Below are 576,716 nucleotides of genomic sequence, written 5' to 3' on the forward strand. Positions count from 1 at the left end.
TGTTTCTTTTTACATTCATCATCCTTTCATCTCATGCAGTAATATTTTCATATCAATCTGTTATCTTCGTTTGGTTTTCTGCTTCTGTATTAGAAAGCATGTCTTTTCACGCATCTTAAAGTTATCAGGCCATATTTAAAATTTTTCTTTCCTTTTTGCTATATTAACTCCTAATAGTTCACTCACAAAAGTTGCATTCATCACTTGGAGAACTGGCTCATGAAAAAAGAATGTAAAATAGTGGTTGGATTTGTTCCAAGAGATCCTTAGTGTTAAACATAATATAAAAAGAAGGCTTACAGAATATAACTTTATCTTTGGAAAGCATGTATTTCAATATTAACTATATGCTAATGATTATTATTACTAAGATTTAACAAAAAAAACCTACAAGTTTTAGAGTGCTTGTTATGTTCCAGAAATGGCTTTGTTTTCTATTCATATTATACATGAGAAAAGTAGAACTTAGTCAAACAAGGATCTTGCTCAAGATCAGCCAATTAGTTAGTGGCAGAGCCAAAATTTAGATTCATCCTAACTTTCCTAACACCATACATAACCTTTACTATTAAATTCTGGGCTCTAAAGTATTATTGGATATTACAAGGTACCTATTCTCTACATATTATAAAATAATCAACATAAATTCATATTTCTAACATCACTTCATCTATTTTATAAATGTGTATTTTCTCATTTTGCCAGAAGTTTCTGACAATTCTGAAAATGGAATCTAAGAATATAACATTTTTCCCCTTAGGTTAAAAATGTGTAAACCTTTGGGACAGTGATTCATACATAAGAATGCATAATAAAGTAATAAGGATGGTTATTTTAAAAAAAGATTATGCTACACAGATATTCATTTAAATATTGTATCTAAAAGCAAAAACATGATACATACTATATGTCTTGAAAAGTGGAATTAACTAAATAAAATATTGGAATACCACCAATGGAATAGTATGAAAGCATTTTTTAAAAGCACTGACAAGTAGAACACAGTGAGCAACATGAAAAGGTGTTGATAAACAAACAAGTTACTTTTGGTGTTTAAAAATATTTTCACTGAATTTTATACTTCCAAAGGGTGCCTTTTATGGTATGTAAATCAATTTTTTATTAAAAATATTCATTCTTCTTTGGCACAAATTAAAACAAGGGGCCAATTGGTGAAAGGATTTCTTTTCCATACCTGCATGACAAATATATCCTTCTCTTCACTTGTAAAATTTAAATTAAACAATATCAACACAATTTCCCATGTATTTTTGTGCACAGAACATATCTTATCCATGAAGTAATGAAGTATACTAAGTATTAAACAATGGCTACCTGTTTGTATCTTCACCCATAAATTATTTTCATTTTTATATTCTACTTAAACAAACCTTCCAATTTTTCCATGTTGAGCATTGTCCTGATTATTAAATATAAAATATAATTCAACATTTTTTATTCTTTTTTAAAAAAATTATTTATTTTTGGCTGTGTTGGGTCTTTGTTGCTACGTGCAGGCTTTCTCTAGTTGTGGTGAGTGAGGACTGTTTGTTGCAGTGTGCAGGCTTCTCAATGAGGTGGCTTTCCTTGTTGCGAAGTACGGGCTCTAGGCACACTTGCTTTAGTAGTTGTGGCACATGGGCTCAGTAGTTGTGGCTCGTGGGCTCTAGAGCGCAGGCTCGGTAATTGTGGTGAATGGGCTTAGTTGCTCTGAGGCATGTGGGATCTTCCCGGACCAGGACTTGAACCCGTGTCCCCTGCATTGGCAGGCGGATTCTTATCCACTGCACCACCAGGGACATCCAAAAAATTTTTATTCTTTACATGACTGCTAATCCTTCTCTGTAGAGTGCTAGTTTAGAGTCAGAGTTCTCAACTATGGTTATTGTTTTTTATTTTAAACACAGATTTCTTTTGCTTTGCATGGAACAATTGGGCAGTACCTGTCCATTTTATTAGTGGACTCTTAATTGGCTGGTTGGTTGAGGCTCTGCTAAGCATGGTGAGTGGAGGTCGATAGTGTAGGAGTAGCTGGATATGGGAAGGTCCAAGCATGGATTATAGTGGACTGTGACAATGCATTTTCAAAATTGCCACCTAGAGGTGCACTGTTTGAGTTTTCCTTAACATTGAATAAATTAAAACAAGGGAGCACTCAGGTGAATTATTTCTTATTCCTACTTGAAATTAATCAAATATACCTTCCTCCTCACCTATAAAACGGGAATTAAAAGACATCAACCCAGGACTTATGTGAGGATTTTATCAGATAATATATATTTGAGAGACACATCTATAATTTCTTGGCATATAGAATAGAAATAGAAAATAAAAATTATGTAAATCTGAAAAGATATTCTTAAATTTTTTCTGTTATAAACTTGGCTAGTCCCTAATGAAGTAAACATCCCTCAAACCTCAGTCAGAAATGATTTCTGTATTTATATATTGAAATGGTTATCTTTTGCCCTGATTTGAAGTGAGTGTTAGGATTATCTTTCTGGAGGTAAACTTCGTAGCTACGTGGCCCTATAAAGTTGGCCACTGCCTTCCAGGTTGCCTGAACTAATTCGCATTCCCAAGCAATTACTAAATCAGAATCTGTAGGGAAGATTCTTTCCTTACATCAGGAAAATTTGGGGAACACCTTGTTCAGGGATTAAAAAGATCAGCCCTGGAACCAGAGGAACAGACTGAATGAGACTTTCTGTTGCACCCCTTTGATCCAGTTTTTTAATCTTCCTGGGTTTTAGTTTCTTCATCTCTGAAATGAAAACTCAAAAGAAGCTGGATGATTGGGTAATTATGGGGATGGAATTAATATACATGAAGTCCTTAGGACAGTACCTGGAAAAATTCTTTTCAATCAGTCCTTGCTACTTCTGTTGTTGTTACTATTACTTTTTCAGTGTGTAAAGGAAGATTATTGCACCATTTTCTCTCCCCCAGTAAGTGTTTAGTATGAAGTGTGGCATAATAATGACAGCAGTTAAAGTTACCCCATCTGTAGAAATCCTTTTACATGAAATATGTCCAAATATTTGACTCTTCTCCACAAATTAACTCTTTTATGCTTATATCTTTAAAAGTTCCTACAATTAATGTTTGCTAGTGGCTGGTCCTCAAATTATATTTTAAGAAGGCTTTCTTGTATCCCACTTCATCTGCAGACTCATTTAAAATTCACAAAGCCTTGCATTATCACACATCAAATGTCACAGTCTGGCAGTTAATCTTATTGAAAGGTTAGTTATGTGTAGCACCTGCAAAGGTGTCTGAACTGAAGATTCCCAGGATTTGATGCTAAAATGGGGATGAAGGTAAAATTAAATTGAGGATTGGAAAGGCAGTTGTGTATTAACTAACTTTTGGCTATCTCAGTGTCTTAAAACTTCCAGCATAGTTTTCATTGGTTATTGATGACAAAAACAACATATACAACAAATATCAACCTTCTCTTTCTGAAAACAAGATAGTTTTTAGGTTTGCTTCTCTCTGTATAATACCAAAATAAGGTAGAAAAAATTTTAATAGCATATTAGGTTTTTATTCATCCACTAAACTAAGAACTTTTTTTAGGATGTCAAATTCCACAAATTCTCAATTAGATATGTGTAAGTTATCTTCATTGTGCAGAAAATTTAAATATTAGTCTAGTCCCACTAAACAGCATGTCTGATCAGTTTTTTCAAGGATGTGTGCTCTGGGAATGTGATCTTTAATATTTAACTCAATCCAAATATAATTATAAAGGACAAACTTATGGAAAAAGGAAAGAAAAATGCAGCTCCATTTGGATTACATACTTTTTGATTATTTCATAGACACAGATGTCTAGAAGGACAAGACAGGTAACATAAATGAGTGTAATGGGTCAGCTCAGGTGTGTGTGTCCCATTCGATGGGGCCGAAAGCCCCCTCTGCCACTTCAATTCGTGGCCAACTCTGAGAAGAAACAGAGGGTTACAGAGAAGAATGTCAAGGTATTCTTGTTCAGTTGCACCAACGTAAAGAGTTTATTTGGTGGGGGGTGTTTTCCTTCCATACCAATGCTCCTCCCAACCCCACGAGACCCATGAGTCTAAAGCCCACCATAGCAAGTCTCCTGGGCCATTTGAGTAAGGAGGTTTCCTAATTAGCTGTTGGTAGACTTTGTAAAGACAGTATGGGGGCAGCATTTCTACTAAAAGATCAAAATTCAAGCTGCTGTTGCAGGGATTCTCTTCTCAGAAGCCAGGAGAGTGTAGCTCCTCTCTTGGGGGCAATGTGTAGAATCCATTAAAATCATGATGGATGGGTTTTTGTAGCAAGGCTCAGGTCCTGCTGTCATCCCTGACACCAGCTGTGAAATCAGTTGCTCTCTTGAGCAAAAATTGGGTGGTTTCAACTCAGTTTTTCTGAATCCAAGGAGGTTTTAAAAGCATCCTCTTCATGTTCCTTCTTCTTGTACTTTGTCCAACAAGAAATGTTTTCTTCTATCTGCTTTTCAGTGTAGTGGTTATGGGTAACCTTTGTGTCCTGCTATATCAGAGTTTTCCAATCTGGATAAAAAGTGTGGGAGGCTGAGGGACAGAGAGTATATAAGTGTTGAGGAAGCCATGGAGTTGTGCTACTCAGATCTCTTTGAAGAGAACTTGCTGTGGGGAGCAGCTGACTGAGAGTCTCAAGCTGCCAATCCAGAGAACTCGGAAGCCTCGCGTACCAAGGGTTGCCTCCCCACAGTGACAAAGTAGGGTGGGCTTCTAGTGCCAGTTGGATTCCTACTCAGTGAAGGATTCTGCTAACAGGCAACTTGCTTAAGGACTCCCCATTGTTCTGGCAGAAAATTTTTCAGACCCGAGCTGTGGTCTGAGGCTCTTCCTACCCAATCCTTCCTCCACGTTCTCCTTTCATAGGATTCATACCTGCCTTGTGGTCTGAAGATTTTGCCTCCTCCTATGCTTTCTCCCTTTCTCCAACACAGATGTTTCTTCCACTAAATCTCTTCAGTGAGGCATCTGCTTCTCGCAATGCATATGTGACTTATATATATGTATAATGTATGTGGAGGGTTGTGTGTATATATTTATATGTATGTGTGTTTGTGTGTCCTTTTCTGTTACAATGTGTATTTCTATAATGTAAACTAAACTAGATCACATACAATTCACGTGTAGCAGAAAAATACTAATAAAATGTGGAAGTTGCATTAGTCTGTGCTTGATTTTCCCAACATGCCAATATTTTGAAGCCATCTGGGACATGCTTTCCTAGAATTAAAAGAGAAGCCTTCAGGAAGTAGGAAATACTACATAAGTTCTTTCTATTAGTGCAAATACTAGCTGGTTTAGTGGCTTTAAGAACTGCTAAGCTTTCCATAAATGTCTCTGCTAAAACTGCAAATGCAAATGAATCTGCAAAGATATTTCCTGTGTGTTTAGAAAAAACTGAGGTGGAAGTCCACACTGTGACATTTTTAATTTTGATAAAACTGTCTCAATTGGGAGTACATCCCTCTAAGTAAGTTTATCTTGGGGAAAGAGGCATGAACCTTGGAAAAAAACTGATGGATTCTCACCTTAGGTGTCAAGGCCAGTTGAGATTTAACTCTGATAATATTTATATTAAGATTATTATTGTTTTTATTAGTACTTTGGCTACAAAGTTACATAGGTTTTAGTGCTCTGCCTTCAGTTATTTTCTAAAAATATACAGTTATTTTAGTATGTGATTTTGTAGAACACGAGTTTTCTCTCATAGAAGAAACTCCAGTGTATATCAATATAGATATATATTCGTTCATTCTTTTCAGAGAGCCAGGGTTTGGCAAATTAAAAGCTTTTGTGCAAAGATTGTCCTCAAAATGAGCTTGAAAGGCCTATTTTGGAACTCAGAAGCTAAACACTGAATCTTTCTTTTTCATCTGTGCTCTTACCATCCTCTCTTTCCACTTAGGCAATGGATAATCCAGAATGAATTCAAAGACCCATATTAAAAATGCAAAGAAGAAGCAAATACATGTTTGAAATTATGTCTTCACGTGGGCTTGTTCCTTGTGCTGACTAGTCACCTTCTAAGTGACTCACTCTGCACTTACCCACGCCGGAGCACCCAGGATTCAAATTCATGCACCAGAAGAAAGGAAGAATATTCATAAGTTGTGGACCTTCAGGATCACTTGGTAAGTTGAAAAAACTGAACACCAATGGTTTGCTATTTTAAGCACATAACGGGGGAAAAATAGCTTAGAAAGGTGAAAATGTATTTTATCAAATGCTACTTACTACTGTTTGCACAGACATGAAGTATTTTTCTCCTACAGCCACTTAAATGATGATCTTTTGCTAGGAATTTTCATTCCGATTACCTAAGAGCAGTACCAAAGCATAAATATATTTTCAGGTTTGCAGAAAAAAAATTAAATCTCAGTTATGGATTCTTTTGTCCTCAGATAAATTGTATGTCTTCTCTAGGAGGGAAGTTTGAGATGTAACTTCATAAAAATAAAATCCAGGAGTGAAGAATAGCTTTTCCCCTACTCCAATGATGGCAAAGGTAGTAAGGGGCATATATCATGACAAGTGATTTAGAAAAACTATAAGAAAGCCTTTCCTGATAAGGCAGACCTAAAATACTGCAGTGTTGAAAAGGATTACCAAGGGACTTCCCTGGTGGCACAGTGATTAAGAATCCACTTGTCAATGCAGGGGACATGGGTTCGATCCCTGGTCTGGGAAGATCCCACATGATACAGAGCAACTAAGCCTGCACGCCACAACTACTGAGCCTGTGCTCTAGAGCCTGTGAGTCACAACTACTGAGCCCATGTGCCACATCTACTGAAGCCTGCACCCCTAGAGCCCATGCTCCACAACAAGAGAAGCCACCGCAATGAGAAGCCTGCACATCACAACAAAGAGTAGCCCCTGCTTGCCGTAACTAGGGAAAGCTTGCACGCAGCAACAAAGACCCAAAATGCAGCCAAAAATAAATAAAATTTTAAAAAAGTCATTATCGCCTTTAAAAAATAAATAGGATAAAAAGGATTACCAAGAAACAAAGTTCAACACTATCGTCTTTAGAGCACTGTGTCCTAAATAAAGGTAGAAGTAAGAAGAGAATGGTCATGGGTCACATGGCCCTAGCACATAATAAATCTTATCTATCTTATCTAACTTTAATGATAGGTTAAGGTTCTTACAATTCTACTGTCCCATTCTTTACATGAAATATTTGATTTATGATTTTATATTTTCCTATTCACATGATTAGGAGAACAGAAAAATAAAGATGAAATTCATCTCCAACAATTAGTCTGTAACAGTGGTTCTCAAACAATGGTAGATAGTAGAATGACTTGAAAATAAAAGTATTATAATGGTGCCTTACCCAGAGCTTACAGAATCAGATTTCCTGAGTGTGGAGCATCTATCTTTACTTTAGTTTAAAATGATATATATTTTCTCAAAGATTGACTTGAAATTCCTATCAAGAATAAAACAGTCATTTAAATTTCCTTATGCAAAACTAAACAGAAACTACACCAAGAAAACTGAAGTCCATGTGGAACTTTTAAGCTACACGATGGTCATCTAAAATCATTAGTGGAAGAGATAGGGCCTGAATTCAACAAAATGAAATTGAAAGTCACCTTGGTCTTTAAAAAAAAAAAGACTTTAGAACAGAAATGTCAAGAACAGATGTTTTAGGAAAAAATATAAGATTTTTTAACCCTATGATTTATATTCAATTAAGAGTAGGCTTTAGCATAGGTAGTCAAATATCTTTATAAAATATGTAAAATTAACTGTTACATTACAAAATGCCTTGTGACTGAGTAAACTGAGGGTCTCTGGTGCACCAGAGGTCATTTGGAAGGTAGGCTGGGGTCACTAAAGTGAAGTCACAGGATATGAGCATTACCAATGCCCACCAGTGTATAACTCCTTTCCCTCACCCTTCAATATAATTGTTAAATTACTATGGACAATAAAGGGAGACTTCGGGATAACAAATATTGAAGTAAACGCTGATCTTCCTTGTATTTTGAACATAAATTACAAGTGAAATAATTCCCACCACATAATCTGCTGTAAACATTGCCTATTTTCTTTTTCATTTTCAGGAAAATTATTCCTGCATTCAATAGTTATAAAGAATGAAAAAACATAAAATGTGAGATTAAAAAAATCATGAGTTATACTATAGTTTTAACACATATAGGTTTTATTACATAGCTATAATTACAAAAAGAAAGTTTCTGCATTGTCTTTGGTTCTCGTTATTAGAAGTAACACCCTCCAACCTGAGCCTGGCAGTCTATACCATCACCTCACTGAACTTCAAAAGACATTTGTAAGATGGACAGTTGCCAGTAAGTAGCCTGCTTCCATCCTACTTTAATATTAGCTTAACAACTGGAAGGATCTGGCTGTTTAAATATTTAACACATGTTCAATTATTAAAGAGTTAACATTCTTTTTCTGATTATTAAACCTGTATGGAAAGAGCATTGAAACTAACGTGCAGTCTTTTACCAGTTTCACAGACTGCAATGTCACATATGCTAAATTGTTTCTGTACTGTCTTGGCCATCAAAACAGGGCTCAGCAACACCAGAATCTGATGAAAACGCAATTAAAACTACTGCTCAAATGTTCCAGTGGGCACAATAGATCATTTCCAAGAGGGATGTTCAGATTATTGCTCAAGGCAAAATAGCTACAGATTATTGTTTTGCCATTGATCTAACAGGAAAGAATTGCCAGCTAATGAACCTCAGGAAAGAGACTAATTAAAGGAACAAAAAGGTAGCTCCTACTCCTACCCTTTTTCAAACATGAGCAAGTCTAACAATAGGATGTAAGATTCATTAAAAACCAACAGTAGGTAAGGAAAAATACATGCAATAAATACTGAATTTCTGGATAAGTAACAGCATTCCATAAATACTACATCAAACAATTAGCTAATAAAGTTCAATAGTTTATCACCTTTGGACATGTTACCATGAAATTTAAATATTCAAATACCTTAATTAATGTCTTAAAATTAATTTAATAATACAGACTATCTCATCCCAATTGCTGGTTTGAATGATTCTAGGGGTCCCCCATCCTCCTGAACAAGTGATTTTGATCAGGATATTATACCTGGGCTTCCCTGGTGGCGCAGTGGTTGAGAGTCCGCCTGCCAATGCAGGGGATACGGGTTCATGCCCCGGTCTGGGAAGATCCCACATGCCGCGGAGCAGCTGGGCCCGTGAGTCGTGGCCGCTGAGCCTGCACGTCCGGAGCCTATGCTCCGCAGCAGGAGAGGCCACAACAGTGAGAGGCCCGCATACTGCAAAAAAAAAAAAAAAAGGATATTATACCTTCTTGTTTTAGTCTGTTCTTATAGAAAATAAGAAGGAGAAATATAAGGAAAATTTGGTAGAACTAGATTTAGAAATAAAATTTGATTTGCTGCCCAGTATCCAGCATTTCATATATACATGAACATTCAGCTATCTTGCTAAATTACTACAGATAAATTTTCCTAAAATTAAACATTATATTAGGTAAACCCAACAAACATGAGATCATATGTTTCATGATAAACATTAGGCTGGGCCATGACATGCAAGAAATGTCAATAAGAAAAATGACATCCAACTCTCAAGAGACTGTACTCTCAAGGTGGAATATTCATGTAATGGAGTCTAATGATACTGGTACTGGTACTTCTGCTACCATTATTAGGTTATGTGACTCCAGACAAGTCATGTCACCTCATCCACAAAATGAGATGCTGGATTAAATACTCTCCCTTTCTCCTTTTCATGCTATAATTTTACAATCTGTAAATTAATAAAGGGAAATGGGGCTGAGATAATGCATGAACCTAGAAAAGAAGAAGTCATTGACATTTAGCCTTGGGATTTTTTTACTTTCATATTTATGTTTTTTATGGGCTGGTGTTAAAACTAGTTTCATTCCCAGGTCACATCACATGATGGTGAAGTCAGATGACTCAGATTCATGCTGGGAAGAAGGGTGAAATAGCCTAGGAATAATTCACAAGATAGGTAATACACGAGTTAGAAATGGCATTTTATGGGTAAATAAACACAAATTCCCATGTGCTTAGTGGGGACTTAGGCATAATCTATTAAGCAAATATTTATTAAGTGCTTATTTTGTGCCCACCAATTGTGTTTGAAACTGCAAGACCCAAAACAGGAATTAAAATTTATATTCTCTACCTTAAGCAAACTTAAAAGTTAGTTGGGAGCACTTCAAATGTCAAAATATCATCTCTTTCAAACCGGAAACTATAGTTAATTAAGTAATAATTGAATTGATAAGCTGGACAGTAAGTTTAAGTTTCTTAATGAAGGTGTAAAATAAAGTATAAAAAAGGAGATAGGAATCATTCTGTCACTATCCAAAAGGGAATACTGTGATACAGTGAAAAGTTAAGCAATTAACTGAAAATCTGAGGAAACTTGAGAAATGATTGGAGATGTTCAGGTATTAGGATCATAAATCTCTCATAGGGCCTGAAAAGAAAGTACTTAATTCAATTTAAAACTTGCTTCTTCAGATAATGTCTTTATGTGACAGTGGTGTGAATTTGTTACAAATAGGGAGACAAGTGGTATACCTTATACCAGAAATGGAAATATTATAATGTCTAGAAAGAATATAACATTATATGATATAAATTCTCAACTATTAATTAATGACTTGCTTAACTTCACAACATACCCCAGTCAGTGTTTTGGTTGATACATGATGAATTTCTATTTCATCTCTACACTGGTCAGCATAGAGTAGTTTTTCCTATGGCAACAAAACACTAAACCTAAAATGACAGAAGTCAATTACTTGCTACACATCTGCTCACTCTGGGACCCAAGCTAATGAAATAAGCTCAGTCTGGACACAATATTACATGTCGTGATAGAGGAGAAAGACCGAATGGATCCATTTGTTGGTTCTGAAATATTCATTGGTCAAAGCAAGTCACATGCTCAAATTTGTAGCTAATAGGACAGGGAGTAGAAGCAAATATTTGTAAATACTAATAGTTTCTAACACAGCCTTCCACTAGTTTCCTCTTACAGAGTCATTTTTCTAATTAAAATTTTTGTCATGAAACTAAGGCATACACGTACTTTTTTAAAAAGCAATGTTCTGAAAGATTTTTAATGGTAAAAATAAAACAAAAACAAAAAACAAGTGTTCCCTGCCCAATCTTTCCTTCACGTGAGTCTTTCCTCAGACGTGAATAGCTTATACTTTTCATTCGCTTATTTTAATAAATGTCTATGTATATGTTTATCTCCACATTTTCTTTTTAAACATTTATTTTTTAAATTATTTTTAACTTTATTTTTGGCTGCATTGGGTCTTTGTTGCTGTGCGTAGCCCTTGTCAAGTTGTGGCGCGCAGGGGCTACTCTTCCTTGCAGTACGCAGGCTTCTCCTTGCGGTGGCTTCTCTTGTTGCAGAGCACGGGCTGTAGGCGTGCGGGCTTCAGTAGTTGTGGCACACGGGCTCTAGAGCGCAGGCCCAGTACTTGTGGCACACAGGCTTAGTTGCTCCGCAGCAGGTGGGATCTTCCCGGATCAGGGCTCGAACCCGTGTCCCCTGCATTGGCAGGAGGATTCTTAACCAGTGCGCCGCCAGGGAAGTCCCTATCTCCACATTTTAAAATAATGAACATCTTAATAAAATGTTCATTCTGTTATTTATTGATTTATCAATCTTAAATACCATGCATTTACCTTCTACTTCCTAGGCAGAGGTTTATCACTTTTAAACCAACCTGTTCACTTTTTCTCCTCATTCTTCCCAGTTATCACAATTGTCTACAGAACAGTTAGTGCATTTTTGTATCTATAAAATTACCATTCACTGTTGGATGAAGAAGTGACCTATTATTATGTTTATTTTCTATTTGATATCTTTTTTTTTAGCCTGGAGTAAATAATCACCTCTTTTTTAGGTGATTTTTTTAACTTGCTTAGTGTAATATGTATTGTGTTGATTTCTCCTCAGATTCTCTAACAGATATGTTACATGATTATAAATAATTATTTCCAGATATTCAAACTAATCTAATAATGTTTTCATTATTTTTATTTCTTTTTTGGAGATTTTTTTCTTGAAAATCCACTGAGAGATGCTCCAGTTTGAACAGTTTTCACACTGGGGCAAATTTTGCACTGTTACTTTGGGAATTCTCTTTGTTGCTCTCTGATAATGGATTACAAGTTTCCTGCATTCTTGCATGTCCTTCCCTCTGTTGGTTTATTTATTTATTTTTTTCCCTAACACTCACTTTGCACTTGTTTTCTAAAAGGGGAACTTGGAGTATGAGATTTTCCTGGTTTCTTCTCCTTGCATTTCTGCAAAATGTATATAATGTATTTTAACAATTAATAATTTAGCTGGTTGTGATTCTAGATTCAAAGTCGTTTATCTCTAAAAATTTGAGGATGTTGATCTACTGTATTGTAGTATCCACTGTTACTGTTGGAAAGTCATATACTAGTCTGGTCCTAAGCTGATGTATATGACTTTTCCCCCACGAAAGTGTATTAAACTAGCTGGGCTGCCAAAACAAGATACTGTAGACTGAATGAGTGGCTTAAACAACAGAAATGTATTTCTTACAGTTCTGGAAACTGGAAAGTCTAAGATCAGGGTTTCAGCCAATTCAGTTTCTGGTGAGAATGCTCTTCCTGGCTTACAGACAGCCCTTCTTGCTGTGCCGTCACATAACATAACAGGGAGGGAGGGAGAGAAAGAGAGAGAGAGAGAGATATCGCTTTCTGAAGACTCTTCCCATGAGGATTCTAATCTCATTAGATCAGAATCCCACTTTTAAGACCTCATTTAATCTTAATCATTGCCTTACTCCAAAGATGTTACAATAGGGGTTAGGAATTTAGCAGATAAACTTTGAGGAGACACAATTCAGACCATAGCATAAAATATTTAGAATCTTTCCTTTATCCCTGGATTTCTGAAATTTCATGGAATGGGCTAATCTTTGGTTAATCCAATCATTCCTTCATGTCTGGAACATTTCCACTTTTAAAATACATATAATTTCCTTTACTATGATTACTATCCCTCAAATGTTGCAGTTCTTGAACTCATCTTTCAACTTCCTCATATTGTTCCACTATCTTTCATTTATTGATCTTTTTACTCTACTTACTAGGACATTCCTCAACCACAATATTATACTAGTATTCAACGTTTCTCCTTAATTTTTACTTGATTATCCAGTATTTATGAGTTATCTTTTGTTCCCTTTCTCTCAATCTATCTTTCTCTGTCTCACTCTCTCGTAGTTAAGGATGTTAATTTTAGTTTCTGTAAACTTTTAATTTCACATAATTATGTTTCTTTTTTGCCTTCCCTTTGTTGGTAGTTTGTCCTTATCTTTATTTTTTATAATTAGAGGCTTCCATCACCTGGTCATTATTGTATGCCTGTGTGTAATTTAAAAATGAAAACATGTTTAAAAGGTTGGAAGTTAATATGCATAGGTGGGTTTCTTGTTTGTTAGACTTCACAATTGAATTATTGCATGATCAGCTGCATCCCCAATGACAACACAGAAAGGTTGTTTCTCTAAGGCTATGCAGTTCTTCCAGAGAAATATTTTCTAATTTTCAGTCACTTGGATGATTGTATCTATAGGAGGGCTGATGGAAGTGGTTCTGAAAACCTTTCTCTGGTGTCCTAGGAACAAGGTTCTATGGCTTGGCATTGAGATTCTTCTGTAATCTGCCTTCCTCCCTTTTTTGAACCATCCTTCACTCTGGACTTCTACTGTACATGGTGTCCCCAGACCAGAAATCTCTTTTAGTATCTCTGGAAAGTATACCTCCTGTCTCCTGCTTCATGGAGATAGGATGGGTCATCGTCACCTTGCTGCACAGTGTGAGGTGAGGATCACATGGTCCCTTCCTTGTGAACACTCCTAAAACCAATTCTCCCCTTTTTTAGCACCAAGTCTTACCTCAATATCCTGTAGGCTTTGCGTTCTTAAGTATTCCACCTTGCTAATTCTGTTGCCACTCTTCCATTTATTTTCTTTCTTTCACAAATGTATTTACATTTCTTATCCATTGTTTTCTCCTTTTCCCATTCTTTTTGTACTTTTGCTTGTCACAAAGTACATATATAGATTGCAGTCCTTTTGAATGAGTTTTCTTTAGTGACCATAAATGAAGACATTTTCATTGTGTGTAATATCTGAAAATGTACTGTTAGAAATAATGATTTTGGACTTCCTGGTGGTGCAGTGGTTAAGAATCCTCTTGTCAGTGCAGGGGACACAGGTTCTATCCCTGGTCCGGGAAGATCCCACATGCCGCGGAGCAACTAAGCCCATGCGCCACAACTACTGAGACCACCTGACACAACTACTGAAGCCCTCATGCCTAGAGCCCACGCTCTGCAACAAGAGAAGCCACCACAATGAGAAGGCTGCACACCTCAACGAAGAGTAGACCTGCTTGCCAAAGTTAGAGAAAGCTCGTGCACAGCAACAAAGACCCGATGCAGCCAATCAGTCAATCAATCAATCAATAATTCAGTGGTTTATAAAGAACCTATCATACAGCAATCCTCTATCTGTGGCAGCAATATAACTTCTCAGTATATTGATAACTCATTAATTTAAACTCCTTGGTATCACACTTGCTCCTTCCTTTTCACTGAGCCATTGACAGTCTTAAGAAAAAGTTATCAACTGAGCTCTGCCCACCAAAGCAACAGCCAGCTCTACCCACCACCAGTCCCTCCCATCAGGAAACATGCACAAGCCTCTTAGATAGCCTCATCCACACAGGACAGATAGCAGAAGCAAGAAGAACTACAATCCTGCAGCCTATGGAACAAAAACCACATTCACAGAAAGGTAGACAAAATGAAAAGGCAGAGGGTTATGTACCAGATGAAGGAACAAGATAAAACCCCAGAAGAACAACTAAATGACGTGGAGATAGGCAACCTTGCAGAAAAAGAATTCAGAATAATGATAGTGAAGATGATCCAGGACGTCGGAAAAAGAATGGAGGCAAAGATCAAGAAGATGCAAGAAATGTTTAACAAAGATCTAGAAGAATTAAGGAGCAAACAGAGATGAACAGCACAGTAACTGAAATGAAAAATACACTAGAAGGAATCAATAACAGAATAACTGAGGCAGAAGAATGGATAAGTAACCTGGAAGACAGAATGGTGGAATTCACTACTGCAGAACAGAATAAAGAAAAAGAATGAAAAGAAATGAAGACAGCCTAAGAGACCTCTGGGACAACATTAAACACAACAACATGCGCAACATAGGGGTCCCAGAAGGAGAAGAGAGAGAGAAAGCACCCGAGAAAATATTTGAAGAGATTATAGTCGAAAACTTCCCTAACATGGGAAACACCCAAGTCCAGGAAGTGCAGAGAGACCCATACAGGATAAACCCAAGGAGAAGCACGCCATGACACATAGTAATCAAATGGGCAAAAATTAAAGACAAAGAAAAATTATTGAAAGCAGTAAGGGAAAAACGACAAATAACATGCAAGGGAACTCCCATAAGGTTAACAGCTGATTTCTCAGCAGAAACTCTACAAGCCAGAAGGGGGTGGCATGATATACTTAAAGTGATGAAAGGGAAGAACCTACAACCAAGATTACTCTACCTGGCAAGGATCTCATTGAGATTCTACGGAGAAACCAAAAGCTTTACAGACAAGCAAAAGCTAAGAGAATTCAGCACCACCAAACCAGCTCTACAACAAATGCTAAAGGAAAATTCTCTAAGTGGGAAACATGAGAGAAGAAAAGGACCTACAAAAGCAAACCCAAAACAATTAAGAAAATGGTCATAGGAAATACATATAGATAATTACCTTAAACGTGAATGGATTAAATGCTCCAACCAAAAGACACAGGCTTGCTGAATGGATACAAAAACAAGACCCATGTATATGCTGTCTACAAGAGACCCACTTCAGACCTAGGGACACATTCAGACTGAAAGTGAGGGAATGGAAAAAGATATTCCATGCAAATGGAAATCAAAAGAAAGCTGGAGTAGCAATACTAATATCAGATGAAATAGACTTTAAAATAAAGAATGTTACAAGAGACAGGGAAGGACACTACATAATGATCAAGGGATCAATCCAAGAAGAAGATATAACAATTGTAAATATTTATGCACCCAACATAGGAGCACCTCAATACATGAGACAACTGTTAACAGCTGTAAAAGAGGAAATTGACAGTAACACAATAATAGTGAGGGACTTTAACACCTCACTTACACCAATGCACGGATCATCCAAACAGAAAATTAATAAGGAAACACAAGCTTAAAATGACACATAGACCAGAGAGATTTAATTGATATTTATAGCACATTCCATCCAAAAACAGCAGATACACTTTCTTCTCAAGTGCGCACAGAACATTCTCCAGAATAGATCACATCTTGGGTCACAAATCAAGCCTCAGTAAATTTAAGAAAATTGAAATCATATCAGACATCTTTTCTGATGACAACGCTGTGAGATTAGAAATCAGTTACAGGAAAAAAAATGTAAAAAACACAAACACATGGAGGGTGAACAATACATTACTAAATAACCAGGAGGTCACCGAAGAAATCAAAGAGGAAATTAAAAAATACCTAGAGACAAATGGCAATGAAAACACGATGATCCAAGACCTATGGGATGCAGCAAAAGTAGTTCTAAGAGGGAAGTTTATAGCTATACAAGCCTACCTCAAGAAACAAGAAAAATCTCAAATAAACAATCTAATGTTACACCTAAAGGAACTAGAGAAAGAAGAACAAACAAAACCCAAAGTTAGCAGAAGGAAAGAAATCATAAAAATCAGAGCAGAAATAAATGAAATAGAAACAAAACAACAGCAAAGATCAATAAAACTAAAAGATGCCTCTTTGAGAAGATAAACAAAATTGATAAACCATTAGCAAGGCTGATGAAGAAAAAGAGGGAGAGGACTCAAATCAATAAAATTAGAAATGAAAAAGGAGAGGTTACAACAGATAGTGCAGAAATACAAAGGATTATAAGAGATTACTACAAACAACTCTATGCCAATAAAATGGACAGCCTGGAAGAAATGGAGAAATTCTTAGAAAGGTGTAACCTTTCAAGACTGAAACAGGAAGAAATAGAAAATATGAATAGATGCAGAACAAGCTTTTGACAAAATTCAACACCAAGTTATGATAAAAACTCTCCAGAAAGTGGGCATAGAGGGAACCTACCTCAACATAATAAAGGCCATATATGACAAACCCACAGCAAACATCATTCTCAATGGTGAAAAACTGGAACCATTTTCTCTAAGATCAGGAACAAGACAAGGATGTCCACTGTTGCCACTGTTATTCAACATAACTTTGGAAGTCCTAGCCACAGCAATCAGAGAAGAAAAAGAAATAAAGTGAATAGAAATTGGAAAAGAAGAAGTAAAACTGTCACTCTTTGCAGATGACTTGATACTATACATAGAGAATCCTAAAGATGCTACCAGAAAACTACTAGAGCTAATCAATGAATTTGGTAAAGTTGCAGAGTACAAAATTAATGCACAGAAATCTCTTGCATTCCTACACACTAATGATGAAAAATCTGAAAGAGAAATTAAGGAAACGCTCCCATTTACCATTGCAAAAAAAAGAATAAACCAGGAATAAACCTGCCTAGGGAGACAAAAGACCTGTATGCAGAAAACTATAAACCACTGTTGAAAGTAATTAAAGATGATACAACAGATGGAGAGATATTCCATGTTCTTGGATTGGCAGAATCAATATTGTGAAAATGACTCTACTACCCAAAGCAATCTACAGATTCAATGCAATCCCTATCAAATTGCCAATGGCATTTTTTACAGAACTAGAACAAAAATTCTTAAAATTTATATGGAGACACAAAAGACCCTGAATAACCAAAGCCGTCTTGAGGGAAAAAAACGGAGCTAGAGGAATCAGACTCCCTGACTTCAGACTATACTACAAAGCTACAGTAATCAAGACAATATGGTACTGGCGCAAACACAGAAATATAGATCAATGGAACAGGATAGAAAGCCCAGAGATAAACCCACACACCTATGGTCAACTAATCTTTGACAAAGGAGGCAAGGATATACAATGGAGAAAAGAGAGTCTCTTCAATAAGTGGTGCTGGGAAAACTGGACAGCTACATGTAAATGAATGAAATTAGAACACTTCCTAACACCATACACAAAAATAAACTCAAAATGGATTAGATATCTAAATGTAAGACTGGACACTATAAAACTCTTAGAGGAAAACATAGGAAGAACACTCTTTGACATAAATCACAGCAAGATCTTTTTTGATCCACCTCCTAGAGTAATGGAAATAAGAACAAAAATAAACAAATGGGACCTAATGAAACTTAAAATCTTTTTCAAAGCAAAGGAAACTACAAACAAGATGAAAAGACAACCCTCAGAGTGGGAGAAAATATTTGCAAATAAATCCACAGACAAAGGATTAATCTCCAAAATATATAAACAGCTCATGCAGCTCAATATTAAAAAAATAACCCAATCCAAAAATGGGCAGAAGACCTAAATAGACATTTCTCCAAAGAGGACATACAGATGACCAAGAAGCACATGAAAAGCTGCTCAACATCAACATTAGAGAAATGCAAATCAAAAGTACAATGAGGTATTACCTCACCTGAGTTAGAATGGGCATCATCAGAAAATCTACAAACAACAAATGCTGGAGAGGGTGTGGAGAAAAGGGAACCCTCTTGCACTGTTGGTAGGAATGTAAATTGATATAGCCACTATGGAGAACAGTATGGAGTTTCGTTAAAAAACTAAAAATAGAATTACCATATGACCCAGCAATCCCACTACTGGGCAGATACCCATAGAAAACCATAATTGAAAAAGATACATATACCCCAATGGTCATTGCTGCGCTTTTTACAATAGCCAGGTCACGGAAGCAACCTAAATGCCCATTGACGGACGAATGGATAAAGAAGATGTGGTACATATATCCAATGGAATATTACTCAGCCATAAAAAGGAGCAAAATTGGGTCATTTGTAGATACATGGATGAATCTAGAGACTGCTCTACAGAGTGAAGTAAGTCCGAAAGAGAAAAACAAATATCATATATTAACGCATATATGTGGAACCTAGAAAAATGGTACAGATGAACCGGTTTGCAGGGCAGAAATAGAGACACAGATGTAGAGAACAAACGTATGGACACCAAGCGGGGAAAGCAACGGGGGGTAGAGGGGCGGCGTGATGAATTGGGAAATTGGGATTGACATGTATACACTGATATGTATAAAATGGTTGACTAATAGGAACCTGCTGTATAAAAAAATAAATAAAATAAAATAAAAATAGAAAACATAAAAATAAGTTATCTACTGTGATATAATGTTTGACTTGTAATATACTTGATATTTATTAGTTATATGAATATTTTTATAGGTATAAGAATTTATGACTATACTAAAGGCATGAAATGAAAAGTAAATATGTTTTATATTAGCCAATATTTGTGTGGTATTTTACCACACAATTTTCTAAAGATAAGATTGACATCATATACATTGTTGTTATGTTCTTAAATATTAAAACATGAAAACATATATTCATGTTTCAAAAAATAAATGGGAATAATCTGGTCAGAAGCATGAATTTTGGTGTTAGACAATCCTGGACTTGAAGGCTTTGCAAGATGCATGATCTTGGACATGATGCTTAAATATCCTTTGTTTGTCCCAGTTTTCTTATCTCTATAATGGGGATAAATACAGTAACATATTTTCTTCATAGAACTATATTGTGAATTATCTGAGATAATTTAGGTATACCCTAGAGCTCAGTGACTGACATATATAAATGCCCAATAAATTTTGCTAATATTAAAGTTATGAGTAATATTAATGAGTTATTGATTAATGCAAGTCTCCTGGATTATGGAAAGCAGACTGAGAGAAAGCCTAAAGCAGTCAAAGTGTTCTGAGAGTAAAACATGGAATAGAATTTGACACCAGATGAGTGTCTCATGCTTTCTAGAGGTATGTGCACTGAAGAATTAGTAGAGATATAGTGAGAATCTTAGAACACCAAAGAAAAAGCAGGAAGAAAGAAAGTTCCAAAGACAAAGTAACTTAAATTGTCTATATTTTGCAATTTATTAGAAATTTCTGAGGTCTCAATAATTTTTCATTTCACAGCTAAAATTAGAAATGGGGAGACAGATTTTAAAAATCAACTTTTCCAACTATGTTGTTAGTTAAGATAAGCCAGTGTTGGGAGTAAAATTCAATTTTATATTAAAAAATGAATACCCACAATTCCATGGGATCACCAGGCCTATGCAGTAATAACTCAGATATTATGTGGATAGAGCACCTGCATTGACTATGTAAAGAGGAGCCTTTTTCTTTCTTTAGTTGACACTTGCATTTATATGGAAAATTCAGTGCTAAGGTTCCATCTATTCATGTTCTGTCACCTTTTGATTCATCTCTTGTAAAAGTCAATATGTCACTCTTCTCTGTCAGTGGAGACTGATTGGACTGCTAACTTTAAAGACAAGTCAGAAAGTCATTGCAAAAAAAAGGCAACAACCTTTACTGAAACAGAATGTTGCTAAATGTCAAAGAACAAAAGATTTAGATGCAATTTAAAGGCTGACATGCAAAATGTTTAACTGTATTGCTGGGTTATTAGGTTCCAAATCATGTAAAACTGACCTAAGCTTATCCAACAGCTCTGCAAAGTCAATTTGGAATACTACCTCCTTCCCAGGTTCTCCTAGAAGGGAAGAGCAAGGAGAAACAGCCACCTGGAAGGGCACCTATCTGCATTAAGGCAGGTGCAAAATCTCAGCACCAAAGGGACAAGAAAATTCCAAGTTTAAATTCTGGGTTTTCTATTTTCTCATCATGTTTTAAATGAAAAATGGCTACATCTCTGGAAGTGTGGGGTCTTTTTTTTTGCTTTTTTCTTTTTGTTAATACTGTATCCATCAGAGATTCACACAACGGAGACATTATCTCTAACGTAGGTAAAATTATTCTGTAGAATTTATGACGCTCTAAGGAAGCCTTCAGCAATTCTTAAACTTTCTTTCTTGTTATTCCTGGAAAAGATGTTCATTTTAGATCATCCTTGAACCTCAACCCCTTCTGTAGATGTGCCCTATTTTGAGTAGGTAGATTCGGGAATCAATTCTAAAGTGGAAGTGAACTGAGGACAAAGTATGATGTTAGAGGTGAGCTGAGGTTATGTCAGGACCAGAGAAGACAAGCCAGAAAAGGTCAGGGATTATCTATTAATTTCATTAATTTGAAAAATTGAAGTGGATATTTTAACAAATCGAAATGATTGCCTTTACTATTTCCATTTATTACATTTTAACAAATGTATACTATATTAGATTTCTTCCTACATGCCTCTCATTGTGCTTGGTGCTGAAAGAACAACAAAGAACCAAACCTCTTGACTTCAAGGTTTACTGTCACATGGGAAGTCAGGTACAAACTGTTAATTTCACCACTGCATGGGTAAGGTACAAATAGGCACAGGGTATCTTGGAAGCACTTAGCGCTGAACCCCAGAGTTCAGGTTTTCCTTCCTAAAGAAGGTGACATCTTAGCTGGGTCTTCAAGAATATATATTGATTACTATGTAGGGATACATGAAAAGCATTCCAAGAAGACGTAGAATGAGCAAAGCTACAGAGACATGAATGTGTATGAATTGGTCAGATCCTACCAGTGGTTCAGCATTATTTTTAGAAAACAGTTGGGTGGTGAACAGATATGAGGCCACAAAACAACAATGTTTTATCTTTTATTAGAACTTTCTCTAATGATGGAAATGTTCTATATTTGTATTGTCTGATACATAGATACATAACCACTAGCCACATGTGGCTTTTGAGCACTTGAAACATGTTTAGTGAGCTGAAGTAATTAATTTTTAATTTTATTTGATTTTAATTAATTTCCATTTAAATTGTTACGTGCAGCTAGTGGCTATCATTTAGTGTAGCAAAATTATAGAAGTGCATGCTATCCATGTACAGTAGGCTAAGGCCCTTGGATATTATTCTGACAACATTTGAAAGCCCTTGATTGTTTTATTTTATTTTATTTTATTTTATTTCCTTGATGATTTTAAAACAGGGAAGTGGCATGGCAGAATTTATGTTTTAAACAGATTTCATTGTCAGCCGCATAGAGAATGGGTTTAATGTGTTAAGTCATGAGTCACAGAGACTAATTAAACACCACTGTGGTTATCCAACTGAGAGAACCAGTAATAGGGATAAATGGATTGATTTGAATAATATTTAAGAAATAAAGGGCTTGGTGAGAATCAGGAATGGCATGAAGGTTCTGGATTGTGTGACCACATGTGTACTAGTGCTAATGGTATAAAGAACACCAAGGTGAGAGTTGTAAGATGAGAAAAAGTCATTTATAACACCCAGCTTGTTGGGAAGAGTCTCCAAGTCTGATAACCACTGATCCCTCAAAATAAGACTGTTACTGATCAAGAAATCATGGCACACTCTCATCTGCTCTTACATCCTGACCTGCATCTCTGCCTTCTTTTGGTCAAAATATTATTTTACCGGAAGTGATGTTTTTTCTTGATTCCATCAAGAATGTTCTGAAAATAAAGCTAACGCAGATAAGAAGTAGGGCTGAGGGAGATTTCTAATGACATGGGTTTTTTTTTGTATCTGCATCTAGTGTTGCCTAAACGCAGATGGTTCTAGAATCTTTAGTTATATGACTCAATAGTTTTGTTTTATGGTTAGATAGTCTGAGTTGGGTTTGTGACCCTTGTAAATGAAATAATCCTGAGTTCTGGACCAGAAGCAACTGGCAGTGACTGTTTTGCTGCCCCTGCTGCCATCAATGCAAGAAATTATGCTTTGGGCACAAAAAGGTGTTTCCTGGTATTTTCCCTGTTTCTACTTGGTGTAGGACATTTGGGGAGCAATTAGAGATGTCATTACTGTTGATCAGGATTAGATGCCCATGGAGAAATTTTTGAGTATGTCTATCTCACCAAGAATTGCTCAGTAATTGAGGCATTTGCAATTGGCAGCAGGTAATTCTCCATTGTAATGAAATTCAAGTTTTTCTGTCATTCTGAAGAGGACAATGACTAATGTGAAATCTCTTATTCCTTCCTCTCTTCTATTTCTCAAAAGGCTCATTTGGTCATAGGGTGACTTTTTCAAGTACGAAGCTTAGACCTGAATAAATAATTTCTTTCAAACATCAGTCTTGGTATTGTCTTAGTATTAAAAGGGTTCTACTCATGCTTTCAAAATTGTTAACAAATTTTAACAGTTATTAAATGGCTGAATACATGTTTGACATATGGTGATATTTAAAAATTACAACTGTCACTATGTTATCACTCATTAATGTGTTCAGAGGGTAGGATCAGGAGCACTATTGCCTAGATTCACATTTTAGGTCCACCACTTTCTGTGTGATCATGGGCAGATTACTTAACCACTCTGTGAATATATGTTAAATAAGTTGTTTTGAATAGTGCCTGACAGATAGAAAATTCTCAAGAAATGCTAGTTCTTACAGTACTAGGTATATTATAGGGGCTTGCCAACTACATACGGGTTTTTATCACTATGCAAGTTAGAAACATATGGATAGTTTTATTTGACTACTTCGGGAGATAACAGGTATAGGGCTAATAATTCCAGTTCAAATGATGAAATAAGGTGTCTATTGAGTTAAAAATAAGGAAGAAAATTCCTGCCTTAAAGCAAAAGAAGCTAAAAGGATAAAAGTCACACCATTCATTCAGTAATGAATTTAAAGATTCATTCTGTGTGTTGCAGTTATAATATGACTAATGGAATCGAAAGCAAGAGAAGATTCTAGTATACCAGTAGGTAACAGGTGGACAAAAATAAAGACCTTGCCCCTTCAGTCAGCAGCTCACAGCTGGTCTAGTTTTCTTTTTCTTCTTGTCAAGAACCATTATTATCTGATGATCTATGTGATGATTGCTGGCTGGTGATCTCAGTGAAATGTGTTTGCTGGCTTACTCCCGGATTTGATTGATTGATGTTTCCGTTATAGAAATCTCGGCAACACTCCTTTCTAAGTGATGTACTGCTGGCAGTGTTTGTACAAAGGCCAATGAGTGAATGGGCCACAAAGATAGCCTTTTAGTCCAGACATTGTTCCATTCTTCCTGGGCAGGGAACAGGCTCGCAGGTGAAGAAACAAAGAACACATCTGGTTGCTGCAGCTGCCTTTGATGTTTATTTAGTGGTTGGCAGGTTTCAAATACAATCATAGTTTCTAATACTTGTTAGAGTCACCTCTCTGTCATTACTTAGCAAGTCCCAGTGGTATTACCGCAATGTCTCTTATTCACAATTATATACGAAAAATGTCTATTTGCTGCATCATACGAAAGTAATTTTTTTAAATAATGCTGTACCTAATTGGGCATAGGACATGGGCTTGAAACCTGGCTCCTCTGGTTAGTCTGAGCACACTGGGCAAGTTTTTTAACCTCCCTAAGCCTCCCCTAGCTCATTTGTAAGTGGGTTAGAGTTACAATACCTCCTTCGTAGAGTGATTGCAGACTTAAATTAGATAATGCATGCAGATGACTGGCACATAGTACAGCTTAATAGATGGAAGTTAATAATAATAATTATTATCATAATAAATCATGCACACAGTTTTTATAAAAAATGTTAAATATTTCATTTTGGCAGGGGTTTTATAATATCCATTTCTTAAAGACGTGGCTCAGAATTTGCCATTTTCCTTGCCCCATTCCAGGCAAAGAGTGACATAAGAATTAATTTTTAAAAAAACATCTTGTTATTTTTTCCCAATATTTTATTATGATAAATTTCAAATTTTAGTTAAGTTGAATTTCACAGTGAACATCGTATAGACATAACCCATGTGTCTTGTAGTTTTTAAGTGTTTCAACATGTATTTGGAATTGGAAGTTTCATTCTAGTTCAAGAAGAAGCTAAGCCTTGCAACTTAGGTAAGTCAATGGCAAAATTGCCTGGCCTAGTCCAGGCTGAAGAGTACTGTGGCAGCACCGTGGACATCCATGTTATTAAATGTGGGGGGCTTTTGTGTTAAACCAAGCCCAGATCCTTGAGACCACCCCTGGAAGGGGGACTTCCAGGCGTGTAGGTGCAGAGAGGAATAAGGGTTACCTGTAGACATGTTAGAATAATGCAGCAGTTATTTATCTCTGGGGAAAATAACTTGTAACTGAACACTAGAGGGCAAATCACAATCACTTTGAAGAGTGAGAGACAGCTATCAGTCTACTTCTTTTTGGAGGCATCTCCTCCTAAGGGTTCTCAGCTCCTGGTTACTCAATTCCTGGTTACTGCCACTACTTACTCCAAGTAGACATGCTACTTACCCTTTTAAATTCTGGTCTAGTCCTAAGCAACCCCTGCTTCTTCCTATTTTCTGAGATAGGCTGACATTTTAATCTGTCTATATTTGTATCTATACCTATATCTGTGCACATGTATTTATGTATCTATCTATTTTTCTATTTTATCTGGCTGTCTAGACAAACACACAGAGTTGGGTTTTTTTTTAATTAAATACTAAGGAAGAAAATGAAAGAAGCAAAGAGCTTGTATGTAACAAAGCAGTTGCATTAGTGTGAGTGCTGCTTCTATAATAGTTATCAAACACCCAGATAAATCTCAGGCAATTCCACACTAAATTTCCTGAAATAATTACTCTCCCAGGTCAAAACCCTAGTATGTTTTCGGGTTTACCTCCTTCTTCATTTCTTTCTTGTTTGCCATAAGAGGTATACACTTTTTCTTTTTCCTACGGATGATGATCTAAATTGTTTAAAGGAAACACATTTTTTTGGACATGTTAGAGGACTATCATTGTAGAAGACGTCACTCACAGATTTTCTTCACTTTTCTATATGGATGAAAATTTAACAATTTCTAACCCTGGCGAGAAACAAGTACAATGATGAGTTATATTTCACCATTTATGTAGTGGATTTCATGTCCTTTTGGCAATTCTATGACATTTCTCTGGGCCTGCAAATGTTTTGTCTTAGAAGTTGCCGATGAGTGGTACACCAGACCCTAGGCATTCACAACCTATTTGTTGCTTCACTGGCAACTTCAAAAGACCACACTTTTTTAACATCTTTATTGGAGTATAATTGCTTTACAATGGTGTGTTAGTTTCTGCTTTATAACGTAGTCAATCGGCTATGCATATACATATATCCCCATATCTCCTCCCTCTTGCATCTCCTTCCCACCCTCCCTATCCCATCCCTCTAGGTGGTCACAAAGCACTGAGCTGATCTCCCTGTGCTATGAGGCTGCTTCCCACTAGCTATCTCTTTTACGTTTGGTAGTGTATATATGACCACATTTTAGCTCGATCACACATAGGACCCTTTAGCTGAGAGTGGGTTTCTTGGCATCATTAGAATTCGCACAGTCATTGAAGTGGCATTTCAAGTTCTATGCGATAGTAGCTTTCTTTTTAACATGTTCCAAAAATTTCTGTCTCCACCACAAATACATGGATAGTATGGGATCAAAAGGTACTTGTTGAGTGGATAAATGTGTGAGTGTTACAATAGCTTCGGCATGACCATTGTTAATTCATAAAGAGAAATTTCATACAGTTCATTGAGGCTTATTCTATCACTGATTGAAATGAGGCTATCTATTCAAATCAGAAAATATGCTGTTTAAGGCAGTCTACATTTCTTCATCCTCCTTACTCTTACAAGCTTCATCTTCTTTTTTTTCCCTAACCTTTTTTTTTTTTTTTTTTTTTTTTTGCTTTGTGTTAAATATGTCTAGAGCTTGGTACCTCCCTGATGGTTCTGTAGAACCCCTCCGTCTCCCTCTTGTGACCCTATAGCATCTTTCCACCCATGTATTTTTCCTGCCCTCCACAATTCCATAAGCAATACTGTGTTCCTTGTGCCGTTAAGCCCTTCACATTGCCTCACGATGTTAACAGCATTATCTCCACCTTAGTCCTGAATTTGAAAGTAAAAAAACAGTACTTGCTGTCATCCCCAGACAGATAACGGACTCAGGGTAAGCAACAGTCACTTTGTACCCAAAACATGATAAACCTGTAATAGTCCGATTAGTCCTTTCCTCTGACCTTCAGTCTCATCGATTTTTCTCTTGCTTTTTCAAATACCTGAAAGGAATTCAAGTTGTTTTCAAGATAAGGAACATGATCTGGACATGAAGCTTTCTCTTTTTCCTTCTTTTATCTTTGATCTTTTTTTGAGCCTTACTGAATATCCTGATTTACAATTAAGTGGATTGGAGGAGATTGTAGAAAATACTACATCGCAAAGTCAAACTAAATGATGAACACAGACCCCTTCTGCACGGGGTTGATAGAAGAACAGAGGGACATAAGTGTCTTTTCTACCCTTTTGTGTGTTCTGTAGCATTATGTCAGGGAAATTTTAGTGGACTATAGCTTTTAGGCTGAGATAAGAAGCAAAAATTGAAAAAATAAATATTGAGTCACATTAGACCAGAGGAGATGGTTGAGTATACTCCTTCAACCCTGTTGAAATGGTGTTGAATGGAAAATACATTCTGATGATGGGTTATTTAACAGTTACTGAATAAATGTCTCATATTAGTTATTTCATTGGTTTCCAGGTACAAAAGACCTAACTTGAATTGGCTTGTGTTATATAACTGGAGGTTCTAGAGGTAGGTTAGCTTTAGGTTCATCTGGACAGTGAGGTCCCAGATATGTCCTTAGTGTACAACATTCTTAATTAAGATTATCTCTTAATCTTGCTTGAAATAGTTTATTCCCTCTTTGTTGCTAGGTAATTACCAGAAGCTTGCTACACCTATACACTTACAGATTTAAATCCCAAGAAAATGCCTGATACTTATTCTATGTCCAGCTCAGGTCATACACTAGCATGGAAGTAATCAACATGGCTTAGAGGATGGGACTTACGCCAGAGTCATATGCTCCATCCTTAGGGTTTAAGCCCTGGTAAACTGATGTGCATTGAAATTGGGTAAAGATGGGAGAATATAAACTAGAAACCTTCATAAACCTTCATTATTTACTAAGTTTTGATAAGTGTGGGTTGTAAAGATGAATTCAAAAGAAATCTCTACCTTTTGGGGCTTCCCTGGTGGCGCAGTGGTTGAGAGTCCGCCTGCCGATGCAGGGGACACGGGTTCCTGCCCCGGTACGGGAGGATCCCACATGCTGCGGTGCGGCTGGGCCCGTGATACATGGCCGCTGAGCCTGCGCATCCGGAGCCTGTGCTCCGCAACGGGAGAGGCCACAACAGTAAGAGGCCTGCGTACCGCAAAAAAAAAAAAAAAAAAAAAAAAAGAATCTCTACCTTTAAATATTACATAAATTACAAAGAGGTGAATTTCATCAAATAGATTAAGAAAATATGCTACGGAGACTCGGAAAGGGGGTGTTTATAGGAAAATGGATCAATGGGATCAAGATTCAAGAGTATAGCCTTTTAATAGCCTTGGGTGGATTTTTACATTCAAGAATAAATAGCGAAGATGGGAAAAGCAGAAAACAGCTTGGGCTTAATCATGGAATAAGTGCAATACCATATACAGAAGTGTAAGGCAAGGCATTCCAGGCAGAGGGAACAGCAGGAAAAAAAGCACAAAAGGTGACAGGACAGTGAACTTTCAGAAAACCATGAAATCACAACTCTCACTAAAGCATGTAAAATGAAGGTGGCTTAGAGGTAAGCTTGGAAAGGTCACTTAAGACTAAATTATATAGATCTTAGTAGCTTTGGATAAGGGGAACTTAAACTTAGTCTGTAGGCAGGGAGGAATCACTGAAGCTCCTCCAATCACTGAGGCTCTCCAATCACTGAGGCTCTCCAGTCACTGAGGATGATTAGAGCTGTCAGTAAGACATCTAAAGGTGGAGTATAATAGGTTAGAGAAGGAGACAAATTAGAAAAGAAATAAGAAATCAGGAAAGTGTTCCTGAGGGCCTGAGAGGATTGTTCTTAGTACTTTTTTCACAGCTACTCATGTATGTGAGACAGAGTCTGCCAAAAATATTAAGGAGTGTAGAGTGAAGAGGTGGGGCTAGAACCACTGCCACCTGTGTGTTAAGATAGATCTGAGTTTAATTTCAGAGCAACTTGGTTGTGTGGCTGTTTTGGGGAAATGATCCTGTTTGTACTGTTTGGGTCAAGATCAGTGGTTCTTATCATTGGCATGTTAGAATGAAGAAAAAATAGTCTCAGGTGAGCTTTTGAAGAAACAATCTGAGGTGGGGTCCCAGGTAAGTGTATTCTTAAGGTGGGCTCCCCTGGTAAACTTAATGTGCAGCTAGGGTTGAGAATGACTGATCTGATGGGAAGAACATTTAACTGATCGCTCAGTGACTTCATTTCTAGTCTGGGCTCCGTCTAGATTTGCTATAATCATGCATGAGACTTTTAACATGTTTCTTCATTGTCCAAAAGTAATATGTACAGACATGCCACATACAATGACTTCTTGATGGTGTTGGAGAACAAAACACAGATTTTGGAATAAAACCTACTGAAGTTGAATTCAAATTCCTCTGCTTACTAGTTCTATGGGCTTGGATAGATTACTCAACCTTTTTGTGTCTCACAGAAAGATACAGGGACTTGCCCAAGGTCATACAACAAATGCAAGGTGGAGGTGCAGCTTGAGCTCAGGTCTGCCAAAAATGCCTCTATACTCACACTTTCTTCAGAGAAGGAGAAAGTAAAGCTGCATTATTTTTAAAAATTCTTTCCCATCATGGTTTATTATAGGATTGAATATAGTTTCCTGTGCTATACAGTAAGACCCTGTTGTTTATCTATTTTATATATAGTAGTGTGTATCTGCTAACACCAAATTCCTAATTTATCCCTCCCCCCACCCTCTTCCCCTTTGGTAACCATAAGTTTGTTTTCTACGTCTGTGAGTCTGTTTCTGTTTTGTAAATAAGTTCATTTGCATCATATTTTAGATTCCACATATAAGTGATATCATATGATATTTGTCTTTATCTGACTTACTTCACTAAGTATGATAATCTCTGGATCCATCCATGTTGCTGAAAATGGCATTATTTCATACTTTTTCATGGCTAAGTAATGTTTATATATATATAATATAGATTATAATATAATAATTATATACAATATATAATTGTATGTATTATATATATATATATATATATATATATATATATATATGTAAACATCTTCTTTATCCTTTCATCTGTCGATGAACATTTAGGCTGCTTCCATTTCTTGGCTATTGTAAACAGTGCTGTTATGAATATTGAGGTGCATGTATCTTTTCAAATTAGAGTTTTCTCCAGATATATGCCCAGGAGTAGGATCGCTAGATTATATGGCAACTCTATTTTTAGTTATTTAAGAAACCTCCATGCTGTTTTCCATAGTGACTGCACCAGTTTACATCCCCTAAAGCTGGATTCTAATGGCCAGAACACTTAGGTCAGTTATTTTACGTTTGAGCCTGTTTGCTCATTTGTACAGTGGTGAAGCTTTTTTACATGACCTCTTCCATATTTACAACAGAAGTAAGCAAGTATCGACTGCTCGGTGTATACAATATTATTGAAAGTGTGAAGCATGTATAAACTTGCATAAGTCTCCAACAACTTATAAGCTTGGAGTTATTATTGTCTCCGTTTTAAACATAGGAAATAGGTCAAGTATTAACTTACCCAAGATCACACAGCCTGTAAGCGAACGTTTTGAAGCCAGGCGATCTGTCTCAAGAATGCTCACTTTTAACCACCACACTATATTTTTAAATCTTTTGCTGCCACTTACATGCTGCATCAGCTGAAGTCCATTTGAACTGGGAAATGGTATTAAGAGAACATGCTTTTGAAGTGAAATGTTACTGCAGGCAACAAGTGCCTCATGAAGTGTCCCAACACATGCAGCCTCCTGACATGACAAGATTTCAGATCATTTTACAAAGTAACCTATTTCCTCTTCCTGGAAGGCTGCCTCTCACTTTAAAGGGTCATGGAATCAGAGTCTAAACCAATATTAACAGGAATGGGTAAAGAACAGTAAATCTGCCTCCCATGCACACTTATCTCAGAAAAAGCTAGTGTGCAATGGCAATCTCATAAAAACATTATTAGAAGATAAAACAGCACTATGAAGTCTAGTGGGATTAATGGATGGGCAGTAAATCTGACAGATCTTGAGTGAGGAGAATTTGGATTTAATGTAATTTAGAATTTGCCTGCATAGTACCAGAGTCCCTCTGATAAATTATACTGATGTTAAATGAAGTTGATTCTCCTCCTCTCTGTAAAAGGGACAATCAGAACACTTTATAGGAAAATTTTTGTTGCTTTTTTCTTAGGGGGAAGAGAAAGCAAACAGTATGTGACAAGAATAGAAAGAATTGCTTGCTCCATGAATGACCCCAAATTGTCTATGGCTATGGTGATCCTCTGGTTTTACAAAGAAGTAGTTTCATTGGTGTTCTTTTAGGGGTAGAGACAGAGTATCTTAAAGACCTGTGTAAATTTTCTTCTGTTCTCCCTCAGTTAAAGATAGCTGCATCATTAAATGGAATGAGAGATATGTACCAGACATCACAGGTTTAGAGCAGGGAATTCAACTCTATACTATTCTTCTAAGAACAAAGTATTACTTATTAGCAAAATCCACAAGATCAAAATATTAATTACTTAACAAGAATAGGTTTGGAAATATGTCATCCATTATGCATGCTATACTTTTGGACATTCAGAAACAGATATTAAGATGCCTTAACAACAGTTAAACAACAGGTATCTTCTCAGGTTCTCACTATTTAGTGACATAAATAAAATTTGCAGAAGCATTAAAATTATAATTATTTTCCCCTATTCCCATCAGTTATTTATATTATACATATAAACACTGACATGAATTATACACGATCCCACTTAGAACACAGGTACAAACACACTAAATTAAAATTTTTCTTTCCAAGAAAAGAAGTAATATGGATATATAATTATAATTGTAGACCCTTCAAGCCAGAGGTGCAGGTCCTATACATCGTTGGGGCCAATTGCGCTTTTGTATAACAACTTCTGAGTAAATGTTTTGGGATTTTGTTAAGTGGAGCCAGTTCATATGGAGTTAAATCTACAATTCCATGTTTGTTTGAATACTCATAATGAGTAAGCAGAAGAAAATTCCCTAAGTTCATAGATTAATCACTGACAAGGGTAAAACATTGTAAGTGATATGAACATGCATTTAACACATTGGGCCATACAAAATGCAAATCAATAAGAGAAATTTTTACGTACTTCCTCCGACTCCTCCCTGCTATCTGTGCTAGCCAAGTGAGTCTCTACTGAGCAGACTTTATAGCATTTCTACTCTAATTAGACTCTATCAATTTCCTTCCACAGTGAAATGACCTTGAAACATAGAAAGCTCTTTCACTGCTAGCTCAAAAAATGCTTTCTTGTGAGATTTCAAGTTCTTCTTCATTTCTCAGACCTAACATCTTTCCAGCAAGGGCATTCTTAAGAATACTCTTTGGAATGAATGTGCCATAAATAAACATGTCTAACCTTCACCTCTTAAAAATTAGAATTTCAGAGAAAAACATTATATTTTGATCTGAACATTGGAAAATTTTGATAAGGAGCCAGAAAGTAGTTATTTTGTCTTCTCTGATTGATGTAATTTTTCTCAAAACTGATGAGTACAGATAGGAATCAGACATATTATAAAATGCTGCCTTGAAATGATCTCTGTATTTAAAACCATGATTGAGATAGTATGACTTAGTGAACCTAAAGACTAAGATCAACTTATTACAGATTCTTTGTAAGTGATTTTATTTCAAGGAAGAATACATTCATGTATTCAGAAATACAGTACTGTGCTTTGTTGCTAGAGACATAACTTTAAAATCCTACATAGTTGTAAATGCCAAATGTCTACTTGCCTTCAAAAGAAATCCAAAATAGATTATTTTCATGGAAGAAAATTGAAGAAAACACTCTAAATTCTCAAATCCACTTTTTTTTTCAGAAATATATGTTTTTTTTGTTCCTTGGTAAGGCAGAAGAATAAGATGAGAGTCAAAATATGTTGGATGTATTCATACAAAATATAAAGTTGTTTTCCATTGACTTATCAAATTATGGCTTGTTGAGAAGCACACTTGGCTTTGTTTTTTTATGATAATAGATAGACATAGAAATCATTCTTTCAAAAAAGAACAAGGACATTTTGTTCCCTATCTTTCAAGAGGGGACAAAGATATTTTGTTCCCCCATTAGATGAGAACCCATAGGCCCACTCTTGATTTGTTGGAGCAAATTGTTGAGAAAGAGTTCTAGTGCTGCTCGAAATAGGTCCCTGAATTCAGGAGACAACACCTGAGAACAGAGACTGGTGTCTGCTCTTGGTTAAGAGATTCATGAAAGCAAGAAGAATTCTGGAGTAGTTCTTGTCAGCATAATATGAAAAGCCTCTATGTGCCTGGGAATGGAAAGGGAATAAGACCCACCAAATCCCAAATCTTGGTGGTCTTTGGAAGGTATGGAAGTAATACCTCAGTGACTCCAGTGATTCCATCAAAGTTAGATGAGGGACAAGATCCAGGTACCACCCTGGTGGAAGTTGGGCCAAGTTCCACCTCAACTCAGAAGGGCAGGGATAAAGTAATATTGTTGAGGCTGAAGGGAGATATAGTTCCTCCTTTCAGGACATCCTCTATGGTGGATGGAGCCAGGAGAAGCTGAACACTGCCTTCCAAAACACACACACACACATACATACATACATACATACATACATACATACATACATACATACATACATACAGTATCTGCAGAATCTACTATTTTAGATGAAAGCAGACCAAACTAGAAAAAAAGCCTCTTTATCACTGACTAGAGTTTCCATGTTGACAATTCATCAACAAAGGATGTTCAATGCTCTTAAATACTATTTCTAGTCTAAGAAGTAAGCATATCCTTTACTATCTTCTTAAGGTAAAAAGATATGAGAATTAAAAGAAACTTTGGAAATTTGACTTAGATTTTTCCTGACTATCTTATGAGAAAAAGTTTTGGGCTATGAGATATTACCAGCTGTTTCAAAAACAAAATAGCTACGTTTCTGTGGTCAAATAATTTCATTAAACTATGAGATAAACACAATTAAAAATGATATTTAAATTATTTGTTTTTTGCTAACATGCTAATATGATTTGGGATCCTCTAAGGCACTGCTTATGAAACTGTAATGTACATAGGAATCACGTCAGGATTCTGTTAAAGGGAACGTTTTAATTCACTAGTATGGGGCGGGGCCTGATATTTCTTCATTTCCTGCATTTCTAACAGGTAACCAGGTTATGCCCCTCCAATGTGTGGGAGGTACATTCTGAGCAGCAAGGTTCAGAGGGGTGTGAAGGAAATGGTTATCTATTAATCATCATTTCCCAAATTAATTTTACCACAAAACTTTTTATTAATATCTTGGTGAACACTAATGTTCCCTAGTACACAATCTGGGAATATCCATAAATCTAATCTCCTGGTTTAAACAGGCAGCTAGTAAATCTCTTTCACATCATTTACAGTGCAATTGTAAGCAGAATCTGAATGAATGAGGGTTTCTGTATAATTAAGTAGAGAAAGTGCACAAGGTTAAAGTGAGAATTTTATATTTTCATTTTTAAAATGGGTATTTTTATCTTTATCAACTAGGAAAGAGTTAAGCTCTGTGGAGTGCTTATTATTTTCTATGATGGAAAATAAATAACTAATATTCCTTAGGGCAGAAACTAAACTCTAACAAGGAGAAAGAAAGGACATGCTCCTACTTTCTCATCTATGTAGGCATTCTGATTGATCCATGGGGACTTTGAGTCATCTGGGCAACTTTAATTGGCACTTGGAAATTCTTTTTTTCTCACCTGGAAGGGAAGTCATCTTAAAAAAGAGAAAACAATTTTAAAGGAAAAGAAAATTTTTATAAAAGAGAGAAAGAGGAGAGGAGAGAGAAAAAGAGAGAGAGAGAGAGAGAGGAAATATGCTTGTCCTTTTCCTTGAGGAATGTGTATTGCTTCCTGATTGCCCAGGATTACCAAAAGATCCAAGGATTAGCCCAAACTCTTTCAGAAAGACTCAGATGTGATTAAAAGGAGTGAGGTGGGGAAGAATTATATATTTGATCTCATTAAAGGATGGGTACTCAGTTCTGCATTTTATGGTTTTAGCATCTACACTAAAGATAGTTTTCAAAGAATTCTTCTGCTATTTACTATTAAGTAGAACACTAAAAGGAGCCTTAGGTTCTAAGCTGAAATCACTAGGTCTTGTTGACTTTTCATTTGCTCTTTTAACTCCAAAAGGGCAAAAAAGAGAAAAATGAGCATTAGAGAGAAGTGATCAACTCAGTATTCTTCGAATATGCCTGGCTGCTCAGTTTCTTGCATAATACAAATAAATGTGATTATTCATGAAAAATTTATTGTCTAAAGCATTGGTTCTCAATCTTGCCTGAAGAGCTGAATCACATGGGGAGATTTTAAAGTACATGATGCTCAGGCCTCACCCAAGACTTAGGAAATCAGAATCTCTGAGTGTGGACCCCAGGCATCAGTGCTTTTAAAACCTCTCCAGAGCATTTCAATATGCAGTAGAGGAGAGGCATTGGTAAAAGGAGGTAACATTGTATCAACTATTAGGTCACGTACATAATGACAGTGTTAGACACTGTGCTAAGCACTTTACATGAATTGTTTAATCCTTCAAAAGAAGACTGTAAGATAAATATTTCTTATTATCTCCATTTTAAGAGATTACAAAACAGAGACTGGAAAAAGTTAAAGAAACCATCTAAGTCTACACATTTAGTATGACCTGGGGTAAGAACCCTGGTTTTGTCTCTCAGTACTACGTACCATCTCTCCATAGTTCATGGGGGCCATTGATTTCAAACAACAAACTGGAGGTTGACTATGATAATCATCTTGATCTCCCTTGGTGCTTCTCTAAATGAGCATGATACCTCTGTCTTCACATTGTAACTATTATAGTCATGCATTTAGATCATGAATACTTCTGAGATCTCAATTTTTCCTGAAATTCAGTGTGTCTTATGAAAAGCCTTCATATATCACTGTAAAATTGGTCAGTACCCAGAGATTCTGGATGAAAAATGAAGTCTGCTCAAGTGACATTTCAATAAGGTAATGGTACTGAGTTTGTGTCATTTTACAGTTAGTTCACATCACTAATGATTTTATTGTCTTCCTTCTCCCCCCCAACCCTATACATTAAATACTTTCTTTAGACTTTGCTGAAAAACAGGGTTTAAAATATAAACATTGCACAATGTCAAAGGAATTTTTATTGAAGTATAGCTGATTTCCAACGTTGTGTTAGTTTCAGGAGTACAGCAAAATAATTCAGTTACATATATGTATATTTTTCAGATTATTTTCCATTATAGCTTATTTAGCTTATTACAAGATATTGAACATTTCTCCATGTGCTATATAGTAAATCCTCATTGCTTATCTATTTTATGTACAGTAGTTTGTTAATCGCATTCTCCTAATTTACCCCTACCCCTTCCTTTCCCTTTTGGTAACCATAGTTTTCTATGCCTGTGAGTCTGTTTCTGTTTTGTACATAGATTCATTTGTGTTATTATTTAGATTCCACATATAAGTGATATCATATAATATTTGTCTTTCTCTGTCTGACTTCACTTAGTATGATATTCTCTAGGTCCATCCATGTTGCTGCAAATGGCAAAATTTCATTATTTTTATGGCTGAGTAATATTCATTGTGTGTGTGTGTGTGTGTGTGTGTATGTATGTATCTTCTTAAACCTCTCATCTGTTGATGAGCACTTGGGGGTTTCCATGTCTTGGCTATTGTAAATAGTGCTGCTATGAATATTGGGGTGTATGTATTTTTTTCTTTTTTATTTAAAATTAAATTAATTTTGCTGTAGTATAATTGCTTTACAATGTTGTGTTAGTTTCTGCTGTACAACGAAGTGAATCAGCTATATGTATACATATATCCCCTCCATCTTGGACCTCCCTCCCACCCATCTAGGTCATCACAGCACCATGGGGTGCATGTATCTTTTTGAATTAGAGTTTCCATCTCAAAGTAATTTTTTTAGCCTAATGACAAATTGAGAGGAATTCTAGAGGACTGATGTGAACCAACAAAAGTGCACCTCCAATGCTAATTTTTCACCCTAAAAGAGCACTAGAGAAGAATCTCATTCTTTATCCTGAAATGTTAGCGGTTTTGAAATACTTTGAAAGTTCCAGTTTCTGTGCAATTTCTGTGATTAAAGAAAAACCATACTGTTTTGCTAGGGTGTTACAATGTAAATGGCCTTTTCCAAAACCCTGAGCAATTTTAGCTTTTGGCTGTCCACCCTAGTGTCCTTCAGTGTTCTTTGTACATTTTAAAGTACACCTTTTCCAGTCAATTTGGTCTTCAACGTGATTAACTGACTTCTGTTATAAAACCCACAGCAAATCTCTGCCATCCATCTATTAAAACACTTAAAAAAGAGAGAGAGATTCCAGAAGTGAACACATTTAGCCAGTGATAGTTTCTCCTGCTGTTTAACTAGCATTAACATTACCTCAGCTCTAAGGCAGCAGTGGTAGTCAGCATGGCACCTAATTGCCTGATTTTAATTTATGCACCTGTTTATTCACCAGCTCCATGGCAATGTAGAGAGGAAGAAAGGTATGGTAACTAGGAATGTGCCAGCAAATTTTCACATTTGGCTTAGTCTACTGCTTTTCTTTCCTGCCATTAGCTACTTTCATCTTCGACATGGATTTCAGGCCGTCCTACTTAGCAGGCATTCACTTAACATCTGGTCCTTTGCTTCATTCAGCCTTGGCCGGGGGGCTCAGTTCTGGGAAATCATGGCCGAGACATGAATCAAAGTTGTTTTTCAGCTACTTAAAACAAAACCTCAATTATGCTACCTGTTGAAATATTCTGACCTTGAGAATAGGGATTCTCCACCACTACATTATACACCTTCTGCCATAGAGTTCTGCTGAGTGTCCCAAACTTTTTTCTGGGAATGACTAATGGCTGTTGAGAGGAGAGAAAGGTAATGGGTGAATCCCACAATCGAGTGATGGATGAGTAACTGAAAGCCTGACTAATTCCCTAAGGATAAAAGAGGAACAGGGTTTCTGGGAGTATGCAAGTGAACCTGTAGGTCCACCTCGGCTGCATTTCCCACAGTCCCAGACCACAAGTTAGCCAGAGACCTGCCAGGAACATCTACAAGGCCAGCTTCATGAATGTGTGACATGTACAGTTGTACGGGACCCGCACTTAGAAGGGCCCTGCCCTTAGTTTAATGTCCTGCTGTAGCCATCTTGAAATTATTATTATTTTTGAACAGGGGGCCTCACATTTTCAGTTTGCACTGGGCTCCACAAATTATACAGCTGAATACAAAGAGCACTAAATTATCTCCAGAATAATTTAAAAATGCCAGTTCACTCAGGTTTCCACACTGCTAGGCCTTACACAGTGGTGGAACAGATGGCACCTGGAGGTGGAAAGACAATAAAAACAGAAACAAGTATTTCCTTGCCAGAACTAATCTATGTGATGCTCTGCTTACATTGGACTTCTACAAGTTGGATTGTGCTATCACTGGGTGCAGCACCACAAATATGTCAGCCTTGAAGTTACATCAGTAGAGATTTTGAAAATGAATAATGTTGAACAGTGTATTGTCTGCTGAGTGGAGTCATGCCCCTTCATGCGCCCCTAATTGTTTCAGTATGCTCAGACCCCATCAGTTTCCTTCATACTCTCCCAGGACTCTCCCTCCAATGACCCAACGCTCCTACAGTACTTTCAGGACTTCCAGACCCCAGTATCTTCCCCACAGATTCCCTCGAGTTCCCTAAGACACATTCAAAACCCTCCAGGCCCCTATAGCCTCCCTCATAGGCCCTCAGCTCCCCACAGGTTATGCCAAGATCCCTGAAGACCTGAAAAATTCCCTCAGTCTTTGGGCTCCCAGGCTCCCTCTAGTCCCCCAGCATCTCCCGCCCCAAGGCACTCTCTTCCTGGACAAGCCCTGGGTAGATTCACCCCAGGTGAGGTGCCATAGGTAGGGCAGCAAAATTCTCTAGCTTGTTACCAAGTGGAATTACTGCTGGAGGCCTCCTGCTGCCTCCAGAAGACTCTGTGTGGAGAGGAGGGCAGTTAGAAGAAAGGGTAACTATTCCTTATTGCCTGTTTGGGCCTGGGCTATGGAAAGGGAAAGGTTAAGCTGCTGCTGAGTACTTATGTGCTCTCAGAGGCTCTTTGGGCTCAATGTCGCCTGGAGGGGGTGTGTTTTTCTGCATCTGCATAATGGAAAATCACTTCCATTAAGGGGCTGGGGCCAGAAGCGGCTTGGGTCAGAAAATTGTCAAGTATCTTTTTTTTTAGATTTTGAGATTTCCTCCCAACATTTTGTCAATTAAGTGTATGTTAATATGTCAAAGGCAGACCTTTAAAATACAGTTTATTTTTTGTGACTCAATTTTGTCATTTCTTCATTCATAAACATCTACTTGGAGTCTCAAAGCACATAATTTTTTTGGCCATTCTCCACCTCCACCAGCAAATTCCAGAGCTTAATTGCCTCCAATTAACCCTCAAAAGTGCCATCTTCTATCTGTCTACTCACTTGTTCATTCTTCCTTTCAACAGAGATGTTCTGAGAGCACAGTGTTAGCAGCAGTAACAAGGTCCAGCAAAGGTGCTGGCATCTTCACACACAGGACCTAGTGGTTGAGACATGCAAGAACAGGGCACTGTGTTAAGAAAGATGATAAGGGGCACATACAGCTCAGTGGGAGCACTTAGAAGGGAAAGCCAACCCAGGCTGGGGGTATTTGTCTCACCAGAAAAAGAGATGTTGAATCTGAGATTCAGAGGCTGAGTCTAAGTTTCCCAGTGGAATTGAGTGGGACTGTTACAGGAGAGGGAAAAGACAGCACAAGATTCAGACTCCAGAGAGAACATAGCACCTTCATGAAACACATTGTTCGTTATGTCTGGACCTTGGATATTGGCTGACTAGGTTAGAAAATAAATTGGGATGGGGTTTTGTATGTCATTCTAAGGAGGCGTGGCTTTATGTAAGGGCAATGGGAAGAATACCAAACACATTTCATTTTAAGCCAGGGGTTGAAAATATTCTCAACTCTTTAGTGACCAGCTCTGAACTCAGAGTCATAATTGTAAAGATTAACAACTATAAAATAATATAGTGGACTAATTTCCTCAATCATTTGCAAAGTTGTATTGTGTGCCTTAATATGATTCTTTTGTTGGGGATTACAATGGTGAACAACAGTTCTGCCTTCTGCCCTTGTGCTGTTGCAACACAGGAAGCTTTCAGACCAAGTAAAAATGCAAGAAAAATGAAGCCCTCTCAACGTCTTGGTGCTGATTGCCCCAGCTGGCTGTCAGTAGCCAATTTTGCTATTCTGTATGGCACAGATCAGTGGAAACCAGGGAACCCTCCACCATAGTTACCATAGCTCAGAATAAAGTGAAGGACAAATGGCATTCCCTGCTGCCTTTTTCAGTCTGGAGAAAAATTTCCAATGCTGAAGAACAGCTAAATGCTTCCTCTCGTGTTTGTCTGATTCTGGACAGCAGTGACCAAAGCTGTGAAATCAAGTCAGAGAGAAACAGGCAGCTTCAACAGTGAACTAACAAAACATTCACTATGGGTGCAGATGACATAGCACATTTTCAGCGCTAAATGAAATCTTTACATTTCACCCAATAGGGGCTATTATCTATTTCCTGAAGTGTTCTGTCTCTTATTTCCTTTGGTCTGACTTTGGAGCTCAACTTTAGTACAAGGATCCATGCTACTTTCTGAATTTTCTCAGAAGGTTCTTCTCCTGGGGTCACCAGATAAACAGAACCACCAGATACATAGCAAACCAACAGTTCTACACTTGTATGAATTTCCACTTTTGTTATAATATTCATAGAAATACACCAACTTTGAGAGCTCTCCTTATTTAAAGTTGAGAAAATAATTCTAGGCATACATAGTATAATGATACATGAAGTAATATCAGAGCCCTGGATTTCAAGGAAACCTTTTCAGACTTTTAAAAGAGAGAAAAAAATCATTACATGAATATGTAAATAGAATAGTAACTGAATCATAAATACAAAAGAGTTTCAAGATTCTAAGTTCCAAAATGCTATTTTTATTATGATTTTGGTGCTCCCCCAAAGCAGTCTGGATATGTATATAAGCAGTTGCATTTGTGTGTATGTGATTGTCTGTGTTCTGAGTACAACTATTTTTCATATTGTGCAGTACTCATCCTTTTCATTCTAAGCAGTGGGGACAGTGGGGGAAATTATCTGACAAATTGAAGGAGAAATATATTTCATCTTATAAAAAAAGAGAGATTACTATCTTTATACCCAGAGTGTATAAACTTGGATTTCAAAAACAAATTATCCACAATTTGCTTTGCTTGAGTTACCAGGATATTGAGATGGGGAAAAAATTAACTTGGATCTTACTGCTATTTATTAGCATTCCAGATATTGGGGGAAAAACATTTTCGTCAGAACCTTACCTTCGGTCTATATTGATTTTCTAGGGAGTGCACTTAATATTGCATTCATAAAGTGTTTTAAGTTTTCCACTTATTAAATTGCATTTTTTCTATACAGCATATGCATCATTATTTTCAAGGAATGATTCTTTTAATAATAACACAATGATACTAATAATAACTGATATCCACTTCTATAAATTAACTAATCATTTTAATTCTAATATAGCATCTTAGTTACCCAGAGGACTAAATCTTAGTTTCTGTAAAATAGAAATATTATTTTTTTGAAAATCTATTCTGAGAACATTTATAAACATGGCATAATCCAGAGAAGTCGGTTCTTCAAAAGCGATGTACAGAAATACCAGCTGTTTATTATTACTAAAAAGGTTCTTCTAACTAAAACTTTGTACCCTCTGTTTTACTTCATCTCTTTAACAAAGGCATTTATCAAGAGAGTGTTTTCATTGTTTATGGCTTTAACGAAAATGATTTCATGACCTACAAATATACTTTTATGTCTCTCTCTTTGTATATCTGCTGTTTTTTTGTCTAGCATGGTTATTTGCCATACAGAAAGACACACAGATGTTAAGAGTATATTTCACTGAGTTTTGATAAATGGATATATGTGGCTTTACCATTACTGAAATCAAGATATAGAACATTTTCATTATGCTACAAAGTTTTCTCGTGATCCTTATTGGTCAGTCCAGCCACCTGCTGAGTCAACCTATAACCTTAATTCTATTACTGTAGATTAATTTAGCTTGTTCTTTTTAAAAAAATTTTAATTAATTTATTTATTATTTTATTTTTGGTTGCATTGGGTCTTTCTTGCTGCACGCGGGCTTTCTCTAGTTGTGGCGAGTGGGGGCTACTCTTCGTTGAGGTGCGTGGGCTTCTCATTGCAGTGGCTTGTCTTGTAGTGGAACACAGGCTTTAGGTGCGCGGGCTTCTGGTGCATGGGCTTAGTTGCACCACAGTTGTGGCAGGCTCAGTAGTTGTGGCTCACAGGCTCTAGAGCACAGGCTCAGTAGTTGTGGCACATGGGCTTAGTTGCTCCATGGCATGTGGGATCTTCCCAGACCAAGGCTTGAACCTGTGTCCCCTGCATTGGCAGGCGGATTCTTAACCACTGTGCCACAAGGGAAGCCCTAGCTTGTTCTTAAAGTTCATATATGTGGAATCATAGTGTATGTACAAATTTGTGTCTGGCTACTTTTTCTTAATATAATATTTAAAAAATTAATCCATATTACAAGACTGTGACTAAGGAATTTATTCCTTTTATTCCTGAGTGGCATTCGATTATACGAATATAGAACAACACTAATCTATTATGTTCATGGATATTTGGGATATTTCAAGTATGGGCTATTATAAATAATCTCCTATCAACATTCTTATACATATATTGGGTTGGCCAAAAAGTTCATTTGGGTTTTTTGTAAGAGGTTACAGAAAACCCGAATGAACTTTTTGGCCAACCCAATACTTTCAATTTTCTTGAGTATTATTGGATCATAAGGTATTGTGTTTTTAACTGTATTAGAAACTGTCAAATGGTTTTCTAATTTGGTTGTATCATTTTACATTCCACCTCCCTTCCTTATAGAAGAGGTTTGATTTTCCACATCCACGCCGGCTCTTGTATTTGTCAAACTTTTTACTATTAATCATTGTAGTGGATGTGAAGCAGCATTTCCTCTTGGTTTTAATTTGTTTCTGCATTATAACTAGTAATGCCAAGCACCATATAAAATCTCATTGACTGCTCATAATGTTCTGTAAAATATTTATTCACAAGTGTTTTGCCCACTTTTTAAATTGGATTATTTTCTTATTATAATTGGTTTGTATCGTGGATAATAGTCCTTTGTCAGATATCTATTACAAACATTTCCCACAGTTTAGAGTTTACTCTCTTGTTTTCTTATCTGTGACATGAGCAAAGATTTTCATTTTAAGATAATCTGATTTATCAACTCTTTGCATAGTTACTGTTTAAAGAATTCTCTAAATAATCTTTGCCTGCACTACAGTTAAAAAGATATTCTTCCATATTTTCTTCTAGAAGATTTATAGATTTAGCTTTTATGTTTAGGTCTCTGATAAATCTAAAATTAATTTTTCTGCATGGTGTAAAGCAAGATTCAGCTTTGGCATCAACTGTTGAAAAACTTTTTATTTATCCACAGAATTGGAGTGACATGTTAAAATCAATTTACCATTCATATTTGTCTATTTCAGTACTCTAAATGATGTATCCTTGATTTATTTGTGTACCCTGATATGAACACCACACTCTCTAATTATTGTAGATTCAAAGTGAGTCATGAAATCAGTTATAAGTCCTTTAAGCTTGTAATATTTCTTCAAGATTGCCTCAAACATTCTAGGTTCTTTGGATTTTCATATAATTGTTATAATAAGCTCATTCATTTCTAAAGCCTTTTGGGATTTTTATTGGGCTATATTGATACTGTAAATCAACTTGAGAAGAATCAGTATCTTAATATTGAATCTTCTAAATCATGTCTCGGACAGTTCTAAAATCTGTATTTGTTTTGTTTATCAGTGATATTTTATATATTTTCATAGAACATTTTCAGTATAATTGTCTTCTTGCACACATTTCATTACATTTAGTCCCAGTATTTTCATTTCTTTTTTGATGCTGCTGTAAATGGTATTTCAAAAACTTTACTTTCCAATTGTTGACTCTCTGTGTGTGTGTGTGTGTGTGTGTGTGTATTTCATTGACTTTGTATTCTGTGCCTAGGCCAAAGTCACTTATTAGCTCAGTTAGCTTCTCTGTAAATTCCTTTGGATTTTTTTGTGTGTGTGTGGTATGTGGGCCTCTCACTGTTGTGGCCTCTCCCGTTGTGGAGCACAGGCTCCGGACACGCAGGCTCAGTGGCCATGGCTCACAGGCCTAGCTGCTTTGCGGCATGTGGGATCTTCCTGGACCGGGGCACGAACCCATGTCCCCTGCATCGGCAGGCGGACTCTCAACCACTGCGCCACCAGGGAAGCCCTCCTTTGGATTTTTTTTTTTTTTTTTTTTTTTTGCGGTACGCGGGCCTCTCACTGCTGTGGCCCCTCCTGTTGTGGAGCACAGGCTCCGGACGCGCAGGCTCAGCGGCCATGGCTCACGGGCCCAGCCGCTCCGCGGCATATGGGATCCTCCCAGACTGGGGCACGAACCCGTATCCCCTGCATCGGCAGGCGGACTCTCAACCACTGTGCCACCAGGGAGGCCCCTGGATTTTTTAATGTACACAATCATGTTATCTTCTTTCCATTATTTTATGTTTTTTATTTCTTTATCCTTTTTATTATATTAACCAGGCCCTCCAGCACAATGTTGAATAGAAGTAGTCTGGGAAAACGTCTTTGTTTTTTCCTCATCTTTTTGAGAACAGAATTTGATTTATCAATTGCATATGATGTTAGCTTTAGAATAGTTGCAATGCACTACATCTCAAAGATGTTCTATTTTTTGTTTGCTGAACGCTTTTATTCAGTATGAATAGGTGTTGAATTTTGTCAATTGCCTTTCTGCATCCACTGTAATGATGTTTTTTTCTCCTTTACTCTGTTAATGGGGTGATTTCTGTTGAATGATTTTTTTTCAATATTAATTCAATTTTGCATTCCTCAGTTGGTTATAGTGTATTATCCAATGTATATAACACTAGACTTGATATGCTTATATTTTAAAGGATTTTTGTGCCTATGTTCATGCGTTGTATTGGTTTATAGATTTTTCTTTTAATATCTATATTATATCTTATTATAGTATGCAAAATATTTACATATATTTATAAACATTAGATATTATATATATTATTACATCAATTATATAATAAATATAAATTGATTATTTTATATATATCTCCTTTAATCCTTTATTATTAGGTATAATGCCCTTATAAAATGAGTGCGAGATTTTCACTTTTTCTCTGTTGTCTGAATGTAGTTACAATTTGTATGTCTTCTGTAAGTATTTGATGAATTCACCCATGGAGTCATCTGGACTCACAGAAAAAAAGAAGAGAAAAATAAGCAACCAAAGCTCCAGGAGAGATGGTAACCAAAGAAGTTTAGGAGGTCAAAATTAATGTCTTCGTTGCAGAAAGTCATGGGCGATCTCAAATCTCAAAATAAATTTCCATTCATTTTTAAAAATTCTATGTCACTTTGCCCTGGAATTCTCTTATTAAGATGTTTAGATTTTATGATTATAGAATCTGAAAAGAGGGTGGAAGTCCAGTTGTTGTTTGGAGAGGGGATTCATTTTCTTAAATCTAAGGTGTTAATTATAATAATACCATGGTCTTTTCCAAAAGCAGTTTTTGATGAGAGTCAGTTTTGGGTCTCTGAGGAAGGCACACTGGCAATACCTATACATCTTGAATAGATAAATTCCTCTTAACAACCTGTATTATTATTATTTTTTAATCTCAAAGGAACCTACAAGCCTTTTAATTGCTCAAGTTACTGGAGTTAATCCTGCAATCACTTTCTGGCCATTGTTGTAAATAATAATCTTCATTAATGCAATGACACCGAACACTAATCTTCTGTTTCACAGTATGAGGTACAAGGAAAGCATAAAGATAGTTACTCAGTAGAAACAAAAAAAAAAAAAAAAGGAAAAAAAAAATCTCCTGACAACCTCTCCTGTGGGAGGTTAAGGAGAACCTCCCACGTTATTTAAGATACTTAATTTTCACAACATGCATTGATGCTAATCTTTAAAAAAATCTTACACACTAAATGGAATTTTTAACTCTCTTTCTTAATTCTTTCTCTCTAGAATTGTAACTTAACTTTTCCGCCAAGAAATAGAATAGAGATATTTATTTTCTTAAACAATTTGGGTTGTTTAGCTTTATATGAAATACAAATTAATGGCCCTTGTATGATGAATAAAAAAACTTTAATGGTAATGAGAAAGGCAGCTGGTGATGTCAGCAAATAGTGTTCTGATGTTTGAATGTAATTGTTTAAAGTTCAGATGTTACAGAAGTCATAGACTGAAGTAGTCCTCAGTCCAGGATTCAGAGGAAATTCTCTCTAGCTGAGATAAAATGCTTGCTGTGGGCAAACACTGATGAATAAAGCAATGGTTCAGTTTCCCAGAATCATAGAATTTATGAGTGAAAGTGGATCCTAGTGATCATTCTAGGTTAAACCTCTCATATCATCAGTGAGAAAACAGTTACTAAAATATTAAATGACTTTTCCATTTTACCCAGTTAGCTACTGGGTTGAGAACCAAGAGCTTTAGATTCTCTCTATAATATTCTTTCTACTCCACCTCTGTATGGGTCATTAATTAATGAAAATAACATTTATTTTGAACGTTTGAACGTTTTTATAACTTTTTAAAATATTTATTTATTTATTTGGCTGTGCCGAGTCATAGTTGTGGCACACGGGAACTCCGTTGCCGCATGTGGGATCTAGTTCCTGGACCAGGGATCGAACCCGGGCCTCCTGCATTGGGAGCAAGGAGTCTTAACCACTGGACCACCAGGGAAGTCCCTACTGAATGTTTTTAACATGACAGGCAATGTGCTGAATGGTTTATATGAATCCCTAAATTTATCTTCCTAATAACTCTGGGAGGTGGGAATCCCAAGTTTACATATATGAATATTCTGCATGCTCCACTCCCTCCCAAATGCAATTCCTCTCTCAGGCCTCATATCCCCCACAGAGTCTCTTCTCAGTCCGGCTGAAATGTATCTCTCTTTTTTCTGACCTCCTATGGCTGACTCCTAACAAATTGTGTTGTCTGTCTGTGGCTGTCGTATGAGAATAGCATGTTATTCTGTCCTTTTATGGGAGGATTCCTTTTTCCACCACCCAGAGTGTCAGCTTCCTGACACTTTGGTGCAGTGCTCTCCCTGTGTATGATTGGCAAATAGCTCTTGTACAGTTGATTTAGAAGTTAGCATTGATCAGAAAGTCAATGAAGTTAATACCTTTCACATATTTCATATTTGGTTTAGCGTGAGAGCAGTGGATTTTCCAAGTCAGCTTTCCCTTATTCCCCAGCATTCAGTCCGAGGACAAGGAACAGACAACTTAGGAACTTGAGGTGGGATGTCGTGAGGAGAGGCTTCCTAGTGATAATCAGTGATAATTACCAAAATAAAAGTAGAGTGTAACGACATGATTTTAAAAAACAAATGCTAGAGATCTGGGTTATGTTGTACAAAACTCTTAATCCCTATTACCGATTTCCTCCTACATGGGCTGGAAAAGAATAGATTCTTAAGTCTAGTTTTAGTCCTACCACTACATTTTTCTCACCTTGAAGAATTTACTTACGTCACTAAGTTTCCTCTGCTGTTAGATGAGAAATGTGAACAAGTGAGTCCAGCCTAGCATAGCTCCTCCTGTACTCCCTGCCTTCACAAACCACTAGGCACTGCACTGAATGGGAGTCCAGGTATCATGCTATGTTTTTAAACCTTTCTCCACATCTTCACACCTGATCCTACACTGCTTCCAACCTCACTGGCTAGCATCGCTGCTCTTTGTTTTCTCATTCTGCAGCACAAAGTTGAGGCAAGGTCAGTGGTAACTGGTACTGAGTTGAAATTTTACAGGGTAAGTGATTATGTTGCAGGATATCGTCTGAACTTTACACATGGAAGCCAATATTTAAGTAGTAGTATCTCTTTGGCAGTCATGTACTCTCATCAAAAAGACTCCTCTGAATTGAAGCTTCTTTCAAATATCAGCTTTCAGGTGAACTTGTGACAATCAGCACTTGGTAAGAATAAGTGGCTTACCATGTGAACTTATCATATTATACATCATAGAGCCAACAGGGAGATAAAGTTTGTCAAGTAGGTAAGAGTTCTGTTTCCAGTATAATTAAATCTCCTTTCATTACTATAACATATCAGAACACAATGATCTCAGAACACAATGCAAATCTGAATCATTTCTCATGCAGTGATTTGGACTGTGACAGGACAATTTCTCTGTTCCATCTCACTCACATTTTATAGTAGTATATGAATTTTACTGTCTTTTTTCTTTCTGTGTGATATTTAGAAAAAAATGTTATACTTGGACTTTAGTTTTCAAACTTTAAACTCCTAAGACAGTTGAGCATTTGAACAATGAGTCATCGGTAAGCAAAGATGCTGCTGGCCAGGGAATCACCATGGAAACCACCAAAGACATGGATTATAAAGATGAACAACTTTGAGTTAATTTCTTAGGGTTGTGGCATTTTGGTTCATTGATTCGTACATTGAAGTGTCTTTTAGAGGAAATGCTGTCGGAGACACAGATGGATCTCCCAAGATTCATTGTAGAGTAAAATTCAGAGCAAGTCACACTCAAGTTCTTCAAGTAAGAAAAGCCAACAAACAAAATATCCCAAGGAAACATAAATCCTTGCTAAAGCGTAATCATATATGACTTGGAAGTTGAACTGCTAGATGTATCCCAAATAAACTATTATCATAGGATTGCAATAATTCTATCATTTCAGGTGTTATATTGTGGAATTCTTACATATACTGAATTATCAGGTGGAGTCCCCTGTTTGACTATCTCTACTCATTAAATAGCAGTGAATGCTAAATGTGAGCTCTAGGTTAAATTTGGCTATAGAGCATTATATCTATTTTGTGTTTAAAGTAAATGAAAAATATAATCGGGGCAATAATTTTAAAGTTTAGAAATGAGCTATACTTTAAGAAATATAGTGAGTCCCTTTTAAAAAGTGAAAAGATGTCAGAGGCAATATAATTGATAAGTAAGAAAATGACTGAGCTGGAAGGGACCTTGAAAAATTGTGTGGTCCAGCTGGAAGTCTTTAATTTGCCCCCTAGCAGTTAAATGTCTCAGCCTTCTAGAACAGATAGATGTCTGTTCTCTTCTCGGAGTTCTCCAGGGACAGAGCCTCAACAACTTAATTTAATAATCCTTGCCAGGGTTTTATCACCTTGACAGTGTCTAGAAGTTCGTTTTTATATCCCACAGAAATCTCTTTTGTAGCCTGTTTTTCTCTAGGTGGGTTTTCAGTGAACAAAAACCAGAAAATGTTCTGTGCCCTTCTCGGGAACATTGCTCACATACCCAAGTTGTTGCATCTTAATAGTATCTTCTCTGGGCTAACTTACAACTGTCCTCTCCTGTTTTGAATGCATAGGACACATTCCTGGATCCTTTGGCATTACTTTTTCCCTAACAATGCATTTTTGAAGTAGGAAGTAGCTTCTACCTGTCTTCTGTTAGGCTCAAGGGAAAGTAATAACAGCTACATTTTGTACAGTACTGCACAGTACTTTGCAATATACAAACCATTTCATATGCATTATTTCATTAGATGTACAACGTCAACTCTGTTAATTAGGCAGAGAATGAAATCCTCATTTATATATTCAGGATTATGTACACTAAGTATTCATGTGGATTAAAGTACTGGTAAATAAACCCAACTGAAAATATTGGGCCCCAGATGAATACTAGACACAGAGCTATCTGCTTTGCCCTATTATTTTAGGTGTTTTCACACACTATTTCACATACTCATCAGAGACTATTATATGAATTTTATAGTTAGAAAAATTGATTTTATTGTGTTTATAGTATATGTTCTTCCTAATGCTGTATAGCTGGTAAGCAGCAGAGTTGGTATTCGAATGCATATCTCCACAATTAAGGGCAGAAATTTTCCTGCTTCTAAACAGCTACCTCTTTCTTGGCATTCTTTTTTGATAGCAAGATGTAAAATACAACAAAGTAACCAAGTGTTATGATGATTTTATTAGATAATGTTACAATCAATTCCTAACACGGGACATGTTACATAGTAAGTGCTCAATTAATGCTAGCTCATTATTATCAGTGACAAATACACAACAGAGGAGTAAAACAGTTGGGTTAAGATCATTAAAAGCAATAGAAAGTGATTACATCTAATGTAAGTTCAATAACTTCACAAAAACTTTTTACAAAAAAACATACAATGCAATTCATGTTAGAAAAAACTTCAGACTAACTTACAAATCTAAAAGTCAACAATGCAACACAGGACTTTGCAGTAACTAAAGAAATCTTGATGTTACGAGTAATCAAGAGTCTGAGTGTAGAGCTGCAGACAAATTAGATAAATTATTATAGTGGACACTAGATACAAAAGTCTACTGCTATGAAATGTCTAATATTTCAAAATCAGTTCTTTGATTTTCTCTCAAAGAGAAGAGTGAATAATTTATTCATCTCTTGACTATGAACATCATTATATGATGCTTCTGAAATAGAGTTCTCACTTTTAATCCCCTTGCTTTTAAAAGTACTCAATTTAATGCCATAAGAAATTCTTTCCTTTGTCGTTAAAGAACTGAAAATGCATTATTTGTTTCTCACTTTTTTTCCAGAAGGATGATAATGCTTTCTTTCCTAGTATTAAAATATAACTAGGTTGTTTATATTAAATCTACTCAGAGCAGTGGATCAAAGTTTAAGGGTTCTGGATTCTAGTTCAGCTTTACTACTTGGTGGTTTTATGATGCAGTCATTTAAATAGTTTTTCAATTCCCTTGGTGCTATGGAATGAGTGTTTGTGTCCCCCAAATTCATATGTTGAAACCTAACACCCAGTGTGTCAGTTTTAGGAGGTGGGGCCTTTGGGAGGTGCTTAGATCATGAGGATGGGGCCTTATGAATGAGATTCATGTCTTTATAAAAGAAAACCCAGAGAGCTCCCTTCCCTGGCCCCCTCCCCCACGTGAGGACACAGTGAGAAGACTATGAGGAAGAGGGTCCTCAACAGACATCAGATCTACTGGTGCCTGGACTTTGAACTTCCCAGCCTCCAAAACTGTGAGAAATAAATTTCTGTTGTTTATAAGCTACCCAAACTAAGATATTTTTTATAGCAGCCCAAATGGACTAGAACACTTACAGAGCACCATTTCCTTCTATTCATAGGGTTGTGTGAATCACATGGTATATTATAAATGAAATAACTTTGAAAATTAGGGTATTATACCCACCATATATAGTTTTAATAAATATAAAGCACTTTCTTACTGTGCCTTTTATTTACAAGGTTCTCTATAGTTTTTAAACATGCATATTTAAGTGATTGATCAGCAGTATACCTCTTTCCTTCTTCACTTTCCTTTGTTCAACACCTTCTTTTTCTGTAAAACTCTTACACAATTTTCAAGTCCTGAATCAAATGTTTCCTCCTCTGAGAATCCTTAAATTTCCGAGACTGAGATGGTCACTTCCTCTATCTATGATCTCATCTCTGGCGTAACAGTTACCCTGCTGGAGTCCAAGTCATGTGTTTAAATATCTGTTTCCTTTACTGGACTGAGTTCATCACACGGATCAAAGCACATTCCCTTCAAGTACACATTAACCACGGAGTACTAATATTACGAGAGCTTCTGAGGAGTCATTATAAGCTCTAATTACTGTACTGATCTTCAGGAACACGCATTTGAATTATTTACCTCGCTCTCACTCTTCCAGTAGAAATTTTGGGAGAGGGAATTGATACTCTCCTGAAATGAGTCCACAACCATGTTATCACAATCAAAATTAAGAAGCCAGCAATTCATCCACTGCCCCACCCACCTCACCTCCAAGCCCTGTGGCCTGCTTAGTGATCTCCCAGCATTTCCCCACCCCCTCTCAGAGATCCTTCACCCGGTGCTTTTAGTGATTAGGCACCAACAAGGCTCACGTGGGCTCCAGAGGTAAGGAAGGGCACAGCTTTGGTGGTCAGATAGACTTAAATTTGAATCTTGACTCTGCCATATGCTTTTGTTAATCCTTGAGCAAGTGAACCACTTTGGGTGTCTGTTTCCACATCTAGAAAATGAGGATAGGAACAACAGTATGTTGAACAAAAAAAGTCTGTGTGTGTGCACACGTGTGTGTGTGTATGTGTTGTGTGTGTGTGAATGAACCCTTTGCAGAGGGCTCAGCACATAATAATCATTTCAGAAATGATTATTTTGGGCTTTGGAATTTGACAAATAGGAAATTGAATCCTCATTCTGACTCATCCAATAATCAGCTGACTGGATCAATTTCAACTTTTCTTTATGTGTGTGTCTCTCTCTTAAAGGCACGCATATACACACACATGCACACACACACACCCCTTCTGTGCTATGATATAAAGAAGAATAACATCACTACACTTAAGGAATTTATCTTCTAGTGTATAGTGTACCTCCAAAGGCAGCCTGGTACACCCCCCTCAATGTCCCCCACTGAAAGTAATCCATTCTCAACCCATTGAGTCTAGGCCTACTGAGTAGAGATGTTTGATTAACAGGAATCAGTTGTTTCATTTATTGCAAATAGAGATGCACTTTATTTTTACTCTTAAATGCCTTCCAACTCTGTAAAATATTTATTTTTAGTTTTAAATACCTTCCAACTCTGTAAGGTGTTTTGCTTATTTCTTTGGAGCCTCACAGCCACCAGCAAGATGAAGAGAAAAAGGCAATAAGCTTATGTTTATTTAAATAATAAAGTCCCCAGGCTCAAGTGGTTTAATAAGTTGTCTAGAGTCACAGAGCTAATAACAGAATAATAGCAAATTTAGTTACCACTCATTGAGTTTTTACCATGAGCTGGGCAGCAGCCTTAGTGTTTTACATGTATTATCTCAACGGTAGGAGACAGGCATTATCTACAGTTTAAAGCTAGAGGATCTGAGGCTCACAGTTGTGATGTGCTTTGCCCAAAGATCCAGAGACAAAATTGGAAACGAAAACTAACCCCCAAACCTGTGCTCCATCCTGCTTCCTCACAAGCAGTGAAGTCCAATGGTTAGACATGTGAGCTCTGGGGTGGGACTACCTTGGTTTGAGTCCTGACACTATTATATTAGCTGAATGACTTTCAGAAAGTTTATCTGCTTCTCTAAACATCTGTAAGATAGGACTATCATAATAGTCTTAACCTTGGGGTCTTAGAGTGATTCAACACCATAATATAGGTAAAACTTTTAGTAAAGTGCATACTGCGTTCTGAATAATGCCTTTTATTATTAGTTCTATCTATTGCTACCCCAGTTCACCTTCCTCATTTCTTGTTCATTTTCCTTCTCATAGACAAATGGCTTCTCAATTCTTTAGATATATAAATAAGAGAAAACTTGGAGTAAGAGAGACAACTGTGGTATCATACTTCTCAAGGAGGAGGGGGTGTGTTATTGATACTTTCATGTATTGTTCTTCCCAGTCCTCTCAAAAGACCATTCCTTCTCCCTAGAATTCCTCCAATTCTGTGCAGATTTAATGGTTCATTAATGCTGCCTTCCTCTCAGAAACCTTGCTTCTCTTGAAATTGAAAAGAGAAAGTCTGTGAGAATGATAACAAATATGGAAAAGATTATGGACCATGTCTCAAAGGAAAATATCCCTTTTATTAGAAACATATTAAAGGAAAGGAAATCAATCTTGTGAGATCATGAAAATCTGGGAGAGTCTAAAGTTGATTTATTTATTTAAGATTTATACCCAGTCTACTTCCATAAAGGATTCAAGGTGGCGGCAGGCTAGGCTAAAATCATTTTCTTGTAATGTTTCAGACTGGAATTAGAAGTCTGTTTTCTAGCAGATGAAGTTAAGCTGATTACAGCAAATGAGCTATTGAAAATCAATACCATAAAACTGTTCCATTAGTACCTGTACAATCATCCCAGGATTATAAGTAATATTTATAATCTCAAACACTGACATTTTCAGGAAATGAGATGCAGAACATTTGCACAGGGCACAGCCACTTGCGGTTGCTTGGCTCTGATGATTAAAGCATGTTGCTAATGAGGCCAAGGTCATGGGCTTGCTCCCTCCATAGCCTAATTATCTGCCTTCTGTTCTGCAACTATGAATGTAACCAGATTCCTTCAGCAGCTGCTTTACTATAATGTGCAGGGGGTCACTAAAGCTAAGAGAGCATTCCTAGGTTACGACATATGCATGCCCACTGTTGAAAGAGCACCCCCAAGTGCGTGGCATGTTGGCTGTGTTGTTCCTTTGGAAGAGGTTGAGCACACACATAAATGCTCTCTCTCTTACACATATACATACAACACCCACACACACACATATACACACACCTCCCTCTGGGAGAGGCATGATGATTCAGAGGAACAATAACATGGAGAAAAACATTTCGACTTTGTACAGTCAGAAGGAGTTAGATTAAGTCCCAGTTTTCACATATACTGGCAGCAAGGCCTTGGATAGGTAAATAGCCTCAGTTTTAAATTTTCAAAAAAAAAAAAAAAAGGACAGTATATTTACCTTGGAGAGATGAGGGAGTACTGAAGGTATAATACACGTATAGCACTGGAATAGGCACACCAGTGACTTTCAAAAATCAGTATTATTTAACCATTAGTATGTACCATGTATGAGGTAGGTGTCATTGTTATCCCTTTTATTCATAGTGAATTAAAGTGAGATTTAGAGATTCTAAGTAATTTTCCCAGTTCCACACAATGAGAAGACAACATGGCTAATGCCTAAACCTAAACCGATGTCACCCCGGGGCCCACATGTTCTTGTGCTGTGCTGTATTCATGCTGCTTTTCCTAAAACTGAGCTGCTATTATTATTCTAGCCTCTATCAACTGGCCTTTAACAATGTGGTCCATTCTCCGACACAAAAATATAATTTCATCTCCTGTGGGCTCCCGCCTACTTAGCACAAATCCTTTAGTTGGTATTGTTGCTGTTGTACTTCAGGAGCCTGCTAAAGTCATTTTAGATGGTGTATTCCCTCTGGGACCTATGTGAACATAAATTTCCTATCTCAGGAGACCCTTAAAAGGAACCTAATGTTAAGTATATAAAGTAAAGCAAGCAAGGACCACAGATTACTTCCCTTTCTATTTGTATGCATCTGTTTTTATCCCTGGGGGTCCAACAAGATGGATTTCTAAAGCAGATTTGCTGGGAAGCTGTATAAACTCTAGGCTGTGGCTCATTATCCAGCTATAACAATGACTCTTGAAGGCCAAATAAGTTACATTCATTTGATGATGTCGAAGTATGCTTCCACTATTGTAACCTTCATCTTTTATTCTCTGGGAGAAGAAATTATGTCTTCAAAAAACCTTTCATAGAGTGGAAATCCAGAGATTACCAAGTTGACAGAGTCTGCACATGAGGTCTATTGCTGGTTAGCTTTTATTTTTTTAATTCATTTTAAAAAAATTTATTTATTTATTTATTTATTTATTTATGGCTGTGTTGGGTCTTCGTTGCTGCGTGTGGGCTTTCTCTACTTGCGGTGAGCCGGGGCTTCTCTTCGTTGTGGTGCGCGGGCTTCTCATTGCAGTGGCTTCTCTTGTGGAGCACGGGCTCTAGGTGCACGAGCTTCAGTAGTTGTGGCATGGGAACTCAGTAGTGGCTCGCAGGCTCTAGAGCGCATGCTCAGTAGTTGTGGTGCATGGGATTAGTTGCTCCACAGCATGTGGGATCTCCCTGGACCAGGACTCGAACTCGCGTCCCCTGCATTGGCAGGCGGATTCTTAACCACTGCATCACCAGGGAAGTCCCAACACTGCGTATTTTAAAATTGACATAGAACCCTAAGTTGTGTATCATTTGAAAGCAACAGGAAAGTATCAGTGTGACTGCAGAGAGGAAGAAAGGAAATAATATCTGCTGAACAACTACCCTCTCCTAAGTGATTTACATGCGTTGGCTCATTTAATCATTATGACAGGCTTGTGTAGCAGATATTAGTGTGTCTTTCTATGAGATGAGAATCAGGTTCAGAGAGGTTAAGTGTATGGTTCAATATCAGCCAGCTGGAAAATTATGGAGTTGCAAATTGATCTCTCTTCTTCCTGGCTCTAGGAAGTGGAGAGCCACTCTGATCCTCTCCAAACATTTTTAAAGTTTCTTGCAAATTATTTCAAAGCCTGATTTTCAGGAGAGCTTACGCATCTCTCCAATTACGCTTGCTATTGAAGCTCATTCTTGTACTGATGCACCCTTGTCTTATTTCTCTACACATTCCTAAGTACCTGGTTATAACTTCTTGTCCATTGTGGTTAGTTTTGCTTTCAGGATTCCTCATGTCTAAATCATGAAGAATTGATAAGCAATCATTAGTAACAATTACAGTTATCAACATTCCCAAAGCTTTAAAAGAAAGTAGATACATACATGTGTGCGCATGCACGTGCGCGCTCACACGCACACACACACACACAGTAAAGTCCATAATCCACAATCAGTTCATAAGCTGAGGATAATGCTGATAGAACTGTAATTTCTTTAGAGTATTACTGTGTGCTGTGTATCTTCAGCATCCCATGAAACAAGCTGTATAAATAGTATTTAGTAGCACGTTGAAACCAAGTTTTTCTCTGCACTTTCATTATCATAAAGATATGCTATTTTCAGGTAATCAAAATGAATGAGGCAGTACTGCATTGGTGTGTTTGTGTCTAAAACATATATAGTTATATAATCATTTATATTCGTGCCATGTCTATATTCATCTGTGTGTGCAGTTTTGAGTTGTTTTTAAATTAGCAGGTACACAAAATGGGTTTTCTTTCTTTTTTAAAAAATTAATTAATAAATTAATTAAGTTTTGGCTACGTTGGGTCTTCGTTGCTGCGCGCGTGGGCTTTCCCTAGTTGCAGCGAGCGGGGGCTACTCTTCGTTGCAGTGTGCAGTGGCTTCTCTTGTTGAGGAGCATGGGCTTTAGGCACGCGGGTTTCAGTAGTTATGGCACGCAGGCTCAGTAGTTGTGGTGCATGGACTTAGTTACTCCAAAGCATGTGAGATCTTCCCAGACCAGGGATCAAACCCATGTTCCCTACATTGGCAGGCGGAGTCTTAACTACTGCGCCACCAGGGAAGTCCTAAAATGGGTTTTCTTATCAGGCTGTGTGGGTTTTATTTCTGTCTCTCCATTCACTGTATGAACTTGGCAAGTTTCTTAAACTCACTGTATTTGCTTCCTATTACTACTGTACCACAAACTTAGTGACTTACAAAAACACAAAATAGATCTCAGTGGACTAAAATCAAGGTTTTGGTAGAGCTGCATTCCTTCTGGAGGCCCTGGAGGAAAATCTGTTTTCTTGCCTTACCAGCTTCTAGAGGCTGCCTGCATCTGTTAGATTGTGGCCGTTTCCATCGTCAAAGCCAGACATGGCCGTCTAGTTTTTCTTACATCAACTCACTTCGAATCTGATTCTCCTTCTGCCTCTAGCTTCCACCTGTAAGGATCCTTTTGATTATATTGAGCCCATCTAGATAATCCAAGTTAATCTCCCCATGCCGTAAGGTCCTTAATTTAATCACATCTTTAAAGCCCCTTTTGCCACGTTTGGTACATTTCACAGGTTCTGGGGATTAGGACTCAGACATCCTTGGAGGGAGGAAGCATTATTCTCCCTACCATACTGACCATTCTGAGATATCCTATCATCTAAATGATGGAGCCCACATTTCAGGGTTCATGTTTAAGAGATCTGAGATAACTGAGAAAATGTCTGGTATACATTGCGAGAAGAAAGAGATTAAACTGAATATATATTTTGTAAAAACCCTTTATGACAAATTTATAGAAAAAATGTAAAGCTGTTCTTAATATATGGTTGGAGCCAAAGCAATGTGGGTAATTAGGAAGTGTGTTCTTCTTATTGTAGTTTCCCAAAAAAGTTTATCTTGCTGGTCATGGAAAGAAAGAGACTTTTTTCTTTACTGTTTTGAGAAATTGCAAGTCAATTTCATCTCATGATGCCAAAAAAAAAATTATTCATAGTTAACCTTAGTGGCAACTATGACAATGCCTAGTCATAGTGGCATTGTATTTAAAAGAATTCTGAAGGTCAGCAGGAAGGATTTTCTTGGTTATGGGATGGTAGAGTTATGCATGTCACATATTGTCACCTTTTTTCCACTAGGTTGATTTTTTTTATTGTAGGTAGATGTGAGATAAAATAGGCATTACAAATAATTTAATAAAAGCTTCTGTAATTTCACATTATTTTCTGTTCCATAAAAAAGATGATGAAATCTGAGAACTGTCTACTTGTTTTGAGGAATAAGTAGCCTAGCAGAAGGTCTAAGTTGGGTTCTAAGAACAGAACAGTCTTTCAGGAAAGATATAAGTAATGGTCATTAACTCAATGATTAATTCCATCTTTTGTGATTAAATAATGTGTGCTTATTTTATTAGCTATTTATTCAAATTTATTATTTGTTGCTTATTTGTTTCTAAATAAATCCCATTTATTGAGAGCTTCCCAAGTGCCAGCACTGTGTCAGGTACTGGCGATGTGTTGATCAACCAAAAACAAGGTCCCTATCCTCATGGATCTTGCAGTTTATTGGAAAGTATAGGAATTTATTGAAAATAACACAAATAAATGTAAAAAAACCCCACAAAACTGTAGCTATGATGAGTGTTAAGAATGAATGACATTGCTACAATGGAAGAATATAAGAGGGTGGGTTTGCCTACTCAGAGTTAATAGAAATTAACCAGATGAAAGGAGCAAGGGTAGATGAGCAAGGGCAAAAGGAAACTCCAGGAAGAGATAATAGCATATGCAAAGGTCCTGTGGTGAGATGGAGGTACGCTCATGGGTGAAGGGGAAATGAAGGTCTATTCTGCTAGAACACTAAAAATGAAAGGCTAAAATAGTAACAGATGAGTTTAAAGAGGTTATTAAAAGTGGAGATAAATAGCAGAAGGAAATAAGGAAAGAAAATGTCTGACACAGTGGAAAAACAGTATATGGTAGAAAAGTGTTTATGTGATGAAGGGGATTTCACTGAGAGAAAGCTGTTTACCTACAGTCATTTAAATTCCTGCAATAGGATCTTCTGTTTCTACTATTCCCCTCTTGTTTTACTGGGGCTTCTGCTTACACTGTGAGAGATACCATGTCATGTGGTGGTCCTGAAACCCCTCTTCCCACCATGAAGTTGCAAATATGGGAGGAGGAAGACATGTTTCCCATAAGCCACATCAGAATTCTAAACGTGCTTTCTCAGAAAATCATGGTTTCATTTTAAGATTGGGTTTTTGTTTTGTTTTGTTTTTGTTTTTGCGGTATGCGGGCCTCTCACTGTTGTGGCCTCTCCCGTTGCGGAGCACAGGCTCCGGACGCGCAGGCTCAGCGGCCATGGCTCACGGGCCCAGCTGCTCCGCGGCATGTGGGATCTTCCCGGACCGGGGCACGAACCTGTGTCCCCTGCATCGGCAGGCGGACTCTCAACCACTGCGCCACCAGGGAAGCCCAAGATTGGGTTTTTGAGTACCACCAAATGTTAGACTGTCAACCCATCATGAAGTAATAGGCTTTTTTTGTGTGTGTGTGTGGTACGCGGGCCTCTCACTGTTGTGGCCTCTGTTGCGGAGCACAGGCTCTGGACGCACAGGCTTAGCAGCCATGGCTCACGGGCCCAGCCTCTGCGTGGCATGTGGGATCCTACCGGACCGGGGCACGAACCCATGTCTCCTTCATCGGCAGGCGGACTCCCAACCACTGCGCCACTAGGGAAGCCCAGTAATAGGCTTTCGTGGGCTGTAGAGGGGGCCATCTTCAGCAATATTTCTATGAAGAAAAGTGAACGCATGTCTAAACAACCAAATGACAGATTTCCTAGAACAATACAATTTATTCATCAACTAGTGAATGTCTGTACCTTGAAAGCGTCATACTTCATCCTGTCGGGAGACTACAGTTTGGGAATGGCGAGAATTTTCTTCCACTAGGAACTCACCTGACTCTATGATTCTGGGGATGCTGGCTGCCAAGACTGTAGGTGGGTTTAAAGAGTAAAGAGGAATCAATTTAAAGAATAAATTAAACATTGATCTTGGCAATGAACATGTCCAAATCATTTTACCTTTGGATGTTAACCTGTCTTCTGGGCAAAAGAAGCAATAGTGCTGGGATTTTGTTTTCCTTAAAATGTAAGTTTACAGAAAAGACCTGCTTGTTTAATTGTCATAAATCTAACATAATGGTCTTAAATTCAAATTCCAGAAAATAATTCATGTAGAGTTACTTGTCATGATATCTTTAAAATGTTTGTTCTTCAGCATGTCTGAGATGAACTAATAAAAGATTCATGTTGATAATAGGCTTCTTTTCCTTCCTATTTCAAGATACTCCTTTTATAAATATTAGAAAAAAACTTTTGCTGGCAAACTAGAGTGTTTAATATTATCATTCCATATTCTTGCATTTAGATTCTTTTTGTTCTAAAATATATAGCTGGCAAAATACATTCAGACTTTCTTTTTTTAAAAAAAAGCAATACTTCCTTCATTTCTTCCCTACCTCTTGTCTTCCTTGTGCTCAGCATAATAGTTAAGTATAGGAGAATTCATAGTCCTCAAGTAAACCAACAGTTGAAAAATCAAGTGCCAAATGTTGTGATAGAGATGTATGCAAGGAGCTCAAGGGACTGAAGAAGGGCATGCACAGTCTGAGGAGGAGGGTGGAATAGGCTGGGAACTCTCCAAGGTGGCAGTTTCTGGCAATGGGGTTAGTTACTCTTCCCCAGGCAGTCAAAGGGAGGAAGGTATTCCATTCAGAGAATGGAGCATAACTAAAGATCTAAAGGAAAAAAAGAAAAGTGTCACAGAATAGCAAATCATTTTGTTACCCTAAACTTAGTAATTCAGAGTTTGATGGAATGAAATCATAGGAAAAAAAAGAAAAAACACTAGAAGATCTGTTGATTTCTCATTTTGGAATTTGGTTAAACCCAAAGAATCTTTTAGGTTTCAGTCAGTAATCAATCTCAAAGTATTCTGCAAATGTAGTTCTCTGGTTAATTTTTTTTTTTTTTTTTTTTTTTTTTTTTTGCGGTATGCGGGCCTCTCACTGTTGTGGCCTCTCCCGTTGCGGAGCACAGGCTCCGGATGCGCAGGCCCAGCGGCCATGGCTCACGGGCCCAGCCGCTCCGCGGCATATGGGATCCTCCCAGACCGGGGCACGAACCCGTATCCCCTGCATCGGCAGGCGGACTCTCAACCACTGCGCCACCAGGGAGGCCCTCTCTGGTTAATTTTGAATTACAGTTAACATTTCTTCTCAGCATTTTAGGGGTAAAAAAGAAATTTAAGCTTAGTAAAGTCAAGGTGGTAATCTGAATATACCTGTTTGAATGGTTGACTCAGCACTTTTCAAGGTTTAGGGTTCTTGTTACAAAACAGCAATTATGTATCATTTATACTACTTGATTTAAGATACTAAATGATTTAAGAATTTCCCTAGACACAGCAGTACATTATAAAGAAGGAAAATGTGAGACTCAAAAAGCAAAGTAGCCCACTTCAAAAGTAACCTCAGAGGTCAAGGCTCACTACTGCCTGTTAATGGAAGAGCTGGAACCCTGGGGAAACCCAGATCTCCTTGACCCTAATTTCAGTGATGTGTTCCATTGACATTTCCACCCAGATGTGTCACAGGTATCTCTAATTTACCAAGCCCAAAAAAGAGATCTTGATTTCTCCCTAACCTCTGTATTCCTAGGTGTGTTCCTTCCCTAGTCTTCTCCATCTGATAAAATACCAACAGCAAAACCCAAATCTCTTACCTGGTTATAGCCTGCCAACTGATAGTTCTTGGCAAGTCCATCCCCAACTACCAACTCAGTCTGCACCACTATTATCCATCACCGAGGCTACTGTTAGAACCTCTGGTTCTACCCTTGACGATCCATTTACCACACAGTAGCCAGAGTAATCTTCTTAAAACATGCATACTATTTAAAACTTAAAACCAAATTCTTTCTCATGATGTGAAAAGTCCAGGATAATGGTATTCCATCTTACCTCTGCAAATTCATGCACTGCACCCGTCCGGCTCCATCCTCAGTGGCCTTCCTTGAGCCACTATAACACACTGAGCTCTTTCCCTCCTTAAGGCATTTGCAAATTTCTTTTTCAGGTTTCAGTGTAAATGGAACTTTTTATAAGTTGTTGGACCTTGTTTTATTCTCTATCACAGCCCCTTCCTTATTTCCTCTTAGCATTCACCCTAACTTGTAATTATTATTATTATCATTATTATTATGATTTGCTGGGGTGGGGTGAGGTACGGGGAAATTGGTTGGTTTATACCTGCTCCCGACCTTGGTAGCACATTTCTCCTCTTCACTATTTTTTTGCAGAGCCAAGCACAATGTATAGAACATGATAAACAACGAATGTCTTTCAAATGATTTGATGGATTATAAATGTAGATCTAGTCAATGAGTAGCAACAGTGTTTCTGACATCAGTGTGAACAGGAAGATACATATTTTTAAAAATTGATGACATAATTGTAACTTTTTCTTTTCATTTTATATAAATGTTCATTTTTCTTACATTAAATGCTCATAGTTAACATGAGAGCTAAAATGAAGTGCTCATTTAAATAAGATAATATGCTATAAAATTGATATTTATTACTAAGCTTTCAAAAGCTAAAAATAGTAAAAATAGTAAAAATTAGGAATTAATGTAATTAAGATAACATAAACATAAATAAAACAGAAAGGCTATTTTTGCAACCTAATTTGAAAGCCATGATGGGCGTTTTCTGGTACCACCTGTACTTCATCGAAAACAGTAAGTTCAAAGAGTCTTAGCCAATCAGTGCCCCTTAAAATTGTTTAACTCTTCAAAATGTATAGACCCCTTTCCAGCCTTTATTTTGTGTATTCCTTTGAACAACCCCATTATGTATATGGAGAAGATATTTTCATTTAACAGATGTAGAAACTGAAGTTCAGAACAAATAAGAATCTTGCTTAAGGGTATCCAACTAGGGATAGCTAGTCCAAAGGTCTTTCATCAAAAAATATTATTTTCTAAGTACATTTTGTCACATATAACAGGAGTCAAACTCAAATGCCTAAAGATGGAGCAGTGAGTATATGTATTATGGAAGCTGGGAGGAGAGTATGGTGAAGGGAAGAGCAGTGTTTCTCAAAGGGACGGCCCTATTCAGTGGCTCACTAAGTTGGCATCATGCAGGAAGTTAGGTCCAGGATTACCTATGGAAAGCTGAATTAACATGATGTCTTCTGACTTCTAAACACTGATAACTATTTCAATCTTTGAACAAACAGACACTCGTGACATCTAAACTGTTTATGGCTGGGTTTGACCTTGGGCTGAATGTTTGCAACCTCTTTATGTCAAGGGAATTTTTTTTTTCTGAAAACTTCAGTAAATCATCAGGTATTCAGAGATTTTGGAAACAAAACTGTCTGAATCTTACAATGTGGACTAAGGAAGTAGCACCTCAGAAGAGGATGTCATAACTTTGTTGTTATCTGCCAACTAAAAATACTCTCCTGGCTGAATATATGGATTTAATATTGCAGCATGACAAGATGATTACGTTTCATTATAGTGTCTGATCAAGTGTATGGACTTTAGTTAATTTGACTGAAGGGAATATAGTTACAACTTAGACCTTGGAATGGTCCATAGGCTTTTTCTCACATGGGTGTTACTCCTGAGCTTGATTCTACAGTTCTGAGAGTCGTGTTTATACAAACGTTTGATTCTTTTGTCTATTAAAAATCTTACAGTGGAAGGAGAAGCTTTTGTACAATGCCATGGTATTTTCTATGAAAGTTTTGCCCTTAAAATTTTATTTTAGAATATTTGTTAAAAAATTAAAATATTTTATATGCAGACAGAGCTACATTAGTTATACATCTTGCCAAATCATAGTACTTTAACACGGAAGGCTTACTGAAAGGTAAACTTCGCTACTTTGGAAAAGTGGTAATGAGAGTCTACTGAACAATTTATGTACACAATTTATGCACAGAAATGTATGCTTCTTTTTGGTTGTTTATTCATTCAGAATATATTTTTTTAGTAACTACTGGATTTTATACATTTCTCTTGGTGTGATGGATGCAAGGAGGAATAACAAGATAACGTCCAGCTCTTCTGCGACTCATTTTATAGAAGAATGAGGCAAGAAATAATATAATATGATATGATGTGATATAACATATAATTATATTATATAATTATGATATTATATAATTATGATATTATATAATTATGATGTCACAGTCGGCCCTCCCTATCTCCAGGTTCTGCATCCTCAGATATGGAAGGCCTATTATAAGGAACTTGAGTATTTGTGGATTTTGGCATCTGAAGGACATCCTAGAACCGATCAATCCCCTGTTAATACTGAAAGATGACTGTACTGTAATGTAACATAAAACATAACATAACATAACAACATAACCCAACATAACCCAACATAAGGTAATGTGATATAAAGAATTAGAAGTTTTCTGATGAAGCATATCAATTTCAGATACACAAATTCAGTATCTTAATTCTTATCAACTTATGAAGTGAATATTAATTTCTCTCCTGTCTGTCTATTGACAGCTGCTTGTAGGTTCTTCAAATTGTCTTCAGTTAAAACTCATACTTATGCAAACGTCTAGCTTGAAATATTAAATGATTCCAAATATTGCTGAAAATAACTTGAGCCATGTCCTTTTATTTAAGAGACTTTTTTTAGAAACTTCTAAAGGCTCTGCTCCCTAAGAATGTAAAGGGATGAATATAGCTCTGTATGAGTTTGCAAATCTAAAGATAACAATAATTTAGGATGACAACACTTTCACTTTTAAATAGATAAGGAAAATGATCTGATTTAGAAAGACAGTAATATATTCAGTTACTTTTTGCTGTCAACAAAAATAGGCTGAGGGCCTCCCTGGTGGTGCAGTGGTTGAGAGTCCGCCTGCCGATGCAGGGGATACGGGTTCGTGCCCCGGTCTGGGAGGATCCCATATGCCGCGGAGCGTCTGGGCCCGTGAGCCATGGCCGCTGGGCCTGCGCATCCGGAGCCTGTGCTCCACAACGGGAGAGTCCACAACAGTGAGAGGCCCGCGTACCGCAAAAAAAAAAAAAAAATAGGCTGAAATGTATCTGCTCAAAGTTGGTTTGGGAGATTTTATAACTACTGCACTTAAAGGTAATAAAAGTTACCTACATCCCATTATTGTTACTATCTGAAGCCCTTGAGAAAACTTGAGGGTTGTTATGAGTAAATATCAGGAACAAATTTTCATGTTATGACATTTACTTCACAAGCTGGTAACTCAGTCATGAATTGATGTAGATTACCTCATGTTTGAATTAAAATTATTTAGTTGATGCAGGATATTATGAATTCACCTAAAATGTTGGTGTCTCAAAATGCTTACCTTTCATACTTCCCAGTTACTGCTTTCCCCCAGGCGTGGACCTGGCCTCGATCACTAATGCATGCTTTTTCAAAGTGCCATTGCAAAAAGTCAATATACTTCTGGAGAAAAAATTCTAAAAAAATCATTAGAACTTATGAAGTGCTGTTCCATCTTCAAAGTGATTTATGAACATTAATTGGTCACTGTCCAAGAACAGGTACCTACCCAATACAGCGTTCAGTTCCAAGAGTAACATGAGAAACCTGCAAAGATTTCAGCCTAGCATACTTCCTAGTCTTTGATGGGGATGGGAGCAAAATATTTTATTACATCAGGATTTATTTTCTCTCTCATTGAGCTGCAACTTACTACCTTTATTTAAAGAGTCGCCATGTTTGTTTCTCTCCTGAGTTTACCTTGGACAAGAAAAGCATCTCCTCACGTATGCCTTAACAGACTATAAAGTATATGTTTTCAAAAAGAGGAAAATAATTTGGCATTTCTGATGTGTTCTCAAAAACTACTGTATTCCAATAATTTTACTTCATTTTATTCCTTTCAAGAATATATTATTTACCCATCAAAATCTGGAATTCAGTTTAGCTTATTATTTTAGCGAGGCTTATAAAAGAAAAATACTTATTTTCCTGAGGAAACTAAGGAAAAACAAATTGCCCCAATAGTTGGCTGTATAAGTCAGTCCAGAAAGCAAAATATGTGTTTCAAGCATCATTCTCTCTGTCCAGGACAGTACCAAGAACTATGAAGTACAGAACTTTTAAAAATAATGAGGGAGACAAATTTGCCTTTTTGTAAAAATTATTTTACTTTGTCAAGACATGAAAGAAGGCTTAATAACTACTATTTGTAATTTCATAAAAGAAAAGAAATTTTAGTATGGAAAAGTAGAAAGCAAATAGTCTTCACATTTTAAGATAATAAAACGATACAGGATTTTTATATTCTTTTTGTTGTTAATTATTTTAATAGCTTGTTTTAAAAGGTAGACCAGATTTCCTAGACCTGTAAGTACGTTTATGTACATAAACAATAATTAATTACATAAAACTCAGAACATTGGTGTTCAAGGGATACAGATAAAGATCTTGGCACACAAACTTTAGTCGATGGACCAAGTCAAACTTACTAGTTTGATGGTAATGAGATAAAAGAAATAAAAGTATTTTAAAAAGATATCATGAACACCAGTGATTTTCAGACTTCTGATTTTCTCAGAAGGTAAGTCTTAAATAATAATAAAAATTGATTTGATTTATAGAAAGTAACCTACTCTTTTACCAAGTAAGATATTTTTAAACCGAACACATAAAGCAAGCTAGTATTCGTATACAACTTCATTTCATCAAAGAGTGAACATTTCACCACAAAAAGACAAAAAAAGTCATCATCTCCCAAATAATTCATAAATTATTCATTATTAAAATCTCACTACATTGTGTGAGTTTTTCTCATTTTTTCACTGAACAATGAAACTTTATCACAGCCTTGCCCTTGGGAACCACTGAAATACTCCAGCAGTTCTCAGTAGAGTATGAAGATGGGCCAGAACTTTTTTTTAATGTTTATTATTTTTTTAATACATTTATTTATTTTTGGTTGCTGTGCGCGGGCTTTTCTCTAGTTGCAGCGAGCGGGGCTACTCTGAGGCTACTCTTCGTTACGGTGCGAGGGCTTCTCATTGCAGTGGTTTCTTTTGTTGCAGAGCACAGTCTCTAGGCGCATGGGCTTCAGTAGTTGTGGCTCACGGGCTCTAGAGTGCAGGCTCAGTAGTTGTGGCGCATGGGATTACTTGCTTTGCAGCATGTGGGATCTTCCTGGACCAGGGCTTGAACCGGTGTCCCCTGCATTAGCAGGCGGATTCTCAACCACTGCGCCACCAAGGAAGCCCTGTCATTTATTTTTTTTAATTGATGTATAGTTGCCTTACAATGTTGTGTTAGTTTCAGCTGTACAGCAAAGTGATTCAGTTATACATATATATATACATTCATTTTTAAAATATTCTTTTCCATTATGGTTTATCATAGGGTATTGAATATAGTTTTCTGTGCTATACTGTAGGACCTTGTGTATCCATTCTATATATAAAAGTTTACATCTGCTAACCTGAATCTTCTACTCCATCCCTCCCCCACCCCCCACCTCCTTGGCAACTACCTGTTCTCTATGTCTATGATTCTGTTTCTGTTTCATAGATGGTTCATTTGTGTCATGTTTTAGATTTCACATATAAGTGATATCATATGGTCTTTCTGTCTTACTTTAGGCAATGTGATAATCTCTAGTGGCATCCATGCTGCTGCAAATGGCATTATTTCATTCTTTTTTATGGCTGAGTAATATTCCATTGTATATATGTACCACATCTTCTTTATCCATTCATCTGTCGATGGACATTTAGGCTGTTTCCATGTCTTGGCATTGTGAATAGTGCTGCTATGAGCATAGGAGTGCATGTATCGTTTTGAATTATAGTTTTGTTGGATATATGCCCAGGAGTAGGATTGCTGGATCATATGGTAATTCTATTTTTAGTTTTCTGAGGAACCTTCATACTGTTTTTCACAGTGGGTGCACCAACTTACATTCCCACCAACAGTGTAGGAGGGTTCCCTTTTCTCCACACCCTCTCCAGCATTTGTTTTTGTAGACTTTTTAATGATGGCCATTCTGACCAGTGTGAGGTGGTACCTCATTGTAGTTTTGATTTGCATTTCTCTAATAATTAGCAATGTTGAGGATCTTTTCATGTGCCTCTTGGCCATCTGTATTTCTTCTTTGGAGAAATATCTATTGAGGTCTTCTGCCCATTTTTCGATTGGGTTGTTTGTTTTTTTTGTTATTGAGTTGTATGAGCTGTTTGTATATTTTGGAAATTAAGCCCTTGTCAGTCACATAGTTTGCAAATATTTTTTTCCCATCCTCTAGGTTGTCTTTTCATTTTGTTTATGGTGTCCTTTGCTGTGCAAAAGCTTGTAAGTTTGATTAGATCAAGATGGGCTAGAACTTCTAAGGGTTCTTTGCCGTTTGGAAAACATACTCAATTTTATCTATTGTTTTAGTAAAGTCCAATTAAGAAAGCTCAACACAATTATTTAGGCTAATGAAAATATAGGAAAAAAAGCTAGAAAAGCCTTGCAGAGTGTTGTGTGTGTGGCGAAAGGTTATTAAAACCTGTTTTGCACTAAAAATAATGCCACTGTGCAGCTTGATATAGAATTACAGGATTTTAAAGGAACTTGGAGATCATGTAATCCCAACATCTCATTTTACGGATGAATAAACTGAGGAGAGTGTCTCCATAACTTCATTTCAAAAGTTTTGGGGATTAGAACTGAATTATTTAAAATAATTAAAAAGAGTGCTGTGATGGTTAATTTTATGAGTCAACTTGACTGGGCCAGAAGGTGCCCAAATGTTCTGGGTGTGTCTGTGAGGGTGTTTCTGCATTTGAATCAGTAGACTGAGTGAATCAGGTTAGCCTTTTCAATTTGGATGAGTCTCATCCAATTCATTAAAAGCCTGAATAAATAAAAGGCTCAGTAGGAAAGAATTCTTTCTCTTTGCTTGAAAATCTTCCAACTGCGATATTGGTTTTCTCCTGCCTTTGCATTCAGACTCAGAATGAAAATTAACCATTGGATCTCCTGGTTTCCAGACTCAAACTGGAACTATACCATTGGCTGTCTTGGGTGTGGAATTCTTAGGCTCCAAAATTACATCCTAATTCCTTATAATATATCACTCTCTGTCTCTCTCTCTCTCTGTCTCTCTCTATTTTTCTCTGTGTCTCTGTCTCTTTATCTCTGTCTCTGTCTTTCTCTGTCTCTCTGTCTCTCTGTATACACATACATGCACACACGTACACACACACACATTCTATTGGTTCTATTTCCCGGGAGAACTTGACTAATTCAAGTACTGTGTTCAATAGAGATGTTGAAATAAATTCTTGAATTCTGGAACAGAAACAAATTAAATATGTTGTTGAATTAAATATGTAGTTCTGTAGACAATAAGGTAATAATTATGGCATACAGTGGGTGTACAAAATGTGACATCTCAAGATGGAGTACAAACTGATAACATATAGAGGCTTAAAAATAGTAGATTTACTTAAGGGAAGTCATGATTATGTTATTGCATTTGGAATCTAAATTGATTCCAGGTCGGTCATATCTCACTGTTTGCATTTGGTGTTCTAGAGAGCAGGTGTGCCCTTCTATAAGCCGTCTTCTGGTGTATAGTCAGAAAAGGGACACTGACCTGGAAGGATTATAATGTGAATAGTAAGAGAAGAAAGAAAATGGAGTTGAATTTGAAGTTAACATTATCTGGGCAGCCCATAGCTTTACGGTGTTATATTTCCGCTGTGTCAAGTGTCCTAACTCTTATTCACTTTCATTTTCTGGCAATTTCCAGGTACAGTCACTTTTTTTTTCCTTTTCCTGTAAGAAGTATGGAAATGAGTTATCATGTTAATAACAGTATATAACAGCAGTATACTCAATCAATAAAGGGATTCACTGGCAATCCTTCCTAAATGTCAAAGGAGTGTATACATCACAAAGAATATTTTCCTGAAATGCATTGGTGGAACCACGATTGGTTCCATTCTTTAGTGCCATTTAGTGTTGAGTAGGTGGACTACTCATTTTTCTTGAAGCTGTTTTGGAATTTGATATAAATACAGGTTGAATATGTTTTCATAGTCTATTGAACACTTAAGTAACTTATTTCATTAGGGGTTTAGTTCATAGCAGCAGATGACAGCAGCTCTGTTGACAGCTTACAGAGTTGCTTGCAACATGCTCAATACTTGTGTACATTATGTCCTTTAATGCTCATAAAAGTGACATGGGGACGTTAAAAGATGTGCCCAAGGCCTCACTAAGAGTAGAGATTCAAATCAATTGAGAGTTAAATCTCACACTTTTTAATATTAATGCCAAATTATATTCTGAAAAATTTAGCATGGATGGGTGAAAATATAAATAATATATTAGATATTGAATAATATAGACATTTAATACTCTGGTGATTATCAATTAAAACACACCTGCAAATAAATGTGTTGTTGATAAGAATTGACTTACCTTTTGGATTCTTACTCAAAGGACTATGTATCTAATTCTCTTAATGGAAGAAACAAAAATCTCATAGTATATTTCATGCTCAATCTCCACTTTGGGAACCAGGACACAAATCTTGTCTCTTAACAATATGAGAAAACCATTAAGACCATGTGCCAACACAGGTATATCTGATCAATACAAATATGTGTTGTTCAGGCAGCTGTTAATGTGAGTGTGCCAAACAGTATTTTCTGTTGTTTGTTTATTTTGCTCCATCAAAGCACAGTCAGATCTTAATGTGCACGGATAAATAAGGGTCATTGATTTGTACTGCGTGCTTGACACACTCTTCAGCAAGGAGCAAGTTCTGAACTATGGAAAGTCATTGTCCATCTGCTGTTGACTATGTCGAGTATTTTAAACAGCTCTAAAATATTTTAGAAGTGAAAATGACAAAATCCAGGTTGGAGGATTGTGTGATTTGAGAGTTGGGAGGAGAGTTCAAATATTTTCAGCATAATTTAATTAAGAGGTTGCGCCATGTTAAGAAGGCAATACTAGGGCTTCCCTGGTGGCGCAGTGGTTGAGAGTCCGCCTGCTGATGCAGGGGACGTGGGTTCGTGCCCCGGTCCGGGAAGATCCCACATGCCGCGGAGCGGCTGGGCCCGTGAGCCGTGGCCGCTGAGCCTGCGTGTCTGAAGCCTGTGCTCCGCAACGGGAGAGGCCACAGCAGTGAGAGGCCCGCGTACCGCAAAAAAAAAAAAAAAAAAAGAAGGCAATACTAGTGTGACCATTCCTCACTCCCAGCTTCGCAGGACATCAAACCTGATTGGCTGGGAGCTAGAGCAGGCTGACAGCAGGACAACCCCCTCAAGCCTGTTTGTGAAGGATAGATGATTACTTAGAAGGGCATGGGCTCCCTCATTAACCTTTCCTCTTCCCAGGCTGCTTTGTCCAGACTGTGCAGTCCCAAGAAGTGAGACTGCTGACTTTATCAGGTACATCGTAGAGAAGAGTCAACCCACAAAAATCTTTCTAAGCCTTGGATGGTATAGAATTATTTTTAATAGTTGCAGAGAAGATTGGCAAAAAGATTTTTTTTTGACCAAAATGTCAAAAAAAACTTTGTGAAGTAATTCCGTTCCCAGATTTATTTGTCGTACAAAAATAAAGGCCACACACATTGCTAACACTTTGTAATAATTACCTGAGAATTGTTCATGAAACCTCTTCCTTGGGAGAATTCAGAATTGATTTTAAAGTTAAACTTTGCTCTAAGAAATGGCTTACTGTATACAAGATTCATTAGATGTTTTCGCTGGTTCCTTTTTCCCTTCTTTTCTTTTTCTTTGCCAGAAAGCACTTTTTTTGCCATTTTTATTACCGAACTGATAGAAAAGTGAGTTGAGAAGAACATCAAGTACATGGATATATTACTGGGTACAAATATTTCTTGTCCCAACTTGATTCAGAGATAAAACGCAGCATGCTTTACAATAGCTTACATTTTTAAAGAACCCTGAGGATAAACAAATGATTTTATTTTATTTCCAACTAGGGTGAAATCTTAATTTACTGAATTAAATTGCCTGGAGCATATAAAAAATGGACATCTTAGCTATGGAAACTACAATTTCTTTCATATTGACCATCATCATCAAGAGAATTATTTATACTCTCCATTTAAGTCACTTAAAAGCCACAGTAGTGACAACTCCATGCATTAATTTGGCACCTTCTGAATGTGTGTAATCATGTGTGGACTTTAAAATTCCAAAGTGTTTAAAATGTTTTATTAATGTACCATAGATATTTACAAGATTTTCATAATATACATTTTTTCTTTCCAAACAAGTCAGTTTTAAGAATGTATCTTGTAACAGGGGCTGGAGAGCTTATTTACAGAATGATTTGCTTTCAAAAAAACTCAAAGATTTATTGTTTTCTTCATCATATAAGAGGCTGAATACCAAACAGTAAAAAATCATGATGACAATTGACAGGAAATGGATGCTAGGTTCTATGACTGAAACTCCTCTGGAACTCAAACCTGCAAAATATAAAAATGAAACAAAATGTCTTGAGAAAAAGTAAAATTACTTGTTAGATTAATTCTTCATGAACTAAAATGCATACTGTTATTTCTCTTTTAATAACACATTTTAGTACCCTTGTTTCACTTATATTGGATTTAATTTTAGGAAGTGTATTTAACTCTCTGTCTTAGGATATCTGTTTTAAATATAAAAGTAAAAAAGAAAAATGCCTAAAATTGGCCAAGTCTGACTACAGGGCAGAGTAGGATTGGCTAACGTGGCGGCTGATGACTTATACTCAGTCACAGCTTCAGGTAGATGCGTGAGCGATTCTTCTAAAGCAGAAATAATAAATTATTATTACATGCTAAATATGACTGATTGGTGTTACCTGCTTAGGACATCATATTGAGAGGATTTGAAAGTGCTGACTCAGCTCAGTATGAATGTCATAATCGATTAGTGATGTCCGCCATGAAGATGGGAAGAGAGTTGTTATGTACATGTGCTTCATTTTTGCTATCCTTGCTCTCAGAAGCCTCCAAGTAAGTACCCATGGAAAAACTTTCTCATTTTTGTGCCAATAGAATGAAGCATATACCAATGACACACAGTTGTGAGGGTTTGTTTTTTTTTTAGATTCAAATGAGGAAATATAAAACTGTTTGTGATATATAAGCACGTTGTAAATCTGAGGTATTAAAGAAAGTTGACTTATCACCTCTTGCTCACAATTGAAAAATGGAACCATAGACCTTTTATTTTTTCACCCAACATTTAAACAAGAATGGGAAAGATTCATAGAGCCCAGATTTCATGCTGGCATCTGTCTGGATTCAAAATCTACAATAGGAATGGTGATTCAACTTACTTGACATTTTTGGAATCCTAATTTCCTCACTGCTGCTTCCATCCCCACCATCACTAACTGTTCTTATTTCAATCAAGTAATCCTCTTCAAATGGAACCAGAAGCTCAGCAGATGTGTTGTTTGTTTCCAAAATATGAGTTTTACTCTGTCTGTTTTGCCGGTACAGAATCTGAATAAAATGGTGAATCAAGTTAAATGGACATGTTGCTTATCTAAGGTTCAGAAACTCTTATGGAACACTATAACACTGCGAGCATTATACATGCTGTAATCCTTGGATGGAAATATCTGGTCTGTGCCTTTTCTTTAAATTTAGTTGTTAAGAGAAAGATTTCCTTTTTGGCCAGTGCTTCTGAAATGAGAATAGATTTATCTCTATTAATTAAATAGCTTGAGGCCATTATCTTTGGAGCTTGCCGTGAAAAGTTACTGGTTAGTTTGGACCCATTTCAGTTGTCTGAATACTATATGCATTTGCTAGGAGAGGATGTTCATTACCACTGATGGAAATGGTTTGCTCTGGGTGTTTGACTATACTCTTGGCGGAGTCCTTTTATGTTGTTAAAAGATGATATCCTACTGTAGCCTAAGTTCTAGAAATTCTATTTGAATATACTTTTTGACCTCATATTCATCTCACAGTTACTATCTACATACACCATCATTTTTTGATGGCAAAGGGAGTCACTTGAAAAAAGAATGTTGCATACTATAAAGTTTTATTTCTTAATGCTCCATGACACATTCTGACCTCACAATATAAAATTTTCCATGAAGAATTTAAAAGCAGCAATGCCAAGTATTTTCAGAACATTGGGAAAAAAAGATTCCTATATTTCCATGTGCATAAAATTTGTTTCTTATTTGGTTCTGACATTTCTGTTTCCTTAGTAAGTTAATTGATATGGTTAAAAGAAAAACAGAATACTCACCTTGTAGCCCAATACTTCAGACTCATTTTCCATGGTTTTTACATGCTCCCAATTTAGGCATAATTTAGAGTTTGTCAGCTTCCAGGCGATGTTAGCTGGTGGTTGGCTTGGAGCTTTAAAAAGATAATCAAAGATCCAAATGAATGTAAATTAGCTCATGGTTACTGTATGACCCTTCGACATGAAAAGGGAAAATAAATCGTGTATAATTAGCATAGAAGGAGCTAAAATGTTTTCAGTGTCTTTTGAAATATCATATTAATTCTAATCAGAATAAGCAAATTCATTCAAATTCCGGTCATTTGGAAATATCTCTGTGACAAACTTATGAATTAATAATGGCGTGCTGGATGTCCAGTATTAATCTATTAATCACTGCTGTTGAATTTGTTTACTTTACTATATATGAATAGAGGGAGGGCTCCTTTATCTAGTGTTTAATTTGTCCATCAATCAATAAGCATCTCAGACAAACTCAGGCAGCAAACTTTTTACATATATCAACACAAAGGTATTCATTCCTAGTAGTCCTTTACTTAATAATCGTGTACTAGTTAGGACTTTCACTGTAAGTAATACAACCAACTCAAGGTGTTTTAAAACAAAATATTAGGAATATACTGTGAAGGATATAGGGGTCTGTCTTAGAATTCATGGTAGAATGCAGCAGAGCCTCAGAAGGTACAAAAAATGTCCAAAAGCCAAGAAGTTCCTCTCTGTACCTCTCACGGTAGTTTTTGCTACATGCTCATCTTGCCATAGACCATCTCTTTGTTCTTCTCAGTGTGTGTGGCAGAAATCATGGCTGCTCACCTACACCTGAGGTTTGAAATTTCCTCTGTTCAGAGATAGTCCAAGCTAGAATTTCCAAGTGAAAGCTGATGATTGGCTTAATTTGGCCATATTCTATCTTAGCCCAATCAATTGTGGCTAGACAGTGAGAAAGATACATGTCACTTAATATAGATAGAGCTGGTAGGAACCCTGAAGAGGGAAAATTACAAACTGGATGATCATCCCAAAAGGTGTCACTCTAAATCCAAACTGTGCTTTTAGTTCTCTGAAATTAATGTTTTCTGGGAGAAAGGTAGTGAGAAGTAAGGGAAGACGTATTTAGAATCAGCCTTCTAAATTAATGGATCTTGTCCAACTGAAAAATTTTACATGCAAGCAAACTAGAGTCCAGGTTGGAAATCTACATCTTCAAAAGCATGCAGCTAATGAGTGGCTGATCCCAGTCAGAATCCTGGTCTCTTGATTTTTAATCTAGTTTTTCTCCATGGCAGCACACTGCTTCTCAAAGATTTGAGTCCACATGATTATTTTTGAGATTTAAGAAACTGGAGACATTAAAAATAATTCAGCTGGATGGCAGAGGCAAAGATTAAACTACCCATCAAGATGTTTTTGGCACCTTATTTGAATTTGTGAGGCTGAATGAGCATAATATTTAACTCATTATAACGCTGATGGAAATAGAAATGATTTCTTTTGGAGTTTTGACTCAACTGCTATTTAATGTCTTATGTGCCACTGGAAGAATCACAGGGTGTCCAACATTGCATTATGATACATCTACTTGCCTTCGCCAAGCCCTGGGATATCATTCACCCAGTCACTTACACCTCATTTGGGATGTAGTGGAGAGATAAATGTTTCCCCTATGCTCTCATGGGACTCAGTTCATATTTTATTATGAATTTATCACATTGAATTATAGCTGTTCGTGCTCTGTGTTTATTTAAATTTACTGAGGACATATGCCTTGTTCAACTCTGTATTCCATCATCTAGCATGGTGCTTGGCACGTAGGAGGAGGCATATATTTCATATATGTTGAATAAATGACTGTGTAATAGATGGCTAAAGAAAAACTACTTGGCGTCCTGTGTGATTTTCTTGGGTCATATTAATTATGTACTGGGCTGTGGGAAGATCCATAGGTGACACAGTGTGGCCAGTCCATTCATTATGCTGTCCTATAATCAAGGCCAATTGACATGGCCAAACCTATAACAATCCACCTGAATTTATAAGACGAACATGCCAATTGGATCAACCATGCCCTAGTACATTTCTTGGCAATATAAACCCAGTCATAATAAAAAGACAGAGTTTTGCGCTTGGTAAGAACTCAGTGAATGATTGTCAATATGTTTATTTATGAAGGACTGATGGCAATGATTATAGTTTTGTAACTATTTTCCCTCAACTTATCCCAAAGTGCCTTTTCTTTCTCAGCTATAAAAGAGATAATATAAAAATTCTCATAAGATACCACAGTTTTAATATCTAATATACTCTTGTGACTCATTTCTTTTACTTTGTTCTTTAAAACAAAGTGCTAACATTAACAACATCATACAATCAATTCAACAAAAATATAAATTCAATCCTTTGATGTCACTGGCAGTGATGAATTCTGAAGGTTTCATCTATTGCTGTGCCCTTTCTGTTTGTTTGCATGTTTAGATAAAAAGTACTACTTTTAACACTATGAATCCATTGATGAAGTGCCAGACTGAGAGACAGAAGAACTGACTTCTCCTAACTATATGGTAGTGATTGTGTCTCTGATACTGGAACATTTGCATTTATTTCCGCATCTACCAAAGCAGAAGTAAGGCTTTCCATGGACATAAAATGAGAAACATTCTGTCAGGAATGAACTCACGGTATGAATGGCCAGTCGTGTGGATTATTTGGAATGCTTTACCTCTCATGCTATCTGGGATGTGTGAAGAGTTGGGCTTTGAAGTCAGAGAGACCTGAATCTGTATCCAGTCTCTTCCAAGAGGCCTGGTTTTCCAATCTTTGGAATGAGACTAAAATATTCTAGTTATAAGAGTTTTAGCTTCCATGAAATAAAATAGGAAATATTGCTATCTTGGTTAGTGGTGCAAACTAAATAGCTCAGTAACTGTTAATTCTCTTCGTGGGAGTAGCAGTTCTTCACTGTGGCATTATGACATAATCAGTTTTTCCGTTGTGTTCAATGTGGTTTGCTACTAATAACAGAATTCCAAAGTTTGCAAAAGATTCACTTCTTAAATATAATTAAGGTATACTCAAGATTTTCCCTTAATAATTTTGCTCTTACTTGGGTTCTTTATGTGCTTTTTGAAAGGCAGATAAAGTGGTGAAGTCTCAGCTAATTTTCTGGGAAGTTCTCATAGTCTGTAGCTTTTCATATCTTTGTCCATGAGCGTGACTCCAATGCCAATGCCTTGTGTCTAGTATTTTTTTTTTAAGTTTCTAAAATGTGCTTCAAAAGGCCTTCATCTTATTAAGAACGCCTTTAACAGCTCTGGTTTCATGAATTTGATGTATTTGCTTAAACTGGATTGCAAATATCTATGATGAAATTGAAATTTGTATTACCTAGGAAAAACAAAACACTGTCATGTGGACAATGTAAAACACATGCCATGGATGTTTGTACCTACTTGGTACAAGTACCAAGTACCTACTCAACAAACAAGTACTTTTCTAGTTTACTGGAAGAATTTTGCAGGCAATTTCCAAAGACTAAATAATTTTCTATTAATCAAATGACAGAGCAACATTAAACTAGCCCTCTGCAGCTCTAATGGCTTCCCTGTGATCAATTTTTCTGTAGATGGCATTTATATTCCACTGTAATTCACACTGTGAATTCAATTCAAAAACAACTTCTTATGTTACACTTCTAAGTAACAGCATGGGGTTGACATTTGGGAAAGAGAGAAAGAACATAAGTGCAAGATGAAATAAAAGCTTAATGCTTCCTTTATGTCTAAATATGGATTGATTGCATTATTTACAGCAAGAAAAATCCAGTACAGAGTGCTAGTCAGTCGACGTCCGGGGCCAAATTGAACCAAAATTTGCAAACACTTTCTGTTACTGGCTCTGAATACTTCTGTCTACATAAGCAGTGCTTTTTCCTCTTGGAATTGATGTAAATATTTTTCTCCCTTTGGTTGTAAACCTAAATTCCATTTAAGCGAAGTCTGTGGGGATCACAATATATTTGTACTTGCAGTGCTCCTCAGTTGTCTTTTGGAAAGATATAATTTTTAGTAAGCTACAATACTTAATGTTAAACCACTGATATTTACTTCAAAAAAACCTGTAAGGCTATCAACATCACCAGCAACAATAATAACAAAGACTTCAGAAGCTTTGCATATGCTGTTCCTTCTGTTTGGAGGTCTCTTTGTCCACTAGCTCCTTTTTATCTTTTACGTCATATCAAAATATGTAGCCCTCCCCATATAGGTGTTCCTTATGTATATCTCAGCCTCTTATTTTCTTCATATTACTTTCCATAATTTTTGATTATTTCATTTCATTTTTTTTCTTGTTTTAAGTTGCCTCCCCACTAAAATAGCAATTGCCCAAAGGCAGGTATCATTCCTGTTTTAATCTCCATTAGGCACTGAACCCTGTGCATGGCTCATGGCAGGCACTATTTTCTTGAGTGATTAACTAATTCATCATGTTTCAAAAAAAAAGGCTCTGTCTTCTGTTTAGCGTACCCAATCAGAATAGGCAGAGATTTTGGTAAATGTGAGCTTTGCTTTCTCAGAATTTACAATGGATGATCAAATATCAAATGGAAAATCTAGACAGTGACAGTATGAATGTGTGATGGGTGCAGAATTTTTTGCTGTCACCACTATTCAGAGGTAATGTTGGTGTCATCTCAAGGACATGGAAAATCAAAGTTAGATCCAGGGATAGCACTTAGAATCAGAGCTATCTTCAATGTTTCATTAAAGCCATTTCTCATCTTTGCTTTGCCTGTCCTTCCTTCACCCTTGAAGAAAATTTCTGCAACAAATTTATGAAAAGAAAGAAAGTAGAAAGTAGATGGGCTTTCCTACTTTAAGAAATGCAAAGAAAATAAAATCACCTTTAAAGAAGAAATATAATAATATATGTTACTACACACTGAGCTCTCACTATATGGCTGCCTCTGGGTCACCTTGGTGTCTATTATATCCTTTAGTTCTCAGAGCAAACTCTAGAAGAAAGTACAGTCATCTCTGTTTTTCAGTTGAGAAAATGGGTTCTGAGTTATTAAATAATTAGACTTACCACACAGTTCATGGCTGGGCTGGGATTCATACCCAACTTTATTTCACTCTGAAGTTCTTTTCTAGCTATTTCCAATAATATTACACAATGGGCCAAAGTTATAGAATCACCCATTAAAACGCAAATATATTAAAAGGGAAATTTATAGATCAGTAGAAAAGATATTTGTCTGTTTATAGGCATGGTGGGACCACTACAAACTGGGAGAATGCGTGAAATTAGATAAGTGAATGTTAAACTTTAGAAGATCAGTAAGTCTGGTGCTGCGAGGGCTAGATGAGGAATGGGATGAAAAGAAATTTGGGGATAGACTGTGAAAGATCTTGTACACCTTTCTCTACTCTTTGTTCTCTGGAATAGAGGAGACAGTGAAATTTTGGAATTAGAAGAGAGTATGATTCCATTTTAGGGATAAAAATCTCAAGCCAGTTTGAGGTCTGGACTGAAGATTTGAGAGTCTGTAGGGAGAGAGACTATTTAGATGGTTAGAGATGAAGACTGCAAACTAGTACAATGTCCATGGGATCCAGAGATTCAGAGAGTCCATGTTCATAGTATGCCAGTCCAACAGATGCCACAGCAGAACCTTTTTTTTTTTTTTTTGGCGGTACGCGGGCCTCTCACCGTCGTGGCCTCTCCTGTTGCGGACACAGGCTCCGGACGCGCAGGCCCAGAGGCCACGGCTCACGGGCCCAGCCGCTCCTCGACATGTGAGATCCTCCCAGACCAGGGCATGAACCCGCGTCCCCTGCATCGGCAGGCGGACTCCCAACCACTCCGCCACCAGGGAAGCCCTGTTTTCTTGTATCTAGGAATTAAAGTAACATACTCCTTGATATGTTGTAATAATTGAGATAAGTATGTAGAACATTAACGCTGGGCTTGGGACATGAGTGCTCAGTATTTTGTAACTGTCATAGGCAGAATAAGGGCCTCCCAAACATGTCCAGATTCTAATCCCCAAAACCTGTGGATATGTTACTTGTTGCACATGTGATTATGTTAAGGATCTTGACGTGGATAAATAATCCTGGATTCTCTGGGTGGGTTCAGTGTAATTACAAGGATGCTGATGAAGGAAAAAAGGAGGCAAGAGAGCCAGAGTCAGAGGATATGTGAAGATAGAAGAGGAAGTCAGAGTCAGAGGAAGACTTGAGGATACCATGAGGCTGGTATTGAAGATAGAGGCAGGGGCCACAAGCCAAGGGGAGAAGGCTCTCTAAAAGACAGAAAATGCACGGAAACAAATGCTCTTCTAGAGGTTCCAAAAGGAACACAGCCCTTGCCCATATCTTGTTTTCCAGCCAGTGAAACTCATTTCTGACTTTTGACCTCTAGAAGTGTATGAGAACAAATTTATATTGTTTTAAACCACTAAGTTGTGGTAATTTGAATAGCAACAATAGGAGACTAAAGTAGTTTCTATTCTATTTTCATAATGTTAGTGATAAAAAATGTTGAAAGAATAAAATTAGAGGTTTTATTGGTATCCAAATACGAGATAGAGTCTTGTAGAACCTTATTCTCAAGTCCTTGTTGGATATTTTTTAAAAAATGCTGATGCACACAGGCTGGTGAGAGCCAAATTTAAGAAATATTGAAACAAGGTTTTCATGAAAGAGATTAGGAATTACAAGGGTTTTTGTGTGTTTGATTGAATCAAAAAAGAAGGCGGATGCTAAAGAAACACTAAACTTCACTTTATACTTGACTCTCATCTCACTCTTCTCTCAGCAGATACATTCTAGCACTGTATCTTGATAAAATTACTCCCTGTTAATTAAAGTGTTTTCAAAGGATATGTCTCCTACTCTTTGATAAGGCTGATCTCATGTGAACACTCAGACAAACCACCAACAATGTTCTTGGCATTTAATCCAAATTTCAGTCAAGCCCATTTGTAGGACCAAGTGGGTCAACTGAGCAAACCTGATGCTACTCTGTCTAAAACAAGTTTTCTGCTTAAACACATAGAGTAGGTTAGCACAAACTATCACATGGTTAATTTAGGTTGCATGGAAAATCAAACTAGCAAATTCAAGTTAATGGAAAAAAATTATTTGTAAGGTTATATGTATATATGTATGTATGTATGTTTTTACAGGTGTCCCTCTGTATCTGCGTATCTCTGGGTTCCACACTGGCAGATTCAACCAAGTTAGGACTGAAAATATTTGAAAAAAATTCCAGAAAGTTCCAAAAACTTGAATTTGCTAACAACTATTTACATAGCATTTACATTGTATTTGCAACTAGTTACATAACATTTATTGTTTTAGGTATGATAAGTAATCTAGAGATGATTTAAATTATATGGAGGATGTATGTAGGGTGTATGCAAACCCTGTGCCGTTTTACATAAGGGACTTGGGCATCTGTGGATGTTCCTGGAACCAATCCCTCTAGGCTACTGAAGGACAATTGTATATGTGTGTGTGTATATATAGATGTATATACATGGTCTCCTATGTATATCATGCATATATCTATATCTCTATATCTTTTTGATAATTAAGTTTATTGTTCAGGTCTCAGCCCACCTTAAACTGGTTAATGGAATCGCATGTAATATGAGTCAGCTTGAGTGTTACATCAACAACTACACTAAAATGTCTGTCAGTTTGTCACAGATCTGTCAGATCTGTGAGGTTTTTTTGATACTATCTTTACGCATTTCTAATCACCCTTGATTTTGCCTGAGATAGAAACTAAATTACATACAAGAGTTTCTGTGAGTTTGGCATCTCTCAATCAGCTAGAAGGAAATGTCTGGGCAAATTTAAAACCACTGATTGATTGGAGATTTCAGTCAGATTTTCAGATTAACTGAGAGAGGCTAGACTCCAGAAGGACCATGGAAGCAAATCGTTCATACAGGTATATGGCAATGACTTCATCAACTTAGTCAAAATGGAGTAAAACAGGAAGAGGAATAGAACCATGTCTCTAGCTAGTCAGTTCTAGAAGATCACTCATGACGTCATCTTTATCAAACTAGGGGATTGAAGGAGAGCTGGTTTAAGAGTTTTTGATCCACATGTACTCTTCCCTTAAAATGGACTGGCACTAGAGAGTTTTTGTTCATCTGTTTCCTGCTTAGCAGTTCCACAGTACTTTGTATTTTCCAATGTGCTCCTATAATCAGAACCTCGTTTGTGTCTCATTAATAATTTGAGAAAATAGTGAGGGCAGAGAAAATTTCCATTTGACAGTTAAGAAAATTAAGGCAGAAAAATGGAATGTCTTGTCCTGTATCAGGTCATGAGTCGCTGACATACCCAGAATTAGAACACAAATCTCTGGCTACTGGCTGGTGATATGAATACAAGTGGATAATGCACTCTGTAATCAAAGACCTATTAACTGAGATGATCCCTAAGTTCTTTTTGGACATGAAAAGTATGTATATAGAAAAAAAACTTTGTATCACTTGATTTTCAAACTTTTTTAAACCACCTATTCTTTCCCAATACACAGGAAAAAACGAATGCAGTATTTAAAGACAAGCTCTATTTTTTCCTGTCGGTTAGTAGCAGTGAATTCATGTCTTAGTCTTTCTCAGAATTCAGCAACTAGATTTGTTACTCTTTTTCACTGGGATTTAGAGACCAAAGAATGTGTTTTAAAAAGCCTGTTAACACAATTTATGTTCATCTACAATATACAAGAAATATGTAAATATTATACAATTATAAAAAATTACAAATTGCAGCTCTTACTAAGTCACATCTGATCAGTTTGCTATTTACTACTTTGCTTCATATTATGGAATATTTGTGCAATACCAGACTCACTCACAGGACAAATGCAGCAACAATCAACTCTTCATCCTTTATTTAGTAGGTCCTGTCTGTGTGAAAGATATTTAGCTTATTGTTAAGGGAGATAAAAAGAAGCACAAAAGTTAATTCTTGGATTTCAGGGGCTACCAAGTAATTTGCAGTGATAAAATATCATAGAAGGAAAGATCTAGGTATCTGACAGTGCAAGGATCACATCAAGACTCAAATGGTAAACCAAACCAACAAAAACAAACAAAAAATCATTGACTAAGCATTTACTAAAGTATGTACTGGACACTTCCTATTAATTATCACTTTTAATCTTGAACAAAACCCAGTGAGAAAATAGGTACTATTTTTCCTTCATTTTACAGATGAGGATCTTGAGACTGAAAGATTAAGTAACCACTTAACATTCCAAGGATGGGAGGTCAGGTTATGAACTCAAGTTGGAAGAGGGCATTGGAGCCATTATATTCTCTGTCTTTCATTTATACTGAAAATATTTTCTCTTTTGCAATTCCAAAAAGATCAGAACAGTTCATTTTGATTGTTACCAGAAAGTTTCAACAATTATCCAGATTTAAGGGACAAACCCACTTGACTAAATAAAGTGATCAGTAAAATGATGAGGTGGTAAGAATGAAATGGACATTGAGCAAAGGAATGTTTCCAACTGTAGGTGAATCTTGGTCCCTGCAATGTGATATATACTTACGAGACTTCTTGGTGGTCCCATTGACTGGGGGGCTTGAGGGCCCTGTCCCAGCAGTGTTGTAAGCTCTCACGGAAGCAAAGTAGACGGTGTTAGCTTTCAGCCCTGTGATGTTTTTGGTTGTGACATTTCCACTGACCCTAATTTTACCAATCACGGATTCTTTGGAGTCATCTGTCCAGTATAAGACCTGATCATTAAAAGCAAACAACAAAAAAATTTATTGTTTCCTAACAACTGTCAACCACAGTGGCATATGGGAAGAAGTCAGAAACATAAATGAGAGAATATTTTCCAATTAAAATGGTTATACAATAATAACAAAGTAATCAAAGTCCAAAATTTATAGGGAAGAAATAAAAAAAAGAATACAAATTCACAATGGAAATTAGAGAACCTAGGTTTTTTTAGATTACCACAATAAAATATTTCATGAAATATCTAAAGGTTGACAGCTTTAACAAAGGGTATACAATATGTCAGAAAAAAATAAGATTCATACTATCAATCAAAGACTTACATTATGTTTTACTATTGACATTTCCTGGAGAGTTTTTTAAATCACAGATGAATTAATAATTCAACTACTGAGGCCTTCCTGTGCATTAGCACTGTTTTAGGCACATTGGAAAAGGCAAGAGAGAATAAAGCGTAGTGCCTGCCTTTGAACTTCTTATAATCTAGTTAAGATATTAGAGTACATATGTAAAAAGAAGGCAGAGAATGCATCCCAAAAAAGTGATATGGAAATAAATGCTAAAAGAATTTGAAGAAAGATAGTATCAGGGAGTGATCAGAGAAGGGTTCAAAGAGCAGGGGAGACTAGAGATGAGCTTTGAGAAATAAATAGGGTTCAGATAAGAAGTAAGGCATTCTAGAATTGGAGTGGCAGAGGCGTCTATCTGTTACCGTATGAGTAGAACTTTCTGTTTGGACAAGAGGGTTCAGATAAAAAGAAAAGAAAAAAAGAACAGTACAAGGCAAAATCATAATTTTATTCTAACTCCAAAATAAAGTAAACCTTGTAACTCATTTTGTGAATCATTAGATTTACAAGTCAAAGGAACAATAAGTGATTAATAAGTCTCATCCCTTAACTTTGTGAAAATGAAGGCCCATAAATTCAAAGTGATTTGCTTCATTCTAGACAGACTATAAATGACAGATTAGGAGAATGTAGGCTTTTTCTTATCGCTTAACTGCTTTTTCCGAGATGACTAACTTTTTTCAAGTTATGCTCCAGTTCTTAGAGCAGGTTTCCCAGTGAGACTCTTCTATGGTTTAAGATCACTGAAGATTAAATGTTTATTTCTCCCCAAAAAACAAACATGACTGGGCTTCCCTGGTGGCGCAGTGGTTGAGAGTCCGCCTGCCGATGCAGGGGACACGGGTTTGTGCCCCGGTCCGGGAGGATCCCACATGCCGCGGAGCGGCTGGGCCTGTGAGCTATGGCCACTGAGCCTGCGCGTCCAGAGCCTGTGCTCTGCACCGGGAGAGGCCACAACAGTGAGAGGCCCACGTACCGCAAAACAAAAAAAAAAAAAAAAAATGACTGCAATTTGGATAATTAAATAAGATAATCACCTGATTACTGTTTAAATGCTACCATTTGTTACTTTGCTTGCTTAAGATAACCTGGAAAGATCCCCTCCATTAATTCCTCTCTATAGCTTTAGACATATACTATCATATACTAAGAACTAGGTTAGTAGTACGGGACTGTTGAACAGAGCTATTGCTAGCTGGCATATTCATAGTAGAAAGTGAAATTAATGTGGATTACCTCATAGCCCAGAACTCTTCCAGTGTTTCTATTCCAGGCAATACCATTCCATGAAACCTCCATTTCCGAAGCAGAAAAACTTTGAACAGAAGTTCCCCTTGGGGCCAGTTGAGGTTCTACCATCCAGAGAAAGACACAACCATCTTCAGCAGAGTTGTTCATGAAAACAAATGCAAAATATACATACAGTCTCAAGGAGGAGCATTCCAGTGCTGACCACAACTTACCATCTTCCCCAGAGTAGACAATGGACGTGGTACTCAGGGCTCCTTCTCCTTTCTTATTATATACACCCACTTTGACTTCAAAGGGAGAGAGGGGGGTGATGCTTTCATTTCTGTAAACAAACCTTGACGATTCTACAAATGGTACTCTTTCCTTGGTCCATGTTGTTGAGCCAGCTGGCCGCAGCATGATGATGTATCCAAATTCCTCTCCATTCTGTAGTTCTTCTGGAATTGACTTGGGCAGAAGTGATCAATCACTGAGTATTTAGAAAAATGTATTGTACAGCTATTATAATGTGTATTGATTGTTTGGCATATCTTTTGTAGAGATAGCATGGATATTTACCCTGTTTAATTAAGTATTGAAAAAAAATACTTCTATTTGGAATGCCAATTAGAAAAATGATCCCAAGTTAAGATACTCAGATAAATAAATGAAAAATTTAAATGGAAATGTAAAACAGGTTTTACATGTTTATATATCCTTCCTGATTATTCCTAAATTGTAATAATAAAATGGTTTATAAGATTACAAGATTTTATAAGCTAAAACATAATTTTGATATAAAACTTTAAACTCAGCACAAAATTAACTTGTTAACTATTTCAAGGCTAGCCATGTTTTCCTTTCACATTTTCAACAAATTTTTGTAAAATACAGGTAATATAATCAATGTGTAATAATATTTGCTTTAAAACATATAGACTATTACTCAAACACAAACATATGAGACCATCCAGTATTTTTTGAAACATACATCTTCATTAGTCGTAGTATCAGTGTGCACTTTTCTTAACATTAATAAACAAACAACAAAAAGTTTGCTAAGTCCCAAAGAGACAAAATTCTTTGAGTCATTTAAAACTTAAATTTATTAAAATTACAAAACAAAAATAGATACAAGTTCCCCATTATAAATAATTAAAACATTATAAATAATCACATCAAGAAGTGAAAATGAATTAGTCCTCGAATTTAGACAAATATTCCAGCTATTTATAAGAAAGTTATATTTAAAAATGATAGAATTTATTTAGTTTTTCTAAAGGAAGATGCTTTTTATTTCTGAACATTTTCATGTAGACTAATAAAGGCATACCTGATAGGGCATAATGCTTGAGTCTCCCATGCACACAGCTTTATTCCTGAGGTTTTCCTTACCAAAGGTATCCATTTATTATATCACATTATCCTGTGACTTGGACCACATCTGGTTATCCAGCAGTGGGCACCAGAACAAAAGGCACCCTCTTGGTCAGAATCTTTGAGGTGTTCTGGTACGGAATCTCTGAATTCTTTTTTTTTTTTTTTACACATATATACATTCTTTTTTAAATATTCTTTTCCATTGTGGTTTATCCCAGGAGATTGGATACAGTTCCCCATACACTAGGACCTTATTGTTTATCCATTTTAAATGTAATAGTTTGCATCTGCCAACCCCCAATTCCCAATCCATCCCCCTCCCTACCCCCTTCCCCCAGGTAACCACAAGCCTGATCTCTGTGTGTCTGTGAGTCTGTTTCTGTTTTGTAGATAGGTTCATTTGTGCCATATTTTAGATTCCACATATAAGTGATATCATGTGGTATTTGTCTCTCTCTTTCTGACTTACTTCACTTAGTATGATAATCTCATCCATGTTGCTGCAAATGGCATTATTTTATTCTTTTTTATGGTTGGGTAGTATTCCATTGTATATTTGTATCACAACTTATTTATCCATCAGAATCTCTGAATTCTATAGTGACTAGCAAACCCAATTAATTCCTCTCCCTTATGGAATTTGAATATGAAACATAGGTGTGTTGGGGTAATAATAGATATACTTAGAGCAAGCAATAAGTAGAAAACATACAGTAGCAGGGACACTGAGGCAGTGGAAGCTAGGAGAAAATCTAAGCTGTAAATTATACAGAGAAGAGATAAAATTTAGCCGTTAGCCAAGTAGAAAACTGTCAGTAAAGTAAATATGAAGAACTGAAGGACGAGCAGGAGGGACTATTAGAACTGGGGCTGGGTTACCAGAACAGATGACAGCAGGGTAGGGCTACGGTTCTCAGAACACTGATGAATGATATTCCGGTTCTTCTTTTGCCCTGTCTGCTTGGTTACTGAGACTTTTTCCCATCCTCATTGCTTCCCACGTAGCTTTAAAATAAATCCCCATTAACCAAGAAGACCTGGCTGCTCTCTGCTTCTTGCCATGTGGAACAGTCTAAGGAATACGGACTGTGAAAAGCAGAAGAAAAATTACATGTCCTGAAATCTTAGGAAAGAAAATGCTTCCTTGTGTTGACACTTCCCTTTCACAGGTAGTTCAGAATTAAAATGGTTAACTTTGAGTAGTATGGAAGAGATTTATGAGAATTTAAGCTACTTGCTAGAGAATTTGATTTATTTTTGGATGCTTCTCTGATCTTAGATTTAATCAAGATGTTTAGTTCATCGGAGAAAGTGGAGGACTTTTGTTTTTGGTAGTGAAGTGCAATGAATGTTTCACATGGTGTTCCCTCAAGAAAGATCTGAGTCCAACATGCTCAGTTTAGAGGAGAAAAATGGCTTATTTAGGCCCTTCCTTTTATTCTTCTCATATGGGCTGAGAGCCAAATGATGGAGAAATATATATAGCTATTTGAGGTGGCCAGAAAGAGAGTTTTCTCCTTTAAACAGAGAAAGTATTCAGCAGAATACAGAAATTCAAAAATTCCTCTGGTAATGAAATCTCTTAAAGCTGATTAAGATTAACAATATAATTCTCCACCACAGTGTCTGTAAGAACTACAGTTTTTGTATAGACCAAGAGTCATCAAACTATGGCCTTTGAACCAAATCTGGCCTGTAGTCTGGTTTTGAAAATAAAGGTTTTTGGAAACACAGTCACACATGTTAATTTGTATGATATATGGCTTTTGAATGGCAATGGCAGGGATGAAAAGTTGTGAAAGAGGCCATGTAGCTTGCAAGGCTGAATAGTTTTACTGGCTGACCCTCTAGGTAAAAAGTGTATCAATGGACAGTTAGGGTGTTTATTTCTTACTCTACAGTTTTTTATCCTATATACCTAATTTTATAGTCATATTTTTTATGAGACATTTATCATAAGCACCTCAAACTTGCAGGTATTTTGGGTATAAATTAAAATAACATATGAATAAAGATACCTTTAACAAAGGTTAGCAGTTATTACATCCCTAAAGTTAGATATCATGTCTAGGTTAGTGGAAAGATAACAAACCAAAACAAATAACCATACACAAAATACACATTACTTTGGCACAGGAGAAAACACAGGTCGATTATACCACAGTATACTTATAAACCATAATGGTGGAGTCAGACTGAGTTTAGAACAGTGGTTGGACCTGGATTAGTGTTGAAAGCTCAGTGGGTACTTCTTCATCCACAGTGCGGTGACTTTGGCCTGCAGTGGTCTCTTTATCCCCGAGTTCTTTTTCACAGCATAGTTCAGATATGCTATGATGGTACCTTACCTGACCTCCTTTCAGGCTGAGTTAAGACTGTCCTGTCAGTTTCTGAACATAAAGACTTTTTTTAAAGAAATTCTTCTTTGTACCCCCACTGCACTACTCATTAGTGTTCACTGAATTGAAAGTGTTACTATGTGCCTTCTGGTGGCTCGAATTAATGTATGCATCTCCTTCTAAGTACACAGAACTGATTCCTTAAAGAAGTTTGGGCACCAGAAGAATTTGGCTCAGTAACTGCATGTACATGATGCCAAATGTGAATGATAAATGGGAACTTGCATCCATTTATGTAATAGTTTCTGTTAGTATCCTCATATCTGATATCCCAAGAAGAAATACACAGAGGGAATGATTTTAACTTAATTTTTTAAAAATATAGGTCAGAAAAAGTTGTCTGTAGAGGGTCAGATGCTTAAATATTTTGAGCATTGGGGGATCTAGGGTCTCCTGCAACGTCATGAAAGCAGTGATACATAACACATAAGAGAATGGGTATGGTTGTGGGTGAACTTGTTTAGGAAAACAGGGAGCAGGCCAGATTTGGCCTGTAGGTGATGGTCTCTGGAACCTGGCTTTAAAAAGAACATTATAAATCATGCAAAGATTTTTTTTTTTTTGGTAATTCACATCATCTCTATTTAAGAATAGTATGCATAGGATTTCCCATTCTCCTCACATATAGACTGAGTAAAAGCTGTGATTCACCAACCTTTAGTAATTTCTGACCGTGGAGGAGAAAAAACAAGGGGTGAAGTTAGGCAAGTGATGAAATGCTTATATGGCCTTCAAAGAATATTGAAACCTAAATAACCTACTCACCATCCCACAAAACCAATCCTGTTCTAGACTACTTGAGAGTCAGTGTTTCTGTGGGAAATGTGTTTGGTAAACAAGAATAACTTGATTAACTTACTACTAAAGGCAGATATAGGAAAACTCTTGGCCTCTCTAAACCATGACTTTGCATACGCACCATTGGAATTCTAATTTAGGACAAAGTAAAAAAGCATGGAGAGTCGTGTAGTCAGATGCTTCTCTGCCCACCTATATTGCATTTCTAAGCCTATTTTCTTTTCTGAACATGGCATTGCCACTGGCCAGCATTGTCATGAGGAGTAAATGACATGAAATGTCCAGCACAGCACTGAAAATCCTGTAAGTGCTCCACAAGTGAGCCACATCTCTCTCTGTGCACATCCATTCATCCAACAGGTACTTCAGGAGGTCACACCACATACCAGGCACTGTGCTAGGCCCATAGCGCATATGTGAAACTAGACGTCCAGAAGAAAAGACAACTTTTATAGCAGCTGCACCTGGTTCCTGGCTCTGTTGTTTACAGCCTTTAGAAAACATCTCTGTGTCTCAGTGTTCTCTCATATGAAGGGGGTTTAATAATACTACTTTTTCTCTATCTGTAATAGAATTTTGTTCGTTTGTTTCTTTTTTAAAATTTTCTATTGGAGTATATTTGCTTTACAATGTTGTGTTAGTTTCTACTGTACAGCAAAGTGAATCAGCTATATGTATACATACATCCCCTCTTTTTGGGATTTCCTTCCCATTTAGGTCACCACAGAGCATTGAGTAGAGTTCCCTGTGCTACATGGTAGGTTCTCATTAGTTATCTATTTCATACACAGCATCAGTAGTGTATATATGTCAATCCCAATCTCCCAATTCATCCCGCCCCTGCTTCCCTCTTGGTATCCATACATTTGTTGTCTACATCTGTGTCTCTATTTCTGCTTTGTAAATAAGATTGTCTATAGCAATTTTCTCAGATTCCACATACATGCATTAACATACGGTATTCATTTTTCTCTTTATGACTTACTTCACTCTGTATGATAGTCTCCAGGTCCATCCATGTCTCTACAAATGACCCAATTTCGTTCCTTTTTATGGCTGAGTAATATTCCATTGTATATATGTACCACATCTTCTTTATCCATTCCTCTGTTGATGGACATTTAGGTTGTGTCCATGTCCTGGCTATTGTAAATAGTGCTGCAGTGAACATTGGGGTGCATGTGTCTTTTGAATTATGGTTTTCTTTGGGTATATGCCCAGTAGTGGGATTGCTGGGTCACATGGTAGTTCTATTTTTAGTTTTTTTAAGGAACCTCCATACTGTTCTCCATAGTGGCTGTATCAATTTACATTCCCACCAACAGTGCAAGAGGGTTCCCTTTTTTCCACACCCTCTCCAACATTTATTGTTTGTAGATTTTGTGAGGATTGGACCATATATATAGAAGGTCTTATACTACTGTAAGATCATTTACAGATGCAATGAATTCCTATTATTCTGCAACAGGGTTTCTCAACCTTAGCACTCTTGACATCTGGGGGCAGATAATTTCTTCTCATGGGGGAGCTGTCCTGGGCATTGTAGGATGTTTAGCTGCATCCTAGCCTCTATCCAGATGAACCCCTCCCCTTAGTTGTAACCAACCAGACATGCCCTCAGACATTGTAAATATCTCCTGAGGGATGAAACCACCCCTGCCTCCCAGTGAGAGCCCCTCTAACATATCAGACATCATGATTTTTAACTAAAACATCATAGCCATCATGTTCTTAGGTGTGATATTAAAATGTCCAAGGAAGTGGATATTTTGGCTATGAAAATTATCACCACAGTGTCAAAAACATGTACACAGGGCAGTGAAATAGGGGAAGGCTCTTTTATCAGTTATAGCTGGGGCTCAAAGCTGATAACAAAGGTATGAAGTGCCATGCATTCTAAAGAGAGACGTCAAACCATTTATATATAAGTCTACCTGGCAAAACTTAGCCTATAACCCAAGAGAAATGTACAGAAAGGGAGTGTTGGTTTGTTTAGGGAGAGGTTAGTAGGAAGATATTTCTTTTGAGACAATTGTAGAAAAAGCTGTGCATTCCTACCCCTCCACCCAGGGGAATGCAAAGGGGCTACTTCTTATCCCTTGCCTAACCAAGTGAAGAGTCTTCAGAAAGAAACACATGATATGTTGTTCTCTGTAGGGGATGCAGGTTCTTTTAACTGACAAATGCCTGAGAAACTTCCAAAGGGGAGAGAGACCTGGACAGTGTATTGTGGCAGAGTGAAGAGAGACTAAGTGGGGACACACTGCACTTCCATGGAGCATAGAGCAAAGGTGCATGTTTGCTGAAGGCAAATGTGAAAACCATGTAGGGAGCTATCCATGAGCAACGTTATGGTTGCTCTATCATCATAGGGTTGCAACCTTATGATGCTGTATCCACAAAGAGCATCTAGAGGAGAGACATAACCTCTACCAGAACAGTCTGGCCATGGACCACCAGATTCCAGGAACTGAGGAGACCTTCTGGCAGCTTGCACCAAGGAATGACAACCAAAAGTTTGGGCACTTCTTTGGACACTTCCCCCTTTCCCCCACCACCAAAAACCACCAAAAAAACAAAGCAAAACAAAAAACAGCTCTATGAAATGTCAATGTCTGGTCATTTACCGTTCCTAGAGTATACTAAAATCAAATTACAAATGTACCAGCAGTCAGGACTTTTTCTGTCCCTTTCCTCTCCTCCCAATCCCAGTTTACTACAACTCTGGAGGAACTAGTTTGGGAAGGGAGAAATTGAATAGCAGAGTGGAGAAAAGGTGGAGAACTGACTATGCAGTCCCTTTCACACTAGCATTTCTCCGCTGAGGCAGGCCTGAGCGTCTAGAAATGAGAAACTTTAGATTGGTTGAAAGTCTAAAGTTTATGATAATAAACCAGGTTGAAAAAATTTTTAAGTATAAAAATGAACCTACCTGTTGATACTTAATAATAATGACTACAAAAGCTATCCCATATGCCTAAGCTTTCATCTAGATGCAGGGAAGAACAAAGGAAGGATTTAAAGAACAATGATAGGGAAATTATGTTCTACCTGTGCTCTGCTGAGTCTAACTCATGAATAGTTGTAGAGGTAATAAATAAAATAATTTCTAGTTCATCAACTAATAACAAAAATGCTACTGACCCACCTTCAGTAGACCTTGAACTTCTGTTTCTTATATTTGGAAGCAAATTGTGTTGAGTTAGTCATACTCTCTTACTTCAGTAGAAATACAAAAAGTTTCCAATACCTCTTTTAAATAATGCATCATCAGGAGTCTCTCATACCACGTATTTTTATATACTCAATAGTGATCAAATAAATCTTCTTTTTTGTTTTTCAATATTCCTCTTAGCCAGCTAAGTCTTTTTCCTTCAAAGTAACTCAGTTGGATAGAAAATTACCTCCCACGTAATGACGAGTTCAGACCGACTTCCTCCACCTCCATTGATGTTTGTTGGTGCCACAGCAGGGACTAAAGCAACCAGGAGAAACATAGGATGGCAATTACTAAAGTACCTCTTCATTGGGAAGAATTTTGTTTTTGGATTTCACCTTTCAAAATCTCACGCAGACACATTATGAGAGAGTCTTGCATTTTTAATGAACATAAATTATGTTTACACATATCCAAATTTCTAAGAGAGAGGACACAGTTGTGTTTGATACAAGAGCACCCTGGCTCCTAAATTAATTAAAAATCGACTAACATCGTGTATTTGACATTATTATGCATCATCTACTAATTGGCAAAATGATGTTCCATTCAGATGGTAACTGCGATTTTGCTGATTTAGTGCCTAATTATACAGTTGTGCTGTAAACAAGTTACTTAGGCAGTCTATTAATTAATTTTTTTCAATAAATTAAAATAATTTTTCTTTTTGTTAGCCATCAGGATATTTTAGCATTTAAAAATGAATCCTTAAAGATATATAAATTTTAAAAAATCTTCTTTTATAACTCTTTGTTTGAATCTCAAATCTCTCAGTACAGAACAGGACTTTTCCTCTAATTTTTCACAATCAAAGTAAGATGTTCTCTGATCAAGGATGTGATTGAGAGGATTCCCTGGGTTTAACTCTAGGACCCTAAGGCTCAGTGGTAGAACATTCCAGATACTGATAATTTTTACAAATTAGGAAAAAAATATGTCCTTCAACTATACCCTTGTGAGGACTAGTATAATGAAACATAAATAGTTCAAGGCAAATTGTAAAATCGATACCAATTGTGAGCATGAGTAGAGTATCATAGTGTATAATCAGAATGAAACTTTATACATGTTGAAGTGTTAAAAAGTATTCTTTTCCCTGAAATAATAGCAGAAGTATGCTAAATCTGTGATTATGGGTAAATCTGCAGGGTATACTTTATATATAGATAAAATTATCTATATCAATCATTTTTGAATTAAAATATGTAATGTTTAATTACTCATTCCAAAATTTTCTCCCACCATTTATACCATTCAGATAAATCTAGTCTACTTATTTTATTCCCATTTCATACATATTTAACTCTATAAATGATACGGTGATATAATAATCTCATTGTTCTTTTAAGTAATAACACCAGATGTTACCCACTTTCATATTCAGATTGACCCTAACTTTGTCTGCTTTGATCTTCATAATTTATTTAAAAGGTTACCTTGAACCTATACCCTGTCTTCTAAGCCTTCCAATGCCTTTGGCCAAAAGCAGCGTGAATTGGAATAGCTTCTACAGTTGCAGGGTTTCTAGTACTTGACAGCTTACAGTAACATATTTCAGGACAATTGAATAGTTTAGATACAGAAGGAAATTATTTTAAATTATACTTTAATTAACTCTTTGCAAAAGTTTCCAATATTCTGGGTAATAAAGCTCCCTGTTTTCTTCAGTTTTCAAATGAACCATACTCATCCTAAAGCCATATTGAGAAGAACTGTCTTTGATGATACCAGCAAACAAACAAACAAACAAAATCTCACAACCTCTCACTTCAGTATGATTTGGAGCCTCAGGGAAATCATTATGAATACCAAGTCTCATTATGCTACTGAAATGAGAGCATCAGTGGTTAACAGAAGGTGACATAAAAACTTTACTGTAAAAACTTTAGAATTAGCATCAACCCTGCCCAAAACTATCATAATATAAATCAGCTGTAAACAAACAATCTGAAATTGAAGCTAATATCCAGAGTCATGGACCACACTTGTAGATTCTTATCCAGTTGGTCTGTGGTAGGGCCTGGGAATTTCTATATTTAGACATTTCCTTATGTAAATCTTTATCTCATTTAGGTTAAGGCCCACTGTTATGGTGAATGCTGGTGCCTAAGTCTGGATGTTTAGGTTCAAATCCTGACTTTGTCCAAAACAATCAGCTAATATCCTGGTCTTCCTTTTCTTCCTCTATCAAAGTAAGGACCCTCCTCTTAGCTCTAAACTCTTAGAATGATTTAAGATATCACTACCAAATATGCTGTTTTCCAGCCCTAATCCTATAATAAAATGATTAGCATTACCTTTAGTTTTAAAAAAAATGATTTATTGACATCTGACAGTTGCACACACTTTGTTGAAATAGTTTGTGCTTGTTAAACTAAGCCAGCAGCATCAGTGATCCTTCATAGGTGACTGGATAAGAATGTGAACTTTGTTGGCTACATGCATTGCGCAGATCAAATGTCACCTTGGATGTGAAAGTTTAAGAGTGGAACAAAGGATCCATTGAAAAGAGCTTAAGAAGGTGTGATTTCTGAGGCAGGTTCCACTTGTATTCTGCTGTTCAGTGAACCAATTGATGCTCAATTAGCACTTCTGTTAAATGAGTTTAAAATTTACCTCATTTGCCTGTGGAAAAATTTATACTATCGCTCAATGAAGCTGCAGCTAGGTCAGAGCTGAGAAATAGATGGAAATGTGTGGCTGGCTGCACCATCAGAGTCTCAGTTAATTCTTGGCTACAACATTTAATGAAACAAGCAGTAACTCATTTGCATTTACAAATCTACAGATTCTCAATTGGATTTTGGCTAGAAAATAGATGAGATGAGAGGACAGCTTTTGAAAAATTCTAATTTTTGACATGCCTGCTTAACTATAATCATCTCTTTTTGAATTCACTTTTTGGGAGAAAATACACCTTGCTCTGTGCACATACAAATGGAAAATAAGAGCCACTGGTTTACTGCCTCTGATTTTGGACCAAAAATACTACACTTCTCACTTATTTCCTTTAGGAACTATACTTTAAAAGGTCTTCCACATCTTTAGAAGACATTGATTTCTTACCTGATGCTTTGGTTCTTAACACTTCTGATGGTTTACTTGGTTCTCCAATCCCAATGCTATTCCCGGCAACAACACGAAACTCATATTCCACCCAAGGACTCAAACCAACCACTGTTGCATTGTATGTCTTACCATTGAGAATTTCTGGAACTGAAAAGAAGGGGATGCTTCAGGCCCCTAAATTGGCACTAGGTAAAAACAATCAGTTATTCAATTAAACAAACACACCATCTGTTTTTGAAAATTATTCAAAACTACTTGTGTCACTTACCTGTAGAAACAGCCTGCCAACCCACAGAAAATGGTGTCCGAGCCTGAATACTAAATATTTGAATGGGACAGTTATTATCTGAGCCTGGTCTCCAGCTTAGTTGAGAAGTAGTACTGGAAATGTGTTCCACTCTTACATCTTCTGGGGGACCTGGGGGACCTTGAAAAATATGTTTTATGATGACTATATTGGAAATTATTAAATTCATGGATTTGGGACAGGGATAGTCTATCTGTTATGCTTAGAAAATAAAATATTGAACATAATGTATTTTAGCACATTATTTGAGATAAAGCCCTATTAATTCAACTTACATGGTGAGAGATTAATTTAGAAATGCTTCCCTTGAAGATTAGAAAATGCCAGTCATGGGATGGTTGAATATCATCCGATAGGGAGTTAACTTCAAAAATTGAGAACCATTCTTGTCCATTCTCTCTTGAAAGCTAACTCAAATAAATGCATCTGATATGGAGACCTTCAGGAACATGTGACTTTGACCCTGTTCTGACAAGAATGGTTTATTATGAATAGAAAGCATGTCTAAATTTTAGGGACCGACACTGCTTGCTAAGTCTGACCATTCCTTATAAAGAGACAAAACCCACTCATTTCAATATCCATATCTATGCCCGTACCCTGGAGTCTTAGAGTTTAAAAAATAAAAAATCTGTACTATTTATCTCACTTTTTTATCATAATGTGGTTACTCAAAGATCTACCATGTATCAATACATATTAACATTTTTGATTGTGAATAAACTGTGTGGGCATTCATTTTCACCATTTATGCTTACCCCTCACAATGATATCAGCTTCAGCAGATAAACTTTCGAGAATTGTTTTTACTGTGCATAGATATTTTCCTGAATGATTTAACTGAATATTCCTTATCATCAAATCCCCAACAGATTCCTGCAGATAGATAGGGAAAAAGGGATAAAAACATAATCATACCCAGCAGGTCCCTTTTTTTTTTTTTTTTTTTTTTTACAGCTGGATAAATACTAAATATGAGGCAGCTCTGAAATTAGGAGATATACTAGTATCATTATAGTTTCTCATATTTGATCCCTTTTATTATCCCCTTTATTGTAATTGCATCCAGAACACAAGCATTTCTATGAAAGACATAAAACAAAATAACACAAAACAAAAACAGATGCAACTTCATAGACAGTGACTATCCATGCAAATCAATATGGGGAGAATAATTATGAAAGATGTTGATTCATGTAAAAGACTTGATTCATTTTATTAAGCACTTAAAAATTTCAGCAACTTACTCCTCCAATCCTCTCAAAATGAGCCACTCCTTTTTTTAAGTCTATGACATCTCCATTGAAAGACCATACAAATACAACTTCAATGGAGGAGTCATGGGACACCTGGCAGGGTAGGACTATACTCTCGCCAACTGTAACATCCATTTTGGAAGGTGGCACGGTAATAACAGTCCTCTCTGTTGAGAAAAAATATTATTATTATAAAAGCTTATCAAATGCTAGCATATGGCTATAAAATATATTTTTTGAATGGTTTTGCCATTGTTTGAAATTATATAAATACAACATGAAGCTCTACTATACTCAGTATGAAAAATTATATTCCCACTTCAAATATTTTGGCATTAATCAACATAGCATATTACTTGTAAGAAAATTCAAGACATACTTTCATTTATACTTAATATAAAAATAAGTAGTTCATAGAAAACTGTGGACCTCAAAAGACAGCAATCCTTATGTAGAGAATGCACCACACCATTTTTATTATTATTTTATTCTGAAATTCCAGCCGCAATATTACAATCCATACAATGGTTACAGCTCTAAATATTCTATGTTAATTTCATATACTATGAGACAAATTGCATCCCTAAGATCATAACTACATTATATTATATCAAGATTTATAATCATAAGCTTATATTTGCAAATGTGAATACAACATATTTATTCTATTTCTGACATAGCTGTGATAAAAAATTTCTATTTTAGATAAAGATGCAACACGAATAGGAAAGAGGTAACTTTTTTCTTTTTCATCGAGATTTCACAATTTTAGAATTACACATCTATCATAAAAAAATTTCTCTCTAGAAATATGAGTCACAATATCAGCCCTTGCTCTACAAGTCATATCATGTCATTGACCCGTTTCAAAGGATAATTCCTAACAATGTTCCAGCTGGACTTGTGAGTCCTATATTTCTATGGTTAAAAGAGACTCATAGTGATATCATTTTTGACTACATTTTTTAGAACAAAATACATAGTTTTGATTTTAGAGGACCAGGAATTGACTAAGATGGCAACTCAGTAAGCACAGACACACAAAAAAACCCTGGACATACATTTGGATTTAGATATGCACTATCTTACCAAATTAAAGTATGTTTTAAGGGATTTACATTTAAGAATTAGGGATTTTGGCAAATTATAGTGAAAGCAAGTATCATACATAAAGAAGTTTCAGAACAAAATGAAATGAGGACCCTGGAAAATCTCTTTCTCTAAAGATCACTCATAAAGTTTTACCCTCTAGGAGATAGGCTAAAAGCTTTACTTTCCTTCTGGCTTCTTTGTGCTGCTCAAGAAATCAAAGTAGCATTGAGGTTGAATTTATATGTTCATATGGATGAGTGTGCCACTGTATTTTATCAATAGAATGTTTAAGTATTATTCCAACATTTTAAAAAATTGTGATTGTTTCCTTAATAAACAAAAAGTAGGAAGTAATAATCTTGGGCTTTAAGGTACATATTGATAAAAGAGTCATGGAAAAATAAAAGCACATATTTTATTTCTGAATATAATGAAGAAAATCTAACCCAATCTACATCAGGTTGTATCTGTATCTTCATATTTTCATATTTTAAAGATACTCTTTACCTTATTATATTAAACACGTGTACTTTTTATTCTAATTATTTCTGGGGAAAAGTTTAAAGAATGATTTTGTGGACTAAGTCCATTCTTAATTCCAAGCCTTCTTCAGACGTCTCCCACAAAGAAAGGATAAATACTAACCAGGGTTTCAATAACACATTTTAAGACTAGAGAATATTTTCCTTCTTGTAGTATCTTTGAAAAAAATATATTGCTAATATCTTATTTACACTTATGGGAGGATGAGTTGGCTAACTGGTTGTGCTGGTAGAGCAAAATTGCTCTGATTTAAAGTTTTGGATCATGCAGTTAAAGTAATTTTCAAACATTAAAAATGAAAGCTCTCCTTCCATTTATGGCACCACAAAGTGGCAAAATTAGACAAATCATTCCCTATATACATAGTTTGTCAGTAGTATAGTAATAATGACTAAAACTTCATGAATAAGAAGCATTTAGGGCTTCCCTGGTGGCGCAGTGGTTGAGAGTCCGCCTGCCTATGTAGGGGACGCGGGTTCGTGCCCCGGTCCGGGAGGATCCCACATGCCGCGGAGCGGCTGGGCCCATGAGCCATGGCCGCTGAGCCTGCGCATCCGGGGCCTGTGCTCCGCAACGGAAGAGGCCACAACAGTGAGAGGCCCACGTACCGCAAAAAAAAAAAAAAGAAGCATTTATATTATAATTCATTATGATGTTTACATGTTCTCACTAGTTAATTCATTTATTAACTAATATTTATTGAGCGCCTACCAAATTCCAGCTGTCTGCTAAGTATTGGAAATACAATGGAAGGAGAAGAAAAAAAAAAGCACCAAAAAAAATGATGTAGTGCTTGCCTTCACAGAGATTTAAGAATAAAACGAGAGGCTGATGTTAATCAAATCATACTCAGAAATACATAGTTACAACTGTGGTAAGTGCCAGGTATTAGAAGTAAATGATTCTATTAAAATAGTGAATCCTGAGGGATCAGTTTATTGGGAAAGGGTTGCTTTAGCTGACAGTAAAAGGCAAATAGGAGTTAGCTAAGTAAGCATAATAGGCAGGGAGAAGTAACTTTATTCACTATGCAGGCAAGAGCATTTACAAAGAATCTGTGCAAAGAAGAAGAATGGTTTGCTGAGGCAAGGCAGTCATTTTGCTGGAGAGAAGTGTTGAAGAGTAAAACAGGAGTGAAAGTGGAGAAAATGAAGCTTGGTGATGGTCGTAGTCAGAATGTAAGCTTTAGATGTTTTTAGGGCCAGCTACATAATTTTTGGGTCGCAGTATGAAATTAAAATGTGGGGTGTTTTTCTTTGAAATTACTTTGCTTTAAAAATAATATATTACCTACAAACTGTAACAGGGTAATAATGATACATGAGTAACAACATAAACATACAAATTGCAAAAATATATTTTTGATTCAATTTTATATATACATTAAATAATAATACTTTATTAAAGTTATATCTTGATTGATCATAAGAATTTTCTCACTTTTCTATAAATTTATTTATTAGGTCATCAGAATTTATGTTTTAGCAATTTTATTTTTAAGTGACATCGGTTGTGCATGGCAAATGTAAAATCGCAGATGCTTTTCGATAATTTTTTATTTTTGCAAAGATCTTTCTGTTGATGCAATTGTTATGGAACCATTGAGAGTATTTTATAGGTTGTGACAACATTGGAATAAATTTCTGATAAATTATTTTGAAATGTGAATCTTAGATCATCTAGAGCTGATGATTCTCAAGGAGCAATCTTTTCTAGAAAGATTTATCTCTTCATACAAATCCATTCTGTTTAAGTCTGAATTGAATTTTAGATGTAAATTTAAACAATGGAACTGTTACATTCTTTGGACATATCCTGTAACTTGTGGAGGTTTCACGAGAAACTGAAAGTGGCTTAATGGTTTGTGTATAATCCAAAATGCATCTTTATGAATTCTACTGCTGTACCTTTTTTTTTTTGCGGTACGCAGGCCTCTCACTGTTGTGGCCTCTCCCGTTGCGGAGCACAGGCTCCGGACGCGCAGGCTCAGCGGCCATGGCTCACAGGCCCAGCAGCTCCGTGGCATGTGGGATCTTCCCGGACCAGAGCACGAACCCGTGTCCCCTGCATCGGCAGGTGGACTCTCAACCACTGCGCCACCAGGGAAGCCCTACTGCTATATCTTTAATTCTAAGGAAACACTCATTAATAATTGGTTTACCTGGAGATTTGTATAGAAATAGTATTTTTCCCATTGAGTAGAATAATCTTTAAATTTAAATTTCTATTTCTAAGCCTCTGGAAATTAGCTTTCTAGTGTTGCACACATTTTCAAAATCATGTATGCCAAACTCTTCTAAGAATTCACATAACTCTATGATATGCCTTATTGCAATATATGTAGGCTTTTATTTCGTAATACTTTACTGACAAAATTTACTGCCTGGGCACTGACAGTTCCTGTCCTGGTGCTCAGGCTGAAGAGTTAATATTTGTACAGATGTCACCCGGACATTGTCTGGGAACAGATGAGCAAGCTGACTTCTCACAGTGGGTCCTGACACTGACTGCTTTCTGAGTTCCTTGTTCCCCTGAAGCCCTTGCTGTCATCCCCTGAAGTTTCTACAGCTGCTACCATCATCACCTCCATCAGTTTGGTCCCGGGTCCTGATTTGCTCCCCTTCCTCTGGGCCTCAGCACTCCTGACTGCCATCAGGCATGTGGGTATGCACAGTACCACCTGCCTGCTTGGTGCATGGACCTGAGCCCGTTTGTGCACAAGCTGCGGCAGCTAAACCATAAACACTTGTGTGTGCCTCCACCTAGGATATCTCCTCTGCTCATGGTCATGCTCCATTGTCCCACTAGCTTTCACTTACAAAGCACAAGTTCAGAGACAAAGTGACCAAGAATTTTGAGATAGCAACAGTGGAGCATTAGACCAAACGTGAGGCATATCTCAGCATGGGATCGTGTGTGACGGGGTTACAAACTGATGAAACCAGCCCTGGATGCCATGTTAAAAAATTGCCAAAAAAAAAGGGAAGCCTTGGAAGTATGAAGCAGAGGGGGGAAAGGCATAAAGACATAGCAGTATTTGTAGGATTAAAAAAAAAAAAAAAGGATTATATTTAAAAGAAGAGTCTTCTATGTGGGTAGACTTGTTATTCAAAAACAGGGAATGCATGGTTATCTGAACATAGTCCCCATGTGAATACCCTACTGTGAGGGTGAGGGGGTACATGGACAAGAACGCTTATAACTACTGTATCCTCTCCTCACACCACATGCAGACCTGTCCTAATCCTGTGTAGGTGGCTCTGCAACACCCACAAGGCCACTGATTGCTGCCCTGAAGAGTTCCCTTCTGCAACTGCACAGAGCTCTAACTCAGAACTGGAAGTGAATACCCCACAGAGACAAAATCACAGTTGCAGAGAATGGGAGAGTGGTTCTTGAGCAGGAGAAACATACACAATTTTGGATGCTATTTTAGGGAAAGAACAAGGAGTAACTTTAGTTCATTAACAAGTTCTGATTCCTCCTTTGCATACACTTTAACTTCTTAAGAAACTAACACCAGAGAAATTTTTTAAAAAGCCATTCGAATCACTCTCAAGGAGTGGAGGGATGTATATACACACATCTAGTGTACTACTTTCCTAGGAGCGCATACATACCAGTGGAGTAGGTGCAGTAGCATGAGGCTCATTGTTAACACTGAAACACTTCTTGGTATTTATGGATAAGTGAGATAATTAGGGCCTGAATTATAACAAATTAAAAAGGAGGGACGTTGACTCTGCTAGACTCTATCATTTGTAAAACTTTGAAATTCTTTAAGGCTCTTTCTCTGAAACAAAATAGAGCGATAGTTATTCCTTTTCATTTCCTATAATTATATTTTTGTTGCCTATTCCTTAAGTATTGATATTTGTAGAAATTCTACTCTAGTAGTTTAAAAATTTAGCATGAATTTCCTGGAGAATGTGTTCAAAATGTGCATTTCTCTGCTTCCACCAGAAATACTGATTCGGCAGGTCTGCAGAGAGAACCTAGAAATGGATTTTTTTAACAGGTTGCTTCTTCAGTTGATTTTAATATGGTCAGTCCAGGCCCATGCTTTGAGAAATAATTGCTTTAGGTTTTGAAATTTGAACCTGAAATTTCTATTTAAGGAAAATCCAAGCTCTGTGAAATATGTTGCCAGAAAGCCACCAATGCTTTGGATCCAGGAAAAAGTCATATCCAGTAAAATGTTATTGATTAGTGATGCTCCAAAAATAAATAAAGGTGGATTTCCCAGGTTATTCAACTTTAATTAATTCTGTATACTTACTATGTTTGCTTTTAGAGTTTCATAGTACCTTTTAGCATATTAAAAGCTTTGAAAATTCCTGTATTAAAGAAGTTTCCTTAATTCTAGTTTTCTGCACTTACTAGATACGGAACATTTTTAATTCATGTAACACATCTTAATACGTTTTGGGATATAAAGAATTCTAAGAAACAGTGTTTGGAAATATGACTTTCATGGTTGAAGAGGGTTAGCATACACAAATATATACAAACATGTGTGTATTTAACATGCATAATACATATATAACTATATATTTAAGAGATAATCACATACATTTGAACTCCGAAAAACTTAGGAGTAATCGTTAATTTTTTTTTTTTTTTTGCGGTACGCGGGCCTCTCACTGTTGTGGCCTCTCCCGTTGCGGAGCACAGGCTCCGGACGCGCAGGCTCAGCGGCCATGGCTCATGGGCCCGGCCGCTCCGCGGCACGTGGGATCCTCGCGGACCGGGGCACGAACCCATGTCCCCTGCATCGTCAGGCGGACTCTCAACCACTGCGCCACCAGGGAAGCCCGCGACCACTTTTTGAAGGTTATTCTAAGTATGAATGACATGCGTTAATGGAGAGTTCATAAAGTTACAGAATTTTAATATTTAATCTTTTCAATCTGTTTCAGTGAGATTCAGATCATACGAAAACAGCTTGATCTAACAATCCTATCCTTAAGAAGTACAAGGAAAGGCTTAATAAAATATATAATGCTTTTGATGAATAGCCTTACTCAAATTCACATTGTCGAAATAGACAGTGATATTTCCAGAGCCCATCTTTAGTTAAGAGCCCCTCAGGAGACATGAAAACTAGTAACAAAATTTCTCTCAGAACTGTTAAGCATGAGTTCTTTAAACGTAAGTGTGGCTTGTTCCCTGTATCAATGGCCAAACACTCTATTACATATCATGATCCCCAGCTACATTTTTACAAGCCAGGGATGGCAATCCATCATGTAATTAGTCTTTCCTGAGCATCCAGAAAATATTACTTTTGGTCACTTTTTGTTTGTTTCTTTTGTACTTTTAACTCAGTTGAAATCTCCATCTGTGAGTGATAATCTTCCAGGGTCATTGTTCAGAATAATAACTGCTCAGGTGGTTCTGAATTATCAACTCCTCTCAAAAGATTGATGAATGTTAAGAAAAATCATCAAATCTTTCTCCCTCTGTACATCATGTGATTCTGCCTTCATTTGTCTATGACATTATTGGAAATGTTATTAAGATACTGATATAAAGGAAACTAGTGTATAAATAGCACTTAAAACAGGTGATGAACGTCTCTGATATTTTCTCTCATTAGTTAACTTGTGAAGACTAGAAATAAAAACTTCTAAAATTTGGTCCTCTTCCTAATTCCTCAGAATCTCAAATTAGTCTCGTATCGACATATTAACTCTTCCCATTGCTCTTAATTTCTTCTTCAATCTGTGACCACATTCCTTCTGTTTATAGGAGTTTCATTAGCATTTCTTTTAGTGCAGATTTGAGTGATAGGTTCTCCGAGGTTTTGTTTGCTGAAAGCATCTCTATTTTGTCCTCATTTGAGAAGATATTTTGCTGGGAATAGAATTTTATTGGTATTGTCTTTCAGACCATTAAAAATGTCATTCCACTGTCTTCTTGATTCCCTTAATTCTGTTGTTATGTCAACTGTCATTGTCATTGTTATTCTTTTGAAGATAATGTTTTTTCTTTTTTTAATTGGGATGATTTTCCTTTCCCTTGTTTTCACTACTATGTGCTTATTTAAACTTTCCTTTGTGTTTATCCTAATTAAGGCTTCTATGATTTCCTGAATAGATGGCTGATGTCATTTTCAGTTTTTTTTTAACTCTCTGTAAAATCTTTCTTCAAACTGGTCATCCCTCATCCCTTCTCTGCCCCTTTGGCAACCACAATTTCATGTATGTTAGAGCTATTCACCATCAACAATATATTCTTTGTGTTCTTTTTTGTCTTTCCTATTGCATTTCCTCTCCATATTGGATATCTTATATGCACATATCTTCCTCTTTACTAATCTTCTTCTCTACCATATCTAATCTGCTGTTAAGTCTATTTTGTTCTTAATTTTAGCCTTTGTATTTTTCACTTCTAGAACTTTCAACTGATGTTTAATACATGCCATTTCTCTTCTGAAATTCTCCATCTTGTCATCTTTTAAAAAAACATACTAATCACAATTATTTTAAAAACCTTATGTGATAGCTTCTGTATTTCTATCACCTGTGACTTGTTGCTGTTATCTGATATTTCCCTGGGTTTTGGTCATTTGGTCCTGGCTCCAGCTACTTTTGGTAACATTTTATTAAATGTCAGGCACTGTGGCTCAAAGTGTAAGTATTTTCATTTTGTTGTATTTTTCCCAAGAAGACTTACTTTTTAAGCAGGCAATTGAAAAAGAGCAGAATCTAGTCAGGAATTGATACAAACTGAGTCTGAAGTCAGTGATTTTAAGTCCTGGTCAATTTTGCTCTGCTTTTATTACTAGGGCATAGTCCCTGAGGTGTCTTGATTCAAGATAGAATTGTTTAGCTGGCCTCATTCTATTTGGTTGATTACGAGCCCCACTTTTTTTCTTTCTGGCACTGTGAGACCACCAAAATTTCTGCTTGAGATTTTTATTTTTAAAATATTTTTACATTATTTGTGATTGATATTGGTATGATGTTTGTGTGATAAATCTACTTCAACTAGTCAGGACAGAAGTTTCACCAATATTATTAACTTTTTGTAACAGATTACATGTAGGATTGGAAATATTTAGGCCATTTATCAGTAGCTTTTTAGATAATAGCTTGAAAGTATGATGCTTAATGTCATTTGGAAAAAGAAGTGAGCACTACTTTGGACAGATGTAGAAACCCTTAACATAAAAAGATACTAATTGTTTATTCAATATTTTATTCAAAACCATTTAATTAGTATTGAACCCTTACTTTCTTCCAGGTGTACATCAGTGTGAATACTGAGCAAATGAAACAACACCAAACTGAGGAGCCTTTAGAGGATTTCCATAACAGAGGCAAAAAACTCATCTACAGTTTAATAGGAACATTCAAGCTTCTAGAAGGGAGACAAAGATGGAATTGAGACCCATACTTTTGAGACTGTGGGTGAGTCTCTTAATTTCAATATTGTTATCATTTTGGGCCAGATTATATTTTGTCTCATGTATGTGTAAGTGGATTCAGAGTGAGGTGGGGAGGCTGTTTTGTGCATTATAGGATATTTAGCAGCATCTTTGACCTCTACCTACTAGATGTTAGTAGATCCTTCAGTTGTGACAACGAGAAATATCCCTACACATTGCCCTGTGTCCCCTAGGAGGCAAAATAAACTTAGTTGGGTATCTCTGTGCTAGAGACACACTTTGGGAAAGTGACAGTATGGTTTAAACTAATGTTTGGTCATTGAAGTTATGGGACCTGGTTAGATTCTTTACATATCTTGATGCTGAGGCCATTTGTTGGACAATGGGATATGGGGTTTGAAAGAAGGAAAAGAATGGAAATGACTACAAGGATTTGGCTTGAGCAAGTGTCGGTGTAAGCTGTCATTAATATAGTGGGGATTTACTGTGGCAGGAGCAAGTTCTGGGAGTGAGAATTAGGAGGTTAGTGTTATGATATAGTAAATTGGTAAGTGAAGATAAATTGGCAGTTGGATTTGGGATTAAGATAGATAATTAAGCTGGGTTATCATTTTGGGAATTAGCTTGTAGATTTTAATTCGAGGACAGTTCCCTGTGATATTCCAAATTTAGGAAATTGGTAAGATTCAGAGGAACTAGAAAAGGAAACTGAAAAGGAGTGACTCAAGATGTTAAAGGAAAACCTGAAAAATACTATGTCCTGGTAGCCAAGTGAGAAATGTGTATCAAGAAGTGTGTGATCAGTAGTCTGATATGTTAAGTAAGATGACTGAGAACTGACCGCTGGATAAAACAGTGTGGAGACTACTAGTCACCTTGTTAAGAACAGTATTGATGAAATTGTAGGAAAAAAGCCTGGTTGCATGGATTCAAAACAGAATTGACCAGAAAGATTGAAAAAAGCAAGCACGTATAGACAACGTTTTAAAAGAGTTTTGATATAAAGGAGAAAATTCAAATATGGCAGTAGCCGGAGGGGAAGTAAGGTCAGAAAATGACAGCTTTTTAATGATGGGAGTAACAATATGCAAGTACGGTTGTGGGAGTGATGCATTAGAGGGGATAATAGAGATGAAAAAGACAAGTGAGGGAGAGGGAGGGGGTAACGGGAGAGAGAGAGAGAGAGAGAGAGAGAGAGAGAGAGAGAGAGAATGTCCCTGAATGTGAGAGGGAATCATATCTAGTGTACAAGTGGAAGATTTGAGTCCATGACCCATAATCTCCCAAACTGTGCTTTCTAGATTACTTGACAAATTTTGTTTAAGCAAAAAATAGCTAAAGCTTGACTTCTTCTAAATATTAGCAGAGAAAAATAGTATCACAATAAAAAATAGGATGTACAACACCCTGACGATGATAATTGATTACATAGTATTAACTTCAAGTTCTTTATAAACATATAAAAATGATGCCAAAAGAAATTTTTTTTCTAAGACATTAATCCACCAAAACAGAGATGAAAAGGGGAGACAAAATTTGAGGAACTGGAATGAAGTTGAATGACTTCTAACTGACTTACTGTAAAGGTCAGTCATAGGCTGGCAGTGGGAAGGCTGAGGAGAAAACTTATTTAGCATGTCTTTATAAATTAATTCATTTTGGAGTTTATGAATAGGATGCTATTTTGTCTCAAGAATGTTTTCCCATCTCAGAAGAAGACCAGCAAATTACTTTCCTGAGAGGATATGCAACAGAGGGTCTCTGAACTTCTGGTCACCAAGCAGTTAAGGGTGGGGGGCTTCTACTGAAAATAGCAGAATTAAGGAAACATGTACAGGGTGAGGGCTGAGATCCATGTGCTGTAACCTTATGCAGTTCTGAGGGTGCTGTCTGCTGGGCCTTTGCTCTCCAGGCAGGAAACCTGGGTGGGAGGTGAGGGACATTTTCCTAGGGATCTGATGAGCCTACAAGAAAAGATCCAAATATAGTGACCTTAGAGTTTTCCAAGGAAATATCTTGGCCAGATCATCTAAATGTGAAGTCCAGTCATTCAAAAATCCCCACGCTTGATCAGAGCTTTCTGTAAGACTTTTAGTGACCCACTCTTAAATATGAGCAGACAACAAATGTACAAAGTATCTTTGTACACCTCTTAATAAAGGATAGGGATTAAAACAAAGAAAGAGAAGAAAGTAGTTTGGGACAACAGAGACCATGCATAAAAAATAAACTAGAAAAGAGAAAAACTACACGCAATATTTTCAGAGGAAGGGGGAGAAAAAGAGCAAGGCCAGAAAATAAAAGGACACTTAGAAATTTTTTCAAAATACCAAAAACAAAAATACAATAGAAAGTCTGGAAGATAACGTTGAGAAAATCTCCTAGAAGATAGAGCAACAAAGCTATAAAATGGATATGAGGAGAGAGAAACAAACAAAAGTGTGTATGTGTGTGTATATATATATATATATATATATATATATATATATATATATATATATGACATGAACATGTATATAAATTATATGTATCTAAATATATATATATATAATTATATAAAATACAATATTATATACATAGATAGGTAAATAGTTACATACATACATACATACACACACGCATAAACTCGAATACCAGTTTAGGAAATCTATTAAATAATAGGGATTTCAGAAAAAGAAATGGAGTAAATTATTAAATTATTTGGGAAGATATTCCAGGACCAAGAACTACGAGTTTCCAGGATGACAAAGTACACCAAATGCCCTGTAAAAAGGTTGAAAATAAATTTACACTATGACACATCATCATGTAATTGTGGGACACTGGGAAAAACAGACTTCTAGAGAGAGAGAGAAAAAAGATGTCAACAAACAACAGGTCAGAAATCAAAATGGCTTCAGCTTTTAGAGCAGAGTAACATCTCCAAATTTATGAAGAATCCTGATTTCCAATCCAGAATTCTGTTTCCAACTGAACCATCAATCAAATGTAATCATAGTGTAAAGACATTTTCAAACATGAAAGATCTCAAAAACATTGCATTTTTCTTAAATTCTCAGAAATCCATAGGAAGATGCAGTCTACCCAAATGAGGAAGTATGTCAAGAGAAAGGTAGGGTGCTTAGGAAACCAGTCTCCCCAACACAAAGGTAGATTGATATTAAAGGAAGAAAGTTGAGATAGAACTGAGGGATGAATTGTTGCCAAGTCCATAGAAAACTAAGCAAACAAACAAGAAAATTACTAACTCTAGGAAAAGAAAGCACAGGAAAATCAAAGCTAGTACTCTGAAATAAACCCTGTAGAGAAAACAAACAAAGAAGGAAATCAGTGTGATAGAGTCTTTAATTCCCCACCTCTAGCAAGCAAGAAATGGAGGAGTTTTTAATCTTTATTAATACATTTTTCCTCTTTATACATATACTTACAGTAGGCTAGGTTGTTTTGTTCTATATCCACTAAAATCTACATGCAGTACTTGGTATTTATATTACATTCCACCATATGCAGAGTATGATTTAATTCCAATGTACAAAGTAACCATGGTCAGTATATTACAGTTTCTCTGCAGTTACCATTACCCATTTATCTTCCACTTCAATATTTAAATGATTTAGAACAAATATTAAAAGACTACCCTGAACCCCAGAGTAAAAGAAACAAATGAAGAATTGTCTGGAGAAAGTAATTGTCTAAAATTTAAGTTGTCTAAATGAGAAAACAAGTCTAAGTATCATACAAGGTAACACCGAAAACTTCCCTAGCAAGTAATAATGTAAAATGTAAACACAGATCTTCTATATTAACAAGTAATCAAAACAGAGCCTGACATCTATTTAAAAAGAGCATGCACTGTAGATTCTGCTTAATGAATTAAATATGCCAACTACTCACTTTCAAAGCAGTAATACATAATAGGCAATGACTATTTATGGGATCATATTTACATTTCCTATAAATAGATAGCATTCACTCAGTCCTCCAACTGTAACTTTATGCTGGGTTGTAGTAAAACATCAGGTTGAAGTGTTCTGTAGTTTTAAAAGGGATGGAATGAGGAAATTTTACTTTACCTGGCTACAGGACCTAATAGAAAATGTTTTCTTCTGAACATTTATGTTGGGATAAAGGTAGATGAAATGAGAAAATAAAATCCAGAAGAGGAGAATCAGAGTCAATCAATTCATTTGATTATTTTTCCCCTCTACACCCCCTTGCCCCACTCCTACCCCATTCCTTTTTTTGGCTTGAAAGAATTTGCTAATAACTGTTTCCTTGAGTGTTCAGGATCCACAGACCTAAAATAGAGCTTGCATCTGAGGGGTTTATTTTCTTAATGTTGTAATGACACACATTTTTCCTAAAAAAATGTCACTAGAGCTTGAGTGACCACTGTGCTGGTTTAGAAATAGAATGCCCAAGTAACAGAGGAGTCTAATTACTTCTTTTAGCTTCAGACTGGAATCAAGAAAAAAATTACTGAACTTCCAATTCCTAACCCAATACTCAGGGCACAAGTGTGTACAAGTTTGGGAAGGAAACTGGAGACAAAGATATTTATAATTCAAGATTTTTTTTTTATTACCCAGATTAAACCTACTGTTGGTAAAGTTTTGTTTAGTTTTCATTTTTAATAAAAACAGAAGGTTGACAGCTAGTGATTAAAGCTGAGTGAGAGAAGCCAGATGCCAAAGAGTATATTCTGTATGATTACGTTCGTATGAAATCTACGGCAGAAAAAAATCGTAACAGTACTTGCTTCTAGGACTGGGGTGGGGGTAGGGATTGATTAAGAAGGGGCATGAGGGAAATTCTATAGGATGGTGGTAATGTATCTTGGTAGAGTTAGGGGTTATGCAGGTGTACGCATTGCCAAAATTCAGCAAATGTACACTTAAGACATGCATTTCATTATATATGTAAAGTTTACCTCAAATGATAAAGATATAAACAAATATTGAACTCTATTTAACAAAGGAAAACTGAAATATTTAGGGGGAAGTACTAATATCTGCAAGTTACTATAGTTTTATTTTCTTTGAACTTCAAACAATGTCATGTAAAAGTGTCTCATGTAAGTATTATTACATAAATTTACTAGAAGGTAAAAAAGAAGGGAAAAAAGAGGTCTGCCACTTAATAACAAGGGACCTCGGCAAGTACTTTCAGACGTCTATGCCTTAATCTCTAATGATCATCTGCTTAAAAGTGTTGTTCGGAGGGTCCAGTGAGATGATATACATAAAGCAGCTATAACAGTGCCTGGAGCAGAGTATGTATATTTAATAGAGTATAATTAATGATAATAATAAAGAATACAACAGCAAACAGCAAAAACAAACTCTTTAGGATTTCATGCTAGTTAGTAATTGAACTAGTTAATCTAATTTCAAAGTTTCTGCTTTTCATCTCTTTAAGAAGTGGTATGTACTCATCTGTCTGGCCTCTTTATTTGGTATAAAGCACAAGCTATACACCCCCTATTTTTATTAAGAATAGATAAAACAAAGCAAAATTTTAACCAATAATAGGTTCAGTGAAAATTTTCTTGCATAATAAAAAAGTGCAGACTTATAATTCATTAATTATAATTAATATATAACATCCTTTACGTTATATATTGTATAATATATATTTAAAAGAAAAAAGGCTGCTTATTAACATGCCTGGAAATTTCATCTGAGTGATATGTGCTATATTTTTAAAAGACTATGAACTAAATTGTTATGAAGACTAAAATAATATTGATATTATTGTGTTTGCTTACATGAAAGCTTTTTGTTTGTTTTCTCCTTTATACTTGAAGAGATTATGGAATTCAGGTCTCAAGAACTCAGCGTTATTTTCAGTACTGGAGGGGGGAAGAAAATTTCATTTCTAGACAGTATAAAAATTCACTATATATTTTTTCACCTTAAGAATACTTCCATTAATAATTTTTAAATCAATGTCTTCTTTCTATTAAATGTTTTAATTCATTCTTGTAGAAAATTGGAATGTAGAATTAAATATTTGGGGAAAGATATTAGCAGTACTGGGAGACTTCAATCACTACAAAAAGATGGATGTATTCCATTGTGTCTTGTCATTTATGTGAAATTGTATTTTTGGTTTACTCAGTGAAGCTAGGCTTCTGGATACAGCTGGGCTCAACACCTCAAATCTTTTAAACTGTAGTGTAAAGCAACAAAGCCTCCAATTATCTACCTATCTCGATATTTCTCTTAGTAAATGTAGAACCATATTAGTGAACACCCTCATCCACTGGAGAAAATGGATAGGCCACTCTCCATGCTGATAAAATAAAGACTTCTATCACAAAGAATAAACAACTAAATGAGCAGCAATAAACTTAATTTGCACATTAGATATGCTTTTCCAAATTCCGACATTTCAGTTGAAAATAATGCTGAAGCAATGAGGCCTATAATTGGACATCCAAAACTTCTCCAGTGGGGAAACGAAAACAAATGTTGCCTGCAAACAAGATCAATTTTATAGCCTGCTGTTACTCTGCTTTTTAATAATTTTCCAAATGCCAGATCAAATAATTTCCCCTTTTATGTGATTTTCATACACCTCTTAGTGTATGTACACATTGTAATTGTACTAAGTCCCCCAAAATGAAAACATTTAAACTCTCTTTCCTTTCCATTCTCTGTCTGTGCCTGTGGAACATGTCCTCAAATTACACTGGGCATCTGCCGGGGCTCTGGTAAGGCTGGTGCTAATTGCACTCCCTATGCTGAATAACAAATTGCTTTATCCTGTTGCATAGTGGAATAGAAATTTCCAACGTACAGTGCAGATAACTTCTGAATCCTCTTGACACAGATAAGCCATATCAGCTAAAAACTAAGCTGGAGAATATCTTAGTCCTGTAACTATTATCTTTTTGTGTGTTATCTAACAATAACATTTTTTGCATGACTGAGGCAGATAAGTAAATTCAAAGAAAGATGATTGTTTTATCAGCTTTACTGAAATTTCTTATTTGCTCCTTACCACCCTATTACCAGAAAGGTCACTGTAAGATTTTGATTTGAGAAATAAAATTATATTTGACTGTATAATGACAATCAGATGAACATTATAGACAAGAAAATGCAAACATACACACACATACACAGGTGCACACACACATATACATACATACACAGAGAAGTATTAAATCGTCTTAACAAACAGCCAAATGGCTACACTCTTAATAGTCAAGAAAATGTTTGAATCAATGCATAGGATTATGATTCCTTCTCACATTAAAGCTTCAAATTTGTAGGTTGTAAAATAATAATTTTGGCAGTGATACCTTCAACATTCCCACATGAAAGGGAATTAGAGATAGCAGTCTAGTTAAGAAGCTATGCTAATGATAGACTTATCTTAGAACTGTATTTGTGTAAAAATCCCACAGTTTAATAAAGATTATACATTACAGATCAGTAATAAAGCAAAGTTTCTAAAGATGCTTTTATCCATACTGTACACATTTTGTGTTTATGTAGTTTTTTTTAATGTATGTGTTACTATGTATGTATGTGTTTATTTATATTGCATATGGTGGTTACTGTCAATGGCACAGAAGCAAGAAATCCCCAAATCCCTTTAAAATGGGACGTGGATATTTCATGAAGGTTAAAAATAACAAACACAATTTCCTTCCCATTATTAGATATAAATGAGTGAAAATAACTTGATATTCATGCATATTGACATAAGCCCTTTTTGCATATGTAAATCATCCTCTGGTATTATGCTGAAAATACCAGAACAGTGAGTTCTCTGCATGAAGTCTTTCAGATTTTCATGTATTTTCATATCTGTCCCCCCTTTCAGAGTGTGGGTTTCTCTATGTATTAGAATTATGCAACTACAAACCGTAAAATTGGGAAAGTGAAAACATTTACAAGTTTGTTATTTGCCTTTGATGTTCTTTATTGTGAAGCATTCTAACAAGCATAAACCCTGAAAAATTGAAAACTTTCAGATTTTAGAGTAAGGAAGTCAGGATGGAAATTATCTCTGAGAACTAAGGGGAATGAGGTGAGATCCTTTCACTCAGTCAATAAATTTATTGAACACATACAGTTCCCAGGACTGTACTAGAATTTGTAATGTCCCTGCCTTCTTTATGCTTCTTTTCTAGAGGAAGGGACATATAGGGGAAAAAAATACATGTAAATAAGTGAATTATATCCTTTGTAAGAAGATGAAATGTGCCACAGAAGAAGAAAGAGTAGAAAAGATAAAGTTGACCAGGAATGTAGATTGAGATAATTTTGTTTCAATAGCTCCAGCAAAAAAACACTAGAAATAAACAAAAATATATCAGTTTTTTAACTGAGCAATCTTAGTTATTTTCTTACTCATAGACAGAGTGGAGTGCCTGAGGATTATGGTGTGTTTTGTGGAATATCCCAAAATACATATCAACTTGATTGTACCTTAAGAATTAGGAACCTATTTAGTAAGAAACATGGCTATGTTTCACCTCTACAATATCCAAATTCCATAATTAGAACTAAGTTAGTAGCTGCTCCTGAGTTTCTCACATTTATGTGAGTCTTCTCCTTTTACTTTTCTTCCATTAATTAGTAATTGACAGCATTAAGACAGCATTTAGCCTAAAGAAACATTTGAGGAAAAGAAACTATCCATTTAGCTCAATCTATTAACTTTTTTTCTTAGTCTCTGGGGTGAAAGCATCCCCATCATTGTATTTTAGCAGGAAAATTATTGGTCCTACTCACCCATCACCAGTATTCTACCAAAACTTTCTTTGAGAAACTACGTTTCCACTACTGATGTCTTCATCCTTAAAATTTCATATTTTAACTCCTCCTGGATTTCTCCATACCTGTAAGAATTAACTGCAATGCCTTTTTATCCTCTACCATATTTTAATCTTCTGCTGTAATAAAAATGAGTGCATACCACCTGTAGTTTCTTAATTTGAAATAAGGTAATCTCCTCTGTTTTTTTTCCTTAATGGACATGTTAGTTCTTCACACATAAAGCATTCCCACTCTTCAGTACATGAGTATTGCCAAAACTTTGCTGGAGAAATTCCCTATTATTAAATATAGCTACAGCACATTCCTTGAAACATTAAGTCCATACCTGTCTTAAAAACCTGATGACAATACAATCTTAAAGAAGTGAAGTTTTTCAAAATATGCAACACTGGTTGAATTTTGATACAAGTTCTATCATTTACATTTCCCCTGAGTGTTTCAGACAATTGTTGGCATAATGTAATAGGCTTGAGATAAAGTTGGAAGAAATATCTTCCAAGGATAAAGATGAGTGTTTATTTTCCTTGAGACATTTTAAAGGATAGTTGAAGTATAGCAGCTAACTACTTTTTATTGTATTTATTCATTTTTAATAGAAATTATGATAAAGTATCAATTGCTGAATTTAATCATTTGGGCTTAAGTAGCTGCTCAAACTCGTCTTTCAAGACAGTCATTTTTGTCATCCAAGAGGCAATAAAATGATAAAAGTGACCTGGCTCCCCCTAAACAGACTAGTTTTATGAGCTGAGGTTCAATAAAGTAAAGTAGCAAAGATGGGGAATAGATGCATCTAATGCTAATTATATCCCTTGGTGATAGTAGTTACATTTGGACTGATACTAGTTTAAAAGTCTCAAGACTAAGGTATTCACTTTTGCCATCTGAAGTTGTGTGAGCATATGTGTTTACTGTGATGGGAATCTAATAATAACTCAAATGGACACTAATGTTTTAATTTTTTTTTCTTTGCAAAGAACTGCTTATTAAGGTGAATGTAAGAGAGTCTGCATTTCACTAGTTATGTACTTAGGGTTATAGAAATAAACGAACTGATTATGCACTTGGCAGCCTTACATCCAGGTAAAAATTTTACACAAAATGAGTTTCTGAAGGAAACCTCACAAAAAAAATATTACCCACTGACGTCAACAGAATGTCCATGGCTTCCCCACACTGAGGCATGTGTGGAAATCCAAAATTTTTAGTTCAAGTTTTAGTTTTGTCTAATTACCCGCTGGACAGCTTTTCAACTGCCAAGGTATTCACATCTACCGTGTTATTCCACTGGCAAAGTGAGCATGCTATTAATGAATATGGGAACACAACTCTTAAATAAAATGTGAAATCAAATATTTCACATATACAATATGATACAGGGTTGACACTGTGATAGAGGTCATGATATGCATACATATCTCCAATGTTCTTCAAGCACAAATGAAGATAGTAAAATACCTTTTACAGCTAGGCTGCCAGTGTTCTTGGCAACACCAAACTGATTTGTAGCTATGCAAGTGTATGATCCGGCATCCGACCTGGTAACATTATGTATCTTGAGGCTGCCATCCTTCAGGATAAACACTCTAAAAAGAAAATGTGTAATTAGCATAAGTAAGGCTCTTTAAAACTGGTAAGTCTTAACGACCTATTTTCATTTTAAAGCATTACTGAAACCATGGATGCATTTATTAATATGAATGTATTCCTTTCCTATTATCCTGCTTTTAATTGTGAGCAATCTGTGAATCCACATATTAGAATAAATGACATTTGTTTTTATTCTGACACAGTACTGATACTTATTTTGCTGTAACTTGAATTATCATTGCTGATTTCAATGCACATTAAAAATCAAATGAGTGCTTGGTGCTACAATGCCCATTTGCTTGATTAATAACAAACACAACTAGTTACTATGCATTTTGAAAAATCAACTCTGGTGAAAACCGAACTTGGCGTTAGAGAAACGCAAGCCAATTTTCACATTGTTTACTCTGTGGCTTTATAGACCAGTTTTTACTTAGGACTTTCAGCTACCAAACAACAGGGTTTTCAACCATGACAATATTTGCTTGTGCTAGTGAGTTGAAGGAACCATCCATGGGGTTCCATAGCCAGAGGGCTCAGGCCATCTTGTTATATGGCCTGTCCCATTAAAAAGAGGAAGAGAGAAGTAAAAAGAATGAAGGCTTCAAGAATCAGATTGAATTAAATATTCCTAAAATACATGTATTCATATAGTACGCAATGGAGAGAGAGCTATTTAAGAAGTTCCAATCTTTCAAAAAATGATTCGTATGAAATTTTCTCTGAAACTCAGAAATAGTCAAAAGCAAATGTCAGAACACTGTCGTAATCAAGGGAACCCCTAAGATTGGTTTCTTGGCAAAATCATCATCAAATGTTTTAGTAAGGAGACAAAAAATGAAAAACAAAACAAAACCATGTGCCCGATTTTATGTCTTATAAATTTAATTAACGACCTTTTAAAAACACAGCTCTAAAAACACTAGTGGGTAGTCAGAGTTGCAGAAAAATAAGGAGTGAAAACTCATTTGTAATGATAATGGCTTTAAAGGAATGAAAGGAAAGAGAGTTGGCATGCATGTCACATCCATTAACAGTAACAAAACAGTATTTCTCTCATTGCAAACATATCATTGTTTCTAATATGTGTATTACAAGAAATGTAGCTAATATAATTAATAACCCAATTTGAAACACAGAGAACATCAGCCAACTACAGTTTGTATGAAACCAGCTTATGATGTTGGGTTTATTATCAGTGACAAGTTCCATATTCTGTTGTCAAGTGAGTGGAAGGGGCCACATCTGGGTTTAGAATGTTCTATGGCACATAATCATATTTCTTTTAAGTCATTTTCTTGGAGTATTCCCCAACAGTGAACGTTTGACATTTAATTTCTGAAACGTCTAGATTTCTTGATCCCAGTTTATACTAACAATCGAATCATACCGCTATTGACACAGTAACAAAGCTATTCCAGTATGCAGCAAACTTATGGCCAGAAACAATTCTTCACCTGATTCAATTAGAAGAGGTCGATGTGAGAGACATTTGGGTACATCACTTACCTCTAGAATTTAGGAATAACTAAGAATTTTAAGCAACACAGAAACATTAAATTTTGGCAAAAAAACATTTTAAATGTTAAAGAAATATGTATCTGCTGATAGCTAAAGACCATCAGACAAACTTCCCAGCTAGTAATGCCAATGTTTATATGTCATAATTTTTCACTTAGCTTTCCGAAAAGGACAATTCATACAAACTGTGGTTTAATATTACCCTAAGTCCACCACCCTTTTCAGGCTCATTGTGTATGTTCAGTAATGTTTGTTGAATTGAACTGAAATTGTCATCATTGAAACTGATTATTTCTTTTGAAATCTTAGTCAATCAATTGACATTTCTCAAGCTTCAGATAATAAGAAGACAGACTAAGACTAGGAAAAGTTAAAATCTGCTCAAGATTAAGCAGCTAATAAGCATCAAAGAATGAATTGAAAATTATAACTGAGTATCTCTAGTGCTCGTGCTCTTTCCAGAACCATCACTTTGTGTCACTTGTAGTAAATAATTCTGCATGTTGACTATGATGTTCAAGAAATATCTGCTGAGTCATCATTAGAGGCCCTTAAGATGGTCTTAGGTGTTTGCTCCTCAAAATGTGGTCTCATCCCAGACCTACTGAATCAAACTTTGCATTTTAACATGATTTTCAGTAATTAGTATGCACAATAAAGTTTGAGAACATTGCTCAGTTCATTATAAATCAAACTTTAGTCTGTAGAGATTATCTTTATGTCTAAGCAAGAATCCATTTTGTTTTCATAGATAAATATGCAAAAATGTGCAAAAGAATAAAAAATCTTAGATTTAAATGTTTTATGAATATAACCAAACTAGTAACCAAACCAATGTATCATTTATTAAAACTAGATGATTAAAAAAGTAATTATCCCTAGTGCCCTAGGATATAGAAAGCTAGACAGTTAACTATAATTAGAGTTTTTATCACATAGTAAATGGTATGAATATTTCAACTTACTATTTTTTCATTAATAAGAGATGTTAAAATATAGTAAGAAAACTTAATCTTTAACAGTGTAGATGGTCTCAAACTATCTAATCATAACCCTAAATTTATGCAGAATAATTAAACAAAAACTATTAAAGAAAAGTGAGAATTTCCAGTTCTCTCACATATCAAAACATGGCTTAGTAGAAATTATTTAAAAAAAAAAGAAATAACACCCAATTAACATCCAACTGTATTAAGAAAACTGAGCAATTGACAGTTTCAGATAGGGAAGGATGCACGTGTAAAAATGTACTGGAACATTTTAATTGATAGTTTTGGTAACATTCATAGAGAAAGATAAAGACTGACTTTTTCTATCCTTCTTTTGAAATATTCTAAAAGATATTTAAAATAGCACCTGGAGGGTTCGAAAGGATATATTAATAAAGTACATTAAAATATTGTCTTGGGCTTCCCTGGTGGCGCAGTGGTTGAGAGTCCGCCTGCTGATGCAGGGGACACGGGTTCATGCCCCGGTCCGGGAAGATCCCACATGCCGCGGAGTGGCTGGGCCCGTGAGCCATGGCCGCTGAGCCTGCGTGTCTGAAGCCTGCGCTCCGCAATGGGAGAGGCCACAGCAGTGAGAGGCCCGTGTACCACAAAAAAAAAAAAAAAAAAAAAAAAAAAAAAAAAAAAATTGTCTTTATTCATACAAGACTCTCTGGTATTTAAAAACAAATCACAACCACAAGTATAGATATGCTTGGCTAACTGAAAAACTGAGAAAACACTCTGGTGATAAAAATGGAAATTTGCATAAATAATTAGCAAACAGAATATAAGTTACAGAGAAGAAAGCAAAAGACAGTGAAGTGATTGATTACATATAATACAGATATTTATTTAAATTAGCACTTAATGCTGAGATTACACTGCTAATAGACAATAGATCATAAAAGCATATAGGAAAATATCTGGTACTATGGAATATGGTAAGGCTTCTAAAAATTTAATAGCAATTTTAATGCCTGATTGGAAATAGAACAATGCTAAACTTTTTTTCCTTCTAAATTTATTCAGCAAATATTTATTAAATACCTATTGTGTTCCAGGCACTATGTTAGATATTATAATAGGTATGTAAGAAATAGAGAATGTTAGTATCAAGGATATTCTTTTTCACACTAAACTCATTGGTCAAAACACAAGCAGGTTGTGAACTGTTATTGTAAGCTGACTCTGCACAAGTCCTCTACTAAGTGTATAATAAATGTCAATTCATTGACTTATTAAGTAAACCTCTGGGCTTACTATTGTTATCATTCCCATTTTACAAGTCAGGAAAGTGAGGCATGGAAAGAAGTGGGTACCTTAAGGTACACACTCGGTAGTGTAGCAACAAGATTCCAACCATGCCTTTCTCTTTACACCAGGAAGCACTTATTTTAAGAAGGGCTCTTTCACTTCAAGTTTACAAAGTATAATTTACTAATAATATAGTTACTTAGAGCACAAATTTGAGCACATATAAACATATATATAAAATTGTATTTGCATAGAATGATCTTTAATATGGAGGTTTATAATCTGACCTTCAGGGAATCCAATAACTCCCCAAAATGTGATGGAACATTTGTGTGTGTGCATATATGCACATTCCTCAGAGTTCTAAGCGTTTGTGAAATCTTAAAGGCGAGTTTGATCTACCCTACTATAGGAGAGTTTTAACCATAAACATGAGGTAATAATGATGGCAATATTAATACTAAGGATTATTTTTCTTCTTCTGTTACACTGTCCTATGCAATAATGTAGTACAGTTATTAGCAAACGTGGAGTTTGGGGTCAATTGCTTGTGACTGAATCTGAGCCTTAATATTTAATATCTGTATTACTGGGTCCAAGTTACTCAACTGTGCAAGAGTCTTCAGCTTTCTCATCTGTAACATGGGGATATTAATATTACCTGTGTCACTGAGTCATGAGGAGTAAATGATATAAACTGTTTAAAATGCTCAGCCCTGTCTATGCCCTACTCCTGGTTAGCCATCAATAAGTAGGTTTTTAATGAAACATTTTCTCATCCTGCCAAAAAATGTAAGCACTTCTGTAACTCCATGAGCAGTCACAACAAGGAAAGAAGGAAGTGTTTTGTCACAATTCAGTTTGAACAAAGGGACCTGAGAGGTATATGCCAGGCTTTTTGAAAGGAGCCTAATGCCAGAAGATTTTTCCCAGTGTTTTGTTTCACTGCCTAAGACCCTTCGTTGAATTCATGCCACTTCGTGTCTGTACTTGTGGAGTCAATCTTTCCGATCCGCGTTGCTCTCATTTTTATTTTAGAAATGGAAATAGGTTGTCATAAGAATTGAATTAATTAAATGCTAGCTATTAATCTTATTTGTATTCTTTGCTGATACTAGTTTTTGGTCTTTGCTCTTCTGCGTGACTCGGACCAGCATTTTCAATTCTCGCTGTGATTCTTACTCCTGCCTGATGTCTTAAAAAACACTTTGATCTGACTGGACTCAGCAGTATGTTTTGTGGCTTTAACTACAATATGGTTATCAGTCCTTGGTGTCACCAAGTTCTAATACTTGACTTACGGTGTATGTATGTTTGCTCTTTAACTCTTCCTCTATAATCATTTCACAGTTCAGTGATAACAATGTTCCTCTCTGGTGTCTATTCTCAAATATCCACTTAATTAGAATATTTCACCTGTTCACACAATCAAATAGAAAAATTTCCCCCAAATTACCAAAGCTTAGTATTCTATTCAGATGATTAATCACAAACTAAGGGATTGCGTTTAAAATGTTACACAGTAATTAGAATTTAAAGACATTTACATGTATAGATATATTATGACCATTCAACAATAGAAAAACTAATAGTTAGCATTTGTAATTTATCATGCTATTCTTCTAATTGCATTTGGGCATTAAAAAGGTAGAAATTCAGAACTACAAGCTGTGTCTGACAGTCAAGTGACATTGGGAGATTTTATAGTCACATTAGAAAACAGAAAATGTAGAAAACTGAGCCACCAACATATGTAAACATTTCAAGGTTAACTGATAAGTTGAAGGCAGACTATGTGGTGTGATTGAACATCCAACGTTTCAATCTTCCCACTGTCAGGGAACGTTAGTAGCATAAAGCGAAAACAAAAGTAATGGATGCCTTAACTAGTTACCTTCTACTTTCATACCCTTTGCCTTCTACTTGATGAGCTATTGTGAATAAAACATCAGGAAGATAGACTACGACATCGAGTGAACTCATAGGAGTCTTTTACCTGGAACATGTGTGTCAAATTTTGTGTCATTCTAAGGAATTAGTCTAATGTCAAATATTTTTACCCTTGCTTTCCTAAGTTGTACATGATACCAATTCATTACAAGCTTCATAAATACAATAGGTATTAGCATTCACATCTAGTTTATCACTACAACTAATCTAATGTATGTCCAAATTTTGATTTACCTACATATATATAGAAAAAACAGATCTATATTATGTGGACCCCATATGAATAGCAAATGAGGAAGGCTCTGATTTTTTTTTGTTTAGTTATTGACCATAGCCTATCACAAAATTTGAGGACATAGTAGATTAGCAATAGCTAAATTTCTTAAACTCAGAGAAATTAGGACATTGGACAACTACAATTTCATATTGCTGAAACTAGAGCAATATTTCTATTTTTATAGTTAGATTATTAACTGGAGTATTGCTTCCACTTCTGTCTAAAGATAATACTGTAGACCATGAAATTTTAATTGACAGTTTAATTTTACTGATATCTAGAAAATGTAAAATAGATTGGATTAAAATGAGTTAGATAAGAAGGAGGAAAGTATGTATAAATTTTGGCTCTGCACAATTTAGGTTTTAGGTAAAATGTCCCACTGGAATTCATTTTTTATTTTATTATTTTTTAAAAAATTTTAACATCTTTATTGGAGTATAATTGCCTTACAATGGTGTGTTAGTTTCTGCTTTATAACAAAGTGAATCAGTTATACATATACGTATGTTCCCATATCTCTTCCCTCTTGCATCTCCCTCCCTCCTACTTTCCCTATCCCCCCTCTCTAGGTGGTCACAAAGCACCAAGCTGATCTCCCTGTGCTATGTGGCTATTTCCCACCACCTACCTATTTTACGTTTGGTAGTGTATATATGTCCATGCCACTCTCTCACTTTATCCCAGCTTACCCTTCCCCCTCCCCATATCCTCAAGTCCATTCTCTAGTAGGTCTGAGTCTTTATTCCCGTCTTGCCCCTAGGTTCTTCATGACCGTTTTTTTTCCCTTAGATTCCATATGTATGTGTTAGTATACAGTATTTGTTTTTCTCTTTCTGACTTACTTCACTCTGTATGACAGACTCTAGGTCCATCCACCTCACTACAAATAACTCAATTTCATTTCTTTTTATGGCTGAGTAATATTCCATTGTATATATGTGCCACATCTTCTTTATCCATTCATCTTTTGATGGACACTTAGGTTGCTTCCATGTGCTGGCTATTGTAAATAGAGCTGCAATGAACATTTTGGTACATGACTCTTTTTGAATTACGGTTTTCTCAGGGTATATGCCCAGTAGTGGGATTGCTGGGTTGTATGGTAGTTCTATTTTTAGTTTTTTAAGGAACCTCCATACTGTTCTCCATAGTGGTTGTATCAATTTACATTCCTGGAATCCATTTTAGATCAAATATTGACATTACATTTTAATAATTTTAGCACCTGATTAGCATAGTTAAGGTGTAATATCTATGCTTATCTCACTGTCATTTAATAAGCTATCTTTTAAAAATTCCTTATTTTAACAAGCTACAAAAAGTGATCTGCAAACAAGTAGATACATAAGCTTCCTCATTTAAATCAAAGTAAAGGTTCCTATTCTGTCTTTTTATGTCAATAATTTTAAGCAGCTCTAATGGCAGTTATATACAGAAAATATCTCACACCTCTGTACAGGGAAAATTTAAAGGTTTAATCACTGGATTATTAAAATGTATTTTATTATTCCTTATAAGATCATCAGCATAGTAAAAAACTCAACAGATAACCCAAAAAAAGAGATAACAAAAAAGATAAAAACATAGAGACAGAATAAAAATGAAGTGCTATCTCAAGACAGAGATGACTGAATGGGCACAGAAAATAAAATCTAGTCTCTCTACTAAATGGTGTAGATCATCTTCTGCAAAGAACAATACACTTTTTATCTTTAATCAGTTCTAAACAAGGGGAAACACATAACAGAAAATTCAACAAAATTTATGGAAGGAATTCTTAAATATGTTCTCCCTTTTATTTTGTCTGCCTGTTAGGAAAGAGCACAAATATTCGTTTCAGTAAAGAGTTGTGTAACTCCCAAAGAGAAAACAAATGTTCATAATTTGCAAATATTTGTTAGAGTACATCCTTCAGAGACTTGCCAGATGAAAGCCTAGAGTCTCTTCCCCAAGTATCTAGCAGAAGATTTGCACTCCAATCCACTTGTCTGAATTCCATCCATCCTCCCAAGCCTACTTTGATTTTCACCATTTCAGACACACCTTATATGTCTCCTCAGCTTCTCTTAGTTCCATTGGCTGCCAAAGGTCCAGATAATACAACCCCACTGGCAAAGGGGCAACCAGCAGATAAATCCTATTTCTTTCCTTCCAAAGTCTTTTTATTCCCAAGTAGTTTCTGTCTGGAGACAGTCTATATGACTAACTGATGCCAGCCTACCTGTTGTGTGTCCCTTGGCTTAAAGTGAGTCAGTGGCCAGTGTAATAAGATATGATCCTACATTGCTGCCTGTATTTACCTGCTTCACTCTTAGTTTTGTGTCCTAGGGAAACTGGAGTAAGATATGTAGCTTTCTCTATCACACCTGTCCTCTCAAACACTACAGTTCACAGTACTCTCTCTGTCTCCCCAAATATTAAAAATTAGCAGTTTTGTCCCACATCAATAAACTTATATGGGGAATTCCTTGGTGATCCAGTGGTTAGGATTCTGCACTTCCACTGAAGGGGGCCATAGGTTCGATCCCTGGTCAGGGAAATAAGATATTTTATTTTAAAAAAATAAAAAATAAATTAACTCATATCAGGGAGGTTTAATCACTTACTTAGCTACAGCAATGATGCAGGTCTTCTGATCCTGATTTCTACTGAATCATTATCTGAATCATTATGTTTCCTTGTATTTTGAATTTTCCTTTATTTTAAGATTTTTTTTTTACAGCAGTTTTAGGTTCACAGAAAAATTGAGAGAAAGGTAGATTTCCTATGTACCCGCACATATGCATAGCCTCCCTTGTTGTCAACATTCCCCACCTGAATGGTACATTTGTTACAACTGATGAACATACACTGATGAGTCATAGTCAAAGACCATAGTTTACTTTAGAGTTCACCCTTGGTGTTGTGCATTCTTTGGGTTTGGGAACATATATAATAACATGTATCTATTATTATTATTATTTTTTTTTTTTTTTCTTTTTGCGGTATGCGGGCCTCTCACTGTCGTGGCCTCTCCCGTTGCGGAGCACAGGCTCCGGACGCGCAGGCCCAGTGGCCATGGCTCACGGGCCCAGCCGCTCCGCGGCATATGGGATCCTCCCAGACCGGGGCACGAACCCGTATCCCCTGCATCCGCAGGCGGACTCTCAACCACTGCGCCACCAGGGAGGCCCATGTATCTATTATTATAATATCATACAGAATATTTCCACTGAACTAAAAATTCTCTATGTTCCACCTGTTCATTTTTATCTCCTCCAGCCCTTGGCAACTACTGATCTTTTTATTGTCTCCAAAGTTTTGCCTTTTCCAGAATGTCATATAGTTGCAATCACACAGTATGTAACCTTTCAGATTGGCTTCTTTTAATTAGTAATATGTATTTAAGATTCTTCCATGTCTTTTCATGGTCTGTTAGCTCATTTCTTTTTAGCACTGAATAATATTCCATTGCCTGGATATACCAGTTTATTTATCCATTTGCCTACTGAGGAATCACTTGGTTGCTTCCAATTTGGGGCAATTATGAATAAAGGTGCTATAAACTATACAGTGTGCAGGTTTTTGTGTGGACATAAGTTTTCAAGTCCTTTGGGTGAACATTAAAGAGTACAATATCTGTATTGTATGATAAGAGTATGTTTAGTTTTGTAAGAAACTGCCAAACTGTCTTCCAAAGTGGCTGTACCATTTTGCATTCCCATCAGCAATGAATGAAAGTTCTCGTTGCTCCATATCCTTGCCAGCATTTGGTGTTAGTCTTCCAGATTTTGGCCATTCTAATAGGTGTGTAGTGGTATCTCATTTTAATTTACATTTTCCTGATGACATATGCTGTGGAATATCTTTTCAAATGTGTATTTGCCATCTGTATATCTTGTTTGGTGAGGTGTATGTTAAGGTCTTTTGCCCATTTTTTAATGGAGTTGTTGGTTTTCTTATTCTTGAGTTTAAAGAGTTCTTGGCATTTATTTTTTATCACAATCTTTTATCAGATGTGTATTTTGCAAATATTTTTTCCCAGTCTGTGGCTTGACTTCTCGTTCTGTTGACATTGTGTTTCGCAGAGCAGAAGTTTTTTGTTTTTTTTATTTTAAGGAAGTCCAGGTTATTATGTCTTTCCTTCAGAGATCTGCCTTTGATATTGTATCTATAAAGTCATGGCCTTACCCAAGTTCATCTAGATTTTCTCCTATGTTATCTTCTAGGAGTTTTACAGTTTTTTGTCCTACATTTAGGTCTGTGATCCATTCTGAGTTATTTTTCTTTTTTGTGTGTGTGATGGGTGTAAGGTCTGTGTCTAAATTCTTTTTTTTCTTTTTTTTTTTGCATGTGGCTGTCCAGTTGCTTCAGCACCATTTGTTGAAAAGACTATCTTTGCTTCATTGTATTGCCTTTGCTCCTTTGTCATAATTTTCTTTTTAGACAAGTTTTCACTCTCTAAATAGACTGTAAAAGCTAAGTATTTTTTGCTTAAATGATATAGGGGTCAAGTGATATAGGGGTTTTAAGACCATGAACTCTAAAGTCAGCTTGCTTTTGCTTTGTGTTCTGGCTCTCTCTTGTTGGCTCTGTTCCTTTGGAGGCACTTGCTTGCTTTCTATAAAAATTTCCATGTAAATGGAGATAACAGTAGTAATAACATCAGTTTGTTTTGAGAATCAGTTTTTTTAAATGTATTAAAAATTCTGAGGGGCTTCCCTGGTGGCGCAGTGGTTGAGAGTCCACCTGCCGATGCAGGGGATGTGGGTTCGTGCCCCGGTCCGGAAGATCCCACATGCTGCAGAGCGGCTGGGCCCGTGAGCCATGGCCGCTGAGCCTGTGCTCCGCAATGGGAGAGGCCACAACAGTAAGAGGCCCACGTACCGCAAAAAAAAAAATGCTGAGATAAGCCTAGAGGATAATGAGTAATCCCAAATGGTAGCTGTTCTTCTTTATGTGTTTTGTATTTTTCAACAATACCTATAATTCATAGGTACTAAAGAAATACATGTTCTCTGTTTGTATATACCACAAAACCTTTAGTCTTCTCTTTCTAGGTGCAGATGTATATTTATTACCATTACCAATAAATTCAGTAAACTTACCGAAAATCACTCAGGCAAATAATTTCTTTGTTTAAAAGTAAAAGCTAGGGCTTCCCTGGTGGTGCAGTGGTTAAGAATCCGCCTGCCAGTTCAGGGGACACGGGTTGTAGCCCTGGTCCGGGAAGATCCCACATGCTATGGAGCAACTAAGCCCGTGCGCCACAACTACTGAGCCTATGCTCTAGAGCCCATGAGCTACAACTACTGAGCCTGTGTGCCACACCTACTGAAGCCTGCGTGCCTAGAGCCCGTGCTCCGCAACAAGAGAAGCCACCGCAATGAGAAGCCCGCGCACCGCAGAGTAGCCCCTGCTCGCCGCAACTAGAGAAAGCCCGAGCACAGCAACGAAGACCCAATGCAGCCAAAAATATAATAAATAAAATAAATAAATTTATTTTTAAAAAAAGTAAAAGCTAGTTAAAAATATAAACATGATGCTTATTTAGCTAAGTGACTTTCAGTTCGTTTGCTGATGCCATATAAAGTAGGACAAGAGTTGAGGTAAAGAAATACATTCACATCAGTCTTAGCAAGGACAAGGCTTGCTTATCCTTTGCTAAGAGGATATAGAGCAAATTTTAATCATTCTTTTATATAGTTCCAATCATGAAACTAAAGTTTTAATAAAGTACTTAATAAAAATTTTTTAAATTATTATGGTAATATGGACCCTGTTTGGGGGTTCCTAATTATTTAGTTAATTTACAGAAAATACAGTTATTATATCCTTTGTATTTTCTTAGCCTCTTCCCTAGCTCCAAAGAAGTAACAGTGTTCCTTTGGTCTCTTGTATTGAGTAACATCAGGCACAGTGTGTTTAAATTTATATGTATAATGGGATGTGAGTGGAGTAGGAAAAGTAAACAAACTAAAAACCTACATGGTGTGGCATCACCAATCGGTAGCACAAATAAATTCAGTTTTGCTATGTTTTGTCAGAAAATATGTTTTTCTCAGGTGCCTAGGGGAAAAACACGGCATGCATGGCTGCATGCCCTTTTTTCTTACTACTTGTAATGGACTAAAGGAATATTAATCAGATTAAATAGCTAAAGATATGTTTGTCATGAACTGATTAATCAAAGATGATTTGAGGGTCATTGTACAGTTAACTGAGAGGATTTAACTAGCAAAGGATTGTTTAGAAGTATTACCTGGAGATTAAAAATGGACTCAAACACATTTTAATTTGCATAGAAATAAAAACATCACTGCTGCCAGTGTCTAATTTTTAAAAAATTCCTGGTTTCTATGGTTGCATTTTATGCCTAATGCATAATTACTGGTGTGAACAGCCAAATGTTTCAGAGTTAAGCCTTTGGTTCAACCGTTCTAAACTCCAAAGCAGAAATCAAGCATCAGATATTCAGACCTTAGAATTCATCAAAATGTGACTCCTTCTTTAATATACACAAATAATTTAAGCAACGGCTTTGTAGTGGCTGACATACAATGCAAAAACAGTTTCAGGGTGACTGAATTGTGACATAAATTAGGAGATGCCAGATAAGAACCTTTGCTAAATAACATAATTATTTGGTGTCATGATGTGTCTTTGCTTCGATGGCATGCCAAAGAATGTGCTGCTAGGCTGATTCCCATAAAATGTGAAGGAAGTGTGATTTAACATTAACAAAACTGCATCAGATGGGGAGTTTAGCTAAATTAATCCAGTGAAAGAACCCTAAGAGGAATATTTAGCTGTTCAGTAGAAGAAGGGAAAGATAAAGAAAAGTGTCTGCATTTGCTGCAGTATTTTAGGATGCCTGAGAAAACACAAAAGGGAATTAAAACAGATTCATATGCTAACATGCCTTACAGCCCAAGCAAATCAAAAGAAAAGATAGGAAATTATAAAGTTAGCAAATGACAAAAAAGTTGTGAAAATAGGACTTAAAAGAAATATCTTAAAAAGTATGCTCCCAAAATAACTGGAGGCAAACCGATTGAAAACACAATGGGAGCAAGAGTTGTGCAAAACAGAATGGAGAAGTTTGAACATTGCAAGGACATTTTGGCTACACTTTCATTATGTTTATGATGATGAGCCTATTGTGTGATTTTCCTCAAGGCTTTGAAATTTTGCAAATGTAAAGCTGTATCTGCAGCTTACTTTGAGATAGATGGATGAGATTCAAACACAGCCAGGTGAACTTAAACTAGTAACTTTATCCCTGAGGTCTTTGTTTTCCCTCAGATATAAAAAGTGAGGGAATTGGGCTGGAACATTCATGATTATTACCCCTTTCACTCCAGCTTTGTAATTCAGTGATTTCAGAATATGTGTATCTCAGAAATGCCTCCCCTTGCTATCTTGAACGTGGGTAGTTTTGAAAGTGATGGATGCTAGTGGGATTTCCCATTCTAGATCCCCTTTGGCTACTGAATTATTGTACTCCTCAGAATCTTTACAAAACTAACAAACTGGCTGAGAATGGGAGGACAACTTGGATGTGCCTCCTAGTCTGCTAATTCTTTCTTCTTAATTATAACACATAATTTCATATCAGATCAAGTCCTTTATGGAGCTTAGGGAGTTTATCCCTGTTTGTTGAATTTGCATATCTGTGTCTTATATGTCACCCAAAATTATATTGTATGTTACATTGAAAATCCAGTCAGTCATTTGAATGTTCTGGATGCAGGATGCTAAGCCACTAAGAGGACTGAATTATTTTATTTTATTGATGTGAATTGACTCCATCTTTCAGTACACTGACAACTTACAGACTGATCCTATATCTTTTATTAATATAAAAATAGAATTTGAGTGTATATATCACAGTTTTCTCTACTTAGAGAAAAAATCATGGATGAAATATATCCTGTATTGAGGAAGGGAAGTCTAAATCTAAATCTTCAAAGTGGCATCAATTATGAAGCTAACTATGGGTTAAAGCTGCCACACAGTAAACCTGCTCCTCCTACATTCCTCATGTAGGAAATTTTCCTACCTACCCTTCAAGCGCCAGGTCAGTTACCTCCAACCTGCTGAGGCCTTTCTCTCCTCCTGTAAGCTGCGTTCGTGAGTCTCTACACCCTCTTCTGTCTGTGGTGACACATGCCCCACTGCACTGGAGCTGTTGACCTGCCTGCTTCCCCCACAGGATTCTGGGCTCATTCAAATTTATAAACCTAGAATCTTCTACACGGACTGTCAAATTGGTTTGCAGTTGTGCTTATAAATAAGTGAATGGTTTGACAAGTTACACTTGAGTATAAGATTTGTCACTCTAACTCAGTACTTCTCCAGCTATGCTCTCAGGAGATCCAGGGGATTCTTGGGGCACTCCACGGGCTGCTTGTGGCTGAAAAGTGATGAGGGTTTAGAGAGGGGCTCTGATTCTCCCTCCAGGACATTAGCCAGATTAGTTCAATTTTACTTGTTTTATGAAATGAGCTCTTGCATAAATTTCATTTGGAAATGCTTTTTAATTCTACTATTGAAAAAAAGAAAAAAAAAGATATAGGGAAATAATAGCCAGTGACTTAAAAAAAATGCTCTGACAGCCTCACTCTTCATTTGGAAAATATTAACAAGACTCACTGTCACGTAATGGGTCTGGCTTTTATTTCTTCAACTGGATCATAATCTCTACCAAGACAAAAATTCTATTTCTATCTATTTCTATTTATTTACTTTCTGTATGCCCACCAGTATCTCTAAAAAAGGGTGGGCGTAACAAACACTTGTCAAGCAACCATTTTCTTTCCGAGTGAGGAACATTATACTTTAAGCATATCAAGTGATCACTTTTTTCTGCCAAAGCCAAACCAAGAATGAAAGGTCATTTGTATTAATTGCACTAATAACTGACCTTTTCTGTCTATAAAATTATTGCTGTTGAATACTTAGGTAAACTGTGGAAGATATAAATGTCACTCAGAAATTAGAAGCAAGCACTTAAGTAAGTTGACACCATTCGAAGGCCAATTGTATTCATATTTTCAAAAAGTAACTGAACTGAGGACTTACATCTCCTCAGCAATGAGATAAGATGAAGAGCTGAGCATGTTAGTACAGGAAGCAGAGTTCTTAGGGGAAAGAAGATGAAACAAAGTTTCTATTTTTTAAATGGTACATTTGCACCAAATCAGTGTTTCTCTAGGTGGTACTGAACAGTCTCAGCTTTACTTGGGAGCAGAGGGAGTGAATTTGTAAAAATGCAGATTTCTCAGCCCTTCTTCTTACCCACTAACTCAAAATCTTGAATGCAGCTCTGGGATCTGCATTTTTCACAAGGTTCTTATGCATAATCATGCATGATCTTGAAATCTTATGCATGAAAATCTTATGCATGATAATGAAATCTACCAATCCAGCCAGTGAATTCATAGCAACTCTATGATGAATCTTATTCATTTTCAGTGATAGCTTATAGTACAAGAATTTATAAGATGCTATTTATTTGTGGAACTTATTTGCTTTGCCATATTTGTCCTTGGCTTATAACCACAGGATGTTATTACCCATCATTAAAACATTTTAAATAGAGAACTAAAGCAATGATAGTCTAACTAAGGAAGCAGTGTAAAACAGCACACACCCAGCTGGGCAGGCTGGGTTTAAAGACAGGCTTTACATCTTTAATGAACTGGAGCTTTTTCAGACCATGTCAGGTAGGTGGCTCTGCAGGCATTGTGCTAAAGGGTCAGTGCTTCAGGCCAGTGGAGGCCAGTGGGGATAAAGAAAGGAAGATTGGATGGCAAGAGGAAAAAATAGGGCAAGACTGACAGGGGCACACATAGGATTTTAGCTTGTTACATCTTTGCGTGACACAGGCAAGAGTATCAGATGGCTCTTGACATCTTCAGCATGTATTCCCTTGGAAAGGCTCACCTTAACAAGGCTTTCAGGAGTTGAGTATGAACGATTTAAAATTTTATTACAAAGAAGCAGCACAGAAGGGAGATTGTAATAAGCCTGGCATTATGCAGACTGTCATTCTTCCTTAAACATGGGAACATATGGTTCATTTGCCTATTTGATACTCATGCTACCTAATGTACTAAGCACTATTATATTAAGTAGTTGGTGATACAAAATAAAATTAGGTTTATTTGCTTGTTCCATTAGGAAGCTCTGCAAGGAGGAAGGGCTAGGAAATCCTGCTTACCAGTTGCTACATTCTGGCTAAAGTTGCATTAAAAAAAAACATGTGTGGAGGGGATATTTTATTAAGATTGAGCGCTTGGGGGGTAAAGGTTTTAAAAAAGAAGGAATAGTGGTGATTTGGAAAGCAGTTATTGAAAAATGCATAGAGAAGTGTCAAACAGGGAGGGAGCATCATACAATCGGCTTCCTTACAACTGGGCAGCCAGACTCCCATTAGCTGATGCCCCACAGGGTAAGATGGCTGTGAAAAGGATCCAGGGAGAAAGTGGAATGATAGCTAAGTGTTGGGCAACAGGCTCTGTAACTAAAGGAACTACTTTGTCCAGGTAGCTTAGCAAGGAGAAGAATGAAGACAGACTCTTTTTTTTTTTTTTTTAATTCTGTTCCTTTTCTGTGTCACTGTGCTAAGGGCTTTCAAATAGGTTCTCCCAAGTGTACCTTTTTACCCATGAAGAAAAGAAAGATCAAGTGACTTGCTCAATAACGATCAGTTATCTCTTGGCACAGAGAATGACATCTCATCCTTGTTTCTCCTCATCTCCTTCTCTCTCATTTCTGCTTCCCTTCTCTACTCTTCTTCCCCTGGCCCTTTCCTACAAGGTACTATTGTGTCTAAGAGGGAGGTCTTGGGAGTTGAAGTGCCATGCAGATGGAAATGGAGTGGGCCCACTAAATTGGGGGATTGAAGGCGAAACTACTGAATAAGCATCGCTACTAGATTCCATGCCACCTAATGGGTTCATTATGTTCCCACAGGGTACACCATTTTATGAAGTGCCCAGGGCCACGCAGGTTTTAATGGTGTCATTATTGTAGGATAAAGCACAAAATCCAGGATTTGATAAGATCTGTTTAGAAGTGTGTGTATATATATATATACACATATGTATCTGAGTGGAAAGAGGTAATGCAATCGGTTCCAAAAAATCCAACAGTCCTCTTATTTCAAGTCTGTGGAATATGATCACATCCTGAAACCAACTGCTCAGGGGCAGGGGCAGAATCTCTATGACTGAATGAGTTCGATTCTCTGTGAATTTCAAAGTGCCTTTTGTATTCAGCTCTTTGAGATTACCAGGGTAAAAGTGGTACAAACATAACCGTATGCTCTGTGGCAACTATGTCCTTCAGAAATGTATCTGAATATGAAAAAAGTGTGCTTTAGTTTTTTGAGATATATGAAAAGCCTGGTGTACTGCCTGTCATATGGAGGTGCTTAAAATGGTTATTTTAATTATTAATGACAATTAGTCTAACATATAGCTGGATTTTATTTTACTTCATTTTATGAAATGATGGAGAAATGTGGTGGATTTTTTTAGGAAAGTGAAGAAGCAATGTGATGGGTTACCTATTAATTCAATTATTATTCTTTCAATAATAGGTAAAAACATCTGTCCATCTCTTTGTTTTTGTTGTTCAGAGCTTGTGTTCCCACTCGGACAAGATCTCAGGTGATGTAGGCGTCTTACTGAATGCTGCCCTTCAGAGGATGTTTTGAGCTGTCTTCCCAGCAGGTTCACATTTCCTGCGTTTTCTATTAAATTCATGAGGTGACCCCTGAACAGGTAGCCAGCAGCCACTGGGTATAAGGAGATAAATCTAGGCCTTTGATTTCTGTCAGTTCACTTGCTAAGTGGATCCACAAGGCAAAAAAGAAGCGATTAATCAAACTTAGCAGATGTGGAATTGATTCCTTCAGTTGCCTCAGAATGCCTTGCACAGATAAGCTTAATCTGTATTCATCTTGACTTCCTGTGGTGAAGTCTGTGGTTTTTCCCTTGGCTGGTGGAAGTAAGAATGTGTAACTTGGATTTGCATAAAGGTTAGGATAACAGCAGTAAATGCACCCAATGGTAAGAGTGTATATCCATCCTTTTCACACATGCTATGTCATTTGAGTCTCATACAACTCCAAGGGTGAGACAAGTATTATTTTCTCTATTTTTCAAACAAATCAACTGAGAACCATTGAAGTTAAAGGACTTGCTAGAAGTTATCAACTTAATGAGAAGTAGAGTTCATACCAGGACTCAGATCTTTGACTCCAAATAACTTAAAAACAAAACACTTTCTTATGAAGGCATATTATGTATCATGTAGTTGGCTACTTAAAAATTATCTACAGAACCTAGTAAAGTATTGGGGGTATAATTTTTGCTCATCAGATCTTTACAGAATGAATGAATGAACACATCATTGGTCTATTAATTACTAAATACGTTTTTGGTTTAACTGCAAAATCTCTTAATTCAGGTAGACACAAAACAATGTAAATTTTAACTTTCATTGATTTAGCAAAGTAGAAAATATGCATTGGACATCTGTTATGTTCCAGGTTTGTTCTAGGTGCTGGGCCAATAATGGTGAGTTAGTGAGCAGTGCCTAGTACTCTTGGGATGCTTAAATCTGGATGACAGTGCCCTCTGTAACCTCTGAATCCATTTAAACAGATCATTTTAGCTGTTTTGACAATTCACAGCAATCACCATGTTTGGCTCAATCACTTGGTCACCTGAACAAATCGGTAAAACATGTATAAAACTATGAGTAGGAGTATGATAGAATCTGAAATTTCAACCTGCCAGGCTAACTTTTTGCATTGATTTCTAACATATAATCTCTGTTCTGGCAGTCATTGCATGGGTAGCATGCTTAGTATTTCTGAAAGTTGTTTTCAAATTATTTCATCTTAAATAAGTCCAGGAAACAGTGACCTCAATGAAAAAAACAGTAGGCTAGTGATTTTACCCAAGCTCAGGCCACTCGTCAATGACAGAACTGAGACCAGAATCCTGGTTTTCTGATTCCCAACAAGGGACTCTTGATAATACATCCCAGTTTCTTCCACAGGAACATACCATTGCTTCTCTTCAGTCTAGGTGCTGTTTCTAAATGACTGGTAGCTCCAAAAAGAAAGAGGTAGATGGAGTATGACTATAGATTCCTGGCAGGAAACCAGGCAGCCTTAGGGCTCTGTAATGCCATCTGCCTATTTTTAGTTGGAGTAAAACTTTTCTCTTCTGACAGCCAGCCACGAATATAGACACTTGTAAAGATGGAACTCTTAAAATAGTCAAAACTTTGTGACACACAGGCCAATAAGAAACACCATATTCAGAAATGTTGCTTGATCTGAATTATCAACACATGAAATTTGGTAAAATCACGTGACAATAGCTTTCAGAAAATAAAGAGTTTGAGTATGTTCTCCATTATTTGCAGAGAGGAAAAGATCTGGAAACAGAGATGGCAGATTTGGCATCAATTCTAAGCTTTGCATTAGCTATGTGATAAATGCTGTCTGATTCTTGTAAGACTGGAAGAAATTGTCAAAAAATATATATTGCCACCATTTTTATAAGTAGGGCATACAGTAAGATTACTTTGAATAGGCTTCTTTAGAGTCCTTTCAATCATCTCTAGATAGTTACACTTTATTGGAAGCAAGTGTAGCAACAATGAAATTTCAAAGTAGACAGGATGGTATAGAAGTTTTATAACAGACTAAAAAGGACATTTCCCCATGTAGATATTTCCAAGGTCAAGAGCTAAAAACTGTTCCTACTTGGAATCATTTAAACTGTTTTCTGTACCTGATTCTTTTAATCTTCCTGTGTATACAGTTGTATCGTGCTTTAACAGAGTATGAAAGGATAGGAATTACATTTATTTTGCTATTTAGATAAAATATTCAGGCTGATGTGGCATTAAAATCTGTGTACTAAGACTCAGTGTTCTGTGTTTGAGTTAAGGATCTAGCTCTATAAAATGTGGACAGTGGACTAGGTCTCTGTCTCCTAGGGTAATTAATTTCATTAGTTTCAGAAATTATGGCTACCCCTATGGTACACACACACACAAGTGTGTGCACACACAGTGTAAAAATGTATACACAGACTCTAAGTCAAATAACTTTTATTCATGTATTGCAAATGTTAGAAGAACTATTTTGTGGCATTAGGTACTCTTTTAATATTCTCCTCCCCAAAATGTTCTTCCAGTGTGGTAGCTATTTGCAAGCTGAATGCAGTTACTTTGCTAGAATTTGGGATCTGTCCTGGCAACACTGACTTGAGAAGGAGAAAAGATCATGGAGAAAAGAGTCAGTTCCCTTCTAATGGCTCATATCAAAGCTATAGAAGAAATAGTCAACCTTAGGCTTGAATGGGCTTGGAGAGACTACTTGGCTCTCTGTTCTCTTTTAGGAAGATGAGATGCTTCTAATCCATCTTTGATATAGAAGCCTATCAAAGACGTGACTTACTCTTAAGTTACGGTGTAATTAGGATAGAATAGAGGCTGGGCTATGTCTTCATTGTACCATACAGCCTCCACAGTTAACCGTTATGCCCTTTCCCTCCTTCCCTCCTCCTTCCCTTCCTCCCTTCCTCCATTCCTTACTTCCTTTCTTCTTTCCTTCCTTCCTTCTTTCCTTTTTTATAATCACTGCTCTAATTTTTACCTTCAGCCTGTTTGGAAATCACCATGATAAGACTACAAAAAAGCCATCAAGTCAACACAAATAGAAGCATGGGTGCTGCATTTCCCAATAAGCTGCATGGAGTCAACTCTTAATGAAACCAGTCATCTCAGAAAACAATAGAAGAGGGGGCAGGATAGGAAACATGCAGAAACACAAAGTCTCACAGAGCTGGCTGTGTGTGACCTTTGCAAATTACTGCTTAAGGTCAGCTATACCTGGCAGAGATATACATCTGTAATTACTGTACTCTGCTGGGGCTCGACTTTTTTTCCCAACTTTTTAGGATGCATATTCAGGAGATAATTTTATTTGTTTTCTTTTGCTGAAAGCTGTAATGAAATTCTAAAGCAATGAGTGAATGGAATTATGAAAGAAGAATTTGTAAATAAAAATCATGTGGGCCATTCCTTTAACCCCAGTGAGACAATGCTGAATCTGATATAACTATTAGTGACTATTTGGAGGCTAAAAAGATCCCAAATTCATCCTATATGGGGCAAAACAAATAAAACAAAAATCTGAAAAGCTCTTTTAAAAAGCAGTTTCCCTTGTACCCTACAAAGCTTTTCTTTTCTCCCTCTCTCTCTCTCTCTCTCTCTCATTTTCTTACCTCCATCTAAATCTTTTTCCTTTTCTTTCTCTTCCCAACATGCCTTGCATTTGGGTCTTTAAAGGTTATAGAAGGTAAACAGTAGTCATTCTGGCTCTTTAGGTGAAAACTTACAGTCACTTTAGTAAAGGAAGCAGAGCTAATCGATCTTTCCGAACCCTCAGTACAGAGCCTGTGTTTGAGCCTATGGGATCTCTTGAGTTTTCCTGTTCTACAGCAATATATTTAAACCTTGATTAGGATTTAGGACTGAAAGAGAAAACATTTAAAGAAGATCCACATCCAGATCTGTTGGGAGTGCTTGCAGCAGTTTCCCAGGTAGTCTACATGAGGAAGGAGCCCAGCTGGGGCAGGGCACCAGTTTTCCTTTCACCTTTCTCTTCACCTTAGTTTCGAATTATCTGTTCTTATGTCTTGAGGCATTTCCTCCCAGAATAGCCTTTCTCTAAAGCTGGTAATGCCTTACATATTCATCCTTTTGGACATATTCATTCATTCTGCAGACATTTATTGAGTTTGGGTTCTGTGCCAAGGCACAGGACGTACAAGGATACATTTGACAGAATCCCTCTCCTGGGGAAAGCTTCAGTCCGGGGCTGTAGAGACCCCTGGAGACAGAAAACAGTAAGAAAAGAAAGAGTGCCTTTGAAGGGGCTTTCTCTTTATGTCTCACCATGTCAGGAGAGGGTCTGCAAGGCAGCAGATATAAAGGTGAGAACACTCTACACAATTAACACTGTTTATTTGCTTGTTTTAACTTCCTTTTCTCTCTTCCTGACCACAAATGCAGTCTGAGATCAGAAATGACAAAATGGTGTCCCTGCAACCCGCCTATGGACATTTTTTTTTTTTCTGGCTCAGAGGTTTCAGTGCCAAAAATCAGATTTCTAGCTTTTCCTGAAATGTTAGAGGTTCTTCCCATAAAACAACATTTGACTGAATTCGGAGTTTATGACTGCCTCTTTTAGGTGTAGAACTCTCTCTCCAGTCCTTCACAGTCTTCCAAGATTAACAGATAGCCATTTTTTCATCATACTTCAGTTGTCTTTTCTTTCACTTGGCCTGTTTCATTACTTATGTTACCTGCCTGGTATGTATTTGAGTTTGTGACATGTATGATGCTGAAGAAGTGCCCATTGAACCATTTTCATATCTTCAGCACAACAGCTAATTCATAGTAGTACCCCATTGTGTATTTGATCACATAGAAACACACATGGGTCATTAAATTAGAGCTACAACTGTAGTCAAGTCAACTCTGGGTATACAAGGTTCTACAGCACAATGGACTGAAATGTATTATGAGTAGAGAAAAACATCTGTTTTGGGGCTGTCAAAACTCTCCCAGAAAACATACCAGTGCTGATCAGGGATTTCTCAACCACATCCATAGTAGAAGGAAACCTCTCTTCTTTCTCTACAGGAACCTCTCTACATTTTTTTCATGTGGTGAATTCATTTTTGTCCTGGGGTGAACACCTGTGTGACTATTTAAAAACTGCAATGCCAGGTGTGTGAGTGAGTGCCTCCTTTGTATAATGCTCTTCTCAATGATTACTCAGCAGGCTGGGTCAGGAAAAAGCCTTCAAACTGAATATAGAAAAAGCTGTTAAAGGATTTTTTAAAATATATCTGTTACAAGTGCATGCACTGAAAATATTGCAGTCAAATTATACAAACAGCTCATAGCCTTGTAAGATCCTTTTGTTTTTACCATCATGTGAAAATGTTTAGTATCTCTGCATATGTAGTTGTAAGTTGGGAGGGAGTAATAAGGGAGGGAATTTTGGAAGACCTAGTAAACCCTAAAAATCTGGAAGATATTATATTACAAAATATTTAAAATATTAAAACAAAAGAGATTTGTTTACCTTTTGCTTTGTCTCAGGATCTCCATTCCTCTTTTCCAGGAGATGGCGGCCCTAGGGAAAGCATTCGGTTTGCATTCGATCACAGTATCCCCACCAACTTGAACAACTGAATTTTTTTTAATGGGATTTTTGGAGAAATCAGGAGCTGAGGCTAAAAACAAAATTACAAAATTGTTAAATTACTAATATCTGTAAACAAAACTTTTTTCAAGCTACTTTGCTCAAGGTTTTTTTGGGCTAGTTATGGATTTGACATTTTGGAGTCCGTTTCCATTTGTAAAATGAAGATGACAATAGATATTACCTCAGAAGGTTAGTCTAGGTCTTGAATGAGATAACATTCAATAAAGAAGGGTAAATAGTGCCTGGCACAAAGTATGGGCTCAGTAAACGTAATTTATTTTTGTTTTGGTGCTGGTCATTGTGATAACAAAAGCATTGTGATAACAAAAGTGAGGGAGGAAGCAAGTTACAAAAAGTCACATTCTTAATAATATTTATAATGAAGAGGGTGAAGATGGTTCCACAAGAACAGAAGACAGAATTTTAACCCTGATTAGGGAAATTACTAAATCTGTTCTAGCCGAGATAATAATCCTAAATGTGAATATACATATATGACAATGAAATACCTTTGAAGTAAATCAGAAGTACATCATCATTATTTTAGATTTCTTCAGGCATGCCTTTAACTAGAAAAATGGAAATAGTCTGCCTTCTGTTGAAGCAGGCAGGCTGAGTAGAAACTTAAAAAAACAAAACAAAACTAATCTTTGTCAGTTTCAACAAATACCAGTTCATGAGAGTGGTAAATAATTAGACTGCCTGGGTGCATCCAAGTCTTCCCAGCTCCATTCTTGTGGGAACCTATGTGTCCAATCCCCATTCTTAGCCTAAAGTCTACGTGAACTGAAGTTCTTTCAGATATGCCATGTTCTCTTCTGGGCGTTTCGAGTATGGCTTCTCTGTCCTTCCACTGACTTGTGCATGCTTTTTCTTCTTATCTCAGCTTAAAGAGAATGTTCTCAATTTAGATTATGTTCAACTGATAACACCTATTCAATTCTTCACTGTAATAATCATGATATTTTAAAATTTAGCCTTTTTTTCTCTGTGAAACTACAGGTTCTATGAAGGTAAAGATCACTCTAATTTTGATAATTCTGTTTTAGGTGCTTAGTACACAGTAAATATTCAATAAATACTGACTGAATGAATAAACAAATGAATCTGTGTCCATCACCCATATGCTCATGAAACTGTCTTTTTGCTTAATTCCTCCTCTCTTTCATCTCCTGTCTTCATACCATTAAGAAAGCCTTAGGATGAAAGATATCAATGAGTCATTTATCCTGACAGACACCACTGGTTGACTGTCCCAGAATATCATCTGCAAACCACTTCTATCTCAACATTTTCCACTATAGGGGCTGATTTTCCCAGCTTCTCTTGAGGTCTCAGTGGTCACATGACAGGGTTCTAGCTAATGACATAAAAGGAATCTGCTGAAAGGGCTCAGAAATTTTTTCTTTTCTAATGAAAAGGACTGTCCACTCTGTCTTCTTCTGCTTTGAGTATGGACTTGATTTCTGTAGCTACAGCAGTCATCCTGGAACCAGGAGGCTACAAGCATGAGGAAAGAGTTTAAAGAATAATGTCATCAAGTCACAGTGCCATTGCTCAGCTACCACCCCTGAAGTTATTATTGAGATAAAATAAATCGTTGTTTAAGTCTCTATAAATTGAGGTTTTCATTTCTTATTTTCTTATTTTCAGCTGAAAACATTCCTAATAGATGCTTTTGGGGTTGTATTCAAAACCTCATGCTGGGATCAGCTTTGGAGGAGCCACTTCTGGTTTGGATGAACCCAATAGTGGGCTCCTCCAAGCCCTAATATGTTGCCCTAGCAGAATAATAATTCTCACTTAGCATTTTTTTTTTTTTTTTTTTTTTGCGGTATGCGGGTCTCTCACTGTTGTGGCCTCTCCCATTGCGGAGCACAGGCTCCGGACGCGCAGGATCAGCGGCCATGGCTCACGGGCCCAGCCGCTCCGTGGCATGTGGGATATTCCCGGACCGGGGCACGAACCCGTGTCCCCTACATCGGCAGGTGGACTCTCAACCACTGCGCCACCAGGGAAGCCCCTCACTTCGTATTTTTTTAGAAGCTAATTTAGACATTTTTCATTATTTCAAGGAAAAGCAATTTCTAATTTACGGAAAAATTGGATTCATATTACATATAATCATAGCTTGCTAAAATGTCAGTTTGAATTTTTTGGCTATAAATGAATGACTTACCTAATACTCTCAATTCTGCATTTGCATAAATTATCTGATATTTGTTTTCTGCAGCACATTGGTAGATACCAGAATCTGACACATTCAGCATAGTTATGATAAGTGTCCCATTTTCTATTTGAATTCTTTCCTAATAAAAGAAAAGCCACATAAAGATGCTAGTGTGTTAACGTAGGTATTCTCTTATCATTTATGCATATCAATGAGCTATGATATTTTGGTGTATGAGAACTGTTGCTTATGAAAATGAGGTTAATATACTTCAAGATCCTGAGAAGCTTTCTGGAGTTTAAGAAAATGGAAATATTCTTAGTATAATTTTAGTGGTTAGTATATTTTATGTTACCTTATTTCTTTGAATATTGGCATTCTTTGCATAGAAGGTATGTTGTGTTACCTTTCTGTTATACGGTATATAAAATAATTTGGAATACTCTATCTACCATTCCAATTTTCCAAAAAACATGGTTGACAATAATGTTAGACATGGATAGAGTGATGAGCAAATTTCCTTGGATTTCCATCATAATGTCTCAAAAAGACTTAAAATATGATGACTTGATAATTTTCTAATTCAGTACCTAAGTTGAAGGAGCTAAATTCTTCTTTTCTGAAGTTGACTGTAAAGTATGTTTAAATAGCCAAAATCTGTTACAGAGTCCCATTTGGAGTATAGAAATATAATTTTGAGTGTATAGAATGAAATAATTTAATAGTGCAAATATAACTTTAAATATTTCAGGGTACCTATTACCATCCTCTAAAGATAACAAAAGTAGGCTGGAGGAAACAGGGAATGTTACATGCAAAGGGATTCAGGAATTAAATTTCAGTAAAGCCAAAACAAAGAACGGTGTTCCATTCAGATTCTAAACAACAGATGTTCCTTTTATCTCTAACTGTGCCTATAAGTGCAAAGTAGAGTGGAGAATTAACACAATTATTTGGATAATTTGATGGGAAAAATAACCTTGTCTCATTTTCTGTATATTGTAGAATAAGGTGTGCTTTAGACTGAAAAATGTGGATAACTGCCTCAGTTCTCTACTTCCCTAAGTTTAGAGACAGCCATTAGCTTTCATAAAACCAAGATACTGGATAATGATTAAGAGCTTGGGTTCTGGAATCAGATTATGTTTAGAATATTAATTCTAACATTTACTAGCTGCGGTGTGACCTTGGACAAATGGACTTAAGCCCTCTGAAACCAATATTTTTTCATTTATAGAAATAATAATCATATCTCTCTCATAAAATTGTCATGAGGATACAATAAGATAATGCATGGAAAATATTTAACACAGGGCCTGGCTCATATGAGAGTTCAGTGGATGTTGATGATGATGATGATGATGATGATGATAATGATATCATCTGAATACAGATCCATCACTGAGTAATGTGTGACCTTGTACAAGTTGTGTTCTCTACCCTTAGTTTTCTCATTTGAAAAATAGCGATATTAATAGCTATGTGAGGATTAAATAAATTTAAGGATTAAATAAATTAGGGTATATAAAGATTATACTGTATTTCCTGGCACCTACTAAACACTCCAGAAACATAGTTTCTGTTAGTAACAAAATTTCCCTAGCAGAGTAGGTGAATGTTTAATATCAGCACAGTTGCTTACCTCTGGATTGAGGCGTTCACCATTCTTTAACCACGTGTACCAAGGGTTTGGCTTTCCACTAGCTTTGCATTCCCAAAGCAAGCTGTCATAGATGGATAGGTATGTATTTTGGATTTTTTGTTCCCATTCTGGAGGGGCTGTTTCAAAAAGAAACAACAGCAGCTATTTAGCAAGTCAGTTATCCAAGACATTATTTTACATTCCAAGGACTGTAGAAATCAGAAGGACAAGGCTAACTGGGTCTGGTAGTACTGTACACACATGATTTGAGGGAAGAGAAATGCAGGACCCCCAAAGTAGGATAAGAGAAGCCCTGTTGTAAATATCAGTGGACCTTTTGCGTAAGATTGATGTTTGCCTTTTGTCGTTTTGCTGCACCTATATAACAACTTGAGAGTTGTGGGAACAAGGCTAGAGAATAATTCCATGTTAACTATTAGTATATAGGTCAAGTTAGAAAATGTACATCAAATCTGAACCTCTGTGGACAAAAGGCTATTGATTACATTTGGATTAAACTAAGTAAAATAATTGTATCTATACCCGATATAGTTACAATTCAGTAGTTTGAAGCATAAATCAAATATCAGCCTCATCACATTTTAGTACAGTTATAATCCCGTTTTTTTTTCCTACATAAAATTCTTGACAGGGAATGAGAACTTTTGGAGTTGTATATAGGTTAAGCATCTAACTTTGATCCTAGGCATGAATTTTCCAAACCTTATTTTCTAATCTGAGAAAGTTCTACATAGTTCTGAAGCAAAAAGCAACTGGTAATTGATGTTGAAATGTTATTTAAGTGTAAGGTAGTATTATCCTTTCTAACATTCATGGAAACAGGGGTGTATAAGTTAAATGCTTTAAAATTAATATTTCTTCTATAATGATGATAGGAAAATTTCTGGATTTGCAATTTAATCCCTCTCCTTTGTTTAGATCTATTCTAGATATGTTGGAGTGGAGGAGCCTTCCTTTGGAATCTCAGTCTATTACAATCTAGGTGTTTTATATGTGTTGTACTCAATTCTCCCTCCAAACTTTTATAGAGAATTTTGTTGTATGGGTGTTACAACACCCATGTCTGCTCAAGAAGACATAGTTAGAAAAGAGAAACCTATCTTTTTACTCTGAGAGCAGAGCCGAAGTCAAGGGCTTGTGTTCAGTTTGTTGATTTGGGAGTGCTGGCCAAGTGTAAGGTGTCAGGAAAAGGGAGAGTCAACAGGGAAGGAAAGAGTTAATGCAAGGATGAGTTATTGAGTTGACCACCAGCACGGACGACTGTTACTCCATCCTCTGTGAATGTATAAGGAGTGTCTATAACTGCCTACCCAGGAAAGGAGGAGGAAGCATTTATTCATTGGCTCTTTTTCACAGTTATTCAAGGGCAGTGCAGGTGTTAACTATTAGGACATCCAGGTTGTGTGTGCTTAAGTGCTGAGTAGGTTCTTGAAGGGGCCAAAGAAAACTGGAGCACGAAACAAGATGGCCTTCTGTGGCACCTGCGGTAAGACTCTGTCAGGCTACACCTGCAAACCACGGTGCTGAGCTGGTCACTGCAGCAGTAGTTGGAGAAAGTGGAACTGAGAGTCTTTGAAATGATGCACAAGTATATCTGGCTATCAGGGTGTTTCCACTGTAACTTCTGCTTCCACAAAGATAGAAGGTCCTTCAGGGAGGAGAGGAAGAAATCATGATGTCCCACTGTGGTGAAAAGTAAGCCTAGATTACCTTCTGTGGAAATCAGGGCAGCTTCCAGTTACAGAACATGTTTTTCACAACCTTGAGGGATAAATGAAGGCAACCCTTATAAGAACTGAGTGTATGGGTGAAATTGATTCATGTTTCTATTTATTATTTTTAAAATGTATAATTTGTAGGTAATTGTTCAGAAATTGCCCTAACATATGTTTGACCTGGAAGAAGAAATGCATGGTCATATAAAATCCACATAGCTTACAGGAGTTTGAGATATATATGGTTTGTTGCTTAGTGCAATAACTGTAACTTTAAACCATATTTATTTATTTAATGTGTACATTCTTTGGATGCTTAGGATTCTGAAGAACAAAGTTTTAAATCTTCAACTAAGTAGGAACTACATTAAAAAAAAAAAGCTTAGGATTTCAAGTCTACCATATGGGCTTGGGTTTTAGATTTATTTTTTCCCCCATCAATGGTTGTGTAACTCACTTAACTCCTCTAAATGTGTTCCATTTTTTATAATGAAAATAATCTTTTATAAACTTATTTTGGAGGTTATAAGGACACAATATAGGTGGATATTTTTCCTCCAATTACTTTATTACTGATTATAAATGTGTCACGTAGAAACCTGTCACATAGAAAATGACTTTTGGCCATGTATAAATACAGTTTTAAAAAGTCCCCTAGTACAGATGTATTAAATTTAGCAAAGAAGTTAAGAATATTTTAAAAGCAACAAACATTTTGATAATTATGAGGTATATTTTATGGTTTTTTGGCATCAGAAAGAAAAAGTGAATTTCATGCAAGTGTGTATTTTGGCCTGGATGAAAGAAGACATAAAGACAACTTTTATAAAATACATGCTTTCCCCATCTCTCTTAAGTCCATGAGAGATTCTGATAATTGAGGCAAATATATTTTTTAAATGAAGTAATGAGGTTTTTTTTCTATTACCTACATATGAGTAGACAATTATGGGAAATATAAACAAATACTGAAAGCTACCATTAAGTATTATGTTTCTCCTGTCATTTTCTCCTTCTTTTGTAAGTTCTACTTGGGATTATAATTAAGGTTTTCATAGGCTGTTGCTGAATGTTTTAAGGGAAATATATTGCATTCCATTCTACTTTGTGTTATAAACGTCTATGGCTTTTACATGACATTGCTGATATTTCCAAGGCAATTATAATAAACAATAGCATGCTATTATTTATTAGCATACTATGCTGAAATTAAAGCCATATTTTAAAAATGGTCATTCCCATCTGCTAATCATTGTATCAGTAAGCATCTTTTCCTGGAAATGTGTCTTCTCTATTTCTCCTATGACACTTTTCCACAACATGCTAAAGACCTTCACTATTTACTATAAAGGATATAACCAATTATTTCATATACTTTTTGAAATTCATTAGCTCACCATAGAAAATGAGTTGACCTTTTGCAAGATTTCTTCCTCGAAGGTTACTTGCAATGCACTCATAGACGCCTTCATCTTCCTGTTGAAAGTTTGGGATTTCAAGGATAGCTTGGGATTTGCTGTACTTGACTTTCCCAGGCAACGGGCTTCCATCCAACCTCCTCCAACTAATATCAGGGACTGGACTAAACAGTTATACCTCATTAGAATAGAAGATGGTTCAGTCTTTATGACAGCAGGATAAAATAAGAATTCCTTAAGCATAACTCTCAAGGAAAAAAAATCAATCGATATATTATATTGTGACTAGCTTTCAGATCATGCAGTCATTTGCCATTCACTCATCCAGCGATTTATAACACTTTATTAAGAGCCTGTCGTGTGCAAGTCACAGTACTAGGATCAGGGAATAAACTGATGACTGAACTAAACATGTTTTCTGCCCTCATGTTGCTCACAGACTAGTGGGGAAACAGGCAATAAACAAATTATGAAAAACAAATATATTTGTAAATTGCAATAACTGAAACAAAGGAAATAAGGTGCAAAGATAATAGCAAGATTATATCAGTTTAAATACAGTGGTCAGGAAATTCTTTGTCAGGATGTGACTTTTAAGAGGAGGCAAGCTCTCTCTATTTACAGATTCTAAGACAAAAATACAGATTCCTCTATAGCTAAATTGGTACTAATATGTTACTGAAGACATATGTGATGGGTGAGCTAAATTATCAAAGGGGATCAGTATTATATAACAGACCCAGATGAATTGGGAGCACAGAATCTATGATCCTCAAAAGAATGTACTTATTTATACCCAAACTTAAAACAAAATGACATAAGAGATAACTTTACATTGTACTCTGTCTGTTTTCAGAAAGAATTTGTAAAGAATTCCTTTATTTATAGGAATTTAGCTTAAGATCTTAAATCTAATATGTTTAGTCTAATACGGTTATCTTTTAAAACAGCAAAAATAACATAGTGAGGAAGGCCTCACTTGTACAGATAGAATATAAAGAAATGTGGGTTATAAATAAAGTTATAACCAGAAAATCTTACCTAATAAATCAATCATTTGTTAAATCAATCCCCAATCTATTCGCACTATCATCTTTCCTTTCTTACTTTCAAGTAATTCTTCATTCCCTTATGGATTTTCAGGTGCTTTAAATATTTCTGTTCTAAACATATTTCAAATAATAATAATAATACTAGTAAATCATTTTGCAAAGCCAAATTATAAACTTTGTAGAAGATGCAGAATTTTTTTCAAGTCCATGAAACTGATGTAGGGGAACCATTCAGTCACATACAAAGTGGTTGACAAATGAAGATCTACTGAGTCTGAGCAGTAACAACTGCAGAAAATTGGTGGTGATGACTGAGTAGAGACTTCAGTTAAAGCAGGAAAACTGATGAAGGCTCAGGAATTTTTTATTGCAAACAATGATGATCCTGCTTTGCAAATCAAAGATATACATCATGCAGAAAGTCATACATGTGCTCACACATATTTCACAGGAAACATACTCCCCAATCAATGTTTGATTCATCTGTTTTTCTCAGAATTAGCATATAGTGACAAATACAACTTGAATTTTGTTAAACACAACATCATTATGTATTATTATAAGTTTTGTTTTTGTCCTTTTAAAAAGCTTTGCCACTTGCCACAACTTTAGGTTGATATTTTAGTAAAATGGCATATTCTTGCCAACAATTAACCCAGATAACTGGTTTTCTTATTCATTCATTTTATGAAATACCAAACTAAGAATAAAAATAAAGCTCTAGAAGAAAGTTTACTCACAGAGAAAGATCTTCACCAAGTCTGGGGCAGTATTATCCAATTCTTAAAAATACATGTAACGTGTATGTGAACATGAAAAGTTAGTAGCTATAGGTGGTGAGAATATGAATGCCTTTTATTCTCCTTTTTTCTGCTTATCTCAATTTTTCCATTATTTTCCTACAATGAGCATGTATTACCCGTGTAATAGAAAAATTCTAAGAAAATTTATTTACAAAGAGAAAAATATTATAAATAGAGGTTCTGATATTTATCTGAATTCATGATCCTTTGTTGTCTTTTTATGATAGTGTATCTCTGAGGTTTATGACAAATACATGCAAAATATTCAACTAAAAAACATTTTAACCTAAAACATTCAGACAAAAAAAAAATTTCAGTGAAGGCTATTTTCCCATTGTTATATCATTGTTCTTTATTTTAACTATGAAGACAGAAGTCAATTTTTAACCTAACTAAATATCTAAATCTCTGAACCAGAAATTGAATGGTTTGACATTTAATAATAATAACTATAATAATATCACAATGAAGAGCTACGGTTTATTAGCCACAAACTGTGTGCCAAGCACTATGTGTATAATATGTAAATATAATTTCATTTTCTCTTTTTATAAGTGAAAGTGGCACAGCTGGGATTTATTTCCAGGTTTCTTTGTCTCAGAATCTATGTGCTTACAAGACAAAACAGACATCACAGCCACTGTAAAATCATCCTCTGATAGCTTTCAGTTTTTGTGTTTTTGTAAAAGTGAATCACCATCTTAAGTGGCCCAATTAAGTGGGGGTAAAAAGAACAAGTCCCACCAATCCCAATTATTCTGACCTTTCCCTCCAAAAGAACTCAGTGAGGACACTGGAGTCTCTGGACAAGCATTTTTCCCTTGAAGGATAAAATGACGTATCCTATATAGACACACCTTTCCAATAGAAGTAGTGTAGCAGATAATGTCAGTGCTTCACCCGTTTTCTTTCTTATCCCTTAGCAACCCAAATCCTGATGTGCTTTCACCCTCAACAGTTAGTACATGCATCATTTTGCTGTCAACTACCCTTAAGCTGCTGTAGCTAACTTTTCCTTCACAAAAAAAGAGCTGAAAACAGTTAGGAATTTACATACTCCCTGGGGCAACTCTCAACCAATAACTGACTAAATGAGGCATAAATACTCCAGCTCCCCTGCCCCTGATGGTGGAATACCTCTAGGTGTGACCTGTACTCTTTCTAGAACTCCTGTACAAGACTGAGGCAAATTTATCTTCTGTGGAACTTTGCATGATATTATACTCTGCCTGGCTACTCTTTTTCCCAGGTGTGCTTGTCCATTCTCTGATGCATTCTTCATAAGAACTCTTCTAAAAAGTCACTTTAAAAAAATATCCTTTCAAGATCTACTTCTTGGAAAACCAGTTTATTAGAACCCCCAATATGCTCTAATCATGTTCCACTTTGATTACAATACCAACTGTATGTACTTCTCAATATGGTACTTCTGTATAGCCACTAGACACATAAAAATGATATTCTGTGGAAGTGAACATTAATGGCTTATAAGACCAAAAACTGAGCAGTAGAATCCTTGTGAAAAACCATGAGTGTGGTTTATATTTTCAGAACAATGCTCTGTAGGGTCAAAATTACATTAGAAGGCAAGAAATGTGAAAGAGACATGAGGCTGAAGAGAGACATAAGTTTCTCACTTAAAGAACATCCTCTAGATCTTGTTTTTCTTACCTCAATTATGTTTGGAGTGATATATCTTCTCTCATAAACCACTCAACTATTGAGAAGCTTATAAGATTCAGTGAACTGGCTTCTAACATAACTTTTAATTTTGAAGAAGGGTATAAGAATTAGACCTCTGTATTCTCAGTCTGCAGTGGACATGTGTTGGTTTTTGTGTGTGCGTTTTGATTTTCCTTAGAAAACCCAATGCTTACTATCTTTAGTCCATCTGATTTGAATTGGGAGGACTATACCTCTGGCTGCAGGACTGAGTACAAGATTCAGGTCTTGCCATTAGAAGCTGGTGTACCGTGGCCACCATGGTTGGTCAACTCTGGAAATTAAGACAACCCAATCAGAGACAACTAGACTCAGTTCTGGGACTGCTTTTGGAGGAGTTATTAAAGAGAGGATCTTTTGTCACTAGGGTTTCCTCAGACAGTGGGATATAGCTTGGAGCTTTTAGGCAACACTTTTCCACCACATGGAGAAAGTGTCTTTGAAAGTCAAAGCTAACACAAAAGAAGGAAACTTGGAATTCTTTACAGGTCTAGATTAAGTCACGCTTGATGCCCCCCCCAAAAAAAAATCTCCTTGGACATTTCCATTAGTCAATACAGTCTCTTTTTGTCTTATGCCTTTTTGAGTAATTTTCCTGCTGCTTTTGTCCAAAAAAAGACTTTACAAATAGTGTCTGAATGCCTGGGTTCAAATCCTAGCTATGTTATTTTCTATCTGTGTGATCGAATTGTATGATATGGTAGATTCCTTCAGGATATTATATTTTATACTCTAGATATTTTAGAATTCTCAGAGCAACTAAACTATCAAAAAATAGTCACTCAAACATTTAAACTTTTTAATCAAAAGTCTTATCAAGTACATTTCGTGGCTATATTTCATGTTAACAAAATTTCTAATGGGAGAAAAATCAAGCAGTTTTATATGATTTTACAGTTACTAATTAAACATTGAGATTTTGTTTTCAGATATTATGTCAGTACAAAATATGAATGTCATGAGCCTCTTGATTACCACTGGTAATGTGAGATATAGGATCAGGGAGAATAAATGTAAAATGTGTATTTTAATGAAAAGTTCCCATTTAGTCTGGGCACTTTTTATGAAGACACTAAATGAATTGCTTTAGATTTCGCACCATCTCTCTTTTCTGAAGACATGCCAAATGGACAGTGGGTAGAAAGAACTAAAATCAACAAAAGATGAAATTATTTTAGTAATGAGCTTAGTTTTAAATGCAAGTTAATTTTTCCAAGAGATACCATTCTGTATAAATGATAATAGTAATACTAGTGCTAATATTAATAACAAAGCTATTATAATAGAATACTATTTATACCGTACAGAGAAGAGTGCAGTTTCTACACTTACCAGCTATATGTTATTGCATGTTTATAACATAAATATTCTCATTTATAGGATAGGGCTTAACACTAGTATGTAAGTCACAGGATTAGAGTGAAGATTAAATGATATAATACATTTCATGTGTTTAACACACTGTCTAGAACACTTTAAACAATATATTTTTTGTGTTAATGACAAGTTAAAAAATAATTTAAGATTATTATGTTACTGTTATCATTTCAAAAGCCAGATTCCTAGCTTATATTTATATGTTTTCTATTCTCCTTTAAGAACTCCATATGACTAGGCATTTGACATAAATTGATTTATGAATCATACATAAACTAAAATCAAATCTCCATACTGTGAACGAAATGGGTACACAAGCATGCACATATGTCTCTAGAAGTAAATTTCCTGCTTCTTCCTGTTTAATACACTGGCTGGTAAGGAGATAATGCCTCTGATCATAGCAGTCATGTTCATTTCCTCCTCATGAGCGCAGGGATCTCTCAGATGAGATATAACATGCTTTGCTGTAAAATACTTTTTTTTTTTCAGCCTGGCTTATCATCTAGGGCCATTACGGTAGAGAGGAAAGGAATTAGACAACATTCTCCAAAGAGAAAAAAAATGTGTTGCAAGAAAGCTGAACGTTTATTTTTGAATATTAATAACCATTAATTGAGTGCTTACTGTATACCAGGATTGTGACAGATGGTGTCCTTATGTCGAGTTAAATACTCAGCTGGAAGTTGTTAACAATCCTAATTACCTTTTTGGAATGGTACTCACGTTTAGACAGGTAATTTCTGCTAAATTATTACCTGCCAATTCTCTTCCACTTAGAGTTCCAGTACAGGCTAATTTACTGTGATCCACCTTCCAATTCTCTGAGTTGCCACCCATTCAGTTATTAGCACTAGTAGACTCCTTCTCCTTCTGTGGCTTTAGCATTCTATTTAGGATCTACCTAGTTTGTCCACGATGATGATATTAGTGATGTAATATTCTCTGGCAGTTCATTTTAATTTAAAATAAGTGATCTATTTAAAGTGCAAAGTTAATATATTAATATATGAAGAATGCCATGCAGCAAGGGAGATCTTTGAAGGGTCTTCAGAATGGAGATTATTATTAAATGTCTTGAAACTCTGTCATTTAAAAGTTAAGTTAAAATACATGGTGCCATCATCATCCTAACTACAGGTATCAGCCATTTCTGGCAACATTTCCCTTTCAGTTCCAGTTCCTCCCCACTCCTTTTTTTTTTTTTTTTTTTTTTAATCTTCACAAATATGGTGTCAAAATCCAGCTTGGATACAAATCTCAATAAAGAAAATCAATTTGAAGCAACTCTCTCATCCAAAGTTTCCTCAGACCATAGATGAGGCATTCATGAACCGTGTATTTCAAAAAACTTTGCAAAAGCCTTTTCTTATTTTGTTTCTATATTTTCCTGAAATGTGAGTCCTCAGAGTTCTAAAATACTACTAGATCATAAAAGCAAAGTTTCTTTCTTCCTCCTTCCCTCCCTCCTGCTTACTCTTTCCCTCTTTTTGTCTCTTTCTTTCTCTCCCCCCTTTCTCCCTTCCTTCCTTCCTTCCTTCCTTCCTTCCTTCCTTCCTTCCTTCCTTCCTTTCTTTCTCTCTTTCTCTCTCTCTTTCTTTCTTTCTTTCTTGCCCCTCCCTCTGGTATTGTGCTTCTTAAATAAGCATTGCCATAAATAAGGACTTTCATTCCTTACTCTCTTGTCATTATGCTTTTACAGAGTGAGCATCCCATTAATTTTATCTGGAGGCAGAGAATACATTTGTTAGCCCTCTGGCCTAGTTCAACCTGAACTGGAAGTTAAAGCTATTCACACTCTTGTACGAACTCTGCTTCAGTTCTATACTTTTAGCCCATAAATAGAATTTTCATTACTAGTGCTATTTGAGAAAGCTTATATTTCTTCCCTGGATTTCTTAAATCTCATTATCCACAGCTTAAATCCAGGCCATACCAAGTTTTTAACTAGAAACTGGTACAGAGAACCTGTTTCCTAAGATGCTTATATTTGGGATTATTCTTAACTTGAACCTCATTTCAGAAAATCCTGTCAGTGGCCATTTTTAATCGAAGAGAGGGAAGCAGAATAACAGAACCAGCAAGGAGTGCCTTTGTTAAATTTTCAGACTGTTCAGCTAGCTCCTTTCATTTCCTCAACTTGAAATATTCATACAAAGAGCTTGGAATATAAGATTGTCCTATGGGGATACAATATGGATAAGTTCATGAGTTCTGTAGAAAAGCAATCTTACTGTTATGGAAAAAGGAAAATCTTTTTTTTTTTTCCTGAGTGACCTAAACGTAGTCATGATCCTGTTCTACTGGTCAGTGTGTATACCAGGTTTCCCTTGGGGGAAAAATGTTATCATGTGCATGTATTTATCTGGTATTTGACACTTGGCACTACAGTAGCTGAAGCCAATTGAAAAGCCACAGACGGTTTGGACGTAAGAGCAGTGGTAGCAGAATAGTACTTACATGTAGAGTAAAAGGACACAGGTGAGTTTTGTGTAAATGAGTGCAAATTACCTAACATCTCTGAGCCTCAGCTTTCTCTTTATAACTAGAGGTAACAATGGGTACGTAAAAGTCTTCTTGAAAGGATAAAATGAGGATATACTATGAGAATACATTCTGAAATATAAAGTTTGAACCAATAATAAAGCTTACTAAGTTGCCTTATTACCATGATCATCACATAGGGACAGGAAGGTTCTATCATCCAAAGAGTCCCTAAGACTTTATTGCTATTTTCTACTCCACAATGTGAGTAATAATTCGCACATGAAACATAAAACTGGAGCCTATAATTCAAGGTGTGGTAGAGCCGAAAATGATACTGCACTTAGCAGTTAATTGACAGCTTCTCCATAATGTTTTATTAATACATAATATTAACCCTAAATAAATGCTTCACCAATCATTTGAGTGCTATGTTGCACTACAGCAGAGAAAATGATAATTTGGTTGAGGTAGGTTCTCGAGGCACATGTTCCTTCAGAATTATGTTCAGAATTATAACTCCTTAAGAATTATAGGGCTTGACCTTAGCTCTGCTCATAATCATAAACTTTCATATAAAGGAGACATTGTGTATGGTTTGTTATATTTAATTATTCTATTATTAATATATTTAACATTTATTGAGCACATTATATGCCAGGCACTGTGCTAAGTGCTTCATTGAAACCATATAATAATACCATGAGACACAGTACTATTGCTATTAACATTTTGTAGATGAGGAGATTGGGACTAGAATAGGTTGAGTAACATGCCCAATATCACACAGTAAGTTTTCAAAGAAAAGTTTTGAGCTAAAGTCTGTCTTTCCATAGTGAGCTCTAAACCACCATGTTTTTCTGCTACTGCATGAACTAACCAGCTACAACATGAGAATCACCGTTTTAGTGTGTATAATGTGTACTTAGAAATATATTCTTCACCTAATGAGCTAACATGTTTTATAATCAGTGGGTAGAGTTCCTTTGTCCAAGGGCCAGAAGATGAAATCATAGAGTTTTTTTTAACATATTGAGATGCCTGCAAATTCCAATAAAGGTTCTAGAGATGGGTTCCAAGGTCAGCTGGAAAAAAGGAAGTAACTTCTTTTCCTTCAGCTCAGTTCCAACTTGGATTTGAAATCTTTCTCTCCTGCAATTGCCAGTTACTTAAAAAGTAAGAACTGTAGGTCTCCTGAGAAAAGTGGTGATAGACTGGAATGGAAAGGATGAACAGTCACTTGCAGAAGTATATATATTCTTCTTGGATGATTTTTAGAACCTTTAAATTAATTTAGTTTTGGAAACAGCAGTGTAAAAATCCAATTTTGGTTTTTGAAATAGAAAAAAATGAAAGGAATGTTTGACATTGAATTCAGCATGTGTGTAAGATCAAAAGAGACCCAACTTGTAACCTAGGGTCCTGGTCTTTGAAAGTGGATCCTCTGCAGTGGTTCTTCAGGAGAATTTGGCAACACGTATCAGAAACCTTAGCTTTTATATTCCTGTTATCCAAAAATTCTAATTTAAAAAAAATATACTGAGAAAGTTCACATGGAGATGGGCAAAATATAGCCACAAGAATATGCATTACATCATTATTCATGACAACAAAAAATGAAAACAAAACTAAAGGAAACCTAATGTCCACCATTAGGAGGCTGGCTGAAAACATACATCTGAATACTCCACTGTCATTACAATTGAGGGTACAGAAAACTGTTTAATGACCCAGAGATACATTCATAGTGTACATTTAAAAATAATTTTAAAGCATTTTACAGAAGAATATGCTGAAACAATTTGAGCAGCAAAATAAAGCAATATTGGATTATGACCCAAAGTGTGAAATAAATATCTACTAATCAATACTGATATAAATAAAGGATTGGATAAATTAATAAATGAGGAGGGAGAAGTGAAAAATCTCCCATGAGGAAGAATTCCAAATAAATTACATAGATTAGAGGAGGTGTAGCATGACTCCCTGCTCATTAGGTGTGGACAGCACATATTAACCTCCTTCCAAAGACTCAAATGTAAAGAGAGAAAAATGAGTACATTTATGGTGGAGAATCCTGACAAAACTGCTTCTGCCAGGTGATGAAGGGCAGCATCAGTAGCCATAGATCATTGTGATAGAGAGTAACCTTAATATGATGTGCGAAAATGGCACCTTACCTTTGTAGTCTTCTTACCCAAGACCCATAATCTCAGACTAATTATAAGAAAAATAGTAGACAAATTCTGATAGAGGGCCATCCCACAATAAAACTGACCACCACTCCTCAAAACTGTCAGGGTTATCAAAAACAAAAGTCTGAGTCACTGTTACAGCCAAGAAGAGCCTAGGGAGACAAGAAAACTCAATGTGGTATGTTGGATGGAATCTTGGAATAAAAAAAGGACATCAGGTAAAAACCAAGGAAATTTGAGTAAATTAGGGACTTCAGTTAATTAAAATGTATTCATGTTGTTTCATTAATTGTAACAAATGCACCATCTTAGTGTAAGATGTTAATAATAGGGGAAACTGTGTGTGGCATTATATGGGATCTCACTATACCATCTGCTCAATTTTTCTGTTCTAAAACTGTTATTTCAAAAGTATTAATTTTGAAAAAAAAAAGTATTGATGAAATGGGAGAAAAAGAAGCAAGAATCTTCTATTTCTAAGAGATACGAAGGACCCCTTCAATAAGTCTATCATTAGTTCTACCAAAGGAATTGAGACTGACTGTCTCCAGTCTCAATTTAACAAGGAGTAACCTGGGGACGGGATAATCGGGAAAGCTCCCAGAGTGACTATCCTTGAATCTTCCTTCATTGAAAGTTTGTAAGGAAAGAGCAGATCCCAGGAAAAATGTATGATCACATATTGTTACACCAATCCTATTTTCAGTAGCCTGCAAACTCCCTGGGGCCTTTATATCATCTTTATTTCCCCAGGGCCTAGCCTAGCATCTGCTGCCAGGAGAATTCCTTCTGACTAGGTGAAGGAATAAAGGAATTAATTATTGAATGAGGTATTTAATGCATATTTGCTAAGTTAATAGATACTGGAGCTTAATTTGCCAAATAAATAAATGAGGGAATGTCAATAATCCCTATAAAGATTAAACACGTTATTTAGAAATGGTAAATCCATTGTTCTGAGCAAGTCCTTGAGGATTGTGTTAGCACAGAAATAGAATGCAGAAACTCCTTCTCTCCCTCCTGTGTATTCCTTTTTACCTCCTCAGCCAAAGCAGCACTGACAATGACCACAATTAATAAAATTGTTATAATTTATTGATTGCCTATTGTAAGCCAGGGACTCTGGTAGGGAAGTTTAATAGTATTTCCAGTCCTTACATCAATCCTATTCTCTCTGTCGTCTATCTATCTGTCCATCTATCTATGTAGTTTTTACCTTTGTTTTACAGATAAGAAAACTGATCATAGCGGCCCAGCTATTGACAGGGGATCTGAGAATTTAAACCCTGATCTCTTTGAATTCAAAGTCTGTACTCTTTCCAGAACACAATGCTGCCTTGAAATGTTAGTAAATCTGCTGATAAATCTTTCAGCCCCAGGGTGAGTGTGTGTGTGACTGTGTTTTTGTTGAGGGGTTACTATCTTTCAATTTTTCAAAGATTGGCTTGAACATTTGTCAGTTCTCAGATTTGCATGGACTTTACCATACTATTTTATGCCAAGCAATATAAGATCATGATAAAAAAGCAAAGCAGTTAGTGAGAACCTAATGAGTAGGCTTCAGTATACATTGTGGGGCAAACGGGACAAGCTGTTAGGAAAATAGTCTGCCCTCTATCCATTCAACTCAATGAGGAAAATAAAAAGCTAAACTGCTTATTAGACATTCAAATGGGACAATTTTAAGACATCTCTCTGGCTTTTTTTTTAAACCAAGTGTTAAAAGTCTGAAAAATTTGAATGTACCTCGTTTGATTTTAAAATACTACTGTCATCTTGAGTGTCTTGAGCAGCCTTTCTGTGGTATGACATGCAATGATGTCCATATGTGTAAAAAGCAAAGCAAAATCAAATAGCTGCTCTGTCATCTGAAAGTTCTGGAATAGATCAAAACATCTTGGTGAGACTTCAAATTTATTGCTTGACATTAATAGCCAAGCTGAGTATCTTTTTCTTCATAAATTAGAACAAAATAAATAAGATATACATGTATACATAAATATAGTCCTCTGTGTGAAGGCTCCAGAACACATAGGAACATTTAGTGCAGCGACTAATTTTATTTACATTCCAGAGCACTGACAGCAAAGTTACTAAATTAAGATTCACACACAAAAAAGAAAAGAAAAGTAAATGTGTTTGGTTGTTTACAAGAGTGGTAGGAGAGTTATGAGGGATATCAGTTTAACTTCTTTACTAAGAGCAAAGGCCTATATTTTCTTGAGAGGAGACACACAGATCTATAAGTCAGTCATACTACATTTGCATAGCACCTATCCAAGGAGTTTCTCGGGTATTTCACAATACAATTAATTTGCAGCTTAGATAATTAAGAGTCTGCCATGTTAAACAAATGAGACAAAACTGAGAGTTGAAAGCTGTGATCATGTCAGCTGTGAAACTCCAACATAGAAAGTGAGTTACATGTCCCCAAAGTCATAGTAATTAAAGTTCAAGCAGGTATCTGAAGTTTTGTCTTAATTATTCTATACTCACATTAGCCTGTGGTGGTTTGAGATGGTTAAGGTCTATGAGTAAACACTCTAGCCAGCCTTCTATAGACCTCACTCTCTATACTCCCTGCCTGCATGATTGCAGCAGACTCCTAGGTTGATTGGCATGTTTTCTGTGCTCTCCCTAATCATCTACCCCAGATTTTTATAAATGGTAGATATTACCATCATCACATACAAACCAGAGGGGTGTATGCTCCACAATGGCCCTGATTGACTTTTAGAAACACTTCTTTCTTCTCATTCAAAAGCAACTTGGATTTTGAAAAGGTTATCTTTTGAATTATTTTTAAAAAATTAATGTATAAAATTGAACTTACTTTTTTGCTGAATTATTAGTAATTACAGAGAATCTAAATGGGAAATACATCCATAATTTCATTCCCCAAATAACATCTTTTTACCATTTTGCTGAAATGTTTCAAGCCTTTTTTAAGGAAAACATTTACAGAACTGAGGGCTAACTACAACTGCACATGGGGAATTAATTTGTATATTAAAAGGATAATTTGATGTAAATGTCAAACGGCTATGAGCATGAGTTTTGAAGTCAGAATCAGTGATATTTAGATTTGAATCCCAGATTTACAACTTACGTTTATCAAGTCATTTCATTTCTCTAAACTTCACCTTATTTACCTTCACAATTAGCCTTAAAAAATACCTGGGGGGCTTCCCTGGTGGCGCAGTGGTTGAGAGTCCGCCTGCCGATGCAGGGGACACGGGTTCGTGCCCCAGTCTGGGAAGATCCCACATGCCGCAGAGCGGCTGGGCCCGTGAGCCATGGCCGCTGAGCCTGCGCATCCGGAGCCTGTGCTCCGCAACAGGAGAGGCCACAACAGTGAGAGGCCCGCGTACCGCAAAAAAAAAACAAAACAAAAAAAACTGGGTTTTGGAGATGTTGGATTAACTGGAACTATATTTACCCTGCTGGGAACAATTAGAAAACTGGACAAATATAATGGGAAACAAACCTGATTCCAGAGATGTAACAATGGGTAGCACAAAACTGTGATCCCTAAATGAGGGGAAATGTATGAAGTAAGCCATCGGCATCCCTGATTTTCGACCTATAGGCACTTTCGAGAACATGGAATCAGGAAGAAAACATAAATAGGACAAGGCTGCATCCCTGAGTTGAGGAGACACAGGTGACTGAAGTGGCTGGGATTGCAAAGCAAGGTATCAGAGAGGATGAGACTAGAAAAAGAAAGTGCTCCAAAAATCTACGTAAGAGTGTCACATGAGGCTGGGCAAAGAACAAATTTTAGAGCTCAAACAGGGCTAGAAGATGTTAGAGTTCCACCAAGCCTGAGAAGAGAGACTTAGCAAACTTAGAGCATTCAATTGGGAGATGCATCTTAGTAGTAAACAAGCCTTAGACTAACAACTACTCTGTATCTACCCAAGGAAGCTTAATAATAAGCTATAGAAAGATGAGATTCATCATAACTTAACTTGTATCAATAAAATCCAATACTTGAAATAAATATACCACAATGCAGCATTCAATAACATAACATTTATCATGTCTCTAATTCAATCTAAATTACTAGATAAACTAAAAAGCATAAAAAATAGGAATCATGATAAGAAGAAAAAGCAGTCAACAGAAACAGATCCATAAATTACAGAGATTATAGAATTAGCTAACAAGGACATTCATACCATCAATAGGGCTCCTGAATAATAGCTGGGGGTTACAGGTAAAGAAACTGCAAACCTCAGTCTTTAATTAAGAAAGAGTCTCTAGGGAAACCCAAAGACAAGAGGAAAAACAAAAACAATGGAGGGAATTTTAGCCTCTGACACCACAACTACAGCAAACAGTAAACACAGCCTAACTCCCTGCCAAATAAACATAAAAATATACACCAAAATCTAGTGTAAAATCACTTCTTTTTACCTGTTACATCATATCTAGGTTTCAGCAACAACAAAAAATGTATAAAAGGCCCATTGACAATTACAAATGCAGAGACAAAGCAAGCATTGGAACCAGACTCAAATATGGCAAATATTTTTAAAGTATCAGACTGGGAATTTAAAATTTCTAAGATTAATATGTTAAGGGCTCTAATGGAAAAAGCAGACAACATGCAAGAACAGATGATTAATGTAGCAGAAAAAAAGGAGATTCTAAGAAAGGGTCTGGGGGATGGTGGTGTGATGAATTGGGAGATTGGGATTGACATATATACACTAATATGTATAAAATGGATAACTAATAAGAACCTGCTGTATAAAAAAATAAAGTTCAAAAATTCAAAAATAAAATTATAGACATAAAAATACTATAATACAAATGAAAATGCCTTTGATAGGCTCACCAGTGGGCTGAATGTGATGAAGGAAAGAGTAAGCGAACTAGAAGAAATATCAATAGAAACTTCCCAAACTAAAATATGAAGAGGAAAAAAAAAAAAAGAAACAAACAACAACAACAAAAGAATGGAATATCCAAGAACTGGGGGCAATTACAAACAGTGCAACAGATGTCTAATGGGAATACCAGAAGGAGAACAAAGAGAGAAATGAACAGAATAAATATTTGAAATAACAATGACTGGACATCTTCCAAAATGAATGACAGCCACCAAACCATAGACCCAGGAAGCTCAGAGAACAACATGCAGGATAAATTCCAAAATAATCTACCCATTCAAGAGAAAGAATATAAAGGGAATTATTTCCTAATTACTTAGGAAGTACTTCCACAAATATTTAATGAAAACTAGTCAGTATTTCAGAAACTGTCGTAGGTCCAAAAAATAAAAAACTAAATAAGATGTGGCATTGACCTGTGTTATTTTTTCTTTTTTTGTTCCTCTTTCCTATTCACCTATCCACCTACTGATTTCCTTACTCCCTCCCTCCCTACTTTCCCTCCTTTTTCTTATTAACTAAAATATATAAACCTTAGTTTCATGAATGTGTAGTTTATAGCATAAATAGTAGTCAGTAGTTAGCAAAAGTGTTTAGGAACATTGTTAATAAGAAAAAGAACTTTGATTCTATTCCTCACTGAACCAACTAGCTTATTTCAGTTTGGGGTTTATCCAACTTATTACAGAGAAGTGCAGTACCTCAGAAAGTGAACAAGTAGATTTAAAAGGATTTATACGAAGCAGTCCCAACATTTGGAAAAAAAAAATAACAAAACCAAGTGCTGAACAGCAATATTTTTATAAAGAGCTGTCAGAGAACATGATTATAATTATCATTCAATAGTTTGTAAAATACTTGGCAATAAACCTGCAAATAGAGATTTATAATTTAAAAAGTGGTTTGATTTTGTTCTTTTCACATTGTTATTTATGCCTATCATGTAATTAATTGTCTAGGGAGTGCATTGTTTTTATGTTTGTTAATGTTGCAAATTTTAAAAAATCAGTAAAGTATTTGGTAAATGTCAAATTTTATAATGGACTAGAAAGCTTCTTCAGTATGTTTGCAATGTTTCAACTACAGTGCAACTTGTTTTCTGAAAACTATTGGCGAACATATATAAAAACTCTTTTTGTTAGTAGCTAAAATTTGTATAATATTTTCCAAAGTATACAAAGCATTTTCATACACATTCTGTTCATTTGAAGAAATGAGAACTAGATCTGCACTTCAGTTACACAGAATATATGTTTCTTATACATGGCATTTTAACACTATCTCTTTGACCCTGTGGATGCTTTGGACTTTCCATCTTAACCCCTAGGCATTTCAATTCCATCTTAATAATTTAATAAATATAATTTCAACATTAATTCTGGCAGGTAAAGTGTTTTTAAGCATACTCCATTAAATCAAATATTTCCTTGACAATTTTCTATGAGGTACAATTAAGTAATTCTCATCATTTTCCCATTCTTCCTTAATTTTATTTCATGTGCAGTAGTTCCTTTAGGTATAAACTTAACAATGAATGTATACTTTATCATTTAGGGTTTTTTTTTTGTACATACACATTGGACTTGCCATGTTTTTACATGTATTATCCACTCTCATCTTCAAAACAAACACAGGAGACAGGTATCATTATAACATTTTTTAGATGAGAATATGGAAATTCATAAAGCTTAAGCAACATGTTTGCTGATGGTCAGACAACTCTTGAGAAAATTGGGAATTCAATCTGCCTCCTCTGACTTGGAAAGCAGTTATCTTAACTATTTACTCAAAAGTTTCTAAGTTCAGAACTTCAAATCAGGTGGGTCTAAGTCTGAATCGCCCTTTCTTTCTTATCAGAAGCATAAAATTGAACAGGTTACTAATACAATCTGAGCCTCATTTTACTCATACATAATAAAAATATTATGTACCCTGCATAATTATGAGGATTATGTATGTCATATAAATTCTTAGTTATAAATGATTAACAAATGAAATTTATTTACATGAGATTCTTGAGAACCAGCCTCAATCCTTTTCAGTTATTTATTGTATGAGTATTTTTTAAGTTACAGGAATCCATATTTCCTGATGCCAAACATGATAGAATAAACTATTAATATTATTTTCAGATACTATCTTTCATTGGTTTTCTTTTAAAATAAATCAACTAATTGTCAAAGTATTTTGCTGACATTTTATGTTTTTTGTATACTTTATTTTCTGAGAAACCTTGAAAATGGTGAAAGTTCATCATGTCTTAAAAGGCAGGCAAACAAAAATGGACAAAGCCTCAATTTGTCACTTTTTAAAGAATAATTTAATCAATTATTTATTGAAAAAATACTGTGGGACCAGTATTGTATAAAAATTACATATGGTCTCTTAAATATATGAAAAATGGATAACCTGAGAAATTTAATTTAAAGAGCTACAAGATTTCATACATAGAAAGGAACCTAGAAGATTTAGTAACCAGCATTATTTGGATTTCTCAGTATATTTACTTAATAACAAGATGGAGACTTTTAAGGATGTTTTCCATAGTTTGGAATGTAAGTCACTATTTCTGAATGTGAGGCCCACATTACAAATAGACTCTGGATTTATAAGTAAGCCCTTAAATGTGGTAGTGAGAGTCAAGTCCTTTACTCTTCAAAGTATGTTCTGTAGACAAGAAGAATCACTATTACCTCGGAGCCTGTTAGATATGGAGCAATCAGACGTCACCCCAGATCTACAGAATTTCAATTTAACTGTGCCCCCAGATAATTCATATGTACATCAATGTTTTAAAATGGCAAATCTGATCTATCTATCACTTTGTTACTTCATTCTGGTGTTTATGGGCATAAAAATAAAATTTGAATATTGCCAAAAAGCAAAGAAATGTTCTCAATGTTCCATGCAAAAATGCAGATATTTGGCTGGCTTCAAAGCTTTCCAAACCTACTGCTGATAAACACTATCTGAGTAAAATAAAATGCCTCCACTGCCAGGACAGGTTTGGCTCAATTCTAATTATCCACTATGAACAATGGCTTTTAATTAGTCTTATTTTGGACACTAGCAGTGCAGGTTTTTCATTTACAAGAGTCGCTGATTAATTAAGCAAGGAGACACTCCAGGCAATTTATTTCTGGATGTAGGATGAGATGGAGTGAAGGATACATCGAAAGTTTAGTGACCTGCTCACCGTCTTTTACAAGCTCACTTATTCCTTTGCAATGTGCTGCCTAAACGGGTTTCATTGTGCTCAAACTCAAGTAAATATCGGCTCATTTGGGGAAATTGCTGCCCCAATCACTTTCAGAGTATTAGGCATGTTTATTTAAAGTCCAATCAGAAAGTTCCACTTCTGCCCAGCATTTAAAGTCTATTTGCTAATTTACCTTAGAGCAGCGTTTGAATACCAAAATACTCGTTTGTTTTAATTAAAACAACCAGGAAAAAAAAACAAAAACAAAACCTTACTTTCCAAGGGCAAAGCATTCCAGTTTTATAGATGAATCCTTTGCAGCTTGAATAGTTTCAGGAAAATGCACTTCAATCTTTGGTTCATATTCCCCCATCACACCTGTTAAATACCAAAAAAGCTAGCAGCATTTCTAGAGAATAGAAGTTTTCTATGAAGCAAATGCTTTATTTACCAAAATCTGATTATTCTGTCATTCAATTAACAATATTTTTCTATACTATAATGAGTGACAGAGGGCAAGGAAACCTCATGATTCTATTTAAGGAATTAGTTTGTTCCTCTCTCCCCTAAAAAAGAAATACTTAAGGTATATCAAAGTATCAGAATAGAGGCATTCCAAATTTCCCTATATTCCACAACAGCATCTTAAAAAGAATTAGAATTTCCAATTAAGAACTGAATATACCCAACTTTAAAATGCTTCTGAGTTATCGAGCAAGTTTCTTCTCTAGAGATTTCTTGGATCTTTCACCCATTCACAGAATTCATGGGCCAGATCTGCTTAGGAATAAAGAAGTTTTTAGCTAACACTGTGTAATAGATCTGATACAGCACCTCAGTCCAAAATATCAGTACTTTTGCAGCAAAACCTTTGAAGTAAGTAATTGTGACAAATAAAGACATAAATATTCTTATGTCGGTTTATTAAGGTTTTACCGCTAATTGAGTTTACTGTACCCTTATAAAAATTTATTTTAATTAAAAATTTTCAAAAGGAATTGTGGATATGGGCTAAGATAAGACTAAGACAATAGTCTAAGGTATTGTAAATATGCTATCTACGAGAAGAGTTGGAAAAAGTAGAAATGTATCTCTATCTCCAGGCTATCCTCATTAACTTGATTAATTTAATCAACAACAAACTGTTGTTTAAAATGTTTAAATTTCTTTAAAACATCTTTAAAAATGTTGAATTTCTTTTATTTTTACTTATATTACCAAGCACCAGAATAATACATTCCTAACATAAGTGATTTATTGTGGCCAGTGCAAGTACACAAAAAAGTAAAATTTACGAAATACATATAAAATGAAAATACCTCATTTTTAAGACCTTAATCATTCCAAACATTCAAAGAGGCTGTGGTTGAGGAGGTCAAGAGTATTGCTTCATTCAACTAAACTGGTAAACTTTGTGTTTTCTATTTCTTTGACATCTGATATTTCTTGAGTGACTACTTTTAGAAGAGTTTTTTGTTTGTTTGTTTTTTTAATATTATGTAAGATGCTTCTGGTCATTTTTTACCATAAATGTGTTGAAAAGAATAGAGGAGATGAATAGAGGAGAGGAATAGAGGAGAATGAAGGAATTAAGAAGAGAAAAAGAGGAAACTAAGAGTTGATGGGGGAAGAAAGGAACATATGGTAGCGTTTCTATGCATATTATTGGCTCATGAGTTCTTGCAATCTTGAAGAGAGTACTCACTGAAGGGGAGAAATTGGACTTATGAATAAATCTAGTGGTTGCTGAATTCTGAATTAAGACTGTGAAAATATATTTGAATGGTTAGTGATTATAAAAGCTCTGTCATAAGTACTCCCTGTAAGGAGCTAGTTCCATGATTCTTTTGCCATCATTAACATTGTATTCCTGCTTTTCTTAAGCTCCTTAGAGAGGAGAAAAACTCTATGCAGTGTTACATTTCAAGTCCAGAATCTGATCACAAAATGCATCAACAGATTTTCCATCTTTACATTTCCCACTGTGAATATGTAATTAAAGAATCAACTAGAGGATTTTTCTACTTCAATGACTTCCTTAGGTTTTCTAACTCTCTAAATCTTGTACCAGCTGTGGCTTGACTAAACTACAAAACTCATCAGAGACCAATCTGAATTATGTTCCTTGGAGGAATATAATTAGTATGAGTCTTGTGTTTCATTTTTCTTTGGAATGCTTGTAATTAATGTTGACTTGATTTACTTTCCTTGGATCTGAATCATTTACCTGCCTTGCCAACCAGGAAAATAAAGGGTGAACAAAAGATACAAATATGGAAAAGAAGGAGGCATTAAAGAGAAGCTGTGTCATATGTCCATTGAAAATATATTAATTCAATCAATAAGTTTGGCAGCACCCACACATGTCCACACATCCCAAACAAACATTGTTTTTTTAAACAAAATACTTCTTAAGCAAAGAAAAGATGATCTGTTCCAATGCCAGAGAAGAAATGGCACAGTATACCCAGAATCATCTATACTATGCTATGTGGATAAATTATATAGTTTTCTATTATTTTTTGTGATTTTCATCATATTGTGAATTAAACCTCGCCTCATAGATGATATGGCTACACTGAACCAGAGGGAAGCAGAAAGCTCTACAGATCTCCCCAGGCTTCAAGATCCACAGATAAAGTGTATCCCTAAGATAACTCATCATCTTACCATCAGTACGCTGTACTAATGGAGTGGGTGGTCCTTGAACACTTCGCTGGGCTTCTTTGTTTGTTATGTAGCAAGTGTAATTGCCAACATCTGATGGCTCCACTTTGGCAATGTACAAGTTTCCTGTCTCTTGTGAGACAAACCGCCTGTTGTCCTCTTGGACATATAAGGGGTTATCATTGAAAGTCCACGCATAAGATAAACCTAGAAAACAGAAAAAATAAGTATCATTCTTACTGTATTCATTCTTACCTGAAAGTTCTGTGCCCTACTTCTCCATAAGTAGAATACAATTATACCCCTGTTTGTCCAGTTTATGCGTGTTGTCCTGCTGTAATTGTCATATTCCCTTATAGTTAAATATATCCCAATTTGGATGATACAGTCTCCCTATCCATCACTAGCTTTGTATAATTAAGGATGTGATGATAGGCTGTCAAGGGAATAAGTGAATGAACTTATTAAGAAAAGTTATAAGATGTAAAATACTAAGGACTCAAAATACACACTGAATTTCTCCGGCAATTCTTGTGTTGAAGCAGTGTTTCTCAATTTGCAGTCAGAACGATGCCCGCATTAATCATGTTTAGGTGTACTTGCTAAAAATTTAACTTCAAGATGTAAGTTCAAGGACTCTACCACTGATCTTGGAATTCATTCATTCCATCTTTCAATCATTACATAATTTCTGAACACCTATTTTGTGACCATTTTCAGACTTAGAATACAGCAAAGCAAAACCTATGCCGTATAAAGCTTAACCAGTTAAACTAGTTACAACTAGTGTGGATAATGTCAATGTGGGATGATATGTGCTTGACAGAAGCACTGTGGGGAGCCCATAGAAGGAAGTTAGAATGATCTGTGGTCAGAAAAGTCTTCTGAAAAGAATTCCATGTTAGGGACTTCCCTGGCGGTCCAGTGGTTAGGACATTGTCTTCCAATGCAGGGGGTGCGGGTTCGATCCCTGGTCAGGAAGCTAAGATCCCACATGCCTTGTGGTCAAAGGACCAAAACATAAAAGCAGAAGCAGTGTTGTAACAGGTTCAATAAAGACTTTTAAAATGGTCCATTCATCTGTCGATGAATGGCACAAGGATATCAGCTCAGTGTCCACCTAGAGGAGTGGGATAGGGAGGGTGGGAGGGAGACGCAAGAGGGAGGAGAAATGGGGATAAATGTATATGTATAGCTGATTCACTTTGTTATACAGCAGAAACTAACACACCATTGTACAACAATTATACTCCAATAAAGATGTTAAAAAAAATGGTGCACATGAAAAATATCTTAAAAAATTTTTTTTTCCATGTTCAAACCAGAAGGATGATTGGGGGCTTCCCTGGTGGCGCAGTGGTTGGGAGTCCGCCTGCCGGTGCAGGGGACACGGGTTTGTGCCCCGGTCCGGGAAGATCCCACATGCCACGGAGCGGCTAGCCCCGTGAGCCATGGCCGCTGAGCCTGCGCGTCCGGAGCCTGTGCTCCGCGACAGGAGAGGCCACAACAGTGAGAGGCCCGCATACCGCAAAAAAAAAAAAAGACAAAACAAAAAACAGAAGGATGATTGGGAGCTATCCAAGCAGCAGATGAGCAGCCAGACATTGCTCAGAGAATGAAGATGAAAAAGAACATATCAGTTTTGCTGATCATCAATCAATCTCTGGAAATCTTATATATAAATATGAATATAAATATATAGAGACATATATAATTGATATAATGAACATACTATAAAATGCACAGATCCTAAGTGTTCAGTCCAATTAGTTGTAACAATCTAAACCCTATGAAACCACCAACCCAAAATAAAATATGGAACATTTCCATCTCTTCAGAAATTTTCTTATGTCCCTTCTGGTCAATCTTTACCATTGTAACAACTACCTGATTTCTATCATCATAGATTATTTCTGCCAGTATTGGAATTTCATAAAAATGTAATCAAAGAGAATGTACGTTTTTTTTTTCAATTTTTATTTTATATTGGAGTATAGTTGATTAACAATGTCGTGTTAGTTTCAGGTGTGCAGCAAAGTGATTCAGTTATGCATATACATGTAGCTATTCTTTTTCAAATTCTTTTCTCATTTAGGTTATTACAGAGTATTGAGCAGAGCTCCCTGTGCTATACAGTAGGTCCTTGTTGGTTATCAATTTTAAACATAGCAGTGTGTACATGTCAATCCCAAACTCCCAATGTCCTGTTTTGTGTCTGGTTTCTTGAACATATTTTAATGTTCCCCTATGTAGTTGAGACTACCAGTACTTCTTTCCTTTTTATTACTGAGTGGGATTCCATTCTATGAATATACCAAAGTGTGTTTGGCTGCTTTCTTCTTGAAAAACATATGAATTATTTCCATCTCGGGACCATTACACATTAGGTTGAAATAAACATTCTTTTCTAAAACTATCTGTGGACTTTTCATTTTTCTTCGTTAAGTTCTTAGGAATGAGCCATAGGATAGATGCATGTTTTACTTTATAAAAAACTACAGAAGAACTTTCCAAAGTTGTACCGGTTGATATCTCCATCAGCAATATATGAAAGTTAGAGTTCTAAATCTTTGCAAAAATTATGTGTTGTCATTTTTTATTTTAGCCAGATATCTTTGAGCAAAGGAAAATATTCTCATGGATTAAGGTTTTGTAAGTGTGGTACTATATGAAGGTTAAAAATTATACGTATTGTGGAAACTAGGTAGAACTGAACTTATGTCTAGGAAAGTGGAAGAATATAAATGGTTCAGAAATGACCCCTCCCCCCTAATAAGTGGAAGGTATAGGCGCTGGGGGTGAAAAGGAGGATATACTAGTTATGGTTAAAATATCTTCAGCTGTAGATGAATTTGGACATCACACACTTAGAAATCACAGCTCATAGGAGAGCACGTGAAGCAACTAGGGGCCTCTTGTCCAGACAGAAGTTGCAGGTCTTATCTGTCATCTGCACTTACATTAAAACTGGTGCAGAAGCAAGACATGGTAGATACCAAAAAAAAAAAAGGCTAATTATTTCTGGTGTGATCTAGCAGTCTTCTCCAGATAGAAGCAGACCACCTGAAACATTCTTCACTAGTCATACTGATTTAAAATTGTCTAAAGGATGAGGAAGCAATACAGATTGACAGCTATTCTGACCTTAAACGTGATCCATATAGAAAAACTTTTGAGAAAGCGGGAGTGTGGGAATTTTGCCATCTTTATCATCCCTTTCACCAAGAAAAAAAAAAACATAAAGCATTAACAATACACTTAGGGAACCAGATTATTAAAAGAATATAAGAAAGGAGGATAGGAAGGAGAAAGAAGAAAAGAGTGGGTGTAACAAGAAAACAGACTAATAGTGAGGAGGAACTAAATCAAATCAAATCATCTATTATATGTTAAATTATATATATTCTATATAATAGTATATTAAATTCTGACAACAATTCATAAGTGATTTCAACAAAAATAAATTCATCTATACAGCCAGAACTCTGATATCATTCTCAGGAGTGAAGAAGATATAAGGGAAATATATGACAAGGGGGAAGAACAGCAACAAAAATGCCACTAAAGCATGAAATGTGCAAATGCAAAGTGGCATTTAACCTATAAAAGTAGTGTTCACGAAGAAAAAAATTCAAGACGCATCATTATGTGAAAAGCATGTTGTAAATCAAGATGTTTAGTATGATCCCATTAAGAATTATGTATCTGTGTGTGAGAACTTGTGTGTATATGTATGTATGTGTGTGTTCATATAAATTATTAAATTAAGAAACCTAAGAATGTAAATAGTGGTTTTCTCAGGGTAAGGAGAAGGAATACCATAGGTTTTCACTCTCTGCATAATGTGTTTTGCCATATTAGAGTTTTTAATTACTATGTAATATTTGTGTAAATGGGAAAGAGAAGCAACGGGATGAAAATAGTATCAGGAAAGCTAAACACTAGAATGAAGCAGTGTTTTTACAACTTATAAGTTTTTATGACTTATAAAAAATATAATGGATAATATTTTTTATTCTTACTCTGAACCGTTAAGACTGGAGTATTATGTTTTATTCAGAGCACATTAGGAAGCTTGTTAATATACAGATAGCTAATCCTACTCCTAGCAATTTGATTTATTAATATCTGAGTAAAATACCATGGAATCTGTTTTCAACACTCTACAAATGTCTCGTGGTTGAACTGTAATATTATGTTCAGAGCACCTGTTATTGAGAGGGAATTAAAAATCTCAAGTATATCGAGAGAGAAAGAAGCAAAACATAGCAAAGGCCTGAAGTTAGGACACCAAAGAAAGTGATAAGAACTCAGATATTGACCCTTATATCAATAAGGGGAGAAATGGGAAGAGGGGGAAAATGGGAAGAATAATTGAATTGTCTTCATAGGTCGAATTGCTGTCGTGTTCATAAAGGGTGAAATGAAGCCCTCTCCATTGATATCCAGAAGGCAAAAGTAGGACTTGCGGCTGTTGAAGGTTACAGAATGCTGTTTGACTGTATTAAGATACAGTGAAGACCTGTCTAAACTTTAGAGCTATACCAGCAGAAGATATATGAGATAACAAGTTTTCTATCATGAGAGGTGACCAAGCAGAGAATGGATGAGCATTGCTTGAGGTGTTGCAAAAAAGATTTATTTTTGCAGTGGATGGGAGGTTAAACCTGTGTTTCTATGAATGGTCTACTCCACCCTCAACATTCCTTCAATTTTTTAATACTCTATGCTTTTAGATCAACTATACATAAATACAATTCGCTTTTTATTTTTTAAAATATACTTTGACATTCTTGTCCTGTTTCCGGGTATTGAATCTTTGTTTTCTTTTTCAAGTCCCTACTGGAGTCTTCTATCATTTCATGTGGTCTCTTGCTTCTGAGTTTCTTTACTGATGTCCTTTGTTATCTCACTTCTGAGCCTGTTGCTTTATCTTTACCAAAGAGATGCTGAAAGGGTTTTGTTTGAAACTGGAGAGCCATCTAGATAGCAAAATTTTCTTCGGTATAAAGAGGAGGAAAAAAATGTAATTCAGATTTCCCTGTTGTCAGTGACTCCTCATCTTGCGAACCTTCTATGAAATAAAGACAAATCTTGAGCAAATTCCCAGGGCTGTGTTCAACTTAGGGATCTTTCATCAATACTTCTGTGGGGAGAAAAATGAGCTTTAGCTCTCCGAAATCCAAGGTAACCCCTTTCACTTTACAGAAATTACAGATTGCCGCTAGTGCCCAAGAAATCTTTGTATTCTTTACCCTATAATCTTGGGGCCAGAGACTGTAATTTTCATCTCTCCCTTGCTGAATTCATTTTTACCTTAGCTGCTAAAACTTTTCGATCTGTTCCTACATGTGGTGTATCCTTCTTCAATTGTGAAATATTTAGAAGCTGCTCAAAGAATGTGGTTCAGAAATTAGGGGGATTACCTAAGGAATAATTTTTTTAAAAAAAGCTAAGAAGCGCTTTTATTTCATACCTGTTTCATCATTCCCACAATTTGTTTTGTGAGGCTAATTGGCTATTGCTAATATGCCTGTCATATATATAGGGGAGGGTACTGGAGCTAGGGGTATAAAAGTAATTCCCCAAAATCATACTGTTAACGTGTAGAAAGGGGTAGAACTTGAACCTACATCCTTCTAATGTCAAACCCTTTGTTCTTTCCCTAATACCACCTTTCTTCTTTTCTGTGTATCTACAACTGATCCTCTTTTTCTATGTCAGTATGCTCTTCCTGTCTATTCTTCCTTGCCTTCAGACTTCCAAAACCCCAGCTCCCTGCATACCTGAACCTACTCACATCTAGGACAATTGTTCCTCACCACACATTCCCTCCCATATCAGTACTGCCTGTCCTGGATTCAGTTTCCTCAGAATGTTGTAGAATAAATGATTAACCCGCTATTCTAAATTACTCCAGTGTACTTATAGCTGCTATTAGCAGGGAATAGAACACATTTGCAAAACCTGTAATAAGTAATTCTTCTCTGCAAAAAGTCCTCTCTAGAGAAGAGTTTTTAAAACTTCCGTGAGCATCAGAATCACCTGGAGGACTTGGTAAAATGCCAGCTGCTGGGCTCCACTCTACGAGTTTCTCATTCAGTGTGTCTGGGGTGGAGCCAGAGAATTTGCATTGCTAACAAATTCCCAGGGGGTGCTGACACTGGGCAAAGTCTGCTTTGAAAATAACTGCTATGAATGGTAAATCTCAGTGTCCTCTGTGTGATCAGACTACGAAGGATTTGATAGAACGGTGGTCACCTTGTATATTTGCCTTTGGGTGGTGTGTAGGAGGCTGGAGAAAAGGATGTACATCAGTTCATAGATTCATGGAATGTCTGGGATGGGAGGGACTTGAGATTTCTTCCAGCCCAACCTCCTCATTTTACAGGCGAATAAGCAGAAAGGAAGATTGCAGTAGCTCTGAGACTAGAATCCAGGTGTCTTTTGTACCCCTCTGTGAACTGGTGAAGATGTAAAGCTGCAAGCCCTTCCTGTCACTTATTTTTCATCCTGCCCTGCTCCCTCCTCCCCATAGGCTGACTCTTCTAATTCATCCAAGCAGCCAGCCTGCAGTGGGGGCTTTTATCTATTTTGTTCCATTATCAGCCACTGCCATGCTTAATTTGTATATTTTTTTTAATGGGGAAAGAAGAAAAATACCTTGCAAATTAGAAGCTTAAAATCCTTCCCATTTGGCTTTTCTTAATTAAATGTATAATTCATGAGCCACTTAAGTTGAAACCATTGAATTTTTAAATATTTTCTCCACCATCTATGGCATTTATCTGTTATTGATGATTGTGATGTATTCTCCCTATGATGATTCAGCAGGAACACTAGAACTGAATGATAATAGGTCCTCCCTGAACCACTCTCTGTAGTTTCACATTGACATCATCGTCTACAATTATTATTAGAAACGGAAGATCTGCAGTAAGCAATTGAAGACTATCTGCTGCTCTGTCAAGCATACAAGAAATCCTGTTTTCCCCAGAGCATGAATATGTTATAACATCTTTTACAGCCCTATATCTTGTACTGTGATATTTAAAATACAAACACAAAAGTTATATGCAAGTATACCCATTATATGGGATGTAATTTTTATAGAGGGGAAGCATCTCATGTGAAAGAGACCAGTAAAAATAAACACTGACACTAAGAACATCTGTTGACCCTGTAGAAAGGATCTCAAAATTGGTAGCATGTTTCTTGAGGCAGAAAATAAATGAGGAGAAAAAAGAATTTGAAGCAGAGTTCTCAGATTTAGTGGCTAAATCCCCCCTTTGGAATATTCCAGTATGAGTGTAACTTACTGCAAACATTGTGTAGTGCTACAGGGTAAAATGTGACTGGCTCTTAGGTGGTAAATCATGGTTATGCCAGCTCCATGGTAAAGACCTAATCTAAGAAGAATAATTCCTATTCTGGGTTGAGGTCACTGATATTGGTGCTGAGCAAGTTTATGATGCAAGCCAGAAAACTGCCCCAACACCTTTATAATCACTCCTATTTGAGCTCCCATTTGTTCCATAATTACTTCTTGACCACCTAGATTTTATTCAATACCTTTTGATTTACAGCACGTCCTGTTTGGAATCATGGAGATCGCTGGCTTTGTGGCCTACAGACAATCACTAAGTAAAGGCCCTCAGAGTTCTTATGATTCCTAGGTTCCAATGAATTCTAGGACAGCATTTGTACTGGCAAATCCTTTCTGAAGAAGGAATTAAAACCTAGCCAGCTTCTGAATAAACTTCAGGGAACCCTCCAATTCTAAGGAAGCCCGGGCAAGTCATGGGGGGATAATACACAAGGATTAGACTTCCTCTTACCTCCTCAATTTCCATCCTCCATGGGAGCTTAATAGAGTGAATGTAAGAGATGGGCTAAACCAGTGCTTCTCAACCAAGGGTGATTTTGCCCACCTGGGGATATTTGTCAATGTCTAGAGCCACTTTTTATGCTCACAATTGGGAGAGGGGGTGGTACTGGCATCAAGTGGATACAGGCCACAGATGCTGCTAAACATGTTAACAATGCACAGGACGAACCCTATAACACAGAATTATCTCACCCTAAATTGTCAGTAGTACTGATATTGAAAAACCCTGGGCTATTCAGATGGTAACAGGCTGTAACATGAGTTCCGTTCAATGTGCTGAAAAGTAAGGAAAACATTCTTCCTGGGAATGAATGAGATTCTGAATGTGGAGAGAGGGGGTGTGGAGCATGGGACCTAGAAGAATAAACTCTGGGTTTTTGGTCCTACTTGCAGTGGGAGAGCCATAATCTTTTCTCATGCTGTACACTAATTTTAGGAAAATCAATCCACCTCTCTGGATGGTGTTTACATATTCTCCAATAGAGTTCAGAACACTTGCTGTCTCTTTGTATACTTTGTGCGGTAATTATTAAGTGTCTGCTGTGGCCAGGTTATACCTGACAAAATTAGGCGGTAGAATAGATGTAGTGGTTTTTACATAGGATCCCTTGAACTCCAGATGCATGATCTTGTCCAAGTTAACAGTAACCTCTTTAACACAGTTACTCAGTATGTAAATTGGAGAAATTTTTCTTGAAAGTGTTACATGAGTCGAGGTATGCCAGATGCTGAGCTGAACACCCAGTGTATAGTAGGCACTCATTATCTTTCCAATCATATGGTGTTAAATGCTATTTACATATGATAACTTCCAAATTTGGTTCCTCAAACCTTTCTTCCTAGATACATCAATCAATTCGGTTGCATACTTGAAGTTTTCGCTCTGAAGTTAGATATTTGAAAATCAGTGTGTCTTATAATCAATTCCTGATTTCCCCCATCCCAAAACCTGCTCCCCCTTTATTGGCCTCATCCCTGTACGTGGAACTGCATTCTTCCAGCTGCTCAGCCTAAAGACCTTGGAGTTATCTTTTACTCCTCTCTTTTTCTTACAATCTACATTTAATCTTTCAGGAAGTTATTCCAGCTATACCCTCTAAATATATCCTGAATATGGCAACTTATCCACCTGTCCACTGCTATCATCCTGGTTTAAGCCACCATCAACTCTAACCTGAATCACTGTAATCACCTTTTAACTGCTTATATTGTTGCCCCTTGATGGTCTGTTCTCCAGAAAAAAACTATTAAAACAAAGTCAGAGAAAGCATGTCTTTCTTCTGCTCACTGTCATGCAATGCGTTCTAATCTCAGTCACAGGAAACTCCAAAGGCTGTAAAATATCTTGAAAGTAGTGCTTCCACCCTCATCTACTCTCCTGTTTGCTCACCCTTCTTCATCCACACGGGCCTCACTACTGTTCGTCCAACATGCCAGACACAGTCCTACCACAGGTCCTTTGCACATGCTGCTCTTACTCCCCAAACTGCCTTTTCTCAGTGTCCCACTCACTCCTTTAGTTCTCTTCGCAAATGTCAATGAAGGCTTCTTTGACCTCTGAGTAGACAACAGCCACACCCATCATTCCCTATCCCCTTTATTTTTCTCCCTAGCTTTTATCACCATCTGCCATACTTATATTTTTTATTATATTTGTTTATGGTTAAGATTCATGGAGTGAAGAACTTAGTTGCTTTGTTCTCCACCATATCCCTAAAACTCAGTAAAATGAGTGGCACTTAGTAGGTACACAATAAATATTTGCTGAGGAATATATAATAGAAGGTCAATAATGATGGGTATCATCACTATTATTATTATTATGCTAACGAGCAGCTGTTGGGCCTATGTGCCTAAATATTTTACACATTCAAGCAACATTCAAAAGTAATATTGTCACTGCCAATTTCACCTACCCACTAAGACAACACCAGTGTAATTTACTCCAGAAACAGGAAAAAAAACAACAAACTAATTGGGAGGAAGGGGATATGAAAGTTTAGCATGTTTTCTCAATAGTTATCCTCTTTATTCTCTAACACAATTTTGAGCCTTGCTGGGAACGATTGTCAATTTAAGTTGAATCGTCAACATTTTTATTGACTCAAATACAAATGCTGGGCTCCAACAATAGTACTATCTTTCTACTACAGACATAGATGCTCCAAACTACTGGCATAAATTCAATTGTTCTACAAACCTAAAAGTTGTATCTGAGGAGAGAATGGAACATTTCCTCTAACACAAATTTTAAACCTATGATATTTATGAGACGAGGATTGAGTTTTATATCCAGACAATAAAGGGAAAGAATGTGCTTTACTTTCAATATGGTGAAACTATTATTTCACAGTGAAGGTGATTTTAATTGTTTTAGACAACATGTATCATTTCTACACTGTCATTTTTAAACAGAATTTCACGTGAGGCCAGGCTCATTCACTGTACTCATGAAGATATATTGACTGCTTATTTTCATATTCATCCAATAGTTTTGGCTTCATGCATTCTACGTTCATTTCAGAAACTTAGAGGAAACTCTGCTTTCAGTCCTTTTACAGATGACTTATGCAAAATCATTGTTACAAGTGACTGAGACTCTTAAAAGCTCACTCTTGAGGTGAGTGAGAACTCAAGGTGCAACGACCTCTCTGCATAACAGTTCAAAGTCCACCTCAAGGCTGTGATCCCTCCCCCACATGAATTAATAAAATAAATGTTCTATTGGTTCTTTCCACCACATGAATCTGTGTTTAGAGGAATGACCTTAGAACCCTCCAGTGGAGGAAAGAAAAGGGTTTTATTTAGCTGACTCTCCAAATTTTAGTTCTGCCAAGCACCAAGAAGCTAAGTAGGAGAATTGTATTTTTCTGAGACAGTTATCCAAATTAAGGATAAGAACTATAACAGATAATGGAAGGAACTGTTAGATATTGTGTCAAGATAAGGGAAGTTATGGACGACCAATAGAGTTTAGGAGAAAAGAAAGTGAGGTCTAATGGGAAGTGAAATGTTTCAATCCCATGTGTTCTTTCCACCAAATCTTCAGTACAACTTACATTTCTCTGAAATATTTTGGAGTTACATATATTTTAGGAGGGTAGAAAGGAGGGATGAGTCTGCCTCTGCCAGCATGGATTCAGTCAGGTTCATGGAGCTTATCTCTAGTTTGGAAGTAGGATTAAGGAAGAAAATACACTTCTCTCCTCAGAGTATAGGGAATGGTTACTGTTTTGTTTCCAAATCTCATATTTCTAAGAGGTACAGCAGAATGTGCCAGTTTTGTGTTCTGGCATTATTGCGTATGTTCCTTTTCTTTTCCACTGTGGGTACGTTTCTCCTAGAATAACCTTTATCTGTAAATCGTCCCTTCCTAGGTGAGTAGCACATCTGCAGTTGTGGTTGCCCTAAAAATTGTGTAGGAAGCATCCACAAGAATGCCTACTCTGGATTCAGATCTCCTTTGGTTTATTTGAAAGAAAGGATGTCCATGTAACAGCACCTGTTCAGTTTGGTTTATGCCAATTACTCTATTTCATTGAGTTGTGACCAATCATTTCTGTGGGAAATCTGTTTACACACATTTTTTCTTTTGTTTTGGTCCTGGAGCTATTCTTTGCTGGGTAAATTTATAGGATTCCGCCTAGTTGATAATTTTTCCTCCTCTCCTGTAGGTTTTTTTTTTAATATTATAAAACACACTGAAATGTATTTGATAGGCCTTGTTAAGAAAAGAATTTGCAAGTTTTTTGTGAATACACTAGAGAGAAAGCACAAAGAATTCAGGATGTTCTGATAATATAACATTTAATATGATTTCTCCCTTGTTACTGAGCAACTTGAGGGATTCACTGCTGCTGACCAGGTACACAGAGAAAGGCAACATAACCAAATTGTCCAAAAAATGATGTAAAAATTTCAGCCCTAATGGTCTTCTATCACTATAGAATCTGTAGCACTTTTCTTTATGAGAAGCTTTATTGATATTTACAGTGTATCTTTGCTTTTCACATACCGGATATAAAAGTAATTTGGCCATGCCAACATTTGCTCCATCCTGCCCTGCTAACCTCATCTGCCCAAATTAGTATATTTCAAAGGCATGTTTTTGTGACTGCCAAGTGTGCAAGCAAATATGGAGCCTTTAGAGAGTTGGAAATAAATGAAGGCAAAATTTTTGGAAAGTGTATTATGGTTAACAAAATTCTAAAATAACTGCCATTGACCCCTGCCCACCATCTGAGTATGATGGGATTAATGAATATGGTGAGATGTCACTTTCATGATTACGTTAGATTAGATGGCACAGTTGACTTGGAAAAAGTGACTTTATCTTTAGTGGAGCTGACCTGTTCAGGTGAGCCCTTCCTGGGCTGGGATGCTTCTTGGCTAGAGAGATTTGAAGTATTAGAGGGAACTGATGCAAAGGAGGTTCTGAAAACAGAGAGGCATGTGGCAAGAAGTGTGGGCAGCTTCTAGAAGATGAGAGTGCTCTCGACAGCTGGCCGAAAAGGAAACGGGGACCTCAGAACTACAACATACGGAGCTGAATTCAGGCAATTGCCTGAATGAGCTTAGAAGTGGATTCTTCCTCAGACTCTCCAGAAAAGTCATCTGGTGATGACATTGACCATAGATATATACGAAATCTAAGGACAAATTACAAAGACAGACAAAGATAGACAATGTCTGTCTCTAGAGTCAACCCACTTTAAACCAGCTGTCCATTAATCCAATTTAAAGGTTATCTGACCAATATATTTCTTTAGGTCTTTCCTGGCACAATTCACCTTCACAAGAAGGTGAGGCAGGAAAAAGAAGAATAAAGAATTGTTTTAATGAACTGGTTAAAGACACTTTCAGGGCTCTTAGCAGACCTGAAGGTGTAAGATTCTTGAAACTAATAAACAACTTGAGGTTTAAGAATTAACTATAGAGTTTTCTATCTGTAGGCACTTTTTTGAAGTCAGAAAGTCCTGGATTGGAATCTTGCCTTTATTTACTAACTGAAAACCGATTTACTTAGTCTGAGTCTCAATTTCCTCATTTTAAAATTATTATTATTATTTTTTTTTTTTTTTTTTTTTTTTTTGCGGTATGCGGGCCTCTCACTGTAGTGGCCTCTCCCATTGCGGAGCACAGGCTCCGGACGCGCAGGCTCAGTGGCCATGGCTCACGGGCCCAGCCGCTCCGCGGCATGTGGGATCTTCCCAGACTGGGGCACGAACCCATGTCCCCTGCATCGGCAGGCGGACTCTCAACCACTGCGCCACCACGGAAGCCCTAAAATTATTATTATTATTAATGTATATGTATAGCTGATTCACTTTGTTATAAAGCAGAAACTAACACACCATTGTAAAGCAATTATACTCCAATAAGGAGGTTAAATAAATAAATTAAATTAAAAATTTAAAAAATTATTAGAAGAGTGGGAATGGGAAAATAAATAGAAAGTCTTATAGCGCTTGCTGATGGTAACAATTCAACAACTGGTAGCTTTTATTACTGTTATTAATACTTTATTGCATTAATTTAATGAATTAATTACTTTATTAATACTTTAATGAATGAATGACTATTTGTATAATTGGAGCAAAAGGTATCTGTTAATATTCCCCTCAGTTTTGATCTGAGAGAGCAATAAAGGACAAAAGAACAGTATTCCAGCATTCCTTCCTTTGTAGAGATGAGGAAGCCATGACTCTCAGGAAGAAACTTCTTGTAATACCTGGATGAAGTCAATATTGACAAATACCTTTGGAGTCCTGCTAAAATATTTCATATTACATAATCGAATTTGTTATCAGGCAAGTTTGTCATAATTTGCATGCAACAGGGATGCATTATTCAGTTATGACGATCTTAATTTAAGGCAGGTTTTGTATATCTGTTATTTAGTCTTATGGCATTAAGCAGAAAGACACTGCTATAATGAAGGACTTATACACTTTAAAAGATCAACATATACTTCTTTATTGGTAGGTGGCAAGGTGACAAGGGAAAGCTTCTCCTAGTTGATGGCCTTTTTAAAATATATGACACTCACTTAGAAGTATTCTACATGTCTATTATTCTTTTTTTTTTTTTTTTTGCGGTACAGGGGCCTCTCACCGCTGTGGCCCCTCCCGCTGCGGAGCACAGGCTCCGGACATGCAGGCTCAGCGGCCATGGCTCACCAGCCCCACCTCTCTGCCGCACGCGGGATCCTCCTGGACCGCGGCACGAACCCATGTCCTCTGCATCGGCAGGCGGACCCCCAACCACTGCGCCACCAGAGAAGCTCCTGTTATTCTTATTTAGAGTAAACAAATTTAAAAATAATCTTCAATTCTGTCAAGTCTCTTTGACCAATGTCAGAGTATAAAATGACACAGACTGACAGCACAAACGAATATGATTTGCATGTCTTGTCATCTTAGATTATGGTACTGGAAAATAATTTTCCTATTATTAAAAAACAAACATCATCACATTTTTGTGTGTTCTTATTTTATCTCAGCCTTGAAAGTTTTGTTACTCTTCCCTAATATTTCAGGTGAGCATAGTGGCATACCAGTCTGTAATAATATTGAATAAAAGTATTGTTAACTTCCATTCATTTTTTTTCTTTCTTTTTGTGTCAGCATTTCAAAATGAAAGTAATGGCAAAAATATTTTCAACTTTTTAAAGGATCATAAAAAAGATTTGGTTTAATATTAGAAGAAAAGTTGCTTTCATTTTATTTTTAAATATTTGTCTATGTGTTTCCAAAAATCTTCCCATTCCAAAGTAGAAATCAACTATAACAGAGGCAGTGGTGGTTAAGAGCTGCCCAGGGTCTGGGACCCAGTTTGCCTGGATTTGAAGCTTGGCTTCACTGCCTACCAGCTGCATGACATTGGACCAAGTACTTAACCTCTCTGTACCTTAGTGTTCTCATCTGTAAAATAATAATCATTGTAGTATCTCCCTCGAGTAGTAGTTGTTGTACAGAGTTAAAAAGTTAATACATGTAAACTATTTAGGTGTGTACTATGTAAGCACTCGCTATTTTTATTAAGCTAACTACAATATATCAGTATGATATTGGATTGTACTAAATGAAATGACTTTATGGATATTTTTACACTGAATCCTCCAGGATCACAGTTGGTTGAGAATCTACCAAATTGTACCAAACCATACAGAATTTGAGAAAATGCAGCCCCAAGGGCTTGCAGATCAGTGGGTGGTTTAGATCCCTGGCAACAGGTTAATTCACTAGCTAATCCAGATTCTTCCAAAGTAAAGAATGGCATTTATTGCTTGATTTTCACCATTGCTAGGAGATATTCTGATTCAGAGCCATCCAACATTTGCTTCCAATTAGGGGTAACTGTCCTCTTCCAATAATTAAGGTGAGGTCGCCAGAATGAGTGTTGGCATTCGCTTCTCCATAGAGCCCGATAATAGAAATAAAATTACAATCTTAGCTTTCTTTTTAAAATAAAACACTAGCCATTAAACTAATTGATTTACATTCATTAACTCATTTAACATTCACAACAGTACTATAATATAGGTATTAGTTAGTGTCTCCACTTTACAGGTGAGGAAACTAAGCCTAAAAAGGTTAAACAAATTGCCCTTTGTCATGCAGGATGACAGGCATTAGATTACAGCTGTGGTTGTTTCACTGCAAAGCCCCATTTCTCACACATGTGTACAGAGCCATCCTGCATCTCCTTAAGGGCATATCTGTTGAGTGGCTGATTGAATAAATATTTTTAAAAGAAAAGATTTGGATTAGGACGGTTTGGATGCAGCAAGATGAGCCTGAACATTCCTGGTCCCTTAGACTTGATGAAGGGCTACCATTGGCTCTAAGAAGTGAAGTGCCTATTTTATTCCCTGAGTGACCGCCTGAATGGTGTGACCCAAAATAGCCCCACCATACCTCCAAAGTGTGGCGGTGGACCACAGAGAAGCACCACACCTTGACCTTCTCGGACGGACACTGTGCTTCTTGTTTTGGTTTCAAAGTCTTCAATATCTTGAAAAACAAAGAAAATCAGGTTTAGAACTCGTTATTTTACCGAGAAAAATTTTTAGAAGAAAAACTTATTGTTAACAGTAATGAACACTCACACTTGTCTGACCAGAAGTTTTAGTTGATGGTCAATTGCTGTACCCTGATTATATTTCTCAGAATTTCGTCTTTCCTTCTTTTATTTTAATGCAGTTAAACAGAGTATATGATAAAGACATTTGTTAACAAAACTCACTTTTTGTTTACTTTTATTCTCCCAGGCAGCCTGTAGCTCTATAGGAAATCTTTTAAACCCAGCACATATTTACTTTTCCTTCCCAAGGAAGGTGTGATTTTAAAAATGTATGTGGCAAGTGTCCTGCAGTCTTCTAGCATCTAAGCTTAATGGTAACCGTTTTGATGTGGGGATGAAGTCTGTGAGAAATTAGCATGGAATGTTGTGAGGGACAGAGTTTTATGTGACTGAACCAATGAGAAGAAAGGTATATTTTCTAATTTCTGTTGATCTACTCCTTCACAAAGCAGCTTCACGGTCTTTTATGAAGTGTTGTAATTTCCTACAACACCAAAGAATCATAGATATTCAGTGCTGGAAGACAGCTTACTAGCTATCTTGATAACCTATCCATCTGAGCTGTAAATCGTTCAACATTCCTAGAAATGGTCACCCAGCCTCCAGGAAAGGCTAATGTCTGAACCTTGGTTTCTTCACCTGTAAAATCCCTTTTATTCATTCATTCAATCAGTCATTCAGTGATTTAAAAATTTTGTATTAAACCCCTACTAAAAGATAGGAAGGGTATTTAAGGGCAGAAGATATATTGGTAAATAAAGCAGACTTGTACCTTGCCCTTATTGTGCTTACTAAGAGGAAAAGTAGAAGGCCAATTAAAAAATGTGTGTGTGTGTATAAAATATACACATTGTGATAAGTGTCATGGGGTAGAGGCTGCTAGTTGTCTACCAAAATCTACTCTCCCTTCTTCCATAGTAATAGATTTATAGAACAAATACTACACTTTTCTAACCAAAAGATACATTTCCCAAACACCTTTGCAGCAAATAGAGTAAGCAGAAACTTCTCACGTATTGTGAAACTTCCACCTATTACGTTTGAGAGGAAATATCCAAAAAATTTAATGCTCTCCACCTACCCACCCAATATCACTACCATCTAGATAGCCAATGACATGAAAATATTGAAGGTAAAAGACCACTAGCCTGGGTGCTTGAGTGACTGCATGGAGCAATAGCACAGCTGATCTTGACCACCTACTTTGCATTATTACATTAGATATTAGTAAATTTCTATCTTGTTTGAGGCATTTTGGGGGACAGGAGTATTATAAGTTTAATAACTCTTATATATGCTCTACTTTTAATAATGAAAATATTTGCCCAAGATGGGCTCTGCTTCTTCCCAACTAAATCTCTTCCCCTTCCTCTTCAGCAGTCATTATCCTTACATCTGATTAGGACCTGGAGTGCCTTGTACATTACATTTCTTCTAGAGGATTTTTAAACAAATATTCCCTCTTTCTTCTTTGGCCATAGAAAGACTAAATCAGCCTACATAGGTTGGTACCATTGATGTGAATTATTGCCTTGACTTGGGTTTGCATCATTTTACATGTGACTCATTAAGAATCAGGCTAACAAACTGAATTTAAAACCAAAAATCAATATATTGATTATTTCTATTTCGAGCAGTAATAACAGGTGAGGATTTTAAGGTTTTTTTTTTCCTTACTATTATCATTGAAAGTTCCCATTAAATCGTCATGACATTTTAATGGTCACGAAAACAAAAACTGTCACAAAGGCTTAGTGAGAAATTGAATGATTCTATGAAATTAACAAGCTTTTGATTAAATTCCCTGTGTCACATTGTCAGTGTTCCATGCTCACAGTAACATCAATCATGTTTTCAGTGTTAATCAGAAGCCATTATAACACAATGTTGATAAGACTATGGGTACTTTAATATATTCTGTGTTCACTTCCACTTAAATAGTATCCACTTGTAACATAATTTCTCCATGCCTTATGATTACAATGGGTTTTCTATTAGCTGACATGAAAGGAAATCAACCTCTTTCAAAAGTCACCCAAGTTCTGTTAGCAATCAAAACACAGTCATTTGAAAGTAGTACTAGTTCACAGGTTTTAATTAATAATTCAGATTTTAAAACTGTTTACTAGCACACAGATCATAGACATGATCTAATTTTGCTTTATCTAAATTAAGTGAATTTAAGTGCCATTTCACTTGAATGTACTTTGAACAAGATCTGTTTTAAGTATCCAACCTGTATTTCAAGTACCTTTCTGCTAACCAGAAACATAATTCAGATTATTTTGAAGCAAGGTTCACTGAAGGTAGCCACACATGCATTCAGTGAAATTTTCTTTGCTCTGTAAGACCTTTAAAAACTCCAGATTTATTCTTCTTTAAGGAGAGGCCAGAGAGAACCACCTTTTTCTATTTTTGTCCTATCCATTTTTTGCTTAAGAGAAAAATAGCTTAGTATGAGTCGTTCCCTGAGTCTCAAATTCTATAATATTTGGAGAAATTCTCATAAACCAGAAAGGTGACCTGCCCAGGATGTCCTTGTGCTCAAGGTACAAGTCCTGCCGTGCTGGTTGCTATTAAAGACCCCAATTGTCGAGGTTGCTCTCATTAAGCCATTCTGATGACCAGGGCTTATTGGATCCTGTAGTTTTATTGCTGGTTTTGGAGGAAGCATTTGGCAGGAGCATAAGCAAAAATGCATTCACAAACAAGGCTCTGTTCCAAAGGCCAGCAGGAAGTGCCTGAGAATGGCCCATAAAATGAGCTTTAAAGAATTACTGGGCCATTTGCTCTCTCCTGGAGCAACCAAGGTGCAGTGGAGGGAAAAGGGCCACCAAAATGTATTTAAAATTAAGTCCAAGAAATGCTAAGTATTGCAACGCCTAATTGTAAAGAGAATACATCTTTGCAGCTGCCACTTGTAGGAATGAATCTCAGCCCAATTAAAGCGAGAAAACTGTGTATTTGCTGCCAAGACCTGAGGATCACAACCAGAGGATGTGCTTGGCGGTGCCAGCCCCTGTCACAGAAGGAGGCTAGTGGTTTGCCAACTCTCATAAACTTGGAGGAAGGCTGTGGGTACCCAGAGTTTATTGATCCCGACCAAGAGAACAGCACCTGAAACGATAGGGATAGGAAAAAATATTCACCAGGAAAAGGTCCATGCTTCAAGCAGGACATAGTGTAGTTTAGTTAGCCAAAGTAAAAATAATACTATTAATTGGATCTTTCTCTATTTGCTATGCATGAATTATTTTATTTTAATGTTTTAAATCTTCTTTATTTTTCTTTCTTTCTTTCATATATCAAGAATAACTACTAAGTGCCAGACACTCAGTGAAGCAGTTTCATTGAATCTTCATGATGATCCTGGAATATAGGTGCCAACGTCACATTCATTTCACAAAGGAGGATACTGAGGTTCAGATAGGATTAGCAACTTACTGAAGACCATATGGTTTCTATTCATCAAGACAGAACTGAAAAGGAGATAGTCTGGTTCCAGGGCTCACATTCTCAAACACCAGGTTATTCTGCTTTCCAGATGTTAACTGAGGTCTCCCTGCCACTTACAGCATATAAAATGGCATAAACTGCCATTCCATTTTCAAACAAACAAACACAAAAGCTCAATGCCTTTCCAAAGGGTTCTGCAAATTGCTGGGTTGGGGTGGGGAGTGCTGTATTGCTAGGTTTTAGAAATAGCTCCCTTTCTAATATCCTTACTCTTCTGAATCCCTGGATTTTTTACCCTTCAGATGTGTTTCTTGATTTACCTCCACTCTTGTGTCCCTGCAAACAAGGAACTTAGCCCCTTATCTTGACCTTCATACATAGATATACCCCCTCAACACAAACACACACACACACACACACACACACACACACTTGAATCACCACCATTATCATACTTTGTGCCGCTGTTGTCAAGCTTATTGATTTAGTAAGATGTGACCCAAACACCTTAAAATCAAATATTAAGTATTTGATTCTTAAAAGTTCTTTTGCTCCTCCTTTCTGTTGCTTACGTCTGTTCTCTCTCTCTCTTCTCCAGTTTTCCCACTACAGCCCTCTCTTTGAAGACCAAGGGAAATCAAAATCTTCCCATTTTCCTCTGCAAAAAAGTTCACCTCCCTCCAGCTCCTACTACCAACTCAGAAATTGATGGATCTGCCCTAGTTCACACTGCTTATAAGAAAAGGAAATAAAATTCAATTCCATATATCATCTGCCTAGAAGGCATTTGCTTAACCACCAGGCTTAACTGCCTCTCTAGCTAGAGCTTCACCCAAGGCTTAACTCCCTCTCTAACTAGAGTCTGACCATAGACACAGGCCATATGATCTGCCCTCAGACCAGAGACAGTGCTCGTTTTCTCTCTTTCCACACATCAAAAGCAACTTCAATTATGTGTTACTTTGAGGACATTAAATCTGATTTTCAGCTCTAAGATTTCTTTTACCCTGCTCCTGGCTTTCCACCAATCAAATTTTGTTTCCCCCCTTTGCAGATCCTTCTGAAGAAGTCTCAGCATTGAGATCTGGTGCTGGAGTAAACAAGACTGAGGAGCCTGTGTTCACTTTTGTGATGCAGTTCTCACATTGGAGGTACGTGTTTTATTTTCACCTATGGCAAAAATATCTTGTTGGAGGAGGAGAAGCTGATACTCTGCCCAGTGAAAGGGAAATGGTGAAAGATACCAAGAATAGTTCTCTAGTTCTGCATTAGTCTTGCAGAATTCCCAGATATCATATATGCAACTTTTGCAATCAAAGTACTCTTTTTGAATCTTAAGACAAGGTAAGGTAATTCTGATTTCGTATCTCCATTAATTTTCCCCTTGGAAGAGGACCACTCATGGAGAATACCAAAATTGTTCATGTTACTATTTCCTGTTTCCTGGTAGTTTTGAATAAGCTGAAGTTCTTGGTACTGTAATTAATTTTCCCAGATCTTTATTAAGTGGCATACAAAAATATCTCTACTTAGGCCAGTTTCATTTTCCACCATCATTTTCAAGATGCGATATACTCAGTTACAGAGTTTGTGATATTACTGTGTTTCCTAGCACAACTCAGTAACATAACATGACATAACTTAATAAAGCACAGTGATATTGTCAAATTCTGTAAAAGAGGCAATAGCTAAGTCTTGATATTGGACATAAATTTGGAATGGTAATATGCAAGCAGGAAGTAAAGAGATATTTTAAGAGATTCTGGTGTCAAATCCATTTACAATCCAAGTTAAAAATTCCTCCTTTTGTGGTGTAAAAGTATTTTTATAAAAATTCATAAATAAATGGAGAGAAGTGAGTCGTTTCTTGGTTTCCTGAGAATAATGAATCCACTGAGAACCATTTTCTTACGGTGTTTAAGAAAAAATATATAGGATAATAGTCAGGAGGGGGGTGATAGGTTTTTTCTATCAGCCCAGCATCAAGGTTTTCAGAGAGAAAAGTGTTTAATAAACACAAGTAAACAAATATGAAATAATTGGTCTATTATAATATACATGTAAGACTGGATTTGAAATTCTATAAATGGACTCATTTGTCTGATTAATGGTGGTAAGAACAGTGTCAGCTATGACTTTAAAAAAAGATACAAGTTTTAGGCATGACCTGTCCTCTGTCTTGCTTATTAAGTTTGCATATTCCCTATAGTTAAAACTAAGTGAGAGAAGCAGAAGTGAAGGATGGAGTGATGCAACTTTGATAGCATAGGATAGACTGGATGTGAGATGACTGAAGAGTTCAGATCTTCAGTGTTTCTGGAAAGAAAAGAAGCAGTTTAAGTAGGCATGCAAAGATTAAACAACCCACTAATGAATTCCGTACGAGGTTATTAGTGATAGAACAGAATGATCAGATTGTGACCAATGATCAGAACGATTAAGAACACAGGTTTAGGATCAGACTGTGTCGGTTCAAATGTTAGCCTCACCATGCTAGCTGTTGATACAGGGCAGATTAAATATTCTCTGTCTCAGTTTTTGGCTCTTTAAAATGAAGCTACAGGGAATTCCTTGGTGGTCCAGTGGTTAGGACTCCACGCTTTCACTACCATAGGCTGGGTTCAATCCCTGGTCGGGGAACTAAGATCCCGCAAGCCTCGCGGCCTAATTAATTAATTAATTAAAATGAAGCTACCAAGAGCACCTGTCTTAGAGGAATGATGATATAATGTCTTTTAACTGTTTAGAAGATGTTAAGTACTAAATAATAATGTTGGGAACTTTGTATTATTAATGATCTACCTACACATCACCAAAAGGAGGTTGTTTAGAATTTTTAAATGTTTCATTTTCTGTTTTCATCTCAGTCTGATGATGTAACAAAACATATTTTCTTGAAGTCTGAGTATGGAACTCCCTTTTCTGCTTACCCAGTGGCCAGCTCAAATGCTCAGTGAATAAATGAAAAAAAAAGCCTAAAGTCAAAGTATATGAATTTTATTCCAAGCACTGCTACATCACATTTCGTTTTACTACAGAGAATGTTTCGCCAACTTGACAGGAGTTATTACATGGAGGGTCATTGAACCTCTCTGCCCAGAAAGCTACACAGCCCAGCTGGAGGCAGAAGTAACCTCTTGGCCTGGGGTGTGAGTAGCCAGAAAAATCCTAGGCTGCCTTGCTTCTTCTTGGTCTTGGATTGTGCCTTTTGGCACCTACTCATTTTCCCATCTCTTGTTCTACAGGGAGGATAGTGCCAGTACCTTTTTAGTCAATTATCTCTAAAGAGATTATTTCTTAGGGCTATTTGTGCTCCTTGAGATTAATGAATGATACAAATATTGCTCAAGTGCAAAAAGAGGAGTATCTGGAGTAGGTCAAGTCCTCAGGTGAATAAAGGATGCACTGCAGCATGTGGGAAGATGTGGACTCAGCTGTGTGTGTGTGTGTGTGAGAGAGAGAGAGAGGGAGGGAGAGAGAGAGAGAGAGAGAGATCAAGGTAGTCTTTTCTCCAGAATAAACATTTGAGGATTTTGCTGAGGAGCCGTGAGTGACAGAGAAAATGCATTCCATCGTGAACACCAAAGTAGCTAATCCAAAGGACACTGAGGTTTAAATAAATTTCAGTTAAACATTTGAATGCATCAGTTAAGAGCTTGGAGGGTTGCAGTGAAAGGGGTTTCTAGCACAGGGGAAGGGAATTCTTATTTACTGACATACTTCCCAGTTACTGGAACTTTATAAACATCATAACATTTAATCTTCACAGTGACCCTGAGATGTAGCTACTATGACACTATTTTATAAATAAACATACCAAAGTTCAGAAAGGTTAAGTAACTTGCCCAAGGCTACACAGCTAGAAGAGGGCCAGAAAGGGACTCCTACCTAGCTCTGACTCTGGAACCATTTTCAGCTCTTCAGGATACCACTCTGGTCATTCCATGAAGGGAGAGGGAAAAAGCAGAGGAAAGGGAGAAGGGGAAAAGAAGAAGGCAAAGCAGAATTTCTTTTTATCCAACAGTCTTCCTGCCTTTTGGGAAGAAAGTCCTAGCCTGGTACAAAAGTCTTTGCACGTTGTAGCAAAAAAGCCAAACTGGCAGCTGGCCCCCCCAGAGGTCTGAGGGAGTTTGGCCAGAGCCTCAGCTGTAATTACTTCCTGTCCCAGATCATCAGCAAAGGGGGCTGGAGTATTAGTTTTGGTGGAAATACGGTGAATCTGTGTCCTTTCAGAAACAATCCCACTCTTAACTCCCTTTTGACCCACTTTTGTGATGCTCATTAGAGTAAAAAGGAATGATTTCCTTGAAGTAAGTCTCCAGGATTCTTGATAAGAAGGATTAATGTGAACATTTACAGCAACCAGAGTCCTTTCTGATAGAGCACATAAAAAGCCCTTTTATTCATTGTGATGGTTTAATCAGAATGTTCGATTTCAAAATTTGCAACCTATGTAGAATATAAAAGGTGGAGTGTTCAAGGTAATGGAGCTGAGCCCCTGGCTAAATGTGTCACTACTCCTGTTTATACAAAGAATGTGAAATGAGAGCACTTTTTCAAACACCTCGCACACACTTAAGCTCTGAGTTTACCAGAGTTTTTATCCTACCGACTTCAATTTGCAAGAACTTGCACAACTGGAATTAAGGAGATTGACTTCATGATTGTTGCTAAATACTGGGGGTGTTTGTTTGTTTGTTTGTTTCTATCAAATTGTTTTACTCTGAGCAAGGTCTCTGGAGTCACAGCTACAATCTGCATTTTCTTTGCAGCTTTCACCAGCTCAGCCCTCAGGGGAATTGAGGGTCAGTGATAAGGACTTTTGCATGCATTGTCATTTAGAGTCAGAGAGGGGGAGAGAGAGAGAGAGAGAGAGAGAGAGAGAGAGCAGAAGCCAGAGCAAGAATGTGCACCTATTTTAAATAAAACCCCGTTCTTTTTCCAAGCACTTTCACTTCTGTCATCTTTGTAACTACTTATAGTAACCTTGACAGTTGAACAGGAAAGATACTACCAATGTACAGGATAGGTATACTTGGTTCTATGGGCAGTGCACTTAAGTGTTATACAAATAAATATTTTTAAATTTTAATTGCTGTGCATTGCTTTTTAAAATTTCCTTCTATTTATGATGAATGACACCAATTTTCTAGATACAGTGGTGATAGATATGTCCTTTTAAACAAATATACTTACTAAAAAGTCAAAGCAATTTGATTGGGAAAAATAAATAATAGTGTATGTGGTACGTGGATATTTCAGACCCCACAAAATTAATGTATAGATGCCTAAAGTTTGGGAATGATTTAAGAAAATGGCTGTTTGAGCTCCAAAGGATATTGTGGATCAGGAGACAGGACACTTTTGAGAGAACCAGGGTGGTCTGTGTTAGGAATGAGCAGGGATGTGGTTGGGAGGTAGGGGTGGGGGAAGAAATAGAAACAAAAGGAAAATCAACTTCCAGAATGCTGAAGGACTTTCAGAAATAGACAATTCAACTTAAAAGGGTTTGTGTTCTTGTGTCAATATACCTTTCCTCCCCCAAACTTCCACAAATGTTTTGATACAAACCAAAAACAATGTGAATATATTTAGCAGTGCTTTATGTGGGGGACAGAACTAAAGGTACCATCCACTCTTGGGTCAAAACCAGGGTGAAGAAAAGAGGGAAAACTAAGAGGTAGTGCAGAGACAAAGCTGGAGCTGGAAGCGATGGTCAGAAGGAATATCTGTCCAGTGGGGTATGCAGGAATCTGGACACTGATTTTCCTACAGAGCAGTGAGTAGATTTTATCTAGACTTTAAGAGGCAGAAAGGGCCAGCTGACAGGAGTTTTGTATAAATGAAATTGGTCTGAGTCATAGTACTTGTTTCTGACAAAGTTGAAATTGGTTCTTTCAGTCTCAGCCTCATTCTGCCGAATCTCTCAGGATCCCTTTAAATAGCTGCATCTCATAGACAGGTGCTCGAGAAGTATTGGTTGATTTAATACACTGAAAAGATAAGTGATTTGCTTGCATTTCATTATAATCTATTATAAGAATCTCTTAAATGTAGAGTTTGTTCATTAGTTCACGTATTCATGAAATTATTTATTAACCCTACTCAACTGCAATTGCATGTATGACTTCCTTGTACAAAATGAGTATATGGGCTTGTTTTTGTATTCCCAGTACATAACACAGTGCTGGCACACAGTAGGTACTCAATAAATGTTTGATTAATGATTCATGAACTCAGAGAAATAAAAAATGACTTTAAATCACTGACTAAATTATTTAAGCCTCCGTATGATATGGTCCTTCTTACCACTTCTTTTCGTCTGTTGTTCAGGAAACTCCATACACAATGAACATTTTATTTTCATGTTTCTCAGAACACAATAGGTTTCCTTCCCTTTATGGTCCTTGGCCTTTTTCTTTCTTCTGCTTGAAAAATTCCTCCCAGATCCCTGCATCGCTGGATTCTTTCTCACATTCAAATCTCCGCCTACATGCTACCTTCTTAGGGAAGCCTCTCTTGGCCAAACAGTCTAAAGTAGCATCTCCCCATCACTCTCTATTTTTCCCCCAAAGGTCTATTCACTGTCAGAAATGATGATTGGTTTAATTTATTTCAATTTTTGCAAAATAAACTGTAAGCTTCAAGAGAAGGGGGACCTTGTCCTCCCTCAGTAACTAGGTCAGTGCTCACAAAAAGTAGGTATTGAACATGTTTAATGAATTAACAAATAATTATAACTAAAACATATGTGTGAATGCAAAATACTACATATGGAGTCCAGCATATTTTCTTCAGGAATTGAGAGGATAAGAACATTTTTTCTTGGATCATAGAAGATTGCAGAGAGCAGAGGCTAGGATGTATTCAGAAAAATGATGTTGTAGCCAGACTCCAAAATGGCCCGCAGTAAACCTGCTCATGGTATCCACTTCCTCCTCTAGTCCCTTCCCACCACATTTTACTAGAACCGGCCTGTGTGACCAACAGTATGGCAGAAATTATGGCACATCACTTCTGAAGTTTGGTTATAAAAGATCATGGCCGAGGAGAGAGAGACAAACCCATGAGCAGAGGGGATGTTTATTTCTTTTATATAAAAGGAAAGAGTGTTCACATAGTTGAAAGATAATGTTTGGGCTTTGGATTTAAATAAGCCTGTGTTTGAATTCAGCTCTTGGATTTATAAACTGTGAGACACTGAAAAGTTTACTTCTCAGCTCTTTTAAGTGTTAATATACTTATTATCTGATACCTAGAGGATATTCAACAAACGTTTGCTGAAAAGAAGAATGGATGGGTGAATCTAATCTATAAACATATGTTAGAATAATTATGTTATTGGATTATTGTGAGAATCAAATGAAATGCTATAAGTAACCTGTTTAAATACTATGTCAAATAGTCCTCAGTAAGTTATATGGTTACCTAATAAGTATGTACCATTATTATGCATAGTTTGCACATGAAATGCTGAACTCCAAAAGCTTAAGAAAACTTGCCAAAAGGTCACTGAACTAGTAATTAATTGTTGGAGCTAAGTTTCAAATTCCAAGGAGCTACAGTTTTTACCACAATGCCATAATGCCTAAATGATGACCCAGTTGATCTAACACATTCTAATTTCTGCTACAGTCGTAATCATTTGATTACGAATCATTAGACCCAGTTTGATCTGGGTCTCTTTGCATGGCAGGCACAGAAATTTACTTAAAGCATTCTAAACTAAAGGAGGGGGCAGGTATAAAGTTATCAAGAGAAATCATGCCAAGAAAGTACAGAAACGTGTCTGAGAACAGGAAGGCCAAAGGACGGCTGTTCCCTCTCTCTGTCTCCTTTGTCTTTTTCCAGTTGTCATGGTCTTCGTCATCTCTGCTTTTCTTTGAGCGTCTGCTCCATTCTCTTCTCTGCAGATCAGTCTCCTTGTATTTACTTACAGTTCATGCACCCTTAAAATCTCAGACTGCATATTGTTTTGGCTTATCCTAACCGCTCTATACACTTCTCAGCTCTTGAACCTACCATGAAGTTTGCTTGTGTCTCTTACTTGAGATTTTTGAGATGTTTAATGCCAGACATCTGTGACTATAGAAAAGAGGTTATCCATCCAGCAACCTAGGTTTCCTCTTTTACAAGACAAGCAGAAACTGTAATTATCATCTTCAGCATAATGATTAATCAAGGAGATCACTGTCCAATTGCCTCAATTAGGTGTTTCATTTATTTTAAGGCTAGAATAAGTACAGTCCAATCACTTATTCAGTAATCAAAAACAACTGAAAAATAACCTATTTGCTCATAGAAATACTAGGGCCAAGTATATGGAAAACATAACATTCCTGAACTGCTATCTTTGAACTTTTACATACCCTCTTAGCTTATTAGACAAGTCTCTGTGACCTTTTTAATTAAAACTGTGTAATAGATGTAAATATCAACAGATTTCTCGAATTTTCTCACATTATGACTGTTACTTAGAAAACCAAAAGTAGTGTGATTCTTTGAAGGTATGATTGTAGCAGCCATTGTAGCTCAGCCCATCTAGGAAGTCACCTGACACTTTGGGGGACAGTTATAGTTGAGAATTTGCTACCTTCAGCACTTGGGTCTCTCTGCCTGAAACTGCTCCGTGGACTTCTTTATTCCATGAGCACAGTATGACTTACATCCCCTGTGTGCCTGCTGAGGATTTAATGTCCTCAGGAGTGACCCTCAAACCAGGAGGTAAGGAAGTTGGTAGGTAAGAACCCTAGTTTCCTTGCCCTGTGGTGGGGCAATCATGTGGTGTGTTCTGTACAGCTTCTCAGAGGGGCCCACTGTACAGAGCCATAGTTGCCCACTGTGATAACCTACTCCTGAGCTTCCTTTTCGTGGGTTTTCTGTCTTTATACTTTCCTTGTCCTTCACCATGCTTCCTGAAATTACCTTCCAAATATACTACCTCATCCAAATCCTTGTCATGAAGTCTGGTTTTGAAGAAAGTCAAGCAAACAGAAAGAGTATACCACAGACATTTAAAACAAGTCTTATCTGCCAGTTTATTAAGCAGCTACTCTTTGCCAAGCATTGCTCCAGAAGCTGAAAATGCAGCAATGAACTAAATAGCCAAAGAGATTCGTCTCTTATGGGAATTCCATGTTTCTCTCATTTTTTTTCTTTTTCATGGCACACATGGAGTTTTCTGAAGCTTCACATTAAGTTTGAACAGCCAGTTTCCTTATTTCTTCATAAAGCAGAGAATATGATGCCTTATAGAAGCAAATCAATTTTTGTTTTTCTTTCAGTGAATTATTACCTAAAACACCAAATAAGGGGAATTTATTGCTGTTGTTACCACTATTAAAATGTTGACGAGGGCTTCACTGGTGGCACAGTGGTTGAGAGTCCTCCTGCCGATGCAGGGGACGTGGGTTCGTGCCCCGGTCTGGGAGGATCCCATATGCCACGGAGCGGCTGGGCCCGTGAGCCATGGCCGCTGAGCCTGCGTGTCCGGAGCCTGTGCTCCGCAAAGGGAGAGGCCACAACAGTGAGAGGCCCGTGTACCGGGAAAAAAAAAAAAAAAAAAAAAATGTTGACGAGAGGCAGAGAAACTCATGATGGTATTCAGCAGCCCAAACATGCTGCAACATCAAACATCTGCCCTGAATCCATCTTTGGTACTACATAGTTAATTGTATAAAATATTAAGACTCACCTCTGGACCGTAAGAGGTGCTGTGCTGCATAGTAAGTGCAGATGGAGCCTCTGGATGCTTTGAGTCTGAACCCCCATCTGGAAGCCACAGGCAGGCAAGGCAGTTGGCTCGCCAAAACAAAAAATGTTTTTGATATTCTGTTTTTGAAAAGTTCTCTTGCTTGTCATCACAGAGTCACTTACAATCAGGGAGTCAGTTTTGTATTCAAGAGGTTCTCTTTCTATCAGCAAAGGGTTTATAGGCACTTTCACTAAATTGCTTCTCTAAAAGAAGTAGTCGGGCTCTCATCTGCATTGGCTTAAGGATATCTCTGCCTAAAGACAGAGGAATGGCCTAGATGACCCGCTAACAGCTCTTTATGCCTCAGAATCTGTGAAAATTTCTTCTAAAATTTTGGTTCACATTCAAAGCATTTTTGGTTTAGATCATTGAAACTTAGACTCTCTTTACTCATCTGAAGAAGACATAACTTTTTAACATACACTTTCACATACATTATATACTTTCATGTGTGTGTATGTTTGCATATATATATTTAATTATATGCTATGTATTTTATATATTATGCTGTTCATGATTTTGTATATTAATATATCTGTACAAGCATGTCTCTATTTAGTAATTCAGTAGATCCTGAAAATAATGTAGCTATAGAGCCAGTGCTGCTCCAATTTTGAAAACGAGACAATTAGGACTCAAAATGCAACTTGCCCAAACTCACACATCTTGTAAGTGATAGAGCCAGTTCATTTAACTCCAAATTTCTGACACTTTCCAACATTTCATGCTGACTTTACATGCCTTGTATTTAGTCTTCTGTACTTTTCCCCTACCAGTAAATTCATAATTAATTTTCTCCAGATAAAAATGTAAACACTTAAATTTAAACAATAATAGCAAACTAAGATCCTGTGAATAATAAGCTAGAGCATTATGTCATACTTCATTTTTTTTTAATTAAAGGAAAAAAAAACTTATTCACACATGGAAACATCTCACCGAAATGGATTATTGTGGGATCTTCATTCCTATTGATTAATTAGAAAAGCATTATGGAATAAATGGTTAGAAAGCTTGGGTCCCAGGATGAGCCTGACTTCAAACATCCCTGTACCATGTCCTAGAAAATTACTTGATCTTTGTCAGCTTCTGCTTATTTATCTGTACAATGGGTTTATAATAGTTCCTGCCTCTTAGTTTTGCTAAATGATACGAGATTTTGAGTAGATGCTCAATAAATGTTAGCTATCCCCATCGGCAGAATGCATCTAAAAAAATATTCTGTCTCTTCAAGGACTCAGGAAACTATGATGACCCACAAGCTAAATCCAGTCTACTGCCTGTTTCTGTAAATGAAGTTTTATTGGAACACAGCAACACACATTTGTTTATATATGGTTGCTTTCATGCTGTAACAGCAGAGAGCTTGGCCTGCAAATCAAAGGTATTTACCATGTGGCTCTTTACACCCCTGGTCTACCCCTTCACCAACACTCCTTCAGACTAATATCTCTATTAAGCCTGGCTGATCTTTATGTGACACAGCCAAGAAGAGGATCTGAGAAAGGAAATTGAAAGTACCCCAGACAAAGGTAACTGCACCATGGAGCAGATAAAAGCCAAACCTAAGAGCGTCAATGTGAACTGGAGATATAAATCCTCAGGCATCCAGCAATATTAGAAGAGTGGTACTAGGGGGAAAAGTTAAGAAAGTTGACTTTTAACAGCTATGATCCCCAGACACAAAGGAAACTTCTTTTATTTGAAAAACTAAGCTGCTTCAACCCACAGTTTTTTATTAAAGGTATTTATGAGTACTCTTCCAGTCCCACACACATAAACCATGCACCACCTGAGCCAGGCCACTGCACGTTCAAGCTTTGTGACGCATATGAAGTAAGATTTACAACAGTGAAAAGGAAATAAATTCGGTGATTTCATTACTCTCTGTTCAATGAAATCCTTATTTTATTGCTGAGCTTTGACACTTTTTCCAGAACGTCAACTATCTTTTCTCTCACCCACTAAGAAATAGCAGCAGCACCAAAAAATAATCTGGACATCTGGATATTGCATTCAATAATTTATTGGAATCTCAGTCGTACTGCTACAGTGAAAGTAGAGGAGATAAAAAGAACTTTACCCATACAGCAAATAAAGGAATTGGAATAATAGTGTTTTTTTTTCCTCTCTCTCTCTTCAAAATATTAAATTTTGTCAATCAGAATCTTAACAGCTCTGGGACCAAAGCGTGCTTTGTTGTTAACAATATCTCAATCACACATATTGCTTTTCCAATACAACTTTCAGGGGACTGATTTGTGATAAAGCTAATATAGGAAATGCAGAGGGGGACAGACATATAGCCAAATAAATCAGGTTAAAATGAAATTGATGGAATGGACTCAAAGGCAACTCTTCACTCACTTTCTCCAGTTTCGATGCTGCGTTTGGTCTTAATGGCTGCCTTTGAAACCTTTGTATCTGACCTATTCATAGGAATAATAAAGCACTGATAACTACTAAGATCTAGGCAGTGCTGCCTTTTTAAAAGTTTGTCTTTAGTTGATAAACAGGCTTTCTCCAGAGGAGAAATATCGCCCTGTGGTACAGTCTTGAGCTTTGTAGAACATTTTACTGTGTCACCAGCCAGTGGTACATTCTACCAGGAGGGGCAGGATGAGGGCAGAAGGGAATTATTTAGGGTAATTGGAGTCTTTACTCTTAATTACTACATTGTACTGCCTCCACAGCAAATAACTACTTGGATTTTAAGTGGAAAATGGGCTCTGTCAACACTGGACTATTTAATAAATGAAAATGAGAAAATGTCACAGGACAGAAATGAGAAAGCAAAGCTAGGTGTTTACCTCAAGCTCCTTACAAAAATAAATTCTAGATGAGTCACAGATCTAGATGTAATAAGTGAAATTACAAGGATACTAAAGGGGAATAATTTTATAATCCTGGGCTTTAGAAAATGTTTTTGCATGTGTCACAAAACAAAAAAATTTAAAGGAAATCAGAGATACTTTGAATTACAAAAATATCCATTTTACATGCTAAAATTTCTATAAGATAAAAATACCACAAGCAAAATTAAAATAAAAGTTGAAATATTTTAAATAACTTGTAATAGAGAAATATTAATACACTTAGAATAAATAATTTTTGGAAATTAATAAGAAAAATCTGAACCCCTCCATACAAAACTAGGCAAAGACCATGTGTAGGAAATTTGCAAAAGAATTTTGAATTTCTCATATGCACATGAAAAGTTCAATTTTATTAATAAACCAGGACATCCAAATTGAAGCCACAAAAATTTGTAACTTATCAGCTGATAAATGAAAAATTAAGCAATATATACACTTGAGAGGGACTGAGGAAACCGCATACTCAGTGATGCTGCAAGTATAATTTGGTATAACTGTTTTTTAAGGGTTGTTAATCAAGATGTATTCACATTTGAAATGTAAAACTTACATTCCCCAGCAATTCAACTTTCTAGTATCTACTCTAAGGATATAATTGGTCAAATGAGTAAAGGAATATATAATACATGGTCATTATATCACTGTCTAATGAAGTCTAACTAAGCCCATTAACAGTGAGTTACTTAAAATAATATGGTAAAGTTCATATAATCAGATACTATGTAGCCATTTAAAAGTGTGTGTATATCTATCTATATTCCTTGATGCCTAATAATTGGAATTATTTTGGATTTATTTTGAGGACCTCTTCTTTCTTTTGAAAATTTTACTCTTGGTGACTTCAGTCACTCTTATGGCTTCAGGTAATATTTATATGCAATATTTATATGCAATACAGACCTTCACATCTAACTATATGACATCCCTAAAATGGAACTCTTAATTCCTTCCTCAAAGTAGTTCTTCAGTCTTACTCATAAAAAACACAATTATCCATTTGACCATCTTTGATACCATCTTCTCCCTCAAAATTGATATCCCTCCAGCAGCAAACATTATTAACATCACAAATTCCTCCACAGTATCTCCACTTTTCCTTCTCCTTTGCTACCCTCTCACCCACGGTTTCCTCATCTATTCAATAACATCTGAACAACTGTATAGCTTCCCAAACTGTTTCATCACTTGCATAATTACAGTCTTTTATATGTTATCACACATATTAGCCAAAGAAGTTTAATTAAAAATTAGATTATATAATCTATTAAATCATGAAAAGATTAAATTAGATAATAAAATCAATTAAAATGGGATCATGCAATCAATTTCTTAAAGTTGTGTGGGGTCCTGTTGTTCTTGGAACACAATTCAAAATCCAAAACATGGGCAGTGAGGCCAGCATGACCTGGTCCCTGCCAACCACTTCAGCTTTCTCTCATACCATTCTTTTTCTTCAAAAAACTCCACAATGTCCTTTTTTTTCTAGGTTTGGAATGTCTTAGTTCCTTTCAGCCTCTAAGTCTTTAAATATGTTGTTCCCCCTACATGGAATTTTCTTCAGTGCCATCCCTTGTATCATTTATAGGAGAGTGTTTGCAAATTAGCCCCAATTCCTCACCTCTCACTATATCCACATTCTTTGCAATATGACTTTGGAGGACCTTTCATCACAAGCATAGTCTACTTTACCACTGCTGAATCTGGCCTGGCCTTACAACCAAAATGCAGCAGAAGTGACAATCTGCCAGTTGTGAGCCTCTGCTTCAAAATAGCTTTGTAATCTTTTGCTCACTCTCTTTCTCTTGGAACCCCACCCATCCACTATGATAAAAGCTGAGACTAACCTGCCGGAGCATGAGAGACTCTGTGCAGAAGACCTGAATCAGTCCAGTTGCCCCAGCCTGGACTGAAAGGACTCAGCAAAATCAGTAGAGCTGCTTATTTCATCCCCAATATATAAGTGAGCACAGATGAGACCAGAAAAACCACCTAGTAACCCAAAGACTTGTGACCAAAAATAAAGGTTTACTGCTATATACCACAGGGGTTTTCTCCTTGTTTGTTTAACAGCATTATTATAGCATTAGGTATAAAAAACACAATGTATCACTGGTATTGGATAAACTCTAGTTTTCATCCATCAGAGATTTCATCCATCTTGAGTCCTACTTTCCTGCACCCCCAATAAATAACCCCTACATTTTAGTCTCTCATAGTTTCTTCAACTATTTATTAAGGTTTTTATGCTATGTATATATTTAGATGATCCCTTTCCCACTACATACACAGACTCATCATGGCCAAGGACATGTTTGTTTTATCAAGCACTGTACCTTCAAAATATCATAGGGTGTCTGACACATGATAGTAGCTCAATAAAAACAAGTTAAATGAATTCATAAATATATGAAAATATCTTTGTAATATATTGTTCCTGAAAAATAAGATTAAATTTTTATTTCCATCCTTGCATAGAAATAGAATAAACTTTATTTTATTCATGTGATGAAATACTATACAACAGTTAAAAGGAAAGAAGGAAACCAGCATGTAGAAATATGACTAAATTTTAAAACTTAGTGTAGAGGGGGAAAAAAAAGTTGCAAAAGGAATTGCACTCTGATGTCATTTATACCAAGATTTAAAACAAAAGGAATAAAAACACAAAGCCACACTTCCAAATATAATAATTATGAGGAGAATATAAACATCAAAAATTCTATTTATATAAAGAAAAAGAGTGAAAACCTACTTCAGTATTTATTAAGATCTCAATTTTGTGCAGACCAACACTACTGATTTAAGAGAATAAATAAAAATATAAACGTTACTTTTCTTGCTTTCAAAAATATAAGAGTAAAGGGTATGGCATCACGATGCTGGGCTGGGTTAGGTGAGGTGGTGTGAGAACTGATGCTGAAGGGGTTTTGTCAGCTGACAAAAGAGAATGCTTGAAATAGATTAATTAGATTAGACCATCCACATTTTATCCATTTCTATACCTGTCTCTAAATAAACTTTAGCGGTCCAGTGGAGAAAATACAGCAATTAAGCATCTGACTTCCCAGATTTATCCAAGCAATGCCTTCTTCCAACAGGGAATCTTTGTTAAGGAGATGCCCTGAGATTATTTATGCCCTGGACTGAGCCAAACACCAACAGGATTTAGAATGGCCCAACTTGGAGGTTCTCAGAGATGCATCTTACCAGTCTCTGTGAGTCTCCTCAAGTCATCTTGACAAGAAGGAGCCCTCTTTGCATGCAGTTTTACATGTAGTTTGGCATTTCCAAAGTCTTATTCCCCAGAAGTAAAATGAGCATCTTAGGCAGGAAACTTGAATTTTAAAAGAAAGATCTTTTTTTTTTTCTGCCGCTCTTTCACTTTGTCACAGCTTACCCTTCCCCCTCCCCATATCCTCAAGTCCATTCTCTAGTAGGTCTGTGTCTTTATTCCTGTCTTACCCCTATGTTCTTCATGACATTTTTTTTCTTAAATTCATATATGTGTGTCAGCATACAGTATTTGTCTTTCTCTTTCTGACTTACTTCACTCTGTATGACAGACTCTAGGTCCATCCACCTCATTACAAATAGCTCAATTTCATTTCTTTTTATGGCTGAGTAATATTCCATTGTATATATGTGCCACATCTTCTTTACCCATTCATCCAATGATGGACACTTAGGTTGTTTCCATCTCCAGGCTATTGTAAATAAGGCTGCTATGAACATTTTGGTACATGACTCTTTTTGAATTATGGTTTTCTCAGGGTATATGCCCAGTAGTGGGATTGCTGGGTCATATGGTAGTTCTATTTGTAGTTTTTTAAGGAACCTCCATACCGTTCTCCATAGTGGCTGTACCAATTCACATTCCCACCAGCAGTGCAAGAGTGTTCCCTTTTTTCCACACCCTCTCCAGCATTTATTGTTTCTAGATTTTTTGATGATGGCCATTCTGACTGGTGTGAGATGATATCTCATTGTAGTTTTGATTTGCATTTCTCTAATGAGTAAAGATGTTGAGCATCCTTTCATGTGTTTGTTGGCAGTCTGTATATCTTCTGTGGAGAAATGTCTATTTAGGTCTTCTGCCCATTTTTAGATTGGGTTGTTTGTTTTTTTGTTATTGAGCTGCATGAGCTGCTTATAAATTTTGGAGATTAATCCTTTGTCAGTTGCTTCATTTGCAGATATTTTCTCCCATTCTAAGGGTTGTCTTTTCGTCTTGTTTATGGTTTCCTTTGCTGTGCAAAAGCTTTTAAGTTTCATTAGGTCACATGTGTTTATTTTTGTCTTTATTTCCATTTCTCTAGGAGGTGGGTCAAAAAGGATCTTGCTGTGATTTATGTCATACAGTGTTCTGCCTATGTTTTCCTCTAAGAATTTGATAGTGTCTGGCCTTACATTTAGGTCTTTAATCCATTTTGAGCTTATTTTTGTGTATGGTGTTAGGGAGTGATCTAATCTCATACTTTTACATGTCCCTATCCAGTTTTCCCAGTACCACTTATTGAAGAGACTGTCCTTTCTCCACTGTACATTCCTGCCTCCTTTATCAAAGATAAGGTGACCATATGTGCGTGGGTTTATCTCTGGGCTTTCTATCCTGTTCCATTGATCTATCTTTCTGTTTTTGTGCCAGTTCCATACTGTCTTGATTACTGTAGCTTTGTAGTATAGTCTGAAGTCAGGGAGCCTGATTCCTCCAGCTCCATTTTTCATTCTCAAGATTGCTTTGGCTATTCAGGGTCTTTTGTGTTTCCATACAAATTGTGAAATATTTTGTTCTAGTTCTGTGAAAAATGCCAGTGGTAGTTTGATAGGGATTGCATTGAATCTGTAGATTGCTTTGGGTAGTAGAGTCATTTTCACAATGTTGATTCTTCCAATCCAAGAACATGGTACATCTCTCCATCTATTTGTATCATCTGTAATTTCTTTCATCAGTGTCTTATAATTTTCTGCATACAGGTGTTTTGTCTCCTTAGGTAGGTTTATTCCTAGATATTTTATTCTTTTTGTTGCAATGGTAAATGGGAAAAAGAAAGATCATTACTATCAAACTTTGAGAATTCTGAAATCCAGACATTTTAGAGAAAGAAAGTAGTTGGGCCATTCTATTATTGATTACTACTAATGAGGGAAAAGGCACACAAAAAGAAAACCACACACCTGTATGCTTATCCTTGGAGGACAGCACACAGGCTCAGGAAAAGTGAATTTCAGTACAGAAAGAGGGTGATGACATGTATTTAAAGAGAAAGGCAAGCTGGGTGATGTCTAAAAAGTGGGAATAGGTTGTGAGATTAAAAAAAAATACAAAACGGCCAAGACTTTGTGGGGGAAGATTAACCCAACACAGTAACATCTTCGAATTTCATGATTACTTCCCTTCCTAATCTTAATGTTAAGTGACAATAGGTCCCACTTGATGTCAGTGTTTATGAATTAAAAGTGAGACCAGCTGTCATGGTTGGACTTTTCTCTGGGTGAAAATTCTGTTTTGGATTTTACCGTGGTTAGGTTTTCACCAGATGAATAAAATGAAGGAAGAAATGAGCAGTTGAGTCAAGGGTAACTGGAAAAAAATGGTTTCAAAGGTAAATCAGGGAATATAGTCTGGTTAAAAAGGATGATGACAAGGGGTGGGAGAGGGACAGAGGGTAGTTGTTAGGATTAATATAGGATCCAATGAGTTGAAGTGTGGTTGGAGTCCATGGACTATAATAGGGGCAGTGAGCTAGATAGTTAAGAAGTGGTGTTCCAGAGTTGGGAAGGTTGAAAATTAGATATGGGTGAAGCTTGGCATTTTAGATAGTGACAAGGTTTTGGAGTCAGCTTGACTGGGTGGCGTTTGGCTAAGGTAGAGAGATGAACAAGGTCAATGGAACATAAAAAATCAAAGAAATGAGAAATCAGGTTATTGAATACTGAATCCTGAATATAGTGAAAGAGGAAATGGCCAAGAATATGACAAGAGTATTTTGGTGAAATTAACAATAAGCTAGGAGGTAAAGTCTCCAAGGAATGATGGGATGATCTGGAGTGAGAACATGAAGACAACATGGGTAGCATAGTCTAATGGCCATGATCCTAGTGACTGGGGCATTACATATGAGAGGAAGGTCATCTAGAAGTGGCATTGAGGAAAACGGGGGGACTCTATCCTCACTCACAGACTGGGTAGTAAGAGGACATGGTACACACTGCTATATTTAACATAGATAACCAACAAGGACCTACTATATAGCACATGGAACTCTGCTCAATACTCTGTAATAACCTAAATGGGAAAAGAATTTGAAAAAGAATAGTTACATGTATATGTATCACTGAATCACTTTGCTGTACATGCAAAACTAACACAACATTGTTAATCAAGTATACTCCAATATAAAATAAAAATATTAAGAAAAAGAGGACCTGGGAGAAAATAGTCACAAGTTTGGTGGAATACAAGAGAAGCACCATCCTCAGATGAAAGCCAAATTTCAGTTGATGAAAGCCAAATTTCAGTTGATGCAGCCCAGTGAGGAGGAAGTCAGCAAAGGTTAAGGGTATAAGGATTCGGCTGATGACTGACTTGGTTTCATGAAGTCCAGGGAAGAACTGTAGCAGCTGGGGGAGGGTTGGCAAATGGGGTTAGAAATGGGAACAAGCAGAGTTACGTGTAGATGAGGGTTTGGGCAGTAAGGGGTGACCTTGGAACTCTAGGCTTATTACAGTGCCCCATGTACAGCGCAGTGGAGGCCCAGCATATCAGAGATGGTAATGTCAAGGCAAATACGGGGGCAGGGATATGTGCTTGGGGATGCGTGGTGGAGGGTCTTCTCGAAACACCCTCTCCACTTCTGCTGGGAGAGCATGGAGTTGAGGGGAAGGGACACTTATTCGGAGCATCACAGACTGACGTTTCCTTCTGTTAACCGCAGAAAGAGAGGTGGAGGGCAGAGATGAGATAACCAGGACCACAGGCAGTAAGATGTTTCTTTAGGACACTTGCCACTGGGGATGCTTGTGTTGAAAGCCTGACTTCTGCTGTCAGTCAGAGCCAGGTTTAAAATCCTGGCTCTGCTGCACACTTGCTGTGGGAATTTAAGCAAGCCCGGGAACTGCTTTTCCCAGGGCTTGGCTTACTGGATACATATTAACTTTTATTAATATTAATATTTATGTTAATAACCATAGTCAAGGCCCTAAACCTGCTAGACGTGCCAAAAAGAAATGTCACAGACTTCGATGTTTGACTCAGCCAGATTTTGTTCCTTTTTAAATGAAAACACTAGGATTGCTTCCTAAATGAATCCTGAGAACAGTACAAAGACAAAAACAGAAAGCTGAGAGGCAACTGGTGGGGGGAACAGCCCCCTAGCACAGTTGTTTACATTTGATTACTTTTGCTTAAAACTGATGAAATAATTAAAATAAATCCTTTGTGCTCAAGGGATAGAACCCTAGTAAGATAAACTCTAGTAGCTCTTATGGATGGGATTTCTGGAAGAACTAAATGAGGGTTATATAATCCCCATTCATAAAATAGAATTAATTTATGCAAACCAACTCATTAATATGCATGTGAAAGTAGATCTGTCAACTTAAGTATTCTCAAATAGGCGGGGAAACACCCTGCAGTTGACTCCTTAAGTCATGCCTGTAGATCTAGACTTTCTCATTTGCATTTTCTGATGTCATGAGTAGAAATTTCTGACGGGATTATAGTTTGAAAACCTATTGTTTTGGTTGATGGTCAAACACATTTTTTTCTTGTTCTATATTCCAAAGGCATTGATATTTTTTTTAAGTAAGTCTATAGTTATATTTGAGCAGGTGCACAAACACTGAAAATAGAGTTTACTTTGCTCACTGCTTCCACCTGTGTTTGTCACATAGTAGGTGCTCAATAAATATGCATTATTTGAATGTGGAAATAAATATGTTAATGGCCACCTTAGAGTTTGGAAATATAGATTAACATTTGCTTTTCCCCTGGATTTATGTAGACCATATAATAGCTGCCTTTTTATATCACCTTGGATTATCCTCTATATGCTGCTATTAGATTGTCTTTAGGCACTAACATAAGTCTTATTTTGAGACCGTATTTCCTACTCAATATGGTATTGAGGCCAGCAACGTATGTGTCACCTGGAAGCTTGCTAGAAACTTAAACTATTGGCACCCACCTTTGGCCTCTTGAAACAGAAGTTAACGTTTAATAAGGTCCCTAAGTGATTTGTATGCATATTAAATTAACATTTGACAAGCACTAGTTGAATGATTAGGGAAGTGGGTTATAACATCAAGAATCTCTGGCATTACATCTCACCTACACTATTTTCTAATGACCCTAGGCATGTTACTCCACTTCTCTGAAGTTAATTTTGCTCGTCTATAAAACTGGGTTTATAATGGTAGCTTCTGTGTTACATGGTAGTTTGAAGGATTAAACTAAATTATCCTCTTGAGCTAGAAAGAACTGTTGAGAAGGTTGTGACCTCCTTTTAGGAACATATATGTAAGCATCCATCATAGAGGATGTACTCAGTATCATAAAACTTGAAATGCTTATGTGCCTTATTTTTATAAATTCCCATCATTCCCTGGCTCCTACAAGAATGGAGAAGGGGGTAACATAAATGTAACACCACCAGTTCAGGAAGCAGAACAACTTCCCAAACCATCAATCTCGGAAGTGTAGGAAAAGGCACAGGCTCATGGAAGCACACCAAGAAATGTCCAGGAAAAATATTCTAACCTAGTTTTCTGAAATAGGTAGGCAGGACCTCTGGATTGAGTTATGCTTTGTGAGCCTTCCACCAAGAAAAGCCACATAATATGTGAATAAAGCAAGCACTGGATTCACCTGAAGTTTGAAAAATTTAGCAACTCATTTCTATTGCCTGTTCAGAGGACCTATTGTGGTGGTATTACAGCTATAGCCAGAGGTTGGTGAGATTTGCAAATAGTGACATTGGCTACAGTGATAGTAAACTAGGCACATAGTTCGGGAAGCCTCTTAACTAACTCTATGGAAGAGGCTTAAGGAGTATCTAATGAATGTGAGCTATTATTTTTAAGATATGATATAAGAAGCCACCGTAAGAAATCCAACGTTGTAAGCATTTGAGCAGGTTTGTGAGGGGAATGTGATCCACTGAATCACCCACTTTGCTCTTAAGGATTCACAAGAGAAGCTTCTCTCAGGTTCTAGAGTCAGAGTGATTACGCTTATAGGAACAATTAGCATGTTTTTATCCCCTGAAAGATATGAACCCTTTTTTGCCTTGGCCACTGAAAAGCTCGAGTTTAGTAATTGGATATGACTTTATGATATGAATTTTTATTCCCTTTTTATTTTATTTGAGATATTTTTCCCCTTGAGTTTAGCTTATAAATTGAGCCTCGTTTTTAATCCATATCATCTATTTTAATAACTCCCAGATATCAAGACTAATTATAAGATTGCTGTAATTGAGTGTGGCATTTGCACAAAGATAGACAAATATAACAATGGAAGAGAAAAGAGAGAGCCTAAATGCAGTCCCAAGCAGGGGGTATGCATGCTTGATTACCTTCAGATTACCTTGATTACCTTCAGAGATGGCACTATAGAACTGTGAGGCAAGGGCTGCATTTTTAATATCTTGGTTGGCTTGATTGGATCCCTATGAAGATATATATATATATATATATATATATATATATATATATATATATATATATATATGTAAGATATATAGAACCTACCTTACACCATGCCAATAAATAAATAAATAACTTCCAGGTGCATTGCAATTTTAAATATGAAAGACAAGACAATAAACTGTAGAAGATAATATAGGAGAGTATCTTCATTTAATCAGGGCAGGAAAACATTTCTAAAACTTTTTACAGAAAGCATCATTACATATAGGAAACGATAAATTGGACTATATTAAATTTGAAAATTTCTGTTTATCAGAGACATGATTAAGAGAGTATAAAAAGGCAAGCCACAAGGTAGGAAAAGCTATTTCCCTACATAAAACCAACACTGTGCTCATATCTAGAATCAATCACTAAGAAAAAGAAAGACAGCTCAATAGAAAAATGATTTAAAATATTTTTAAAGCGGGGGAGGCTTTGCATGTAGCCAATACACATGTAAAAGGTGCTCAAGTTCATTAGTTATCAGGAAATGTAAATTAAACCCAAATGAGATACCCTTACATATCCTCCCCAAAAGCTAAAATTTTAAAAAGACTCAAAATACCAAGTGTTGTCAAAAAAACATTGCTGGTAAGAGGACAAATTAATAAAACCACTGTAGACAATAGTTGGCATTATCTTTTAAAGTTGTAAATATGCATACCCAAATGCCCTATAATTAATTCTACACTATGGTATATACAACAGAGAAATGTATACACAAATGTACCGAAGATAGATACATGATAATTCATAAAGAATTATTCACCTTTGCCTCTAGAAACAATCCACATTTCCATTAAGAGTAGAAGTCATTCATAAATTGTAGTATATTTGTACAATAAAATATTATATATCAGTGGGGCTTCCCTGGTGGCACAGTGGTTGAGAGTCCGCCTGCTGATGCATGGGACGGGTTCGTGCCCCGGTCCGGGAAGGTCCCACATGCAGCGGAGCGGCTGGGCCCGTGAGCCATGGCCACTGAGCCTGCGCGTCTGGAGCCCGTGCTCCGCAACGGGAGAGGCCCCAACAGTGAGAGGCCCACGTACCGCAAAAAAAAAAAATTATCAATGGAAGTTAATGATCTACGGCTACCCACAACAACATGGATGAATCTCACAAATAACTGTCGGCTACAAAGCCAGACTCAAAGGAATATATATTGTATGGTTTTATTCATATAAAATTTAAAAAGACAATATTTAATTATATATTTACAAGTCAAGATAGTGGAGAAGAGAGAGAGAGAGTAGACCAGGAGAGGGCCTTCTGGAGTGTGCCCAGTTTCCTGTTTCTGAATCTGGTTTAGTACTGCTTCACTGATCTATGTATGTTTTGTAATTTTCTTGTATGTGTTTTGCTTCTTGGAAAAGATTGTATATAAATTAATATGTTAAAACATGATGAACATTTCCAGAGGTTGCCACCAAATCCTCTTTATCATTTGAATTTACTTTTTTTTTTTTGAATTTTTTTTTTTGAATTTACTTTTTAAACATTTAATTCTAGTCTGATATTTTGGTAACACATTAATAATAAACCCCAGAAAATAGTTCATCTGATTCTTTAGTACAAATAAAAATTTTGCTGTGATTCCTGACCAAATTTATAAATCTCAAAAGCAAAATCTCTACAGGCTATGGTCAAACTTCCTCAGAATCATTTGTCAGACAGCATAAGAGTAATAAATAAGCACTTCAGCTTTGGGTTTCTTTCTCAGTTTTATAAATCAGAAAATCTCAGTTTTGATTGGATGTATACCTTACTTTCTAACATTGTCTTCTCCCACCCCAACTCTTTGCCTCTGTAGCTTGAATGTACAACTTTATTCAAATGGACCAAAAAGACTAGGTCCTGCTGAATATGAGTAGAGGTGAGGGGTAAGAGAAGGCCTGCATTTTTAAAAAGTATCATTTCTGATAAGATACATAAATAGATGTCCAGCAGTGATGATGAAGAGAAAATGAGGCTAAAACATTGGATAATCCACTCTCCTGTTGATTCAAAAAATATAAAAATAACAGTGGCTTGCTGTAATTCAACCATGCAGCTGCTCTGAGTCCATTTGTTTAAGGCTTAAATTATTTTTAAAAGTGAAGACAAATTCTTCTCCTTTTTATGATACCCACTGATGGTTATTACATTAAGATAAATTCAGAATATTAAATCCATTGCTACATTGTTTAGTGCTGTTTCCAAAATGATCATTAAAAATCAATACTAATTTATTGGATTTCTTTTATTTAATAAATTAAAGAAAAATATTTCTTTACCCACTTTGTTTAGGTACTTTTCTGATGTACAAAAAAAAAAGGTTAAAAACCATCTAGCATTTACATTTATAATTAGATACGCATTACCCACTTAACACACACTTCACAATTATCAGAGCCTTTACAATTTCCAAATGTGTTTTTAAGTGTTATTTTTAAAACCCCTTCTCTTGGGTTTTAATTTGCTTTTCAGATATAAATGCACTTTGTCACTATATCTTCAGGATCATGTATAACTGTTTTTATATTTCTTATATATGAAAAAATATTAAAGACATTCTGAATTCATCAGTACCCAATAAAGATTTTAAAATTTATTTCTAAATGTGAGAGGGTTTTTGTTGTTGTTTTTCATGCTTGTACAGACCCTGGGCAAGAGACAGAAATAAAAATACACATCACCTACAAATACACAGATATCTTAGAAATCCTTCTCGAAAGAGCCAAAGGCCTTTATATCATTACTTTTACCTGGAGACCTTTTCTGTTGTTCTCTGACTATGGTTTTTGGATTCATGTGGATTCTGTTTTACTTCCTCTATCTACAAATAAATGTATATTTAAAAATTATTTTCAGATGGAGATGTGAGAAATTCTAGGTCTGTGGTAGGTTGGTGACCTTGGGCAAGTAACATAGTTGCCCCACTTTGAATTTCTTTAATTTCTTCATCTGTAAAACATGGTTTAGGAGAGCTTACAGGTATAGAATAAAGATGAACAGCATTGCAGATATAAAGCCCTTGGCATTTCTCTGGAAAAAAAATTATGGTGATTGTAAATGCCTGCATGTTTATAGCCCTTTAAAATGAAATATTATTGCATTTTACCCTTGAGCCACCTAAAATCAACCCTGTGACACGGAGCAAGAATCCCTTAACCCCATCCTACAAGTGTTAGAAATGAGTTTTGGAACATCCCTAAATATGTGTACCGTGGTTTTAATAACATTCGTAATATCATTAATTTATCAGACTGATATTTTTAAGGGGAAAAGTATGTGGCATTTTCAAACAACATTCTATAAATAACTTCAAAATTCTTAACATCAAAGTATTTCCATTGTTCATAGGATAAGTACTGAAGTCCCAAACTTGGGCTATTAGTAGTTGCATGGGCACACCTCTGCCAAGCTCTCCATCAACAACTCACAACAATATATCAGGTGCCCTTACCCACTGCTCTACATGTAATCATAAGTATTTGGGCCTTACAGTAAACCTACAAAAAGTGGGTACTACTGACACCTCCGTTTTACACGTAAATTCACACCTGTGCACAATGTCACATTGAGTGGGGAATATTTTTCAAGCATAGGCAGTTCATGCCTGGTACCTCTGCCTAAAAGCTTCGTGATATGAGGGAGTTCTGCAGGTTTCTCTGGCATCTCCTAATATCACCCAATCATTCCATTATGTGTAGATTAAGCTTGGAAATAAAGGGTCTCCAAAATTTGGATATACCTGGCTCCAAATTATGTTTCAGCCTTGTCCTAGAAAACCGGTTATTTCTAAATCATGGCCTTTCACATTCCAGGTACCCTGGCCTGGGTTTTGCCATTGCCCTGTCATTTTCTCTAATGCTTGAGACTTGTTTGCATTTGCATTTCCTCTCACTCTCCTGTCAACCTGAATGTTCTCCTCCACCTACTTTCTGTGTTTGGAACACAAACTAATATTCCAAGGCTCAGTTCAAGCCCAATTGCCTTTGGAAGGCTTCCTTTGCCCTTTGTCCAATCCAGACAAACTTTACTACTTCCTTCTCTGGTCTCCCTTATAGGTTATATCTCACATCACCTGATGCTTTTTTTGAGGAGGTACAGTGGGCAGTAAGAACTTGGACTCCAGGTTCTGACTGCCTGGGTTTGAATACTGACTCTGCTACTTATTATGTGTGTGATTTTGGGCAAGTTAGTTAATTCTTCTGTGGCCTCAATCTGCTCATCTGAAAATGGGATTATAGTAACTTCATAGGGTTGTTGTGTAAGGCTCATTGAAGTTAATTTACATAAAAAGCTCGGAAAGGTGCCTGCTATATAATATGTACTATGCAAATGCTAGCAATTTCTTTCCTTTTCTTCTTGCACTCAAAATTTCACCTGCCTGCTCTGTGAAGACAGGGAGCAGCTATTTCTTATCTATCATTTAATCTTTAGTCCCTAGCACAGCGCTTGATGCATATAAATAAGGTGTTTTCTGGTTGCTTGGTGAATGAATAAATAAATGACCATTCATTTATTCAACTAGTCTAGCTTCGGTCTAGCTAGGCTAGGAGGCTCCAGCAATAATGGAACAAACTTATGTGAAATGGTATCTGTGATTAAATTTTAAATAGTGCAGGACCAAAAAAGCGCTATTCATAAGTGACTATTATCCCAATGTTGATCTATTCATTGGTAGAGTTGTATATTATGAGTGTCTAAAAAAAATACAGCTCAGTGAAATCATGGATTTCTTTCAAAATGCCTATCTTTTTTACTCAAGGATGACATTTTAAACAGCAATGACAGATGCAATGTTCTCTCACACAAGTACAGAGTAATTCATTAACATACATATGAAAGGAAGAAGTCTACATTCAACCTTTACCACCAAAGTCCTTGAGAAATAAAATAAATTCAAAGCAGCTACGAGTGTAGCTTGTAAAAAGTCAAACTGGTGTTATCATTCAAGAATACCAGGGTGATAACAGGAGCTTTTGATGACTAGACACTTGCTAAATTTGATTTAGGGTTGAGGTTGGGTAGAGGAAGGAGAGAAGAGCTTAAATTAGAATCTATCTGAGAATTTGGAATGACAGAATCTTATGTGGAAGAACTGAAGGAGACTTTTGCAATTAAATAGTTCAAAACATACTTTTGATAAGTCCACAGAGATGACTGACTTGTCTGAGTAACATAGCTGGTTAAAGACAAATTTGATTTATGAGGATTTTTCATAACAGAGTTTTTTTATATTTGGGCTGCATTTCAGGATGGTTTCATGGTGGGATGATCCAAGGTGAGGCAGACTCTAACAGGCTGAGTCTAATATAAACTCCAAGGGTTCTTTTGAATTTCTGAACATCAGGACAGAAGTTGCAAACAAAAGTCATCAATTATCTAGATGTTTTTACCTACAGAGTCTCTCCCATGGACAAGTTAGTTACTGAAAGGCTGTTCATAGTTCATTTGTTCTGAAGGTCAAAGTGGCACTATACAATTGACTGCCAACTGGTAGGAAGCAGAGTTGTTGACACAATTTTATTTTGATGTATAGCTTTGTTCTTACCTATGGAAATTCATATTAGGGCTTCTGGACCCAATTTCTCTGTCAATAAGATCAAATATCTTATATTGAATGTTTAGTGTCTGTCTTACTTTGGGTTCCTTAGAAGCAGAGTCTGATGCAGAGATTCAGGGTGTTGATTTATTGAGGAAGCACTCCCAGGAGAAATGGAGGGATGGAAACTGGATAGAGCAAGGGAAGGGGCTAAGCAAGAAGGTGTCTCAGCTGTTGTCTAGCTCCATCCTGACCCCATGGGGAGCTCTAGGGCATGCATTGAATAACAGGGGCAGCTGTGGGCATTAACAGCTGGGCCCAATGCCCGTTAAAAGGGATCTGGACCCGGCACCAACAGCATCTACCACCAGGCTTATTGTGAAGGTTACTGTCCTACAGATATGACTTATTATTTCAGCAATGATTATACCAATAGCAAATGAAATCAAGAAAGAAGGTCCACATAATTTGTGTGGGCAGTGTTTGAAAAGGACTGAATACCTTAACACAAAAGCCATAAGTTTTAGAATCTGAGCTTTTATACTCAAGTTATAACTGGTTCTCTAACAATATACTTTTTTAAAAGTCCCAATCTCAGTGAGCCTCAGGCTTCTAATCTGTAAAATGGGGACAACAATAGCATCTTCCTCTTATGGTTGTTCCACAGTTCAGGAAAGGTAATATATGTCAAATACCTAAAAGTCTTGAAAATAAGGGAACAGCTGGTCTGGAGAAAGTTTTAAAATGTAAACTAGATTTTTTTATGGGTAACTGTAGCAGTCTGAAATACGTAGATGTTTGGCCAACTTGAGAGAGGAAATGAAAATATAAAAAGAATAATTAGAGTTACCGTTTCCTGAGTGCCTATAAGGGACCAGGGGTTTCACATTAATTACCTCAGTTAATCCATTTCACTGTCCTATGGATGTTGCTGCAATTCTCATTGTATACATTTCATAAAAGAGGCTTAATATTGTTAAGAGGTGACCTAATATCATACTACTGGTTGTTTTACAGAGATAGTATTTGAACTCAGATCTGTTTGTATTGAAAATATTAGCATTTGACTACCATCGTTTCGATGTCCAGAAAGGTACAAAAGCCTTTCTAGCAAAATAGACAATGTTGAAAATTTATGAAAGTAGTGGTGAGAACTCAAATTAAGTTGAAGGTGCGGCTCTTGCACTTTAGAAACTTTCCATTTGGTTGGAGACTTGCATTTGGATTCTACTTTTTCTGTGCAAAGAAACAGAACAGATACTTAATAAGGAAAACTTACTCTTTTTTTGATAATTATGGGAGGAAAAAAAGCCAACTGAAATGATTACTTTCATTCCACTGAATTCTGATGATATCCCTTTTAAAAAACTTGTGGTAAAATATGTATAACATAAACTTTACCATTTAAACCATTTTAAGTGTACAATTCTTTAGTATTAAGTACATTTGCATTATTGTAGAATCCCCATCCATCTCCAGAATTTTTTAATAAAGCCAAACTAAATCTCTGTACTCATTAAACAATAACTCCCCATTTTCCTTCACCTAGTCCATGGAAGCCACCATTCTACTTTCTGTCTAGGAATTTACCTAGTCTACTTACCTCATATAAATGGAATCCTACAATAAGTATCCTTTTGTGTGTGTCTTATTTCACTTAGCAAAATGTTTTCAAGGTTCCTACATGGTGTAGCATGTAATAGAATTTTAAAATTTCCTTTTTAAAGTGGAATAATATTCTGTTGTATGTTTATACCACATTTTGTTAATGCATTTATCTGTTGATGGGCATTTGGGTCCTTTCTACCTTTTACCAGTTATATATAATGCCACTATTATTGGGTATACAAACATCTGCCTGAGTCCCTTCCATCCTTTGGGGCATTTACCTAGAGGTGGAATTGCTGTGTCGTGGTAATTCTATGTTCAAGTTTTTAAGGAATTGCCATGCTGTCTTCCACAGTAGCTGTACCATTTTACATTCGCACCAGTAATGCACAAGGATTCCAATGTTCTCACATCCTTGCCAATTCTTGTTATTTTCTGCATGTGTGTGTATGTGTGTGTGTGTGTTTAAAATAATAGCCATCCTAATGAGTGTGAAGCAGCATTTTCTGGCTCTGATTTGTATTTCTTTATTGATTAGTGATGTTCAGGATGTTTTCATAGAGAAACAAATTCCCAATTGGATATTTCTCTTCTATTATGTTCTCTCTTTTTCTTTCTGCCTCTCTTCTCTCTGTCTCTGTATTTCTCTGCCTCTCTCTTTTCCTTCTTCTCTTTTTGGAAGAGTAACCTTATTAATGAGATTATGCATAGATTTGCATGTGGATACAAATGTAATTTCTTTGAATGAAATTTCAGAAAACCTATTTTGCAAAATTAATATCCTGTATCTCTTAAATGAGATTAGAAGAAAGAATTTGTAAGTGGAGTCTTCTGGGCTGTAAGTCATCAACACTTTTTTTTTTTTTTTAATAGAAAGCTTTCTACTTTTTTCCATGGTGTATGTCTTGACTTACGGTGTTTTTTTGTTTTTTTGTTTTTTCTTTTTTAAAGGATGTTTTAATTAATTTATTTATTTTTGGCTGCATTGGGTCTTCCTTGCTGCGTGTGGGCTTTCTCTAGTTGCAGTGAGCTGGGGCTACTCTTCATTGTGGTGCATGGGCTTCTCATTGCAGTGGCTTCTCTTGTTGCGGAGCACAGGCTCTAGGCGTGTGGGCTTCAGTAGTTGTGGCACGTGGGCTCAGTAGTTGTGGCTCGTGGGCTTAGTTGCTCCATGGCATGTGGGTTCTTCCCAGACCAGAGCTCAAACCCATGTTCCCTGCATTGGCAGGCGGATTCTTAATGACTGTGCCACCAGGGAAGTCCCCATCAACACTTTTCGATTCATCTTTAAGATCTTTGTGCTCATTTGTACAAAAAGTAAACCACTCAGAGTTGCATAATAGCAGTGGCAAAGCTAGACCTGGTATTTTCACCTTTTGAAAAGAAGTTATTTACTACTTGGAATGAACAACTGACTTAAGTAAGGTGGTGAGAGTACTTATGAAATACAGGAAATGAAGGGAGATACTTTATAGGTGATTAAAATGTGTTGGTTATGTTCAGGGTTGATTCAAGAGATAATTACACTCAATCAAATCTCTCCATGGACCTAGCAGGAAATGTTTCAGGCATGGGACCACTACAGATACTGGACACAAAAGGCAGAATAATGAGGTTCTTTTTTTGTTTTTGTTCTTGTTTTCAAGTTTAAGACTTGGAACATAAGATCCTTTAAGTCTGCAAGAGAAAGATCAGCTAATGGAAGTAGGCCATTCTTCTTTCTGCATGAATAGTAATAGAAACGATTTTAGGGATCAACAGTCACACACCTTCAACTCAAAAAAAGGAAAATTTTGTGAAGAGACAAGAAAGTCAGCAAGGACAGAAGAATTGATTTTCCCGTTCATCCAAATGAAAGCATACAATTTCTTCTTAATTTAAACCTTTCCTCTTTTTTTAGCAAAGAGAAAATATGATTTAACTTTGAAAAAATTCTAGTTACACATATTTTTAAAAGCAGAAAAAAGGTGAGAAAAAATAGTGTAGGGGATTAAAAATATATATTTTTTGTTTAAGAAGGGGAACAAAGAGGAGGAAATAGATGGCCATGTAAAGCATAGTGCATTAATTTTCATCATAGGTATTCAGTTATTCAGTTATTTCCAGGGTATAGCAAATAAATGTGCTGTATGTGTTTTCCTTTGCCAGAAAGTGAAATTTATTCTTATGCAATCTGATCCAAAACATGTGTATCTTCTAGGGTTATCACCTATCCTAGTAAGAGATATAATTATTTTGGCAGGATCATTGAAAGTCTATGGAGCAATTGTTTACTTCTGTAAAATAAGTTTCTTATTAGTGTTTTGCTTGCTATTATTTTTCCAAGTGCTGGTCTTAGCTGAAATGCAGAAATCAAGTATTGTGTTTATCTTTACCGTAAGGTCCAAGCAGCCATCAGCCTTTGTTCAGATTCCATTTAGCTCTATAAACTTTTGCATTATCCTTTGATTTCTGCAGATATAAATACATTCAGATACACTTAGTAACGCTTGTGTGTATGTATACATGTGTATGTATGTATATATAGGACCACATACATATATGTACATATGTATAATGTGTGTATATTTATGACCACATGCATACATATACATATATACATATGTGTGTGTGTATTTTTTTCTGAATATGTTTATATACATATTCAGAAACAATGCCATCCCCAGAATGCTCAACATAGGGGAACTATGTGTAGAACACGGCATACTTGGAACACAAGACTTGCAATGGGAAACAGACCCAACTGTTAATTTATATATCTAGTGGTGACTAAAGTAGTTCTACAAGGTGGGCTTTGGACATATATTTTGTTTTTTAAATTTCAAAATAATTACTTTTTCAAAGTAACAGAAGCATAGACCTTTTCATGAGGGCTGCAAAGAGTAGCTTCTCACGCTTTGGCCCCTGATATATCCTCTGAGGTGGACATGGGTAGGATTGGGTCAGGGAGGGAGTACAAAAGGAGACATTTAAGGCTTCTACTTCATCCATATCAACAGATGTAATTACTTTCAAACAAGGCTTTCCCTGGATCCAATATGAAACATTTCAGCCCCTGGAAGCACTACATAAAAACTATATAAGGAGCATTATGTCTATTGTTCATCTGCTAATGTCCCCAAATGTCACCAAGGTAATTATTTGGATGACATTTTTGTGACGCAGCTGGACATTGTTACAGTTAATATAAAGTCTGCCTTTGGCAGCCACTTTATTTCCACCTACATCAAACTGTGGATGCATGATCACTTTTCCTGGGAGAATACTTGCCTCCCCCAAAAGACATCTCTGCCCTCAGCTTTTGCTTCATGTGCTCTGCATACTAATACCCAATGCAAAAGAAAAAGAGTAATGTATATAATCTTTATCTTAATATGTATATCTGGAACTTTCAGAGATGTTTCTAAATATTATTCACAAAATACAATAACACTGATACTTCCTTCCTTTTTTGAAACAGATTTCAGCTATCCCCAGGAATCTGAATTCACAAAATGCACACTGTTAAAACTTTTTGCCTCTATAAATTCATATTTGCTCTCAAAGAGCATATGATTGGCAAAGCTGGATTTTTCCTACTATGATTATAATAAAAATATATTTTTAGAAACATAAAGATTATAGATTTTTCCCACAAACTCACATGCAAATTGGAGCTTCGCCTTCTGGCTCAGAATTGTTCCCAGAGGGTTGGTGGCCAGGCACTGGTACGTGCCAATATCTTGGTCTGTGCGGGGGCTACTGATTGCCAAACTGCCTCCATCCAACCTGTAGTGATAGCTCATGGTAAAATCAATATCTGTGCCATTTTGCTTCCACCTTCAAGGAAAAAAAAAATCAAATCATGTTTCTAATATACAGAGTTGACCACTCTTGTGTTAAACAACATGCACCTGTAATTCCTGAGACTGTTAAAATGAAACAAAACATGGTTATATGTGGATACATCCCACCAGTTTCATCTAAGATAATTGTCTTCATGAGCTCTGTGATATCAATAACTATGTTATTTTGAAGATCTTCTACTCTTTACAAATTATGAACATTCACCCAAATGTGTAAAAGAGGAAATAGAACTCTTGACATGAGAAATAAAAAGTAGACATTCAGTCAATAAACCTGGCCACCCTATTCCTATAGCAGCTTTTCAAATAACATGTGCCATACCTGAACACGCACAACTGATACTGCAAAACTGAATGTCAAAAATGATTTAGACAGGGCTTCTCTGGTGGCACAGTGGTTGAGAGTCTGCCTGCCGATGCAGGGGACACGGGTTCGTTCCCCGGTCCGGGGGGATCCCACATGCCACGGAGCGGCTGGGCCCGTGAGCCATGGCCGTGGGGCCTGCGCGTCCAGAGCCTGTGCCCCGCAACGGGAGAGGCCACAACAGTGAGAGGCCCGCATACCACACAAAAAAAAAAAAAAAAAAAAAAAAAGATTTAGACATAGAAATCCAAGAAAAATATATTAGAAATGGCACAAAGAAAGCCAGCAAAGATTTTACAATGCCAATTTGAGGCTGATAACAAAACAAAAATAACCAGACTACTTTAGAACACGATTGTCTCTGTTAGTCTCTTACTAAGAAAATTAATTTCAATAGTATTTAGAAATACTGAATATTTTTCAGTATTTCTACAGTATTTAGAAATATTTCAACAGTATTTAGAAATGCCAAACTAAAATTATACCTTAACAAAAACAAATGCAGTTTGAGAAGTTTTTATTTTAGGCTGCAGAAAGTTTCTTGGCTTACCTATTAGTCAACAATCTTTTTATACATGAATTAAGTATCAGAAAGGCCTAACAGTTATATTTATTTTCAAAGAACCATAAGATGTTTTAGAAATTGCATTTGGTCATTTTAAGATGAATGAATAACCAGTAATTATCTTTAACTGGATTCACTTCCCCCACCTTGCAACCCCTAACTTCCATCAAAATATTCAGACATTTTGAAATAAGAATATTACAAACTTAAACAGATACATTTCTACGGCACAAGCTGTGTGTAGTCATATAAAGCATTTAAGAACAGAGATATTTAAACTATTGAATTAAGATAATCAGTCAGAAAGACAAGTGAGTGGCCTCTTCCTATGTAATATAGCCAATTTCCAAATCATATTTTTTTAGGGTCTATGCCAGCTTTGCAGTTTCTTCCCTTATTTTGGTAGAGGTAGCTAACTGTAAGAAAGGAATGACATTTTATAGCATTATTCCAAATGTCATTGACTTTTTTAGGAGTATTCTGAAATGTCCCGTGGAAAAAGTCTCACAAATATCTACAACAGTAGAAAAGAAATACGGGCTTAGGTAATCTTCTACCCTATTAAAGATGAGAAGTGATTGACGAGATATCAAATCATCCAGAGGTTTTGAACAAACTCTGTCACTTTTAAATTATTTAGCCAATTCTTGTGCACCTCAACTTCATTTTAATAAAGGTAGTTGAAAGACAACAGTCAAAAATAGTATATTTCATTTGCCTGAACTATCTGCCAAATTTTTTTCTAGAGAAATTTGTTCGGCCTCTCGTTCTCAATTTCAGAAGAAGAAAATGGAGAAAACTATTTTTTAGGCCTATCTGAAGCCTCGAATATTCTCCTTGCCAGCACTGTAATACTGTCTTACATGGTCTTTTAACCTTTGTGTTCCCTTTCATTTTCAATGCAAAGGCTATACAGCACTTAGTTTGCCAGTTCTCTTTAATTTTGGAATCAATCACTGAAATAACTGCTGTCATCATTATATGCTCCTAATTAATCTCAGTAATTGTTTTTCAACACAAATTCAAAGTTGTTGGCTTAGCTGCAGCAAATGAATTTTTCACAGTATCCCCATAATCCTTCTAATCACTATGGTACAATGATTATTAAACTGTGCATATAGATCAAGGGTTCAAGTCGTGGTATGGGCTTTGTCCTAATTAATATGTTTAAATCAATGGAGAAATAGTATTAATGAATTCAGGTGATTGTCATACAAACGTTACGGATAGAATTGCATGCCCAGGAGAATTATCCCATGATGCAAACTAGGAAATATGCTATAGATGATTATTTTAAGCATCTGCCTTAATATCATTAATTCCATGAAACACATGGATTTGAACTAAAATCTTGAACTTTTCCTGGTGAACATCCTTCCCTATTGAGTAGTTAAGAATATAATGGCTGGGGGCTATATTTGTTTGCTGGCCTGTGATAATGCACGAGTGTGTGTGTGTGTGTGTGTGTGCGCATGTGAGTGTTTTTCAAAACTGAGCCTTGCTTTAGAATTACATGGAGCACTATTTCTGGGCCTATTCCTAGACCTTTGAAGAACTCCAAAATAAAAATTTTTTTAGTAGTCTCTCTGAGTGATTGTAATGTGTGCTAAATTTGGCTCCATTGACCCTGTGGAAAGAGTCCTAGGCCTAGCTTTGACATTGCTTTGCTGTGTATGCTTGTGCAAGTAATGAATTCTCCAAAAGTCATATCCATCAATTATAAAACTTGCACAATAAAAATATCCTGCTTTATCACATGAGGTTGTTAAGAAGATCGAGTGAGGAAATGAATAAAAAGAATAGAAGGGCAGAGTAACTACTTTTATGATTTTTACTCAGAGACCTAGAACTTCTCCAGACTTAAGAATGTCTTTATGACTGGAGTAGATTAAATTACAGAAAGGAACCTCCTCTTGTGACCAGGTCCAGAGAACATGTGTTAGAAATCCTCTATGACATTCAAAGATAGTGTACCTGATAGAGAGTGTATCCAATGTAAAAATGATTTATGTGTGTGTTGCTTGTTGCTTCATTTTCCCAAATAAAAGATATATTCTGAGCTGGAACTAAGCTCATTACTATCTGATTTTCCTAAACTTTTTAAAGTATAAGCAATCCTACCCAAGTACATTTTTGCATAACCCATTTTCCTTCCCTTTACAAAGCTTCCTGGTTAGATGTTAATTGCCATGTGTTGCCTGGTCTTTTAAAGAATAAAGAGTGATCTTTTCCATGGGAAAACTTCTGTGCCAACTTGCCTGACATCTGTATCTTCTTGTTTTCTACTGAAATCCTGTCTGTGAAGGTGTTGGCTCCAACTGTAAGTGACTTTAGAGAAGTTACTTTTAAACTGTTTCCAAAGTTCTGCTTTAAATATTGCTTATTTTCTCCTGTGAGATTTCATTTGCTAAAGGAATTTACTAAAAGGAATAAAACACACACCTTAAAGTCAACTACACCCTCACTTTGTGGATAAGGAATCCAATGCCAGGAGAAAGAAATGATTATTCCAAGGTCACATATGGAATGGATCTAAGTCAAAGGCTCTTTAATACGGCTTCACACTATATCCAAATAACCTCAAATAATGTTAGACTCTGAATCATAAAGATTGTCCCCTATTTCATACACACACACACACACACAATCTAAGATGAATACAGTTAACTATGTTTTTTAAAAATAAATTTTAAGTTAGAAAGGATCATATTAAAACTAAATTTTTATTTTGTTGCTAATGTGCATTGTCTGAAATACCTCTGCCCTTTGCTTTATTATCAAGAAAATTGGGTCTTAGTCTGACATTTAAGCATTAAAAACTTGGTTTTGTTCTCACTCTTTTTTCAAAGCCTCTTGCCTATGAGTATTTTATACCATGATATCAGAGCCAAGCTAAACCTGGTTATGGGGATTGGAAATAAGAAGCTAAATTACCTGTCTTTAGCCCTCTAATTTTTAAGTATGTTAGAAACAGAAGCCATTTCACAACACTGGAATTTGCAGTCTCTTCATTCAGTGTATTTCTTCATAGATAATATTAGCAAATTGTTGTGAGAACCACTGTTTTATATCTTTCAGCATGTTATAAGCCAGTAGACATTTTTATATAAGTACATGATTGACTGATGATTTATCTTATTTATACTTAGCAAATGTTTCTTATTTTATAGGGATTCATACTTTTTTTTTCCTTTCTCTAACAAATTCTGTCAATCTTTAGGATCAATCAAATTGGCTTTCAAAAATAAAATTCCAACTTAAACTGTAAGGTGATCCTTAAAAATGTGTTAATCACATTTTTATATATTTAACCAAATTTTAAGTTAAGTAAGATAACTCTTTATTTAAGGAAAACAAACCACCAACCATGAACTGAGTGAACCAATTTATTAACTAAGTAATCTTCATCAACCAGATGGACTTTATTGGTTTGGGTGTCCTAAAGATAGGAAAGCTTTAATAAAGTGTAGTAAGACACAGTTTTTCAGCTCTTTTCTTTTAAAAAACAAATTCTGAAGTTCTTTTGACAAAATACAATGTAAAGGAGAGTTGTCTTTAACTTTGTGCATATAAGTCATTTAGCTAGTTAATCTAGACAATCTTAAGATCAAAGTAATTATACATAGAAATTTGGTATTTTTAATGGAACATAAAAATCACACCAAGCCAGCTTATTTTGCCAAAATGGACTGAGATGGTTGCTTTTTGTGTGTGATGATTTAACTTAACTACTAAAAATTCAGACTTTAAAAAAATGCTTTTAAAATCCCAAAGCCACAATAGTGATTTTAATATTTATTCAATTTTTCCTATATTTACACTTGCATATGCAGTTCTTACCAACAAAATATCTTTATGATTTATATAAGCATAATATATACATGCATATATTTTTAAATTTGTGAAGTCTACCCACAAGGTGGATCAGATTCTGCCTTTACTGCAATATTCTAAAAACTGAAACACTACAGAACTTTCTGCCTTATTATTTCAGAGGTAATATGTGAGGAGGAAATATATATTTTTCTACTTGCCCAGAATGAAAATTCCTTTTCTGCATTAGATGGTACATAGCTGTCTTCAACATGTTTTTCTAAAACCAGTGCTTTTTGGGTGATGGGACATGTCAGTGGAGCCACAGAAATTAGTCTGATAAAATAAAATTTCCATCTGGATTAATTCCTTTTAGGGAAACATTTTCACAGTTCTTGTATATGGGGCAACTGAGGCAGTGGCTCCAAATTGTGGGGAAGGGAGTACAAAATGAACTTGTGCTTTATAGTCTTTCAAACTGGGGAAACAAACCTTTTCCTGTCCTTTCCCTTTATTTTTTCTTCTTTTCTCCTGTGTTCCTTCCCTCCTCCCTTCCTTCCTTCCTTTCTTCTTTCCTTCCGTTTTCTTTCTTTCTTTTCCTCTGTCAATTCTCTCCATAACATGGCACTGCATGGCACCAATGTCAAGAATAACTGTTCTAAGCAGACCTAATCAATAAGTCACAATAGTGGTTGCTGCGGGTGGGGGTGGGGTAGTCATCACTTGGCAAGTGCCATGAGGGAACAGTTTGCCATACCAGAAATGTCCATATCTTCATTTGAGTGGTGGGCATGCAGCTGTATACCTATGTAAAAATTCTTTGAGCTGTACACTTCAAATTAAGTCACTTTATTGTGTGTATATTTTACCCCGAAGACAAAGAAAAAAAAAAACAAGCAGTGTGGTACTCAGAAGTAGAACTTTACCTATAATGGGGTGAAGGGTAACCATTAGCAGCACAATTCAGGATGATTTCAGATTTTGACAAATCCAAAGGAAAAATAACATCTTGTGGTTCCTGGGTAAAAATAGGACGGCTCAAACGACCATCACCTGGAAAAAGAAAAGAATTACACCACATGAAAAAACCTGACCCTGTTTTGAATGCAAGTCTGAATTAGACATCAAGTCAATACATAGTTTTAAAAACATTTTATCTTGAAACAATAGCAAACATATAGAAAATGTTTCAGAAATGGTACAAAAAATTCTTTCTATGCCATTTAAAGTAATTTTGCAAATTTATGCCACATCATCCCAAATAAATTAGTTTATATTTCCTACAAAGGATACAATAAAATGATCAAAATCAAGGAATTAACATTGATTCAATACTAGCATCTAATCTTCAGATCCCATTTCTCCATTTTTCCTAATAAAATCCTTTATAGCAAAAAGATCCAGTAGAGAATCACAGATTTCATTTAGTTGTTTTCTCCTCTTAGTCTCCTTCAATGCAGAACAATTTCCCAGTCTTTCCTTGGTTTTCCTCACCTTGGTACCTTTGAAAATTACCAGGCACTGATCTGGTAAAGTTTCACTCAATTTGGGCTTATCTGAGTGACGACAGGGTAGGGGTCCTGGTAGGAGCTGTGTGCTGATTGTATGGGTAATAAAAAGGGTCTATAAAGATTTTAAAAAACAGTAATAAAACCAATGAGAAAACTGGCTCTTATTTTAAAAATTATCACCATGAAAAAGACTGGTCCCCACCAGCCAGAGTGTATTGATCACATTGTCTTGCCATCTTGTCCCTCCATTCCCCTCACCCACTGGGTGCACCACTTTGTCTGCTCTTTCATTACAGTTAGATTCAGGAATGCTGTGTGCTTCAGATTGTATCCTACCAGATACTGCAGGACTTCTATTTGTCCCATTTCTGCTGAAGTTAACTTTGATCACTTAGTTAATGTGCTGCCTGCCAGACTTCTCCACTATAAAATTGCCTTTTTTCCCCCCTTTATAATTGGTAAACATTTTGTGGTTAGGGACTTTGAGACAATGTAAATATACTGTTCCTTACTGAACATTTAAATGTTTTATTTATATATTTCTATCAGTATGATCTACTCTATCACTGTGAATCCATCGTTTCTTATTTTATTAAAGTTATAATCCATTACTATTTATTTTGATGCCCAAATTGTCACTGATTTGGCCAGCATGAGCCATTCAAGCTGGTTTCTTCATCTTTTTGATATGTGCCTATCATTCTTTATACTATTCTTTACTTTCTGGTACAAGAAAGTGTTCCAGAATCACCTTGCATTTCTCCTATTCCAGCCATCAAAGTAGTTTTTTGTTTCCCTAAGAAAACCTTGTTCCTTTTATTAGAGAATGGTATGTAGAAACCATGATCTGGAACTAAGTGTACTTATTGTTATTGAGGTGTTCTTGCTCTGAGGATTTTCAGTGTGTGCATGTGTGTGTGTGTGTGTGTGTGTGTGTAGGTTTTATAGATTATATGTATGAATACATACATATAGATACTTATATGAATTTATAAACACATATGAATACATATAAGTATGCATATGTATAATTTTATATACAGACATATTTATGTAAATATATATATATGTGTGTGTGTATATATTCTTATTCCATACTTCTATCTATCTATGGTGATTTATAGTGGGTTTATTATAGGTTTTTTCTGTCTATATATATATTTTTAATTTTATTTATTTTTGGCTGTGTTGGGTCTTCGTTGCTGCATTCGGGCTTTCTCTAGTTGTGGCGAGTGGGGGCTACTCTTCGTTGCAGTGTGCGGGCTTCTCCTTGTGGTGGCTTCCCTTGTTGCAGAGCGCAGGCTGTAGGCACGCTGGCTTCAGTAGTTGCAGCATGCAGGCTCAGTAGTTGTGGCTTGCGGGCTGTAGAGCACAGGCTCAGTAGTTGTGGCTCACGGACTTAGTTGCTCCACGACATGTGGGATCTTCCCAGACCAGGGATTGAACCCGTGTCCCCTGCATTGATAGGTGGATTCTTATCCACTGAGCCACCAGGGAAGTCCTCTGTCTATATTTTTAACTCCCTATTCCAGCTGTGAGAACCCTGGTTTCCACTATTCTCAGTGTATTTATGAATTTGTTCAATCTCCTTGTATGTAACTAACCTCCAGTTACTGTCACCACCTTCTCCCCTTTGTGAAGCTCCTCTTCACCCTGTACAGATTCTGATACCTGCTGCAAGTTATACTCCCATACCTTCCTTGACACCACTTGTAAGCTGTCTCCTACCTCCTCACCTCACTCATGTTCTGACCCTGTGCACGGTCTCCCTCCTATGTGGATGCTGTCTTTCCTCTTGACCTCTGACACTCTGTGCATGGTTATATTCCAAATTGGATAACTTTCTCACATCCTTGAGGATCTAACACCTCACCCTGGAATGCCCTTTCCCTGTGGAGATTCTGTCCTCACTCGCTTAGCTTCCAGGTTTCTACCTTCACCACCCTCTCCTGGCAATGGAACCCTCCTCAGGCTTCTCAGACTCTGATAGCCTGTGCCAGGCCACCTCAGTAAGGGCATGCCCTTCTCACCTTCCTCGGGCTCTGCCATTCCACTGGGCCACCGCTGCCTTACCCCTTGTCCTGCATGCCTGACTTTCTCACCATTCTTAGGCTCCAACAACTCATGCTGGGCTACTGTGGTGCTCATCTTCCACATTCATGTGGATGCCTACCTTACTGAGCCCCACTTCATGGCATTTGGACTGAATTGTTAAGAAAGAAAGATTTGGAGGAAAGGAGGAGGAAGAGTTAGGTACTTACGTTTTAGGTGAAATTCTGTGTTTTTTAAATGTGCAAATGAATACATAAAGCAAAAATCTCATCATGTTAGGATTTAATTTTAGGACACCCAGTCCAGAACTCTAGTAGTTGTACCTGAGGGTCATGTAAGAGCATGTCATTTCCTCTGATACCAATCACAGCTCTAGAGAATCTCAAAGTTGGTAGGTCTTTTGTAGACCATTCAGGCCAGACTTCTTGGTCTGGAAAGACAATAGAGCTAGTGGTCAATAGCATGTGCCCTTGAATCAAATGGGCTTCAGTGGATTTGTGAAATTTGCAGTATCTTCGTTGACAAAATAGATAGACTCTGTATATCAGATGGTTATTTTGAGATTTAATAACATATTACTATAAAGTATATCACATTGTGCCTGGTACATGTAAATGTATAATCATCAAATTGTGAAAATTACCATCATTATTGTCATCATCATCATCATCCTTATTATTATTACACACAGGGAAACTAAAACCCAGGAAGCTGAATCATCTTTTCCAAATTCACCATCTGCTTTGAGAGATAGGGAGGAAGTTAAACTTAGGCATCTTGATTCTCTCACTGTTTTCACCATCCACTCAGATCTATTTCTTTCTTCCAGAATATTTGCACCCAGGTAAAATATTAATTTAGTAATTTTATCTTAAATTGTAATTTTAGTATACTCCATTATTTACCTAGAAGTACAGACAGTTATTAGCTGTATAATGCTGGACAAGTTATAACTCTTAACTATAAAGTAGCAATACATCTTACATCTTTGTTTTTTTGTAAAGGCTGATTGAGAAAGAGTGAGTTAAACATGTAATACAGACTTTCCTTACTCTAGTACCTAATGAAATGCACAAGGAATTATAAATATAAATAAACAACAAACAAATTAACAGTCTGAATAAGAAAAGGGACAAATTACAATGCCATTGGCTTAAAAATAATCAAAAGAAACAAAGAAACAACAGAAAAAAACATTTGTGCATAAGAAGAGTTTGTCCAGCCTCAGAGGGGTGAAAGAGTTCTTGATGTCTTAATCTCATCCCTAACCTCTGTGAGATTTACTGGTGAAATGACAAAATTCTGAGAATTCTCATAGCAACCTCCAATTCTGGAGTTAAGCAGATTTGTATATACTTGCATACTGTGTTTTAATCTGTTTTCTCTTCTGGCTGAAGAGAGGAGTAGACAGGGCTCCTGGAGAAAAAAGAGTGAAGCAGAGAAGCATGAATAGTAAAGCTGACTCTGTTTCACAAACTAATAGTTTCACGCCTATATATTCACTTGGTAAAATCTCTAAAGCCCAACCTAAAAATGATGCATTTCCCCAATAAAGTATACCTATGACTCTTCCACAAATAATCTTGCTACAAACCACTAAAAAAAAAAAAAAATCTTAAAATAGAAGCACCCAGATATTCTTCTGCTAAAGGCTGAACTTCCCACAATCCCAGTATTCCTTCAGGCTACAAAATGGGGGTACTCATGATATGTGGGTATTCAGCCTCCAAAATGGAGCTAAAAGGAAGAAATCAAACAGTTCTCTGATATGATGAGAAGAACGTTTAAAATTATCCCTTTCTATAAAGGAATGACTGAGTTGTCTGCACACAGTTCCTCAAGTATGAGCAAATGAAAAGAAGTGGAATAGTAAGTATGGAAATGTATTGCAACAATAAAAGTGAAAAACATAGCATGCCAAAGATAGACAAAATATCCAATCTAGAGGAAAATATAACTCAAGGAATCCTAGGAAATTTCTCAAAATTTTTCACACAGTAGAGTAAGAACCTGAATTCAAAAAATGTAACTCAATGGCAAGATGAAAAAGACAAACTATAGAATCAGATAAATTAGGATGTAACTTAAACATAAAAATTGCAACCAAAAGAGCATCATTAAAGAATTAATAAATCAACTAAAATAGTCAAGAAACAAAACAGATACCTACTAAAAGTCAAATTACTGACATAAAGAGAAGATTAGAGATAATTGTGATGAATGCAATTAAACACAGATAAGAGGAAAGAGAAGGTAATGGATAAGAAAGATAGATAAAAGATGATCCAACATAAAGATCCTTGATGTCACTGAGACAAACAAATGTATTGAAAGATATCAGCAAGAAAATTTCCTGTGAATTGAAAGAATACACCACATTCCAGAGATATTTTAATTTAGAGAGAGGACTTAACACCAAAGCACGTGTTAGTTAAGTGACTGATGTTCAAACTTAAAGAAAGACTTTGCAAGAAGACCAGGTTGAAACAGAAAATTACTTAAAAGAGTGAAAGATAAAATCAGATTAATTTCAGATTTTATAATAGTAGCATTAGCATTCTATACCAGAAGACAGTGAGGGAAAGTCTACAGTATTCTGAATAAAAGGGTGACTTGACTGTTATTACCCACTGATATAGCTTTCGAATCTAATGACATTCAACATTCTTTAACATCAAAAAACAAACAAAAAACCCTCAGGGAATATAATATAAATGACCACTCTTAAAGAAATGACTTAACAATGAAGTCTATCCAGGTAAAAATGAACCAATATACAGATCTCAAGAAAGAAGGAGGAATAGGATGCACAATGAATACATTTAAATATAAAACTACCACTTAAGGGCCTCCCTGGTGGCGCAGTGGTTGAGAGTCCGCCTGCCAATGCAGGGGACGCAGGTTCATGCCCCGGTCTGGGAGGATCCCACACACTGTGGAGCAGCTGGGCCCGTGAGCCATGGCCTCTGAGCCTGCGCGTCCAGAGCCTGTGCTCTGCAACAGGAGAGACCACAACAGTGAGAGGCCCGCGTACCGCAAAAAAAACACAAAAAACAAAAAAAACCTACCACTTAAGAGCCATGTTGGTTTTAGTTATAGAACAGAATATGAATGCAATAAACTTGGATAATATAAAAATAACAGTATAAACAGAAAAATGAGGGATGGGTAAAAGAATATAGTTTGAAATGTGAGTGCTAATATTATCTTCTTTCATAGCAAAAATTCAAGTGGAATATGAGGGGGTTTTTTTGTTTGTTTTTTCATAGATCTTTATAATTTAAACATTTTCAACCACCTTCCTCGCCCCCTAAAAAGAAAACCTGGCTGAAATATTAAGCACTGCGCTATGCACAAAATAGGCAGACAACAAATGTTAATTTATCTTCCTTTACCTTCACTCAGAGAAAAGCTCTGTTCAATCTTCATATAATCTAAATTAAGGGTATAACTTGACTTAATAATATTTTATATTTGGAAGAGTAATTTGTAGTTTTCCAAGGAGTTTTACATGCACCAAGTAACAAATTAAGTTCCTGTGACACTTTTTATGAGATATACATTTCCATTCCCATTTGACAGATGAAGAACTTGAGACGAATAGAATCAGGCATTTTCTAACAAACTTTGGTTCATTTTGAAAGACAGAAAAGCTTGGTCTTGGTGAATTATCATCAGTCCATATCTTATTTAGTCATTTATATTTGTTGTTATCAAATTTTTAAGAGCTTGAATTCATACGAGTAAAATGTCTAGCTTTTGTCAACTAATTGTTTAGTCTCTTGTGGTAAATCCTTAGATTTTTTTCAGACTGCAATGAAATGATTAAATAATAGCAAACTTTTGTTGCTTTGCCTACAGTGTCAGAAAGCAAGGACAACATGAGCTTTCTGTACAAGAAGAGCTGAAACCATGTGACAATATAATATCAAAAGCAAAAAATCAAAAATGCTTTTTAAGTACCTTTTCTTTAAAAGTACACTAGACCTTAGGAAAAGTGTCGGTATTTTGAGCAATAAGTGATTAAATAATTGTATTGACAACACCTACTGCTATAAAATCACCTACAATATAATGCTACACAATAAGAAATGTTTTACTTGGCAATAAAGGAAGAACTTTGCAATAGAGGAATGTTGAAAAGTAAATAATTTTAAATGACAATTAAAAGCAAATTATACAGTGTTATTGAAAATTCTTGTAGGGTTCTGCCCCATTTTTCTTCCTTTTTATCTTCCATGGAGTTAAAAAAAAAATTAGTCCTATGAGCTGACTCCAATACTGGATCAAACTACCAGAATCTAAAGTTCATGTCATCCCCCTGAATGCAAAAAACTTTTAATTATATCGACGGCAGTCACATTTTATCATTTCTGAACAGTTCATGAACATCTTTATGGAGAATCATCTCTTAACTGATAGGAATAGGCCCTTAAATTCATATTTTTTTAATTCGCCTCATTCTTATGGCCATGAATGACTGGACAAAAGGTGAATATGTCCTGCTCGGCTGCTGTACTTCTCTCTCCTGGGAATTAGGAAATAAAATGAAGAGGTTCTTAGTTTCTGATTGTTACTTGAATAGAGAGGAGTTTCTTCAGGATTATTAGAGCCTTTGTCTTCCATAAAACTTGTTAAGAGTTAAGAGAATGCTAGTCTAGATGGACCCTCAAGATGCCAGAGGAGTAAGACGTGGAGATCACTTTCCTCCCCACAGCTACTTAAAAAATACATCTACATGTGGAACGACTCCTACAGAACACCTACTGAATGCTGGCAGAAGACCTCAGACTTCCCATAAGGCAAGAAACTCCCAGCGTACCTGGGTAGGGCAAAAGAAAAAAGAGGGCTTCCCTGGTGGCGCAGTGGTTGGGAGTCCGCCTGCCGATGCAGGGGATGCGGGTTCATGCCCCGGTCCGGGAGGATCCCACATGCCGTGGAGCAGCTGTGCCCATGGGCCATGGCCGCTGAGCCTGTGCATCCAGAGCCTGTGCTCCGCAGCGGGAGAGGCCACAACAGTGAGAGGCCCGTGTACCACAAAAGAAAAAGAAAAAAGAGAGACAAAAGAATAGGGACAGGACCTGCACCTAGGGGAGGGAGCTGTGAAGGAGGAAAAGTTTCCACACACTAGGAAACCCCTTCGCTTGCAGAGAAGGGTGGTGAGTGGTGGGGGGAAACCATGGAGGAGAGTGCAGCAACAGGGGTGCAGAGGGCAAAGCAGAGAGATTCTCGCACAGAGGATCGGTGCCAACCAGCACTCACCAGCCTGAGAGACTTGTCTGCTCACCCGCCAGTGTGGGTGGGCGCTGGGAGCTGAGGCTCTGACTTTGGAGGTCAGATCCCAGGAAGAGGACTGGGGTTGGCTGCGTGAACACAGACTGAAGGGGGCTAGTGCACCACAGTTAGCCTGCAGAGAGTCCGGGAAAAAGTCTGGAGCTGCCTAAGAGGCAAGAGACGATTGTTTCAGGGTGCACAAGGAAAGGGGATTCAGAGCACCGCCTAAATGAGCTTCAGAGTCGGGCTCGAGCCACAGCATTCAACACAGACACCAGAGACAGTCATGAGACGCTAAGGCTGCTGCTGCAGCCACCAAGAAGCCTGAGTGCAAACACAGGTCATTATCCACACCTCCTTTCCTGGGAGCCTGTGCAGCCCAACACTGCCAGGGTCCCATGATCCAGGGACAACTTCCCTGGGAGGACACAGGGCACAGCTCAGGCTGTTGCAATATCATGCCGGCCTCTGCCGCTGCAGGCTCGTCCCACATTCCGTACCCCTCCCTCTCCCCCGGCCTGACTGAGCCAGAGCCCCCTAATCAGCCACTCCTTTAACCCCCTCCTGTCTGGGTGAAGATCAGACACCAGAGAACGACCTACCTGCAGTGGCGGGGCCAAATCCAAAGCTGAACCCCAGGAGCTGTGCGAACAAAGAAGAAAAAGGGAAGTTGCTCCATGCAGCCTCAGAAGCAGCGGATTAAATTTCCACAATCAACTTGATGTACCCTGCATCTGTGGAATACCTGAATAGACAACAAATCATCCCAAAATTGAGGCGGTGGACTTTGGGAGAAACTGTACACTTGCGCTTTCCTGTACGCTACTGATGAGTTTCTGATTTATATGGTTATCTTAGTTTAAGTTTTAGTGCTTGTTATCATTGGTGGATTTCTTTATTGGTTTGGTTGCTCTCTTCTTTTTATTATTATTATTTTATTTTTATTTTATTTTATTTTTTATTTTAATGATATTTAAATATTTTTAATTTTAATAACTTTTATTTATTTATTTATTTTTCTTTCTTTTTTTTCTCCCTTTTCTTCTGAGCTGTGTGGCTGACAGGGCCTTGGTGCTCTGGCCTGGTGTCAGGCCTGAGCCTCTTAGGAGGGACAGCCGAGTTCAGGACATTGGACTACCAGAGAACTCCTGGCCCCACTTAATATCAAATAGCAAGAGCTCTCCCAGAGATCTCTATCTCAATGCTAAGACCCAGCTCCACTCAACGACCAACAATCTCCACTGCAGGACACCCCATACCAAACAACTAGCAAGAAAGGAACACAACCCCACCCATCAGCAGAGAAGCTGCCTAAAATCACACTACATTCACAAGCACCCCAAAACACCACTGGACGTGGTCTTGCCCACCAGAAAGACAATATCCAGCCTCATCCACAGAACACAGGCACCAGTCCCCTCCATCAGGAAGCCTACGCAGCCCACTGAACCAATCTTAGCCACTGGGGGCAGACATCAAAAACAATCGGAACTACGAACCTGCAGCCTGTGAAAAGGAGACCCTAAACACAGTGAGTTAAGCAAAATGAGAAGACAGAGTAATATGCAGCAGATGAAGGAGCAAGGGAAAAGCCCACCAGACCAAACAAATGAAGAGGAAATAGGCAGTCTACCTGAAAAAGAATTCAGAGTAATGATAGTACACATGATCTAAAATCTTGGAAATAGAATAGAGAAAATACAAGAAATGTTTAAGAAGGACCGAGAAGAACTAAAGAGCAAAGAAACAATGATGAACAACACAATAAATGAAATGAAAATTTTTCTAGAAGGAATCAATAGCAGAATAACTGAGGCAGAAGAACGGATAAGTGACCTGGAAGATAAAATAGTGGAAAAAACTACCACAGAGCAGAATAAAGAAAAAAAGAATGAAAAGAATTGAGGACTGTCTCAGAGACCTCTGTGAAAACATTAAATGCACCAACATTTGAATTATAGGGGTCCCAGAAGAAGAAGAGAAAAAGAAAGGGACTGAGAAAATATTTGAAGATATTATAGTTGAAAACTTCCCTAATATGAGAAAGGAAATATTCATTGAAGTCCAGGAAGTGCAGAGAGTCCCATACAGGATAAATTCAAGGATAAACACACCAAGACACATATTAATCAAACTATCAAAAATTAAATACAAAGAAAAAATACTGAAAGCAACAAGGGGAAAGCCACAAATAACATACAACGGAATCCCCATAAGGTTAACAGCTATCTTTCAGCAGAAACTCTGCAAGCCAGAAGGGAGTGGCAGGATATATTTAAAGTTTTAAAAGGGAAAAAGCCTACAACCAATATTACTCTACCCAGCAAGGATCTCATTCAGATTTGACAGGGAAATTAAAAACTTTACAGACAAGCAAAAGCTAAGAGAATTCAGCACCACGAAACCAGCTTTACAACAAATGCTAAAGGAACTTCTCTAGACAGGAAGTACAAGAGAAGGAAAAGACCTACAATAACAAACCCAAAGAATTAAGAAAATGGTAATAGGAACATACATATCGATAATTGCCTTAAATGTAAATGGATTAAGTGCTCCAACCAAAAGACATACACTGGCCGAATGGATACAAAAACAAGACCTGTACATATGCTGTCTACAAGAGCCCTATTTCAGACCTAGGGACACATACAGACTGAAAATGAGGGGATGGAAAAAGATATTCCATGCATATGGAAATCAGAAGAAAGCTGGAGTAGCAATGGAGAAAGATGGAGTTAATATTTATAGGACATTCCATTCAAAAAAACCCAGAATACACTTTCTTCTCAAGTGCTCATGGAACATTTTCCAGGATAGATCATATCTTGGGTCACAAATCAAGGCTAGGTAAATTTAAGTAAACTGAAATCGTATCAAGTATCTTTTCTGACCATAACACTATGAGATTAGATATCAATTACAGGAAAAACACTATAAAAAATACAAACACATGGAGGCTAAACAATATGCTACTAAATAACCAAGAGATCACTGAAGAAATCAAAGAGGAAATAAAAAAAATACCTAGAAACAAATGACAATGAAAACATGATGACCCAAAACCTACGGGATGTAGCAAAAGCAGTTCTAAGAGGGAAGTTTATAGCAATACAATCCTACCTCAAGAAACAAGAAAAATCTCAAACAACCTAACCTAACACCTAAAGCAAATAGAAAAAGATCAAGAAAACCCCCAAAAGTTAGCAGAAGGAAAGAAATCATAAAGATCAGATAAGAAATAAATGAAAAAGAAATGAAGGAAACAATAGCAAAGATCAATAAAAGTAAAAACTGGTTCTTTGAGAAGATAAACAAAATTGGTAAACCATTAGCCAGACTCATCAAGAAAAAAAGGGAGAAGACACAGATCAACAGAATTATAAATGAAAAAGAAGTAACAACTGACACTGCAGAAATACAAAGGATCATGAGAGATTACTTCAAGCAAGTATATGCCAATAAAATGGACAACAAGGAAGAAATGGACAAATTCTTAGAAAAGCACAATCATCTGAGACTGAACCAGGAAGAAATAAAATAGAAAATATAATCAAACCTAATCACAAGCACTGGAATGGAAACTGTGATTAAAAATCTTCCAACAAACAAAAGAACGGGACCAGATGGCTTCACAGGCAAATGCTATCAAACATTTAGAGAAGAGCTAACACCTGTCCTTCTCAAACTCTTCCAAAATATAGCAGAGGGAGGAACACTCCCAAACTCATTCTATGAGGCCACTATCACCATAATACCAAAACCAGGCAAAGATGCCACAAAAAAAGAAAACTACAGGCCAATATCACTGATGAAAATAGATGCAAAACTCCTCAACAAAATTCTAGCAAACTGAATCTAACAGCATATTAAAAGGATCATACACCATGATCAAGTGGGGTTCATCCCAGGAATGCAAGGATTCTTCAGTATACGCAAATGAAACAATGTGATAAACCATTTTGACAGATTGAAGGAGAAGAACCGTATGATCATCTCAATAGATGCAGAAAAAGCTTTCAACATAATTCAGCACCCGTTTATGATAAAAACTCTCCAGAAGGGAGGCATAGTGGGAACTTACCTCAACATAATAAAGGCCATATATGACAAACCCCAGCCAACATCGTTCTCAGTGGTGAAAAACTGAAACCATTTCCACTAAGATCAGGAACAAGACAAGGTTGCCCACTCTCACAACTATTATTCAATGTAGTTGTGGAAGTTTTAGCCATAGCAATCAGAAAAGAAGAAGAAATAAAAGGAATCCAAATCAGAAAAGAAGTAAAACTGTCACTGTTTGCAGATGACATGATACAGAGGACTTAGAGAATCCTAAAGATGCTACCAGAAAACTACTAGAGCTAATCAACGAATTTGGTAAAGTTGCAGGATACAAAATTAATGCACAGAAATCTCTTGCATTCCTATACAATAATGATAAAAAATCTGAAAGAGAAATTAAGGGAATACTCCCATTTACCATTGCAGCAAAAAGAATAAAATACCTAGGAATAACCCTAGCTAAGGAGACAAAAGACCTGTATGTAGAAAACTATAAGACACTGATGAAAGAAATTAAAGATGTTACAAACAGATGGAGAGATATACCATGTTCTTGGATTGGAAGAAACAACATTGTGAAAATGACTCTATTCCCCAAAGCAACCTACCGAAGCAGCCACATAGCACAGGGAGATCAGCTTGGTGCTTTGTGACCACCTAGAGGGATGGGATAGGGAGGGAGGGAGGGAGGTGCAAGAGGGAGGGGATATGGTGATATACGTATGCATATAGGAGATTCACTTTGTTATACAGCAGCAACTAACACAACATTTTAAAGCAATTACACTCCAATAAAGATGTTAAAAAAAAATGTAAGAACAGTGTTGGGTACACACAAATACAGTATATAAACGATGAAAAAATTTCTGTATATGATGTAAATAAAATAAAATTGTGTAAATATGAAAAAAGAAAAAGAGAATGCTAGTCTATATAGAGACAAAGATTGAGACAGACAGACAGGCAGTCAGTAGAAGGATGGAGAGAAAGAATAAATAGTAAAGCAGGACTTTATTCCCTAAGCTTATTAATCCTTGGTTCCAGTTTCTAGTGAGACCTGCCTCTGGGTTCCATGAGTCATTGACTGTACAGTTTCTGTTTTTCGCAATGGACAGAATGTTGGGAAAGACTGATTCAAATAAATAGTATAGAATGACCAGTGTTCTGCTGCTTTTCTCCTCTCCAGAAATACCAAAGTGCAGATAACCTGGACAGACAACCATTTGTTTTCAGGGGAAGTTATTAGGGTCAAAGTTAAGCACATGAGAAGACCTGCATCTAAAGGAGGACAGAACTAAAAGGCATATTATCCGTGGTTTTACTTGAATTTCGTTGTTTGGGCTTAGGCAATTTCAGGTTTCACAGAGGGTTAAGACTTGAACTCTCCAAGGTCACACCCAGAGAGAAAATTGCTGGCATCTCTCTTTGTGCTACAGTCCTATCCCTCCCAATAAATTTCCCCACCCAGGCTCCTGGCCTCCCCCCCAAAACATCTTCTGTTACAGAAGTTCAATTTTTAAATTATTTTCCAATTCATTAAAAACAGGGCAAAACAAAACAAGCAAAAAAAGTAAAAGAAAAGAAGATATCTGTGCTTGTTTTTACCAAAGAAGAAACTAAAACCAGGGTGTGTAACCAATGCGACTGCACAGGGCTAGGCGCTTAGAAGGGCCTAGCAATTCTAGTTTAATGCTCTGAAGTCACCATCTTAACATTCTTGATACTATTACCTGTAATTTTATGCTTTGTTAAGTCAAGTCCAATGAGTCTGATAAGCCCTGAGTGCTTGGAGCCTTGGCTAATGGGTGATGCCTCCTCCAGCCACCTCCAAACCTGCCCCCTTGGACAGGTTCTTCTCCTTTTGCTCCTCATCTCCTGATGCCTCAGGCCTCTCCTGGCTTCCCCTCATCCCCTCTGCCTAGCGACACCTCCAGCCCCAGCTCCAGGATGGAGCCCAGGTAGAGCTCACACAGCGTCAGGGTCTGCTGTGAGTGTGCCGTTGTGTCTCAGAGCAGGGCATGGAGGTGGTCATTCCTGCCCCCACCTGGCAGCACCATAGTACATTAGTACATAGTACATAGTGTTGGGCTGCTTGTTAAGGGTGAGGCTTTTGTCCATTCCTGCTCTTGGTACCTGGGCTATCCTGGCACAGAGACTGCAGTGCCTTGAGCATTGTCCATCTGCTGTGAGTTGGGGGAATGGTCCAGGGCACAACATGTTGGTCAGGCAGCTGGTGAGGGGCAGAATCCAGTGGCCAGCAGCAGTAGTTGGGCCATGTTTGCACAAAGTAGTGGCGAGAGGCCCTCAGGGCCTCTAAGGGTCTACCTTATTCAACAAGTATCCCTGTGCCCAAGGGAAAGTGACTTTAAATAGCAAATAAAAAACATCATACCAGATCAAGAGAGATAACATGACTAAAGTTTACAGAATTTAAATGATTTGATCAAGGTCACACTGCTAGTGAAAATCCAGAAGGGGTACTCAGAGGTTTGACTCCAAGTCCAAGGTTGTACACCCTACAGCATATCCACCAGAGTTCTGTTTATTTCCAGGACTAAAAGAGCTCTATTCTGTCTGCTTTATTTATTTACTTTCTCTTACTAAGCCTCTGCCTTAGTTTCCAAACCAATTTCTTTAGCCTGTCAAACCTACCCTAGACTAAGGTCAGTTGTGTCTTCCCTGAAATTAAGGTTTTATAAAGAGAAAATCTCTCTCTCTCTCTCTTCTCTCATTCTTTCTATCTTTCTCTCATTCTCTCTCTCTCTCTCTCTCTCACCAATTTCCCTTGTTATTCTAAGCAAGTCACAGAATTTTAAAATAGACAAAAAAGAAGGTGTATCAGAGATATTCCACCTAATTTACAGGGGAGGAGAAGTAACTCCAGGGAGGTCAAGTACCTTATTTAAGAATTAGAGGCAGACGTGAGTCTTAAATCTGACTCTAGAGCTCTGCACTGGAATTCCCAGTATATCTTGATGCTTAGCTTGTGGTAGGTTTTATACAGGGAAGACATGTTAAGATTATTTTTTAGTGGAAAAACAAGAGAGAGAAAAATCATCAGCTATATCAGAGAATAAAGAAGATAAATAGAGTTTAAAACATAGATATGAGATTATTGCAATAGTCCAAGCGGAGAGATACATCCTAAAGTAATGCAGCGAGAGTAAGAATAGAAAGGAAAAATGAAAAGGTGATTTGTCAACTAATTGAATTTGGAGGATGCTTAAGTGGAAAGAAAACATTAAAAATTCCTCAGAGATTTACTGTTTTTCAAAATAGGGGAAAAAATAAAAGAATTAGTTCAGATTTGCAGATGTTGATTTTCACGGCTCCTTGGGGCTCATAGGTTTAGCTGTCCAAGAAATAGTTGTATATACTGATATGGCTTGGTAATGAGGGCTGGGGTGGAGAGACTGATTTTTTTGGACTCATTGGTCTTTAAATTTTAATGAAAAGAGAATTTTATTCTACTGATGGTTTGATGGCAATACATTCTACAGATATATTTGAAATTGTTTCAAAAAAGTAGGTTCCCATGTTTATTGCAGCATTTTTTACAATAGCCAAGACAGGAAACAACCTAAATATCCATCAGTGGATGAATAAAGAAAATGTGGTATATACATATATGTGTATGTATATATATATGTGTGTGTGTGTGTGTGTGTGTGTGTGTGTGTGTGTGTGTGTGTGTACACACACACAGACACACACACATATATATGGACTTATTCAGTCATGAAGAAGAAGGAAGTACTCGTGTTTGTCACAACATGGATGAACTTTGAGGACATTATGTTGAGTGAAATAACTCATTCTCACTTATAAGTGGATTCTAGAGAACTGGAACTCATAGAAACAGAACAGATTGGTGGTTGCCAGGAGTAGGGGTGAGGAAGAATGGGGGAGGTGGGAATAGGTGAAGGTTGTCAAAGGTACAAACATCTAGTATGAGTAAGTTTGGGGTATATAAAGATGTACAGCATGGTGATTATAGTTAACAAGAGTGTATTGTATATTTGAAATTTGCTAAGCAGTAAGCTCTTAAAAGAAACACACAAAAAATTGTTACTACATGAGGTGATGAATGTATTAACTAACCTTATGGGGTAATCATTTCACAATAAATACATATAGTGCATCATTACATTGTACACCTTAAACATACACAATGCTGTTATATCTCAATTGACTTATACAATGTCAATTATATCTCAGTAAAGCTGGGGAAAAATATAGGGTCAAATTAGCGTTAACTTTAAGCATTAATTAGATTCAAGCTATATTTTGACTTTGGCATTTTTTTTACACCTGGATAATCAATGACTTCTTATTTAAGTAAACATCAAAAGTCTGTAGAGGAGGAGGTTAATAGTTACCAGAGAGTGGCCATGCTTGATATTTCTTTCATGCAACAGACATTTGAGAAGACAATTCTTAACTGAGAATCTACTCTGAACATAATGGAATCATTTTGGTTATTTTTTTATAAGTTACTCTAGCAGAATGAACTAATGGTATACACATGGTATAGCATTGGAGACCTGCAGTATTTCAGTCTACTCAGACAACTGTGGTGACCTACTGATTTGGAAGTTAAGCCTTAAACCTGCCTGGAAAGTATATGACATATTGGAAGTGGCACACAGATAATAAAGTAAATCATAATAAGTGTGCCTTACCATATATTTCACATCTGTTGATCTCTTCAGTCTAAGCCAAACCAAAATAAAATTCTCCATCGTTGCTTATTTTGATATTGCCAGCACACAGTGATAAAGGCCAACATAAGTAAATTCAACCACATTTAATTAGCTTTGATTATGTGTTAAACCTTTATGCGCTGACAATGCAAAAATAAATAAATGAATTGCACTGAAGATGCTTATAATCAAATAAGAGCAATTTTGGAGTATAGTAAGAGCCAGGAACAAAGTTGAACTTTTATAGGAATTATTTTATCCTTACATAAATTCTGTCACATAGATTCCCGTATTCCCATTATAAGAGTGAAGAAATTGATGTTTGAGGAACTTAAGTAACTTAGTCAATAACAAACAGCTAGAGAGTGTTGGAATCCAGTTTTGAATTTAGGCAGTCTGACTCCAGAACCCATACTCTGCATCACTCTGATATATACTCCAGAAAGAGAGGCTGACAAAAACAATTAACTAATTGCATTATTACAGGATAAGTGTTCTAACAAAAGCAAAAATTTAATTTTAAGGAAGTCCAGAGAAGGAAGTAATTAATTCTACTTAGAGGTTATGGACGAGTGACAAAAGATGCAATATTTGAACTAAGTGTAAAAGAATGAGAGTGAGAATGCCTTTGAAAGAAAAGGGAATAGTAAGGAAACTTTAAGAATAGTGATATGAAAATACCTGTCATTCAAAAAATGTAACTGGTCTGGAACGAAGGAGAGTAATGAAATATAAGGATGGAATTGTAGGTTTAGAAGAGTTTTGAAGGACTTTCAGTGATATGACAGAGGTTTCAACCTGATGTGTAAAAGTTAGAAAACATGGGAGTGTTTTCAATTTTAAGCAGACATATGACAAACTTAGATCTATGACTAACTGGGGGAGGATAAGGGAAGAAAAACCACAGATCAGGAAGATTATTTATCAAACATTTGAAAACACTGAGATAACTGGGGCATTGTCAGTAACAGTGAAAAGAATGAGGATGAAGTGAACCATTTTGAAGTGTTTAGAGGCAATACCAACAGACTGGTATAACTGATTTGATGTGAAAGATGAAGGAAAGAGAACATTTAAGATTACTCTGAGCTAGCTGTTGTGGATGAATGCGAGAATGCATGTATGTTGAAGTCCTTAACTGTTAAAGGGAAAAGGAGAAGAAGAAAGACTAAGGGCAGTGAGGACGAAAGGAGATGAGAAAGTAGATATAAGTTTAATTCATTTTTCATTCATTTTTTAAACATTCATTCAGACACAAACAATTTCCTTACGAGTTACTAGCCTACACACCCCATGTTTTCTGTAATCACGCAGATGTGAATGGAAGTTTGAATGATTAGATAAACATCCATTCACTGCAGAGAATCACTTTACAAGGCAAACTGGGTTTAGAGAATAAAATTATTCACGAAATTCTGCAAGTATTTAGGTTCACGTTTTAGAATCTTACACCTTAAGCTGTTCCTCCTTGACAATTGAGTGATGCCCTTGGCGTGACAGAGGAGGGATCTAGTTCATTGTGTAGTAACTGGCCCTAGAAAGGTTCTTTCACAATAACAGGAGGAAGGCAGAGTAGAGGCAGATAGAAAACGTACTGATACAAGTGGGATTGAAAACCTGTTAAAATAATATTCAGATTTTTTTTTCCCTTACTTTCTTAGGAAGGAGAAAGGAATATCATTAGCTGACACAGAGGAAGTATGGGAAGTTTGAGAAGAGATGATAATGTGTAAAATGATCATCAGGAGAATGAAAAAGTGAATAGACAAGAGATATGTGTTGTGACAGGACAAACCAGGAATATTTATGAAAGATTTCAAATGGGACATGAAAAGATTACTGAGTGTCCTGTTCAGTGCACTTTTTGGGGTTAATTTTGCCTTTCAATGTCTTTTATCTATTTTACAGCAGTGTAAGGAGGTGGAAAACTATTAAGAAGGCAAATGATTCTAACCATTAAAATGCAAATGAATTTTGTCCCGTGGAATGCCATTGGTTTTTTCCCTTTTTCCCTTATGGAGAAACCAGCCTTTTGTTTTGTTTTGTAACAGCTTTCTTGAAATATAATTCACATGCCATATGATTTAGCCATGATAAACCCATATTGCATCTATTTATGAATTTATATTACCATTTCTTATCGCCTGTGTGGTTCTTTGCATTCTGTTTTGAACAAGTTGCAACATTTTACTGGTTTCCACATTAATTGATTTGTTTAAGCAAAACTTTTCAGATGGGCTTATTTATATTTGTTAGAGATTTGTGATTTTTGTCACTTAAAGAATATCATTAAGACATGTTAAATTTGAATTGCCAGAAGGACTCAAAGTTGGAGGGGGCTGGGGACAGAGGCAGAGTTGGATGGCATTGCTTTGTAAAAGGTAGTCACAACATGGAATTTAAATAAAAAGGAAAACTGAAGATGGAAGGCCAATGATCATCAACATCTATAGAACTGACAAAAGAGAGAAAACAGCCAAAAAATTCTGAGGAAGATCTATATGAGAAGTTGAGACTATTTTACCAGGATCATTGTATGAGTTTTCTATTGCTACCATAACAAATTACCTGAAATTTAGTTGCAGAAACTTACACATATTTATTATCTTATAATTCTGTAGGTCGGAATTCCAAAATGGGTCTCACTGAGCTAAAATCAATATTGGTAGAACTGTATCCCCTTCTCAAGGCTCCAGAGTAGAGTCCTTTTCTTTGCCTTTTCCAGCTTCTAGAAGCTGCCTGCATTCCTTGGTTTGTGGACCCCCTTTCTCCAACTTCAAAGACAGCAACAGCACATTGAATCCTTCTGATATCAAATTACTCTGGCTATTCTTCCATAGTCACATTTTTCCTGATTCACTTGTCTCTCTTCTAGTTTTAAGGACCCTTATGATTACACTGGGCTCATCCAGATCATCCAAGATAATCTCCCTATTAAGATCAGCTGATTAGCAACCTTAATTTTATCTGCTACTTTAATTCTCCTTCCCCATGTAATCTAACATATTCACACCATCCAGGGATTAGCGTATGGACATCTTTGAAGCCATTATTCTGCCCAGCACACCCATCACATGGGAGACCAAGAAAGGAGAGCTTTTAATAAAGGACATAGTTAAGATTGTCACATGTTAGTAATAATGAAAAACAAAAACAACAGCAAAGCACTAGTGTTGGTCATCAGAAAATCTCTTCTTTAGGAGAAATTTCATTTTCAAAGTCAAGATGGATTGAGACATAAAGGCCAAATTTTAAATAAATTTAAGACAGAGAAAACTATGGTGTTGTATATAAAGTACTCTACAAAGAAATCTGATGGCAGAGAGAAAGAGAGAGATGAACAGAAATAACAGCAGGGCCTAGAGCTGTTGGTATATGTGAGCTTCAGTTCTGATTATTTATATTTTTAGGAAAAAAGGGACAAGCTTATTTGTAGGCTGAGGGGCTGACTGAGAGGCAAACTTAGATTCTGTCTTTTGAACTTCTGGGTCTTTGACCCTATAACTTGCCCAATTTAGAGCATTTCAGCATTAACCTTTGAAAAATAACAGCATGCTATCAGGAACACAAAGCACCAAAAAGCACTTTGCTAAAATGTCCCAGAGTGAAGATGTCAGAAAACCCCTGGAAACCTATTATTATCATTGAGATATTACAGGGCCCTCTTTGGTTGCTCTCTGAGATAAGATTGTGTCTGCCTGAAATGGCATTGATTCCATGTATATACCAATAACAAACTGAAGAAAGAAAATTTGGAATAAAGAAAAATAAATAACTGAGAAAAGCACTCTAAAAATCTATGAATGCCAGACATAGTACCCCAATGTATATTATTTGATGATGACAGACTTAATTTTGGTTACACAGTGTCACAGCAAAGCATGCTGATCTATCAGTCCTGCTTATACTTATTGCCAGCATGAATATCTTAACGAAATCAGTGTTTTGGGGGTTAAATGTCACCCAAGTGGCCTCCTTTGGAAAGTTAAAACAGTACCTCACTCCCATGTATGTCATCTATGCCTGTCTATTTCCTCACGTACAATTCTATCTCTCATTCTAGTCATGTACTTTTCCTGCCCTCTGTGCCAAGCAAAAATGCCACCAAATTTGTCAGAATAGGTTTGCCCTTTGTGAAACTAGCCTGATTAAGTTTTATCAGCTCATCTGTCTCTGGATGTTTGGTAACCTCACTCCTTATTACTGTCTTAGAGATCTTGCCTACAGCCAGGGGCAGATCTGCTCATTTATAATTTTCTGGTTCTTTTTCAGCTCTTTTCTCACAGGCTGGGCTGAGGTATTTGTCATTTCATTTTGCCTTTATCTCCCTGTAACTGTGAAACATTTTTGTTAAGATTTCCTCATTTTGGTTAAAAATTTATTTATTTAGAAATAGATTTATATTTTTTCCAATTTATCACAATGAAAATTTCTTATAAATGTAAAATTATTGGTTGATAAAAACCTCTCATGCATTTCCTGTACTTGCCAATGTGATCTTTCTTATCAAGAAATGCTCCTTAGAGTGGATGAACACTTATTCTCCTTATTTCTCTCTTGCTACATCGGTTTAAACTTCATAAACACCATCATTACACTAGACCAAACTTGAATGTGAGATAAGAAAATGAAATAGCATCCCCTAATTCATTATGCTATATTGTCTTCTTCCCAATATAAAGATTAAATGACAGGGATAGTTTACAGAAATGAGAAACACGAGTTCAATTTTTTCGGACTCATAATCAACAAAAGATTTTTTCTTTTCTTTTATGAGTAGGGAAACTGGCTGATTCCCTATGTGAGAGAAGCACTTGACATTTTCTGTTTATTCTTTCAAGGTTCAGCTAGTTATGAATTTTGCCTTTTCTTTTTTCACTTCAGTGTTTGAACATAAACAGTTTATCCTGTGATGCTACATTGACTTTGTAAACATTTTACAAAGATGAATATGCATCAGGCTTTTTCTTCTTCTCTTTCCTATTGATTTTTTCCCCTTCATGTTCTTTATCAACCCGTTTCCATGTTCTTTGCGATAGGTGAAAATTTAGACGAGAAATACGTCACATATCTCGTTGGCAGGGACTGGTATGGACATGTAGGAAAAAGTTTTATTTACTCAACCAGTATTGTTTTAAGTTTAAAGTTTTAATTTTATGCCATTATATAAACAATAGATGTTCATTATGGAATATTTGCAAGACTCAAACATGAAGAGAAAAAATACCCAATTGTGTTTTTGAAAAATAACTACTATTAGGATATTGGTACCGATAATTCCAGGATTTTTTACTATATACTATGCTGTTAATTTTTAATCTCTGCTATTACTCAAAATATGAGATAAGCATTTCCCTGCTCTTAATTAGCACTTGTGAAAATTTATTTTTAATGGAACTATACATTTTGAAAGTTTCATAATAATCCATCATATGACTGGTACATCTAAATGAAAATATTTACATTGTTCCATATTTTGGTTTTCTATTACCAAAACAATGAAATAATGAATGCCTTTTCTATATTTATGATTATTAGTATAATTTTCTAGAATTGGAATTAGTGAATATAAGAGAATTAATGTTTGGATTGTTCTGATAATTATTGATAATTTTCATCTAATTTAAAGTTATAAAATCAGAGAACACTTTCTAGTACAAATTCTGTCTCAGCTCGGGTTTGAAAGATGATGAGGATGATGACATTTTTGACAATTTACTTACTGTTAGGTGTACTAGCTTAGCATTCATTATCTTATTCTTAACACAACTCTGTGAGGAAAACGCTAACTCTCCCGCATTTTACACAGGGTAGAATTTTGACACTAGTCTGTCTCACATCAGAAGCCATGATCTTAACAACTCATGAAGATACAGGAATTAGGAATAGAGAGATTATTTAGAAAGAAGAAAGAGTAAGTAAATGCAAATGCCCTGAGTTGAGAGAAATTAAGGAGAATTTGGAGAAGTCACATAATCCTTGCTAAGGAAAGAGTTGACAAGAGATGAGGCTAGAGAGATAGATATTCAAAGTAACATCAAGAAGGTCATTTTAGTCACCTTAAAGAATAAGAAATTAATCCTGAGGTCTTTGGGGAGCCATAAGCATGATTTAAGTTTGTGATTACATTTTTTCAGTTGAAAAACATGTCCAAATTCTCATGCAAATTTGCCAGGAAGCAGTAGCTGCCATGCTTGTATTTAAGGAGCTTAACAGAGAGCCCAGATCTGAAGTGCTCTCCAGATAAGAATGTCTACTGAAAAAAAAATGCACAACCTAAAAGTTGAGAGTTATGTTTTATTCATCAGATTTTCTGAGGACTTCAAGTACAGGAGACAGGTTCTCAGATCGCTCTGAGGGACTGCTCCAAAGAAGTAAGGGAAGAGCCAGGATACATAGGGGTTTTTGCAACAAAGACCAGGTAGTCAGAACATCAAAAGATTACTGTTAATGAATTAAGCACTTTTCTTTGTATGGGAACATGAAAAAGTTAGGACGCATTGAAATCATTCCTTTGATATGCACCGTAACTACCTAGGGCCAGTATCCTGTTCTTTCCCATCCAGAGTCCCCTCAGGGTGTACTGCTGGCTGCAGTGGCTGAGGGCTTGGTGGGCAGCCCATTTGTCTCCATCCTGAGTTCCTTCAGGGCTCACCGTCAGGGCGGCTGTAGTGGCTTAATGGCTGCTGCAACATCCTTTGTTTACTGATATGGTAGGCAACATTTTTCATTTACAAGAAGGAACTAGACTTAGGGCAAATCTACTGTTTTCTTTATTTGCCTATCTATCCCCAAAGGGTCCAAATGTCTCTGGCTTCTTCTGATGCCATGATCTTGGCTGTCTCTTTTGCTTCTTTGGAGGTATCTTTGCTGTTCAGTGACCGAGCAAGTGTCACATATACTGTTAGACTCAGTTCACATAGTAATGACTGGATGCTGCTCCAGAAATGACTGGATTAAAAATATGTGCTTTAGGGCTTCCCTGGTGGCACAGTGGTTGACAGTCCGCCTGCCGATGCAGGTGACACGGGTTCGTGCCCCGGTCCGGGAAGATCCCACATGCTGCGGAGCGGCTAGGCCCATGAGCCATGGCCGCTGGGCCTGCGCATCTGGAGCCTGTGCTCCGCAACGGGAGAGGCCACAGCAGTGAGAGGCCCGTGTACTGCAAACAAACAAACAAACAAAATATATATATGTGCTTTATTTTCTAGACAAAGAAATAAAAACAATTCTAGCAGAGACACTAACTGACATTTAGCAAACATTGCTATGGTATATTGGCTATTACCTATTTTATCCTTTCTTTTATTTGTTTCTTCTAGAGGTAGCATAGAAGAAGCTGACTGCTTTGTAAACTTTTCACAAACACCAATAATTCACAAATGCCAAGGACTTTTGTTGACAAGAGCACAAGTGATAACAGAAAAAATAATGGAGAGCTCACTTTTGAGTCATAATTTAACTCAATCACAATGTTTTGCAGTGTTTTCTCCACCCACTTTGTACAATTTGTCACCCCCCATCACCAAAAATTGGAACAAAAACAAATGGGCAGAAGAGAGAAAAAGCTTTTATTGAGCTATATTTAGTGGCATTTTCCACATTTCAAATGGCCGTTTTGTAATACCATATACATGTTTCCAAGGGCCGCTGTAACAAATTACCAATAACTGAGAGGCTCAAACCAACAAATGTGTTCTCTCACAGTTCCAAAAGGCTTAAAGTCTAAAATGAAGCTGTCGTCAGGATTGATTCATTCTGGAGGGTCTGAGGCTTCCAGAAATCTTCCCATGCCTCCATCCTAGGGTCTAGTGGTTGTTGGCCATCCTTGGCTCATAGATACATCACTTCAATCTCTGCGTCCATCTTCACATCACCACCTTCTGTTTCTCTGGTGTTTTCTTCTAAAAGGACTCCCAGTCATTGGATTTAGGACCCAATCAAAATCTGTTAAGATTTTATCTCAATATCCTTAATTAATTACATTTTTGAAGACCCTATTGCCAAATATAATCTCATTCTTAGTTTGTAGGTGGACATAAATGTTGTGGAGGACACTGTTGAACCCACAACACTTAGCTCAGCATTTTTTTGAATTATTTCTTTTATTAGAGCTGTTCCAGATTTCTCAGACACTTCAACACTAAAATAAGAATTGTTATTCTTTAAGGTGCAAGAGGCAATCTAATATTCTGTGTTTCCCAAACTTACTTGAAGGCAGATTTTTCTTTTTAAATAGCAACTTATGATATAAGTTTGTTTCTTTGTTTGTTTTTTATGGACAGTTTTTTGGAAATGTTGGGGAAGACGAGCTTCAAATACTTCATATAAAACTCATTTCTTTCTCTGCCTTTCAGTTTCTCTTTGTATTCTGACCTAAACTTAGTACACATAGGCTACACATCTCAAGAAGCCCAGTGGAAACAGCAAAACTTGTCTGTCTTTGCCTTTTCCTCTGATTTTTTGCAATCCCTGGAGAAGTGAAGTAATTGCTTTTCAACATTAGTTAACTGTTTCTTTGCATGAGTTGGGAGGATGGAATCATTTCCTAGAATAATAAAAACTAACATATAATCAGCACACATTACAGAGCAGACACTGTATGAAATATTTTATAAAATAATATTTAATGCATTTTAATCCTTATAACAACCCTATAACAACCCTGTAGTTATTAATATTATGTCCATTTGACAGATAAGGATATTTTATAAAATAGTATTTAATGTATTTTAATCCTTATAACAGCCCTGTAGGTATTAATATTATGTCCATTTGACAGGTAAGAAGGATGACATTCAGAGGACTGTGACTTGCCCATGTTCACACTGCTGACAAAATAAGGAGCCCACACTCTTTGTCACTGTGTATGCTTCCTTTCCATGTAAGTACACATTTCTCTATTTTATCATGTTGTGCATGTGTCCTGGGAGTGGGGGTGGGTGGGGGTGGGGGAGGGTGCACCTGAGTTGCATCACTAAGTGCTATAGGTGCTGCTTTTTATTTATTAATTAACTTTATAAGCTCCTTAAGTTTCATTAAATATATAATTGACTTGGAGATAAAAATGTCCACTTATGCATAACCTCTCATAACAATTTGGCTTTAACAATTCAAACAGTGGTACCACTAGCAAATCACAGATGCTGATTAGCAAGGTTTCAGGGCTATGCTTGGAACTGCTGGCACCTCTATCACTATTACATTCAGAAAATAGATGAGGTTAGAGATAAAATGGTCTAATTAACCAGGAGCTGCTTCAGTATCCTCAGTGACCAGCCACAGATTAATCAGAAACAGAAACCTTGCTTTTCAGAGGGCCCAGAGATGATGCTTAGATGTATATCAAGAACAATGACACTAAAATAACTAATAGCCAATTATGTCTATAACCTGAAAGAACTAGTTGAGAAATTCCCTAGGGCAAACGTTGGCAGTAAAGAGCCGAGTCTCTGAATAATCTCTTGTCTCAGAGAAAATGCTTTTGTATCTCAAGAGTTTTAGAGAATCTGATGGATACAGAAATGCCAAAAGATTAATAATAAAGTTAATAATTTGAATACCTTGTTTTTATCACTGTCCTATAGGTTTCTTCTTCCTCAGGGATTGGTTATTGATAGACATATAGGAACTGCCCTGGGCTAGGCAGAATGTTTCATGGATGTGCTTTATTTTTGGCTATTTTTGTTTACCTCTGAATCCTCAGGACCTGTAATAGTGCATATGATCATTGCTGGATACTTACTTGGTGAATAAATAAATAAATGGACAATACAAATAGGAATCTAATATTATAATTAATTGATTTCCTATAAACTCATCACTGAACTCTTTATTAAGTATAAAGGGTTTAATCTGTTTTTGTCTTAACTGTATGTTTTTTAAATGAATATCTACTGAGAGCTTACTATGTGCCAGGCCCTGGTCTAAGGGCTTTGCATACATGATAGCAGTTTATCCTCATCACAACCATTTGTTCATTCAACAACACATATTTATTTTGTGCTTCCTCTGGGCCAGTCACTTTTAGAGGTACAGCAAACAGAAAACAAAACAGATAAACAAAGAAACCCTTTTTTCTTTTGGATCTGAAAAGAAGAAAGTGATATTACTATTTGTCTGAAGTCAGAAGTAGACTTGTTCCAGGGTAAACCCAGGTACTTAACTACAGAGCCCCTACTCCTAATAAAAGCCTCTACACCAACCACCATGCTAAAGGTTTTCTGTACCATACTCCATGTACTATTTTTGCGGTGATCACTACACTAAAGAAAGAAAGAAGATACATGCTCTCTGGATGATTGTTCAGCCTGAGCAAATGCCAAATGCTGTTAAGCAATGCCTAACTCTAAAACAAATTCTTTCTCATTAAATCACCAAGGTTAAGGGAGATATTTCCATAAGCAGAAACAAATTAACTTGGAGTTTTTCATCAACAATAATGAGATGGGGCAGTAAGAACCTAACTTTTCATTGTGTCTTTTTGCTTTATGACAAAGAGAGCACCTTTTCAAGCTGCCTAAAAAGGAATTATTTGCTGCTGAGTTTTGTGTGAGCTTTTAGTGCTGCTCATGAAGAAAATCTTTGGCTGCTGAAATAGTGGGTATAGGTTCTTGTGGGGGATATAGGAAGTTAAAGTGATAAATCCCTAAGCAACATGGAAATAAGATTACACTAAAGGTGAGATTAGTAAGATACAATATATAATGAATGAGATCAACCATCAGATCAACCATCAAAATAGCCCCATGGGTTGTCTATAAATATATACCTGAAAAGGTCTGGTAACACCCAGGTCATTCAAGGGGTAAAGTAACAAGACAAAACTAGGGTAGGTCTAACCAAAGCTATGAGTTTTAATCTGGTACATGTTACTATGAATAACTAAAAAGCCTCTTAACAACACAGAAGTGTCTGCTTAGACCCAAAAAAGAAGAACAAAAGGAGTAAGAATTTGGAAGTGTTTTTATAGTACCCTTTCGGCAGGAGAGACTCTAGCATGGCCACTAAAACAATAAAATGTTAATGGTTATGTGCATTTAATGAGTGTATCAACTTGTGTACATTCAGTAAAGATTAGACTTGCCCAAAGGGATGTTCAGCTCTTTGCCCTAGAGGTAATCTCTAAGCCCTTGGGCTGTCAGACCTAGTAAGAATGTCTGTTTACTTAAGGCCTAGGCCATGCTGGATAGTCTAGGCTAACAATGTGATTGGTGGTGCAGAGGGTGGGAGGTAAAGAAAGACTGGGCCCTGCAACATCAGCTTGACCTCTGGAAGGGCTTTAGCCTAAGGTAAGGCACGTGGGCAGCCAACTAGTCTACATGACTGATCCCCAGTAAAGACTCCACATCAAGACTGAGCGTGCTTCCCTGCATATAGTCATGCATCTTTCCTAGAAATAAGCACTCTGCACGGTTCCACTAGGAGAGCACAACTGAAGGCTGTGCACATGGAACTCTTCTGGACTCTGCCCTATGTGTCTCTTCCCTGGGCTAATTTGAATCAGTATGTTTTCATTGTAATAAACTGTACCAGTCAGTATAGTGGCTTTGCAGATTTCTGTGAGTCCTTTAAGGGAATTATCAAGCTTGAGAGTGATCTTGGATTGAGCTTTTACTTTTCTTTTTGGCCACGCCATGCAACTTGTGGGATGCTAGTTCCCCAACCAGGGATCGAAACTGGGCCCCCTGCAGTGGAAGCGTAGAGTCAGGATTCCTAACCACTGGACTGCCAGGGAATTCCCATGAGGTGATCGTGGGACCTCCTGAATTTGCCATTAGTACCAGAAGTGAGGGTGACCTTAGCAACTCCAGAACTTTGCAGATGTATTATTTAATCCTCATAGCAAACTAATGAGGTTTAAGATCACATGGCTGAGAAGAGAACGTAAACAAAATATTCTCTGACATAAATCATAACAGTATTTTCTTAGATCAGTTTCCAAAGGCAGAAGACATACCAGCGAAAATAAACAAATGAGACTTAATCAAACTTACAAGCTTTTGCACAGCAAAGAAAACTGTAACAAAATCAAAAGATGACCTATGGACTGGGAGAATATATTAGCAAATGATGTGACCAAGAAGGGCTTAATTTCCAAAATATACAAACAGCACATACAACTCAATATCAAAAATTCAATCAAAAAATGGGCAGAAGACCTAAATAGACAATTCTCCAAAGAAGACATCCAGATGGTTATCAGGCACATGAAAGATGCTCAGTGTCACTAATTATTAGAGAAATGCAAATTGAAACTACAACGAGGTACCTCCTCACACCAGTGAGAATGGCCATCATCAAAAAGTCTACAAATAATAAATGCTGGAGAGGGTGTGGAGAAAAAGGAACCCTCCTAAGCTGTTGGTGTGAATGTAAACTGGTGCAGCCACTATGAAAAACAGTATGGAGATTCTTTTTAAAAAGTGAAAATATTGTTACCATATGACCCAGCAATCCCAATCCTGAGCATATATCCGGAAAAAATAAAAACTCTAACTCGAAAGGATAAGTGCACCCTTGGGCTTTCCTGGTGGAGCAGTGGTTAAGAATCCGCCTGCCAATGCAGGGACACTGGTTCAATCTCTGGTCCGGGAAGATCCCACGTGCCGTGGAGCAACAAAGCCCATGCGCCACAACTACTGAGCCTGTGCTCTAGAGCCCACAAGCCACAACTACTGAGCCCATGTGCCACAACTACTGAAGCCCACATGCCTAGGGCCCATGCTCTGCAACAGGAGAAGCCACTGCAATGAGAAGCCCACACACTGCAATGAAGAGTAGCCCCTGCTCATCACAACTGGAGAAAGCCCGTGTGCGGCAACAAAGACCCAACTCAGCCAAAAATAAAATAAATAAAATAAATAAATTTATATTAAAAAAAAAAACAAAAGGGGCTTCCCTGGTGGCGCAGTGGTTGAGAGTCCGCCTGCCTATGCAGGGGACGTGGGTTTGTGCCCAGGTCCGGGAGGGTCCCACATGCCGCGGAGCGTCTGGGCCCGTGGGCCATGGCCACTGAGCCTGTGCGTCCGGAGCCTGTGCTCTGCAACGGGAGAGGCCACAACAGTGAGAGGCCCGTGTACCGCAACAACAACAAAAAAAGAAAAACAAAAGGATACATGCACCCTAATGTTCATTGCAGCACTGTTTACAATAGCCAAGACATGGAAGCAACCTAAGTGTCCATCCACAGATGAATGGATAAAGAAGATGTGCTATATATATATATATATATATATATATATATATATATATATATATATATATATATATATATATATATATATATATATATATATATAATGGAATATAACTCAGGCATAAAAAAGAATGAAATATTGCCATTTACAGCAATATGGATGGACCTAGAGATTATCATACTAAGTGAAGTACATCAGACAGAGAAAGACAAATATTATATAACACATGTGGAATCTAAAAAATAATACAAACGAAGCTGTATACAAAATAGAACCAGACTTACAGACTTAGAAAACAATATTATGGTAACCAAAGGGGAAAGGTGGGGGGAGGGTTATATCAGGAGTATGGGACTTGCAGGTATATACTACTATATATAAAATAGATAAGCAATAAGGATTTAGTGTATAGCATAAGGAACTATATTCGATATCTTATAATAACCTATAATGGAAAATAATCTGAAAAAGAATGTATATACATATATATGTGAATATATGTGAAACACTTTGCTGTACACCTGAAGTTAACACAACATTGTAAATCAACTACACTTCAATTTAAAAAGAAAAAGAGAAAAAGATTACATAGCTAAGAAGTTGCCAATTTAAGGTTTGAAACCCAAAAGGCTGACTGCTAAAGTCATACATTAATCACTTTTCAGTTCTCACACTAGTGTAGAAATCACTAAGGATGGTACTTTGTAAGGGACAGGGAGGATTTATACGACTTCACCGTAACTCTAACACATAGTCTCAAGACTATCCATTTTTTATGCTGGCCAACCAACTTCTTGACATCTAATTGTTTTAAAATGTAGGTTTTATTATTATTCAGGTATAGTAAGGAAAACAGATTTAGGAGATGACTGCCATTAAAAAGATAGTTCGGTATTTGTTTTTCTCCTTCTGAATTACTTCACCCTGTATGACAGACTCTAGGTCCATCCACCGCAATACCATATGCTAACATATATATGGAATCTAAAAACAAAAATGGTTCTGAAGAACCTAGGGGCAGGGCAGGAATAAAGACACAGATGTAGAGAATGGGCTTGAGGACACGGGGAGTGGGAAGGGTAAGCTGGGACGAAGTGAGAGAGTGGCATGGACATATATACACTACCAAATGTAAAATAGATAGCTAATGGGAAGCAGCCGCATAGCACAGGGAGATCAGCTCGGTGCTTTGTGACCACCTAGAGGGGTGGGATAGGGAGAGTGGGAGGGAGACGCAAGAGGGAGGGGGTATGGGAATATATGTATACATATAGCTGATTCACTTTGTTATACAGCAGCAACTAACACGACATTGTAAAGCATTTATACTCCAATAAAGATGTTAAAAAAAAAAAAAGATAGTTTGTTATAGTTCCCCAAAGCAGGGGAGATTCCATGCCATGCAAGGCTACAAAGGGAAGCACCAGTGTCAGTCAGGAGGCAGAGGAAGTGGAGGCGAGAGCTTGTATTGTGATTTCCATAGGAAGAAACAGGGAAGGCAGGCTAAGAAAGTTTAGGATTGACTAGGTTGAATACTTTCAGCAGCCTCTGGGGTGTAGGGTCTGTCTCTAGTTATCTGGTAATTGCCCCTGAGGTGATTAGGGCTGGGGAATAGTGGCCCAGAGTGTAAGATCCCAATAAAGGAGGTGCTATGTGTATGGACACTGATAGGTTGGTTTGCCTGTGAAAGACAGCTCAATGGTGTCTCTAGAAATTGGCTAACTCTGGGAGGGGCAGACCCTTCAGGGTCAGCAAGGCCCCAGATGGCAAAGTAAGAGAAATACAGAAAATGAGCTGACATGATTATTCAATAATCCATACTGCCAGGTAGCAGGAAACAAGAAATAGGGTATACACACACAGTGGGCCAATATCACCCCCAAGGAGGTGAAAATTAGTTCCAAGGAGTGGAGAGGATGGTGAAAAAAATGTTACTTTTTATGTATAAAGCACAGGACTATGTATATAAATAAATATACAGAATATATATGGTGTTAACTTAATGGGTGGGAGACTGAGTGGGCCCCTTTGTGGCAAAAGGAGAGTGAAAATAAAATAAAAGTTGAGAAAAACTGGAATAAAGTATCCTAGATAATGAATGTAAATATTCTGTTAAGTGAAAAACAACCCATTATAATAATATATTATTAATGTACTAATATATTAATTAATATAAACTTTTTTCTGATTTATATATAAAGTAATATAAATTTGCTCAGCAAGTGTTTGTCCATAAGACCTGATCAACTCTGTGCTAAGAAAACCTAGTCTCCAACACCACAGAACTGAGAATCAGACTCTGAAGGGTGATGAGTGAAGCTCCACTATTCTCTGCTTGGGCACCACCATTTCTCTAAAAGATTTCCTATCTTCTCCCTCTAAAATATCATTAATGTTATAAAGACATCTTGTAAAATAGAGATTTGTGCTTTTAAGTGGCTGGGGGTGGAGGAGCAGCTCTATATTGACCAAGAGTTTGCTGATCTTAGATTGGCTCAAGAGTATTTCTGGGTTAATTGTTCTTTCTCTTTTTTATAATTTCTGCTGCATCTGAGAGAATAAGGGAGGTAATCAGAAATGCAATGGGTAGTGCCCACTTTGGCAAAATGAAGTAAAATTGGCCTGATACAAAGAAGATTAGCATAGAACTTGCATAAGGATGACACAAATGTTTTTGAGACATTCCATTTTTTCTCCTTTTTTTATTGAAAAAAAGACATGAGAAACTACCTGGGATAATGGAAATGTTTTATATCTTGTTTTGAGTGACTACAACTATAAAAACTCATTAAACTGAACACAAGATCATTGTATTTTATTGAATATTAAACGTGCTTTAATTTTTTAAATGAGTGCTGTGAGAAGACTGAAACAATGATTTAACTCGGGTTTGCAGGGTTGACTGCCTTATATATAACTAAGGTTGAACAAATAGAGCACTAAGCATAAGCTTATTGTACTTTATATAACAGATGAAACTGCATTGGAAAATGACTTATTTATAAATTGAAGAGTTCATGAGAAAATGGAGGCCCAGAAATAAAACTGACTTTACAAATATTGCAACTGGACGAAGAGCAGCACTAGAGGGAAAAGTATCCAAGAACATGCACGGATTGCTTACCGCATGCTAGGTACTGTATTGGCATTTCAAATTTCTTATTTCATTGATTGTTTATACCAACCCTATGAAGAAGTTGCTGCTAAAAATCCATTTTTACCTTTTGAACAATGACAGGTTAAGTGACCTACCCAAGGTTACAAAGCTAAAAATGGTAACGCTAAATCTTGAGGCTCTATTTCTGATGTCAAAGTCTGTACTCTTGACAACCAAGGCATATTACTTCCATTCAGTCATTGTAAGTTAGCTTAGGCTAGTTTAATTATGCATGATGAGCCATTAAATGGCAACTTGAATCACATTGGCCACTCTACTTTTAAATATGTAAAAGTATAAATATGTGCTATAACAATAGCACAGCCAAACCTGATTATTTTAATCTCTTTAATTCAGTTAAATGGCAGAATTTTAATGTCTCAGTATGGCCAGCAGGATTCCATTAAGTCAGTACAGCAACTTCAGGCAAATTAATATACATATAAAATACAGAGCTGCAAAAAAGACTGGAGGAGCTGATTGGGTTTACTGAGTCATTCTTGTGATCTTGATCCTAGATTTTTATGCACTTGGCTTGTTGGGTATGCATAATTTGTGAGTAGTTCGCATACCTGTGCTAATTTAATTGCATTATAGGTGAGCTAAGCAGAGGAAGCAATAATGAACACACTGAAAAGAGAAGATTCCAATGAACACATTGAAAAGAGAAGGTTCCAAGCTGTCTAAGTAAGGGTAGAGATAGAAAAAATATATATATATATTATTTGAGGGAAGTTTTGAAGCTTCCTTTACAGTGGTTGTGTGTTGGGTGTGTGAATATTTGTGTGTGTATGTATGTGTATATATATATATATATATATATATATAATTGATGTCATTGTTGTTACTGATGCACACATAAAACTCAACAGCATGTGTGGATCTGTGACAAAAAGGAATTCTTTTGGACTTAAGCCAAATCTTTCTACCTCCAGAAGAGTAAAACCTATTCTGAAATGAATATGCAGCAAACAAGGGACATTTGCCTCCAATGTTGCAAATTACATGTATTATGATCCACGTAGGCAACAGTTTCCTACAGCCAGAATGCTGGACAGAGAAAAGCTTCCTGGGCAAAAAATATTTATTTTAGGTTTTGAAAGATAGTAGTAGTTTTCCAGGAAGACAAGATAAGTATAAATATTTTAGGAAGAGGCACTAGCAACTAAAACACGTATAGAGAAATCAAAAAACACGGTGTCTTCTTAAAGCATAAATAGTTTGGTATAAGTGGGAATTTGTAGTACCCTAGGGGAATGAATCACGGAAGGCACTTTGGCCATGCACGGATTTTGGATATTATCCTATAAGGATCTTTTAGATGAGTTTGTCCATTATGAAAATATGAGATTAAAAAAAATGCTAATGGGGGCCTAATCTGAAAGTATCAAAAGGAGGTTGTAGATTGAAGAGTTATTTGGGATGCAAATAAGACTATTCTAGACAGATAAGCAATCACACACATACAGAAGAAAAAAAAAAAAAGCCCAAACCAAAAGACAGCCTTGCCCTAAGTACCAGGGAATTGGGTCAATACAGGAAAACTGAACTGGAAGATTTTTTTTTAATATAAATTTATTTATTTATTTATTTTTGGCTGCATTGGGTCTTTGTTGCTTCAGGCAGGCTTTCTCTAGTTGCGGTGAGCAAGGGGTACTCTTCGTTGCATTGTACGGGCTTCTCATTGCAGTGGCTTCTTTTGTTGTGAGGCACGGGCTCTAGGCACGTGGGCTTCAGTAGTTGTGGCACACGAGCTCAGTAGTTGTGACTCGCGGTCTGTAGAGCACAGGCTCAGTAGTTGTGGCTCACGGGCTTAGTTGCTCCACGGCATGTGGGATGTTCCCACACTAGGGCTCGAACTCATGTCCCCTGCACTGGCAGGAGGATTCTTAACCACTGTGCCACCACAGAAGTCCATTGGAAGATTTTTAATAGAAAAACAGTGGAAACAGTTTCACATCATATTTTTCAGTGGAGGCTTGGGAGGAAACCCACTGTTCTCCAGGAGGTAATTGAATATTCCCTTTTTCTATATTTCAATTGAGAATTTTTTCACTATATTTTGGGCTATTATTTATCTTGGTCCTTGACAATATTCATTTTTGAGATTATATTGTATAGTCATTTCTCATTTTGTATTTTTGGTTTTTTTGAAATAAAAAGCATTTTAAAAACTTCTAATAGTTTGTTTTTTTAACCAAAATCAAGTCCTCAGAGACTATAGAAAAACTAAATGTACAGTGGGATGGCAAATTCTGTATATCTAGTACCGGCCTATGGATGTGTATGTACACACACTATGCTTTCTATGAAAGATCAGGTGAAAACTGTGCCCATGGAGAAGGACTTTTGTGCAGCAGACACACATTATAATTATTTCATTCTCATTGGCTTCTATACAGCTCAAAGGAATGTAAGGAAGGGGGTGAAGGTGTAGGAAAGAAAAAAAGTGGTATGTATAGATGGAACTGATGTTAGCAAAAAAGTGCTTTATTACATTATCAGGCAGTTTTTTGAGCTTGCTTAGTTCCCGATGGAAGTTTTCACTGTAGGGGGCAATTGACCATAGGAATTGATCAGTGGGAAGCCTATGAATTGTAAAAAAAAACAACAAAGGCTTTTGCAGGTCATTCTATGTGGATAAAATAGGTAAAAATCCTCACATTGGGGGCATTTATGAGGACCCACTGGCCTTACCTCTTTACCTCCCATTTCCCCTAACTGGCTTCACTCCTCAACTTCTCTTTTCCTCTTAGGCAATGTGAAATAGAACTTTATCCATGACAAGATTTCTTTTATATTTGTATTTGGACAGGGAGAATGGGGAGAAATCACACGGAAAAGGGCAACTTATCATACCTCTTTTTTCCCTCTTTATTAAAAAAATAAGAGTACAACTGAGGGACTTCTGCTGAGTGTGGCAGACACTTCACCACTGTAAAAGTGGCTCCAGCTGTAAAGGGTCTCCAGCCAACTAGATGGAGCAGCACTTCTCACCACAGCCATGTTCAAATTGTCTTTTCCAAACAGACAGCTAAATTAGGAGTTAAGAGATGCCCACGTAGGCTTTTATGCTGCAAATAAAAGATGAAAGAGCCCTAACTCACAGGAAATATTAAAGAAAGAAAAACACCTAGGTGGAAAGCAGAGTAGCTAATAAATGACTTGCATTTGGGTTTTATTTTGCTGGTCAGTCCACAGGACTCAATATTTTGTTCATTCTAAATTCATTCTAAATTAAACATATTTTTGTGAAAATTTCCCAAAATGTTTAAAATGAAACAGGTCTTTTTCTCTCCTAGGTAATTTTGGGAGACTGGTTGGAATTTGTGAAGCCATGTGTGAAAATCGCGTTTACATTCGCATGAATGTCTGCAGGTATGTGATGTTCTCATATACAAACATAGATCTACAAATCTCTTTTCAAAGGATAGGTAACCCTTTAGTAACATCAGCTATCTCTGTGGTTCAATGCTGACACCCTTCTGGGTATGGCTCAAAATGACATCTTTCAAAAATTCATAGAAATAACTCTTTTATTTTGAGATTTTACTATCTTGTACTAGCTTTCATTTTCTTAAATATACTACTAACTATATGCAAAATCTTATCTTTTATATTACACAATTAACATTTCCATCACAAAAGTCACATCCTGTTTCCTTTTATAGTCCTCTTATTATTTGGGCAGTGTCTTGAAGTTGGTACATGAGTCAATGAATATTTATTAAATGAATGAAAGTAACAAAGCCCTAAAATTTATTGAAAACATTACATCTGTCTCTAGGAACTAAAAAATAGCAATAATTAAGAATAAACATTTCATAGTTCATAATCTGTACAAGACACTGTTTTATTAATTTATATAATCCTCATAAAACTTCATGAGATGTCATTATTAATATCTCAGTGTTACAGATAAGAACAGTGAGATGCAGAGATGTAATGTATTCAAGTTGACAGTGGCAGAGCAAGGATTTGAACCAATGCAGCCTTCAGGCTGTGCTCTTAATTACTATGCTATATATAGCTTTCCTGACAGACTATATTTATTATGTCTGTTGTAAGTGCTTTACATGCACTAATTCATTCGTACCATGAATTCTATTTACAGAAGCTGGCTGTAGCCATGATGGGTTATATTAGCACTTTCATTGGCCTTTAACAATACCAAACATAGGGTGAGGATTTCATACTTCTGTTGTTTTATTCTAATGCAATGGTTATAAAAATGTGGATTGGGGCTTCCCTAGTGGCGCAGTGGTTGAGAGTCTACCTGCCGATGCAGGGGACATGGGTTTATGCCCCGGTCCGGGAAGATCCCACATGCCACGGAGCGGCTGGGCCCGTGAGCCATGGCCGCTGAGCCTGCGCATCCGGGCAACGGGAGAGGCCACAGCAGTGAGAGGCCCGCATAATGCAAAAAAAAAAAAAAAAAAAAAGTGGATTGGAAAACCAGGGATCCCCAGCATCCTTTTAGCTCATCCATTTGCATAGTCAAAGCTCTTCTAGATACCAAAGAAAGTGTTTCGTAATTTTTTTGTTCTTTTTCTCTTCACATATTTTATAAAAATTTTTTAAACACATGATATTCATTGTGGAAGAGATTAGAAACCCTGAGTGTAAAAACTACAGCAAATAAATGCAAAATTAAAAAAGAAATCATGGACTTGGGATTGGTTCATGATGGCAGAGTAGAAGGACGTGCGCTCACTCCCTCTTTTGAGACCACCGGAATCACAACTAACTGCTGAACAGTCATCAACAGGAAGACACTGGAACTCACCAAAAAAGATACCCCACATCCAAAGACAAAGGAGAAGCCACAATTAAATGGTACGAGGGGCGCAATCACAATAAAATCAAATCCGATAATGGCTGGATGGGCGACTCACAAGCTGGAGAACAGTTATAACACAGAAGTACACCCACTGGAGTAAAGGTTCTGAGCCCCACGTCAGGTTTCCCAACCTCGGGGACCAGCAACGGGAGGAGGAATTCCCAAAGAATCAGACTTTGAAGGGTAGTGGGATTTGATTGCAGGACTTCTACAGGACTGGGGGAAACAGAGACTCCACTCTTGGAGGGCACACACAAAGTAATGTGTGCATCGGGACCCAGGAGAAGGAGCAGTGACCCCAGGGGAGACTGAACCAGACCTACCTGCTAGTCTTGGAGGGTCTCATGCAGAGGTGGGGCATGCCTGTGGCTCACTGCAAGGACAAGGACACTGGCAGCAGAAGTTCTGGGAAGAACTCCTTGGCCTGAACCTCCCAGAATCCACCGTTAGCCCCACCAAAGAGCCAGTAGTCTCCAGTTCTGGGTCGCCTCAGGCCAAACAACCAACAGGGAGGGAACTCAGCCCCACCCATCAGCAGACAAGCAGATTAAAGTTTTACTGAGCTCTGCTCACCAGAGCAACACCCAGCTCTACCCACCACCAATCCCTCCCATCAGGAAGCTTGCACAAGGTTCTGAGATAGCCTCATCCACCAGAGGGCAGAGAGCAGAAGAAAAAAGAACTACAATTCTGCAGCCTGTGGAATGAAAAACACATTCACAGAGAGACAAAATGCAAAGTCAGAGGACTATGTACCAGATGAGGGAAAAAAGATAAAACCCCAGAAAAACAACTAAATGAAGTGGAGATAGGCAACATGCCAGAAAAAGAATTCAGAATAATGATAGTGAAGATGATCCAGGACCTCAGAAAAATAATGCATGCAAAGATCGAGAAGATGCAAGAAATGTTTAACAAAGACCTAGAAGAATTAAACAACAAGCACCTAGAAGAATTAAAGAACAAACAAACAGAGGTGAACAATACAATAACTGAAATGAAAAATACACGAGAAGGAATCAATAGCAGAATAACTGAGGCAGAAGAACGGATAAGTGACCTGGAAGACAGAACGGTGGAATTCACTGCCAAAGAACAGAAAAAAGAAAAAGAAATGAAGACAGCCTTAAAGACCTCTGGCACAACATTAAACGCACCAACATCCGCATTATAGGGGTCCAAGAAAGAGAAGAGAGAAAGGACCCGAGAAAATATTTGAAGAGATTATATTTGAAAACTTCCCTAATATGGGAAAGGAAATAGCCACCAAACTCCAGGAAGAGCAGAGAGTCCCAGGCTGGATAAACCCAAGGTGAAACACGCCAAGATACATAGTAATCAAGTTGAGGAAAATTAAAGATAAAGAAAAATTATTAAAAGCAACGAGAGAAGAACAACAAATAACATACAACGGAACTCCCATATGGTTAACAGCTGATTTCTCAGCAGAAACTCTACAAGCCAGAAGGGAGTGGAACGATTGTCATAAAATGATGAAAGGGAAGAACCTACAACCAAGATTACTCCACCCAGCAAGGATCTCATTCAGATTCGATGGAGAAATCAAAACCTTTACAGACAAGCAAAAGCTAAGAGAATTCAGCACCACCAAACCAGCTCTACAACAAATGCTAAAGGACTTCTCTAAGTGGGAAACACAAGAGAAAAAAAGACCTACAAAAACAAACCCAAAACAATTAAGAAATGGTAATAGGAACATACATATTGATAATTACCTTAAATGTGAATGGATTAAATGCTCCAACCAAAAGACACAAGCTCGCAGAGTGGATACAAAAACAAGACCCGTATATATGCTGTCTACAAGAGACCCACTTCAGACCTAGGGTAACATACAGACTGAAAGTGAGGAGATGGAAAATGATGTACCATGCAAATGGAAATCAAAAGAAAGCTGGAGTACCAATACTTATATCAGATAAAATAGACTTTAAAATAAAGAATGTTACAAGAGACAAGGAAGGATACTACATAATGATCAAGGGATCAATCTGAGAAGAAGATATAACAATTATAAATATATATGTACCCAACATAGGAACACCTCCGTACATAAGGCAAATGCTAACACCTATACGAGAGGAAATCGACAGTAACACAATAATAGAGGGGGACTTTGACACCTCACTTACACCAATGGACAGATCATCCAGACAGAAAATTAATAAGGAAACACAAGCTTTAAATGACACAATAGACCAGATAGATTTAATTGATATTTATAGGACATTCCATCCAAAAACAGCAGATTACACTTTCTTCTCAAGTGCAAACAGAACATTCTCCAGGATAGATCACATCTTGGGTCACCAATCAAGCCTCGGTAAATTGAAGAAAATTGAAATAATCAAGCATCTTCCGACCACAACACTATAACATTAGAAATCAATTACAGGGAAGAAAATATAAAAAACACAAACACATGGAGGCTAACTAAGAGATCAATGAAGAAATCAAAGAGGAAATAAAAAAATACCTAGGGACAAATGACAATGAAAACACAATGATCCAAAACCTATGGGATGCAGCAAAAGCAGTTCTAAGAGGGAAGTTTATAGCTATACAAGCCTACCTCAAGAAACAGGAAAAATCTCCAATAAACACTCTAACCTTAAACTGAAAGGAACTAGAGAAAGAAGAACAAACAAAACCCAGTTAGTAGAAGGAAAGAAATCGTAAAGATCAGAGCAGAAATAAATGAAATAGAAACAAAGAAAACGATAGCAAAGATCAATAAAACTAAAGCTGGTTCTTTGAGAAGATAACAAAATTGATAAACCTTCAGCCAGACACATCAAGAAAAAGAGGGCAAACACTCAAATCAGTAAAATTAGAAATGAAAAATGAGAAGTTACAACAGACACTGCAGAAATAGAAAGCATGATAAGAGACTACTTCAAGAAACTCTATGCCAATAAAATGGACAACCTGGAAGAAAAGGACAAATTCTTAGATGGTATAAGCCTTCAGGACTGAACCAGGAAGAAATAGAAAATATGAACAAACCAATCACAAGTAATGAAATTCAAACTGTGATTAAAAATCTTCCAACAAACGAAACTCTACGCCCACATGGCTTCACAGGTGAATGCTATCAACATTTAGAGAAGAGCTAACAACCAGCCTTCTAAAACTCTTCCAAAAACTTGCAGAGGAAGTCACACTCCCAAACTCATTCTACGAGGCCACCATCACCCTGATACCAAAACCAGACATAGAACCCAGAAAAAAGAAAATTACATACCTATATCACTGATTAATATAGATGCAAAAATCCTCAACAAAATACTAGAAAACAGAATCCAACAACATATTAAAAGGATCATACACTATGATCAAGTGGGATTTATCCCAGGGATGTAAGGATTCTTCAATATACGCAAATCAATCAGTGTGATACACCATATGAACAAATATGATCATCTCAGTAGATGCAGAAAAAGCTTTTGACAAAATTCAACACCCATTTATGATAAAAAAAAAAAAAACTCTCCAGGAAATGGACATAGAGGGAAGCCACCTCAACATAAAAAAGGCCATATATGACAAACCCACAGCAAACATCATTCTCAATGGTGAAAAACTGAAAGCATTTCCTCTAAGATGAGGAACAAGACAAGGATGTCCACTCTTGCCACAGCAATCAGAGAATAAAAAGAAATAGAAGGAAAAGAAGAGGTAAAACTGCCACTGTTTGCAGATGACATGATACTATACATAGATAATCTTAAAGATGCCACCAGAAAACTACTAGAGCTAATCAATGAATTTGGTAAAGTAGCAGGATACAAAATTAATGCACAGAAATCTCTTGCAGTCCTATAGACTAACAATGAAAGATCAGAAAGATAAATTAAGGCAACAGTACCAATCACCATTGCAATAAAAAGAATAAAAAACCTAGGTATAAACCTGCCTAAGGAGGTAAAAGACCTGTACTCAGAAAACTAAAAGACACTGATGAAAGAAATCAACGATGACACAAACCAATGGAGATGTATACAGGTTCTTGGATGGGAGGAATCAATATTGTGAAAATGACTCTACCACCCAAAGCAATCTACAGATTCAGTGCAATCCCTATCAAATTACCAATGGCATTTTTTACAGAACTAGAGCAAAAAATCTTAAAATTTCTATGGAGACACAAGAGACACCGAATAGCCAAAGCAATCTTGAGGGAAAAAATCGGAGCTGGAGGAATCCGACTCCCTGACTTTAGACTATACTACAAAGCTACAGTAATCAAGACAATATGGTACTGGTACAAAAACAGAAATATAGATCAATGGAACGGGATAGAAAGTGTAGAGATAAACCCATGCACTTATGATCAAGTAATCTATGACAAAGGAGGCACGATATGGAATGGAGAAAAGACATCTCTTCAGTAAGTGGTGCTGGGAAAACTGAACAGCTACATGTAAAAGAATAAAATTAGAACACTCCCTAACACCATACACAAAAATAAACTCAAAATGGATTAAAGACCTAAATGTAAGAACAGACACCATAAAACTCTTAGAGGAAAACATAGGAAGAACATTCTTTTACATAAATCACAGTAATGTCCTTTTGACCCACCTCCTAGAATAATGGAAATAAAAACAAAAATAAAGAAATGGGGCCTAATGAAACTTAAAAGCTTTTGCCCAGCAAAGGAAACTGTAAACAAGATGAAAAGACAACCCTCAGAATGGGAGAAAATATTTGCAAATGAAGCAACTGACAAAGGATTAATCTCCAAAATATCTAAACAGCTCATGCAGGTCACTATTAAAAAAACAATCAACCCAATCCAAAAATGGGCAGAAGACCTAAATAGACATTTATCCAAAGAAGACATGCAGATGGCCAAGAGGCACATGAAAAGCTGCTCAACATCACTAATTATTAGAGAAATGCAAGTCAAAACTACATTGAGTTATCACCTCACACCAGTTGGAATGGGCATCATCAGAAAATCTACAAACAACAAATGCCAGAGGGGATGTGGAGAAAAGGGAACCCTCTTGCACTGTTGGTGGGAATGTAAATTGATACAGCCACTATGGAGAACAGTATGGAGATTTCTTAAAAAACTAAAAATAGGATTATCATATGACCCAGCAATCCCACTAATGGACATATACCCAGAGAAAACCATAGTTCAAAAAGACACATGCACCCCTATGTTCATTGCAGCACTATTTACAATAGCCAGATCATGGAAGCAACCTAAATGCCCATCAATAGAGGAATGGATAAAGAAGAAGTGATACATATATACAATGGAATATTACTCAGCCATAAAAAGGAACAAAATTGGGTCATTTGTGGAGATATGGATGGGCTTAGGGACTGTCATACAGAGTGAAGTAAGTCACAAAGAGAAAAAGAAATACCATATATTAACACATATATGTGGAGTCTAGAAAATTGGTACAGATGAAGTGGTTTGCAAGGCAGAAATAGAGACACAGATGTAGAGAACAAACATATGGATACCAAAGGGGGAAAGCGGTGGGTGGGGGAGTGGTGGGATGAATTGGGAGATTAGGATTGACATCTTCTATACACCAACATGTATATGTATCTATTTTACTAACATGTAAACTAGATAGCGAATTAAGAAAAGAAATCATGCATCTGCTCCTTAAATCCATTAATTTTAAGGAGAATGGGTTTTGATGTCACCCATATCCCACTGAACTGGATCTATTAACTACTGAACCATCTTAAATTCCTTATTAAAGATGTAAAAGCAATGATTATTCCATAAATTTTAAGAATGATTCTTTACTCTCTAACTTCTGTTAATGGGATGCCAATACTTTCAGTGTATGTACATTTTATTTTTTGCCATTTCCAGTAAAGCTGCTCTTTCCTCTAATCCATACCAAAGTTATGTTAAGGTAATGCTAAAATAAGCACTAGTTGTTCCTAATTCTATAAAGACAACCAACAAATTCTTATATATTAATTTTACATCCCCATGTGATTCCCTAATTGAACTTCTAGTGAGAAATACCAGGAATGAAAATGTTCTAATAAAAAATACATAATTCCATAAGCCTTGCCGTTCACACAAATGCTTAATTCCTAGGCTATGTGAGTTTCATTCAGTCTGCAGTTAGCTGTTTAATCGTTTCCTAGGACCAGTATAAAAGTCATTACTTATTTTAAGATATTCATACAGAGAGGCATCATATTCCATTGAAATCAGTATATTAGTTATCTTACAACTAGTTCCAAATTTGGGCTCTGTTTTTTTATTTTTAACATGAATAAGTTTGTGTCCTTCAAATATGGTATTACTGTTACATGTACTATATGTAACTATCCTACACATAAACATCAGACTTTGTAGACATATATCCACCATTAAGTTAAAGGGTGGCATCTTTATGATATATACTAATCTCAAAGCATATTCTTCTCAATTAAACATCATTAGAATTTTTGATAACAGTCAAAGCAAATAATAATAAAACTTTTTAATCTACTATGTAAGCATCACCTTCCTTGAAATTTCTGGGTTAGACCTAGATTCATTGACATATACTATCTCTTCTATTACACTTCTATAATATTCCTTAGGCAAAATTATCTGCCAGTTACAGAATAGAAAAAGTGTGGTGGGAAGACTCTAAAAATGACCCCCAATGACCCTGCCTCCTGGTGTTGGGCATCTTTATGTAATCCCCTGCCCTTGAGTGTAGGTTTGACCTGTGACTTGTTTCTAACCAGTAGAACACAGCAGAGGGGATGAAATGTCATTTCCATGATTAGGTACATAAGATTATAACTTCCCTTTTGCTAGAAAATTGTCTCAATCGCATAGTCAATTTGCACAGTTTAACAAAGTAAGCAGCTGTGTGTAGATACCCATGTGATAATGAATTGAGGGCATCCTTTGGCCAATAGCCAGCAAGTGGCTGAAGCTCTCAATCTAACAATATTCAACAAACTGAATTCTGTCAACAAGCATATGACTATGAAAGCAGATCCTTTCCCAGTTGGGTTTTCAGATAAAAACCAGTCATGGCCGGCACCTTGTTTGCCACTTTCAGATGAGACCTCAAAGCAAAGAACCCAGATGAGCTGTAGCCAGACTACTGACCCACAGAAACTGTGACATAATAGATGGGTGCTGTTTTAAGCCTCTAATTTAATGGTATTATTGCACCATAATATTATTATACCAGTGTTATAATACAGCATCAGAAAATTAATATAGTAACTCAGGCAGCTGTTCTCTTTGAAGCCAGAAACAGAATTAGGGCTTTGATTCCAAGAGGTGCTCCTCTTGTTAAAAGTGAAAAAATAACTAAATTATATGAAAATATGGGAATGAACCTAGAATGCCGAGAAAATAAGTGGCACTGAAGATTACAAAAATATGAAATCCAGTTGTATACTGTACAATAAGTAGAATACTGGCCCTTGCAAAACAGTTTCATACTTAACTAATGCTGAAAGAAAAAATATTTATGGTCATGACCAAGAGCCTGGTTATACCAGCCTCTTATGAACCCACTTCTTTTTTAATTTAAATATTCACTTACATATTTTTCATACATTTAAAGTTTCCTATTGACCAATAAAAATTATTAATCCATGGTTTCTCTTTGAATAAGTCAAATTGTCTTAATAGAAGAATTTGTCACATTTTACCTTCAGATTCACAGCTACCTTTACTTTCTCTATGCTGATTTTTATTTCACTGTTACTTTTTTTCTGATGATAATCTTGATGTTAGAATGCTTATATTTTTCTGGGAACTGTAAGTTTCAGTATGAAGTTAGCAGCATTATATGTTGCCTTTTAAATTCTATGCCTATGTATATAGAGTATTTCATCTTGGCCTTTTAAAAAATCACTACTTTAGCTCACACATGAAGGAAAAAGAGAGACCATGCCCATGAAAATTATACCAATGCTTTTCAGCACAATAAGTCAATGATAGAATTAAAATAAAATAAAATAATTGAGACAATACATTTTATGCATTAAACTTGGACTCCTACAGAGCTGATCTTTAGGTGTATCTTATGAAAAGCTATAGAATGAATTCCTCCAGGATTACTTTTAAAGGAAGAAATTAAATTGTCCATGCAACACCATTATGTATGCAAGAAAAAATATTCATAGATGCATGATAAACATTTTAATTGGATTACACTTTTATAGCTAGAACTGAAATATAATTTTATGTCACAAGCATTCAGGCACATTTTATCAATTTTCTGTTCTTTCACCCATATGAAATGTGTGATATATGATATAAATATACACACACTTTGTATAGGAGTTACATTTTTGAAGGCTAAAAACAAAAAAAGCCAGAGAAAATGTCAATAGAAGATGCTTGCCTTTATCTTAATGCTGTGTTTTAAACTAAGAGAATATTCACTATAACTACATATTTGCCATCCTTGCTCAGGCTGATGATACTATTTTGAATTCGAAAAACATTATCAAGACTTGCTCAAAATGAACTACCAGGTAACTATGGTTCTATAGTGACTTCAGAAAACAGAACACCCTGTCTTCCATGACTGACTGATCTAGGACTGTGGAAACAAACTATAGGGAAAGTCCATTAACTGAAGTACCTGTTTGAAAACTGGAGAAGGAAGATGATCATTGTCAGACTTTAACCCTGATAGGGGAAATATAATTACTAAAATTTCATACATAGGAATGCTAAGTTAGTTTTTTCTCTCTGGGATATTGGGATAAAACAATGAGTTAGTTCTTCTACCACTCCTGAACAAGGGTCTTAGAAGAGTAGCTGGAAATGGTTGATGAGATATTAGTAGAAAGGATGAATATTAAAATGTCTTGAAATAATACACTGTATACTGAGTGTGTCAAAAGTTTAAAGCTTTGAAAATCAGAAGGAAAAGATCTTCTGGAGAGACAGCCATGGTGTTAGGAGTGATGTTGGTAGGATTGTCAGGGTGACGGCTGATGGTGGGCAGAAAGGGTGTTTTGCTCTGGAGTGTTTGGAAGGGCACAAATGTGTGGAATACGTACACATCAAATAATCTATTCAGTTGTCTTTTGTAAATGTTATGATTGTTTGGATTCTTTATACAGTATAAGCCTGACTGAGCAGAATAAAATGCTGTCAAATATCAATTTTCCACACCCATGAATAGCCTAGCTGTTCAAGTCATGAGGCATTAACATGACACAAACAAATCACAAGGATAGAGCACCCTATGTGCAAGGCACACGCCTAGCAAGAAATGTCACCTTGTAAACTCATAACTGCATAAACATAATACCTGGAGACACACATATACACAAATGCTTAAAACTGCATGTATAACTTTGTGTCTCAAAAAGATATAGCCCAAAAGTTTAGATGTTTGTATTAACAGAGCACTTAAAAAAACCCTCAAAACAAAAATAAAAATCAATACATTGATTTTTTTTTTGTACAAGATGAAATCTCAAAAAAGCAAAGATTTGGAATGATTAATAAAGCAGCTTGCATGATTTGACGATGCACATATAATCACGGTATTTGAGAAGTCAGTTCCTCTTAATATGACCTCCATATAGAAATAGCAACTCCAAGTTTTTCTCCCCTTTTGTAGGATATGGGTAAGTGAGTGTGTGTGGGAATGTGTTTTATTCATTGTGCATCTCTGGAGAAAATCAGGTCACCTTCAATGATCTTATCAGTCAAAGAAAATAGGACTGCTTCACAGAGCTATTAAAATGGAAGAGAATTAAAATGTATAAAAAGCTTTCAGATGCCAGGATCAAAGGGAAAAAGGTCACAGACTAGTCAGGGATTGTTGCCTTTGCTGAAATTCATGATTTTGATTAACATGAAGTTGTAAATGGCTATAACATGGTAAGCAGTTGTAATAAAATAAAGTAGGAAACAAAGGCCAAGGACATTACAGAAACATGGAGGAAAGCATCAAAAAAATACTTCTAACAAGTGGAAAAAATAAACAACTAGATGAGAATTATAATAATATGCTTTTCGGTAATTTATGTATGATTCACAAAATGCTTTAGCCTATACCAGGGAATTTAACCCTCACAAGTGAGGTAAGTATTGTTACCCATACTTCACTGAGATGGAGATGAAGTTGCAGATAGTTATAAATTTGTGCAAGTTCAAAGAACTAGTAGGCAGCAGACTACTGTTTTCTTCCATGTCTCTAAAAACAACCAATAGAACACTGTAAAATCTCCATAAATATTTGTTAAATGAATAAGCTTGCATTTAAGCCTATTTTTCCTAATTCCAAATCTAATGTTCTTTCCAATCAGCTGACTTCCTTAATAAGTGATGAATTTATGCAAAACCATTTCTATTTTATTTGAAACATTGCAGAGAGAGAAGTAAATGAAATATTTATGAGGAGTCTTTTTAAAATAGAATAAACAGGAGTGGTATCTTAGGATGACGGTGTCAAACCAGGATGGAAAAAAATCGATTCACCTATTTTTTTTTTTTTTGGTTTGTTTTTGTTTTTGTTTTTTTTTGGCTGTGTTGGGTCTTTGTTGCTGCGTGCGGGCTTTCTCTAGTTGTGGCAGGCGGGGGCTACTCTTCGTTGTGGTGCACAGGCTTCTCATTGAGGATTCACCTATTTTGACTGGGACTAATAAAAATACCATAATACTATCACTCAACAGATTATGTCTTAATTACATGTAAAAGATTTGAGCACTTCTTATGAGTTGACACAGAGAAATGGAAAGATATGTATTATACATATCCATAGTCACTTCTCCTAGTTGTACCAAATATTAATGTTTTGCCACATTTGTGCTTTCTTGCTCTCTTTTTTGCATGTTCTCTCTGTGTCTTTCTTTCCTTTTTTTTTTTTTTTTTTTGGCTAAACCATTTGAAATCAAGTTTGGGACCTCCAGTTTGTGCACAGGATGTACAAAGCTGGAAAGTATTATGCCAACTCAACAAAAAATAACTAGAGAAATGACAAATTCACAACTTTTCTTGAACCAGAAAGCTGAGATTGCAGGAATACCACCTAGCCTAAAATCTAAAGAAAGACGTGCCTATAAGGAGATAGGATAAGCTAGCATTTGTTTGCTTGGTAACAGATTGGTAAGGAAGAGCGTGGACCTGGTGGCTGCAGATAGAATAGAAATTCTCTCGCTTTCAGGGCCTTGTTGTAGAAACTTGAGGACAGAGATACAAGGGAACAGCAGCCACCATAGCAAAGGCAAGAAATCTCACTCACACACTCACATTCCCTTCCCCTATCTCTGCTATAGAAGCAAAGCTTTAAACTGTAGGGAGAAGTGCCTTCTGGAAGGGATGAAAACCCATTGCAGCTGGGGATAGGAAACAAAGAAAACCAAACCTCTATACCTTTCCCAGAGTTGTAGCTCGGAGGAGGGCAGGAAGAGTGAGACAGCCACATCCCTGAAATCCAGGGACATAGTGTTTGCCTAAAACTGAGACTTAATCAGAACAGGAATGACCCTCCAACCACTGTATCCCCAAAGCTGCAAGGAGTTGAGTGAAGTCTAACAGTGGGATTCAACTTCGGGAGTTTCAAAAAAACATGTGGGTAGAGACTCTCTGAGGTACAGTGCAAAGAGAAGACTCCAAATATGAGGATGGAACAGACATTGAGAAAAACCCTCTGGCAAACCAATCCTCACCCTAAACACAGTTATCCCCAAAAGGAGTTGAAGCCAGTGGTACACTGGTGGTCATCACAGCAAATCTAAACCAGCTCTACTCCTACCTAGACTGACTCAAATTCCCACACTAATGACCTACCAGAAGTAAAAACACGCCGCTTCCAGATATAGATACTATATAGTTTCTGTTTTTCTACCTAAGATGTCCAGCTTTCAACAAAAAAATTATAAAGTATGTGAGAAAACACACAAAACAATATAGGCTTCCCCCTCTATGCAGAAGCAGAGTGTTCTTATGAAACCTTTCATAAGCTAAAATGGTATAAAGTGAAGAAGCAATTACCTTAGAACACATCTTGCTAACACATGCATGAAATAAATTGATATAGAGCAGAGATGTTCACCGACACAGTTCAACTCTATGGTGGCTTGATGCTGAGATTCTGAGTGTAGTCCCCAGGAGAGGAGGTTGATGGTGCCACTCTCACTGCTTGGGGTGCACCCTGCCTCTATAAAGCTGAACTCTGTTTTTGCTTTTCACCTTTTTTTTTTTTTTTTATAAAAGCAAAAATCCTGTTCTGATTGCTTTCAGTTAGCGAAAACAGGCACTAATGTAGGTTTTTTGTAAAATTCAAGTGGCATAAAGCGAACTTCCTAGAAGTGGGGGTTACGTGTACAACCAAGGGACAAGGCAGTCAGCAGAACCAGGATCAGATATGACACAGATATTGAAACTATCACAAAGAGAACTTAAAATAACTATGATTAATATATTAAAGCTCTAATGGAAACATTATATGCAACATCAGCAGGGTGCTTTCTACAGATGGATGGAGAAAATCAATTGGATATGTTAGCAATGGAAAATATAGCAGCAGTGATGAAGAAAGGCTTCAACAGTCTCATTGGCAGACTCGACACACCTGAAGAAAGAAAGCTGAAAGAGCTGGGAACTACCATGGATGGGTTCCATCATTCTTTTGAATACATTCAGGACTATGTCAACATTTACGGTCTGAAGATTTGGCAGGAAGAAGTATCTCGTATTATAAATTACAGTGTGGAACAAGAGTGTAAAAACTCCTAAACAAAGATTCAAGACTGGCAAAGTATGTACCAGTCTGTATGTACCAGTCCACTCATATTCCAATACCAAAGTTTACCCCTGTGGACGAGTCCATAACATTTATTGGTCGACTCTGCAGAGAAATCTTGCGGATCACGCACCCAAAGTAGGTGTATCTGAATTCCACTGAAGAACTTTTTTTTTTTTTGAATTTAATGAACCAGAGAGTCCACAGACCCAAGTAAGTAAAATGTTAGCTGGAAAGCAAGAGAAGCATAGACTAAAATAAGAGGTGGCTGAATAGACCTTATAATTGTTTTCATCTCTATGTCTTTGGATTGGGGTCTCCTCAGTCACACTGAGGAAAATATGCAGCCTCAGAGAAACTGAAGTTAATAAACCCATTAGAAAGGCTCCAATTGTGGCAGGAAAAAGGGTGTGAGCTAAGTAGATGTGATATATGTTTAGAGACATTGTCCATGGCATTCAAAGTCCAGTGGAATTGAAGATAAGTCAATAGGAATCTTTAAACTAAAACACAGAGAGAAAAATGAGTGAACAAAGCAGAACAGAGGCTCCAGGAGCTGTCATACAATATCAAACTGTCTAACACATGTGTAATTGGAATTCCGGAAGAAGAACATGAGACCAGGGCAGAAGGAACACCAATCAAGATTAAAAATATGCAGATAAGTTATAATCAAACAGAAAATCAAGACAAACAGAAAATCTGAAAGACAAAGAGAAAGGACACAGGAAAACAAATACAAAAATTACAGAAACGTTCCTTCAGAAGTCATGCAGATGAGAAGAAAATGGAGTGATATCTTTAAAGCACTGAAAAAAATATCTGTCTGCCCATAATTCTATACCCAGTGAAAATATCTTTCACAAATGAAGATGTTAAGATTTTCTTTAGACAAACAAAATACAGAGTATATTGTCAGCAGACCTGCAGTAAAAGATATATTAAAGAAAGCTCTTCAGGCAGAAGGAATGTGATGCTAGACAGAATCTAGACAGTAAAATTGTGTGCTAAAAATAGAATAAACAAAGGTAAATATACAATTCAATTTTTAAAAATTGTTTTGACAGTAAGTTGCAAAATATCACATTTCATCTCTAAACACCTCAGCATTTATTTCGGAAGAAAGGATATTATCCTTCAATAATCATGATAATATTAGCACAATTGAGAAATTTAATACAGATACAACATTTCATTATAGCCTATATTAAAATTTATCTAACTGGCCAAAAACATATATCCTTTGTATCTGCTTTTGTTTCTCAGGATCAAAGCAAGACTGCGTTTTCAATATAATCTCTTTAGTTTTTTAATCTGGAACAGTTTTCCAAAGTTTACTTTTATCACATTGATGTTTTTGAAGATCCTGGGCTGTGGAGACAGTTTCCCAATCTGAACTGTATGGTGGTTTCCACAAGATTAGATTCAGGTAAACCATTCTTGGCAAGACTATCACATGTGTGATGTTCTTTACTTCCTATTGTATCAGGGAGCATATTATATCAGTCTCTTTATTAGTGACGCTGTTTGATCACTTGGCCAGAGTGGATTGTGCACATCTTGCCACTGTGGAAGTCTCTTCCTCTGTAATGAAGAAGTAATCTGTGTACTGATAATTTGAGATCATGCATAGTACATTATATTCCCTAATAAATTATAAACATTCTAACTCCCATCAAAGCTGAGCATCTATAAATTTGCTTCTATACTCATTGCTTCTATTTCCACACTCCTCATTCACTGAATTCAGTTTTACTCTTTATCTCATAAGTAAACAGGTTAGCTCAATTAATGTATCACATGACATACTTGTCATCACATCTATATATTTATATTTTTTTAAATTATCCATTTACTTGACCACTCAATGGTCATATGTGGTTGTCTCCCCTGAAAGCACTCTTTTTCTTTGCTTTTTGTGATAACACACTCTCTAGTTTGCTTCATATATTTGTGGTTACTACTTCTTCTTCACCTTTGCATGGTAAATATTCTCTATCAGCCACTGTTTTGATAACCAGCTTGAATAAAGTTGTCTCTAGTTTGGTCATGGTGCCTCTGCTCTCATCTATGCTTACCATATTTTATTCATACTTATGGCATGATGATTGCCAAATTCACCCTGGCTGTAACTCATCCTTTTTCTTTTTGTTCCATGGATATTTATTTTTGTACTCAACACTTCTACAGGAATAATAAACTTACATAGAAGAAGGAACTCCTGGTCAAAACCCAGATCTGGTTATCTTCCCTCTTTACTTCAGAAATGGCATCATGATTGAACCAAATGTTCATTAGACACCTGGGAGTCCTCCTTAACATCTTCCTCTCACCTCTCTACATAACACAATGCCAAGTCCAATTGCTGACCATTCAATTCAGTCCTAATTCTACTTAAATAGTTCTACTGCTACACCCAGATCCTTACACCAAACCATTGTGTTTTTTAGCCTTGATTACGATGATTGCCTTTTAACTCTTACTCTTTTTATTCTTTCAATATATTCACCATTGAGGAGCCAGTGTAATCTTTTCAGTTTCATTTGATCATTTCTTTCTTGTTCCGCTTCCCTATCCTACCTCCTCCTTCCAGCTAGAAAATCTTAAATGACTACATTCTTTTGGGACAAAGGGAAAACCCTTAATAATTTATAAAAAGACCTACAAATTCCTATTTGGTTTGGTCCTGCCTCTCCCTGTTGCCTCATCTGCTCTTCCCGTTTTTACTATCTGCTCTACCCTTCTATTGGCCTTGAACTACTTGTGTTTCCTACCACCTAGTTTTCTTTGGAGTTTATTTTTGCTTATGTCACAAATGCCTCTTCTCCACTGTGTATAACTAATGGTCAATTATTATTCATATTTTAGAAAGTCAGTTCCTCAAGGTAGTCTTCTTTGGAGTCAGATGTGCTACCATTACACCATGAGGTCCTGTGGGGGCCCCTGAAGGTAGTCTTTTTTGAATTCCCCAAACCAAGTGAGATTTCCTGTTACAGGCTCTTAAAGTCATTTGTCTTTTAGGGCACTAATCACAGATGTGTGTTTGTGTGTGTGTGTAAGAATAAACAGTCATTGGACTACAAGCTTTATAAGGATTGATCCATGTCAGTTTTGCTCAGTACTTTACCTACAGCACAGAGCTTGGTATCTTAACTCAATTTTATTCATTGGGTTCCTCCTATATGTTCCTCACTGATTTAGGCTTTGAGGATATAGAAGTGAAGAGTAGAAGACATGTGATTAATAGTTGTTAAATGGTTGACTGCGATTTTATGAGATTACTGTGGACTCCAAAATCAACACAGATAGTTTCTAATTATACTTCCTACCACAATTACAATCTGGAAAGAAAAAAGAGAGAAGGATTTAGTGTCTGTCATTACCACAGGTCACAATTATGACAGAAAACCTGACAGAAAAACGTTTGTGATGGGCAATCTGGAAAGTTCACGGGATACAGCTAAATAATTTAGTTTGGGGTAGAGTCCATTCTACTGCATGTGAAAAGATTCAGTCTGAAAAATGTGTCCTCTATATCTTTGTATTTAAAGAAATAAAAATTTGCAGGATACAACATTACTGCACAGAAATCTCTTGCATTCCTATACACTAAGGACGAAAGATCAGAAAGAGAAATTAAGGAAACAATCCCATTCAGCATTGCAACAAAAAGAATAAAATACCTAGGAATAAACCTACCTAAAGAGGCAAAACACCTGTACTCAGAAAACTATAAGACAAAGTGAGATTTACCCCAGGAATGCAAGGACTCTTCAATATATGCAAATCAATCAATGTGACAAACCTTATTAACAAACTGAAGGAGAAAACCCATATGATCATCTCAGTAGATGCAGACAAAGCTTTTGACAAAATTCAACGCCCATTTATGATAAAAACCCTCCAGAATGTAGGCACAGAGGAAACTTACCTCAACATAATAAAGGCCATATATGACAAAACCACAGCCAACATCATTCCCAATGGTGAAAAACTGAAACCATTTCCTCTAAGATCAGGAACAAGACAAGGTTGTCCAATCTCACCACTATTATTCAACATAGTTTTGGAAGTTTTAGCCACAGCAATCAGAGAAGAAAAAGAAATAAAAGGAATCCAAATCAGAAAAGAACAAGTAAAACTGTCTAGTGTTTGCAGATGACATGATACTATACATAGAGAATCCTAAAGATGCTACCAGAAAACTACTAGAGCTAATCAATGAATTTGGTAAAGTACCAGGATACAAAATTAATGCACAGAAATCTCTTGCATACCTATATACTTATGATGAAAAATCTGAAAGAGAAATTAAAGAAACACTCCCATTTACCATTGCAACAAAACGAATAAAATACCTAGGAATAAACCTACCTAAGGAGACAAAAGACCTGTATGCAGAAAACTATAAGACACTGATGAAAGAAATGAAAGATGATAAAAACAGATGGAGAGGTATACTGCGTCCTTGGATTGGAAGAGTCAACATTGTGAAAATGACTCTACTACGCAAAGCAACCTACAGATTCAGTGCAAACCCTATCAAACACCAATGGCATTTTTCACAGAATTAAAACAAAAAATTGCACAATTTATATGGAAACACAAAAGATCCTGAATAGCAAAAGCAATCTTGAGAAAGAAAAATGGAGCTGGAGTAATCACACTCCCAGACTTCAGACTATACTACAAGCTACAGTAATCAAGACAATATGGTACTGGCACAAAAACAGAAATATAGATCAGTGGAACAGGATAGAAAGCCAGAGAGAAACCCACACACCTATGGTCAGCTAATGTATGACAAAGGAGGCAAGGATGTACAATGGGGAAAAGACAGTCTCTTCAATAAGTGGTGCTGGGAAAACTGGACAGCTACTTGTAAAACAATGAAATTAGAGCACTCCGTAACACCATATATAAAAGTAAATTCAAAATGGATTAAAGACCTAAATGTAAGACCAGACACTATAAAACTCTTAGAGGAAAACATAGAACACTCTTTGACATAATAACGGCAAGATCTTTCTTGACCCACCTCCTATAGTAATGGAAATAAAAACAAAAATAAACAAATGGGACCTAATGAAACTTCAAAGCTTTTGCACCGCAAAGGAAACCATAAACAAGAACAAAAGACAAACCTCAGAATGGGAGAAAAATTTGCAAATGAATCAACGGACAAAGGATTAATCTCCAAAATATATAAACAGCTCATGCAGCTTAATATAAAAAAACAAACAACCCAATCCAAAAATGGGCAGAAGACCTAAATAGACATTTCTCCAAAGAAGACATACAGATGGCCAAGAAGCACATGAACAGCTGCTCAGCATCACTAATTATTAGAGAAATGCAAATCAAAACTACAATGAGGTATCACCTCATGCCAGTTAGAATGGGCATCATAAGAAAATCTACAAACAATAAATGCTGGAGAGGGTGTGGAGAAAAGGGAACCCTCTTGCACTGTTGGTGGGAATGTAAATTGATACAGCCACTATGGAGAACAGTATGGAGGTTCCTTAAAAAACTAAAAATAGGGGCTTCCCTGGTGGCGCAGTGGTTGAGAGTCCGCCTGCCGATGCAGGAGACACGGGTTCATGCCCCGGTCCGGGAAGATCCCACATGCCACGGAGCGGCTGGGCCCGTGAGCCATGGCCGCTGAGCCTGTGCATCCAGAGCCTGTGCTCCGCAATGGGAGAGGCCACAACAGTGAGAGGCCCATGTACTGCCAAAAAAAAAAAAAAAACCTAAAAATAGAATTACCATATGACCCAGCCATCCCACTGCTGAGCATATACCCAGAGAAAACCATAATTCAAAAAGACACGTGCACCCCAATGTTCATTGCAGCACTATTTACAATAGCCAGGTCATGGAAGCAACCTAAATGCCCATCAACAGACGAATGGATAAAGAAGATGTGGTACATATATACAATGGAATATTACTCAGGCATAAAAAAGAGCAAAATTGGGTCATTTGTAGAGACGTGGATGGACCTAGAGACTGTCATACAGAGGGAAGTAAGTCAGAAAGAGAAAAACAAATATTGTATATTAACGCATATATGTGGAATCTAGAAAAACGTTAGAGATGAACTGGTTTGCAAGGCAGAAATAGAGGCCCAGACGTAGAGAACAAACGTACAGACACCAAGGGGAGAAAGTGACAGGGGTGGTGGTGGTGGTGGTGGGATGAATTGGGAGATTGGTATTGACATATATACACTAATATGTATAAAATAGATAACTAATAAGAACCAGCTGTATAAGAAATAAATAAATAAATAAATAGGAAAGAAAATAAAGTAATAATTCTTCTCATTGCCTCACAGAGGGCGTTCTGCAGGCTCCCATGCCAATTAAGAGACATTTAGTAAATTGGGTGCCTCTGAAGAGATGTACAGATTTGTTAGTTTTACCTCTGGCTGTAGCTAAATGAACAGGAAAATCTTAGAGGAAAAAATAAAGCCTTTGCAAAAATGGATGCATTGTGTGGGTAACAGAGAAATGCCTCAAGCTTAGATTTGCAGAGAAGACCCATTTTATAAAGGGCTATATTAAATTAAATAAGTGCTTGGAATCTCTGGGGAGAGGCACTATGGAGATATTTGAATGCGCACAAAGTTAAGTAGCAGTGAATGTAGAATTTCCTATTACTGGTGTTTTCTCCAGTGAACTTTGTAAGCCCTTTGTGAGGCAGAAATATCCTATGCATCAGAAAATCATAGAATATCATAGAAAGGAACTAAGAACTCACCAGTCCAATTCCATCAATTTACAAATAAAGAAACTGAAGTCTAGAGAAGTAATATGATTTTTCTGGTGTTGGCCATTAGTGGCATATCTGAGATTAGAATACTGATCTTATCTGTTATTCTAGGTTCCTTCTACAAGGAAAGTATTAGGAAATTGGCACTTCTGGAGACTTTTTTGCTTGTAATCCAATTTCCATGTCTTTTCAGATTCTACAAATGCATTATTTTTATCAACTACAAAGTAAAATGAAGGTGAAAATAACATATAGGTCAAGCAATAAAAGATAATCTCAACAGAAACATGAAGATGGTGTGATAAAATAAACAACCTTGGGTTTGGGGATTGGATAGATCTGGGTTCAAATCCCAACTCTGTCATATACTAGCTATGTGAAATTGGACAGTTATTTACCTTCTCTCCATTAGTTTCCTTTATCTAAAATGGGGATAATAATACCTATTTCCCTTTAGAGTTTTCTGAGAATTAAATGAAATCATTCATGTAAAGCACTTAACACAATATTGGGCACATGTTAGCAAGCTTAATAAAGGGAGTTATTTTTACTGGAGCATTCACACTGAAGTCTATGCAAACTGCCAGATGATTTAAGAGCATTTAGCGTAGGGGATGAATTTCCAAATGAAGAAGCCAGAAATGAGACAGTAGTAAACAGAACTGGACTAATTAACTCCTACTGAAAAGAAGTAAGATGATAATATATATAACCACAGTCTGTAAGTATAGTTAGGATGTTAAGCATCCTCTGTTTCCAGAATGAAACAGAGTAATCCTTTAAAATGTCCTCTCTTTAAGGTTTGCCTGGGAGATGTCACAGCTGGCAGGAAGGCCAGAAGGAAAACAACATCTCCAGATAGGAAGACAAGTAGGTTAAATGAGCAATGGCACTGAGTCAGCTCAAGTGTGATATAAATGGTGCTCAGTTCTGTCTCAGTTTTGTAAGCAGAGACCTTGGCCTGAACCCATCCGCTTCTGGAGAAAGATCTTCCAGTAGGAAGACATGTACCTTATGTGAAATGGGCAGAGATTCCTGCCTCTGATGGTGAACAGCCAAGTGAGACACTAAGGGACTAGCAGACTGGAGGCCAGATGCCTCTAAATCATTTAAAAAAAAGAGACAGCTTGCCTCATGAGAGATCTGTAGATAGAAACTTGCCTTCTCTCCAATGTGTAAGGGTTGCTTTTCGAGAAATCTGACTGTTCTCTTCGATCCTCTGAGACATAGTTGATTCTGGGTTTTAGTGAGATGCTTAATATTTCAAAAGTATGGGTTGAGTTGTGAGATACACATAGCACACTCACACATATACACACATAAATATGAGCATCACAGGCTGTCCCCACTTTTCACAAGAATTCCTGAACACTGTTAGAAATGGTACACTAAAGTGGGCACAGGGTACTGAGTCAGGCACAACAATCTGGAGTGGCCATTTACTTACAGTACAATGTTGGAAACTACCTAAGTCTCAGTTTCTTCATCTAAAACTTTTACTGTAAGGATTAAATGAGATACTAAGTAATCTAGAAGCTGACACATGGTAGCTTAATCATTGTTAGTTCCCTTCTTTCTTATCTTCTTCCTTCCTAACACATTGTTTTTATGTTAAAAGCCTCTTTTGGTTTTTAATTTTTTATAACCAGTAGTATCTGAAGAAGCCAATATAGTCCTGCTGTTTTGGGAGACCCTCAGAAACTGATGGAAGAGTGAATTTGGGTTCAGAATAGTGAAAAATACTATCTTTTTAGGCACCTCTGAGAAAGTAGGTACATAGTTGGAAGAGAGAGAAGTATGAAGTTTGTGTAGTTACTCTTCACAGAGCACATGAGGGGAGTGGGTTTCATGAGAGGAATCCTGAAGCAGCTGTCAACCTCCATGGAGAGATGGTCTAGTAGGAGATGGTAAGAGTCTCCATGTCAGAAGACTCAACAGCTGTAGTAGGTTTGGTGTGAAATTAGAGGTTGACGCTTTATTGGAAGGCAGAGTATAACTAATTGTTGCTTAACTTTAGGAGCATTCTTCAGAGTATACAGAAGTCATTCCCAGTTGGGGGCACTTTTCCTCCCCAGTGGGCTTTTTGAGTCTGGAGACATTTCTCGATTGTCATGACTTGGGTGGGTGTTGTTGATGACATCTAGCGGATAGAGGACAAGGATGCCAGTAAACATTCTACATTGCACAGGACAGTTCTGTACAGCAAAGAATTATCTGGCCCCAAATCTGATTAATTAGCAGGTCAATAGGTTGAAGATGCAAAACACTGGTTTGCAAAGTTCCCAAATAGGAAATTAAGTGATTTTGTAGCCAAAATTTTGAAGAAAAATTTTAGGTTATTTTATCTGGTTTTTCACAGTTCCTCCCATGTCTTTCTGGCACCTATAATTGTTCCTTCATTTAAATTTAGGGTTTAATCTGTGGCCATAATAACCCAGTTATTCACTTAGGGTAATTTAGATGGAGCATGACCCCCTGTTCATTTTAACTTTGGATATTTGATTCAGAGCAGTAGGAAGTAGCCATCCAAAGCCCAGGGATCAAAGAAAGACAAAGTACATTTCCCAGGTGACTGAGTTTTAAAATCTGATCCTTAGAGTTACAAATACAATGTAGCAGTGAGTGGTGTTGGCTATTGATGCTACTTCAGCTGTTAGTATTAACCCAACTCTTAGCACTGTTCTTACCATGATCCCACTAGCTATCATTTGTTGAGCACTGTGCTAGTCACTTTGCATTTCTGCATATCTATACAAGTGAATAGTGAAATGTAAAACTCACTGATGAACTAGGTGTTAAACCTATTGTAAAGTGAAGAGAGAGCTGAGAAAAGTATGAAACTTGCCAGGAGTAACTCATCTACCTAAAGGGCAGAGATAGAGTTGGTACACAGGTATGTCCTTCTCCAAAGCCCATGTTGTTAGATGTTAAGAACATGGCAATGTACCTGAGGAAGGACTAAGGTAAGGAGAAAAGCATTGGAAAAGTCCTAAGGTATGTAAGTTTTGACACTTTGATTCTCTGTGTTCCTTGAGCTAAGACTTGGATAACACAAGTAATATAGAAAGGAAATATTTTGAGCTTTATAAAAATGTTTTAAGTTTCACTTTGGTTATTATGATCTGTGCTAAGATCTCAATTTGTATCTTCCTGGGATATCAAATTCTTGAAATCAAAGGGCTCTAGAGATCAAGTGTTTCCACTCCCAAAGAAGTTTGCAATTTAAATAGACATTCTGGGTTTTAGAGACAGTTTTGCTACTTTTGATATTTCTGGTGTTAAGACTGCTTTACCCTTTTTTTGTCTATATAATGGAGAGAATATCCATTCCTTTCTACCTCATAATTTTTAATGATTAATTATGATAGTAAAATTAAAGAACTTCGAACAGTATATGTGAATATTACAAGTACTCTTTTCTAATAAAACTTAACGATGACTATAACCTATGTCATATATGTAACCCAAGAGTTCTAAGAAAATACACCAAAGAGTTAAGTATTTGATTATTTATCAAAGTCAAAATCCTTGGTGGTGTTTGGAAATTTAGAATGGTCAAGGTTTATCAAATTTTATCAAGGTTTATCAAGTTTATCAAGGTTCATCAAAGTGGAAAGTTTGGGTCAATTGTCTGATTAGTTCAGTGGGGAAAATACCTCAGCTTCTCAAGTCATCTATTTAACTAGCAAAACTTTTTAAATCTATTAATATTTTATTTCAAAAATAATATAAACCCACTTAAAAATTTAGAAAAGTACAAAGAGGAAATAAAACTCACTGAAATCCTACAACTCAGAATTACTTTTCCAATTCAGCTCTGAAACTTGACCATACAGTTTCTTTATATTATTTTTAGCCTCTTGTTAAATATGGTCTATGCTAAAGAAATATGAATAATTCTCATCATTATCTGCAGCATCCCTGAAGAGCTAAATATCCAGTCAAAATCTGGATCATCACATAAGCACTGAGGATTAAAGCTGGATGTGGACAGAATACAGTGAGTTGAGAGTGTGATTTCTAAATTCAATCTATGCTAAAATATAACTTCTTTTACTTATCTGCCATGTTTCCTTGATCAAGTCATTTAGCTTCTGCAATTTTGATTTCCTCATCTCCAAAATGGGAATAATAACAATACATACCTTATTGTATGGGTAATAGGTACAGAACTAGTAGGTTATTTGGCATCTTACAAATGCTCAATACAAATACCGTTTACAAGTATTATTATTAGTGTGTCCTTGCAGAAGTGAGTGTTTGTGAGACTTGAGCTCAATTTGACCAGCACAAAGCATCCTTAAAGAAGAAAAGTAGGGAAAAAAGTTCTAAGAGGTTTACTGGGGTCTTGAAGAGGCTTCAATATGAAGTTAAGAAGAATCTACTTGGTTCTGCAGCAAAGGGACAGCACGTGAGGTCTGATCAGAGCAGATGGACTATTGGAACTCTATTTCAAAATGGAAAACATGAAACTATTGTGAACCATCTCTAATTGGCATAGGAGGAGCAGGGTGTGGTCGACAGTGAAGACAAGGTGATTGCAGAGACTCCTGCAGCAGCCAAGGTGAGAGGTAAAGAGAATGGAAAACAGAGTAACAAGATTGGAAACGGGGAAACCAATGACCTCATCTCATTAGAGTAGCAGCATGTTTCAGTGCAACACTAGAGTATGAGTACCTGTTTGTGTTCAGTTCCTTCATGTCACAGACAATCATGGGCGAGCATGTACCTCTGCCCTTCCAATAACCTTAGGAGGAATCATAAGCTGTAAAGATGATGATGTGTGAAAATATCCTATATTCTGTATAGCACTATATATGTTGCCATTAAAAAGTGACATCCCTGTAACCCAATTACAGCTTGATACCCTCCCACGCTATTTTGCATTTTTCTTTCTTTGGGTGAAAGCACTAAAAATCATGGTCAAATCAACAGTAAGGCAACCCAGAGGCACAGTGATTTAAAGTACTCTCAGTCCTTTGTTCCTGAGTGTGAAACAGCATACTCTCATTCTAAAGCATGGAACTTGGGGAAATAGGGCCAAGGCTGGCTTCTGCAATACAGAAAGGTTTAAAAGAGGTTAGGGCAGTTAAGTAGGGACTGCTACCTGAGAACTAAATGGTATGGGAGAATAATAGGCTTCTATACAAAGAAGCTGAGATAAAAATATCAATACTATGAGTATTATGCTTTCATACTATTTGCAAAGGATTTATTCACTATACCAGTCACACTGTACATGGAAAATTTAAGTTCCCTGAGAACCTCAACACTCAGCAGACATCATAGGGGAAACCACATTATAGTGATTTGGATATTGTTCCCCCATCAAGCATGACAAATTTGAACTGTCTTAGTCAGGGGTTCAGTCAGGAAAGCAAACTCACTATGAATAATAGAGTATAGGGGATTTATTTCAGGATGAAGATCTTGTACACTTATAAGAGAAACTGGAGTACTAAGGGTCCAAAAGTGGAAGCTGAAGGATCGCAGTAGTGTTTTCAACAAGCTCTCCTGGGCACTGGAGCAGGTGGATAAGTCAGATCTTACAAGTGGATCTGGAAGTGTTGCAAGTCCAGCTGACAGAGTGGACATGAGGAGACCTTGGTATAGACTGTCATCTCTGAAACTGGGAGTGGCCCTGGGGTCGCTGTTGGTCAGCAGTGCCAGCAGTTGGGACAAAAGCTGGATATGAGGAAGGAGACAGGGACACACTCTTCAGCTTATCAACATCTCTCTCTCTCTCGCCACAGTTACTTACATGTGGCTTTCGGAGAAACTTGTCATTTCCACCTTCCGAATTTCGCTCAATTTCCTTTTTAATCAACTCCAACCCAGAACCATACAGGGAAAGGAAATTTGGGAAATTTAGTTTTAGCTAAGCCAAGTTTGTTGGTCCTTATCTCTAGATTCAGATTTCCCCTGATCATCCCTCAGTTTTCTAATGAAAATAAGCAAGAATTCAATGACCATATATTGGCAAAATGTTTACCTTCTTAACACATCAGCTGCTAAACATGTGTTTCACGCTATCTCTTTCCATTAATAGTTTGTCTGGAGTGTCTGAGTGTCTCACTGAATTAACCAATTTGACCACACTGACAGACAGGCAGGCTAATCAATGAGCTTTCAAAGCTGGAACTTGGGTATAGCACAACCTTAGCCATGGAATTGTAGCATTCAACAACTTGACAACAACAGTAGAGTTTAAAAACCATTACCCATCTGTGACTAAATTCCATCAGTGATGCTCTTGAAAATAATTTCAAAATAACAATCAGAAAATGTTTGATGAAAGAACAGCACAGAGCAATTCACTCTATAGCATAAGATGGATAAATACAATTCAGAGATGAGTTCCCAAGTGCCTTTTAGCTAAAAGAAGTGATGCTGTCGTTGTTTGATATGTCAAAAAAGAGTAAAATTGTGTAATACTTTTCATCTTAAAATCATTGAATATCAGAGCTGGAAAGGCCTGCTGGTACAGAGATAATAAACTCTAATAAATATTAATTTTCAAGGGCCAAATCAGAAATAAGCTGAGAGGCTAGTCCCCAGGCATAGATTATTGTCCCTGGTCTCATTTTTCTTCAGCATCTCATTTCTTTTCTATTCCTACACCCTCATTTGGAGTGATTTTGATGTAGTAAAAATATAGGCAATGGGCAGGTGCAAAGGGGCAGAATGTCCAGCCAGGAAGTAAACAGAAAAACCTGGCAGTTGAATAGAAGATGATTTTTCTGGAACCAGTTCTCTGAACAGCCCATCTGCATCATCAATCCTCACATGCTTTGGACTCTGGAAATGTGTTCTCAAATACAAAGCATGATCCAGCTTCCACAAATATTTTATCACACAACAACAAATCATTTGGCAAATTGTCAACTTCTACTTAAGAGAGACTCTGAGTCTGGGTAAGCAAGATAAGTGTATCACCATGAATTTAGATATATTAAATTATATCTGTGGCCTTGGATTCAGTTTAGCAGTGCTACATAAAGAGTACAAAGTAAAAGGACAATTGACAGTTATTAAGAGATGCTGTGACCACCCAGTAGATTTCGATAATTTGCTCCCAGAAAACACTCTTCCCTCAATTATTGGTGATTTTGAATAAGACGTCTGTGTAGAGGATGAGGGGTTGCACCTCTCCCCTTTCCAGCTGTACCATTGTGGCTCTGTAAAGCTCTTATCACAAATGTAGCACTTCTGTGTTCATTGATATAAGTGCTTTCTATTAATTTACATGCATGCAAATACAGGTAAACCACACAAACTAAAACAAGCAAAGCTTCCTGATCTTTTTTGAAATAAATTGACATTGTTTCCGGGCTCAGGGTTGAAAACTGATTATAAAGCTGGTCAGAGCATTCAGGGAGAGTTTGTTTTTATTCAAATGTTGATTGCATTCTGTATATACCAAATTTCTTCATTGTGAGTTTCTGGCAAAGTGAGCAGACAACACCTATTGTTAGCTGCAAGTTTTAGGAAATGCACGTTTGATTTTTTTTAATTACAGGGAGGGAAAGAAACTCTCTTCATCTGTTTTTCTGGTAACCTAATAGGTATAGTTTTTTTTTAACAGAGTCAAAATCTATTATCTTTGTTCCTGAAATTAGCACTAATTCTATAGAGTAAACAAAATATCAAAATCTAAATTAATGCTAAAAGAAACAAAAACAATTATAATATCAACACTCTCCCTCTCTGTAGAAAGTTGATATTTAATATATTGATTAATTATATATATATATATATATATATATATATATATTCTGGATATATTATATATATTCCTAAAGTCACCATGATCTGGGTCTCTAATAAATCTATAAACATGATATACTTCCACTAAAAGGCTAAAAATTTTTATAATGGTTAAATGAAGCAGCACACTAGCAGATGTTTAACAACCACCTCTCTGAAAAAAAGTTGTGTACACATATATATGTGTTTGTATACCTATATATATGTGTGCATGTATGTACATATATGTTTATTAACAATAATATTAATACAATGAATGTTAGCAGACAATTTAAATATAATAATAAAATGTACAATACTCTTTGTTATAAATTCCATAAGGTCAATTTATTCTCACAGAAGTCTTTTGTTAAGTTTTACTGAATGCATATACTCCTAGCTAATCACTTGTTGCAATTCAGCAATGACTTGACAGTTTGAGTTGCGTTCCAATCCACTAAGTCTATTCCAGGTTATTGTCATTAAATCTGATATGTTATATAATCTTAAACAGTTTATCACCCTTTTACAAATTATTTCATTACTGAAAACTCTTTCAGCATCAGCACTAAATCAAGCCCTGATTTGTAGCATTTGCCAATTTCTATGGTATAAATACTCCTGTGGCTGATTTCAAGCTAACATGACATCACTGTGATGAGGATTTGGGAAGAGAGATACAGTAGTTCTTCATGATACAGTATTTCCACCATACAGGTACTATACATATAAACCACTTCAAGACCATAAATAATAATAAAATGCAGTAAAGCAATTAGGAAGTAGTGAGTTTTGAATATTTATTACTTTTTAATATAATTATTTTACTTTTGAGATGACATAATTTAACTTTGAATAATGGCTATGTTTAATAACTTGCTTACAAAATTCCAGAAAGTAGCACTAAGCTCTCAAGAGCTGCCACAAGTCACTTCCTGTACATCCCTGGGTAAATAAATTATTAATAAATATATATGATATAGATAAGTTTTGTATTACATATAATTTACATATAAAATGTAAACCTAATCTATGTGATTAGAAGTCAGATAGTGGTTATCCTTTTCTATCTCAGCTGTGATTGGTGGGTCTTCTAGGATGACAGCCTAGGTCTGCATCCTGACTTGAGTACTGATTACGTTAGGTGGGTTCAATTTATGAAAATTCATTGAGCTGATATTCATACTCAATCTCAATAACCAAACTGAGCACAATTAAATCTGAATTGCTAAGGGTGGGACTTTGGCATAGTATTCTGAAAGGTCCTCACGTGATTCCAGTGTGAAGTTTGAGAACCAGAATTTTTCCACATAGTTTAAATGATCTGTCAACTCACAGTAGTTTAAAATATACTAATGTGTTCACTTAAAAAAAAGAAAAAGGTTATATAAAAGATAATATAGTTGCAAAAAAATCATATAATTAGGAGATATTTTGAACAAAATCTAGCTCCCTATCATGACTTAGGAGGCCCTGGGTAGTTTAGCCTCTCTCTCTCTCTCTCTCTGTCCAGCCTTCTAGTTTTCTCTGATTCGAATTCAGTGAAGCCACATAAGCCAAAAAGAGTGAAACCAGCAGAGAAAATATCCAGACAACTGCAGAATCACAACAAAAAATAGTGAATTGTTGTTTTAAAGCACTAATTTTGGGGTAGGTATATAGACAGCTATAGGCGACTGGTACATATACCTACAGTTTTAAACAATATCTGTAGGATTGCAAAGGTGTTCTTAAGGTTTGCATATATTTTAATGAAAGGAGGTACATTAAATCTATTTTTCCCAATTTTACCTACTTTTGCATTAACCATGGTTTTAAAAATGTGACGGCATTTCTCTTTTATTCTGGTGAGTTGAGGAGAATTTCTGTAAACACAGATGGTTTTCTCTTTCCCTCTCAACCTCTCCACTTAGGACACACCCTTTCTTATCTTTAAAATACATAGTCTCCAAAGTGAGGTGGTTTGTACCTATAGAGTGTACAAAATGAACTATTGATGGTGAGGGAAGAAAATGTTAGGCATTCTATACCTGTCTATTTTATCTAATACTTTCCTTAACTTTTATTTTTGTGTGTTTTATAATGTATATAATATAAATATAGATTTGTTGGGTTTATATGTTTATAACTACTACTTTATTTTCTGGTCATAGAATTTTGGTGACTATCTCTTTAAATCATACTATAGTTTGAACAGAAGCTAGCTTCTCTACACAATGAACACCAACCTGAAAAAGCCAACTGTTACATACATTTGAATTTATGTTGAGAAGCAAAGTCTTGAATAAATACTGAACAAAATTTTCATCTGAGTATTGGATTCTTATCATAAACTCTGCTATTTTCTAGTCCTATGGTCCTTGATGAGCCTTGTACCTCTGAATTTCAGTTTCTCCAGCTATAGAAGAAAGATAATAATACTTCCTCTGCCTACTTTTAAGCACAGATGAAACACTCCACGTAAAACACTTTATAAACTATAAAGCACTAAGTAAAAGATACAACTAATCAAATATCAAAGGTTAGTCTTTCTTTTCCCTTTAGAACTGGACATTCCATGATTATTAACTTATTTTCAACAAGAGCAAAATAATATATATATCTCAGAATGAGTATATATTTGAGAAAAATGACATCTTTTAAGCAAAGTGTGTGGAAATGATAAAATTCCTCTTAAGAGTTAAGGAGAAAGGGAAATTATTGGTTCCTTGGAGGATTATTCAGAGTGGAGGTCACATTTGAACTTGGCTGAGAAAGGTTGAATTTGCCTTCAGTTAGGGGGAAATCGAGCTGAAGAAAGACAATGCAGATGGAGGCAACCATATGAGGAGAGACTTGGGAATTAAAAAGAAAACTGCGGAGATCGTACTAGTAGTACAGTCTGACTTAAATGAAGGATACATGAAGGAGAGTAAAGGAAGACATGGCTCATGACACAGGTGGAATTGAATTAACTGGAGAACTTTCAATATTTGTTGAAGGAAATTGCATTTGAATGCTTGATTAGACAGTTTGAACTTCATAGGAAATGGGATCTGTGAAGGTCTTGACACAGAGTAATGACAAAATCAGGTGTGCTTTATGATTTGTCTGCACAGGATTCTGTGTCAATAAGCTATGTCTTGGAAAGGATGTAGAGGAGCTCTTGAAATAGGGAGAAGTCTTAGGAGACCACTATAAAAGTCTTGGGCAGAGTAATGGGGGCTTGGCTTGACTGATGACCCTCAAACTGGAAAAGGAATGAACAAATGTATCCTGAGGTAAAATATAGCACAAAGGTTTTAAACGTTTATATTATTTATGACACAAAATCAATGGGCATCTGCTACCCAATAATATTAAAATAGTATTGGCTGTGTGTTCAATATGCTACTTCCTGAACAAACAACACTAACATTATTCCTGAGTAGGTCAAGTGTGTCTGAGCGAACTGTATTAGCTTTACAAATTAGGGGTAGGCCCATGTGCTCATTGTATATCATGATTTGTTTTAAAAGCAAAAAAGTACCTATCTGGGACCAAATTACATGTTGCGATTAAAACACTTATGCCTAAGAGTGGATTCTAATAATATCCAATAAAATTCTAGAAGTGTTTGGGAATATTGGATTACACCTAAGTAGTCACAGGGGCTTACTTTGAGACGTCAGTCATTTATTCATTTATTTCAAAATATTTGTTGATTGCTTACTATGTGTCAGGCAGTGTTCTAGTTATGAAAGATGCAGTCATATATACGACTGGAAATAGTTTTATCTACGCAGAGCTTATATTCCACAAGATGTAGAAAGAAAATGGACAAGTAATAAATAAGCTAATTTCAGACAGTAAAAAGCACACTGAAGACAGTAAAATAAGATTGATGAGAGTAGGGCCAGTGATGGGACTACGTGCTAACTTCCTCCATAGTGTTCTAAGGGAAGGTCGTTCTATGGAGGTGATTGATCTGAGGTGGGTGTAATGGAAAGAGGCAGCCATAGAAAGATTTGGAGAAGAGTGTTTTGGGCAACTGAACAGCAACTGCAGAGACCCTAAGGAACAATTTTGAAATTTCTGGGAGCCTAAGAAAGAATAATGGTTCTAATATAATGGAAAAAGGGGAGTTTAGTATAAGTTGAGATGGAAGTGGTTGACAAAAGTCATATTGTCTAGTGTCATGGTAATGAGTTTGATTTTAAATCTCAGGAGAGATTTAAGTGGAAAAAAAAACCTATCAATCCCCCATTTTATTTTCAGTTTGTGGAATAACTATTTATGGTACCCCTAAAATTAAAAAAGTTACCTGATGTTATTACCTCCATAGAAACCTTGACCCTCTTTTTCAAAGACTTCAGGTTAAAAACGTAATTCCCCACATTCCTTTCTACTAAGGGGTCTACATTCCCTATACAATATCTTGTCTACATAACAATCATTTCCTTCCAATGCTGACAAAACAGTTTTTTTTTCTACATTGTTATAAGTCTTAAAAAGCAATTTCATTTAGGGTTTAAGAATCAATTACTTTTGCAGGAGCTTCAAGATGGCTGAAGAGTAAGACACACAGATCACCTTCCTCCCCACAAATACATCAGAAATACATGCACATGTGGAACAACTCCTACAGAACACCTACTGAACGCTGGCAGAAGACCTCAGACCTCCCAAAAGGCAAGAAACTCCCCACATACCTGGGTAGGGCAAAAGAAAAAAAGGAAAAACTGAGACAAAGAATAGGGACGGGACCTGCACCAATGGGAGGGAGCTGTGAAGGAGGAAAGGTTTCCACACACTAGAAAGCCCCTTCGTGGGCAGAGACTGCAGGTGGCGGAGGAGGGAAGCTTTGGGGCCACGGAGGAGAGCACAGCAACAGGGGTGCGGAGGGCAAAGTGGACAGATTCCCACATGGAGAATCGGTGCCAACCAGCACTCACCAGCCCGAGAGGCTTGTCTGCTCACCGCTGGTACGGGCGGGGACTGGAAGCTGAGGCTCGGGCTTCGGAGGTCGGATCCCAGGGAGAGGACTGGGGTTGGCTGCGTGAACACAGCCTGAAGGGGGCTAGTGTGCCACAGCTGGCCGGGAGGGAGTCTGGGGAAAAGTCTGGACCGGACACTTTTTCTTGCCTCTTTGTTTCCTGGTGCGCGAGGAGAGGGGATTCAGAGCGCCACTTAAAGGAGCTCCAAAGACAGGCGCGAGCCGCGGCTATCAGCGCCGACACCAGAGACGGGCATGAGACGCTAAGGCTGCTGCTGCTGCCACCAAGAAGCCTGTGTGCGAGCACAGGTCACTATCCACACCTCCGCTCCCGGGAGCCTGTGCAGCCTGCCACGGCCAGGGTCCCGTGATCCAGGGACAACTTCCCCGGGAGAACGCACAGCGCACCTCCGGCTGGTGCAACATCACACCAGCCTTTGCCGCTGCAGGCTCGCCCTGCACTCTGTACCCCTCCCTCGCCCCAGCCTGAGTGAGCCAGAGCCCACGAATCAGCTGTTCCTTTAACCCCGTCCTGTCTGAGCAAAGAACGGACGCCCTCAGGCAGCCTACATGCACAGGTGGGGCCAAATCCAAAGCTGAACCCCAGGAGCTGTGTGAACAAATAATAGAAGGGAAATCTTTCCCAGCAGCCTCAGGAGCAGCGGATTAAATCTCCACAATCAACTTGATGTACCCTGCGTCTGTGGAATACCTGAATAGACACCGATTCATCCCAAATTGAGGAGGTGGACTTTGGGAGCAACAATATATATATTTTTCCCCCTTTTTTGCTTTTTGTGAGGGTGTATGTGTATGCTGTGTGTGATTTTGTCATTATAGCTTTGCTTTTACCATTTGTCCTAGGGTTCTCTCTGTCCGTTTTTTTTTTTTTTTTTTTTTGTATAGTTTTTAGCACTTGTTATCATTTGTGGATTTGTTTTTTGGTATTGTTGCTCTCTTTCTTCCTTTCTTTTTTTTTATAACTTAAAAATTTTTTAATCATTTTTTATTTTAATAACTTTATTTTGTTATTTTATTTTATTTTATCTTCTTCTTTCATTCTTTCTTTTTGTTTTCCCTGCCTTTTAGTCTGAGCCACGTGGATGACAGGCTCTTGGGGCTCCAGCCAGGTGTCAGGGCTGTGCCTCTGAGGTGGGAGAGCCAAGTTCAGGACACTGGCCCACTAGAGACCTCCCAATTCCATGTAATATCAAATGGCGAAAATCCCCCGAGATCTCCATCTCAACGCCAAGACCCAGCTCCACTCAACGACCAGCGAGCTACACTCTTGGACACCCTATGCAAAACAACTAGCAAGACAGGAACACAACCGCATCGATTAGCAGAGAGGCTGCCTAAAGTCATAATAAGTCCACAGGCACACCAAAACACACCACCAGACGTGCACCTGCCCACCAGAAAGACAAGATCCAGCCTCATCCACCAGAACACAGGCACTAGTCCCCTCCACCAGGAAGCCTACACAACCCACTGAACCAACTTTAGCCACTGGGGACAGACACCAAAACCAATGGAAACTACGAACCTGCAGCCTGCGAAAAGGAGACCCCAAACACTAGTAAGTTAAGCAAAATGAGAAGACAGAAAAACACACAGCAGATGAAGGAGCAAGGAAAAACCCACCGGACCTAACAAATGAAGAAGAAATAGGCAGTCTACCTGAAAAATAATTCAGAATAATGATAGTAAAGATGATCCAAAGTCTTGGAAACAGAATGGAGAAAATACAAGAAACACTTAACAAGGACCTAGATGAACTAAAGAGCAAATAAACGGTGATGAACAACACAATAAATGAAATTAAAAATTCTCTAGAAGGGATCATTAGCAGAATAACTGAGTCAGAAGAATGGATAAGTGACCTGGAAGATAAAATAGTGGAAATAAGTACTGCAGAGCAGAATAAAGAAAAAAGAATGGAAAGAACTGAGGACAGTCTCAGAGACCTCTGGTACAACACTAAATGCACCAACATTTGAATTATTGGGGTCCCAGAAGAAGAAGAGAAAAAGAAAGGGAATGAGAAAATATTTGAAGAGATTATAGTTGAAAAATTTCCTAATACGGGAAAGGAAATAATTACTCAAATCCTGGAAGCACAAAGAGTCCCATACAAGATAAATCCAAGGAGAAACACACCAACACATATTAATCAAACTATCAAAAATTAAATAAAAAGAAAACATATTAAAAGCAGGAAGGGAATCCCCATAAGGTTAACAGCTGATCTTTCAGAAGAAACTCTGCAAGCCAGAAGGGATTGGCAGGACATGTTTAAAGTGATGAAGGAGAAAAACCTACAACCAAGATTACTGTACCCAGCAGGATCTCATTCAGATTCGATAGGGAAATTAAAACCTTTACAGACAAGCAAAACCTAAGAGAATTCAGCACCACCAAACCAGCTTTACAACAAATGCTAAAGGAACTTCTCTAGGCAGGAAACACAAGAGAAGGAAAAGGACTACAATAACAAACCCAAAACAATTAAGAAAATGGTAATAGGAACATACTTATCGATAATTATCTTAAATGTAGATGGATTAAATGCTCCAACCAAAAGACATAGACTGGCTGAATGGATACAAAAACAAGACCCGTATATATGCTGTCCACAAGAGACCCACTGCAGACTAGGGATACGTACAAACTGAAAATGAGGGGATGGAAACAGATATTCCTTGCAAATGGAAATCAAAAGAAAGCTGGAGTAGCAATTCTCATATCAGACAAAATAGATTTTAAAACAAATACTATTACAAGAGACAAAGAAGGACACGACATAATGATCAAGGGATCAATCCAAGAAGAAGATATAACAATTGTAAATATTAGTAAACCCAACATAGGAGCTACTCAATACATAAGACAAATACTAACAGCCATAAAAGGATCAATCAACAGTAGCACAATCATAGTAGGGGACATTAACACCCCACTTTCATCAATGGACAGATCATCCAACATGAAAATAAATAAGGAAGCACAAGCTTTAAATGATACATTAAACAAGATGGACTTAATTGATATTTATAGGACATTCCATCCAAAAACAACAGAATACACTTTCTTCTAAAGTGCCCATGGAACATCCTCAAGGATAGACCATATCTTGGGTCACAAATCAAGTCTTGGTAAATTTAAGAAAGCTGAAATTGTATCAAGTATCTTTTCCGACCACAAGGCTATGAGACTAGATGTAAATTACAGGAAAAGATCTGTAAAAAATACAAACACATGGAGGCTAAACAATACACTACTTAATAACGAAGTGATCACTAAAGAAATCAAATAGTAAATTAAAAAATACCTAGAAACAAATGAAAATAAAAACATGATGACCCAAAACCTATGGGATGCACGAAAAGCAATTCTAAGAGGGAAGGTTATAGCAATGCAATCCTACCTTAAGAAACAAGAAACATCAAAAATAAACAACCTAACCTTGCACCTAAAGCAATTAGAGAAAGAAGAACAAAAAAACCCCAAAGTTAGCATAACGAAATAAATTATGAAGATCAGATCAGAAAAAAATGAAAAAGAAATGAAAGAAACGATAGCAAAGATCAATAAAACTAAAAGCTTGTTCTTTGAGAAGATAAACAAAATTGATAAACCATTAGCCAGACTCATCAAGAATAAAAGGGAGAAGACTCAAATCAATAGAATTAGAAATGAAAAAGGAGAAGTAACAACTGACACTGCAGAAATACAAAGGATCATGAGAGATTACTACAAGCAACTCTATGCCAATAAAATGGACAACCTGGAAGAAATGGACAAATTCTTAGAAATGCACAGCCTTCTGAGACTGAACCAGGAAGAAACAGAAAATATGAACAGACCAGTCACAAGCACTGAAATTGAAACTGTGATTAAAAGTCTTCCAACAGGGGCATCCCAGGTGGCACAGTGGTTGAGAGTCCGCCTGCCGATGCAGGGGACACGGGTTCGTGCCCTAGTCCGGGAAGATCCCACATACCGCTGAGCGGCTGGGCCCATGAGCCATGGCCGCTGATCCTGTGCGTCCGGAGCCTGTGCTCCGCAACGGGAGAGGCCACAGCAGTGGGAGGCCCGCGTACCACAAAAAAAAAAAAAAAAAAAAAAAAAGTCTTCCAACAAAGAAAAACCCAGGACCAGATGGCTTCACAGGCGAATTCTAACATTTAGAGAAGAGCTAACACCTATCCTTCTCAAACTCTTCAAAATATAGCAGAGGGAGGAGCACTCCCAAACTCATTCTACGGGGCCACCATCACCCTGATACCAAAACCAGACAAAGATGTCACAAAGACAGAAAACTACAGGCCAAGATTACTGATGAACATAGATATAAAAATCCTCAACAATATACTAGCAAACAGAATCCAACAGTACATTAAAAGGATCATACAGCATGATCAAGTGAGGTTCATCCCAGGAATGCAAGGATTCTTCATTATACACCAATCAGTGTGATACACCATAATAACAAATTGAAGGATAAAAACCATATGATCATCTCAATAGATGCAGCGAAAGTTTCTGACAAAATTCAACACCCATTTATGATAAAAACCCTGAAGAAAGTAGGCATAGAGGGAACTTTCCTCAACATAATAAAGGCCATATATGACAAACCCACAGCCAACATTGTCCTCAATGGTGAAAAACTGAAAGCATTTCCACTAAGATCAGGAACAAGACAAGGTTGCCCACTCTCACCACTCTTATTCAACATAGTTTTGGAAGTTTTAGCCACAGCAATCAGAGAAGAAAAGGAAATAAAAGGAATCCTAATCGGAAAAGAAGAAGTTAAGCTGTCAGTGTTTGCAGATGACATGATACTATACATAGAGAATCCTAAAGATGATACCAGAAAACTACTAGAGCTAATCAATGAATTTGGTAAAGTAGCAGGATACAAAATTAATGCACAGAAATCTCTGGCATTCCTATACACTAATGATGAAAAATCTGAAACTGAAATTAAGAAAACACTCCCATTTACCATTGCAACAAAAAGAATAAAATATCTAGGAATAAATCTACCTAAGGAGACAAAAGACCTGTATGCAGAAAATTATAAGACACTGATGAAAGAAATTAAAGGTGATACAAATAGAAGGAGAGATATACCATGTTCTTGGATTGGAAGAATCAACATTGTGAAAATGACTCTACCATCCCAGGCAATCTACAGATTCAATGCCATCCCTATCAAACTACCACTGGCATTTTTGACAGAACTAGAACAAAAAATTTCATAATTTGTATGGAAACACAAAAGACCCCGAATAGCCAAAGCATTTTTTTTTTAAGGGCTTCAAATGCTTGGCTGGCTGGCTGGCTGGCTTATTGATTGATTGATTGATTGATTGATTGCTGTTTTGAGTCCTCATTTCTGTGCAAGGGCTTTCTCTAGTTGTGACAAGCAGGGGCCACTCTTTATTGTGGTGCGCGGGCGTCTCACTATCACGGGCTGTCTTGTTGCAGAGCACAGGCTCCAGACGCGCAGACTCAGTAGTTGTGGTTCACGGGCCTTGTTGCTCCGCATTATGTAGGATCTTCCCAGACCAGGGCTTGAACCCGTGTCCCCAGCATTAGCAGGCAGAATCTCAACCACTGTGCCACCAGGGAAGCCCCAAAACATTCTTGAGAAAGAAAAACGGACCTGGAGGAGTCAGGTTCCCTGACTTCAGACTATACTCCAAAGCTACAGTAATCAAGACAGTATGGTACTGGCAGAAAAACAGAAATATAGATCAATGGGACAGGATAGAAAGCCCAGAGATAAACCCATGCACATATGGCCAGCTTATCTTTGATAAATGAGGCAAGAATCTATAGTGGGAAAAGACATCCTCTTCAATAAGTGGTGCTGGGAAAACTGAACAGCTACATGTAAAAGAATGAAATTAGAACACTCCCTAACACCAACCACAAAAATAAACTCCAAATGGATTAAAGACCTAAATGTAAGGCCAGACACTATCAATCTCTTAGAGGAAAACATAGGCAGAACACTGTATGACATATATCACAGCAAGATCCTTTTTGACCCACCTCCTAGAGGAATGGAAATAAAACCAAAAATAAACAAATGGGACCTAATGAAACTTAAAAGCTTTTGCACAGCAATGGAAACCATAAACATGATGAAAAGACATCCCTCAGAATGGGAGAAAATATTTGCAAATGAAGCAACCAACAAAGGATTAATCTCCAAAATTTACAAGCAGCTCATGCAGATCAATATCAAAAAGCAAACAACCCAATCCAAAAATGGGCAGAAGTCCTAAATAGAACTTTCCCCAAAGAAGATACACAGATTGCCAACAAACGTATGAAAGAATGCTCAGCATCATTAATCATTAGAGAAATGCAAATCAAAACTACAATGAGATATCCTCTCACACCGGTCACAATGGCTATCATCAAAAAATCTACAACAATAAATGCTGGAGAGGGTATGGAGAAAAGGGAAACCTCTTGCACTGTTGGTGGGAATGTAAGTTGGTACAGCCACTATGGAGAACAGTATGGAGGTTCCTTAAAAAACTAAAAATAGAACTACCGTACGACCCAGCAATCCCACTCCTGGGCATATACCCTGAGAAAACCGTAATTCAAAAAGAGTCATGTACCAAAATGTTCATTGCAGCTCTATGTACAATAGCCAGCACATGGAAGCAACCTAAGTGTCCATCAAGAGATGAATGGATAAAGAAGCTGTGGCACATACATACAATGGAATATTACTCAGCCATAAAAAGAAACAAAATTCAGTTATTTGTAGTGAGGTGGATGGACCTAGAGTCTGTCATACAGACAGAGTTAAGTCAGGAAGAGAAAAACAAATACTGTATGCTAACACATATATATGGAACCAAAAAAAAAAAAAAGAAAAGAAAAACGGTCATGAAGAACTTAGGGGCAAGACAGGAATAAAGACACAGACCTACTAGAGAATGGAGTTGAGGATACGGGGAGGGGGAAGGAAAAACTGGGAGAAAGTGAGAGAGTGGCATGGACATATATACACTACCAAATGTAAAATAGATAGCTAGTGGGAAGCAGCCTCATAGCACAGGGAGATCAGCTCGGTGCTTTGTGACCACCTAGAGGGGTGGGATAAGGAGGGTGGGAGGGAGGGAGATGCAAGAGGGAAGAGATATGGGGACATATGTATATGTATAACTGTTTCACTTTGTTATAAAGCAGAAACTAACACACCATTGCAAAGCAATTATATTGCAATGAAGATGTTTAAAAAATTTTTTTAAAAAGAATCAATTACTTTTGAAAAAGATTTGATAATCATACAGCTACCTTTATTAGTAGGCATTGCATAAAAATGGGTTTTCAGCATTTTTTAATTGGACCATCTCCAGTAGAAATTGCGAAGACGTCACTTGACTTAAGAATATAGCCTGGTGTTCCATTCCTAAAGGTGCTATTATGCTAACAATAAATCTGAACAGGACTGTAGGCAGAGTGTGGGTTGTGATGTACTCAATATTCATCACACTCTGACCCAAAGGTATATCCATTATGTGCTTCTGGGATCCTTGAGCAAAGCAGGTTTATTTTACTTGCCAATTTTCATGGATTTGCTGTGTGATACATCGTCTTCTTTGAAGAAATCTTGGTCACAGTGCATATTTCCATTCTTGTGGCTTTCTTTGTCAGCTAGTTCAATTACTCTGGTTCTCAGTTCAATAGAAACTATGTTTGAAATAGAGTAAAATTCAAGCCATCATACATACTTTTCAATGTCCCCTTATCACAGACCCCTGATTGTGAGTATTTAGAAGAAGGTATATTTTTTCTCCAGATTCACATTAAGGCTACTCCATTTGTAAAATGGCATGCTGTGCAAAAACACTGACAAAACAGTTTTTTTTTTTTCTTCATTGGTATAATCCCTAGAAACAAATTGATTCAAGTTTTAAGAATCATTTACTCTGGGAGTAGTTTTGAAAATAATATAACTACATTTATCAGTGGATATTACATAAAAATAGTGGCAGGAACAACATCTTACAATTTTAGTCTCAGTTTATTCCTCAAGAGTAATTAATACAGTGAGAGAAAGTGGCTCATTAGGCCCTCATGACATAATACAATAGTTACATGCCTACAGGAGGCCTTTAATCCTGCTTTGCCAATAAGTGTGACTAGCTTCCTATTCATGTCCTTGAATTATTCAGTTTCTCTCTGGAAAAACTGAGTCTCATACTGCATAAGCAGTACTTCTTCAGGACTAACCAAAGAGATGTTCAGTCATAGTTTTACAAGATATGGACAAAAGTGTTTGGCTGTAGGAAAAGAAATACAAATGGCACACAAATGAGCCACATACATTTATGAACCAAATGTGTTGTTTAAAAAACTACCATTTAAGATATAATATTTTCTTAAAGTAACAAAGTTAAAAGAGAATTTATTAGGCAGACATTCTTAAGATGATATTAGTAAATCCCTTATAACTAGTGATGTTTGCTATTTGCTATTAGGTTTGAGTCTAAAATACCAGCCATTTGACCTTCATTGACACTACTCTTAAGGACAGCAAAGTTTTTATGAGGTTCTGGGTTTAAACTTGTACTCTCTCTAAGCCTGGATAACTCATAACATATATAGCACAAGATTTAGCTGAGTATCACTTTTGCCCTACTAATCAAGTATTTATTATTTTTAAAAATATCAAATTTTTAAAGATTTGGACTTAAATTGTGAAATCTGTCTGTAATTTATCAAATTGTGTATGAAAATCATAGTGAGATGAAAGACTTAAATGAATAATAACATATAGTACATTCTGAGCCTTTTTTTCACCATTGGAAAATTTAACACTTAACCACATCAGTAAACCTTGGGTTTCTTACACATGTGACATTCTAATACCAACAAAGTCTGATCCTACATGATTTTTCAGCTTCTGCTATACCCTACAGATTTGTTCCAGCCACTTCATTTACTATTTATTTAAGCATAAAATATTTTTTCATGAAAACTTTCTTGGCTACAAGAAAAGAAAACAGAGTTGTAGGTTTTCCTCCATTGATCAATGTGGTCTCCAATTACCCCATTAATGTTATGCTTTTTCCAACCCTGAAACATAGATGGTTCAGTAATTTGGGGGCTAAAAATCAGCCTTCTGAGTCTATATTAAACCTCTTGATGCTTTTTATCCTTCCAGGAAATATTGTGCCTTTTCTCCATTCCTTTATTTTCTCTATTCCTCCTTCCCAGCAGGGAGTAGGTATTTTTCTCAAGTGGAATTCTATTTCTAATCTAACTCCTTCACTAATGTTCACTAACATACGTTAAAAACAGTTTTTAACCTGTATTAGACAAGATTCTTTCCATCACAAGGGACAGAATTTCAATGGAAATTAGCCTAAAATAGGAAAAGGGCACCTTATTGGTTTATATTACTTAAAGTTCAAAAGATAAGGTTAAGAAATTGTGCCTTTCTTCCCTTGGATTGTTCTGCTTCTGTGTGAATTTCATTTCCAGGCCAACTCTTCCTTCATAGCAGTCCTTGGTACATCTTTATACTACCTAGAACAGCACAGATGCAATGTCTTTCTGTCATTTTAATTTAGCAAAAGCCCAGGGATTTGTTTGGATATAATATATCCTGAACCAAATAGTATGGTGAGGGAGGATGGAATATGCCAGTTGGCTGATCATGAAGTTATACCAATCTCACTCAAACTACAAAGACTGATAAGAAAGATTGGTTTCCCAATAAAAATCAAATATTCTTTATCAGAGGAAGCAGAAATGGATTGAGGGTTGACAAAAACACCAGATGTCCTCTTAGAACATTTCCATGTTATATGCTCCCTACTATGTTTTTCAAATAGCAAGTTGTACTTTCTCTATTGCAATTGCTGACTTACTTGCTTGTTTCTGTTTTTAGGCTGTAGGCTGAAGAGGACAGGGACCATGGCCCTCTTATTGGTGAAGGTCAACATCTAGCTCAGTGCTCGGCACATCTAAGGTACTAAAACTATCTGTTGAATTGAATGGAATGGCTTTATTTAATTAATTTGATAAATATCTACAAACCATATGCTAGGCAATGGAGAAACAGCAGAGAATAAAACAGATGGAAATCTCTGCTCTCCTGAAATTTACTTTCAAATAGGGCATAGTTCGAAACTTTCAAATGTTACTAGAGTTTCATCTCTAAAATTCTATGATAATAACATAACATAGGGGCAATCATATAGGGATACACTGGAACAATTATTCCTCAGAGGAAATTATATGGCTAAACTTTTTCTACTTGATGATAATCCAAATAGGACCAATGCATTGGATCTAATTCATTCATTTGTTCATTCAACAAGTATTTACTGAATCCCTACCAAGTGCCAGGAAGATAGAGTCCCAGCTCTCCTGGAACTTAAAGGTTAGTGAGGAAAAAACACGTTGCATTAGTTTCCTATGGCTTCTCTAAAAATTACAACTTGGTGGCTTAGAACAACACGCATTTATTTTCTCACAGTTCTGGAAGCCCGAAGTCCAAAATGGGTTTTCACAGGGTGGAAACCAATGTATCCACAGGGCCATACTCCCTCCAAAAGAGAAAACATCTGTTTCCTTGCCTTTTCCAGCTTCTAGAGCTTCATTTCTCTCATTTCTTGGCTTGTGGTCCCTTCCTGTATACTTAAGGTCAGCAGCATAGCATCTTCAAATCTCTCTCTCCTCTTTTATCACATTGCCTTCTGCCCTGTGACAAATCCCCCTTTGCCACCTTCTTACAAGGGCGTTTGTGATTTCCCACTCAGTAATTCCAGGATAATCTATCCATCTCAATATCTTTAACTTAGTCACATCTGCAAAATCCATTTTTCTACTTAACGTAAAAGTCACAAGATCCAGACGTTAGGTCCTAGATATCCTTGGGGGCAATTATTTAGCTTATTACACACATTAATGAAATAATTAAAAAGTATATAATTAGCAATCATGTTTCTTAATTAAATGGTTTTCACATAATATTTAAAAAATATTAAAATAGAACAATAGAACTTTTAAATACCCATAACTTCAAAAATGTTCCAGAACCATAAAGTGTGTCTGGGTAGATTATGGTTCATGGTAAAAGCTTAAAGGCCAATGTTCATAGTAAGGGAGTTAGACGAAGTAAAGTTAATTAAAAAAAAAAAAAAAACAGGAGAAGAGATTGGGGGCAAAATTTTTAATTTTAATTTAGAGCATGGAGAGATTTAAAATGTCAACATTTTGAAAAGACTGTAACCGTAAAAATAGGAAGGAAAAAGCACATAATTGTGAAAGATTTGCTTGCCTTTCAGAATGAATCAAAGGCAAGTTTTGGAAAAACAAAGAAGATATTACATATACGCATAGAAAGAGTGGTATATCATTAGAGAATCTAAATTTCTAAACTAGCATAGTATGTGCAAGTAGGGAGACACACCATGAAATCCCTAAAAAAAACAAGCAGATTTAAAGCAATACTCTCTTGTGCATATCATTATCAGCATCCTTACCTCTGGGGCAATGTTTAGCTCAGATTATCTTATTTAAATAGCTATGGCTTAAAAAAAAAGAACCAATCTCTTCTTTCACAAGAAAATTGTACACCAAGGATATGTGATTATTTTCCCCTTTAGGATAAAGCAGAAAGACATGTTGAATCACATACGGTTTCAATAAATAAAAGTTAACAGAAGAACTGGAGGATTTTTCAGATCTGATATGTGCTGTGCAAATAATAATTTATTTTTTTTACCATAAAAGTTCTTCTAGAGATGCTGTGTTTATTCAATATAGATATTTAAAGGGCAAAATGTTAATGTTAAATTTTGACGGGAAGCTGAAACCTGAGGGTAGAAATATAATTTTTATTCACATATGTATAATTTGGGGGCACCTTGATGCAGCTTTTTTTTTCATCTATTACAAAAAATATATTGTTATTTAACTCTGATTCTTTGTTACAGAGAGTTAGAAGTGACATGAATCAAAATAATGTTATAACTTTGAATAATCATGATATGGCTATAGCACTTCTAGCCACTAGATTCTTTAGTAGTAAAAATATTTTTATTTAAATGGTTTTCTGATTCTAATAGTTGTTTTCTGCATATTTTAGCCTTCTCATAGCTTTTTTTTTAACATCTTTATTGGAGTATAATTGCTTTACTATGGTGTGTTAGTTTCTGCTTTATAACAAAGTGAATCAGTTAGACATATACATATGTTCCCACATCTCTTCCCTCTAGCGTCTCCCTCCCTATCCCACCCGTCTAGGTGGTCACATAGCACTGAGCTGATATCCCTGTGCTACGCGGCTGCTTCCCACTAGCTATCTATTTTATGTTTGGTAGTGTATATATGTCCATGCTACTCTCTCGCTTTCTCACACCTTACCCTTCCCCCTCCCCATATCCTCAAGTCTATTCGCTAGTAGGTCTGCGTCTTTATTCCTGTCTTACCCCTAGGTTCTTCATGACATTTTTTTCTTAAATTCCATATATATGTGTTAGCATATGGTATTTGTCTTTCTCTTTCTGACTTACTTCACTCTGTATGACAGACTCTAGGTCCATCCACCTCATTACAAATAGCTCAATTTCATTTCTTTTTATGGCTGAGTAATATTTTACTGTAAATACGTGCCACATCTTCTTCATCCATTCATCCAATGATGGACACTAGGTTGTTTCCGTCTCCGGGCTATTGTAAATAGAGCTGCAATGAACATTTTGGTACATGACTCTTCTTGAATTATGGTTTTCTTAGGGTATATGCCCAGTAGTGGGATTGCTGGGTCATATGTTAGTTCTATTTGTAGTTTTTTAAGGAACCTCCATACTGTTCTCCATAGTGGCTGTACCAATTCACATTCCCACCAGCAGTGCAAGAGTGTTCCCTTTTCTCCACACCCTTTCCAGCACTTATTGTTTCTAGATTTTTTGATGATGGCCATTGTGACCGGTGTGAAATGATATCTCATTGTAGTTTTGATTTGCATTTCTTTAATGATTAATAATGTTGAGCATTCTTTCATGTGTTTGTAGGCAGTATGTATATCTTCTTTGGAGAAATGTCTATTTAGGTCTTCTGCCCATTTTTAGGTTGGGTTGTTTGTTTTTTTGTTATTGAGCTGCATGAGCTGCTTGTAAATTTTGGAGATTAATCCTTTGTCAGTTGCTTCATTTGCAAATATTTTCTCCCATTCTGAGGGTTGTCTTTTGGTCTTGTTTATGGTCTCCTTTGCTGTGCAAAAGCTTTGAAGTTTCATTAGGTCTCATTTGTTTATTTTTGTTTTTATTTCCATTTCTCTAGGAGGTGGGTCAAAAAGGATCTTGCTGTGATTTATATCATAGAGTGTTCTGCCTATGTTTTCGTCCAAGAGTTTGATAGTGTCTGGCCTTACATTCAGGTCTTTAATCCATTTTGAGTCTATTTTTGTGTATGGTGTTAGGGAGTGATCTAATCTCATACTTTTACATGTACCTGTCCAGTTTTCCCAGATCCACTTTTGAAGAGGCTGTCCTTTCTCCACTGTACATTCTTGCCTCCTTTATCAAAGATAAGGTGACCATATGTGCGTGGGTTTATCTCTGGGCTTTCTATCCTGTTCCATTGATCTATCTTTCTGTTTTTGTGCCAGTACCATACTGTCTTGATTACTATAGATTTGTAGTATAATCTGAAGTCAGGGAGCCTGATTCCTCCAGCTCCATTTTTCATTCTCAAGATTGCTTTGGCTATTCGGGGTCTTTTGTGTTTCCATATTAATTGTGAAATTTTTTGTTCTAGTTCTGTGAAAAATGCCAGTGGTAGTTTGATAGGGATTGCATTGAATCTGTAGATTGCTTTGGGTAGTAGAGTCATTTTCACAACGTTGATTCTTCCAATCCAAGAACATGGTATATCTCTCCATTAATTTGTATCATTTTTAATTTCTTTCATCAGTGTCTTATAATTTTCTGCATTTCTGGTCTTTTGTCTCCTTAGGTAGATTTATTCCTAGATATTTTATTCTTTTTGTTGCAGTGGTAAATGGGAATGTTTTCTTGATTTCACTTTCAGATTTTTCATCATTAGTGTATAGGAATGCCAGAGATTTCTGTGCATTAATTTTGTATCCTGCTACTTTACCAAATTCATTGATTAGCTCTAGTAGTTTTCTGGTATCATCTTTAGGATTCTCTATGTAGAGTATCATGTCATCTGCAAACACTGACAGCTTAACTTCTTCTTTTCCGATTAGGATTCCTTTTATTTCCTTTTCTTCTCTGATTGCTGTGGCTAAAACTTCCAAAACTATGTTGAATAAGAGTGGTGAGAGTGGGCAACCTTGTCTTGTTCCTGATCTTAGTGGAAATGCTTTCAGTTTTTCACCATTGAGGACAATGTTGGCTGTGGGTTTGTCATATATGGCCTTCATTATGTTGAGGAAAGTTCCCTCTATGCCTACTTTCTGCTGGGTTTTTATCATAAATGGGTGTTGAATTTTGTCGAAAGCTTTCTCTGCATCTATTGAGATGGTCGTATGGTTTTTTTCCTTCAATTTGTTAATATGGTGTGTTACGTTGATTGATTTGCGTATATTGAAGAATCCTTGAGTTCCTGGAATAAACCCCACTTGATCATGGTGTATGATCCTTTTAATGTGCTGTTGGATTCTGTTTGCTAGTATTTTGTTGAGGATTTTGGCATCTATATTCATCAGTGATATTGGCCTGTAGTTTTCTTTCTTTGTGACATCCTTGTCTGATTTTGGTATCAAGGTGATGGTGGCCTTGTAGAATGAGTTTGGGAGTGTTCCTCCCTCTGCGATATTTTGGAAGAGTTTGCGAAGGATAGGTGTTAGCTCTTCTCTAAATGTTTGATAGAATTCACCCGTGAAGCCATCTGGTCCTGGACTTTTGTTTGTTGGAAGATTTTAAATCACAGTTTCAATTTCAGTGCTTGTGATTGTTCTGTTCATATTTTCTATTTCTTCCTGGTTCAGTCTTGGCAGTTTGTGCATTTCTAAGAATTTGTCCATTTCTTCCAGGTTGTCCATTTTATTGGCATAGAGTTGCTTGTAGTAATCTCTCATGATCTTTTGTATTTCTGCCGTGTCAGTTGTTACTTCTCCTTTTTCATTTCTAATTCTATTGATTTCAGTCTTCTCCCTTTTTTTTCTTGATGAGTGTGGCTAATGGTTTATCAATTTTGTTTATCTTCTCAAAGAACCAGCTTTTAGTTTTATTGATGTTTGCTATCGTTTCCTTCATTTCTTTTTCATTTATTTCTGATCTGATTTTTATGATTTCTTTCCTTCTGCTAACTTTGGGGTTTTTTGTTCTTCTTTCTCTAATTGCTTTAGTTGCAAGGTTAGGTTGTTTATTCGAGATGTTTCCTGTTTCATAAGGTAGGATTGTATTGCTATAAACTTCCCTCTTAGGGGCTTCCCTGGTGGCGCAGTGGTTGAGAGTCCGCCTGCCGATGCAGGGAACACGGGTTCATGCCCTGGTCTGGGAAGATCCCACATGCCGCGGAGTGGCTGGGCCCGTGAGCCATGGCCGCTGAGCCTGCGCATCCAGAGCCTGTGCTCCACAATGGGAGAGGCCACAACAGTGAGGGGCCCGCGTACCCCCAAAAAAAAAAAAAAAACTTCCCTCTTAGAACTGCTTCTTTAGCATCCCATAGGTTTTGGGTTGTCGTGTCTCCATTGTCATTTGTTTCTAGGTATTTTTTTATTTCCTCTTTGATTTCTTCAGTGATCACTTCATTATTAAGTAGTGTATCGTTTAGCCTCAATGTGTTTGTATTTTTTACAGATCTTTTTCTGTAATTGATATCTAATCTCATAGCCTTGTGGTCAGAAAAGATACTTGATACAATGTCAATTTTCTTAAATTTACAAAGGCTTGATTTGTGACCCAAGATATGATCTATCCTGGAGAATGTTCCATGAGCACTTGAGAAAAATGTGTATTCTGTTGTTTTGGTTGGAATGTCCTATAAATATCAATTAAGTCCATCTTGTTTAATGTATCATTTAAAGCTTGGGTTTCCTTATTTATTTTCATTTTGGATGATCTGTCCATTGGTGAAAGTGGGGTGTTAAAGTCCCCTACTATGAATGTGTTACTGTAGATTTCCCCTTTTATGGCTGTTAGTATTTGCCTTATGTATTGAGATGCTCCTATGTTGGGTGCATAAATATTTACAATTGTCATATCTTCTTCTTGGATCGATCCCTTGATCATTATGTAGTATCCTTCTTTGTCTCTTCTAATAGTCCTTATTTTAAAGTCTATTTTGTCTGATATGAGAATTGCTACTCCAGCTTTCTTTTGGTTTCCATTTGCATGGAATATCTTTTTCCATCCCCTTACTTTCAGTCTGTATGTCTCTAGTTCTGAAGTGAGTCTCTTGTAGACAGCATATATATGGGTCTTGTTTTTGTATCCATTCAGCCAATCTGTGTGTTTTGGTGGGAGCATTTAGTCCATTTACATTGAAGGTAATTATCGATATGTATGTTCCTATTCCCATTTTCTTAATTGTTTTGGGTTCGTTATTGTAGGTCTTTTCCTTCTGTTGTGTTTCTTGCCTAAAGAAGTTCCTTTAGCATTTGTTGTAAAGCTGGTTTGGTGGTGCTGAACTCTCTCAGCTTTTGCTTGTCTGTAAAGGTTTTAATTTCTCCATCAAATCTGAATGGGATCCTTGCTGGGTAGAGTAATCTTGGTTGCAGGTTTTTCTCCTTCATCACTTTAAATATGTCCTGCCAGGCCCTTCTGGCTTGCAGAGTTTCTTCTTAAGATCAGCTGTTAACCTTATGGGGATTCCCTTGTTTGTTATTTGTTGTTTTCCCCTGGCTGCTTTTAATATGTTTTCTTTGTATTTAATTTTTGACAGTTTGATTAATATGTGTCTTGGTGTATTTCTCCTTGGATATTTCCTGTATGGGACTCTCTGTGCTTCCTGGACTTGATTAACTATTTCCTTTCCTATATTAGGGAAGTTTTCAACTATAATCTCTTCAAATATTTTCTCATTCCCTTTCTTTTTCTCTTCTTCTGCAACCCCTATAATTCAAATGTTGGTGCATTTAATGTTGTCCCAGAGGTCTCTGAGACTGTCCTCGGTTCTTTTCATTCTATTTCTTTATTCTCCTCTGCAGTAGTTATTTCCACTATTTTATCTTCCAGTTCACTTATCAGTTCTTCTGATCCCTTCTAGGGAATTTTAACTTTCATTTATTGTGTTGTTCATCGTTGCTTGTTTCATCTTTAGTTCTTCTAGGTCCTTGTTAAATGTTTCTTTCATTTTGTCTATTCTATTTCCAAGATTTTGGATCATCTTTACTATCATTATTCTGAATTCTTTTTCAGGTAGACTGCCTATTTCGTCTTCATTTGTTAGGTCCGGTGGGTTTTTATCTTGCTCCTTCATCTGCTGTGTGTTTTTCTGTCTTCTCATTTTGCTTATCTTACTGTGTTTGGGGTCTCCTTTTTGCAGGCTGCAGTTTCGTAGTTCCCATTGTTTTTCGTGTCTGTCCCCAGTGGCTAAAGTTGGTTCAGTGGGTTGTGTAGGCTTCCTGGTGGAGGGGACTAGTGCCTGTGTTCTGGTGGATGAGGCTGATTCTTGTCTATCTGTTGGGCAGGTTCACGTCTGGTGGTATGTTTTGGGGTGTCTGTGGACTTATTATGATTTTAAGCAGCCTCTCTGCTAATGGGTGGGGTTTTGTTCCTGTCTTGCTAGTTGTTTGGCATTGGGTGTCCAGCACTGTAGCTTGCTGCTCGTTGAGTGAAGCTGGGTCTTGGCATTGAGATGGAGATCTCTGGGAGATTTTCGCTGTTTAATATTATGTGGAGCTGGGAGGTCTTTTGTGGACCAGTGTCCTGAAGTTGGCTCTCCCACCTCAGAAGCACAGCACTGACTCCTGGCTGCAGCACCAAGAGCCTTTCATCTACACGGCTCAGAATAAAAGGGAGAAAAGAAAGAAAGAAAGAAAGAAAGAAAGAGAGAGAGAGAGAGGGAGGGAGGGAGGGAGGAAGGAAGGAAGGAAATAGAAAGGAGGGAGGGAGGGAGGGAGAAAGGAAGGAAAGTAAGAAAGAAAAGATAAAGTAAAATAAAGTAAGATAATATAAGAGAAAGTTATTAAAATAAAGATAATTATTAAGAAAAAAATTTTTTTAAGAAAGAACAAACAAAAAAAATCAAACAAACAAACAAAAAAAAACGGACGGATAGAACCCTAGGACAAATGGTGGAAGCAAAGCTATACAGACAAAATCTCAGACAGAAGCATACACATACACACTCACAAAAAGAGGAAAAGGGGAAAAAATCATAAATCTTGCTCTTAAAGTCCACCTCCTCAGTTTGGGATGATTCGTTGTATATTCATTTATTCCACAGATGCAGGGTACATCAGGTTGATTGTGGAGCTTTAATCCGCTGCTTCTGAGGCTGCTGGGAGAGATTCCCCTTTCTCTTATTTGTTCTCACAGCTCCCGTGGCTCAGCTTTGGATTTGGCCCCGCCTCTGCGTGTAGGTGCTGGAGGGCTTTCTTCACTCAGACAGGACGGGGTTTAAGGAGCAGCTGCTTCGGGGACTCTGGCTCACTCAGGGCGCGGGGAGGGAGGGGTACGGATGCAGGGTGAGCCTGCAGCTGCAGAGGCCGGCATGACATTGCACCAGCCTGTGGCGCGCCATGCGTTCTCCCGGGGAAGTTGTCCCTGGATCCCGGGACCCTGGCAGTGGCAGGCTGCACAGGCTCCCTGGAAGGGAGGGTGTGTATAGTGACCTGTGCTCGCACACAGGCTTCTTGGCGGTGGCAGCAGCAGCCTTAGCGTCTCATGCCCGTCTCTGGGGTCCACGCTTTTAGCCGCAGCTCAAGCCCGTCTCTGGAGCTCCTTTAAGCAACGCCCTTAATCCCCTCTCCTCGCGCACCAGTAAACAAAGAGGGAGGAAAAATTCTCTTGCCTCTTTGGCAGGTCCAGACTCTTCCCGGACTCCCTCCCAGCTAGCCGTGGTGCACTAGCCCCCTGCAGGCCTGTGTTCACGCCGCCAACCCCAGTCCTCTCCCTGCGCTCCGACCAAAGCCCGAGCCTCAGCTCCCAGCCCCGCCCGCCCCGGCGGGTGAGCAGACAAGCCTCTAGGGCTGGTGAGTGCCGGGCGGCACCGATCCTCTGTGTGGAAATCTCTCCGCTTTGCCCTCCGCAACCCTGTTGCTGCGCTCTCCTCCGCGGCTCCGAAGCTTTCCCTCTCCGCCACCCGCAGTCTCCGCCCGCGAAGGGGCTTCCTAGTGTGTGGAAACCTTTCCTCCTTCACAGCTCCCTCCTACTGGTGCAGGTCCCGTCCCTATCCTTTTGTCTCTGTTTTTTCTTTTTTCTTTTGCCCTACCCAGGTACGTGGGGACTTTCTTGCCTTTGGGGAGGTCTGAGGTCTTCTGCCAGCGTTCAGTAGGTGTTCTGTAGGAGTTGTTCCACGTGTAGATGTGTTTCTGGTGTATCTGTGGGGAGGAAGGTGATCTCCGCGTCTTACTCTTCCCCCATCTTCCCCTCGTCTCTGATAGCTTTTAAGATTAGAAATCTTTCCACTTCTTAGAATTGTCATTAAATATTTGTCTCTTACAGTTACTGTGTTTCTGGCTTCTAAGTTACTATGTTTGTCCCTGTGTTTCTCCCAATATATTAGGGCTTTGTCATGAACATTGGAAACTTCAATAGTACCCACTACCACAGTTGATGAGAAGCAGTATGTTGTAATAGAAGAGCTGCTCTGACAATCAAATGACCCGGACAACATCCATGCTCTGTGGCAACTCACATAGGTAAGCTTGAAAATTCAGAACAGAATTCTGTGTTCTTAATATACTATGGTTGATTATGTACAAAAACAGCTACTACTATCCCCTTTACTGTTTCCATGCCCCTTTAAGTGTAACTTTGTGGCTTTTCTATCAAGAGATGCAGTATATTTTCATATCTCTTGAATCTGGACTGATTGTGTGACTTGGAATTGTTAAAAGAATGCAGCAGAAGTGACGTTGTGTCAGTTACAAGCCTTGACATTAAAAAAACTTGCATACTTCTGATTTCTCTTGGAACTCTGAGCAGGCACTATGTGAAGGAACCCAGACTCACAGAGGATGAAAGAACCCTTGGCCCAGGGCAGAGACAGCCCAGTGGTCTCAGCTGAGAATATCCTAGACTAGCCAGATCCCAGATGACCCAGTAGCTAACCACAGATGTAAAGTACTCAGGCAAAATCAAAAGAATAGCTCAGTTGATCCCATTTAAAATTGCCAACCTACAGACTTAACTAAATACATGGTAATTTGTTAGTTTAATCCATTCAGATGTGGGATGGTTTATTACATGGCAAAAGCTAACTGATACACAGACTTAATATATTTTAGTTGAGTGAAAGGATATATCATTGAAATGGAAAGAAAAAATATTTCTAAAATTATTCTACTTCTGATGTGAAATTCTATATTACTTTTTCTTCTATACCAATATAGCTTTTTAACCATACCAGATTCTAAATTTGAGGGAAAATATACATTTCTATTTTAATTTTTAAAGACCACTTTAAAGGGAATAAAAATAAATATTCTTCATTGTTTATTGATGAGAAAATTACTTAATCACATTTTTTACTATAAAAATTTCATGTGACAATTTATAATTGAAATAATCTTAGTTCTGTTTAAAAATGGCACTTGATTTATTTTTTAAGAATTAAACTCTCTGTATTAGCCATAGAGATTACCTTCAAAATTTTATCATTTTAGTCAGTTAAATAACATAAGTATTTTGTATTTGAAAATTGCTTCCCCTGCAGAAAAAAATAAAATGCCAATAGATTATCAAACAAAACTCATAATAATAGAACACTTTACCTGCATAAGTATTTATGAGTGTCAGCAGAATTACCAATTTCCAAAGCAACCTCATTTCCACTTTCTGAGGTCAAAATTTCTCCCATACAATCAGCCGGAAAGAAAATGTCTATCTTCCAGTCTGAAAGAAAAAAAAATTGTCATGAAATGACAAATATACAAACATGCATATTGTAAAGTATGTTGCATATTCATTCAAGTTGATATTAAAATATTAACCTAAATAAAGCAACCTAAAGTCTACTTTTTATATATATATATATATATATATATATATATATATATATATATATATATATATATGTGTGTGTGTAGTTTGTAAATTTCCGTAATTTCAGCTCATGTTTCCATAATTTCAATTCATACCTTAGAAATACATGTCATTTGCTATAAAATTTGCTGTAGTAGTTTATGGGCTGGAGTACAATTCAATTGAATGTATTCTATGTGGATTAAAACTTTCATGAGTATAATTTTAAATTCGGTTCTTTTTGAAATGCTAGAGAGGTTTAAAAACATGTTAAATCAACTCCCACAGTTCTGTTGGTGACTTTTATTTTTGATTTTACACCATTAGGAATAAGGTAAAATATTACTCTATCTTATATATATTAACTGATTTTATACATTTCATGGATTTTTAAGTGTTTTTTATCAGTATTATTCTCAATATATTGGGAATATATTCATTGGGAAACATTATTTTCCTATTGTTACTAGAACTAAAATTAATATTGTGCTACAAAATTTCTGCCTGAACTCAATTTCTGGAAGTATTATCTTTCAAGTGTGAGACATACTTTTCCTTTGTGATCACATCACAATTTTCTCTAATTTATTTTGACATTTAAGCTTTCCAGTGATAAATGAAATCAAGATAAAGTCTTTGTTCAGACTTTACTCCAAAAGTGAAATCTAGTAAGCAGCTCATAAAGCTCATAATCTCAAAAAAGTATAGAATAAACTCACGTAGGTCACATTTGATAAAATTATTATATATCAAATGATAAGACCCTTTGGAAACTTTTAACTTAGTGCAAATATGTTTTCTTGCAACTTCAAATATCTCTTGGAAGCATGTGGATTTTAAGTGTAAGTCTAGTAAAAAAAATTTTTTTGATCATTTCCTGATATATTTTTAACTTGTAAAAATCTTTAATTTCTTTCTGTTACTAGTTACTTCACCTTAAACCCCAAACAGTGACCATATTCAACTTTAAGTCTTTATAAAATCCAAGTTAAATGCTTTCAAATTTAATCTAGGAATAAAAATCAAAAAGAAAATAAGCAATATTCAGGTCAATATGCTATGCTGAGTTGACAATGTCCTTCCAGAAATTCTCTCATATCTTACATCGTCTTTCCATTCTCTTTGACACCACGGGTTCTAAGCTCTTAACCCCTTATATTTAAGTGAAATTATACACTATATCCATTCATTAATTTATAGTTTTTTCAAGAAATATTTATTTATATTTATTCTCTGCCAGACATTAGGTACTTTGGTGTTAGTAGTGAATCTAAAACCCTTCATTTCTACCCTCGAGTTCTTGCCATCTTTTAAGAGACACAGACTTTTAAGAAAAACAGCAAAATCAAACACATACACACACACACACACACGCACACACTGATAAATAGTTAGGTGTGGTAAATATGGTAATACTTTGAAGAAAACAAGTGCAATCTATGAGATCTATGAGGTGGGGTTCAAGTAGTATTTTTGAACGGAGGCTTGAAAAATGAGTATGCTTTAGCCAGGCAAAGAGTACATGTACATGAGGTAGGGAGCATAGGAGAGCAGGGATTAAGATAGGTAAGAGGTGGAAGGAGACTACTAGCTGTCTAAGCAAAAGGGAGAGAGCGTGACAAGGTCCTGAAGCAGGCCTGAGTTTGCATTTTCAAAGACCTGACAAAAATCCAGTTTGCTATTCAGAAGGACAGTGACATGAGACAAGGTTGGAGAAGGACAAAGAGGTTAAACTATGGGCCATGTTAACGAGTATGGATGTTGTACTTCCACATTATAATGAGGATTTTTAAGCAGGACAGACTCAATTTAATATACATTGTACAAACATCACTGGCTGATGTGGAAAATGGAAGGGGTGGAGTAAAAAGTAAAAACTTATAATTACCAATTTATCTGATGGGCATTCATTATTTTTTCCAACCAAACAATTCTTCCCCCTTCTTCTGATAAAAGCTCTGTGGTTTTTTGTTTTTGTATTTGTTTTTGTTTTTTTAGGGACCACCTCCCTACACACCCTCAGTCCATATAATGAGAGTGAGATTTCCTTCACCTCCTAGCTCCAGGGATGAGGATGTGACCAGGGCTATGTCAATCAGGAATCCATTCCCCTGGCTACAATGTTTTGTAAAAGGATGGGCATGTAGCCTAAGCCAAACCAGTGACAACAAAGCCAAGACCTTTGTCAATAATATTAAGACAGTTAAGTTGTTAAGATATAATCTGTTGATCCAATGTAATACAAAATTTTGCAAGTCCTGTTTTGACCCAATTTTGAAAGCATGGCTAAAAACTCTCAGTTCCCCTTAGCAGACAGTTTGCTGAGTCCCCACCCAACTTCTTCCCTTATCAGGCCCTGACACTTCTGGGTTATAATGCACACAAACCAATTTCCAGAGGCTCCAGTTACCTAACAACCAGGAATGGCCCTTCTTCCTAGGGCTGACAGAATTATTCAAAATACTCAATCTCAAGGATGCTCTCGAAACTTAGCTAACACTACCTGACTTGCCGTACATTAGCTGCTCTTATCCTGTCCATACATACTTGTCATACATAAGTCCCAGCTTGCTATTATCCTGTCCCTGGGTATACTTCCATGAATACCCCTTCTCTCATTTGGATCTGTAGGAAACAAGAGTTTTGCTTCATATATCCCAGTTTCACATATCTGAGTGTTATTATGTTGTGTTCCTCCATCTAAAGAACCTGTAGTCATAACTGATATCATGAAATTATGAAATACCATGCTTAAAATCTGGAATTCCCAGATGTGAATGAATAAGACAAAATTTGTGCCCAATCCAGTTTGGGTTGTAATTTTTTTTGTCTCTTGCAAACAAAATCATCTGACTAGTATATTCATTTTTCAGCCTGAATTTATATAAAGTTTTTCTTAAAGACTCCAGTGCAAACTGACATGATATATACCCCTTGAGCCTCGTATTTATCAAAGACTCCATTATATTGCCAGCATTTTCATACATTATCTTGAAGATAAAGCTGTATGTAATGCTTGCTCCTAATACATGGTATGGTATGTAATGCAGAGCTCATAGGTATTCAGTAAGTAGGTGTCTGGTTTGTATTTGACAACCAAACAATCTAGTATTATGAAGAAAAAGACTAAACTGGGAATCTAGAGACTTTGCTTCTACTACTGTCTTTCTCTTAACCCGCTTATTAATATTGGGTGTTTCATTTATAATCACAGTGATTATCAGCTTCCTCCTATGAAAAAGGAAGGGTTTGACCTAGAGATCACCCTTAAATTTCTTCCAACTCTGATAATCTAAGATTGTTTGATTCAACCAGGTATCTAACTTCATAGCACATATTTCCCTTTATCATCTGATTGCTTATCAACATCCTCTGATGAGGGCAAAGTCCAAGAGATATTTTATTTTGCAATGCTCTATAAAGATAGCCTAAATAGCTAATATTTATGCATCAGTTGCCATTTGTAAAAGTTCCATTTGTAAAAGTTTAAATTGCCTGAGGAAGGAGAATACACTGGCTCAATGAGAACAATCCAGATAAGAAGAGTCCGGTTATTTACTCACAGGAAAAAGGGATAGAAATATTCAGTAGCTAAAATTTATGCTGGGCACTGACACACAAAGTAACCACAGGAATTATTTCTAGGTTCCTAGAATCCTAAAGATTGCTTGAGGCAAAATAAAGGAGGCCAGTATATAAACTTAACTTAAAAGAACTTCCCGAAGCTCTAAAAAAGTTTCAAAAATGTATCACCAGCACTTTGTTTTAGATGAGGTTTATAAACCATGCAATCTTTAAATATCATTTTGGCCTGAAGAAGTGGGTGTCTTGGTTCATAACCCAGCTGCTGAGGTTATTGTTCCATTATTACTGGACAAGCTTGTCCCCTCCAGACCATATGTGTTTGTTTTTCCTCTCATGGAATTTCTCAGTGCAAAAGTAACAATTTCAAACACTTCAACACAAGAATATGTGTAGGTAAACAATCTCTCTCTTGTAATCCCCCCCCAATTTTTTTTAAGTCTCTGAAAGTTGAAATACCCTTGTAAGTTGAGTGGCAAAATTAATTTGGTGGTAAAATCTGTACCAAATTAATGTGAGGTTGTTTAGAGTGTTTCATCCAACTTAGCATGAATATTTAGGTTTTGCTGTTGAACAGAAAGTGTTGGTTCATGATAGAGCTGTTCAGCCCACTGAAGGTATTGTCTAAATACATGTAAATTTGAACCACATTGGCTTTCTAAAGACCAAAGTAGGGATCAGCAAACTGAAGTCTTCTGACCAAATTCATTCTTCTGCCTGTTTTTGTAAATAAAGTTTCACTGGAACCCAGCATACCTATTTATTTATGTACTGTCTATGGTTGCTTTTGTGCTACAAACACAATTGAGTAGTTGTGCCAGAGACCATATGGCCCTCAAAACTGAAAATATTTACTATCTGGCCCTTTATAACCTTAGGGCTTCTGGAAGTTCTGTTGCTGATCTCTGGTCTAATATATTCTAAAGTCTAAAAACATTTGGCTGTGAAGATTTCAGGCAAAGGAATGTGGAACTCTATTTCTCTAACCCCATGTATACATACTCAGCAAGAATTGCACATGTTTAGCAGAAAAAATAAATGGGTCTTGATTTTGAAGTAGCTTCGGACAGTATCGTACCTTAATAGGATATCTTCTTACCACGTGCCCCCAATCAGCATCTGACCCCAGATGGCACAGGAGAGAAGAGTTTAGAGGTGATTGCTGTGACTGTGAGTTTGTACCTAAGACTGATTGTTCTTAACCCACACAGCACAAAGATTTCCTTCGTTTGGTTCAGAATAACCCATTTTTTTTTCAAATAGAAAGCCATCACTCAATCTATTTCTTGGCCATAAAACCATTCATCAGTCTATGAATGTGCTACAAATGCTTGTAAACCAGGAATGATTAGAAGTGTTAAGTATTGGCTCGACTTTAGGTAATAGAGTAATTCTGGGAGGTTGTTGCCATGTTAAGTTGTGGTGTGCCCAGCAGACATGGGAGACAATGGGTGTTACCAAAAGAGAGATGGAATGCATCTCTGCTGTTTAGCTTTTACAAAAGTACCTTCCAACTTCTCTTTGCACTGAGAACTAGCAACATTTGCTTAAACAAAACGGTGGGTGGATGTGCATGTACAGCTTTGTAACACGCCTTTGAAAGGGGCTCATGAAGGATTCTTCTTGGTACTCAATAACTACACTTACAAACTACAGAGAATGCCTAAGATAACCTAAAACATCACATTGAATGACAGAAGAAAAACATGGGGAGTTATTCTTGTCTAACTGTCTCAACTTGATGCTCTTTAATATCTGTAGATACATCTATGTGATACCAATTTGGGTGACAATTTTGTTAATTGGTACATACAGTGTATAAAAATCCTCAGGTCTATTACATATTGTACCTGTTTCTTGCCCTTTTTGCATTATCTGAAATGGTTTTCTCACTTCGGTAGTAGGAAAAAGAAGCAACTCTCATTGGCTTTGGTGGTCACTATAAATACAGGGTAATAAAATGACCAATGGAGGAATATTACTTAAAATATTGCCAACTTCTCTCTATGTGTATTAACTGTGCTGCTTTAACATGAAAGGAAATCATTGTTGCAAGTGCATTGCTCCTAATGGGCTTATTCTTCCTCTACTTATAGCAACATTGCTTTGACATTGAAGAATTTCATAGCAGAGATTAAGATCCATTTTCAGATGGCATGTTCATCATCAGAACAAATGTGCTCAGCACTAATTGCCCTTTTGTTTTTAATTGACCACTTAATTAACTGCACTAGATAAATTAAAAATCTCAAATCCATTTTCTTCAGGTAGCCCCACTGTTTTATTTCAGTCTGATAAAAATCTGTGGCCAGATAGAAGGGAAGATGCTTAATAATTTTACAACAGATTTCCAACCTCAGCATTCATGGAGTTATTTACTATCAAACTAAATCAATAATAAATTAAAAAATGAAATATTTATGATCTGAAAAATCTGATTTAGACTAGGAAACCCCAACTGCCTTTAAGTCAGGCAAAGTAGCAAGATAAATCATGTCATCACAGTCTTTGTTTTCAGAATATAATGCAATCACTTATGATAATTGTTATGCCAGCTCTCAAAATAGGCAGTCATAATAGATGATAGATTAGCAGAAAGATATAACACAGCATGTTTAATGCAATCATAGAAGAAACATTCCTTCTTTTCTTCGATGAGAACATGATTACATGTTAAGTTGTTAACAGCATGAAATAAATGCAAATATGTTTGTTATGAAAATAGATAGAATCATTTCTACATTTTTTCTTATTAGCGAAACCAAGCTGTACAACTTAACCTAGTCATCAGTACAGTCTATCTCATATGGCTTTTGCTTGAGACAGTGGAGTCTTGCTGAAAGAGACCAACGTGAAGAAATTAGTCTTCTAAGTGATAAGAAATCATCCTTTCAATGAATTTCAGAATTGAAAGAAAGTACAGATCTTCCTCGATTTACAATGGGGTTATGCACCAATAACCCCAATGTAAGTTGAAAATATCGTAAGTCAACAATGCATTTAATACACCTAACCTACTGAGCGGCATAGCTTAATCTAGCCTACCTTAAACATGTTCAGAACACTTACATTAGCCTACAGCTGGGCAAAATCATCTAACCCAAAGCCTCTTTTATAATAAAGCTTTGAATATCTCTTGTAATACGTTGAATATTGTATTGAAAGTGAAAAACAGAATTGTTGTCAGTGTATCAGTTGTTTACCCATGTGATTGGGGGACTGACTGGGAGCCGTAGCTGTCCAGCATCATGAGATAGGAGCCTACGGCATATTGCTAGCCTGGGAGAAGATCAGGGTTCAAAATTCAAAGTAAAGTTAAATTTGAAACATCGTACGTTGGGGTCCGTCTGTGTAGAGATAATATTGCTTTCACAGGGGAGGAAACTTAGGCCTCAAAGGAGTAAATAATTATCCCTATTAAGTTCATGACCTAGAGTGAGACCTGAGGGCAGATCCCTGATAGAAAGTCCTCCCTACTACATGCCTCTTTTGATCTGTGACACTGGACATGTCACCTAAGTATAGCTTCAGCCTCTGTGAGCCTATTTTCCCAACTGAAAAATACAGGTAATTATATCTCATAGAAATGCTCTCGGTATCTCTATTAATCAGACTGAGAGAATCAGAGTGGGTGATAATGTAATTTCGAGGATTTGTAATGTCAACTCTCATCCCTGAAAATGGTGACAAGATATATTTGCTGTTCAGGCAAACCTAGCTTTATTAGACTTACTACAGAAAGAGAGACTATAACTTTAAATAGTCTTAGTATTATCTCAGAAGGGGAAGTTATGGATGATATTTATAGGATTTTATGGCCTGAGCTGAGTGATTTTAAGGTTGATCTTGCAAGATGAAGAACTGACTAGAAATAGGCAGAGTTCATGGTGTAATAGCTTTAGGTTGATGGGCGCCATGTGGTTAGACTGTTGATCTAGGTCTTGATGTTCTTGAAATGAAAGTTTTATCCTATAGAAGCGAATACTTTCTAAAGCAAATAACTAAAATTACTTTGCTTTCAGTATCATTTAACACAGGGATAGGGAATTATGCCAGTTTCAGTTCTCAGTAATGGGTTGAATAGTAAGAAGGACAGACTGCTAACCAAACACCAAAGCAGAAAGGAGTTGGGAAATTTTTCTGTAAGAATCAGATAGGAAATAACTTTCGCTTTTACAGATCATTTGGCCTCTGTTGCCACTACTAAACAGGACTGTTGTCGCAAAAAAGCAGCCATAGACAAGACATTAACAAATGGGAGTGGCTGTGTTCTAATAAAACTTTATTTACAAAAAAGTGATCAAGGGTAACATTTAATCCAAGGCCACAATTTGCCAACCCCTGTCTAAAGAATAGCATGGAGAGCAGTTTCTAGTGGGGAGTTATCAGCCCAAGCCTACTGAATATTTGAGTAACCTCTGGAATGACAAGAAGCTGGGAGGGAGACTGAGTATATCAGATACCAGATATATTCAGAAATATAATTCAGAAATATCTTGATTAAAACAAGTGGGGTATAGTCATTTGCCCCATTCTTTTTTTTTTTTTTTGTGGTACACGGGCCTCTCACCGCTGTGGCCTCCCCCGTTGCGGAGCACAGGCTCCGGACGCGCAGGCTCAGCGGCCATGGCTCACGGGCCCAGCCGCTCCGCGGCATGTGGGATCCTCCCAGACCGGGGCACGAACCCGTGTCCCCTGCATCGGCAGGCGGACTCTCAACCACTGCGCCACCAGGGAAGCCCTGTCCCATTCTTTTTAATCTAAATATTTCTGAATTTTGCTACTGATATCTATGTTACATATATGATATATATTATAATGTATATGATATACATATATCATACATAGATAAGTTTAACAGTAAGAAGCAGATTATTTTTCTTTTCACTCTTTTTGCTTCTTCATGTATTCCAAATTTAAAAAAAGGACTAAACAAAACAGAATATTTATAGCAAGATCCTACTGAAGCAACTATACATATGAAGCATTTTGTTCATTTGTTTTGTTTGGGGGAATATAAATAAGCTTATTTGGGAGCAGTATTAGAGCATCAGAGGAAAAAAATTTTACTTCTTTATGTGCTTAAGAAAAAGCAGTCAGACTGGGGGAAATTTTGCTTTTTTTCTGCTTTGCTAAATTTGTCAAATTAAAGAAAAACAAAGCAAAACAGATTGGTATAGACCAAAACAATATCTAAATCTAATAAGATGGTATTTAATAAGAGTACATATTAAGTTTTAGGTTTAAAACGTTGATCTACTTATTCAGCATAGGAGCAACATGGGGAAAAGAGACTTTACATAATTTCCAGTTAGAAAACAAACACAATATGGGGTGATTCTAGGCCAACATTCGATATTTGCTCATCTTTTGACATAGTTGCTGAAAATCAGATGTAACTGAGGTTGCATTAATAAAAGCATAGTGTCCAAAACAAGGGAGGTGCTATTTCTACCTTAGCATGTGCTTAAGTAACCACATAGGGGGATTGTATTCTCTTCTCAACATCAAGGCTTAAGATAAATTTTGACAAATTGAAAGCCTCTCCTAGAGAGCAGGGTGAGGATGATGAAGTGGCTGGGAGCTTATGAAGGTCACTGGAAAAAAATGAGTATGCTTAGCCTGGGGAAGAGAGGATTTAGCAGGCAGAGGAGAACCATCTTCAAATATTTGAAGGGCTGTGTTGTGGAAGAAGGATTAGACTTATTATTTGTGTCTCAGGAGAGCAGAACTGGGACCAAAGAGTAGACCTTTCAGGGCAGCAAATTTCAGCTTAATATCAGCCCAGAGCATTTTAACAAGTAGAATTGTTTAGCCAGTGGTTAAGTGCACTAGCTTTGAAACCTAGACTTTCTAGGTTTGTATCTCAAAACTTACAGTCACTTAATAGCTTTGTGACTTTAGAGGAAGTAAAATACCGTCTCTGAGCCTTAGTTTTATGATAATGACAATGGAAAAAGTACTATCTACTGCATGGGTTTGTATAAGGATTCAGTGAGATTGTGCATACAAAGAGAAAAGTGGTTTCTCCATGAGATACCAAGTTCTTCATGACTAGGCATATAGAAGGAGCAGCTAGATGACAACTTCTCTGGAATATTATAGAGGGCATTTCTGTACCAAGTAGAAGGTCAAACTAGATGACCTCTTAAGCCCTTCTAAACTTGTATCTTTTTATTTCTATATAGGAGCAGAAAGTTGAAAATCCTCTGTACCAGGGATCATTAGGTGGTGGTCCAAAAGCTGGATTCCCCTAGAAGAACACTTGAAAATTGGGAAACCAGAATAAAAAGGAACATTCTGGCTTCTCTTTAAGTATCTGAAGACTTGGTATCAATGGTTCACACATTTCTACATGGTTAAGAAGCCGAATCCAGCCTCTGTACCCCAACATTGAATTAAATCTTGGAGACAGAGTTTTGGGTGAAGTAGAAAAGAATAACTTTATTGCTTTGCCAGGCAAAAGGGGCCACAGCAGGCTAATGCCCACAAAGCTGTGTGTCCCCACTTGGAGAGGGTAGTGAGAAGTTCTATAGTAACGGTTCAAAGAGGGTGTGATCAACTCATGGACGTTCTTCTGACTGGTTGGTGGTGAGGTAAGTGGGAGTCAGCATCATCAACCTTCTGGTTCCAACTGGTCTGGGGTCTACATGCTTGTGGGCAGCATACCTTCGTTAACTGTTACCTTCACTCACCTGATGGGGGTTTCAGTATCTGCAAAACAGCTTAAAGATATTGTTTTGTGTATCCTTTGATGGGGAACAGGACCTTGCCCCAAGGTGGCACTATTGTTTGTTTCTCGCCTGTCTCATGTCCCCTCCCTTCCCTAATAACAACTGCTTGAATCTGCCCGTTGGAACTCAGGGAAGGTCGTGGAGGCTGAATAAAGCCTATTTCTTATAATCAAAGAAATGGGGGACACAGAAAGGTTTTTGTGCATAGGAGCCTCACAGGGCCCTGCTTGGTATCAGTAACAACACCTTTAAAAGGCATTCAACAACAACAAGCATCAGCAGTGCTTGGCCCTTTAACATCATTTGCCTTAGTTTAGACAATAGACCCAGTTCGTCTAAGATCCAGCCCACCTTAGTCTCATATCACCTGCCTGATCTCTGAAGGCGGTGTATTGCCATTTCTGCCCTATATTAGCTAGGTGAGATAGCTGGAAGCAGTCCTTCTGGACTGCAGTCCTTTTGGACAGGATAGAAAAATAGGAGGAGGAAGAGAATGAACGGGATACCGGCAGGCTGTCTGAAAGGGAAGATTAACAACAAAAGTATTAATAATATTAGTTTTTGAATACTGACAAGTTACCAGGCTCTATGTCAAGGACTGTATGTACATTGTCTCATTTAATCTTTATAGCAGTCCTATAAGGTGTGTAAAATGATTGCTTTCCTTTTATGGGTGAGGGTACTAAAGCTTGGAGGGGTAAATACTTGCGCAAAGGTGTGCCCAGCTAATAAATGGCAGAAAAGTCTCTCATCTGACCAGTATCTGTTCCAATCCTGAACCTTTGCTTTCCTCCACAATGGCCAATCTTACAAACTTTACAATTTTGCCTAAAGCCAGTCCTGGGAGATTCAGTTCTAATTTCTGAGCAAACATATTTCTGATAGGAAAGATCTCTTCCTATCAGAGTTGCAAAGGGAAGATTCCTCCTTCATTGTGAATAACCTGAACTTTTATGAATCTGTATGGCACAGTGCAAGGTTTCCCACAGTGTGCTTTTTGGACTTAAAAAAAAGTAGCATGTAGTCAAATACTATGCAAAATGCAAGGTTAAATAAGGTGAACAAGTTCTTTCCTGCAGGATTTCTCAGTGTCCCTACTCTTCTAATGCACATTATAGAATCTGACGAGAAGGGTATGTACTATTTCTTAGACTTCCGTGATCCTGGGACTCTGTTTTCTTCTGTGTTTACCCTAGGGTGAATGAATGCTCCATAGAACACAAACCTAATAGAGAGAAAAGAGCCCTGGACCAGAAATGCAATGGTATCAAAGTTCCAACTCTGCCAACAGCTAGCTATGTGATCTAAGTCTTGTAACCTCTGTTCTTATGTTGGGACATAAGGACAGTAATATCTGTCCTACTGACCGCTCCAAATTTTTATAGGGATCAACTAAAAGAGGATTTAAAAGAGCTCTCTAAATTGAAAAAAGCCCAAGATATGCATAAGGGATTAAATGACTAATGTTTCTCTCTCCTACATAACTGATCAGGGAAATGGGCTAGATTTTAATCACTTTCATGCCAATCAGCGATTTTCTGACCACACATAATGTTGTATCTTTTTAAAATGCATGAATGTGTGCATTTTCTGATCTACCTGGAAAGAATTATCAAAATATTATCTGTATATTCATATTGTCATGAGTACATTAAAGCTATGCAATTGTAAGGTCTCTGCTGAGAAAGAACACACTTTCTTCCAAGGCTATCCATTAAGGAAGGAAAGAGGAAAGAAATAGTGAGTACTCATAGCAGGATGTACACTGATTCCATTCTCTTCCCTTTGGCGAAGGTTCATGGTCCCCAGCCCCTGGACAATTGGACCTTTTGCCTTCTCTTCCATCAACCTGTCCCCTGATATGTGCTCCCATTGGCAGTCCTGACCTCACAGAAATAGGAGTCATCTCCGGAGGAAAATGCAGTTGCCTGTCAACACTGTCGCTGTAAAACTGGGAAATTCCTGTGCTATTGAGAGGCTAGAATTTCTAAAATTAGAAAAATAAAAAGGAGAGAGAGAAAAAAATAACTCATTTGGCAACAGGGAATGGCATTGAACCTTGGTCTCTTAAGTGCCCCATTCCTTGGCTTTTTGAAGTTGCAGAAATGTGGATCAGGCTTTCTGTTGAGTGTGTTACTCTCACTAAATACTTGGTCCCCAAGAGGAAAGATGCTGTGGCCTGGGGCATGGGGGACAGACCTCATTCCCCAGCCCTTTGCTCATTCTTTCACCTTTGGAGATGGCTTTTGTAGGTAAGGGAAAAAAAAGTCATCTGCTGACCTGACGATACACTTCTCCAAAGGCAGAGTATTAAGATGTTATCTCAGATTTCCCCCAGTTCATGCCTGCTTCCTGCCTTCTTACTAATAGGACCTAAACTGCCTTCTAATACCTGGATCTCATGTTTATATAAATAGTACCCCACTTTTTAAAATTGATTTATAGTGTGGAAAGTGCTTTCTCAAATAAAATGTCTCATTTTGATTTTTTTTTTAGTTACCAAGAAACACAAAATGTGAGGCTCCGAGAGATTAACTAACTTTTCTGGAGTCAGCCAGGATAAAGTATGCATACTCTTTTAAAAGTATTGTTTTAAATTTTCCACCCTCTAAAATTTGGTGACTTGGGACAAAACTGTATTCTAATTTATATCCAGATCTAGGTAAGGGTATTGTGAGCTGTGAACAGTGGGGAGGGAATAACAGGAGGATGTGAAAAGCACTCTTAGAGGAAAGGAGCAGTACCTTCTGCAGAGGTTCCCCACGGGCAGACTGGCCCAGCGAAAACATCACTGGACTAGGAATCCAAAGGGCTCAGAGACAGTCCACCACTGCCAGTAACCAGTTACATAATCTTAGTAAATCCAGCAACATTTCTGTTCTCAGAATTCTATGCTGAGATGGGAGAGCAGGCAATTCAACAGAAACAAGTAGGAGGCAGGCTTCCAAATAATGTAATGCTACTTCAACTATTGGGCCAAAAGCATATAGGTAGTATGTGGCCGAGCTGGACCTTGGACCTAGGTCTTTTGATTTTAAGACTAAGGCCCTTTCCATATTATATATAGGAAGCACAGGATTGATGTCAGTGATCTGGACATATGTACTTGGAATTATTCTGAAAAAGACATTCATTGGTTTCCAGAACAGTAGGCAACTTGAATGTAAAGGTAGTTTTAGGAAAATATCTAAAGTGGGACAGGCTATAGTGAGACTAAGGGCAGAGTGGTGCTCTTAAAACTGCCTTTTGTTCAGTCCCTGTGGCCGCTTACTAGACTAAGAAGATCTGTGGAAGGAAAGAGAACACCAGAAAACAGCCACGTTTCCACTACAGTAGTTTCCTTTCTCTGCATAATGTAAACAAAAGGCCATGATTCTGGGGAATAGCTCCCAACCCAATCCAGCAGTCCATTTTGCATATAGGTAGATGCCCACTACTGCTCTGAACTCCTATGTGCAAGAGGGCATTGGTTCTGTTAGGCCACCATGTCTGAAGGGACATGGAAAGGATGACAGAGTCATTGACTCATTGGCTTTGAGCTTTTCAAGAGGAGACAGTGGTAGCTGAAGGTCTGTGCTCTGTAGCCACACTTCCTCCTTTCAATCCAGCCTCTGCCTCTCATTCAGTAAGGAATTTGGTACAGGTTACCTAACTCTTCTGTGCCTTCGTTTCCTCATCAGTAAAATGGGAATAATAATAGTAGCTACTTCCCAAGTCTGAGGTGAGGATAAGTTAATTCATATAAACTGCTTTGGAGAGTATTTCATATGAAACCAGAGCTCACTAAATAATAGCTGCTATTATTATTGTCATCATTATTGTTATTATTAGTAAGTACAAAACAACCAAATTTAAAAGATCAGGTCATTTTCAAGGATGCCTCTATCTTTGATTATGTTGGTCCATCTTCCTAGAATTCTCCAATATTAGAATTCTGCCAAGATTCAATGACCTTTATCCCATGAAGATTTTTATTATACCTTCATTTAGAAATGCTTTCACTTTCAACTTCTAATCAATTTATCTTTAATGAAGGGTGTGGCTGCTTTTCCATAATATATTTTGCTGGTCTATTTTTCAGGATTGTGTGTGTGAGTGTGTGTGTCCTTATACACAGGAAGGATCAAGTTACGCTAATTCACTGAGCGTGAATGGTTGCTACTTATGACTTAAATGTATTCCAGGGGTGTTATGGAAAAAGCATTCAGAAGCAACAATAATTTTTAGAGTTATTCTCTTTGTTACCTTATAGAATTCAGTACAGTCTCCTTGAAAGGTGATACACTAGACCTCTTTTTGGTTTTTTTGTTTTTGTTTTTGCGGTACGCGGGCCTCTCACTGCTGTGGCCTCTCCCGTCGCGGAGCACAGGCTCCGGACACGCAGGCCCAGCGGCCATGGCTCACGGGCCCAGCCGCTCCGCAGCATGTGGGATCCTCCCGGACTGGGGCACGAACCCGCGTCCCCTGCATCGGCAGGCTGACTCTCAACCACTGCGCCACCAGGGAAGCCCAGGCCTTTTAAATAAGGGTAATGAAGAGAAGTAAGTAGGCTTACCCTTGCCTGTCTTCAAGTGACTATTACCCAAACAGTCTAGAATGAGGAAATAAGTGAAAGAATTATTTTTGCACTAAAGTGATTCCAGGCAAGGATGATATCACCTATCCTCCTCTTAACATCTTTTTCCAACCTATATATCTGGTATGTCATCAATGGGACAACCGGTCTTTAGGCTTCCAGAAGAGGTATATCTTCTGAAAGGGCAGTGACTTTGGATTCTGCATCTGAATCTCCAATGGCTTAAACTTGGCCTCCCAAGTGTAAAGTGGTACCTGGGTGCAACACATTTTTGGCTTATTGGTTGCAAACAGATTTTAAAACGATATGAGTTTGAAAACATATTGATCATGTTGCAAGATATTATTTGGAGATTTTACAGTAAAAGAAATATAAGCACAGCTGCATATTTCAGAAATTTCAGTCCCAATTTGCTTGTCAGTTCCCAGAACATACTAGTTTTTCAGGGGATGTACATATATAAATAAACTAAATGCATATAGAAAAGCACATATATCTTTTCTTTCCAAATAGCTTTCCTTCACTCTACCTGACATAAACTCCCTCATGTCCCCAGCCAGAATGGTATTTTTGGCACAATATTGTTCCTGACTTCTCTGTTGCCTCCTGGGGACCTGCCTTTCAAACGTCTAATGTGAATTTTCTCATGAATGCCAATGATACACGGCTACATTTTTTCTTCGAACTTTTCATCCCCCAGGCACTCCAAGTACTCTGTAACTACTTCCAAGTTATCCATAATTAGATGGATAGCAATTACTTGTAATAGAGGGTGGAAAAGGCAAAGGGCATTTTTATTGGTTCTGGGAAGATTTAACTACATTGATACAGCATTTACTGAAAATCTCCATCACCCCAGAGCATGATGAATGGCCACCTCCATCTCAGCTCTGTCTCAGGAGGTTTCTGGGTACAAAGGGCCCTGAGGTCTCCTTTGCCACACAGAGAAGCTAGTCTCCGTTCATTCTCTCATGTTAACTTCACTTGAGTTAAGTGAGCAGACAACACTTTACTCACTCCCAATTCAAATCAAAATAAAGGTTTAATTTGCTTCCCTGTCTTCTGGGGCTAATCTCCCTCATTGAACACTCAAACTCCCATTAATTCAAGGAGAACAACCCCCTTAGCAGCCTTTGATTAGACTCGAAGGATTAATTGTTCCTTTGGAAGCTTGCACACAGCATCCACCAGTATCAACAAGAACCTCCCTTTGTGTACCCCATACCCCAGGGCAGAATTGGGTATGAGACATGACCAGCAGCAGCAGCAGATAATTCACACTCTACCTACTTCTGAGCTCAAGTGCTAAATTTCTAGGATGCATATTATAGTGCTCCATCTTCCCTGCAGACCTACCATTTGCAGGTAGAATACAAAGACATCAACTCCTGCTAAGTGTCAGGAACTTTTATCACATAGGAGATGTCAGAACAGACTTTAGCAGAAGTTAGCTTTATGGAATATCTCCAGGGTCTGCCTCTAATGTTAATGGATCAACCTCCCAGCTGAAAAAAAATAGAGTTCTCAGTTCTTTTGCTATTCTTTATATTCTATGACTTTAACTTTATTATTTACATTCAAAGAATCTCTTGAGATAAAGTAAAATAGTATGTTTCAATAATTAGTTTAATAATAAGTTAATTAAGAAAGGATTCACTCCCCCCAACTCTAAGCTGAGTTCCATTTACAACAGCTCTTATAAACCAGCTTAGAGAAAGATGAGATGATTTATATGTTGACACAGAGAGGCAGAAGTTTTTCTGTGTATGTGTGTATCTTTTCATAAGGGTGAACTAATTTATTTATCAAACAGTATTTTCTTTTTCTGAGTTCCCCCAAAAGTAGACTGTGAGTCAAGGACTTTTTAATGCAAAAAGGTTGGTTGGGAAGTTATCCTAAGAAACATGGGAAGGGAAGTGGCTTACTCAGACACAGAATGGAGCCAGTAAAAGTTTATTATCAGGCCAGTTGTCAGTGTGGTCAACTGGATCTCAGTCTCTCTGGGGAGTACTGGATGCAGAACAATGTTCAGTTGTCCCAAATGAGGGGCACAGAAGATGAGTATTTATTTATCAATTTCTCATGCATAATTGACTGAGAGTTGGTTCTGGGAACATTAACTCTCAGGCAATGCTAGTTTGGCCTCCATGGAGAAAAGCATGTTTCTCAGGCCGGAAACAGAGATAGTCAGGTTTTCACAGTCATCAGAGTTGTAGTTATGAATCCTGATGATGGGTATGGGCGTGGGAGATTCACTGAGAGCATGGACAACATCTGCTATAATTAGTAAATCTCTGCCATTTATTAGACATTGGGTTGTACATTAGCCTTGAAATAGAATCAGTGCCTTTTATAAAAATTGGATTTCAGCAAAGGTTTTTATTACTAGAACACCAGGATTATTGCCACCCATCAATCTTCTTGTTTTGCAATTGGCTTTTTCATTAAGTAAAGAGGAGAGAAGACAGAACATTTTATAGGTGAGTCACACTAAAATTAAGGTTTGGCCTTTCAAACCAATTTTTAAACTCCATATTAAGGAAGCATGCTTTTTTTCAAAGGGATTTAATATTTAAAGTAACAATAAAAAATTAAAGAAAGAAAACAAAATGTATTCTATATAAATGAACACTGCCTGATGTAGATAGTTTTCAAAAGCATGACCTGGGAGTTTAAATCAGTAACTGTTGAAAATTACCTAGAAACTCATATCTAAAACTAATTCATGTACACTTAAATGTTTAAGTTACAGTACATATACCTCAAACACTTGTCACTTAGAAAGTGTTTTGTATTCTAGTATTGATCCTATAAACTTGCTGGAGTTAAGAAAAGCATCTTATATTTATATAGCATTTTGAATATTAAAAGGCACCTCACATTCATATTTTTACTTAAACTTCATAAATATATGTGAGAAAAGTATTATTCACATTTTATAAAAATGGAAAGTGACAGTGCAAAAAGTCAGGTGATTTGCTATAGGTCACAAAACTAGGAAAAGTTGAAACCAAAAATCATCCCAAACCTTTTTACCACCTTGTGCCTACATGCATGAAGACAATACAATTCCAGCTACTATTTCACTTGGAACTTTTGGTCAGACCAATAAGACCAAATTTCTTGAGTTGCCTGGGAATTGAAGGTTCCTGGGATGCAATACTTTGAGTTCTATTATCAGGGCCATCCCAGACAAACAGGGAAAATTGGGCCTTCTGCCTGGCACTTAAAATATGCACATAGTTTTAGAAGCATATGCTGAAGTCTTTGGTACTTATACTGCTCTGTAGTTGTTCTCGAAAGTTATAGTTCTTTAATAACATACAGCTGATCTCTTAATATTGATAATATTCTATAACTTGCTTTTTTAAATGAATCCACTTTTTCATAAGTGGCTCCCAAGAATAGCATTAGCTACATTAGTATTCTAATCCCTTCCTGGAATATAGTTTACTCATTTTTCACTTATATTCATTTACATAAATCCTAAAAGGAAAACCATACAAATAAAAGAAGGTATATGCCTAGTTGTTCCAATATTGAAATGAAGATTAGATGAGATAAAAAATGAAAAAACTGCCTACCTAGAATAGCTTTATGGAACTTAATAGTACTCAGAATACTTGAATTATTAAAAGTCCAATATCTTTCAGCTTGTAAGTTGAATATATTTGGGCTGCTAAAGGGAAAATCAGAAGTTCTAATGTTGTCATTTGTTTGATCAAAAACTATAGAAACAAACAGCTCCCTCAAGCGTGTTGTTTTGTAGAAATACGTGTATCTGTAGGAGGCTGTTGAATTTTATAACTAAAACTAATTAGGTGAATAGCTAGTGACTTTATTTCCCTGAAACAAGCACAACTAAATTCCTCAATTCTCAACTCATTGATTCCATCCCTGCGGGTTTCTCCAGGGCAATCAATCATTAATCTATCCACATACCTGAGTTTTGGTATAGGCACTGTCTCTAATTTTCTGTGTGACGTTCGGAAAGTACTCTGCTTGTTTGAATGTTTTTATCTGACAAATTGTGGAGTGGGGAGGCAGTTGGACTAGATGATTTCCAAATTATCCAGAGAATGAATTATAGAACTTGACCTGATGACAAGGAACATTACAGTTGATCCTAAATTAATGGAGATGCACAGGATAGGGGTGGTGCCCACTCTGTATCTTGGCCTCACATGTCAATCTGGTCACTTTAGGGTGTCATCATATGGGAATGAATGCAACAAAGTAATCATTATGTAACAAAATGTCAAAAACACTTACTATTTACAAGTAATGTTGAAAGTAGTGGTCTGAAAAATTATATTCTGAGATAAAAGAAACATAATTTCAAAAGAATAAGTTGATTGATTCAGATAGGTTGTCTCTATAATTCAACCAATAAACAGGTTAAACCAACTCAAGGTAGACTCTAAAAGTAGCTAAAGAGAAGCCAATTATGTAAATCTGGTTGGTACGTGCTTAATTTAGAATATTTCTTGTAGACAGCCATTCCCTGCTACAAAACTTTTGAACCTCTAGGCCCTGCAGTGGGTGCTCACTCAATTTTAGAGACATATCCTTTGCTTTCTATTGCTCATAGTTTTTTTTTTTTTTTGAGCAATCTATGTTTTATATATACATATATATATATATAAATATATATATATACACACCAACACAAAATTGAATGGCTGCATCAAATATTGAAGTTTTACATATTGAGAATATCACTTTAACCATTGCTTTAGCCTAGCAGAAGACCCTAAAAAATTCTGGAAACATAGAAAAGACCCCCTAGTTATATGTTAGACTGTCTTTTCCTAGTTGACAAGAATTCAATCAACAAAATATATTTAATGCTGAGAATACTTGATATCAAAGTAACAGATTAAAAAGTGAAAATTCAATCAACTTATTGTTTTTCTATACAAGATATCAAAGTAGTTCATTGACTTTACAGATTTCCTCTGGTTGTGTCAGCCAAATCATATTATTGGTTAGTGTTACCTAGCCTTAGCCCTAATTAAATCTCATGGTTATAGGGGAATAAAATATAGTCATTTAGAGAGGTTTATGTGCTTACATATATATCTGACAGTAGATATTAATACAGATAAACTTGATGCATAATCTGAACTCAAAGAATTTATGTAATCAAAAATGGATTTGGCTTACAAAACACAAAGTATCAGTCTTATGAAATTTTCCTTCTTGTGTTCATTATATAATAATATTGTTAGAATATAATAGAAACATTTATATAAAGTTGTAATATCAAGAGAAATTAATTTTCCTTTTTTCTGGTTGTTGTATGGTTATTTTAGAACTGTGCTAGGATATGTCCTTTAAGCAAAAGTGTTTCCATATCACTTAGTAGACAAAAATAGGCATTTTTAACTTTTCCACTTTAATTGAAAACAGTTAAATACTTTTACAAAAGTATGTGTAAACTATATATAATACATACAAAATACATGAAATGTATATACTTCTATACAATTTATATATTATATATATGTATGTATGTTTATATATATGTATAATTTAAGGTACTTAGAGCACCAGTGATGTGATGATGACATATCAGATAATTAATAGATAAGAGGATCCAGAACCAATGGGAAAGGTGCTGACTCTCCAGATGACTTTCCCTCTATCCTTCCTCTGGTCATGTGGGGAGTTCCCAGTTGGTGATGGGAAGAAGAGTCATGTGGAAGAGACACAGGAAGAAGCTCTAAATATAAAGATTATGCATTCTTTTTGAAAGCCTTTCTCCTCTCTTCTGGCTTGACCCAGGAGATTGCTTTCATTCCATAAAATGTGGTGTCTGCAACCAAAAAAATCTTATTTAACAAACATTGATTGATGACCTACTAAGAACTCTTTGTGTCAGTGATAAAAAGTTGAACAAGGCAAAAATGGTCTGTGCCCTCCTGGAGCTTTTATTCTAAAGGTGGTGGTGCCAGAGACAATAGGAAAATAGACAGAGCCATAATAAATAAAGATTGTGATAAGTATGAAGAAATAAATAAATAGAATAATTAGTGACCTGAGGTGTAATGAGATGGGAAGTCATTCTGCTACTTTAGGTAAACTGATTAGGGAAGGTCACATCACTGAAAATCCTTCCAATTAAATGAACTCTCACCTTACTACATGATAAGCCAAAAGTGGGGAATGAGTCTTAACCAGAAGAATTAGATTTATCTAAAGAATCTATAATTAGCATACATTCATATGCACATGCTTATTTTTTTTGGTTTTTTTAATATCAAGTACAGATTTAACTTTCTCTACAGTTCTCCATATTGAAGATGAGGAAATGGAGGCTCAGAAGGGTGGCAAGCAAAATAAATTTATGAAACCTGAAACTTTTCCAAACAATTATCAATTTAACTATTTAGGAAAACATAGGAGGAAGACAAAAATAAACTGAGGAACCTAACATTGGTTTGGAAGATTGTTAGGCTCTCAAGAACTGCTATGATTCTAGAGGTTATGAAGAGTACCTGATGGTAAAAGGAGATATTAGAATTTAAAATGCTATGAAATATAAAAGCAAAATGAAAACTACAATCCCCAGAAGGCAGAATACATCTAGCTCATCGTAGAAATATGGTACTGGCTTTTGTCTTAAATCTTTTCTCTTAAGATGATATCATCTCAGTGTATTGGGGCTTGTCAAATAAACATTAGGATGTATGTAGTATCAGTACCTTGATTAGATTAAGTGGAAAAGTAGGCTTTGATTTACAGAAATTCACATCACAGCCAAGTCTTACTTGAAACACTTCTAGTCCATAAAGCAACACTGAAACTTGAGGCATCTTGCTGACACTATGACTTATTTTTTAATATTTGTAAAGGGCAATAAGTAAGAATGAGTTCTTATATCATTTTACAAGCTGGGTGGCTGGTTAGTAGTCATTTTTACTCTGACATGGTTTGAACTTGCACAATACTCACATTGCCTCTGGCATTTGACTGTGTGCAGACTACATTTTATTTCTTTCTCCAGAAATTGAGCTCTGCCTGGGAAAGCCAGAATTTCCTAGAAAATTGTTCTCCAAGCCTATTGATTTAAAAGGCGGAAATAAACGGCTTTCTTTTGCCCCAGATTCTATTTTCAGATCTTGCTTGTGTATCTCAGAATTTATTCAAAAACCAATTCTGAAAATGAGTGCTCTAAAACTCTGGGTTTATCTCTCAGTCTTTGCACAGATAGCGGATCAATAATTTGGTAATTTAAAACAATCAGATATATTAACTGTCATTTATGGGTAAGGCACAGTATTAAAGATTTAGATAACTAGATTAAAAATATTTTAATTGGTAATTTTTGTTTCACAGAGATATTTTAAGTGTACACACACAAAACATTAACTTACATTTCTTAAGTGCTACATTTCCTGAATGTTACAGATAAAGAAAAAAAATGTAGGCTGATTCAGTTATTCTTATGCTCATTCTCTAACTTAAAAACAAACAAACAAATAAACAAACAAAAAACTACTGTATAAATTGCAAAGGCCCAGGTCTTGAAGATACAACATTGAGCAAACAGAATTGGGTATAAACCTTATAGAGATTAACTTGTTATTTTAATAAACTGATAAATGCTATGATATAAGCAGTGTGGGTATTGGGGGGAAATACTACAAAAGTACCTCTCTTAGTCTAAGGAGGATCAGAAAACCATCCTGGAGGAAATAACTGAGAACTAAGGAATAAGTAGAAGTAAAACTCCATGGTGTTGGGGAGTGAGGAAGGGGAAAGGATATTCTGATCAGAGGGAAGTAAATGTGTGAAAGATGAGAGCAAAAGACAACTTGACAGACAGAAGAAACTAAGTGAGGTTCAATGTGGCTAGAGCATAGAAAGAAAAGGGTAGGGTGATTTGAGGAGGCTGAGGGGAAAGAGACTAAATGACAAGTTAACGAAAGAATAATGTTACTAGGGTTGATGTAATTTAGAGCTTCTCAACTTGGGCAATATTGACACGTTGGGATGGCTAATGGTTTGTTGTAAGAGGAAAGGCAGCTGTTTTGTCTGTTGTGGACTGTTTAGCAATATCCTGGCCTCCATACACCAGATGCTGCTACCACCCTCCTCCAATGTGATAATCAATACTACCTTGATGTTTTCAAATGTCTATTTAGGGTGCAAAATCACTGCTGGCCCAGCAGCACATTAAATGGATTATGTGTCACTATCAACTGAGAATTATCCCAGAGATGCAAGGATGGTTTGACATAAGAAAAATTAAGCAATGGAATACACCACACTAATAGAGGGAAGGGGGAAAAAAAGGAAGAAAAAATGCGTATCTTAATTGATGCACAAAAAAAGGATTTGACAAAATCCAGCACCCTTTCGTAATAAAAACACTCAGAAAACTAGGAATAGAATGAAACTTCCTCAAAATGATAAAGAACATTTCCTCCGAACCTGGTAATAAGACAACTCAGTTTAACTATTTCTCAGAACTTTTAGTAAATAGCATAAATATCTGGATATGTAAAAATAAATATTATGATCATGGACTTTTTTAAGTTGAAGCTATTCTAAGAGTTGAGCTGGACCAAGGGAGCACTGTCCTTGGATTTTGCAGTTTTTTTTATCACACACACACACACACACACACACACACACAGAGGTTTTCTAATGTTACTTTTTCTTTTTCTCAAATGTGCCTAGACAGTAATGTTCTAAGGCCTAAAATCAGACCATCAACAAACAAATAAAATGATAGTCATATTATGATCTACATCTACTCACTTAAAAAGGACTGAAATAATCACTTTACTAATAGTTCAGCTTCAAAATTCATATTACAGTTATTTGGAAGACGGAATCTGAAAGAGCCTGTGACACACTTGCCAACAGTTCCTCCTCCACTTCTGCCACATTGACTTCTTTTCAGAATTCTTCAAAAAGTGGGTGGAAATATTTGAGATGGCTCAGTGAATTAGACCCCTTATGTATGATTGTATGAAAAGCTAGCCACACACCATTTCCACCTTCTTAATTTATGGATCAGAGATTACATTTGTAAATAAAAGAAAAAGGAGAGCGGAAAATGATAATTTCTATAGAGGAATTGGAAAGCAGTCATCTTAATAACACAAAGGTCATCAATCTGCAGAAAACATTAATGACATAAATGCTAGACTTAACTCTCAGATGTCTCTTGGACTTGCCAAAATCATTTCCATTAAATTATGAATTAGAGAAACATGACTGTATGAAAGGCCAAGTGACCAGTACTTGAATTGAAGAAAACAACATGAATTGGATTGGTGTGAGGAATAAATATTCATTCTTTCAGCAATTATGTTACCCATATTTACAACCTGTCCACAGACTATAAGAAGAGAGGAGAATAATAAATGAGAAATAGAGTTCAAAAAAATTATGGAAAACGCACATTATTAAGGACCTGAGGACTTTTGGATCAGTAAATTGTGAAAGTATGGGCAAGTCACTTACCCAGAAGGTCTTACTTTTTACTTTTGTGAAAGCAGGACTTTAAAGTCCCTACTCTCTTGGTCTTGGAGTCAGTGTTCACCCTGACATCCAATTTTTGGCCAAATCTCACTTTTCTTCATTGAAACCTCTATCAGATAAAATATTTTAATATCTCAAGAATATTCTTCTCAGTACATTTCACACCTGGGATATTTTTGTGATAATATGTTTTATATTATTTTCCCCTTCTTTTTTCTTGTCTATGTTTTAGAAGTTCCCTAGGATATTATACTTCATAGATTAATTCTCTACCTTTCTTATTTTATTGCTACTACTATAAAATTATTTTTATTTCTTTCCTTTCTGGATAATTCCTTCAACTTTATCTTACAACTCTGTGCTGAATGTAATTTTTGTTATCATTTTTGTTGTTTTGATTTTAGCTATCATAATGTAAGCTTCCAAAAACTATTTCTAATTCCTGTATTGTTTTCTTCCTTTTATTTCTTTAATGTCTTTTTTGTGGATGAAAAAGTTTTTATTTGTATTTTTTTGTAAAATCATTTAAATTTTTTTTTATTTTATGTTGGAGTATAGTTGATTAACAATCTTGTGTTAGTTTCAGATGTACAGCACAGTGATTCAGTTATACATATACATACATCTATTCTTTTTCAAATTCTTTTCCCATTAGATTATTACAGAGTATTGAGAAGAATTCCCTGTGCTATACAGTAGGTCCTTGTTGGTTATCTCTTTTAAATGTAGCAGTGTGTACATGCCAATCCCAAACTCCCAAACTACCCTTCCCAAGTTTTTACAATCTTGATATGAAGAAATCAGTGATTTTTTGAAGTTTTCTTATTTGTTTCCATATAATGCCATTTTAATGGTTATTATTTAGTTGAAGGCCTTACTCTTCTATACTGAGGGCTTCCTCAAATGGTTCATAACCCTAGCTCTTCATTCATATATCTGTATTCATGGATGTAGTGTGTTGGCTGATGCTCTTCATTTTTAGATTATTAAGGCTGACAATTTTTTATTGGAAAATTCCTAAACATGGATATTTTTAAGTCTATCTTTTGGGTCTTTCAATTTCTGCACAGAAGGATCATCCAAAGTTGGTTTTCTGTCTCAAGCCTTATGATATTTTCTTTTCTGTCTTAAGACTGAATGTCTGGAGATCCTGTAACTCAATTTCTCTGCAAATATTCTCCAATCTCCCATAGGTTTTGTCTGTGTGTGAGTGAGAGGGGGAGAGAGAGGCAATCAGACAGACAGAGAGGGACAGTCCACTGATTGGGGAGCCCAAGTGAAAGACTTTCAAATAAGCCTTCTATTCCAGTTTTAGCATCCCTGCCACTACCTTCCAAGCTATAAGGTAACTCCAGTTCCTGGTCCTTTGAGGGGAATCCACAAGATATTTCACTTACTTCTTGCAGTCATCTTCCTTTGAGAATATTTTGGTATGACGCTTTCTCTTTCTGCACTTTCCTTCCACTTTGTGTTCTTGTAGTTTTTGAGATTATAACTTGTCTCTGTGTTTCATTGACAATGGAATTTTGGTTTCTGTTTCTTGTCCTCGTTATTTGTGAATCATTTTAGAGAGGGTACAGGTAAAGAAATGTCTTTTATCAACATCCTGAGACTAAAAACAGCACCTTTGTGAAGTCTTCACAGCATCATCAACAATTATCTTTTACCTCTTCTGAGCTACCAATTTACTTCGTCTATATTTATGTTCTTTTTTGTTTTACATTTATTGTGAGTCTTTACAGATCCCTGTGTTCCTATGAGACCTGTGAGACAGGAACTTTGTCTTTTAGTAAATTACTATCGACATAATTTCAGATAGGACCTACCACATATGAGATGCTTAATAACCACTTGCTGAATTGCATTAATAAAGGAGGAAGGAAGAGGATGTTATTCTGTGTCATTACTTCTATTCATATCTCTCCTCCTTCCTGCCCCACACAGAAATTCAGCTTTCAACATTTCCAAGGCTTGATTCATTGGATGAATAAAGCTGCAACTAAAAAAACCTAAATTGAAGTTATACAATGGCTAAAGAGAAAAGATGCTCACACAGGTGAGTGAACACAAATAAAGAGCTCTTCAATTAATGCTACCAGTCATCTTGCCTTTACAATCATTCCTCTTCTCTCTCTCTCTCTCTCTCTCTCTCTCTCTCTCTCTCTTTTTACCTTCCTGTCCTGGAGAATTCTGTGACTGGAATTGTAGATACTCATGGAACCATACATAACTGAAAAATCTGTTCTCTAGTACATGGATTGTATGCCACCACCTTCTTGAAGACATCCCTATTTTTCCAGGTGGAAATCATCTCTTTCTCTTTTGAATTCTATAGTACTTTTGCTATCACAGTGACTAGCTGTAAACATGCAAATCTTTATTGAAATGACCAATAAATGAATGGTGACCATATGTGGGAACAGGACTGTTCTAGCTGTGTGCCCATACCAGAGTCGTGGAGAGATATTTTAGAAAGATGATTCTCCTAACCCACTGGGTAGGTGAGGACTTTTAACTAATATGTTTTAGTAACATGATGCCATTCTGTGTAATTATACATGAATTTCTATGTGCAACCTGAGACAGTCTGCAGCTAAATAGAGGTCTCCAGTTAACACTAGAGTGGTATCTAGGATTAACTAGATGACACAGGAGAGTTATTACTGCATCTTAACCACCTGAGTCAATCCCCTAGGAAAGACAGGACTATACAGATTCAATAGTCTCATTGTGACAGTGTCACTGAATTTGTTTACTGAATTTGAATACTACATCCTACAAATGTTTTATTTATCTCTTAATTTAATTCTTAAGATTTTTTCATGTTATTATGTTTCTTCAGAAATCATTCCTTTTCCTAGAATTTATAATGAAGTTGTTCACATATTGAGCAATATACTTTATAGCATTAATTACTCCCAGCCTCACATTTTTCATATGATAATTTGTTATTTATCTTCTGAATCCATAATTAGACCATAAACTGAATAAGTCATGATTCTGGAAAAATATACACATGCCTCTCATTTATTCACCAGGAGGGTATAAAAATCCAGCATCTTTTTTCAGTAAAATGAAGCTGATTTGAATAATATCAATATTTGTGAATGCATTTGGCTACTAGTTAATCCAAAGTAATTAGACTGTGTATTTATTATTCTAAAAGTTCCTTGCCTCTTCAGGAGTTAAAGGCAATATAGTATTTCCACCCCTATCTTTCCCTTCTAATCTCATTTTCTACCACTCACCTGAACTCAGTTTTCTTGTCAGGAACCCCTGAGATATCAGACCATGAGGAAAGGCACTCTGACTTTCATCTTCACAACTCAGTGCCTATTGTATTGCCTAGTACCTAACAAGTATTTATTAAGTGATAATGTGATTAGTGAATGCTCAATATTACCATGCCCATTATTCTATAAGTGCTATACATTTTAACCTCTTTCGTTCATTCATCTCTTCTTGGAAATTGCTTATGATTGCTTTTCCACCCAATAAAATTCCCTTGCATTTCTCAATGTCATGGACTTTCTGAATCTTTATGTCACCTGCCTGGGAGGATCTGGTCCCTCCAACACTTAACATCGCACTCTCCTATGAATCTTTGGGTCTATTTTCCCTATTTTGCTGTGAGCTCTTTGAGAAAGGAATTTCTAAGTACCTGAGAAATTATAGGTGCATTAAGGTTTAATTAAACTGATAGAGTTTTCCCTGAGGGACTGAACAGTGAAGTGCAGAAGTTCCACAACTTTTTCTGATCCTGTTCTCGGTATTTCAGTAATTTTCTCCTGGCATCCCTAGGCCAAAATAAACACCGAACAGTTGCATGTATAAAGCAGTTTGATTCAAACAACTTATGTTTTAACAACCTGGGGGCTGTTTGAAAAATAATATGCATATCCAGGCGTACCTCATTTTATTGTGCTTTGCTTTATGGCACTTCACAGATACTATGTTTTTTACAAACTGAACTTTGTGGCAGCCCTGCCTCGAGCAAGTCTATCGGTGCCATTTTTCCAACAGTATTTGCTCATATCATGTCTCTGTGTCATGTTTTGGTAGTAATTCTTGCAATATTTCAAACTTTTTAATTATTATTACATTTGTCATGGTGATCTGTGATCAGTAATCTTTGATGTTACTACTATGACTCGCTGAAGGCTCAGATGATGGTTAGCGCCTTCTAGCAACAAGATATTTTTAATTAAAGTATAGACATTTTTAGATATAATGCTATTGCACATTTAATAGACTACAGTATAGTATAAACATCACTTTTATATGCATTGGGAAACCAAAAAGTTTATGTGACTCACTTTATTCCAATATTTGCTTTATTGTGTTCTGGAATCAAACCTACAGTATCTCTGAGGTATGCCTGCAATGATAGAAAAGATAATATTTTTATTTTCTTCTTAAATAACCACTTTTACTTATGGCACATATGCTCCTGTTAGGCAGAGCACAACTTCTCAACCCTTGAAATAAGAGTGCCCAGCCTTATTTCCTATTCGACACTGATTTTCAGGCAGCATTTGGTTTTTGTAAAGCACAACCACTGGAAGCCCAGCTCCAACAATGACACAATATTGAAAGCAAGTAGTGTGATAAAATGTTGGAGCAAAACGACCTCAAAGTAGTAGTCCATGCAGTAGCTGACAGGTGTCGAGCATCACTGTGTTTCTCTGGAACATTTAATTACATCCCGTGATGCCTCTGTGAATTCACTGTGGTGCCTTGATTTTCAGTTTGGGAATTGAGAGTATGGTGGTAGAACACATTGATTTTGGCAAAAGACTGCTTGGTTTTGAATTCTGGCTCCTTTATTGGATGGCTCTTTGACTTTGAGCAACTTACCTTTCTGGATCTCCATTTACTTATCTGTAAAATGTGGAATGATATCACTTCATAGAGTTTTTATGAGAATTAACTGTGTTAGTCTAAGAAAAGAACTTAGGAAAGTGCTTGGGACTATATAAAGTGGGTAGCTATTCCTGTTGTGATTAATACTAATTTGAACTAAATATCTTGCTTTTGTAGTAGAGATCAGCCAAACACCATACAGGGTCACTGTATGTCCTCGGGGGGCTACCACTATTCCTATACCATCTACGTTATTTCTTTACTAATAGTGAATCTAATGATACTATATTACTTGAAATTCACCGAGTAATTACATCAGCCACTGTGCTAAGACTTTTTTTTTTTTTTTTTTTTTTTTTTTTTTTTGCGGTACGCGGGCCTCTCACTGTTGTGGCCTCTCCCGTTGTGGAGCACAGGCTCAGGACGCGCAGGCTCAGCGGCCATGGTGCACAGGCCCAGTCACTCCGCGGCATGTGGGATCTTCCCAGACTGGGGCACGAACCCGTGTCCCCTGCATTGGCAGGCGGACTCTCAACCACTGCGCCACCAGGGGAACCCTGTGCTAAGACTTTTAGATTCATTCATATCAATTAATTTCCCCAAACAATCATGAGAGATGTTATTTCCCGGTTACATAAGTGAGAAAGCTGAAGCTAGAGATGTCAAAAAATATATCTCAGTTCAACCAGCTAGTAAGTGTCTCAGCTGACCAGTATTCAAATCCAGATGTGCCTGACTCCCAACTTGAATTCTTCACTACTACCCCTTCTGCTGGACCAAAAGGAAAGGCAGTTTCTGTCACTAGACTAAGAATCTTAGATCTTCTTACGACTGAGGGACGAAGCAGAGGTTGTAAACCCAGGTACAGGTTGGGTCAGGACCCAGGACCCAGGAGGACTTGTATTTCACATCATTCACAGTTACAGCTTCATCTCAATCACAGTCCTGACAACACTGTCAATCTGCTCATCATTTTTTTCCTGAAGTACTGATTTAGAGTACAAGATAGAAATCTTCAGGGCTGCTGAATATTAAGTGAAAATCTTAATGGAGTCTTTATAAAATATATCACCTTCCTGCAGGATTCATCTATAAAAGGAATTTATTTTTTCCAAATTTACCAGCTTTGAGAGAGACCTTTAGAAATGTTCAGAGGCTAGAATACGTGCAGAGTCCACTATCTAAGGAATAATGGATGGTATTGATTTCTTTCAGCCACTCAAACCTCTGTATGAGTCTATGGTGTCCGAAATCAAGAAGGAATTTTTGGTTTTTGACAATGATATAGAAAGTATCTACTTTCCCCATGATGTTATACCTGCTTTATGTGGTTTCTTTAAAAAAAAAAAGTTTCTTCTATGGTTTTTTCTATTGTTTAGCAAAATTAGATCTGTTTTAAAGTCAATCTTTTAATGAGCGAATATTTACATATACTAAATCAAAAAGCAATTCTGTTTCTCTGACACCAATATTTTATTTTATTTTATTTCATTTATTTATTTTTTTGACACCAATATTTTAAATGATGATTCTTCTATCTCTTTCATAAGACTTGGTTCACTGCTTTTTGAATGTCTGTAAATATCAGATGTAGAAAATATAAAGCACTTTTCCTTAAGAAGGACACAGGTCTAGCACATTTTTGGCCATGGGAAATATTCAAATGTAACACAACAGCTGACAAGTAAGTGCTCCGACACTAGACAAAAATTTGAAAACACCATCCATAGATAGGTTAAAATTGACCTACCAAGTGAAAACAGCTATAGGAGACATTTATAGAGAAGAAATATATAAAAATAACTAAACATTAAAAATTACAATTAAAGAACAGAACAAGAGAAGGCACTGAAAAAACTGGAGTCTGTAATTCATTTTTCAAAAAACTGTATACAAATACAAAGCCTGTATTTGCATATAAATAGAAATATGGGTCTATTTGCTTTCCATTTAGATTTACCTCAGAGGATCAGCATCAAAACTGGTAAAGAGAGGAGAATGAAAAAAATATCATTTTTTAAAGTTATTACTCAAATCTTCTTTTCAGGTCTGTTCAGAGGCAATAAATAATGTAAAATAAATTATTATGTATTCTAAATTAGAATACAGTGTGAATACAGGCTCAAAATAACTATACCATTTTAAAAAGTCAACAGCAGCAGAACAACTGCTGGCTATTTAGAGTTAAAAATCATAGCCACAAAGATGAACTTATTTCTTAAACTGGGAAGGGAAAAATGACGGTAGATAATATCTTATTTACATTATTTTGACTATTTTAAAATGTACTGGGCTTCCCTGGTGGCGCAGTGGTTGAGAGTCCGCCTGTTGATGCAGGGCACACGGGTTCGTGCCCCGGTCCGGGAAGATCCCACATGCCGCGGAGCGGCTGGACCCGTGAGCCATGGCCGCTGAACCTGCGCGTCCAGAGCCTGTGCTCCGCAACGGGAGAGGCCACAACAGTGAGAGGCCCATGTACCGCACAAAAAAAAAAAAAAAAAAAGTATGTTCTATTTTCTTTTGGCTTTGGTCGGTTTTAAACCAGAAAATTAGCAATAAAAGATTACAGAGTATTTCAGAGCATTAGATTATTTTACTCAAAAATTTTGCACAAACCTACAAAAAGCTAACTTTTTCCTTTGAGAATGAATATAGAAACCACAGCCACTGGAGTTGCATGTTAAAATCTGAGTCTCAGTGTTTGCTCTACAGTCCTGGGCAAGTCCCCTTATCTCCGTAGAATTCAGGGTCTCAGTGCTCATTGAAGATCATAAATTAACATCCGGTTTATTAGAGTTGCAAATGTAAATGCTGCTTTTCTCTTAAAATCATAGGCTTAATTTATATTTTTTATATAATCTTAGTAAAATAAGAAAAATCTCTTTATTTTGCCATGATTAATGTTCAATTATTTCAAGTTGAGCAGACTAAATTTACTTAAACAATAAGGCCAATGATAACTTAGTTTATTATTAAATGGTAGTTATAAAATTTAAGTATTTTGTTTTCTTACGTGTCTCAAAGGTCTAACCAATCAACATAAGGACCTTAACAAGGAAAATCTTTCCAAGTATTTAAATGTTTTATATTACCCTCATAAATAGTAAATCTTAACTTTCTTTTCAACATTTCAAATGTTTTAAATTAGTTACTTTTTATATATTGTTCAACTTAAACTGATATGTTTAAAATCAGTTATTTGATTACAAACTTGAAAGTATAAACATAAGTCTTAGTTGTGCAGGGGATCCTCAGAGTTTTAATTATTACAGGCTCTTTATACATCAATGTGCTGAAGTGGTACTAATGAGCAAAAACTTTCCCTAAACTGAAATCAAGAGTATTAATACCATGGGTTTGATTTATGTCATTATCTCTATATTTCATTCTAAAACATTTTCATGTTAAAAGACATTTATCCTCTAAGGTGTTTACCAACCTCAAATGAGTTAAAACTTTTGGGGGGCATAAAATAGAGAACAGGTGCTAGGAGCTAACTATGCCTCGGATAATTTTCTGCATAACACACACGAGACATGCTGAAACTTAATTGTAATTATATTTACTATAATAACTGAAGACTGCAAGTTTAAACCCTTCAGATGGAGGTGGATTTTGCAGTTCTAGTTGCACTCTTAAATAGCCTTGTATGGCTCATTTTGCAACCCGTGACCCAGGTTACAGTTAACTTCTTTCAGTAAACTCCTTGCAGTTCATCTACTTCCCTGTGCATTTTGTATTATTCTCATGTGGCTGGGCCACACCTCTTACAGATATTTATCTGTCTTGGGGGGGGTGGTGGTGGTCACAACTCCAGGTTTGAACCCTGCTAATTACACACATTAGCACCCAACATAAAAAGTGAAAGGTGATAGAACAGAGAAGCAAATCATCTTCAGAAATTCTCAAACACACCGGGAAGTATGGTCGAACATTGCTAACTTACTCATCATTTATCACCCTGGAAAATTTAAAAATCTGAACCATTTCATTTTGATCTTTTGGAGTCTAAAGTATGATTAATGACACATTTAAAAAGCAATCTAATTTTAAGCAGGAGACGTTATTTATTTTGCCCTCTCACAGTATACACAAAAAAAAGTGGCATTTTTGAGATCTCCATGAATGGCAACTGCAAATGAATGCACTTGAATTTGCTATGAATAAATATGCAGTCATCTCATAATTATAGAGAGAATTGAATCAATTTAACATTTAGTCCTCAAATGAACAGTGGAACTTTTAGGGAAATAGATATGCAAAAATTATCATTTTAAACCATATAACATATTTGATGGTCATTTCTCTGGCTTTTACATGAAAAGTATTTGTTTCTCAACCAGGTCAACTGAGTTTCTTTTATCTACTAATATTAAAACACTTGAGAATTTCAATGTTGTTTTATTATTATTATCATTAGTGACCAGAAGGATGTATGTTAACAAAACAAAACTCTTATGCTACAAAAGAAAAATCCACATGGTGACACTCATTGTAACAATAAAGTTATACTTAAAAAATATATAAATCTCTTTGGTTACATATTCATCTCTGAATTGTTCTGGTTAACCATGAGCCCGGAGAAATGTATGACATCTATTGGATAGACTTCTAACCAAAAATAATTATAACTTGATATTAAAATAGCACTTAAGTCCACAGTATATTAAAAAGAAATCACTTAAGAAATTTACAAAGGTTCCCAAGAATGAAGAGAAATCATATATATTCTTGACTCTAAGTATATGGGTACCTGTGAACCTGCTTTACTCCTTATCTTTTTCCCATCAAAGGCCAAATCCAGCACATAAGTCTTATATTTTGGTTTTGGTTCAAATTCTAACCAACTCTGCGCATATAATACACACTGAAGTGAAAATGAATCTAACAGATTTTTTTGTCTATTTTTTTAATTTCCTTAGTCTGATTTAGCAGTTTATAATTATAAGGACTTGGAAATCCAAAATTAACTATACACAACTTTTAGAGACAGCTTTGTGCCATGTGAGCCTTGGTATATTTTTCATAGGGATGCATAAACTAGGGGTCTGCAGTGTGAAAAATGCAACTTTGGGGGCACTTCATAGCATTTTATTTTTCTTCTAAAAATTGACCAAGTGATTGTGATTGTTTCATTTATTGAATGCTCCCTAACAAACCACCACAAAAATTGGCAGTTAAAACAACAATTTATTATTTCTCAAAGCCCTGTGGGTTCACTGGATAGGTCTTTGGATCTATGTAGTGTCTCCTGGGGTCACTCATATCAGAACTGGACTGGAAGATCCAAGAAACCCTCTTTCCTGCCTTGGCACAGACTCTTAGCTACTCTTTGTGTAATGTCTATAGGGACTCTACGCACCTCTTCCTTCAGCAGAAACGAGAACTTCCTTAATGCATGCTGTTTGGGTTCCAAGAAAATGAAAGTAGAAACAGCTTGGCCTCTTAGGGACCAAGAATTCGCATAGTTTCACTTCCACTTTTGGTCAAAATAAGTTATGAGTCCAGATCAGAATCAAGGGGAAAGAAACAGACATCACTTCTTGAAGAGAGGGTGGGTACATATATACGGGGAGTGGAGGGCTTATTGGTGACCATCTTTGGAGATTATCTACCACAGTGAGAATCTTACATCTCTGTATATTTTAAATAAAATTTTAGCTTAGAGTAGAAATATTAGAAGTTTTGTTATCCTTAAAACATAAAAGTTTAGGGAAATATTTAGGAGTAATTTTTGGAAGAACATATTATTTGTGATTTTATTTTTCTATATTATTTTATATACTTTCCAAACTTTCCATTTTGGACCTATACTTTAAAATTAGTAAACTGTTCTTTTACTATTTTTTTCAAATCTTTCAAATGACTATTGTGTGAAAAAGTCAACATAAGGAAAAAACAACAAAATTGCAGGATTTGTGAAATTCAAAACAGGTTTTGCTTTGTTATCAAATGAGAGTAAACTCTAAATAGGTGGCTATTTTCTCTGTTCCCTATGCCATTCCATCTTGATTTCCATATCATCTTGATGCTAAATATTTGAATAGTGAAAAATGAATTTTCCCACATTGTAGACAGGAGAATTACTTCAGTACCTAAGTCTGGTGGTATTATTTCATTCCCAGTAGTCCATAATAGCTCCTCTATTTTTGTAGGAAGAAAATCCAAAGCCCTAACATGAGCTGCAAAACCCTTGGTCAAGTTCTCGTCTATTTCTCTAGCTTCCTCTGGGCACCTGGATCTCTGGTCCACCTGGAACTGAATCTTGCTTTCTTCGGTTTCTCATTCCTGCAGTGCCCCCTCTGCTCATCTGCTCTTCCTTCTGTATGAACATCTCCCCTCACATCCAACTAGTCAGCACCTAGTCAGCACTCCCCCATGGAAGTCTTCACTGTCTTTTCTTAGGTCATATTATCTTCTTATGGCACCATGGAACTGTTCTCCTGGGCACTTAGCACAGGTTCTACTTTATGTGGTAATTTAATTCAAATATATCTCCTCAAAATGCTGTAAGATTCATGAGTACAAGGTATGTTTCTCTAAGCCATAATACTCCAAACAGAGTCTTGGACATGTGGAATAGATAATAAATAGTTACTGAATGAATTAATCAATGAATGAAAATGCTATGAACAAGGTGACTGCTTAATGTATAGCAGACAAAAATGTTGATATGTATTACTCCTTAACAGGTACAAAGAGTGAAAATGCATCTCAGTGAAACAAAAGAGAGTGAGACTGCTTGACACAAATGAAGTAAATTTATTCTTTGGAAAAAGGTACAAGTAAAATATTTTTTGTTAGCAGACTCAAAGTGGTAGATATTATTGTCACTCTGCAATATTACTCATCCTCCTCTTGTAAGATACACAAGCAATTTCACTTCTTCACTCTCTTGAGTGATTTGCTTTAGCCAGTGAAGTGTGAATGCAAGTTTATGTATCACTTCTGAGTGGAAGCATTTAAATGCCACTGCAATACTCTAGAATTCGCTTTTCTGAAATTGTGGAAGCACATGTTCATATGAAATTGTAACATTGAGCTTTCTCATGGAGGATAGTTTCCTCAGAAATGCACCCAGAGAAATCTTGGTTGGTTCAAACTCCTAAGATTTAGAGGTTGTTTCCCTTGTGCACTGTTGGTGAGATTATATATTGTTACAATTACTATTGAGAGCAGTATGGAGGATTCTTAAAAAATTAAGAACTACTTTATGATCCAGCCAGTTATTCCACTTCTGGGTATATATCTGAAAGAATTAAACTCACCGTCTTGAAGATATAGCTGCACTTAATGACTACTTAAGTGTCCATCAACAGATAAATGGATAAAGAAAATATACCTATATATTAGAATATATATGTTAGAATATTTTTTATCCATAAAAAAGAAAGAAATCCTGCCATTTATGACAACATGGATAAACTTTGAGGACATTATGCTAAGTGAACTAAGCTAGAGATAGAAAGGTAAATACTGTATAATCTTACTTACATGTGGAATCTAAAAAAACCAAACTCATAGAAACAGAACACACTGATGGTAGCCAGAGGTTGATGGATATGGGGGAAATGGGTGGATATGGGGGAAGTGGGTAAAGATGGTCCAAGAGTACAAACCTTCAGATATAAGATGAATAAGTGCTGGGGATGTAATGCATGCATAGTGACTATAATTAACAATACTGTATAGTATATTTGAAAGTTTCTAAGAGTAGATCTCAAAAGTTCTCACCATGAAAAAAAAGATAACTGTGTGAGGTGATAGATGTGTTAACTAACCTTACTGTGGTAATCACTTCACAATGTACAGACCTTCATCAACTTCCAATGGGGTTACATCCTGATAAACCCATCATAAGTTGAAAATATTGTAAGTCAAAATACATTTAATACACCTAACTTATCAAACATCATAGCTTAGCTTAGCCTACCTTAAACATGCTCAGAACACTTAGATTAGGCTATAGTTGGGCAAAATCATCCAACACAAAGCCTCTTTTTATAATAAACTATTGACTCATGTAATTTATTGAATACTGTACTGAAAGTGAAAAAATGGAATGGTTGTAAATGTATCACTTGTTTACTCATGTGATTACCTGGCAGACAGGGAACTGCAGCTCATTGCTGTTGCCCAGCATCAAGAGAGATTATACCGCATATGTTAGCCCAGGAAAAGATCAAAATTCAGAATTCCAAATACAATTTCTACTGCATGTATATCACTTTTGCACCATTGTTAAGTCAGAAAATTGTAAGTTGAACCATAGTACCTTGAGGATTGTCACTATACACATATCAAATCCTTATGTTGTGTACCTTAAACTTACATAATGTTATATGTACATTATATCTTTTAAAAAGCTGAAAAAAAAAACAAGTGAAGAGAGCACTCAGTAACATGCATACAATGATATTTGATTTCTTGTTTGCGTCTGTGTTGTCTCTGTTTAAAGTAGACATCTACTGAATATACATCATTGAATAAAATGAGCAAGACCTCTTGTCAAAAAAGAAAAAAGATTTAGGGATTGTTTGTTATTGCGGCATAACCTGATTTATGAATGTCGTGATTCTAAACTAGAAGTAAAACATGTTTGTTTGATAGCGTTTATCTTTATCATTCAGTATGCCAAACAAAGTGTGAATATATTTGGGTCTAAATCACACACAAAACTATTCCTAAAATGCTGTTTGGCCAAACCAAATACTTCATTATTTTCCTCCAAATTAAGGTAGGATCACATGTGAACATAACAAGTTATACTAAGTTAAATGCAGATTAACACACAAAAAAGAAATTCTTCTACTGAGCATCTGGAGAAGAAATTTATGTATCTCATATAATTTTGAGATAAGAAGAAATTATTACATACCTCACATATACTCTGTCTGTAATTTATAAATTGCTTATGAATCTAGAGATGTTTACAAGTTTTACCCTCAAATCTATTTCCTATTACCTCTATGCACTTCTGAGTCACCCTTTTATGCCAAATCCCTGTCAAGCCCACAATATACATCAGGTCCAAAGACAAGACAAATACAATTTGTAGTGATGTAATAAATAATAACTTAAATTTCCTGATTGCTTCATTATGGAGAGGATTACCAAGGTTGCCAAGGGCAGAGACATAAATTTAAGTTTAACATTAATTATCATTTTAATATGTGCTATTTTTTACACCATTATATATAGATGGCATTCTAATAGCATACTTGGAATGAACACAGATATATTTAAATTTATGTTTCTCTAGTATATTTAGAATCTACGTTCATTAAGCAAGCATTTATTGAGCACCCACCACATGCCAGACACTGTGCTAGGTACTAGACCTAAAAACTTGAAAATATAGTTCCTATCCTTAGTAGACTTCAAACTTATTAATTTAGACTTTTTTGTGATCTGATGAACAATCTAGGTCAAATAGTGATTTAATTTTAATAAGACTGAGAACAATGGTTATAAAAGTACATTTGGGAATACTAACTCATTTCAATTTCTCTAAATTTGTGGAATCCAGGCCAGGTAATATTGGCACCACTATGAACATATGGAAACGGAGGTTCAGATAATATTTCATACATTTTACAAGGTTTCACACCTAAAATGCAATAAGGTAAATATATTATAAAATTTGAAAAAAGTTTGAGATATGTATGTATGAAAATTAAGGGTTATCTCCTTATATGATGAATTTCTTGAGCAAAAGAAAAAAGTTCCAATGGAAAAAACAGACAAAGAATATGGGCTGACCTTAACAAAAGGCAGAGATACAACTGGTTCAAACACCCATGGAATATTCAGCCTGTATTTATGAAAAAATGTGAGTTAGAGAAATATTGAAATAGATTTTATTTGTGCATTTGTTTTTCCAATTCAATCAAAAGAGCATTTACATTAATAACATGTAGTGTTTACAAATATGTGGGCAATGGGAATTCATCTGCCTGAAATTACAAAGGGAATTGTCTTCCTACAGCACAATTTACTGATAAACACAGTGACATCTTCAAAATAATGTACTATAGTGGGTCATATGACATTGAAATTGTAATACTTACTAGAAATTTATTTTTAAGGAATAATCAGAGACACGTGTAAAAGATGCAGGTAGAAAGATATATATACATCATCGTATTTTTATAAGTAGTAAATAGTTAGAAAAAGCTAAATATCTAATGATAGGTTATTGGTTTGAGTAAAATTACGGCATACACATCTGGTAGAATATCCTTCAAGTTTAGAAGAATATTTATGATACTTAAAATGTTCACAATATGTTAATTAATGAAAACCAGTTACAAAGCAGAACACAGAGGATTGGTTCAAGATGGCAGAGTAGAAGGACGTGTGCTCACTCCCTCTTGCAAGAGCACCAGCATCACAACTAACTGCTGAACAATCATCGACAGGAGGACACTGGAACTCACCAAAAAGCTTACCCCACATCCAAAGACAAAGGAGAAGCTACAATGAGATGGTATGAGGAGCGCAATCACAATAAAATCAAATCCCATAACCACTGGGTGGGTGACTCACAAACTGGAGAACAATTATACCACAGAAGTCCACCCACAGGAGTGAAGGTTCTGAGCCCCACTTCAGGCCTCCCAACCTGGGGGTCCTGCAATGGGACAAGGAATTCCCAGATAATCAGACTTTGAAGGCTAGAAGGATTTGGTTGCAGGACTTCGACAGGACTGGGGGGAACAGAGATTCCACTCTTGGAGGGCACACACAAAGTAATGTGTGCATCAGGACCCAGGGGGAAGGAGCAGGGACCCCATAAGAGACTGAACCAGACTTACCTGCTAGTGTTGGAGGGTCTCCTGCAGAGGTGGAGGGTAGCTGTGGCTCACTGCAGGTACAAGGACACTGGCACTGGATGTTCAGGGAAGTACTCCTTGGCATGAGCCCTCCTGGAGTGCACCATTAGCCCCACCAAAGAGCCTCTAGGCTTCAATGCTGGGTCACCTCAGGCCAAACAACCAACAAGGAGGGAACTCAGCCCCACCCATCATCAGACAAGCAGATTAAAGTTTTACTGAGCTCTGCCCACCAGAGCAACACCCAGCTCTGCCCATCACCAGCCCTTCCCATCAGGAAGCTTGCACAAGCCTCTTAGATAGCCTCATCCACCAGAGGGCAGACAGCAGAAGCAGGAAGAACTACAATCCTGCAGCCTGTGGGACGAAAACCACATTCACAGAAAGATAGACAAAATGAAAAGGCAGAGGACTATGTACCAGATGAAGGAACAAGATAAAACCCAAAAAAAAAACAAATGAAGTGGAGATAGGCAACCTTCCAGAAAAAGAGTTCAGAATAATGATAGTGAAGATGATCCAGGACCTTGGAAAAAGAATGGAGGCAAAGATCGAGAAGATGCAAGAAATGTTTAACAAAGACCTAGAAGAATTAAAGAACAAGCACCTAGAAGAATTACAATAGCCAGGTCATGGAAGCAACCTAAATGCCCATCGACAGATGAATAGATAAAGAAGATGTGGTACATATATACAATGGAATATTACTCAGCCGTTAAAAGGAAACAATTGGGTCATTTGTAGAGATGTGGTTGGACCTAGAGACTGTCATACAGAGTGAAGTAAGTCAGAAAGAGAAAAGCAAATATCCTATATTAACACATATGTGTGGAATGTAGAAAAATGGTATAGATGAAGTGGTTTGCAACACAGAAATAGAGACACAGATGTAGAGAACAACCTTAACAACACCAAGAGGAGAAAGCGGGGGCAAGGGGTGTTGGTGAGATGAATTGCGAGGTTGGGATTGACAAATATGCACTCATATGTATAAAATAGATAACTGATAAGAACCTGCTATATAAAAAAATAAAATACAATTTAAATTAAAAAATCAACTATCAGAAAAAAACCAAAAAATAAAAAAAAGATAAAGAGAGAAGCCAATATGTGGTCTTAATTGGATCTTGATCTGAGACATAATCAGTGAGATTTGAATGTTGACTGAATTCTACATTATAATCCCTATATTAAGGGATGGTTGTTAATATTCTTTGGTTGTGATGTGGTTTTCTGGTTAGTTGTTTTTCAATATCCTTATCTTTTAGAGATATATATGAAAATATTTATGGATGATAAGATATAATGTCTGAACTTGTTTCAAAATATGATCAGAGGACTAGAGGGATGGGTGGAAGAATTGAGATTTGCCAGTAGTTCTTTGTTGGAGCTGAGTGAGGGTTCCATAGGAATCCACTATGCTAGTCTCTGCTTTTTTGTATATATTTGGAAGTTTTCATAACAAAGAAAAGTGTTTTTAATGAATGGAAAGTACCCAAAGATGAAGAAGAATCTAAGCTCTTTGCCAAAGTCCTACTGTCATTTCCAAGAAAGCCTGTTTACTGAAAGTAACACTTTCTATATAAATTTCCCCAAGTAATTATCTTGACAGAATACTTCCGGTTGATACATCTTCTTTCCAAATGTTGTTGAGAATTTCTGAAACACAGGACAAGCGTTCCTTCCACAGGGTTACATTAAGACGTTTAATTCACAGAAAATACTGTATAAACTCATATGAAACATTAAATCGATGTTTGACCTGTGTATTGTATTTGTTGCTGCTTGTGCAGTCTGAGCCTTTATAAACTTATTCACCCTAATTTCTATAATCTTAGCAGGGAGAGACCTTTCTCATCCTGACACCAAAGACAGAAACCATAATGACAGATTAGTTACACAAAGATATAAAATTTAGAAGACTGAAACCAGGGTCTTTTCATAATGAAAGGCATTTGCCAGATATGACAGCAAAACAGATTAATATTCTTAGTATTTAAAAACAAAAACAAAAAACCTCTTCCCAAGTCAATCTGTGAGGTGAAAAATAAAGCTACCACTCCTATTTTAAAAATCAGCAAAAATTTTGGACAGATGATTCCCGGAAGAAAAGGAACTAATGTAGGACTGCCAGGTACAATATAGGATACCCAGTTAAATTTGAATTTCAGATAAATAACAAATAATTCGGGCCATAATTATGCTAAAACATTATTTGTTGTTTATCTAAACTCCAATTTGTGCAATTTACAATTTAGGCAATCCTACATTAGTATTTTTATTTGCCAACTCTGGTAACTCTAACTAGTGGCCAATGAATTTGAGAAAATGATTAGCTTCAGCTCTAATTATCAAGGGAGAGCAAGTACAGCAAGAAGAGCAGAGGCCCCACCAGGCAGGGGTGGAAGAAGAAAAATGTACCTGCACCCACCTGGCCCACCTGGAACTCAGGGGAGGAGGCGTGACCTCAGGGCCTCACAAGGGCGGGAGGGAGGTGGCCAGCACTGAGGCAATGGGGGTCACAAGTTTGGTTGAACAGCCCTGAGCATGGTCTTCAGGGGAAAGGAAAAATATGATCAGCAGCTTGGAGCAGAGGACCCCGTGCAGAAGCAACACTTTTATTATTTGCTCTTAAAAATTTGTTGTGATCTATCCAAATGCATTTTTATCTTTTATGGAAAATTTTATGATGTACTATGTAATACATACAAAAAGGAATTTAAATATCCATGTACTCACCTTCCACTTTAAAAACATAAAACATTACCCACCAATGTTTCCCTCCCTCCTGCCCTCACACCCTAGGTAACTACTATAACCTGAGCTTAAGAATCATCATTGCCTTTAATTTTCGCATGTTTTTTACATATGTTTGCACCCCTAAATAAAATACGTAGTATAGTTTTCACATGCTTTCAACTTTCATGTAAATAGCAGCATAATGTATGTATTCTACAATTTGCCTTTTTTATCCCACAATTTGATTTTGAAATTGATCCATAATAATGAGTGATGCTTTATATTAGTCAGTTTCAGCACTGTGTAATATTCCATTATTTGGATATACCAAAATTTCCATTTCTAGTCCCTGTTGATGGACAGCTGGTTTACAATTTTTGCTACTACCAAAAATTACTGCTGTGAACAACCTTAAACATGTCTCTTAGTATACATTTCAGCACACTTCTCTAGGGTATATGCCAGAGTGGAATTACAAGCTCAAAGAGTGTGTACAACTTCAACTGTAATTCTACAAAGTGATTGTACTAATTTATATTCCTGCCAGCATCAATAAATACATTTTTTACAGTTAAAAAAATACCAACAACACATAGATTCATCCCGATGTTGTATTTTACACACACACACACACAAAAGATGACTGAAAGGATGCCATTATCTTGAGTGATAAGATAATGAGTAATATTTATTTTTCTGCATTTCCAAATTTTGTATAATATGTACAACTTGCATAATCAGTAAAAAGGGATTAAAATAAGTGATATTCTGTTTGTTTTCAATTTCCTTCACTGATATGTAGAGTAATTTGCTGAAGTTATTTAAGAATTTGGTGTAGTTTGCAAAGTTTGAACATATTTCATCATCTTAGTGAGTCCACAAGTACCATTTACTTGATGAAAATGAGTAACATTCAGGTAAAGAAGTTGGGACATGTGATTAGAAAATTATGTGAACATGTATATAATATGAGATGTTATTTTTTTCAGGTAGTTTATGAATCCACTGGATAACCTAGAGTATATCAACAACAACAGAGGGATAATTATTCCAAACAAATATGCCTTCCTTTTTATGTAGTCCTTTCTGTGTTTCTCACTATATACAGTTTTTTCATTAAAAATTAGTTTGGAATTAAATATTTTATTAAATTCTAATGCTCATTTCTCAGGTAAGATCTAAAATTTTAGCCCCCCAAATTGGTAGAGATGGGTATTTAATTGAATTCAAGAACACATATTAGAATTTTGATTTCACAGTAGCAGGACTCTTCTCTGTCTTGTTTATAGTTGCACTCCAGTACCTGAAGTAGCATCAATCACATAGTAAGTATTCAGTCAATATTTGTGGAATTAATGTATTAGTGAAAATCACTGTCTACATGAACCAGGCACTGAACATACAAAGAGGAACAAGTCAGGGCCCAAGCCTTCAGGAACTCAGACTTTGGGGGAGAACAAAACTGGAATAAATAATTAAACAAATTAAAATATGGTCCAAACTTCCATGAAAACAAAGTGTTAAAAAATTTTTTTAAACTGTGTTTATAAGACAATGATTATAAATATATGCATCACATTTTTTCAATCATTTATAAAGATAATATTGAAAAATTTTAGTGTACTGAAATGTTATTTAGTTAAACTTGAAAATTCCTTTTACTACTGCTTTATTATCAGTACATTTTATTGAATTATATTATTAGTATTGTAATTAAATATGTTAAATTATTGATCTGGATTAAACAGAATTTTTGAATAAAGTGGGATAATTTCATATACACATAAAAGCATGAAAGAAAATGTTACCCAGGGGCTAAAACTCTGAGAATAAAAAAATAAAATACTTTAGGACATCCAAAGATACATTTATAAGTCTTGAAACTTCAATGGCATAAAATGATTGTTTGTTCTTCCACGTTTCTTTGTGGAAAATGACTTTTACATTTTTTTTAACATCTTTATTGGAGTATAATTGCTTTACAATGCTGTGTTAATTTCTGCTTTATAACAAAGTGAATCAGCCATACATATACATATATCCCCGTATCTCCTGCCTCTGTGTCTCCCTCCCACCCTCCCTATCCCACCCCTCTAGGTGGTCACAAAGCACCGAGCTGATCTCCCTGTGCTATGTGGCTGCTTCCCACTAGCTATCTGTTTTACATTTGGTAGTGTATATATTCCCATGCCAGTCTCTCACTTCGTCCCAGCTTACCCTTCCCCCTCCCCGTGTCATACAGAGTGAAGTAAGTCAGAAAGAGAAAAACAAATACTGTATGCTAATACATATAAATGGAATCTAAAAAAACAACAAAAAACAAAATCAAATGGTTCTGAAGATCCTAGGAGCGGGACAGGAATAAAGACACAGACGTAGAGAATGGACTTGAGGACTTTTACCTTTTAAGTGAAGAAGTCACTAATGGTAAAAGAAATTGGCTCAAGTATTGCGCAGATGATGGACGTGTGTGTGTAAATGTATGAAAACTTCTATTTGGGTTTCTATGTTGAACCACACAGGGCAAATAGGTTATTTTTCTTTTAAATTCCATTCTCTCTTTTTCTATAAGAAAGCTGTTTCTGTCATTGCATAATCACTCTGAACATCTTACAACAATAGATGAAACTAGAGTGAAGTCAGCTAAGACAGAGTTTTCCCCACAAAAGTGCCCTATAGCTTGAAAGGAAGAAGCAGATAGAGGCCTCATTCTCTTGTCTACAAACCATATAGACACAGTTGGCACAAAATAACAATAATGTTGGCATCTCTGAAAAACACGTATATTATTTTAAGAGAACTTAATATTAAGAGAACTCTTGAATACACACTTTTGTGTTAATTTAGATATAGGAATGTCAGAATTAGCATACCTGTCCGCACCACAGATTCACAATTAAGCATGTTTAAGAATTTGCTGACTAACAATATTAAGTGCCTAGAAAACATCTTAACGTTACATATTTGAAAAAACTTTCCTTCTATCAAACCTTGAGTAACTATAAGCTTTTCATCTCAGTAAAACTTTAAGAAATTTCTTTAATTTACTCATATCAGCCGATAGAAAATTAGCAGCATATCTGGTTTCTGACCTCTTTCATTTGCTGCTCTTTACTAATTGGAGAAATTTGATGGATGACAGAGAGGAAAATTAGGTTATTTGGCTAAGAGCTCTATTCCAACAAGTGTAATGAACTCCTGACATTTACAAAGATACCATAAAATTCTCTATATACAGCTCCTTACACAGCCCTGTCAGTCATGCAAATGTAATAGAAGCCAAATAAATTAAACTTTGAAATAATAACAGTATTGACAGTAAAGTGTCCATATTGGCTTTTTTACACACAAGAGTGAGAAATTACTAGAAACTTTTCAGAATATCATATTTGAGTCTTTCCTTCCTGCCTTAAAAGGAGACTTTTAAAGAGCATTTAAAACACATCCAACCCAATATTCTCACTTTAATCAGCAGAAGCCACCTAAAGGAAGAATGGTCTGTTTAGCACTCAGCTTTAATGTATCATTAGGAATTGCTGTGCTAAAAAACATTTTCAATAATTGCTGCTACATTTTAAGAATTTGCCATCATTAAATTTAAAGAATTAATATAGCTACCACTCCCAAAGAATATATAAACGTTCAGCTTTTCTAACTAAATTCTAGAGTATTACTTAGCATAGTTTCTTATTGAATGAACTGACCTTTTGGACTGAATCAGACACTTTAGTAAGTTAATGTTTGTGGAACCAATGGAAACACAGATACAGCTGGCTTTAACCATTTCTTGTTAGATAATGTGAGGATCTAGTGAATTACTTAAAAATTAAGGAAAGTAACCATCTTTAATATCTGTGAAAAATCTATTTTTAAAGCTCAGAATTGGGACTTCCCTGGTGGCACAGTGGTTAAGAGTCCGCCTGCCAATGCAGGGGACAGGGGTTCGAGCCCTGGTCCAAGAGGATCCTACGTGCCGTGGAGCAACTAAGCCTGTGTGCCACAACTACTGAGCCTGCGCTCTAGAGCCTATGAGCCACAAATGCTGAAGCCCGCGCCTGGAGCCCATGCTACGAGACGGGAGAGGCCACCACAGTGAGAGGCCCACGTACCGCAAAAAAATAATAATAATAAAATAAAAATAAAGTGAAAATAAAAGGGTAGAAAGGCATACACTGGGTAAAATATCTTGGGGAACATTTAAACAAGTCATGGTCCTGTTTGTGAAGAGGATTTATATATTATCTCTAGCTTTTTTTTTTTTTTTTTTGGCGGTACACGGGCCTCTCACTGTTGTGGGCCCTTCCAGTTGTGGAGCACTGGGCCCTTCCAGTTGCGGAGCACAGGCTCCGGACGTGCAGGCTCAACGGCCATGGCTCACGGGCCCAGCCGCTCCGCGGCATGTGGGATCTTCCTGGACCGGGGCACGAAACTGTGTCCCCTGCATCGGCAGGTGGACTCTCAACCACTGTGCCACCAGGGAAGCCCCCTATCTCTAGCTTTTTTAGAAAATATAAAGTTATATTTTATGTTAGAATATTTATGTTCACTAAAATGTGATAGAGTTTTAAGCTAGTAAAAAATATATAAATAATATATTTATCAATCCAATAAAAGGCAGTAAACAATAAATACAATAAAATAAACTGTTGAAATTATCTCTGGGAAGTGGGACTAGAAATGTAGGAAGGTATTTTTATTTTACTACCTTTGCTGTAGTTTCAAATTTCATTACTGTTGTTTCGAGCTGCATGTATTAACTTTTTTAGGACATTAAAATTTTAATTAAAAAAAAAAGCCCTTAGTAACAACAGGAAAGAAATGCATAAGCATTTTGTCATGGCTTTTCTTGGTGAAAGGAATTATGGCTTTTTAAAAAATGTTTTTCTGTGCATTGAATTTATAATCAGAAAATTAAATCCTTTTTCTTGATCAGGCCTGATTGGTCTATGCAGAAATATCACTTCCATTTTTAAGCTATATGGATCTTAGGGCCAACATCTCTAAATCTTCTCTCAATGCTCCCTGAGCTCCATTTTCATATCTTATTGTGATTTACACCTCCAAATTTAATTTTCTACTAAATACCCAATATAATTGAATAGATGATTGTAATTTTCATTCTTTTCATTGTTTTCTATTATTTTCCCCAATTGATCCCAAAGCTTGTAGACAAACGTTATAGTAGTGATACTAACATAAAAACAATTAAGCAACTAATACAAAGAGTACTTATTAATTTCAAGGCTTTCTTCCAAGGTGTTTTCACATATTAACCTATTTAATCCTCTTGCTAATACTTTGAAGTCAGTACTATTATTCTCTCCATTAGGGATGGGGAAACTGAGCTAAAGAGAGGCTAAGTAACTCACTTAAGGCGACAAAACTATTCTGTACTGGATGTAGAGAAGAGCAGGTATATAGCTGATGGGTGGCACTTCAGCTCAAGTGGGCTGCCTTCAGAATCCTGCTTATCACTTTATACCCATGCAGAGAATGGAACTTAATGGAACATGTTTTACCAGTCAGAGCATTCATTTTTTACTTCATAGGATACATGATTCTTTTATTGCTTCTTTCAAAAATATCAATACCTAAGTAATTTCATTCATTTATTCATTTAATTGGAAACCAACTATGTGTAAGTTTTATACCCACTCTACTACCATAAAATATTTGAGAGTGCTAATTTTGATTCATGCTACTAGGACTCAAATTCACTGTAAATTACCTTAGGATTCATTGCAGGATAGTTAAGTAAGCCATAGACATCATCATGAAAGACTAATAGGAGATCAAAAGAATGCCCAATGACTCTGGGTTTTTTGTTGTTGTTGTTGTTGTTGTTTTTCTGTAGTATGCCCTGTGTTATGCCTTTACTATAACAAGTATTTAATACTAGAATACATAGTGCACATGAAATCAATTTTAACTAAAACAGCTCTTGTCAATATGAATGAGAATAATTTAGTTTTTAATTTTCTAATGAAATTTCCACTTAAAAGAATTTTCCCCAACTGAAAGATTTTTACTTTAAGTTCCTTAAAGAGATTTCTATTTCTCATTTATTCTGCAGAAACAAGGAAGAAAGAAAAACATGATGGTGGTGGGATACAAAAACAAAGCAAAAAACCCTCTGTTTTCAATGAAAAATGTGAGTGGAGGTTACCCCAAAACACAGACTCTGAAGCACATTTCCATCACTGCCAAAGTCTGAAGAAACATGGACCTAAGGGGGGATGCATCAGGGAAAAGTGACAGTTACTTTCTTCTTCTCTTACTTTTAGGAGAATGCAGTTTGCCCCCAAACCCACTAGCTTATATGCCCTGCCCACACACATGAACAGCCCCCGCAACTGTCAGCATCCCCACCACAGTGATACATGGTTCTACAATTCGTTACAGTTGGTGAACCTATATTGTTACATTACCATCACCCCAAACCCACAGTTCATATTAGGGTTCATTCTTGGTGTTGTACATTCTGTGGGTTATGACAAATATATAATGACATGTATCTACTATTATAGTATCATAGAAAATTGTTTCAGTGCCCTAAAACTCATCTGTGTTCTGCTTATTCATATTTCATGCATATATTTTGAAAGGAAAAGCAGATCGTGGGGTGGGGAGAACAAAGGGAAATGCAGTTAAAAAACATAAATCTCAAGAAGAATCAGCCCCAGCTTGGGGAAAGTGCTTAGACAGTTACTCCTACATAGATTTAATATCTTCTGCATATATTTTTAAAAAGAAAATCAAAATGAACTGAAAAAGTATAAAATTAAAAATAATTTGGATAATATGATAGATATTGAAGACAGACAAATGAGATCCAACATGCCCATAATTGGTGATCCTGAAGAAAAGAAGCAATATAAAAACAATCTCCCCATTCTCTGGGAAAAAATTAAATACATAGTATAACCACAAAAAATTTTGAAATAAAAGAACCTCAAATCAATGGAGTACACCATATTCAAGCAAAGTTGATGAAGACTGACCAACTTCAGAACATATTCTGGCAAACACAAACAGACAAACAAGAATCATGTGGACATCCATCACAATAAAAGCAAGTTATATACAAGGATGAAAATTTCAAACATATCTAAAAACCACTGGGCAGCACCATTCAATATGGGAAGTGTCCTCAGCTTTGTTTATAAATATTTACAAATTTCTAAAGGAAAAAATAAGTTTGATTCAAGAAGGATAACTTGTCTTTCATGTATAAGGCAAATGGAAGAAACAGTCTGTCTAAGCACAGAGAAAATACAGCATCTATGACAGTTTCTTTGGTGGAGGGGTACTACTTAACAGTGACCTTCAACAACCTGAGAAATAATTCAAAATAAAGAATACAGGAATGCTGAATTGAGCAACTGGTAAGGACTGAATCCTTTCAAATTTGAAATAAGTCCAAACTAAGACTGTGTGAATTAAACCAGGATATAAATACTGTAAATCTCAGTAATGTAAAATTGATAATATAATTAAAATTCAGGTGGTATGTGTAAGGGAGATAATCATAAAGTACATGTGCTAATTTCTTTATCACAGCAAGGACTTATAAGAGATTGTTTAATAGTTAAACATGCATTCTAAAAATGAGTTGAAACTATTAACATTTTCATAATTGTTGTTCTTAACTCTAAGGTAATTTTTCTGGAACTAATCTCTCTGTTGCAAAGAAATGAATACCCCAAATTTAGTCATTTCTTCAGTTTCATATCAACTCCTTTTTTTTCTGCTTAATCCAAATCTAAAATTCAGTACCTTTTTTAAAGAGTAGGGTAAAATCATATCCTTTAAAAAAAAACTATTTATGGATCTATCTATCTATCTATCTATCAATCATCAATCATGTTATTTAAATACTTCTTATCTGTAAAAATAAAAAATTAAATATGTACGGTAAGAAATCGTTCTTACCAAAGTCTTTCTCTTTCTCATTTAGGCATCGGCATTGGATGTCTCCAATGATAGTCTTTAAATTTCATGGTTGTTATTTATGAGTATTGAGATTTCTTTTTCAAACTTTTATGTTTGAGTTATTTTTAATGAGTATAGCTTATGCTACTGCATTCTAAATATCATGATGTTAAATACATAAATGAATAATTTCATAACCTTCCTCCACTAAAATAATTTAAAAGGTACAAATTTACTTTTGTACTACTGAGTATTTTATTTGTCAGAAAAATAAAGTATGCAAACAATATACCTCACATGCTTTTTACAAGATAATTAATTTGTTTTGTCTAAGTTTGGACCAAATCTGTAATAATTTTCTAAATAACAATGTAAATTCTTTTTTATTAAGGAAAGTTACATGGAGAATTTAAAAAAAGACTATTCTGGTACTTCACTAGAAATGTTCAAAGAAGTAATGCACAGTAGTTGATGGGCTTTTTTTTTTTTTTTTTTTTTTTGCTAAGATGTGATAAGTTATGCATTTATATAACCTCATATAAAGCCTTATATAAAAGTTTGCAGATTTATATATTTGAAATCTTTGGACTGCATAGCCATGTTGTTGCTTTAAAAAAAAATCACTGAAGCATCAAAGATAAAATGACTCTGTATTTCTGTTTGTTATACAAATCTTGTCAGTATTTTTGTATATATCTGGTTTGTGAATTTGTGTAGGTTTACACGTGTGTGAAAGAAGAGAGGGTCAAGGGAGAGTGTGCTTAAATGTCTCTTTTTTTATATAAAATACAATGCACATAAATTGGTAGTGTTTGAAAACAATAATCAAAAAAAGATGATAAACAAACCCATGAGGCAAATGAAAATTGTTCAAAACAAGCAATTCAGTATTCAACGTATGGCTTCTTTTATAAAGACCTTTGAAAAACATTGCCACTTTAGATAAGATTATGAATACCTCATTTTCCGAATTGATTCTGTGTAATTCTACTGTTCTCCCTACTTTTTCCTCTTCTATTTAGTCATTCTGTGAATGTTTCTCAGAGGACATAGGATGCTGATTATTTAAACATAAGTAGTTTACAATTGGAGAAGCAAAACTATGAATTCCAATTTCCCCCCAAACCCCCAATGTTGACAATATTCCATTAGCATAATGGGTTATATGTGGCTAATCTCAGAGCTCTTAAAAGTTTTATTCCCAAGTCATCAACTTTTGAAACTTTCCATAAAGTATTATACATACTTTAACACTGACAAGCTTAACTATTGTAAATGGAAACTCCAGAAGCTATTATCTAGAAGCTACATAAGAGGCAAAATACCAGATAAATTTGGTGAGCTCATGTGACCTCCAGTCTTGCTTTGCTCCCCTAACTAAAACCCTCCCCCAGGAAACTTTTTATAAACATTCCTTTAAATCATCCGTTGGACACTGTAAACCCCACCCCTTTACCCTTTGATGAAAAATATTTAGCAATCACATTTTCCCATTTGCCATTACAGAAAGGGCGTGAAGCCATCTGAAAGTACCAGAATTAGCACTGTCATCCCATCTTGCCCATTAGTTTTACTGCAGCAAAGACTAGTGAAACACTGAAAAATATACCTGTAGTCTCTTTCCCTGGTTTGATCCTAAGCTCCTCTGAATACAGATTCAATACATTTTCTTTCACAGGAATAAATGTATTTTAAGCATCAGCATCATAGAAACACAGCATAAATAAAGCAGAGACTTCTCCCCCAACCCTAGATTTTACCTGTTATGCTAATACAAAGACATTGAAAGGAAGAAAAGCTGCAGCTTGCCCAGCAATATTCTCATTGCAGCAGACAGCAGAATTTTGTACTTACAGATCTTACCAGGGAAATGTCTCGGGATCTTTACAATTTTTCTGCAGAACTCAGTTTCAAGCTCTCAGCCAGGCATGCTGTGCATCCAGGCAGAACCAAGCCGTATGGAATGTCTATGCAGCTGGGAGATAATGGGACTCTTCTTCCCAGCTGGGACCGCAAGCCTTTTATCCACTGAGTACTGCGTGGCTCTTCTCTGGTCTTAAGCATAAAACACGCTCCTCTCCTGCTGCATTCCTGACGGAACCTAGACAATTAGTTCTTGAGGCACATGTGCACATCTCCCGTTTGGAATATTCAAAAGGAAAATTCTCCGTACATTGAAAAGCCAGTTCTATCTTCATTATCCTTCACAGAATCAGAGAATGCTGAGAGCAGCTGCCATTCCAGTGGAATGAAAGATTAAATTCACCCTCCCCTTTTTTTGACTGGAGATAGTCACTCCTGTTGGGTCATCAGAAAATCTCTCTTATTGTAAACTGGGTCAGGCTAACTACTTATTGGGTTTCCAACAGGAAAAGAAGTAAATTTTTTTCTTCCTCTGGTTTCACTGCATTGTCATTTGCAAGCAAAGATTAAGCTGCTCAAGGGTCTGCCCTAATTTAGACTATATTCAAACGTAAGCTTTCATATAGCTTTCATGTCTATAGCTCCTGCGACTTGTTAGGGTGAAGAGAAAAGGGAAATAAAACCCAAGGATCTTATGCACTGTCACTGAATCCTTTCTAAACCATATTTTAAAAATACGTGCATGAGACTTCTAAAAGACAGGTAAGCACATAAAGAAAGTAAAGGCCAAAAGAGTATAGCTGCTCTCTCAGGTTACATATGTATAATCTCCTGAGGACGAGAGCCACTGTATATGTTTGCAAAACAACTCTGTAAGGAAAAGAATGCTGTTTGTGTTTCACATCCAGCCCTTCAACTAAACTTTTTAATATGTTTGAGTTTTGGTATTGCTTTTGAAGGGAGTAACAGCTTGTTGAATAAAAGCTAAGAAATAGGAAGACCACCTGCATGCAGAGACACCAACAGTTACACACATGGCTACAACATGAAAGCAGAAAAATTGCTTGGAGTTATTTTCATGTTGTAATAAAAAGAAATTGCACTTTTTACATCTTAATGTAACTAGGTACTGGGGAGATGAAATCCACAAATCAAATATGGTATCTTTCAGACTCAGTTTTCTTTTACCTGATGAGCCAGAAGGTTTCTATGACTGCGTGTTATGACTACATTCTATGGATTTCTATGATTACATTCTTCTGTAAGTATGTCAGTCACATACCTCATTTCTACACAGGGTCTAACAAACATTATAGGAGGGTTTAGAGAGGAATTAATGCTTCATAACACTAGGTAAACTCAAAATGGTCTGTACTATTCTTTTAATTCATGGGGAGGCAAATTGGAAGAATTATTTTATAGGGATATTTGTCTTAGTTGAACCACAAAACTTTTTAAGTTAAAGGCATCTCTCTCTTTTGAAATCAAAATGTTGTTTATTTATAAAAATTCCAACATGCTGAATTTTTCTGAGGATGTATGAGAAAAATAGTCATAATGTAGTAAGTTTTTCCATGAAGAGGAATTCATTTAGTTTAAAGGACACCCCTTGACTCAAATCTCTAATGCTTCTGCCCCATATTCAAAGACAGCTAATTGCTTTACTTCCTATTTCCCTGAGAAGGGAATAAAAATCAGAAGAGGGCTCTAGTAGCTCCTCCTACTGCATCTAATTACACACTTGCACCTGTACCCATAGACTCTGCCTTCACTCCTGCTTCTGTGGGTGAACCACGCTCCTTCCTCAGGCCAGGTCCTCCACTACGCTCTAGTTACTGTGCTCTCTTACATATTCAAACACTGTTCCAGCTACTTGTCCTCCTTTTCAGAATCACCAGTTCTGTCTTTTTTAAAGCACCTTGAATGAATGGTCTATACTCATGGTCTTCAAATCATCCTTTTTCTTTCTCCCTTGAATCCAATTTAATTGGCTTTTTCTCCCCACTGTTCCTTGTCTCACTAGCTGTTCCTGCTCAGAAACTTTTGCTGGTATCTTCTCATCTTCCTAATCTTTAATCACTGGCAGCATCAAAGTTTTAAATTAAGGTCTGTACACTAAAAACTATAAAGGAGTACTGAGAGAAATCAAATAAGATCTAAATAAGTAAAGAAATATACCATGTTCATGGACTAGAAAACAATATTTTTAAGAGGTCAATTGTCTACAAATAGGTCTTTAGATTTGAAATAATTCTAACCAAAATCTCAGCTAGTTTTCTTGTGGCAATTGTCAAGTGATGATAAAATTTCTATAGAATGAAAATAGCTAAGAAAAGTAAAATCAAAATGATAAAGAACAAAATTGGAGAAATTATACTCTGATTTTACCACTTACTACTACCCTAAAGTGATCAAAGCAGTGTAGTATTGGCAGGATAGTTCAACAGAACATAATAGAGTGTGTAAAAATAGAACCACACTTATATGATCAATTGATTTTAGACAAAGGTGCCAAGATAATTCAATGATGAAAGCATCATATTTCAATAAACGGTGTTTAAACAAATGGATATTTATTTGGAATAAATTAACTTTGACCCACCATACATACACATGCAAAAAAAGGATCACAAACCTAAAAGTAAAATTTGAAATGGATCACAGACCTAAAAGTAAAACTTTAAAACTTCTAAAAGAAAATATACAAGTTATTGGGCTAGGCAAAGATTTCTTAGGACACACACATACATACACATTTATACACAATAACACAAAACATAGCGAAAACTAGAAATATTGGGCTTCGTCAAAATGGAAAATGATCTTTGAAATATATCATTAAGGAATTTTTACAACTCAATAACAAGAAGACAACCAACTAAAAAAAATTTTTTAATATATAAACGGACAATTCACCAAAGATATGTGAATAATATTTAAGCACATAAAAAAGGTGCTCAACGTCATTATTCATCAGGAAAATGCAAATTAAAACTGCAGTGAAATACCACTGCACACCTATTAGAAAGGCTAAAATTAAGAACACTGAAAATACCAAAGCATTTTTGAGGATGTGAGACAACTGGAATTCTTACTCCTGGCTGCTTAGAGTGTAAAGTGTTAAAACTACTTTGAAAAACAATTTGGTAGTTTCTTAAAATACTATTACCAAGAAACTCCACTCCTGTGTATTTTCCCAAAAGAAAAGAAAGCGTATGTCTACACAAAGTTTTGCAGTGAAGATTCAGAGCAATCTTAATTTTAGCCTTTCTAATAGGTGTGCAGTGGTATTTTTTCCTAATAGCCAAAAGTTGGAAACTACACAAATGTCCATTAGAAGATTAAGGGATTAAAAAAGTGTGCTACTTTCATAAACGTAATATTAGTTAGCACTAAAAAGACAAAAATTACTGTTACTCGTTACTTAGATTAATCTAGAAAATAATATGCTAACAGATATTTTTTAAATGGCACGGCAGTTTTATACTGACAGAAAACAGAAAATGGTTGCTTAAGGCTGAGGTGGGAGAAGATTAATTGCAGCTGCGCATCGGGATATTTTAAAGTGCTGAAAATACTGGTTTTGATTGTGATAGTGGTTACCTGGTATGTACATTTGACAAATGTTTTCATACTCTACAAGTGGGTATGTTATATTTCATGTAAAGTATATCTTATAAAGTTGAGTTTTAATAAATTAAATGATGATGGTAGGTAGTAGTTTTTCTTACAGGTTTTGGAAAAATAAATGTTGACAATCCTATCATTCTGACCAAATATTATTATTTTTGCTATTATTGTTATTACTAATTTTAGTGGACAATGAAAATTGTCCTCTCCAATCTCTTCTATGATTGTTAGTCCTTTCAATCCTTTTTTGATCTACCTGTGTCAATTTGACTCATTTTTATTTTTCTAGGGGACAATGGTGATGATGGTGATGATGGTGATATTGAGAAGTAACTCTTATAGCCCAAAACATGTGCCAGGTAGTGTTTTAAGTATTTTATATTATTTATTTAATCCTCACAATAACCTGATTAGTGTTATTATTTTCCATGTGTAACAAACAAGGAAACTGAAGCACATAGAGGTTAACTAAATTGTCTAAGAGCATCTAGGCAGGAGATAGTGTAAAGGAGGAATCAAACCCAGGCAGTCTGGCTCAAGAATTCAATATTAATATTGATTTTATTATTCAAATCTTTATATTCCTTTTTACATTTTGTCTACTTGACATGTCAAATTCTGTGAAAAACATATTAAATTTCTCCCACAAAGATTTTTTAAATCAAGTAATCCTTATTTTTCAAGAAGCTTTTGCACTACATATTCTCCTGCTAGATTGCTTAATAGATAAAGGTTATGTGTGTGTGTGTGTGTGTGTACATATATATCACTATGTATCTCACTATAGTGAGATATATATGTACTATATATAGTATCTGTCTATCTATTCTCTATCTACCTATACAATGAATTGCATCTTTATGAGTGTATAGGTACGTATATATACATATGATTGCATCTTTATGATATTATTTTTATAATAACATCTTTAGGAATAACATCTTTAGGAATCCTTTTAAACTTGTTTACATCTCTTGGACTTGAATTCTATTTGGCATCCCTGCTTTCTGGTTTGCATTTTCCTATATACACTTGCACATTAACAAAATTTTTTGCCACTTTGTTTTAGCTGTCTTTCTCATAATCATCATAAGGTTGGGCTTTCTTTTTTTAAATTGGGGTATAGTTGCTTTACAATATTGTGTTACTTTCTGTTGTACAACGAAGTGAGTCAGCTATATGTATACATATATCCCCTCCCTCTTGAACCTCCCTCCCACCCTCCGCCACCCCACCCATCTAGGTCACCACAGAGCACCAAGCTGAGCTCCCTGTGCTACATAGCATGTTCCCACTAGCTATCTATTTTACACATAGTAGTGTATATATGTCAATCCCAATCTCCCATTTCATCCCAGCCCCCCTTCCTCTCCCCGTGTCCACATGTCCATTCTCTACATCTGTGTCCTTATTCCTGCCCTGCAAATAGGTTTATCTGTACCATTTTTCTAGATTCCACATATGTTCATTGCAGCAGTACTCACAATAGCCAGGACATGGAAGCAACCTAAATATCCACTGACAGATAAATGCATAAAGAAGATGTGACACATATATACAATGGAATATTACTCAGCCATAAAAAAGAATAAAATTGGGTCATTTGTAGAGACGTGGATGGACCTAGAGTCTGTCATACAGAGTGGAGTAAGTCAGAGAAAAACAAATATCGTATATTAACACACATATGTGGAATGTAGTTGGGCTTTTTAACCCAATGTGGTTCTGCTTTCTGATAGGGTAGCGTAGTGCACTTGCATTTAGTGTGGTATCTGGCATTCGTATTGGAATTTCTTTCTTTCTTCTCAGTCTGGCTGAGGCATGGAGTTGGGAGTATTTCTGTGTGCAGATATTTGCCACGTGCCCACATGGTCTGGGAGTCATTGAGACCTACAGTTCAGGTTCTACCCAGTGCAGTAGGACAGCCTCATTCGACAGGACCCCCGACATTAGGCACAGGCTGGCGGGTGTAACACATGTCTCAATTCTGCCACAGAATTCCTTCAGCAGTTAAGTCAACTTCAGGGAACTATGAGACAGGGCTGTTTTTCCCCTCACGGCCTCAGGGAACATTTCCCTCATGCTGCTATTTCCTCTTCTCTCTGGTACCAAAGGAAAACAAACAAACAAACAAACAAAAACAACAAAAAACACAGTGTTAATCTTCATCCCAACACTTCCCAGTAGAATATGTAGGCTCCTCTCACCTGCCGACTCTTGAAGTGGGTCCCCCAAATTTTTTAAGCTTCAAGCCCCACAAAATCTTGATCTATTTCTTCCTCTTGAAAACATGCCTGTTAACTATAACTGATATATAGTTGCCTTATTGTGAAGAAACCCCTAGTGACATTCTTTCTCTAAAGGAATTAAAAGAAAGGTTACTTTATTTATTTATTTATTTATTTATTTATTTTTTTTTGCGGTACGCTTGTGGCCTCTCCCGTTGCGGAGCACAGGCTCCGGACGCACAGGCTCAGCGGCCATGGCTCACGGGCCCAGCCGCTCTGCGGCATGTGGGATCTTTCTGGACCGGGGCACGAACCCGCGTCCCCTGCATCGGCAGGCAGACTCTCAACCACTGCGCCACCAGGGAAGCCCAAGGTTACTTTATTGAACTAATGCAATTATTTAAAGATATACGATATACCAACATAGAGGTGTTGTTTTCTTGATGTTATTGTTTTGTTTCCTTTATTTTCTATTCAGATACTTTGGTATGCACAACTCTTCTAAATAACCCTTGTTTAAAAATGTGTATACTTAATGAGATACTTTCCCCTGCCCATGATAGCCATTTCTCCTAATATTACCAAAATATAAACAATTTTTTATAATTTCCTGAGGGCTTCCCATGGGCCAGACGGTAACTCTAAAATCTCGCTTAACCCTTATGACGACCCTATGATGTAGTTACTATCACCTTTGCTATACTGGCACCTGAGATTTGGAAAGATTAAACAGCATGCCAAGATCATACAAACTGTAAAAGGCCAAACAGGGATTTGGACACAGGTCCATTACCCTCAACATCTGCCTCCTGAACCTCTCTGCTACGAGCTCTTTGCTGTATACAGTGGCATATCTAATGGAAGGCAAAAATAACTGCTATAATTTTTATGGTTATTTCACTTTTAAAGACATACAATAAAAGGTTTCTCTTGAACACAATTGTTTAAACTATAACTGCACAGACTTTGACAATTAACTAGATAATTAAGCCCTGTATTATTTATAGAACAGCTGATTTCTCATGAAAAATAGTATGAATCTAAATATTTGGCTCAACTCTCCACAGTGCTTTGAAAAGGATAGAAGTATTAAATGGTCCCAAGAAATGTAAACTGTAATTTTTCCCTTACCATTTTCTTTTCCTTTTTGGTGAGGGAGAGGTAGGGATTAGAGTGCTATGAAGGGAAGTTCAGTACACATATCACATTTACTTTCCCTCAGAAAAAAAGCACATTGAAGGAAGGATGATAACAGTTTTCTTAGTCTTTTACCCCAACACAAAATTGTTTTTTCACTTTATACCACATATGTATAATTTTACAGATATTAAAAAATTCACTTCCCTTTGGGAAAAAAAAAAGGAACACTTTTTTGCCTGGAAATGTATTGCTTTTCAAAGGGAAGATAGTCAGGGAAATGAATATATTATTCTTCTACCACATAGTAAGAAAAGGTATATTTTATTTTATTTTTTATTTTTTATTTTTTTATTATTTTTTTTTTTTGCGGTATGCGGGCCTCTCACTGTTGTGGCCTCTCCCGTTGCGGAGCACAGGCTCCGGACGCGCAGGATCGGCGGCCATGGCTCACGGGCCAAGCCGCTCCGCGGCATGTGGGATCTTCCCAGACTGGGGCACGAACCCGTGTCCCCTGCATCAGCAGGCAGACTCTCAACCACTGCGCCACCAGGGAAGCCCGAAAAGGTATATTTTAGAAGAAGTATATTCCAATAATTCAGTTCAAACACCTTGAATATGTTCATATAAATATAGAAGAATTTTTACACAATGATAACTTACAACAGGGAGTAGGTAAGACCTGGTATCTTGTGACAAGAATTATTTTGCTTCAACCAGAGAAGGACACTGAGAATTTGTTCCATGGAACAGCCTGCCACCTGCTGCTTCCAACACTGAATTTTAATGAGCACCAATTGCTCTGCAAGGCTCACTATTTTAGGAGTATTATTTACCATGAGGCCCACTATGATTTTTCTAAATTATAGAGTAAATTGCTTGGGCCCCGGTGAAAATAAATGTATTTCATTAATGCGGCTCCTCTAATCTTTTTAACCCTGAAGATTGAGACATTTTCCATGCATAATAATTATGAGTGTGTCCTATTTCCTAGACACCATGAAGAGGTCACAGCACATAAACTCTAAAATCTGGAGCTTAGCTGCTTAAACAACTGTTCTGGCTTCCCCATTCTTGTCCTTCATTTATGCAATATACAAACTATTACACTGAGTTTTAATGGTGATTAGACATAGAAAACATGAGTTTCATCAGAGTTTCCATCAAGTAGAATTTACTTATTGGCCCACTGACATCATTACCAGAAATACTGCACAGGTTTTTCTTTCACTGACAATGCAATGATATTTCTTTCATAATCATATGGTAGATTGGTTTATTACCTTCATGTCTTTATCCTTCCCTGTGTATACACAATTGCTATTGCTTCATTGTAGGTGGAGTATACTTCCCTGTCCCTCGATTTTTGGACTTGACATGTGGCTTGCTTTGACCAATAGCATATGAATATAAGTCACAGTGTGCTGGCTATAGGCCTAGGTTTTAAGTAAATCCATGTGTTTCTGTTCACCTTCTTGTTCCTTTGGTGTTACCATAGAAAAACATGTTGGCTAGCCTGCAGTCCAAGGAGAATGAAAGATACTTGGAGCAGAGCTACTTCAGCTGATTCACAGACTTGGGTAATAAGCAAGTTGCTTGGCTAAGTGCAGCCCAGATGGGCTGAACTTCAGCTATCTTGTAAACACAAGCAATAAAATCAATTTTTATTATTTTAAGCCACTAAATTTTGGGGTGATTTGTCATGCAACAATAACTAGCCAACATAGATATTATCACTCCTTGAACCCAAGTCAGCATAGTCTGGATTCTTTTTAGAGCAGAGCCTGAGATAAGGACTTTTTGTCTTTTGTCATATATGAGTGATTTATTTGAAAATGTTATCTCAGAGAAGTGACGGACAAAGAGAATTAAAAAGGGAGCAAGAAAATCCAATACAGGATGTATCGTTGAGTTTTCCATCACTAAGTATGAATGGTTGTTCAATAATATGGGAACATCTAAGAAGTTTATCATATCCAGTGCCTCTCTGGGCTATCCACCTAGATTGAGCATGAGAGAAGCATATATCTATTGGCTACCATCCCCAGTGGTAACATGATCATATACTTCATTATGTAAAACAGGACAATTATAACAGTAAAAAGAGAAAGTATTAATAGTAATGCTGGCACAACTGGTATAACTCAAATCTATCCTGGGCCATTGAGGACATGTGATCACCCTACATATATTGGTCCAAGATTGTCCTAGGAGACATTAACTCTTCTACACATCCATGGTACAAATACATGAGTGCCAATCAGGTTTGTATGCTCACTCAATACCATGGAATCAGAAAAAAACTGCTGAATGGGAAACAAGAGTTATGAGAGATAAAATTTGTCAGGTAACATCTGTGTTAGATGAAACATTGCCTTGAATATTTGGTCAGACTGAGAAGATTTGAAATTGTGGAGAAAAAGGCATTGAATTTAGTTCCCACTTTGCCATACTCAGATCTATTCAAAACCTTCATTAAGTCCAGTCAGTAACAGAGTCAACTTCTGGATTGAGCCAGGCAAATTCTCTGCAATGACTTAAAAACAAGAGTCTTAGAGAAAAATAGCTATAGCCCCACTGAAACTAGACTTGGGATGGTAACTGATAACTATCATCTCATTTCTTTACTACTAAATCTAGATTTTCTTACCCTCAGCTAGCAATTTGGCTGTCCTTGACTCTCTGTTTAGGTAACCCAGACGTACTTCCGTGGGGAGATTATACCCTTAGACCTCTTGCCCTAGTGAGACTACATTGGCACACTTCCCAACTATTATTTTACAGTAAAACTCAAGAGATAATCCAGTGAATAATCAGCATTACAGGTGTACTCCTCCGAGACCCCACTCTGTAGCAGAAAATGTTGCTCCTAATGGTATTAAGGGTTAGCTAGTCCCAGCAATATATTAATTTCTTTCTTTTTCTATGGGTCACTAGAATAAGATAATTAAAGAGATCAAGTGGATGTCATAGAATATTTATTGTCTCCTAGTAAAAGTTTTCTTCTGTTAGGATTCAGAACCTCTAAATTAAGGAATCTGAAATTGCAGAGATAGGAGCACACATTCTGCAAATGGGCAATAGGGAATGATGGTAAGAAAGACTAATTGTACTACTGCCCTTCATTTCATGGATCTACATATCCCACTCACGGTGGACATCACCATACGTCAAATGCAGGTTTAGTGTATATATCACATCCCAGATGACTGGGCTCTAACTCTGCAAGGTATGTTCCTGGAACTGTCAACTTAGCCAAGTTTTGAACAGTTCACTCCATCATTACATTTGACTGGCTGTCCCTGAGTAAGAAGGGCATATAGAATGAATGTTGAAAATCCCATTTTCATTCACCCATTGTCACTCATACTTTGACATAAAATGAATCCCTTCAGCTTAGGCAGTGATATATATGATACCATAATGATAGATTAAGCATTCTGTAAGTTCTCAGATGGTGGTGCTAGCAGAGGAATTGCAGGCAAGGAAGGAAAATCTATATCCTGAGTAGCTTTCAATTCTGATAAGAATAAGTCACTGTTTCCTTCAGGTTGGATAATGTCCATTATAATCAACTTCCCATCAAGTGGGTGCCTGGATTCCTGAGGAATGGTGCCGTATTGAGGAGTCATGACTGGTCTCTACTGTCAGCAGACTAGGCAAGCAGCAGTGGCAGTAGCTAGTCATCCACACGTTGAAGAAGGGCATGCTGTTGAATTTATGCCTATCTACATCCATGAGGCCATGGCCACTCAGTTCTTGGGCTTACTGCACCAGACTTGTGTGGTCAAGAAGAGAAAATGACTGGCATTCAAGATTAAGTTATTCTCTCCAGTTCAGTGGTTGAGGGCCTCTTTGCAGTGGATGCCTTCTGGTGGACATGAATATAAAACACAAAGAAATGCACAAATCATGCTTGCTACTATGTGTCTATCTCCAATGACTGTCCCTTGTTTCTGATTTTCTATTCTTGTTCTTTCCAGACTCTCTACTAACTAGGCAAACCATTCATTATTGCTTAAGGGTCCATGTATATTCATAACTCAGGTCCCTTCTCCCTCCCTACAAAGAGAACAATAATTGGACTGTTCACTGCCCAGTCCTCCAGAAAGATTTCCATTTACCACTTTGTTTAGAGCCACCTCTGAAATAGGACATAATGAGATAGTAGTCCATTTTTGGCTCACACCAATATCTCACAACAACTGAACTGTTACATAGGCTTGATATATGTTTTCCCTCTTCTTTTAGTTGGTCAGTATTTCCAGGTGCAAAATATGTTGGCTGAAAAACTCAGAAGGCCCACCAAGTGACGTGCCTCTTTATTAATGATAGGGGGTATATGGTGAAATAAATTGTCCTATCTTAGAAAGGATGTCTCAGGATGCCACAGATATTTGGACACCTAAAAATGTTAAAACAGCAGTCCCAGAGCCTTTGTGAGTTTACCTACGATCATATGGGATTTAGCATTTCTTATAATATGGCAGGTCTAATGGTAACAAACTTCCTTAGCTTTGTTTGTTTAGTAAAGTCTTTATCCCTCCTTTGTTTCTGAAGGACAGCCTACTGGCTAAAAAATTCTTCGTTGGCAGTTACTTTCTTTCAATATTCTGAATATGTCACTCCATTCTCTTCTGGCCTGGAAAGTTTCTGTTGAGAAATCTGCCTATGGTCTTATGATGGTACCCTTACATACAACTTCTCTCTTATCTCTTGCTGCTCTTAAAGTTCATTTTTTTGTCTTTGACTTTCGAAAATTTAATTTTAATGTGTCTATGTGTAACAGTCCCTTCCAGGTTAAAACTATTTGGGATCTTTGGGATTCATGGATCAAGAAATCTATTTCTATCCCCAGGTTTGGAAAGTTTTCAGCCATTATTGCTTAAACATTCTTTCTGTCCCTTACTCTTTCTCTTCTCCTTCTGGAATTAATGTAACATGAATATTGTTTCTTTACATTGTGTCACCTAATTCCAGTAGGTTTCCTCACTCTGTCATTCTTTTTTTCTTTTTGCTCCTCTGACTGGGTGATTTCCAATGTCTTATCCTCTAGGTCACTGATTCTTTCTTCTGCCTGGTCAGATCTACTTCTGAAAATTTCTATTGAATTCTTCAGTTCAGTTATTGTATTTTCCAACTCTAGGATTTCTGTTTGTTTGTTTGATATTTGCTATTTCCTTGTCAAACTTCTTGTTTTGTTCATGAATTGTTTTCCTAATGGTTTTATCATCTGCCTGTGTTTGCTTGTAGTTCATTAAAAGTCCTTAAGAGGATTATTCTGAATCTTAAATCACTTATCATTTTGTCAAATTTAGAAAGTACTTCTTCCGTAAGTGTGGATTAGAAAGTACTTCTACACATTATGACATATAAAGGAGTACTAGCATTCTCTGTTCTCTCCAAATTTCTCCAACTCCTTTCTTCAGCTATGTTTTTCCTTTTAATTTGCCAATTGTGATAACCTTGTTTTTTGGTCTGGTAAATGTAATTAAGACATGTGAGTTTTCTATCAATTGATTTGAAATTCTAAAAGCCATTAATCACATTTTAACTACAGATCTTCCTCAGCTTACAATGAGGTTACATCCTGAAAAATCTATCATTAAGTTAAAAATATCATAAGTTGGGAACTTCCCTGGCAGTCCAGTGGTTATGACTTTGCCTTCCAATGCAGGGGTTGCAGGTTCAGTCCCTGGTTGGGGAGCTAGGATCCCACATGCCTGGTGGCCAAAAAACCAAATCATAAAACAGAAACAATACCGTAACAAATTCAATAAGGACTTCAGAAAAATACATTTAAGAAAATTAAAAATAAAAAATTTAAAAAAATTAAAATAAAAAAATCGTAAGTTGAAAATGCATTTAATACACCTAATCTACTGAATGTCAGAGCTTAGTGTAGCCTACCTTAAATGTGCTCAGAACACTTATATTAGCCTTCAGTTGGGCAAATTTATCTAACATAAAGACTATTTTATAACAATGTATTGAATACCTCATATAATTTATTGAATACTATACTGTAAGTGAAAACCAGGATACTGTAGTTGTACGGGGACAGAATGGTTGTGCGTATATTGGTTGTTTACCCTCATGATTGTGTGGCTGAGTGGAAGATGCAGCTGCCACTGCCCAGCATCACGAGAGAGTATCATACCACGTTTTGCAGGGAAAAGATCAAAATTCGAAATTTGAACTACGGATTCTACTGAATGCATATCGCCTCTGCACCAGCATAAAGCTGAAAAATTGTAAGTCAAAGAGTCATAAGTCAAGGACCATCTGTCTTTTGGATATCCTTTTCTTCCTTGTGGTTCCAATGTCCACTGCTTTTCAGCCATTCAATAAAAACTATTCCTGGGTTCATATTCAGATAAATTCCTTTATTTTCTGAACTCATCAATTGCTTAGGGTCATGCTACATTTTATTTTACTTTCTATTTGAAACTTGGATGCCCTTAAGTGTTTTTGTGATTTTATCTTTGCTTTTATTTGTTGGGAGAAAAAAAAAGATTCTTTTTTCAAGTACGACTGTCATTTTTTAGCTTCTTATTAATTTTTTTCTTTTAACAGACTCCGTTCCATTTTTTCTTTTTCTTTTTTTGGAAGAAATTCAACTTAGATCTTAGAATTTCCTTCACTAAGTTAGACCCTTTCTGACCATCATCCTGCAGCTAATTTTATAGCACTTTAAAGTTATTTTAATTTTTTCTTATGTTTCAAATCTTTCTCTCTCTTGGTTTTCACCTTCCTTTTTTCTGGCACATATCCATATGTATCCTGTGAGTCTTTTTGTCTGAGAAATATTTATTTGGGCGCTGGTTCTTTGGTATAGGATTTATAGTCAAAATAGTTTTCTCACAAACTTTGAAAGCATTATCTTCTAGAAACTGGTTTTGCTGATGCCAGTCTGATTCTGATTCTTAATATATTGCAGATTATCTTTTTTTCTGAAAATTTTAGCACTTTCTTTTGTTTTTTACAGATCTTATAAAGGTATGTTTAGGTATATCATTTTTAGAAATTTCCTTCCTTTGTCAGTTTTGATACTTTTAATCTCACAACGTGTGTCTCTAATATGCTGGGGAATTTAATTTTACTATTTCTTGATAATTCCTTCCCCTCCCTTTATTCTGCTCTTTATTTCTAAAAAGTAAAATAGCTTGGTGTTGCATTTCTTTGATCTTATATTTATCATATCTTTTCTGTCTTTGTATCTATCTTCTTGATTCTTTTATCTTAATTATGTTTTTAATCTTCAAGTTTTTACACTCAATGTTTTTGTTTGTGTGTGTATTTAATTGTATTTTTAATATTCTAAATTTTAATAACTTTTATTTCATAATTTGACTTGATTGAGAAACCCTCCCTCCTCTCTGAAAGCATTATTCCTTTTCTCCATGATTCTAAATATAGCATTTAATTCCTAATTCTAGAAAAATATCACTATGGAGTGAATTGTGCCCCCTTGTCCCCAAAATTTATAAGCTGAAGCCCTAACCCCAAATGTGAAAGTGATAGTGTCTGGAGATAGGGTCAAGAGGAGGTCATTAAAGTTAGGTGAGGTTGTATGGGTAGGCCCTAATCTAATAGGACTATGGCCCTAGAAGAAAAGGAAGACCTCTCTCCCTCTCTCTCTCTCTCTCTCTCTGCCAAAGCAGCGTCTGCAAGCCAAGAAGAGAGGCTTCCCCAGAATCCAACCATGCTGGCACCCTGATCTTGGCCTTTCAACCTCCAGAAGTGTGAGAAAATGTATCTCTGTTGTTCAAGTCCCCTAGTCTATGGTGTTTTGTTGTGGTATCCTGAGCTACCTAACACAAATACTTATCTTTTTTTTTTAAATCATGATAACTGCATATACCATATGTTTATTGATTTATAAAGCTAGGCTTCTCCTTATGAGCTTTTGGTTCTAGAGAGAAGGGGTACTATTTCTGTCTATGTTTCCAGCATGCAGTATACTACTTAGTGCTCACTAAAAAGAATTTTGTTGGATTGATTTTATTGCTCGAGCATGATGTGATAGTTTGTTTAGGCAAATCTCAGGAAGTGCTATAGTCAGGCGAGGCAAGTCTATGCCATGGTAATAAGTAAACCCGTAATTTCCCTGGCATAACATAACCCAAGCCCAGTGCAGGTTACATGGCTTTTGGCTGTCTTCCAGAGAGTAATTCAGAGACTAGGCTTCTTCTATCTCTCAACTTTGTCACCTCACCCTCCTTTGTTTATACCTGTGCTAAGGAGAGAAAAAGCTAGGGAAAATATATCCACGTATGTATGTCAAGACCAGAGGGACAGGCTTCCCTGGTGGCGCAGTGGTTGAGAATCCGCCTGCCGATGCAGGGGACACGGGTTCGTACCCCGGTCAGGGAAGATCCCACATGCCGCGAAGCAGCTGGGCCCGTGAGCCATGGCCGCTGAGCCTGCACGTCCGGAGCCTGTGCTCCACAACAGGAGAGGCCACAACAGTGAGAGGCCCGCGTACCACAAAAAAAAAAAAAAAAGACCAGAGGGACATGCCAGCTCTGCTCATTCTCCACTGGAAGAATGAATCACTTGATTCCTTCTAGATTCATGAGGCACAGGAAATGGATATTAGATAAACAATAACAGTTTATGCCAGATGCCTTCTATAATATGTTGAGAGTTGTGTTTAATACTCTAAAATCATCTTGTCTACTTTCTGAATAACCTGCCAACAAATCTCCTGGATCAGTGGTTCACCAGCAGTAAGAAGAGCTTCTGATTTTATTTCCTTTTAAGTTAATTCTTACATAAGTTTTAGTATAATATATATCCTATAAAATTCTGTAAAATTATTTTTCTTAATTAATCTAATGTATTAGTAAATTAAATCTAAAAATGGAAGAAATAGAGCAGTAACCATAAATGTCTATGTAATTGTGTAGTAAGAATAAGATAATTTTCAAACATCCCATATAATTAATACCTTTCTTATCTGGTAGAAACATTATTACTAGAAAAATTCTATGATATTTGGTTGCTTAATATAGCCAGTACTATTCTTATTAACTTAGATAGTTTGAGTAGAGTTATTTGGAGAAATTAAACATAAGTTAAAAAAATTTACTCTAAAGGAAAAATACAAATTACTTCAAGGTAGTTATCTAAATTAGTGGTTCACACTGATGGCATTAATTAGACAATTATTCCAAGTTCACTTTCAGTTATAATACTATTTAATTAATGATAAAAATCAATCTCTTATCAAATGAAAAAAATCCCTAAATTCAAGTTAAAATGATTGGTAGAAAATAAACAAACTGATTATGAAAACTGGAGTTCAGGGAAAACTCCCCTAAAACTAAAATGTGTAAGCCAAGGTCTAAAGAATGGATACGAGTTAATTGCACTGAAGGGAAACAAAAAACATGAGCAACACTGGAAACAGTAGGGACAAAGGTCTTGAATCAGAAAGGAAGCAATGAGTATTCAAAACATCAAAAGAAGGCAGGAGTGACTGAGAAGCAGTAAGAAGGGTGAGAGTGGGGCTGGCAAGGCTGGAATGGCTTCCCAACATTTGTCACTCTCATTCGTTGCCAAATTAATACAGAGTAATTATTCTAAATTTATCATTCACTCACTCATTAACTTCATTCAATGAGCATCTTCTAGTGTTTCATTATGATATAGATTTCTGAGGGTAAAGAGACAAAGACCAGTTTTTGCTCATATGTTTGTTTTACCCCAAGGAGCTCACACTAACTCTTTTATACAACAAACTCATTAATTTGCATGACTAAAAAGTAGGTATTGTGAATTCTTGTCTACCACAATATTTCCTGACTGCCATGATGTCAGAGTGGCTCTCAGAGGCTGCTTTGCAGAAACCTTGCCTTATAACCACCTCCATGTATACTTATTGAACACTTACTGTGTCCCAGAGCTGCCTTTATTGCTCACACTTTTGTGCTTCCTTCTTCTTTAGACAAACGTAGGCCAAGTCTGCACGATATCCAGTGAAATAGAAATGTAGCAAACGATTTTGTGCATGTATCTGAGATCTCTCTTTCTCTGGAGCCATTTCTTTTCTGCTATGCAGCAACAGATTTGAACATTTTTAGCCTTACCATGATATCTCAGACCAAGGAAATAAAAGGTTCAAATCAATATTTGAAGCTTATCTGTAATGGAATTGCAAGCTCTTTAACAAGGCCTCTCACTGTCAAGCCTGATGAGAGATAATTGGATGTTTGGGGAAAAAATGTGGGAAGGGTTAAACTCTGAAGTTATTTCAGAGCCTATATTTTTCTGACTAGTTTCAAATGAATGATCATGTGTAAATTATAAACCATAATGCAATTGTACCATCTTAAGCTGTCCTCAATATCTTTATAGAAGCTTTGTAGCTAGTCAGTCTCCAATTTTTTCACAGCAGGTATTTTGCAACTTTTTCTTTTAACAATCTGTAGATTAGAATAAGTTGGTTTGTAAAGTCCAGGGTTTTTTTTTCTTTTTTAGTGGTTGCTGTTGTTACTGCAACTTGACTGAATCCTCTTACATTGATTTCTCAAGTGGAGAAAAACCTGAAAAAAAAGAAAACAAAAATGACATTTTCAATGTTGTACTTCATGAGTTTGCTAAATGGTCACTTAAATTATTTTCTTTCTGAACATTGTAGTGTAGAGAAGTCTGTCATGTTATATATTCACCAATAAACCAGTTGTCCTGGGTGCCACGGAATGGCTAATACCATGAATGTAAACATCTTTCCATATTTATTCAATTATCATTGGTTATCATTTTCCTGGGAGAAAGTCTGAGGTGGGAATTTTTATTCAAGTAATTTATAGGCTAAGTGCTCTCTGGGTAAAGCGAGTGAGGAAAGCAGGATAGGGCAGAGGAAAAAAGCTAAGTAGCTGTAAACAAACTCCAGCGTGTCTCAATGAAAGCTCTGGAGCATAGATTGCACCACAGAGTTGATTCCACTTTGTGGCAAGAAAAACAGCCTCTATACCCTCCCGGAAATCAGTCTTGGCTGTGGGCTTTGGAATAGTGTGGGTGGAGAGCCGTACACTCCCCCAGTCACCACAGATCCAATTAACTGAGTGTACTTCTCTGAAAAAAAAAAGGCATCATAAAACTTCAGCAGCCCATTCTCACAGCAGCTGATGGCCTCATGCCCAGGTCTGGAGAAGTGGCCGGGGCCAGGCAGCAACAGCATCCACTACAGAAGCCTGTCCTGGGGTCACCACATGACAGATTTTTAACCTAACCACACAAAGTGATTACTCCGTCTTATAAGATCATCAGAGGATGAAAAGAAAACCTTAATAAATATCCCTTACAAGCGTAAGTAAACAAGTATACATTTAGAAGGATACAAAAAGTTACCATTAGTATTTTTCAGAAATTCTCCTAAAAGAAACTCCTTTGAACTCTCACTAAAAATATCAAATTTTGGCACTTAGAATTGGTATGATTGTTTCACTGTCTATTGATAAATTGTTTATTCTTCGGCCATAAAATAATTTTGAAAACGCATTTCCTCTCTACACTACTAGAAAAGCAAAGTAAAACACAAAAGTACATGTAGAAATATGCATTTTTTTCCTTAAAATATGATAGTAAATATGTAAATTTTACCAATCTGTCCTCTAATTTGCATAATCTGACTTCTATTAATAATTTAGCAAACTCAGTGGAACTCTAAAACACCAATATATTTTAATGGAGAAATCAAATAGTTTTTCTTCTCACACTATTTTCCAACTTTTTTGATGTTTTGTTAGCACACTGTGAATTCCAGTATTAAATCATATCATTTTTTATTTTGATATAGCAGCACAATTGAGACAGGCAGTTCCTAGAAGGAGCAGTGCCTGATTCTTCATGTTTCTCCATGGAGGGAGCCTTGCAAATAGGAGGTGCTCAATGAACATGTGTTGAGTTGGTAAATAGAAAGTGAAGTTACAGTTTATGAGAAAGTCACATTTTGAAGACAGCAAGGAAAGCAACAATTCCATAAAATTGAAATAATCTTTAGAAAGCTTATAAAACTCCCATTAAGTAACAGTACGGTTTTTTGTGTGTATATCCCTGTGTCCACTCCTCTAATTTCATGTTGGTCAATATTCCTTTATGCTTCTCAATTTTTCATCAGTTTCTTCTTTGCTGATAGTGATAATTCATCACTACCTGCTTGAAGATCACTTGAACAATGAATTTAATGTTTTCCAATGGCCAGGAAATCTTGAAACAACTTTTTACATACTTCTCATACGTTTTGATAGTTTGCATTTGTTGTTTTTGGTGTGATTACATCCATTGCCCATTTAATATGAAAAAAGAGAGGGGCATATCCTGTGTATGAAATTAAATTTGTGAAAGTTAAATACATTAATTATACAATTTTATCGTATTGCTTCTTTTTTTTTTTTTTCGTATGTGGGCCTCTCACTGTTGTGGCCTCTCCCATTGCGGAGCACAGGCTCCGGACGCGCAGGCTCAATGGCCATGGCTCACGGGCCCAGCCGCTCTGTGGCATGTGGGATCTTCCCAGACCGGGGCACGAACCCGTGTCCCCTGCATCGGCAGGCGGACTCTCAACCACTGCGCCACCAGGGAAGCCCTATTGTATTGCTTCTTAAGTAAATGTAATTAGCACACCAACTTAAAAAAAATGACATTCCCCATTGATTTTATTAAAACTTCTAAATTCCCTCCCATCTTCTTGTCTTTCATATATATTCATTATCTTGAAAAGTATTAAGTGGTTTCTTTTGGACCTTTACATTATGGTCATAACCAAGAGCCACTGAATAGTACCCAAATCCATCCCTTAACAGTGACTTGCTTTTCTATATGCAGACTGTCACATTGTTGTGTTTACAGAATTGCTTCCAACAGCTAATTATTGTAAACAGCATAATGCTATATGGTACTGACAAGAGTAAATATGATAATGACCATGCATACTCATCATAGCTTTATCTTTGGAAAACTATTTCTGAAAGTAAGCAATTGATGATCATTGGAATACAAAATGAAGGAAAGGAGGAAATTTTGATTACTAGGTTTTAGAGGTTTCAATTTGCTGATAAAGTAAATCTCTAACATAATGACATGCAAGAATGTGGAAGAAAAGGCTCCATCACCGCTTGGACAGCTGTTTACATTTTCTTCCATCTGGAACACAAGTGAAAAGAATAAAATTTTGTTTGATTGGAGCGACCCAGGTCAGGGAATTAAAAATGCAACAAAATTCCCCTAAAGCAGTATGGTCCACAAACTGATTTCCCAGAAGCTGACGCAAATTTATTTCTTCCCCAAAGTAATCAGCATTCTGGACATTAAAAAAATGGAGATTTTCCAGCAATTGTTTTCCCCTTCTTCCAAACTCTATTGTCATTCATTGTTTTCTTCTGAAGTACCATTTCAACCAGGAGTCCCACTTGCATGTAGTAGAATCAAACAAGAGGACATTCACAACCATAGGGAGAAGATGATACAAGTTTTGGGAAATTTTAACAGATCTGCTTTGTCTAATCATACACAATAAAATAGACACAGGTTTCTGGTGAGCAGCTTAAAACAAAATTACATTAGTTGAGAAATATAACCACACAAAGAGAAATTGGTCTACAGCGAAATCAATTTTACTATGATATGGAAAACAAACTGAGGCTTTTCTAAAGTTTACTTACAATACTAACCATAAAGACATTAACATCTACAATTAGTTCCCAAATAACAAACATACAGAATAGCGTTAACTTCTAGTTGAGGTGAAGTTTTGACCAGGAAGAAAGACTTTACTGATAAACAAAGTGACAAATAAACTCCTGGGAAATAAAGTATCTCTATGATGTGTCCTTACTGTATTACAACTGTCTCATAGTATTTGTATTACACATTATGCTAGTCTTATTTCATACTACTGTAAAATGAATTCAGCACAATCTGAAAATTATATAGTAATTCTGTATATATGAAAAGTAATTATATTACTTTTGCAATGAAAAATATAAATATATAATACATTTTGGCTTTTAACATCCTTTGGCTGTTTAATTATTGTGTCATTTTCAGTCTTCTTCCTTTATGTAGTATTTTTCAAAACCTGGGTATATTTAGACCTATGTAAGTTTTCTATTGCTGCTATAACAAATGATCAGAAACTCAAACATGAATTCAAAAAAGATCTTGCCGCGATTTATGTCAAAGAGTGTTCTGACTATGTTTTCCTTTAACAGTTTTTTAGTGCCTGTCCTTACATTTAGGTCTTTAATCCATTTTGAGTTTATTTTTGTGTATACTGTTAGGGAGTGTTTTAATTTCAGTCTTCTACATGTAGCTATCCAGTTTTGCTGTGCATTAGAAGCTAACACAACATTGTAAAGCAACTATACTCCAATAAAAATTAATTAAAATAGAATAATACGAATTCATTATCTTACATTTCTGGAAGTTATAAGACCAAAATCAAGGTGTTGGGAGGCTGTATTCCTCCTAGAAGCTTTTGGGGAGAATCTACTTTCTTGCCTTTTTCAGATTCCTACATTCCTTGGCTCTTGGCTCTCTGCTAATATTATTCCCACCTCTTGTTTACATTGTCACACCTCCTACTACAAATTCAATCTTCCTGCCTCCCTTTAAAAGGAACTTTGTGATTGATTACATTGGATTCACCCAGATAATCCGTGATAATCTTCCCATCTCAAGGTTCTTTACTTAATCACATTTGCAACCCATACTGATTGGTTCTGAGGATTAGGACATGGATTTTGAGGGAGCCCATTATTTAGCCCATCACAAAAACCTATAATTTAAGTATGAACTGATTCTTTTCCATATCATATAATACCATGTAAATATCACATTAATCTTTGCCCAATACTCATCTTTCATTTTTGGAATGTTTAAAAATTTTATATTAAAGTATTTTTTTCTATACTACAATAATGAAAATCTCATTTAGTTCCGTCCATCTTATCAAGCTGACATTTAGAATTCTTATCTTTTCACAAAAATGTCATTTTATAATGCTTTCTATAAAAAATGTATGTTACATATGTGAATATTTATCATTTATCTTAAATTAAAATTTTCTCTAATAACTTTTTCAAGTATGATGACCAATTTCTCATAGTTAAGAGAAAAATTAAACTACCACTTAGTGTTCACCTACTATGTGCTAGAAATTATAGATACATAATTTTAAATTTCAGAACAAAATTCTAAAGATAGGTATTATTATGTACATTTTAAGAGTGACAAAACACAGACTCAGTGGTACGATGAATTTTCCAAGGCTGTGCAGTTGATAGATTGTGGATCTATTATTTGAACCTATATCTTAGTCAAAAGAAGACTCCATTGGTACAAAATGGCTAAATTACCCTATGCAGATTATATCATTGATATAGTTTTGGGCAACATTTATCTTTTAAAATGTTCTGTATATATGTATTCTAGTCTGGCGCCTGGGTTCTATTATGAATGAATTCTTCCCCCACAAGTCTATAGATGAGTTTATTAAAATAAGGGCATAATAAATGCAAAGCATCATAACATGAAGTGGCCTTCAAGTTTTCATGGACACTTGAGGGGAATTTATCTGCTCCTTTGCATTCTTTTTTTATTTTTCTCGAGGCACTTCAAAGCTATATATATATATATTTTTTAATATGTTGTTTTCTCTAGGAGGCTGTCCTAGTTTAATAACTGGATCACCGTAACCTAGGGCTTCGGGGCTAGAAGACATCTCATAGACATTAAATTCTGGTAAGTATTGTGTATATAATTGATGATAGAATAGATGAATTAATCAATTAATGCAATGGGAGTTTTACAGAAATAATTGTTGGGCTTTATGTTGGATAAATAGTTAATGGTGTCTTTCTAATTTTTCTTTTGACTTTCAATATATGTTCAACATACCTCTGACATGATGCTGCATTCTGTGTAAACCTGTCCAGTTAGGTTAACACTCTTAAAGACTTATACTGATAAGGAAACAAAAAGTCTTAGCTTTGGCCATATTTCATATAAAAATGACAGTGGTGTAGGGAAAAAAAAACACACACAACACCTCTTTGGGACCTGTTTAATAAGTACAGAAATTATGTAGAACGTGTGCTTTAACAATGTTATTTACTCAGAGGAAGGTAACTAACCATTTTCGTTAGAAAATTAGCAGATTGTTTTATTGAAATGGTCAGTTGATTAACAATTTTAATTTAAAAAAAATTTTAAGTTAATATATATGTGTTTCCCAAAGTGGAAACTGAATCACACTAGGTAACATACCACAGTTTGGATTTCTACATGAATCATTCCTTCATTGTCTTTATAAAGCTACAAATTCTTATTCTAAAGCAAACATTTGGCCCAGATTAATCTTTTTTATAAATCAATGTTTTCATATATAGAACTTGCTTAAGGCAAAGCACACCTGCATAGGCAAAAGCCATTTTAATTTTACAACACTTTCTTAAAGAAGAAAAATAGCCAAAAGGCATTTCTCAAGGGTTGAAAATTTACAGATTATTCATAATTGAGCCACTGCAATGCAAACAACTAAGTTGCTTTTTTTTCCCCAGAGAAGATCTGTTAGATTCTTCTTTCAATTGGAAAAATCTATTTGGCAGAAGAGAACTAAAACTAAATCTAGTAGAAACTCTGTACCTACATGCGTGTATATGGCAAAATCTCAATCTCAGTGTCCTCAGAATAAATGTTCAGTATTATTCATTGGTACTTTTCCTTTATCAAGTTTTCATTTCAAGGAGCTGGGTTGAATTTTTATCTGAATTTTTGATCAACCCAAAGGCTGGCTCAGGATTTCTCAAGCTTACACTTTTGACATTTGGGTGGTGAGAGAGGGTCCTTGGCCTTCACTCTTTTGATGTTGGGTGTGACAATCAAATTGTCTCCAGACATTGCCAGATGTCCGTTGGGGATAAGGGAGGCAGCAAATTCACCCCAGGTTGAGAACTAGTGGCCTAGCCAAGTGGAATATCTATACAGAATCAGTGCTATGTCTGTTAAGTAGAGAGACATACTCTGATATTTCTGGACAGTACCGAAAGAAGTACTTCATTCAGTAATGATCAGGGTCACTGCTTGTGTTCTAAACTGTAGATTTTATGCCTGACTTTGAAAACCCAAGAGGTACATTATACTTGGAAACTGGGCAGAGGGCATGTACAGACATGCCCTGGAAACAGAACTAACCCATTTGATGATTTCTACTGCTGAGATTTATGACTTTAGAGTCAAAACCTCCACCTCACGTTCCAACCTTTAGTTAGGACAGCTAAGCTAGTTATCCAAGCGAAAGCATGAAGTGAATTCAGGTATTCTGACTCTATAGCATTCTTTCTGGCTTTTCGCAACGAATTCCAAAGGTTGCTGAACTGAAACTGCTGGAAGTGTTAGTCAGAAACTTAGAGAGCAAATGAACAACAACAACCACAATACACACACACACACACACACACACACACACTTACATTTTGAAAAAGTGTATAATACATGGCCCTCTCCTGTAGTATATTGCACACCTATCCACACAAACTGCTTTTAACTTTCTTCCTCTCCATGGTTGTATCAAATTGAGTTGTTATGTTTTGGTCAAGGGTCCTCTCTGAATTGAAGATATGGCTTTCTCTTTGCAGGTCCACTTCTTCTATCTGTGTTGTTCCTGAAATGCTGACAAACATGTTGCCTTTTCAAATTCTGTCTGTCTCCTAGGTAAGGAGCTTCCTATTCTTCACTGGTCTTCTAATTATTTCCACCAGAAGAGAGAGTTCGGAAAAGACTGAAACTCAAAGCTTCTCGGTTTTGTTTTCTTTTGTTTGTTAGTAAACGGAGCTGGGAGGCAATATTTACCTAAGGGATTTCAAATAGAATTTCAGGAAATATTATTCCCTGAATCTTTACTACCTTTTTTGAGGTAAGGCAGTGAGCATGTGCACAGAGCATTACTGAAAGCGATCAGAAATAAAGAGCCTGCACTTTTAAACTAATTTCATAAAATGCAGAGATAGTAATTGGATTATGGATTAATTGTCCATACACACAAAATTATGGGGTTTTGGTCTGATTCTTAAGTTTAGCTGGTTCCCTTGTTCGAATAAAGCAAGACATGCCTATTCTTCTCTTTGCAGTAGACTGGTAAGTGCATTTATTGGGGTAGAGTGAGAGTGAGGCCAAAATTTTGCCAAAACACTTTAGAGGATTAATTAAATGCTAACAACAACAACAAAAAAAAAAAACGGATTCTAGTCATCTCCTTAAATCGCAGATACTTTGCATTTAGAAGGTGCGTAGTACCAATTTCTCTTCTTAGGACTGCCAAAAATTCTTGGTATTCAATTGGGGATTGTCCAGGGCATCTGTTTTTGAGTAGGTGTTGCTTCACAACTTAGTTCAAATTCTGAAATGGCTTCACCATCAATGTGTGGGTAATATTGATCCCCTAAACATCATGCATGGCACTATTATCTGGCACTTTGATTCATCTTGTGAATCAAAGTGTATATCCAATGTTAAAAAGGAGTTTCAGTCTACCTGATGATGCAAGTTAGAATATCATTTCAATTAAAAAAAATATGGCTTGCTTACATCACCTCATTTATTCCTCACAGAAACTAAATGGGGTAAATCCTATTAACCCCATTACCGGGATGAGCAAACTGAGTCTTAGAGATATTTTTATTAACTCCACATTACATAGAAGTTGGCCTTGACTCTTATAGCTTCAATAGGTAAAACCAAGACTCAGAACAATGTTTGTCTGAATTCAAAACCATACCCTTATCTGAAAATCCCTTCTTCCCTTTTCAAACTATTCAACCATTTCTTCCACTTGAAAGTAGGTCAGGGTGCCTATCTTTCACAGACCTTAATAGAAAAACAGTTTTATACTCAAGTATCTATTTTTGCTTAAAAAAGATTGTATAGTCTGTTAAATAAATATGCACCAGAGAACCTCTTACTTGCATTAGACACATTCCTGTACAGATTTAAAAAGAACAATGCTTGCAAGTTATTTCCAATGAACAAATGTTTGTTGAGAGATAGTTAGGGATAAGGTAACAAGCACTGTGAGGCTACAAACATGCAGAAGTCTATAATCTTTCAGGGAAGCAGAGACAAAGGAGAATGAGATCATTCTAATAGGAGATTAAAAGCATTACTATGGGTTTTCATAAAATTATTAGACACAGAAGTTTTTGTCTCATTTTTTTCCTTAATAGTGTTAGATTGTGAAAGACCTTTATCAACTTCAAAAACCATAAAAGAAAAATGTATACATTCATGTACATCAAGTAAATTGTGCATAACCAAGAAAAATCAAAAGCAAATTATATACTTGAATAAAAATATTTAGAATTTGTAGAGGAGTCTAATTTCCTTTATATATAAAGGAAATTCCTTTATATATATATATATATAAAACTCAATAAGAAAGAAGACACATGATATATGTACAATGTTATTCATTGAAACATTGCTGACAATAGCAAAAATGTTGGAAATATGTGCTCATCAGAGAGCACTGGTTACAGGTATTATGTGCATGGATACTATATCATATTATGCATCCATTTAAAAAATGAAGTTGTTTCTTTTAAACTTACAAACTATTCTATGTATTGAAGAAGATATATTGCAAACTATTAAAGATAGGACCCAAAACAAACCTTACCTTAGGCTAAAATAAGTATGCACATTTGTGTATACATACATATCTTAATAAGGTTAATCTACAAGAAATTCATAGCAATGTTTGACTACACTGAGATCTAGGGAACTAGAAGTTAGAAATGGGAGGGAAACATTTCACTGTTATAAGTGAATTCATTATGTAGTCAAGATTTAAATTAAACGAAAAAAAAAAGAATTGTAAAAGACATTATAGGGAGGCTTCTAAGGGAGGAATTATAGAGTTTAATAGAAAGTTAGAAGATAACTGACCACAGAAAAGAGAAGTAGTTCAGCCTAGAACTCAGTGAATGAGTTTCGTCTTAGAATAATTGAATTTATCATGCTAGGACTCATGTAGTTAAAGTTTTCTGGTGGACAGGTGGCAATGTGGGTCTAGAATTTGGATATGTTTAGGTTAGCTTCTCTTTTCTCCAAACTGACAGCACCAAGCTACCTCCATTCCATATCCATGCCAAGCCTTGTCTCAGCCTAAGCCATAAGCCTGGACTCCTCTTGGTTGTCTGAGAGGAGAATTCTGATGAATGGAGGACGCTGGAGTTTAGTGACCAGTAAAGAATTGTGTGAGGATTGTAGACATGAAAGTTGAAGTTAATGGAAAATAAGGAAGACCATAAAACAGGTGTTGATATTATATTATACAATTCCCCCTTATATTTTTTTTCACTGCTGTATTTCTTGCTGGCTATGGACACTGGCTGTGTTTGCTTACAGTTTTACACCCTTTCTCTGAAATCAGCACACTGATGTCTCCTGTAATGAGCCCTTGCTCTCTATTTTCATTCCCTGTGGTTTAGAAGGGACTGATTTACATCCCTGGAACCAGAGACATACCCATGACGTCAGCCATCCCAGTTCATCCCCATAGGCCACAGTTAGGGAAAGCAAGTGAGTTAAAAAAAATTATCTCAATACTGGGACCATTTTGTAACTATTCAAAACAGAGATGACTTCTCTTCCACTAGGGATACTTGCTAAGATATAAATATGTAAGCCTAGAATTAGGGGAGTCAACTACATAGAATTAATGAGCTACTGGAGAATGAAGTTAACACCAAAGAAGGAAGGCAGAAGTGTGTGTGTGTGTGTGTGCGCGCACATGTGCATGCACACCTGTGCATGTATGTTTGTGAGAAAGAGAATAAATCCAGATCACATCTATTGAATTCCTGAATCAAAGCCAAATTCCTTCTGAAACTTTATTTCCTGAGCCAACAATGTCTATCTGTCTCCCTCCCTCTCTCTCTCTCTCATCCTCATTATCACCATGATGCTCTCTCAGAAGTCTTCACAACTGAGGCTTTATTATTTAAAAGAAGTGTACAAAATTTACACAATGTAATACTTGCCAGTTTGGTAAATATTATAAAATTCCATGCTTCAAATTGTTTCTCTATTTAAGGTAAGACCCAATTTTATAAAATTTTTGAACATGAGTATTAAGTTTCTTAAAAAGCAGTTCTAAGGGGCTCAGTGAACACTTGGTAACTGATTGTTCTCACATCTCTTTATTTCAATACACTGCAACAAATGTGTTGAGCAACTACGGTAGTCAAGGCTTTGCTTCAATAAAACAAGCATTCGTACTTGTGCAAAGCACAGTCAGTTAACTGACTTTATAAGGCTGGGTCCAAGACTGTAGTGCATGAGTTTTGATATGGGACAGGAAATCTAGTGAAAAGAAGCCAGATTTCTTATGGGCAACCTTATTTCACTATTAATGTATGGTTTCATCTTTCCATAATGTGTGTCTTTGAGTTTCTCTTTAGCTTTAAAAGAGGAGAAAATTCTGTAATCTTTTGTGAACAATGTAAAAGTAACATTTAGATTTAAGACACAATAACGATGTATTTTAGGACACACAACTCAGATCTATGTAGCTCATATGTTCACTTTTTACAGTGTACATGAATATATTGCAAATAACACATTGTGTTTGTCTCTGCCCAGAAAGCAATAAATAAAATCTAGGTTTAATGTCATTTACATATTAGTAGTAGCTGAAATTTTATAGATGCAGCTTTACTGCAAAAAAAAAAAAAAGCCGTTATTTTGGGATCTCTACAGCTATAAACCTGTACATAGATTTTTACAGTGCTGAATAAGCTTGTATAAAATCAAAGCATAAAATTTCCCCACATGACTACTTTGGTTATCTTTGGGAATATTATTCATTTGAAGATTTTTATTTCAAATAGCAAACATATGGAAGTACTTTTTTTTCTTTTGCTTGATGTGGACCAAATTAATGAAACTAATATAACAAACAGACAGAAATCGTCTGTCACAGACACTTGCAAGACATTTTGCATAGAAATGTCCTTGTGTTCTGACATTCTGATTTCTTGTTTTCTGACAGTGCTATAATTTGCTTTAAGGATTGTTTTAATCAGCTGCCAAATGATTCTTATGCTGCACTGGATAGAAATAATTGAATTTTGTAAAGATAGAGTAGCTGCGTATGATTAAACATTTATTTTTCATTGACCCTTCTTGATTTCAAACCCAGGGTCTAATTAAAGGCAATGCTTCTTAAAAGAGATGATCACCAAAAATAGTTTTAATAAAGCTTCACAGGTTAGTTTTGATAACACTGTTGTTTTCTTTAACTAGAGGACTAACGTCGTTCCTGCAATGACCAAAGTCGGTAATTAAACGTCTCTCAGCTAGCCCATGTTTAAACCTGCAGTTTCTCAGAGCTTATATATCCATGAAAATAAATCTCTGTGTGGTCATCTCAACTCAAGAAGCATATCTTTTAAATGAGCTATAGAACCGAACCTTGCTCTTTCCCTAAAGAGTGTAGCAGATTGCAGAATGCTTATTTATAGAACTATTTTAAATACAATCACGGCCTCTTCTTTTGAAAGAAATACGTTTTCACTGATTTTTTTTCATTTCACTTTGAGATGAAAGTTGTCTTCCTTTATTTATGAGATTCTATTCACATAAGGCAGGGTTGTATATTAAAGAAAGTACACCAAAAAATGTGAAACACCGAATCATGATCTTATACTTATTCCTAGAATTTTAAAAACTCATAAAAGCCTTAGAAATCACCTAAGGAATAAGAGGTGCTTTGGGGACAAACATTTTCTTTTGCCTGTCCAGTGTCCATTATCTTTTCTCTTAGTGATTACTCAATTCTCCTTTGCAAAATCGCTCCTCCCCTGATGACCACGGCACAGCCCATTTTCTCCCAGTTCCTGCTACCTAGTTTTCGGGAACTCCTTGGTCTCTGGTCTTTCTGAAACCTGGATTTCCAGCTTCCCCTTCAAATCTGTCAGCTACCCTGTTTCCTTCTAATTAAGTCATTTTGTCTGGTGCGAGCTCCAGCTGTTTTTTGTTGCTTGCTCTCAAAGAAACATTGCTGACTTTAGCCCATTAAATGAAAGCACAAGAATTGTGTCTATCATTGCTTCATGCCCTAGTATCTGAAACACAGTAAAGGATCAAGCAATATTTATAGAATTAATGAATAAAACCTAGAGGAAAGGAGTGGCATGTCAGTTCTCACAGCTAGATTGTGCCAGAGCCTGAGTTAGACATTAAGTTCTCCTTAACTTTTCCTTCCATTTTTTTCTTCCCAAAACACAGCCTTCTCTTAAGCTATACATGCCCTGCTCCAAGTTTTCTGAAGATAGAGCTTACATTGCTGGCTCTTGACATGTGTGCCACTTCTTTGATATGGTCAACTTACACTATTCTGATTCTTCCAGTGTTTTATCTGAGTGTAAAAGTATTCCAGGAGTGGGCTTCCCTGGTGGCACAGTGGTTGGGAGTCCGCCTGCCGATGCAGGGGACACGGGTTCGTGCCCCGGCCCGGGAGGATCCCACGTGCCGCGGAGCGGCTGGACCTGTGAGCCATGGCCGCTGGGCCCGCGCGTCCAGAGCCTGTACTCCGTAACGGAAGAGGCCACAACAGTGGGAGGCCCGCGTACCGCAAAAAAAAAAAAAAAAAAAAAGTATTCCAGGAGTGCCACTGGATGACAAATTTATTAAAGTCATCATCTTTCAAATCCTCTTAAGGTCATAAATCTAAAATTATGACATAAAATAGAATATAGAATAAAACCAATTATTTTCTCATTTACATTCATTCAACACACAGTGAACTGTACACTGTTTGGGTAGAAAAAAGTACACGATCATGCAGTTCCGGTAAGAACACAGATCGAACATAGATAACTCCTTGGTTTAAAAGATTATTTTACAAAAGGTAAAGTCAAACTCTTGAATATATCCTACAAAGCTGTGTGCTATCTGGCCTCACGTTTTATTTTTCACCTCAAGTCCTACCTGCTCGGAACATCCAGAGCCTTCTAACCCCACTCACATTTTACCTCATTTCCTCCATATACACTGGTGTCTCAGAGAAATGTCTTGGACCCTTACTTATACCCTTACACATACTGCTTGCTGCACCTCTAATGCCATTTCCTGGGCTTTTTATTGTCATCCCTTGAGACCCAGAAAAAACATTAACTCATTCATCACCTCTTTTTCAGTTGGCTCAGACTCCCTCTCTCTTCTCTAACAACACATTCTATAAACATCCATTCTAATGTTAAATACATTCGACCATAATTATTTTTACATGCTTCTCTCTCCAAATATTCTACACTCTCTTCAATAGTAGGAAATGAATCCTGTTAATTTAGTTATTTCCCCCACTTCTCTCCATGCTAACTGGCACATTATAGGGTCAACATATATCTGACAAATAGAAGCATAAATGAGCAGAAACGAGATAATAAGTGAGAAGTTTCAACTCCCAGGCTGTGATTCTTTCCATCGCATCAAGCTGAGTTTATGCATAACAGACAGAACGACAGCTATTATGTTATAATCTAACTATAAATCCGAATGATTTTCTTTAATTCCAAATATATTTACAAGTATATTATGTAAGACTGGGAAAGGGAATATAGACAATTAATCTGATGGTTTAGGCTACACATTCTCTAATTCAAATATCTTTAGGTTTTAGAGTATATTATTTTGGTTAGAAGCACCCATTTAATTACTTCACTTCTTCACTTAACTTTGTAATGGGTATGTGTAACCCTTAACCTTATCTTAATATTGTGGTTTACATTCACTCAATGCCAATTATAAATGTGATTCTAACCAAATAAATAAATAAATAAACACATCTCAACCCTCTAGCTTTGCTTTGACTGAATAGTAGGACATAAGCACAGTTTGTAACCCTGGCTGACTGGGTAATTGGTAATGTGTAGACTTGGTCTGTGTTTGCTTCATAGTGTATCTTCATTCTCAAGCCATTGTTTCTATTAGACTTAATTATGCTCCCCTGCTACTTTAAATCGAGGGTATCCTCAAAATGAGGATTGTGTCTATTAAATTTAATTACTTCCCTCTGTGGATCAAGTGCCTAAGATGCCACTACTAAAACGAGGCTGTTATTAAGAGAGCCCGTTCCTAAACTGGAACATACATTTATAAAACAGCTCCCAGTTTCTTAGCATCATGGTTCCAACCAACTGTGTGCAGTTCTTGCATGAGTGCATTCTTTTTCAGTAAACATGCCTTATGGAGTTAATATCCCAAGTGAATATGCATGCATCTTCTTCCCCCGCACCTGACTCCATCCCCAGCATGTCTTCTGAACATTGATTATGTAGTTCTACTTGACTGGTATTTCAACAGGGAAACGCCATATCTGCTCTAGCATATTGTGGCTAATGGCTACCGGTAGACAAATCTTGAGGCTATATATGCTTTTGCAATAATTAATTTATTAGTAACATTCCTAGGAGTGTTGTAGTAGAAACTGGAAGGTGATGGAAAAAGGAAAAACACACAGAGAAATTTGCCAGCTGTATACCAAGATCTATTATTACAGTTTTAACTCAGATAATTGAACTCTAGGGGATATCATTCCTTGAATGTTCATTTTAGAGTTGTCCCAACATAATTCCATTGATCTTCAGATGCATTTATGAGCAACCTAATACTGATGCTTTGTCTAAAGAATCTCAAACAACATTAGACAACGAGAAGGAACAAATTACACTATTTTCTATTAATAAGGACACTTACTTAGAATTATAGTATTTGTTTGCAAGTCTCTAACTCTGAGCAAATTCTTTCGGTAAGACGAAGGCGATAATTGTAATTCCTGCCTTACCTATCTTCTGAGGTTATAAAGATAATGAAACACGAATTTCCATTTCAAATTTCTATGTTAAAATTAATTTTAAATATCACTATTCATAAAAGTATACAAGCTCAAGACAGAAAATAAGAAAACAGCAGAGAGGAAACCAAGCTATTTTGGACAGACAGTAAAAAATGCCTATCCCATAAACAAACTGTCTACATGATTCTGAGCTGGTTTGACTCAGAATTTTTTACCCAACTGATGGGTTATTTTGGCATCCTGAAGACATCATTATAAAATAGCAATTATTTTCTCACCTTTTGTTACCTTCTCTTGGACAAGAGCATATGCCAGCAAACTAATTATCAAAAGCAGTTTTCATCATGCAAAACAAGGTGATCAAATTACTTGGGTCAGGGCTTCCCTGGTGGCGCAGTGGTTGAGAGTCCGCCTGCCGATGCAGGGGATACGGGTTCGTGCCCCGGTCCGGGAAGATCCCACATGCCACGGAGCGGCTGGGCCCATGAGCCATGGCTGCTGAGCCTGCGCATCCAGAGCCTGTGCTCCGCAACGGGAGAGGCCACAACAGTGAGAGGCCCGCGTACCACAAAAAAAAAAAAAAAAAAAAATTACTTGGGTCAGTTCCTAAATAAGTACTTTTATGTAATCTAGATATTTAAGTGAACTGTCTGTGCTCAAGAACCTGCTCCTAACAATCCCTCAACCCATGTTCTCCTGGTGCTTTCCTCCACGACTTTTAAAAATGTGTTATGTTTTGATACCTCTGGATTATAAATTATTCAAAACACAATTAAAATGACAGAGCAGTTAATCTCTGACCTTGGACAACTGAAAAGGAAAGATATGTTCTATACCCTGTGTGGAAGTCTTGAAGAGCCTATTTACTAAAGAATAAAGAGCTATGGTAAAGGAGGAAGGGTGTGCGACAAAAAAAGATCTGGATCTGTAACATGAAAGACAGATTCTTTAATTCTTAATGACTCTTGAGAGCAGGACTAACATCAGTTGTTGCAAATTTAAAAAAATGAAAACAGTAATAATAATTACAACAATGACTAATATTTATTCAGTGCTTGTATGTACTAGGCACTTTGCCAAATACTTTATATACATTTTTTAAAATAAATTTATTTATTTTTGGCTGCGTTCGGTTTTCATTGCTGTGCGTGGGCTTTCTCTAGTTGCAACGAGCGGGGGCTACTCTTCATCATGGTGTGGAGGCTTCTCACTGCGGTGGCTTCTCTTGTTGTGGAGCACGGGCTCTAGGTGTGCGGGCTTCAGTATTTGTGGCTCACGGACTCTAGAGCACAGGCTCAGTAGTTGTGGCCCACGGGCTTAGGTGCTCCACAGCATGTAGGATCTTCCTGGACCAGGGCTTGAACCCATGTCCCCTGCATTGGCAGGCGGATTCTTAACCACTGTACCACCAGGGAAGCCCTATGTTTTCTATTTAAATCCTTTGAATAACCTTACCAGGTAGTACAACTATTACCCCGACTTTACAAATGAGGAAACTGAGACAGAAAGAGATTGAGTAAATTGCTCAGTGTCACATTCCAGGATTCAAACTCAGGGCTATTTGATATTAGAGTCCACTCTTAATCTCTATACTACATTGTAAGAGAGGCAAAATCCAGCTCAATATAACTTTGAGTTCTCCAACAGCAGAATATGCTTATCAGTAGTAGTCATTTCTATTCATAGAAATTAAACTTGATAGAATAGCAAGCTTGAAGCTACCCTACAGTTGAGGAAAATGAAGTCTGGGATCTGCAAAGTGGCTTTTTTAACATCATAAAACTGTTTAGAAGCAGAAATGAGATGGATCTAAGTCTCGCTTCCCCAATCTAGTGATTTCTTCATTATATCCACTGTTTTTACAATTCGATCCTGGAGGAACACCTATAATGATGTTGTAGAATTGTTTCAGCAAGGAATAGTGTCTTGGGCTCTGTTAGTTATTTTTCTGTCTGTCCAGCTAGCTTTTCTATCCTTATTCCTATAATTGAGACTAGTCCTCTAGTTATAGGAATCAGCAATAGAAGTTGGCAACTGTTATAACTTATATCCCAAACAATTGTGATTGGCTCAAACAATGGACAAATCAGAGTTTGGTATTAATCCATGGACACTTGGTATTAATCCATGGATTTTTAGAGGCACCATGTGCTTTTGCATTAGAGTTGCTGATATGTGGTTATTGTTAACTTATGTTTGGTAGAAGGAAATTGGACCAGCACACGAAAATTAATAGGAATTAGAGAAGGTCAAAGAGAACACTGGAGCCATCAAACCCAGAGTTCTAGGTTTTGAATCCATTAGTCTTTTGGTTCTTTGATTCTATGAACTACCCCATATCCCTCCTTGACTATACTAGTCAATTAATTTTGCTTTCAGTTAGTGTTCAGTTTAAGTTTCTTGCAACTAAAAGACAGAGCCCTGACTACTCAAGATGGAAAAGGGAAAGTTTGTTTCCCTTAAGGTTTCTTTCTGAATCAATGTCACTGTGAGTCACTCACTGATCCTTATGTCTTCCGTGTTCAGTCATTCGACACCACTGCCTATTTACCACCAATTCATGAAAGCATCCAGGAAGTCAAGCCGAGCCACTTACTGTGAAGTTAAGTGAAAATCTCTCCAACACTAACCCTCTTTTCAAATGGCAGAATGGAGACAGATAGTCTAAAAATGAGTCCCAATCTTCATTAAAATGCTTGGTTTTCTTCAGTGGAATTAAAAACACTGTAGCTAGAAACTTTTCTTTAGCACCACTAAAAAGAGGCATTGGAATGAAGCATTTTCTTAAAACAATTTTGTTTTCTTGCAGATAAACTCCTTAGTGACCTTATATGCACTAGGTTATTTCCTCCCAAGCACTTGTTTATTATCGTGTAGACATGGGAGATGACACGGCTATTTGTTGTGCATAAAATGTAGTTATAATTCTCTTGCTGCCTCTCAGGCACAAGTTTTTGTAATTCAAAAGCCAATGGTCAATAGACTGAAAGGGACAAGCCTTTTAAAATTACTGCAAAATTTCTTGCTCAGGACACTTAGGTCCTTTGGAGAATAATTTATGAACATATTGATGACCAGCAACTTACATAAAAACAACAAACAACAATAACTAGGATTCACAGACAAGGAAGATACACCTAAAAGTATATTTGTGTTGTTCTCATTAAGCATAAAATTATTTAGCTTTGAACCACTGACTTTGTATCAAGACTTACCAACAATGGAGTGACTTTATGAGGTTAAGACATAGAGGGAGTTATCGGATAGATTGATTACGCCTCAGGCTTAGTGTGGGATTATGCCTAATTTTCTTAAGTGCTGCTTAGACAATAAATAGGCCCAGAAGAAGCTCACAACATGCTAAATATCTGATATGTCTCTAATCAGCCTTCAAAATATGGATTGCCATTTTGAAAGCACTACTTTATTTCAAACCATGACTAGGGTATAAAATTCTATTTTCAGGTGGTTTACTACACCAATGTGACTTTCTTCTCTGTAAATGATTAAAACTTAATTTTTAAAAATCCGTAAACTGGAAAGAAAATTAAAAATCACTCTGTTTCTGATACCTCTCTTGGTATTTAGTAATTAAAAACGAGTCAGCACCAAAATGTTAGGGGCAATTTTCCTGTGAATTCACAGCCTTAGAACAGTGGTGTCCCTTCAAGAAAGCATTATTCAAAATGACAAGGACAGGATATCACTAGGCAAAGAACCATTAATGTTTAACCTTTCCCCTTTCTCTGATGTTTTGTGGAAAATATGGTAGTAACAGATAATTTATCTGTCTCATTCTGAGTCACTCTTGACCAAGCAATCTACCCTTTGGGGACATCTTTCTCTCCCCCACCTTCACAATTTTGTACATCTTTCATGCATTGAGTCTCCTTTGACTTTAAATAGAGATTCACATTTTAAAAGATGGAACAGTCAAAGCAAACGCATAATATGGACTTGCATGGGAACAGAATCCAACAAAAAATGTAATGAAAATTTAAAAAAATGATGAAAATGTACACACCTGAATAACTTCGATTTCAATTATGAGGATGATCCAAATGTTTCTTTCTTTATAAGATTGGTTGCCAAGTTATAATTCATTTTGATGTCAACACACATGATGTTATTAGTTACAACTTTATGAAAAAATTAGGGTTAAAGAAGATTATTATATAGGTTGGGAAGTTTGTTCATTTTTCAAGAGGCTTGAGGAATAATGAATATTTAGCTTGGTACACAGTTGTATCATCACCATCACCCCTTTCATCCTTGTCATCCCTCTCCTCCTCATCATCGTTCATTAGTTACTATAAAACAAGTCCCACACTCAGAACTTTTACATACATGATCTTCTTAACCATCAAAGAAGGAGGAAAAAGAAAGGGCAACAAATCCACATGGTAAGCAGTAAAATCATTTGAAAACTGCACATGAAGTAAAGAGAAGTTAATAAATGCTCAAACACATGGAGAAATCTGTTATAGAATCCAGGATTTGAATCCAAGCAATTTGAAAGTCTTGCCTTCAATTCAGTTTCTTAATTCATGAAGATTTATGTGCAAATGTCTTTATGCAAAAATTCTGCGATATTATTTGAATTGTATGCTACTCAAAGAGCATACAAAGAATGAAGATTACTGAAATTTGGAAGATACTCAACACTTCTGGAAAGTTCTCTGAAGACAAGGCTTTATTCTTGGTTACTATCACAGTAACCAAGTACATGTAATGATGCTAAATCATTTTAACTAATTAATATTTTATCAAAGTAAAACAAACATTGTGTTTACAGAATTAAATAGTGTCACCACATGCTTAGGATGAATGTCATAATCTCCTTCAACCCTCATCCCAAACTTGGAAGAAGAAACTGTCTTCTGGATCTTGCTTCTATATTTCCAAATAACAAGCTTATATTGACGTCTCTAAATGGATATCTGCAGACTGGTATTTAAATTTTGTTAAATTTTGTATTGTGGCAGGTGAAGATTTTAGCTCTCCTACTGTCTACTTTCCCTACCTCTGTTCTCCAAACATGGTTATATCATAATCTTTAGGTAATGCCATATTCAGTATTTTAATAATCATGACCACATAAATATTGTTCACTTATGAGTCACAGTACACTATGATTATACTTGCTTTCTTGTTACTCCTTTTTTAATTTATCCTGGAGTTAAGCATTCCTCATTTTTATCACTTAATAGTCTTTGAATCTTTTGCCAAGACTTCCTACACTCTCCAAAAGATCCCCAAATCCTCTCAATACAATATTCACATATTCAGAAAATCTGTCAATTTCATTTTTTTCACCCTTTGTAGATATCTCTTCTGGAGTCATTTCCTTACTGCTCCAAATTATACTAGTTGCTTTTATCAGGACCTATTGTCCAGATATTATCACAGGTTTTCCTTTGATCTCATCTAGGGAATTCCCTTGATCTCATTCCTGGAATACCTCTCTTCTCTGGATCCAATGCCTCCATTTTCTTATTTTCTTTCTCATTATCTTTGTAGTACATCCTGCATTCCAGTCCAGAACAGGGCATGGAAGGAAAATTTTTGAAACATTGGTTATGTCAACACATCATTATTCTTACTCAATTTATAAATCTATATTCAGTCATATTATTTATTAGAATGAATGAACAAGTAAATGAACAAATTCACTGTGATTTTTGAAGACATTTGATTCAATTATCTTCTAGCTTTCTGTGTGGATGTTGAGTCTCCTGCAAAGATGATGTCCAGTTCTTTGTATGAAACTTTCTTATTATTAAGATTTGAAAGATATTGGATCTTCTTTTTATAAGCAGTTTTTTGGGGAAAATACCATGAGCACATACCACAGAGTGGATCTTTTTTTGAGTCTTTTTTTTTTTTATATCTTTACTGTAGTATAATTGCTTTACAATGTTGTGTTAGTTTCTGCTGTACAACAAAGTGAATCAGCTATACATATACATATATCCCCATATCCTCTCCCTCTTGAGCCTCCCTCCCACCCTCCCTTATCCCACCCCTCTAGGTCATCACAAAGCATTGAGCTGATCTCCCTGTGCTATGCAGCAGCTTCCCACTAGCTATCTGTTTTACGTTTGGTAGTGTATATATGTCAATGCCTCTCTCTTACTTTGTCCCAGCTTCCCCTTCACCCCCTGTGTCCTCAAGTCCATTCTCTACATCTGCGTCTTTATTCCTGTCCTGCTGCTAGGTTCATCAGTACCATTTTTTTAGATTCTGTATATATGCGTTAGCATATGGTATTTGTTTTTCTCTTTCTGACTTACTTCACACAGAGGGGATCTTTTAAAATTCATTTTCTTGGATGCTTCATGGACCCTTCTAATGTGGAGGCTTATTTTATTCAGTTCTGGGATTTCTTTTCCAATATCATTTCTTTACTAATTTCCTATTCTATTCTCTGATGTGTTTTCTCAAATATCTCTTACAGGATATTGGACTGTCTGACTCATTCACACGTATCTTCTTATATGTTCACCACTATTATCTAGATCTGTATCCATGTAATTTACAAAAAATATTACAGACATATCTTTTAAAAATTAGATGCTTTTAATTTTATCTAATCATTTACTTAATTTATAAGATCCTTATTTTGTTTTCTAATTACAATTTGTATAACTTTTTTTTTTTTTGCGGTACGCGGGCCTCTCACCGTTGTGGCCTCTCTCGTTGCAGAGCACAGGCTCCGGATGCACAGGCTCCGGAAGCACAGGCTCAGCGGCCATGGCTCATGGGCCCAGCCACTCTGCAGCATGTGGGATCTTCCCGGACCGGGGCACGGACCCGTGTCCCCTGCATTGTCAGGCGAACTCTCAACCACTGTGCCACCAGGGAAGCCCTGTATAACTTTTGTAAAGCTTCCTTTGTTCTTATTTTGGAATTTATCTGAGAGTATTGATTTTTTTTTTTAAAGTGTTCTACTTTCTGTAAAGTCTTGTTCATCCTAAGTTATTTGTGTTTTTGTTTTAAGTTTATTCACTTAGTCATCTTCCACTTTGGAAAGTTTCCTAAAATGTGTTCCTCAACTTTGGCTATTTGTTTATATTTCACTTGGTACTCCCCAATATCAATATTTAGATGTCTCTTCTCTGGAGTGGTTCAGGTTAGCCAGAGAAGGATGCTCTTACATCCTTCATTGAAGGTCATAAACCTCTCTGTTAGTTTTATAGAAACCAGGAAGAAAAAGAGAGCTCAAATGTCACAGTTCTGTAAGCAGCATCCTACCTTTCTGGGATCCTGGAGTTGGAAGTAACTGATTCAGTTACTTCAGAGATTAGATCCCCTATCTCTTGGGATGTAGATGGTTTATCCACGTGACTATTAGTAACGGAAGTGGTAATCTTGGGTTTGTCTTTCTCTATATACAAACTTTTAAAAAATATCTCTTAGAAGCATATCCACCATTAACCTAACTGCACCTTTTTCAACAATATGTGCCTTCAAATTTCAGCTTTCCAGGAGTTGTCTGGAGTAAATCAGCTTCCACCTTGCTACTATTTCCTTCATCTACTATGGTGATTTGACATTTTTTTCTGCCCTGGTTATCCTATTACCACGTCTTCAACTTTCCATCTTTTTATATTGTGATTTGGAGATATTTATCTTAGATTCATTAAGGCCAGAGTTTGCATTTTTGTTTCTTGTACTTCTTACAGCATAAGAGGGGATAGGGCCTAAGAACATTTCTCTACTATCTTAAAACTAAAAGCCTGCTACCTATAAGATGGGGTCTATAAATTAATAAATTGATTAATAAACAAGTACAAACATCAGTGGAAGTATTGGTTTAGTGATCATTGTAAATATGCCTCAAATCCTTGTTGAAAATTGAACCACAATTTTCAACAATTTTAAATAGTGAAAACAGACTGATTACATTTTTCTTTACAACACAGCTTCTCTCCTTATATAGGAGATGCTGAAATTGACCAGTGGATGTGGAAAACTCCACTGAGAAATATTAAAGAAAATTGATAGCTAAGTAAATATAGTGCTTAAATTTAAATATATCTAGGAGCTCAGCTATTATTCTTAAGTACCTTAACCATCTCCCCCAAGTCTATCCATCCAATTATGCAGAATGCAGAGATACCACTACTTACTCCAATATCTTCAATGGATAGATGATTACATCTATAAATAGAAAAATGCTGCTTTACAATCTACATCACACTTCCTAGGAATTTACATGACACATTCGAGTGATTCAAGCAATGGTACTTGCTAATTGGTCACAGTTGCTGATTGGCTGATCCTTCATAACAGAATCTTGTGTTAAGTTTCTCAACGATTGAGAATGATAGGGTACCTATGATAATTTTATATAGAACAAAGGTATTATGAAAAAATAAGAGACGTGATTTTAGAATTGATTATATAAAACAATATAATTAGCCTATAAAAACTGTAATATGCACACTGTAGTTTAGGAAGTGCTCAGGTATAGCGAGTCCAAATAAAGCAGTTGTTAAAACTTACCAGCATATGTAGAGCGCAAACATGTTCTTTGATGTTTCAGAGCTTCACTACATTTTACCATAACTATTTAACATTGTAGTATACATGGTTGGTTACTTAATGTTGAATTCTCTAAAATTTCACCAGACAACCTGTTAATAAGTCCAACCTAACTTTTTAAGAATACCTAATAATGAGAATACTATCTTAACAGAATCCTACCAGTTTCTTACAAGGGGAAAGCCATAAGTTGTGTATTTACAGGAATTGTTCTGAATTCAGATGTTTTAAGGGAAATGTTTCAGGTCAGGAAAACTATTAGGATACGGAAAATTTTAAGATAACAATTCAGACTTGATGGATATAGTTAGGCAAGGGTCTTTAAATGATTCTTGTTAAGTAAACTTGTTTGATAAGCAAGCAGTTTGCTCAGGTAAATAAACTCTTACCTCAGATAAAAACGATTTTCAAGAATTCCCTGAAAAAAATAGGATTTGTATGTAGTTTTCTCTTTCTTGGGCAAAGATTTTTCAGAAAACTCAACAAAGACAACTTAGGTGGTCTAAATTCATTTCTTTCCTGGGCAAAATTTACTGAACACAAAACTAAATAATGGTGATACAGATAGTCTCAGTTATACTTCTCTTTAAATCAGTGTGCTTTTGGATCAGATGGCCTTATCCCAAACTCTAACAAATACATTCTGATTTTTCTCAACCACTCTGATGCACTTTAGGTCAAATAATAGAGAGGGAGGAGGGGCATCAGCAAAGTGGCAGCTCCAAGTCTCTCTCCTCCAATTGAAACATTGAAATACAAGAAAAACTATGAGTTCCAACTTTGTCAGAACACTGGAAAAGAGTCAAAGATTTACAACAACCAAGCAAACACTAAATCAAGAAAGAAAACTTCAAAACGGTAAGAAGATTTTGTAGTATTTTTACTCGCACTTGTCCCATCCCCATCCATGGAGTGACACCACTACTGATGATGGAAGTGTATGTTCCCAGTGTGGAACTCTGAGCCCTCATTCTGGCAGGAATAGAGAAGCCCTTCATCAAGAATCATTATGTATGTCTGTTCTAACATGTATATTGTCTATCTGCACAATTGATACAAGGCACCCATCTTTCTTTCACCTAGCTCAGAATTCAAGCTGGAAAAGTGGGCATTCCTCAAAAACGCGGCAAGATGAACTAACAAACCACAGATATCTGGGGTAAGAAACATACAGTAGACTGCTTAAGGCCCAGAAGAAAAAGTTGGAGAGAACTTCTTTGGGAAATTAGGCAGTTCAAAAGGATTTTATGTGAATGGGGGATTTAGAAAGCCAATTTTGAAAGCTTGCCCAAAGCAAGATGCACGCTCAGAAAAGTTTGGAGAAGACCTTAAACTTTTACCTTAGACTGAACCCAGGCTCAGTGCAAGACTGGCTAAGTGGTAAGGAAGTGCCCTGACACAGAGCCAAGATGCAAAGACTGAGACAGGTTTTTTTTTTTTTTTCTTTTGCATATTAGCTTCTTTTTAATCTCCTCACACTTGAGAACACTGCTGTCAAAACAGTACCTGAACGCAAGCTGAGAAACAGAGACAATGATCTTATATAATAAGGAATACAGTCTTTTCAAAAATATAGTTTGGAAAATCACTAAACAAATGGACTACTATAGCCATCACCAATTTTTAAAAAAAGCAAAATAAAAACAGCAAATTGGGGAATGAGGAGAATTTACATCTAGAGTTACTACATTATAGTATTCAAATGTCTAGTTTTTGGAAATAAACTCATACACCTACAGCCAACTGATTTTAACCAAGGATGCCAGGATCATTCAGTGAAGTAAGAATAATCTTTCCAGGAAACTGTGCTGGAACAACTGAATATTTTCTTGCAAGAGTGAAGTTGAACCTAACACCATATACAAGAATGAACACAAAATGGACCTAAATGTAGGCATCATAAAGCTCTTAGAAAAAATATAGGATTAAATCTTCATGACCCTGTATTTGGTAAAGAATTCTTAGATGTAACACCTAAAACATGAGCAACCAAAGGAAAAAAAATAGATTAACAGGACTTTATCAAAATTTAAAAAAAATAAACTTTTATGGTTAAATGACAGTATAAAGAAAGTGAAAATAGAACTCCTGTAAGGGAGAAAATATTTGCATATCAAATATCTGACAAGTGTCTAGTATATATAATATACAAAGAAAACTTGCCACTCAACAATAAAAAGATATTCCAATTAAAGTATGGACAAATAATTTATAGATATTTCATCAAAGAACATATACAAATGGCCAATAAATACATTAAAAGGTGTTCAATATTATCAGGGAAATGCAAATCAAAACCACAGTGTTAAACCACTTCATACCTACTAGATATAAAATTAAAAATTAAAAAAACACACAACAAACATTGGCAAGGATGTGAATAAAATGGAACAGCCATACGTTACCAGTGGGAATATATAAAAGTACAGCCACCTTGGAAAATATCTTGGCAGTTCCTTGAAAAGTTAAGTATAGAGTTAACATATGACCAAAAAATTCCAATTCTAGGTAGATACCTAAGGGAATTAAAAACTTGTGTTCATGCATAAACTTTTACACAAATGCTTACAGCAGCAGCATTCATAATAGCCAAGACATGGAAACAACCCAAATGTTCACCAGTAGATGAATGGCTAAACATTCATCTGTTGAATGTATTCAGTGCTACTGCTGGTGATCTTCCTCCTCCTAACAGAGCCTTAAAAAATAACGAAGTACTGATGCAACATGAATTAACCTTGAATACATTATACTAAGTGAAAGAAGCCAGAAGCAAAAGACCACATATTGTATGATTCCATCTAATGAAACATCCAGAATAGGCAAACCCATAGAGATATAAAGTGAGTTAATTGTTAGTAAGGGATGGGGTTGGAGAGTCTGAAAGTGAATACTAATGCATACGGGGTTTCTTTGTGAGGTGATGAAAATATTCTGGAATTAGAAGGTCACACAATCTTGTGAACATACTAAAATCTTTACACTTTAAAATGGTGAATGGACATTGTACCACGGGCTTTTGAACAAGACCTTCATTTTTAAAAGGAGGTACATATAAAGCGACAAACCTTTCTTTTACTGAGCATGGCTTCAGTTATGAGTTAAGACTCAGCTTGTAATCATGGCTGTGTCTGACTTGAAGGCAAACTCCATCTGCTAAAGAAGCAATAAACCTTATAAATTTGTGATGTTATTAGCTGGTGAATCAACTATTCCTTTATCTAGCATGTGTCTGGACCACTTGTTATATGAGATAGTGAATCTCCTTATTGTTTAAGCCCTTTTTGGGGGGGTTTTGTTCCTTGGAGCCCCAAAGCACCTTATATGAATTAAGAAGTATAGATAGTAGAGACAAGATAAGTTGCTATTTTAGATTGTAATATATAGAATTTCAGTATACACCACAGCATTCTTCCCAATACTACACCATTAAGGTATTACTGATCAGCAAAATATGTATAAATCAAAAAATAATTGAATTGATTTCATATCTATCTATATTTTCTTTGGAATTTGCCATAGATCAGTCATTAAAATTCATTAATTACCTAAATCATTTGTCAGTTGTAGCAGATGTTGTCAGTGCCTCACTCGTATTCCTCAGACCTACTATTTTGGTGTGCTTACAGCAATTTCCAACTGCCAGTAAATGTATCTCCTAGCCTAAGGCATTTTGCAGAACCACAGAAAGCTGTTCAGCCATGCTTGTGTTGTAGAACAGAGTGTCAGAGAATCAAAACTCTGAGAGCAGTTCTCAACCAATGAGTCTCAGAAGTTCACGTATAAATATCCATCTCCCTTTTCTTTCTGGTGAAATAATTCAAAGGATTGTGTTTTGCACCATGTTTCAGAGCTTTGTTATAGAATTGAACTCCAGAGACTCATTGTGGTTACTGGCTTGATATTATACTCTGTTTCCTCTCTTCCCTTTAATACTTCCCTATCACCGTACCAGTGTTCCTTGCACCTGCCACGTTAAATATTTGCTTTCAAATTCTCGTCTCTTCCAAGGAGATTCAAACTTAAGTATTAGAGCGCTGCAAAACAATAAAGGCAAAATGATCAACCTGGAGATATATGTCTTATTCACAATTACTACTTGTACTAAATTTTTCATCACAGTCTTCACTTTTTTGTCACTGGGAAGCCCTAGAAATGAATGAAGATTCAAGGGTAGTATTCAGTGAAGCCATTAACGTTACTAAGAGTAAGGAACTGAATCCATGGCCTTTCCCCACTTCTGCTTTGTTAACAGTGTGATTACCAATAACTCCTATTTCTTACTGAAGCTAATTGGACTTCTTATAGAAAAGTTCTCATTAATAGTTTTTGTTTGGAGAAAGATTATTTAATATATTATGTTCACCTGAAGAACTGCATTATGTATTAAAATAACATGTATTGCTAGTATATTTGGTCATCTGAAAAACTAAAATTAATCTGTACAAAGCAAGCTTCATCAGTATTTAATGTATAAGAAAGTGAATGGAAAAACTAGACCCATGCTTTTCATGCTTAGGTTACGATGAATGGTGTTGATTTGGTCATCTGAAAACATAGTTACTAATTCATTCAGTCAGCTTTGCATCTTTTAAAGTCTTGTATAATCCTTTTGGAAGTTCCTTCCCAGCCTGCATGACAGCAATGAATAGATAAAATATACTTTTTTCCTATCTCTCCAAAAATATTCTCCACAAACTTGACAAGTTCAGAGAAAAATCAGACTCAGCATTGCTTCAAATGGCATTTGTAGAAAAGTGTTATTGAATAGAATCATATCATTTTGGTTAGGGACTAAATCTTAGTAGTCAGTCCCCTAATAATAATAATAACAACAACAACAACAACAATAATATATATACAAATGAAGGGTTGGCATTAAGACCAAACTAGAAAATGAAATCACCTTGTCAGCTTGCTATTTCATCATTTTAAAACTAAGAGCAGTATGCCAAATGTATTGATCCGACACTGCTATATCCTTCTCATTGGGGACTTTATTTTTAGATACACCTTTTGTAAATTAATTAGATTTATTGTTATTTATCTTTACTTGTTTATGTTACTTGTTTATGACTCCATTGCCATTAAAATAATAGTGTTGTTATGTTTTCATTATATATATTTTTACAATTAGCTTTTATTTATGGCAAACACATAGATTTTTAAAATTTGTTCTAGTGATATAAAATCTCCATTTGAAATAAATCTAGAATACTAACTGAGTCAATTTAGACATTATTAAATGTATATTAGTGTGTAGAAATGACAAAAATAGATGGAATATGACTACAGCAGAAGAAAATCTGTCTTAAAGTTGGAATTGGATCCTGTCAAACCTGGTTAGGACTATCCTGTGCTACCTGTGTGAACTTAATCACTTCCCTTTATTCTTCTGGACTTCAGTTTCCTTCCAAAAATATTGCACCTTATAACCTAATATTTTATGATTTTTAACTACTCTTCATAAAACTTTCTATTGTTCCATAACCTTTTACATGTATAATTAAAGTATTTTTTCCCTACAGTTTGATCTCTAAATCTCCTACTTCTTGATTCTGCTACTTATGCCTCAGAGTAGATTGTACTTTTGATTGTGATTTTCACTGTAAACTCATCTTTAGCGGGTTCTTTTTTCTTAGAATGGCCGACCCAGAGCATCAGCAAATTTTTACGACTTGGAATAATTTCTTTGTTGCTGGCATCTTGAGATTTTTGTTCTGTTTTTCCTTCCTTCCTTCTTCCCTCCCTCCCCTCCCCTCTTTCCTTCCTTCCTTCCTTCCTTCCTTCCTTCTCCTTCTCAAACAGACAATGCCACTACTTACTTGCTTTTGTTATATTTTATCCAGAAGTTCTATTTACTATCTGGGGCTGAAGGGTGTCATTCCACATCAGCTCATTTGTCATATTACTAAAGGTTATTTCATATTTATAGAATATAATGGGAGCTTAGGTTTGTATTGGTATTAGGGAATAAATATGTTTTTAGCTGGATCAACTTGTTCTTTTTAATCATAACTAGATTCCATTACAAAATCTAATCTATCCGTTCACATTAGAAAATGTTAAAATAAGTAGAGAAAGCTATTTTTCATGGCATTCTACCTTTAGTTTCTTATACTTCAGCATAAAATTTTTTAATTAAAATACAAATGTTTCAAAAATTCTAAATATTGTTAAGAAAATTCACAGTCCTATTTAAGGGTCCATAATTCTTTAGTCATGTAATGTGTTTTCTTGTCAAATGTGATTTACTATGTAATTGAATAGATTTTCATTTAAACATGAAGCACTTTCTGAAAATCATTGACATGTGGAAATGGCAACATTTCCCCTTAAGCCTTGAAAACAATTATGTTAAAGGAACAATTCTGATTGACTTTAAGAAGTTCAAGAGTTCAGTAAATAAAATAGGTCAAGTGTTAGTCATTTTTATAGTGTAGCAAATGTTTGTGGCATTTGGACACAATATTTCGCTGAGTTCACTGTCCTCAATCACACTCAATCATTACCTTTTTGTTTCTAATTAATGAATATTTGTCCTTCAGAACTTAGCTTAAACTTTACTTTTTACATAAAAACTTCTATGACCACCTGAATTGGGTTATAACATATACTTATATAATACCTGGTAATTGTGTATGTCACACTTTATCAGCGTTACGTGTTTAATGTCTATCTTTTTCCCATTGCCCTATAACTTCTCTGAGGGCAACAACTCTGTAATCTGGTTTCCCTTTATATCTCCAATCCTTACACTCTTTGAGGATGGAAGATGCTGAAGAAATGTGTTGAACGCAGAAGTGAATAGATAAACAAATACATGTTCCAAACTATTTCTACACGTAATTTCAAAACACAACACGTTGAAAAAAAGAATGTGATATAATGAAATCAGAATAACTGCTACTTTCAGGTGTTGGTCAAATATGCTGTCTGTAACCATGAGCTTGACTGATAGTAAAGACCATAACTGTCCTTGGCTGCTCTTTCTGATCTAGTTTTTATCATTCACAAGTTTGAAAAATAGGGGTCTTCACTAAGCCAGATTCATTTCCTCAACATCTTTTGTATTATCCCTGATGGTTGGGTCTCAATTCCCTTTTATATAAAATGAGGACCATGTACTGGAATGACCTCTAGGGAAAATTTTTCAATTAATACACTAACCAGACTTTTCATATTTGATTTTTATGTTTTCTACAGTATACCTTGTTATTTTCTTTCTGATATTCCTGGGGGAACTTAATACTTCTTTAGGAATTCCTTCATTCCAAATAAATAGTAAAAACAAAAAAGATTAAAAAAGAAATAGCTATAGGTCTTGATTTTGTTTATTTTTTCCTCTTTTGGCATTTTTATTCCATGAAAATCATTTGCTTGGTCCATGATTGTTGTACATCTTGACCACCCAGCCTATTTGAGCACCTCTAAAGTAGCTGCTTATTTAATCAATAGAAAAGGAGACCTGAAAACAAGTTAATTGAATGCTTCCATAATCATACTTATTTTAAAAGCTACAGCCCCAAATCTCAGTTTTGCTAACAAATATCACTACTCTTGAGGGGTTTCTCAGAAAGATATTAAATTCTGTTCATTTTGTAGACTTTATTTCCCCCCAGCTTGCAGCATTTAGATGATCTCCGACATGTTTTCCGTTACTTGCATTGTTACAAGTTGGCAGCAGACAATTTTCTAGTCTATTTATTTAAAGCCCACCTTCAAATAAACTAAAAAAATATGATGCGTAACCTGTAAATTAGAATTTAGATAGAAAGTATAGCATTTTCCTGGCAGGATTTCTTTCTTTTTTTTTTTTTTTAACATCTTTATGGAGTTATAATTGCTTTACAATGGTGTGTTAGTTTCTGCTTTATAACGAAGTGAATCAGTTATACATATCCCCATATCCCCATATCACCTCCCTCTTGTGTCTTCCTCCCACCTTCCCTATCCCACCCCTCTAGGTGGTCACAGAGCACCCAGCTGATCTCCCTTTGCTATGTGGCTGCTTCCCACTAGCTACCTATTTTACATTTGGTAGTGTATATATGTCCATGCCACTCTCTCACTTTGTCCCAGCTTACCCTTCCCCACCCCGTGTCCTGAAGTCCATTCTCTATGTCTGCATCTTTATTCCTGTCCTCCCCCTACGTTCTTCAGAACTTTTTTTTTTTTTTTAGATTCCGTATATATGTGTTAGCATACGGTATTTGTTTTTCTCTTTCTGACTTACTTCACTCTGTATGACAGACTCTAAGTCTGTCCACCTCACTACAAATAACTCAATTTCATTTCTTTTTATGGCTGAGTAATATTCCATTGTATATATGTGCCACATCTTCTTTATCCATTCATCTGTCACTGGACACTTAGGTGGCTTCCATGTCCTGGCTATTGTCAATAGAGCTGCAATGAACATTGTGGCACATGACTCTTTTCGAGTTATGGTTTTCTCAGGGTATATGCCCAGTAGTGGGATTGCTGGGTCGTATGGTACTGCTATTTTTAGTTTTTTAAGGAATGTCCATACTGTTTTCCATAGTGGCTGTATCAATTTACATTCCCACCAACAGTGCAAGAGGGTTCCCATTTCTCCACACCCTCTCCAGCATTTATTGTTTATAGATTTTTTGATGATGGCCATTCTGACTGGTATGAGGTGATACCTCATTATAGTTTTTATTTGCATTTCTCTAATGATCAGTGATGTTGAGCATCCTTTCATGTGTTTGTTGGCAATCTCTATATCTTCTTTGGAGAAACGTCTATTTAGGTCTTCTGCCCATTTTTGAATTGGGTTGTTTGTTTTTTGATATTGAGCTGCATGAGCTGCTTGTAAGTTTTGGAGATTGATCCTTTGTCAGTTGCTTTATTTGAAAATATTTTCTCCCATTCTGAGGATTGCCCTTCCATCTTTTTTAAGGTTTCCTTTGCTATGCAAAAGCTTTGAAGTTTCATTAGGTCCCATTTGTTTATTTTTGTTGTTATTTCCATTTCTCTAGGAAGTGGGTCAAAAAGGATCTTGCTGTGATTTATGATATAGAGTATTCTGCCTATGTTTTGTTCTAAGAGTTTTATAATGTCTGGCCTTACATTTAGGTCTTTAATCCATTTTGAGTTTATTTTTGTGTATAATGTTAGGGAGTGTTCTAATTTCATTCTTTTACATGTAGCTGTCCAGTTTTCCCAGCACCACTTATTGAAGAGGCTGTCTTTTCTCCATTGTATATCTTGCCTCCTTTATTAAAGATAAGGTGGCCATATGTGTGTGGGTTTATCTCTGTGCTTTCTATCCTGTTTCATTGATCTATATTTCTTTTTTTGTTCCAGTACCATACTGTCTTGATTACTGTAGCTTTGTAGTATAATCTGAAGTCCAGGAGCCTGATTCCTCCAGCTCCGTATTTCTTTCTCAAGGTTGCTTTGGCTATTCGGGGTCTTTTGTGTTTCCATACAAATTGTGAAAGTTTTTGTTCTAGTTCTGTGAAAAATGTCCCGGCCAGATTCTACTGGTATATTAATTCCTGTTGTAGCCTCAGATATTTGGCTTATAAATAAGGACATGTCATAAACAATTCAACTCCTCCCAAGTCTAGTAATGGTTTAAACAGCTTTTTCAAAGGCTGGTTCATTCATTTGACTAAGTAAATCTGTAAGGTACAGTTGCAAACTACCAATGAATCTGTGATACCGCATTAAAAGAGAAAGAGCTGAAACATTTCTGTTTATGCTCTTGTGAGAACCAGTGTGTTATTTGTGTAATATTCTTTGTAGCTAAAATTAATACCTGGATACTTTAGAGTTAGTTGTGCTATATAAATCAGGATTTGAATCTTATTTGTAATCCCCCCCCCCATTTTTTTTTAATTACAGTTGTTTCAGTCTGGTACAAAATATTTCAAGCTTAATTTGGATATTAAAGAGTTTTATGGCAGCATTTTGGCTGTTTCTTGTAGTGTGTTCCATTTGGAATTGCAGTCTTAAGTTTCATCTGGCTTTTTAAGGAAGTGATTAATTATTTTACAGTGGTGGTTTATAATGTGTAATTGTGATTACTTCAATGTTACATGGGCTCAAGTGTTAAATTATTTCTTTTTTATTTAGTTTAAAGGATTTCTCAGCTATACTGTTTCTTAAACCTAAAACAAAAACAAAAGCAACAAAACAGTCAGCCCTTAGGGTCATATATGAAATTTGACACCACATATAAATCCAAGAATTGGAAGTGAGAATTTTTAACTCTAAAATCTATAGCAGTAACCCAGAGGTATAAAGAATCTTCACATTTTAAACTTCAAAGGGACTTTAAAAATCACCTTGTTTAATCACAGTACAATTCCATTATGGATTCAATCCTTTGATATATCTTGTCTACCATATAAACTATAATTTATGAACTAATTATTAATGCATTTCCTATATTTTTTCACCGAAGTAATATGTACTTAACATTCAGAAATTCTGATCAGTATATAATAATTATTGGGACATCAAAAATTAATTTCACGCCAGAGTGCAGAAACTACATTTTTTGGGTACAGTTTGTGCTTCACTATTAAACAGTATTTTTTTAAAATAATAAAATGATCCTGCACTCACCCCATTGCCAACTCTCAAGAATTTCATTTTATAAGGAACAAAGGGCCATAGTAAGCAGTCTGCATTACCATGGGTTGGTAATCAGATAATTAATTGATACCTTAGAAAACTGAGCCCAGGAGTCTGCATAAAACAATGAATGGTATAGAAATTCAGAGCTTGGGACATTGTTGTTTTTAAGTTTCTTAATACTGTGGACTATTGCTTTATCTCCAGAATTTTTCACTGTGCCTGGCATATAATTAGTGTGCAATGCAAGTTCCTTGAATAACTTCCTTGAACTAAATGAACAAAATAAAACACTGAGTAACTTTAGTATTGTGAGTAGAAATTTGAGATATCTGTGTTCCTACAGTGAGTGTGGAGAAGGACAATCTTAGAAACATAGATGAAAGGGAATTTAAAAATAACTTAGTCTAATTCCTCCTTTTGCAGTCTCAAGACATGACATGTGATAAAGATCATACAGCTGACATACCAAGGGCATAGTTAGGTCTTGAACTCAAGGCTTCTAGGTGTGATGAAAATAATTTTGCTTACTTCATTCTTCATGTACAGCCAAGGAGGATTGCTGTATTTATACAACAAGAAGGTGATATTCCCTAAGCAGGAATTAATACCTAAAGACCCCTGTTTTATACACTCTGCTTCTGTTCACTTTGGCTTAAATCTATGATAAAGGTTGTTAGCAAGCCTGATAGAGGTTGCTGTTGAATTTCTTGATCATGGTATTTATAGTGCTTCAAGCAATGTCATTCAGCAGGCAGCTTAGTTGGTATTGATTTTACTAAAAGGAAAAATGTATCCATATAGCATTCCTGAATCATTTGTTTGTAGACTAGCTGTTAGTTATGGTCTGTATCTATTAGATTTAACTCTGGTCAAGTGGCGATGTAGGTGCAGCAGTTGGATCCTATCTATCAAAGAATGTTGTGTGATGTATTTTTTTAATGTAACAGAACTCCTCTAGTCTGATCCACAAAATAGAAAATTGGCAATCTATACACCACATTTAAATCTTCTGGTCATGGGAAGATATCTTTGGGGGGAATTTGAAGCTGATAACATAAAATGGCAGATTGTTCTGTCAACTGCTACTAGGTACCACTTATGTCGTTGTAGCTATAAAACTATTTAGTTATTTTTAACAGCTAGCAGGGAAGGTCCTATTCAATCGGATTGGATCAGTCAGAAATGGAAAACTTTATGTGTCTCATATTTTCATGGCTTATTGCCCCATGTGCCTGGAAACATCTTTTACATCCCATGTTTACTACAAGAAATATTTCCCTATAACTGTAATATTTTCCCCCAATATCCTTGGTAAGAAAGAATAGTAAAACCCACTTTTAGTCTCGATAATTCCACAACAAGTGTGATTCTGGATAAGTCATGTATTGCTGCATTTGTACTCAGAGAGTTTTGAAATATATGATGGTACGTACCATAATATTAACACCTAAATATCAGATTCCATAGAAAGTCTTTAACCTATGATCTCACTTAAATGTTATAAAATCTTAAATATAATCTTCATTTTATTAATGTGGAAACTGAGGCTCAGATAGAATTTGTTGCTTATCTAAATTATGACAGAGCTAATTATGAATGCTGGTGGTTGTAATTCCAAAGACCACACTATTTTTACTATATCATACTGACATCTTGCTCATTATGGAGGCTTGTCTTTTATTAAATTCCTGAATGTATATTGTAGAGTGGTGTCCTTGGATATCTCTAGCAAAGAAAGTTAACTGACAGTGATTCTGTCTAATTTACAAACATAAATGGAATTCAAATGCATATGGCATTTTCAAGGTTAAAAGTCTCACAGGGGCTTCCCTGGTGGCGCAGTTTTTGAGAGTCCGCCTGCCAATGCAGGGGACACGGGTTCGTGCCCCGGTCCAGGAGGATCCCACATGCCACGGAGCGGCTGGGTCCATGGCCCATGGCCGCTGAGCCTGCGCGTCCGGAGCCTGTGCTCTGCAATGGGAGAGGCCACAACAGTGAGAGGCCCGCATACTGCAAAAAAAAAAAAAAAGTCTCACAGAAGATGATGTCTATACATGCTTCATAATCTTAGAGTTCTTTCTGAATTGATTATGGGTTTGTGTGTGTGTATGTGTGTGTGTGTTTAGGGAACCTGGGGGCTTCTGTGGAATAATCCTTGTTTCAAGCAAGATTTTTCTGATTCTAATTGCAAAATTATCTTGCTTTGGCAGGACTCCTCAAGTTTTTCCTGTGACCTCCCGTTCACATTGTTCCCCCAAAGAAATTACATTTTAAAAAACTGGCTCAAAATAATAGATGGCATTTGTTAACACTGATAGTTTCATTTTGTTCTTTAATCAATATCAATTTTCTTTTTATTTAAAGTTAAAAGAAAACAATATTTAAGTAGTGGAAGTAGTGAATAAAGCTTCCAAATCCTTTAATTATTAATGTCCCAATGGTCTTTTCATTTGACTTGAAGTTGTACAACTATACAAAATCTACTTGTGTAAAATTAAAATGGTCGATTTTTAGTTTATTTTGTAATTAGATGATTTTTGATGTCACATATATATGCATACAGAGACACGAACATGCACTCATTACTGTGGAATCCAAATTAGACAGATCTGTAGCTTTAATAGGGTAATTTTAAGCTATATGTAAGTACTATTGGTCTGAACTTTAGCAGACCAGATCTAAAAAGTAGTTTTAAGATTAAGGAGATTCTCAATCATAAAAAGAGTCTCAGAACTAATCAGATTCTTACTGATATACCAAGAGAAATATGGTATATGACCCAAGAGAAATATTGTATTCACTGATTATGTTGCAATATGATCACTTTTTTGATTGTTTCAGCTGAAAGTTACACCGGGAAAATATTTTCAGAATCATTCAAAATGCTGGTATATCTGGAACTATATTCCTTTGAACATGTCTACTTTGTTTAGACATACAAGTAAGAACAGACAAAGTGTGATTCCACTCCCACGCTATCATCCTTGGAAAGTTTCCTTTTAAATTCAACTGTCTATGAATGTGCAAAGAGGGTGAAAGTTTTTCTGTCATATTATGCTTAGAAACTTGTATGACATTCAGAACATAGCAAATTGAAAGAAAAGAGATTGAATTTAAGACAACATTAAAAATGAACTAGACACATTGGTACTTTCAACAAGGTTACTAGAAACCTCTCTTTCTAATAATAACCACAGAAATAAAGGAAAAGAAAAAATCTCATAAGTGATACAGCTTTAATCTAAATGGAAAGACTGCAAAGCATGCAATTATAGGTGTGTAAAAAGTCAGGAAGTGAAAAAGCCAAAATAATGAGATATTCTTTTAATATCTAGTGTCGCAAAGTTGCAGTCCTGTCAGAAGTTTTGGTCTCAAGAGGAATCTTGGAAAGGAAAAAAAAAAGCCTCAGGAAATAATAACTAGAACTTGGCAAAGAAAGCTCCTTTATGAGAAATGCCTGCAGGGCAGAAATAATTGGAAGCAGAGGCTTCCTTTGCCTTGACAGGTGCCCCTTGGTTCCACCAGGAGTGGATCCCCTAAAACACCTAAAAACAGAGTAAAATAAAAAATTATGTGGGGATGATCTCAACATTGTATTTGGACAAACAGAGGAAAAAGTGAAGAGAGATATTAACTTAAGTGGACATTCAAACCATGTCCACCATGGGGCTAGAAGGCAATTATTGGGGTAGTGCAGGGCAAAAGATGCTTTAGCCTGAAGTATCCAATGAGTATTTCCTCGGATGACTGGGATAACTGTTTTCATATCCCCATCCATTTTTTTGGGTGCTGAGCTGGTCTGAGAAACATTAATGCTCAGCAGAAGGAAACTTCCCTCTTGGTGGCAGTGAAAACAGTGCCTTTGAGAGTTCATTTTATCTACCAGAAGGTTCAACACTCACAAGAGCATACTGGTGGAGAAAAAAGTATATCAACAACTACTCTTTCAGCACCAATGCCAGTTTAGCTGCCAAGATAGAACCAAAAATATGAGTCAAGTAAAACAAAAGGCTGAAAGCATTTAAAATTTATTTTAAAAATCTAGTATCAGAACTTAAATCCCTTATTATGTAGTGAAGCAGTTTAAGATTATCTATTTATCTATCTATCATCTATCTATCCAAATGGCTGTTTTATGAATTCTTCCCAGTAAGAAGCATTGCATATTTCTAAAAGATTTGGTTGATGGGAAATGTTGAAGAAAGGAGGTTCATAATATTATAACATGGAAATTTAAAAATATTTTGAAAACCAATATTTCCCTCTATTCACCTTAGAACTTTGCTATTCTAAAAATATTGAATTTAGTAGAGTGCTGCCTGAAGAATTTTATGTTTAGAATGGGTTAAAGGATAACATTTAAGATGGTTTATCTGTGACAGCATGGTTGAGCTTGAACCTATATTTCCCAGAATCCCCTTCATTGTATAGTTGCAGGTTGAATTTGGCAAAAAAATGAACTTGCATGAGATTTGGACAGTGTAAGTGAAGTAGTTACTAATACTTTCTGCACGTTACCTTAGCCAGATGCTGTCCTTAGGTATGCTCTCTCTCATCTACTCTGTGTCGACTCTTCTTCCTGGTCTGTCACCAGAGGCTTGGCTGCATAACCACAGAGGAATCCCAACTTTCCATTGATCTCCTTCCCTTCCTTTCATCATGCTGTAGAGAAAAAGTACTAGATTAGGAAGTCGGAAGCCTTCCATCTTATCCAGGTTTTCCCATAGCTTCAGGACCTTGAGCAATCACTTACTTACTCTGTGCCTCAGTTTCCTCAATTATAGAATAAAGGTATTGGACTAGAGAAGCTCTCAGATCCTTTACAGGTCTAAACATTGATCTATGTCTCTGCTAGGCTTTTATTACCAGTTGCCTTGTACAGGAGGTGAATCGAGTGAATGATTTCATCACTTCCTCAGGTGTGCACGCATGCTTGACCCCACAAAGCCTGCTGCCTCCTGAAATCGATTTTGTGCTCCGTGTTTTACTTCTGCTCTGATAGACAAAACTCTAGAAGCTCTTCTTTGAAAAAACTTATTTTAGCATCCTGAACTTTTTTAAAAATATATGAGAAAAACAAGTGTAAGTGGCTTGTTACCACTGGGGATGAAATAATTACATTATGGGCATAGGGAAGCATTGATGCAGCAGTTTTCTATATTTTTAGTTATTTTGAAACAAATATAAATTATGCCACAGTTAAGAGTATATATTTAAAGTTGAAATAGTAAAAAAGAGTTGCAAGGCGAGATTTAAATGAGGACAGATTGGACTGGTTTATTGTTTGGAGTAAAACTGAGGTGTAAAAGTAAAGAGATTCCAGAATGTTCTTTTTTTAAACTTATTTATTTATTTATTTATTTATTTATTTATTTATTTATTTGCCTTAGGCTGCGTTGGGTCTTCGTTGCTGCGCGCAGGCTTTATCTAGTTGCGGCGAGCGGGGGCTACTCTTTGTTGCGGTGCACAGGCTTCTGTTTGCGGTGGCTTCTCTTGTTGCAGAGCAGGGCCTCTAGAGCACAGGCTCAGTAGCTGTGGCTCACGGGCTTAATTGCTCCGCGGCATGTGGGATCTTCCCAGATCAGGACTCGAACCCATGTCTCTTGCATTGGCAGGTGGATTCTTAACCACTGTGCCACCAGGGAAGTCCTTCCTGAATGTTCTTAATTGTCAGGAAAAAATTTTCAATTAGAAAGTCATTAGTAAGAATGATTTAATTATTATAATAAAATACTAACATAATCAAAAATACTTCTAAAGAGATCTTATATGTTTTAATATGTAATGATTGAATAATATCAAGTTCAGTGTACACCCATTTTGACCCTAAACCAGGTTCATAGACTTGCAGTCTAATAGCAAGTTCAGGTGACTGATCCTCAGTTCAGCTCAGAGCTTAGTACCATACTCTTTCATCTTCCTTTAATCATAATATTCAGCTTATCAATTACTTCAAATCATTTAGGGAATACTGATTTATCTAATCATTCCTTTGTCCAGTCATTTGATGGTTAATGTGGAAGTACTTACCACATGCTAGAAATGCGCAAGGGACTCAATGCATTTTCCCATTTAATCTTTATAGGAACTATGGTAGATTATATTATTACCTATTTTCTCCATATGAAGAAATTGAGGCTTAGAAACCTCAGGAATTGGCCAGAGAACACTTAGAAAGTCCCAAACAAGGGTTTGAAGGCCAATGTGCCTGATTGCAAAATCCACACTTCACATTTACAATATACTGGCTCTTAAGTATAATCCCGTATGGTATCCAGCTGTAACCCTATATATAAGTCTCCTGCTCATGGAAGTAGAAAATGAGTCCAGTGAAGTTAAGTGACTTGTCCTTGGTTTACATAGTCAGGGGTACAACATGCTCAAAAGATCGGAGATGCTTGTGTCTAGATACAGACAGAATTCAATTCGGAGGGAGAATAGCAGTTGTATTCACTCAAGGTCTCTTCTTTTAACCTGTATTATTTCAAGTGACTAGTCTCTTGCTGTTTTGTGTACACAGTCTAAAAAAGTTGCTAAATATAGAACCCTGATGTGAAGAATATTCCATCTGAAGTCAGAAAGATGAACCAGATAACCTTTCCTATTTTTTTCAAGACAGCCAAATAATCTTTATATTTTCCTAAGGTTATTGAATAATTCGAAGTAAAAGTTCATGATCATTTGTTTTTATTTCTATTTTATTTTATATTGATGCAAGCAGTCATTTTTGTTATTTTCTTATGAATTAGGATGCTAAAATTTCTATTATATCTAAATATTTTTAGTGAGAAAACTTGAACAAATGGTTACATTGCCAATTACCATTTTCTTTTAAAAAAGTGCAATAAACTACAGTATGATGATATATGCCTATGAAATTCCTAATTGTGTCTGTTTGACACAAAAAACTTTTCAGATTGAACCTATATTTTAACCCTTTATGTTCAGTCGTAGCAAAATATGGAAATCTAACAAACAAGATAAACTATATATTAAAATTACATTTTAAATTTAATCAGTTCATTTAATAAGTGCAATTTCTTCTTTACCTCACTTTTCAACTATTAACACTAAATAGAATTTAAAATCAGAAAATTTTCTTTATAGTATTAATATCAGAAAACATCAATTGTTTACATTATTAGTACTCTACCTCTTTATCTCCACACATGCCAAACCATTCACTTTTTTATTGTTGCATAATAACATTCATGTAACTCCTAAGCTCAGTTCAACTGTGATCTCTTTTGAGAAATTGTCTCTGATGCCTCCAAAATATTCTGCTGTGGTAGGCTGGTTAAAAACATGTCCCGAGCTCATCACCTCTTTCTATATCCAAGCCCTCTGCCATTTGACTTGATAGTGCTTTCCATCATGAGTAGAGTAGGTTTCTCTACCCTGTGAATCTAGGCTGGTTATGTGAATTGCTCTGTCAAATAGAATGCAGTGTACATGAAACTCTGCCAGTTCCAAGGCCCCATACACTACTGCTTGCTCTCTTGATATGTTGCTATTACCATGAAAACAAGCTCTGGATAATCTTCAGGATAATGAAAGACACAAGGTCTAGTCATTATGTCAGATGACTGCCAGCTGAGTACCAGGCAAGAATGAGGTCCATCCTAGGACATCTAGCCCCCAGCTCACACACCAGCTGAGTACAGATGTGTGAGTGAGCCCTGCCAAGATGGGACAAGCCTGACCCAGATCATCAGAACCAACCAGTCTACTCATAAGTGTAAGAGCAATGATAAATGCATGTTTGTTTACTACTCTGTTTGGGGGGTGATTTCTTATCAATATTATGGTAGACCTTGTTGATGCCAAGTACTTATTCCTCTTCCCTCACAACTAACACTTCTTACATATGCCTTTAATCTCTAATCATTTCAGCTATACATATCTTGAATCCTTAAGTATTTTAAAGACCATAGAAGAGCCATGTGTGGTTCTTGTTAACCATTTTTAAAATATAATTTTTAATACTCAACAAAGTACCTATATTAGTGGGAGGTTTTATAGGGTAAAGGAAAGAACTGTGGAATAAGCATCTGCTAAGCTAACTGCAGGTACTGCTTCTTTCCCATAAGTGACCTTTGGCAAGTCTCTTAACCTTTCTGTACTTTCTAATTTTAAGCTGAGTGTTAGCCACCACATCACACTTTAGAGAGAACAGCATCTTGATACTATCCTCCTACTTTGGTAATGAAGCCAGAAAACATGCACTTTTAGTTTCCATTTTACAGCAGGGCCCAGATTTGAAAGCCTTACTTGCTCCAAATTCTATTGGGCATCTCTGTCACTTTGTACCACATTAGCATTTCAAGGGGTATCTCCTTCCAGGAGCTTTTGCCTTTGCCAATATATTGAACAGGATAAAATGTAAATGAACTGATTTTTTTGGTAAGGAATGTAAATAATATTAATATATTTCTTACAGACCTGGTCAAATGATATACTGAATTCTGTCTCCTCTCATGTTAAACATGTGCTTATATATCTGGGTAATTTCATTCACCAGTTCCATCCAAAGGCTTAAAACCATTGTGGAGGTTAACTGAAAGAAGCATACCATTTTGAGGATGTTTGAAATATGTACATATGACTATTAAAAGTACTGATATAAAGCAAGCAGAAAAAAAAATCACCTGATAACTAGCTAATCAGTAACAATTATGCTGGTTTTGTTTTTGTTTTTTTCTTTTTGCGGTATGCGGGCCTCTCACTGTTGTGGCCTCTCCCGCTGCGGAGCACAGGCTCCGGACGCGCAGGCCCAGCGGCCATGGCTCACGGGCCCAGCCGCTCCGCGGCATATGGGATCCCCCCAGACCGGGGCACGAACCCGTATCCCCTGCACCGGCAGGCGGACTCTCAACCACTGCGCCACCAGGGAGGCCCTATGCTGGGTTTTGAGAGAAATTTGCAGGTGTCACAAATCTCATTGTGCTTTTGCTTGGCTACGTTTAATTATAACTATTTGCAGATTGCAAATAATTATATACATATAGATGGATCTAAATAGCAGATTGCAGATACAAATGATATATTTCACAAATAGTGAGCTCTCAGTCGAACTACATTTTAAATATCTTGGTAAGAGAAGTACTTCTGTGCCCTGATATGAGCTAAACAAATTTTTTAAAGCAAATGTTTGGCTCTCATAATCCTGGAGCACTTGTTTTCTGGAACACTGCACTTGGTTTGAAACCGGGGTAATTAGCCAGGATTAGCAAGGTTTCTGTGAATAAAGTACACGTTTGTGGTCATTTGGAGTGCATAAGAATCTGCCATTCAGTGGTAGCTCTTGTGTTTATTCTTCAGGAAATTTGGAACTATAGATATACAAATGAGCTTATGAGAATCTTAGAAATCTGCGACTGATATCCCACCTTAACAATTATTAGATTAGCTTGATATCATCAGATTCAATTTGTAGAGCCCAGATACTTATAAAAATTGTGTTTATTTCCTCACACTAAATAGATAGCTTTTCAAAGCTGTGTTGATCTGAAGAACACTGGCACAGTATAAATTTTCATTCATATTACTGATACTTAGGGCTTAGGCAACAGAAGTAACAAACCAACTAGTTTGCTTAGTAATTCTCATTGAACTTATCACTCTTGGTAGGCTGTGTCTAAGTCTTTAATTTAGTAAGGCTCTTATATGACTTTGAGATTACTTTCAGGTAGGGAATAAAGTCTAATTCATTTATATCCTACTGGATGTCACCCTTGGATTCACCAAGAAACCAAAGTCTGCTTATTAAATTATTCTGGGTCTAGAACAATATACACTAATTGAGATACAGGAATACCATATTTTATTGATATTAGGATGCATAAATTTCACAATTTAACATATCTAAAATAGAGCTGTATCACAATCAGAAGCATTTTAAAATTAGAGTTGGCCAGATAACATTAATGGGGTAGTTGCTTGTGTACGTGCAAATTTTTATAATTTCTTTTTGGGTGACATCACTGGATATGAGCAAACTTTTGACATGTAAATTATTAAACCACTTGAGAATCATTGGAGAAATCTACCAATTCTAGATACTGTCTGAAAAACCTTCAATTGTCATCATCTGGTAAAGTCAGAAAAGCAATAAAACTTGTATCACTGGTGTCAGACCTTATAAGAGAATCCTGGAGAGAACAGTGAAGTCATCTTTTAAAAAATATTCCTGCCCTCTCCTCTCCCCCAGGCCTTGGATGGTACAGAAGACATCATGGTGTGGAAAAACACTGACACCAACAACTGCGAGTTGAAAAGTGATATAAAAGTTTTGGATTTTAATGTTAAGACATTTGAGGAGTACCTTAACTATTTTCAAAGTTGTTTTCCTTTTCACATACACATAGGAGTTAACTTTTTAAATGACCAAAAAGAAACCTCGAAATGATCTTATTTAATAAGTATAAGCACAGATTTTAGTAAGAAGAAGACATAACAAAACAATAAGAGAGCCTCGTGTCATAGTTGATTTGGCAGGAATTTTTCTTCTTTAGTTTTACAAAAAATAAGATGTCTAATGAGGGCAGCTTAGATTTAATAAGTAAGGTACTATTTATTTGAGAAATCACATTACTATTTACAGTTTAGGAATATGAGTTTGGTTTTAACCTGGTCATAAAATGGACACTGAGGACCCAACCATGCTGTGATAAACCAAATGTGATATTCTATGTAGAGAAAATTATTATTGGACATTGTAAAAATATTGCTTATGAGAGTAAAAGTCATCCCTATGTTTCATAAACTTTGAATTTGGAACTTTTAAAATAAAATATAACATGGCTTTTAAAATCAATAAAGAGATTTTTGTCTCACTGGCCAATTCTCTCAAGACATCACCTTATATATATATTTGGGGACCTTTAAGAAGAATATATGACTTTACTCTGAAACACTTTCTTAATTTGAGAGTCCTGGAGATGCTGGGAAGAAAGACAGTTTTATTTGTGAATCCAGCACATCTTGGGTCTATTTTAATGTTTTCCTTTAGTTTATCCTCTTCTCTAGCATTTTATTATAAGCAGCAAGAACCCAGGAGGCATCTTCCACATTCTGCCTAGAAATCTCCATAGATAAATTTTCCATTTCATTAGATACATTTTCTACTTGCTACTTTATCACAAGTAAGTTTTGCAAAACTTTCTGCCAGTACATAGCAATAATTCCCTTTCTTTCAGTTTCAGATTTTCTTCCTTTTTCTGTAAGATCTCACTGACAGCCTCCTCAGAGGCCATCAGACTTCCACTAACTATTCAAAGCCTTTCCAACTTCCGTGTGTCTACCATCCATAGCCACTGGCAGTTTCTAAAGTTTTTGTTACCAAGGACCCTATTTATGGTACCAAAATCTGCTTCAGTTATTATAATTATTACAAAAATTCTCAAAACATAGTGGCTTAAAAAAACTATCATATATTATCTCTCACAGTTTCTGTGGGTGAGGAATTTGGACAGGGTGTAGTGGGAACAATTGGTATTACTGCACAAGGTTTGGGGTATCAGGTGGAAGAAGGGAAGACTGGAGACTGGAAAACTTTGAAAGTTTTTTTTCTCACTTGACTGGAAGTGGATGCTGCCTGTTCACTGTGGACTTCAGTTTCTCCTCCTGTTATAGTCTCCATGTGTCTGGTTTGGGAATTCCAGTAGCATGGTTGGGATCCAAAGGCAAAGTTCCAGAGAGAGATGGGTGGTGGGGGGAGATTGTCAGGCTGAAGAGGATCATCTTTATGACCTTACCATGAAAGTTTTGTATTATCACGTCTGTCATGCTTATTTATCACAAGAGTTACAAAGCCCAGCCTCTTTATGAGAAGAGAAGATAGACCCTACCCCTACATGGGAGTGATGCTTGTACCATACGACGAGCGCATTTGGAAAATGCAAACTGACTCCGTGGGGTTCTGTGGGTAAATTCTCAATTTTTGTTTTGTGAAACACATCTTTATTTCACCTTTATAATTGAACAGTATTTTTACTGAGTATTATCTAATTCTAGGTTGGTAGTTATTTTTTTGATAATATCTTTCCAGTGTATTTTGTTTTTCATTGTTGCTTTCTAGAAGTCAGCTGTCATTCCAGCTTTGCTCCTTTGAAGGCATCCTGTTATTTTTTTCCCTTTTTTTTCCTCCTAGATTTATTTATAATTTTATATTTGTTTTGTCATTTTGCTATACTATGACTAGGTGTTAGTTTTTATTTATATTGCTTGGGATTTGTTAGGCCTTTTGATTCTGTGGATTCATGTCTTTTATTGTTTGGGGGCAACTATCAGTGATTGTCTCAGCAAATTTTACTTCTGCTCCATTCTCTTCCTTCTTTGCTTCTACAACCCTTACATTAGAACTCCTCATTATATATATTTTTTAATTTTTACAATTCTTTAAAAATATTTTGCACCTTTGTTTTTATTCCAGACAATTTCTTTTGACATTTCTCTCAGCCTATTACTTCTTTTAAGTGAGTTCCCTTCAGCCAAATCTAGTTTGTTGCTGAAACATCCATTAAGTTCTTAGTTTAGGTTATTTTGTTTCCCTTTGTAGAATTTTATTCGATTAATTTTAAAATATGCTATATTGTATTTTATGGTTCCCTCATCACTGGAAATTTGCAAAATTGCCTGCTATTTTTTATAAATAGACTACTTTTTAGAGAAGTTTTAGGTTCATAGCAAAATTGAAAAGAAAGTACAGAGATTTTCCAGATACTACCTCTCCCGGGCCCTGTTCCCATACTCACATAGCCTCCCCATTATCATTCGCTGACCAGAGTGTTACATTTGTGACAATTGAATGTACACTGACACATAATTATCACCTAAAATCCATAGTTTACATTCGAATTCTTTCTTGGTGTTGTACATTCCATGAGTTGGACAAATGTATAATGACATGTATCCACCATTATTGTATCATATTGAGTAGTTTTACTGCCCTCGGAATCCTCTTTGCTTATTTATCCCTCCCTCGCCTCAAGCCCTGGCTACCACTGACCTTTTTACTTAGTTCACTTTTGCCTTTTACAGAATGTTATGTAGTTTAAATCACACAGTATGTAACCTTTCAGATTGGCTTCTTTTATTTATTAATATGCATTTAAGTTTTCTCCATATCTTTTCATGGCTTGATAGGTCATTTCTTTTTAGTCCTAAATAATATTCCATTGTCCAGATATACTACAGATTATTTATTCATTCATCTACTGAAGGGCTTCTTGGTTTGCTTCCAAATTTTGTCAATTGTAAATAAAGCTTCTATAAATATCTGTGTGCACATTTTTGTGTGAACAAAGTTTTCAACAACCTTGGGTAAATACTAAGGAGTGAGATTGCTGAACCATATGATAAGAGTAAGTTTAATTTTGTAAGAAACTATCCAACCATCTTCCAGACATCAAAGTGGCTGTAACATCTTGCATTCCCACCAACAGTGAATGAGAGTTTCTGTTCCTCCACATCCTCGCCAACATTAGGTGTTGTCAGTAGTCTGAATTTTGGCCATTCTAATATGTGTGTAGTGGTATTTCATTGTTGTTTTAATTTGCATTTCTCTAATGATACATAGTGTATGCAAAGAAGCATCTCTTTGACCCATTTTTTAATTGGGTTGTTTGTTTTCTTTTTGTTCAGTTTAAGAATTCTTTGTATATTTTGGACAACAGTCATTTATCATATATATCTTCTGCAAATATTTTTCCCAGCCCATGGATGTCTTTTCATTCTCTTGATTGTGCCTTCTATCTGTTATTATTTCTTTTTTATTTCCAATATCTGTAGTACCTGTGCTTCTGTTTCTTCTATCTGTTGTGTGTGTTACCAGTTTTTGTTTTTTTGTTTGCTTATCTGCCAAGATACCTTTTTTTCTGTGCTGGACATGTCTTTGAAATAATATTTGTAAAAATAATTTGAGATCTTGGATGATGTTATTTTCTTTCAGAAAGAATTTTTATATTTGCTTCTGTCAGTTACCAGGGCACTATTAATCCTAGATCTTAGTGGAAAAATATATGTAAAGTACCTAATATATGCCAGGCATTCTTTTGGACTCTGGAATGGAATAGAAAACTAAGTAAACAGAGTCCTTGTCCTCATGGAAATTATATTCTACTTTGAATTTGTCAGATTTTGAATATAGGGAAAACTTGTTACTTTTGCTATTTATATCAATTCCACACTCTTTTGGCATTAAAAAAATCTTCATTTTCCTTTAAGTGACTATTTTTATCCATTAAAAATATTTCTATTGGAACTATAAATTACGTGGCTCTTCTGTACCACTGCCCCATAGTGAAAGTGTTCTGTGCTCATGGGAAGGGAAAATTAGAATAAATCAAAATATTAGTTATTTCAGAAGTAACTTTAATCCTTGAGGAAAATAGAGTGACCAATTATTTTTAAAATAATCAATACCTTGAATTTATCCCTTTAGATTGAATATTAAATTACCTAATTTGTATATTCATAGAAAGACTATATTGTTCTTTCTTTGAAATGTGAATTTGATATTTTATAGTAACTTTTTATATAGATAAAAAATTAAATGGCTCAGATACATTTAATATACCTACTCAACCTTTCTTTTTGTTATATTTACAAATATATAGAATTTGCTAATTTTTCAATTAATTTCTCCATAGGAAAAATAAGTTTACAATAAAAGAAATTAACATCCAAATTCTCTGCTACTAGAAGCAATTGAAAAATGCTTATTATAATTGCAAGTTCTTTGAATCAAACTGTGGTTTAACATCTGAGACTACATAATTAACTAGAAATAATACTATTTTTGTTCTGAAAAGGTTTGTTGAAGCTATGCTCTTTGTGTCTCTATTCAAATTTATCCACTGAAGTTAAGATTGTAAACTTACAGTACAAGAAGCATACTTTACATTTAAATAGTGCTTAACTTTTTGAAAAGCATTTTACAGTCATAATCCTATTGGTACTTAACTAACTCTCACATAGGCTATGCTGGTGTTATATATGCCATTTTATGGATGGAGAAACTGAGGTTCAGATAAGTTACTTCCCAAAGCTTACATAGTAGGTGAGTATTTGAGTTAGAATCACCAAACTTCTGACTTCTAGTCTTGCCCTTTCTTACACTTTACTGAATATATTCTGCAGATCACCATGCTGAAGGATGCAATATTAAACATTTTTTAAAGGCTCTATGGCAAAAAAATTTCAAAAATCCCAATTATTGCAGATTCACAATGTATGTTAGCATATTAAAAATCTCTGAGAAGACCATTGGCACTGTTTAACTTAGTTTAATCCAGCCTCTCTCACATTTATTTGTGCATGGAATTCCTTTTTCATGAGACACATATTCATAATCTGTGTAAATGTTTTCTGTAAAATATATTACACAAAGAGCAGTACTGTATTATATTCTATGGCTGGTCTTATCTTTTATCCATTGTTTGTTTTTTGTAGACCAAAAGCACTTTATGGGATTATAAGAGATGTGCTATATAGTTTCTACCCTCAACTGGTTTTCAATTCTCCTAGGAAGCAGAATACTTCACTGATCTGAAACGTTTCACAAATTACATTATGTCATAATGAACAATAAGTGATGTGGTTGCTGAGAAGATGGAGTGATTAACAAGGGCAAAATTTTCTCAGGTATGTTTTCATGGAGAAGTCTGTTATAAAACATTACTGAACTGATATCTATTCTAATTTTTGCATTCATTTCTCTGTATGATACTGGATAATTCCGTTCAATTAACATTTCCAGATTTTTTAAAAAATTCTTCTAGAAACTTGTATTTATTTGACTAGAACATTACTTTTCAAACTGTACCTGACAAAATTCTTGAGAGAACATGGCAGGGAAGAAGTTGGGAGAAATTCTGTGGCACCCAGTTCCCTTCTGATCTATCCTGAGAAGCTCCCCTGCTTCCATATTGGTGTTCTTCGCCAGATTTCAGGTGAACAGTGGATTCTCAGGATGAAATTAACTTTGAAACCAGTTCCTTTGGAAGACTAGTTCCTTCCTATTTTAACATTCTAAGAATCTCAATCTATGGAAAATTGAGAATGAAAAATCTAAACTATTTTAATTTTTACAATAAACTATTTTAATTTTTATAATATCTAATCAATCTGTATACAGTATTTACTTACTCAACTTTAAAAAATGTTCTTAAGAATAGTGTCATTAATTGATAACCAAAATTTCTTAAATGATCTGTTTAGAAAATATTGGGCACTCAGAATTTAAATCTTGATATCCATCATTATTTTGCAGTAATATGCAGTGATAACACAAAGCAAAATTGCAGAATATTCACTTATTGTTCAATATAATATCATATGCTAATTTAGAATGCAGTCTTTATATATTTTGATTTCTGGAATTACTGATCAATCACTTGCAGAAAGTTTGAACACTAAGGGGAAATTACTTTGACTATTCATAAAGATTAATTTAAAGTGCAGGATGAATTCTTTTCACGAACATGGATTTTTAACAGTGTCAGAAACAAAGGTACACTTGAGCTTTGGAAGAAGAGGGAAGGATCTCATTTTTCAAAAACGATTTAGATATCCAATAGTCCTTCTCTTGGGGTGACTTAAATTTCCCAGAAGGCAACATTTTGAGATGAAGCAAAATGTGTTCATTTCTTTCTATCTCAACAATGACACGGACTAAAATTATATCTAAATTGTGTTTCCTGAAATAAATGGACCTCCACCATCACCTTCTGTGGGATTTATCAGACAGGTCAATAAAGTTAAGTGGAAGTAGATTGCCTTTTGAAGATATATTAGTGGGCTTTTTACCACATAATGGTTTCCTAATTACTTGCCTTAATGTACTTTCAAAAATTAAGCAATTTATTCCCTACCTCTTGAGTGACAAATATTGGAAATTTTTCATTCCTATGTCCAAGTTGTTTACAATGAACCTTCAGGGAAGTGATGGAGTAGGGAAAATATACAAATTTACTGCTTAAAAATCCCTTTGTTAGAAAAAGTTGTTGAGTTTGTGAAGTACTGTGCAGAATTTATATAGTCTGTAGATGTATAAAGCAACAACAATAATAATGGCAACTTTTAATTAGAAGGTCTCTTCTATATACATGGGGAAAAATTATTCTACCGCGAGATAGCACATTCACCTTCTTTTGATTTCACTGCTATATAGATTTATCAATAGTTAATTGAAACCCATATTGGAATGGGTTTCATAGGTATACAGTTAAACACAGCCTGACTTTATGCATGTCACCAGGTTTAAAATGATCTATTCCCCTTTTACTCAGATAGCAAACTACATAACAGTCCATGAAATGGTACCCAGCAATGAAACCTACTATCTGATCTGGGCATTCTGATGCATTTCACTTAATTTGGCTGAGCTTCAGATGCTTAATCTACAGAAAAGCTTATGTCAGAAAACCCAAGTAAGTGAAAGCACTGAGGATAGATATGACTGATATGTAAGTAAAAGAATTCTTACCCTTGTAAGACTTTACTCCTTGATTATGGTAAAGCAACAACAACATCTTTTTAAAAATGTAAGTACAGCATACTAAAAGGGACATAAAATGGGGAAATGCGAGGGAGAAAGAATGAGAGAGAAAGTATGTGTGTAGGGGGGAGGGCAGGGTAAGGAGTATTTCAGTGAAGAGCAATCGGTATCCCCAAGTAATTTAAATTCAAAATTGAATGTGTTACCATTGTAAAGCAATTATACTCCAATAAAGATGTTAAAAAAAAAGAGAGATAAATCTACATGGCCAAAGAAAAGAAAACTTAAAAAAAAAATTGAATGTGTTTATACCTGTGGCCCTATCATCACCTTACTTCTGTAAAATAGCATGAAACTCTAAAACATTAGTCTCTCCTATTGCTCTTTTCTAAGTTTCAATCTGATACAATTTTTAAAGAAAGTGAATACTCAATCAGACACCCTCAGTAGATGAAACAAAATGCAAACCTTTATCTTTTGTGTTTCCCTTCATAGTTTAGCAGTTCTCAAGCTTAAAGCCTTCAGTGGCCATCACAGCAAAGAATACCTCAATCAAGTGCTACAGTGTATTAAGGCATCTCAATAATAATAATGAAATAGACTCCCTTAAAGTGGGTAAAGGTCTTCATTTGTTATTCATTTAAGAGCTTAAATCTACAGTTAAAAAAGAACACAATTTTCTCTGATTGTCAGCCCACACGCAAGTGTGGAGCAGTAAGTACAATGTGCCTGTTGAGAGTATCTGTTGCTCAAAACCATTTTCATTGTTCATTCTCCAGTTAAACAAATATTTATTGAATGTCCAAGAAGTGCTGGGCTATGCTAAGTGCTAAGATAAAAGAGTGATTGAGAAAAGAACTCACTCCTGAGAAGGTCTTGAACCGTGGAGGAGACAGACATGTATCTTTACAATTAGAAGGCCTTTAATAAATGTGTATAGAAGATAACCCCAAATAAGTGATAGACACTTTGGCTTAGGGTGTTAAGATGGTGGGGGGATCCAGGGACAATTTTATACTGAAGGAAGGACTTCTAACGGAAACAAATCAGACCCTTGTTGTTCTATTCTATTTCTCTCTCTCCAGTGGCACTGAGATCCAACATTAGTTAAAGAGCACACTATATTACACATAATGCTTTTTCAAACATTGTGCTCCAAATAAATAATACTATCTCCAAGTGATTCTCTCACTCTTTTACATTGTATAAGGGAAGAGTACATCTCTCTTTTTTCTCCTCTCAAGCTCTGCATGATTTTGTGAGGTAGACTGTTGTGTCAAGTGGTCAGATTTTAGGAGAAATGAATTTGCTACACAGTTTTTGTTGTTTTTTTGTTTTTTCTCTCACAGTGATGATCAATTGTTAAAACACTTTTTTTTTTTGTCTGTAAAATAAAAACAAATAGTTACTAACAAAGATGCTGGTCAGAAGCAAAAGTTTTAGAGCCAGGGTTTGAGATTAAATTTGAGAATTAGCTCTGATACTTACTGGTTATATGACCTAAGGAGAATGACTTAGTTCTTTGTGCCCCAGTTTACATCTTTAAAATGGGCTAGGGGCTTCCCTGGTGGCGCAGTGGTTGAGAGTCCGCCTGCCGATGCAGGGGACACGGGTTCGTGCCCCGGTCCGGGAAGATCCCACATGCCGTGGAGCGCCTGGGCCCGTGAGCCATGGCCGCTGAGCCTGCGCGTCCGGAGCCTGTGCTCCGCAACGGGAGAGGCCACAACAGTGAGAGGCCCGCGTACCGCAAAAGAATAATAATAATAATAAAATAAAATAAAATGGGCTAATAACACCCTCCTCTTTGGATTGGGGTGAGGAGTAAATGAGCTAACACAGGCAAAGTACTAAGAATAGTACTTGGCACATACTAAATGTAACATAAATGTAAGCTATTATAATCCATACACATAAATCAGTGTGGGTGGGGCTGAGGTCAAAAAGATTATTAATCAAAAAATGAAATAACTAAAATCTATGTTGTTAAAAAATAATATTTATTTGACTGAAGTAATTCTTTCCTGTTCATGTAACATTCAATAAATATTTATTGAGTTCTTTACTATTGGCAGTGGGGATATACAAATATATACAAAGTTAAAAATGGGCAAAAATCTTGCCCTCCTAGAACTTAAATTCAAGACACTGAAGTTGCATAAGAAGGAGATTAGATTAACTGACTTTTCAAATCCCATCCTAACCCATGATTTTAAGAAAATGTTTCAGGAATTTGTTTTTCAATGAAATGAACATTTACTGTATGGCATGCTTTGTCCTCAGCACTTTTCCTACATATTTTTTTTTCTTTGTGATGGAGCTGTAAGGGAAGTATTGTTATCAGCATTTTACCAATGAGAAAACCATGATTGCGAAAGTTAGGAAACTTAACCAGGATGGAACAGTACTCAGTAATAAAACTAAAATGCAGATTTAGGAGATCTGATTCCAAGGGCACATGCTTTTTACCAATAACTAGTATTGTCTCATTTTAAAATTCAGTGTATCAGGATTACAGAAAAAAAAAGAAAAAAACACCCTTTCAATATTTCACTCCGTACAAAAAATGTATTGAAATATTTTATTTTGTTAGAAAGATAAAACTTGTTAGCACTTGTTTCTTTTTGATACTGAGCATATGGATGCTTCTTGTATGAATCTTTATAATTTTATCTATTTTTTGAAAGGTACACATAGAGGATCAAGTCAATTTTTATGCATTTACTATGTGCCAGGCACTGTTCCATGCTCTTTATGTGTATTACTCATTTTTTTTTTTTTTTTTTTTTTTACGGTACGCGGTCCTCTCACTGTTGTGGCCTCTCCCGTTGCGGAGCACAGGCTCTGGACGCTCAGGCTCAATGGCCATGGCTCATGGGCCCAGCCGCTCCACAGGATGTGGGATCCTCCTGGACCGGGGCACGTACCCGTGTCCCCTGCATCGGCAGGCGGACTCTCAACCACTGCGCCACCAGGGAAGCCCCGTGTATTACTCATTTAATCCACACAACTATCTTGTGCGAGAGACGCTATTATTAGATCACGAATTTTAAAGATGAGGAAACGGTAATACAGAGAGATGGAATAAGTGATAGAGCTAATATTCAGATCCTGGCAGTAAGCTTCCAGAGCATGTGTTTTTCTTAAAGCTATCTGCTACTCTCATTTCAAATAACAAAATGTAACACTTATGAAACATTTATAATGTGAAAGCACTGTTGCCTTTGTTTTGCATGAATTAACTGGTTTAATTCTATCTACAACCTTATAAGGTTGTAGTATAATAGAAACTTGTGTATTTTTCCTTTAAAGTTAGAAAATGTGAACCACACAGAGATTTAGTAATTTGCTTAAGTCCACACATCTAAAATGAATATCATCATCAACAATAATTACCTTTGAGTATTCAAATGTGTCGAGCATAGTGATACCATTTCTTTTTAATTGTTTTACTAGTTCATCAGATTAACTCTGCCAGGCAAGTACTAGTCGTATTTTACGTATAAGATAATTGAGGCTCAAAAAAATTAGGTAAATCACCCAAGCCACAAAGAAAGTAAACGTCTAAGCCAATATTTGAACCAATGTCTTTCTGACTTCAGAGGGCAGGGTCTCATTTAAAGGTGCAGATAGAGATATTTCAAGCAGTTTCATACTTTCTCTGTAAAAAAGATAAGAACCCTTAAGGAGTGTCTTGGGAAAAAAATATGATTTTTTTGACATGTTTTGCATTCTGTACTTCACCAAACCCATCCCCCTAATTTTTCAGAGAAGGTGAAAAAAATGGGTCAAGGTCGAATACCATTCTTAATTTTGCCTTTTGAATATACTATGTAGTTCATCTCCTGAGTATATAACTCTCTCCATAATTTACTTACAGACTGAGATAAAAGTTCCATTACATTCCGACTGATTACTCAGGTTTTTTCATTAGGTGAAGTTAAAAGCCCAGAATCTTTATCTAAAGACCATCTGATGGGAATTGTGAGGACATGATACTTTCATTGTGCTGACATGGCACTATAGGGTGAATTTTCATTACTTAGCAATTCCTTACAAATATTGCTCAGGTTATGCTAGTGTGAACCGTAAGTCCCCTGAAAGGATCTGGTAAGATAAAATGGCTGTTTTCCAACTATTTCCATTTCAATCTCACACATAAGCTATCAGAGTTCTGTATAATACCTATCTGGGGCCATAAAGACCTCTGATGTCAGCTCTTTCCATTTCTCACTAGACCAGTGTGATAGGTAAGAATGCGTACTGTCTCCTTTGTTGTCCTTTTTGAGTAAAGTTTTAACTTGTCACTACTTGTATTGCTAAGTACAACAATGAATTATTCACCTAGACATCTGAAAGTAGAACTTCATTATCTGCAGATGATGTGTGTGTGTGTGTGTGTGTGTGTGTGTGTGTGTGTGTGTGTATATATATATATTTTTTTTTTTAATGGGTAGGTCCAGCTAAGAATTCTCTTACACTTCAGAGAGAACTGTTTCAAAGGCAGATCAGTTGGGGAAAAAAGAAAAGTCCTTCAATAACCCAATCTTCATTTAACTGATTGTAGGACAAAGTCAGACTTCAGTATGGTGCTAAAAGAGACCTTAAGAATTAGCTAAAAGTATCATAACCAAATAATGACTCACATTTACACTGTTCTCTTAAAATATAATACATTTGAGTAATGTTGGTATGTGGGTGAAAGCTATCATGAGAATATAAATGTCCAGTTATGTGGGAAAATAGAGTTGGATTTCAGGGCATATGAACTGTTTTATGTTGTATCTAACATGTATATTGACTCACTGCACTATATAACCTAGTTCTTCTACATGGATTTACTTCAAAGCTTATAAAAATATATTTGTAGATTACTAACTATCTAATCATAATAAAGTACATAAGAATATCTGAATGATAAAGGAATAATAATAATAACACTGTTCCTGATGCTAATGGTGGTAACTTATATTTACTAAGTTCTTAGTATATTCAGTCTTCAACTGAGCAAAATACCTCATTTAACACTCAAGACATAGGTTATGTATTATTTTTTATTATCTCAATTATATAGATAGAGTAATTGGTATTTAAAGAGATAAATTTTCATGCAACTCATATGAGGCAGAGGTGTGATTCAAATCCAGCTATGTCTAACTCAAGAGACAATGCTTTTAACTCAACTTAAATTATAGACAGCTATTAAAAATAAGACACAAGGACATGCCTATTCATAAATCATGTTACTTTTTGTGGTAACTCCTCTCATGGAAAAAGATTTCCTACAATTGTTTACCTTTATGAACACATGGTAGTTTCTCTCCATTCCCCAAGTTTGCTCTCACTGTACTTGTTAGTTTTCTTCTTTCTTCTCATAGAAAGTACATTCACATTATACTCTATTTCCGCTTCTGGTCATAATTTAATAACTGTTAAGAAACTAGCCCTTCCAACAGATAAAACTTTATAATTTGACAAATATATGAAGCCAATGCTTTCAGGAGTGAACAGCAGGCAACGCAAGACTGTAATGACTGAGAGAAGGAAAACTCACAATGTGAGCATTACATTAATCCAGTTCTATGCCTGAGTATAATTTCATGACCACACTTCAGAGAGCTGTAATCCAAGTATAGCTTGGGTGTCCAACTGAGCTGAAGAAGCAGTCAAGAGAGTTTAGGCAGCTAATGTGGTGAAAATCTAAAGGACAGAACAACAGAGAGGAGGGCTCTGAGCAGAATGGGGGCTTCACAGTTCCTATGAGGAGTCTCCGGGTTAGCACTGGGCTATGCAAATACAGGACAAGACCTCCCAAAATGTACCAGATAATGTGAAGAGTGAAGGGGTACTCTAAGTAGACTTTGACAAGTTAATGATATATATTGCTCCCTGTAGAGAACCAATTAAAAAATAAAAGAAATAGCTACAAAGTCAATAAGGAAAATAAAATGGTATGCTAAGTTAAATAATAATTTTTTAAAAGCAAGAAAAGTACAAAAGAGAAAACACTGAAAGGACAAATGGCAAGGAAATATATTGATCTCTTAAACCAAAGAAATCAATAATTATATTAAATGTAAATATACTAAACAGTTCCAATTAATAAGCAGAAATTTGGTAGACAAAATAAAGCAGATCCAATTAAGTCTTTTCTACAGGACATGATTTTAACATATAAAATATAGACAGATTGGGAATAAAAGAAGGAAAAAAGATAGCATACAAAGAATAAGTAAGGGCTTCCCTGGTGGCGCAGTAGTTGAGAGTCCGCCTGCCGATACAGGGGACCCGGGTTTGTGCCCGGGTCTGGGAGGATCCCACATGCCGCAGAACGGCTGGGCCCGTGAGCCATGGCCGCTGAGCCTGCGTGTCCGGAGCCTGTGCTCCGCAACGGGAGAGGCCACAACAGTGAGAGGCCCGCGTACCGCAAAAAAAAAAAAAAAAAAAAGAGTAAGTAAAAAAGATGAGATAGCTATAGTAATATCAGAAAATGTACATTTCATGACCAAAAGTATTACAAGAGATAATGAGGAACAATACCTTGCAAGAGAAGCAATTTACCCGGAAGACACAACAATTGTAACTATGTGTATATCTAATAATAGAGTATTAATATGTATGACTCAAAAACTGTCAGAGAAGAAAAATAGACAAATACACAATTATGGTCTGATTGTTAACATCCCTTTCTCAGTAACTGACTGGACAAGCAGACAAATATGTATATAGAAGATTTCAACAAAAGCAACTCACTTGACCTAATTGGCATATAACTGTGACATATAGCATTTAACTCTAGAGTATAACCTATTTTAAAGTAAATAGGAAACACTCACCATGACAGATCATACACTGGGCTATAACATGTCTCAATAAATGTCAAAAGTTTGAAATCTCACAGAGTACATGATCTGAACAAAACAGAATTAAATTTCAAATCAATAATAATAACATGAAAAATCCCTTATATATTTGGAAATTAAATTGCACATTTCTAAATAATCCAAGCTCAATAAAGAGATTACAAGGGAAATAAAATATTTTGAGGAATAAAAATCAAAACTATGTGTCAAAATACATAAATACCAAAATGTCAAAAATATCGCTAATAAATACAGTCACATTCTGAGGTACTGGGGGTTAAAACATGAATTTTTTGGGTGGGGGGCACAATTCAGCCAATAATACAGACTTTATGTTATATGAATGAAGCTGGACACAGAGATGTCTATACTGCATGATTTCATTTATATTGAATTCTTAATAAGCATAAATAATCTATAAAGATAGAAATTGGATTAGTATTATTTGGGTGTGAGATGGTGATAGTCATGTGTACTGACTGCAGTGGAACCCAAGAGAACTTTGGGAAGATGGGAATGTCTCATATCTTAATGTTTGTTCCATAAATGTACATATCTATCAAAAATGATGGACCTGTGTGATTTTATTTTATATAAGTTGTACTTCAGTATATTTGACCTCAAAAAATATATTCAAATTTTAGTTCAGTAAACATTTAGCACTGTGCTAATCTCTAGGGATAAGACTATTCTCCAAAATTTATTGTCACCCTTTGTTAGACCTGTGCTAACTTTAAGCTGATTTGATAGTTATTTTTATCATTCCCATATTACAAATAAAGAAATAGAGGCTTAGAGAGTGCACAATGCACGGTGAGGAAAGTGTTGATAGCACCATGGAAGTGTAATTCAGTCTCTGTGCTTATAACCTACACTTGTTTCAAGGAATTCTAAATTGAGTGGGTAATTTCCTTACCGCTTGCTCCCTAAATGGATTTGGGAAGATCCCCCTTAATTTGCATTTCTTTTTTTATTTATAAAATGGAAATAATAGCTATGGAGTCTCTTTCAGAGCAAGTTAAAAGCCTAAAGTATTTTCTCAAAAATATTCAGTTTTGCTATAGTTAAATATGGCATTTTTAAACTATGAACTTCAAATTGGATGCAAGTAATTCAATTAAATATTCTTGAATTTACTCTTTTCAAATCGGGAGTAATGAGGAAAGTTTTGGCACCCGAAACTTGGAAATTATTTTATATTTTCATGATTATTTGTACGGAAATGCTGTTAATTTTGCCTACTTCCTCAAATTATTTTTGTAATAAAGGCCAGAATAAAATGTATAATTGTTGCTTGTTTTAAAGGCAAAAATCACACCTAGCAAAATTTCAAGAAGCTAGCATATGTGCACAAAAAATAGAAAATGCATAAAACAACAAAATCCAGGGAATGAATAGTGCTCTAAAGACAACTTAAAAATAATATCGAATACAGGGCATATTTTGGGATTGAAAACAATTCTTATGCTGACTGCCAAACACCAAACATATAGAAAATTTTTCTCTTATAATTCATATATATAAATCATGTTTGTGTGTGGGATGAGAAGCTCTACTCAAATAAAAGGAGGAAAAATATAGTTTTTGATAATAAAATATCTGCTACAATTATTTAACATAGTAGATATTCTAAAGAGTTTTTACTGATAAATCCTTTCAATTTTATCCAAGACTTCTTTTTTTAACTTATTTATTTTATTTATTTATTTTTGGCTGTGTTGGGTCTTCGTTGCTGCACGCTGGCTTTCTCTAGCTGCGGCAAGTGGGGGCTACTCTTCGTTGCGGTGCACAGGCCTCTCACTGCGGTGGCTTCTCTTGTTGTGGAGCACGGGCTCTAGGCACGTGGGCTCAGTAGTTGTGGCTCGTGGACTCTAGAGCGCAGGCTCAGTAGTTGTGGCGCACGGGCTTAGTTGCTCCATGGCATGAGGGATCCTTCTGAATCAGGGATCAAACCCATGTCCCCTGCATTGGCAGGTGGATTCTTAACCGCTGCGCCACCAGAGAAGCCCCTATCCAAGACTTTAATGTGTAGCTTTTGTTAAGTAATGTGGTGGTGTGTTTATTTTATTAACGCATTTCATAATTTACATATATTTTATGCATGTGTTTATATGTAAATATATATGAATACATATCTGAATGTATATAAATATTATTTCCATGTAACAAATATTTCTTAGTGAAAAATTCAGGTTCTTAAAACAGGAGCAGAACCAAGATCTACACAATTAACAATTTTTTTTCCTGCAATAATATGATTGAGCATCTTGCCTTGCTGTTCTTCCAAGCCACATATTATGTACATGTACATTGACATTACAAATGATCTCAAGAAAAAATATTTTATCTTAAAAATGTAGAAAAATATTATCCTGTGGGTATCCATGCAAATTAATTACTGAAGGCAATTCTGCCCCAACACATAAAATCATTTAAAACAACCACCACACAAATAATCTTTTTAAAAAACTCAGATCTAATTTTTTTCCTGTCTCTGAAGTTAGTACATGTGGCTACTGACAATGATGGTGAAAACCAAATATGTTATGAGTTTTCTTTATTATTATTTTGTAGTGGATTTTAAAAGGATTAGCAGAGTTTAACTTGTTGCTAAAAAGAAAACTATGGAAACTTTTATTCAAAAAAAGACAGTAAAAAGGGAATGCTATTTTTTAAATTGCAAACAGTTAAGCTTCTCATTAGCCACTCACTTTTACTCATTTTTGAAAGAATGAAAAATGACTAGCATTACTCAATATTCTTCTGTTTCATCAGGAATGATAATGCTTTGTATAATTTCTGCTTCATGCCTGAGTAGTGATAATCATACATTACATGTTTTTTTCACTAATCAAAAGAAAACTATGTCTCTATAAAATTCTTCAACATCTATTTAAGATGGAATATTTTCCTTTGACAGGTAACCTTATATTAGATTTTTCTGAATGCGCCCTTTGGAAAGCATGTCATGCTGGTGCTCACAACTCCCTTTGAATCTTTCTTTAAATGCACATCACAGCAAGTAATACCACACACCTGTTGCTTTTTTGTGTCTCCTTTTTGTAAATTTAATTCCACAAACTAATGTCTGTGTCCAACATGGAGTTACTGGGGGAAGGGAGGAGCTCCATAAAGCATCTGGCCCATTGCCAATTTACAATTATGACAAGAATCATCAGTTTGTGTGACTGTAAGAATAACCAAAAAGGCAGGTGTTAAATATACCCAGTAATGCACAGGTTTCAAGTGTTCAGAACTAAATATCTCCAGTCCCAGAATGGTATCAAGAGTGTGAATCACTCTTAGAGAGACCAGTCAAAGAAAAGAGACATTCACATTAACATTGTTTTACAGGTTACAAACATCTAGAAGGCATGACAACCTTCAGAAACTCCCATGTCACTGCTGAGGCACTTTGCCCCTAGTGATTACATAACTAGTTTTATTAGATGACTTGATTTGACCATTCTTTTAGGTAGTGTCCTCTCTTGCTATGCCACATTCTTGTTACTCCGTTCAATGCCTTTAGTAAAGAGTGGAAAGACACCTGAGAATATATTCAGACTATTTTACTTTATAGATGAAAGAACAGACATCCAATTTTTACAATATGAAATATATATCTATATATCTCTTTTATGAAAATACCTCAGACATTCTTTTATTTCAGAATTATTGCTATAACTATGGGTTGGTGAACAAAATTGAGATGTTCAGTCATTTGCCACAAGAACAATCTTTGATTATGCTTTTGCAAATTGTATGAAAATAACAAAAAAAACAATAAAACTCTATGAAAGAGTAATTTTAATACGTTAACATTTCAGAGTTAATAGTTTATTTAGCTTGGACTTTCATTCTCAAAACTGCAGGCTTGAAGAATTTCCTTGACATGCTATTTAAAAAAAAAAAAAAAAAAAAGATTACAGAAATCACTAGCGTCATCTGTTGGTGAAACTGAAAATTACAAGATATCTTAGAATTAGATTTCTTTTAAAAAAAACTATCATCCTTATAAGTAAGATACATTGAGGAAGCATCTGTGGGATTTTGAGGCTAATAAAACTCTTTTGTGCTTCATTTTATCATTTCTCATTAAAAAAATTGTGCTCTTTTAGATCATAGTTGAACAATAGCAAAACTGCTTTTGCAAAATGAGTTAGAAATGTGAGGCTGTTTTAGATAAATGGATACATATTTGTGTAGCAAACATGGATGCTATTGTAGAATAAAATAACAGTAACTCCTATCTCCCTTTCTATTACTAGCTGTACTGATACAGTGGGGCTGCTTTGAACTTGGGTAAAGTATTGCCCAATAACATTAAGAATCATAAGTTTGGAGTGTGGGAGGAGGAAAGAAGCTTATTCAGTAATTTCTTTCAAATAAGTCTTAATTCCTATTACCCCAAACCATCTACATCTTATCACTTCCTTTCTTCCAAAAGTTTATAAATGAGTGAAATGGCAGTGATTTAAAAATACAAAAAACAGTCAAGTCCCCAAGGAAACAAAGCCAATTCTTCTTATAGTTTCAGAAAGAGAACAAGAAGGGAAGAGAAGAGAAGGCGAAGGGAGGAGAGGGGAAGGAGGTGCACCCAGAACTGGCTCCTTCTGATGTGCCAGCGTAATTACATCCTTGCCACCACTCGAAGTGGTCCAACCAGTATCATTGGTAATTAGTAGAGATTTTGTTAAAAATGTAGAATCTCAAGCCCCATTGAAATCTAATGACTAAGAGTTGACATTTTAATAATATCCTCAAGTAATTTATGAGAATTTTAATGTTTGGAAATCATGGATCACACCACTTGGCTTAAGTCTCACAATGCCATTAGGTACATACTTTTATCCCCATTTTACTGATCAAGAAATAGATCCTCAGAGAATTTCTCTTTACTTTCCCATGTGTTTCAAATACAGCAAGAATCTCACAGCCAGGCAAAGTTTAATTTGTGTGCTTATCAGAAATGACATTTTCTAGAAATTTGTGTTTCCTAAACCAATCACTTTATCATTTATGTGTGAACATTTTTTTTCTCCTATTAGAAAGAATAGAGATTGTTTATGCATCTGTAGTCCTAGTCCCATATTTGTCATGCCAAAAAAAGTTTAACAATTTGAGAGTATGTATGTGTAATTGTATCAATATGCTCTGTACCTTTGGGCAAATTTCTCAACTTCTATTAGTTTCAGTGTCATTATCCATAAATAATCTGGTGGTAGAACAGTGGTGCTCAATTCTAAAGGAACTTCACCCCTTTTAGAGAACAAATATTTTATAATGCCTCTTTTATTATCCTGAAATTAAGTTCACAGACATTATTGTCTCTCTCTCCACATAATCTAGGAAAATGGAAAAGTTATATAATGCTCTAAATTGACATAATGGAGAAACAGAAGGAAACCAATTGATGAAATATTTTTCACTGTGTAATTGCTTTAGTATGACTACTCTAAAAGATAAAATACAATAGTTACCTGTTTGCACCTGTTTCCCCAAAATTACCATGAATTTTGTGGCCACAAATACAGATTGATATAATTGTATTGGCAGTTTATATTGCACAAGTGGTGTGACTACTAGTGATGTGACTTCCCCAAATGGCAAACAACCCTTAACTTTGAGGTAGGAAAATAGATTTGATTTATTGAGTTCATATAATTTGATCAATCTGGACAAAACACTTGCTGACTTAACTGGACCAAACTTTAGTCAGGCTTCTCCCCAACTCCCACATCCAGTTTCTTCAACTTTGTCCACTTATAAAAGAAGAGCCATTCTGCCTGATCTTTGAGACTCTTGCAGACCTTACAATCAAAGTGTTCTCTCTACTGCAATATTCTCCCTCTTCCTATTGCAATAGTCTTTTTGAATAAAATCTCTCTTTATCTAACTCTGGATTTTTTTTTTTGACATACTCTAGAAATTCCCAAAGATATTTGGCTAAAGAAGATAACGGTATTTGAAAGGACCTCACATTGTGGTCCTCTTTCATAGGTCCCTTTTGATATGTTTAAAGGCAGCCTTCATAACTGAGTTTTAATAAATTTTCAGAAAAAAAGGGGTACAAGGTAATAGGCCCTATCCCATATATTAGCACTTGGGGCTAGAGTCTAGTTGGTATTTTTGAATGCAAAATATTTTGACTTTAAAAGTAAAGCAGAATTATATACAAAGCTCGGGTGATTATGAACAGAGTTTTGAAAGTTGTGTGAGATATGAAAAGCTCTCTTCATTGTGTAAGACTTTTCCATGCCTTGTGATTTATAGCAATGCTGGCTACCAAATACCATTAGTATTCCCAATTATAATAGCCATCACATCCCATCAAATTCCAAAATACTACCTAGAAAACCATACTGCCCCAGTAAAATTCCCTGCACTAGAAGATATCAACCTCCTTTTTACTTGGAAAAATTCCACCTTTCTAAATAATTATAGAGCAAAAAATGTGTACTAAAAATGGTCTATTTGCAAGAGAATATAACTTTCATTAGCCTGAACTAATAAATTCCTGAAATATAGGGATATGGGGTGGGGGAGGCATGTGTGTTTATACCTCACCTCATTCCAAAAAGATTTAAGAAAGTGACACTAATGTATTTTTTATCCTTTTATATATTTCCAAGGCTGGTGGATTAAACAGGTCAGCATAATCATTTTCTTTAAATAGGAGATTTAATCTTTTTAAAGGCTGTGTATGTCTAAATTGTGTAAATAACATTATTCTAAATGTATTATAGGAGTGTATTATACACAGAAGTTCTAATAATTAAAATTATGGAAAATCATTTGATTTTATTCCCATTCATCCATTTAGTCAGTCAGTCAAAATGTGGTTAGATACTTATGCACAGGATATAGTCCTAAATAATCTAGGAAATACTCATGAAACTTAGATTTTATTGGGAGGAGAAAGGGAAGTAAAGGTACACATACAAAATAAAACCATCAAATAAACACATAAAAGTACAATAGATGCTAAGAAGACCATTGAAATAGAGCTATGACAGAGAAGAACCTTGTTGCTACTTCAGACTGGGTGGTTAGAAGAATCATTTCTAATGATATAACATATAATGTGATGTCTGCATATTAGGAAACTACTAGATGTGTGAATATTATGAAGAAAAGCCTGTCAGGCAAAGAGAATAGTTTGTGCAGTGGTCCTGACAGGAAGAAGCCCAGTATAGCTAGAATTCGGTGGGCAAGGGAGGGAGGTTATAAGAAGTCAAATAGGTAGGCAGGGCCCACACTGGAAGTTACTTACAAGTCATGCATTCTTAAAAACCTAGCACAGCATATTATTCAGAAGGCTTTGAAAGTAAGTAGTCTAGCTCATCCACCCATGATTCCATGTATCAGTGTATTCATCTATGCAACCAGGCATGAGTACATCCATCCATGCATCTATTAATCCATCCATCTATCCATCTATTTATCCATGCATCTTATTTGCTCATAAACATTTATCACATACTGTGTTCTGTTGGTTTTTTTTAAAATCATCGAGTACAATGATAAATAAATTCCCAATTGCTGACCTCAAAGAACTCATGGCCTGATGGAAAACAGTCTATTTTACAATAAATAGAGAACCAGGACCCCTCCTTCTGTCACTTTCATTGCTCTGAGTTCTGATGCAGAACCTGCTGAGAGTTTTACCCAGTTGAGTTGTCAGCCTCCTTGCAATCACACAGTAATGACTCTCTGTGTTGTCTGACAACAATCAAGCCCCTTATCTTCAGATAACTTGCAAGATAAAGCCTGTGACTGTGGCATCAAGCCAGACTAATGTGCCTCTCTCACTATTGAGAACACATGCCTTTGGATATAGCTTTAGATACACAGGTGCTGATGATAAATAGATATATTACATTGTCTGCCTAAGTGCACAGATACACAAATAGATAAATTCAGTGGGGAGAAAAGCTGGCCTTGGGATATCATCACCTAATCCCTGGGAAAGCTGATTGCTAGAGCGTTGACAGAAGGAACCTATTTACTTGTAACAAGCACCATGACAGGCTGATTTGACAACTCCTGAAGTAAATATTTTAAAACTATAACGGAAGAAGAAATTACTTAACTTCAAGTCCTTGTAAACCAAGGAAAGCTTGTCATATGATGTTTTTCCTTCTGTGACTTTATGTTGTTGTTCTCCTAAAGGCACAACTATTAACTGGGTTTGATGGCTTTATTATTCAGATTTTATTTTGAGGAAGAAGTGGTGGGGGGGTGGGAACAGAGAACTACACAGCATGCTCATTAAGGGGTAGATTTTTTCTGTTTCCTAAATGGAATTTCTGGCTCATCTGACCTGTATTTTGTTACCTCCCATATTTGCTAGAAAAAGGTTGAGGGCTTAGCATGATATCTTAACTGTGATGATTCTGCTGTAGAGAAAAAGTTAAAATGTCTTTAGCTGAGGAATAGAGAAGAGATTCACTGAAAATATCTTGCTGTGTGAATATAGAATTGTCTCACCCTATTCTCCCCCATCTTGTAGAAAAAAGAACAGTCTCCTCAAATTTCACCTCTAAAAATTGCCACTGTGTTTTAAAGTCCCACTGAAATGATGTAGTTGACTCTTGCCCAGGGTCAGTTCAGAAAGCCTGGTATCTAAATAATAATACAGTTCAGGCTCCCTGTACTTAGAACTGAAACAGTTAGGATTTACCCCTTCCCCCCTGCAGCAATCCTGAGATAAATCTTTCCCAGAGAAGTCAAGCTGTTGTTAAAAGCATGTCACCATTTTGGCCAGCTTGAAAGTTTCACAGCCTGGGGTCAGAGTTAAATATTAAATATTAAGTAGTTTGTAGTTAAACGTAGAGAAGACAAGATGCAAGGGAAACTAGTTCCTGAAGCCCGTCGAAGTGGACACCTTAGGTGCTGCAGAAACATTTGGGGGTTGACCAGGTATGTTCATCTTTCTCAGGGAATAGCTACCTCTACCCAGCTGCCCTAGCAGCCATGAATCAACTTTGAGAGCCAGAGCTGTGCAGCCTCAGATGTAAATTCATAACCAAGGGTGGACCAATCAGATTCTTTTTCCTAGGAGTTTGGAAATGGAGCAAGTTAGCCTTAAGTCTATGCAGATGACTTTGAATGGGGTACATGTAAAATCAAGCATAATAATGGCCATTGACACAGAAAAAATTAAAGTTCTTTAGAGAGAAAATAATAAAGTTCACATTGAGAAAAGTGAAGACCTCTCTGTTGTCTTTGCCCTTTATTCCATGCAATTTCCTTTATTAACTGAGTTTGAAAGGGTTTTATTATTGGAAACTAAAAGATTTTACCTAAAAAACACTACTCAAATAATTAGGCCACAAAACTTATTTTCTCAATTGCTAATACTGCAGTTTACCTGAAGTATATGTGCATTGAAATATTAAATAACTAGTCTTAGTGTTTTTCAAAGTCAATAAACCATGCTATCAATTTCATTTAATCACCCAGAATGTATAACGCTCTGATAGTTTGGTGGGAACAGAGAGATTAATAAGATGTCCCTGACCTTGTAAATGAGTAGGTGGGGCTCCTTGTCACTACGTGTCTGTAATATTTTTATATACAACATACAAATACTTATATGGAATGAGAAAGTAATCTATAGTCAATGTATAGATCACAGTAGTCATGATTTTAACTGGTACATGCAGACACATTCAGAGTCAGAGAAACATCCCAAGAGTTTCCAAGACTGTAATAAACTAAGTTCCCTGAGAAGATAGTGAAGTGAAATGATGTGATAAGCTCCTCTACTTATATAGACCTGTCCTTGGAGAAATACAATTTCAAATGCTTGAGAAATCTATACAAAGAAAACAGTCCAATAACATACCAGGAAATCTATAAATCCAAGATGTTAAATGTCAACCTACTTTTAGTTGGATAGAAAAGCTTGGCAATTAACCTCTAGAGGTAACAGTTGAATGTGTTGGAAAATAATTATGGAGTGAGGTTGTTAATCAGTATTATTTGGCAGGTGATGCCTTAGATAAACTAAGGAGATGATGATGAAAATTATCAGAACACTGGGCTACACTCAGGTTTATTAGCTTTCTTATTTGGGGCACAGGGAGTCCAGTCCCCCTCCCAAAAAATGGATTTAAAATGTGGGGATATCTAGCATGCCATGGTAGTAATAGAGATTTGATTAGAAAAATGACTAAAGAAAACTAAATTGTAACTTCATTACTTCTGGAGGTGCTTTAGTTTGGTGCCATACTACATCACAGACTTCTCCCAGACCTCTGCAAACAAATAATTATTCTTGGTTCACAAGACAGAATCTTCAGGCCAGCATTCAAATTCCATCTCCACCACTCACAAACTGTGTAGCTTTGGACAAACCACTTAGCTTCTTTGAGCTTGTTTTTTTAATCTATAAAACAAGAAAAAAAATCACAGTAACAGCACCAAGAAAGATAATTATATTTCTCCAGGATATTTTGGGTATCAAGCCAAATGAAATAAATTAAAATGTTAACTAAATTACATAGTGCTCTGAAGGAGTTAGCTAACATGTTTAACCTCCTGTCTCCCTCATTTCTTCATCTTTAATCATCACCATAAACACATGCCCGTTTATTCCTCACTAGTCCAGCCTGTTCTCCATCCTCACAGCCATCCCTCCCTGCTCCCCTCCCACACCAAATCATTCCATGTTCTGAACCAAATACCAATGCCTTTGATATAACACTTACCTACAGTTTCCTCGATAGCTTAACATAATGCCCTCTCCCCTCTTCCTTCATTTAAAGAAAGCTTTGGTTTGAGAACAAAATGATTATTTTCTTTTCTCTTCCTTTGTTAGACCCAGAAGAAACTTGGAATTTTCCTTCCTCTCCACTCTTACTTGCTCATGAAAAACTGGACATGTTTTAAACTCTTCTGAGCTTCTTCTAAATTAGTAAACTGTATCTCGAGGGTGGGGATGATTAAATTAGGTAATGCATACTAAATAATCTGATTATTCTTTTGCCGCTGACCCTCCCATTCATTGTTTACCTCTTATCTGGGATTGGGTCCTGCAGAAGCTCTCTGCTGGCCTCCCTGGCCCTCAGGCTTCTGGGTGGGCTTGGCAGGTCAAAGGAGGGCCTGAGCAGACAGCAGCCTTTGCTTTACCGCTTCTCTGTCAGTGACACTATTTTTCTCTGGCTAGAGTCTCTGTCAGGCACCCCTTTTCCGCAATCCTCATGAGACCTCTGATGATACCTCCCCACCCCTTGAGGCCTAGGGTAGTAACAGCTTCTCAGTTTTGCTAGATTTGGGGCACCTCACCAACCACCAATGATTCATTTGACCCTGTCCATACTCTGTAAAATTGTCCCTTCATTAAATTCTGTTCAGTTAAACCCTTTTAATTAAGCCATCTTTTTTTCTGCCAGAGTGCTGATTGATGCAAAAAAGATATAGCACAATGCCTGTCAGTAGCCAGCATTCAAGAAATATTGGCTTTTTATAACAAAATAATATTTAGAATGATGAAATAATTATTCATTTATTATTATTTTTAATCGGTGTCAGTATATTATGCCTGAAAACAACCCCTAAATTAGTCTATGTTGGTCTCTTCCAACACGTCCATAGACAAAGAGCTCTGTAAGACACAACATAAAGACCTGCTATTTTTAGTTTGTCAGTAAACAGAATAGTGAAAAGCAAACATCAATTTTTTTTTCAAAACTGAATTTGTTGTTTTAAATTCTTTTTTGATTGATGGATTTCTGTTTTTTTTGTTAAGCTGAATAATCAGTTGTGAGATTTTTAATTTTATTTCTGTTTCTGATGGAACCAGTTTTAGTTGAAAGGACCCCTCAAGTTTCATGTGGTGGATTAAAGTCGGTTTAAGATTCAACAGAAATAAATTGAGATTTTGAATACTGGATTATGACAGTTGAAAAGCATTGCCTAGAGTCCTATTACTCTCCCTTATAACACTTTGTACCCTTGGATGAGAAAGCCATTATCTTCTTGGAGATTCATCTGTTAAATAAGAATAATAATATATACTCCACCCAAATCACTGAGTTGTTGTGATTATCAGTTGAGTTAATATACATACAAGATCTCCATTGTGTGCAAGGTGATTTATTTATAAGCATTAACTGAGTACCCGTGATAGGCCAGATATGGTGCAAGATTCTCAGTATAAAGATGAGTTAGCACAACGCCCATTGGTGGTGAGCAGGGTGGCAGTGAGGGTTGGCATAGGGGAAAATTAAGTAAATAATGTGCATTGGTTTTGTATAGCTGCCTTAACAAATCACCACAAACTGGGCAGCTTAGACACAGTTCTGCAGGATAGAAGTCCGAGGTCAAGTTTGGTTCCCTCCAAGACTGTGAGGGAAGGATCTGTTCCAGGTCCTTTTGATGGCCATTTTCTCTGTCTCTTCACATTGTCTTCCCTCTCTGTGGATCTGTGTCCAAATGTCCCCTTTTTATAAGGGACACCAGTGTCCAATGACCCAGTGACCTCTCATTAACTTGTTTACCTCTGTAAAGACTCTGTTTCCAAACAAGGTCACATTCTGAGATTCTGGGGTTTAGGACATCAACATATAAAGGGGGTAAAGGGAACAATTCAATCTATAACATAAAGAAAACAGAGCGACAATACACTGTGGTAGAGGAGAGCATAGGGCACTTTGAGAACATAAAGATGAGATGTCTACCTGAAATTATTAAAAATTCTGTCTTAAGGCTCATTTTCTAATTTCTCTCTATATTTAATTAGCTCTAAATCATTTTGCGTTTTCTCAATATCCAGAGCTTTGCTGCATTAACCTAATGAAAATACTTCTATTCATTAACCTATAAGTCATTAGATTCCTCTCTTTTCAAGTGTTTCAGTGGGACAGAGCCCAGGACTCAAGTCTCAGTTAGGGCACTAACTAGCTACGTGACCTTGGGCAGATGAGTTAACTGCTCTGAACCTCTATTTTTCTACTGGTAAGTCAAGCGATCAGGTGGTGAGCTTACTAAAATATCTTTTAGCCCCTATATTCTAAGGTTCTAATTAATGTATGGATGCTGCCACATACTAACAGAAGGCCCTTCCTTTTTAAAGAGTTCAGCTCTGCTAAATTGGATAATAAATTTACCCAATTCTATATAAAAAAGCACAGGTTGTACTGAACAGTTAATTGATTCATTTTGAAATAAAAAGTTAATATGAAATTCTTAATCTTCTGGGAGGAGGCATTCAATTAGAGTGTGCTTGGTTTCAACTTCCAATGTAATGGGTCTGCTTAGGTGAAAAAGTGAATACTTAGTCACATTAACTTAGGGCCTTCAAAGACACACCTACCATGGTATTTGGATACTTTACTCAGAAATTTTATCTCCCAGGAGTATATGGTTCTTTGCTTTGATTTTCCACTTTATGGCGTGTAGTTTTTCTTCAAGGGGTCCAGAATATGCCACTGTGGCATAAAGGTTATATTGAGCTGAAGGCATTAGACATTCAATTGATGCAGGAAGATGCTTTCTCTGTACCCCCCTTCTCTGCCTAATAGCAGAGACTTCCAGAAGAATTCAGCTGCCATAAATAAACCCTACTTTAAGGAAGGATTCCTGTACCGGAGGAAAGAGTGACTACCGTCACTGGGGACGAAAAATTGCACAAACAGACCTTATTAAAATAAACCTTGTCTTCCATTAGTTTTCCACATATATTTCTCAGTCATTTTCTGCCTTTTATTTTCTCTTAAAATTCTAGCTGTCTCCCCTTGTTAAGCTGGTATGTAAACCCCAAATTCTAACTGCTTCTTTGAGTCATATTTTCTTTCTTACTCACAGGTCTATATAAGTGGATAAACTTTGTCTCTTCTCTTGCTAATTTGCCTTTTGTTAGTTTAATTTGCAGACCCCTGTCGACTGAAAAAAAAAAAAGCACAACCTGAAAGTTGAGAATTATGTTTGGCGGACACAGCTGCAGACTTAAGCCTGGGACACAGCATCTTGGATAGCTCTGAGTCTGAACGACTGCTCCAGAGAGGTAAGGGAGGAGCCAGGATATATAGGAGTTTTTGCAGCAAAGACCACCTAGGCAGAACTTCAAAAGATTACTGTTAATTTAACAAAACCAGATATCTCAAGTTAAGGAATTTAGCACTTTATTATGTATGGGAAGATGCAAGTGTCTGGGCTCCCTGAAAGCATTCCTTTGATATGCATCTCAGCTATCTGGGCCCAGTATCCTGTGCTTTCTCATCCTGAGTCTCCTCAGGGTGGTGGGTGGCTACAGGGGTTGACTGCTAGAAGGCAGGCATCCTGTTTCTATCTTGAGTCCCCTTAGGGCTCACCATCAGGGTGGCTGTACTGTGATGGCTTGATGGCTGCAACATCCTTTGTTTACTGATATGGCAGGCAACGTTTTTTTTTTTTTTTTTTTTTTCTCATTGACACCCCCAATCAATTACATAAGAGAGTAGAGGTAAAGTTTTTCCCCTTGACATTCTGCACATCAAATGGACAATTTAGAAAGTATTTGACTAGTAAACATATGTAATTATTAATATAATAGCTAGAATGGAGACAGTTCAGAAGTCATGCTTTTAAAGGTAGAAGGAAGCACAGTCCTTATAAAGGTTGTTTGAAGGACAATTGCAGAACAAGAAATATTACCTGTCTTAGTGAAAGTGTGGGTCATGAACATCATAGCATGTTCTTTTTTGGCCACAACTTGGAGATGTTCCCTGAAGAGATGCTGCTGGTGTGGAACTACACTGATAAAAAAATCAGCATTTTCAGTGTAGCAGGGCAATGCTGTCTTGGGGAGCACTCCCTTCTGGTAATAATTCCACACATTACACTGAAATATATATTAGCATTCCTGGTGGGTTCAGGGACCTAGGTGTCAAAATGTCCCCCTACTGAGAGTCAGCATGATGTCCTTAGGAACACAAGTTACAAGTCCAGATTGTGCCAACTTACACATTGGCACGTTTGGAGAATCCAATTCCTTTAAGAAGTTGAAGAAGCAGAGGGAAATATGACTGCCTGATGAAAACTCTGCAGAGTAATAAAATAGCAACTTTCTTATAGAAAGTTTGTGAAATACTTTTATAAATTTAGCAGTATCGATGGAGCCCCCTGACTAGTCAAGAGTTAATACAAAGATGGTTACCATGGAGCCCACTGATGAAGTGGAGCCCAGATGAAGAAGGGGTGTTTCTTCATCCCTGGTTCTTCCATTTGCCATGTACACTTGGTGAAACTTGGGAGACTTCAGTGGGGACCAGGAAGGAGGTATTCTGTCAAATTTGTCCCAAGGCTTTTTTCAGTTGCCAGCTCTTCATTTGTCCATTCATTCCACGACTATTTCTTCAGAATCTACTGTGTGTCAAGCACTGTTCTAGGCATTGGAGATAGAGAAGTGAACAAAACAGACCCAGTTCCTGTCATCATGCAGCTTTTCATATGTTGGGGGACTAGTGAAGAAGGCCTGGAAGATGGGGCAGAATGTGGAATAGGTGCAGACATGCAGAAACCTCATGAATGCAGATCCTAAATGCTGGACCCCAAAGTTAAATTTCACATGGAAGTCAGTAGGGATCTGTTGAAGGGATTTAAACATGAAGAAGGCATATCTTATTTTACATTTCAGAAAGAATATTCCAGCAAGCCTTAGGAAGGGTAGATTCATGAACAAAGCAAAATAAAAATCTGTAAGCAGACAAAGGTATTTCTTCCCATGAAATTCAGTTAATAATGGCATTTAAATATTCTATGCCTCAATTTTTTCACATATGAAATAGGTCAGTTGCAGTAGATGAGAGGTTGGCCAACTATATAGCTCTAAGGCCACATTTGGTGGGCTGCCTGTTTGTGTAAACAAAGTTTTATTGGAAGATGTCATACTCATTCTTTTTGTGTGGTCTAGGGCTGTTTCTGCCCTACAATGGAAGAGCTGAGTAGTGGCAACAGAGGCTATGTGGCCCACCACACCAAAAATATTTACTGTGTGGCCTTTATACAAAAAAAGAAAAAAAAAATGCAAACTGTGCACTAGACAGTCAGTTAGGTTTCTTCCAGTCATAATATTATTTGAGTCTAACCAAATACTTGACTAAACACCTATAGCCTCTTCCCCCTTTCCTTCTCACATGTGTGCTATTTATCAATTAATACATACCCACATATAATGATTTGGGATGTTTCAGATAATTGAATATATTGGTTAACTGAGAGTTACCCATGCTCAAAATATGTAAAATTTTAAATACTTAGCTAAAAAAATACATTAAATCTAGAGTTAAGTTAATTTGATACCTGAGGATACAGATTATTTTGAGAGGAAGTAGAATAATGAATACTCAGTATAAAGTATTAGAAAGTAAACTATGTAAGCTAAGGGACTAAACATAACATCATGAGATTGATGTATCTCAGATGTGATTTACTAAATCAGTCCCTCACATTGTCTTTTCCAATTATCATTTGTTTAACTTCTAAACATGTTTATCTTTTAATTGTTTGTATTATATCAAATGTGATGACCTGTACAGAGCCATGAAAGGACAACAGAATTGCTCAGAGGTCTCATCTGCTCAAGGATTCACAGCTTATTGCTATTAATAATGGAAATACATCATATTTATGTAGCACCTTTCCTTGGAAGAATTCATTAGATCATTTATTTTCCCAGATTTTTATTTAAAATTCCATGGTTCATACTTATTTCAAACTTTTCTTAGAAATATGGAGGGGTAGATAATTTTTAGTTATCTTTTATCTATGGTGAAATTAAAGTACAAAAATCACCACTTATTTTCTTTTTTTGTTTTTTTGTTTTTTTATTCCTTTATTTTTGTATTCAAGTGACAGAACTAGTTAAGTGTAGTACACCAGAAATCAGATCATTTAGACTGGGGTCTACCTCCCAAGCTAGAATTGTTATGATATCTCTTTGTTATTTCTTTAGTCAGATGGATAAGGCACCAAATGCTGAGATTAGAAAGTTAGTTTCTGAAAATTAAAAAAAGGAAACCTCAACTAAAACTAGAGTTGGGAATGGTCTGTAAAGGGAGCTCTCCAGCACTATCGTTCACCATCATTTGTAGGCACTGACCTTCATTTGCATGCCCCACAGGAAGAAGTATACCTTGCACTACCAAAAAGGAAGTGCAACTACTTTACTATCTGGAAGGTAGAATTTCTTCTTGCCCAGAAACAGCCCAGCCAATTAGAAATGTTGCTACTCAGCCAATGAGAAGCCCCCAAACTCCTACTTTCTGCAAATGAACTTTCATTTGGAACAGCCAATCCCAACTCCCCTTTTTTTCCCAATTAAAGCAGTTCCCTTTCTTTGTTCTCTGGACTTGCCTGTGGTTTGCTATAGTTTGTACATCTAGATTGTAATTCTTTGCTACCCTGAAAAAAACAAAAAAAGGGCAAAACAAACAAAACTTTCTGATAAAATAACTGGCTGATTTACTATTTTAGGTCAAAATTCCTTTCTGACTTTCATGAATTTCTCAAGTTCTCTGAGTCTACTTTCTATTAAGAAGACAGATACAATGCCAGTGTAGGTAAATCTCAAATCTATTCCAAAAATGAATGAGAACCTAATAATTCTAAGTAAGAAAATTTCAAAGTTTTATTGATTGCTAGCTCCAACACTGTCCTTGTTTGGACTAAATTTCTTCCTTTATTTCATCATAAAGGAAGAAATTTATTCCTACAGACTATTCTGAGCTTAGTTCAAATCTTTCTTCTTCCCTGAACCTCTATCAAACTCTTCAGTCCTGGGTAGTTTCTCACTGATCTGAATGATGTTAGCAGGTATTGAGTGTTTACTATGCTCTAGGCACTATGCTATCTAATACTTACAGCATTCCTAGGGCAGGAGTTATTAATTTTATTATTCCCATTTTATAGATGAGAAAGTTGAGTTTGTTCAGTGTAGGGAAGACAAATAATTTTTCCTCTACCCTTCTGAGTTCTTGGCTTACACATCCCCTGGTAATAAAAGACAGGTTAAAAGGAGAAAAACAAACAGAACTTTAATAACATATATACCTCCTGTATACATAAGAGATACTCAGAAAGGCTGAGTAACTCTCCAAAATGGCCCAATCCATCCCTTAAATAACATCTCCAGCTACAGACAAAAGAAGAGGAAAAGGAGAGGAAAGCCAGTTCTGGAAGGTTACCGGGTAAAACAAACTAGAGTATGGTTGCTAAGCAGATTTAAGTCATTTCCTTCTCTATTAATAAGAGTGTCTAGAAATTTAGTCATCCTCCTCTTCCTGTTACAGAGAGGGAGACCCCCCTTGCAAGTAGAGATTTCCCTTAAAATTGTACATGTCTCTTATAAAAAGGTAACTTCAATTCAGTTTCCAGGCTTTTCCAATGTCTGCCTTTTCTTAAAAATAATCAGTCTAAAATAATCCTTATGCCAAAGAGACATGTTTTGTGCAGGCAAATTCTGCTCCCTTTGATTAGTAAGTGGTAGATACTGGATTCAAACTCAGGAATCCTGACTCCCAGTTCCCCACTCTTAACACAATTCTGCTTTATAACTCATCAATCCCTATATACTCTGCTCATTTGATGTTTTGCCTTTATATTTTGTAAATAAGGTTTACACTTTTAATTTAAATAAAGTATCTGTACCTTTTCTCTCTAATCAGATAGTATGCCACCTGACGGTAGTGACTGTCTTATCAGTATCTAGAAGATAGGTGTTTTTGACCGAAACAAAAGTGCACAATGTAAGAGTTTCAGTTTTATTTACTGAGAACTATATCCCAGGAAGCAGCCTCTCCATAGCACTGAGAGAGCTGCTCCTTGGAGGTAGGGGAGAAGGCAGTATATACATATACATGGTTTTAGCTAGGGAATACATTTGGTCAAGCATACATCTCACTAAAAGGTCACTGCTAGTCTCAAGGAACAGATATCTCAATTAATGGTTTTGGGATTTTTTTCTTTGAGTATTATTATTTTTTAATTTTTATTGGGATATAGTTGATTTACAATGTTGTGTTAGTTTCAGGTATATAGCAAAGTGAATCTATTATACATATACATATATCCACTCTTTTTTAGATTCTTTTCCCATATAGGCCATTGCAGAGTATTGAGTAGAGTTCCCTGTGCTATACAGTAGGTCCTTATTATTGGGTTGGCCAAAAAGTTCATTTGGCTTTAGGTAAAAATAAAAGACATTTTTCATTTTCACGAAGATCTATTGAACAACATAGTCACTAACTGAACGAACTTTTTGGCCAACTCAATAGTTATCTATTTTATATATCGTAGTGTGTATGTGTCAATACCAATCTTCCAATTTATCCCTCCCCAACCCCCCCTTACCCTCTGATAACCATACATTTATTTTCTACATCTTTAACTCTATCTCTGTTTCGTAGATAGGTTCCTTTGTACCCTTTTTTAGGTAACACATATAAGTGCTATCATATGATATTTTTCTTTCCCCATCTGACTTGCTTTACTCTGTATGACAATCTCTAGTACCATCCATGTTGCTGGAAATGACATTATTTTGTTCTTTTTTATAGCTGAGTAATATTGCATTGTATATATGTACCACATCTTCTTTATCTGTTCCTCTGTTGATGGACATTTAGGTCCATGGTCCATTTCCTGGGTATTGTAAATAATGCTGCAGTGAATATTGGGGTGCATGTATGTTTTTGAATTATGGTTTTCTATGGATATATACCCAGGAGTGGGATTGCTGGATCGTATGGTAACTGTATTTTTAGTTTTCTTAAGGAACCTCCATACTGTTCTTCATAGTGGCTATACCAGTTTACATTCCCACCAACAGTGTAGGAGGATTCCCTTTTCTCCACACCCTCTCCAGTATTTATTGTTCATAGATTTTTTGATGATGGTCATTCTGACCAGTGTGAGGTGATACCTTATTGTAGTGTTGATTTGCATTTCTCTAATAATTAGTGATGTTGAGCATCTTTTCATGTGCTTTTAAACCATCTGTATGTCTTCTTTGGAGAAATGTCTATTTAGATCTTCTGCCCATTTTTTGATTGTGCTGTTTGTTTTTTTGAAATTGAGCTGCATGAGCTGTTTGTATATTTTGGAGATTAATCTCTTGTTGATTGCTTCATTTGCAAATATTTTCTCCCATTCTGAGGGTTGTTTTTTCATTTTGTTTATGGTTTCCTTTGCTGTGCGAAAGCTTTTAAGTTTAATTAGGTCCCATTTGTTTATTTCTGTTTTGATGGTATATTTTTACATTTGGGAAGATGCAAGAATCTGGGTTCATTAAAATTCTTCCTGAGATGTACATCTAACTATCTAAAGGGACTGTTTTTCCAAAGCACCGAGTACCTCATCCTGGTTTTTGTCCTGAATTCCTTTTGGATGCAACATTGGTCAGCAACTGCAGCCACTAATCCTTATGAACTGAATGGTGGGCAGCATTCTTTGTTTTATAGTGTGCACAAAAATCTCTGGAGTGACTGAAATAAATAAATGTATGTGTACCAGTGTGTCTGTGTAGGGTGTGTATCTTCAGTCTAAGGCAAATGTCAGATGTTTTATAAAAGTTCTTAAAAGCATTACCATCCCTAAAAGGAGGAGGAGTTTCTCCTCTCTTAAACAGCTGTCTCATGTTATGTGCATCACTCTTCCAGAATTTTTTTACATTCTACCTATTACCATTGATATCTGGGTATATTTTAGCTCCCTTTTAAAATTATTAGCTTCTTGAGTTTAAAATTAAAGTCATTTTTTTCCCCTTTATCTCCACAGTTCTTCACAGAGTGACTTGTATGTGATCTGCAAAACAAGAAATCTCTGCTTAATAAATGAATAAACATTAGTTGATTTTATTTGTTGATTTTTTATTTTGTTAATGTGCTGATGCAAGGGAAAATTTTTAGCTTTCATGTTTAGACTCTTTTCTCAAACTAGAAAGTGTTCCAGATTGTATGATATCTCAAAGTCCTAATAACATTTTAATTGAAGTTCTGCCTTTGATGCTTAACCTTGGGGCTTATAAGGAGTTTCTCTGATTTTGTGGTTAAATTTTTACATCTGAGTTGTAAATTTGACTAGTTTGAGGTGGCATAGCAATATCAGACTGAGCTCACCTTGAGGTCAGGAACTTTATCATTTGGAAATCATATTATTTTGAAGTAAGCAACTCTGGATACAAAGAGTAATTGCGTCAGGGTTCACCATATAACAAGTTGTATATATAAGAAGAAATGAATTTTGTGAGCCTGTGAGAGGGTACAGAGCCATATGTCTTTTTACTTTTTTTTTCATGCTGCTATGAATATGGTTGTACAAGTATCTCTTCAAGACCCTTCTTTCACCTCTTTTGGGTAAATAGCCAGAAGCAGAATTGCTGGATCATTGGTAATTCTATTTTTTGTTTATTTATCTATTTTAACATCTTTATTGGAGTATAATTGCTTTACAATGGTGTGTTAGTTTCTGCTATATAATGAAGTGAAACAGCTATACATATATCCCCATATCTCCTCCCTCTTGCATCTCATTCCCACCCTCCTCCCTATCCCACCCATCTAGATGGACAGAAAGCACCGAGCTGATCTCCCTGTGCTATGCAGCTGCTTCCCACTAGCTATCTGTTTTACATTTGGTACTGTGTATATGTCCATGTCACGCTCTCACTTTGTCCCAGCTTACCCTTCCCCCTCCCCGTGTCCTCAGGTCTGTTCTCTATGTCTGCATCTATTTTCCTGTCCTGCCCCTAGGTTTTTCAGCACCATTTATTAGTTTATTTTTTTTAATTCTATATATATGTATTAGCATACAGTATTTGTTTTTTTCTTTTTGACTTACTTCACTCTGTATGACAGAACATAGGTCCATCCACCTCACTACAAATAACTCATTTCATTTCTTTTTATGGCTGAGTAATATTCCACTGTATATACATGCCATATCTTCTTTATCCATTCATCTGCTGATGGACAGTAAGGTTGTTTCCATGTCCTGGCTATTGTAAGTAGAGCTGCAATGAATATTGTGGTACATGACTCTTTTTGAATTATGGGTTTCTCAGGGTATATGCCCAGTAGTGGGATTGCTGGGTCATATGGTAGTTCTAGTTTTAGATTTTTGAGGAACCTTCATACTGTTCTCCATAGTGGCTATATCAGTTTACATTCCCACCAACAGTGTAGGAGGATTTCCTTTTCTCCACACCCTCTCCAGCATTTATTGTTTGTAGATTTTTTAATGGTGGCCATTCTGACTGTGGTGAGATGATACCTCATTGTGGTTTTGATTTGTATTTCTCTAATGATTAGTGATGTTGAGCATCCTTTCATGTGTTTGTTGGCAATCTGTATATCTTCTTTGGAGAAATGTCTATTTAGGTCTTCTGCCCATTTTTGGATTGGGTTTTTTTTTTTTTTTTTTTTTTTGGTATTGAGCTGCATGAGCTGCTTGTATAGTTTGGAGATTAATACTTTGTCAGTTGCTTCATTTGCAAATATTTTCTCCCATTCTGAGGGCTGTCTTTTCATCTTGTTTATGGCTTCCTTTGCTGTGCAAAAGCTTTTAAGTTTCATTAGGTCCCATTTGTTTATTTTTGTTTTTATTTCCATTATTCTAGGAGGTGGGTCAAAAAGAATCTTGCTGTGATTTATGTCATAGAGTGTTCTGCCTATATTTTCCTCTAAGAGTTTTATAGTGTCTGGCTTTACATTTAGGTCTTGAATCCATTTTGAGTTTATTTTTGTGTTTGGTGTTAGGGCGTGTTCTAATTTCATTCTTTTACATGTAACTGTCCAGCTTTCCCAGCACCACTTTTTTTTTTTTTTGTGGTATGCGGGCTTCTCACTTTTGCGGCCTCTCTCCCATTGCGGAGCACAGGCTCCGGATGCACAGGCCCAGCGGCCGTGGCTCACGGGCCCAGCTGCTCCGCAGCATGTGGGCTCCTCCCGGACCGGGGCACGAACCCATGTCCCCTGCATCGGCAGGCGGACTCTCAACCACTGCGCCGCCAGGGAAGCCCCCAGCACCACTTATTGAAGAGGCTGTCTTTTCTCCATTGTATATTGCCTCCTTTATCAAAGAAAATGTGACCATATGTGTCTGGGTTTATCTGTGGGCTTTCTATCCTGTTCCATTGATCTATATTTCTGTTTTTGTGCCAGTAGCATACTATACTGTAGCTTTGTAGTATAGTCTGAAGTCAGGAAGCCTGATTCCTCCAGCTCCATTTTTCTTTCTCATGATTGCTTTGGCTATTCAGGGTCTTTTGTGTTTCCAGACAAATTGTGAAATGTTTTGTTCTAGTTCTGTGAAAAATGCCAGTGGTACTTTGATAGGGATTGCATTGAATCTGTAGATTGCTTTGGGTAGAAGAGTCATTTTCACAATGTTGATTCTTCCAATCCAAGAACATGGTATATCTCTCCTTCTATTTGTATCACCTTTAATTTCTTTCATCAGTGTCTTATAGTTTTCTGCATACAGGCTTTTGTCTCTTTAGGTAGGTTTATTCCTAGGTATTTTATTCTTTTTGTTGCAATGGTAAATGGGAGTGTTTCCTTTACTTCTCTTTCAGATGTTTCATCATTAGTGTATAGGAATGCCAGAGATTTCTGTGCATTAATTTTGTATCCTGCTACTTTACCAGATTCATTGATTAGCTCTAGTAGTTTTCTGGTAGCATCTTTAGGATTCCCTATGTATAGTATCATGTCATCTGCAAACAGTGACAGTTTTACTTCTTCTTTTCCAATTTGGATTCCTTTTATTTCTTTTTCTTCTCTGATTGCTGTGGCTAAAACTTCCAGAACTATGTTGAATAATAGTGGTGAGAGTGGGCAGGAACCTTGCATTGTTCCTGATCTTAGTGGAAATGGTTTCATTTTTTCACCACTGAGAATGATGTTGGCTGTGGGTTTGTCATATATGTCCTTCATTATGTTGAGGTAAGTTCCCTCTATGCCTACTTTCTGGAGGGTTTTTATCATAAATAGGTGTTGAATTTTGTTCATAGCTTTTTCTGCATCTATTGAGATGATCATATGGTTCTTCTCCTTCAATCTTTTAAAATGGTTTATCACATTGATTGATTTGCATATATTGAAGAATCCTTGCATTCCAGGGATACACCCCACTATATCATGGTGTATGATCCTTTTAACATGCTATTGGATTCTGTTTGCTTGTATTTTGTTGAGGATTTTTGCATCTATGTTCATCCATGATATTGGCCTGTAATTTTCTTTTTTGTGGCATCTTTGTCCGGTTTTGGTACCAGCGTGATGGTGGCCTTGTAGAGTGAGTTTGGGAGTGTTCCTCCCTCTGCTATATTTTGGAAGAGTTTGAGAAGGATAGGTGTTAGCTCTTCTCTAAATGTTTGATAGAATTCACCTGTGAAGCCGTTTGTTCCTGGGCATTTTTTTGTTGGAAGATTTTAAATCACAATTTCAATTTCAGTGCTTGTGATTGGTCTGTTTACATATTCTATTTCTTCCTGGTTCAGTCTTGGAAGGTTGTGCATTTCTAAGAATTTGTCCATTTCTTCCAGGTTGTCGATTTTATTGGCATATAGTTGCTTGTAGTAATCTCTCAAGATTGTTTGTATTTCTGCAATGTCAGTTGTTACTTCTCCTTTTTCGTTCTAATTCTCTTGATTTGAGTCTTCTTATTTTTTTCTTGATGAGTCTGGCTAATGGTTTATCAATTTTGTGTATCTTCTCAAAGAACAAACTTTTAGTTTTATTGATCTTTGCTATCATTTCCTTCATTTCTTTTTCATTTATTTCTGATCTGATCTTTATGATTTCTTTCCTTCTGCTAACTTTGGGGTTTTTTTGTTCTTCTTTCTCTAATTGCTTTAGGTATAAGGTTAGGTTTTTTATTTGAGATGTTTCTTGTTTCTTGAGGTAGAATTGTAATGCTATAAACTTCCCTCTTATAACTGCTTTTGCTGTATCCTATAGGTCTTGGGTCATCGTGTTTTCATTGTTATTTGTTTCTAGGTATTTTTTTATTTTCTCTTTGATTTCTTCATAATCTCTTGGTTATTTAGAAATGTATTGTTTACCTTCCATGTGTTTGATTTTTTTAAACAATTTTTTCCTGTAATTGATATCTAGTCTCATAGCATTGTGTTCGGAAAAGATACTTGATATGATTTCAATTTTCTTAAATTTACGAAGGCTTGATTTGTGACCCAAAACATCCTGGAGAATGTTCCATGAGCACTTGAGAAGAATGTGTATTCTGTTGTTTTTGGATGGGACATCCTATAAATTTCAATTAAGTCCATCTTTTTTTAATGTATCATTTGAAGCTTGTGTTTCGCTATTTATTTTCATTTTGGATGATCTGTCCATTGGTGAAAGTGGGGTGTTACTATGATTGTATTACTGTCGATTTTCCCTTTTATGGCTATTAGCATTTGCCTTATGTATTGAGGTGCTCCTATGTTGAGTGCATAAATATTTACTATTTTTATATCTTCGTCTTGGATTGATCCCTTGATCATTATGTAGTGTCCTTCCTTGTCTCTTGTAATAGTCTTTATTTTAAAGTCAATCTTCTCTGATATGAGAATTGCTACTCCAGCTTTCTTTTGTTTTCCATTTGCATGGAATATCTTTTTCCATCCCCTCACTTTCAGTCTCTATGTTTCCGTAGGTCTGAAGTGGGTCTCTTGCAGACAGCATATGTACGGGTCTTGTTTTTGTATCCATTCAGCCAGTCTATGTCTTTTGGTTGGAGCATTTAATCCATTTACATTTAAGGTAGTTATCAATATGTATGTTCTTATTACCATTTTCTTATTTGTTTTGGGTTTGTTATTGTAAGTCTTTTCCTCCTCTTGTGTTTGTCCTTTAATTTTTTTGTTCAGTTTATTTCCAGACATGTTTTTCTTTCTTATTTGTGGTTATTTATTTATTTAACTCTGTTTTTTTCGTTTTTGTCTTCTTTCTTTCTGGATAGTTCTAAAATTTTTTTGTAACAATACTAACAATACCAAACACAATTTTTATTAACATGCTTTCAGGCAGGGTTTAATTTTAATTACTCATGATATTCTGCTCTGATTTTCCAGTAAAGATAATTTTTAAAGGAATAGAGATGTGATGCTTCTGTACATTACTTTTTATTAATTTTTGCAGAGAAGTGTGAAGATTATTAATTTTCAGGTTTTTAAGGTTGGAAACACAGAGCTTTTATCAAGTTCAAAAACATCTACAAAATTATCTTTAGAACTCATAAACTGTACTTTCTCTTCCACTGTTGGTGAAGGTTAGAGTGAATAACTCTGGGATTAGGCTGTGGGTTCTCCTGATTGTTCCATTAATAATAAAAGGTAACATTGCTGGTGTACTTATCATGTTCCAGAATCACGTTCTATACTTTTTATCTCCTTTAATGTAGTTTATGTTCTAGATCATCTTTAATTAAAGCAGAAATACCAGTAAGAGAGGACAAGATTCACAAAGTAAATAATGGAAGTGCCAAGATTTTTTAACTCATGTTCTCACCTTTATCAGTAAGAATACTTGCATATGTAAAAATCATGGATGGCCAGAATTTTGCAGGGAGTGGTCTTTGAAATTAGTTCAGTTGTCTCATTTTATAAATTAGGATGGATCAGTGAGTTGAGGTGAGTTGCCTAAGCACATTAGAAGCTGTGTGTGTTACCAAATGCTGTGCAAAAATCTACTGCAAACCTTCATGAATTGAATCAACAATATTATATCTCATAATTGAGCAATCAATGCTGGCTCATTGGGACAGTCTTTCTGCTCCACATTATGTCTTCTGAGCCTGGAATGTCTGACATACTGCTACATTCACATATGTGGTACATTAGCTAAGTGGCTGGAATAACTGGGGGGTGACCAGTCATCACTTCTTTTCACTTAGCCTTTGCATGTGGCTAACTTGGGCTTCCTCACCACATGGCATCTGGCTGCCAAGAAGGAAAATACTGTTAAAAAACAAAATTCAATTGAGTATATTTTCAAGATTGTATTGGCTTTATTCAGTGATTGAGGCAGCATCCCATCAAGCAGATAAAAAGGAGCTCCAGGGAGCTGTACACAAAGAAAGACTTTTATAGGTAGAAGATAGTGGGAACAAGGAATTTATGCCAGCAAAAAGTGGATTAGTTGTGGCAAGGTCACCTTCCTTTAGGGGTGGCAGGGGTCTATCAGGCAGATTAACTCACTAATGCTGGCCAAGTGATTCCTGTTTGACTGGTTCAAGATTCTTCTCTTGAAGAGGCTGAAACTGTAATTAAGTCCGAGATTGGTGACGTGGGATTTAGCGTGACTCCATTTGGGGCCTGTTGTCTTGTTTTCAACAATCCCCTCCTTTTCATCAGACTCTCAGCCTGAGAGATGTGATCAAAGTTTAAGGCATTAGCATTGCTCCCAGTTATCACCTTGAGGTTCCTGCAGTTTTCTGCTGATCCTTTCTGTGGTATTCATGGGTCACAACTTTGGGCTCGTATTTAAGCCAGTCATTCTTTTCATTTCTTTTCGGATGCTCTATTCTTAGATTATTTTCTTGGTGGCTACCAGCTTGGAACATGCGTTTAAAGCTTTTGAGAGAATGCATCCCATAAGGGACACTACTATGATTATTATAAACAGGATAATTCCCAATGTCTGGAGTGCACTTTGGAGCCATGGTCCTCAAAACCCAAACCAATCAGAATCAAATATATCAAAGAAAGTGCTCTGTTGAAGGAGTCACTTTCTCAAGACAAGTGGCTTGTTCAGTGATCTTATGTAGCTAAGAATCAACTTCCCCAGAAGTGTCTATCCAAGAGCAGCATGTGGTGTTGGCCACAGCACTAACACCTCTTTGCTCAGCTAAAAGATAATCCAGCCTATCCTAGTATCAAAAACAACTTTGGCCAGACAGTCTAGGGATTTTGTTGGGCAGCTATTGCTTTAGCAGCACATTCTGCAATATCTTCAAGAGCTATGGAGAGATTCCTGATCATAGTCTCATTTGTACTTACTCCTAACCAGGGCAGTAGGGATCTGCCAAAGGAGGCACATTTTGAATCATGAATGACTCCTGGTAACTCCAGTTTGAGTCTGTGGCTCAGAACTGGAAAGATGACAGCCATGGGGGACAGTAAAATGTAAAGATCTGTAGACCACACAGGAGGTTTTATTCTGGTTACCCTTGCCTTGTGTCCCTTTCTTTGTATAGAGCCTGGATGTAAGTTTCCGCAGGTTTGGAGTTGTTAACCAGAGACAGGGAAATGGACCCCCAGGGTTAGGGAATCTGACACAATAGAGAGGGGATGTGTTTGTCCAGAGAAATTGAGGCATCGGAAATCAGCAAAAAGTTTGTGATGAGCAGAACTTTATGATCACTGGCATTGTGGTAAATCCAACAGTTTGGCGGTTGTATTACACAACAATGAGTAATATGAGATATATGAGCATTGGCATTATCTTTCCAAGCCAGAACAAGGCAAAAGGTAGACAAAAGAATTGTAAATGCCTTCATGATATAAGAATTAGGAAGAGGATGGTCAGAGAAGGAAGGAGGAAAGGAAAGAAACATTCTTGATCCTCTTGATCTGACAAATTGAGAGGAAGCAGTTTACCTTGATGTCGGCTACCTCTTTTCATAGTTAATTTGATCTTATGGTCTCCAGCTGGTGAGCAGTTCCTAGGGCCTAAGGGAGCCCTTTTTAATTGGTATATATGGACCCAAGATTCAGGTTCCTGCAGTTTGGCTTCCATCTGGTAGTGAAGAGGATCTGGTATAGTCCCTTCCAGAAAGATTCAAGGATAGTCTTTGTTCTTAGTGATCCCAAATCAGAAAGTTGGGAGAAAATTGGAAATGTTAGTTTGGAGATTCGTAGCCAGATATTTGAGGAAGCTAGAAGGAAAGAATTCAGTATGCAGTCTAGTTTATAGGTGTATAACAAAGCCTCAAAGACAATTAATAGGATTTAAATCTAGTATCTATAAAGATGCAAACATAATTTTCTCTTCAGACACAGAGGTGATAGAAGAGGATGAAGAAAAGCTTTAAGACTTTTGATATAAAGAGGAGGAAATTTGAGAGAAGATTTGATTGATTAGAAATATCACTGAACACTATTTTGGGGAAAATATTCAAATTTTGATTAAAAAAACAAATGTTGTTACCAAAAGCAAAGAAAAGTTAAATTAAAGATGATACTTCTGGGCCTCCCTGGTGGCGCAGTGGTTGAGAGTCCGCCTGCCGATGCAGGGGATACGGGTTCGTGCCCCGGTCCAGGAGGATCCCATATGCCGCGGAGCGGCTGGGCCCGTGAGCCATGGCCGCTGAGCCTGCGCATCCGGAGCCTGTGCTCCGCAACGGGAGAGGCCACAACAGTGAGAGGCCCACGTACCGCAAAAAAAAAAAAAAAAAAAAGATGATACTTCTGTCTTGCTCTTTAAGGAACATTGCCATCTTTCAGAGAGAGGAGGAAAGAATAACCACAGCACAAGACACTTGTCTTTTTCTTTTTAAAACTTCTAATCTTTAATTTTGATATAACCCTTAATATCAGAAAGGGATGAGTAGTTAAATTAGAGCTTAAAATTGTTGAGTACCAAATTCTCCAATTATTTTCCGCCTTTTGAGATTTTGTAAGTAGAAGATTAACAGTCTTCTCAATATTTGAAGCAATAAAATATATTTTGGAGATGATATTAACATCCTTACTTAGAGTGTTCTGAAGAGGAAGAAGTCAAGTTCAAGAAGAAAAAAACTTCCACAGATACTCAAGTGTTATCCAGACCTCTGCAGTCTTTCCAGTTTTTATGCAAAGCCTCAGCCTATCTTAAAGAAAAATCTATGTATTGGGTTGAACGAGACTTTGCTTTTTCTTTTTTTCAAATAAATCTCTTTTTTAAAAGAGATGTTAATATCTCATCAGGAAAGACCAAAAACTAAGCCTCAGGAAATTAGCCATAAAGGCATTAATGAATTTCTGTGAGAATAGCCTGCAGTAAAGCTTCAGAGACATCATCCACTAATCTTAGCATTAGTCGACATTAATTTTGAAGTAGTTATTGCTAATATGGATATGTATATCAGATTAAACTATATTTATTTGCAATCTTTAAAATTCAACGGGATGTTTCCTCCCTGTGATATATACATTTAAATTCCCATTCATACTAATCATGCATGCTCTCCTAAGAAGCACCTGATCACCCATAACCCATTTTTAGAGGGAAGAGGGAGTCTCATGTCTTCTTTATTCCACATGCCTAACTCATTTCACCAACCACCAACATTTTTATTGGAAAGTTAAGAGTTGTCCTCCTCCCTCTCAACTGCCTTATGTAGTGCAAATTATTATTGAGACCAATGAGGATCCATCAAGAAAAAGAGCAACATTTTCTTTAGTGTGAAAGAATTCAAGAGAATATGACTAGTGGTTTAGGTAATGGAATCTGGAATCAGACTACCTGGGTATCAATGCCAACCTCACCACTTACTAGCTGTGTGCGAGAACAAACTGATCATTGTTGGTCTAACTTTCCCCAAGGAGTTATAATAGTAGCACCTGTTGCATAGAGTTGTCATGAAGGTTAAATGAAATGACCTATACTAAGTCATTATCAGAGCACGCAATATTATATTTTTTATTTTATTATTTTATTATATCAAGCATGCCGAAGTACTACAGAGTTTAATCTTTATATGAAATAATACAACTTATTAAAAAATAAAAATAACTCCCAGTGTTGTTTATGCAATACCATGTAGCTCAAATGTCACTTTCTCAATAAGGCTTATCTCATTTAAAATTGATATCCATACTCCCCTATCTTGACCCAGTACTTCCAGCACTTTTTTTTTCCCATGACATTAATTCCCTAACCTGAGAATTTATTCTATTTAAATTCTGTCTCTTTCTACTAGAATATCAGCTCCTTAAGGACAGAGATTTATGTCAGTATTTTCCTCTAGTATATCCCAAGTGCCAAGAATAGTGCCTGGAATACAGTAAACACTATATAAATATTTGTTAAATGAAAGGAGTAAGAAGAAAATAAAGAATGGAAGAAAATACAATTGTTTTTTTCAAAAAAAAAAGAAGAATGGAAGAGAAAGGAAAAATGAATGTATCGCTTATAAGCTTTAAAATATTTTAAGGGAATAGTAACATTATGAAAATGATGAAAATGTTCTTGCTCCATGAGTAGTTCATTAACCTTTTCTAGCTTAAACTATAACAACAAATTTAGAGCTTTTAATAGTAAACATTTCCTCAAAAGAAGAAAAAAATAGCTTTAATTATATATTCGAAATAAGCATAGCATTGAGGATATGAATAGGCCTGGGGTGCTTGTTCTGACACACTTTGTTTTTGTATTCTTTTATTTTATAGAAGCAATTTTCTGTAAATAGGGGCCACAGATATCCAGTAATCACCTTCCTCAGAAATGGAACCCACAGAACAGAGAGAGTCAGCTCTCTCTAGTCTGCTGACTAACTGGAAGAGCCTATGTAGAACCTATCACCTCTTATACCTAGTTCAGGGCAAGATAACCATCTTGCTTCATCAACTCAATCACAGATTTGCTCTTGGAGGGACAAAGGAAGATATTAAAATTATTTAACTAGCATTTGAATTGGATCCAGAAGTAGAACCACTCAAAGGGGGTGAACACAAAACAAGCTTATGTCAAAAACAATACCAACAATCCTAATAATTGGGTTTGTCAAAGTCAGACCATATTTTTGCCTCATTTCATCATTTGAAATTTAGGAAGAAATTAATAAGTATCTTGAGAAAATGGTGTACAGAACCAAAAACAATGGGGAGAGATGAATTCTCTATAAAGGGTGATTAATTTTATCCCGTTTTAGGAAAGTATTAGTATGTTATCATCATGGTGATAACATCTAGATGTCATCTTTATGCAAAGGATTTCTCATGCTACTTTCTTCATCTTCTCTTTTCTCCTGTCTCACCTCTCCTACTTTATGCTATGTATGCAAACATTCTTTCCAACAATTACATAATCTCTTCATAATTACATATTTATGAAGGGATATAAGAGGAATTTTCATACCACACCACCTAAGAGTCCAGAGTCCAGATGTTGAGGTTAACCATACATGTCAGTTTGTAGGACAACCCTGGTTTTTGTCAATATTCCTAGTGTATCTATTAATAACCCCCCCTTTCATTCTCAAAAGCCTTTCAGTTGGATGAAGAATGTTAAGGTCACCCTAAAAATGTTGAAGTCCAGATGCCAAGAGAAGAGGAAAGAGTTTCAAAGAAGACACGTCATGGTGAGTCCATCTTCCAAGGCCACTACCTATTAATGTTTACAATGGAGGGTTCAGAGGATTAAACACAGCATTCATTCCAGGTGACTCCAGTCACCCACACCCAGATTTACATCATTGCTACATCTTGAAAATGGCATTCACTCATGGGTCCCAAGATTTTCCTAAAGTCTATTTATATTAAATACCTGTCCTTGTCGCAAAACTCTGATGTTCTAAAACTCTAAAATCTTTCTTTCCAAACTTTCTTACAGATTATTAAATAGAAAAGGGAGTATTGTACCAGGCATGGCTCCAAACACTTAACTCAAGGGATAGTATCTATTTGCTCCATACTTCTAAAAATTTATTTATCTACATCAAAATTGCAAAAATATATTCTTTACATCTATGTAGGTATTTAAAAGATTTTAGTCATTTAAATCTAGATGAAAAATAAAACCTGACTATAATAAGTAAAAGAAATCCATCAGTTGAGTTCAAAAGATTTTTTAAATGCAAATAGCCTATTTCTCATACAGATATTGTAGTATGGTAGTGGAGGGGGGGCGGTTATAGATTTCTGTCCATTTTACTTAAACCTCTCCTCATTTGATGATCTCTTTCTTTTGTTGGAAAATCATGATCACCTCTATGTTTGGTGGCATATTAAAACATAATTAACAAACTAAAAATTGGTTCAAACAAGGTGAACAGGCAGGCATAATAAAATCAGTCTATTGATTGTCATTTAGTTACTGTTTCACTCTCAGGCGGTGGAGAAGTGACAAATTGTGGGCCATGAAATCCTCAGCCTGCAGGATCATGTCATTTAAATGGGAGGATTACACAAAGCTTGTATCTGCAGAAAATGACACTCCTCTCAAATTACAATTCTGGCTACTCCAGTGGCAGAAATGACCATCATCAATATGAGAATGTACAGGATCACAGGAAATGCTGTCCTCCGTTTCTCTTCCTTCCCAATACAGCTTTCTGCTCTCCAAAATGAGATAGCTGAGTACTTGCTGGATCATTTCCTAATGATTAAAGATGCTGCCAGCATTACACCATACGTTTTTTTGCTTGTACATTGGGGCTCTAGTGAAAAGACAGATACCCCACTACAGGAGAAGCATGTTTAGGCGATGCCCTTTTCCTAGAACCTGATTAAATCAGGATGCTTAAAAGAGTTTTGCTTTTATGATACAAGTAGTTTGAGCCCTATTGGCACTGAGTTTAAACACTGCAAGCAAAATATTAGTTTTGGGTCTGCAGTGTATTCATAGCCCTGAGTGTCTCCAACAAGCTTATCTGGAGGTTTCTGTTTATGTGAAAGAAATTGCTGTGATCAATCACTGTGTAGTAAGGGATCAAACAAAATGCTGAATCGAGAAATATTTTCCATTGGCCCTGTTCAGCAAGAGACAGGAGCGCTACAAGTGAGCTGTTATATATTCTGCAAGAAAACTACAATTTATGTTCTAGATTTTTTTCCTTTTTTAATATGAAACCTCATGTTTCAGGATCATTTTTTTTCCTCCAGTTCGTATTATGCAGTCTCTATAGAGCAGAAGGCAATTTCAGTTGCCCAACCTTGGCTGTTATGAGTATTTTAAAAGCATATATTTTTCCTGAAATAAAAGAAAACCACTGAAATACTCAATGTGCATTGCAGAAATGAATTCAATTTGTTTCTTCTCTAAATCTGTGAGACAGTGGCCCAAATCATCACCATTTCATAAATACATTGATATACTGAGAGAACATTTGGGTTATGGGAAGCTCTTCAAGGAAATAGCAATGATAAGGGAAAAAAATGAATCTGAGTCCTAATTTCCAAGTATGATGATAAATCATACGGTCATATGTCCTTTCAAAATGTATTTCTGTATGCCCCTTTATGATTTCACAGGGTAAAGTGGGCATTTGAAATTGTACAGGGTGATAACTCTTTTGTAGAGTTAGCAACAGGCAAATTTTAGTGTTCTAATTTTATATTTAGAATACTTCCTTTTCTCTTTTCTCCTTTACTTTTTTCAATTCCCAACCCCCATCTAGTCATATACTTATAAATAAATTTGGAGCAATCTATTTTGCCCCCTCACTTTCTTCCTGATGCTCCAATTAGATCTTGCCAGTGGTTTCCAATCTGGTACCTTTGTATCCAAACTTATTTCCTCATTGAAAAATCCACTGCTGGATTACTCATTTAAGAGTGATGCTCTGAATAGGTCATTCTACTGCTCGAAAGTTTCATGAATCATCCTATAGAATAAATTTCAAATTTCTTATGTAAGCATTCAAGATCCTTCACCTTCTGGATGAAAATTTCCTTCCTTACTTTTTTTGGGTTGTTGTTCTTTAATCAAATTCTACACTTCAGACAAATAGTCTTTACACTGCAGCTTCACTCGTTTGTTTCAGGATCCCAAGGATTCTTTCTTCCTCTTGAACTTGCCCACAACTTAATTTTTTAAGATATGAATGCTATCCTCCTTCAAGCCTCTCCTTCACCAACACATACTCTATGACATCATTCTCCATCCTTTAAGTATAGAGGAGAACTTTCTGGTCTTTCATACTCCCACAGCCTATTGCTGTTACCACACTTAGCACCTTTACATGATATCCTAGGGGTGGATATGCATGCTTTAGTGTCCATGAACCTGCTAGGCTACCAATTCCTTGGGAAGAAAAGCCACAGCTTGTCCATTTTGCCCTTTCACTGATAAATAGTGATTTACATGTGGCAGGTGCTTGATAGGATTTTGCTAAGTGAAATAAGAGAAGTGTTTCATTTTTAAATTCTGTGGAAATCATCAAAACTTGTTTGTCACAAGTTTCATTCCTTCATTGAGCTCTTTTCTTTCTTAATAAATTAATAAACTGGTTTATGATCATAGAGGTAAATGAATTAATGAGTTATTCTCATTCTAGGTGTCTTCATTTAGAAAGAGACTTCTTGGTGACACTGCCTCAGGGCTTTGACAGCTTTATAAGATGGACAGCAATATCTTTTACTCTTGCTCTGCTGACTTTTGATAGCATTGAGCTTAGAGGATTTGTCTTAACTGCTTTTCCCATGAAATACCGGGACCCCTTTACCCTCAGGGGATTCATACCCCAAGCTCCGTTTACCCATATCTTTTCCTCTTAAAAAATTATTTACAAAGGTCTTTGTCCTACAGTTTAGTTGATCTTGGTTAAACTCAGCCTGGGTCTCCTGTTCTGAACAATTTGGAGAGATATTTTCTTTATAAAAAAAAAAGTAAAACTTCGAGGAACTGAATATTCCAAATGGATAATAATTAGACCATCTATAAAAACAGAACTCTGCCCCACAATCTATTGCAACCAGCTCAATGTACTATTTACAGTAACCAGTCCAGGAAGCCAAACAAGAACGCTTATAACTGTTGGCTCAAATGGACCACAAATTTTTATCAATTCCCTAATTTTTGTCCTCACCTCAACTTAGGACCAAAAGGAGATAGCCAACTATGTACCTTTAACTAATTACATGGATTGCCTGCCTTCTAGTTACCTGTATACAGCTTCCCAATGTCAACAGCTTCCAATCAGCACATACCTTTCCACTATAGAGCTTTCCCACTCCTCTGCCTGCCTTTGATTCTGCCGAAACACAAGTGATGGTGGCTGACTCCCTTGCTATACAAAGTTCTGAATAAATAGCCTTTGCTTATTCTCATTTGGATTTATTTGCACAACGTACTAGTAAGATCAGTAGCTAGAATATTTTAGAGACTATTCCTCAAGGCTCACCTGGGAAAGTTAGCTTGGTCTTATTCCACTTAAGTTTTCTACTGCTGTGTTAAAAACTACTCTGAAACTTAGTGGTGTGAAATAATAACCTGTGATCATTTCTCATGATTTTGTGAGTTAACTGAGTGTTTTTTCTGCTGGTCTTCCCTGTACTCACAAATGATGGAGCATTAGCAGGTGGGTTGCCTAAGGAATAGGCTCAACTGGGACTACTGGGACAGCTGAGTCTTTCTGTGTGGTTCTTCCCTCCAAGGCATGGTAGTATCAGGGCAGCATCCTAGGAACTCAAAGACAGAATGTGCAAGGCCTCTGGAGGTCTAGGCTCTGGAACACACACATTGCCACTTCTGGTACATTGTGTTGTTCAAAGCTAGTCACACTTTTAACCCAGACTCAAAAGGGTAGAAATTTCTCTTAATGAAGGCTTAGTAAAGTCACACTATAAAGGGGCATGTCTGTAGGAATGGGAGACATATGTGGCCAGTAAGCCATCTAGCATGTGCTTATATGGTGGTGTTCAGACTGTTGTGTCTGCTTCTACCACTGACTAATCTACCAGATTCTCAACCACTCCTGGGCTGGAAGTGGTAACAACGAGGTGATCATAGGTATAGTCAAGGGTGGTGTCTGCACCAAGCCAAGCATCATCTTTTTCATCTTATCAAATAATTCTTTAGTGGTTTATTTATAATTCAGCCCAGCAAATACATATCAAGCACCCATAGTTCCAGGACTGTGAAAGATGCTAAAGACACGAAGATGAGGAGAATACTCAAGGAGTTGACAATGTACAAAATAAGATTAGATAAGTACTCTAAGGCTAATAACATAAGGTAGGGTTACTTAAGAACCCATGGGCAAAGTTAAATTACAATGGGAATTATAAGGTTCAATTTAGTGCCCTTGGAAGTGTATTATTCTGGGTATTTATTGCTTTTTTGTTTTCTCTTCCTGTTGTTTTATAAATGCCCCTTTACTTCATTTGTTCCTGGCTGGGCTGTCAATCAAGAAGCCATAGCACCCCCAGGGTTATTCAGACTAGCCAATCGATTTCCCAAATCCCTGGACAAAGTGATTGGTCCAGGTGATCATCTGACACAGGTAGGACCAACTGGAGTCTGTGTTCCTTCCTCTCTCCCTCCCATCCTCCTGCCCTCTTTCCTTCCCTCCTTCCTTCCTTCCTTCTTTCCTTCCTTCATCTCCAGGTTCTTCAACTTTACCATTTCACTCTGCTATTGGAAGCTCACTGGTGAAGGTCTTCTCTCTCCACTGATCAATGCTTATATGGACACTTCCAACCTTTTCTTTTAGGATGTATTCTTCCGACATTGATCAACACATCTTCTGATAAATATGTTCTTTAGTCTTCCATTATGTCTTGATGGCATGGAAGCTGTCTTGTATCTGTCGTATGAGGCTGCATACCTGTGCTAGTGTGTCTTAAGTTTTAGTTTTAAATCTCAGACAGGAACTTAGGAAGTTGAAGTTTTACAGAGATCCCTCATGGTTGCCTGTAGGATCTGGCACCAACACAGTGTATTATAATTACATCTTTTATGTGTGTCTATCTTCCTACAAAAGTAAAATTGGCTTATTATTAGGATTTATTATTAGAACTCTAAAGAATTCATCTTTGCACCCTTAACTCTTAACAGAGTGCCTCTCCCATGGTGGATACTAAATAAATAATTGTTGAATATATTAGTTGTGTGTGTGTGTTTGTCTGTTTTTGTAAGCAACAGAGACTGACTCTAGCTAGCATAAGAGGAAAGAGATGAATTAGGCAAATATGAGAGTTTGTAAACTCAGAGAGGAGACTGAAAAAGTAGGCTTAGAAAAGACAAGGACCAGTATAACTCTAGGGGTCTGGGTTATATGACTTGATGTGCTATCTTTTTTAGGTTAAGTATTTGGAATGAATAAACTCCTACTATTTCTAAACTTTGTGTTAATCAGATCAAGAGGGATTAAATGGGGTTCATGCACCAACCATCTGGCCACTACAGGGCAGGCTACCTTGACTGACATTCCACCAGACTGTAGCCAGTGGAGGCAGGGTTAGTTCCCTCAAATCTGGAGCTATTGCCTAAAAGTGAAGGGATGCATGCTGACTACCAGATGGAAAGAAGACCACTATTTTCCTGATTTAATGATATGACACTTTTGGAAATCTGAGCTTGGCTGGCATTCTTAGAAGATATTAGGCATTTGGGAGATTAGAGACATTGACTCAGAAATCATTTGCCCACAATTAGTATGTAAGGTTTTGAGAATAGGTAAAATCACAGATGAAACAAGAACAACAACAAAAAAAGAGAACAAGAGTAGAGAAACTGTGAAAACCACTCATTTTTATGGAAAAAAAGAATGAAAGTAATGAGAAGGTAACCTTCAGAAAACTGCCTAATGTCTCCAAACCCTTACTGGTTTATTTTTTATTTTGTTTTGTCTTTTGTACAATGCAGATTATAATAGCATCTACTCCTGTGGTGAGTTATGAGGATGAAATGAGATAATCTGTGTAAAGCCCTTACTAACTGTGTGGCCCATCAATAAATGTTATCTGCCATAGTTATTAGGAAAAGGAGAAAACAGAATTCCATGTTGGAGGTTGGGAAGGTCAATAGGTTTCATGCTTCAGGGTAACTGAGAAGATGAAGACCGAGGATCTGACTGTTAGATAGTTACTGGAAATATGTAGAAAATAATTTTCAGTAAATGACAAAAGAAGAAAAATTGAATGCAGTGAGGCAAGCCATGGTTAGGGTAGCCTTTCTTTCAGAAGGCTGAAGTCAAAGGAAAGGAGCTGGGAATTCATGAAATTCTCCCTGCCAGTTGCCCATCTGAGATCTGTCCTGTTATTTGTGTCAGATTCTGGATTTAGACATCCCCCTTTCTTCTGTGCTGGAGCCTTGGAGAGGAGAATTCTGAAACCAAACCTAGACTTTTACATAATCTATAAACTTGTGTCTACCCTTGGGACTCAGAAAAGAGCTTTTAATGGAAAATTAATATCCAAGCCTAGTTTAAAAAAATGAAACTGAATAAATACAGTAAGCAAAACAAAAAGCCAGCTGGCAAAAAATGAGATTGCTCTTGTTACTTGCACTTCTGAAACACCTACTTCCAAGAGCTAGGAGAGCTTCATCAGTACTTTCTGGTTTTGAGTTGACATAGAACAAGTTTGTTGCTTGAATTTCCATCAGAACAGTTCAGCTAGGTTTCTTCACCATCCATAGTTTTTATCAAAGGAAAAAAATATTTTTATTGAACTTGCATAAAGACCAAAACTACCAATTGAAAAGAAACCTTTTCTATTCCTTTTATATTTTTGGTGAGTTTCTAAGCATAAACTTACTCTTTGAACGCTGAATTATTTACACGGAGCTCTATGTATACATTACTAAAAAGTGATGTTCCCTTTTGTATGTATTAATCTCCTGTTGAAATTACATCCATCCTTCAATACCTACTGAAAGACTCCTTTTTTCCTTAAATTCTAATCATTTCTTACATTTGCAATTAATCTCTTCCACATAACATGTTTTTCTCACAATCTACATTATTTTTTATTTCTGTACCTTCCACTAGTTAAAAGGTCCTTGAGGTAAAGTACTTATTTCTGGGTTAGTCTTTTCAACAGAATCTAGCATAATCCCTTGCTGTTAGTAGGTACTCAATAAATGTGTATGAAATTGAATTTTATTGATGAATATATTTTTTTTACATCAAGGAAATATTGCTGTGTTGAACTTGCTAAGTTAATTTTTCTGCATACTCAAAAATCTACTTACCCATCACCTGATGGTAAGACTCTTGGGGAAATAGTCTCATACAAACTTAAGAGACTTGAAATCAATGAAGATGAAAAGTGCATGTCTCTCCCAGTTTCTTCTTCTTATTATTTTTTCTTCTCCAAGTCTTGTCCATCTAATTATAGTGGTTGGGCAAGAAAGATCCCCAAAAGCTAACAGTACTGGGCAAATTAACTTCAGTAGTAACCAACACAGTATCAAAAATGGCTATTGAAATTACATTACTAACAAGCTCAAACCTGGTTTCAATGCAAGCTCTTTGTTTCTGTGTTGAGGGAGAGCTACCATATCTCAAAATATTATTAAAACTCTTTATATTATCATTTTGCCATGGATTTCTAGACCAACAGACTTTGAGAACAGAAAAGAATTTTAATTCTCACCAGATCTTCTCTCTCAGCTCAATTTAGTAATTATGAAACTGATATACAATAAGATTATGTAACTCTCTACACACATAACCACTTATCATGGATTTATGACACAAAAGCTCCAGTAGCAGAGAACTTAAAAAGACATTCAAAATGTCTTCCTTTAATTAAGGGCAATGGTCAAGTTTTCTCCTTTAACAGAAGTGGGATTACTTATGTTGCTGTATTTCTCCCTGGCCAGGTGTCTAATTCTTATTTGGAATAATTTCTGTAGCGCTCACCCACACTAGACCAAAGTGACCATCTTCTCCTTGAATGCTTTACAACCAGGAAAAGCCAACTTGTCCCATTCTTGACCTAACTCCAGTGGTATACATCCCCCTACATCATCTATTCATGTTAGTGAGAAGGCTAATGAGTACCTTTTGCTAGGGGAGTTATGTCCCCAAGATACCTTGTAATTGTTATAAAGGTTTTAGAGTGTCATTCTGTGTTGTTGGAATTTCAGGTCATTTATTGTTGAATCTCACAATGTTCACGCCCTATGAATGGTTTTTTGCTGAAGATTTCTGTTGCCTCTGATCTTTGTTTTTTGTGATAGGTCAAAACAGTAGGATTGAGACTCAGCATATTAATGGTTGGTAAGCACAATTACCTATAACACTGTATATTTCATGGAATTCCTAACATATTATTTTATGCCTCTCAACTCAGCTTGAAATAGTCATTAGATGGATAGTGGCAGTATGTAGTGTGATACTCTGTCACTGGGGCCATTTAAATTTTTCAAAGCCCAGAGGCAGGTTAACATCAGAGGCAGCATCTACTTGCCTCTTTAGGCATTTGTTTAACCAGTTTCATCAGTTCTCTGTCTCCAAGTTAACATTGGAACCACAGGCTTTAATAATGAACACAGAGTGGTTGAAGACTGGCCCAATCTATACTGATCACTAATGAAATCCTGGTGCTTTCAAAAACTCTTCAATAATTAAACCTGGCAAGACACACACTAGGTTTAGTTTGCAGAGTGCTTAAGGCAATAGAGTAGGATAATTGATGATTAAAACAAAAAGGATCTGCAATTTGATCCCTAGAATAGGAATTAGAATGCTAAAGAGAATTCACAGGCTCATAAATGAATGATAGTACACACATGAAAATGGGTTGAAATGTTAAAAAATTTTAAAACAATTCAGTGTCAGCCTAGATATAATATACTATATTTCAGCAAAATTGATTTTCATTTTAATGTTTGCAAAAGAATCAGGATTCTCTGCGCCTCTCTCTTTGGGAAGGGTACTAGAGCAGAGAAATACAAGTTATCCAGAAAAGCTCTGTAATATCACCAGAAAGATATTGAAAACTCAGTGAGTCTGAAGAGCAAGCAGGGAATGTAGTTTCCAGTCATTTTTCACTCCCATGTGCTTTAGATTGTCTTAGTTTAATAGAGTATTATATTTCTGTGACATTACTGGAGCTGGCTTCCTGAGGTAATCATGTAAGTCTGCTTTTTGAGAAACTCTGCATGGGGCAGGAGGTAGCTATGGGAGCAAAACGATGAGAAAATGGCACCATATGGCATTGCCACAATGGAAGAAGCCATTAACTACCGCCAACATTAAAAGAAAACAAATTGCTTTTCACATACACGGAACATAAGTAAAGCAGCCTTGATAGAAGACTGCAAACATATAGTGCTGAATCTATAATAGAGTACCAGTGGGAGAAAACAGAACTTGTTTTACTTGGTAAAATGATACTACTAAGCCACCAACAGTCAGCCATATACTTGACATGTCCTTAACAGAAGTGGTGATAGGTCTGGACTCAGCAATGCAAACAATGTATCCTTTCTCCCTTATGCTAAACAACTGTTTGCAAGCAAATAACCACCACTGAGTGAAATGCTAACTAGACTATTCAAAGATTAAACTCACAACTGTGTTCTCTTTAAAGTCAGCTGCCCAATAGTCTAAGCTAATTTATAACTCCAGTATACATGTATAACTTACTTTAAGCAAACTTTCATGAAAAATAGGTCAAATTTTTCTCCTCTTTTACCACTCCTATTTTCTTTAGTTTATTGATTACATACATATTTATTTGTTTTATTCTCTTTCTGACCCTCACTAGGTTATAAACTCTCTGGAGGTAGTGTCTACATCACTTTTGTTCATCACTCTCTAGTGCCTGGAACAGTGTCTGCTGTATGGTGAGTTAATAGATAATTGTTGAATCAATCAATCTGTAACCAAAATAAAAATAAATGGTGGATAGATTAATATTTTTAAACTCTTTCCCAGAGGATAGTGAAATATAAGTAGTTTGGTATTTTAGCAATAGATCTGAAGCTGAAAAGAAAGAAAACGTAATCTGTAAACTCTACCAAAGAAAAAGAATCTTCTCACTGTAAGTCAGGAGAGCCTTGGTTAAGTTTCAAACTAGAAATCACCTTTATACTTTATCTGCAGCATTGGGCTGCATATCATGATGATCGGTAGCCTCCAAAGGCTTTTGAAATATATACCAAGCTCCAAACTTCTCAGCACAACAAACTCCAAATTTATGTCCACTTCAGCCTTTGCCATTTCAGTGATAATTTACTACTTGGGTTGGAGATAATAAGTAAATACTATATATTTCTGCTCACTTACATGGACAAGAGCTTTCAATGACTAGCATATCATCTATTTTATGATACTGTAGCTCTAGCCAAACATTCTTATCCTCTCACACCACATTTGCATTCAGTGATTTAATATAAATCAATGGTTTTTCCTTGCCTCTTACTTTTGGATCAGAGTGCTTACTGATCATTTTATTTTTCTGGAGGGAGGTTGAAGGTTGAAGAGTGTACATGTACAAGTATGGGATATATGTTTGAAAGAGGGAACATGAAGGTGTAGAGAGGTTATCTACAGGTATATAAAGGAAAGCTTTTGACTTGGCCTTTTGGATTACAGAAAGAATGTCATTGATACACACTTCTTCCCTAACAGTTCATTCTGTTAAATGAATAATATTCTCTAAAAATGTCCCATTTACAAATCATTTGATGTTTGCCTCTTTATAGATGAAATTGCTCCAATACAGAAAGTGAGGTAGAAAAACTTTTATAATAGCCACAAAAAGTTGTCATCCAACTTAACTTGAAAATCTCCAGTAATGAAGAGTGAAGGAACAAACGGAGGAGGGATATAGAGAATGGTCCATATTTACTTGATGGGTTTCTTTGTTGTTGTTGATTCATCACCAACACATTCCATCCACTAGCAAGTTCTACACATCCTAACACCAAACCATATCCTGGTCTATTTACTTCATCTCCATTTCTCATGGCCCCCTCTATGCTCATCAGGCCACTGTCATACCTCACCTAGCACGCTGTAATTGTCTCCTTGTTTCCATATTTGCAGTCCAGCAATTGGCTCTTCACATGGCAGTCAAACCAACATTTTCAGAACATAAACCATCTCATATTCCTTCCCTTCATAAAGCATTCCAGTATCCTCCCATCTCACCCAGAATCACATCCAAATTCCCAAAGACCAATATGTTGCCTGACCTCTGTTTACCTTCCCCACCAGCATCCCTGTTACCTTTTCTGTTCCCCAAATGTACTGTTGACTGTCTCAAGGATTTGATATTTAGTTTCTTCAGCCTACAAAACTCTCCCCCTTATCTTCTATTTGCTGAACCCCAGTCCACCACATAAGTGTTCACTTACTACCCTATAGAGAATTAACCTGTACAGTCACTCTCTGTCCTATTGCCCCGTTTAACTTCAGGGAAACTTATGACATGAATTTATTTATTCCCAGATTCATTCATTTTCTTGTGTATTTGTTGACTCTCTATTTTTGCCTGTAAAATCTAAACTTTATAACAGTAAGGCCAGGTCCAGTTTCACTCACCACTTCAACTCCAGTTGTCCAGAAAAGTTTCTCACTCACAGAAGCTATCCATTAATGTGTGCTGATTGAGTAAGTGAATAAGAATTCTAGTTCAATATAGCAAGTTTCTGAAAATCACCTAACTTTCTTATCATGGAATGCGCCATTTGGAAAGTAGTAAATCCCATCATATTTGGCCCTTTTAACCTCTGAAAGCGCAAATTAACTAGTATAACAATAGCACTTATCACATTGTGTTAAAACTCATAATTTGCATGCCCTTCTCCCTAAACTCTGGGCAGTATGATGTCATAGACTGTGTATTATTCAATTCTAGATCTCCTATGCCTATCATAGTAGAACATTTGTCTATAATAACATATGTTACCAAAAGACCTCATGTTCTGCATAGTAGCAGGGGATGACAAAGCCAATTTTAAGTAAATATTTTTTTTAACCAAAGCACAAACAGAAAAAAAAAACAATTGCCTATGGAGTTAACTAGGCAGACAGCTTAGTGTAGCTGAATGGTGCCATACAATATTTTAATAATGTCCAAAAAACTTTAAGTAAGGAGTTGTGGTAAGTACTGAAAAAAGCGGATGGAAACGGAGATCTCAGTCAGTGAGGCTGATAATGTGGACTTGGAAGGAAGCACAACTTGTACTGGTTGAATAAGGCTGACGGTGAGCCTGTCTAGGGTGGAAGCCCTGTCTGCTTGCATTCAGCTGGAATGATCTAGAAGGGTTTTCACTGCCAGGGCAGTAGCTGAGATGATGGCTTTTTTCTGCTATAGGGTATGATCTATTTACTTTTGTCTGGCTCCTTTTGCTTGAGAAAAATCACATGTGAACCAATAAAATTTTGTATAATGCTGACATCATTCCCCTACTTATCAATCACATATGAACCCCATATAATGGGTAAAATAGACATAGTGGTGGTTGAAAGAATAATGTAACACAACAAGCATATTTTGGCTTAAAGGGCACCTTCAGAAGTTTTCTTTGGCAGTCAATGCAACTTGGAAAATAAAAGAGAACATTTAATCGCTTCACCTCAAAATAATGGAGTGTCCTAAGGGACTTATAATCTGAGATATTTTATTTGGAGATCAATGATGCAATGTCTATCTTTTTTTTTTTTTTTTTTTTTTTTTTTGGTGGTACGCGGGCCTCTCACTGTTGTGGCCTCTCCCGTTGCAGAGCACAGGCTCTGGACGTGCAGGCTCAGCGGCCATGGCTCACAGGCCTAGCCGCTCCGCAGCATGTGGGATCTTCCCAGACCGGGGCATGAACCCGTGTCCCCGGCATTGGCAGGCGGACTCTCAACCACTGCGCCACCAGGGAAGCCCGCAATGTCTATCTTTTAGGGGGTTTTCTCCTATCATTTTGACATCCTCATAAAGAAGGATGGATTTCATACACACTTCCATTTGATTTTACATTTCTAATAACTAATCTTAGTGTTAATTTTTAAGGAGTTGTGGTGCTCCTTTAGAAAATGGCATACTTCTATATAATTAATATCAGAACACTATGGTTAGTGATGGTTTTAGAATGCTAACTTAAATATTATGAACTAATCCTTTTGCGGATGTTCTCACCTGCTTTTGAGTAGCTCTTAATAAAATATGACTGATTAAATCAGGATGGATGATGGACTTTGTTGTCGACATTTCAAATTATGAATTGGCTTCACATTCAACTTGTTGATTAAACAGAATTCTCCATTGTTAAACATCCCTATGTAAAGACTATGCAATATTAAATCCACACATAAATTTTATGATCTAATAAGTGAATTATCTGTAAGCTAATTAAATGTATGAAAACCTAGGTAGGAAAATTAAGATCAAAGAATAGGTATTCATTTGTAAATAGCCACTACTCATTCTTCCAGGTTGAGTGATTCATGCTAACAAGTGAAAGGAATAGTACTTGAACAATACTTTTCAGTCATTGCTGTGTTTTAAATGAGAGATTACAGGGACTTCCCTGGCAGTCCAGTGGTTAAGACTCCATGCTTCTACCGCAGAGGGTGCAGATTCCGATCCCTGGTCAGGGAACTACAATCCCACATGCCACTCGCCAAAAAAAAAAAAAAAAAAAGAGAGAGAGAGAGAGATTACAAATTAATAGAAACGTAAATGAAGGTTATGGAGTTCTCTCTTCATCATCTTGAGTAAAATTACGTACAGTCAGGCGATTTTAGATATAAATGGTGAAGAAAGCAATGATTCAACACTGAGTCATAGACTCTCTGAGTTAAAAGAAATATTATAACTTACTTATTGGAATCTTCTATCTGATAAATTACTCCCATTTATAAAACCGTCCATATATTTGTGTGTCTTCCCCTTTGTGTTTCTTCCTCTTGTGTCCTGCCTACAACTAAACATAGTGCAGTCTACTCTCATTAAGCTAGAAAGCTTCAGTTCTTGAAATCACTCTGTATACAAAAGTGTATAAAATGGAGGTATAAAACATATTTCTCCACTTCTCACATTGGCAAAAACAGCAACATAACAAATTGTCAACAGTCACATTAGAACAGAGAGTTAGAAGCATAACTTAGAAGAGGGAACTCTATAAGCACATGATGAATGAGCAAATGCAATGGTGCCCAAACCCTCAAAATTGAGTTCCAGTGGTACGCAAGTGAAACTTAACTTGTACAAAGCCATGGGAAATGAAAACAAGTATTACTGAAGGTGATTGCACTCCAGGTATGATCTCTCAAATCTGGGCTGGAGAGGAGCTAGTACAAGCTTGCATCTGTACTTCTCAGAGGAAGGGAAGATCAATATGCACACACACATGCTCTTTACAGTCTTGTTACAACATTGCCTCATGACGCATTTGCAGCCAACTACAACCTTTTCTTGCACAGACTGCTATCGCTATTTGAGTCTATCTTCTCCTTATTGGCTTTTTTTTCTTTTCTTTTGCTTTGATTTTTTTTTCCTTCTTAATTCAAATATGTTGATCCTTACTATACTTCATTTTATTAGGATCAAATTATTATTTCAACATATTGGTGTGGAATTGGATCTCAACACTACCAGTCAAAGTGTTTTTTTATTATTTTGCTTTGAGCCACTCAGGATGTCAATGGTCTTAGCCAAAGCACTGGTAAAATTAGGAAGAGATAGGAAAGAAACCAGAGATTTTTAGCTAGGGACTCTGTTCTAAAATGATCAATTTCTGTTTATTACATCAAATCTGAGTATATACTGTTGATATTTCTACGAGGGAAGTGATCTGGGGAAAAACAAATTAAGGTAGAGTCAAATGTAATCTGCTAATCATCCACTAGTAATAATGACATTATGAACTTCATTCAATTTTATGTGCTACTTTGCCCACGTTTTCTAGACATATTTGTTGTCTCATCCTTGGAGGATTAAAAATAATAAACACACATTATAAATTAACTATACTTCAATTAAAAAAATAATACCCTACCTCACATTGTTCACAAAAGACGTCATATGTGATTTCTTATATGATGCTCCTGATTCTCATGCCCTTATTCAGGGTACCACAGGGCACCAGTGGCAGCTGACCATTACTGGGTATCACATGAGTCATGCATTTCTAAACAGACTTCTCAGTAAAATTATTTCCTTTATTATTTTCACCAGGCATGTTGAAAATAGATGCTTTTGTAAGCTTTTCAATGAAGCAAAGAGAGAACTCCTGAAGGGTAAGATGGTTTTGACAGTGTGATTCATTTTTTCAAGCCATAGGCACTGAAAGTATAAAAAAACAAATAAACAAAACCTGTCAGGTTAGCTGTCAAATATAATTAGACTTTAATGGCTGCTATGAGACCTCAGTTTATTTCCAGCACAATGAGCTGGAGCAGCACTTCACTGTGATTGTGCCAGTGGTGGATTTAACAGGCTGGGCATGGAAACCAGATTGATGGGACAGTCCTTTCTTTTTACACCCAAATAATATGCTAACAGTTCTCCTGACAAAGATGGCCCAGAAATTAAGGTTTGGTGTAGAGCAGTGTAAAAGGTATGACCTTTACGATCAGGAGCCTAAAGTTCTCATCTTTTCTCTGCCACCACCTAGCTTGGTAACTTTAGGCTGGACATTCGAACATGATGTGTCTCCATTTTCACATCTATAGAATGAGGGGCTTGAATGGAATTATCTCCTTTCAGGACAGCTTTAAATTCTTTTATACCATTCATTATCTGGGAGGCTTAAAATCAATCAGGCATTAAATAGAGAATATTCAATTCACTGAAGTTTTATTTTACCTTTCATTGGACATTTTGTCTGTGATGGAAATCAATATTATTTTTGCTCTTAATATAGGAATATTTGAAACTAGAGAGGGAAGTAAGGAAGAGGTGGCAAAAGTTGGTGAGAAAATGAAAAAAGATTCAAAGATGCCTTTTTCCTTCATGAATCTAGAAATACCATGGGGCCCATGTAATTAACAGATCTCTAATTATTATACACAATTGGGAGAGGAAAAAATTCTTGCTGTTGTATGTTACTGAATTAAAATATTTAAAGTCTATAAACCCAACAGCCATCCCTTTTCTCCTTCCTTGCTGATATTATGCCTTGCTGGTGGACCTGATCCAAAGAGGCCTGTGAGAGCCAATTGCTCAGTTTCCAGGAGTTTTGCCAACCATATTTTAAACATAGACGTTGTTAAAAACCAAGTTACATAAACTCACAATTAATTACATTAAAAACAAGGGAATAAAAGCTCAAAACTCATCATTTCCAAGTATCTTACTACCTTGTACTATTATCTTTGCTCCTGTGTTTTTCTACATTTATTGCATCTGTATAGTGGAAATTATATATAGAGGTATGCTACTTACTACTGCACATCGCTTCTTGGTCCCATATGGAGGATGTCATGTTGGTAGCATGAACTTAGCTAAGCTAGGAGTATTTACACCAAGGAAATAGGCAAATGCTATAAATCAAGAATTGATTAATAAGTTTTTTGATTGTCTAGACCTAAGAGAGTGATGGAAAAATGTTAATAATGTAAATTAAATTTTAAAATGTCATGTCAATAGCAATTATACTATGAAAACTGCAAAACATTGTGGAAATCCTGCTGGTATTCAAAGATTCAGCAAAGATGTCCTCACATCATTGATAAACAGGTGAACTTTTTTTAAAATACATCTTTATTAGAGTATAATTGCTTCACAATGCTGTGTTAGTTTCTGTTGTACAACAAAGTGAATCAGCCATATGCATACATATATCCCCATATCCCCTCCCTCTTGAGCCTCCCTCCCACCCTCCCTATCCCACCCCTCTAGGTTGTCGCAAAGCACCGAGCTGATCTCCCTGTGCTATGCAGCAGCTTCCCACTAGCTATCTATTTTACATTTGGTAGCGTATATATGTCGATGCTACTCTCACTTCGCCCCAGCTTCCTACCACCCACCATCCTCAAGTCCATTCTCTATGTCTGTGTCTTTATTCCTGCCCTGCCATTAGGTTCTGACGTACATCTTTTGTGTGGTTTCACTTTCACATCACTCTTTAACTCAAATGAAATTAGCAATTAACATTCAAGGTGAACTACTCTCAGGAGCTGCAACCACAATTTGGCTACAGATATAATGTTTCGAAAAAGTCAGTGGACACATTTTGTGTGTATCAATTAGGTATATGGAATTTACAGTAAAGAATACTGTATAGATCGTTATCAATTATTTGTAAATAGTGTACTATACATCCTTTATATCAATGAAATTTATGATACACTTATATATGTATAAACATGTGCCCTCCCTTCAGAAAGCCATTTGTTAAACATTTACCAGCATTACCAGCCTTCAAAATTGAATGTAAAATCAACAGAAACTTGTATTCCCAGTTGCCATTGCAACTAGGAATAGCCATTTATCCCAGTTCTGCCCAATTACAGTAAAGTGAACTTGTTTGAAGGCCTCTGAGAAGTAATTTATTAACTGGTAGAAAGGAAGAGTTGTATGAGAAGAAAGTCCCTGCCTCTTCTGTCCTGCCTTAAATATTTTTTTAGAAGTTATATGCTATGAGCTGCAGCAGCCATTTTGTGACTATGAGGGGAAGATTAAGAGAGTCATATAGAAGTTATCTGGAGCTCTGATATGAAAAAGTCACTAAAACCGTCCTTGGAATTACCTCTCTCTCTATTTCTTTTTGAGATTTATTAATTCCTATTAACTCATTTCTTGAGTGCATCTCAAGAAAGCTCTTCCTAAACATAAATGATTCCGTACCTACGTTGCCACATTGATGTCTTGTGTGTGTGTGTGTGTGTGTGTGTGCGCACACACGCGCATGTGGGCTTCAAGCCACACCATTCTTTTCACTCGATTATACTGTTTTCTTGGGCCGTTGCAAAGGTCAGCCACTCTGGTTGTAACAGTTCCAAACCCTCCTCATTTCACCATCAGTGTTAAACGTACAAATCTTTCATTTCAAGATCACTTCCTTAGAGAAGCATTCCCAACCCCATGTCTTCCCTATCCTTATTTGTTATTATTAATTGTTCGAAAACAGTGTGTTTTCTTCTGTAGCATTTATCTCAGTTTTATATTTTACATTCATTTGTATAATTTTTTTTTTTTTTGCGGTACACGGGCCTCTCACTGCTGTGGCCTCTCCCATTGCGGAGCACAGGCTCCGGATGCGCAGGCTCAGCGGCCATGGCTCACGGGCCCACCACTCCGCGGCATGTGGGATCTTCCCGGACCGGGGCACGAACCCTCATCCCCTGCATCGGCAGGCGGACTCTCAACCACTGTGCCACCAGGGAAGCCCCTGTATAATTATTGATTAATAATATCTGACTTTATTATTTTTATTAATAATCTTTTAATCCTTTTATTAATAATATGACTAACTGCATTCTTACTTAACTAATATCTTATTTATGACTCTCTCATCCCTAAAATAAATTTTAAACTTAGAAACTTCCAGAACACCACATAATTTCTTATTATTCACTGGCTCCTCCTTCTCAACCCCCTTTGATGAATCCGTATCAGCTCCTTAATCTCTTAACATCAGTGTGTCCCACTGCACAGTCATTATATCTCTTCATTTCTTGATACATCACTCAGTCCCTTTGGGATCTCATGCAATCTAATTTGTTTAAATAATATCTATGATGACAACAGCCCAGACTTGTACTTCCAACTATAGCCTAATGGATATCTTCACTGGGAACTGAAAAGCAACATGTTCAAATAAAACTCCTGATCTGTTTCCACTCCCCTCTCTCCTCCAAAGCCTTCTCCATCCATACTCTCTCCCATCTCAATTAAACGTACATCTATTTGTCCAGCTATTCAGGCCAAATCATTTTGAGTTAACCCTGGTTTATCTCTTGCTCTCTTATTCCAGGTCCTATTGATAAGCCAATCCCATCAGCTGTATCTTCAAACTATGTAGAATGCACCCACATCTCCCCAGCTCCATCATTGCTGTCCTGGTCCAGTCCTTTATCACATCTCACTTGGATTATTGCAGTTGTCTTCTAACTGGTTTCCCTTCTTCCTCTTTACTCCATTTCAGGTTCTTCTCTATATAACAGAATTTGGCTTTTACTCTGCTTGAGAAAGGGAGGCTTTGGGGTATTAAGACAAAGCCTTTACAATGGCTTCTAATTACCCACAAACTCTGGTTCCTATCACTCTCTGGTCTCATCTGCTACCAGTATCTCTCTTGCTCAATTTACCGTTGAACCACCAGGCATCCTCCAAACCGAAGCCTGTGCACTGGCTACTTCTTCTGCCAGGGATCTGTCAGAGAGCTATGTGGCTCACTCCCTCACCGCCTTCAAGTTGTTCCTCAAGTATAACCATCTCAGGAAAGCCTTTACTCGTCACGTTTCAAAAAATTGAATAACTCCTGCTCCTGACACTCCCTTCTCTACTTTATTTCCTTTCTAGCACATTCTGTCTTTTTATATAATGTACAGATTGCTTATTTATTTTTTCTTATGGTTCTCCATAACAAGAATGTAAGTTCCATAAAAATAGGCATCTTTGCATGTTTTTTACAATGTTATACCCCTAGAGCTTAAAACAACTTTGTACACAGTAGCTTTTCAATAAATACTAGTTCATTAAAAAAAAAAAGCCAGAACTATGTTGTAGTTGTTGTTGTTGTTATTGACACAGAGACACAAAGTGAGCAAATGTTGTTGGAAAAATGATGCTGGTAGACTTGCTGTATGCAGGGTTGCCACAAAGCTTCAATTTGTAAAACATGCAGCATCTGTGAAGTTCAATAAGATGGGGTATAACTTTGCTGTGTGTTGGCCTGTACTGATGAGCCTTTTCATTTTGTAATTTTCACATATCTAGTTGTGGCCTTTTCTTTTTGCTTAGAGAAGTTCCTTTAACATTTCTTTTAAAGCTGGTTTTGTAGTGCTGAATTCTTTTAGCTTTTGCTTGTCTGTAAAACTTTGATCTCTCCACCAAATATGAACAAAGCCTTGCTGGGTAGAGTATTCTTGGTTGTAGGTTTTTCCCTTTCATCACTTTAAATATACTGTGCCACTTCCTTCTGGCCTGCAGAGTTTCTCCTGAAAAGCCAGAGGTGACCTTATGGGAGTTTCTTTGTATGTTATTTGTTGCTTTTCCCTTGCTGCTTTTAATATTCTCTACTTATCTATAATTTTTTTGATTTTAATTACAGTGTATCTTGGTGTGTTCCTCTTTGGCTGTATCCTATATGAGATTCTCTGGGATGGCTGGACTTGGATGACTGTTTCCTTTCTCAGGTTAGGGAAGTTTTTAGCTATTAAATCTTCAAATATGTTCTCAGCCCCTTTCTTTCTCTCTTCTCCTTCTGGGACCCTTATAATGCAAATATTAGTGTGCTTGATGTTGTCCCAGAGGTCTCTTAAACTGTCCTGTTTTCTTTTCATTCTTTTATCTTTTTTTTTTTTTTCTGTTCACCATCAGTGATTTCCACTACTCTGTCTTCCATTCCTCTGTACCATTTAGTCTACTGTTGATTCCCTCTAGTATTTTTCATTTCATTTAGTATATTCTTCATCTCCGGTTGTTCTTTATACTTTCTATCTCTTTGTTAAAACCTTCTAACTTCTTGCTCTGTGCATCTCATTTTGCCTAAGTCGCTGTTTTTATTTTTATGTATGTGGTAGGTTGGTTACATTTCCCAAAGCTGGAGAAGTGACCTTCTGTAGGAGATGTCCTATGCGTCCCAGCAGTGCACTCCCCTCTCGTCACATCACCTGAGCTGTATGCTCTAGGGGTTCCCCTGTGAGGGCTTCATAAGTCCTCTTTCTGTGGAAGGCTGATTACGTGGGTGTCTGGTAGGCTTCGTCCCATTGGTTGCCAGGCCCTGCCTTGTGCAGAGGCTGCCACTTGCTGGTTGGTGGGACTGGGTCATGAAACCACTGACTTATGGAACCACAGGCCCCGACCAACCCATCCAGACTAGTTCTGTCTCATTGGTGGGTAGACTCAGGGTCCAGAAAAGTCTGGGGCTGTTGCCCGCCCACCTGTGGGTGAAGCCAGGTCTTAGGGTTAGTGCCAGACTACTAGCAGGCAAAGTTGGGTCCTGGAGTCTGGTTGCAGGGCCCCGGGATCCCAGACCTGGTGTCAAGTTTCTGGGTGGGCGGGGCAGGGGGGGTGCGCAGGGTCCAGTGTGTCCCGAAGCTTGTGTTGGCCTGCTAATGGGCAGGGCCCCAGTCCAGCTGCTCTCAGGACAGTATCTGGCCTGCTGTGAGCCCGAGTCAGGACTGTGGTTTTCCTGAAGGTGATGTCTGCCCCCTGGTGGTTGAGGCTGATCCAGAGGCTAGAGTAGGCTCCCTGGAGGGCAGTGACAGGGCCTAAGGGATTCTGGGACTGTTGCCTGCCCACTGGTGTGTAGTGCTGGGTCCTGGGCCCTCTGGTGGGCAGGGCTGTGTCTAGAGGAGGCTGTGTGCACAGGAGGACTTAAGGCAGCCTGTCTGCTGATGGGTGGGGCTGTCCCCATCCAGTTAGTTGCTTGGTGTGAGGTGTCCCAGCACTGGCACCTGCAGGCTGTTGGGTGGGGCCAGGTCTCAGTGCTAAGGAGATAGAGGGAGGAATCCATAGCACCTGCACCAAGTAGAAGGAAATTCCGAGCACGTCTGCTGCCAGGGTCCACATCTGCAAGAGGAACCCTGGCACCGACCCCTGTTCCTTCAGGAAACTCTAAGACGAGCAGGTAGGTCTAGCCAAGCCTCCTATCAAATTACTGCTTTTGCCCTGAGCTCTGGAGGGTGTGAGATTTTGTGTGTGCCCTTTAAGAGTGAAGTCTATTTCTCCCATCCTTTGGGACTCACAAAATTAAGTCCAGCTGTCCTTCAGAGCTGAATGCTCTGGGGGCTTGTCTTCTGGTTCAGGACCCCCGGGCGGGGGAGTCTGGCGTGTGGCTCAGAACTCTCACTGCTGTAGGAGAATGTCTACAATGTAATTACTCTCAGTTTCTGGGTTGCCCACTCGGGGATATGGGACTTGACTATATCACGAGTCTGCCCATCCTACATGTCTCATTGTGGTTTCTTATTTATATCTTTAGTTATAGAAGATCTCTTCTGATAGGTTCCGGTCTTTTCCATCAGTGGTTGTTCTGCAAACAGTTGTGATTTGGGTGTGCCTGTGAAAGAAGGTGAGCACACTGTCTTTCTACTCTGCCATGTTTTTTACATCCAAAACTATGTTTTACTCCACAATTATCTATCCCCAGTGCTGAACTTAGCATATGACCCATAATTGACTTTTTTTCTTTAACATCTTTATTGGATATGATAGCTTTACAATGTTGTGTTAGTTTCTGCTGTATAAGAAAGTGAATCATCTATATGTATACCCATATCCCCTCCCTCTCGAGTCTACCTCCCCCCCTCCCCTCACACCCCTCTAGGTGATCACAAAACACTGAGCTGATCTCCCCTTGTGATGCAGCTGCTTCCCACTAGCTATCTATTTTACGTTTGGTAGTGTATATATGTCAATGCTACTCTCTCACTTCGTCCCAGCTTACCCTTCCCTCTCCCCATGTCCTCAGGTCCATTCTCTAGTTCTGCATCTTTATTCCTGTCCTCCCCTAGATTCATAAGAACATTTTTTCTGTTTTTGTTTTAGATTCCATATATATGTGTTAGCATATGGTATTTGTTCTTCTCTTTCTGACTTACTTCACACTGTATGACAGACTCTATTTCCATCTACTTCACTACAAATAACTCAATTTCGTTTGTTCTTATGGCTGAATAATATTCCATTGTATATATGTGCCACATCTTCTTTATCCATTCATCTGTCGATGGACACTTAGGTTGTTCCCATGTCCTGACTATTGTAAATACAGCTAAAATGAACATTGTGATACATGACTCTTTTTGCATTATGGTTTTCTCAGGGTATATGCCCAGTAGTGGGATTGCTGGGTTGTATGGTAGTTCTATTTTTAGTTTTTTAAGGAACCCCCATACTGTTCTCCATAGTGGTTGTATAATGCAAGAGATTTCTGTGCATTAATTTTGTATCCTGGTACTTTACCAAATTCATTGATTAGCTCTAGTAGTTTTCTGGTAACATCTTTAGGATTCTCTATGTATAGTATCATGTCATCTGCAAACAGTGACAGTTTTACTTCTTCTTTTCTGATTTGAATTCCTTTTATTTCTTTTTCTTCTCTGATTGCCGTGGCTAAAACTTCCAAAACTGTTTTGAATAATAGTGGTAAGATTGGACATCCTTGTCTTGTTCCTGATTTTATAGGAAATGGTTTCAGTGTTTCACCATTAAGAATGATGTTGGCTGTGGGTTTGTTGTATATGGCCCTTATTATGTTGAGGTAAGTTCCCTCTATGCCTGCTTTCTGGAGATTTTTTATCATAAATGGGTGTTGAATTTTGTCGAAAGCTTTTCCTGCATCTATTGAGATGTTCATATGTTTTTTCTCCTTAAGTTTGTTAATATGGTGTATCACATTGATTGATTTGCATATATTGAAGAATCCTTGCATTCCTGAGATAAACCTCACTTGATCATGGTGTATGATCCTTTTAATGTGCTGTTGGATTCTGTTTGCTCGTATTTTGTTGAGGACTTTTACATCTATGTCCATCCATGATATTGGCCTGTAATTTTCTTTTTTTGTGACATGTTTGTCTGGTTTTGGTATCAGGGCGATGGTGGCCTCACAGAATGAGTTTGGGAGTGTTCCTCTCTCTGGTATATTTTGGAAGAGTTTGTGAAGGATAGGCGTTAGCACTTCTCTGAATGTTTGATAGAACTTGCCTGTGAAGCCACCTGGTCCTGGGCTTTTGTTTGTTGGAAGATTTTTAATCACAGTTTCTCAGTGCTTGTGATTGGTCTGTTTATATTTTCTATTTCTTCCTGGTTCAGACTCAGAGGTTGTGCTTTTCTAAGAATTTGTCCATTTCTTCCCAGTTGTCTATTTTATTGGCATAGAGTTACTTGTAGTAATCCCTCATGATTCTTTTATTTCTGTAGTGTCAGTGGTGACTTCTCCTTTTTCATTTCTAATTCTGTTGATTTGAGTCTTCTCCCTTTTTTTCTTGATGAGTCTGGCTAGTGTTTTATCAATTTTGTTTATCTCCTGAAAGAACCAGCTTTTTGTTTTATTGATCTTTGCTATTGTTTGCTTCATTTCTTTTTCATTTATTTCTGATCTGATCTTTATGATTTCTTTCCTTCTGCTAACTTTGGTGTTCTTTTGATCTTCTTTCTCTAATTGCTTTAGGTGTAAGGTTAGGTAGTTTATTTGAGATTTTTCTTGTTTCTGGAGGTAGGATTGTATTGCTATAAACTTCCCTCTTAGAACTGCTTTTTCTGCATCCCATAGATTTTGGGTCATTGTGTTTTTATTGTCATTTGTTTCTAGGTATTTTTTGCTTTCCTCCTTGATTTCTTCAGTGATCTCTTGGTTATTTAGTAGTGTATTGTTTAGCCTCCACATATTTTTATTTTTTACATTTTTTTTCCTGTAACTGATATCTAGTCTCATAGTATTGTGGTCTGAAAAGATACTTGATATGATTTCAATTTTATTAAATTTACCAAGGCTTGATTTGTGACCCAAGATGTGACCTATCCTGCAGAATATTCCTTGAGCACTTGAGAAGAAAATGTATTCTGTTGTTTTTGCATGGAATGGCCTGTAAATATCAATTAAGTCCATATTGTTTAATGTATCATTAAAGCTTGTGTTTCCTTATTTATTTTCCTTTTGGATGATCTGTCCATTGGTGAAAGTGGGGTGTTAAAGTCCCCTACTATGATTTTGTTACTGTTGATTTCCCCTTTTATGGTTTTAGCATTTGCCTTATGTATTGAGGTGCTCCTATGTTGGGTGAAAAAATATTTACAATTGTTGTATCTTCTTCTTGGATTGATCCCTTGTTCATTATGTATATTGTCCTTCTTTGTCTCTTGTAATAGTCTTTATTTTAAAGTCTATGTTGTCTGATATGAGAATTGCTACTCCAGCTTTCTTTTGATTTCCATTTGCATGGAATATCTTTTTCCATCCCCTCACTCTCAGTCTGTATGTGTCCCTAGGTCTGAAGTGGGTCTCTGGTAGAGAGCATATATATGGGTCTCGTTTTTGTATCCATTCAGCCAGTCTATGTCTTTTGGTGGCAGCATTTAATCCATTTACATTTAAGGTAATTATCAATATGTATGTTCCTATTACCATTGTCTTAAATGTTTTGTGTTTGTTTTTGTGGGTCTTTTTCTACTCTTGTGTTTCCCACTTAGAGAAGATTCTTTAGCATTTGTTGTAAAGCTGGTTTGGTGGTGCTGAATTCTCTTAGCTTTTGCTTGTCTGTAAAGTGTTTAATTTCTCCGTCAAATGTGAATGAGCTCCTTGCTGGTAGAGTAGTCTTGGCTTTAAGTTCTTCCCTTTCATCACTTTAAATATATCGTGCCACTCCCTCTGGCTTGTAGAGTTTCTGCTGAGAAATCAGCTGATAACCTTATGGGAGTTCCTTTGTATGTTATTTGTTATTTTTCCCTTTAAGAAATGACCTTAAGTCATTTCTGCCTTGAGTCACGTGTACTGTATCCAGATGGTCTGAACACCACAGTGCTCTCTCAGGGCTGCCTCCTTGAAGTAGCTCCCAGTGTGGAAACTCCCATAATTGACTCTTAATAAATATTTTTTTTTAATGAATGAAAGAATGGGCTACTCTTTAGAGATTGCCTGATAGACCTTTGATGGCTGATTAATTATTTATGTCGTGTGTCTCTTGGACTGCTCAAGGTGATTCTGATGCAGGGTACTTGAAGATGGTACTTGCTGAAACACTGAGATAAGGACAGGGAAGAAAGATAGAAAGAGGGGAAAATCCCTTTTGTGACTTCTTTGGTCATTTCACCTTTATCCGAGGGTTTCTGCTTGAGTTTCAATAGAAACACATGATGCCAATATACATCAGCAACATGTGTTTTCCATCTTGGATGTTATTGCTTAGTAATGAATGTGAGACACCTCCCACAAATCCACAGGGTGTCTTCGCCAGAAAAGAACAGATGACCACTTGCAGCTTTTCATCCACCATCATCCACTTCCACGCCCGTTTAATACAGCATCAGTTCTCACGTCAGATCAAGAATGAATCCGTATTCGACTTCATGTGCCTGTATTTAAGGGACACATTTTTATATTTGAGTGTGCAGTTTTAATTTTCTTAAACTTACCAAATTAATGGTTGGCTATCATAAAATATCTATACTTTTCTTACTGAATCATAATCTTTTCTTCCTCACATCCTTCCTCATTTCCTTTTCTTCCTTTTCTTCTCTCCTCTCACCCCGACCCCCTCCTCAACTCTTTTTGCTTCCCTTCTTTCTTTCTTTCCTCTCTTGTCCTCTAGTGAAACTGTGGACATGTGATTGTATGGATGACAGCAGGCACCAGCATCTTCCATGTTATACACAGGGTTCTGAGCACAGCATGCCTTTGGCCCAGGCAGGTGGAGGAGCTGAGAGAAGCAGGCTAGCCATCTGGAGACGAACATATGGGTGGTATGGCATACATTCTCACACTTGGCGGCTGGGAACATCAGAAATAGAAAGTGGAGGTTTGACTCCTCTTAATCAAATAAACAACAACAATAAAGGAATTTGAAAGGGGTACCAATGTGGAAGGATCCTAATTTTAAAAAGAAGCATGAGTTTCCTAAATTTTCATTTAAGGCTGAATTTTTAAACTTTAGAGTTATTTCCACTTTTGTATAACTAATGAATGATTTTCTTCTTTTTTATCTTATCATCATTATTTTAATAGCTACTATATTAGCAGCATAATTAAATACTAGTTGCTTAGTACAGTAGTTCCATAAATTGAAAGATTAAAAGAATCACTTAGGGAATTTTTATTCCTTCCTGCTGATAGCCAGTTTCCAACTCAGACAAACTGAAACAGAATCTTCGAGAGTGAGTACAGAAGAGGTACAAAATAGGGTGAAAAATGGAGTAGGTTTTTTAAAAAAAAAAAATCCTCCCTAGCTGTATTCTAATCATTAACCAAATTTGGTATATTTATAAAAAATTCTGGCCTTGGACTCAGGAGTGCTATGTTTTAGTTCTAACTTTGATCTTTGCCAGAGATTTACGCAAATAACTTTGGTTTCTTGGGACTCCATTTCCTCACCTCAAAAACAAAAAGATCAAATAAAAAACCCTATATTCAGATATTCTGTGATGCGATTTATAATTCTATTTATACTATAGTTGAAATCAAGTGAAATGGATAAAGTTGAAGTGTTGTATTATACACTAAAACATATTGAGAATTATGTCAAATAATGTAATAAGTTGCTTGGTAAAACAGATTAGAGTGGTGGTCTTATAATTATTAGCAATGTTTCCATGTTGGCTATTTTATTAGCTAATCTACTCTCTACAGAATTGAATGAACAGGGGAGTTGAGTGATATGTATAGCGAAAAATACATTTTTTTACTTAAAGTATTGGGTTTATTTCTGGTCACATCATTTTCAGAGCTTTTTGTATTTACCTAGAGAATGAAAACCCTGTTCAAGGAGGAGTGATTGGGGTTTTCTGGGGTCAGAAAACATTTAACATAAAGGTTGATTGAATAAATGAAGGTCATTATTCTTGAAGTGAGGACCTCCAAGTCAGAGTAAGGAGCATGATGCTTCTCAAATATCCAAAGAAACATTAGGTAGAAATTTAGTTACACTTCTTTTATGTAGACTAAAGGAAGTCTACTCATTTCTTCTGTAAATATTTACTGAGTAGATATTATATGTCAGACCATAATTTAGATGCCATAGATCAGATATTGAGCATAAAGAAATATAGCACCCACCTTTATAGAAATTTTTGGCCAGAACCTAATAAATCCTAGAAATAAATGTATGATAAGTTCTTTGTAGGAGAGAAATTAATCTAGTTAGAGAGGTCAGAAATTGTTTCCTGGGGAAGAAACCATTGAACTGGAATCTGGAATATGAATGAATAAGAAGGAATTAACTTAGCAAAATAATCATTTAGTGCATGTGTGTATGTGTATGTTCTTGAAGGTATGGCTGAATGGAAGAGTGTTGTTTAGGTAGAAGGAACAGCGTATGCTAAGGTCTTATAATAGGAGGGACATGGTCTAATTGAGAAACCAAACAGGTGGGAGAGTGTGGGGTGAGTTGAGGCTGTATAAAGAAGTTAAAACATTTAGGATTTCCTAAGTCATATGAAATGTGATCAGAATCCACTGAAGTGTTTCATGGGGTGAAGCATGTGACATCATTACATATTTATTTAGATAAGTGCAGCATGAGAACAATTGAAAGAGTTGGAAAAGTGCTGTGTATTAATCAGTTAGAGAGCTTCCACCTCCAGACAAGAGATAGTGAACACTTAGCCTTAAGAAGTGGTAATGGCCATGGAGATGAAGTGAAGTGGGTATATATGTAGGAATTTAAGAATAAAGAGCAACAGAATTTTTTGTTGAACTTTACAGTGAGAGAGAGAAAGGAAGGGTGTCAAGGATGATTCTGGGGTTTCTGGCTTATATTGTACAAGTTATGGATGGTGGTGGTTTCCTTGTTCCCTGGTAAGATTACTCTGAAGGAGACCAGCTTTGAAGGCTTGCGTATAGATATTATAGGTTGAATCGAGGCTTGCTGAGCTCATGTGACATGTTCAAAATTTTTATATCACCAAGTCCTTACACACATACAGTCAAAGACTGGGAGGGAAAGGGCAAATGAAGAAAGACCTTTGCGAAAGCAACTTGGCTCTTCTTGGTACTGATCTTGTTTTAAACCAATGCTGAGACAAGCATAAAAGGAGCCCTCAGCAAATATTCAGCAAGAATCCAGTGTGACATTACCCAGAGGTCTGTATTCAAGGTTGAAAGTGGTACTCGAAACAATTTGCTTGTCTGTGTCTTCCTTGCTTGGCCCTAAGCCTCAGTGTCTGCTGATAATTCAAGCTGTTAATAAAAAGAGGGCAACATATTCCCCCATATCAACAATGAAATATATAAATAAAACACCATGTGAAGAAAAACATAAGGCAAAACAAGTAAAGAAATAGCTGAGAAAGGAGAAAACAAAGTCAGTAAAAGCTATCAGTTAGGAATGTTTTAAGAATGTAAATATTCAATATTGCAAAGAAAACAGAAACATATTTGTAGATGTTGTTTATTATTTGGACAGCCTTCATTAGAATGCTCAGCACAGTAAATTTTTTTAGAAAAACCTTCCTGCATAAACATAGTGTGCCTATGATTTAAACAATTCTCTCTTTGTTATCTGAACTACTGAATAAAATAGCTCGAAATTCCCATTGACTGCCAGGACCTCTCCAAGTTATTTTATTTAAAATAGAAATTGTAGGACATTTGTGAAGTTTTACTGTTGATACACAATTCTGCCGTATCTTCAAGTTTTTAAAAGTTTGGTATTTGGCAGTACACTATGCTGTGGGAAAATTATAGCATGTCTTTCTCAGATATCTTGGGTTTATGACAGAAAGACATCACTAAGAAATCAATCATTCTCCAGGTTGAATCTTTTCTACTTTTGCCTCAGAAATAGTCAGCAACTTCAAGCTTTTAAAATGATGATTTCTTTGGTGGCCTATGGGCTGTTAAATCATGTGAATAATTAATTGATGTAATTAAACACATAAAGCACCACTTGCAAAATTCTGTACTGTGAAAATTAGCTAGGGTTTTACAGTAAATAGGCAATTCATGCCAAAGAATAGAGAAGTAAAGAATACATATTGAAAAAAATTTAAAAAGAATAAATATTGGGATTCTGTTTTTTGTGTGATATTACCACAACCAGAGGAAAACTTTTTTTCTTTGGCCACGCACGTGGCTTGTGGGGTCTTAGTTCCCAGACCAGGGATCAAACACTCACCCCCTGCCTTGGATGCGCAGAGTCCTAACCACTGGACTGCCGGGGAAGTCCCCCATTTTTTTTTTAAATAAACTCCTAATTTTATTTTATTTTATTGATTTGTTTATTCTTGGCTGTGCTGTGCATCATGCGGGATCTTAATTCCCCAACCAAGGATCGAACCTGCGCCCCCTGCATTGGAAGTGCGGAGTCTTAACCGATGGACCACCAGGGAAGTTCCGGGAAAATTTTCTAATTGTCCCTTTTGGTGGACAAAATAACATAAGCATTTGTAATGCTAATTGATAAGTTGGAATACTTAATACTGAATCAAAAGATTAAGTCCAGTTTTCTGACATACCTTCAGTTGAGAAGAAAGAATTACTACAATGGATTGCAGAGGGAGAGGGTTTTTTTTTTAAGAAAAAAGGAGGAGTCATGCTGAGGACCCTGGCTTCAAGCAAGCTTCTTTTAGATCCCTGCACCCCAGGAGATAAGCTACTTGTTCCCTCAGCCAAATCTTCCCTTTCTCCTCCACAAACCCTCAACCCCTGCCCCACCATCAAAAGTAGCTCAGCCCTGCCATGTTTCCACCGCTTTCTTTCCTCTTATCCTTCATTCTTAAGAGTAGCCATCCTGGTTGATATTAAATTATGCACTTTTTATTTCTTAAACATCCCTTTCCTTCATTAGAACTGAATCTTGTCATGTTTCTGATTATGTTCCTGTTTCCATGAAAAATGACTAGCAGTTTGTAGGGCTCAAACAATATTTTTTGAAAAAATAAGCACTTATGTGCCAGGCACAATCCAAGGTGCTTCATATATATTTTTCTTATATAAATATGTTAGTGAAAATACAGTACAGAGAAAATAGAAGGGATGCAAATAAGTAAATTCTGTGAATGACAACCATCTATAGTCGGTGCTGTTGACTAAATTGTGCCCCCCCATTCAAATGTTAAATCCTGAACCTCCAAACTGATTGTGTTTGGAGATAGAGCTTGTAGGAAGTAATTAAGATTAAATGAGATAGTAAGAGTAGGTGTGTAGTCCCATAGGATTTGTGGCCTTATAAGAAGAAGAGAGAGCCATCTCTTTCTCTCTTTCCACACATCAACCCACGAAAGACCACGTGAGAACCCAGCAAGAAGGTGGTTGTCTGCAAGCCAGCAAGAGATGTCTCTCCAGGAACCAAAGCAATGGACAGTGTCCATAACTGTGAGAAAGAAATGTCTGTTGTTTAAGGCCCCCAGTCTATGATATTTTGTTATGTCAGCCTACGCTACTAGTATGTTTGGTACTCTTATTGTCTCCATTATATTGATGAGGAAATCGAGACACAGAGAAGTTAGGTGTGCTGCCTGAGGTCATAGAACTAGGAGGTAAAAGGGCCAGGATCTGAATTTAGCACATACGATTCCAGAGCCCATCCTAGTAATCATTTACAGAGCTTCTAGGCATCAAATAAGTAAAAGGGTGCAGATACAAAGAAAACATGCCATGTGGAGAAATCAGAGCAAAATGAACATGAGCCTGGAGAAGCAAGTAAAGTCCAAACCAGGCAAAGGCTTTTTAAAAAATGTCCTATTTTCCTCAGGGCAAAAAGAAGTCATTGAAAGGGTTTAAGCAAGGGGGACAGACGATGGGATGATGGATGAGATGTGGATTCTGAAGAGGCCACTCCAGCTATAGCCTATTTGTTAAAAATATTGAAAAGACTTGATCTCAAGAGTGAAATAAAAATGGTCATTTGGAATCTACTTGGAATCCTTATCTTTTCCACAAGTCAGCTTACTGCATGATATATCACTATAAAGGTGGAACTGTGTTAGTACGGCAAAGAGGTTTAACTTCTCCAAAGAGGTTAGAAATGTGAGGTTTGCCTGCTTAAGCATCTCAGTTGCGGTAAACATAGTGCATTATTTTCCCATTGCTATCATAACAAATTACCACGCAGTTAGCAGCTTAAAACAACTGAAATTTATTATGGTTCTGTAGGTCTGAAGTCTGTGAAAATTGTGACTAGTCTGGTTCCATTAGTGCTACACAATTGTAGAAACAGGGTTGCCATTTCATTGCTGGCTGTCGGATGGGTCATTCATTCTCATCTGCTAGAGCCCATATTTCCAGGGTTTTGGCCCCTTTCAAGCCAATAATGGTGTCTTCGTATCTCTCACATGCTTCTCTTTCTGCCTTATCTCTCCAATGCATCTCTTCTGCCTCAATATTCTGCCTTGGTCTTCTGCTTTCAAGGACCCATGTGATTCGAACCGACCCAGATAATCTAAAATAGTCTCCTTAAATTAACATGAGCTGATCAGTAATCTTAATTCTAACTATAAAAACCCTCCCACAGTGGTAAGTAGATTAGTGTTTGTTTAAATAAGCAAAGGATGGGAGCCTTGGGGGGAATGTGCCTACCACACATGGTCTCCATTTTCTATATACATATCATTTAGAAATAATTATATAGCATGGACGATGTTCTTGAACTATTTTTTGGTTTAGTTTCAGTCTCTATCAATACACATTTTTTTCATTCTTCCTGTAGTCATAAAATAAGAGTTAGATAAAAACATATTCTTTTCAAAGAAATCATAATTTCTAATGCTAAGGGTGGTTATGTCATTACTTGTGGAACCAGTATATATGGATAGAGACCGAAAGCCTAGAAATAAATTTCTTAATATGATAAATTAAGGTATTACACTCATTCGAATTATCTTTCCAGCAACTCACCATTCTTCTGGGATTTCATTTTTCTATTTCAGATATAAATGACATATTTTATTCAGTCAAAGCCACATTAATAATTTCATAGCAAAATATGACACAAAACAAGTGCACTTTAGATGATAGATGATGGAAATTGGAAGTAGGAACAAATTCTGATTTCACTTATTTTACTATCTATGCCAATACCTCCAGCAATGAAGGGAGCAAGGGTATGTCATGGTAAATATCTGCATCCTAAAGCAAGGAATAATTAATTAGTCAATATTGGTATTTTATATGAGTCTTCATGCTTCATCTAAATCAATCCTTATACATGCATTAGGTACTTCAGAGATACCCTTAAGGCAGCTACTAAATAATATCAGTGATTTTGAAGGAGTTAATGTGTACCCCTTAGGAAGGAGCTTATCTGAAAGTAACTAAGGTATTTGAGAAAATGCTCTAAGATATGATAAATATGGATAAAAACTAAAAGTGACATTTAATTCTACATACAGATAAAATAATAAATTAAGTAGTATATAATGGATTCCAAATCTATACTACTTTCTCTCCAGTAAAAAAATAATCAGGTAAGATTTAGTGAACAGTGAAATACCTTTCTAATTTCAAAGAGCTTTGAAAAATAAGTGAACATTCCAACAACTAATAGGGAATTAAGTTTATCTTTTCTTAAACAGAAACAATAAATCTAGGAGCCAGTATGAACAGTTACTTTTCAGTTTGCCCTACAATGTTCCCAAAGTCCTATGTCTTATTTTCAGTGTGATCAACATCTCTATGCTTTCTGTAGGGGATCAGAAAAAATGCAGAGGGAATGCTAATTACATGGTCATTATAGAATTTACAACATGTTGATTGATTACTAGGCACTAACATCTATGCAGATCAGGAACTGAAGGCCAGAAGTTATGAAACACAAGAATGAAAATGAGCTCAAGAATCCCACATGAGTCTTCTCAACTCTGACTCTTTAACCAGTAAGTGGAAAGATGATGAAGTTTAGATGTGTTTTTTATTCTGGAGTTCACGTTAAACGCGCAGTGCAACTAAAAGGGCATCAAATTACTTCTCACATATTGTATGAATACTGTATATAAGTAGAATAAGTATTTAGAAAGCAGTTGGTGGTGGTGTAGGAAGATGTCCTTATCCTCAGCCAAACCCTAGTTACATCTATGTTGCCTTAGAAAAAATCTACAATGTTTTACCATCAACTAACTTCAAAGGGTGTTCTATTTCCAAAGAGACAGGGAGTTTCTGAGCATGCATTACCTATAATTCTTTGAGAAAGTCCAAATGTAGTCACATTTATCTTGTGTTTATAGAGAATCACTCATCTTTCATAATACAACTACTTAGCACTGAGAAATGCATAGGTAACTGACAGTATATGTCTCCCAATATAAAATAACGTTTATATTTTGGGCTTAAAATATATAGGTCAATTTACCAATATTTTGATAAACAGGGTAGACCCAGCTTACCTCAGACTAGGTCTATGAGGTTTAGTGGAAGTTGCTTGTTCCGAGTCTTACTCATGAAGTTGAAATGATACATAAATATATATATCTTTTCATCATTTAAATGAAACTCAAACCCAAGAGTATCTAATGAGCAACATTTGTAGCCTATTAAGAATTTAATAACACCACTGGAGCCAACCACTTTATAATATACTTGGGCCTCAGTTGTGTCAGAGCTCAGAATAAATCAGAGAGCAAATTGCTGTTTATGCCTTCTGCAATCCTCAGCCAAGCTCAGGAGAACAGCCATGTTTACTCATACCATTTTTTGAGTTGTTAATGCCCTTACAAAATAGAACTCTGAAAAAATGATACAGAATCTGAATGAGTACAACTTTAAAACAACCATTTTCTAAAAGAGGATCACATTTAAGAAAAAAACCAAAATTTACAATGCATAAGTTCCATGATTTCCAAATTTGTTAGCGTTGCTTATTAGTGGATTGAATAAAATCATGGCAACATTTCTAATGGGGTTGAATTATGTGGAAAATCATACAAAGAGGAAGTGAGGTGTATATGTTAGACAAAAATGAGAAGAGATATGTTCTCCTACTTTCAGTGTGGAATAATTTACAGACTCCTAAACATTCTTGGCCAAAGTTCTGGGGTGTATTCTATATAAGCTATCAATTTACAGACAGTTTGATGATATAATAAGCATGTACTCTTTAAGGAAATTGTTTTGTTTTGAATCCTGGCTCCACCAATTACTAGGAATGTAATCTAAAGCTGTAAATGTGGATAATAAAACATTTGTTTGTGGAACTTGAAAGAGGGCAAAATGTCCCACCCAAAAATGTGTCTCTTTGGCCTGAGGATTATTTTAGGCATGTTGTTTTAAAGAAAAAAATGCTCAGGTAGAGCTTTCGTCTCTCCATTCTTACTGCCTAAAAGAATTTAGATGGAGGACCTGTTCCACGGAGGGAGCCATCACTGAAGATGACTCTAGTATAATATGAATTAGGTGTGATAGACCAGGAGGAACCTAGAAAAGTCTGTTTCTTAAAATTCCTCTTTGTGTCCCAGCAAACATTTGTGTACCAAATATTTGCTCTTTTTCACCTTCCTGTGAATTCCCTTCCTTCCCTTTTATTTTATTTTTTTCATTTTTGCATGTTTAATTTTCAGGTTAACAGGATGAACACCATGAATGTAATTAAAAATAGGTTATGTTGTTTTCTTGTATAGACTGATGCTAATGCAAATATGGGGCTTTAGCTCACATTAGTTGCCTTCTTTACTGCAGGGCTGAATTGTTCAGATGAATAAAACCATCTTAAGATGAAATTTTGGGGGGTGAGGAACTTATAAATTTTATGATGGATTAGCCATTTCGCTGTCCTATTCTTTTTTAAACATCTTTATTGGAGTATAATTGCTTTACCATGGTGTGTTAGTTTCTGCTTTATAACAAAGTGAATCAGTTATACATATACATATGTACCCATATACTTCCCTCTTTTGTCTCCCTCACTCTCACCCTCCCTATCCCACCCCTCTAGGTGGTCAAAAAGCATCGAGATGATCGCCCTGTGCTATGCGGCTACTTCCCACTACCTATCTATTTTACGTTTAGTAGTGTATATATGTCCATACCACTCTCTCACTTTGTCCCAGCTTACCCTTCTCCCTCCCCGTACTCTCAAGTCCATTCTCTAGTAGGTCTGTGTCTTTATTCCCATCTTGCCCCTAGGTTCTTCATGACCTTTCTTTTTTTTTTTAGATTCCACATATATGTGTTAGCATACGGTATTTGTTTTTCTCTTTCTGACTTCACTCCGTATGACAGACTCTAGGTCCATCCCCCTCACTTCAAATAACTAAATTTTGTTTCCTTTTATGGCTGAGTAATATTCCATTGTATATATGTGCGACAGCTTCTTTATCCATTCATCTGTTGATGGAACTTAGGTGTCTTCCATGTCCTGGCTATTGTAAATAGAGCTGCAATGAACATTGTGGTACATGACTCTTTTTGCATTACGGTTTTCTCAGGGTATATGCCCAGGAGTGGGATTGCTGGGTCATATGGTAGTTCTATTTTTAGTTTTTTAAGGAACCTCCATACTGTTCTCCATAAAGTCTGTATCATACATTCCCACCAACAATGCAAGAGGGTTCCCTTTTCTCCACACCCTCTCCAGCATTTATTGTTTGTAGATTTTTTGATGATGGCCATTCTGACCGGTGTGAGATGATATCTCATTGTAGTTTTGATTTGCATTCCTCTAATAATTAATGATGTTGAGCATTCTTTTATGTGTTTGTTGGCAATCTGTATATCTTCTTTGGAGAAATATCTATTTAGGTCTTCTGCCCATTTTTGGATTGGGTTTTTTGTTTTTTTGATATTGAGCTGCGAGAGCTACTTGTAAACTTTGGACATTAATCCTTTATCAGTTGCTTCATTTGCAAATCTTTTCTCCCATTCTGAGGGTATTCTTTTCGTTGTGTTTATGGTTTCCTTTGAGTGCAAAAGCTTTTAAGTTTCATTAGGTCCCATTTGTTTATTTTTGTTTTTATTTCCATTTCTCTAGAAGGTGGGTCAAAAAGGATCTTGCTTTGATTTATGTCATACAGTGTTCTGCCTATGTTTTCCTCTAAGAGTTTTATAGTGTCTGGCCTTACATTTAGGTCTTTAATCCATTTTGAGTTTATTTTTGTGTATGGTGTTAGGGAGTGTTCTAATTTCATTCTTTTACATGTAGTTGTCCAGTTTTCCCAGCACCACTTATTGAAGAGGCTGTCTTTTCTCCACTGTATATTCTTTTTTTTTTTTTTTTTTTTTTTTTTTTTTTTGCTGTACGCGGGCCTCTCACTGTTGTGGCCTCTCCCGTTGCAGAGCACAGGCTCCGGACGTGCAGGCTCAGTGGCCATGGCTCACGGGCCCAGCCGCTCCATGGCATGTGGGATCTTCCCGGACCGGGGCATGAACCCGTGTCCCCTGCATCAGCAGGCGGACTCTCAACCACTGCGCCACCAGGGAAGCCCTCCACTGTATATTCTTGCCTCCTTTATCAAAGATAAACCCACGCATATATTGTCACCTTATCTCTGGGCTTTCTATCCTGTTCCATTGATCTATATTTCTGTTTTTGTGCCAGTACCATACTGTAGCTTTGTAGTACAGTCTGAAGTCAGGGAGCCTGATTCCTCCAGCTCCGTTTTTCTTTCTCAAGATTGCTTTAGCTATTCAGGGTCTTTTGTGTTTCCATACAAATTGTGAAATTTTTTTGTTCTAGTTCTGTGAAAAATGCCAGTGGTACTTTGATAGGGATTGCATGGAATCTGTAGATTGCTTTGGGCAGTAGAGTCATTTTCACAATGTTGATTCTTCCAATCCAAGAACATGGTATATCTCTCAATCTGTTTGTATCATCTTTAATTTCTTCATCAGTGTCTTATAATTTTCTGCATTTCTGGTCTTTTGTCTCCTTAGGTAGGTTTATTCCTGGATATCTTATTCTTTTTGTTGCAATAGTAAATGGGAGTGTTTTCTTAATTTTACTTTCATATGTTTCATCATTAGTGTATAGGAATGAAAGAGATTTCTGTGCATTAATTTTGTATCATGCTACTTTACCAAATTCATTGATTAGCTCTAGTAGTTTTCTGGTAGCATCTTTAGGATTCTCTGTGTACAGTATCATGTCATCTGCAAACAGTGACAGGTTACTTCTTCTTTTCTGATTTGGATTCATTTTATTTCTTTTTCTTCTCAGATTGCTGTGGCTAAAACTTCCAAAACTATGTTGAATAATAGTGGTGAGAGTGGGCAACCTTGCCTTTTTCCTGATCTTAGTGGAAATGGTTTCAGTTTTTCACCATTGAGGATGATGTTGGCTGTGGGTTTGTCATATATGACCTTTATTATGTTGAAGTAAGTTCCCTCTATGCCTACTTTCTGCTGGGTTTTTATCATAAATGCGTGTTGAATTTTGTCAAAAGCTTTCTCTGCATCTATTGAGATGATCATATGGTTTTTCTCCTTCAATTTGTTAATATGGTGTATCACATTGATTGATTTGCTTATATTGAAGAATCCTTGCATTTGTGGGATAAACCCCACTTGATCATGGTGTATGATCCTTTTAATGTGCTGTTGGATTCTGTTTGCTAGTATTTTGTTGAGGATTTTTGCATCTATGTTCATCAGTGATATTGGCCTGTAGTTTTCTTTTTTTGTGGTGTCTTTGTCTGGCTTTGGTATCAGTGTAATGGTGGCCTCATATAATGAGTTTGGGAGTGTTCCTCCCTCTGCTATATTTTGGAAGAGATTGAGAAGGATACATGTTAGCTCTTCCCTGAATGTTTGATAGAATTCGCCTGTGAAGCCATCTTGTCCTGGGCTTTTGTTTGTTGGAAGATTTTTAATCACAGTTTCAATTTCAGTGCTTGTGATTGGTCTGTTCATATGTTCTAGTTCTTCCTGGTTCAGTCTCAGAAGGTTGTGCATTTCTAAGAATTTGTCCATTTCTTCCAGGTTGTCCATTTTATTGGCATATAGTTGCTTGTAATAATCTCTCATGATCCTTTGTATTTCTGCAGTGTCAGTTGTTACCTCTCCTTTTTCATTTCTAGTTCTATTGATTTCAGTGTTCTCCCTTTTTTTCTTCATGAGTCTGGCTAATGGTTTATCAAATTTGTTTATCTTCTCAAGGAACCAGCTTTTAGTTTTATTGATCTTTGCTCATTTGCTTCATTTCTTTTTCATTTATTTCTGATCTGATCTCTATGATTTCTTTCCTTCTGCTAACTTTGGGGTTGTTTTGTTCTCTTTCTCTAATTTCTTTAGGTGTAAGGTTAGGTTGTTTATTTGAGATGTTTCTTGTTTCTTAAGGTACGATTGTATTGCTATAACCTTCCCTCTTAGAGCTGCTTTTTCTGCATCCCATAGGTTTTGGGTTGTCATGTTTTCATTGTCATTTGTTTCTAGGTATTTTTTTATTTCCTCTTTGATTTCTTCAGTGACTTCTTGGTTATTAAGTAGTATATTGTTTAGCCTCCATGTGTTTGTATTTTTTACAGATTGTTTCCTGTAATTGATATCTAGTCTCATAGTGTTGTGGTCGGAAAAGATACTTGATATGATTTCAATTTTCTTAAGTTTACCAAGGCTTGATTTGTGTCCCAAAATATGATCTATCCTGGAGAATGTTCCATGAGCACTTGAGAAGAATGTGTATTCTGTTATTTTTGGATGGAATGTCTATAAATATCAATTAAGTCGATCTTGTTTAATGTATCATTTAAAGCTTGTGTTTCCTTATTTATTTTCATTTTGGATGATCTGTCCATTGGTGAAAGTGGAGTGTTAAAGTCCCCTACTATTTTTGTGTTACTGTCGATATCCCCTTTTATGGCTGTTAGTATTTGCGTTATGTATTGAGGTGTTCCTATGTTGGGTGAAAAAATATTTACAATTGTTATATCTTCTTCTTGGATTGATCCCTTGATCATGATGTAGTGTCCTTCCTTGTCTCTTGTAATAGTCTTTATTTATAGTCAATCTTCTCTGATATGAGAATTGATACTCCAGCTTTCTTTTGATTTCCGTTTGCATGGAATATCTTTTTCCATCCCCTCACTTTCAGCCTGTATGTGTCCCTAGGTCTGAAGTTGGTCTCTTGTAGACAGCACATATAGAGGTCTTTTTTTTTTATCCATTCAACCTGTCTATGTCTTTTGGTTGGAGCATTTAATCCATTTACATTTAAGTTAATTATCGATATGTATGTTCCTATTACCATTTTCTTAATTGTTTTGGGTTTATTATTGTAGGTCTTTTCCTTCTCTTGTGTTTCCTGCCTAGAGAAATTCCTTTAGCATTTGTTGTAAAGCTGGTTTGGTGGTGATGAATTCTCCTAGCTTTTGCTTGTCTGTAAAGCTTTTAGTTTCTCCATGGAATCTGAATGAGATCCTTGCTGGGTAGCGTAATCTTGGTTGTAGGTTTTTCTCTTTCATCACTTTAAATATGTCCTGCCACTCCCTTCTGGCTTGCAGAGGTTCTACTGAAAGATCAGCTGTTAACCTTATGGGGATTCCCTTGTGTGTTACTTGTTATTTTTCCCTTGCTGCTTTTAATATTTGTTCTTTGTATTTAATTTTTGATAGTTGATTAATATATGTCTTGGCATGTTTCTCCTTGGATTTATCCTGTATGGGACTCTCTGTGCTTCCTGGACTTGATTAACTATTTCCTTTCCCATATTAGGGAAGTTTTCACTGTAATCTCCTCAAATATTTTTTCAGTCTTTTTCTCTTCTTCTTCTGGGACCCCTATAATTCGAACATTGGTGCGTTTAATGTTGTCCTAGAGGTCTCTGAGACTGTCCTCAATTCTTTTCATTCTTTTTTCTTTATTCTGCTCTGCAGTAGTTATTTCCACTATTTTATCTTCCGGGTCACTTATCCGTTCTTCTGACTCAGTTATTTTGCTATTGATTACTTATAGATAATTTTAAATTTCATTTATTGTGTTGTTCATCACTGTTTGTTTGCTCTGTAGTTCTTCTAGGTCCTTGTTAAGTGTTTCTTGTATTTTCTCTATTCTATTTCCAAGAGTTTGGATCATCTTTACTCTCATTATTCTGAATTATTTTTCAGGTATACTGCCTATTTCCTTTTCATTTGTTAGGCCTGGTGGGTTTTTGCCTTGCTCCTTCCTCTGCTGTGTGTTTCTCTGTCTTCTAATTTTGCTTAACTTATTGTGTTTGGGGTCTCCTTTTCACAGGCTGCAGGTTCATAGTTTACGTTGTTTTTGGTGTCTGCCCCCAGTGGCTAAGGTTGGTTCAGTGGGTTGTGTAGGCTTCCTGGTGGAGGGGACTAGTGCCTGTGTTCTGGTGGATGAGGCTGGATCTTGTCCTTCTGGTGGTAGGTTCATGTCTGGTGATGTGTTTTGGGGTGTTTGTGAGCTTATTATGAGTTTAGGCAGCCTCTCTGCTAATGGATGGGCTTGTGTTCCTGTCTTGCTAGTACTTTGGCATGGGGTGTCCAGCAGTGTAGCTTGCTGGTCGTTGAGTGGAGCTGGGTCTTGGCGTTGAGATGGAGACCTCGCCTTTGATATTACATGGAGCTGGGAGGTCTCTTGTGGACCAGTGTCCTGAACTTGGCTCTCCCGCCACAGAGGCAGAGCCCTGACACCTGGCTGGAGCACCAAGAGCCTGTCATGCACACGGCTCAGAATAAAAGGGAGAAAAAAAAGAAAGAAACAAAGAAGAAGATAAAATAAAGTAAAATGAAGTAAAATAAGGTTATTAAAATAAAAAATAATTATTAAAAAATTTTTTTACATCTTTATTGGAGTATAATTGCTTTACCATGGTGTGTTAGTTTCTGCTTTATAACAAAGTGAATCAGTTATACATATACATATGCTCCAATATCTCTTCCCTCTTGCATCTCCCTCCCTCCCACCCTCCCTATCCCACCCCTCTAGGTGGTCACAAAGCACCCAGCTGATCTCCGTGTGCTATGCGGCTGCTTCCCACTAGCTATCTACTTTACGTTTGGTAGTGTATATATGTCCATGCCACTCTCTCACTTTGTCACAGCTTACCCTTCCCCCTCCCCAAATCCTCAAGTCCATTCTCTAGTAGGTCTGTGTCTTTATTCCTGTCTTACCCTGAGGTTTTTCATGACAATTTTTTTTCTTAAATTCCATATATATGTGTTAGCATACGGTATTTGTCTTTCTCTTTCTGACTTACTTTACTGTGTATGACAGACTCTAGGTCCATCCACCTCATTACAAATAGCTTAATTTTGTTTCTTTTTATGGCTGAGTAATATTCCATTGTATATATGTGCCACATATTCTTTATCCATTCATCCGATGATGGACACTTAGGTTGTTTCCATCTCCGGGCTATTGTAAATAGAGCTGCAATGAACATTTTGGTACATGACTCTTTTTGAATTACCGTTTTCTCAGGGTGTATGCCCAGTAGTGGGATTGCTGGGTCATCTGGTAGTTCTATTTGTAGTTTTTTAAGGAACCTCCATACTGTTCTCCATAGTGGCTGTACCAATTCACATTTCCACTAGCAGTGCAAGAGTGTTCCCTTTTCTCCACACCCTCTCCAGCATTTATTGTTTCTAGATTTTTTGATGATGGCCATTCTGACTGGTGTGAGATGATATCTCATTGTAGTTTTGATTTGTATTTCTCTAATGATTAATGATGTTGAACATTCTTTCATGTGTTTGTTGGCAGTCTGTATATCTTCTTTGGAGAAATGTCTATTTAGGTCTTCTGCCCATTTTTGGATTGGGTTGTTTGTTTTTTTGTGATTGAGCTGCATGAGCTGGTTGTAAATTTTGGAGATTAATCCTTTGTTGGTTGCTTCATTTGCAAGTAATTTTTTTTTTAATATTTAAAAAAAGAGAAAGAAAGAAAGAGGAGAGCAACCAAACCAAAAAACAAATCCACCAATGAAAACAAGTGCTAAAAAGTATACTAAAAAAAAAAAAAAAAAAAAACCCAAAAAACAAAAAACGGATAGACAGAACCCTAGGACAAATGGTAAAAGCAAAGCTATAGACAAAATCACACATACACACTCAGAAAAAGATTAAAAGGGAAATATATATATATATATATATATATATATATATATATATATATATATATACACACACATATATATATATAATTGCTCCCAAAGTCCACTTCCTCAATTTGGGATGATTCGTTGTCTATTCCAGGTATTCCACAGATGCAGGGTACATCAAGTTGATTGTGGAGATTCAATCCGCTGCTCCTGAGGCTGCTGAGAGGGATTTCCCTTCTCTTTGTTTGCACAGATCCCGGGGCTCAGCTTTGTTCGCACAGATCCCGGGGCTCAGCTTTGGGTTTAAACCCGCCTGTGCGTGTAGGTCCCCTGAGGGCGTCTGTACTTTGCTCAGACAGGACGGGGTTAAAGGAGCAGCTGATTCGGGAGCTCTGGCTCCCTCAGGCCAGGGGGAGGGAGGGGTACGGATGCGGGGCGGGGCTGCGGCGGCAGAGGCCGGCATGATGTTGCAACAGCCTGAGGCGCGCCGTGCGTTCTCCCAGGGAAGTTGTCCCTGGATCACGGGACCCTGGCAGTGGCGGGCTGCACAGGCTCTCGGGAGGGGAGGTGTGGACCCGTGCTCGCTCACAGCCTTCTTGGTGGCGGCAGCAGAGGCCTTAGCATCTCATGCCCGTCTCGGGTCCGCGCTGATAGCCGTGGCTCACGCCCGTGAGCTCCTTTAGGAGCTCCTTTAGGCGGCGCTCTTAATCCCCTCTCCTCGCGCACCAGAAAACAAAGAGGGAAGAAAAAGTCTCTTGCCTGTTCAACAGCTCCAGACCTTTTCCCGGACTCCCTCCCGGCCAGCTGTGGCGCACTAGCCCCCTTCCGGCTGTGTTCACGCCGCCAGTCCTCTTCCTGCGATCCGACAGAAGCCCGAGCCTCAGCTCCCAGCCCCCGCCCGCCCCGGCGTGTGAGCAGACAAGCCTCTCAGTCTGGTGAGTGCCGGTCGGCCCCGATCCTCTGTGTGGAAATCTCTCTGCTTTGCTCTCCGCACCCCTGTTGCTGCGCTCTCCTCCGCGGCTCCAAAGCTTTCCCCCTCCGCCGCCCGCAGTCTCCGCTCGCGAAGCAGCTTCTAGTGTGTGGAAACGTTTCCTCCTTCACGGCTCCCTCCCACTGGTGCAGGCCCCGTCCCTAATTTTTTGTCTCTGTTTTTTTCTTTTTTCTTTTGCCCTACCCAGGTACGTGGGGGAGTTTCTTGCCTTTTGGGAGGTCTGAGGTTTTCTGCCAGCGTTCAGTAGGTGTTCTGTGGGAGTTTTTCCACATGTAGATATATTTCTTATGTATTTGTGGGGAGGAAGGTGATCTCCGCGTGTTACTCTTCCGCCATCTTGAAGCTAACTCCCCTTCCCTTTTAAGTCCTAGACCCCTACCCGCTTTTCCGTAATCCAGGATGAGATGTATACTTCCTTTTACTTCACTGTCTTTGGAATCTCTCATTTTATGTGGATTCCTTGTAACTTCAAAATTATATTTTGGGGGCTTCCCTGGTGGCGCAGTGGTTGGGAGTCCGCCTGCCGATGCAGGGGACACGGGTTCGTGGCCTGGCCTGGGAAGATCCCACATGCCGCGGAGCGGCTGGGCCCGTGAGCCATAGATGCTGAGCCTGCGCGTCCGGAGCCTGTGCTCCGCAATGGGAGAGGCCACAACAGTGAGAGGCCCGTGTACCGCAAAAAAAAAAAAAAAAATTAAATTTTATTTTGTCCTGTTAATCTGTATCATGTCAGTTTAATTATTAGGCCAGCCAGAAGAACTGGGAAGGGTAGAGGAAAATTTTCCCTCCCTGATAAACTGTTGAGGGGATTAAATTAGGTAATATATTTGAAGCATTTAATGAATGCCTGGCATGTATTAGGCATGCAATAAAATTAGCTAGTAATATTGATAGAAGTAAAAACAAAGCAAATTTAAGACAAGAATTGCTAGGTGTTACAATCAGCAGTATATTGCCATATTGATGTTATAAGGTTTTGTTTGTGAGTGCTTTATATTCATTTCATTTAGGAATTACAGCCTGTCTCCCTTTGAAAGGACCTTAGACAAATTACCAAAAAAAAAAAAAAAAACTAAGGGAGCATAGAGTCAATATGAATAAAATCACATTTAATTAACATTTCCCCCCTTACCTAGTCCAGTGCTTTGCACATAGTTCACATACAAGTAATCCTTAATGAATAAATAAATAATGGAATGGAAAGATGAGTGGAAGTATGCATGCATAAATGAAAAGCATTCTGGATCATCTAAAAGATGCAGAAAGATTATATTTTCAACATCAGACTTAAGCAGGTTGCCACATTTCAGCAATAGTTCTAAAGGGAAGGAAAAGTAGGACAAAAAAGAGAAATATTTAGGTATCTGCTTTTACTTCTTTCCTAAGGGAAAGAAAACATTTTCCCCCCTGACATTAAGTGTGAGCCGAATTTCCACTGTAGCTTGTGCTACAAAGGAAAAAGATTCTAGTCTCTCCTGGTTTTGCCACTATCTAGCCATATGAGCTTAATCTCCCTAGAACTTTGTATTCCTCAGTTGTAAAATGAAGGAGTAGAACAAGTGTACTGACAAAGTTCCTTTTACTTTCTAATTTTTGCATTTAGATAACGGAGTTTATTTAAAGCCACTGCATAAAGGAGCAGGCGGGGATTAGTTTATGAAAATGCAAGCTTAATAAGTCAAATCTATTCTACTGTAGTGGGATATAACTTCTGATTCTGAGATCCTGGCCACTGTTAATCACAAAGGATCATTCACTCCTTTATCAGCTGGAGGGAGTGGAACTCAGACTTGATACGAACAGACTGACTTTAAATCTCAGCGCTTGCTACTTACTAGCTGTGGCCAGATGATCTCTCTGTTCCTCTTTATCCTCATTTTGTAGTAAGTAGTAATAAATAGTATATACTTTCTAAGCTTGATAGAGGGGTTGAATGAGTTACTGTAATATGTGTAGTAGGAGTGTGGCACAGTAAGCACCAACAAATGTCAACTATTAATATTGAAGCTCGGAGTTGGTTAGAGGAGTTTTCTAGAAGATGAATGGACAGCTGATTTGTCTCTGTAAGTCTACCCTACTAGACACAGGTCCTTTGATGGCAAAAGCAATGCTTTTATTTATTCTTCAGCACTATTTGACAACCAATACTTGTTAAGCTACATCTATGTCCCAGGCACTGTATAAGCATAGACAATGCATTAAAGAGCAAAATTTATACATGGACCATACCCTCAAAGAGCTTGAGTGTGACAGAAATTAACAAAACCATCCAAGTAAATGCTTAATTTCATTAATTAATTTGTTTTTGTTGTATAGTTACATGACTAATTATAACCAATGTTATAAATATTTAAGAAAAACATAATAAAACAAATTTTTTAACAGGGATAGATATGTTACTTGATACAGTTCATTGTTTTGCCTTCTGCCTTCATATTTAGTCTAAGAAAGCCAACCTGGTCTACATCTTTTAAAACAGCCTTGTGAACCTCTCTGACATACTAAAGCTGAGGTTTTTATTCATTCAAACACCACTATTCAGCACTGTTCCTAATACTGGGGATGCTTCAATGAACATAAAAGATCCCTATTCTCAAGAAATTTATATTCTACTTTGGAGAGACGGACAATTACCTAGAAAATAAATGAATACATAAATAAATAGAACTATCTTATAGTGAAAAGTGCTTTGCAGGAAATTAAAAACTGGGTAAGTGATAATATGATAGCATATGCCTTGGTGATGGTATTAGGTTGAGTGATTAAGAAAAAGCCTCTTGAAGGAAGTGACATTTGAGCTGAAAGCTGATTGATGAGAAGGAGCTTTTCATGGCAGGCACTCATGGAGGAAGAGAATCCCAGGCAGAGGCAGTGATTAATGCAAAGGTCCAGAAATGGGAATTTAGCATGTTGGAGGAACAGAAAACTCAGTGAGGCTGGAATGCAGTGAGTAAGCAGGAGAAAAGAGCTTACAGCAGAAAGAGGAAGAATGCAAATCATCTAGGACTTTGTAAGATAAAATAGGGAGTTGAATTTTATTCTAGATGAAATGGATAGCTATTGGAAATTTTTAAGCAGGGGAAGGGCTCTCTGATATGTAATTTAGGAAGAACTTTCTAAAATTTAAGATGATTGTAAAGATTATAAAAGGGCAAAAAAAAAAAACAGAAAGCATTAAGAAGTTGTGTCAGTGCTTCATACACCAGACAATGGTGGTTGCCATGGAGATTTTTAAAATAGAAAGAGTTAGGACTTATTTTAAAGGTAAGGTCCAGAGGAACTCCTGATACGTTGGATGTAGTAGGTAAGGAAAAGAAAACAAACAAACATAATTTTGAGAATTTTGGCTCGGAAAATGAGACAGAAGGTGGTGTTATCTAATCAGGTGAAGACTGACTGGAATAAGAGAAGGTTGAGTATATCAACCAGATGTTGACAAACTTTCTCTAAAGGACCAGATAGTAAGCATTTTAGTATTTGAAGACTATACAGCCTCTGTTGTAACTACTCAAATCTACCACTGCAGTGTGAAATAAGCTATAGACAAAATGTGTAAAAAAAAAAATTATGTGGTTGTGCTCCAATCAAATTTTACTTAACAAAATTATGTGGAGGATCAAATTTTAGTTGTAGTTTGCCAACAGATGGTGTAGACAAAAAATTTTGTTCAGGTCCTATTAAGTTTAAAATGTGTCTCAGACATCCAAATGAAAGTACCAAGTTGGATATTTACTACTGGAGTTCTGAGGAGAGGTCAAGACTTCAGGTTGAGATTTGGGATTTTTCAGCATTTAGAATGTGTTGAATTTGAGCCACAATGTTGAGTGTACAGACAAAGAAAAAAGGAGACTCAGGATAATGTATTGAAACACTCCAATATTTGGCCTTTTGAGGTAAAAAAGGAGCAATCAGAGAGACAGGAGGAAAAATCATCATAATTTAGTGTCAATGAAGCAAAGAGAAGAAGTGATTTCCAGAAGTCATGTGTAGCCAACCATGGTGAAAGTTGCTAGAAGATTAAGTTAAGGCTAAAAATGAGGCTATTTGACTTAGCAATGTGGAGGATATTTTGAGGACTAATAGTCGAATTTCTGTGAAATGTGAGAAGTGGACATAGCAATAAAAGACAATTGTTTTACAAAGTTTGTCTGGGTAGGGAAGTAGAAAATTTGGGTCACAGTGAAATATGAGCTAAAGTGATGGCTTTTCATTTAAGAATGAATGATGATAGAACATGTTTATTAGTTGTTGGGAATGAGCCATTGGAGAGGGAAGAACCAAGGTAGGCAGAAGAAAAAGAGAATACATGTAAGAATTCAATGCTGCAACAAGGAAACATGGGCTCAAATCCTGAACACAAGGGGGTGAGGACTGACTTTGTCTCAGAATCTGGAGATTTTGGATAAGTCACTTCTCTTCCTTCTTTTGGAAACCTTATTTAATAGTTAGTGGTGTTCTAGAGCCCATTTGAATCAGCTAGAGAGCACCAGTGTAAGATATCCAGGAATTTTAACTTTTGATAACTTGAAATTGGCCATGCTGTGAGTATTTACTACAGAGTAATAAGCAAATCCTACAAATCAAGACCTTTTTTTTAAAAAAGAATGTGAGAGCGTTGGACTGTTAGTCCCCTGACCTTCGTATCTGGAGACCATTACAGGGATTCCTTTGAGATGTCTTAATACTGAAGTAAACCATGTTAAAATCCCGCTATTCTAACCATTGTGGGCTATTGCTAGAAACCGGTACAGAAAGAAACTCTGAAACCAGCATATGAACTAGGACTCAAAGCACTGACTCTTCATAGTTAACTGGAGTGTTTTCAATATAAAGGGGACCTTGAACCTTAAAAAAAAATCTGAACTATGAAAATCTGTCTGGAATGAGGTTTAATCAGATGCCTACTCTCAAGACAGTTTTATTCTTACTCAGTGCCTGGATTTTTGACTTACAATTGGCCCATGGAATCAATGTTCCCTTCTTGTGTTGTTCAAATATGCCACTTCCCATTGGTTACTGATGCAGACCTTTTCCCTGACCCTAACTCCATTTGGCTTCCCAAGCAAGGTTTGGGCAGTCGGCTCATCTTTTCTCAGTAGTGATCCCTGTTTTTATCTCTGGGCTTTGCAACTCCCATCAGGATGCTGATAACTTATTATGAATTAAATTGTTTCCCCAAAATGCATATATTGGTTTCCTGACCTCTAGTATGATGGCATTAGGAAGTGGGAGCTAAATAGGTCATGAAGGTAGAGCTCTTATGAATGGGATTAGTGCCCTTAGACGAGACTTGGAGGAGTTTGCTAGGAGAATGGAAAGAGAACATGGTTGTCTGCCAAACAGGAAGTGACTTTATCAGACACCACATCTGCCCAAGCCTTCATTTTGGACTTTCCAGGTTTGAGAAATGTTAGTAATAGATGTTTGTTGTTTAAGCCACCCAGTCTATGGTATCTTTGTTATAGCAGCCCCAAAATGATTGAGACTCAACCTATACAAACAGTGTATGAGCCCTAATTACCCCATAGAGCTTCTGAATTATAAATGGAATTAATGGTTATGTATGTGAGGCACATAGAAATTCAAGCTTATTTTCATTTTTAATTACTGTAAAACAAACCAGAAACTAATTGCTACCAAGTCTTCATAAGTGAAACTCATGCCAGAATAAACAGATGACCTCCAAGCCTCCTTCAAGAAGCACATCCCACCACAGTCAGGACTTGGTGGCATCCAAGTATGTGTCATAAGGGAGCTTAAGAGGTGACATTTAGATCTGCAGTCCTGTACATTATAGGCTCACATGTTTAATAGGATTGGCATGTCCTGTGCCTCTAAGTCAATTATGCTTCTAAAAGGATAGTAGGGAGAGGTAAGTTAATTCTCCTGAAAGAGCCTCATTCCTCTAATTTTTAATAGTTTTCCCTAAGATTTCTCCCTGACTAAATACCTGGTTGATATAGAGAATAGTGTAATTTGGGAAGGCAGATATTTTATCTCTTTTCTCTTCTTCAAAATATCATTAGATTTCAGATTTCAAAAACTGGGATGCAAATATAAGTAATTACTTATAATAGTAGTTACATATTAATGATCCCATTGGTTAGACATTGTGATTGGACAGTGAATAAAATGCCCCTGCTCTAGGATCAACTCCATCATTCTACTAACAGTCTTCAGAAGTGGTGAAAGAAATGAGAAAATTTTTTTTCTTCATTACTTTTATTTTCACTCTTTTCATAAGTTTTCTCATTAACCAAGTTTACCAAGTTTATATTGCAATTTTATATTACTTACACTATTGGAGAAATGTGAAAATTAGAAGTAATGGCAAGAAAGACTTCACCAGGCCAGGAGGCAAAAGAGAATTGGAACTGGAAAATCAAAACAGGTCACAAAGATTGTATTTACTTTCATTGATTCTGTCTTGAACTTTCTTGGTGAAGGGCTAGAAGTCTCTAAAGAAATGTAAGTATCTATGGAATTATCTTCTTTTTAAAAATGTTATTGATCTTATAAATAATAGCACCTTATATTTGTACATGGCTAGCATTATACAGTATATGTCCACATGTATTACATGCATTGTGTGTATTACATTTCCATTATTTTTATTTTACCAATGAAGAGTGAAATCCATAGATGAGGAACAACTTGGCTTAAGTTAAAGAGACAATGAAAAACCAAGAGTGAAGTCAGGTCTTGTCAACCTGATTTCATTCCTCTTTCCTTTAACTAACAAACTCTAATCGCTTACATAAATATTCATTTATTAATTCAGTTAATAGTAAAGATTGAGACACATCCTGTATCCACTCTATGCTAGTACTGGGTGTATAGTGGTGAATAAAACACAAATTGTTCTTCCCTTATTGGGACTTAGAGCCTAGCTGGCTATAGAGAAAACAGTAGCAAAAAAATGTCTAAAAAAATAACAAAACATGTAAGACAAGTGTCATAAAAAATGAGCAGGGTGCTCTTAGACAAATAATATGGGTATGTCTTATTTGAAGTGACAAATAGTAAGTGTAGCTATCTCTAATGATGTGAAATTTAAGCAGAAACCTAGAAAATGGAAAGGGCCAAGTATATGAAAAGTGGGAGAAAAAAGATTGCAGGCCAAAGGAACTTGTGGCAAGGAAAGGGTTTGATATGCTTGAAAAACTGAAAGTTTGCCACTGCAATGAAAATGGAAATAATGAGCGAGAGGATGTCAGGAGAAGTTGGAAATGTGGTCAGGGGCTAGAAGAAGGAAAGCATTGCCGGTCGTGAAAGGAGTTTACATTTTATTCTAGGTTCAGTAGGAAGTCAGTGTATTGTTTCCAGGAAAGAATGGCATCATTATTTTATGTGATACTCTTAACAGTGCTGGTAGATAAGTAAGACAAGTATTATGATGGCTGGTGGGCTAGAGTATGAAAAGATGCAGAGAGCTTAGGTAACTTGCCAAAGTTATACAGCCCTTTAGTCACAAACTTCTCATCCAGGTTTCCCTGCCTAGCCTGGTGGAAATATCCATGATAAACTTTAAGATGAGAATGAGTACCTCATGGTTTAAAAATAGCTAAACAGTTTCTGAAACTCTACTGTCAAAATGCATAAGTCCTGAGCAACAGAGAAAAAGTCAAGTTTCAGCAGTGGATTGCAGTTCTCTTAGCTTTAGAGAGTTTAAAACCAGAATGCTTGTGTGGATTTTTGGCAATGGACACACTGTTTATAAGAATTGTCATATTTTAAAAAAAAGAATGTGTAATGTTTAGTACAGAAGCTTTATCCACTAGTTAGTATCATGAGGATTAATTAGTTAAAGCTGCACAAATACTTTTAGGATAAAGATTGCTAACACGTTAATATATTATGTTCTTGCTGCTATAAATCAGACATGCTGATGTTGGAATTTGTTTAGAAGCCTTTCACATACCTAAAGTAAAACTTTAGATTTTCTGCTTTTGTTTGTTGTTGTATCCTATAACAGTGTCTGGCTTAAAATAAGTGCTCAATAAAATTGTGTGCCATGAAATAAATTAAAATATGACTGCATAAACCCTTTGAAGATATACTGATTATTTTGAATTTAATTGCATTTTATGTCAATGGTTATGTCATTTACATTGTTAGTTCTCTGCATATAAAGCAGTGAAAATTAACCGAATATAGTGTATACATGTGTGTACATGTCTGTATAATTTATTCATCATATTGTGAAACAGTGGCAGCATAGGGGGTCAAAATGTCAGTGTTCTAGTCATTGCACTGTCTCACCACACATTAATTTATAAGGTCAAGAAGATAATCTCTTTAGAGCAGTCTTTAGAATGTTAGGATATACATTTCAAATGTTTTTAAACACGGAGATCATATAGCATAAGGACTTTATCCTTGTCTTAGCAAAAGATTTGAAATCCTGGTCACTCTATCCATGATAACTCCCCAGTTATTCTCCATATAATTCCTGTGCTTGTTTCTTTCTTGGCAATGATGCAAGCTATTATTGAATTACTTATTTGTCTACTTCCTGTCTGTCCCAGCAAAGTATATGTTCATGAGGACAGGAACCTTGTCCTTCTTATCTTTCACTTCAGAGACTTGCACAGTGCCAAGGCTCAAGGTGCTCCATAAATATTTGGAAAATTAGTCAACGGGTTAATGAGTAGACTAGGTTCAGATATGTAGCTAAGGCTTCTGTTCTGTAAATCCTCATACCCTTTCCCTTTATTCTTTACATCATTTATTCTTCAACAAATATCTTTAAAAAGGCTTTATGTATCAGGTACTGTATTAGGCTTTGTGTAACAAAATGGAAATAAATATAGTCTTTGAGGAAAACAGCCTTTTCAGGGAGGCAGGACCAAAATAAGAAACACACATAAATAAAAGTCATAAATTATAATAATAGCGTATGGTAGCCAAATTGGGTACTGATGTATAAGATAAAGAAGGACATGGGAGTCAAGAAAGATTTGGATGGAGATCATGAATGATTTATGAGCGCCTGGGAATGAAGTCAGGGGTCAGTAAGAGACTCCGAGAAGGGACAGTCTTGGGATTTCACAGGAGCATAAAGAAAGAAAATGAGGCTGGAATACAGTGATCAATAAAGAAAGTGAAGCATGGTAAGTTTGGAGAGGTAGAAAACTATCAGATAGGATTGCCTGATAAAATATAGGGCAACCAGTTGAATTTAAGATAAATAGTAATTTTTTTTGTATAAGTATGTCCCAAATATTTTGTGAGATATGCTAAAAACTTAATTGGTGTTTATCTGAAATTCAAATATAACTGGGCATTTATATATATACAGTTGACTCTCATTATTTATAGATTCCATATTTATGAACTTACGAATTTGCCTCCTCGTTAACATTTACTTGTAACCCCCAAATCAATATGCATGCTGTTGTCACAGTCATTCATGGACATGTGCAGAGAATCAGAAAGTTTAACTCACCCAACACGTACTGTCCTAGCTGAAGTCAAGGCAGTGCTCTACCTTCTCCTTTAAGCTCTCATACTATACATGTGTCCTTTTCATAGTCTATTTAGCACATATTTCTTGTATATTTTTGCTTTTGCTGGTGATTTTTCTGTTCAGAGTGGTCCCCAAGCTGAAGTGCTGTCTATTCTTCCTAAGCCCAAGAAGATCACATTTGCCTTAGGAGGAAAATATGTGTGCTAGAGAAACTTCTTTCAGGCATGAGTTACATTGCTATTGATCATGAGTTCAAATATTAAGTGAATCAAATATATTTATGTATAATCAAACAGAAACACACATAATACAAGATTATGTATTGATTGGTTGATGACAGTGTTCCAACTGGAGGCTCTCAGAAACCTAACCCTCCATTTTCCCGGGAACAATGGTTCTATATTTGCTAATTCAGTGTTGTTGGCAATTTTATAGAACATAAGTACTGTGAATAATGAGAATCAACTGTATATCCAGCATATATATGTAAATATATATACACACGCACAAGTGGACTGAATATATATCTATGTGTGTGTTATATTTATTTACACTTATATATTTTATATAATTTATAAATGTCTAAAACATAAAATTTTGTAACATATATAAATATATATATATTTGTTACATATATAATTCTTTTCTTAATCTGGCAACCTGAGATACCATGCAGAGCCTTTTAGACCATGGTAGGTAGTTCAGATGTCATTCTATGTTTCTATGTTCAAAAAGTCTCTGCAGTTTCATCAGCAAGAGCTTAAAAATGGAGAATAAGTTGAGAGGGGGTGAAATTTGGAGGCAGGGAGAACAATTAAGTGTCTATTGTGGTAGCCAAAGGAAGGACAGAAGATAAACTGATTTAAAGATAAACTGCTGTTCGTAAAGATAAAAAATAATAGACATTTTTGAACTTAATTTTGAAGGTAGAATAAGACTGTGGGCAAGCCACACCAGCCCCCTCGATAAACATGAGCAGCCATATGCGTACACATGAGTGGATAGATTGTAGTGAAGGTTAAAGATGTAGTATTAGCTATCACTTTAGTGGATCATTAGAAGAACAAAATGGGATAACACATGTAAAGAGACTGGTGTAATTTATACTTATGGGGAATGTGCAGGAAATCTAAATGCATTCTTTTCAGAAAAATGAGTTTCCAGGCTAGTTATTTTTAAACAGTTCATATGACATTGTTTTAGCATCAACATAGTTTTCATATCCATGAAAAGCTGCCTGCAAGTGAATTGGATGCTCCCTTAGGTTTAGTGCTATAGGCATATATTTGTCAACTGTCCAAAGCTTTCTTAGTATTCCACAGGAATAAACATATAAATATTCAGATGCTCCTGTTCTTGGCCAGCTTTAGCAGCATAAGGCACCAAAGGCTGCCATGTGATCCAAACCTTGTAGTCTTTAATTCAACACTAATGGCTGAGACATAAGAGCAAACACTTTTTCATGTTCCAGGGTCATCTGCCATGAAATCCACTTGGCAGGTCAAGTTGGAGAAATGTTGACACAGAAAATGTTAAATAAAGGTTTGCTTTAAACCTCCATACTTCATAGGGCTTAAGTTGTTTCTGGTTTATGAGTGATAAATACTGGGAGATCAAATGTTAAATAGACCCTCCCATTTCTAGCAGGCAAATGTTGGAAGAGTCAAAGGAATGTACTGGAATGCTTTCCAGTCTCAACTATAGGGGATAAAATGTTAGAAACCAGATTGCATTGGTTTGAGATTAGCTCTCATGTTAAATGAAATGGTTTTCCTGAATTAATTAATTAAACAATAGAATGCATACACATTATTTATTCAAATCATTTGTATATATAAAATGCATAGTTTAGTGTAATGCAGTTTTGAAACATTAAGATAGAATGGCACAAAGAAAAAGAGGAAAAAATCCCTATAGTTTCTAAATGTCTGCTCAAAGTTCTCTCAATAAGAAATCTGTAACTACTCAAGGAAAAAAGAAAACATCAGTCATGTCTACTAATTTAATCATGTACTCAATCAGTAGAGTCAGAAAGAAAAAGAGTCAAATTCAGTTTGTGGTACGTGCATGGGCACACGCACCTGCACATACACAGGGATTGAGAAAGTACGGTTGGGGAAGGGGGTGGCAGGTTACATTTCTACCTGAGACATGGAATGCTGCTTTTGTTGGCACCCCATCTCATAATCTAGTATTCAAGTCCAGATCAAATTTCATGCAAAGTGATTCCATCTTCATAAATAAAAATATGTCCCCAGACTTAGAAGGGCAACACTATTCTCTTCAAGCTTTTGGCAAGGATGTTCAACATTTTATTTGAGCCAGATGGACCTGATCAGCAGATATAGTGTCACTCAGAGTAAGTTTGTGTGTATTCAAGGAAAAGGGAGGAAAGAGGCAAGACATAACCATTGTTAGCCAGAGATATTTGTACACCCAAGGGTCTAGGAATGCAAGCTTTTTAGCTTCTTCTGACCCTCTCTTCCAAACTGTTCATACACACACAAAAACCCCTATTTTTTTCTTATCAAGCCTTGTTGTTTTTGTTATTATTACATTTGAATAAAATTTTGAGGTTTCAAAAGAATTATAGGCTGGCTCATTGCATTTTTTTTTTTTTTTTTTTTTTTTGCGGTACGTGGGCCTCTCACTGTTGTGGCCTCTCCCGTTGTGGAGCACAGGCTCCGGACGCGCAGGCTCAGCGGCCATGGCTCACGGGCCCAGCCGCTCCGCGGCATGTGGGATCCTCCTGGACCGGGGCACAAACCCGTGTCCCCCGCATCGGCAGGTGGACTCTCAATGACTGCACCACCAGGGAAGCCCCTCATTGCATTTTTATGATCTAAATCCATACCACTAAGCGTGACTATAAGTTACTTTATAATCTGACTTCTATTTTACCTCTCTCTTGTGTGACTTTACTATACTAATAGTGTTTAATCTTCCACTCAACCCTTCTTTTTGCCCTGTGTTTGGAGCTTTGTTCTTTTCCAGCTAACTCTGGTTGGTAATGAGGTCTGACAGTATCACCACCACCTGGGAGCTTATTAGAAATGCAAATGCTATGGCTCCAGCCTAGACCTCAGAATCAGAATTTCTGAGGTTGGGGTCCAGCATTTAGCATTTTAACAAGCCCTCCAGTCAATTCTAATGCATGGTCAAGTCTTAGAACTACCAACCAAACTTTTGGTTTAGAGGCACAGCTCATGTTCATCTCCTACAGGAACTTATTAACAAATCCTTCTTATTGACCAAATTCCCTCCTCCTTGTGCCCTTAGTAACCCAAATACATCAATGCTTATAGTTTTTATTGAAATTATTTGCTTATATTTTTGCAGTAGGGATCAAGATTCTTTTGCTACAATTCCTATGAGTAAAAACAAAACAACAGTGGCCAAAAATTTATTTTCCAACACTGGTTTCCTCATGATATAGGTAGGCAATATAACATAGTGATTAAGAGAATGAATTAATGTCTGGCTCTACCACTTACTACCTGGGTGACTTTGTGGGATTTGCTTTATCTCTGTGGATCTCACTTGTAAAATGGACATAATAATGTCGCTGGACTGTTGTAAGGATTAAATGGGTTAATACATGTAAAGCACTTAGCATGGTCCCTGGTATGTAGAAAGCAGTGCCTAAGTATTCCTCCCTATTCTCTCTCTGTTCTCCATCTGGGACCAAAATAATAAATATTTTAGACTTTTATTCCCATACCCTGTTTCTTGTGTTCTTTTCTGGATTTTTCCTTATTTTTATTTTCTTCTTAATGCTTCAGTATATGTCTCTTTTGACCTACTTACCAGTTCATTAATCCTGTTGTCAATTGTATCTAACATGTGGTTCTTTGAATCTGAGTCCTTAATTATATTTTTTATATTTTACATTTCAAAATTTTAAGTTATTTTATAGTTTACAGTTAGTGTTGCAAAATAAAAGAAAGTGTTCCAAGTTAAATATAAATTTCAGGTAAGCAAGAAATAATTTTTAGTATGAGTATGTCCTAAATATTTTATGAGACATACTTTTACTAAAAAAAAGTATTTGCTGTTTATCTGAAGTTGTAATTTGACTTGAAAGTCTATATTTTTGTTTGCTAAAGCTGGCAATCCTATTTCCAGTTCTCTACTAAACATTTTTATGACTACACAATTTTTTAGTATATAAAACACTGGTATTTAAAAATCTGTGTATCCAAATATCTGGAAGTTATCCAGGGAATCTGTTTTATTTTATTTTTCTTTCTCTTGGTTTTGATTATATGGACTTGTCTACTAGTGCCGTGGGCAGAATTCTAAGACAGCTCCCAAGATTCCTGACCCCTGGTGTATATGCCCTGTGTAATCTTCTCCCTTGAATGAGAGACGGAACTGTGACTATGATGGGGTATTATTCCCCTGATTCTATTATTTTCTATGACAAAGGGATTTTACAAATGTAATTAATTACAAATGTAATTGATTTTAAATTAATCAAAAGAGGTTTTATTCTTATTCATTCTAAATCAGATGAGTAGGTCAGGATTGTTTGACCTAATTATATAACCTCTTTAAAATTGGGTTTAGAGCTCAAGAACAAGGGAAGTCAGAGAGATTTAAAGCAAGGGAGATGCTCTTTGCTGGCATTGAAGACAGAGTAAATTTCCATGTTGTGAGAGGGACCATGAAGGGGGGGCACATGGGAAGAAACTCTGCACATATGTTAAGGACCTGTAGTATCTCCCAGACAGTAATCACTAAGAAAACAGCAACACTGGTCCTGTAGCCACACAGAACCAAAACCTGAACATTCTTAAGAGAGGACCCCCAGCCTCAGATGGGATCACAGCCATGGCTGATGCTTTGATTTCAACATTGGAGACCCTGAACAAGGGACCCATATAATCTGTGCTGATAGTGGAAACTGTGAGAGAGTAAGTTTACGTTTCTTTTCTACTGATTTTTAGTGTGAGAACTGGCCTATTTCAAACTAGCTTACCATTTTAAGCCACAGAGATTTCATATAAAATTTTAACAATTCTAACTTGAGAAATACAGTCAATCCAAATAGATCCACTCTAGATACATCATTGTTTATAAAGATAATCTTGACCCTACAAATATGAGTGTCTAAAAGTACTTGGTTAGGAAATAAGAGAAAATCAAACTTTTTGAGTAAATCTGGAGGGTTATTAGGAGACGGATATTAGATTCTTAGATCTGTAAACAGTTGTCATACAGGATTTATTTTTAAAAGCATACTCCCAGTTTGAATTCAATATGGTAAACTAGACTTACATATTTACTTCACTACTGAGAGTCCACTGGAAAAAAAAGTAATAATGGAAATAACTTTAGAAATGCAAAGGAAAAGAAAGCATACCAAAAAAAGGAAACATTTCAATAAATTTCTAGGTGTTGTAAAATGGATAGAATAGGTAGAAAAATTATTTTCCTTAGAAGTGGGAGAATCTGCCCAACAAAACCCCTTTCCAGCCTTTGACTTCAGAGTAATCAGGTACTGAAAGTTTGGGAACACAATGGGAGCAGAAACCAGAAATTAATTGGAAGGTCCTATAAATTGTCACAGCTCGATAATATTTTCTCTCCCAAAGGAGCATAGAGGGTCAAGGGCAAAGATGTTTACCATGAAGGAAACAATATCCCAAAAGCAAATGCCTCTTCTCTAAAAGAACTGGATTATCTCCTTAGGAAAAGTTAAAGTCTTTAATGAGGACACTGGTTCTTTTCTTATCTGAGCATTTTAGGGAATCTGTGGCCAGTATCACTGTCCTTTTAAAGTATGAAGTGACAACCAAAGATCACTAAAAGCAGCAACTTGAAAGAGTAGAAACAAGAGAAATAAATAGACAAGCTTTTTTCAAAGGAAACAGACCTAATTTATAGGAAAAAATTTAAAGTTATAATCTATACAGAAAGATTTAAAAACCTATTACAACCATAAAAAATGAATGGTATGCTATAAAATTTTTAAATCAAGAAAGTTCTCTTAGAGAGTAAGAACATAATTGTCAAAAATTAACAATAGAACTTCTAAATAAAGTTGAATAATTCTTACGATGTATGAGGAAAGGAAAAAAATACAAAAATGGGACAAACTCAGAAGGTTCAATATTGCAGAGAGAACATTAGAAATAAAGAATAGGAAGTAATAGAAGATAATTTTGCAGAGATGAAGAAAGACCTAAACCTTCAGAATTGAACCCAGAGCATGCAGCAAAAAAATATTTAAAGAACCCAGACATGTTATCTTGAAATTGCACTTGAAATAACACTAAAATATCTTGAAATAACACTAAAAATAAAAAGAAAGTTCCAAAAATGTCCTGAGAAAAGAAAAGCAAGTTCACTACTAATGAGAAGAGCATCAAAGTCTCATCACCTATTGTGAATGCTAAAAGTTACAGACAGATACATTTAAATTTGGGAGGATTGAGAAGGAAGTAAAGGAGGGAGGGAGGGAGAAAGGGAAGAAAGAAAAGACATTTTCAGACACCCAAGTAGAAAGAAAATGATCTCCTGTTTGCCTACCCTTTTATAGAGATAGCCCTCATAACAACCTAAAATCAGAAACAGAAGACTTTATTTCTGGAGAGGAAAAGGGTGGGAGAGAGACTGTGGTTACCATTACTTTTATTTTATTTCAAACCCCTCTGTAGCCATTAGGTTTGTAATTAGTGTTTATCTTAAGCATGCCCTGATTTAAGGAATTGAAATTAATTAATTAATTATGTTAAATGTCAATTTGATCTGAAAAACTTCAGCCCAACCAACAGAAGCACCTTATTTTGATTTTTGTATATGCAATTAGACTAATTATGATTGATCATTTAATTATACTACTTTCTTAGTTGTCTATAACCTCAGTCCTGATATAAATGAATCAGAGTAGTCAGTACATTTCATAATTATTCAGCATAAATCCTTTCTTTGTGATACAGTCTCCCTTGTCAAACTCCCTTTAAAAAAATATCTAGGGCTTCCCTGGTGGCGCAGAGGTTGAGAGTCCGCCTGCCGATGCAGGGGATGCGGGTTCGTGCCCCGGTCTGGGAGGATCCCATATGCCGCGAAGCGGCTGGGCCCGTGAGCCATGGCCGCTGGGCCTGCGTGTCCGGAGCCTGTGCTCCGCGGCGGGAGAGGCCACGACAGTGAGAGGCCCACATACCGCAAAAAAAAAAAAAAAAAAAAAAAAAAAAAAAAATATCTAAAGATATTCTCTTCATCATGCCTGACATGTAACATCTGTGACTAGTATAAGACAACAAAGGGAATATGCATAATAAAGCTTGCTAAAAAGAAATTTAATTTGAAAAATATATTTTCAGAGGTAGCTGGATATTGCATCTTGTCATAAAATCGAAATGATGTGCTTGGTGTTGGTGTGTATTTGAAACAATAAAGGACTTGTACAGCCATCAAATACCACCTTTTGCTTCTTCATTTAACTGAATTCCAGAGTCACTGTAATATGCTGTTGTATGAAAGAATCTCTAATGGAGTACAATTATAGTTTTGTTTTGTTATTTAATCTTTGAGAGATCACTGGGATTATCTAATTCAATTAATTTATGCATGTCTTGTCTGAACAATTGATTAGACCATTAGATTCAGACTTTCACAGAAAAGCATTAAATATAACACAGACTGAGCTAAAAGCAGCCAGCTTAATTATCACTTGGCCTTGTGTGCAAGGTATATTTTTGGCCACAGGGATATAGTGGTTAACAAGGTAGATAAATAGGTAATGCACCTTCCTTCATGGAGCTTCCATTCTATTTTGGTTTTGCAAAAGGATGACAATAAAAGAGAAAATGGGGGGCAAATGGAGCCCATGTTCAAATACTAAGCACATACCATTTGCATTTTTAAAACAACATTAATCAGATGACAGAAGATCTCAATTTTTTATTTTACTTGATGAACATATTCAGGTTTTTCCTCCCAAGAGGAAAAAAATTATACTTGGGACTATATAATTTCTCTGAAAGATGTAGTTGGTCAGAAGTCTCCCCTCCATCTCTAGAGGGAAAGGTAATACATGAGAAATCCTTTCCTTGTGTTTCTTTCAACTGTACTAAGAGATGCAAAAATATTTTAACTAAGCCTTGAGAAGATGGAGACTATGTCAGGAAGAAAGAGATATCCAGAGAGGCCTTGAAAAGGTAAAGAAAAGTAGGTCTAGCAAGCCAGAGGCAGGACAAAGTACTTACTCCAGATCTTCAAGTTCATCTGAGACCAACAAGAACTGCTAGAAGTCCCTAAAGACCATTACAACCCCCTTGTCCTTGATGCTGTGTGGCCACATACATCCCACTGTAACTACTTAATGTTCTTTTAGATATTCACCCTGAACTGAAGCATTTAATTTCTTTCTCTGCTTCCACTGATGGTACCCAAACTCTCTCACTCATTGGGGTGATTTTGTGGAACTTCATGCTCCTGCCTTTTCTTCTGTGAGTGTCTTTGGCTAAAACATTCACTTGTTGAAATCCCAAATGTTCCTCAGTTTTAAATGAAATTTCACTTCAACTTTGACCATACCCTTGATCCCTCTAGCTGGAGGGATATGTCCTTCAACTTCACCATCATGTCATGTCACTCATATAAGATATTTCACATATACCAATATCTTGTAGATATTACTAACAATTGTTTATCTCTTCAAACCATCATCAAATTTCCTTGAAGTGCAGGGGTATGTTTTGTTCGGATAGAAAGAAGCCATATAGAATTTAATGAGTTTTGAACTGGACTATGAATGCTGACTGTCACTACCAATCTCTATGATCATATTTAAAATCCTTAATGATTCTGAATGCAAATTTGTCATCTATAAAATGAAGGTGCTTCATCAAAATAGCCGTGTGATCCTACTTCTGCTCCACAGTGCCTAACATACTACTTTTAATATGGAAGGCCATTATAAGCATTTATGGAATTGTGAGTAAATTTACTTCAAGAGTAAATGATTCAGGGTGATAAAAAGGTATTTGTCATTCTCTTTCTGACTTACTTCACTTAGTATGATCATCTCTAGGTCCATCCATGTTGCTGCAAATGGCATTATTTCATTCTTTTTTTGTGGCTATATAGTATTCCAGTTGTGTGTGTGTGTGTGTGTGTGTGTGTGTATCCCATCTTCTTTATCCATTCGTCTGTTGATGGACATTTAGGTTGCTTCTGTGTCTTGGTTATTGTAAATAATGCTGCTATGAACATTGGGGTGCATGTATCTTTTCAAATTAGTTTTGTCCATATATATGCCAAGGAGTGGAATTGCTGGGTCATATGGTAGCTCTGTTTTTAGTTTTTTAAGGAACCTCCATACTGTTTTCCATAGTGGCTGCACCAATTTACATTCCCACCAACAGTGTAGGAGGCTTCCTTTTTCTCCACACCCTCTCCAGCATTTATTATCTGTAGACTTTTTGATGATGGCCATTCCAACTGTTATGAGGTGTTTTGATTTGTATTTCTCTAATATTAACAATGTTGAGTAATTTTTAGATATGTTTTGTTTTTCTCTCTCTGTATATTGCACTTTTCCACTCATTGAGATTGTGCTTATTGGCTTAATGGATGGGTACAGCAGGGAACATGCTTGAAACAGCCAAAAGGGCTTCCTCGCTCTTTCTAAGCCTCAGTAAACAGAAGCAATGCAATGGACATAATGAAAGTGCTTGCCTCAGAGATAGAACCATAGCAGAGATGATGGGAAATGATGAAAGTAGAGAGGATAGTAGGTCCAGGGCTGAACTTCTGAAGGGGCATCAAGACCTGAGAAAAAGGGTAGATGGTGCATAGAGATGAACAGAGGCAAAAGCCATAGACAACTCAAACAGAGAACCATGAGCCTTGATGCTATTATTGTCTCATTACTGACTGGTGCCGATGATTCATTGACCTTTACTCCATCTTGGCACTACTTAAGATTCCATATGTACCCACAACACATTTTAAGTTTAGAGGAACCTTGAAAAAAACTGAGGTTAAATTTTACATATTCTTGGTGGGATTAAAATATCAATAGTCTTTAAAAATATACAACATGTTTTTGCTACCAAATAACTCTAGCTCTTTTGAGTGCAAAGCTTTGCTCTACAGACCTGACAGTGGGATCTTCTGAACTTTGCTAATCTGAACTGCCACTCTCCAGGCCTAACATGATTCTGAGATATCTGAAAGACTCCCTATCTATTAGCTCAGTTAATTCTTATTCTTTTTTGTTGTTTTTCTATCAGCAATCCTGTGGAAAAGCAATGTTGAGATTTACAGTCATTTCTCTGTCAGTTATGCTTACTAATTTTTGGATATCATTATAAAATATCACCTTTGCATGATGAATTCCCACTTAGTATGTTTCAACAGTGACTCATATTCTATTTTAACAGAAGGGTAAAGTATTTTTTAATCTCATTTTTGAGTGAAGCCAAATATTTATATTATTCCCGGTGTACAGACCAGTAACTTGAGGCATGATCCTATTGCTAGTGGTTGACAAAGCCTAGTCAACCAGGGACTCCAAACTACACTTTTGTCTGTAGATCTTAGGCTCTTTTCACTACACCTTGTGGCTTAAAAACTATTGTTTTCCTGGGAATTCCCTGGTGGCGCAGTGGTTAAGACTCTGCTCTCCCAGTGCTGGGGGCCCTGGTTCCATCCCTGGTCGGGGAACTAGATCCCGCAAGCATGCCACAACTAAGGAGCCCACGTGCCACAACTAAGACCTGGCACAACCAAATAAATAAATATTAAAAAAAAAAAAAGCTTGCTTTAAAAACAACAACAACAACAACAACTATTGTTTTCCAGCCTTCTCATTTCTCATTTCTGTACCATTCTCCTTTTAGGAATGGTGTATTCCAGCAGCCAACCAAAAGATCTCCAAATGGCCAAAGCCAGAACGATGTGAGTAACAAAATGAAAGTATTGGATTATAAGTCAAATTCTAACATAAACATTAATGAGTCCAAAATGAAATGTGATGATTTAATTCTATTTAATAAATAGATAAATCAATGAATAAGGTGAGTAAACAAGTTTTCAGTGTAGAAGAATGTCAAATAAATCATATAGATACTCTCCCCTTTTACCTCAGGAAGGCAAAGCATAATGCCCTGCTTCATAAATGCAGGCTGTTTAGTAACTTCCTTCCAAACTGTGTAGTGCACAAAGGGGGAAAAAGAAACTTTACAGTGGATCTGACAAACATTACCTCAGCCAAGTGATCAAGGTCAACCTCAGCAGTGATAAGTCATGCTGATACTATGCACCCTTGAACTGGTGTGATGGGAATGCACTTTACTTTTATGGTCTTCCTCTCAAAAACCTGTATCTCAGTCTAATCATGTGAAAAACGGCAGACATACCTCAGATGAACAATGTTGTACAAAATGCTTAACCAGTGCTACTTAAAAATGTTAAGATCATCAAAAACAAGGAAAACCTAAGAAATGATCACAGTCAAGAGGAGCTTAAGGAGACATGACAAAGAAATGTGATGAGGTATCTGGAAACAGAAAAAGGACACCAGATAAAAACTAAAGAAATCTGAATATAAATTATAGACTTTAGCTACTGATAATGGCTTATTAATTGTACTATAGTAATGTAAGATATTAATAATAAGGGAAATTGGGAGTGAAGAGGAACTCTACTATCTTTGCAATTTTTCTGTAAATGAAAACTATTCTAAAAATTTTTAAAACGGCATATATTTTTTCTGTATAATCATCTTCACAGCCTCCTTGCACTGTAGTATCTACTCTTATTGTCCTATATAACATTTACCAAATATTCATTCTAACTTTATGCTAAAGAATCAATTAATTTTTCGAAACATGTTGATAATCTGAGGAAAATAGGATATAGATTTGAGGTCTAGCTTTCACTCCTCCCAAGCAGAAAAACGCCAGATCTTGCCAACCACCAAATCCATGGTAATTCCCCACAGAAATAGCAAGTCCACTTTAAAGATTTATTTACAAAGCAGAAACCCCAATCTCCTCTCCTTCTAACTGCCTCCAGCTTCAGGGAATTACCAGAAAGGGCTTAATACCCTAACAGTCTAATCAATTCCAAAATGAAAACTTCATTTTGCTTTTAAAAGATTAGCACTGCCCATTTATACTTTCTGCCTACACAGATTTAAAATAGATATTGCGTGGCCATGCCATTCAATTGATTACAAAATTAATCCACGTAAAGGGGAGAGAAAAATGAGTTTGAATGGACTTTTTGCTTTGTAAAGTAAACTCTAGCCGTAGGAAGGAGACAAAAGCCTGAGAGATTTGGAAACGTATTCAGCAGGGCAGATAGAGGCACAGTATGAATATTCTGACCACAAGAAATAGGAACAGCCTCCTCCCAACACTTTCAGAACAGCGTTTTGCTTCTGGGAAGAAACTTCTTGGTATATCCAGTGCTGTCCTAGCCCTACCTCAGAAATACCAATTCCGTGTGGAAGTGCAATAGTAAATTGACTTTCTTTAAGGATTTTATGGTCAGTGTCAAGTCACTGACTGTCTTCTGTGCTTCTGAGGCTTCTCTGCTAAAGGATATGTGGGAACAAGCTCGTCAAGCAGGTGGGCTGGGATGGCAGGGAAATTGACCCGTCGCTGCCTGACACAGACCGCCCAGCTTAACTGTGCACGAGGGAGTCTTTGAGATCCTCTCACTAGTCGGACTACAAAGATCAACTGCCAGGGAGAAAATGCCTTTTAAAAGGACAGCTGTATGAATTTTTAAGAATTCTGAAAAGGGGTGAAAGTTCAAGAGCTCCTGGTTTTCTTTTCTTCTGTACTCCTTTCCCTCTGTGTGCTGTTTATGTAAAACTGCTGTAAACCAGGCTTTTGGGTTTGTCTTTTGTCCACAGTCAGTATCTTGAGAGGCTAAAATCATGAGGAGAGTCAGGAGTACTGTATCTTAGGCCAAGTTTTTGCATTTTATAGTCCAGCTCCAGTGCTTCTCAAATTTTAATGTGCCTGGGAATCACCTGGGATCTTCTTAAAATGCAGATTCCAATTTAATACTGGGTTGGGGCCTGAGGGTCTTCATTTTTAACAATTTCCCAGATGATGCTAATGCTGATGGTTTGCAAATCATGCTTCGAGTGGCAAGGGTCTAGCTAATGTATTTTTAGGCACCATACAATTATACAGAGTTTCAATGCCCAAGTCTTGAGAATGTCAGAAGGGCATCCCTCATGGACAACGACAGAGGTTTCTTAATGTCAACCTCTTTTCTTCTCCTAGTTCATTGATTTTTTAAAAAATTCCTTCTCTTGTCCTTCCACTTACTTTATCCGTAGCAATTAACATACCCTCTAGCTTCTTTTATCTTAGAAGATCATTTTTATTTCCTTTGAATGAATATATATGTTCAGACATGTTACCATATGAATTTCACCTTTTCCCAACAGCCCTCTCCAGACTTATTCAAAAGCTAAATTTCTTTCCTCTCTCTCTCCACCATTATCCTTAGCATAAATTTAGTAGATTATTGTGTTAAAATTGCATGTATCTTCTACCTTATATTAGGTTTATATTAAAAGCCTTCTGCCATTAGCCTAGCACTGGAAGGTGTCAGTCCTAATTTTTTCTTCTCCCAATTACTAATGATGGCTATCAGAGCAACACTGATGTGGTAAGTAACTGAGGACAAAACACAAACACACACACACATTCTAGAAAGCACATAGGTGACTGGGTTAGTTTTTGTTTGTTTGTTTTGTTTCAAATTAAAAAATTAAGTCAATGGGAGTTGTGAATGTATAGGAATACAAAGTGGGTATGATGAGAAGAGACACTTAAATTTCACTCTGAAGATATGGGTAATTTCCATAAAATTATACCAAGAACTGTTTCAATTATTTTGCCATATTATTTTACTCTTGGAAATGAGAATAAGCAAGTAAAGTGAAGGATAGGTAAATATCCTAGTCTTCATGGCTTTATGGTATGAAAGATTTGATGTAATGTAGAGAACATCTACTTCTATGTTCTGTATAACTAGACATAATCTCGCTCACAGGATAGGAAGACAGAATGAGAAAACCTCACTAGTTTGTGAATTCTGCTTTAATTCATCTCCTTCTTATGAATAAAAAAAGAAAATAGCCAAACATGGCAATTTTGATCTTATTTTCATTGTTACCAGTGACTTTTTCGCTAGGGGTGTTGTTCAATTAATGAAAAGATTCCACCTATAGCTTGGATCGCATAACACCTCCTTGTCCTGCTTTTGAATGAAAGCAGATGAATAAATCACTGTGCAGTGGTGCCTCTTTTTTCCATTGGAAACTTGGTCTGAAAACACAAGGTAAATACATCACATTAACTTTATAACTAATGTTCACTATTTAGCCAGCTAACTATAACTGAGAGTGTTTATTGTTGTCATTGTATTGTTTTGTTTCTGTAATTATATATTGCAACTGTTTAGTGTAGAGTTCTGAGGATGAGAGCTCAGACTGCTTGCTGATGGAATCTAAATAGGACCTCAAAGTTGCTTTGATTGGCTAATACAATAGTTTAGAGGTAAAAAGACAGTAATTTGGATACCGTGGGAAGGGGCTTGCACCTTAGTTCAAGGAGTTTTTTTCTCCTGTTACACTTCCTCACATTCTCACCTTTCCTCTCCCCCATCCAATTCACTTGTGTATATTCCCTGACTTGCGTTTAAGGCATCTAAATTTACATTCCTGTTCTAGAGTTGTCTCAGTAAAGACTTGGAGTCAACACCAGTGTATCTGCTGGATGGCATTTGCTATCCTAGCACAATGCATACTAGTGCTTTTAGTTTTAATTACCTTTCAGCATTCATCCGTCTATTCTGTTATTTAAACAATTCACTTACAGCCATGGTAGCTGTTCAGTGGTAAACAGAACACCTGATACAAAATCTGATAATTCTGTTTGTTCTTTTCCTTGTGAATCTAAAATGAAAACACACTCTTAGTTAAAAATCCTCTTTGTATACCTAAAAGGTGGGGAAAAATAAACCTCTGAAATATTCTAAAATAGTAAGAATTTGTTTAGCTCATCTTTCCTTTTATCCACGTATGTATAAATTAGCCAAGATACACTTTGGGCTAGCAGGTTCCACTTTATTTTGACAATTAGTCAAATAATAGTATAATGTTTTTTCCAATGTATACTCATTGAAATGAGAATATTTCTTTCTAAAAAGAAGCTGCATCAGACTGATCTTCATAAATTTATAGAGAAAGACAGTATAAAGGACTCCTCAAAGGTCTTCTGAATTTTTAAGATAATTATTACATGTATTGATCATATTTTAAATGGACAAATGAATTTTGGATGGTCATCAATCATTAGTAAATTATCTATATGGTGGTAATATCTGCATCAGATTTTACTTTCAAGTTAACACATTCACTCAACAAATATCTATTATCTGCCCTGTAAAATGCAGGTACTAGATTCTATTCAGTGGTCATCTCCTTTGCTATGGAATCATTCTTGTTTTGTAGGTTTTTCTTGTATGTAATTTTGAAAGTTACATGGCATTCAGGCAATGGGAAACAGTACAACATATTGAAAGGCATATGAGAGAAAGAGGATGGATGGGAGGGAGAGAGGGAGGGAGGGAGGGAGGACAGAAGACACTTATTTTAGGAAAGTTCACTACCTGCGTTTTGGCCAATTTTTAAAAAAATTTTAAAAGTTTTTAAACTTTATTTTGTATTACGTTAACCTTTTAAAATTAGACAAATACAATCTTCTCTTTTGCCTACATTTCTTATTCATTTTCCTAACAACCACAATTTTATGATTTATGATGATCCTTCATGGTATGATAAATTTATAGCTTGGTACATTTTGCAAAAACTCAAATCTGAATAGTAACTTTTTTTTTTCCTGTAAATCCTTGCACAATAAGCAAATTGCTTAGGAGAGGAAGAATGAAAAATAACCACATTTTCTTGTGAAAGGTCAGGTAACGTATTGCAAATCTGGTGAAACACTAGCTTTTGAAATTTAGGAGTCAGGCTTATATAGGTATGTATTTTAAAAATTTTTTTAAAGGAGGGCCCAGACTAGCCTCAGGCCTCACTCTAGCCTTTTAAAATATGGTTAACTCATATCAATCATATAATTTGAATTTGTATCTTTAACAGCTAACTTATCTAATCCTTATTAGAAAAAAAAGCTACCTGTAAACTTTTCATTACCTGCCACCAGGACTGTCTCTATAGTTTGTGCATCCGCTGCAAATGCAAATGTGGGCCCCTTGTTCAAATATTCTTAAGAATTTCAAGATGGCAGCAGCAGAGAATTAAGTCCAGGATAGAGACTTTCTAAGCGTGGGGTGCTCTGTCCGCATGGGGCACACACCCATAAAGCCTGTCACTAGTAAACGTTTAAGCATAGGATAACAATGGAAAAGTGCTCTGGAAACACTTGGTATTTTGGGTGGTGTGTATGTGTGTGTGTGTGTGTGTGTGTTTATAACATTTTCTTTTGAGATCATTCGTATGCAGTTTCAGGAACTAATACAAAGAGCTCTTCTGTACCCTTTACCCAGATTCTCCTAATGAACACATTTTGAAAAACTAGAGTGCAGTATCACAACCAGGATATTGACATTGATACAGAGAACTTTCGTCACCACAGGGATCATTCATTTTGCTTTGTAGTAACCACACACACTTCTGTCCTGGCAACCACTTATCTGTTCTCCATTTCTATAACTTGGTCAACGTTTCAAGGATGATGTTTCAGTGGAATCATACAGTATGTAACCTTTCGGGAATGGCTGTTTTTATTAAGCATAATCCACACTGTTGTGTAGCACTCCAAAGTATAGATGCACCACAGTTTGTTTAGCTAGTCACCAGATGAAGAACATCTAGGTTGTTTCCAGTTTGGGGCTATCATGAATAAAGCTGCTGTGAAGATTCCTGTGCACACTTCTGCCTGAAAATGTCTTTACCTCTCTGGAATAAAGACCTAGAAGAACAACTGCTGGGTTACACAATAGTTATATGTTTACTTAAGAAACCTACAAACTCTTCCTAAGTGGCTCTCCTTTCTTAAATTCTCACTGACTGTATAAGAGTGATTCAGTTTCTCTGCATCTTTACCAGCACGTTATGTTTATTTTATTATTTTTAATATTAGTCATTCACATAGTTGTATAGTGGCTTTACTTTGCACTTATCTAATGGCTGATGTTATTGAACATATTTTCATCAGCTTATGTTATCATATGTATACATACTTCACTGAAGTTTTCTTTTTATTTTTTTGCTCATTTTCCAATTGGATTGGTTGCGCTGTGAAAGTTGAGTTTTGGGCATTCTCTGTATTTTCTACATAGCGGTCCATTGTTGGATATGTGATTTGCAAATACGTTCTTCCTATCTGTAGCTCTTCTTTCAATACTTCTGACAGGGACCATTGCAAAGAAAAGAGTTTTAATTTATTTTTTCTTTTGTGGATCATGTTTTTGGTGTCATGTCTAAGAATTCTTTGCTTAGTTCTAGATTCCGAAGATTTTTTTCCTGTATGTTTTCTAAAAGTTTTATAATTTTATGTTTACGTCCATTATTTATTTTGAGTTAATTTTTATAAAAGACATGAGACATAGGTAGAGATTTTTATTTTCCCCTATGAATGTTCTATCTCTCTGGCACTGTTTGTTAAAAAGATTGTCTTTTCTCTTTTGAATTGTTTTTGCACCTATGTATGAGATCAGTTGCATGTGTTAGGATGAGTCAAACTCAGGGTTTTCTATTCTGTTCCATTGATCTGTGTGTCTCTTTTTCTGTCAATACCAAGTCATCTTGATTACTTGAATATGTCTTGAAATTAGGTAGACTGATACCTCTCACTTTATTCTTCTTTTGAAAATTGTTTTGTTTATTTGCCTTTCCATATAAATTTTAAAATAATGTTTTAAGTCTACAAAAATATTGCTGGGAGTTTAATAGAAATTGTGTTAACTTATATATTATTTGGGGGAAAGTTGACTTCTTTACCATATTGAATCTTCAAATCCATTAAAACAGTATGTTCCTCCATTTATTTAGATTGTCTTTGATTACTTTCATCAGCATTATATAATTTTAACATAGAAGTCGTATACATGTTTTCCTATATTTACACCTAAATATTTCATTTTTAACAACTGTAAATGGTATTGTACTTTTACGTTTGGTGTCCATGTGTTCCTTGCTTATGTATAGAGATAGAGTTGAGGGTATATTTTTTTTTTAGATCTTCAACAAGTTGAGAAAAGTTCTATTTCTGTGTTTCTGAGGGGTTTTAAAAAATTTTTTATTTTATACTGGAGTATAGTTGATTTACAATGTTGTGTTAGTTTTAGGTGCATAGCAAAGTGATTCAGTTATACACATACGTATATCTATTCCTTCAGCTTCTTTTCCCATTTAGTTTATTATAGAATATTGAGTAGAGTTCCCTGTGCTATACAGTAGGTCCTTGTTGATTATCTATTTTATATATAGTAGTGTGTGTATGTTAGTGCCAAAGTCTTAATGTGAATGGTGTATTTCGTCAAATGTTTTTTCTACATTATGCAATTATATGATTTTTCTTCTTTGGCTTATTGATATAGTAGTTTACATTGTTTCATTTTTGAATATTAAACTGGCCATGTATCCCTGGAATAACACCACTTGGTCAGAGTGTACAATTCTTTTTATACATCACTGAACACTGTTTGCTACTATTCTGTTGAGGAATTTTGCATGGGGAATGGGGAGTGTTTCCTATTCTTATATCTACTTACATCATATTTGAAACAAATTTCTTATAAAGAGCATATAGTTAGATCATGTTTTAAAATCCACTCTGCTAATTTCTGTATTTTATTTGGTGTGTTGCCATTTACATTTAATGTAGTTATTGATATGTTAGGGCTTATGTCTGCCATTTAGTTTTTTATTGTCTATTTTTTTCTCCATGTTTTATTTCTCAGGTGTATTTCATTTCTTCCTATTGGTTAATTGAAAAATTTTTAGACTTCCATTTTGATTTATCTATAGTGTTTTTGAGTGTTTTTGTAATATAGATATTTTAGTGATAGTTCTGGGTTATTATTCATATATAACTTATCACAGTCTACTGTTGTAATGTTACCCATTTGACTGAAGTACAGAAACCTCACCTGTTTTATGCCCCTTTACTTTCTCATATTTATAAATACTTGTCTCAAATAGTTTCTTTCATACATTTAAAACCACATCAGATAAAGTTATAATATTTTTCTTCAATGATGAACATAGTTTAGAAAACTCAGAGGAGAAAGGAATCCTATTGTATTTATAATAATTTTGCTTACCATATTCATTTTTATTCCCTGATGTCCCAAGTTTACCTGTTTTATCCTTCTGTTTTTGTTTAGAGAGAAACTTCTTTTAGCCCTTCTTTTGGTGTGGTTCTGCTGGTGACAAAATAATTTTCCTTTTGTTTAAGTATATCTTGATTTCCCATCCAGTCATGAAGGATATTTTCACTTGGTGTAGGATCCTTGATTGAAAGGACTTTTCTTTCAGTTCTCTAAATTATTGTGCCACTTCTTTCTGCCTCCCATGATTTCTAAATAAGAAATCTGCTGTCATTTGTATTTTTTTTTCCCCTAAAGGAAGATATTTTTCTCTATACTTTCAAGATTCTTTTTCGTTATGTTTAGTTTTCAGTAACTTAAGTATTATGTCTCATGGCACGTATTTTTGGGGGTTCACTCAGTGTTTATATGTATGTGTATAAAACATTATAAATTGTATTATTAGAAAATTTGGGGGAATATTTACATGTTCATTTCTAAGAACTAGTTAGCTAGCCCACAGAGAATTGCCATATAACATGTGTACAAAAAGCTCATACAAATCAATAAAAAAAAGTCTAGATGCATGTCTACTTAATGGGAAAAGGGATTATTTATGGCACAGGCCATAAATAAAAGAAAAACAAGTGACAAAGTAACCATGTATTAAATAGTTTATCATAGCTGGATTATGTATTTTTTTCCTATTAAATTGGGAAAATTCAAGAAGAAAGAGGACAGAAAGAAAATGATACTGCCTAGTTTAATGCAGGGTATACATTCAAATTTGTAAATTCAAAAATAAAATCATTCTGAATAATATCACACTTTATTAACATATTGTGGAAAATAATACAAAATATCTACATTAAAATGTATTAAGTTCATCAGTACCATTTTTTTAGATTCTATATATGTGTGTTAGCATACAGGATTTGTTTTTCTCTTTCTGACTTACTTCACTCTGTATGACAGACTCTAGGCCCACCCACCTCATTACTAATAACTCAATTTCGTTCCTTTTTATGGCTGAGTAATATTCCATTGTATATATGTGCCACATCTTGTTTATCCATTCATCTGTTGATGGACATTTAGGTTGCTTCCATGTCCTGGCTATTGTAAGTAGTGCTGCAGTGAACATATGTGGAATCTAGAAAAATGGTACAGATGAACCTAGTGGCAGGGCAGGAATAAAGATGCAGATGTAGAGAATGGACTTGAGGACATAGGGGTGGGGAAAGGGGAAGCTGGGCTGAAATGAGAGAGTAGCATTGACATATATACACAACCAAATGTAAAATGGTTGGCTAGTGGGAAGCTGCTGCATAGCACAGGGAGATCAGCTCAATGTTTTGTGACCACCTAGAGATATGGGGATATATGTATATGTATAGCTGATTTACTTTATTATACAGCAGAAACTAACACACCATTGTAAAGCAATTATACTCCAATAAAGATGTTAAAATAAAAAATTAATTAAAAAAATAAAACTGTTAGGGAAGTTTTGTGATGAGAAGAGAGAGGTGCTAGAAAACTCACCTCAACTGAGTCAGTCTCCCTAAGAGCTAGAGAGGTGGGATAGGGAGGATGGGAGGGAGGAGATATGGGGATATATGTATATGTATAGCTGATTCACTTTGTTGTACAGCAGAAACTAACACAACATTGTAAAGCAATTATACTCCAATAAAGGTATTAAAAATGTATTAAGGATCATAGAACTTCAAAGCTTCTGTGCTGAGTGGATTATAAATGGATTTAATGTAATTGCCACTTAGCTCTGATTCTTTAGTGAATAAAAAGTAATAGCTACCATTCTTTATCAGGATTAGTCTTGAATGATGCAAGTTTTGAATTAGGGGAGTCTTTTAGAAAGTCCTCTTTCACACACATAGCACATACACACATCAACTCTGTTATAATATGACAAAAGTGTTTCTAAAAATTACCACACTATGCAAAGTCATGAAATAAAAAATAAAGAGCTTATAGGATAAATGGAGTTGGAACATAATGCTTTAAAAACTTTGTCAGTGACATAACATACACACACACAAAATAGGAAAACATTAAAAATGTTAGCACATTTTTATGCATGTTAAATGGTTAAGAAATACACAATTACAAGAATAAATATATACTTTGCCCTTAAAAAGACCTGAAGTTCCCTGTGGAAGTGAGTGTTGAAAGTGTTTCAGCTTTTGAGGGACTATGAAATGGTGGGAAATGGGTTATCTGAAATGAGACAAAAAGTCATAACACAGACTGTAAGTGGGTTAGCTATTGATAATAACACGTGCTGAACTGAGGTATCTGCAAGTGTTTGGGTGTATGCATGTTTACATTGTGTATATGTATATATTCCTACAGGGCTTAGTTCAACCAGGTGCTGTTTTGTGCCTCCACCTAGTGTTTCTCAAAGATGAAGTAGCATAAAAGCATATGTGAAATTTGTGTTATGCTTAAACTGTCCTTTAATATTTCAATAGTATTGGAACAAATTCACTTCTTTCAAACAAGCATTTTAGCAGAACTGCCTACACCTTCTTTATAATCAGGATACATTTGTTTACAGGTGCTTAAGTTGGCTGAGACTTTGTGTAGTGTAGTTTAGTACAATTCCTTTTAATATCGTGTAAACCCTGTAAGATCTGTATGCCATTTAATCCAACATATCAACTTTTGGGACTTTACTAAGGAAGTTAAAATCATTTCATTTCAAAAACATTTAGTGTGAGGATAAATTTAAATACACCTAAGTTAAACCCTACTTTAATGTATAAATGTAGGTATTTGGTTTAATAAATTATGGTATATCCATATAATCTACTTCCATGAAAATATTAAAATAGCTTTGCAAAACTTATCTTTTGATATGAAAAATATTTATGGCATACAAGAGAGAGGAAAGAAGATATTAAAATAATACATATGGTGAAAGAATGTCAAGGATAGTCATTTTTTTTCAGGGTAATGCATTATCACCATGTCCCCTTTTGATAATGTATTATACTAATCAATCAATAAATTGTTGCCTCTGGGTGGATGGGATTATAGTTTTCACTTAAGTATTTTTGTTCCTTTTGTTTCTAAATATTTACTGTTATTTTATTCTTATAATACATATACAGTTAGCATTATAATAAAAACATACTTTATGCAAATTATAGTGTGATTTTCAGAACAACCTGATGATATATTTTTATTAAGTGATTTACCCGTGGCCCAAAATTTTAATAGGTACACTGCCCTTATTAGACCCAGGCCTTATGTCTTGGGCCACTGGCAGACATTCTAATTGATCCTTGACTCACAATTTTTATCAACACACTCTTGGTATAACTGCCCCTGAGCAATTGGAACTGGCACATGAGATGACATATGTTGGCTTCCTCTCTATTTCACCACACTTGTCAAGATGACCAGTATGGTGTATTCCCACTTGAACACCCATTGTCACTATCAGTCATGAGAAATTTAGTATGGCTATTTTTAGAGCTGACCAAAATGAACTACACTCACTGTATTGTCGTATGTGTATTTTTGAAACAGATACGTGTCCTACAGCAACATCAAGAAATGATCTATTTTTTTCCAGCATATAATGCTATCTTTCTTCTAATGTATCCTCAGAGGATTCATTTTTAGATCTCACTCTTGGACAGAATATTGCCGCACTCTCCTTCACTGGTGACATTGAAATAAAACTGCTGTGAGCCATGGACTAGAGAAATAAATACAGTATTTTTTTTAAAGAAGCTAATTTGAAAGCAATTGAGGAGGAAACAATACTGTGCCAATGTCAAAAACAGCGCTTCCTCAAATCCTATCCTTTTTTCAGTGCAGAACAACCTTCCCGAGTTATACTTCTCTCAAGTCCTGAAGCCAAACTTAAAAAGTTTAATCCCACGTGAATGAGGAATGAAATCCTTCATAAAAATAGCTCCTGGACAAAAAGCTCTACTTAAAAAAAGAAAGAAAGAAAGAATAAAAAAAGCCGACAGCAAATAGAATTCTAGCACTGTAACCTTACCACCTAGCACACAAAGATTCTGGGCAGCCGAGCATCAAGCTATGTTGAGAAAAAACATGAGTCTCTGGTGCTTACAAATTCAATTCCATTAAACAAGTATTTATTGAGTGTCTTCCATGGGCTCAGCAATGTTTTAGACACCATGGAAAAAACAAAGGAAGTATAAGACAGTTACTACCCTGAAGGAGTTTGAAATCTTGTTGAAGAGCTTCCTCTGGAAAACAATTTGCTGCTGAATGAGTCAGAAATACACATGATTCAGAACACCCTGTGGACAGAAAACCTATTCACATGTCATCGAGATGTCATTTTAATGGAAGTTCAATCACCTCATTTTTAATTTACCAAAGGAATCAACCCAGAGCATTACAAACGTCTTTAGCCTTGTCCACATTTCAAGTAGATCATTGTAAGCAAACAAACTCACTTCCAGACCCAGAATGCTGCTGATGTACTGTGTTGGAGCTGCCTGAATTTGCTCCTTGACCTTGTCTGGCAAGTATGATAGTCATTTTTTTTCCCAGTAATGTATTATCACCGTGTCCCATTTTGATGATGTATTATACTTACACATCATTGAAGAGGCAATTTGCTTTGATGATGTACCGACATGCAATAGATCACAACTCTGAAGGAGCGAGAGAAGGAGCACCCTGGAGCTCTATAATTCAAGTAGCAATGGCATCTGTAGAAGAACAGGGAGATGATTAATTTAAATTATCTGGACAGGAACTGGGCTGACAGGAAGACTTTTGACCCTTTCCCAAATGTAAAGTGTAAAAATAGTTATGCTAAAAGTGCTATCACATGGTTATAAAAGAGCAACATCTGAGATCCTGTGTTTATGGAACTTTTCAATATCTTGACTACATTCGTGGAGGCACAGACCCACACAGGTAACAAAAATGCATAGAACTTAATATGTACACACACACACACACACACGTGAGTATAAGTCAAACTCAGGTAATCTGAATAAGATAAATGGATTGTATCTATGTCAGTATCCTGGTGTGATATTACACTATAGTTTTACAAAATGTTAACATGGAGGGAACTGGGTAAAGCGTATACAGAATATTTTGTGCTATTTTTTACAAATGCACATTTGTACATTTGTACTTTTTTATAAATGCACACGATTGTACAATTCTCACTAACTTCAATGAAAATATTTCACATTAAGAATCTCGATATCCTAAAATAACACTCAATATTGGAATTTGTTATATTTTAAGAAAGTTCGCAGAAGTTAGGAGAAAATCATAAATGCTAATGTTTATAAATCATGGGCAACTTTATGTGATATCTAAACTGATTGTACATAAATTTAAGAAGCCTATAGTTTATTACAATTGGGGACAAGCTACTTAAAGTGAGGCCATAATTTCTAAAACACAGTGAGTTTAGGTTAAGAGTCAATGATCATCACTTTTTAATTAAGTAATTAATAAAAAACCTGCTGTTTATAGTAGCAAATAAAATTAAAGATCTGGTGATGTTTAAAATGGAATAAAGACAACTTGACAATGAGGTGAAGGGGAAATAATGAGGTGAATATTAAAGGATTATTATATAAAAGACAGAGAAGACTTTGGTATCATCTCAAGTAAAAGAATTAGACCCAATGATGGAAATGCAAAGGAGGGAGTCAAATGAAGGCGTATTTCAAAATGGAAAAGACTTCCTCAGAAGATTTGAGGGGATCTTTCTAGAGGTGCTGCCTACTTTTAGACCAAGTATTTTCACCAAGAGTTAATATGCTTTGGTACCAAGGAAGTTCAATGAATAAAAGAAAGAAAATATTTAATAAATGATTTTGAAACAACTGGATAGCTATATTGGAAAAATGATGAACCTCGACTCTTAACTCACTTCATAGACATAAATGAATCTGGGATGAATCATAGATGTCAATATAAAAATTTGAGCCATAAACCTTCCAAAAGAAAACATAAGAGAATAGTTTAGTGACATTGAGGGAAGCAATAATTTCGTTGGATGCAAAAACAATAACCATAAAAGAAAATAATACATATTGAATTTACTAAAATTCAAAGTTATATGTCATCAAAAGACAATATTAAGAAAATGAATAGGTAAGTCATAGATTGGAAAATATCTATAACACATCTGTCTGACAGAGAACTTGCATCAAAAATATATGAAAACACCCGCTAATCAACAACAAAATGGAAAACAATTCAATAGGATGATGAGCAAAAGCCTTGAAAAAATACTTCACAGAGAAAGATACACAAGTGACCAAAAAGCATATGAAAATGTGTTCAACATCATTGTATCATCAGGCAAATGCAAATTAAAAGGACAGTTCTAAACCATTTCACACTCACTAGAATGACAAAAATTAAAAAGATTGGAAACTCTAGAAGTTGGCAAGGATGTAGATTATATTAGTCTCCTATTGCTGCTGTAACAAATTGCCACACACTTAGTGGCTTAAAGCAACACAACCTTTTAAACTATAGGTTCTGGCAGTCAAAACTCCCAAAATCGAGGTGCTGGAAAGGTCATATTCCTTCTGGAGGTTCTACAAGGCAATGTATTACCTGCCTTTTCCAGCTTCTGGACACCACTTGTTTCCTTGGTTCATAGCCTCGTCCTCCATTTTCAGAGCCAGCACTGTGGCATCTGTTTTTTCTCTCTCTCCCTCCCCTCTGTCTCTGCCTTCATCATCATATTTCCTTCTATGACTCTGACTCTCCTGCCTCCCTATAATAAGAACCCTATGATCACCCTTGATCCACTGAATAATCTAGGATAATCTTTCTCTTTCAATATCCTTAAATTAATCAGCTTTTCGAAGTCCCTTTTGGCATGTAAGGTAATATATTATCAGGTTTGGGGGAGTAGGACATTTGGGTGTCCTATTATCTTGCCTACCACACAGAGCAACATGAATTCTCAAAAATGCTGATGGTGACATACAGTGGCACAACCTCGTTGAAAAATAGGTTGGCGATTTTTTATACATATAAAGATAAGCATATATAGTTATACCTTATGACCTAGGAATCCCAGTCGAGGTTATTTACCCAAATAAAAATGAAATATATATACACAAAGAGGCTTACATAAGAATGCTTACAGCAGCCTAATAGCAGACAAAAACTGGAAATAACTCAAAATATTTATCAGAGATTATATAAATGCGTTTTGGTATATTCCTACAATGGGATACTACTTAGCAATAAAAATGAGCAAACTAATGATAAATGCAACAACATGCATGGATTTTAAAAACATTATTTTGAGTGAAAGAAGACTACACACTGTGGATTTCATTTATAAGAATCCAAGAACAGGCAAAACAAATCGGTTCACTGGAAATCAGAAAGTGGTTGCCACTTTGAGGGTGGAAATTGAATAGAAAGACATATGAAGGAACTCTCTAGAGTGATGAAAATATTCTATGTCTTGCTTAGGGTCTTGGTTACACTGGTGTATACAATATCATTACTCATCAAAATGAACACATAGGATTTGTGCATTTTATTAAATGTAAATTATACAAACATAAAACATGTTTTAAATGTTTAAAAATTCTTGTCTTGAAAAAATTTTGAGACCTTATGTTACATTTTTCTTCTACAGATCTTAATTCTGCCTAAAGGTAGTACAAATTTCATTATGCTGAATCTATGTAAAAGAAAGTAGCAACCACCAGCACAAAACTTTATTAATTGTTAACACACATGTATGAGTGGTCTTTTTCCCTCTCTTTATTTCTTCTCTCCCTTTTCCAGAACAATTGATTATCATCGCTAAAAGCAAGCAACTTGACCTATTAGTAAACTGGGAATTTTTTTTTTCATTTTAATATACTACAGACAGCCCTATGGCAAAACATTTTTATTAAAATCATTCCTAACAATATTTGGATTTTGAAATAAAATTTCTTTCATCCTTGATTGATGAGTTTATTTTATGTTAAATGAAGATATGCTATAGACCTAGAATCAATCCACCTTTATCTCTACTCTGTGTCTATATCTATCTATCTACATGGAAAACATAGGTTATTATAAGCCCATATTTTTCAAGTTTGCACTGAACTTTCTATTATTTCCTCTTAGAATGTCACTTTGAATATTCTGTTTATTCATCAGAATTACTGATTCTGCCTAAACAAAGGAAAACATTAGTAAGAATCACACTAACTGTTCCCTAGATCCTTGTTAAAAACACTCAGGCATACAAAGGGGTTTTGTTTCCCTTTAACCCACAGGTGCTTTTTGCATTGAAATTCCACAGCATTTTGTTCACCAAGGCAGGCAGCTGACATATTCATGTTCGTCATTTCAATAAAACCAAAGCAAATACTGCATTTCTCCAAGAAATTCGTACTGTGAATACTGATAAAGTTAACAGGGATATTCAGGCTTTACCTGCAACCTCTATGTTAACTCAAATACTGTCAAAATAATAATGGCTTTTACTTGTGCTTCTCTACGCTATTCTAGCTAATGGTGCCTTCATTTTTTTTCTGAAATTAATCCTTCAAAGATGATTTTTGTGACATCTGTATAAGTCCACAGAGCTGCATTGCCTTCTAAATTCTATCCACTTGTTCCCAAGTATTTAATTAAGAATCTCAAAAATTGAGTAGTAAGGTCAAAATATGCTTTGAAAGTTTTCAGTAAGGGGAAAGGTTTGCTTGATGAAGCTGCTTTAATTGTGAGTACAAGAAAGACTACTTAGTTGATAATAAGACTGATCCTAATTTCATAATGCAAAAAGAGGATGGAAAAGGGAAGGTAGATAGTAAAAGAAACATCAGATATTTTATAATGTTATAGTAGTCCAGAGATATAAAAATATGATGCATATTAAATTATCATGCTGAGACCAAAACATACAGGTGTTTAAAAATTTAAGTCCAATCCAAGCATTTGATAGCAAACAAAATGTCAGTTATTGTTCTTAAAATTATTATATATCATAGAAAAAATAATTAAAATGTGTTGTTGCAGAAAATAAGTGCAAAGTATTTATCAACTTGTATGTGTCCCTCCAATTTCCTCTAATCAGATAATGCTACTTTGGCTAACTGTTTAAAATTAACTAACAATTATTCAAATTTACCTGCTATTGAAAAGATTTCAGCTTGTCCCCCCCGCCCCCAAATACCTCTTTGGGTAATAACATGTGTATGTATGACTGATCCAGCTCAAGAATTAATTACAATTCAAGGCTAGATTTCCCAGCTGGTACTAGTGAGGCCAAAGTCATGGTTTTCAATCTATTAAGTTTTGTTATTTGCCTTTGGATTCTGTACTGTGAATTTAAACCCCCTCATTTTTAAGATCCCATTCATCAAAGACATTATCCATGCCATTATCATGATATTTCCCACTCTGGCCATCTTTTTAATGAGGGCCTTAACTGTCAGAGAAATAGGAAAGGAAGATCTGGGTAGATGAGTAAAACCCTACGCCACTGATGGAAAAAAGATAACAGAGACCATTTGTTAGGATGGGTCCAAAATAGCATGTTCATCCATAGAGGACACTCCATGTTTAATGGTATATAGTATCAGCCATCATTATCCCTCAACTGCGAAGTTGAAATAGTCTTCTCTCTAGCCTACATCACTATAACTTTTCACCCTTCAAAACTATCTTCTCTGCAATGCATGTGTCCTGTACTAAACAAATATAAGAAGGCAACTGCCTTGAATCAAAAAAAAAGAAGTCCTCTGTATTACTGTATGTTAAAAGCATTATTCCTTGGCTTACACAATAGCCATTTTCATTTGATTTTGTCATTCCTCTCATCAGTTCTCTCCATGTGCTTTCACAACTAGGTACTTTATCGTCTGACAGCTTTAAAACATCATTTCTTATATACATGAAAACAATATGATTATTGTTATGAGTAGAAAAATATTAGATGGGCACTAACCACAAAATACTATTAGGAAGCTATTATGATCATTCACTGGGTGTGTCATCATACACCAAATCCGTTGTCTATAAGCCATTAGAAGTACACATTTAGCAGTTTACTAGGGAAAATGAACAAGTCGTAGAGACTTACTCTTTGAGTCAGTGGTTCTGTGAAAAATTTAAATTCTACAAAACTGAAGCTTAGAGAAATATCTTTCTTGATTGGGCTAGATGTTAACATAAAATCAACTGGTTTCACCTACAATGTGTGGAAAGAGGCAGGCATTAAATAATTTATAACGTTTGTTCTTTCAAAAAAATCATTACGTTTTATATAAAAACAACAGGTAGCAGTACTTTTCACCTTAGTCTAGTTTGCATAAATTCCCTTTCTGGTACCTTAGCCAGTTTCTCAAAAATGTAGGCACCAGTACTAGTCATACTTTCAGCCTATTAGTATACTAATACTAATAAATAGAGTTATGTTATTCTATAATAGCATGAACGTTGACATTATGTGATTATTCCACGTTCATGTGAATGTTCCAAGTGTTATTTTGGTGGCTACACTTGCCATAAATATAGTTTTATATTTATCTTACAACTAGCGATTCAAAGATTCTCAGGTGTCTCTAACCTTACCAACTACAACACAAGTCATTTTCTCTCATTTAAATTAAGAGCACTCTGTATGTACGTAAATATATTTATATGTATGTGTTTTTTATATGTGTATGTACATGAGTGTATATGTGTATGTGTGTGTGTGTGCATTTTTTTCCCTGAAAATATCATATCCCAATTCTTTCTAAAATCTACTGTTGACAATTTTATTGTCTTAAGAGAGCACAAAACTCTACTTGGTATTTAAGGTCTAGGCTCCACGATTTAGTTTTTCACCTTCTATTCCCATAGCTGCACTCCATGCTTCAGTTAAACAAAAGGATCACTATTCCCATCTCCTTTACTTTGTATTCACATCCACTAAAGTCTGACTCATCCTTAATGGACCATCTCCAATGTTACCTCCTCCTTGAAATCTTTATTAATCTCCCCAATTAAAATCAGTGTTTTTCTCCCTTAATTGTGTTCAGTGCTTTAATCTCATTTAGTGAATGTAAAACATCCTCTGCTTTGCATGGTATTAATTAGCATAATAGATGCATCTCGGCTTTAAAACTACAAACTCCTTCTAGATAAGAATTTTTCTAGTCATCTTTATGTTCCTGTATGATAGCATAATGCCTGGTCCAGCAAGGATATTAAAAAAAATATTTGTTAAATTGAACTGGATAGAAGTATTAATACAAATTCTAAGTTAGAACCTATTAGTAAGGAGTTGTGTCACAGAGAATCAGACATACTTTATACATACATCTAATATATTGAAAAAATTACAATTAGAAGTTAAAACAGAGTATTTAATAATGGGTGACAGTATATCTTATTTATCTTTCCCTAATGCACTTCACAGGACAAGTTCTGTATTTTGAATCGTTCTTATTGTCAGAACAGATAAATGTGGATTCTTAAAGGCTACATCCATGGTGTGTAGGTGCTGGGGAGATTCACAGAGAAAGGAGAAAGCACCATCAGGTCTCACATGTTAGATTTTCACAGAAATATGATGTCTTGGATTATATCTCTAGTTACTCACCTACTGCTCCCTGAGTGTTATCAAATCCTAAAACCGGAGACCTCAGAAAGGCATTTCTGACATATTTTTATTTTAGCAACAAAGAAAATAGACCAGAGATTTGGAAGTACAGTCTCCCTGACTAGTCTTGGGTATTAACAAAGGCATAAAATCTGTGAAAACGGAATTAGTGCCTTAGTTCTCCTTCAGGGCAGAGTTACCTCTCAGTCATCCAGATTATTTTTTTTAATCAAAGAAGATTATAATGTTAAGGAAGAATCCACAAAGAGCAACAATTCTGAAAAAAAAGTATTTCCTCCTTATTTACCAGTAACAATAGATGTTTTACTAACCTCATGTTAATACATGTTAGAGATGCTTAGGTAATTAAGTATCTAAGTCCTCTGGAGAAATCAAAATCACCCAGGAACTTGGCCAGTATTCAAGTAAAAAAAAGTATGAATATCTATAATGACAATTCACTAGTAGTCACCCTTAAGTAACGTAAGTATTAAATAAAGTACTCAATCTTAAATAATCTTTAAGACATGCTTTTCCTTGACTGCATAAAAAGAAATTGACATTTATTTAAAGCTAAAAATTTTAATGATAGTGGCATTCATTCACTTCAGTGACCTTTGCTCAGAGTAGGGCTGGTTGTACAATTTTTCCTCCTAGAGGAACTAGAACCTCTTTTCACTTTTTTAAAAATACCTTTATTGGAGTATAATTGCTTTACAATGGTGTGATAGTTTCTGCTGTATAACAGAGTGAATCAGCTATACATATACATATATCACCATATCTCCTCCTTCTTGGGTCTCCCTCCCACCCTCCTTATCCCACCCCTCTAGGTAGTCACAAAGCACCGACCTGATCTCCCTGTGCTATGTGGCTGCTTCCCACTAGCTAGCTATTTTACATTTGGTAGTGTATATATGTCCATGCCACTCTCTCACTTAGTCCCAGCTTACCCTTACCCTTACCCTTTCCCCAAGTCCATTCTCTACATCTGCATCTTTATTCCTGTCCTGCCCCTAGGTTCTGCAGAACTACTTCTTTGTTTGTAGATTCCATATATATGTGTTAGCATACAGTATTTGTTTTTCTCTTTCTGAATTACTTCACTCTGTATGACAGTCTCTAGGTCCATCCACCTCACTACAGATAACTGAATTTCGTTTCTTTTTATGTCTGAGTAATATTCCATTGTATATATGTGCCACATCTTCTTTATCCATTCATCTGTCAGTGGACACTTAGGTTGCTTCCATGTCCTGGCTATTATAAATAGTGCTGCAATGAACACTGTGGTACATGACTCTTTTTGAACTATGGTTTTCTCAAGGTATATGCCCAGTAGTGGGGTTGCTGTGTCGTATGGTAGTTATATTTTTAGTTTTTTAAGGAGCGTCCATACTGTTTTCCATAGTGGCTGTATCCGTTTACATTCCCACCAACAGTGCAAGAGGCTTCCCTTTTCTCCACTTCCTCTGCAGCATTTATTGTTTGTAGATTGTTTGATGATGGCCATTCTAACTGGTGTGAGGTGATACCTCATTGTAGTTTTGATTCGCATTTCTCTAATGATCAGTGATGTTGAGCATCCTTTCATGTGTTTGTTGGCAATCTGTATTCTTCTCTGGAGAAATGTCTATTTAGGTCTTCTGCCCATTTTTGGATTGGGTTTTTTTGTTTGTTTGTTTGTTTTTTTGATATTGAGCTTCATGAGCTGCTTGTATATTTGGGGGATTAATCCTTTGTCAGTTGCTTCATTTGCAAATATTTTCTCCCATTCTGTGGGTTGTCTTTCGTCTTTTTAAAGGTTTCCTTTGCTGTGCAAAAGCTTTTAAGTTCCCTTAGGGCCCATTTGTTTATTTTTGTTTGTATTTCCATTTCTCTAGGAGGTGGGTCAAAAAGGATCTTGCTGTGATTTATGTCATAGAGTGTTCTGCCTATATTTTCCTCTAAGAGTTTTATAGTGTCTGGCCTTACGTTTAGGTCTTTGATCCATTTTCAATTTATTTTTGTGTATGGTGTTTGGGAGTGTTCTACTATCACTCTCTTACATGTAGCTGTCCAGTTTTCCCAGCACCACTTATTGAAGAGGCTGTCTTTTCTCCATTGTATATTCTTGCCTCCTTTGTCAAAGATAAGGTGACCATATGTGTGTGGGTTTATCTCTGGGCTTTCTATTCTGTTCCATTGATCCATATTTCTGTTTTTGTGCCAGTACCATACTGTCTTGATTAATGTAGCTTTGTAGTATAGTCTGAAGTCAGGGAGCCACATTCCTCCAGGTCCTTTTTTCGTTATCAAGATTGCTTTGACTGTTCGGGGTCTTTTGTGTTAGTATACAAATTATGAAATTTTTTGTTCTAGTTCTGTGAAAAATGCCAGTGGTACTTTGATAGGGATTGCATTGAATCTGTAGATTGATTTGCATAGTATAGTCATTTTCACAATGTTGATTCTTCCAATCCAAGAACATGGTTTATCTCTCCATCTGTTTGTATCATCTTTAATTTCTTCACCAGTGTCTTATAGTTTTCTGCATACAGGTCTTTTGTCTCCTTAGGTTGGTTTATTCCTAGGTATTTTATTCTTTTTGTTGCAGTGGTAAATAGGAGTGTTTCCTTAATTTCTCTTTCAGATTTTTCATCATTAGTGTATAGGAATGCAAGAGATTTCCCTGCATTGCTCCTGTATCCTGCTACTTTACCAAATTCATTGATTAGCTCTAGAAGTTTTCTGGTAGCATCTTTAGGATTCTCTATGTACAGTATCATGTCATGTGCAAACAGTAACAGTTTTACTTCTTCTTTTCCGATTTGGATTCCTTTTATTTTTTTCTTTTTCTCTGAATGCTGTGCCTAAAACTTCCAAAACTACGTTGAGTAATAGTGGTGAGAGTGGGCAACCTTGTCTTGTTCCTGATCTTAGTGGAAATGTTTTCAGTTTCACCCTTGAGAACGATGCTGTCTGTGTGTTTGTCATACATGGCCTTTATTATGTTGAAGTAAGTTCCCTCTATGCCTACTTTCTGGAGGGTTTTTATCATAAATGGGTGTTGAATTTTGTTGAAAGCTTTTTCTACAGCTATTGAGATGATCATATGGTTTTTCTCCTTCAATTTTTTAATATGGTGTATCACATTGGTTGATTTGTGTATATTGAAGAATCCTTGCATTTCTGGGATAAATCCCACTTGATCATGGTGTGTGATCCTTTTAATGTGCTGTTGGATTCTGTTTGCTAGTATTTTGTTGAGGATTTTTGCATCTATGTCTATCAGTGATATTGGCCTTAGTTTTCTTTTTTTGTTGCATCTTTGTCTGGTTTTGGTATCAGGGTGATGGTGACCTCATAGAATGAGTTTGGCAGTGTTTCTCCCTCTGCTGTATTATGGAAGAGTTTACGAAGGATAGGTGTTAGCTCTTCTCTAAATGCTTGATAGAATTCGCCTATGAATCCATCTGGTCCTGGGCTTTTGTTTGCTGGAAGATATTTAATCACAGTTTCAATTTCAGTGCTTGTGATTGGTCTGTTTACATTTTCTATTTCTTCCTGGTTCAGTCTTGGGAGGTTGTGCTTTTCTAAGAATTCGTCCATTTCTTCCAGCTTGTCCACTTTATTGGCATATAGTTGCTTGTAGTAATCTCTCATGATCCATTGTATTTCTGCAGTGTCAATGTTTACTTCTCCTTTTTCATTTCTAATTCTATTGATTTGAGTCCTCCTTTTTTTTCTTGATGAGTCTGACTAATGCTTTCTCAATTTTGTTTATCTTCTCAAAGAACCAGCTTTTAGTTTTATTGATCTTCGCTATCATTTCCTTCATTTCTTTTTCATTTCTTTCTGCTTTGATCTTTATGATTTCTTTCCTTCTGCTAACTTGGGGTTTTTTTGTTCTTCTTCCTCTAATTGCTTTAGGTGTAAGGTTAGGTTGTTTATTTGAGATTTTTCTTGTTTCTTGAGGTAGGATTGTATTGCTATAAACTTCCCTCTTAGAACTGCTTTTGCTGCATCCCATAGGTATTGGATCGTCATGTTTACATTATCATTTTTTCCCTAGCTATTTTTTGATTTCCTCTTTGATTTCTTCAGTGATCTCTTGGTTATTTAGTAGTGTATTGTTTAGCCTCCATGTGTTTGTATTTTTTACAGATTTTTTTTCCTGTAATTAATATCTAATCTCATAGCATTGTGGTCAGAAAAGATACTTGATATGATTTCAATTTTCTTAAATTTACCAAGGCTTGATTTGTGACCCAAGATACGGTCTATCCTGAAGAATGTTCCATGAGCACTTAAGAAGAAAGTGTATTCTGTTGTTTTGGAATGGAATGTCCTATAAATAACACTTAAGCCCATCTTGTTTAATATACCATTTAAAGCTTATGTTTCCTTACTTATTTTCATTTTGGATGATCTGTCCATTGGTGAAAGTGGAGTATTTAAGTCCCCTACTATGATTGTGTTACTGTTGATTTCCCTTTTTATGGCTGTTAGCATTTTCCTTATGTATTGAGGTGCTCCTATGTTGGGTGCATAAATATTTACAATTGTTATATCTTCTTCTTGGATTGATCCCCTGATCATTATGTACTGTCCTTCTTTGTCTCTTGTAATAGTCTTTATTTTAAAGTCTATTTTGTCTGATGTGAGAATACTACTCCAGCTTTCTTTTGACTTCCATTTGCATGGAATATCTTTTTCCATCCCCTCACTTTCAGTCTGTATGTGTCCCTAGGTCTGAAGTGGGTCTCTTGTAGACAGCATGTGTATGGGTCTTGTTTTTGTATCCATTCAACCGGTCTGTGTCTTTTGATTGAAACATTTAATTCATTTACATTTAAGGTAATTATCAATATGTATGGTCTTATTAACTATTTTCTTAATTGTTTTGGGGTTTGTTATTATAGGTCTTTTCCTTCTCAAAGGTAGATTATACTATTATGTGCTCTTTTGGGGAACTTATTTATGCTGAAGAGAGTGGAATTATTAAGCATTTCAGGCTTATAACGTTAAACTATTACCATTTGGCTTTTAGACATTTTTTTTTAAATGACCTCAGGGTCACAAGTTCCTCTTTATCGTTTATTATATATAATTATTATATATTAAAACATTATTATTTTAAGTTAAATAAAGTAAAACTCACTTTATGATGGTATCCAGACCTATGAGCTTTAACACATACATAGATTTTTGTAAACACCACCAATAACAGGATAAAAAACAATTCCAACACCCAAGGGATTCACAGACACTGCCCTGAAACCTAACCAGCGGCAACAGGCAGTCTGTTCTCTGTTCCTAATAGTTTTACCTTTGTTTATATTGTCTATATCTACAAAGAATCCTGCTAGGCATTTAATTGGAATTACATGAAATCTGAAAATAGATTTAGAAAATTTGCATGTTAATTATACTGAGTCAATCCATGAGCATGGTATTTCCCTTCATTAATTTATATTGTCTTTGATTTCCCTCATCAGCATTTTGTGGTTTTTAATCATATAGCTCCTACATGTAATTTGTTATAATTAGAGTTAGGACATCTCATTTTTGAGGGACCATGGTAAATGGTATTTTTAAAATTTTAGTTTTCAGTTTTTTATTGTAAGTATATAGAAAAATGATTGTATTTCTATGTCAATTTTGTATCCTGCAGACTTGCTGAACTCACTTATTAGCTCTAAGAAAATTTTGGAGATTTCTTGAGATTTTTCTACATAGACAATCATGTTGTCTTTCATCATTTCTTCTTTTTCAAATTGCATGCCACTTATATATTTTTCTTGCCTTACTGCACTTGCTAGGACTGAGAGCAGTATAATGTTGAATAGTAGTAGTGGGAGTGTACATCTTTGACCTGTTCTCACTAATAGGGGAAAAGCATTCAGTATTTCCCCACTAAGTATGATGTTAGCTGTAGTTTTGGTTAATTTTTTAGAGATATTCTTTTTCCAGACTGAGAATGTCACCTTCTCTTCCTAGTTTGCTGAGCATATTTTTTTAACATGAATGGATATTGATTTTGTCAAATACATTTTCTTCATTTATTGATCTGATTATATGTTCTTTTATATTATGTAGTCTGCTGACAGGATGGATTACATTGATTGGTTTTTGAAAGTTGAACCAGCCTCCCTTGCCCCAGAATGTGACCCATTTGGTGAACATTCCATGTGCCATTGAAAAGCACATGTATTGTTGGGTTGAGTGCTCCATAAATGTCCATTAGGTCAAGTGTTAAGTCTTCTATATCTTTGCTGATTTTTCTGTCTGTCTGTTGTAACAATTACTGAGAAGAGAGTGCTACAGTTCCCAAGAATTTGCATTATAGTTCCTCATTTAGTTCTATCAGTTTTTGCATCATTTTTTTGCAATTTTTTAATTTTGTTGTTAGATGCATACACACTTAATTAGAATAGAAAAAGCAGTTTTGAAAACGAAGAACCAAGTTGAAGGACTCACACTAAATGATTTCGAGATTTACTAAAAGGCTATGGTAATTGAGACAGTGTGGTTTTTGCAAAAGTTCAGAGAGAGATATTAGTGGTACTGAATAAAGAGTCCAGAAGTAGATCCACCTTTGTATGATAAATTTAACAAAGATACAAAGAATATCAGTGGAGAAAGAATGATCATCAAAAATTGTGCTAAAACAATTGTTCATCCACATGCAAAAAAAAAGAAAGAAAGAAAAGAAAAAAGAAGAGGAAAAACCTTCTCCATACTTTACATCATATACAAAAATTAAGTCAAATAGATTGTATACTTAAATATAAAACCAAAAATTTTATAACTTCTAGAAGAAATCATAGAGAAAAATATCTTTGTGACCTTGTGTTTGGCAAATAATTCTTAAATATTATAAGAGTTTGATGCATAAGTTTGTCTTTATTGAGTTTTAAAATTCATTTTGGATACAAGAGGCATAGGGTATATTTTCAGGTGATGGAAATATCTTGATTGTGATGTGGTTACATAACTTGTAAGTTTGTCTAATTTATGGAATTATACACCAATTAATTAATTAATTAATTTTCCTTTATGTAAATTATGCGTGCAATAACCTGTCTTTAAAAATGAAGTGTGGCTAGGAGGTGAGTTGTTGAGGCGTTTGAGAGATGGGAAAACCTGTTTTGATTTTTATTTTGGGCGTGCTGGGGAGCTACTTGAGGATTTTGAGGAGTTAAATGAATAAGTATATGGAGCATAATAATTTCTCTATTTGAAGCATGTAGGATGGGTCATTCCATAGATGGGTATATGATTAGAAGGAATGTGTGCTATATTTTTCCTCTGGTTGCTGTCGCTAAGGAAACATTATTCCTGGTAAACCTATCTACTTTTCTCTTCTGAAAGACAAGAAGGCATCTCACCAAGGAACCTACTGTCTGTCTATCTATCTATCTAAACATCCATCCATCCATCCATCAACTATCTATCATCTATTTTAGCTTATACTATTCTCCATACAATGAAGAAATGTTGTTTTATTTTTATTATGTATACTTTAAATTACTCTATAAAATTTAATACTTAATGCTACAGTGCATTATTATTATTGTAATTACCCCTACCTATCTGAAAGTACAGCCTTCTAATAGACATTTTAAGAACTCAGGTCTTTGTGGTGGTAGCATGACTTATTGGAGAAGCTCTGGGCATTGGAGTAAGATAACAGGCTAAATAAGAGCTCTGTTATATATGTTGATTGATCTCATGTAATTGTATTTAGCTTAGTTGCATCATCCTGTAAATAAATAAATAATGATCATAATGTTAATAAATTTCCATCACGTAGGTTTGTCTCATTTTAGCCACAAAACAAACCTGTGTAGTGAGAATTACTATTATATGCTAATAATGTGTATGTATATAGATAGATACATGGAAAGAGTACTCAGTATACTACCTATCATATATTATTCATTATATGTCAATTCTTCCTCCATCCCCTGACCCTTTGCTAACCAGGACAACATGCATGGTTTAAACCTGTTATGTACTCTCTAAAACCACTTATTTGGCTCAGTTAAATGCTAAGTACAAAAACCAAGTAATTGAAGTCTACATACTAAAGTCCATATTTTTAGGAATTATGTCTTATTATCCCATTTATAATACATTAGCTTACAGGATAACTTACATTCATAGACTTGAGGTCTTGAAGTCTCTGATATTTTTAATATGTTATATCTTAATATATTTATGATATTCTATGTATCTTCTTTATTCAGAAATGCTATGGAAGAGGAAAATCAATATATTAGATAAATGGGGAAAGTTGCCTAAACTCTACATAGCCATGTGTTAGATGTTTCTTCTGAAAGAAATGAAACAGACTAGGTGGATGTTTCCTTGAAGTGGAAACTAAACAAAATCTGTAGCTGCTGGGATACAGGAAAATTACTAAAAATCAGGAGACTTTGGTGCTGATATCAATTCTTCCATATCCAATTACTGGTCTTAAGTAACGACTGGTCTTTAACCAATCTCTTTGTTATCTCATCTGTACAATGAGAATGCTGGACTAGTTGCGGCATTGCTGGAATTAGCCATTCAGCATAAAATGCTCCTTCTTTTACTACTGTAAAATTTTCCTTTGGGAAAACACTCACCTTCTATTCTTCATATGTTTCTGCTGTACTTGGGGCTCCACCCCTGACTCTAGGGTTTTACTTAAAACTTTGGCCCAGGCAATCTGAGCATGACAGCAACTTGTCCCTAGTGATTAGTTCAAGGATGAGCACAGGGCCCTCATAGCCCACAAGATAAACTGTAGAAACTTTTTCTAAGACTCTTGAAAGTGAGATGTTATATTTTTTCTACTAACTTGATAGGTTGTGGGTAGCCATTTCTCATCACTTAGAATGTTGAAATTAAGCCAGCATGGGGGAAAACTGAAATAAGATATAATAAAAGCTGAGTCCTGGTGACATTTTAAGCCACTAAAACCAGGTATGCCTGAAGTTATATTTACCTGTGAATCAAGTTACATGAGGCCGTGTAATACCCACATTACAGATACATATTAATAATCACATGCTTGTATGTATTACATGAAAAGATGGAATATGTGTTTTAAATGATCAAGCTGGCTAATGTATTTAAAAAAAACTTGTGCAGAGAAAGAGTGACTCCCCTTTGCAAACTGGATTATTAAAAAAAAAAAAGGCCAGACATCTCACCAAACAAGATATACAGATGGCATATAAGCATATGAAAATATGTCCCACATCATGTGTCATTAGGGAAATGCAAATTAAAACAACGAAATACCACTACACACCTACTAGAATGGCCAAAATCCAGAACACTAGCAACTCCAAATTCTGGTGAAGATTTGGAGCAGCAGAAACTCTTAGTGATAGTGGGAATATGAAATGATACAGCCACTTTTGAAAACACATTGGCAGTCTCTTATAAAACTAAATATATTCTTACTATACATACAACCCAGCAGTTACACTCCTTGGTATTTACCCAAAGTTGTTGAAAATGTATGTCTGCATAAAAACCTGAACATCATAGTTCATAGTAGTAGTTTTTTTTCATAATTGCCAAAACTTGGAAGCAATTAAATATCCTTCAGTTTGTGAATGGATAAACTGTGATACATACAGATAATGGAATATTATTCAACGCTAAAAAGAAATGAGCTATCAAGCCATGAAGAGACATGGAAAATAGTGCTGCAGTGAACATTGGGGTGCATGTATCTTTTTGAATTATGGTTTTCTCCAGCACTATTTACAATAGCCAAGACATGGAAACAACTTAAATGTTCATCAATAGATGAATGGATAAAGAAGATGTGGTACATATATACAATGGAATATTACTCAGCCATTAAAAAGAATGAAATAATGCCATTTGCAGCAACATAGATGGACCTAGAGCTTGTCATAGTGAGTGAAGTAAGTCAGACAGAGAAAGACAAATATCACATGATATCACTTATATCTTGAATCTAAAAAAATGATACAAATGAACTTATTTACAAAACAGAAACAGACTCATAGACTTAGAGAATGAACTTCTGGTTACCAGCGGGGAAGAGTGGGGGCAGAAATAGGTTGGGAGTTTGGGATTGACATGTACACACTGCTATATTTAAAATAGACAACCAACAAGAACCTACTATATAGTACAAGGAACTCTGCTTACAGTACTCTATAATAACCTAAATTATTACAGAGAAAGGAATTTGAAAAAGAATAAATACATGTATAACTGGATCACTTTTCTGTACACCTGAAACTAACAACATTGTTAATCACCTGTACTCCAATGTAAAATTTAAAAAAGAAGAAAACGCAGAAAGGATAGGCATGATATTAATATTAAAATGTCATTAAAAGCAAAAATCATTATGTGAGACTGAAGTGTTTGCCCTATATTTATAAAGGTACAATAAACAACACTGTTTTAGTTAAAAAAAAAAAAGAATAGTTGAAGGAAAGGAAAAAAAAATTACCAACCAAAAATAACACTGTCCATTTTGATACATGTTTTTTCTTTTATTTTTTAAGTATTTTTATTACATCTTATATTATGTCTTTCTTTTAGCATAAAACGTGCCTTTCTCCATGCTATTAAAATTTTTCATGATTATTCTAATGGATAAATAATATCCCATTGTCATATGTCACATATCAACATTTACATAACTTAATATGACACATTTAGGTTGTTTCCAAATATTATAATATTTAATGTTTATCTTATAAACAAAGCTGCATCTCAGTACAAAAAAGAAAAAGAATAAATGGTCAATAAACAATTATAATTATTAAAAAAAAAGACATGGAGGAAGCTTAAATGCATATTGCTAAGTGAAAGAAGCCAATTTGAAAAATCTACATACTGAAAAATTCCAACTAGGTGACATTCTGGCAAAGGCAACACTATGCAGACAGTACATAGATTAGTGGTTGCCATGGGTGGGTTGGAATGGGGAAGATAATTAGGCAGAGCAGAGAGGAATTTTAGGACAGTGAAAATACTCTGTATGATACTATAATGATGGATGGATATATGTCATTATACATTTTTCTAAACCCAAAGAATGTACATCAAGAGAGAACCCTATGGACTTTGGGTGATTATAATGTGTCAATGTAGGTTCATCCTTGGTAAAAATGTAACACTCTTGTGAGTGATGTTGATAATGACTTTATGCACACATGGGGGCTGGGGTGTGTGGGAAGTCTCTGTTTCTTCTTTTCAGTGTTGTTGTGTACCTAAAGCTGCTTTCAAAAAATTGTCTTTAAAAATTTTTTTTAAATAGGCTAGAAACATTTTTTTCCTGAATTACAGTATTAGTCCTTTTTTAAACAAAATGTTAATGATATACAAAGATTGCAAAACACAAATCTTCAATATTATCTGAATTTAATAAATCTTTCATAACTGCTGGGAAATAATCATTATGTGTGTCAAAGCTATGAACTAATAGTGATGGACTTTTTAAGGATCATGGAAAGTGTGTCTACTTTTAGATTGTGAGTCAACTTTTACTCTCCATCCCCCACTACTCCCAAGCCACACTTTGGAGACACATTGGGAGATTTTTTATTTTTTGGTCAAAGCCAAGATCGCTCACAGAAGACCATCTAGAAACTGCTATTATTATTTCTTCTGGAAAACTTAAGAATGAGGGAATGAAATAACTTGGCATGTCTTCTACTCTTACAAGAGCCATTTAAATATTTTATCTATATTTTCCTGGGGAGTGGGCTGGGGAGTGGAGGAACCAAGAATAGTGGTACATGTGTGAGTGTGTACACACATGGATACACAGATGGTACTTCATACTCGGAAATAGATATTTTGTGCTGAATTACTTGATTTTGTTGCATACTCTTAAATCTGTTTTCTTAGACAATGTTTAAATTATAATCTTGTAAAGCCTTACTGATTACAATGCTAAAGTCACATGATGGGCTTAATAAATACACACTCGATTAATAGTGATCTTCATAGCCCCACTGTTGGGATAGCGATCTGCTTCATGCAGTTCATTAGGATAGCAGCATGAGTAATTCTCCAATTATACAGGGACCAGCAAACAATGGTTGCATCAGGCCAAATCCAGATCTTGCTTGATTTTATAAATAAAATTTTACTGGAACAGCTACATAGTTACACCCATTTATTTATATGTTGTGTGTGACTGCTTTTGTCCTAGAGTAGCTGAGTTGAATAGTTGCCATAGAGACCTATGGTCCTCAAATCCAAAAATATTTACTGCCTGGCCCTTTCCAGGAAAAGTTTGGTGTCCCCTACTCCAATATATTTATTTTCCATGTTGTCTACCATGGTGAAAATGTAACTTTGGTCTTTATCCATATGAACTTAAAGCTTAAAAGATCTCAAGACATAAGGACCTAGGATTCAAGTGATGGAGTAAATTAAAGAGTCGATAAACATACAATAATAGCTTGCATTGCTTTCATATTTTATTTTCTGTAATCAGATAAATTTTAAATAACACACTTTAAGTAATTCAGATAGATATTGAATGTAAGGAAAGCAGTCAACATGAAGAAACCAGGATTCTATATGTTCAATTTCTTTGAGCTTAAA

At 36.3% G+C, this 576,716-nt stretch overlaps 1 protein-coding gene across 1 annotated transcript; it reads right to left on the bottom strand.

Moving 5' to 3' along the window:
* Positions 1–73,048: 73,048 nt before the first annotated feature.
* Positions 73,049–318,231, bottom strand: CNTN6 (contactin 6; the record flags this gene model as incomplete). The annotated part of the gene is given in 23 exon segments (XM_081246253.1): positions 73,049–73,071; positions 73,074–73,148; positions 74,006–74,174; positions 74,938–75,050; positions 84,520–84,706; positions 86,300–86,415; positions 86,527–86,761; positions 94,275–94,345; positions 97,154–97,303; positions 97,425–97,583; positions 98,222–98,339; positions 98,711–98,886; positions 118,001–118,128; positions 141,297–141,447; positions 143,599–143,728; positions 145,232–145,368; positions 148,365–148,549; positions 166,391–166,493; positions 168,786–168,989; positions 184,590–184,685; positions 221,313–221,488; positions 227,183–227,309; positions 318,177–318,231. Coding segments are annotated over 23 exon segments (3,084 nt in total).
* Positions 318,232–576,716: the final 258,485 nt, after the last annotated feature.

This window comes from Mesoplodon bidens, assembly GCF_964165515.1.
Source record: "Mesoplodon bidens genome assembly, chromosome: 10".
Taxonomy (NCBI): Eukaryota; Metazoa; Chordata; class Mammalia; order Artiodactyla; family Ziphiidae; genus Mesoplodon; species Mesoplodon bidens.